Source organism: Balaenoptera acutorostrata, chromosome 4, assembly GCF_949987535.1.
Source record: "Balaenoptera acutorostrata chromosome 4, mBalAcu1.1, whole genome shotgun sequence".
In the NCBI taxonomy this organism is placed as follows: domain Eukaryota; kingdom Metazoa; phylum Chordata; class Mammalia; order Artiodactyla; family Balaenopteridae; genus Balaenoptera; species Balaenoptera acutorostrata.
Window position 1 is genome coordinate 36,287,240 of NC_080067.1, and position 576,716 is coordinate 36,863,955.

Here is a 576,716-nt window from a genome sequence, read left to right on the forward strand (position 1 = left end):
AGCTCACGCACGGCAATGAAGAGTAGCCCCCGCTCACCACAACTAGAGAGAAAGCCCGCGCGCAGCAATGAAGACCCCATGCAGCCAAAATAAATAAATAAATAAATTAATTAATTTTTTAAAAAGTTAAACATGAATTAACCTTTTTCTTAGAATAGAAAAACAGGATATACTAGTCAACTCAATATTTTAACAGGAAACATTGTTTCTAAAGGAATTATAATTCAAGAAAAACTTCTTTCAAAATTTGTTCTATAAACCTTCAATGTGTTTTAGAAGTGGCATAGTCAGGAGACCTGGGTTCACCTAAAGGTCTTGACACTATCTTATCCAATGACCATGGACAAGTAATTTTCCTCTTTGGCTTTTATTTTTTCCTACTTCACACTAGTAAATTTGACATGATTCATAGTTCTCAACGTTTTTTTCTGCCTATACAGAAGCAGCAGATAAAATCCACTGTCACTGGGGGGAGTTTTCATCACAGATAGTGGTTTCCAATGGGTTAGGGGAAGCAGCCAAGGGAGAAAATAACCCTCGAGGGGTCATTTTAGTATCTTTGGGGGTGATGAGACATTTTAAAAAATATTTTATTTATTTATTTATTTAGGCTGTGCTGGGTCTTGGTTGCGTCACGTGGGATCTTTAGTTGCGGCATGCAGACACTTAGTTGCAGCATGCATGTGGGATCTAGTTCCCCAACCAGGGATCGAACCCAGGCCCCCTGCATTGGGAGCACAGAGTCTTACCCACTGGACCACCAGGGAAGTCCCGGTAATGAGACATTTTAAAAGCTCTCACACATCTGAACTTCTTGAGGGAGTCACCCTCTACTTGTTTGAAAAATTACTGTATTAAATAATCTCCATGAAGCATTTTAGTTCCTTCTGGGATTCGGCTGAGAGCATGATATGGGTAACACAGTGTCTATCTAACACTAACTTGATGCTGCACAAAAGTTCATCTTTCTGTGACGATTCAGAAGACACACATACCCTGCAGTGTCCTGGGATCATCACCACGGTCACTTGGACCATCAGCTCCCATCAAGCAGAGCAGAGAGTACAGATGGTACAGAGCATTAGGCTGAAGCTGTATTGCCCCTATGACACCCTGCAAGTTCTATTTTAAATAAATCGATTTGGGTTTATTTGTCATGTGTTTCTTTTTCATAGAAATAGAAAGAAGGGGAAAAAATCCACTTATTTGTATTTTCTGGTTGCTTGTATTATGGGGGGATAAACGAGGGAGCAAGGAATTCCAAGAGTAAGAATGTGAGCCAAATCTCCCCCCAGAACTCTGAAACATGAACCATCAGATGTTAATGATTGGAAGAATCATGTAACAAAACCAAAACAGAACGCTTCCTCCCCACTCCCTAATCCTGAGCCTTTCCCATACTGTTAATGGCATCCCTGTCTCCCCTCAGCTCAGGCCAAACCGCAGAGTTGTTCTTGACTTTTGCCACCACCTTCTACTCTGCAACATTCAATCTATCAGTACATGCTTCCATCTCCGTCTCCAAATTATATCCTGATCCTGACTGTGTGTTGTTATCGTGCTAGTCTTAATCACCCTTGGCTCTGGCCTGGGCTCTTGCAATTACCTCTTAGGTTCTCTCCCTTGTACAATTTATTCTCAATTTCGGCCAACACAATGATTCTTTATAAATGTAAATCAGATCCCGTCACACTCCTGATGGATGCTTTTTGGTGACATCCCATCTCACTCTAATATAATCTGGACTCTACTGTGACCTACAAGCTCCTCTGGGCTCCAGCCTATCTACCCCATGAAATCTCTTCTTACCACTCTCTCCCTCTCTCCTTGGGCTCAGCACCTGTCTGCTTTCTCTTCCCGGGACAGTCAGTGCTTGTGTGGGCCCCCGGGACTTTGCTCTTGTCCTTCCCTCTGCTGGGAATGATTATCCCCTAGACCTCCCAATAGCTGGTCCCATCTTTCCATTGCAGATCTCAGCCCAAACATTGCCTTCTCAGAAGGTCTTTTCTGGGTCACCCTCCTTGAAAGCACCCCTTGACCAACCACTGTGCCATTGCTCTGTTTTATTTTCTTCATATTGCCACCTAGAATTGTATTATATAATTTGTTTGTTGGTCAACTTGACTATTGTCTGTTTCTCCCATTAGAATAAGATTTCCATGAGGACAGGGAAATTTTCTTGTTCTCCACTATGTCTCCAGGGCATGGAGCACATATCTTCTGATACAGGGAGGACCCGAAATAAATACCATTAACTGAATAAATGGGTGCATGTGTAGGCAAAATGTTTCTCCAGATCAGAAGCGGGAAGAACAAGCAAAATCTGACAATAATAGCCTGTCTAAAATCTTTGCAGAGTAAATGGTATTAGCATGTCTAAAGAGAAAAATGAGTCAATCAGGGACTTCCCTGGTGGCATAGTGGTTAAGAATCCACCTGCCAATGCAAGGGACACGGGTTCGAGCCCTGGTCCGGGAAGATCCCACATGCCGCAGAGCAGCTAAGCCCATGAGCCACAACTACTGAAACTGAGCTCTAGAACACGTGAGCCACAACTACTGAGCCAGCATGCCACAACTACTGAAGCCTGCTCGCCTAGAGCCCGTGCTCTGCAACAAAAGAAGCCACCACAATGAGAAGCCCGCACACCGCAACGAAGAGCAGCCCCAGCTCACCCCAACTAGAGAAAGTCCGTGCAGCAACGAAGACCCAATGCATCCAAAAAAAAAAAAAAAAAAAGTCAATCAGAAGAATCAGCAGGGAAAATATAAAAGAGAATGTCAGAGAGAGAAAAAGTTAGCAATGTGCCTTCAGTTGTTGGGAGAGGGAGGTTTTGGCCTTTAAACCTGATATGTTGTGTTCCTGATACAAAGATGTTCCTGCAACAGAGATGAACACAAAAAGATGATGACACCTTGATCCTTTAAACACGAGACTCACTGAGCTCCACTGCTCTGACCTTAGTCGTCTGCTCCCAGAGGGTAATCTGGCTTTACCCGTGGATTCCTCTCCTGGGAGGAGGGTCCTGTCCAGAGCAGATAAATGGCCAGTCCCTTTGGGAGTTCTGGTTTGTGCCTTAAATAAGGAACCTGTGTTCTGATTTATTCTTCAGTCTTTTGTGACCTTTGTTAGTGGGAGTCTACCCCCAAGAAGAGAACCATTCTCAGAACCCTAGCAGAATCAAGTTAATGCGTCTGAAATGCTGAGTGCCAGACTCTGCAATGTGGTGCCCTGGTGAACCAACACGTCTAAACCACCCTCTTTCAAACTTATTTTCTTTCCCCTTCCCTCCTTCCTCCCTCCCTCCTTTCCTTCCTTCCTTCCTCCTTCCTTTCTCCTTTCCTTCCTTCTATCTATCTATCTATCTTAGTCTACCATCTCTGTCTGTCTTAGCGTCCCAGCTGGAAATTTTGGCTCACTCAAATGTGGTAATCTGAGCAGGAGAGTTTAATAAAGGGACAATTTACAAAGGTGTGGGCAGAGTTTAGAGAAATCACAAGGGATGATGTCATCCTCTATGAGAAGTGAAGGGGACTGGAGAGGGCACAGTTCTCAGAATCTATAGATAAAGAAGGCTGTGTGGAGAGAGCCACCTGACAGCAACTGTGCCCTTCTGTCAACTTCTGGAGTCCACCATGACCCCACAGGGAGCAAGATGACCTGACTTCCTTTTCCTCTCCTCTGATCTGTTACTGGTGCTCCCACCGGCCAAACCTAACTGGAAACCAAAAGTTAGTCTCTCAGGGCATCGGGCATGGTGGAGAAGAGTCGAAAATTGATATGTAGGGGAAATGGATATGAAGGGGGAAATGTAACAAATCTTGCTGACTATAAATATCTGTCTTTCTATCTATCCAACCAACCACCATCCATCCCTCCATCAATCCTTCTATTATCTATCTATCTAACTGAAGTAGTAATGTATACACATTGTTTACAAAATTTAAAAATGATAAAAATGTAAACAGTGAAAACTAAGTCTTCTTCTATCCTTGACCTTCAGTTTCCCAAGCTCTCTCCCCCGAGGTGATTTCCTGTGAAACTTTCCTGTTATATTCACTGACCATCTTAGCATAGATGTAAATACATCCTCTCTCCACCACCTGCTTTCTAAACAATTGATAATGTACCATGCAGACTCTTCTACATCTGGCTTTTTCATTTAATAAAATGTCTTTGCAAACATTCTAATGGGAACATACATATGATTGTTTTGGTTGTTTGGTCTGATTGTTTTGACAGCAACAAATTCAACTTTTGCTAACTCTGTGGTGCGATCTCATTGATGATGTATGCACTCTGTCCATGCACGTATCCACAGCTTCCCACTGCACCTTCCCAGGATATACACACCCTCTCCCTAATTTGAGATCTGGAAGCAGTTCTCTTCTGCATCCATGTTGAATGCCCTATCCTGGCAACCTGTAGTCCAAGATGCAAAAGGGTAATGTTTCTTCTGAGTTTGGACTCTCTGTGTGCCAAGGGTGGAACCAAGTGCTTTAAGTTCCATTTTATTGCTGTAACCAACCTGGGCAATTTACTCTCAGCTGTGAAGCAGCCCCAAATACCTGAGTTGGACAGGGTTCCTTGCACAAATGTTTTTGAAACCATTTTAATGTTTTGTCACCCCAAAACAATACCCTGATTAAGCAGCCCTCAAGTCTATAATACCCAATACTAGAAGTCAGGAATGGTCTAAAATGGGGGATAATAATGGATTGCAAGGATGAATAGAATAATGATATAAACACCTTAAAATAGTGCCTGGCACCTAATAAATGCTCAGTGAATGTTATCTATTCTTTATCATAGTAACAGATGTTATTATATTATAACACATTATAATTACTTCCTGAACTGGGGAGATGCCTCACTGGAAACAGCTAAAATCATAAGCACATTTGAAGAAAACCAAGGGACCAAGAATTAACAGTTGCTACATATTAGTTTCTATTCTTACATCAAGTTAAAAATATTAAACATCAGACTTAAATTTTTCTTGCCCAATGCCCTAGAATGCTTAGTTACCATTCTAATATAACTGTTGTTACAGGTTCTCTCTGAAACGTCACTTAAGAAAGATTTAGAGTTCTTAAACGGGGCTATTTTTTTCCATTTTAGTTCTTGATAGCGGCTCCCAACCAGTGAATTCCCTATAAGAACACGCACAATTTAGTGTGTGCAATATAATTTATTTTAGCTCCATAAAAAAGGTAGACTTTGTTTTTCCTCTGAAAATTTGAGCAACTTTTATTTAGTGTGTGAGTGTGTGTGTGTGTGTGTGTGTGTGTGTGTGTGTGTGTGGAGAGAGAGAGAGAGATACAGAGAGAGAGTGATCCCATTTAGCTGCAGTTGCATATGCCATCAAAATCATCTCTTCACATCCTTATGACATTTACCTTACTTTTAATTTGTAGAAGTAATATTATCTCGGTCACAGGGGAAAGAAAAATTTCCAAAGCTAATTCTCCAATTGAAAGCTGATGTACCCACAAACAATTCTGCTGGCATTTCCAGGGCATTGAATACCAAAGAGAATATATTTTTATATTTAATTTTTGGAGATGAATATACCCATATTATAGGAGAATCGTTAATAAAGGTTTATTAATTGCATTACTGGTGCATTATACCTGGGCATCGTGTGACAGTTTTTCAGTCCTCTGAATGACTGTGCTGTAACAAGGGGTGAATCTGTGTCATAGCCCCAAATAAACTCTCAGCGCTGTGGTTCCCAGAAGCATCATCTCTGACACTGTCCCCTTTCCTGAAACTTTGCCCAACACTGTGATATGCATAGTTGATTGCAAACATTCTCTCTAGAAACTTCAACAATTTAGCAAGATGTCTTTGTAGCAGAATCGTTCTTTGTGTGTTTAAAAAATTAACTGAGTTCAGCATGGGCATAGAAAAACCTCTGAAGGAATACACGAAGATAGCACTAACAATGGTTCCGCCTCTGGGAGTGGCCCTGGAGGTGAGGCAGGAAGAAGAGAAGGGAGCTGTTACCTGCTGCTTCTTCCAGGTCTGCCTGGTTGAATTGTTTACAGCCTGCGTGTACTAATGCAGAAAAGAAACCTGAGGCCTTACCATCTACTCCATCTCCCAGCTCAGAAACCAGGAGGCATACTTGCCTTTTTCCCTTTTGCCCCCCATACCTGATATGCTCAGTAACCAAGGCCTGTGAGTTTACTTCCTATGTATCTCTCCGTGCACCCCTACCTCCATCTCTGCAGCCCTCGTGACAGCTCGTGAGCTCTCGCCTGACTAACGCAGTGGCCTCTGAACCCGAAGCCCTGTAACTTCATCCATTTTCTTCCCAGCTCCTCAGAAGCCCACCCCAAACCTAAGAGCAAATCTAACCGGGTCACTTCCATGCTCGAAATCCCCCACTCAGCACACCTACCCAGCTCTAACCCCTTCTTCACAGACAAATTTTCTTATTGAAGTGTAGTTAGTTTACAGTGTTGTGTTAGTTTCAAGTGTACAGCAAGTGATTCTTTTTCAGATTCTTTTCCATCATAGGTCATTACAAGATACTGAGTATCGTTCCTTGTGCTATATAGTAGATCCTTGTTGTTTACCTGTTTTATATATAATAGTGTGTATATGTTAATCCCAGACTTGAATCTGTTTCCAATTGCAAATGTGACCAAGAACACGCATGGCCCCACCCCCCCCCACCCCCCGAAAAGAGTTAATTCTCAGCCTGGTGTAAGAATTCTCACCACCCTGTCTGCCCATCTTCCCAGCCTCACTTTCAGCAACAAGGCCCCCTGCAGCTCCCCAAATACTTCCCCTGCTGTCTCCCACCCTGTCTCCTGGCCTCTGTGATTCCCTCTCTGGATGGTCCTTCCCTGTCTTGGCTTCGTTTGAAAGCTCCTCCTCCTTCTCCCCTGTGAAGTTTTCCGGTACCTGCAGGCAGAGCTGGCTTCTCCCTTTCCAAGTGGCTGATCAGTGCCTCATCACACTTCATGGCAACGATTTCACACTTTCCCCCCCAACACTATTGTTTCTTTGAGGACAAAGAGCTTATTTATTTATTTTGCTTATATATTTACATTTTAAATTTTGGCACCCCCAACATTTTCCATGTGCAGTGAATGAACATTTTCTGTGGAATGTTTATGCTGAACGAATGAATAAGTGAATGAATGAATGCAAAGAACACAGACTAGGAAGTACCAGCTTTGTGATCTCGTCTTATTTCTGATATTCGGGCTGGATCTCATTTTTCTTGTATTTTTAATGGCACATTGGACACTCCTGTTTTCTGTGATTCTAAAATAATTTTTTTCAGTTCACAGTTTCATTAGATTCCAGGTTGTGAATCCTGGGGGACCTCAGAGGAACCCTGGAGGCCAGCTCTACCCTGGAGCCTCTAATTCTTTGCTCTGTAATTTTCTTCAAAAAGTAACTGTGCCACTTTGAACAAGTTGCTTAACATCTCTGTGCCTTAATTTCCTCAGCTGCGATATGTGATTCGTCAGGTAGTTGCCTCATGGAGTGCCAGTGAGGATTAGACCAGGTAACCTACGTAAAGTTCTTAGAACAATGCCTAGCATACGGAACGTGTAATAAGTGTTCAATAAGTATCAATGATACTGAGGTTTCCTTGATGTTTTTGAGGGCACTTTGCACTTTTCTGCATAGGAGGAGAGTAAACTGAGCCTACTGTGAATTGCTGTATTCTATAATGATTAATAAAGTACTGTATCACTGAGTTACATGATCAGTATAGAGCTATATAGGCATAGACAAATTCATTTGTCTGCAATGAATTGGGCTTCAAAGATGGTACGGTGAACCAAGACAATTTAAAATTTTAAATAAGTGACTACTCTCATGTTAAAACATTCCATCACTAGAAATGTTATTCGTTATTGGCATATTTTGTCCCCTTTTGAAATGTAGATATTCTAACAGGTAGGAACATATGAGTCATGTAAACCTTAGTGTGAATGAATTAATTACATCTTTCCCTGAGAGCAGTGTTGATGGGCAGAATAGATTAGTGCTGGGAGGAAGGGAAGAGTAATCTGCAAGAACCAGTCAGATGTGATGGGTTTGGGGACTCTGGCGATTCTTGCAAGGTTGGCAAGCTGGGCTACCTTTCGAATTGCAGACTGGCCTCAACCAGTGATCAAGTTCTGTTCAAGGGCAGCATTATTCTGATCGTTGAAAGCTCATGCCCAGGACTGCTGGCCTGGGTTCTGGCTGCCTGGTCACCCACTCTTTGACAGCTTTCTTGTTTTCTAAATCAGTGAAGATCTTGGTTGCAAGTGACAGAAATGCCAACCGAAAACTATTTTATTTTTATTTATTTATTTATTTATTTTTGGTTGCACGGCTTGTGGGATCTTAGTTCCCCGACCAGGAATTGAACCCTGGGCCCTAGGAAGTGAGAGCATGGAATCCTAACCACTGGACCACCAGGGAATTCCCTGAAAACTTGTTTAAGCAGAAAGGGAACTGTTTGGGCTCATATAACTGAAAAGATCAGGAGTAGTGATGCCTTCAGGGCTCAGAGGAAATCCTCCAGGCTCAATATCACTCCATCTCTTATCTCAGCCTTTTACTGTGTTGACATCCATCTCGGGTTTCATGGCTTGATGGTAACAACAGATTTAGTCTCTATATCCCCTCAGGTTCAAGGCACATGGGACCAGAGCTTGCTTTTGTTTCAGAAATCTCAATAAAATTCTCCTTGTGTCTCACTGGCTCTGAAGGGGCAATGAACCCATCTCTGAAGAAATTACTGTGGCTGGGGAAAATACAAGCACAAATAAATGGAAAGACATCATGTTCATGGATTGGAAGACTTAATATTATTAAGATGTCCATACTACTCAAAATAATCTACAGATTTAATGTAATTCCTATCAAAATCCCAGTGGCAGTTTTTTTCAGAAACAGAAAAATTCATCCTAAAACTTACATAAAATCTCAAGTGATCCCAAATAGCACAAACAATTTGAAAAACAAGAACAAAGTTGGAGGACTCACCCTCCTGATCTCAAAACATATTATGAAGCTACAGTGATCCAAACAATGTGAAACTGGCATAACGGCAGACATACAGACCAGTGGAATAGAATAGAGAGCCCAGAAATAGACCCTTACCTATATGGTCACATGATCTTCAACAAAAGTACAAAGACCACTCGATGGACAAAGGAAAGTCTCTTCAACAAATGGTGTTGGGGGCTTCCCTGGTGGCACAGTGGTTGAGAATCTGCCTGCCAATGCAGGGGACACAGGTTCGAGCCCTGGTCCGGGAAGATCCCACATGCCACGGAGCAACTAAGCCCGTGCGCCACAACTACTGAGCCTGCACTCTAGAGCCCGCAAGCCACAACTAAAGCCCGAGCACCTAGAGCCCGTGCTCCGCAACAAGAGAAGCCACCGCAATGAGAAGCCCACGCACCTCAATGAAGAGTAGCCCCCGCTCGCCACAACTAGAGAAAAGCCCGCAGCAATGAAGACCCAACACAGCCAAAAAAAAAAAAAAAAAAGGTGTTGGGAAAATTGGATAACCATATACAAAAAAAAAAAAAAAAATGAGGTTGGACCCTTACCACATATAAAAGTCAACTCTAAATACAGTAAAGACCTAAATGTAAGAACCAAAACTATAAACCTCCTAGAAGAAAACTTATAGGGGAAAACCTTAATGACATTGGATTTGGCAATGATGTCTTAGATATGACATCAAAAGCACAGACAACAAAAGCAAAAATAGACAAATGGGAATACGTCAAACTTGAAACTTTTGTGCATCAAAGGATGCAATCAACAGAGTGAAAAAGCAATCTATGGAATGGAAGAAAATATTTGCAAATCATAATATCTGATAAGGGATTGATATCCAGAATACATAATGAACTCCTACAACTTGAAAACAACAGAAAATTAAATAACCTGATTAAAAATTGGCTAAAGGACTTGAATAGATATTTCTCCAAAGATGATATATAAATGGCCAACAGGCATATCAAATGATGCTCAATATCACTAATTATCAGAGAAATTCATATCAAAATCACAATGAGATATCACCATCATTCCTCACACCCATTAAGATGGCTATTACAAAACAAACCAAAAAACACCCCACAAAATAGCAAATGTTGGCAAGGATGTGAAGAAATTAGAACTCTTGTACACCATTGATAAGAATGTAAAATTGTGCAGCCATCATGGAAAACAGTATGGAGGTTTCTCAAAAACTTAAAAATAGAACTATCATATGGTCCAGCAATCCTACTTCTGGATGTGTTTCCAAAAGAATCTAAAGCAGGGTCTTGAAGAGATATTTGCACACTAGTGTTCATAAGCAGCATTATTCACAATAGCCAAGAGGTGGAAGCAAACCAAATATCTATCAAAAGACAAATGGATAAACAAGATATGGTATAAATATACAAAGGAATATTATTCAGCCTTTTTAAAAAAAAAAGGGAAATTAGTCACATGCTACAACATGGATGAAACTTGAGGACTTTATACTAAGTGAAATATGCCAGTCACAAAAGGACAAATACTGCATGATTCCACTTAAATGAAATATCGAAAGTAGTCAAATTCATAGAGACAGAAAGTGGTATGGTGGTTACCAGGGTCTGGAGAGAGGGGGAAAAAGAGGAGTTGATGTTTAGTGGGGTTAGAATTCAGAGCTGCAAGATAAAAAAGAACTGGTGATCTCTTTCACAACACTAATGAACGTATACACTTTAAAATGGTTATGCTGGAAATGTTATGTGGGTTTTTTTTTTTTACCACAATTAAAATATATATATATCATCCTAAGTCCCAACCAGATAAATTAAATCGGGTGAAATGGGGCTAGGACTTCAATATTATTTAAAAGCTCCCTGGATGATTCCATGGTACAATCAGGTTTGCAAGTAACTGCCCTAATCTCTAATCCGGAATCCAATCTGTCTAAGCAATTCTTCCTCCTTAGCCAATTCCTGCAAGGGGGAGCCCCTTCCCCTTTCACACAGAGCAGTATGGAATCTGAAGTTTATTGTGCACCTTCCTTCAGAGCTGGGTTGGGGTGCAGATTCTGTATGAGCCTCCAAATCATCCCAAATAGGTGAGAAGCAGGACATCAGTTAACGCAAGGTTTCTATGCACAGCCGTTTGTGTAACTTGTAGGCAAACAAAAATGGGAGATGCCTAGTGTAGCTCAGGGTCTCGGCCCAGGCAGAGCCAAGCCTCTCTTTAAGGGTAGTTAGCAGAACAAAGAGGGCAGGCAGAGAGGAAAGAGACCCTAGTAGCCCAGGGTGCCGCCCAAGGAATGAAAAGTCACAGTGGGCACCAGGAGGACGGTGCCCCTCTTCCCCCAGCATCGTATGGTTGGGATAAGGACAGAGAGAAAGTCCCAGAAACCAGAAACAGACTGTTGAAAGAAGGGAGAAGGGGAAACTCTCATTCTTTTTTTTGTCTACAACTGGACTTATTTAATTCGTTTTTAAATAAAATAAAATCTGCCAGGGTAGAGGGCGGGGTTGGGGGGAGGGGAAACATCATTCTTTACTGGGGGAGAGTCGGGAGCAGGTAGTGGGGTTTGTATGCAAGGAACAGTAATCAATATTCAAAATCTTCCTTCTTAATACACGGATGGATTGAATTCAGGCTTTAGCATAATTTAATTAAATGGACTATTGTTTTTCTTTCTCACTGGTTTTAGTATGAGGTGAGCAGGATTAGGTTCTAATTGAAGCAGATATATCTGCCTCAAAGCCAAGGAGGCCTGGATAAACAGACTGGGAAGGCTTTTATGTAAATTTCATATTCAGAAGGGTTTGGGTGCACAGATGGATACACGTTACCTCCTTGGTTTCCAGTTTTAGAAAGCAGGGGGAAAATGTTGGGTGAGTCAAAATTTTTTAAAATTACAGTTGGGTTTCTTCATAAAACATATTAGCTAGGTGGTGTTGGAACAGGACTATGTAATGTGTGCTTCTGTAACACTTTCCTCCAGAAAACGTGTTTAGATTTTATTTTCTTTTAAAAAGGGAACCAATCTTTAAGTGCCTATTATATAGTAGCAAGCTCGGAGTTTTAAAGGTACTACCTAAGTGATTTCCTACAATGACGCCCATTTTACAGTTGAGGAAACTGAGGCTCAGGGAGACTTTATAAATTTTCCAAGGTCACTTAGCTGATAAGTAGCAGAACTGGGATTTGAAGCTAGTTATTTTGGGCTCAAAGCCAATGTTCTTTTTGTCAGTTAACTCAGATACTAAACGAGGTGAAGCTAAACTGTATAATTCCTTCGATTCAGCTTTCAGCGTTAAACTTAGATAGCAGATATACATGTTAGTCCTCAAACTCAGAGGTCTAAAAAAATTCATTTTTAAAATGTTCAGAAAGCAACTTTATCACAATTTCAGGCCTCTGTCCTGTTAGATGTTCTACTAATTTCTGCTGAAGTGCCCATTGTCCCAGACCAAGTGTTTCCTTAGGGTCTGCAAGTATTAGTGTTATTTGCTAATACATGTTTCGTATAAAAAACATACATATATATTTATATACACACACATACATTAGTATTTGCTAAATGTTATTATTTTACATGGGATGGTGACTGATTTCATTTGATCTTGATGACCACTGAGTATTCTTACGTGTGTTTAAAGTACTTTTTAGGACAGACGTGAAAATATTCCATGTACTCATTGAATTCACAAAACATGTTTATCCATTGTACAATGTTTTAATGGTTATCATGTTTTAATTTATAGCTATTTCCATACCACACTTTGGCCTTGTTGATCCTTAGCACATCACAGCTACAGCCTGGGGCCCAGCCACTGAGGTCCAGTCCCTGGGGCTTTGTTCTAGAAAAGTCCTTCTTTGATCGTGCTTCTCAGAAAAGTACTCATCTCTCACCTCTAATTTTGGTCTCCACAATGGGTTTCGGCTTTTGAAAATAAAAGCCAGGAAGAGGATAATGGCAATACCTACCCCAAAAGTTTCCTGTGAAGATTAAATGAATTATCACACTGATGTGTATAAAACTGATGCCTAATAAGAACCTGCAGTATAAAAAAACAAACAAAACAACTAATACTAAACTTTCATTGGGTTATTTGTATGGAAATATGTTAATATAAATGTTTCAGACATTACATGAAATTTCTAAAAATCTTATATTTGTATTTGTATGGAAATATGTATGGAAATATGTTAATATAAATGTTTCAGACATTACATGAAATTTCTAAAAATCTTATATTTGTATTTGTATGGAAATATGTATGGAAATATGTTAATATAAATGTTTCAGACATTACATGAAATTTCTAAAAATCTTATATTTGTATTTGTATGGAAATATGTATGGAAATATGTTAATATAAATGTTTCAGACATTACAGGAAACGTCTAAAAATCTTATATGTTCTGGTATAATGTTATAAGTAATAATCCTAGTTATTACTTTAAAATGTATATCTCAGAAATAACTAATTTTCTTGTCAACTGCATTATTATGAACTTTCATCAAATCTTTAACCATGGTCATTTTTAAGTCTTTTGTCATTTACAGACAGTTCTGGGTGTACTCTGATGATTTTGCAAATATGTTCCTATAAAAGAGTTTCATCTTCAAGAAATTCATGGAAAAGACTCTGACAAGTACAGGTTTCTGGTAACTGACTGTACTGCTGAACTGAATGAATAAGCATTTTCAGAACTCTAATGAAAAACTGATGAACTCATAAAAGTGCTAACAAAAGATCAAGATGAAAAAAAAGAAATTAATTACATGGGACTGAGTGAACTGATGAGGATGAGTATAATTTTTGTGACTTTCTGTCTGAATTAAAAAAAAAAAAATCCCACAAGGACTCAGAGGAAAAGAATATACAAATCAATTTTCACTGCAAAGTAAAGGAGCTGTTACAGTGGAGGATTACTGGACTGAATGTCAATATTATGACATAGTATAAGTGTGTTTCATGTTTGGTAATTGCAATCATTGTTGCTTTTGTTGTGGTCATCCATGTACAATGCTTGGTGTCAGTCTATCTATCTCTTGTAAAAATAAAATACAGTGTGTGTGTGTGGAAAAAAAATAAAAAAAATAAAAAAAAATAAAAAAAAAAAGATTAAATGAATTATCTATCAAGTACTTAATACAGTTCCAGACACATCATATAGGCTCTGTAAATATTAGCTGTTATTATTATACATTATTTTAGAATATATTTACATATTTATTTTTCTCTAGTTTTATTTATATAATTTACAAAATACATAGTAAGATATAGAATAACTTATATAACTTGCGTATAATCGGCGGTGATATTGGTTTATGCCCCACAGGCACAGGAATTCTATTATTTCACACAATTCCCATCAAAAATGGAGGGAAAAGTACAATGAAGTTACAACTGTATGCACTGAATCATTCTTGCCAAGAGAGAACTTTCACTTTGTCCAGGCATCAGTGAGAATTCACGTCTGATGATTGGAAGAATTTTCCAAAGACTAGCTTCTGGCTCTGTGTCTTTCAAATCTTGCTTCTCCTCCACACCCACATACCCACTACCATGTGCTGTAGGTCACTTTCGTCTCAGGATATGATCCCTTGTCCTGAGCTTTATTTCATGATGAATCAGCATAGTGGACAGAAGGAGCATTCCTAGAAGCCATCCCTACACTGGGATGATTATAAACCACCTAAAAAGATGCCACTGCATCCAAATTAAGTGTAATCCCAACTCAACTTCTCATTAGTCAGATCCAAAAAATTCCCACAGATACTTAATGCCCCCTGACAAGAAGGGAAGCCTGGTCAGTCATCTTAATTAAGGTAAATGTATCTTCCGCTTACAAACTTTCTAAAAATGTGACTGTGTTAACTCATTTTTAGGATCCCTCTAAAGATCTTCAAAGATGTCTGTGCAAGTGAGAGGCCCTGAAGCTTCAAGTTGGTTCATTTCATGGTAAATCACTTCACGAGTATGCAGTAGGATTATCCATGTAAAGGACACAGGACAGTGCCTAACCCATTCAACAGATGTCAACCATTGCTGGCAGCTGAGGGCTGGTGAGGGTAGGAGAGCTCACCTGTGCTGACTTTTGTGCACATGCCCTCTCCAGCTTGCTCATCACTTCTCTGACTTGATTGAGCCCAAGAAAGCTGACCTCTGTGTTCCGTCTTACACAGACTTCCTTGCCCCTGACTTCCTGTTGCCTTTGGCCAGTGGGAGGCATCAGCGGGAGATCGATGAGTAGGAGGAAAAAGAGACTGGGATACTTATCATCCCCCTTCCCTGCTCCCCCAAATTTTCTTATGGCTCTGACCCTGTCTGCGTCCAGCTGCAGCTCCTAATGGGTGGCTCCTCTTCCAGGACTACAGAGCTTGCTGGTTCCAATGACACCCCTTCTGCCCTTTGCTCTCATCAGGCCTAAACGTAGTATAAGCTGCCTGCCGCTGTTAGTCCCTAGGTGAGGCACCTTACAAGGCACACTCCTTGTTCCCTTAACCTGTCCACACCCCTGAAACAAGTCCCTTCATTCAGTTCTTTCAGCCAGTCCTTCCGAGTGTGTGTTTCCCCAACTGATACATTGTTCTGACCCCAAATCCTTCACCTGGTGGTCATTTCTGGCAGCAGTACTTTTTCTTCCTCCTGGTATCCTGAGATAAAATGTGTTGTTGATTTTCTTCTTCTCAGAGCGAGCGCAGAGAATGTGTACCTAAAGCCATTTCCTCTTCTTGAGGCGCAGTCATCAAAGTGTCCGAGATCCACGTGTAACTTGGAGAGTCCTGCTTGTTGACCCAGCTGTTAATTTCCCCTGCAGGTGACACATCCCTCCGAGTATTTGGCCTCTCTTTAAAATTTCTAAGTCTCCATATGTGTTTATGTAACCGCTTAGCTCTGTCCTATGTAGCTCTAGGGAAATTTGCTACACTCATTGGAAGTTGAATTGTCCCATCATATTACATAAGATGAAAGCCTGACCCCATTCAACTGCCAGAGCAACAGCGAGAGGAGACATTAAGTGAGAACTGATTTTCGGTCCGGAGATCCCTTTCCATTCATGAGTCCTTGAGGGTTTCTCCAAGGCTGCACAGATTGCCATTTTTTGAAAGGAATATAGTTTTTCCTACCCCCAGGAGCTACTTAATCTGGGCATTAGAAATGTTTCCGAGAGTGGGAAGGAACACATGAAAAACTCACTGACGCCGTGTTTATCTTTTGTAAGAGAGAGGGAAAGGAATAAGCAGATACAGAACATTCTTATATTTTGTTCTTGACTCAGCTGCAGGTGAGATCCCAGAGACTCTGACTTTATTTATTTTTTGACAGTCGACCTGACCTTTATTTATTTTTATTTTTTTAATTTAATTAATTTATTTTTTTAAATTGTATTTTATATTGGACTATAGCTGATTTAAAATGTTGTGTTAGTTTCAGATGTACAGCAAAGTGATTCAGTTATACGTATACATAAATATCTATTCTTTTTCAAATTCTTTTCCCATTTAGGTTATTACAGATTACTGAGCAGCGTTCCCTGTGGTATATAGTAGGTCCTTGTTGGTTATCTATTTTAAATATAGTAGTGTGCATATGTCAATTCCAAACTCCCAACTTATCCTTCCCCCTGACCTTTCCCCTTTGGTAATCACAAGTTTGTTTTCTATGTCTGTGAGTCTGTTTCTGTTTTGTAAATAAGTTTATTTGTGTCATTTTTATTTTTAGATTTCTCATATAAGCGATATCATATGAGATTTGTCTTTCTCTGTCTGACTTACTTCACTTAGTATGATAATCTCCAGGTCTATCCATATTGCTGCAAATGGCATAATTTCATTCTTTTTAATGGCTGAGTAATATTCCATTGTATATATATATACCACATCTTCTTTATCCATTCATCTGTTGATGGACATTTAGGTCGCTTCCATGGCAGAGACTCTGACTTTAGATGCCTACCAGACCAGGGATCTCTGTGACGAAACTGCCTTTGAAAAGTACTCCTTAGGCCCACGTCTTATCTGATGGTCATTGTCACCCATGAAGGAGTTTTACTCCCCAGATGCTCCCGGGAAGCTCACACCTGAATTTGACCCAGGCTGAACTGTTGATCTCTTCTTTTATTCCTTCAGCCAATATTTGTTGAGTGCCTATGATGGGGGAGGCCCTGTTCAAGGTGCAAAAGATACTGCAGTGAACGTGACAGTGTCCTTACCCTCCCGAGGCTTACGTTCTAGTAGGAGAGGCAGAAAATAAACAAGTAGGCAACTGAATAACATATACAATATATTATCATTTTAGTTAGTGACAGGTATTCCAAGGTAGTATTGCAGAGTGAATTTATTATAACCAATAAATATCTCAATAATGTTGGTATGCAGAAAATAATGAACTAGCAAGGCTGAGGCTGCTATACTTAAAAAGGCCGCTTGCCAGGTTGGTCCTTGGCTGGTATCTGGGAACTTGAACGGTAAACCGTTCTCTACACTGGTAGAAAACTGAGCGGTAAGAGTGGCTTACTTGCCTAAACTGTCTGAACAGCTGCTTTCCTTCTGGGAGTCTGGAATTTTGGTATGTGCTGGGAAGAGGATGTCTGTGTGACCAGCCCGCAGTTAAAACCCTGGCACTGAATCTTCAGTGAGCTTCCCTGGTAGACAACATTTCACATGTGATGTCACAATTTGTTGTGGGAGGAACTAAGCACATCCTGTATGACTCCATTGGGAGAGGCCTCTTGGAAGCCTATGCTGGTTTCCTCCAGATTTCCACCCATGTGCCTCTTCCCTTTGCTGATTGCTTTATATCCTTTCTCCATAATCAATCGCAGCCATGAATATGATTATTTGCTGAGTCCTGTGAATCCTAGTGAATCACCCAAACTGGGTGTGGTCTTGGGGACCTATGACACAGTTGGGAACTCCAGAATTTCTAGAACAAGGGGATTAAGAAGGCAAACCATTTGGAAGATGGTGGTGGGGTAGCTTAGGGCACCACATACAAAACTAGTGTGGGTCTCGATAAAGCTGTTATTTAAAACAAATACAAAATAACAATTAAAAAAACTAGAGTAACACCTAAGGGATATTTAGAGGAAGCTAACAGCTCCTTGAATAAGAGACACCCTGATAGTGACATAACCTAAAAAAATTGTGGCCACACATATGGTCACCCTCTACGGATTAATAAGCTCCTTGAAAACAGGGTGTTACAAGGTCTTTGTACCTTCATACTCAGAGAAGGTCATTTTGTAGACTGATGAGATAAATGGATTTACAGACTTTAAAAAAAAAATTTACAGGGACTCAGAGTTTAAGTGGAGGACCCATGATTACCTAACCAGCCAACGGCTGAAGAAAGTTTTAAACCTCTCAATTTGTTTTAACTTTTGTCAGCAAAGTAGACTGGTTTTGAGGCTTAGCGGTGTCCTGTTATGTTTACATGGAGGTTAAAAAATAAAAAGGGGAGAAGTTTCTGCTGAGTAATATCCTTGTAGCTTCTTGGACACCACTGTCCATTTAATTGACAGAGACCTTAAAACAAAAAGGCCTGGACGTCGAGTAGTAGGTAGAGGCCATGGGTGGGAATGGGTGTGCATTTGTGGTACCAACAGGAGAGGTTTACGGGTGGGGGCCCAAGCCCAAATCCCAAGGCAGATGGAGGGGAGGGGCTGGTTCCCAGGCAGGCTTCTTGGTTCCAGAGCTGGAGTTAACCTCTTCCTTCTTGCTTTATTCCTCACTTTTCTTTGTAGTGCTTCTCTCTCTCTCTCTCTGTCTTTTCAGACTTCTCCCTCCCCCCCTTCTTTCTTTGTTTTCTCACTTTCTTTTGCTCCCTCTGTCCCTGACTCCTACTCCACCTCAGTCTTTGCCCCTTAACTTTTACTGCCTTCTCTCTGGCTCTTTCTTGATACCAGTCTTCTCAGTTCAAGTTTTAACCCGCCCCTTGGCGAGGCTCTGGACTCTGCTTCTGTCTTATGTCTTGCACTTCCCTGAAACATGGTCAGCTTACCCTGGATGAGAACGAGCACCTTCAGTCAGCTGAAAATTGGAAAAAACAATTGTAGTAAGAGCCTTCTTGGGCCAAGTATTACCTCCCTCCTGTTGCTAAAACTTGGGGAATGTGTCAAAGATGATACCAAGAGTTCAGCTGAGGTTTCTTGAACATTTATTGCTTTAAAGATGACAGTGATCCATGCTTTTTCACTAGGTCTGTATTTTTAGCCATAGGATTTGCCACCCCTAAAGATAGTATTACCATGTGCTGTAGTAAACACGCTGCGTATCTGAGCACGTCCCTCAGGTGCTAGAGAAGATCACTCAGCCACTCAAACCACTGGCGTCACTGGGAATTACTGACCTCCAGCCTCAGCTGGGCCCTTGGGACCTTTCAGCAACCCCTGTGATGATTCTCAGCGAGCCCCTACTCCCCTTCCCACCCAGGGATTCTGACAGCCCTTCCAACCCAGAGTTCTCACATCAGCAGATGACCTTCCCTCTACTTGATCAAGAAAGTGATTAGACATCAACAGTTTGACCTTACAAACTTCCCTTTTCCCATAACTTTCTCCTCTCCACCATTCATGGGGATAAAGAGTTCCTTTTCTAGTTCAAAGCCAGCCCCTTCACCTGTATTCTTTGTTTTTTTTTTTAAATAACTTCCTGTAAAGGCTCGTACTTGGGGTGCTGTCTGCTAGTTGTTGAACATTTCCACTTTTTTAAAAAAATTTTATTTATTTATTTATTTATTTATTTTTGGCTGTGTTGGGTCTTCGTTTCTGTGCGAGGGCTTTCTCTAGTTGTGGCAAGCGGGGGCCACTCTTCATCACGATGCGCGGGCTTCTCACTATCGCGGCCTCTCTTGTTGCGGAGCATAGGCTCCAGACGCGCAGGCTCAGTAGTTGTGGCTCACGGGTGCAGTTGCTCTGCGGCATGTGGGATCTTCCCAGACCAGGGCTCGAACCCGTGTCCCCTGCATTGGCAGGCAGATTCCCAACCACTGCGCCATCAGGGAAGCCCCACCTGTATTCTTGATCCATTTCCTCTCATCTCTGGCATTGTCTTCTATGCCTTATCATCTCTCCTACATATCACCAGTTGTTCTACTGGCTCTTTGCATACAATCCGTAAATATGCTCAAAGACTTCTTTTGGAAAGAAACAATCTCTTTTGACCCTTTCCACCTTCCAATGCCTCTGGCTGCTGCCCAGATCTTTCTAGTCAAGCTTACCTTTCTAGTCAAGTTTCTGGAAAGAAGAAAATTCACTTGTTTTTCCATTTGCTCACCTCGCATTCAGTCCTCACATCCCTGAGATCTCACTTCCATCACCCATCCCTCTGTTGAAAATGATTCTGGCAAAGATCTCTCCTCTGGCAAAGATTTTGAATGGTCTTCATATTGACAAAACCAAGAGTCACTTTTAATCCTTATCTTATTAGACCTCTCTGTAGTACTTGATGCTATTGATCTTCTCATTCTTGAAATTTCTTGGCAACTAGAATATTTATCTCCTGGTTCCTTGCCATTTCTCTGACTGTGCTTCTTGATCTCTCTAGAGGGCTCCTCTTCCTTTACTCACCTTTTAAGCTGGGAATTAAAAACTCAAGTATCTACCAGGACCAGGGAAGTAATATAAATAAATGAAGCAAGTATATGAAACAGCAGCACCATAGTAATAATTAATGGGAGTTGACATTAGCCTTGGCGTTAGAAAGACAGCAGGGAGCGGTGGGAGCTGTAAACAGTTGGAGAACATGCATCCCATTTAAAAAGGGAAGCTGCTACTCAGTTTTGGTAGAATGTTGCCATGTGAAAATGCAAGTCCAGGGGGTCCAGAGCTCCTGACTTTAAGAGAATCTGGAAATTCTCATTTTCAGGTGAAATTTCCTGATTTTAAATGTTGACCACAGAATCAAAGAAAACATGCTGAACTTGTTTGTAAAATCTACCTTAAATATTGGTGTACCTCACAGTTGTGTTCTGGCCCCATGGCTATCTCTTTACATACTCTCCTTATACTGGCTCAACTATTCTCATGATTTTAACTCCCACCAAGGAACTGAAGCCCCTCATCTCCCAGTCTGGTCTCTCCTGTGACACTCAGGTACATAAACCCAATTACTTGTTGGACATTATAATTGCATGTTCAATAAGCAATTCAAGTTCCACATGTTCAAACTTGAACTCATCGTTCCCCAGACATCTCCCTACCCTCTCAGCTGGTTGTATCACCATCCTCCTAGCCATTCAATCCAGGTTTCAGGGAGTTAATCTGAGTTTTTGTTGTTATTGTTATTCTCTGTCATTCACAGCTCTCCACAACCAAGGCCTGTCAATTGTACCCATTATATTGCTTGATCTGTCTAATCCTACTACCACTGTTTTCATTAAGGTCCTCAACATCTCTTGCTTAAATTATCACATAAGACTTTTAAGTACTCCCAACCCATTTGCCTGCCTCCAGATTAACCTTCTTGAAATCTATTTTTTATATTGAGACCAAAGTGATAAAGGCAAATTTGATCACTCTCTCATCTGCTTGAAACATTTTGAGAGCTTGCCAATGCCTACTGAGTCAAGCCCAAGGTGGAGAGTCAGGTTTTCGGTGACCTCACCCCTCCTTGTCTGGTCCTTGATGCTCTAGTACTTCCAAAGAGCCTGTAACTCCTCACATACACCAGCATGCTTTCTGCCTCCTTGACTTCACTCTTTCTGTCCTTGCTGTCTTCCCACATAGCTCCCAGTGCCCTCTAATTCTTACCCAATAGTCAAGATACTTCTCTTTCTGGGAATCCTTCCCTGAATTTCCAGTTTGGGCCAAGAGTCGCTCATCGGGGCCCCCATAAACACTGTGTTTATATGTTACAGTTCTTCCTGTATCACATTATAATGCTGTGTTTTTGTGTTGCAAGCTGTGCTAGGGTAGAAAGCATACCCTGATTCATTTGTATCCTCTCCCTTGACTTTAGCATCCAGTACAATTCCTGGCACACGGCAATGACTCAATAAATATCGCTAAACTAAACTGAACTAACATCTCAGTTGGGGAAATGGAAGCAGCAATCATGGTACTTGGTAATGAGAAATTTCCCAGGGATCCAAATGAGGTGTGGAATTTAGCCCAAGACTTTGGAGAAAGAGGATTCAGGACAAGTTTCGTACATAATTTTGGTTGCGAAACCACAGGAAGAAAGCAGAGCTAAGTGGTAGTACACTGAAATCCCAGAAGATGGGGTTATAGCCTCATCAGACTAAAGAGATGAATGCAATCTTAGGCTAGAGTAGTTGTATCATGAGTGTCCAGTTTAGAGGAGGGAATAGTTCCACTGTTCTTCATCCTGGTCAGCCTGCAACCTAAATGTGGTGTCCAGGTCTGGGTGTGTCATTCTTGCATGACCAACTGAGAGATGAAGACCAGCATGGTGAGGTGTCCCAAAGCCATGCCACTGAAGGGGAAGTTAAAGGACTGGGGGTGTTTGGTCTCAAAAAAAGAAAGTATTAGTGGCAACCTGAGAGAAGCATTGAAACATTGGAAGGACCCTCATTTGAGAAAGGGAAACTCTCTACCTCATGAGGCACCAGAGGATGAAACTGGGACAAATAAATGAGAGCTACAGGGAAGTATTGTAAATGACAATCCCATGTCAGGGGCAGTTGTCTAAGAATCAGGGATATCAAGAAAGTAATGAACTTCTTCACCAGCAGTGAACAGCTTCCATCCCCAGGAAGGTCTGAGGAGATGCTAGCTAACCAGCCAGCTGCCAAGGCAATTTCAGGAGTGCCTGCTGCTTTGGTGGCAGCCTGGACTACATGACCAGTAGATGACCTCCCAACACTAAGAGCCTAGAATTCTGTGAGACTAGAGAAACCATCTTTCTTTCCTAAAGGGAAGGTTACAGTTCTGAGGTGAAGAAGTGGAGAGAAACAGGAGCTGTCATTTGATTTCACCAGTTCAGAAACCATCACAGTACTCTTTCTTCCCCTGGGAAGATTTCACATTTGGCATTCTTGGTGCTCTCCTTAGAAGAGTAGAAGGTCATATCCTTCTACTTTCCTCAGACTTGGAGCTCTATCTACAATAGATCCTTCAATCACTCCCAATTCGCCTAATACCCACCCCCCTTCCTGTGTTGCTACATGAGTACAAGGAACTTCCCCAGGAACCAGGAATGATCCTGGAAGGCCACAGAAGTGGAGATGACCATCCTGTGATGAGAGAGTGGCTAATTCTGCATCAGTGCCTCTACTGGTCAGAACTTGGTTGGAGGAGTCTTTTTTTTTTTTTTTTAAATCTTTATTAGAGTATAACTGTTTTACAATGGTGTGTTAATTTCTGCTATATAACAAAGTGAATCAGCTATATGTATACATATATCCCCATATCCCCTCCCTCTTTCATCTCCCTCCCGCCCTCCCTATTCCATCCCTCTAGGTGGACACAAAGCACCGAGCTGATCTCCCTGTGCTATGGAGGAGTCTTCTTAAAGGATATACCGGCATGTCCTTCTTCTAAGTTAAAACCCTCCATAGCAGGGGACTTCCCTGGCGGTCCAGTGATTAAGACTTCGCCTTCCAATGCAGGGGGTGCGGGTTCAATCCCTGGTCAGGGAGCTAAGATCCCTCATGCCTCATGGCCAAAAAACCAAAACAGAAAACAGAAGCAACACTGTAACAAATTCAATAAAGACTTTAAAAATGGTCCGCAACAAAAAAATCTTAAAAAAAAAACAGCCCTCCATAGGGGAAGGAGGTTTGGAGAGCCCCACTCTTAAGAATACAAGAAAAAGAAATAAAGTATAAACATAAGAGAACGTATGTCAGTTCAGCAGGATTTAGAGTTAGCCCCTCAGAAGTGATCTGGGATCTGGAGATAAAGTTCTATTACACCAGAGTTTGCTAGAACCTGGAGTCTGGCTAACTTCTTCATCGTTTGATTCCAGTTGTCCCTTCTCTGTTTTTTCTTGGAAAACTTATCTACCACTGGTGCCCTGCAGCTGGTCTTGTAGGGAAGGGAATCCCAAAGTTCCTGGACCCAATAGGGTCCAGGAGGAGAAGGAGCCTGAGACATGGCGCCAGGCGACTTCCTCATAGAGGGGTGACTCCCTGAATGCTCTCCTTACCTGGGTGGGATTGTAGTCAGCCTCTTCTACCTGGTCGCCATGGATACTCCTGACTCCCTCATCCCATGGCCATCACCATCCTTGTGTCATCCATGTCTTCTGGCTGTGTTTCCTCTCTTAGGCCCTGAACTGCTGCTGGGGAAACTGGAAATCTGCAGACCTGAATCACTGCAAGTTTTATCATGCTACCAGCTGAGCCAGTTTTCTTCAGCCCTTACACATCCCCACACTGGCTCTTTCCAATCCAATCCAATCACTCAATATGGCCCCAATCCCACTCCCAGAGGACCTCACCTCCCTCTTTGATGAGGCTACTATATTTCAGCTGTCCCATCTACACTCACCTCCCTTTCAGACCAATCCCTGTTTACAGAAGGGGTATATCTCTCAGTTCTAAGAATTCACTCTTCCCCTAACCTCTCGATTTTGACTCTTCCTGCCTTCTTGCCTCCTTAGACGTCCTCCTCAACTCTGACTTCAGTCCTCAAATCCAGTTCTGTATCTCTACTGGCCTATAGGACACATATGCTAAGTGTCATGGCATCACCAAGTCCCCTGACAACATGCCCCTAATGGGACTTACCTTCATCACAACCCTTCTCCAAGATCGCCATCACCAACCCATTTCCTCATGTCCTCCTTCCCTCACAGCCATCTGGTCACCACAGAGGGATGAGTATGAGAGAAAGACCAGGAGCACTGCAGAGATGCAGCCCCTCGTGGTCAAGCCTCTGAACAACTGGCAGCAGCTGCTTCCCTCCAGACTTCTAGGAATTGGACAAAAATTTAAAAGGTTAGTTTGAGCCGGCGTAAGTTTGGTATTCTGTTACTTAACTAAAATGCATTCAAAACCGGTACGCCAATTCCAATCGACTTCAGAACCAGTGTTCTTTCTGGTATATCGCTCACTGAGACTTATCAGGAATTTAGAATAGCTCTTGGAATATAACCTGCATTCAAATATTTGTTAAATGAATGAATGAATGACTAAATTCAACATCAAAACATTTTTTAAACATTGACCATTAGAAACCTCATGTGTAGGTTCAGAGTTTAATTTTATGTTTTCTGGAGAGCACCTAGGTGATTTCCAGTCTGCTAGATTTAAGTATAAATAATCTTACAGGATTTTTTTCTTTATGAGTAGAGGCACTGGTGAATAAATTTTGATTAGACTAATACTTTCTTTTTCAAGGCAGCATGGTTGCAGCTACAATAGGTTAGGAATTTTCTGGTCTGTCACAGCGGATTGTTAGGATTGGGTCTAAACCCAGGGATTACTAATCAGCACTTATTTTCCTGGCCCTGGTTGTTAACTGCTCATTTGGCAAAATGCCAACATGGTTAATCGCGTCCTGGCTTCCTAAATCTCCATGTTTTTAATAAGAGCCTTCATTTCCTGGGCTAAACTGCTCCAAAGTGTTCAATAACTGAGGTATAAAGGATGAGTTTTCAGAGGGATGAGATTTCCTGACCAGGTGACCGGAAAAGTGTAGCTGTCAGTCGTATCTCACGTGTTCTAGTAGTCAGATTCTGATTACAAAAGGGAGGCATTGCTGGGAAATTTTAGGTCAAAAAAACTGAAATTTCCTGTTTCCCCAGTCACTTATTTCAGTGGTCATCAAACTCTTGTTTCACGGAGTCTATCAATGTTTGCGGTTGCTGCTGTTAATGGAAGCTAGTGAAACCAATGTCAAACTTTTGCATTCATCAAAAATCCTGTTGTCGGGGACTTCCCTGGCGGTCCAGTGGTTAGGACTTTGTGCTCTCACTGCTGAGGGCCCGGGTTCGATCCCTGGTCAGGGAACTAAGATCCCACAAGCCTCCAGGTGCAGCAAAAAAAAAAAAAAAAATCCTGTTCTCCTTGGTTAACCTAATTACAAGGAAATGTAAATTTACATTTTAAAGTTTCCACTAATATATACTCCTTGACTGGTTTCATATATAAGAGTTCCAGTGAGGTTTCATTTTTTAAAAAGAGCTCTTCTCCTAAAAAGGTTGAAACGGCTGAGAGGTCAACATGGTGGAGGACGCTTGCTGGGGGGAAAAGCAATATTTCCTGCCTTAGAGAGAAATCTTAAGGGTTAAATGAAATAACTCGCTGTGTGAGAACCACAGTGCTGCACAGCAGGAGGTGAGCGGTAGCGAAGCTTCATGTGCCGCTCCCCATGGCTCCCCATCACGCGCGTTACCGCCTGAACCATTTCCCCCACCGCCGCCCTGTCCGTGGAAAAATCGTCTTCCACGGTCCCCGGTGCCCAAAATGTTGGGGACCACTGGTATAAAGGTTAGTAAAGTTTAGTGGAAGGGAGGAAGGAAGGAAAAAAGGACAGAAGGAAAGAAGGAGGGAAGGAAGGAAAAGAGGAGACAATTAAAAGCAGGTGTGCTAGGTATCTTCGGGTTCTCTAGATGCACTTTTCAGTCTTCTCCACGCTACTCCCTATCGGGAGGCTGACCTATATGGACCTATTACCAGAGGTCCATTGCCTTGGCCTCCAGTGCATTTTGGCTAACAGGAAGCCCTGGTGGGACCCTAGAGGGTGGAATAAGGGGGAGGTCAAGGTATTTACTCCCGGGCTCTCCCTTAGGCTGCTTGTGTTTCTTCATCAAACGCCACCGCTCCTCTCAAGGCAGCCTCCTCCACACGCTCTCCTTCCGGGTTCTGATATCAGCGTTCCCTTGTCTCTTTGGGGCTGGGGAGGTATAATATTGTACTTTATAATAAGAAAAATATGTATATTTGTTCTTTGCTCCAATCCTGGCACATAGCTCCTAAAACCCTTGGAATTCCCTAAATGATGGGGGGGCGGGTCTATTGTTAATGAGGCGACCTTTGGAAAGCCCCCAGATAACCAAAGAATGGAAACTGGTTGCCAGGGGAAACTACCATGTGATTGGAGGGTTGGAACTCCCTGACCTCCAGGGAGAGGAGAGGAGCTGGAGAGTGAATTCAACCACCAATGGCCATTGATTTAATCAGTCGTGCCTACGTAATGAAGCCTCCATTAAAACGGACAAGGATGGGGTTTGGAGACCTTCCAGGTTGGTGAACCAGAATACTTCCATGTGCCACTGTGCCAGGCCCCAAACTCCATGAGGACAGAAGCTCCTTTGTTTAGGATCTTGCCCTACGTATCTCTTCATCTGGCTGTTGCACTGTATCCTTCAATATCTTTTTTAATAAGTCAGTAACCCTGAGTTCTGTGAGCCTCTCTAGCAAATTAACTGAGAAGGGGGTCGTGGGAACCTCTAATTTATAGCCAGTTGGTCAGTAGCACAGATAAAAATCTGGACTTCTGATTGGCATCCAAAGTGGAGGGCAGTCTTGTGGGGCTGAGCCCTTAAGTGGTGGGATCTGATTTCTTCTCCAGGTGGATAGTGTCAGAACTGAGTTCAATTGTAGGACGCCCAGCTGGTGTTGGAATTGCTTGGTGGTATGGGGGAAAAAACCTCACACGTTAGAATTGGTATTAGAATCATTAGGTGGTAATAACTCCATTGCTACTAACTCCAGGTTACTGCATTGACCTCTGTGGTTCCCCTGTGTCCTGCCCACACTTTTGTAAATAGATGCCTTGTAAGGGAACTCTTGATGTATTATTCTAACTAAGGGTTACCATTTGTCCCTGTTGGACCCCAACTGATACAGTGAGTAGCTCCATATTCTTTGTTTGACACCCCCAAAACACTTACCCTTTCCCCCCATGTTCTGTATCTCCAGAGGCAGATCTCTGGAGACCTCAGGTTGGATTTGGCCAATGGGAGCCACCATCAGGAGATCTGAGGGCTGGAGGAGAGACGATGGGTTATTTATTCCCTGCCAGGCTTTGACTTGGCAGTTGTGTTCTTCTACTTCAGACCATAGCTCCTGCCAGGCAGGCCCTCTCCCAGGGCTCAGCAATGACCAGGGCCATCACTCTGCCCTTCCAGCTCTGTGGATGGTAATAGCTCCCTAGTGTGGCTCATTCCTGGGTCCTTCACCATTTCTGGTTGGTTCCCTTAACTCTGACCCATCTTCATGAAATAATTCTTTCCTTAAACTCTCCTCATTTACTCCCGAGGTAATTGAGTGTGTCATTTATTCCCTGCCAGGACCCTGACTGCTATAGTGGATTTTAAGACTTATGCAGATTGGAGTTTTATTCACTGCAATGATTCATTTTTTAAAAAATTTATTAACTTATGGGTCTTCGTTGCTGCGCGTGGCTTTCTCTAGTTGCGGCGAGCAGGGGTTACTCTTCGTTGTGGTGCGGTGCGTGGGCTTCTCATCGCAGTGGCTTCTCTTGTTACAGAGCAAGGGCTTTAGGCGCACGGGCTTCAGTAGTTGTGGCTCGCGGGCTCTAGAGCACAGGCTCAGTAGTTATGGTGCACGGGCTTAGTTGCTTTGCGGCATGTGGGATCTTCCCGGATTGGGGCTTGAACCCATGTCCCCTGCATTGGCAGGTGGATTCTAAACCACTGCCCCAACAGGGAAGCCCAATGACTCCTTTTTACAGAAGTCTTAGTAAAGCTCTGAGATTGTTTAAATTCAGACAAGTAGCAAAGACAAGGTTTTCCTTTTATTCCCCCTTCCTGTTTCAAGATAGTAAAGTTCATAGAGCAGGAAAAAACCAATACATTAATTGGTTCTTTGTCCAGCCCCAGGCAGGGCATGTAGTCAGGGAGGAAGCAAGATGACAGTACAGGGATGTGAAAAACTGGCAACTGAAGAATCAGGAACTACATAATGAATTCAGAACATGTGGCGAACAGAACAGTAAATCTTCAACTATAGAATATATTTATACTAAAGGACATCTCATAGATTTAAGTTCCAAAGAAACATAACCAATGACATTTCACTCTTGAAAATTCAGTAAGTCAACTACCTCCATGGAAGGGAGTATGAGTTTCTCAGTTTAGAACTTGGGAGATAGGGGTGTGAGAAATAAAAAGGCATAACAAAAGGATACATCATGGCTTCATGGCCCATGATTCCTAAGACTTTGCAAGTGAGGAAATTTGTTCTGTATTTAATGAATTTCAGGTACTACCATCCTGTCTCTCCTGATCACCATCACTTGACAAGTTAACGGAATGCGACATTTATTGAAAGCCCACTCTGTACAAGGCACTGTACTAGGTATTGTGGATACAAAAATGAATGGACATGGCAGATGAATACACTGATGACTGCATATCAAAGCAGACTATGATACTTATACAAGGAAAGCTCTCGTAGTATAAACACGAGTGACTTGAGAGCATGGAAGTGGTCCTGTTGCATCCTTTTATCTAACATCAATTCCTCAGGCTGCAGTTAAAACCCAGTTCTGTCTCATTTCTAGAAAGAGATGGATAGCAGCTGTTTACTATCTTTCGTGTAATTGCATCTCAAAGGGTAATTTAATGATGACTTTACCTCTCCTCTCAGTCCTTCCTGCTAATTCGCCTTCATTATCCCAATGTGGACGTCCCAGGTCTTCTATCCTACGAGCATATTTCCTTGGCCCACCCAGAGAGGCATCCAGAGCTTTGAGTTGGAGGTGCGCATGTTTCAGGACAATAGCCACAGTTCATTACAGCTTCCCATTGCAGTCTGGTCTTTTCACTTATCTACACATAGGAAACTGTAATATTTTTAGGCTCCCATTGGGCTAAATGGAAGAGATTATTTGTGGCTGAAGGCAAAGGGCTTAGGACTGTGATTGTCTCGGGTCCTGCCTGGTTACCCGAAGGTCTAAGAGGATCTGTAGAGCTTTCACTGCTCAGAGACTAGGAATTTCTGGCCTACAGAATGAAGTCCAAACACCTTAAGCTGTGTGGCAGGTAACACGTCCAGGCAGCAGTCTAAATGGGGGCCTTGTGACCTGGTTTTGTCCACCCTGGACATTAAACTCTTGACTGTCTGCTGAGCACAGACATTTGCATACAGAACCCTATACAGAAGGGTTCTTTAACCAGGGAATTTATGAAGATGGCAAGAGATGATGACTGAAGCCACACTCTGAAATGAGAACACTGTAAAGTTTATTATACACAGTTATATGCAGCTAACCATAAAGAGGCTGTATAATGGGTTGTTTTATTTGTCTCTGGTTGATCTTTCCTAAGAAACTGGTAATAACCCTTAACAGTATTCCTCTGTGTGCTTCTCACTGTTTGATTCCCGGGGTACCTGTACAGTGATGCTCCCTTTTTTATCTCAGGTTTTTATTACTTTTTTGCTGGTAGTTCTCAGCTTCTGAACATTAGCCACAGGAATGGTTGGTCTTAGGCAAATCTGTCTCTGGACTTCCTGGAATATGCAGTACCCCTACGGGATCGCATAATTTAGAGCTGTAATGGCGGAGGGTGAGGAAAGAGTGGCTTAAATTTTGGGGGATGTAAAAGATTACTTCCTGTTCAGAGTGGGCTCTGAGAAGAAATCCCCCATTGCATAGATGGATGGTTGCCATGACACTTCCTGTCTAGCCCCTTCACCCATCCTCTCCTGGTGTTAACAGTCCAGACATCATTGCTCACTCACCAGTCAAGGCCTTCACCGTCTGGATGCCACTTATCTTTCCCTCTCTCTGCTGCACACCATGCATCCTGTTCTCCAGCCACAGCCGCATTTTTAACTTTTCCTATGTACATTTTTCCTTTTCAGCCTCTGTGTTTCTTCTGTTAAACAACAACGACAAAAAAAAATCTTTCCCAATTTGACCTTCTGGTAAATATCCACTCATCGAGATCTGTGATTCCTTCCCCACTCCCTGGTGGAGTAAGTTCATTCCCTCCTTTTAGTCTCATCTCATAATGTCCATACTTCCTCTTCCACAGTATTTATCATGTGGAGTTATAGTAATAGTTACTTATTTGTCTATCTCCTCCCCATCCCTGTGAGACTATTGACCCTTGAGGCTAGCAATGGTGTCTTATTCAGCTAGGTATTCACAATGTCCAGCACATAGCTCGGCATGGAGAAGATGCTTCACAGATGTCAGCTGAGTGATTGTAGAGCAGGCGAGAGGTTCCAGCGACTCTAGTGAGACTCTTCCCTGCCTGGCAGAGGCAGAGACTCTAGTGGATGTATCAAGGTTCTTAAAATTTTCACCGTTGTTGATTCCATGCCTAGCTAACATCATGCATGCTTAGGGAATATCACATGATCATGATGATAGTTTTTGATAAAAGACGTGCAGTTTCCTCTGCTTGGAGCACTCTTCCCCATGCCCACCCCAGACCAGCCACGACTGCTTACTGAACTTCCTTAATCATCACACTATAAAATAATGCTCTGTTTATTGAACTGACTTCTCCCACTAAACTATAAATCCATGAAGACAGGGTGTATGTCAGTTATGTTCATCACCGTTTCCTCAGTCTTACCAGAAGCCTAGTGTGTAATCCGTGTTAAATATTTTTTTGAATGAATGAATGAGTGGATGAATGAATGAAGTGAGTTATGCTTGTTGGCTCAGCCAGGGATCTTTAGTAAAATGGTAACTAAATATTACCCGATGGAGTTTCAACAATGTAGATCCAGCTCCTTTGAAAGTTAGCAGAGCGAAGCAGGTGAACAAGATAAATTTGGCAACGCTTTAGAACCTTGTAAGAGAGAAGACATTAAGTCAGTGTAGATTATTGTAGCAAACCCTGAAAAAAATTTCCCTGCTGACTTTTATACTTAAATGAGAGCTATTCTTACAATGATTTTAATGATTCATTTGTGTTGCATCACATACCTTAGTAGGCAGGAATATTTTTACTGTTTTACTCACCAGAATGTTTTCCCAAAGCAGCTTTTTCTGAGTAACAGAATAGCTTAGATGGTGCGATACTCAGTCCTTCACCACTCCATGGTGATATTGTTAGAAGGGGAAAGTTTTTCTATCACTATGTCCCACAGAAGATGGTTTGCCTTTTATTTGGCAACAGTCATTTCAGACTGGAAGGTTATGAATAGGCAATTCAGAGAAATAATACAAATGGCTGATGCATATCAGAAAAATATGCTTTATCGTTTTTTGCCTGATAGGCAAAAATTTTTAAGATTTCTGATAAATGGTATTATCAATATTTATACTATTGCAGCAGGCAAGATATGGGGAAATGGGCTCTCTCATGTCCTATGTGGAGGAGGCTGTAGCTCGATACAGGTTTTTTATGGAGACAAACTTTGAAAACAAAGATTTAATCATAATTTAATGTGCATATTCTTTCACCCAGCAATTCCACTGTAAGAATCTGTCCTACTGATATAACCACATAAGATGGCTCTGTATATATATAAAAATATTTATTGTTGCAACTTTTTTTAAGGGAGGGCTATGTGACTTTGTGATTTAAATGGAAAGAATGAAAGCTCTGTACATAGACAGGTTGGGCCAAAGATAAGAGCCTTGGGAGTCCTGCTAAGAAGTGTGGGCTTTCGCCCGAGGGCTATGGGGGCCACAGGGAATTTGGGGGAGCATAATCCATAGAAAGAGGAGCCACCTTCTGGACAGCCTTAGCATTATCTTACAGCCAAAAGAAATATCGTCAACATCCGCACATTGACTACAGTGAAAATCTCCACTGAACCCACCTAAATATGTACCAAAGGGAATTCCACTTAAAACATACAGCTAAACTTCTTAAAATCCTTTCCCCCATCTCTCTCTCATTTCTCACTTTATAGCAGCACAAATACCTTCATCCTTCTCTCTTTCTCACATATCATTCCCCCAAATTCTTCTAAATTCAATCAGTTGTTCTTTAAATCTCCAAATGTGTGTGAGGTTTATTTTTTGCTTTTAAAATATTCATTTTTACTTTATATAAATCTCTATGGTTTTATATTGATTATAAATATAATCAGTATCATTTTTGAGTGCAGTGATTTCTTTCTTCTACCTCATCTTTCCTTTGTCCTCTATTTTCACCCTCTGTATTAGTTTTCTATTGTGTAAGAAATTACCCCAAACTAAAAGGCTTAAAATAACACCCATTTATGATCTCCCCGTTTCTCTGGGTCAAGAATTTGGGCATGGCTTAGCTGGATCCTCTGCTCAGGGTCTCGCAGGCTGCAGTTAAGGTGTCTTTGGGGTTGCATTTTCATCTGAGGCTCGGCGTCCCCTTCTAAGCTCATGTGGTTGTTGGCAGAATTCATCCACTGGGGCTGTAGAACTCGTGGTGACCGACTTCTGCAAAGCCAGCATTTCTGATCTCCGGGAAGGCCTAAGCCCTCTTTTAAAGAGTTTACTTGATTAAATCAGGCTCATCCAGGACAATGTTCTTGATGAATTCAAAGTCAAACCTAATTACATCTTCAAAAATCCCTTCACTTTCACCATATAACATAATCACAGGAGTGATATCCCATCATATTCACTGATTCCACCCACACCCGAGAGGAGAAGATTACTCACAGATGAAGGTCATTAGGGACTCATCTACGATTTTCACTTACCACTCCCTTTACCAATATCACCCCTGCATTAGTTTCCTGTTGCTGTTGTAACAAATATCCACATATGTAGTAGCTTAAAGCAGAAATTTATTTCTCTGATAGTTCTAGAGGCCAGAAGTTGAAATGAGTCTTACAGGGCTAAAATCAAGGTGTGGCCAGGGCTGATTCCTTTTAGAGGCTCCAGGGGAGAATCTGTTCCTTGTGCTTTCCAGCTTTTGGTGGCTGTATCCCTTGGCTTGTGGCGGCCAATGTTGTCCCACTGCCTTTTCCTCTCTCTCCTTTCTTTTCTCTCCTCACCTGCCTCCCTCTTATAAAGACCCCTGCAGTGATATTGGGCCCACTCGGATAATCTAGGATAATTTCTCCAGTTTGAGGTTCTTAATTTAATCACACCTGTGAAGTCCCTTTTGCCATATAAGGTAATATTCAGAGGTTCTGAGGATTAGGACATAGACATCTTGGGAAGCCATTATTTAACCTATCATACCTTCCTCCCCAACCATACTTATGATTCGTGTTTTAATGTCCTATGTTATCTCTAAACAGTTTTCCATGCTCTTTTAATTTTACACACACACATATATATACATATAAACATATATTTTTGTACACATATACTGGAAGGTTTTGTTTAATGAAAATAAGTTTGTGTTATATACACTTTTCTGCATTTTTCTTTTCTTAATCAGCAAAACCTCATGGAAATCCCTACATGTTATCTGATTTAGCTCTCATTTATTTTTTCATATTTGCTGCATTACTTTCCATGGAATGGTTATTTTATCATGTATTCAACCATTCATTTACTGATAGTTATTACTTTTGTTTGCAGTTATGTTTTAATTGTTTTTGTTTTTGTCATATGTACAATCTGCAATAAACATTCTCTTACAAAGATATCCTTGTATCCTAGTGCCTTTATTGTCTGAAATGGATTCCCAGGTGTGGAGCTACTAAAGCAAAGAATATCTGTATTTATTATTTTAGTATATGTTGCCAGAATAATTTTCCAAAAAGTTTGTAACAACTCACATTTTTACCACCAGTGTTTGAGTATCCTTTCCACTTCATCCCTGATAGTATTGTCTCTTTAATGGTTGCTAGTCCAGTATGTTACTTTAATTTGAATATTCACACTTACTAGTATATGAACATCTTTCCATATGTTTCATATGTTCATAATTTGGATTTGCCCTCCTGTGAACTGACTCATGTTAACCTTTTTCCATTGGGTTGTTTGGTCATTTCTTGTCAATTTGTAAGTGTTCTGTGAATATTATTGTATTAGCTAAGGTAATACTAGTTGCTGCAATAAACACCCAAGTAACGGTTTAACACAATAGAGATTTATTGTCAGTGGGATGGGGTACTCTGCTTCTCACAGTCATTCAGAGATCCAGGCTGATGAGTTCTCTGCCATCTTCAACAGCGGCTTCCTTGGTCATCTTGGCTGTCAACAGCCAGCTGAGACCTAGGGGAAGAGAGAAAAGCTCCTATGTGGGAGACTAGGCCTGGAGAATGCTCTGGCTTCCACTCACATCCCTCTGGCCAGTGCCTAGGCACTTGGCCATAACCCTATAGGAAAGGTAGGAAATGTAGGCTACATGTAAGCCCATGGGGATGGAGGGGAGAGTGAGGAATGGATTATAAAGGGACACCAGGAAACTTTTGGGGGTGATGAATATGTTCTTTACCTTGATTATGGTGATGATTTCACAGGTGTTATACATATGGCAAGACTCATTATATTGTACACATTAAATGTGGCTATTGTACCTCATTTGTATCTCAATAAGCTGTAAAAATATAATGGGGGAAAAAGTGCCTCCCTTGAGGAAAAGGAATCAGTTTTGTGAACAGGTAGCCAATCTTTCATAATTATATATATATTTTCTTCCCAATTTGCCAATTTTACAGTCAAATAGATCTGTTGGGGTGGCGGGGGGGAAGTGTCTGGCTTATCAGGATTGGTCAAGAAAGTCTATCTTGACACTAGATTGTATTTTTAAAAACTCTTTTTAAATTTTATTATTTTTGGCTGTGTTGGGTCTTTGTTGCTGCGCACGGGCTTTCTCTAGTTGCAGCGAGTGGGGGTTGCTCTTCATTGCAGTACTCGGGCTTCTCATTGCGGTGGCTTCTCTTGTGGAGCAGGGGCTCTAGGTGTGCAGGCTTCAGCAGTTGTGGCACGCAGGCTCAGTAGTTGTGGCACGTGGGCTCCAGAGCGCAGGCTCAGTAGTTGTGGTGCACGGGCTTCAGTAGTTGTGGCACACGGGCTTCAGTAGTTGTGGCATGCGGGCTCCAGAGCACAGGCTCAGTAGTTGTGGGACACGGGCTTAGTTGCTCCGCGGCATGTGGGATCTTCCCGGACCAGGGCTTGAACCCGTGTCCGCTGCATTGGCAGGCAGATTCTTAACCACTGCGCCACCAGGGAAGTCCCTAGATTGTACTTTTAATTTCCTAGATTTTCTTGCAAGATTCTTAAGAGTAATACTTGAGTTTATTCTTTTTTTCTTGATAGTTTGATAAATTTTCTGTTCAGTCCATTTCATTTTCTTCTGTTAACATGGAAATTCTAATATTCTTTTATATCCTGTTAACAGACACCTTCTCTACTCCTGTGCTCATGATAAGACATTTTCTCTACTATCTGAACACAAGCTAGCCATCTTTCCCGCAAGATGAACCCTGAAATCGTTCTGAATGCACTTGTTCTCTCCTCTCCCCTCTGTCTTTCTCAAATGGGACCTTGGCAGTGGTGATGCTCCCCCCTCCGTACTCTCCAATGTCAGGACTTGCTGAGGTCCTTCAGTACCTTCAGTTACTGTAATAAAATGGTCTTCGCAGCATCTACATCTGTTCTAAAACTTCTAGTGTAACACTCATATTACACTTTGCCAGAGAGTCTTTCATTATGTTGATAGCCAATATTTATCGAATACTTACTATGTGCCAGGCACAGTTTAAGAAGTTCACATGTGTGATCTCACTTAATGTTTACAACTCTATGAGGCGGTTAGTATCATTATCCCCACTTTACAGATGAAGAAACTGAAGCAGAGAAAAGTTAAAGAACAAGTTCACACAACTGGAAAGAGGTAGAGCCAAGGATTCAAACGCAAAAGGTCTCCTGGGAGTCCATGCCTGTGATGCATACCTGGGAGCTTGTTAGAAATGCAGAATCTCCTATTTCCATCTAAGACCTGCTGAACTGGAATCTGCATTTTAACAGATTGATTCACAGCTGATTCACAGTAAAGTTGAGAAATGCTGTTCTTTGCCGTAGCAGGGGTTGGTGGATGACATGGCATCTGTATGCTCTGAATTCTGGCATATCCGTAAACACCTTTGCCCTCCCAGGCAGGTGAATGAGAACTTGGTGAGATTGGATTCTTGGGCTGCTCTTTTTTCTCTTAGTTGTCTACATGGCCAGCGAGAAGTACTGTAAGAATCTTACTCTTTTTCTTTTGCAGGTAACTTTTTTGTTCTGCCCTAGAAACATGTACCATTATCCTTCTTAATCCTTAGAATTCAAAACTTTTAGCAGGGTTTGCCTAAAGGTGTATGTTTTCTCATCAATCATTCCTGGAACTTAGTGAGCCCTTTCAACTTGCAAACTCAGACTTTCACTCATTGCAGGGAAATGTTCTTCTAATTTGTTTAATTACTTCGTCTTCTCCATCTGTTCCTTTAACTCCTCTGGAACACCTATTATTTGCTGGTTACACACCCTTGATGCATCCTCCAAGTCTCTTACCTCTTCCCTCTCTTTAATTTTTGCTCTGTGTTTTGAGATGACTCTTTCATTTGATTTACCAGACCACTGGTAAATCTCCTTCAGTTTATCAACTGAATTGTATAGATGGGAAATCGTGTTTTTAGAGCCAGAAAGTCTGTGTGTGTGAGTGTGTATGTGTGTGATTACTTGCATCTCCTTAAGTTCTCTTTCTTTAATCAATTTTCCATCTGTCTGTTCCAGAAGTTTGACTTAACTGGACATGTGTTCTGTTTGACCTGAATGGTCTTCCCCTCTTTGCCTGCTGGACTATCTTAGAGGTGTGTCTCTTGCTCTTGGTTACTCCCTGGGTTAGTGTCTGTTGACTAGAGTAGTCTTCAGTGTGGCATTCCTGCATGTGGAGGAAGATGGAGCTGTCTTTTCTCCCATGAGGCTGCAGTAGAGAAGCCAGCAGGCTGCCAGGCCCCTCCTGGGTCACCTGGAGGAAGCTTGCTTGCTCCCCAGCATTCTGCACTCTCCCAGCTTCAGGAGAGAGAGGACTCTGCCCACTGGGTCAATTTCCTCTAGGTCTCCTGGGAGCCAAGGAGATGTGGCACGCTTATGTGGGACTGAGGTCATTGTCCCTGAGGGCCACAGATCTCTGAGCCAAGGTCTTCACTGGATTCCTTGCTTTGTGAAAAGCTTCCAGGGATGGGGATTGTGGGCAGAAAGGATCCTCAGTTGGCTTCCCCAGTCCACCAAGTGCGAAACGTTCTTTGTTGGAACCTTTACAGAGCCTAGAGCCTCATGACGCTATTTGTCTCAGGAGGGGCAGACAGATTAGAGTTAGGAGCAGAGAAGAAAGGAGCCATGTCCTCTTCCTTCAGCTTCTCATAATCCTCCTCTGCACTCAGCATTGTTTTTCATGGCAAAAATACTGAAAATAACCTCTCAGAAGGGAGATGGCTAAATATATTATAGTACATCCATACATAAATGCTGTACAGTCACTAAAAGGAGTATGTAGAATTATGTTCAAGCTACATAGCACAATGGGAAAAAGATACTTCAGGATATAATGGATTCTGGGATCCCATTTTAGAAATATTTTATGTGTATGTATATACACTTAGGCTTTGTGATTGTAAGCAGCAAAAGCTAGTTCTGGTGAGCTTGAGCAAAAGTAAAATGAAATTTTTTTTGAATCAGTATTGAGATAGCTAATGAATAGATGGCAAATGTTGGACCATCAAGATTCAGGAATGGGATGGGAAAGAACCAGGGCAACATCGAGGCCTCAGGACACAGATCTCTTTAGAGCACTACCAGTGAACTGGCCCAGCTCCCAAGCCCCAGTCTCCCTGATACTCCACGGGATGAAGATCATGTAATTATCTTGGCTTATGGTATCTATTCTTAGATCAATCAGCCATGACCTAGAAGGGCAGAAAATATGTAGAATATTCCACAGACCCATCTCTGTGTATCTTGAGACATTCTCAAAGAAAGGAACATTCTTAGCAGCTACCACACAAGGAGTCCAAAATATTTTATAAACACACACATACACATACACACACACACACACACACACACAGATAGATCTGAATACCCATCGAACTGGTACTATGACAGTTTCTCAGGCTTTCTTTGTTTTTGATGATCTCGACAGCTTTGAGAAGTCAGGTATTTTGTAAGAAGCTCTGTACTGGGATTTGCCTGATGTCTTTCTCATGATTATACTGGATATGGGTTTTGGGGAGAAAAACCACAGAAGTAAAGTGCCATTTTCCTTAAGTCACATCAAGGATACCTGTAATAAACATGACAGATCGATGTTGATGTTGACCTTGATCACCTGCCTGAGGTAGTGCTTGTCAGGTTCCTCCTGTCAAGTTACTATTCTCCTCCCACCCCTTTCCATACTGTGCTTTTTGGAAAGAAGCCACTCTGCACAGCCCAGTCTTTTTTTTTTTTTTTTAATTGAAGCATAGTTGTTTTACAATATTGTATTAATTTCTGCTGTACAACAAAGTGATTCAGCTATAAATATATATACATTATTTTTTCATATTTTTTCCATTATATTTTATCATAGGGTATTGAGTATAGTTCCCTGTGCTACACAGCAGGAGCTTGTCGTTTATCCGTTCTATATATAAAATCTTACATCTGCTAACCCCAAACTCCCACTCCATTCCTCACCTAACTCCCTCCCCCTTGGCAACCACAAGTTTGTTCTCTACGTCCATGAGTCTGTTTCGTAGATAGGTTCATTTGTGTCATATTTTAGATTCCACATATAAGTGATATCATATGATATTTTTCTTTCTCTTTCTGACTTACTTCACTTAATATGGTAATCTCTAGTTGCATCCGTGTTGCTGCAGATGGCATTGTTTCATTCTTTTTTATGGCTGAGCAGTATTCCATTGTATATGTACCACATCTTCTTTATCCATTCATCTGTCGATGGATATTTAGGTTATTTTCATGTCTTGCTTATTGTGAATAGTGCTGCTATGAACATAGGGGTGCATGTATCTTTTTGAATTATAGTTTTATCCAAATATATGCCCAGGAGTGGGATTGCTGGATCATATAGTAATTCTATTTTTAGTTTTCTGAGGAACCTCCATACTGTTTTCCATAGTGGCTGCACCAACTAGCATTCACAGCAAGTGAAGTGTAAGAGGGTTCTTTTTTCTCCACACCCTCTCCAGCATTTGTTATTTGTAGACTTTTTAATGTTGGCCATTCTGACTGGTATGAGGTGATATCTCATTGTAGTTTTGATTTGTATTTCTCTAATAATTAGTGATGTTGAGCATATTTTCATGTGCCTGTTGGCCATCTGTATGTCTTCTTTGAAGAAACGTCTATTTAGCTGTTCTGCCCATGTTTCAATTGGGTTGTTTGTTTTTTTGTTATTGAGTTGTATGAGCTGTTTGTATATTTTGGAAATTAAGCCCTTGTCGGTCACATCATTTGCAAATATTTTCTCCCATTCTGTAGGTTATCTTTTTGTTTTGTTTATGATTTCCTTTGCTGTGCAAAGCTTGTAAGTTTGATTAGGCCCCATTTGTCTGTTTTTGTTTTTATTTCTATTGCCTTGGGAGATTGACCTAAGAAAACACTGGTATGATTTATGTCAGAAAATGTTTTGCCTATGCTCTCTCCTAGGAGTTTTATGGTGTCATGTCTTATGTTTAAGTCTTTAAGCCATTTGAGTTTATTTTTATGTATGGGGTGGAAGTGTGCTCTAACTTCATTGATTTACATGCAGCTGTTCAACTTTCCCAACGCTACTTGCTGAAGAGACTGTCTTTTTCCCATTGTATATTCTTGCCTCCTTTGTCAAAGATTAATTGACCTTAGGTGTGTGGGTTTATTTCTGCGTTCTCTATTCTGTTCCATTGATCCATATGTCTGTTTTTGTGCCAATACCATGCCGTTTTGATTACCATAGCTTTGTAGTATTGTCTAAAGTCTGGGAGAGTTATGCCTCCTGCTTTGTTCTTTGTCTTCAGGATTGCTTTGGCAATTCTGGGTCTTTTATGGTTCCATATAAATTTTAGGATTATGTGTTCTATTTCTGCACAGCCCACTCTTAAGGAGAGGGGGGTTATGCTCTACCTCCTAGAGAGGAAGTGTTACATAAGTTATTTGGAATTATTCTGCCTAAGAGATTTGTCTACTTTCTCCCATTTATTTATTTATTAAATCATTTGTTTGTATCAGTATGGATTCATAGATATTTATTTTGTACTTTGGTTTATAATCCAATACTATTTTATTTATTTGCTCAAATTGTTCTAGTTTTACCCACTGGGACCTCTTTCCAGTGGCTCCTGAGTTCCTTTGACATACTTCCAGCGATGGTTTTATTTTCTTTGTTTCTTTGTTTGGTCACCTTCTTACTCTCTGGTACTTCGGTAGGCTCCAGGCTCATCTTGCATATTTCCTGTCCCAGTCTTAGAATCACCCACTTCTCCCAGTAGCCCTGGTTTCTTTTATTGGAGAATGCTGTTAAAAACAAAGATCTTGATGACGAATGTTCTTTTCTAATGTGTAAAGAAAAGTCCCCCAGCTTAATTTGGTTTATCCTAGGCTGAGCCAGCCCCCACTTAACCAATGTTGACTGGCTGGCTGTCAGGCACCTGGCTTCTTGCACATGTACACTCTATAGGAGCTTTTTCTCCGCCTTTCTCCCCATCAAATTTAGATCCTTACAGCTTCCATTTGGAGAAAACTTATGTTAGAAGTTTAGAAGTTTACTGGAGTATAGTGAATTAATGTATAACTTTTGAGATAACCTAAGTTATCAGGAAGAAAATTGGGCACTACAGAAATCCGTTTACATTTCCTGTCAAAGATATCATCAACTTGCTTCAGATTTTCTATTGAGAGCAGACACAAATCCATCCCACATTGCTCCTGTGATTGTGTAGGGGCAGTTGGACCTCATTCACATACAAATCCCTAGAATTATTCAGCTTACAACACCTAAAGGTGCTATATTGAAAGTTAACCTGTTAAAACAAAATCAAGCAGCAAAAGATTTAAAGAACAGCCCTTAAAACTATGATAGGTCTGATATAAGTTTGGAAATGCACAATCTACTGCAGTGGCCTGTGCCCATCACGGTATCTAGTTATCTAACACACCACAGGGTGCAGAGATCCTTATGGGACTTTTCCTGTGAAGCCACCACAGACTTGTCATTTCCTATGTCGATCCTCATAACCTGGACTTTTTGCTCTTATCAGGCAAACACTCTTTGCTCTCCCTCTACCCCATCAGGCCTGTCCTGTCACTGTCTTGTTTTTCTACCAGTCCTTCTCATGTTATTGATATTATCCAGTTGGTAGAGCCACCTTTTTTATGTTTTGATGCACGGCCTCTTTCCCTTATTTGATATGCCCTCAATTTCCACTTTCTCCATGGAACTTAAGCAGATGAAATAGAATTAGGACGTATGTTCCCGGCAAGAATCTCCCATATTTTTCCTTGATTCAAATTGTAAAAGAAAGAAGCAAAAATGAAAAGAGTATATCCTACCCTCATTATAAACTGGTTCTCTTTTTTTTTTATCAGAATTTAAGCAAGTGGAATCATTTGCCTAAAGGAAAGTAAATAGGCTTTGAAGTCATTAGAACTGGATTTGAATCCTGGCCTGAACATTGACTGACTGTGTGATCCTAGGCAAATTATGGACCTTTCTGAAGCTAATTTTTCTTATCTATAAAATTGGAATAACAACATCCTATCTCACAGGGTGGCTGCAAAGTTGATTAAGTCATACACAGCTGACCCTGTAACAATGCAGGGGGGTTGGGGGGTTAGGGGCACTGACCTTCCACGCAGTCAAAAATCCACATATAATTTACAGTTGCCCTGATAAATGGTTTCTCCTTATCTGTGGTTCCTTCCTATCCCAGCTTCGCTCCTACTGCGCTTCCACATCTGAGGATTCAACCAATGTGGATAGTGTAGTATTATAACATTTACTATTGAAAATAATCCCCATGTAAGTGGATCCATGCAGATCAAACCCAAGGGTCAACTGTAATAAATAAACTAGCATTCCTTCCCCCTTCTCCTTTCTAAGAAATTCTGTGTAGGAGAACATTTTCCATGAGTTACCCGATCTTTAATACCACTGTGCAGCCAAGTACTCCTTTCTAGTCTGTTAAGCAGCAGTCACAGAATGATTTTTAAAAAGCGTTCATTATATGGATGAGGAAACTGTGACCCACAGGGGTGCAGTGAGTTGGCCAAGGGGAAGCCATAGAAGACAGGATGCAATTCCAAAAGTCTTCCAATTCATTCATGGAATACTTACTGAATATCTATCATGTATCACGTGCTGTGCTAGGCACCAGGAGCATAAAACTGGAAAAGGTAATAGAGTTCAGAGTTTTCTACGAGAGATAAACACATTCAACAAACCATAAAATGATGTGATGGGTGGTAATATTTCTCCTGTTGAAGAAATTTAAGAGGCTAGGGCTGCATCCATAACAGAATATGAATGTGAAAATCAATTGATTCCAATTAAAGAGGCTGCAGAATGCTTCAGGTTGAATCTTAATGGAAAGGAAGTGACTTTTTACAGTGTTTCCCCTCATCCTAAATCCTCATTCAGACATTCATTTACTCTTTCATCCAACAGACATTTATAGAAGACCCAATGTGTGTCGATATCATGCATGGAATCAGGGATATAAAAACAAACGCAGTAAGATTGCTTCCTTGAAACTCAGAAATTGAAAGAAATATAAGTTGGCAGCTTTCTAGGCTTATAATATGTGTATGTTTTAAAGAAATCTTAGGAGTAATCTAAGCTTAAATGTGATGTCTTAATGCAAGTACTTAAAGAAAGTACTACAATTAGAGCCTTATTACTTCAAACATATACCTTCAATACAGAGGAATCTTCTCCTTTGAAAAGCAGAAGGGAAAGGTGATTCTTGCAACTTGATTAAGATTCACATTTATTTGTTGGCTCTCATGAATAAGCAGTCTGAATTGCCATGGTTGAGAATTGATTTCTAATGCATGTCAACATCATTACAGTTTATTTTCAAATCTCAAATCTTTTCTCTGGCCCTGAAATAGAAATGATAAACTTAATGTACATATATATATTATATTATATATACTGTGTTGACCAAAAATTTCATTTTCCATAAGATGTTATGGAAAATCCCGAATGAACTTTTTGGCCAACCCAATATATGGTGGGGGTTTTTTTCACCAAATCATGCTAACTCAACTAATGTACCACTGTTAAAATGCAATTGCAAAGTTATCAAATTAATGTTACAACAAAATCAATATCTATTAATGGCTTTGTCTTTTATTTTTTCCTTGCCTCTTCTAAACCATTTTCTCTTAAAATAAGCCAGCTTCCCAAACGCTAGGGTGTTAGTGTCAGCACATAACAGAACTGATGGACTAATCGATTTTTTGCTTTTTAGCATTATCTGCAGGGCCTAGATAAACATTATTTATTCATTTTTATTTGGAACCAGCTTCATGGAACTTTACTGAAGGGATGTGAGATACTATTTTATCTCTATAAATATCTCCTGGTAGTGGGCATAGCATATATAAGAGAAGTGTTACTTTCAAAGATTTGTAATGACCTCAATCACAACACTTTGAAGAAAGGAAGTGGAGAGAATAATAAATATTCTGTTGACGCTGTTCCTCCAAGTCTTGTAAGGTCTCTTTTCCCCAAAACATCTCCAGTCTAGTATTGATTCAAAAAGAAGGGCCCATGTTCTTTTTTAAAAATTCCTTTTTGCAATATCAAGAGGTCTGCAATGGATGATAGAACTGTCAAAACAATTTGTGATAGAAAAAACTCCTTTTTAGAGCACAACGTCTCCATATAGTGTTTCTGCAGCCTGATCTGAAATAACCCATTCAAGTCATGATGCCTCTGTACCATAAGAGAATATCACAGCACACCCTAAGCATGGATTTTAGACTGTACAATTTTGATATAGGAACCAGTGTTTGTTAGAAATAATGTCTTTTCCAGGGAAGCTTGATCACAGGAAAGCCTTTCTTAAGTAAACACTCCAGGGAATGGCAAAAATTGATTGCCTTGTAGAAAAGGTCTTTCCCTAAAGGTCAAAGCCACTTTCATATAAAGTGCAGGTAGTTATTTATATAGAGTAGTTCCAAAGTAGTGAGGTATGCCATAGTTTCTTTTTTCTTTTCTTTAGTTTGTAAAGACAAGGTCATATATAAAATCCACACCTCTTCTTGAGGTTTGTATATAGATGCTAAATAATAAAGCTGCTTGCAGATCAAACTCTGTCAGTGATACTAGCACTGTGGAAATAGAAGCATGAGTTACTGGCATCTCTTAACATACTCTGCTTATCTCAATGCACTATCATACTATATAGTACTTCCTATTGTTAAAACAAATGAGGTAACCACCAAATGGAGGAAATTAACTACTTGATGGTCACGAGCACATAGCCCTGGACCTACTGGTGCCTAAGGGTTGATAATGTTAACCTCCCTGTTACTTCAACATCAAACAATCAGAGGATTTTGCACGGGCTGATCACTTACCCTGAGACTCCCCTCCCTCACCTTGCCTTTAAAATTGCTTTGCTCAAACCCTTTGAGGAGTTCAGGATTTGGGGAGCACGAGCCTCCCATTCTCCTTGCTTGGCCCTGCAATAAACCTTTCTCTGCTCCAAAAAAACAAAAAAATCAGGTAACATTATTCATATTGTAAAATACAGATCTTGATAAACCGTCTCTCTTCTCTTCTTTCATCTCTAATGCTCTTCCTTCTACCTTCCTATTATTGTAATTTCTGGCTCACACACATTCCACTGAATATCTGGGGTAGATCAGAACATATCTCTGTGAAATAGAGGGAAAGGAAATACTTCATTGGGATGTAGGTATCTTAAAGTACTCCACTAATCATAACCATTAGTGTAACTCTTTTGTTCATATCAGGGTAACGGAGTAAGAGTTAAAGTAGAATGAATTTGGCATCCTTCTGTGCCAGTTAACAGCATTTGGAAAGATTCATGCCTTATCCGACAGGGCCTCCTACTCTGATTACTTATAAAACCTGTCATTGAGGAGAAACTGCTGCCACAGATCATATGGTCTTTACAGCTTTGATTTTTTTGGCTCCAAAACCCACAAGATGTTTTTTCTCAAACCGAGCTACCTCATCGCGCATCATAGCAAGCCAGAGTGGTATACTCACTACTAAGCTTTCGAGATGGGAGCATGCAGGTTCCGTATCCAAATTGTACTCTCAGAGCCCTCCCATCTCTGAAACACTTAACAGAGAGCAATGGCTCGGCAGTTTCTATTCCTCTCAAAAAATCAGATGTTACATTGGAATTCATGTCAATCAATGTGCCTGCTCTGCGCCAGGGATTCACAGGGAGCTGCTTCCCTGCTCACGGTTAGAGCCTCCATCGCCTTGGAAAACCCCATTCCTGTCACCTCAGCCCTGAGCCCTGACTCAGCCTGTCTTCTGTCTCTTCACACGCAAAGCCACATCTCTGCTAACTCCTTCCAGAGGGATGAGCGTCTTCTTACCCACCAGAGACTTGAATTCTGTGGGAAGAGTAACATGCCCAGGTTGTAACCAGGAGACTTGAGCGCTCCTGACCACAGGGAATAGCAGACGTCGATTCTCTTGGCCACTTTGGGGCCAGCTAGATCCCCCTTTCCACACACCCCTATAATCCTTGCTGACTACTCAGGTGTAATTCCTTCTGGTCACCTCTCTTCCATCCGTCCTGCTCTGGACTTCTCCCTCATACTTCCTTCCTGCCTCCTGCTGCAACTCTGTTCCACAGTTAACAGCCCCCCACCCCTTGTCTTCAGCTGCTTCCCTAAAGACTTCATCCTTTGGCCTTGAGATAGCCTCATTCTAAAGGCTGCTACTTACCCCCAAGCTGCAGCCCTTCTAGTGGAGGCTGCCCATCCTCCAAGTACCCAGAGCCTCTACACCATTCACCTCCACTCTCAGGGAGGATGGGTCCACGCTATACCTTTGAGCCTCTTAGCCTTTACCCTCTGGCCCCACTTTACCACTTTAGCAACCACTCTATCACTATGCCTCACTAAAGAATGTTTCACCCAAACAGGGTTTTATCTCCACCTCTCAGCATCTATGCAACCTGGGTGGCTTCACATCCAAATGGACGGCTAACGCTCTGGTCTCTGTCACAAAGTCTTCTGGTTGATCACCCACCCTACTTCCCATTCTTCCTGGGCACTCATTTCACTGTTCCCTGGTACGTGGGTGTGTCCATGTGCCTGAGTTTTACCCTGTGTGACTTGGGCATAAGTGATATATGCCACCTTCTGGCTTGGGGTGCAAAAACCTTTCACCCATTATGCCCACGCCTCTTCTCCTTCTTGCTGACAAGAGTGCAGAAGCTCAGGGTGGCCTTGGGACCCACTTGTAGAAGATGTCAGAGGCACAGGGTGGAAGCAGCGTGGGGTCTTGAGTGAAAACTGTTGCCCAATGAGGAACATCCACATCAGCCTCTTATGTGAATGAAAAGGACACTTCTTGCTGTGTGAAGCCAATGAGCTTTCGGAGTTTGTGACAGCAGCTAGCTGTTGCCTTAAAATATCCCTCATCTCAGATAACCTTCCCTCCACTTTAGCCACCCACCCTCATGGCCACAAATCACAAATGTCCCCCTTCACCTCAACCACTCTCTTACCAATATTTTCAACTCCTTTATTTTTTAAACATCTTTATTGGAGTATAATTGCTTTACAATGGTGTGTTAGTTTCTGCTGTGTAACAAAGTGAATCAGCTATACGTATACATATATCCCCATATCTCCTCCCTCTTGCGTCTCCCTCCCTCCCTCCCTATCCCACCCCTCTAGGTGGTCACAAAGCACCGAGCTGATCTCCCTGTGCTATGCGGCTGCTTCCCACTAGCTAGCTATTTTACATTTGGTAGTGCATATATACTTCAACTCCTTTTACTTTTTTTTCCCCACTAAACACATTTGGAAAAGCCTCTAGCCTGTCTGAGTCCAGTAACCCACCTCTTCTGCCGTTCTCCCCAGGGGGCTGGTGCAGCTGAAGAAAGTCACCCCACATGCGGATTGTTTTGTGGACAGTAACCTGAGCAGGCTTCAGCGCCGCCAGAGTCCTGCTGTGCTTTGTTAGTCACCTCTCCTGTGCTCTGCTCTCCTCAAACCTCTGACTCTGTGCCCCATCCCAGCCTGGCGGTGCACCACTGAGACCACACGGCGTCTTCCTCCTGTGCTTCCTGCTCACCAGCACCTCCATGGAAGAACTGAACCACCTTCCATCAAGGGCCAGTCCCTTCACTGTTGCTGTCTTTCCTCTCCTCCAGCCTTCCAGACACCTCTTCCTCTGCAATGTCCTTCCTCTGTAGCTACAAATATTCCTTCTCTGTAGGTTCCTCCCTGATAGCATTGAACGTGCTCACCTTCCCCCACTCTTACTATCCTACTCTTTATCGCTCTCTCCTTATCCTTTCAGATAAACCTCCTGAAAGAGTGCCCTCCCTTGCCACCTCCCCATCCTTGCCTGCCACTCCTCTGCCGGCTGAGATCTGCCTTCACTGTGTCAGTGAAATTGCTCTGATTGAGATTGCCCGTGACCTACTTGTTGAGTCCAGTGGACACGTCTCAGTTCTTATCTTACTGACCCCTTGGCAGCATTCCACAGTGCTGGCCATTTCCCCCCTTTGAAACAATCTTTCCCTTGGGTGCAGTGACTTCTTACTCTTCTGGTTTTCCTTTTATGTCTCCATTTGGCATCTTCTTTCTTTAAATGTTCCTCAGAGGTTTTTTTGCCTTAAGCATTCTTATGTCTCTCTATGTGTACACCCCCTTGGCGATCTTATCCACTGCTGTATCTTCAAGGAATCTTTTATCTGTTGGTTCCTAAGTGAAAATATCCATCCTAAACTCTTCTCCCGAGCTAGGGATTTGCCTTAGTCCGTGTGGGCTGTTATAACGAACATACCATAGACTGGGTGGCTTATAGACAACCCACATTTATTCTCACAATTCTGGGGGCTTATAGTCTATGGTCAGGGCACCAGCAGACTCTGTCTGGTGAGAGCCCTCTTCCTGGCTCATAGACAGCCATCTTCTTGCATAATCTCACACGGCAGAAGAGGCAAGGGAGCTGTCTCCAGTCTCTTTTATAAGGGCACTAATCCCATGCATGAGGGCTCTGCCTAATCCCCCCCAAAGCCCCCACTTCCCAATACCATTATAATGGGGGTTAGGATTTCAACAGATAAAATCTGGAGGGAGGACATTCAGTCTATAGCAGGTTCACATAGATAACTTCATGTGAAACATCTGTCTCCACTTTGATGTACCTGTGGCACTTTAATCTCAAATTTTCCAAAGTTAAACTCATGATCTACCCCTTCCATGCCCCACAGCCTTCTTCTTCTGCTGCTTCTTTCCTAGCAAAAAGGCCTCTCCATCAACTCAGGAGCTTAGCCCAGAAATTCAAGAGTCAACCTTGACTCTCCTCTCTCCCTCAACCCCCATGTCAATCCATTAGTTGGCCCTGTAGATTCTCCTCTTAAATTCCTCTTGAGTCTGTTCACCTATTTCAGCTTCCACTGCCACTGCTCTACTCCAGTCACCATTATGTCCTGTCCCAGTGGCCCAGCACCTTGCTAACTAGCCTTAGGGCTCTCATTTTCCCCCTTAATAATCCATTATCCACATGGTAAAGCGATCGCCATCTCAAATGCAAACACAGTTATCTCCTGTCCACATGTAAAATGCTTTGCTGACTTCCTCCATCCCTAAGGACCATAGTCAGTTCCTAGACCCCACTCCAGACTTAGAGAAGCAAAATCTGTAGAAAAATTCATAAGAATTCTCCTGACAACACTTACCTGGGGTGCTTGCTAAACTGACAGCTTCTTGGACCTGTTTGGAGATTCTGGTTCAGTGAGCTTGCGATGGTGCCCAGAAATGTGTTTTAACATGCCTGCCATGTACTGCTGATTGTCAAGAGCTTTTGGAAAACACTGCTAGGCTTATAAGCTCCATGAAGGCAGGGATCATTCCTATCCCTTCCGTATTTGTATCTATTACATTTAGGTCCGAGTGCAGTGCCTGCATGTGTTGATGGAAAGACGGGAGGAAGAGAGAGAATGATATGTGAAATGAACATGGCTTTTGCAGTGCAGTTTACTGAGTTTGTGGTGTAGCTTCCTGAGAGCTAAAATTCAATGCAAAATGGATAGTTTATCTACCTGCATAGGTAGCCCAAATGCATTGCTAGTAAAGAACCGAATCAAGGTAATCATGCTTAGAATGCAGTTGAAGTCAGCTATACCCAGTGTTTGTCAAACTGAGTAATATGTGGAGCCCTTTAAAAAATAAAAACTTTCTGATGGACCCCAGGGTTGATTTATATAGTTTTTATTATGTTTCTTGAATATGTGTAAAACTGTATATAAATGCCTTATACTTATAGAGCTTATATTATTATAAACCAAAACAAACAAATAAAAATACAAACAAAATTGCAAAACCAATAGAATTCAAGTGAATAGCATTAATTCGAAGTGGTGGCTGAAACGAAATTGCTTTTCACCGTGTGACTATCTTACTGCTACTGCAGAGAAGCCTTGGTGTTTGGCCTGCCTTTTCTACCCTGTATATGATTCAGTTCTTCCACGATGTCACTTATAAGGTGGCCACTCAGATGAAATAGCATATGCTCCCATTCCATGGTTTTTATTAGATTATCATCAAAATGAAAACACCCGTGAAAAAGTTTTCATAGAGAAAAGTCCCATCCCAGAGAATGCACCCATGGATTCCACTTTCAGTAACACTTCTGTAACTGATGGACTGATTTGATAGCTTTCCCAAATGGTGGTTGTTCACACCCATGCTCCCCTACTGAGCAGGAAGATGCCAGACGACTTGGGTTAGCTTCTCTTCCCAGGACCTAAAACAGTACTTGTCATCAGTTAATATTTCAGTTGAATGAGCTGATTCTAGAATAGGAGTATCCAAAGTGTGAGCATGTTGGAGGGTGGGCAACCTCTGTTCACAAGCCTGGTGGGCTGTGTACACCTGGCTCACTAGCTTCCTGACTCTCCCCAGGAAGAGCCTTGGGTTGACTTGGCTGTGATTACACCAAGTAGCCTTCTATGAGTGCCCTGGCTTTCCCCAGGGGCTTTGATTCAAAAGGGAGAGGATGTCCTGACCAGTTCAGCCTCCTGGGAGTTTTAATTCTCAGTCAAATTAACAAATTGGCTATCTGGTGTGTGTGTGTGTGTGTGTGTTTGTGTGTGTGTGTGTGTGTCCCTCGAGAATTTAGACAACGTGAATCTAACTCCAAAGCCTTCACCACCTCTGGATGGAGATAACTATACTGCTTGCTATTGAAAGGATTAAACAAGATTGTGTTTGCAAAGTGTCCTTTATACCTAAAGTAATCTTAGTGGGTGGGATGTGGAGCAACCGGACCCCTCACCCTATGCTAAAATGTCCTTTGGGGGAGAGATGGGGATGGGGGAACAAGACGGAATTTATATCAGTGTGTTACATAAATTTTAAGTCGTCGCTAATGCATTTTTAAAGCATTGGTTTAAAAAAAGTATACTTGATGTAGTTGTATTGTTTTGTTTTGTTTTTTGGGAGAGGACATAGAGAGCAGAGAAGTACTTCAGTAGCCCCTGAGTCCTAACACCAAGCTTAAGTGCCTGCTGTCTCTGCCTACTTTCCACTGGTCCTGGGGAGCAACCTTTGGAGTTGGAAATAACTTTCCAAAAGGCCTAGAACAGATTGAAGGATACTTGGCAAAAATACTCATTGAATCATGATGTTTATGTGGCTTCTGACAACAGGAAACCTCAACTTCACATCAACAGTGATGTCATTTTTGTGTCCTCCCTCTCTTGAAACCATTAGGGAATATATGCAAAGATAGAAAGTAAAGAACATGACCTCTTTGCATGGTTAATAAGCATATATTTTTCCTGAGCATCCTTATTTTGTAGAATTATAGCACCTAAAGTATCTAACTCTCCATGGGTCACAGGAATGGTAGTGTCTCAAATCATTGCCAAAATAATTTCTAAGATATTTTCCAAGATTTTAAGAAACACTTCAAAAGGCATGCTGGCTCCACATTTCACTGTATTTTTTGCGTAGAACCACATATCTGCTTAAAACATCACATTCTGGCCAAGCCATTTTGCACCCTTGTCGTTGTTTTTCCATACAGCAAGGCAGCAGTCCAAGAGGACCAGCTTCATTCTATTAGGAGAGTTTGGAACCCATCCTTTGTGGTTCCCACCCTGCAACTCTATTCAAAGTGTGTTTACAAGATTAGCTGTCAACTCATTCTTATTTTTGTTATTTAGCAGCCTGTGCTCTGAAGTCAAATGAGCTGAGGGCAAATGACAAAAGTGCACACACACACAAACACAGAGAGGAGGAAGACTAATCTGACTTCTTCTCTTGGGTTCACTGTTGTTGAATACCCCAAAATGTTGTGTTAGCAGTCATACCCAAGTGCCATATTTTAAGCTGCACCTATTTTAGAGGCTGATGAGAACTGCTAGGAGATGGCTGGCTACCATTTACTCTAGGATGCAGACTCAGATAAAGACCATCTCTACAGGCAATTCAAAAGTGAACCTAGGCACATTTAGTATCCTGTATATAGGAAGTTGAATGGAGATAACAGAAGGTCAAGAGGCCTTTGAGAGTTCACCAACTTGGTCAGTTCTGGAAATTCATGATTATCTCTGAAGCATGAAGACAGTATTGGGTCACTCCAGTAAGACCCGCATTTGATTTGTGATCTCACTGACCTAGGGAATCAACATATGATCATAGGAAACAGATATGTGGTTGAATAATTAAGATACACCATAATAAGGACTCCAAGAGAGGTGAGTGCAGAGTGCTATGGAAGGAGAGTAGACAGAAGAGAGTGGTGTGAGTAGAGAGGCAGCAGGTGGAATGAGCATCCAATTAACATTTGTTCCATGAAATGTATCTTGCATAAGGTGACATCCTAGCTGGGCTTTACAGGATGAATAGGAGTTGACTAGGCAAAGGAGAGGAGAAAGTGCACTCAGGAGAGGAAGTGGCTCAAGAAAAGGCCACTTCAATGTGCAAGCTTGCACAATTCTGAGGGATAATGGAGACAAAATACTAGAATCATAGAGGTGAAAGGAGCTTAGATATTACCTAATCCCACCCTCTGATTTTACACGAGGACCAGAGAGGATGAAGAGATTGCTCAGCTTTGGAGGATCTGGGATTCCAAATCTTATGCTGAAAAGTGGTAAATAAGCAGAAAGAATCAGGCATTTATCCTGCTTTTACTATATAAACCACACCTCAGGCATATCTATGAACCAGTTGCAATATATAGATCTTGGTTAGATCCTGATTTGAGCAAAGTATAAAGAAAAAATCAGGGCAGTTTGACTCTAATATTTGATGGTACTGAAAGGATATTAAACTTTTGGGAGTGATATGGATATTTGGTTATGTTTACAAGGAAGAGTCTCATCTCTTCAAAATATTTAAAGATGAAATGACATGATATCTGGCATTTGCTTCAAATAATCCCATGTGAGACAAGAAGGTGAAATTTAGATGAAACAAGTTTGACCATAAATTGATAACTGCTGAAGCTGAGTACATAGGAGTTTATCAAACTTTCTCTACTTTTGTATGTTTAAAATTGTCCACTACAAAATGTTAAACAAACAGACAAAAGCCTGCCTGACCAAGCAGTTGGTCTGAAAGTCAGGACTGGAGTCTCATCTTATTCCTAGGAACTAACAGCTACTAAGATTTATAACTAACGTACTTAGATTTCAAGCATTTTTATCTACTTAAAGAATAATGATGAAATAATAGCTAACACTGAGAATACACATGGACTTCAGAATGCTTCTGAGTTGCTTTGCATCTATCAACTCATTTAATCCTCACAACAACCCTGTAAGGTAGTTCATTATTATTATCCCCGTTCTACAGATGAGAAAAATGAGAGAGAAATAATTCACCGGGGGTCTCACATGTATAAAGTGGCTAATCTACACACTAAACCAGTCTGCAGTGTGTTTCTCAATGACGTGTACACGTGGAGGAGAAATCCATTGGTTTTAGTTACATGTTGTATCACTCATCTATTGCTGTGTAACAAACCACTGCAAAACCGGATGGCTCAAAACAAAAACTATCTACAACAGCTCACAGTTCTTGGGTTGGCTGGGCATTTCTGTGTTTCACCTGGGCTATTCATGAGGCTGCATTCAGCTGGAGGGTCAGCTGGGGCTGTGCTCAGCTGGGATGGCTAGTTCTCTTCTCCATGGCAGAAGGTGAAAAATCTCAGGGGGGGAAAAGGAAGAGAAAATCCCAGGGAGCTAGGAGGTCGATGAGAGGAGAGACCCTGTGGACTGGATTTTATGCTTTTTAAAGTATTAATTTTAAGTTTATCAATGTGTACATGCACATAGATTTTAGAAGATAATTATTTCTAACAAGTTTATAATAACCCTGCAGCCCCTCAGTCCCTCCTTTCCCCAGCAGCCATCCAGCTCCCTGGAGGCAACTACTTTCAACTCTTTTAGCCTTGTCCTGTGGTTCCCCCCAGTTTTGAACATGTTCACCACCGCCCTCATAATCATACCTCTATTTTTTTTATTAAAGCCACATGTAGAGTTTTTATTTGTATTGTTAGCTCTTGAGCCAAGTATTGTACTAAGATTGTACTTCCTTTCTTTAATTACTTTTTTCCCTAAAATATAAAAATCATCTTATTTTTAAATTACTTTAGTTTGCTTTTTTTTACATAGTTGATGTCTTCCTACATTCTGTAACCACTTGATAAAATACCCTTTTAGTAACTGTTTTCTACACAGTCAAATCTGTCAGAAAATTTCTCATTCTTCCTCCCCTATTTTGTTTTGGTTTTTATTGAAGAACTTCTTCCAAAAGCCCTCTGTTCTACTCTAGGTTGGACTGATTGCCCTTTGGGTCTGCTGCCCAGCTGTAGTCCAGAAACCTCCCTTGCCAGTGTTTTGGGAATTTCCTTTGCTTCTTTGTTGAATTTTCTGTCTCCTGGATCCCTCCTTCTTGCTTATTTCCTCATGGCACAGAGGTGTCTGTGGGGAGCTGGGGGTGGAGTGGAGATATACTCCAATAACACTCTGAGGAAAGGTGAACAAGAGATTTTTGGTCTGGAAACTGTAAATCCTAAAATGTTTTTATTCCATCCTTATATTTGATTGTCTGGGTGCAGACTTCTAGGTTGGAAATTGTTTTTGCTTCAGTAATTTAAAGCCATTGCTCTACTCTTTGAGAGCTTTCTGCTCTTACACTTGAGAGAAACAATAATGCCCTGATTCCTGACCGTTTGAATGTGGGCTATTTTCACCAGAATCTTTTTTTAATTCTGGCTTTCTGAAATTTCCCAATAACATGCATCAGTCTAGGTCTTTTTCCCATTCGTTGTACTGGGCACATGGGTGGGGCTCTTCTAGTCCTTAAGTCTAAAAAACTTGTACTCTTCTTTTGATAATATCTCCACCTTCCTTTTCTCTTTTTTCTTTTTCTGGAACTCCTATTATTCAGATATTCAATGTCTTATAATATTTTTTTAATACATTTATTTATTTTTTATTTATTCTTATTTTTGGCTGCGTTGAGTCTTTGTTGCTGCCCGCGGGCTTTCTCTAGTTGCAGTGAGCAGGGGCAACTCTTCATTGCGGTGCACAGGCTTCTCATTGTGGTGGCTTCTCTTGTTGCGGAGCACAGGCTCTAGGCGCATGGGCTTCAGTAGTTGTGGCACGTGGGCTCAGTAGTTGTGGCACGTGGGCTCAGTAGTCGTGGCACCGAGGCTTAGTCGCTCCACGGCTTGTGGGATCTTCCCGGACCAGGGCTCGAACCCGTGTCCCCTGAATTGGCAGGCGGATTCCCAACCACTGCGCTACCAGGGAAGCCCTGTCTTATAATGATCTTTGAATGCTCTTACCTTCTCTTTCGTATTGCACCATTCTTTTAAAATATTTTCTGAGAGATTTCCTAGACTTCATCGTTCAAACCATATGTTAATTTTTTCATTTCTATTAATATGTCTTTAACTTATAAAAGGTTCTTATTTTCTGGTTACTTCTTTTTATAGCATATTCTTCTTATTTTATGGAAGCAAGTGTTTCTTATATCTCTCTGAGAATATTAATTATATTTACTTTTGAGTTTTCCTCTCCTTTGAGTTTCCTTTAGGTTCTTTTTTTTTTTTTTTTGCTTTGTTTGTTTTTGTCTTTGTCTGTACAAACGTCTGATGATCCATAGCTCTCTGTTTTATATTAAAGAGTCAAACAGTAGAAAGCTGACCAGAACCTCTTGTGCATGAGTGGGGCGTGACCACTGGTGAGCTTCCTATAGATGGGTCAGGAGGTGAGCTGGAATTTTTATTGGCGAACCCTAAGTATCAGTAACTGTAGTGTTTTTCACCCTCAGTTATCTTGAATTCCTGAGATTTTCTGGGACTTCCCTGAGACAAATTGGCTTGTTTCTCACCAGCACTAAGTTTGAATTTCCTCCTCTCTGTTAAGTCATTTATAATTCCTCCATCTACTTTCTCCATCTGTATATTGTGGTAGGAAAGATGTTTTCTAGTTTAATAAAAAATGGAGTTGGTGTTTCAGTTTATTCTTCTTCTTGTAGTTTGGGAGTAATTTTAAAGAGGAAAGAGGGGAGAAACATCTTTATACCACCACCTAGAACTGAATTTTAGAGACGTTTTTGTGAGAGGTATAAGATAAGAAAGAAACTTTGGGGTATGGTAGGTAGAATTCCAAAGATGTCCTCCCAAGGTTCTTGTTCTCTGTTCATTCAATCAAACACTAATCTAAGGATTGCTGTGAAGGAATCTTGCAAATGGAATTAAGGCTACTAATAAGGAGATTATCCTGGATCTTCTAGATGGGCCCAATGTAATCCCCTGAGCCCTTGAAGTCAAAGGAGTCAGAGAGACGTGGCAGGAGAGAAGAAGGAAAGATGAAACAGAAGGAGAGATCAGAGAGATATGAAGCTTGAGAAGGACTCGGTGCTCAAGGTGCTCAACCGTTGGCTTTGAGATATAGCAGTCCAGGAGTCGAGGAATGCGATCCGCCTCTGGAAGCTGAGAACAACCCCATGTCAACAGCCAGCAAGGAAACAGGGACCTCCCTCTGATAGCTCTGGCACTGAATGCTGCGAACAACCTGAATGAACCTGGAAGCAGATTCTGCCCCAGAGCTTCCTGATAAGATCCAGGCCAGCTGACACCTTGATTTCAGCCTGATTCCCAACAGAATACCCAGTCAAGCCTGCTGGACTTTGGGCTTTCAGATAAGAAGTGGTGACTTTAAAAAGTCGCTAGTTTTATGGTCATTTGTTACGGCAACAACAGAAAACAAATACAGGGAGATTGCTGCAGTGCCCGTGAAAGAGGCAGAAGGAAAGATGGGAAGAGTGGACACTAGGAACTTTTGCTGTGCATTGTGAACAGAGAACCACTTGGGTATTCCTGGGAAGATTTCACTTAATGTGAAATGAGCCATAAAAATATTCGGCTCTGGGCTTCCCTGGTGGTGCAGTGGTTAAGAATCCGCCTGCCAATGCAGGGGACACGGGTTCAAGCCCTGGTCCGGGAAGATCCCACATTCCGTGGAGCAACTAAGCCCGTGCACCACAACTACTGAGACTGTGCTCTAGAGCCCGCGAGCCACAACTACTGAGCCCACGTGCCACAACTACTGAAGCCTGTGCACCTAGAGCCTGTGCTCCGCAACAAGAGAAGCCACCGCAATGAGAAGCACCACAAGGAAGAGTAACCCCTGCTTGCCACAACTAGAGAAAGCCCATGCGCAGCAACGAAGACCCAATGCAGCCAAAAATAAATTAATTAATTAAATAAATTTTAAAAAAATACTCGGCTCTGTGAATTTCATCTTTGAGTTAGGAGGATGGAGATTATTATCAAAAAGAGATAGTCATATTGTTTCAACATGTGTTGGAGATTATTATGCTAACTGAATGACAACTCTCCCTATTTGTGCCCTGTGTAGTTCCCCTCCCACGTTGGCGGTGGGCTCGACCACGTGACTTGATTTGGCCAACGAGAAACCAGCAAATGTGGTACAAGCACAGACTTGATGAGCCCTTGTGCTTTGGGGTTTGCCTTGTTGAAATGCTGCTGACACCCTGTGAGGAAGCCTGCTGCTGGATGGATGGGGGGAAGCGGAGGCCTGAGGGGCTACAGGTTGATTATCAACTCTTTAGAAATAACTGTCCTTTTATTCTGTTCTCATGGAAACATTGATAAATTTAAGACTTAATATTTTAAAAAGCACAAAATCCAGTGCCAGTGACCTCTCCTTTCATTTGCCTCCCAACTCCCTGAGATTTTCAACTCTGCCCTTGTCGCCATTATCATCACAAAAGACCCGGGCTCCTCCTTAATAGACACAGCAGGATGAGAAGGAAGATGGAGGACTTATCACACGCATATTAATTTCTCTTCTTTTATTCTGTCTCATAAGTTAAAAAATGATTCTCACTGTGGTTGAGTGAGTGGTGGTGCTTCACTTCTCCATGTCTAATTTCACAAATATGTGCTTCAATTAGCTTCTGCCAATGAAATAACTAAGTCCTCAATTTTCTGTTTTAGAAAGACCACTAATCTGGAAAACAAATAAAAATAAATTAATTTTTAATGGCTAATGTATATTTTCTCAAAATGAGACAACATTAATAGAGTTTTAAATAGAAACCATAAGACCTCGAACTCGTGTTTTCTAACTGGGCTAATTCATGCAGCATATCTAAGGGTCAAAGGCAAACCTAGTCAGAGGCATTCAAAAAAGAGGATATGTTTTTTTTTCACTTGTTGTCTTTTTGTTTTCAAGACTGAAAACAGTCTAGTCTTCCCTAAGCAGTTGACTCCAGGACTATGTCTTTTCCACCAGGCCCTATTAATAGGAAGAAACTAGACAAGGATTTCAGAAACCAAAGTACAATCAAACCTCATTTAATGGGAATGTTCAGGGGACGAGTCATTCTGGTTAATTAAATTTTCTGGTTAACTAAAAATTAACCTGACACCCTTTGTTCAAATCTTTTCATAGAAAAATCTTTCTAAAATGCATTAGCCCCTTTAATGCCTTAGGAAGTGTAGGGTGGTAAATGTAATTGAATCTTTGTTTGATGATTGAAGTCCTTGCAGTACCCCAGAAAGATCATTATGAACATAAATACTCATTGTATTCTATGATTGATGGAGCCAGTCGAGGAGATTGTGTTGAATGGATAATCAGCTCAAGATATGACCTGAAAGGAAGTGTGTGTGTGTGTGTTACATATCACATGTATTCCATTTATGTCTGTGTACCTTTGCGCTTTCCTCTTGAAATCAGAAATAAAAATTAACCCCACTAATCAAGTGTCCCAGTTATTTGATTTAAGTCAAATTTTGTTTCTGTATGATCGTAATTTGATTTATCAGGACTAACTTTAAAAGGATACGGGTGCAGTGCCCCACATTATATAAAGTTATGACATGGCTGTAATTTTTCTCTAGAAACTTTTTACCTTCACCTTCTTTGTTTTGCTGTATAAAAAGACAATATAACAATATTACAGACAGCATAGCAGCACAATTATTTTCAGTTCTACACCTTACTTTCTGGTCTTCATCATTTGCATGTATATTTCCACAAAGTTGTGATCATAGTGTAATATACAAGTAAGTCCCCTACACACGAATTAGTTCAGTTCCAAGAGCGCATTCGTAAGTCCAATTTGTTCATAAGCTCAACACAGTTAACCTAGGTACCCAGCTAACACAATTAGCTATATAGTACTGTACTGTAATAGGTTTATAATACTTATAAGAACGAGCGACACCTACCATCTTTTCACCTCGCTCCACTCTTTGAATTATTTTCACTTTTGTTTCCATTATTATTCCTTGGCACTTCTTAGTAGTACCAGCTATATCACCGTTGCTATTTACACTTGCTTCCAGACATCCTGGGCCTGAAACAAAGATACTGTACTACTGTATTCTATACAGTACTGTACAGGAAAGTACACAAAAGCACAACTACTTGTACAGGATGCACGCATGTGACAATGTACGCCAGACACATGAACTAACTAACGTGATTGGACATGTGAATGCACGTTCACGTCTTTGAAAGTTCACGACTTGAAGGTTTGTATGTAGGGGACTTACTGTAATTTTATACCTTGCTTTATTTACTTAATACTATATAAGAAACATTTTCAATATTGCCACACAATCTTTATATTCATTCATTCATTTATGCATTTATTCAACAAATATTTATTGACTGCCTAAGATGTTCCAGGCACTGTTCCAGGTGCTGGGTATATAACAGAGAACAAAAAGGCAAAAATGTCTATCATGGAGCTTACATTATTATGAATTATCATTTCATATAGCTGCATGATTCTCTTTTGCTTTCGATGTATTTCCATACTCATTGGTGGCACCCTTTGGCCTCAGGGCCCTAGGCTCCATGTGTTGCCTCTACAATATTCTGTATGGAAACTAGCTCTTAGGATGCAGTAAACTCACTCACTCTAAGGTGAAAAAATAATAGCAGCTAACAGAGCACTTGAACCACACTTAACCTTGTACCACACATCATTCTAAGCACTGTATTACACATTCAGATGGCACAACCACCCCATGAGGTAGGTACTGTTAACAGCCCCATTTTTCAGAAGAGAAAATTGAGGCACAGTTGAACAAAGATGTAAAACAATATATTTGAAGAACATTGATGGAATTGTTCTGGCTAATAGTAATAATGGAACCTAACTTTGTTTTTGTTCCATCCAGTTTGTTTGTTTATTTTTTTATTGAAGTATAGCTGATTTACAATACTGTGTTAGTTTCAGGTGTACAGCAAAGTGATTTGGTTATACATATATATTTGTGTTTATATCTATATTCTTTTTTTTTCAGTCATTTTCCATTGTAGTTTTTACAAGATACTGAATGTAGTTCCCTGTGCTATACAATAAATTCTTGTTAACTGTAATATTTTATACATAGTAGTGTGCATCTGTTAATCACATACTCTCAATTTATCCCTCCTCCCTTTCCCCTTTGGTAACCATAAGTTTGTTTTCTATGGCTGTGAGTCTATTTCTGTTCTGTAAATAACTTCATTTGTACTGTTTTTTAGATTCCACATATAGGCGATATCATATATTTGTCTTTCTCTGTCTGACTTACTTCACTTAGTATGATCACTTCTAGGTCTATCCATGTTGCTACAAATGACATTATTTCATTCTTTTTATGGCTGAGTAATATTCCATTGTATATGCGTACCACATCTTCTTTTTCCATTCATCTGTTTATGGATATTTAGTGGAACCTAACTTTTTTTTTTTTTTTTTTTTTTTTTATGGCTGTGTTGGTCTTTGTTTCTGTGCGAGGGCTTTCTTCTAGTTGTGGCAAGTGGGGGCCACTCTTCATCGCGGTGCGTGGGCCTCTCACCATCGCGGCCTCTCTTGTTGCAGAGCACAGGCTCCAGACGCGCAGGCTCAGTAATTGTGGCTCACGGGCCCAGCCGCTCCACGGCATGTGGGATCTTCCCAGACCAGGGCTCGAACCCGTGTCCCCTGCATTGGCAGGCGGATTCTCAACCACTGCGCCACCAGGGAAGCCCTGGAACCTAACTTTTATTGAGAGGTCATTATGTACCAATTATTGTTCTGGGCTTATTAACTCATTTAATCTTCAAAACAGTCCTATTTTAAAGTGAGGAAACTGAGGCACAATTTAGTAAGAAACCTGTAAAAGTCACACAGGTAGTAAATGGTAGAGATGAGGTGTGAACCCTGGCAGTTCTGCAGAGTGTATATCCTCAATTACTTGCTTCTCACCAATTGATATTTTAAAGTCTTATTCTTCCAGAGGGTGTTTGTATTATAAGAGTAGAAAGGAAAAACTATTGCATCTCTAATGTGTGACTTCTGAAGCAGAAAATTGTGATCCTTCTCCATTGACAGGACCATTTGGACTCTGCTGTTTTCATCCCAAGGACAATTTGACCAGATCACTACAAACACTAGACTTGGGAGAAATAACCAACTGACAGTGGTTAATGCTGTTCACAAACAACATTTATTAGAAAAGCACAAACCTGGCTGAGGAATGAGATCATCTTAGTGATACTGAAAACTAAAATTTGATGTGGAAAATTAGACTCAGAAATTATCAACACAAAATTCAAACTCCAGGAATGAGACCTTCTTAATAACATTTAGGTTTGTCTAATTTGACCAAGATAAAATTGGAATTAGTAAAAATAAGGGCAACAAAAGAAAACATAAGGTGGCAAAAATATCATCAGTAAAGTTTGATGTGGACAAAAACTTGAATGGTACGTCAAACCTCTGTTTATGTAAACATATGTAAACATAAAGGAGAACTGATCCCAATGAAAATATCAATAATTTCAGTAAGGTAAAAATGGGAGTATAAAACAAAAATGGAAATGTTTTCACTGTAATGTATAGAAAATTGATCAAGGATTTAAATTAGCATAATGGCATTTGCCTTGGAAAATGTGTACTAGTCCTTTCAAGATGAAAATTCATTAATGTGAATGTCATTCTGGTGACAATATCTTATTCAGATATTCTGAGACAAAACATTCTCAGTGTCAGATAGTGGAAGCCAATCATCCTGTATTAAAAATATCATGGCGGAGATACGGCTGAGCTTGTTGGTTATCTACTCAGAATCCATTCCCCTCTTTTTGTTCAGATATCCACTGCCAATAACCTATGCTATACATCATTTTAAATTCATTTAGTTCTTATAAACATTCTGTAGAAATTACTTTGAACCTCAAACTCAACTTGGCATTTAGGCTTAGAAGCAATAAACAAACACTTATTGATCATCTACTATCTGCTTCTGCTTTGTTAGCAGCTGTGGGCATCCATCCAAGAAGACCCAATCCTTGATTTCAAGGAACTCAAAAACAAATTGGAGAATAGAGACACACGATGGCATCATTGGGAATACAATAGAGTATATGATAGATAATAAATGAACAGCAATTGAGTTGTGAAAACGCCCTTTTTTATTGAAGTATAGTTGATTTACAAGGTTGTGTTAATTTCTGCTGTACACCAGAGTGACTCAGTTATACATATATATACATTCTTTTTAATATTCTTTTCCATTATGGTTTATCACAGGATATTGAATATAGTTCCCTGTGCTATACTGTAGGACCTTGTTGTTTATCCATCCTATATATACCAGTTTGCTTCTGCTAATCTCAAACTCCCACTTCATCCCTCCCCCACCTGCACTCCCCCTTGGAAACCAAATGTCTGTTCTCTATGGTCTGTGAGTCTGTTTCTGTTTTGTAGATAGTTTCATCTGTGTCATATTTTTAGATTCCACATAGAAGTGATATCATATGGTATTTGTCTTTCTCTTTCTGACTTACTTCACTTAGTATGATAATCTCTAGGTCCACCCATGTTGCTGCAAATGACATTATTTCATTCTTTTTTATGGCTGAGCAATATTCCATTGCATATATATACCACATCTTCTTTATCCATTCATCTGTCAGTGGACACTTAGGTTGTTCCCATGTCTTGGCTATTGTGAATAGTGCCGCTATGAATATAGGGGTGCATGTATCTTTTTGAATTATAGTTTTGTCTGGATATATGCCCAGGAGTGGGATTGCTGGATCATATGGCAACTCTATTTCTAGTTTTTTGAGGAACCTCCATACTGGAAAATGCCCTTTTAATGGCTGCTCAGCACTAACTATGAGGCCGAGCATTAAGTAAGCACACGATAAATGCCTATTGAAAGGGTCAATGCTTAGAATTGTTTGGTTTTGACTGATGAATATGCTTTATATAATAGAGGTGGAGGAAGACATTGAGGATAAGGAGGAAAACAAGGTCTGAATTAAATGCTTCCTTCTTTGTGCTCTCGTAGCACTTTCTGTCTTTTACAGCAGCTTTCCCATTGCATTATAAATACTGATATAGATAGCTGTCTCTTCTTTTAGACCCACTTTGAGCATAGAGGCTGTGTCTTACTTTTCTTTGGAACCCCAGCACTTATCCCAGTACACTCATAATGGGTACTCAATATATACTTGATAAATTAATGAAAGACTGAATGAGTGAATAAACAAATAGGAAAGCCCAAAGGATACTCAGGGGTTAGTGAATTAACTAGTCTGGGGTGGAAGTGGGACTAATCAGGAGGTGGTTGTTTGTCAGTCTACACTGGACTTTCTCCAGCATATAATGGAGAAACATGAGAGATTTTCAGCATGGTAATTATGAAGTGTTGAAGTGACCCTGAGAATGGTAGCAGCAACCCTTTATTGACTGGACTAAGTCCTTTGTGTGTGTTAACTTGTTTAATCCTCATCATTCTAAGGATTAAGTTATATTAACTCCATTTGTGTTAACTGAATCGCTAAGAGGCTAAGGAAATTATTTAGGATCACACAGTTAGCAAACAGCCTAGGCAAGACTTGCACCCTGGTGTGTTTTACTCCAATTCCCATGCCTCCCGCTATGCCATGGTGTCTCCCTTGGAGATTCATTGGTGGTGACAGGAAGCATGGACAGGGTAACACCGGACCATTTGCAGCTCATACCCTTGGGTCACTGAAATACGAAAAAGCAGACCTGTCATGTTGTGAATCAAGCAGAGATTTAGTGATGAAAAGAGATATATACTCCTTCTCATTGTGTGCTTTAAACAGTGTCTCTCCCAAGCCTGGAACCTCTCCTAGGATGAATTGCTCGGAATTCAGGGACAGAAAGTGAAGTGTCCTGTCTGTGCAGACTGTAAGATCAAGTCTGACTTCATTTCTGTCTTCAATTAATTATTGTCAATCAGATAACAGATTTTGCTCAGTGAACTCAAAAGGAAAATTTCTGTTCCCCATCCTCTTCTGACCTTATTTAATTATCTGAATATTTGCATTTAGTATTTGACAAATTTGACAAACATCTACTGTTGGGTGTTCATGATAGTAAACCCACAAATTCTTTCCATCTTTAGAAAAATGGTTCACTGTGAATTAATTTTGACTCATTTCAGTAGCAATGATAATATAACATTCATTTGCTCTTCGTAGTTATTACTTGCATCTTGACACAAATTGCTTTATAATTCAGTCTTTATTTTCTGGTTGCCTGAAATAATATCCTCAGTAGGTGAAGCCTTTCATCAAGAAATTGCTCCCAAATATTCTGTGTTCCGATGCCACCTTATTTTCTTCAGAGCAGAGTTTTAGTGAACTCATGGAAGATTTGAAATCCGAAGTCTGTCTACCGCTGAAGTACCAGGAACAATAAATGGCCCCTTTTTTCGTAGGTGATTAAATAACAAAGTGCAGCTGAGGCACCTCATAATCGCCAGGCCCAAATCACGCTATTGAATGCATTCTCCAACTGTGGGAGAGATCTTTCTAATACATGGGAGGAAAGGAGATGAAAGAAACCAGCCTTTCAAAGCTTCATGCCACAGGAGGACCGGGACTGTTATCTTCCTGGGGGATCATTGACATCCCATCAACGCTGAATTACTGGCTTAGCTGAATAGGTCTGGGTGGATGAATCTAAAATCAAATGCCGGTTGAAGGGCACAATCTATGAAGAAAGGCAGTGCATGCAATTGGACAATCATATGTCAGGGGATGGAAGTTTGGTTTATTCAGAATTGAGAGCGACTGAATCTTCTTGTCACTAGGTGATCAATACATATTCCAGGAAAAACTATCATGTTTCAGGTGCCTTCCGGCCTGAGGATTCAGCAGAACCCTCTTTCTCACATAATGTCACCTTCTTATTCCAGCTGTTGCTAATGAAAAACTGACTCTATGTATTTGCGACATCTGGGGTTGTGCTTCCTATCCAACTCTAATATATTGAGGGAAACTGCTTTCCCTTAAAGAATTAAAGAATAAAGCTATGGGTGATCCTCACTGAATGTTCAACTGTGCGGCTCTTACATTGTGACTCACGAGCGTTTTGTGTTGGACCAGTCACATTTAGAGTTGTTGGGTTGGAACCTATTTGAATCCGGATGCAGGTTCTGTTCTCTGAGATCTTACTACTCAGCGTGGCCCTGGATGGAGCTAGCAACCTCAGCCTCTCCCAGGAGCTTGTTAGATATGCAAAATCTCAGGCCCCACTCCAGCCCTGCTAAATCAGAATCTGCCTTTTAACAGGATTCCCAGGGGAGTCATGTGCACATTCGAGTTTGAGAAGTGTTGCACTGAGGTGGGGCGGGGAGGTGGAGGGAATGTTGCAGAAATTCTGAGGGAACGTCCAAACTCTTTGGTAGGAAGATTTAGTGGAGGAAGGAATGAATGGAACTAGCTTGGAAAGTGGGAGAAAACATTTCTCAGAAGCCGAAAAGGGACATTGAATAAGGAAAGGGTTGGACCCTCAGGTTAAATATTATAGAAGGATTAGGGAGGGTATGTCTGTAGAATCCAACTGGTTTTGGCATGAGAGAGCTTCTTGTGGCAAAAGAGAAGCCCAATTGTGAGAAATATGATCAGGAAATAGTGACGGAAGGGTTTGCCTTGCTTGAGAAGTTTGACAGCTTTGGTGTTGAAAAGAGGTGGGAGAAATGCTTTGGGGGTTAGGAGCCCCTGGTCAAGGCAAAGGGAAGGCAGAGGTAAGGGAGTGATGGGATATGCTTACTGAAGAGGAACCTTTCCAGTACTTAAGAGGGTGGTGGTAGAATTCGCAGTACAGGTAGGGGAGAGTCCTTAATTGGAGGAGGAGACATCTTCCTGGCACAGAGGAGAGGGGCTGTGGATGATGAGAAGGTAGATGGAGAAACTTATGCCAACGTAAGAGGAAGTCTTCTCAGTTCAGAAGGAGCGGAACCTCCTGCTGAGAACGGATAGGAGAACACAGAGAAGGCTGAAAATTTCATGTTTTACTCTTTAAAAAAAACTCGTATAGTGATGAAGGTGATCTTTACATTTCTCTACTTGAGGTAACAAACTATCTTTAATAAACAGTATAACTGGGTACTTGATTGGATGTCTGGGTTCGGGATTTCAGCAGGTTGGGAGCTATTGCTGTATGGTTGGCATAGGCCATGTGTGAGACAGCATCTGGTGCTCTGTGCATCCAAAGCAGCCCAAGTTGTTCTACACGTCAAGTATACCCTTCTCACATCCCAACAATTAGGTTTCTGACCCCCGAGTCTATTGAATTTGTAATCTTGAAACTCCTAGTCACCCCCAGTTGGACAGATCTAATGGCTTTTTCCCATTTACCTTCTCCCTGCCTTTCTGCAACATTTGAGAGTATTGACCAGTCCCCGTTCAATAAAACTGCCTATATATATACTTATTTATTGAAGTATAGTTGATTTATAAGGTTGAGTTCATTTCTGCTGTACAGCAAAGTGATTCAGATATACATATATATACATCCTTTTTTTTAAATTTTTTTAAATTTTTGGCTGAGTTGGGTCTTTGTTGCTGTGCGCCGGCTTTCTGTAGTTGCGGCGAGCAGGGGCTACTCTTCGTTGCGGTAGGTAGGCTTCTCACTGCAGTGGCTTCTCTTGTTGCAGAGCACGGGCTCTAGGAACGCGGGCTTCAGTAGTTGTGGCACGTGGGCTTCAGTAGTTGTGGCTCTCAGGCTCTAGAGTACGGGCTCAGTAGTTGTGGCGCATGGGCTTAGTTGTTCTGCAGCATGTGGGATCTTCCCGGACCAGGGCTTGAACCTGTGTCCCCTGCATTGGCAGGCAGATTCTTAACCACTGCACCACCAGGGAAGCCCTATACATTCTTTTTTTTTTTTTTTTTTTTTTTTTAGGGTTAGGGTACGCATTAGGGTTAGGGTATTTATAGCTACTTTATTTATTTATTTTTTTTTATTTTTGGCTGTGTTAGGTCTTCAGTTCGTGCGAGGGCTTTCTCCAGTTGCAGCAAGTGGGGGCCACTCTTCATCGCTGTACGGGGACTGCTCTTCATCGCGGTGCGCGGGCCTCTCACTATCGCGGCCCCTCCCGTTGCGGGGCACAGGCTCCAGACACGCAGGCTCAGCAGTTGTGGCACACGGGCCCAGCCGCTCCGCGGCATGTGGGATCTTCCCAGACCAGGGCTCGAACCCGTGTCCCCTGCATTAGCAGGCAGATTCTCAACCACTGCGCCACCAGGGAAGCCCTATACATTCTTTTTAATATTCTTTTCTATTATGGTTTATCACAGAATATTGAATATAGTTCCCTGTACTATACAGTAGCACCTTGTTGTTTATCCATCCTATATATGTATTAGTTTACATCTGCTAACCCCAACCTACCACAACACCCCTCCCCCAACCCCCTCCCCCTTGGCAACCACAAGTCTGTTCTCTATGTCTGTGAGTCTGTTTCTATTTCGTAGATAGGTTCATTTGTGTCATATGTTAGATTCCACATAAAAGTGATATCTTATGGTATTTGTCTTTCTCTTTCTGACTTACTTCACTTAGTATGATAATCTCTAGGTCCATCCATGTTGCTGCAAATGAAAACTGCCTTATATATTTTTAAGTCAACAGTATTGAGGTATAACTTAGATTCAATAAATTCACCCATTTTAAGTGCGTCGTTTCTTGGGTTTTTACAAATGTATATACTTATATAACCACCACCACAATTAAGATAGAGAACACTTTCATCATTCCAAAAGATCCCAAGACAACCACAGGAATTTCATATAAATATAATCATATACTAGGCATTCTTTTGTGTCGACTTCTTTTGCTTAACATGATGTTCTTGAGATTCATGCATGTTGCTGTATGTATCGAGTGTGTTCTCTTTCATTGCTAACTAGTTAGTTTTGCATTGAATTGAGGATCCACAATTTCTTTATCCATTCATCTGCTGACAGACATTTGAGTTGTTTTCAGGTTTTAGCTATCATGAATAAAACTGCTATGAACATTAATATACAAATATTTGGGTGGACATATATTATTTGGGGGGAGTAAATATTTAGAAATACTCACTATCTGGTAAGTACACATTTAAAGAACTGCCAAACTGTTTTTCCAAGCCAGTTGCATTCCTAAGAGCAAAGTAAAAGAATTCTAGTTGTTATGCATTGTCAGTCTTTAATTTTAGCCATTCTAATGGGTGTGTAGTCATATCTCTTTGTGATTCTCATTTGCATTTCTCTAATGATTCATCATATTGACAATCTTTTTCTGTGCTTATTTTCCATTCCTACATCTTCTTTTGTGAAGTATCTATTCAGATACTTAACCCACGTCTAATATTTTCTTATTCTTAAGTTGTGAGAATTCTTTGTATATTCTGGATACCAGTCCTTTGTCAGATATATCTATTACAAATATTTGCTTCCAATGCGTGAGTTACCTTTTCACTTACTTAACAATGTCTTAACATAGTAGAAATATTTAATATTGATGAGGCCCAATTTATCAGTTTTTCCTTTTATGGTTTGTATTTTGTGTGTCCTATCTAATAAATCTTTGCCTACTCCAAGACTGAGGAGGTTTTCGCCTATAAAACTGCCTTGTATTTAACCTTGCTACTCCTCCACGTGGTGATTTGTACCATCCTAACTTATTTCCTTGTAGTCTATTTCCTTTCTGACTCCTCTTCTTCCTGCCTCTTAATCGTGGACATTTCCAAATTTTTCTCCCTTTGATGATCAAACAGTGCATGTTCATTAAAGAAAATTTAGAAAACAAAGGAAGTGTAGTAATCATCATAATAATAGCACCAATTTCAAGTGCAGTACCTAACATATATGCCAGCTATAGGGTGGTAAGACATGATGGTTAAGAGAGCAAGCCTGGAAGTCAGGCTTCCTAAGCTTGAATTCTATTTCTACCACCTTCTGGTTGCATGGTCTTGGGTAGTGTTTCACTCAGGGAAAACGTACAAGACCCAACAGCAATTTGAGTAGGATTTTTGGTAGCAAAGGATACAGAGAAAAAGCATCAGGGAAAAAGATGTACATCTTCAAAGTCCAGAGAGATCAGGCAAAGGCTTCCAAAGCTCTTCCTCATCTGAGGCCACACAGGATGTGTTTTCTCTCTAGCAGAGACGCATAGGGACATGTCTGGAATGTCTCTGCCCAGGGAAGACTCTTTGAGTCTCTGGGTCCAAGGCTTTTATGCGGGGGCTGGTAGCATAGGTATTTCCTGCTACACAATCTGCCATGGCAATCAAAAATCAGGACCCAACAATGAAACCAAGTACATATCATCAGTCTGATGTTATTGCAAAGCAACCCGACAAGACAGTAGGGCATGGTCTACTGCTCCAGGTGTATATAACAAAATCATTAATCACTAATATGAAGAGCTCTCTGAGGGCCACATTCCCAGGGATTGACCAAGGGTCAATCATGGCTCCCTTGGAGACAGTAAGGAGTAAGCAATCATACCTGCTGTTTCACTCTTTCCTCACCAGTAGCTTCTCTAAATCCTCTCTTTTCCTCATCTGTAAAACGGGAAAATAAATTCATAGGGTTCATAGGGTCATTGTGAGAATTAAATGATATTATACATGTAAAGCTTTCAGCATTATTTTTGGTACATAGTTATTGCTCAGTAACAATTAGCTGTTATTAATATTAAGCATTTTCCTTTTCTGTCATATAAGGATAAGAGTACCTGTTTCATTGCGTGGTTGTGAAAATAAAATACAGGTCTAGTAGATACAGAGTTTGCCACAGGGCTTGGTCCTTAAATCCTCACTAATCTTGGTGCCTCTTATAACCTCATTATCCAGAAGAAACCATGATTAACGTTTTGTCAAATATACCTTCTACTCAATTTATTAACAATTCATTTACACTGCTTTTTCAATAAAACACTGAAAAAATTAAAACCTCTTTCAAAACTAACCTACAGAATTGTCTCCCAAATGGGTGGTGACAGCAGGATCTGTGGCAACTGCAGTATCTGAAACTCTGGAAGGCCACAGCAAATGCTGGAAGGTTTACAGCTGTTATAGCCACGTGAGTCAGTGTCATCACTCAGCCTCCCCCTCTTCCCTGGGGCTAGACAGTGTGCTTCTAAGATTAGGGTCTTTGAACATGGGCCCCCCTTAATTTTCACTCTTTCATCCCACAAGTAGTTCTTATCTTCTGGGTAGCAAACATGATTTTAGGCACCATGGAACAAGACCCACGGAATCCCTGCCCTGTGTCTCCTGCTTTTCCCTTATTTTATATGAAAACACTTGTTTTAAAGGTTTTTTTTCATGTGGACCTTTTTTTTTTGAAGTCTTTATTGAATTTGTTACAATATTGCTTCTGTTTTATGTTTTGGGTTTTTGGCCGCGAGGCATGTGGGATCTCAGCTCCCTGACCAGGGATCAAACCCACACCCCTGCACTGGAAGGCAAAGTCTTAACCACTGGACCACCAGGGAAGTCCTTGAAAACACTTGTTTTAAATTAAGTGCCTTTTCATTACTAATGGTGTTTTAGGAATATACGCCCATTGGATAAACTTGGAAATAAATAAATGGCTCTTGTCTTTTACTTCACAGTTTTTCTCTTACATAGTTGTAGTCATACTGTATCCAACATTTTGTCATTTTTCCCCCATCACTCCCAGTCCCAAATAAAAGTAGTTTTCCATGTCATTAAAATGTTTTCATAAATGTTTAGACAATTTTGCTGCAGCAGAGCAGGGATTCCTTGGGCTCATGTGGTATCCTCTTGACCAATGGCTTTCCAGCTTTTTGGACCACAATCCACCGAAGAAATACGTTATACACTGTGACCCAGTACTTACACACACACCCCTGAAACAGAAGTTTCATGAAACAGTACTTACCCTTACTACATGCTATGTACTCTGATACATTCTTTTCTATTTAATGTTTTTGGGGTTTTGTTTTCCAAAAATGTTGGTCAGATATACCAGGGGAAATGGGTTACTACTCTTAATGTTATTGGGTTCCCAAAGTTGGATAAATCAGAGCTGTTACTTCTCTTTCTCTTCTTTCCTCCCATACTCCATCTGTCTTGCTTGGTTCTTCCCTAGAAGCAGAGCTTGAGGTAAGGATTGGAATGGGACGCAGGTTATTTATTTGGGAGGTGATATCAGGAAACAGAAACGAGAAGAAGGTTAGGTTGAATCAAGGTGTGTTATGGAGCTAGATGCTACCATGGGCAACTGGAGCTCAATCCACTGGAGAACCCCGGAGGAATGGAAAGAAGGCCCTCAGAATGGTTCCTCTAAAGGGTGGGAGGCTGGAACGTTTATCTTCGTTGGTTGAGGGTGCCCAACCTACTTCCCCACCTGACTGCAGAAAAATGAAGAGACAAAAGGTGGGTACCTGGATGGGGGGCTCTCATCATGCATAGAAGCCTCCTCACAGCCTCCACTGAAACATGCGTGAACCAGGAGCACATGATGCAGAGCACAGAAAAGCAGCTGCTGCTTCCTCGATTGGAGAGGGGGAAGCTTCAGGCTTCTCCACCCAGTACATCGTTCTTCCTCCTACCTGGGCAGCCAATCTCATGGTCTTGCTGCCATGGCAGACAGGCAGAACCTGAAGAATGAACTCCTCCAGGCTTGGCTCTTGACACATAAACATCATTTAGAAAAATCTTCTGTCTTTCTCAATGAAGCTAATTTCATGCTGTGGACTCAGATAAAAATCTAATTTCAATTGAGGCAGAAATGTCTTCTAGATCGAGGGTGCCTCCGTGTTTCACTGATGCCCATCATTGCATCAGTGTGTGGGGGGATTTAGGGATATGGAAATAGCTCTAAAACAAGTTCCAAAATGTTCTTTCTCTTACTTTTAGTTGTGATTTGTAAGTGCTCATAATATAGGATGGATATACCATAATTTATTTAATTATAAACTTTTCTGATGTTGGACATTTAGCTTGTTTCCATTCTTTCAGTATCAAAAATAACGTTATAGCAAACATCATTGTGCATAGTTCTTTGTCTGAGTCTCATATTATTTTATCAAGATAAGTCAAGTGGAAGTAGAGTTAAAGAGTATGAAAACTCTAAAAGCTTTTGATCCATCTTGACCCACTGCTTTCCACAGAGTAGGTGTAATCAATGGATACATTCACCACTCATGTGTGTGTATTAAGCAATCTTAAAAACACTTTTAAAAAATTCTCAATGTTGAAAATTTAGGAAGCATAGGAAAGTAAATCATAACAATAACAAACAATCCTCAATCCTGAGACATCCATTAATATTTTAATATATTTTATAGTTTTTTCACTCATATATAATATATATGTATAATATAAGAATAAAATAGGACATACCACATATAGGGTTTTATATTCTGGCTTTCTCCTTTAATATTATATTTCACTTTTCAGAAAGATAATTTTAAGTGGTTGCAAAATGTTTCGTCTGTATCAGTTAGGAATTGTGTTTGGCTGCCATGAACAGGGTTTGACTAGCATAAACATATAATGGTTTATTTTTTCTCATATAATGAGACATCTGGGAGGAACCAGTCACTGGCTTTATTACAGTGGTTCAAGGGTGTCAGAATTGCAGTCACTAGAATTCTCCTGGCTTTTTTCGCGTGCTTCCCAAATGGCTGGTGGAGCTTGAGCGATCATCTCAGTGATCAAGACAGCTGGGTCTCGGCAGCAATCCAGGCGCTTGGAAGTCTCGCGCAAGGACTTCTACTTATATCTTATTGGCCCCCATGTCTGCAAGGAAGTCTGTGAAATGTAGTATTTTTAGCTAAGCACATTGCTGGCCACAATAATAGAGGGTCTTGTTAATAACAAAGAGGAGAATGGAAATTGGGCAGCTATGCTATCTCTGCCGTAGCATCATATAGTGTAATATTTTATTTAACCAATTTCCTATGGAGGAATATTTAGTTTTTTTTCTAGTTTTCACCATTATACCAATTGCCACAGTAAACATCTTTGCACAAACATCTTTATATCTCTTATTATTTCCTTATGATAAGTTCCCAGATGGAATTAGTAAATCAAGTCATGGAATGCAAAATTGCTTTCCAGAAAGGTTCTACCAATTACACTCCCAGCAGCAACATGTAAAACCACTGGGCGATTTTTCTGAGAGTCATTCGTTGAATACTTGCTTTCTGTCCAACTACAGATGTTCCCTTGTGATTCTTTCTTCGAATAGTAGTATCATTCACAAATGTTAGAAAATGCGATCAATCCTTAACTAGAATATGTCAAAATGGCAATGGCTGAGCACTATGCCTTTTATGTAATTCAATTTATACCAGAAGAAAATGTCCTTGGAAGATGAGCCTGCAAGGTGACAGACACATTTTAGACTTGTATATTCCCGTATTTTGATTTTTGAAGAAGTCTCTGAGATGATTTTGATACCAGTAATGACATGGGGCCACAGGAGACAGGATGACAAGGAAAAGACCCATCTAAGAACCTATCAAGAAATCTAACTCAATTTAGGATCTTTAAAGATTAATATTAGAAGCTATTATGGAAGATATGAATCAACACAACTATAGCTATTCTGCAAACCAATGCAATTTTAGCAAAGTTTTGAAGACCCATCTATTGAGTGCATTCTAATGGAACTAATGTTAGCAGAAAAAACACACGACTAAACCACTGAGCTGGGTTCCTCCACAGTCCCAAGCAAGAGCCAAAATTTGCCATATTTAGAGGTGTATATAGTTAACATGTTCTCAAAAATTCACACTTTGAATAAACTTCTGGTAAATTAAGTTGAAACTTTAAATACACCCTGGGACTCAAATGAAAAGAATTCCTAGTAGCCTCTGTTCAGGTTAATGCAGTAAAATTAAAAAGTGATTGCAGCAAATCCTTTAGTAAAGAAGATCACTTTTTAAACAAGAATAATCACCTGATAATTCATGTTTTGAGAGTTTGGTTTTATGCTTCAGGTTTCTTTAAAGCAAGGCTGGGCTTTAAGTCCTGTCAAATTTTTCCTGGCCTTTAACCTTCCTTGCTCAAGCAAAGATGAAAGCCTTTGGAAAAAGTGATATTCGCATGTGTGTTCTTTTTTTTTTTTTTTTTTTTTTTTTTTTACAAATCCACACTTTTATTTATTTACTTTTCAATAAGTTTAAATCCTTGAAGGGTACAGCATCACACGGATTCTGTGTCCAATGGCCTTAGCAGGAAGGTTGCTTCGGAATTTGGCACGAACCATGCCACTGTTTCCATGAGCACGAGTTATCTTTCCCCAGATTACTCTGGTTTTGTTAGGTTTTCCACCAGGAGTTACTGTGTTGTTCTTTGCTTTGTACACGTAAGCACATCTCTTGCCTAGATAGAATTCAGTTTCATCTCGAGCATATACACCTTCAATTTTCAGGAGAGCTGTGTGCTCCCTCTGGTTCCGTAGACCCCGCTTATAGCCAGCAAAAATGGCCTTGGACCACAGCCTCCCAGACATATTTGTCGTTTTAGAAGTCCTGTTCCCAGCAGGCCTCCACAGGGTCCAAGATGGCTGAAAAAGACCGCATGTGTGTTCTTAGAATGTACAGTCTGTGTTTTAAATAGTGCTGTGCACCGTCATCTAGGTCCCTGGAATGGGAGTAGATTTTTCAGGCCATGTCTTGATCCCAGGGAACAGAAGCTATTGCCCGTTCAGGAGGGCGGAGACTACACCACAAAGATGCTTCCCACCTCCCTGGGGTACAAGCAGTCCCAGTGCTTAAAACTAGACCTGGCTTGGGAATTCCCTGACAGTCCAGTGGTTAAGACTCCACACTTCCACTGCAGGGGGCGCGGGTTCCATCTCTGGTTGGGGAACTGAGATCCCACATGCTGCACTGTGTGGCCAAGAACAAACAACAACAACGGCAACAAGAAAAAGCTAGACCTGGCACATAGTTGGTGGTCCCTAAACATCTGTTGAATTTTTTTGAGTATGATACAATCCAAATACAATTTATCTCCAAGGTGGTAGGATAACATGTGACTTTTCTCCTTTTTTGCTTTTCTGTATTCTATGAATTTCCCTCAAGGCATAGCTGGGACGTTTGTAATCAGGTAAAATAAAACAAATGTGTTTTTCTTACAGCTTTGTACAGAGCTGCATTCCAGATCATAGTTCCTAGGACATTTTTGCTAACTTTTTTGAACTAGAGGAGGTAGATTATATTGTATCATAATGAATTGAGCATCTTTATTGATCATGTTTAAATATGTTATATCTTATAAATATTTTTATATTTTAAATTAGACATGAGTTTTGAATTCATCTTTTATTTAGCAGTATATATTAGGTGATAAACAGAAAGAAAATTAGTAAATGAATCAATCAATTGAAGTGTAATTCCCTGAATTGTCTTTAAAACCATCAATGGATGACAATAATGTGTGAGTTCTACTGTTTTGCATTTTATACTATTTATTTATATAATTAACAATTCAGAATACCAGAGTTGTTGTTTCTGTATCTGTGATTTTACTATTTCTTAAACATTTACTTTTATTTCATCAATATACTGCATATGGTTTAAACATTTTTGATAACTTAGTCACAATACACTTAAATTCAACTAAAATTTAATGAGCATATATACGCTACAACGGCACTCTGTAAATTCCTCTGTCACTTTTGTTACTATAATTATAATCATTTTTGTTTATTAGTATTATTAGCTACTGATTATTGTATGTTTACTGTTTACCAGACAGTATGTTAGTGGTTTTCATGTAATAACTAATGTAGTTCTATAATAACTCTATGAGGTGCTTATTATTATTTTCATCTTAAGAAACTTAGGCAGAGGGCTTCCCTGGTGGCGCAGTGGTTGAGAATCTGCCTGCCAATGCAGGGGACACGGGTTCGAGCCCTGGTCTGGGAAGATCCCACATGCCGCGGAGCAACTGGGCCCGTGAGCCACAATTACTGAGCCTGCGCGTCTGGAGCCTGTGCTCCGCAATGAGAGAGGCCGCGATAGTGAGAGGCCCGCGCACCGCGATGAAGAGTGGCCCCCACTTGCCACAACTAGAGAAAGCCCTCGCACAGAAACGAAGACCCAACACAGCCATAAATAAATAAATAAATAATTTTTAAAAAAGAAAATATATTTTAAAAAAAAGAAACTTAGGCAGAAAGATAGAGTGACCCACCCAATGTTACACAGCCCATTGTTGAAATGGCAATGTCAGAATTTGACCTCAAGCCCACATAACTCCTAATCCATGTTTTAATCACTGTCTTCTACTGTCTCCCAAATTATTTCACAGTCCATTTTCCCACTAAGATGTAAGCTACTTAACAGCAAGAACTGTTTCTCACTCTGACTCTGGTGCCTGGGCCACAGGGAGGACTCAGTAAATATTGATATAAACTAAACTTAGATTTGAACTTTGGTCTCTAACATAAGAGTAAACAACAACAACAAAAAAGCCCTACAAAACTGTTTCTTCACAAGTAATTTGCAGTTGTAGCTAACCTGGTTTTTTTTTTACCTGCTCTAAGTTGCTTAAGAACTTATTTTATAACCTTACAGAAAAATGGACAAAAGACATAAACAATTTACCCCCCCAAAAAATATAAAAATGACTCAACATATAAAAAGATGTTCAACCTTACTGCTAATAAAATAAATTTAAATTAAAATAGCAATGAGGTAAGATTTCACAATTATCATATTGACAAAAAGTGAAAAGCTTGGCAACGCACTTTGCTGTAGAGGTTTTAAGATAATAATGGGGTACTCTCATATATTGTTGGTGGAAATGCAGAATGATAAACCCCTATGGAAAAAAATTCATCAGAATCTAGCAAAATATTTATTTACCCTTTGACTCACGAATGCAACTTTTAAGAATTTACTTTAGGAGCCTCTCACTTCAGTTTAACCCTTCAGTACCTGCTCTGTGATAATGGGCTGGACTCCAAGCATTTCTCCTGATCAGAGCACGATGTTCAGCTTTGTCAGTAGGGGGCGCTGGAGGGACACTGCCGGAGGAAGGGGGCTCTGTGGTTCTGGGGTGCTGCCTTTTGTTTTCACTTGCTCCTGCTGTACAGTCCCTCCGTGGTGTGCGCCACTGGAAATGGGGAGACGGGAGGAGTTGATGGAACCAGGTGGGGCCAGAGTGCCGCATCCCTTAGCGACCTCCCAGCCCAGCCTAGGCCTTGTGGCCAGCTTGCTATGGAACTTCTGGTGAGGACACCAAGTGCTCCAGGAGAGGCTCTGACCACCTCTGTGTGCTTGTATGCCAGAGGTTTGCTGTGGAAAGCTGTGGCCCAGGGAACCCAGCGCATTCGCTGCCATCCAGTAGGCTGCAAACACCTCTTCTCCAACTATGTTGAACAGCACTGGAAAGGTTCCCTTCCAATTTTGTACTTCCTTGGGTCCTTTCCCTCAGCCCTAGAGCATCCTTTAGAGCAAGGGTTGGCAAACTATGGTCTGCTGGCCAAATCCAGCTCACCACCTGTTTTGTAAACAAAATTTTATCGAAACACAGCCATGCCCATTTGTTTATGAACTGTCTATACAGTGTGGAATGATTGTGACAGAGATAGTATGAGATACAAAGCCTGAAATAGTTACTATTTGTCCCTTTATAGAAGAAGTTTGCCAATCCTATGTTAAAGTTCTCTTTACATCTTTATGTTATTCTCTTATCATAGCTTAATAATTTTTAATAGTAAACTTTTCCTATTTAAATCGCCATGTGGTTTCTGTCTTCAGACAGATACTGCCTCTAACAATACAAAAATACCTATGCACAAGGTTATTTATTGCAGCCGTACCTGTAATTGCACAAAAAATAATCTAAATTCCTTCACATGGAGATGGGTTTAATAAACTATGATATCTATACAAAAAGGGCTCTGTAACTATGAAAAGAATTAGGACGTCTCTATGAACTGGTATGGAGTGACTTTCAGGGTATGATATTAAGTGGGAAAAAAGAGGACAAAAGAATATACAAAGTACACCATATCAGTAAGAAAGCTTATTTCTTTAGAAAGAAACATGGGAAAGATAAGCCAGAAATTAATAACATCGCTTACCTACAGATGGTGGGTTGGAATAGAATGAAAGGAATAAAAGAGGAATCAACACTTTTCTGCACGTACCTTTTGGTGTAGTTTTGATTTTAAAACATTGTTAATGTTTTACACATTCAAAAGTGAAATTAAATCAACAAGTATGAGAGGAAAAAGAAAATTGAATGCGAACAGAAATCAATGCACAGTATTTTTTTTTAAACATCTTTATTGAAGTATAATTGCTTCACAATGGTGTGTTAGTTTCTGCTTTATAACAAAGTGAATCAGCTACACATATACACACGTTCTCCTCCCTCCCGCTTCTCCCTCCCTCCCACCCTCCCCATCCCACCCCCCAGGCGGTCACAAAGCACTGAGCTGATCTCCCTGTGCTATGCGGCTGCTTCCCACTAGCTATCTATTTTACATTTGGTAGTGTATATATGTCCATGCCACTCTCTCACCCTGTCACATCTCACCCCTCCCCCTCCCCATATCCTCAAGTCCATTCTCTAGTAGGTCTGTGTCTTTTTTTTTTTTTTGCAGTTATACATTCATTTTATTTTTTTTTTCCACACACACACACTGTATTTTATTTTTACAAGAGATAAATAGACTGACACCAAGCATTGTACATGGATGACCACAACAAAAGCAACAATGATTGCAATTACCAAACATGAAACACACTCATACTATGTCATAATATTGACATTCAGTCCAGTAATCCTCCACTGTAACAGCTCCTTTATTTTGCAGTGAAAATTGATTTGTATATTCTTTGCCTCTGAGTCCTTGTGGGATTTTTTTTTTTTTAATTCAGACAGAAAGTCACAAAAATTATACTCATCCTCATCAGTTCACTCAGTCCCATGTAATTAATTTTTTTTTTCATCTTGATCTTTTGTTAGCACTTTTATGAGTTCATCAGTTTTTCATTAGAGTTCTGAAAATGCTTATTCATTCAGTTCAGCAGTACAGTCAGTTACCAGAAACCTGTACTTGTCAGAGTCTTTTCCATGAATTTCTTGAAGATGAAACCCTTTTATAGGAACATACTTGCAAAATCATCAGAGTACACCCAGAACTGTCTGTAAATGACAGAAGACTTAAAAATGACCATGGTTAAAGATTTGATGAAAGTTCATAATAATGCAGTTGACAAGAAAATTAGTTATTTCTGAGATATACATTTTAAAGTAATAACTAGGATTATTACTTATAACCTTATACCAGAACATATAAGATTTTTAGAAGTTTCCTGTAATGTCTGAAACATTTATATTAACATATTTCCATACATATTTCCATACAAATACAAATATAACATTTTTAGAAATTTCATGTAATGTCTGAAACATTTATATTAACATATTTCCATACAAATAACCCAATGAAAGTTTAGTATTAGTTGTTTTGTTTGTTTTTTTATACTGCAGGTTCTTATTAGGCATCAGTTTTATACACATCAGTGTATACATGTCAATCCCAATCGCCCAATTCAGCACACCACCATCCCCACCTCACCGCAGTTTTCCCCCCTTGGTGTCCATATGTCCATTCTCTACATCTGTGTCTCAACTTCTGCCCTGCAAACTGGCTCATCTGTACCATTTTTCTAGGTTCCACATACATGCATTAATATACGATATTTGTTTTTCTCTTTCTGACTTACTTCACTCTGTATGACAGTCTCTAGATCCATCCACGTCTCAACAAATGACTCAATTTCGTTCCTTTTTATGGCTGAGTAATATTCCATTGTATATATGTACCACAACTTCTTTATCCATTCGTCTGTTGATGGGCATTTAGGTTGCTTCCATGACCTGGCTATTGTAAATAGTGCTGCAATGAACATTCGGGTGCATGTGTCCTTTTGAATTATGGTTTTCTCTGGGTATATGCCCAGTAGTGGGATTGCTGGGTCATATGGTAATTCTATTTTTAGTTTTTTAAGGAACCTCCATATTGTTCTCCATAGTGGCTGTATCAATTTACATTCCCACCAACAGTGCCAGAGGGTTCCCTTTTCTCCACACCCTCTCCAGCATTTGTTGTTTGTAGATTTTCTGATGATGCCCATTCTAACAGGAGTGAGGTGATACCTCATTGTAGTTTTCATTTGCATTTCTCTAATAATTAGTGATGTTGAGCATCTTTTCATGTGCTTCGTGGCCGTCTGTATGTCTTCTTTGGAGAAATGTCTATTTAGATCTTCTGCCCATTTTTGGATTGGGGTGTTTGTTTCTTTGATATTGAGCTGAATGAGCTGTTTATATATTTTGGAGATTAATCCTTTGTCAGTTGATTCATTTGCAAATATTTTCTCCCATTCTGAGGGTTGTCTTTTTGTCTTGTTTATGGTTTCCTTTGCTGTGCAAAAGCTTTGTAGTTTCATTAGGTCCCACTTGTTTATTTTTGTTTTTATTTCCATTACTCTAGGAGGTGGATCAAAAAAGATCTTGCTGTGATTTATGTCAAAGAGTGTTCTTCCTATGTTTTCCTCTAAGAGTTTTATAGTGTCCAGTCTTATATTTAGGTCTCTAATCCATTTTGAGTTTATTTTTGTGTATGGTGTTAGGGAGTATTCTAATTTCATTCTTTTACATGTAGCTGTCCAGTTTTCCCAGCACCACTTATTGAAGAGACTGTCTTTTCTCCATTGTATATCTTTGCCTCCTTTGTCATAGATTAGTTGACCATAGGTGCGTGGGTTAATCTCTGGGCTTTCTATCTTGTTCCATTGATCTATGTTTCTGTTTTTGTGCCAGTACCATATTGTCTTGATTACTGTAGCTTTGTAGTATAGTCTGAAGTCAGGGAGTCTGATTCCTCCAGCTCCATTTTTTTGCCTCAAGACTGCTTTGGCTATTCGGGGTCTTTTGTGTCTCCATACAAATTTTAAGATGATTTGTTCTAGCTCCGTAAAAAATGCCATTGGTAATTTGATAGGGATTGCATTGAATCTGTAGATTGCTTTGGGTAGTATACTCATTTTCACAATGTTGATTCTTCCAATCCAAGAACATGGTATATCTCTCCATCTATTTGTATCATCTTTAATTTCTTTCATCAGTGTCTTATAGTTTTCTGCATACAGGTCTTTTGTCTCCCTAGGTAGGTTTATTCCTAGGTATTTTATTTTTTTTGTTGCAATGGTAAATGGGAGTGTTTCCATAATTTCTCTTTCAGATTTTTCATCATTAGTGTATAGGAATGCAAGAGATTTCTGTGCATTAATTTTGTAACCTGCAACTTTACCATATTCATTAATTAGCTCTAGCAGTTTTCTGGTGGCAGTTTTAGGATTCTCTATGTATAGTATCATGTCATCCGCAAACAGTGACAGTTTTACTTCTTCTTTTCCAATTTGTATTCCTTTTATTTCTTTTTCTTCTCTGATTGCCGTGGCTAGGACTTCCAGAACTATGTTGAATAATAGTGGTGAGAGTGGACATCCTTGTCTCGTTCCTGATCTTAGAGGAAATGCTTTCAGTTTTTCACCATTGAGAATGATGTTTGCTGTGGGTTTGTCATATATGGCCTTTATTATGTTGAGGTAGGTTCCCTCTATGCCCACTTTCTGGAGAGTTTTTATCAGAAATGGGTGTTGAATTTTGTCAAAAGCTTTTTCTGCATCTATTGAGATGATCATATGGTTTTTCTTCTTCAATTTGTTAATATGGTGTATCACATTGATTGATTTGCGTATATTGAAGAATCCTTGCATCCCTGGGATAAATCCCACTTGATCGTGGTGTATGATCCTTTTAATGTGTTGTTGGATTCTGTTTGCTAGTATTTTGTTGAGGATTTTTGCATCTATATTCATCAGTGATATTGGTCTGTAATTTTCTTTTTTTGTAGTGTCTTTGTCTGGTTTTGGTATCAGGGTGATGGTGGCCTCATAGAATGAGTTTGGGAGTGTTCCTTCTTCTGCAATTTTTTGGAAGAGTTTGAGAAGGATGGGTGTTAGCTCTTCTCTAAATGTTTGATAGAATTCACCTGTGAAGCCATCTGGTCCTGGACTTTTGTTTGTTGGAAGATTTTTAATCACAGTTTCAATTTCATTACTTGTGATTGGTCTGTTGATATTTTCTGTTTCTTCCTTATTCAGTCTTGGAAGTTTATACCTTTCTAAGAATTTGTCCATTTCTTCCAGGTTGTCCATTTTATTGGCATAAAGTTGCTTGTAGTAGTCTCTTAGGATGTTTTGTATTTCTGCAGTGTCTGTTGTAACTTCTCCTTTTTCGTTTCTGATTTTATTGATTTGAGTCCTCTCCCTCTTTTTCTTGATGAGTCTGGCTAATGGCTTATCAATTTTGTTTATCTTCTCAAAGAACCAACTTTTAGTTTTATTGATCTTTGCTATTGTTTTCTTTGTTTCTATTTCATTTATTTCTGCTCTGATCTTTATGATTTCTTTCCTTCTGCTAACTTTGGGTTTTGTTTGTTCTTCTTTCTCTAGTTTCTTTAGGTGTAAGGTTAGATTGTTTACTTGAGATTTTTCTTGTTTCTTTAGGTAGGCTTGTATAGCTATAAACTTCCCTCTTAGAACCGCTTTTGCTGCATCCCATAGGTTTTGGGTCGTCGTGTTTTCATTGTCATTTGTCTCTAGGTATTTTTTGATTTCCTCTTTGATTTCTTCAGTGATCTCTTGGTTATTCAGTAACGTATTGTTTAGCCTCCATGTGTTTGTCTTTTTTACGTTTTTTTCCCCTGTAATTCATTTCTAATCTCATAGCGTTGTGGTCAGAAAAGATGCTTAATATGATTTCAATTTTCTTAAATTTACTGAGGCTTGATTTGTGACCCAAGATGTGATCTATCCTGGAGAATGTTCCGTGCGCACTTGAGAAGAACGTGTAATCTGCCGTTTTTGGATGGAATGTCCTATATATATCAATTAAATCTATCTGGTCTATTGTGTCATTTAAAGCTTGTGTTTCCTTATTTATTTTCATTTTGGATGATCTGTCCATTGGTGTAAGTGAGGTGTTAAAGTCCCCCACTATTATTGTGTTACTGTCGATTTCCTCTTTTATAGCTGTTAGCAGTTGCCTTATGTATTGAGGTGCTCCTATGTTGGGTGCATATATATTTATAATTGTTATATCTTCTTCTTGGATTGATCCCTGGATCATTATGTAGTGTCCTTCCTTGTCTCTTGTAACATTCTTTATTTTAAAGTCTATTTTATCTGATATGAGTATAGCTACTCCAGCTTTCTTTTGATTTCCATTTGCATGGAATATCTTTTTCCATCCCCTCACTTTCAGTCTGTATGTGTCCCTAGGTCTGAAGTGGGTCTCTTGTAGACAGCATATATATGGGTCTTGTTTTTGTATCCATTCAGCCAGTCTATGTCTTTTGGTTGGGGCATTTAATCCATTCACGTTTAAGGTAATTATCGATATGTATGTTCCTATGACCATTTTCTTAATTGTTTTGGGTTTGTTTTTGTAGGTCCTTTTCTTCTCTTGTGTTTCCCACTTAGAGAAGTTCCTTTAGCATTTGTTGTAGAGCTGGTTTGGTGGTGCTGAATTCTCTTAGCTTTTGCTTGTCTGTAAAGCTTTTGATTTCTCCATCGAATCTGAATGAGATCCTTGCCGGGTAGAGTAATCTTGGTTGTAGGTTCTTCCCTTTCATCACTTTAAGTATATCATGCCACTCCCTTCTGGCTTGCAGAGTTTCTGCTGAGAAATCAGCTGTTAACCTTATGGGAGTTCCCTTGTATGTTATTTGTCGTTTTTCCCTTGCTGCTTTCAGTAATTTTTCTTTGTCTTTAATTTTTGCCACTTTGATTACTATGTGTCTCGGCGTGTTTCTCCTTGGGTTTATTCTGTATGGGACTCTCTGCGCTTCCTGGACTTGGGTGGCTATTTCCTTTCCCATGTTAGGGAAGTTTTCGACTATAATCTCTTCAAATATTTTCTCTGGTCCTTTCTCTCTCTCTTCTCCTTCTGGGACCCCTATAATGCGAATGTTGTTGCGTTTAATGTTGTCCCAGAGGTCTCTTAGGCTGTCTTCATTTCTTTTCATTCTTTTTTCTTTAGTCTGTTCTGCAGCAGTGAATTCCACCATTCTGTCTTCCAGGTCACTTATCCGTTCTTCTGCCTCAGTTATTCTGCTATTGATTCCTTCTAGTGTAGTTTTCATTTCAGTTATTGTATTGGTCATCTCTGTTTGTTTGTTCTTTAATTCTTCTAGGTCTTTGTTAATCATTTCTTGCATCTTCTCAATCTTTGCCTCCATTCTTATTCCGAGGTCCTGGATCATCTTCACTATCATTATTCTGAATTCTTTTTCTGGAAGGTTGCCTATCTCCACTTCATTTAGTTGTTTTTCTGGGGTTTTTTCTTGTTCCTTCATCTGGTACATAGCCCTCTGCCTTTTCATCTTCTCTGTCTTTCTGTAACTGTGGTTTTTGGACCACAGGCTGCAGGATTGTCAGGTCTGTGTCTTTATTCCCATCTTGCCACTAGGTTCTTCATGACCTTTTTTTTTTTTTTTTCTTAGATTCCATATATATGTGTTAGCATACTGTATTTGTTTTTCTCTTTCTGACTTACTTCACTCTGTATGACAGACTCTAACTCCATCCACCTCATTACAAATACCTCCATTTCATTTCTTTTTATGGCTGAGTAATATTCCATTGTATATATGTGCCACATCTTCTTCATCCATTCATCCGATGATGGACACTTAGGTTGCTTCCATGTCCTGGCTATTGTAAATAGAGCTGCAATGAACATTTTGGTACATGACTCTTTTTGAATTATGGTTTTCTCAGGGTATATGCCCAGTAGTGGGATTGCTGGGTCGTATGGTAGTTCTATTTTTAGTTTTTTTAAGGAACCTCCATACTGTTCTCCATAGTGGCTGTATCAATTTACATTCCCACCAACAGTGCAAGAGGGTTCCCTTTCCTCCACACCCTCTCCAGCATTTATTGTTTGTAGATTTTTTGATGATGGCCATTCTGACCGGTGTGAGATGATACCTCATGGTAGTTTTGATTTGCATTTCTCTAATGATTAATGATGTTGAGCATTCTTTCATGTGTTTGTTGGCAATCTGTATATCTTCTTTGGAGAAATGTCTATTTAGGTCTTCTGCCCATTTTTGGATTGGGTTGTTTGTTTTTCTGTTATTGAGCTGCATGAGCTGCTTGTAAATCTTGGAGATTAATCCTTTGTCAGTTGCTTCATTTGCAAATATTTTCTCCCATTCGGAGGGTTGTCTTTTGGTCTTGTTTATGGTTTCCTTTGCTGTGCAAAAGCTTTTAAGTTTCATTAGGTCCCATTTGTTTATTTGTGTTTTTATTTCCATTTCTCTAGGAGCTGGGTCCAAAAGGATCTTGCTGTGATTTATGTCATAGAGTGTTCTGCCTATATTTTCCTCTAAGAGTTTGATAGTGTCTGGCTTTACACTTAGGTCTTTAATCCATTTTGAGTTTATTTTTGCAATGCACAGTATTTTGAACTAATAGCAAGACCACGTGAAAGAAAAAGAAAAGAATTAATTTGAGTAACATTTGAACCAATACTTTGACTAAATACCCTCAGTCCAAAGAAGTAGTAAAAAAAGAAATCTTAAACTCTGCTTAATAGGCTTTTTTTGGTAGATTATTATTCTGGCAATTCTGAAACTATTTTGGTGTATTGTGCAACTAACCAATGAATAAATACATTGATGTGTTAGGAGCTAGGGTTCTCACTATGGTAGAGGACACCTATAAATGTAAACTTGGAGAAGACTAAAAAAATACAAAGGTATTTGTTGCATTGGAATTAGAGTAATCTAGATAGATAGATAGATAGATAGATAGGTAGATAAATAGAAGCAATAATACCCAATAGCAATGAGCAACCTACTGCCCAACTCTTGGTTTTTAAATATCACTATACTAGAAGGAATAAGGGATCCTTGAAAAGATGACTGATTCCAGGGTTGGAGCAGTTAAAGTACAAGATGAGCCTGGGTCATCTCAGTGTGCCAGAAGATAAGAATGTACTCAGAAAGTTATGGGAATCTGTCTGAAGGACATGGGAGCTTGTTTGGAGGGGCTTCTGCTGGTCAAACTGGAACAATAAGAGCATCAGATAAACAATGACGTTAATAGATTATATTACTGTTAAGTAAGCAGATAATTCATTTATGTGTATTTGTTTTTTTAAACTTCCTACTATATAGAAACATAAAAAAGGAATGAAACAAAAAATAATTCCCCTGACATTAAAAAAAGAAATATATGTATATGGTTAAAATAGCTAAAATTTTCAAGTTTTAAAAAAATTTCTTCCATTAAAAATATATGGATTTAGAACATACAGTCTGCTACATTCTTTTTTAGCAGCTGTAGGGGATTCCATTGTAGGGTATGGGTACATGTGTGTAAATTTGTGTGGCTGGGTTTGTGTGTGGGGAGGCTTATATTTGTGTGTGCTTGTGTATGCACATGGCTGTGTGTGTGTGTGTGTGTGTGTTTATTCCTATAACCACTGCCTCCTACTGGTGACTGTTTGTCTCTTCCATGAGCTTCCTTGTAGAAGTACAAGGATCATGTCTGATTGCCTTTCAATTCTCAGCATCTGAGCAAAGAGGCTAGAACTCATGTTTATTGAGACATAACTTTTATTGGCACATACAGGTTCTTTCCATATGAAGAGCAGTGGCAAACAGCATAGGCTCAGACTACCTGGGTTCACATCCTGCTTGCACAGCTTACTGTGAGGTCCGAGACAGTTCCTGGGGAAGTTCCTTGGCCTCCCTGGCCTCTATTTCCTCATTGGAAATGGGCATATCTATAGCACACTCCTGGTTAGGTTCCCTTGCAGCAGAATTGGAAAAAAGTTTTCGGGGGCACGTGGTTTATTGAAGGAGTACTCTGAACAGACAGAAAGGGAACAGTGGGCTAAGGGAGGGCCAAGCCAAGGTGTGGTCTCAGTGGGGGTCTAGCTTCAGTCTGATCCACAGGGAGCTCATGAATTGGACCACAAAGTTAGTTCCACCTTAAGGCAAGGGGCTAGGTTTTTGTGCCCTGTGTCCCTCAGTCACTGGCTGCCGAAAGTCACCCAGGGTTGGTTTGCGATGTAACCTCCTAGGGCAGCTCCTGTTAGATGGGAAGGCAAGTCTCTGGAGGGAAGGGAGAGCTGCAAACCTTTAGCAGCCCTCCTCCACAGCAGCTGGGAGGTGGGCATGCCCACCTGGTCAAAGGGATGGGGGTCCCAACAGCAACTACTACAGTCACCACCTCACCAGGTCATGGTAAGGGTTAAACATGATGTTACACATAAAGCACTTGGAATGAGAACAGGTAACGTGTATTGAGTGCTTAAACCAAGTATTGTTGTAAGTGCTTTGACCTTAGAAAACTGCATCATATAAAAAAAACCCTCAAATGTCAGCTAGTTTTATTACCTCATTTAATAGCTGGCTTCCTAACACATATTAAGTATTTAATAAATGAGGGATAAAGCACATGTGCAGGGAAGGTAGTCTTCTCATCCCTTGGATTAGCCTGTGTGTTCCTCACTGATCTTGTTTCATTAAGTTTTCATACAGTGTTTTGGACCTTGTGTATCCCATGGTTATCGAGTTAACATGAGCTATTTTGGTAATTTTTTTTTTTTTTTTTATAATATACTTAGAGAATGTTCTTTTTTTTTTTTAATTTTATTTATTTATTTATTTATGGCTGTGTTGGGTCTTCGTTCCTGTGCGAGGGCTTTCTCTAGTTGCGGCAAGCGGGGGCCACTCTTCATCACGGTGCGCGGGCCTCTCACTATCGCGTCCTCTCTTGTTGCGGAGCACAGGCTCCAGACGCGCAGGCTCAGCAATTGTGGCTCACAGGCCCAGTCACTCCGCGGCATGCGGGATCCTCCCAGACCAGGGCTCGAACCCATGTACCCTGCATTGGCAGGCAGACTCTCAACCACTGCGCCACCAGGGAAGCCCTATTTTGGTCATTTTAAGGACTTCCATATTTCTATTTTTATTGATGTGCGAGGGGTACTTGAATACATGTGGATGAGGTTATAGTGAGAGAGCCCAGGAATGCCTGGCCGGCTTGCCAATTATCCCCGTCCCCCGTACTGTGATTCCTGAGGAAGCTGGGAAAACTGGGAGAGAAAAATCAACGAGCCCTTTTAGCAGCATCTGTGTGCACTGGTCAGGGTTGGATCAGAGAAGCAGAAGCGTGAAGAGTGCTACCTAGTAAGGGACTGGCTGAAGGGACTTGACCGGACCCAGCAGTGGGAGCTGGGGAGCAGGCTGTCGGCTCTGCTTCTCGTGCTGGGACACAGACTCTGCAGGGCAGGCCGTCTGGAAGGGAAGTTGGATGTGAAGCGGGGGAAACGAGGATGAGCTGGAGCCCGGGTTGTTTCCCGATGCCCCCAGGTGTCCAGCTTTGATGACAGGAGACCTGTAGGAGCAGCTGATGCCTGTCACAGAGTCAAACAAGCCCTGACTCAGGAGTCAGAGAAGCTGAAGGGGCAGCTGGAGTTGCTCTGGGTGGGCAAGATGCCCACAAGGTGCCTGGGCCTCCTGCACCGATGTTCCGAGAATGCACAGATGCTTCACCTCCACCTTCTAAATCTTGCACAGAGCGCCTCTTTAGGTCCACGTAGACGTGGAAGTACGCAGGGGAATCTGGGCATCACGGTTCCAGTTTAGCTAAGCTGACACAATACAAATCGCCACACTTGTTGACGACATTTTTGCACTCACATAGAAAGCTGGTGGCCTAAGTGGGCTTTCTTTCTGTCTCCCCATCATGTACCTCTGAATCTAAATCCTAGGAACCTTAGAGGAAGAAGAAGATAGAGACAGAGAAAAAAGAGGGAGTAGGAGAGGGCCCAAGTCCATGGACCACTCAGCTGCCCTAAGGGCCAGGCCTTGTCCAGCTCTGCTTAACACACTGAGAAAAGAAGTTAAGAAAGACAAACCAAAGTGAAGGGAAATCTGTGCATATGCCTTTATAACGTGGCCCAGGAATGCCCTGGAATGCTGACTAGATCACTGGTTCCTCCCCTGGAAGAGGAACTAATAAGCTGTACTGGTGAGGAGAGAGAAGGATGGTGTGCTCTTCCCTGTCATGCTGGAACACAGCATTTCTAGAGGGTTTTTGTGCTTTACAGGAATTAGTACTGTTTAAATGGATGGTTGTTTGATTCTAATGTCCAGTTGTTACACTGGTGAAGATGTAGCCCTATGACTGTGTCTGATTTGAAGGGTTGCCCTTGTGATACTTCTAAGCATTTTTCCTGGCCCTGGAGCCCCCAAAGCCTCCTGGCCAGGAAGGAAGGTTTTAAGGCCTCCTGGAAGTTATCAATTACTGGTTAAGAAAAACAGAGAAGAAAGGAGGGAAAGAGATGTACTGGTCAGGATATGTTAGGCTGAGCTCTGGCGAGAACCTCCAAATTAGGTGGCCTGAAACTAGATTTCTATCTCATTCGATCTCCTTGTCCTTCACAAGACACTGGGGAGGGCTCTGATCCTCGAGGCCTCTCAAGAATCCAGGCTGATGGGTCATCCACTGTCTCGGGGTTGCCGGATGTGGTGATGGTTATAGCAACGGCCCCAGTGTGATCAGCCCACCTGCCACCCACCACTACTTCCTCACGGTTGTGTTGTTTCCTCCCACGTTCAGTCATCACGCCAGAAGGAAAGAATCCTGAAGGGTCTCACATCTACAATTACTTGTCACCTCTGACTACAATTCATTGGCCACAACTGGTCATATGATGCCACCTAACCACAGAGGACCATAAACTGATATCATACCAGGTGCTCAGAAAGCCAGAAATATTCAGAAGGAACCACTGACTCCCATAGAGAAGTGGCAGGGAAGTAGAATTCTGTTCCATCAGGATCTTTGGGGAATGAATTACAATGACCAAAGATATCCTAGAGTCTTCCCTCATGTCTCATTCTGTACATGACAATAGATGTCTATCCCTAAGGTACTGGTTCTTCAAGATAACCTCCAATTCCAAAGTCTTGCCTTGTTCTTCATCACCCACAGGATAAAATCCCAACGCCTTGTGTTGTGGCCAGTCTAGCTGCGGCTCTAACTGTGCCTACAGGAGGATCATAGGTCATGCTAGGGGGACAGAGGCCTCAGTGCTAAGGACTATAAGAAGAGACATTGAGGGACCTGAGTGGATAAAAGTCAGACAGTGGAAAAAAGACAATGCGTGCCAGCTTGGTCCAGTACCAACACCTCGGTACAGTACTAAGCTTGTCACGAGATGGGCTTAGGCCAGATTTCTAGGCCAGGGGGCTGACTGCAAAGATCAAAAGAGTTATTTTTACAAAACATATCTGGAAGCTCAAGGCAGCCTTGTTTGGGATGTGGGTAACATAAAGGGTGGGGAAAGGGACTGTCTCCTCCCCAGTGGGAAACTCAGCCAGGCATCTTTGCACTGGTGTGTTATCGGGGTCATTGGTAGGGCAGGCTTGGGCCCAGATGAACAAACTTGCTGCAGTGTGGTTTTGGCAGATATGAGTGGGAGGTGGCACTGGGTGTTTCGATAGCAAATGAGGCACCCCTGCCTTGACGGTGGTGGTGGATGGCAGAGGTGATGTCTACACACACATGCCAAGGGGAAGATGGAGCAGGTGAAGAGGAAAATGGGCGTTCCACAGGCAGCCAGAGAACCGGGTTCCTAGGTACACTGAAGAAGGCCCTCTCTGATAACATCTGGAAGTAATTTATTCATCTATTTTAATAGTTACTGGACACCTACTATTTAGGTAGTAAACAAAATGAACAGAGTTCCTGACATGATGGAGTTTATATTCCAATGGGAGATACTGGCAAAAAAAAAAAAAAAATTTGACAAATATATAAATAAGTTAACAAATACATAATTTCAAATAGTGTAAAAACATATATATACATACACTATTTACTATATGATTTTAGATAGTGTATTAGGTGAGAGACTTTATATTTCTTCAATTGTGAATCAGAGTAAAATTACGTTACTGTAATCCTAATTTTTACTCCTAGGCTTTTGCAGCTGGGAGGTCTTCAAGGTCATCTGTAGTATTGCCCAAACTCTCACAGACTCCACAGGCCTTGACTGTGAAGGATGAAAAGTCCTCAGCTGATGGAGAGGGGGAAGTAGGCTGGGTCGGAGCAGGTCTAGGCCAGGGGACTAATGCTGTCATCACCAAGGAAGGGATACAGACGCTGCTACTGCAGTGGCTAAAGGGACATTTGAAATCTTGCACTAGTCCAGGCTGGCACTGGTGTCCAAAAGTCTTTGCAGGTGGATAACACCGGGAATCTCTGGTCACAGGTGCTCTCAGTGACAAGGGGGCGAAAGGTCTTGGTTCACGAGGGTCCATCCTGGAAGAAGCAGGACCGTGCCAATGGCAGGCACCCACAGGAGCGTCCAGTAGCCTGGAATGTAGGCAAGGGCTGGAAAGGTTGTCAGTGGCCCATGATTCAATGAATATTTATTAAGTTCCTATTGTGTGACAGGCTCTGTGCTACGTGTTAGGAATACAGTGATAAACTCTCAAAGACCCTTTCCTAATGGAGCTTATATTCCAGTAGGTCTCAGCCTAGAGAGCTGTAGATTCTAGTCCTAGCTGAGAACGATGTTGTAAATTATGAACCAAGTCTGGTGGTAGAGACTGGCCAGATATCCTGGGTAGTAGCTGCAGCTGTATGGTCCCACAGAGAGATGCTGAGAACTCTATCCAGGTAAAAGAATCGAGGCAGGAGGTGAGGATGGAGTCCTAACACCATCAGAATCAGTTTTCATTAACTCAGAGCAAGAATGGGGTACAGTCTGCAGAGAATCTGGAAGGCAAGCTGTCCATGGCTGACCAGGGTTGGGGGTCCCGGTCCTCCCAGGGTCCCTGAATATTAGTGCAATTCAGCCATCACACCCTGCAGCCAGCAGCCAGTGAAAAGGAATCACACACACTCAGCCCCTTTTGCTTTGGGTTCTTCCCTTACTTTCACTACCAGCCCCCTCTCCCCTCAAATCCATCACAGGAATGTCCCTTAGTCTTGGTGACTGGATTATGCTTCTTCTGTTTGACCCCTGGGTCCCAGCTGCATTTAGCTTATACTCATTCTCAGACTCTTTAGGCTTTTGACTGTTTGGGGTAAAGTTCCTACCCTGATTATTCTTGACTCCAGGCTTTCATGTCTGCCCACCTGGCCTGCAGCCTGGTCAAACCCACATCAGAAACCTTTAAGAGAGGCCTGATCATTTTGCCATGAACCCATGGCTCCAGGGGCAAGCCTGCTGCTATAGCAACGTGGATGATCCACCAGGCACATGCTGTCACTCTGCTTTGGGACTCTGAGGGCTCAGCAAGGGGAACACCACCCTCCTGAGGGAGATAACCACCTTTGTGGGCCAATTACCAGAGGAGAGGGCAAAATGCCTCCCTCACCCAGCCCTGGCAGGCCCTGTGGACCACACTCCCTCCCCCTCCCCAGGGCTGCTTCTGTTCCTGCCCCTGGGGAGATCTGGAGGGAATCCAGAGAAATTGCCAGGTTTCATTATGCAGCTTTGAATCTGCATGTTGATTCTCCAGAGGGGCCAAAAGGATGACATTTCTCTTTTCTTGCCTAACTCAGGATGCGGAAAGATGATAGCCCCACTCACACACCTGGTGATCCCTCCAGGAAGGTAACACAGGTTTTTGCCCTCAAAGAGTCTAGGAGATCAAATCCATTATGCCTTTCATTTCTGTCTTCATTGGTCAAGGTCCAAAGTGCAACTTCCACCTCCATGCCTACATGTTCAATTGATCCACTTCCACCATCATTCTCACGAACCTTTGTACATCCTTCTGTCCCAGGCTTGCAGTCCTCCCCTCTTTCTCATTCTCTTCCACCTTGGCCTCTTGAATCCTTTCTCCGTAACTAGCAAATTGCCCTACCTGCACAATTTCTTTTATAACACTCCCTCACCTTCTGCCTCCTCTTTTGCTGAAGCTGTCCTCATCCCAGAGAGCCCTTTCATGTGGTTACTGTTTTCTTCCATAACTTATTACAAATAATAGAAACTCTACTAACACTGGCTTAATGAAGTAGGGTTCATCTTTCTTCATAATATAAGAAATCTGGATGTAGGTGGATGCTGGTATTAGTTTGATGGCCAGTCGAAACCTGGACTTACAGCTCTGTGATTATCTTTGCCTTTTCTGCATATTTATAACCTCTTGGTCACAACATGGCTGCTGCAGCCCAGCCATCACGTTTGAATTCCAGGCATGAAGAGAGAAGGAGCTAAGGGATGGTGCCTGCATCAGGAAAGCAAAAACATTCTCAGATTCCCTAGTGAAATTAAGTTTAGGTCTCCTTGGCTAGAAGTGTGCCACATGACCACTGTTTGATACAAGGGAATCTAGGAAGGGAATCTATATTTGCTGGCATATTGCACCCCAGAAAAAAATCAGGACTTTGTTAGCAAGGAAGAAAAGGGATAAAGATATCAGGCAGAGAACAAGCAGTGTCTTCCACAGTTTTTCTCTTACTCCCCAATATTGTATTACCACTCTCTTGTTAAAACCCTGCTTCTTTGCACTCATGCCATTTAGATTTTCTGCTTCACCCATTGTTGTTGCTGTCATCCACCGGGATGGGGGGGATGTCCCCTCATTCATTCTCTACATTGGCAATGGGCAAAAAGCCCACCACTCCATGGGACAAGCCAGTTGCTTGTCGCCTACCCACAAGCCTTGATCAGTCTGCATGACAACAGTGTCCAGGTGGGTGGCCTATCCAACACTGTGGTCTCTCAGGTGCTCACCTTCCTTTCACCTCCAGTGATTTCCTCTCCACTTTGGCCACCCACTCGCCTGGAAAGTCCCTGGATATTATCATTATCTGTAATGCTACTCCTCCAAAATTATCAATCTGAGCACTCTTCTACTTGACTATAACCTCCCCTGCTTCCCAGTGTTTATTCTACTGCTCTCGCACCAGCCCTTCTTTAGCATCACTGGCACTGTCTGTCCTCTGCTATCTCTCAATTCATCAACATTCCTCTTTCTTTACATCCCTTATGATGGGAGTTCATGAACAATATTTCTAGACTCCCGTCTCTGCCCTACATCTCTACTCCCCAGACTTCCTTGTCCCTCTGCTGCTTGCATTTGTCTGCACTTCTGAACCCAACTGTCTGTTTCTCTGTGCCTGCATCCAAGCAGCTGAGCGTCACCCGGTGAGGCAGATTGATTCTACTGTAAGTTCAAGGTCATTAACTTTTAACAAGTCCTCACACTACACAAAAAACTTACTACAGGTCTATCTCTTTCCTGTTTTCCACAGTGACTGTCTCAAACCTTTCTCCTTTCCTGAAGCCTCCAACCTTCCTTCTTTTCTTCCCTGAGCAGATGACCTCCTCGTACTATATTAGAAAGAAAGTAGGAGCTCTCGCATAGAAACTTTCTTAATCCTGAGTATTTCTGTAGCTGTCCTGTGGGTCCTTCTCGCCTGTTCTAATAGCAGAGCTATTTCACCTCTCATCTGAGGAGAATCCCCTTCTGCCTTCTAGGAAGCTTACACCATCTACTATTTCTTTTTTCTTTCCTGTATTTTCCTTTTTCTCTGGCCTGAATCTTTCCTATTTTCTTTATACGTCTTCTCATTTAAAAACAAAATAACAATCATAATCCACTTCCAGCTACTAATTGATCTCCCTTCTCACCTTCAGAGGTCAAATTCTGTAGAGAATTTTCTGTCTCCATTTCTGTATCTCCCAACCTCAATCCATACCATTCTGTCTTCCAGTCCTACCATAAGCTTTTGCTGGAATTGTGAACTACTTTCATACTAAGAACAGTGTTTCAGTATTTCTCTTACTTGACCATTCCCTACTTTGGGGGAACAATTCTGCTACTGACTTACATGATTCAACTTTCTCCTGGCTTTCTTCCCACCTCTGCAGCTGTCCCTTCTCTATTTTCTCTGCAAGCTCATCTATCTCTACCTGCCAGTGCATTATGGAGATCCTCAAGACTTGTTTCAATAATCTCTCCTCCTTCATTTCATACTTTCTCTCTCAGTGTACATGAATATCAAGTTTATATCTTTAGTCCAGACTTTTCTGTGCTCCTGACCTATGACATCTAATTTTCAACTTAACATTTTTTTCCTTTTTTTTTTTTGGCCACACCGTGCGGCATGTGGGATCCTAGTTCCCCAACCAGGATCGAACCTGTGCCCCCTGCAGTGGAAGCGCAGATTCTTAACCACTGGACTGCCAGGGAAGTCCCACAACTTAACATATTTTTTTACATAAAATACTTATCTGTTTAAGTCATTTGTATTAAATATCTATTGCTGTGTAACAAATTATCCCCAAACCACAAACCACTTAAAACCACACATGTTTATTATCTCATAGTTTTTGTGGGTCAGGAATCCAGGTGTGGGTAGTGAGATCCTCTGGTTCAGAGTCTCTCAGGTGGCTGAAATCGAGGTGTTGGCCGGGGATGCAGTCAGCTCATGGCTCAAGTAGGGGAGGACCCACTTCTAAGCCTGCTCATGTGGCTGTTGGTGGGTCTCAGATCCACACTGGCTGTTGCTCACAGACATCAGTTCCTTACCCTGGGGCCTCTTCGTAAGGCTGCTTATAGTATGACAGCTGGCTTTCCCCAGAGTGAGGATTCAGAGAGAGAGAGAGAGAGGAGAGGGAGGGGAAGATAGCAGTCACGGTCTCTTTGTAACTTAATCTCAGAAGTGATATCCCATCACTTCTGCCTTATTCTATTCTTTAGAAGCAAACCACCAGGCCTAGCCACACACGAGAAAGGGATTATATAAGGATGTGAATACCAAGAGTCAGGTATCATTGGGAGTCATTTCAGAGGCTGCCTACCATGTGACCTCATATTCATCATCGTGTCCAAAATTAAACTCTTGCTGTACCTACCACCCTATTCCCAGCACCAGAAACAGGGCTCTCCTCCCAGTTTCTCTTTCTCAGTGACTGACATCTCCATCAATCCTGTTCAGCAACCCAGAAACCTAGGAATCATTCTGTACTATCTCTTCAATCTCACACCCCATATGTGATCATAACTAAATTCTTTCAGTTTATTTCTCAAATATCACTCAAATCTGCTCCCTTATCTCCACCACTACCACTGTCAGCCTGATAGAAGTAACCATCATTTCCTGCTTGAGCTTGCAATTATCTACTAACTGGTCCACCCCCTTCTACTCCGACCACTTCCCTTCCAATATAGGTTCTATGTTGCAGACAAAGTGATCTCTTCACCGTATAAATCCGATTGTGACACAATTCTGCTTAAAGCCATTAAATAGCTTCCCATTTCCTATCGGAGAAAGACAGAACTCCTCAATAACTTACACTGTTCTCTGTGATCCTCTCCACCTCCCAGCCTCACTTCACACCAGACTCTCCTCTCTTTCCCCTGTCCAGGCATAGGGGCTTTCTTTCAGTCCTACTAGCCACAGGGTCTTTGCATAAGCTGTTCCTACTTAAAACATTCTTCCCTCCTTTTTGCCCAGTTAACTCCTGTTCAATTCTTAGATCTCAACCCAAGCATTTCTTCCATGGGAAATCCCCCTTCCAGAACCTCAGAACTCATGTCCTTCTCCTTGAAGATCTTGTCACAGTTGCAATTTTACACTTGTTTGTGTGGTTGTTTCCTTATCTGTCTCTTCTATATTCTGGAAGTGCAATCTACTCAGTCATATCATTATTGTATCCCCAGCATTTAGCGTACATGGTGCATAATAGATACTCAATAAACATGTGTTAAGCAAATGGAGTTTCTTGATCATAACTCTTCCCAAATGGATGTAGCCAAAGATCTACTGGCTTGGCCTAGTGGAGAACATTGAGCCAGTATGTGATTTAATTCCACCTGCTTATTCAGGATTCACGAATGCTCTAGGCTCCAGATCCAGATCCAGGAAGGTCTCTGTACAGATTTAGGGATGAACTGGCCCAGACCACTGGAAGACGAGAGTAGAGACTAGCAAGTAAGGATGAGAGGAGAGAAGGAGAATGGCTGAGGACCAAGTTTAAGTACACTGGGGAGGCAGAAGGAGCCTGAGCCATTGACTTTATCTAATCATTTGTGGTTACTTCTAGATTGGTCAAGCCCTTGTTTTCTGGTTTGAAGTCTAAGCAGGAATTCTGCTTCTTTTCTTCCATCTTCTTGCTGACATTTTTGGCTGATTGACAGCAACTCTGTCAGAGGGTGAGCAGAAGAAATGAAGGAAGATGCAAATCAAATTGCTAAATTTTACTATTTGTTAACAGCTTTGGAAAAAGGCACAGTGGTGAGAATGTTGGGCAATGGTTTAGCAATATTAATTAAAAAATGCTATTATATAAAGGATTCATGTAATTGATGTGTGTACTACTATTCCCCAAATGAGACCAAAGAGTTGGCAGCATTTATTTTTTATTGCTTAGAATTTAAACTCTGGAATAGTAGGTACCAAACTGTCTTTTAATACATCCAGTAGATGGAGGAAGAGTTTATTCTTATATCAAATTTGATCCTGTTAATTTAGTTCATCATTGCAATCTGTCAAGATATCTGGTGTAATATTACAGATTCTGCCACTGAATATATTTTCCATGTTGTCTTGCTCTGTGTGACTGCAGCAGGTATATAAGGAAGTACAAGAGGATGTCCCTAGAACTGGGAAAAGAAATAATTCTCTGAGAACTGAAATATTTCATCATTAATAAATATAGGTTTGTAAGATTCACTTTCATCAGATGTAAACCATCCTAACAGATGAGTAGTAATCTGAAACTAAGAGACGATGAAGACTGGAACTTTGACTAATTAACAATAAGAAAGCAATAACCGAAGAATCACGTAACTGAAAATGAATCTCTCTTTCTGTATGTGTCTCTCTGTGTCTCTCTCACAACAGGAAAGTCTGAATTTAGGCCTGGTTAGCAGACGTCCCCATATAATAGGGATCTCAGTCTCATGAGCTACAGGAGCCAGGCAGGTAAGCCACCTTCAGTTTGGGCTATGACAACAGGCCATGCTCAAGTGGGCAGGTCTGCCTCAGTGCCAACAGATTGGTGTCACTTGAGAATGTGGACCCAGCTCAGGCAGGTTTTTCTAGAGTCCAGAAGTCACTGTGCAAGCCCAACACGAAACAAACCAACCTGAAAAAAAAACCAAAACTGTGTTTGTGGACCACCAGGAACCTCTGCTATGTAGTAAATAATACAGGCATTGGTCAGTAACAATCCACCAAAGGCACCACTGGGCCGAGGTGTGGCATGTTTCCCATTCGTGTCACAAGGGAGGTGAATTCTACTGTAGGGCACTCTGTGAACATTCTTCAGAGATTACCCAATTCTCCTTGCTTTAATTTTATGCTTACCAAAAAAAACCCTGCTTACGAATTCGGTTTTACAACAAACTTGAAAACTAGCCAGCGGGTGATCCGAGTAAGGCGCTACACCTATTTCAGTCCCTGGAAAGGGCTATTCCTGTGTGTCAATAAACCAGCATTCTGACTTTCTACTGCACTCTTTCTTGAGTCTGTTTAGCATTTGTCTGCCTTGTGGAGCTTTGAACAGCTCTGGGTGAGTGAACTAAATAAGATTCTGGTGCTGAAAAGCTGAGTATGTGACCCAGACAGTGCCCTGCATTTGTGCACCACGGTCCCTCTCCAGAAATCAACCAGCCATCCTTCTTTTTGTAAATGTGGCAGACACCATTTTGCTGGTGAATGAGGTTAAATCTTTAGACTTGTCATTGGTTCAGCTTTGTAATTCAAAACTCTCTTATCTCATCCTTTGATTTTCAGTCTCCAGAGTTTTCTTTCCATGTCCTTGCCTCCCTGACACTTCTGTCTGTTGAGCTACTAAGTGCTTTTTGGGTATCTACTGTCTTCCCAAGTTGCCTTTACTTTTCTTCTTTACTTCTTCACCTTTCTCCTGTTTTATTCTTTCCATGACTTTTTGTTCTTTTAATTTGGAAACTCCCCTGCTTCCTCAGTGACTTTACTAAGATCCCACATGTTACAGGTTCACTAGGACTGAAACATCCCTTTAGAGCTGGGCTGACCAATATGGTAGTCGCTAGCCATATGTGGCAGCCGAACACATGAAACATGGCTGATCTGAAATGAGATGTGCTGTAAGTATGAATTGCACACCAGATTTCTAAGACTTAGTAGGAAAACAAAAAAAAAAGAGTGTAAAATATCTCATTAATACATTTAAAAAGATTGGCCACATAGGGCTTCCCTGGTGGCGCAGTGGTTGAGAATCTGCCTGCCAATGCAGGGCACACGGGTTCGGGCCCTGGTCTGGGAGGATCCCACATGCCGCGGAGCAGCTGGGCCCGTGAGCCACAATTGCTGAGCCTGCGCGTCTGGGGCCTGTGCTCCGCAACAAGAGAGGCTGCGACAGTGAGAGGCCCGCGCATTGCGATGGGGGGTGGCCCCTGCTTGCCGCAACTAGAGAAAGCCCTCACACAGAGACGAAGACCCAACACAGCCATAAATAAATAAATTAAAAAAAAAAGAAAATGTATCTTTAAAAAAAAAAAAAAAAAAAAAAGATTGGCCACATGTTGAAATGCAATATTTTGGTTATATTGGGTTAAACAAAAGTATTACTAAAATTAATTTCATCTATTTCTTTTTACTTTTTTAATGTGGCTACTAGAAAATGTAAAAGTACATATTTAGCTAGCAATACAATTCTGTTGTCAATGCTGCTTTATGGAGTCTTAATGTCTGCGTTATTTATATTTCTCTAAGGAGCCTAAAGACTATATTAAAAACTCCATTTGGTTGGAATGTCCCCAAATGAATCCTCCATTTTTCATTTCTATATTCTTATTCCTTCTCAAGTCATTCTCACTTTTCCTTTTTTTTTTTTTTAAGAGGCTGAAAGAAAGGGGGGATTTTTTTCTTTTTTGATTCAGAAGCAGTCACAGGACAAATATACTTAAATGTAATGGGGATATAAAAAAAACTGAAAATAGGCAAGACTGCCTCTAGACAATCTGTTAACAAAACACAGTAATACATACACCTAGACAAACATCAGTCCCATGGGGAAAACCAGCAACTTTAATTACTTCACCTACAGGCACTACACTGAGAATTGCTTCTTTCCACTTGAGTGGAAGCATGCGATATGCCAGAGTGAGCTGTCGGGAGTTTTGCTTCTCCTATACCAGACCTGTCTTCTGAGGTTCACTTTTATAGGTGTTATGTAAATGATAATTAATACATGTAGCACACTGACAATAATGAGCGTAGGTTGGAGAGTCACAGGGATCTAGGTTTCATCCTGGCTTTGCCACTTGCTAACTCGATGGCCTTGCGCCAGTTACTTCACCTCCGGAGCCTCGAGTGTTAATCCGTAAAATAGGGATAATAGGACCATTGCTTCTGAAGGGTCAACACCCTGCTTCTGCTCCTAGCCATTCTCTACTCTCATTTTCTGAAATCCGCTCGGCAAATATGATGGTGTCTCTGTCTTTCACCCAAGAAATGTTATTCCTCACCTCAAGCCTCATGAAAAGAGCTTTGAGGGGACCTCTGGCCTGGGCATTTAACATCTGTCTGCTGCAGTTTGCAAGAACCTGAGGAAGTGGTCTCTGACCCAGACTTGAGATCTTTCGAGGCAAAGAACTGTAGCTTGCAGAATGTGTCCATGGGGGCCAGGAGATAAGGCTGGTGAGAAGATGCCTGCCCTAGAGTATGTACAGGCAAAGGACGTCTGTGTATTTCCTCAGACCAAATGTAGGGAGAGAAAGCCAGCTGTGAGCTGTCTTAAAGGGACTTTGTCCAAGAGCACAAAAGAGGTCCCAACTATGAGGGACTTCTTGTAGAATTTTGAAAACCAAGGCTTGCAGAAGGAACAGAAGCAGCTAGGCACGTTCCTGTTGCTGAGGGATCTTTGAGGAGTCCTTGGATGTGATGCAAGAAAAAGGGTCACACCCCTTTTTATAACCCACAAAAGCATCCCTAGAGATTTAGCTTCATACTTGGGGGATAAAGTCCTGTATGCTGTAAATGGTCTGTAATTCCTCCTTCTCTGGCCACATTTCAGTCCCTTTCCCTCACCAGCTGTCCTAAACTTCCTCAGGTACCTGAACTCATCTCTTCTTGCTAGTCTGGGGCCTCTCCGGGGAGCCTCTGGTGTTCTCTGATCAATTCATGTTCTATGCAAACTTTTCCCAGGCCCGGGGAAGGGAGAGTCATTAGACAGGTAAAGATAAGATGTCCCTTATAGGAACAGTAGCAAATGAGACACATTATTCGACAAGAATCTGTGCCTATCTGCTGTGTTAACCGGCACTGTGAAGGAAATGCAAGCACGGCAGAGACCCTGTGGCTTTAGGTTAAGCCGTGTTAATTGGCCTTAGTGAGCTTAAAGACTAGCTCTGGAATGGAAGGAGAGTGAGAGGGTATGGTGGGGATGGGAAGAAGACTGTCTGTGTGGCAAGTGTGAAAGCATGCCAATAAATGATGAGGTATTAAAAGAAGAGAATGACCACTTCTGGGAATATATCCAAAGGAAATGAAAACACTGACTTGAAAAGATATCTGTACCCCCATGTTCATAGCAGCACTATTTACAGTATCCAAGACATGGAAACAGCCTAAGTGTTCATTAATGGACGAATGGATAAAGCTGTTGTGGAATATTATTCAGCCTTTAAAAAATGAGGAAATCCTACCATTTGTGACAGTATGGATGGACCTTGAAGGCACTATGCTAAGTGAGAGAAATCAGACAGAAAAAGACAAATACTGTATGATCTCACTTATATGTGGAATCTAGAAACAAAATCAAAACAAAACCAAACTCATAGAAAAAGAGATCGGACTTGTGATTACCAGAAACAGAGGATAGGGGGATGGGGGAATGGAGGAAGGTGGCCAAAATATGCAAACCTCTAGTTATAAGATAAATAAGTACTAGGGAGGTAATGTACCACGTGATGCTATAGTTAACGCTGCTCTGTGATACATAGGAAAGTTGTTAAGAGAGTAAATCCTGAGAGTTCTCATCCCAAAAAGAATTTTTTTCCTCTTTTCTTTCCTTTTTATTGTATCTATATGAAAAGATGGATGTTAGCTGAACCTATTGCAGTAATCATTTCACAATATATGTAAATTGAAGCATCATGCTGTATGCCTTAAACTTGCACAGTGATGGATGTCAATTATTTTTCAATAAACCTGCTGAAAAAAAAATAAAATAAGTGCTTAGGGTACTGAAAGAACCAAAGGATGATTTTGTGCCTCAAGAGTTTGGGGTGGGCTTCATACAGGAGTCCAGACTCTAAGGACTGTCCTTAGGTGGCTATCAGAAAATGAAGGGTCTGGGAATTTCATATTGGAAATGGGAGTGAGAGCTAACTGGGGCAAGGGATTAAGGAGAAAAAGTTGGATTGGTAGATGGCAGTAGATTGTGAAGAGTGCAAATGTCAGGCTGAGGGGACCAAACATCCTTGGGAAGTCCGTGTAGCGAAAAGATGATTTTGGAGGAAGTGTCTCAGCGAACTAAAGCTGTCACTCTTTTTTTTTTTTTTTTTAATGTTGAGAGGGCCAAAGCATCCATGCCAGACCGTCTCAAAACAAGGGAAGGAACTAAGAAGGGAGACCAACAGGGAGAGAACTCTTCTTTTCCCTTTTACCCAAGCACTAGGGCCACATTATGAATTTGTTTTGATTTTAAAATCTTTACGGTTAGATACAATTTTGAGTGCTTCAAAAGTTTTTCCTTTGTGGAAGCCAGTTGGAGGCTGTCACCTAGATACTCCAAGGGAAGAATTTAGATTACATCTCCCAACCAGACTAGCGTGTCAGCACAAGGATCCCCGAAGTATAGGACCACCAGTGATCTACCCAGCCACACACCTACTCACCCACTCACACACCCTATCACCCGTCCCACCAGCCAACAAACATTTTTTGAGCGCCCACCATATGCCAGGTTCCATGCTGTGTACCTAAGTTGCAACAGTGAACAACACTGTCCTCTCCAGTGTGTGTCATTGTGTTAGGGGCGGGGGAGATTAAACAAGAATGGCAAAACTTTTCTAATCGTCATAGATGGGAGATGAGTACTTGCGGGTTCTTTATGCCATTTCTTCTGCCTTTTGGTACGTTTGACAATTTTCCTAACGAAGTTAGACAACTGTCCTGTTTCTCAAGCAAGGAAGTTAGATTTGACAGATACCTATATCCCAAGGGCAAGTTCAGCCTTGAAGTTACACCCAAGGTATTAGTGGAAGAGAAGTCCTTGGGGGAGGGTGCAGAAGGTGGTCAGGAAATGCCTCTTGGTGGAAGTAACTGTTCTCTAAAAGTACTTGCTCAGATTGAGTAAAGAATCCAAAAACTACGGGCCTGACTTGGCCTCAGCTGCTTTGGGAAGTGCTAATAGGTCAGAGTCAGGAGTTAAGAACTAGCCTCCTATCATATTGCGATGGCTTATCTACCCCCCTGCCCCCCTTGCTTAAAGTCAGCAGAGGTAAGTAGATAGATAATCAGATTTAGCCAGCATCTCCTGAGCACCTACTATGTGCCTGGCGCTATACAAAGGCTTTGGGTTAGATTCTGCTAGCACCATCTTATGGAGGATGGAATAGGAGTCAGAAAATTCCTCAAGGTATGGGGAACCTGACCCTATCAGGCAAGGGCAGTTCAGGAACCCACTCCTTCCAATTCCAAGTCGTGGAGAATAAATCAGAAACTTGGGATCAGGCAGAGTTTGCTTCGCGACTTTGAGCAAGTCACCGGGTCTTCCTAAGCTGACTCGATTTCTCTATCTATAAAAAGGGTACAGTAAAACCTTGTAAGTTTTGTTTTGTTTTGTTTTTTTAAAGGACCAGAGACCTTTACTGTCAAGATCCTGGCATGAAGCGAGGGCTCCATTGATGGCAGCCATCATTCTTGGCCAAGCGCGGGCGCATCCTCCCGCGGGGTCCCTCGGAACAGACCGGGCCCGCCTCCGCGGCTCCGGTCTCGCAGGGCTCGCGGCAGGTGGCCCAGCATCTGGGTGCCCACGCCCCAAAGCGAGCGGGGAGCGCGGGCGGATTGGAGCACCGAGGTCTCCCCTGGAGGATTCTCCCCCGCCCCCCCCCCCCCCCCAACGCCCGGCGCAGGTAAGGTTTCCGGCTCAGGCCACGGGGACAGCGACCTTAACAGAGGTCGAGGCGGACAGCGCAGCCCGCGGCCGGGAGAGGGGTCCTGGGGGCGCCCCCTCCCTCGCCCAGATACACCCCAGGGCCAGCCCTGGCGCCCGGGCCCGCGGGCTGTGCGCTCTGCAGCTGCGAAAACCCGGAGAGGCGGATCGGAGCGCGCTCGCAGCCAACTCCTCCGCGGTCCGGCCGCCGAGCTGGGCATGCTCAGTGCGGCCGCCGCGCCGCCGTCCGCCAACTCGGAAGCTCGCGCTCCCCGGCCGTGGGGGCGAGAACGCCGGCGGCGGCGAGCCGGCGTCGCCCGCCGCCCCCAGACAGTGGCAAACTTCGCGGCGTCCCCGGAGCTCGCCCGGCCGAGACTGATACCTTACAAATCAGATCAAATCCAGTCGCCCCCCCCCCGCCCCCCCCTCCGCCCCATCCCAACCCGAATCTTGGAGGCTGCGGCCGCCAAAGTGCCGCCGCGGCTGGCGGCCCCTGACCACTAGCCGGGGACCAACAGGTAAACTGTTGGGGGCGGGGGGAGGGGGGAAGGAGCGCGGCCGGGGGTGGCGAGGGGTTGGAGGAGCCCGAGATGCCCGCGGGCTAGCTGCCCCCGTCGGCACTCGCTGCCAGCCCTCCTCACCACCCCCACTTCCCCAGCCCCTGGAGGGGCAGCAAAGGGTTAAGTCGGCCCCGAGCCACCGTGAGCACGGCCCCCTCCACCCGCTGCGACCGCTAGCAGCGCGCCTCGGCGCCTGCCCGGAGCCGCCGAGGGGACCGGAGCCGCGGATGCGCCACCGGAGCCCGGCGGGCGTCTAGGAGGCACCGGCCGCTTCCCCACCGTCCGCATCCCTGTCGCCCCCATCCCCTCCAGGCCTGTTCCCCTCCTTCCCAACCGGGTCCGCGCCCAGGTGGCGGGGTCTGCGGGGCGCGTGGCGGCGGGGGAAGGGTCCCTGCTGTAGAAGAGGGGGCGGGGGCGGGCCGCTCCGCAGTCTCTTCCTCGGGTAGGCGGGCCACCCTCGCCTAGGGCGAGCACTCGAGCCACCTGCCTGGGGCGCCAAGAAAAGTTTTATTTCCCCCCCCCCCCGTGCCCCTCCCCCACCCCCACCCTGCGCCCGGCTGGGGTGGGTTTAGGTCCATTGGTGAAAAAAGTCACACGTTCCCATTAGCTGCTCCTCCCCCTGGGGACGGGGTGGTGGGGAACAGGAGGCAGGCGCCTCGGAGGACCCAGGCGGACCTCCAGCCCCTCCGTTGGCGGTGCGTCCCGGGGCTCCAGCGCAGCAGGGTGCCCGCCGAAGGCTGCCCCCATCAGTGCGCGTCTGCGTGCCGGGCAGCGGCCGCATCCAACCTGCTTTATTCCTGCCTGCAGCGCCACAGCGCGCGAGGAGGGGGCGAGGGAGTCTGTCTGCAAAGTGCTGCTCCCTGGTGCTCAGAGGCGGCTGCTCCAGCTCCAACTCTCATTCATTTCGCCGGTTAACATGAGAGATCATGGCCGCCTTCGGGCTTCTCAGCTATGAGCAGAGACCGCTGAAACGCCCCCGGCTCGGGCCGCCGGACGTCTACCCGCAGGACCCCAAGCAGAAGGAGGTAAGGGCGCTGGCGGCCTCCCCGGCAACCAGGGCCGCGCTCCGCAGCGCTGACCCGGGGCCAAGTTGGCCCAGCGGGCATTGCTGGCGCTGCGGGGGAAGGGTGGGCAGGGGGACTGGCGGCGGGGGCCGGGCTGGGGGGCTGGGGGACCCCCGGCGGTGGAGACCGAGCGGCTGTCAGTCACCGCGCGCCACGGGGGCGCTCGCTCTCCGGGTGCCGGGTCGCTTCCCCGTTACCGGGCCTTGCACGGCGCAGCCGGGCGCTTCACCCGGTTCTTCCCTGCAGAAACCCTCCTGCTCCCTCTCCCCGGCTTTTGCCTGCGTTATTTTTCTCCCCGCCGCTTCGGTAAAGCCTCGTAAACTTTTTGAAAAATGTTGGAATGCAGTGCATCCGACACAGGTCTTGGGTTTTGCGCCGACTGAGCAGGGACGGGTGTGGGTGGGGTGGCGGAAGACCTTTTCTGTTCAAATTTTCCAGTTTGGAGTGGAAGTCGTTTTTGTCGAGGTGATGAATATTTAGCTCTTGCAACGTACTTCTGTCTCCCCTCTCCCCTTTAAAAATCAATATAAAAGGGAAACACTGATTTTCATCCCTAGAGGCGATTGGCTTAATTGCTGGAGGCTGTTTTGTATGTGTAAAGGCAGTCAGGTTACCTTGGAAGGGAATAGGTCCTGGGATTGCTTGTTTCTTTGAATGAAATTAATTGAAGGAACCTTGACTCTTGCACTAGATACACTAGCTTCGATGGCTAGAGTAACCATGGCATTTTGAAGCCTTGTATATGTTTGTTAGTAGTTAACAAGTAATTATGTAATAACTCTCCAGTTATAATGATCACCCCTGGCTACGCAATTTGCCCAGGGATTTGCTTTTTTTTTTTAAGATCACCTGCTACCCAGCTGTGCTTTCTGAATTTGCCAGCTGCAGCCCACCCATCCTCTGTTGTCTTCAGCTAAACATGTAGTGAGCACAGTTCGAAACTTCTCTTTCTGGGAACCTAAAAACCTTCTATTAAAAGTTTACAGGCCTACTGACATCTCAGAAGGGGCTTTGTAAAGAAGGCCAGGAGGGTCCTTAAGAGTTCCCTTTTGATGAATGTATCTATTTCAGTAATAAAGGAAGAATGCTTGTTCTGGTTAAACTGTTTTGTTAATAATGTTTCTGAAAGATAAGGAGTGACGACTCCTTTTAGAGGTTTAGCATATTGAACATGTTCGAACATCCGTGGAGTAATTCACATCGAAGCTTGGAAGGTTTTACAGGTGGTTCCCAGCAGAGGCTTAATATGAGGATAGGCGTTTGATGAGATTTTGCAGATTTCTTCCCTACCCATTTCTCTCCCTGCTACTGCCACCCAGAATAAAGTTAATTGTTACAGACGAAATAACAAACACTAACAACCAAGTATAAAGAAAGTTAATAACTTAAACATTTGTGGCAGAAAATTCTTAAAGTTTTGGTGGGTACAGGGACATTGGCTGATCTTTATCATCTTGTAATTAATGTCTTTTGTCACATCTTTCCAGAGGGCAGCATAACTGATAGCATCTCCCCAGTTAAGGGATGGGGGCCTGGGATGCCTTGTGGGGTTATTTAACATTTATTCCTCAGGTCGACACTCATTCAAGGGTTGGGGGCCTCTATGATTCTGGAAAAAAATACTTTTGGATTTTAGGGTCTTTATGACATTTTATGGAACTCTAAAACTAGAAGTGACCTTAGAGCCTGCTTTTTGTAACTTCCTTTGGACAAAGTGAAACTGAGGCCCAGGAAAGCTTACCTGACTTAAGGTGTGTGGTGAATCAGCAGAGGAGTTGGATGACCAAAACAGTATCTTATGTCAAGACCAGTACTGTGCTAAGGATGATTTATGCTAAATTGTGTTCTTCTGATGTTATTCCCTTGCCCCAGAGGCAACCAACATTTTATCCCTCTGGAGCAGAGTCAGAGTTATGTGTGGCTGTAGCTAGATTTGAATACAACATGGAACAGGCGCTTGGCTGTTCTTGGGCGGTGCTGTGGCGAGCAGTGTTTCACAAGCTTCAGTTATTTATGTGTCGCCTCAGGATTTCTCTCCTATCCCTCTATCACCTGTACTTTTATTCTAATGTTTTCTTTAACTTTCAGGAAACTTTTTCTGTTTCTTAGGCAGTAATACACAAGAAGTCATGGATTTGATGTGAGATATATATATCTATAAATTCATATCAAGTCATGGATATATCTTATTTAAAATTTTTATTTATTTGATGTTACATACACATATATATGATTATTCATATTGAAACAAGACCATAAGTATTAAAACTTTAAAAAGTTCATCTAAAACCACTGGTGTATTCCATCAGAGAGACCTGTCCCACCCTGTGGGAAATGCTGATTTAATGGAGGAAGTGTGGGCTTCCAAGTTAGGCAGACCCGGATTTGGATTCTGGTTCAGCCTCTTTGCATTTGTGTGGCCTCGGGCAAGCTGCATCACTTCTCATTTGTAAATTAGTATCATTGTGCTGTTTAGAAAAAACTTGAGAACCCTGGTTCTAAATGCATTACATTTTTGTGAGAAAAACCCTCCTCCTGGTAAAGCTATTCTTATTACTGGAGCTGCAGCTTTTACTGCTGTTAACCCGGGCTAGTAGTGTTCTGGAAAATAGCTCCCGGGGGACAGGATGGGACCCTTGAATGAAGACCTCCTGTAGAGAAGTGGGGGTGGGGTGGGGGGGTACTGGAAGCTTTAACCTGCTTGATCGACGGAGTCCGCTCATTTGAGAGCTTGCTGTGCCTCAGCGCTCCACAGGACTTTAGATTGTCTTCTGTTATAATACTTGACCCTCTGTCCTCAAGCCTTGAAAATAGGGCACCAGAGAACTGTGAGTTCTCCTTGATGCCTCCTTCGCCCTTACGCCCCGTAATACACCTGTCAGCACATCTTGTCCCATCCATTCCCCAAATATATTTCCAGTCCAACGCCGCTCCCCAGTTTCGACTTCCTTTCTGCTTCAGTCTGACTTTTCTCTGCCCCGGGGCTCTTACACGTGCTACTGTGCCCGCCTGGACCCCTGTCTGCCTTTGCACCCGCACCCGCACCGTTCCACCCTGCTCTCATCACCGAATCCTGTGGTTAGGAGGGTAGGTAGGCTGTGCAGCCAGTGTGCTTGCTTTTGAATCCTGGCTCTGCTGTTTACATACACTCCTTATTCTCCCTGTGCCTCAGTATCCCCTCTTGTAGAGTCGGGATGAGAATACTACCTGCTCCTTAGGGCTGTTGGAAGATTATATGGATGATAAACATAAAACACTTAGACCACAGTATGGCATGGATTCAGCACGCAAACATTTGCTGTTTTAAACTACCGTCAGGCCTGCTTCTTCGTCATTCAGGTCTCAGCCCAGCGGCCTCCTCAGAGGCCTTTCTAGTATAAGTAGATAATTTGTAATTAGGTATTTATTTGCATGTTGCCCCCAGCCCCCCACTAATGGGTCAGAAACGAGGGCAGGGATGAGAGCTGTTTAGGAGTCCCTGAAGGACCTGGCACCTAGTGCAGTTAGTTCCTAGGATGCTGAGGGCGTGGATACTTGTAGGAATTTGTAAATGAGAGTGGGAATGAACGAATAAAGAGAAATCTGGCGACTGAGGGGTGTTAGGACAAGTCTAGGTTAAGGCAGAAATTATCCTTGCTGTCTACTTTGGAGGCTACAAGGCTGAAAGCAGAATTAAACTCTAGAAGTAGAAATGAAGAGAAGTTTTACTTTCAGGGTAGAAGAGGCCTAAATAGCTGAATAGTCAATGTTTTTAGGAAATCAAATTAGTTAGAAAAGTAGGTTGGGGCAATAGTGAGATTTCTAGGCATCAGGAGCCATAGAACCCCGCCAGTAGGGTCCAGAGGGGAGGATGGCTTGGTGTGCAGTGTGGAGGCTGCCCAAGGACAAGTAGAGCGTGATTTGGGAGGGTATGGGGGTGGGGATGGCTGCATGCAGATAATGTGTAACACCTGTAGGGCTTGTTAAAAACAGATGGCCGAGTTTTTCAGATTCAGTAGGGCTGAGGTGGGACCCCATAATTTTCATTTCTAACAAGATCCTGGTGATTTAATGCTGCTGGTCCAGGGCCCCACTTTGAGATACTAACCTAGAGAGAAGGTGGCATCCAATTCTGCAGGGGCTGGAGAGCTCTTCCCAACCCAGGCAGGGCAGGGTTAGACATCTCTGTGTGGCTGAATTTGCAGTAGTTTGGTCTAGCAGCCAGCTCAGCCAGGGTACGGTGGGCTTTCCCCAGAAGTTGTCCTCTCTCTTAGATCTAAGGGAACGAGTCAGAAAGTCTCAGCCCCCCTCCAGTGGCTTTCCATCACATTTGGAATAGAACTCAAACTCCCTACTGAATTAGGCCTTCGAGGCCCCGCCCATCTGCCCCTTGGTCACTTCCACAACCACTGCCTGTAACCAGACCACCTGGCTTTGCGGTCTGGCTCTATCACTTACTGCCTGTTTTGACTCAGATATGACCTGTGGAATCGGGGGGGGGGGGTTCCTACTTATTTGTCCCTACTTCACGGGGTTGCTGGGAAGATAAAATGAGGTTTGAATGGTGCCTGGCATGCCAACGGTGCTTAGTACAGGCCAGCTACTATTAGTGTAACCCCTCCCTTGTTAAATGACCCCGGGGCTTCATTATACTTGTAACATCCACAAGACCCTGCCCTTGGAGATCTGGCCCCTTCCTGATTTGCTTAGCCGCCTCCTGGCTGTGTGGTGGGACCACTGGCCACCTCTCTCCTACCAGGCCCAGTTCCTTAGTGTTTAGGATCTTGTCCCTTGCGATCATGTCTCCTGTCATTTACTTATAGAGACTAGCTGGCAAGGAGGCCTTCTTTGTAACCCATCTTATCTTATCCTTGTTAGTTCATTATTTTGTGTTCATATGTTTTGTGGTGCTTGTCACTGTCAGAAATTCCCTTATTAGGATCCTTATCCTCTCCCTGGTCTTCCTTCCACACTAGGATGTAAGCTGCAGGAGAGCAGGGGCTTGTCTGTGGTGTCCACGGTTGTGAACTGCCTAGTGCCTGGGATGAGACTGGGTGCTCAGTAAATAGTTCTTGAAGAAATGAATAAAATGCAGACAGAACTCTTAACGAGCAGTTATGAGTATTTATAACTCTTAACTGTCCCAATGCTTGTTTTATTTTGGTAACGCCTGTTTTCTTGTTAGCATCTAAAACCCTTAAAACATTAAATGCTTGTTTTAGTGACAGCTGGGGAGGTTGGGGGGAGGGGCGGTGAAAATTTGTTTCTTAATAATCTCTGAGAGGGAGGATGTTGATGAAGTTGCCCGGGATGAGAGGGCAGGTTGACCAGTTGCCTGGGGCACCAAAAGACAAGAGATGTTTAGGGAGAAAGCTTCCCCCTGAGATGAATTGGCTGGCCCCAGGGTCCCATCATAGACCTCCCTGAATAGCAGTGTTCGGGAGGGACCTCTGTGTTTTTAACTGATTCCTCCTGAGACCCTTTAGGCCAGAACCAGTGTAAAAAGCACTGGGTCAGAGGCCCTGCTTCTTCCACTGCTCACAGGAGTGTTGCCACAAAAACTTTGTGGTGGAGGAACTCAAGTGGCTGTCATTTCTCAGGGGCTGCCAACACCTGCGGCAGCATTGTCAAAGATGCTCCTTAAAAATGCCGCCATAATGCGCCCGCCTCCACCCCAGACCTGCTGAGTCAGAATTTCTGGGAAGGAGGTTGAGGAATTTGCATTTTAAACACGTTTTCTAGGTGATTCCCAAACACATGAAGTTTTGAAAGCCACTGCTTTAGTTTGTGTCTTTACCTATAGCAACCACTGTAAGCCAGACTCCCCCCTTATTCCTACCTGCTCCCCACTATTTGATGTGTTGGAGTCTTTAGACAAATACACTATTCAAAGTGTTAGTATAGCGCAAATGCATTTAGCTACTGTCCCCCATGAAGTTCTGTTCTAATACCCATGGTTCCCAGCATAGGCTTGTTTTTTGTCAGCTGTACATGGTTTATGGCAGACGAGAATTCCATGCCTTGGGCTTGAAATATCCACAGCTCCCTTCTGTGTGCAGTTGGCTAAACTTGGGGCTCAGGGGAGCAGTTCTTGCTTTGTCCCATGAGCATGTTCTTTGAACTTGTTGGGGGCTACAGAGCTTATATTTGACTTTGGGCCTGGGCTTTCAACTAGGCTCTTTGGGGACTCATGTAAAGCTGTTAATTTGGGGTGCAGCCACTATCCTTTAGCCTGTCGGATATTTCACTTAGGCTGGCACCTGTAGAGATAAAATGTGATTCCTTAGGAAGAAAGAGGACCAGGAAGTGAGGTCTGGAAGGCAGACTGCCTTGGGTGGGCACTAAGTGGGAGAAAATGAGGATGAACAGAGCCCTAGGATTTTAGCTGAACCAGTTAGCAATGCCTCTCAGGGGTGTGTATCCATCCAGGTGAAAATAAAGCAGAGGTGGGAGAATAGAGTAAATGGAAGTTGGAAATTCCAACGAATTATGATGTATTTCTTCTGAAACTCTCCTTTAATGAGGTTCTGAACCCCAGCTGTGAGTCTTCTTGACCAACTAGGCAGGAATTAGAGAAGGTAGAGGGACCCATAAGAAGAGCGAGCATGATTACAGGTTCCCTTCCCCAGTGTTCTCTGGGCAGCGATGAAAGGAGCTGGTGGACTAAGCCTGGAGAAGGGCTGACCTCCGAGTCTGAGTGGGGAAGGCCAGGCAGGGGAGAAATCCAAGGGACGTGTGGAGGGAGGCGCCTACCTCCTACACATTCCAGTCTGAGAAGGGAACGTGGAAACGCTTGGACTTTTCATTGTTTTTAGAGGATTTCTGAAGTTGGGTGATGGCAGCAAGGGAGTTCATGATACAGTCCTCTCTATTTCTCTGTTTTGGAAAATTTACATTAAAAAGAAGAGTGTCATTATGTTACCCAACAGCATGATTTCTACTTTAAAAATATATGTCTGCGTAATCTGGAAGGATTATCACCCACGTGCAGACAATTGCTCTCTCTTGAGGATGGGTGTAGGGGTGACTTTTATTTTCTTTTTTGCACTAATCTGTATTCTCCACTGTAACAGTAAATGTGCACTACCAGTGTCATTGGAGGAAGTAACTTAATAATTACTGGGTAACTTTGATTGGGCTCACAGGAGTGCATCTTTGTTGTTGGTTCCAAACCGAGCTAGAGCCCCTTCAGCTGAGGTTTAGGCAGACGGATCTTGAGGTGTAGGTATAGGCACCTGTGACCTGTCAAAGCTGTGATGAGGTTGGGTTAGGGCTGTTATGTCAGCATTCCAGCCCTGCCACTTAAGCTGTGTGATTTGGGGTGCTGTGTCATTTTCTTCACCTATGAGCTGCAGAGAATAATACCTAGTCATCTAGAGTGTTTTGAATGTGGAAGGAGCATTGTAAACTTAATTTTTACCAAATGTTGAGGTATCAATTCAGTGGTACCAGCTGATTATTAAAATTTCAGGAATTTTGTGAGCTGGTTAATATCATGCTGGTGACTTGAAATTTGGCATCAAGGGAGTATTTACACCAAGGACATTGGCAAATGCTGCGCATTAGGGGTTTTGTTTTGTTTTAGTTCTTTTGAAAGCTGGTTGTTAAGCATTTCCCCACACAGTGCTGGGTATGGTTGTATGTGCCAGATGCCTTGTTGGCTACTTTACCATCATTCTTATCCCTGTTTCCCCTACTTGCTTCCCATGAAAAAAAAAGAAAAAAAAATTTTTTTAAAGCCAGATCCCCACTTTCTTAGCCTCTCTTGCAGCTTGGGGTGAACATATAACTGAATTCTGGCTAAAGAGATTTAATAGAAATCTGCTTTGTGACTTTTTGGAGGAGAATACTTTTCCTTGCTGAAAAAAGTACAGGCAAGGGAGAGAGTGGCTTCTCTTAATGCCCTGATAGCTCCTTAGCTTCCTGTCTTTGGAAAATTAATAAGAGGATATGATGGTTGGAGCTGGGGCACCTGTCTTGTTACCATGAGGTCGTGAGCCTATGGATGAAGAGAGGAGGTGATTCAGTGGCTTTATGAAATTGTTAAGCTACTGAACTGACCTTGACCACCTCTCCCTGGACTTCTTGTTAGGTAAACAAGAGATGTCCACATGGTTTAAACCATTGTTGGACCAGTTGGCAATTTCTTGTGTCTGAAAGCATTCTAAGGTTGTCATGGTACTTCCCATTTATATTTTGTCGCCCTCAAACCATCACAGCATGAGCCTTTTTTCCCAGAGAATATACATTCCCAGAACTCTCCTACTCTCTGGCTTCATGAGTACAGCAAGAGACAAAGCATCACCTGCATCTTGTCTGTTCGGTGCTTAATTCTGCAGAGTGCCTATCAGAAGCTGAGGGGATGTGGAAACGGCTCCTTTATTTGTTTCCATTTCTGGCAGAAAGAGTTTTGGTGGGAAGGGAGGGAGATCCCTATTGCGTTTTGTTTGGAGAGGGAGATTCTGTGGGTCTGTACCATTCTGGGGGGAAACCAGATGTGTTTAGAGCTAGAAGGGAGCTTAGAGGTAGGTCGCTCTCACTTTCCTCATTCAGTACAAGTGGACGTTGAGTCTCAGAGAGGTTAAAGTGACTCGTTAAGGCAGATCTTGGCCAAGCACTTGTGTGCCCTGATTTGTTCTTGCAGCTTTACTTGGCCTCCCCTCTGTACACAGCCTCCGCTTCTGGTAAACACCCTTGTGTTGCCCTGGCAATGAGAACTACTCTGCATTTTAGGGCACCCAGTGCCTCTGTGAGAGCTGGGGACTGTTCAGCTAGCCATTTATTTGATCTTCTCAGAGCTTGCCAGAACCTTGTGTGGTGTCTCCTGGGCAGAGGGAAGAATACTCTGGAAGCTCAGGCACTCTAGTCGTCCTGTTTTTTGGTGGAAGGTTCTCAGCCCTGTCCGTGGCCTCTGGTGCACATAGCTCCGGCACTGGCCTTTGTGGGCTGTGTTGGGGATTGAGCCTGTCTAGTTTTCATTTTCTTGGTTGAGATTCTTCTTTATTTATGGGTAGGTCTCTTGGAGATACAAACACACAAGCTGTACCAGTTGCCCACTTCCAGGGAGTGACACTTACATGGCATTCTGTATACAAAGGGATCCCCCTTAGTTATGAAATGCTCGGGCGTGAGAAGAGGAGAAAAATTTTAGCCCCTGGGTTTTATTTTCCATGTTCCGAAGGAAGCATGACTATATGTACGCATGCCAAACGGATTCTGTCATTCAGTCACTATTATTGAGCACCTTGTAGACATTTTGCCAGCTGTGGCTTCATGAGGACAGGGCCTAAGACTTGTATTTCCTCCCCTGTCTCTGGTTTTGAGCACAGTGCCTGGACCAAACCTCGGACTCAAAATGTCTTTTACGAATGAAAGTGTAAACAAACGCTGAGAGCATTGGATATGGTCCTGGGCCCCCAAAGATTTCAATACAGAGCAGCGGTTTTCATCTGGGGTGACCCCCTACGGACACTGGCAGTGTTTGAAGACATTTGGGGTTGTTCCAGTTATGGGTGTCTGTATGCGTGTGCGTGCATGTGTATGCGTGTGCATGCATGTGTATGCGTGTGCATGCACGCGCACGTGTGTTAACTGCTACTGGCATCTGGTAGGCAGAAGTCAGGGGACGTCGCTAACATTCTCCAGTACTTCAGACAGTCCTCACAACAAAGGCTTATCTGCACTCAAGTGTCAGTGGTTCCCAGGTTGAGAAACCCTGGTCTAGAGGGAGTGACAGACCTGTAATACGGGATACAGTGTTTCACATGTTATTCGAGGGGAATGTACGAAGTGCTGTGGAGACAGGCGGGAGTGACCCGCTTTTTGACAGGACCTGGTAGAGGAGGAGACTTTGAGCCGTGGACTTGGAGGGCGCGTAGCAGTGGGGGTGGGGCCGAGGGTGTGGTGTGAGGGGTCACAGGCCAGGAGGAACGTGGGCTGTGCTGTGAGCCTGAGGTGTGGCGTGGGGTGTGCAGGGGGCCCCCGGGTCAGAGTGGGAAGGAAAGGTCAAGTTACGGGGTCCTTTGTGCGCTGTGTGGAGGCCACGAGGTGGCCTTTCAAGGGTGTTAGGGGAGTGAGATTTAAGATGACTGAGGGTCTCAGTTTGAAGGGACGGTGCTTCTGAGGGTCCCAGTGGGGCAGAAAGACTGACGAACTAGGTGGTCACGGACGTTCCAGGCCTGGTGGGGGGGCAGTGGCTTAGGTTTTCGTGGCTGCCATAACAAGGTACCACAAATCAGGTGGCCTAAAACGATGGAAATTTATTCTCTCGCAGCTCTGGAGGTGCAGCCCCGGGGGCCGGCTGTCTGAAGGGAGCGTTGGTGGGCTTATACTCCTCTGGAGCTCTAGGGGAGAGCGTTTCCTTTCCGCACCCGGCCTCCGGTGGCCCCGGGCATCCCTTGGCCTCTTTGTGACCACATCTGTCTCACTTCCGCCTCCGTCTTCACATGGCCTTCTCTGTGTGTCTGTTCTTCTCTGGGTGTGCCTGATAAGGACACTTGTTATTGGATTTAGGGCCCACTTGGATAACACAGGATGATCTCATCTCAAGATCTTTAACTTAATTACATCTGCAAAGACACTTTTTCCTTTCTTTTTTTTTTTTAATTAATTTTTTTGGGAGTATATTTGCTTTAAAGTGTTGTATTAGTTTCTGCTGTACAGCAAAGTGAATCAGCTATACGTATACATAAATCCCCCCTTTTTTGGATTTCCTTCCCATTTAGGTCACCACAGAGCAGAGAGTAGAGTTCCCTGTGCTATTCAGTAGGTTCTCATTAGTTATTTACTTTATATTAATACATAGTAGTGTATATATAAAAACCCTTTTTCCAAATAAGTAACACTCCCAGGTTCCAGGATTTGATTGGGATGTCTCTTGTGGGTCCTTTTGGCCTCCTGGGCTTGGGAAGAAAGAGTAGGAGAGAATTTAGGAGAAAGGTTATTGGGGTGGCAGAACTGGCAAAATGGATGTGTTTGGTGAGAGGGACGAACGAGTACAAGGCTATACCAACATTTTTAGCTTAGGCCAGTGGTTCCCAAACTTTCTGCTCTTAGGACCCCTTTATAATAAACCTTATTTAGGATGCCATAGAGCTTTCATGTAAGTTATATCTCAGTATTTACCATATTAGAAATTAGACCTGAGAAATTTTAGAAATATGTATTAATTCATTTAAAAATAATAATAAACCAATTTCATGTTTCACATGTTTTTTATGAACAAGAACTATTTTTCCAAATCAAAAAAAAAATTGTGGAAAGAGTGGCATTGTTTTACATTTCTGCAAATCTAATCTCTTTAATGTCTGTCTGGATTCTCACATCTAGTTCTCCATTTAGTCTATTATAGTATGTTGTTTCGATTGAAGGATATGAAGAAAATTTGGCCTCACGGATATGTAGCTGGAAAGTTCTTGGGAACCTCAGAGGTCTTTGAAATGGAGAACGCTGGCTTACACAGTTGGGTAGGTAGATGATTGATAGTGGTCCTCAAACTAACATGCCATAGGGAACGAAAGAACTTGTTAACTTTTTTTTTTTTTCCAAGGGTGGGAAGGTAGGGGAGGGGAGTGGAGAGAATGAGTTCATTTTTTAAAATATTTTCAATTTGAGGTGCCTCTGGGGAATCCAGGTTTAACTGTAGAGCAGTAGTACAGATCTGGATTTGGGTGTGATTTGTGCATGGCTAGGTGAAGTCATGGCTGCGATTACCTGTTGAGCGTGTGCAGAGAGAGGGAGGAGCAGGCAGACTCTAGACACCGGCAGCAGGACCTCCGAGGAGGGGAGTTGTTAGGGAGACGGGTGTGGGGGTGATGAGTGGTCCAAAGGGAGAGCTAACATCTCCATTGGCCGCCTCTTAGTTTGGCAGTTTCCCTCTTCAGGGCCTTTGCACGTGTGCTTCCTGCTGCCTGGTTGCCTTCTCTTTGTCACTGCAATGTGATGATTTGCTCCTCAGCACTCAGCACAGTTTGTGTTTTTCTTCTCTGCTCTGTCCTCCAACCAATGTAGGTGTCATGAAGCAAGGACGATGTCCTTTTTACCCCCCACTGATAACCAGAGGCAGGGAGGGGGTCTGGGGTATGGTAAGGGTTAAAGAAATATTTGTTGACTGGATCTGGTAACGGGGCAGTCATTATTAGCAAATGGTTCTCAGAAGCCCTGTACAGGGCACGGTGATGCCAGGAAATATAAGACATGGTTCCTACCATTGAGGAACTTTGCGGGGAGAGATGACAGTCCTGTGTGCAGAGCCCTGAAGTCATTCAGTGTGGTGGTGGAAACCATTGAGGGAGGGGTCATCTCTCTTGAGGATTAGAAAAGTCTTCAGAAATGTGGGTGTTTTTCAGATGACAAGGTCTTCTGGGCAGAGGGTATGAGCAAAGGCACCGAGATGGGAAATGGGACACGATCTTTGGAGGAATTGCAAGTAGTTCAATAAAGCAAGAGTGTATTGAATCCTCAACTTGAACATGTCTATAGATTTTGGGGACAGTTAGAGAGAGGAAGAGATTAAATCTGTTGGAGAGAGAGGGCTATCTGCTGGAGCAAGCCTGACCTGGTCCTGGGACCAGGGGACTGAGGTCCCACTGGGAGTGACACCTTATATGTGGTGTTACACATTGCTGCCTCTGAGAAAGGACGTATACAGAACTCCCTGTTTACCTTTAATTTTCTACAAGCATTTCCAGAGTTAGTTTGAATGTGCAAAGATTTTCCTCGGCAAGAATTAACTCAGCCTTCAACCCACATCCACCGTGCCACAGCTCAGCTACGCAAATGCCGCCTTGTTGTCAACTAAAATTTGGTGGAATTTGCTGCTTTCCTTTTCCAGCCATTTCATTCATGGATTAATCTAATGAGGTTGTTGAGATTAGGACCATTTTAAGGCATTGGCAGCAGGGAAGAACTAAGAAAAATGTATTTTGTCTGAAGCATCATTCGAATTTTTTGCTAAGATGCTGGTTTACATAAAGGTGTAGAGAGAGGCTCTATCAAAACTATGTCCTAGGCAGTGCTAAATAATTTATATTTCTCCTGAGTTCTGTGAGGAAGGTTAATATTGACATTGCTTAGGGTTTTGTTTTGTTTTGTTTTTCTTTCTTTTTTTAAAACTCTACACAGTGCTGCTAGTAGACAGTATGGAAAGTATTTCTGGGGTCAGAGCTGTTTTCACTCTTTGGTCAATTTTAGACTAAATGTCAACTCCTTGGGAAAAAAAAAATGATCGTGAACTGGAGACACTATTTACATTTCGACTACTCACATGAGATCTGCTTTTAAGTCATTATTAAATCATCGAAATGTTTGTGAAGTTATACTTCCATTTACTTAGTACTTGATATGTGCCTCCTGCAGCACTCAGCGATGTGGGTGTGTAGGAAAGAAATAGAAGTCTGCTTCTGTCCCCTCTAGAACAGCGCTTCTCAAAATATCTATGGTGAAGGACAAGTTTCTTTAAAATTAATTTTCAATCTGTTGCAGACTGATATAAATGTATGATAAAAATGAATTACTAGAAAAATGAAATGCTGCTTGAATGTAGTGGCAATGTCAAGTTGCTATGAAAGTTCCCAAGCAATCACTCTCAATTTTTGCATATTATCCTTGTTCAGGACCAGTAGCAGTTTCAGACCACACTCTGAGTAGCACAGCTCCAGAAATTAACATCTGGCTCACTGACGCACATAAAACGGTTTTAAAAATGACTAATGCATTGGTTTTCGTTTATTTTAAAATTGAGGAATAATGTATACGTTCAGTATGGGGTATAAAGTGCCACGTTCCATCATGATAGACAGCGTTGATTGTGTTGGTGATTCTGAGTGCTTTACATGTTTGGTGTTATGCCAGCCTCACAAACACCTCTCAGGTGGGTACTCTTATCTCCTTTTTACAGATGAAGAAACTGAGGCACAGGAGAGCGGTCACAGGGGTCACGTCACTTGCCCAAGGTCCTTTAGCTGCATAGTGATGGAGTTGGAATTGGACTCCTGAGCCCGTGCTGTAACCATTCTGCTGTCTACACAGTGCGGCTAAAAATGCTGCGTGAGTTCAGGAAAGAGAGGGTTGGAATACTTGGAGGCCTCCCTGGAGGATGTAGGTGTGAGGGGCAGGGTCCGAGTGAGTCGGGGCAGGTTGTACCCTTTCCTTCCTAAGAAAGAGCTGAAGGTAGGATGAGCTAGGCATGGAGGGGAAAAGGCAGTGTCTCTGCGGATGGGGCTTGGAGTCCTGGAGTCCTGGCGGGTTGCGGTTGGTGGGGGGTGGTGACGAGTTCACGAGGTCCCGCTGTCAGATTTGTCTCACTAGCTCATGCCTAATAAATCCGGATGGGGAGAGAGTGGAGTCGGGGAGGCTGCGAGGGAGGCGGCTGTAGTAACCAAAGCATGAAGTAAAAAGAGCCCGACAGATCTGGGCTTTAAATAGGACTGGAGAAGAAGAACTGGCGGTCGGTGACAAATCGGTCAAAGGAAATGAAGGAGAGGGGAGTTCGGAAAATGCTTCGATTTCTTGGACACTGTTCACCTGGGATGGTAGTAGGTCCTGTTGCTTGAGCATCTCAAAGTGACACCTTTTTGTGCTCAGTCTTTAGAGATATGGCAGGTATCTAGAATTACCTGATGGCTAGATTGGAATGAATATTCGGACTCCCCACCCCTCCCCACTCACCTCACTCACCCTGCAGAAGGTCTGATGACTCAAAGGGCTTTTGGTTTATCGTCCCATGCTTTAAACCTCGCCTTCAATACCTGTCATTCAGCCCTCCACGGGCGGCTTTGGTGGCGGTGAACCGCCAGAACTGCTTGGAAGGTTGGCTAAGCTCCATGGAAGAGGTGGGAATGAGCAAGCCTCCCGAAAATAAAAAGGGCGGAGGCTGAGAGGTGTTAACAGAGGTTGACTTTTAGGACTACATTTTCGGAGGTGGGCTCACGGACATTTGCTTTCTTGGTTCAAAATTGTAGGTTTCGCCTCTCTGTTTCCGGGTAAACAAATGAACAACGTCACCACCACCACCAGCAAAAAAGAGACATTCCCAATCTCTGTTCCCCTCGCAGGCAGGAAGAAGGGTGTTCTGCAGTTTTACTAGATTTTTCCGGCGCCCGTTCCATCCCTATCACCCAAGAAGTTTTCCTCTTTGTGAATTTGCAGTTCATTTGGTGGAAATCGCACAACACGCCTTCCTGCAGGCACGTGGGGTCAGGGATGCAGTTAGGCCTAGGGTAGAAGTAAACAGAAGGAGCCAGGTAAGGGACACAGTGCGTCAGTCCACCGGACAGTTAACTTCAGAGGACGGAAACCATGGCTTGAGTTTGTTTTCTCTGCCCTCAGATCACCTAGCCCGGTGGGAGGCAGATTCAGCACTAAGTGAAAAATATGATTTACAGGAAGAGCTTACATTAAGATGCGACTGCAATGCATGAGTTGTGTGGGACGGTGACTTACCTGAGCAACGGGGGATCCAAAGAGAAAATTGTCTCCTGAGGCTGCCTTAAATACAGTTCCGGGCAGAATCAACTCTGGACACCTTAAGTCCCCTTTCCTGCTTTATGCGTATGCAAATCTAAAAGTTCAAGTAGTTTTCTCTGGCAGTTTTCCTGCAATTTTCCTGAGAGCCACATCCAGGTGTTTGATATCAGAGGATGACAAGCATTTGAAGATGATTTGAATATGAATTAATAGGCTACAATTATTTAGATAAGAGTGGAATAAATGCTAAGTATATTTGGAGGTAATTTGATTCAAAGTCTCTCCCACTTTCAGTGGAGGGGGAGGACCTGCCTGTCTCATGGTTAAGGATGAGGGGGGTTCTCATGGGGAGTCGGGCCCCCAGAGCCTCGTGTGTTCAGCATATCCTCCTCGGTGGACATTCCCATTCTTTTTGGAGAGTGGCTGAATCCCCGGACGTGTGGTGCGTGGTGTGGGTCTGGATGTGCTGCCTGGTGAAAAATCACAGTTATAATGACCGTGATGAGCATTTTTTTTTTTTTTTTGGCCGCGGCGGGTGGCTTGTGGGATCTCAGTTCCCCGACCGGGGATTGAACCCAGACCCTTGGCAGTGAAAGTGCAGAGTCCTAACCACTGGACCACAAGGGAACTCCCATGAGCCCATTTTTAAAGTGCTGAGTGCCTCACATACGATTTCCTCTTATTCTTTACAACAGAAGGTAGGTGGATCTCCATTTCACAGGAAAGGAGGGAGCCAGGATTCTAGTTGAGGTTGATTGGAATCGTACTGATCTCCAAGATCTCACCATCTTGGAGAGCACATTGGGCCTCTTGGAGGCTTGATTCTCACGTGGCCGCTTAACCATTTCACTGCCCCCCCCCCCCACTTCAGCCTCAGTTTCTCAGCCTGTAAATGGGCACCCATCCTGCCAGAGCCATTTGGCTTTTAGGAAGACGGGCATGAATATGCTGCGTAAAGGCCAGAGAGTAGCATTACTAGAACCATGATTTTCTTTTCTTCTCTTTTGCCTGCTGCTCGGTACAGGTGTGCAAGATAGGACTTGCTGTTTTGTGTTGAGCTCATATCCTTTGGGGTTCGTCTGAGTCCCCACCGTTAGTGATTGATGGCCTGCAGGTGTGATTTGGATGGGGGTGAATATTAATAGCCGTGTAGACAAGGGTGGATGTGTAAAGACCTGAGTTTCAGGTGTGGCCTCCATGCAAATGTGGCCCTGATGTTAGAGATGTTGGTGGGGGTAGGGGAAATGCTAGGTGGCCTTTTAGAGGAGTCCTGCCTCCCCTGAGTCAGTCTGGCCCCTTCCCTTGGCTCTCTCTTCAGGAGGCTGGTGGCAGTGCCTCCTCTTACAAGCGTTTTGGCTGCGTTGGGGAAGCAGCCCACTACCCCGCCTTTTTTTTTTTTTTTTTTTTTTCTAAACTTCTCAAACAGCTGTTAAGTGACCTGTCAATTAGAAGAGATCCAAACAGAAATCAGTCCCTGTTGTTGTGATGCAGGGCGCCGGGGTGTCCCCTTATACAGAGCCAAGTGATGCTGCTTTTCTCAGCTGTAGTCGACTCTGCGTCGTTGTAGACCCTTGCTGCTGCCAAATGGCCTGGATCCTGATTTTAGAGGGTAGTCTTGCTATGAGGGATAGGGCAGAGCTTCCCCTCTTCCCTCTCCTACATGGATTTTTTACTTTTCTAGGGCTGCCTAAACAAAATACCATAAATTGGATGGCTTAAAACAATAATTCTCCCACAGTTCCGGAGGCAGGGCCACACCTCTAGAGGAGGATCCTTCCTTTCCTCCTCCAGCTTCTGGGAGCCCCAGGCTTTCCTTGGTTTGTGGCAGCATAATTCCAACCTCTGCCTCCGTCTTCCTTCTGTGTCTTTTCTTTTATAAGGACACTAGCCATGTGCTGTTGGATTAGGACCTGTCTGATTTCAGCATGACCTTAACTTGATTATTGCTGCACAGACCCTATTTCCAAATAAGATCACATGTATAGGGGTTAGGACTTTGACCTGTCTTTTCGGGGTACACAATTCAGTGCCTGCAGGGCTTGTCTCTAGACCCTCCTCCGCATGTCCCTGGTTGGTCTGGTACTGGACCTTACCTTCTGGGCACTCTAGACTTCTAAATGTCTGTAAGAAACATCTGGTTTTGCCAGTTACCTCAAAGTTACATTTAAAACTGAACTTGTGATCTGTTCCTCTTCCCTCCAAAAAAATCCCCTAACACTGCTATACGCTGTTTTAAGAGCTCTTGCTATCCCAGAAATCCGGGGACATCCTTGATAACCTCACTCTTTGTCATTCCGTCCAGCATGTTACCAAAACCCCTGTTGGTAGCCCCATAATAAATATCCCTCCATGCTTTCCCTTCTTTCCGCCTCTATCTTGGTCCTAGCTACCATCTTCTCACGTCTTGCCTCTTAAGAGAGCCTCTAACCCGTCCCAATCCCCTTGCCCCCAGGCCTCCTGTTTGGTCTGACCGGCTCCAATCAGTTGTCCCCACTGTGGACCTATTCGGTTTGGATGATGTCACCCCACTGCATAAAACACTTTACTCTTTTCTTTAAAACATTTATTTAATTATAGTTGATTTACAATGTTGTGTTAATTTCTGCTGTACGGCAAAGTGATTCACTTATACATATCTACCTATACATTCTTTTTCATATTCTTTTCCATTATGGTTAATCAAAGGATATTCAATACAGTACTCTGTGCTAGACAGTAGCACCTTGTTTTTTATCCAATCTATATATAATAATTTGCATCTGCTGATCCTAACCTCCGAAACCATCCCTTCCCCTGCCTTCGTCCCGCTTAGCAACCACAGGTCTGTCCTCTGTGTCTGTGGGTCTTTTTTGTAGATAAGTTCATTTGTGTCATATGTTAGATTCCACATATAAGTCATGTCCTATGGTATTTGTCTTTCTCTTTCTGACTTACTTCACTTAGTATGATAATCTCTAGGTCCATCCATGTTGCTGCAAATGGCATTATTTCAATCTTTTTTATGGCTGAGTAATATTCCATTGTATATATGTACTACATCTTTATCTGTTCATCTATCGACGGACATTTAAGTTGCTTCCGTCTTGGCTATTGTGAATAGTGCTGCTATGAACGTAGGGGTGCATGTATCTTTTTTAAAAATTAATTTATTTTTTAGTTTTTATTTTATATTGGAGCATAGTTGATTAACAATGTTGTGTTAGTTGCATGTATCTTTTTGAATTATAGTTTTGTCTTGATGTATGCCCAGGAGTGGGATTGCTGGATCATATGGCAACTCCATTTTTAGTTTTTTAAGGAACCTCCATACTTTCTCCATAGTGGCTGCACCAGTTTACATTCCCACCAACAGTGTAGGAGGGTTCCCTTTTCTCCACACTCTCCACACCCTATGTTTGTCATTTGTAGACATTTTAATGATGGCCATTCTGACTGGTGTGAGGTGGTACCTCATTGTAGTTTTGATTTGCATTTCTCTAGTAATTAGTGATGACAAGCATCTTTTCATGTGCCTATTGGCCATCTGTATGTCTTCTTTGGAGAAATGTCTATTTAGGTCTTCTGCCCATTTTTTGATTGGGTTGTTTGTTTTTTTGTTATTGAGTTGTAGGAGCTGTTTGTATATTTTGGAAATTAAGCCCTTGTCTGTCTCATGGTTTGCAAATATTTTCTTCCGTTCTGTAGGCTGTCTTTTTGTTTTGTTTATGGTTTCCTTTGCTGTGCAAAAGCTTGTAAGTTTGATTAGGTCCCATTTGTTTATTTTTGTTCTTATTTCTATTGCTTTGGGAGACTGACCTAAGAAAACATTGGTATGATTTATGTTGGTGAATGTTTTGCCTATATCTCTTCTAGGAGTTTTGTGGTGTCATGTCTTATGTTTAAGTCTTAAAGCCATTTTGAGTTTATTTTTGTGTATGGTGTGAGGGTGTGTTCTAACTTCATTGATTTTTACATGTGGCTGTTCAACTTTCCCAACACCACTTGCTGAAGAGACTGTCTTTTTCCCATTGTATATTCTTGCCTCCTTTGTCGAAGATTAATTGACTATAGATGTGTGGGTAAAACCATTTACTCTTCTTGTAAAGATAGAAGTCCTTTACTTGGTTCACAAGACCCTGTGTATTCTATCCCCACCCACTGCCCAGTCTCACCTCACACCTGCATCCCTTTGATCCTGCCCTGACAGCGTTCTTTCTTTCATTTTCCCAGGCCTACAGACCTTACACACGCTCTTCCTGTCTCTTGTTGGGCACACAATGCCCGTGATTGTTGTTACGTCTTCCCGATGAATTGACCCTTTTATCATTATGGTATGCCCCTCTTTGTCTTTGATAATGCTCTTTATCTTGAAGTTTACTTTGTCCAATATTAATATAGCCACTCCAGCCCTCTTAAGTTCATCATTTGTATGGTATGTATCTCTTTCCATCCGTTTGCTGTCACCTTATGTGTCTTAATATATTTAAAGTGCAGCATGTAGCTGGGTTTTGCTTCCTTATCCATTCTAGCAATCCCTGTCTTTTAATTGGAATCTTAACCCATTAACATATAATTAGCATTTAATGTAGTTATTGGTATGGTTCGATTTATTTACCATTTTACTTCTGGATTATTAAACTCTGTTAAAAATAATTTAAACTTACCTATTGACATTTTAGTTTATCTCTTTACATTTTATTTTTATTAGCGATTGCGCTAGCAGTTACAATATACATCTCTAACTTTTTGTGGTCTTCGTAGAGTTAGTATTATATCACTTCACGCAAAATGTCAACCTTGCTATTTTGTAAGGGTCCTCCTCTTAACTTAGTTTACTCCTATTTCAGACTCAGAGTTTGGCTCAAAGGCCACTTCTTCAGGGAATCTTTTCCGAGCTCTCAGATTAGGTTAAGCCCCTATCATGTGTGCTCTGAGCAGGTAGTACTTCTCTTTGGGGCATTTATCACACTTGCAGTTTGCTCACTATGGAATCCCCAGTACTTAGCACAGTGATGTATACTTCATTATTTGTTGATCAGATGAGGGGAAGCCCTGAGCTGGGGTTTGAAGAAGGCAAGAGATTTCATGCTGTACTCCAGGGGATGGGAATGACATCAGGCAAGGCTTAGAGGTTGAAAAGACAATGTATGTGGCAAGGAATATAATAGTCAAGTAGATTAAATGTAAGTTAAAAAAGAAAGCTCTAACTTTTTTATGCCAGTAGCCACCATTTATGGAGCACTTAATATGGGGCCAGCCAGGCACTGCGCTAAACTCTGTACATTTTATCTTATGTAACCTCAGCCCTGTGAGTTATTCTTGTCTTACTCCAGTTGAAGCAACTGAGGTGCAGAGAGGTCACTTACGTTGTTCCCTATGATAGGTAAGGCTCTATATTCAAACTCAGATCTCTGTGATTCTAATACTTAGAATGGAAGTGAGGCTGGGAAGTGGAGCTTGGTTGTTTGAGGGGTTTAATGCCCATCCTAGGTGATTGTGGTTTTTTAGAAAAAAATAATTAATTAATTAATTTTTATTTTTGGCTGCGTTGGGTCTTCGTTGCTGCACATGGACTTTCTCTCATTGCGGCGAGCGGGGGCTATTCTTCATTGCAGTGCACGGGCTTGTCATTGCAGTGGTGGAGCACGGGCTCTAGGCGCGCGGGCTTCAGTAGTTGTGGCTCGCGGGCTCTAGAGCACAGGCTCGCTAGTTGTGGCGCACGGGCTTAGTTGCTCCGCGGCACGTGGGATCTTCCCGGACCAGGGCTCGAACCCACGTCTCCTGCGTTGGCAGGCGGATTCTCAACCACTGTGCCACCAGGGAAGCCCGGTGATTGTGTTTTGAGTCGAGGCTGGAGTTAGGTGCAGAGAAGGCCCACAGGTGTTACTGAGGATCTGTAGAGTGTTGTGCTAGATGCTTCTGTTCTCTTTAGGTCCTTTGGGGCGGGGGTAGGGTGGGGTGGGTGGGAAGCTTCTGAAGCTTTTGAATAGGGGAGAGCAGAAAAGAAAACCTGTTTCAGGAAGGTTCATCAGGGGCCAGTGGGGAGGCTAGGTTGAGGCGAAGGTCTGGATGGAGGAGGGGTGGTGTGTGAGGAGCAGCAACCTGGGCCTGCTGTGACAGTGGCCGCAGTTTAGAGAGATGGCTGTATGTAGTTATTTTAGAGGAAGGACTAGACGTGAGACATGTTTTGAGAGAAGTATGGATAGAACTGGTTAATGATGAGGTCTGAGGCGAGAAAGATTTTTCCCTTATCTCTTGGGTCATTTGTGTCTGCTAACCCTAAGTGTTGCCTGAAGACTATTGATTCTGGGAATTCCCTGGCAGTCCAGTGGTTAGGGCTCTGAGCTGCCACTGCAGGGGCACAGGTTCGATCCCTGGTCAGGGAACTAAGATCCCGCATGCTGCATGGCGAGGCCAAAAAAAAAAAAAAAAAACACTATTGAATCTATCCATGATGGGTGTTATCATAGCCTCACTTCTCAAATGGGATCTGCAGACATCCTCAGGGGTCTCAGGGAATGCTCTTCTGGGAGAGAGGTGGACAAGCTAGGGAAAACAGTTATAAAGCTGTTTTTAAAAATTTTGTTTGGGGTAAGACCCTAGCTAACACAGCCTAACTAGTGCATAGAGAGACATTTTCTACTGCTGTGGCATTGTCATGCCTGGTGGGCATTTCTGTCCAATCTGTTGACAGTCATTGAGTTAGTTTGTTAGATGCAAGTAGGTGACCGAGGAAATTGGGCATCTCTGCATGTGTTCTTTGCGGTAGATGAGAAGTCTGGAGGAGGTTAAGTGCGTGTGCACCTTGTGTGTGTGTATTTATTATCTGCTTTTGAGATGGTCATTGAAAATTGTGCTAAACTGACTTTTTTCCCCTTTTGAGTGAGAAAGAGCTTAAGCAATTTCCAAACTAGCATCAAAATGTTCTCACTTTCCTGATGAAACATTTATTGAAATTAAAAGATTGCTTTGAAAGTGATCCAAAAAATAACATCATTCTCTGAAGTTCAAGGTAAATGCACGAGATTTATGGATGCATTTGGAGTTCATCCAAAATATCGAAGTTCTGACTTTTATATCGGTATAAAATACAGAAATGCAGAGTGAATGCCGGCCTTCCATATGAACATGGGCCAGTTTCTAGCCTTTTGTTTCTGTTTGTCTCTGGGTACCTGTCTCCCTAAAATTGCTTTAAGGCTTATCATTTTAGTTGAAGCCAACGACGAAGTGGCTGAGATTTCTTTTCTCTGTGTTGAGGTTACTTTTGGACCAATTCCGTTTTGAACCTGTTGAAATCATATGCTGCCTGGCCTGGTGCACCGCTGCCCTAGGCCACCAGGCCGGACTGAATGCGTGTTCTCAGCTAGCGTTGTCTCTTGGCTGAGTAGGTATTAGGGCTCACACGTGTGTACAGTGTTTTGCCCCCGCTGCTGTTAATGACAAACAAACACATTTAAAACTCTCTGAATTCATGGTTGGCACTTTATTTTTCTTTATTCCCCGCATTGTACAATGGGAAAATTTTCAATCTCCAACAAAGGAGTTCTTTTACTGGAAAGGGTTTGGTGCTAAGATCGTGATTAGTGGTTGGTTGTGTCCCCAAGTTTTGAGGGGTTTAGTTGCAAATAGGCAGAGTAGCAGCTGACGGTTCTATTTTTTATGAGAATTGTGGACTAGGTGTAGCAAAACAAGTTTCAGTTTCTGTAAGGACCATGGTAAGGACTTTGGTAGCTATCCTCTCTTATTTAGAAAAATCTTTGAAGAGGTTCAAGGTTAGTGCAAGAGGAAGCTATTTGTGTCCCCTGGCTAGGGGATTTTAGAGGCATGCTGTTTTAAAATCTGGACTCTCTCCCGTCCATATTTGCTTGATTAGATTTGGCAAAGGCCTTCAGAGCAAAGTGTCATAAAAGTTTTGTAGTCTGAGTTCGTATAACACGTTACATCTTGTTCTGAATCTCTTAGCGCTGCCTAATGCCGTTAAGTATCCATGTCCTATCTCATTTTCCCACATTGGGTTCATCACGCATCCTGGGGTCAGAGAGGATGTTTTTCCTTTCAAAGGGGTCTGTTTGTGCATTACTGGAGTTTGAGAAAGACTGTCTAAGCAACAATAGTAAACACTCTGGAATCTGAATCTTACTCTTAACTCAGTGTTTGGATTCTTGCTGTTGACTTTCACTCTTTAAAGAAACTTCAGGAGAAAAACCATCAGGGTGCATGTTTTGGTTGTGACGCTTTGGTTTCTACCTCCGTTTCACTTGGTTTCTCTAGGAAGCTGACCTAAAGTTCTGTGTGAGTAAAGTTTAACAGAAGTGCCTTCCAGCCTTCTGTTTTAGCTCTGTGTGCTTCCTGATTTAATTGAGCACTCCGCAGCCCCGGTGTTTTTATTCGTGGGTCTATGAGAAGTTAAAGGAGTGAAAGAGAAACTTTCTGACTTGTTTTCTTCCTTGATCCTTGTGTGTGTGTGTTGTGTGTGTGTGTGTGTGTGTGTGTGTGTGTGTGTGTAGCTTTGTGTGTGTGCCTTTGGAGTAGGGATAGGGGTGTGGCAGAGAATTCTGACCAGGCTTTTCTTCTTGGGACTTCCTGCTCCTGAGCTAAGGTGGAGCATCCAGTTTCTTGGTGGTGGTGAGTGCAGCCCTGATGCTGGGCATGGGAGCCCTGGTTTTCTAGAAAGCCACCAACTCCAAATCTTTATGTCAGGGGTTCTCAAAGTGTGGTCCCTGGATATGCATCACTCATCTGGGAAGTTGTTAGAAATTCAGATTCTTGGGCACCACCCCACCTATTGAATTGGAAACTCTGGGGGAGGGGCCCCAGTGGCAGCTGTGCTTTTAACAAACCCATCAGGGGATTCTGATGCATGCAAAAGTTTGAGAACCACTACTGAAGGCCAAGGTCTTTTTGATTTCTGAAGCAGATCTTTTGTATTTCTGAGTGCTTACTGAAGCTTCAGGTTATCACTTTCCTGAACCAGAAGTATGACACAGACAACAGCAGTTAATACTTACTGCTGGCCATTTTCATATAGCATCGTGGCTAGGAACATGGGATTCTTTGGAGTTCTTTACCACTATGTGACCTTGGGTAAGTTAATTAACCTCTCTGCTTTTTATTTCCTCAACTGGGCTATGGAGATAATAGTAGTAGAAACTCTTACTATCCCTGTTTCACAGTTGAGGAAACTGAGGCCCGGGAACAGTTCCAGAGCTTGCTTTGAGTCACTCTTCAGTGGAGTTGGAGGTTCAGATTCAGACAGTCTGATTGCAGAGCCTGGGCTCTCGTCCCCCTTGTGTGCATTTCCACCTAGTCATCCTTACCCTGGGGTCAGCAAGGCCTCCACCTGTAACCACAGCTGCGAGCTGTGGGGGCCTGTAGTGGCTGGAGCTGGCCGTCCCGTCGTCATGGTGTTGCAGCAGGAGCAGGGCCTGTGTGAAACTCCCTGTTTCTGAAACCTGGATTCCCCTTTTCAGCGGCAGGGCTTTAAAAGGTAAAAGCAGTCCTCTCAGTAAACTTTGGTTTTCGGCAGGAATGTGGTGACACTCTGGGAGCAGGTGTCGGCTATCACTACGATTGAGGTGCTACTGCCATTTAGTGGGCGGGGCCGGGTGTGCTAGATGTCCTCAGTGAAGAATTGTCCTGTGTCCCACTGGATTGTCATATGTGCCACCAAACCTTCAGAGTCGTTTTCTCTCTGTTCCAGGTGGGAATCTATTTACATATGATCTCAGAGTATTTTTTTGGCGTGATTTTAATCCACAGTCAGTATACACTGAGTCTCTGAGGAATGTAACTATTGTGTTTTAATATATTGGGAGAAGATTTTATTTTGTTGGTTTGAAAATTTTACTAAGAGTTTTCACCGTTACAGAAGATTCACATCACGCTGTTCCTGATAATTTGAAATAGCAATACAGCACACCTATATCAGTCTGCATTTTGCACTGACTGCATTTATGGTTATTCTAGGTATAGGAACAAACATTTACTAATTCTTGATGTCTCCTAGGGCCCCACTTCTCAAAGGTTAATGTGTCCCTGAATTACCTGGAGAATTTGTTAAGCTGATTGAAATGAGATTCTGCATTTTTAACAAGCCAGCGCTGATGGCCCATGGACCACACTTTTTGGGTAGTAGAGGTCTTGTGGTGTATGCCTGAGGGTTTTCTTTTCAAGTACCTATGTTGTTATAACTTACTTTCATTTTGAAAAAAAATTTTAGAGTGAGGGCATTACATTGATTTTTTAAAAAAAATGTTGGTAAGTTATTGTCTATGAATTTCATTTCAGACTTGGAAAAAGGGCATTTAAAAATATTTGCTTTTAGGATGGTACCTTGGGCTTGATGGGGTGACAGCCACTGCTCTGGGAGGTTAAGTGGTTCTAGTCATAAATCCAAACAGAATTAGGGACCTCAACGTCATGGGGTAGTGATTCAGAATATACTTATTAAGTTAATTGTTCGAAACAGGTTATCATTCACTTATTAACTCTTTCAGCAAATATTTATTGAATGCCTCTGTGTGCTCTGTGCCGCCACTGCTCTGTCTTCTTGGCATGCTTCTGTGAACAACAAAAAGACCCCTGTTCTCACAGACCTTATCTTCTGGTGGGGGAGACAGACAGGATACATCGTAAGTAAATTATGTGGGGTTTTAGGTGATCGGTGCTATGGATTATTGGAAGATTAGGAGTGCTAGGGTGAAGGGAATGGGGTGAGCAGTTCCAGTTTCAAATAGGGTCATCCGATTTCTCATCGAGAACATGACTTAAGGTGGTCAGGGAGTTGACCATGTGGAAACCCGGGAAGAGCAATCCAGGCAGAAGGGATAGACCATGCAAGGCCCTGAGGCTGGAGATCGTCCATCTGGACTCTTGAGGAGCTGCAGAGAGACCGGTGTGGCTGGAGGGTAGTGAGCAAGGGGAGTGTGGTCAGGGATGAGGTCGGAACGGTATAAGGGGCCAGATGACTCAGGGACATGTAGGACCTCCTAGGGCCTCTGCTCATATTCTGAGGTACGGAGTTATCGCAGGTTTTGAGGAGTGACGTGATCTCAGTCAACTTTTCCAAAGCTCCCTGTGGTTGCTGTGTTGAATGTGGCCTTCAGAGGGCAAAGGTAGAAGGAAGGGGACCAGTTAGGAGCTGTTGCAGTGTCCACGCACGAGATGATGGTGGCCTTGACCTTGGGGAGGCATCGGTGGTAGTGAGAAGTGGTCAGATTCTGGATGCATTTTCATGAAACTCAGAATACAAGTTTGGAACGTTCTCAGCACTCGAGGCTCCCAGCAGTACCTGTGTGGATCCTAGTTTGAGGAAAATCTGCTGCGGCTGACAGACTTGTTACCATGGTTCCATGTTCTTTTCCTTCTGGGGATTCTGTATGTGTATTTGTGCATGTGTATGTGTGTGTGTGTGCGTGTGTGTGTGTGTGTGTGTGTGTGTGTGTGTGTGTGTGGCATGTCTGTCCAGGCCAGTGGTTAGCGGTCAGTCACAACAAGCAGCTCGCTGAGCAGGGGTTAGTTTAGAATAGAAAGTGAAGCAGCAGTAAATGGAACTAACTGGTCCTGAAAGCCTCACACATTCCCTCTTGATTAAGCCAGGACGTATTTTTAGTAAAAACATAAGCTATTACTCAATTAGTGTTTCTTGTGTTACTCTGATGCTAAAGCAAAGATAAAAATTCCATTTTCTTGTCCCGTTCCCCTCGTGACACCATGTGTCCCCCTTCTTCCTTAGACTCTGAGACTACAGAAATTTCATTAGCATGCTTGCTTTATTTCAGTTGACTGACACTTTTTTGACTTAAAATATGCATTATGTAGTTTTGCCCTAGATTTCCAAATAATTTATTTGAAAATGCGGGACCAGTTTGAGATGTGTTCTGATATATACATGCAACTCATTTTCTGTGCGGATCACAATTCCAGCTACCTTCCATGCTGGGAGGAGACTTGATTACCATAGAGCTAAGCTTCCTGTAAGTGGGGTTTTTTGAAAGCCCACCAGAACTGTGTCTAGCCAAGGTATTAGCTAGAGCACACACAATTAAGTAAAGTTACATAGCATGACTCCAGGAGACCCCAGTTCTCAGCCAAGGTGACCTTTCAGGTGCTGTATGTCGTTAACGATTTTGGCCTAAGGCTTTCTGCCTAATCATAGCAGTGATTTGATCAGTTGATTTCTTTTTTTTTTTTTTTCATTTTACACTTACGGCAATTACTTGTGAAGAATAAGCGTATATTCTTATTCTTGTGCTGTGGCTTCCATTACCCCAGGTGTCACTGAGACCATTTCTTGGCCTGAAGTGAGGGGAGCAGAGGTAGCTTCATTTACGCAAACCTTTCCCCTTTATTCTTTCAAGTCTGTATTTTGGGAACTCTGATTTAGTTCTATAACTCAATGGTCTGGACAGGGGAAGGTCTTTTTTTTTTTTTTTTTTTTTTTTAAATGCCTTGGGCTATTTTTGATGTGTTGTGACCTTGGTAAGGAAAGTTTTCCTATATCTGTCCAGTAGGAGATCTTTTTTAAGGAGGGTACGCATTGTGGCTGTGTATTTTTAGACCACATTTTCCTGTGGCATTTGTACTCTGGTGCACAGTGTCATGGAAATTTCTCTTCCTAGGCTAGGATTGAGAAGATGGTCTTTCAGTGCTGGCTTTGTCCAGTTCCTGTACTAGCTGAGCAAGCCTCACTCTTCTCGTCTGCAAACAGGCATGAAGACACACGCCTACCATCTGCCTCAGAATTGGTAAAGGTGAAGTGAACCGAGATGTATGAACAGCTTGGCAAGCTCTAAACTTCCCCTCAGTGGCAGGGCTGTGATGGTGTGTGGTTATCACAAGCCTTGCACCCAGGAACCCTTCATTTCTGTGTTTAACTCGCTGTGGGGTCTTGGGTAAGTTGAGTGAGCCAGTTTTCTGGAACGTAGTGTAGAGACGTGCATAGGGGCTGGCAAGGTAAGGGCAGTCAAGCTGTGGGCTCTCTAGAAACACTTCGAGTCTGCACATTCTATGAGTTTATGTTTATGGGGGGAGGTTGCTTTTATTTTATTTTTTCTTTTTCCAATTTTATTAGTGAAGAATTTTCACCTACAGGCAATAGTTGTTAACATTTTGCCACATTTGCTTCGTCTCTCTCTACACATGTATATATTGATTTTTAAACCTCTGTTGCTTCTTTCCTTGGTGAGTGTTGAACAGTTCTCTTCTACAGAGTATAGCAAAGCTCGTCATTCCTCAGGCTACAGGATGCTGGCTTCAGTTGGAGCTTTGACATCCTTCGGACTAATCAGTACCTTTCCTCCCACAGGATGAACTTACCGCTGTGAATGTAAAGCAAGGCTTCAACAATCAGCCCGCCTTTACTGGAGATGAGCATGGCTCGGCTAGAAATATTGTAATTAACCCGTCAAAGGTAATGCTCATCGCTTCCCAAAACTTCTGAAAGAGCATACGTATGTGAGACCCATGGTAGCTAACGTTGATACATTTGTGTTACTGAAACCACAACCCATATTCAAAGTTCCCCCAAATATCCTTTATGCTGTCCTGCCCCAGGGTCCAATCAGGGATCATGCACTGCTTTTGGCTGGCGTGTCTCCTAACCCTATTTTAATCTAGTGCAGTACCACTCTCCAGACTCCCTCATTTTGTTGTTGTTGTGAGGTTGTTGTTTTTTTCCAGGTTAAATATTTTTGGTGCAAAGACTACATTGCATATCAGGAAACATGCAGTGTTAGTTTGCCTGATTATTGGTTATACTGTTTGATCACTTAAGGTGGTGTCTGCCATCTCTTTACATTGCAAAAGTAGTCATCTTTTCCTCGTAGTAATCTCCACAGGGTGATACTTTGAGACCGTATGAATATCCTATTCTCCAATTTTATGCTGTGATTTTAGCATCAATTGTTGATTCCTGCTGAATGATTTATTTTGCTGATGGTTGCAAAACGCTGGTTTTGTAGTTATTATTCCTCGTATGTTTATTAGTTGACATTCTTTTGTTAAGAGCACCCCATTTTTCAGTATCACTTTGAACCCCTGAACTCTTCTTAAAATCAGTTGTATGGCCTTCAGTTTTCTTTTTGATGCTCACACTGTCTCACATTTGGCCAGTGGGGGCACCTTTAACCTGGTTCTTGGGCCTTTTGGACAACCCCCTTACCCCCCAACCCAGTCCTTTGGGCACTTCCTCACTTTAGGTACAATAACATAGTCCAGGGCCATCTTGTTCTTTTCCTACCCCATCCCAGATCTGGGTGCCCAGCTTGCTCATGGCTACTTGAGTGTCACAACTTCTAGGCCCTTTCAGTGGACAGAGATGGCAAAAATATTTAGGTTTCTTTTCTTCTTTTTCTTCCCTCCCTCCCTCCCTCCCTTCCTTCCTTCCATCCATCCATCTGTTCTAAGTCAGTACCATAGGGTCTTTCCCATGCTTTTCCCTTTTCCATCATTGTATCTCCTTTCTCTTAAGGTGAGAACCCTGGATCCCAGCAATATTAACATGTTTATTCATTTACTCTATCTTACAATATACATAAAAAGTTCCAGAATAAACTATACCAGTGTCATTCCAACAACAAAATTGCTATGTAAATTTTACAATTGCTCTACCATGCTTTTTGTCTTTAGACTAACTTTCATTAAGAGTATGTAGTCAGAGGGACTTCCCTGGTGGTGCAGTGGTTAAGAATCTTCCTGCTAATGCAGGGGACACGGGTTCGATCCCTGGTCTGGGAAGATCCCACATGCCGCGGAGCAACTAAGCCCGAGCGCCACAGCTACTGAGCTTGCTCTCTAGAGCCCGTGAGCCACAACTACTGAAGCCCGTGTGCCTAAAACCCGTGCTCCACAACAAGAGAAGCCACTGCAGTGAGAAGCCCGTGCACTGCAATGAAGAGTAGCCCCTGCTTGCTGCAACTAGAGAAAGTCTGTGCATAGCAACAAAGACCTAATGCAGCCAAAAATTTGAAAATAAATAAATAAATAAATTTATTTCTTAAAAAAGTATGTAGGCAGAGTGTTATATTAAAAATTTCTTGAATTAAGTCTTTTTTCGTTGTGGTTATGTTAACAATTAGATATATAGATGGAATTATCTGTTTCTGTTTGTATTCTTTTAAGGTTTGTTTTTCATCCTTTTTGAGTTATTTCTATTTTCGAATATTAAAATACTTTTACTCTTTAAATTAAAAAATCATGCCTATAGATTAAAATAAATCAAGCATACAGGTGAATTCCTATTCTTGTTTTCTCTTAACCAGAGATAACCATTGTTAAAAGTTTGTGTATCATTTCAAATCTCTTTTTATATGCACACATGCATACACAAACATATGTAATTTGCTAAACTAGCAACTGAAGTATTATTTAAGTGATGTGAAAAAGAATAGAATTATTTTCTACAGATTGTCCTATTGACAGTGTTTTTAGTCTTTTTCCAGTCTTGCCTGATACTTTTTAAACATCACAACTACAATTATGTATGTGTTGTAATTTGTGTTCTACTTTTTTTTTTATTGTGGTAAAATTTACGTAACATAAAATTTACCATTAACGTATTTAAGTGTATAGTTTTTTGGCATTAAGTACATTCACAGTGTTGTGCAAATATAACTACCATCTGTCTCTAAACTTTCATCTTCCTTAACTTATATACTTAAAGAAGAAGTAATATCATTTTGTGTGTACTTTTCCTTGAGGCTGAAGTATTCATATTCATAGTAATTAATGGATAGATAACATTTCATCATTTATGTGCTGTAATAACTGAAACTGCTGGTGTACAGCAATTAGCCTATTATCTGTTTCTTATGGTTATTTATAAAGAAGCTATAGTCATATTTGAACATATAGCTTTTGTTCTTTAGGATAAATTCCCAGCAGCATATTACTTGGTTAGAAGGTGCATTAGTCTACTGGGGCTGCCATAACAAAATACCACAAACTGAGGGGCTTAAACAACAGAAATTTGATTTGCTGAGAAAGTTTATTTTCTCACAGTTTTGGAGGCTGGAAGTCCAAGATCAAGGTGTCAGCAGGTCTGGTTTCTCCTGAGGCCTCTCTTCTCGTCTTGTATACTGCTGCCCTCTCACTGTGTCCTCACATGGGCTTTTCTCTGTGTGCGGGTATCTCTGGTGTTCTCCTTCTTATAGTGACACTAGTCATATTGGATTAGGCCTCACCCTTATGACCTCATTTAACTATTTTTCTCTCTTTCTTTTTTTTTTTTTTACAGTAGGTCCTTGTTGGTTATCTATTTTAAATATAGCAGTGTGTACATGTCAATCCCAAATTCCCAATCTATCCCTCCCCCCAGGTAACCATAAGTTCATTCTCTAAGTCTGTGAGTCTGTTTCTGTTTTGTAAATAAGTTCATTTGTATCTTTTTTTTTTCTTAGACTCCACATATAAGCGATATCATATGATATTTGTCTTTCTCTGTCTGACTTACTTCACTTAGTATGGTAATCTCCAGGTCCATCCATGTTGCTGCAAATGGCATTATTCCATTCTTTCTAATGGCTGAGTAATATTCCATTGTATCTATGTACCACATCTTCTTTATCCATTTATTGGTCCATGAGCATTTAACCTTAATTACCTCCTTAAAGGCTCTATCTCCAAATACAGTCACATTGAGGCTTAGAGCTTCAATTTCTGAATTTTGGATATACACAATTCTGTCCATAACAGAAAGTATGAACGCCTTGTGTATAGGAACTGCCAAATTGTTCTCAGTGGTATGAAGTTTTATGTCAATTTAAATAATTGAATAAATGGAAATAGCACCCGTTACCACTTCTGCTGCTCTCATCCTTCCTGTGAGATTTCCTCAAGGATTCAAACCTTCTGAGGGGAATTTGATCTAATGAATATGAAATACATGACCTATAGTGTAGCCCCTAAACTTTTTCATTTTCTTACCAAATGAATTATTTTCAAAATAGCTGTGGATGGATGGAAACAAGTTTTAAATTAAACCTTATCTCTCATACCTCATCTGAGGGAGTGCAAATTGGTATAAACATTATGGAGGGTAATTTGACAATGCTGATTAAAATTACAGAATCATACAATCTGAATTCTGAAAATTTATCTGAAAGCTATAGCTGTACATGTATGAAATAACAAATAGGAAAGGCTATTCATTGTAATGTGATTTGTAATCGCAGAAGTTTGAAACAAATGTCCATTAACGGGGACTTGATTAAATAAAATGTGGTACATCCACACAGTACATTATTATGTGTCTGTAAAAATAAATGAGGAAGCTCTCCATAGGCAAATATGGAAGGAAGGCGCTCAGACATTTACTCAATGTCCATAACGAGGTATAGATATGAGAGAAAAATAATATATTCGTGTTCATGTGTATTCACATGAAAAAACACTGGAAAGACACATAAGAAACTAATGAAGGGAGTTCTTTGGAGTTAGGCATTGGGACTTGGGAATAAGGCTCTTTTTCTCGATTTTGGAATAATGTGAATATATTGCTGATAGAATAAAATTAAGTGTATGATCATGTTTTGATTTTTTTTTTTTGAGTCCTAATGTGCACTTTCTCTGCTCTTGCTTTTTTGGGAATTTTGACTGTGTTTACATTTATGCAGTTGTTCATAAGGTTTGTTAGGAAGTAAAACGTATATACAGTCACTATGTTCCATTGCTATTATTAAATACACAGAAAAGAGTATAATTGCAAAAGAGATTGCCCAGACTTCTTTTTTTTTAATACAATTTTTGGAAATCTCTTGATTTGCAAAATCAGTGATTGGCTTGATTTAATTGAATAGTCTTTTCAGATCACCGTGGCTATTCTTCTTTGACAGTACTTAGACTAGTTTAAAATTTTTTTATGTCTTTGTTTATTATGATTAAAATGCTCATACATGATTGCAAATAAGAGATCTTTAAAATATGAAACAATCTACATAGGTAGGTATTTCGTGCCACTGGTGCAAAGGCCAAATATTGATTGAGAAATTTAAAATTAAACGATTTGTTATTCTTGGCTGCTTGTTTTCAAATAGCTGTTGTTTAAAAAAAATAAGGTTCAGACTTTTTTTCTAATTACTATAATTTTTGTTGCCATATTACCTCAACACAGCAAAACAGACTTTTTCACTGTACATCAATCACAAGGATCAAGGCATGCCAATTCACATTAAAAAAAATGTTTACCAGCTTTTCACCCTGGGAGATAAAGTTGGCTAATTGCTTCCAACTGTGTTCCACCCTATAGACTAATTGTTTATTGAGTCATGAGCATTAACTAAGGTAGTGATTCTTATTTTGCTGCAGCAGGGTAGGTATTTTATTTTAATCATGGTTGCCACTGTCTGCTAACCTTATTGAAGGTATTTGTTAGAAATTTGTTGTCCACATCCTGTTATTAGAGAATTTCCAGGGGACAAAATGTGATGCTGTGATAGAATTCTTGGAAATTCCAAGAGGTTTTCTGTGGATTCATTTAGTTTTTAGATATTACTCAGTCCCCTTCCTTCTTGTCCCTTTGTCTTTCCTTTGTCCTCTTTTAATTTGGTTAATATGAAAATGCTAGTCATTCACAGGAAGCTCCCTTTGCTACTTTGTTCCATTCAGAGCAAGCCACACTAGCTTTCTCTTTCTAAACACTTGTACTCATGAAATTGGCAGCCCAATCAAAAATGTTGAATATTTAATTTAATTGAACCTTTTGTAATTTGCCATTTAAATAAATTAGATTTCTCTAGACTTCTTTTTTTTTTTTAAAGCTCTGAGTGTAAATACAGAGTTTCCTTTCCAAATTTATGTGCTATTAAAATGAAACAAGAAAAAGAATGATTACTGTGTGATTACCAGGTTCTGATCTTGTATGCAACACCTCTCAGGAAAAAGATTCTCTCCAAATGGGTGTGTACTGTGAAAAAGGAGAGGTACATCTAAAGATGAAAGCAGAACCCATTCTCTTGAAAATTATTCAGGATATAATTAATTTTATCTTATAGGGATTTTCAAAGACTCTTCTTGTTCCCTTGAACTACTTGTTAGTAGTGAAACAAAGGTGCTGTGGGAGTTTCTGCATTATGTTAGTGTAAGGAAATCACAACTCTTAGCTTCAAGGGCTTAAATTCCCATTTTATTTTCCAATGGGCTCTTTGAAGATTTTCTGTTAAAACAATAAAAATAAAATACTAATATGTACATTACTAACATTCTTGCTTATTGTCTTTAAACTCTGTTTTCTCTTCCACAGATTGGAGCTTATTTTAGCAGCATATTAGCTGAGAAACTAAAGCTTAACACTTTCCAGGACACCGGAAAGAAGAAACCACAAGTTAATGCTAAAGATAATTATTGGCTGGTTACTGCTCGATCCCAGAGTGCGATTCATAGTTGGTTCTCTGACTTAGCAGGAAATAAACCACTTGCTATTTTGGCAAAAAAGGTATTAAGTATTTCTTGCATTGTTTTCATTGAGGCCTTATAGAAGTGAAAATATTTGAGATAATGTGCAAGTATATATTTCTTTTCCCCAGTTCTCTCCAAAACTCAAAGTCTCAATGGCAGGTATCCTGCACCAGGTGTGTGCTGCACATAGGCTGTTTCCCCTTCATTTTGATGGCATGTGGTGCCTAGGACATCTAGAGACCTAAACATTCTACACAGGAAGCTGTTTTTGTGGATATTAGGTAGACAGGGTTTTAAAATCAAAAACAGGCAGTGAGACTTCATTTATTTCTGTTACATTTTCAGTTTTTTAGGTCAGGATGTCCAAATGGGTTAAATAGAAATCCTTGCTTTAATGTTATTTCCTTGTCTTGAAAAGTACCCATCCAAATTCTTAAACTAACTCTTCTTCCGAACAAGTGAGATAAAAGATAGTGATTCCGTGTGTGCTTGAAAACTGTCTTTGAAAAAGTTTCAGTACAAAATGGGCAGGTTTATTCATAGCTCCCTGCTTTTTTGAGGAGAGGGAGGGAAGGGAGGCTTCTTTTAAAAATCTTTGCCTTTGATCATTTTCCTCACGTGGGAAATACTACACAGACTCAACAATCTTATAGTCCCAATAATATAAAATGTCTTTTGAAATTTAGATGAGAGCCAGAAACCTCCCTCTTAGTCTTGATCTCTGACTTCTTACACACCTTTCAAATAATCCCCAGGTCTTTCTCATCTCCCCTGAAACCCTTTAGTTTTAGGGGAGCCCATCTTCTATTCTTAAGTTTTCACGAATGGCTTGGTGCAGGCCCAGGTTAGAGGAGAGCTCCTTTGTGTATTTACGTTTTTGTTTTCTAAAGCACCTCTTTGAAAATAGTGCCTGTAGCTCCCATTGGCTTTATTTTGCCCTAGTGTCAGAGCCTTGCGTTGCCTTTCATAGATGTTAGTGCTTAAAGGCAACCGAAATCCTTGCAAAGCACAACCATCGGCATAACCCTCTCTTGCTACTCAGGTAGTGCCTCTGTCTCAACACAGGCTGGACCGCATAGCATTTCTTTTCCATTATTGACCGTTTCCCACGTGTTCCCACTGTGGCCTGTGAATTGTATCTGAAGGCTGCAGAAGTCAAAGGCCATCCTTCAATATTTGATGGCTTTCTACTAAAAGTTCATACCCTCCATGTTGGTTAGTACCTTCAACTCCTATTAGCCAGCCTGACATCTTTCCTTTTAGGTTTACCTTTTTTGTAAGCTTTTAGAATGCAGTTTTTTTTGGGAGGGGATATTTCCTGAAAGGGAATACTTGTGAGGAATTGATGCCCTTGCTTTAGGGGTGTAATGGTCTCTCATCTTTTAAGAGGGAGATAATTATGGTGCAGTGTATTAGCCGTTGTTCTTCTCTCTTTATTAGGAGCTGCCTCTGGCCAAGTCAGGTGTCCCTCAGGTAAGCCCTGACGTTAATTCTTTGCAAAGTTAAAGATGTTTTCTTTGTCAAACCATTGAATATACTTTGAAGTATTCATTTCTTGGGCATTTCAAGAGTCATTCCTTCCCATCCCTTCCTCAGCATTTCATCTTCTTGAGATGGCGAAAACTCTTTAGAGTTGGGTAAAAGATTGCATTCTCTGCGTGTTCTTCTTCTTAGAAAGTTTAAATACCTCTTAATTTCTGGTATTTATCTGCGAGATGGCTTGATGTAGAAGACCTTCCTTTTCCTGCTGAGATCCTGAGTCATCTTCCAGCTTTGATCTAGAGTTCAGGATAGTTTCCTGTATGGGATGGATCAGGTTTCTGGACCTGGTTTTCTGTTACTATAAAGCTCCGCAGCACTCCCAAGTGTTTAGCCACAGAGAGGTCAACAGTGGCCTGTAAAAGGCCTTTTAATTCAATCACGGTCATAGTTAGATTTGGAAAAGGAGACTTCTTGCTCCTGGGGATATCCTTTTAGCTCTTGAACAGTTCACTAAGAATGATGTGTTCACTTCTGGTGACTTTGATTACTGTGGTCTCTGGAATTTCCATTTGCGTCTACCACTGCTTAGCAAACAGAGGACGCTGACAGTAAGGAGAATACAGGGAGAGAAGCGTTACAAGGGCAGCCCTTTGGTGGATGGAAAACCACGCTAGGTGTCTTAGTTTTCTTCTGGTACTTAGATGCAGTTCCAGCTTGGTTTAGAACCCAAAGAGCTGCCCAGTGATTGCCTAGGTTCAGCTACAAGTTGAAGTCAGATGGTTTCTTGGCTGAAAATGGAATCCATCCCTGTAGGAAGTCATACTTCAGTCAGTGTAAACATATTTTCCTTCCTGAGTTGGCCCAAACTGTAAATGTGACAAAACCATCAAAATGTGTCTTCTTCCTTAATTAAATAACTTTCTTCACATATGTTCTTCTGAATTCTAAAGCCCTTGATTTGAGCCAACCATTTTTCTTAGGGTCCTGCCAGCAGGGGCAGTGAGCTAGAGGTTTGCCTTACGCCGTTCATGTAAGACTCAGCTTTGTTTGCTGTTTCATGTAAACATTTCACACGCTCAAAATGCTCCCCCCAACCCCAGCCGTGCCTTCTTGTCAAATGCTGTTCGAAAAGAAATCCTTGAGGCTTCTATAAAGATGCTATTAGTAATGTTTCTTTGGAGATGCTAGCTTTACTTTTTGCATTTGCCTGGTTTTTAGGCCTTGATCTTATATATAGTCTTCTGGTACGTCTGACTGAGAGGGAACCTGACCGTGACAGCTAAAATTTACCTCCCTGATACCATACTGTATGTTCTAGTGAAAAACAGCAGCTCCGGTCTTGAACTGACTATATAAGACTGTGCTTTTCTTGTCCCTGGCCTAAACGACAGTAAACCCAGAGCCTTGTGCTGCATGAAAGGTGTGCCTTGTAAGCTAAATTTTCAGGAAATTTTCTAGGTAAAATGTATCACTGTGATCCACAGAGAGGAAGTTTTGTAGCTTTAGCCTGTGTCACTTTCACCTCCCTTTTATACAGTTATGTGGTACGCTGTGTAGTCGCCTTTGTCATGGGGGAGGTTATGTTCTAAAGTCAGCAACCAAGGTAGGAACTGTACATGATCAAAAGTCTATTACATTGCCCGTAAAATACAGTATATGGACACAATGCATCTCAGTGTTCAACCAGGCAGCTTTTCTTTATCACTGGAGCCGCTTGATGTTTCTTTGGGAAGAACCAGGTGAAATAGCTTGTTTTAAAGAGCTATGTAACAGAAAACACTTAAATTCTGGGATCACACTTTGTTCCAAGACTGTGAATAGTCAGATTTGTCACATATGTATAATGCAAAAAAAATCCACTGGCTAAACCGTTGGCTAACTAAGAAAAATGCCGTGCTACATGAATCAGTTAGCTGGTTTGAAGCTTTGATGTTCCACACAAGATCAAGCAAGACTTCGGGGCATAGAGACCAGGGCTAGTGATGTCCATGGTTGTGGGTTTCCAGAATCCTCTTAGGAGAGAGTCAGGTCCATGGCTTGAGAACACATTGGGGGGTCACGGAGAAATCCTTGGAACTGGAACTGGCAACAAAATGAAAGTTGTTACAATTTTGATACATGTAATTCTTTCGCTTTATCCTTCTCACCCCACTGTGAGGTGGACAGGGTCGGTATTATGTCGTTCATAAATGAAGAGCCTGGGAGTCATGGGTTTAACCACCACGGGCTGGGGCCACGGCTGCAGCACAGGGGAGCTCATTGCCGGGGGCAGGGGTGGGCGCTGCTTGCTTCTCCATCTCACTTTCCCCATCCTGCCGCATTGCAGCCAACATCTTCTCTGTCCACTGCGTTACCCTGTATTCGTAAATTGGATAGCTTATGTAGAGATTAATGGGCTATTCCTAGGATATTTATGAGGAATTCTAGAAGACTGGGTTAACTCTTTCGAGCCATTCCGCAGACCGTTGGGATACTAATTTGCTAAATAGTACCTTTGTGGCCTGGAAGAAATAATTAACTGCCTCAAGTGCCCACTTTCAACCAGTGAATTAATTACCCAGCTCTTTCTAGCTCAGTGTTTATTAGGCAGATTCACTGATCCATCATTTTAGCCTCTATTTAAACATTTTGGTCTAAAGGCACTTTTAGCAGCTTTCTGGAAATTGTTACTCTTACGAAATGTTACAGTCGGAAAGCTGTATACAAAAATGTTCTTCGATAAAATGTAGAGCGGGGATAGCTTTTACTTGATCTGCCCCTTCCAATTTTGAGATACAAACTCCTTGGAGGACTGTCATGAGATTATTTTCCCTATTTTGTTGATACAATGAGTAGCTTTCAGCATCTGAGAGTTTGAAAATAATTTGTTTTTATAAATAAGAAAGCACAACTGATAAAACTGTGTTGCCAATGTGCTAAACATAGTTTTGATTCTTTTTTCTTAAAATTTGCTTAAAAATATTTTTTAAAATGGCATGTGCCATTTAAAAAAAGGATATAGTTTTTCATAACCAGCAGGAACTTAGAGTCTCTTTCTCTTGCTTCCCCTTTCTTTAGGTTGGCCTAGCGATGAACATGATATGTGATTGTTATAAATATGTTATTCCCTTTCAGGTTCCCATCCTTAGTAAAAAAGAAGATGTTTTCGCATATTTAGCTAAGTATTCAGTGCCAATGGTTCGAGCAACGTGGCTGATCAAGATGACTTGTGCCTATTATTCTGCTATTTCTGAAGCGAAAATTAAGAAACGTCAGGCTACTGATCCCAATTTGGGTAAGTGAGACGGTATGATACATTTTACATTACCCTGTAAATAATTGTTGCCTGCACCTTCCATACCCATCCCAGAGAGCTGAGTCCCGCGAAGGTCCGTTAGTGAAGGTAGAAGTCGCTCGAGGTGTGGATGGGGAGTGCTGGTTCTGTTCACCCAGGCACGGAGTCCTCGTTCCTGAGTCAGCAGGTCCTGTTGCCCTTACCTCCAAAATAATGTATCCTGTGTCTGAACACGTCACCACCACGGTTCCTGAAATGCTGCTTCAAGCCACCCCCTCTCTTGGCTGGAGACGGTGGCAGCCTCCTAACTGGTCTCCCTGCCTTTCTTTTTGCTCCTTAACGTTCTGGTCTCTCCATAACCGCCACACTGATTGTTCAGCCTAAATCAGATCATATTGTGTCCTTGTTTATAACTTTACAGTAGTTTCTCATTACAATTAGAATAAAGATCCAGATTCTGTTTTTTGGGGGGGGGGGGCGGAGGTTTAAATTTTTTATTTTTATGTATTTATTTTTTTAACATCTTTATTGGCGTATAATTGCTTTACAATGGAGTGTTAGTTTCTGCTGTATAACAAAGTGAATCAGCTATACATATACATATATCCCCATATCTCCTCCCTCTTGTGTCTCCCTCCCACCCTCCCTATCCCACCCCTCTAGGTGGTCACAAAGCACCGAGCTGATCTCCCTGTGCTATGCAGCTGCTTCCCACTAGCTATCTATTTTACATTTGGTAGTGTATATATGTCCATGCCACTCTCACGTCGTCCCAACTTACCCTTCCCCTTCCCCATGTCCTCAAGTCCATTCTCTACGTCTGTGTCTTTATTCTTGTCCTGCCCCTAGGTTCTTCAGAACCACTTTTTTTTAGATTCTGTATATATGCATTAACATACGGTATTTGTTTTTCTCTTTCTGACTTACGTCACTCTGTATGACAGACTCTAGGTCCATCCACCTCACTACAAATAACTCAATTTCGTTAAAGATCCAGATTCTTGCCTGCAGCGCCATCCATGGTCTGCCCCCTCTTTCTGCGATGTTCCGGCCGCACACCCCTCCAACACGTGTACTCCTTCCTTTCCTGGGCCCCCCTCTGCCTTTCCTCTTCACCCTGTACTTGAGTTGATCTTCTCCAGACTATTTGCAGCCTCCTTCTCTTCACTGAGGCTTTGGCTCAAGTGTCATTTCCCCAGTAGGTTTTCCCTGCCCACCCAGCTCAATAGCATTCTCTCTCTTTCTCACCTTCCTCCCAGTTTTGTTCTCATGTGTTGTTATTTTATTCACAGCACGTTTCTCTGTCTGAAAGCATCTTTTAAGATTTTGTGTCTGTCATCCTCTCTCTCGCTCTCTCTCACACGCACACGCACACGCACACGCACAGACACACGCGCTGGTAGGTATTTGTTGAATGAACTGAAGGGAAACTACTTTCAGTCAGAGTTTCTGCTCTTTTGGTGACTAGACAGTGACTCCTTGAGGCGGTGCTAAAACATGCTTTATAAAAGGTTGGATGCTACGTTAGAACTGTGCACAGAGAATTATATATAAAGAGTCCATTGAAAGATTAGGTTTACAAATAATTCTTTATGACATGGAAACGTGCTTATGGTTTTATAAGGCAGACCCCCAGCTGCAAAGCTCTGAGGAGCAGGGCGGAAAGTACAAATGTCCTCCAGTGCCAGGAGGCACCCTAGAGGAGTGAGTCAGGGTGTGACGCGTTTGGGAATGGTAAAGGGGCCTCGACGAACCGGAGAGCGGGGACGTTCTAAAAGCATGAACACGGTAATTCAAAACAAAGAATGGCCTGATACCATGGCTGCCACCTTTGAGTTCAGCATTATCTCATGTGTGTCAAAATAACAAGCAAAAATGAACTGTACTTAAAAAACAAAACTGTGTAGTGTATATATGTAAATGTCAAGAAAAAAAAAAGGGAGGAAATAATCCACAAAGTTAACAATGGTTGTCTCTGAGTCTGTTTTCACAGTAGTCTTGTGTTAACTACGTGTCTGATTTTTTCATCAGCTTATTATTTTATTGGGGGAAACAAAAGAAATGTCCCTTTTTTATTAATAAAGTAGTTATGTTCTCATTACAGTATTTTCAAATGGTGCTGAAGTAGATACAATACAGTGTATAAATTTCTTTTCTCCCTTGTCCATGTTTTCCTTCTTGAACTTTCCTTCATTCATATACAGACACATATGTGCAATTCTTCTTTATCTCTTTCTCTCTCTCTCTCTGTCTGTATCTATCCGTGTATCTATTGCATTTAATAATAATTCTCCCCATAACCTGGATATCTAGTTGCTTCTTAGCCGCCTCTACTTTGATGACGAATAGGTATCCGAAACCTAATGTGTATCAAATCAAAGTTGATTTCTCACCATCCTTAAACTTGTTCCTTCCTCAGACTTCTCTGTAGTAAATGTTATACATAGCCATCAGGCGAATGAGGGTGAAAGACATATTGTCATTGTGGGCTTTTCTCTTTCTCTCAAAACTCTGCATTTACTCCCTCAGCAATCCTGTTAACTTTACTTTCAAAATCTAATCAGAATCCAACAGGGTATTCCTGCTTCCGCTGTTGCCACCCTGGCCCAAAGCACCAGCAACCCCACCTTTGCCTGTGCTTTTTATTGCAGGGCCTCCAGCGGATCTTGTTTCTGTTCTTGCCCCTCTAATGGCAACTTCCTAGTTTGTAGTCAGAGTGATCCTGCTAGGACATACATCATGGTTCACGCCTATGCTCAGCATTCTCTCACGGCCGCCTGTCTCTCTCAGACATGTGCCTCAGCCAGCACCAGCAGCCCGGATGCGCATCGTGACCTCAGGCATTGACCCATGGCTGCCACTCTCCCTCTCACCCCCCAGTATCCCCCTGGCCTGCCCTCTCCCCCACTGCTGGCTTAGCTAACAGGGCACTTCCTAAGAAAAGCCTTCTCTTTGCGTCCTGCTTCATTTTTCTTCACGTCCTGCTTCATTTTTCTTCATCGCTCTTAATGCCATCTCGTTATATTTTAATTTATTGTTCACCTATTTCTCCTGACTCTGAACCGTAGTGATTCTTCATGAGATATTTTGTCAGATTTGTTCCGTGCTGGATCTCCTAGGACAGTACCTGGCATACAAAAGATGCTCAGTAGTTTTAACGATAAATAAATGAACAGTTAGGCTTGAAGCGTTTGTGTATATGTTTGTGCGTATGCGTGCATGCTTTTTTTTTTTCTTTTCGTTTTCTAATTTGCTCCGATTTGTAATCCTTGAAACCTTCAGCATTGCTAGCTATAACGGAGAGACTACTCTCCATTCCTTAGATGCTCTTCGTATTTTTTGGTAACTTGTTCCTGTTTTCCTTGATATTCCATGTAATCTGATTTTAACTGTCATAAAAAAAGGTGATCATGCAAGAATGATTCTGCCAAATGAAATGTAAAACAATTTTAGGACACATGAAAGTCTGATGGACCCTTATCATTTGTGAAGAACACGTAGTTAAGAGTTTTTAGGCCTCCCAGATATGAATGCATCACCAGGACTGTATGATTTCCTCTACCAAACGGAGGGAAGCCTAGCTCCAGTGTCTAGCTCAGAACATCATGGACTTCTTGTTGGATTCGTTACTTTTGCTATTAATTTCCTTACCAGTATGATCAGTTGGTTTGGGGAGGGGATTATTTTCTAACCACCCCCCACAAGCTGAAATTTCTATTTGCACACCCACAACAGGTAGTTGATTAGGTTCACCCACTAGCTGTGTTTTCTCTTGTTTCATAAGCCACATAACACACGATTCCATTTTTTGGCTCAGTTTACTTACAGAGTATTACATGGTCTTTATGATTATTCTTGTGTATTAAAAAGTGTGAATGTTAAATCCATAAAGGTCAATTGCCTACTGTCCTTTTCTCAGGGTACGGTATAAAAGCTTTGACCTAAAAAATGCTTAAGGCTAAAAATATTTTTAAAATGCGTGAATTTTAGAAGTTCACTCCTAACCTTTTAGGTCTAGCATCTCGGAAAGAGCTTTGGGCTGTACTCGTCTTGGCTCTGGTGCTATGTGGCTGGGTGACTGAAAGCAAAGTCCTTAGTCTCTCCAGACATGGGTCTCCTCAACCTTGATCCAATCCATGGTCCACGTGGCCTTTAATTGCCATAGTCTTCAGCCTTTATTTTTTTGACCTTGACATTTTTGAAGGAGACAGGCAAGTTATTTTGTAGAATGTCCCTTGGTTTGTATTTATCCAATTGCTCATCATCAGATTCATGTTAAGCACTTTTGGTGGGAGTATCACGGAAGTGATGCTGGGAGTGTCTCAGTACCTCCCATCACATTGTCCCAGTACCGGTGGTGATAACTTTGAGCTTTTGGGTAAGGTGGTGTCTATCAGGTTTCTCCACTGCAGAGTTACTGTTTTATCCTTTGTGATTAATAGGTAATTTAACTAGGTAGATATCCAATTGCTCTTTCTATATTCTTACATGTGTTTTAAAAACACAAATGTAGTGTACTATTTATACTATATGAAAAGAGCACACAGTTTCAAATATCTGATCTTGGTTTGCTATGATTCTGTTACACCTGGTATCTCTCACTTACTACTTTGTCTTCAGCACCTTCTTCAGCTTCTTTAAGCAAATTACACAATGCCTTTGGAAGCATTTGGCTGTGTAGACATGGCCATAATGTAGCAAGTTTCACACTCCAAGCAAGCTATACAGCCAAGCAAGTACACACATATATATGTGTTGAATTGCATTAAATTGCGTACACTTCAGAAGATTAACTTGCAGTAATAGTTTCTATGTTCTAGAAACCATTCAGCACATTTGGGGCAAGAAGCATTCAGCACATTTGGGGCAAGATTGACTATCGAGTGTCACCCTCTTCTGGCGTTGGTTTTATGGCTTCCGTTGTCTTGATGATCGTCCTTAGGATTTGTGAAGTGTTTTCAGTAGAAATGACCTTTATTCCTTTGTAATAGAAACATATGTTTTATTTTCAGTTCCCACATTCAGTGTTGGAACAGAGCTATAAAGCACTGCTGTTTGATTTTATTGAAGAGAGTTTTTCCTAATGTTAAGTGGGCTAACAGTAACAAGGGAGCAGGCCTGTTGTGTACATTCTTTAAATGTAGCAATGCAGAAACCTCACTGTAATTATGCAGAGTTACAGATCTAAAATGTAGATTAAGTGAGTTGCTGCCCTGGGGGGGAGATTGCAGTGGGCAAACCTAGTGCAGTGTGTACCCAAAAGTGAGAGGGGCGAGAGGAGCCTTGGGTTTCTGGGTGAGGTTGCATGTGTAGTTTCAAGGGGGGCAAAGAAATATTTGACTTGTACAAATCCTAACATGTACAAATCCTAACATCAGGGCAGAGATTTTAAAACAGAGGTGAATTAGGGAAGCTTGGAAGAAGAGACTTTAATTCTCCCTCTTTATGAGACATGAAAAAATAAGAGGTTATAGGTGGACATGATGTTTAGAAAATGCCATCTAATAGATGAGTGTTAGAGACTCGAGGGAAAGAATACCAGACGTGATGCATATTTGGTTTCCGATATTTTTTGGAATTGAATGAAGTTTTGTTTTTAAAACAAGAATATTTAACTGTCTTAAGTGTTTTGAGCTCACCAGAGAAAAGCATTTAAAATGGGCTAGCTAAGGGAATTCCCTGGCGGTCCAGTGGTTAGCACTCGGTGCTTTCGCTGCCGGGGCCCGGGTTCTCCCCGATCGGGGAACTAAGGTCCCGCAAGGCGTGTGTCGCGGCCCAAAAAAAAAAAAAAAAAATTAAAAAAATAAAGACCAATCAATCAGTAAAATGAGCTAGCTAATACTTAAAAATAAAAAAGTAAAACTTACACAGAGTTATATAATTAAAATCTTTGAACAGATTTGGAAATGGGACTGTGGTAAATAACACAGAACCTTGTACGTTTATTTGTAGGAACTTCCCCTACAATAAGGAGGAGTCTTATCGTTAATGAGTTATATGAGTTCATCATACAACTCTAGTATTTACTATTATACCATTATTGCTATCACTGTAACGGTGGGTGTCTCTCGAGCAATTATGGGATCACCCTCACTGCGGTGGGCGGGATTTTGGCGCTCCTGACGGCTCTCGATTGAATCAGCTCCTGACGGACGCGTGCTGTGAAAATGAGCTTTCCAGCCTTGGGGATACCTCCTCCTTTTGCCGTTGGGCCCTACGACGGTGTTTCCTGTGGGCTAGTGTGAGAACAGCCCCCCCCGCAGGGCTACCAGGGAGGCTGTGACGTGCCGTGGTACCGCCTTCCCCCTTTCTTAGTGCGCACTGGCTCAGCTCTACGTCCATTCTGTCTATTGTCTGATTTATTATTCAGGAGCCCTGGGAGAAAGGTACTTTGTCCCCAGTTCACACATGAAGACACTGATGTGCAGGTGGGGGACGGAGCCCCTCAGCTCGTGCGTCCAGACCGGGCCCTGGAGTCTGTGCTGGTCGGTGGGGACGGAGGCGGAGAATGCGGTCACTGCCCCCCCCCCCGTGTTCACACGTGGGGGGAGGGGCACAGAGCCAAACACTCCAGGTATTAGAGGAGGAAGGAAGCGCAAACGGCGAAGCGCATAAAATGCGGAGGAAGTCCCAAGGGGCTCGGGAAGCCCAGGGAGGTCGCAGAGGAAGTGCCATTTGAGGGCAGTTTTGGAAGCAGCAGCGTTGCCTCGGAGGACAGAGTCTGTCAGGCAGGGAAGGGCATTTCTGGCAGAAGAATGGCATCTGCGGGGGAGTGGGGCCATCAGGCGGTTTGACGTGGGACCGCCAGGGTTTACTTTGACCTGGCGTATCAGGTACCCGTGGGGCAGTGCAGTGCGTATCAGGTACCCGTGGGGCAGTGCAGTGCGTATCAGGTACCCGTGGGGCAGTGCAGTGCGTATCAGGTACCCGTGGGGCAGTGCAGTGCGGAAAGGCCGTGGGGAGGCGTGTTTGCTAGAGCGGGACGATGGGGCGCCCTGGAAGCGCTTCTCACTACTATTACTGTTGTCGTCACACTCCCCCTCCGCTTCTTGTCTGTCCCCTGGGCGTAACTGACAGTATCTTCTGAGGATGAAGTGAGTCAGTACCTCTACAGCGTTTAGAAGAGTGTCCACCACACAGTAAGTGGCCGGTGAATATAGACCGTTAATAAATAGTATGCTACAACTGCACTAGGACCGCAGTTATCACGAGCCAGTCTCCGCTAATTATCGCAGGCACTGTGCTGGGAACTTTACAGACGTTATTTGTAATCATGACAACATGCTTTCAATGTAGGTTTTATTATTTCATTCCGTGTATGCGGGGCCCAAGCCTCAGAAGTTAAGTCGCTTGCTGGCGCACACGGAGTGGACCTACTAGGAGACGTCTGCTCTTTCCTCCGCACTGTGATGGTTGCCGGGGGCATGTGCATGTTGTAGGTCTGGCCCTGGGAGGCAAGGAGCATCGCTAGGGAGAAAGGTGCTGGCCGGGAACAGGCTGCAGGACTTGGGGGGCCGTGGGCAGCATCCGAGGAGCCAGAACTCCTGTTCTCGCGGGTGCCACGGGGAGCAGGCAGAGCCTAGCAAAGCCCAGGGTGCCAGAGAAACGAGAGACAGATGAAATTGCTTGCAAGATGAGCAGCTCTAATTGTGGCTAGGAATTGTTGGGTGTTCAATATGGTGAAAGGTGACAAGTCATATCATGGGCATGAGGCCGTTTTTGGGGAAACAGATTAGAAGCAGCTTAAAATGCTTCGTGGTTAAACTGCCCAGGGAGCTGCTCTGTTCACCCCCAGTTGTTTCCTCTGTACCCCTGAGGTTTTGTTGGGTTGGGCATTTGGGGTGGGTGAGAGACTTTTCTTGGTTGACTGTACTCTCGGAACCACCATCCTTATCGCCCCCAAAATACATAGAAGAAAGAGCTCCCCTTCTTGCTCAGTGGGTAATTAATTTGTGACATATTCATTGAGCCATTTGGACTGCAAAAATAAGCCCTGCTAAACACATAATTGACAGTCTGGTTTCTTATCTGAGCCAACCAGCTTACATTCAGTTCGGGTCCTTGAAGACGGTGCATACTTTTATTGATTCCAGGGACAAGTTTTGAGTTTCAAGTCAAGATTGCCTCCACATTTTCACGTGTTCCTTGTATCCTATTTGTCATAAAGGAGATATCTGCCTTGTTTACTATGAAAATAACCCTGAAGGCTGGACAGATGTGCTTGCATAAGCATAATTTAAATTCATGCTTTACCTAGGCATGAAAAATAGGTTTTGATTGGTGAGGTAACTCTGGCTATATCCGGTAAAAACCACTCTCCAATAGAAGGAACAGGACCTATGGGTACACCTTTGGCACGTGCAACCGTTCCATTCCTTTCACCTGAAACTTTTAGCATCCATTGATGAACCAAGTCCAAAACCATTATTTCACTGGGAATGGCTAGATGTTGGCATTCTTCTGTAAAAATGGGCTTTCCCTCATCAGCTGTGATAAATCATAATTCTTTCTAAAAAAAAAAAAAGGCAGAATAAATGCTAAATTCTTTTCCTTTGAGTATCAGTTTTCAGAGTAAGAATTGCTGTAATTGCACATTTAGTTCTTTAATAAATGAGTTTCTCCTTTTTTTTTTTTCTTATTTAAAAAGATTTATCTTTGGTCATTGTTATGGGCTTACTGATAGTCCTTCATTCAGCATTTTGCAACCTGTTATACTTGTTGTTCATTTTAGTGTTCAGGTTGTCCCAAAGGTGGCCAATGGAAGATGTTTCAAGCTCTTTTGTATCCTTTGACATGACACCATTTGACTTAGAGCACCTCCTTCTTTTTTGGCACAGAAAGTCTCCCAGGTTCATCTTGTACTTTTTCTGCCTCAGGTCTGCAATCAGCCATTTCTTTACGGAGCCCTACTTCTTTCTAGTGGGGAATGGTATTTAGAAAGCAAGATCTGGATTCTGAAAGTGCGCATTGCTACTGGGATGTCATGGCATCTAAGCCCTATCTGGATGGATGGGATACATATATATCTGTGAATACATGTGTGTGTACACATGTTGTGCATTCCTATGGGGGTTTATATTCCTATTTCCAATTCATCTCTAACATTTCCATTTAACATTAAAGCTTTTTATTAATTTCTTTGATTTTACCTTTATTTCATATCAGTTCCATGGACAATGAAATGGTTTCTAGTAACAAGGCCGTGGTTACGTATTTGTCTTACCCTGCTGTAAACATATACTAGATTCAGAATTAAAATCTGCTACATGTTAGGAAGAAAGGAAATATCTAAGTACAGAACGTCTTGGTGGGAGGTGAAGGAGAGCTGAATATTCCATCATCTTCCGTAGTAGGAAGCCAATAGATAATGCTTAAAATCAGGAAGTACAACTGCAAGTATGTTATTTAGAGATAAAGCGGTCAACAAAAGAAACACAGTGGATGAAAGAATTGAAAATAATTGCTTTTGGAGAATGGGAAATGGAGGAGTTTATGGACAGTGGGCTGCTGTTTTTCACAATAAGTCATATAGAGCTATTGGACTCTAAGACACGTGCAAGTGTAACTTGGATATAAATAAAAAGTTAGCTGAGCCTAATCTCAGTCCCAAATTATTACTCTCTATTTTTGTGTTGTTGATACCTTTTCTGGAAGATACCTTGCTGTAAAAAAATGTGTTTCATGCAAAAGATTTGAAGGAAGCTCAGGGAATGCATTACAGTTTTAGTTCTTCTTAGATAATATTACGAGAGCTTACTTTTCACTCAGCCAAGTGCTTGCTGCTTGGGACCTTAACAAAAATTGGAAGACTTTTATATTTTTCCAGGTGTGTAGTTGTTCAGTTAATTGGATATGTAAAATTTACAGAGACTTAAAAATTAAGGTAAAAATCACATCAAATTCATCATCTTAACCATTTTATATGTACAGTACAGTCTGTCTGCACATTGTTGTGCAACAGGTCTCCAGAACTTTTTCATCTTGCAAAACTGAAGCTCTATACTCATTAAATAAACTCTCCTTTCCCCTCTCTCCCCTCCCTCCCTCCACCTCTGTCAACCGCCATTGTACTTTCCTGATTTATATACACTTTTAAATGTTCTCATCAAGTTTAATATGCTACAGTGTAACTCTGCATTCCACATTGTTGCCCTATGGAAACATATTTCAGCTTTTTCTAAAGTAAAAATGTTATAGCGGGTCCATGTTAGAATGCTAGTCTGTGGTAGTGGTGGTGGTGGTTGTTGGTTGTGTGTGTGTGTGCGCGTGTGTGTGTGTGTTTATGATCAGTTAAAGGTAATGTCTGCTCATGATTGCTTTTTGAATTTCTTAGAGAAATGCATTCAGAGAACTTATTATATTTCATTTGAATAAAGAGTGATTTAGTTAAAAAAAAAAAGGATATTAAGATTCTCTGCACTGGAGTAGATGCTGTGAAGTTTTTAACCAAATGGAGTCTGTGCTATCTGCCTTCACGGGGGCTGCCTTAAAGGCATTTTTATGGAAACAAGATGCATACATAAAACACAGAGCAACAGTCAGTACGTGATTACCGGTAATCATATAGGAAACGATTGGGAGGCTGGAGAAATTAGGGGAGGTTTTCTGTAAGAGTTAAATATGAGCTGAGCCCTAAAGAAATCTAGCCTTTAAGTAAAAATCGGGAAATTTTTGCTTTGTTTTGTTTTCACGTCTTAAAAAGTATTTCTTGGTCTTAAATTAGCTAGTTATCTTCCTCTCTGGCAAACTGAGAGCAAATGAGTTACATTTATAGTTCTTTTATGTGTACTGTATTTGCTTTGGTCTTTACCACTGTCATTTCTTCTGGTCTTGTTGGTTTGGGTGAATTACCTGGTCTTGAATTTCCTGTTTAGAACCCATTGCCACTCAACAGTTTCTCTGTTTTCTAGTCACTTTTAATGTTGACTCCGGATCGAACTAATGAATCTGTGACAAAATAGTGATCAGAGTCCCAATTTAATCAAAGTTTAGTTCTTTGCTGTCTATGGCTATCAATATGTACATGTACATCTGTACCTGGAACATATTATACAGCAAAAATATCTGTTTGTTAGAAGTTTTTGTAGTTTGCAGCCTGGTTTTCTATATTGTCAGTTGGGGCAGTCCTCACGGAATCCCTCTGAGGTAGCTAGGTATCTCCGTTTTACAAATTAGGGTGAGAAGATCCATGGAAAGTGGGAGAACTGAGAATTCCATCCTGGACTTCCATTTCTAGGTCCTGTTTGCTTTGCAGAGTTTCTAAGCGGCTCATATCAGAGGGGCGACTGTGAGGCTGGGATGGGGTGAGGTATGAGGGGTGTTTCAAAAAGCTCAGTGTTTCATGAGTTTTTATTTGTTGTGCATCTTGTAGATCTATTGCTTAAAGCATAAACAGGAGGATTTTGAGAAAAGACAGCTGCTGTGTGACAAATATTTTTTAAAAGTAGGTAACACGTATCCATGGTAGAAAAACACAAAACACCCCAAAGGGCGCAGTGAAGTCTCACCTCACTGTGTCCTCCTGCGGCCCCTCATCACACACTTCAGAAGGAATTGTTGTAATGTTTCTTGTGTATCTTCTGAAATGTATTTTTATGTGTATCTTTAGTGCATGTTTTTATGTTCCTTTCAGAAAATAGGTGCTTGCTCCGTGCTGTGCACAGAGCGCCTTGCTCTTGTAAGGGGCTCTAAGCTACTAACTTTGTAATACTTATAAAAGCTGGATCTTTTCTTTTTGCAATTTGTACGGGAATGTTAATTCCATGATGAATAGAAAGCTTTTTTTTTTTTTTTAAATTAAAAAAGACATATTCTAAATTTCAGGGTCATTTTCAGACAAAGTGTATATAATCTTCCAAATGAAATCCCTGCAATAAAGTGGCTCTTCTGCCCATTTCAACTCACCATGATTTTGGAGTCGAGGAGTATATAGAATATATTGACAGGATAGAAAACACATTAAGGGTCGATAAATGGTCAGTTGGAACATCTTTGTGAGAGTAACACAACTAAGATGAATAGATGGAAATAAACATATCATATTGATATATGATATCGTACCGTACACTATATCATACGGTCTTGGAATCTCCAGCAAAATAAAACCAGGTGAGTGCTGGAGGAGAGGATACAGGGGGTGGGTCTGCGTCGTCTGTATGATGTGTAAGCGTTTTTATGTTTTAGAGCCTTTTGGTCTGGAGTTACTTTGCACGGTTATGTGGCGACGTGATGTCTGTAGTATTTGTATTCGCGTCCTAGTGGCAGACTCTTGTTCAGAATTACGGACTTTACAGCAACTACGTCTAGGACCTAAGAAGTAAACACAGTGCTGCTCTTACTGTAGAAGCTTTACTCAAAGCACAACTGGTCGTGGAATTAAATTCCAATGCAAAGCGCAAAAAGGAAAAAAAAAAAAAAAGAAAATGTAGTTTATTTTTTATTTTTTATTTTTTTTTAATTTTTTTTTTTTTTTTATAGCTACTTTATTTTATTTATTTCTTTATTTTTGGCTGTGTTGGGTCTTCAGTTCTTGCGAGGGCTTTCTCTAGTTACGGCAAGTGGGGGCCACTCTTCATCGCGGTGCAGGGACCGCTCTTCATCGCGGTGCGCGGGCCTCTCACTATCGCGGCCCCTCCCGTTGCGGGGCACAGGCTCCAGACGCGCATGCTCAGTAGTTGTGGCGCACGGGCTTAGTTGCTCCGCGGCATGTGGGATCTTCCCAGACCAGGGCTCGAACCCGTGTCCCCTGCATTGGCAGGCAGATTCTCAACCACTGCGCCACCAGGGAAGCCCATGTAGTTTATTTTTGCTCCACAAACGACTGGGGCTTTTCTACTGCCTCCTCTGTAGCAGAAGCTGGAGGAGGAGCAAGGGTAACCAAGCGTCTGATGTAGTGTAATTTCAGTAGCTTTGGCGCCTCCAGTAGGGCCGGCAGTGGGTCTTTCACCAGCACCGCGCCCGCGTTTCTCCTCCCCACGAATCCTCAGGAGGGCCCCCCTTTATTCCCGAGGCTGCAGGAACGCGCAGAGGTATGTTCTCCTGTTCACAGGGAGGCGAATTTGTGGTCTCCTCCTCGAGTCTCTTGTCTTGCCCTAGCTGTCCTCTCCTGCGGCGATGAAGTCCTCAGCCTGGTCTCAGATGTGGAAGGCGGTGGGGACTTGTCCTTCGGGGTTAAGTAAACGCACCAGTTTAATATTTGGAAATTAATATCCCTGTTATTCCGTGAGAGGAATATCTCAGCTAGGCCAAGGCCGTCGCTCACTCAGAAGTTGGGAAGGATTTGAGGAACTCACCCTCTGATAACTATAACATTCATTTCCAGCGCCCGCCCCCCCTCCCCAGAAGGGGTGGGGCTGTCACGGCAGGTGTTTCGCACGTGCCCCTCTGTCAGGAGGAAACCGCGGAGCGGTGCTGGTGCCAAGAACCTCGTGGCTTGGCTGATGGGTGGGATAAGACATTCTCGTTCCAGGGGCTAAAACTGGATTCTGCCTGGGCTTCAGATGCACTTATGGGGTTGACAGAGAAAAAGGACAACTGGAAAAAAATCCCTAAATGCAACAGTTAGCATTTGTCTGCATTAGCCTGGGAACAGGAATCAGAGACCTGACAACGAGAGGGGAAAACCAAGAAAAGGGTCAAAGGCTGTCCTCAGGTAGGAGATGCTGCTGGGCGTCTTGAAGACAGGCAGGCAGGCAGGCAGGCAGTCGGGAGTCTCCTTGCTGCTCTGGGACTCAAGTCTCCTTTTCTCCCTCCTCATCAGCCCCTCCTCCTCCTCCTCTCCCTGCCCAAGACCTTGCCGCCCGTTTCCTTGGTTGGCCACTTGGTCTCTTTTTCACCCAGAGATCCTTAAGCATCAGTCACGCAGTTGCACAGTTGTTTATATATTGCCCTGTAAGGGCCCTTATCCTTCGGGGGGCGTTGTCCCTCCCTCCTCAGAGCGGTTGATTGGCTGGACCTGCACCTCCGTCTGCAGGCCCCCTCCCGTCTCACCACCCTTCTCCTGGGCTTCAGAGAGGAGCAGACTCCGTGAGTCTCCCTCAGCCACCTGCCCACTGCCACCCCGACAGACACCTGGACGGACTTACGTGCAGCAGCCAGGCCTCACCTGTCTTCCTGTCTTGGCCAGAGAGTTCCTACTTCCAGCCAAGGTCGCTTCCTGCCCATCTGTGGGCTCCTGGCCGCCCGGCCTGTAAATCACGCAAGTTCGCTTCTTCTCAGAAGCACGCTGTGCTGTGACACAGCAAACTGTGTCACAGTTCTAAGCATCTTATATCTTACTTAATTCTCAAAATAACCATATAGGCTAAGTACACTTATCAGCCTGTTTGATAGACAAGTAACTGACGCATCCAAAGGCTGAGTGACTTGCCCAAGACTCCAAAGCTGCTCAGTGATTTCGAGCTGCGACAGGAGCCAGGCCACCTGACTCTAGAACCTGGGCTCTTCACCGCCAAGCGAGTAAACATAATGCTGAGGGCGCAGGAGAGGGCTGAGTTAGTTAGTGCACAAGCCATGTTCTTACTCTGCAGAATAAGCCTTCCTACACCTGCGGCTGTGTCTGCTGGGTACTTCTGCTGTCATAGTCCCGTCGTTTAAGGCATTGCACCCACGTATGATAGAGTTCCCCACGTCCGTATCTTCACCCTGAGCCTTCTGAATGTCAGACGTGTGTACCCACCTGCCCCTGGACACATCTTCCCATGAATATCTTTGACACCTCAAATCCAAGTGTTCAAAACTGCACTCAGAACTGGGACACCTGAATAAGATCGGTGGATTGTGTCCACGTCAGTATCCCGGTTATGATATTGTCCTGTAGTTTTGTAAGATGTTAACGTTTGGGAAAAGTAGGTAAAATGTACACGGGGTCTCTCTTATATTGTTTCTTACAACTTCATGTGAATCTATGATTATCTCAAAATAAAGTTTAATTAAAACAACACGTTCATGAAAACAAACGCATTGAATTTAGCCCCCTTACCCTCCCCCCGCCCCGCTCTCTGTTCCACATCCCGTTCTATGGTACCATGATCTGCTCAGCTACCCCACAGGGAGATCTGGAAGTTGCCCACCCCTCTCTGTTTCTCCCTCTCCACCGTCAGGTTGCTTACAATTCTACCTACCTCTTTTTTTGTACCCTTCTCAGTCACCTCTCCACTGGACTTTGCAGCCTCCTTTCAATTTGTCTCCCTCCCTGCCACCCCCCCTGCAACTTCTGAGAGAGAATCTTAATTTACATATCTGATCTCCTCTTTCCTTTGCTTAAAATTCTTCAATGGCTTTGAGTCATTCGCGGCAAAAGATCAAACTCCATAGCTTGTCACTGCCTGGGCTGTTGGTTATAAGTGCAGATTTCTGGATCCCACTCCAGACTTACAGGGTGGAAATCTCGGAGTCAAAGCTAAGTTGGTATGTTTAGCCAACTGGCGCCCTCTGGTGACCATTTTGTGCCATCGCGTTTGAGGACCTCTGGCCTGGGCCATCTACCCCGCCTTACGGGTGACCCTTTCTCCCTCTGCCTTGCTGCTGTCCGCATGGCCTGGGATGTCACACACTGCTCTTTCTGCCTGTGGAACTCCTTTGTACCTTCCCTCCAGACTTGGCTAAAGCATCCCCTTGCTTCATCTCCTGTGTCCCATGGCATGTCAGAGCACTTACCTCATTGCTGTCAGTATCTGTGTCCCTGTGTGTCTCTCTACCTCAAGGATGAATCACCTCAGGTGGGGACTGCTTTCTTCTCACCTTTGTAGCTCCAGACCCCGAGAGAGCTTCTGGCCCTCGGTAGGCATTTAATGTTTGCTGCTAAATGCCCATGATTTTTGTTTTTTCTTGAATTGTCACCTTGATCCCCAAGTGACTACTTAGTGTCACTGCCAGTAAGTAAAACCGGAGAGAAATAGCCAGTTAAAAATAACATGGTAAAATTACTCATCCAGACAAAAACAGATATTCAGTATTTGCCATTTAGCCCCAGTGTTGTACAGTTAATTCTAAGTGAGAGGAAAACTTAAAACATGAAAAAAGATTCAGGAATTTATTGCACCATAGCATTTCCACGGAGTGACAACAGCCCAGCTACCCATTCCAACCCCCCTGCCACCTGCCCCCCCCCCCCCCCCCCACACACACGCACGCACGCACGCATTTCCTGCTTTTCAGCCAGAGGGCCTGATCTCACTAACCGCCCATTCAGCAGAACCAACATTCCAGCCGGTGGGGTGACTCTCCTTTGGTCTCCCGTCGCCCTGAGGCAGCAGTTTTCCCTGGGGCTCTTCTTTATCCCGCACTCTGTTCCCCGCCCCGCCTTTCATTCCCCAAGTTTGACCAGTGGCCGAATACGGGATTTCCGGTTTCCTGTGAATCGTTTTATAGAATTCAACTGATTAACTTTTTTAAGCCTTTTATTATGGACATTTCAAACATAGACAAATATAGGAGAATGTAATAAAGTCCCTGTTACGCATCACCCAGGTTTAACCGTTCACCCTCTTGGCCACCCCTGCTTCTACCCTTCTTCTCCCTAACCACACCTCCTCCCTGGGCCCCTCAAAGTCTCGTTCTTTCGTCGTGGATTACTTTTCATCCGTGCGGAGTAGAGTCTTTTCTTTTACTTCATGAAATGCTGATGAATTTTTATTGGTAGTAAGGTATTTCAAGAAAACATTAAAAAATTATATAATAGCTTTATTGAGATACAATTTATACTGTTTTACAGTTCATTTTAAGTGTACAGTTTAGAGGTTTTTCATGTGTTTACAGAATTGTGAAACCATCATTACATTTTAGAATATTTTTATCACCCTGAAGGGAATCTCGTACCCATTGGCAGTCACTCCCCATTTCCGCTCAACCCCCCTCAGCCCTATAGATTGGCCTATTCTGGACGTTTCATCTAACTGGAATCATAACATATGGGGTTCTTTGAAACAGGTTTCTGTCAGTTAGTATAATGTTTTCAAGGTTCATCCATGTCGTAGTACGTATCAGTAGTTCATGACTTCTAATGGCTGAGTGCTATCCCATTATAGGCATATCAGACATTTTATTTACCCATTCATCAGTTGATGGACATTTGAATCGCTTCCACTTCTTGGCTGTTACGAACCATGCTGCTATAAGTGTGAACAAATCTTTGTGTGGGCATGTGTTTTCATTTCTCTTGGGTATGTAACTAGTTGTGGACTTGACGGGTTATATGTTAACTCTATGTTCAACCTTTTGAGAAACTGCCAAACTGTTTTCCACAGTGGCTACCTCATTTTACGTTCCCACCAGCAACGTATGAGGACTCTAGTTTCCACAGATCCTCACCAAAAAGTTGGTATTATCCGTCTTCTTGTTTATAACTGTCCTAGTGGTACCTTGTTGTGGTTTTGATTTGCGTTTCCCTGATGGCTAATGATGTTGGGCATCTTTTCATGTGCTTATTGGCCATTTGTTTATATTCTTTGGAGAAATGTTTATTCGGATCCTTTCCCCATTTAAAAAAATGGATTTTTTTTTTTTTTTTAGAAATTCACGTTCTTTTATTTATTTATTTATTTATGACTGTGTTGAGTCTTCGTTTCTGTGCGAGGGCTTTCTCTAGTTGCGGCAAGTGGGGAGCACTCTTCATCGCGGTGCGCGGGCCTCTCACCATCGCGGCCTCTCTTGTTGCGGAGCACAGGCTCCAGACACGCAGGCTCAGTAATTGTGGCTCACGGGCCCAGTTGCTCCGTGGCATGTGGGATCTTCCCAGACCAGGGCTCAAACCCGTGTCCCCTGCATTGGCAGGCAGCTTCTCAACCACTGCGCCACCAGGGAAGCCCTAAAAAAATGGATTTATTATTCATCTATTTATTGTTGAGTTGTAATCGTCCATTATATGTTCTAGATCCAAGTCCCCTGTCAGATAAATGATTTGCAAATATTTTCTCCCCGTTTTGTGAGTTTGCCTTTTCACTTTGTTGATGGCATCCTTTGATCAAGAAAGTGTTTTAACAACAGAAAACAGGAAAAATCTTTCAGTCATTTTATTGGGGGCTCACAGATGGAGGGTGCAGCATCTTATATATACTGAACTTTCCTTCTCCCCCTCCCCACACCCTCCCCACCCTCCCATCAGTCTGCACCAAAGGCAGGTTTGCACCAAAGTCGGGCTGGTTAAATCCTCTACATCCTGCAGTTTTGAGAAGCCGTCTGTTCGTTCTCACTGTGGAGAGGCAAGAACCTTTTATTGTAGTGGTGTAGCTTCAGGGAGAATGTTTGAGGATATAGGGTTTTCCATTGAGGAGCCTGGCATTGGAATTGACTTAAGTGCCGATTCAAGTGGATCACTTTAAAGATGTGCACCTTCGTCTCTGGACTTGGTTGGAGTTTTTACAAAGCAATCTTTGTTGCATCTATTTTATGTAGTGGGTTCCCACTGGTTTTGATAAAAGGAAAGAATTTAACAAGGAAAATAAGCCTTCACAAAATTAAAGGAGATTATATATATATATATATATATATATATATATATATATATATTAGGGTGTGTGTGTGTAAAGTTTATGTTTATACTTATATTTACTGGAAGTTTATTAAAAAGAATAGAAAGTTCTGTATTTGCGTGGGCCTCTTGTAGCACACTGATGAACAGGCGCTTCTAGTTGCATTGGTTGTAATAAAGGCAGAGAGCACCAGAGAGGGAATTTGGCATTTTCCCTACAGTGGTGTTTGAAACCTTCTAGGTCTGCAGTGATGAGTTTAAACTAGAAAGCGAAGATGTTTGTATGAAGATTTGATAGGCAGAATAATTGCGGGGGAACTTGATTTAGTCGCTTTATTTTGGGAGGACCTTATAGTGTATTGACTCAAGTCAATACTTAGATCTTGAGCACGTAAGGAATAGTTTTATGGGGATGAAAGAGACGGAGGAAATTCTAATACATCAGTTAGAGAAGAGAGAGAGAGATCCCCGCTAGGTGGTGGAGTGGTGTCCAGAGACTAGAGAAGGCTACACGAGAGACGTGACATTTGAATTGGGCCCAGAAATATTCCCACCCCTGAACACAGGTGGTTATGGAAGGTCCTGTTGACAGAGCATCATAGGCATGAGAGTCAGAGAGAAAACACCTTGAGCTAGCACCTTGAGTGTGTATGAGTATGTAATGGTAGATAGTATTTGAAATGATTTTAATTCCCAGCTAAGGAGTTTGACCTCAATTCATCAAGGACTGCAGATCCAGCGAAGGTTTTGGAACCATGAAATTGACGTTGATTGATTCCATAAACACTTATCCAGAGCATTATGTTAGGCATTGCAGCTCAGCTGAGGCAGAAGCAGGGTCTAACATCAGGGACAGTCAAGGTCTAACCTTTAGTTTCCTTTCTAAAAACTTTTCATACCAATAATAATGATGATAGCAACCGCTTACTAGTAAGCAACTGCTTACTGATCAACTTCTGCGGTGCAGGCACTGTGCTAAGTCACTCATCCTTACAGTAACTGACCTGATGTATTATTGATCCCTGTTGCAGAGATGAGGAGATTGAGGTTTAGCCGAGGCTAGATGCCTTGTTCACGACTCAGTGGCAGGGCTAGGTTTTGGACCCAGGGCCATCCCGTCCCTAAGTTCATTCTACCGGCGGCACTCAGTGCGTCCCTGTATTGCTTCTCTGCTGTGTCACGCTGCCAGGACGCCTCCTCCGTGCGCGTTGCTGCATTTGGGGTGCTCTGTGTTTGCCCCCAGGGTGGATGTTCCTCCTCTGCTGAGCTCCCAGTTCTCTTATTAATACTGTTAGGTATTCCAGGCCCCGGGGGATCATCTTTTAATGTAACTTGACACGTCTCTCTTCTCACCTATCATGTATTTATCAATGTATGTACTTTCATGTCCTGGAGTGGGGCATCTCACACCTGTTTGTGTGCTTCTGGTTTACCTGCGTGACCTTGAGTTAGGCCTGCAGTGCCTGGATCTATCATACGGTAGGGTGAACTGCATGGCCTCTGAAATCCCTTCTGTTTTGGGGGTTAGGCATCAACAAAGAGGAATAGTGGCTACAGGATTCTTGGATGCTAGGGAGGGTGTTGTGAAAAGGACAGGTCATTCTTTCCAGGGCTGACCCCTGACCCACTGTCAGTAACATTCATGTTCGTAAACTTTCTAATAATCTGGCTTCGTGGACCTTGAGTTCTTCTTGACATTGGTGAACTAGAGATGTAGCCCGAGCCTCTTGAGTTGCTCGATGTTAGAACTGGTCCACTTTCAGAGCAGCCTCTTTCATCGCTTTCTGCATCTTTCTACCTTTGAAGCTCCTCACCTCGCTCCCCCATCTTCCCTAAGATCTCTGACCATTCGTGTTTTCTTTTTATCACTTAGGACTGGGTCCCCACTCCACACCAATTAAATCAGAATCTGGTGGGATGGGGCTGAAGACACTGGCGTTTGGTAAAAGCCCCTCTGGTGATGGCATTTGCATTCAGGGCTGAGAACCACTGTGTGTCTTGCCACTGCTGCCCTCGTTTCTCCCTTTTAATGATCAGTCCTAACTAAGCACGAGAGGTGTCAGTGAATCTGATAATTTTAAGGAGTGCAGTACTAGTGGCTATTTGTTATTTTTTGTTTTTAATGAAAATTTTGTGTGCATCCTAATTTTTATATTAGTTGACACTGAACTGTCTTCAGTCCCAGGTCTCTGAATCGGACTGATTGATATGATAACTTAATGTCAGTTAAATACGGTTAAAGTTAAAATACACGACCAAGAGGTCTATATTTGAATTCCATTTGAATTTTAAAAGGAATTCAAATTGTCGAATGATATATTCAGATTCTTAAAAAGATACACATATATTTAGGTAAACAGTCAAGCACACAAGAAGGAAAAAAGAAAACTGAAAAAATATAAAACTGTTTAATGATTATGAGATTTTTCTCTTGTCATATCTGCATTAGAAATTTTCTGTAGTGAATGCGTATTTCTTCTATATTTTAAAAAAACAATCTTGAAAAGAAAATATACCCTAGACAAAGTAGGGGTGTGTGTGAATGTGTGTGTTATTTTTAGCTCTTGAAGCTAAAATATTCTGAGGGGGCATTGAGAATAGTACCAAACTGAGAGTGAGTTAATAGCAAGGCTTGGCACACAAAAGCTAGGATTTGGATCCTTGTTATTTTTGTTTTTGCTTATTATAGCTAAGCTAAACTCCTCTCATCTGATGGTTGGTATTTTGCTTTGCTGAACAAGTGAGAGTCATGAGATGATTAGTCCATAACAGGGGCACCAGAAAATGATGACATTGATAATTGATTGGTTTTTAATGACGAGGGAGTAATTTTAACAATAATATCTGTTATTGGTGGTGCTTTCTGAAAAACGATTATACTAGGAACAGAATGTTGACCTAGTATCTGTTCATCTTTTTGCAGTGGCTTATTACTGGAGCAATGCTTAACATGTGCATTTGAATTTCAGTTTTAAATAAGACACAATTAGAATAAGTGGTTTAGACCAAAACTTAGCAGTCATTAATTATCTCTGGGTACTGGTGTCAAGTAATTTTAGTAGTACTTAAAAAATAAAATCAAAACGCTCAATTTCTAATAGATGTTTAGTTTCTACTCTTACTTTTGTCAAGATAGGTTCCTTTAAAAATAAGAAGGGTGGAGAACCTACTGCCGAAATAATGAGAAAACAGCACCGTGTGGTAATGTTTCAGTAGGATGATTTCTTCTGAAATTCTGTTTCACTGATCCTTGGGGAAATTTGGCTGTGAGCGTGCAATTACGACATTTTTATCCACAGAATGGGCTAAAGTTGGCATCACATCCTTCATGGTAGTCAAAGGCAACACATTGATTTAATTTGTGACCGTGTGGCGGATACTTTTGAATAATTTTAGTGATTTTTTTTTTTTAATGCTACATTTTCTGTTTCCTCCCCGGTTTCCTACCTTTTGTCGCTCACTACTCTTTCTGATTGAGTTCTGAGGCATCTTGTGTTGGTTGGGGAGAGTAGGATAACTGAAGGTCCAGATGGTTGTCCAAGAGGCGGCCACTCTTGTGTCCCCGGCAGGGGTGGGGGAGTGCAGGGTGGAACGCTGTCTGGGGCCAGCCTGCGGGGAAGGTCAGTCCTCTTACAGATTGACAGAAACAGAACACACCTTAATTAGGCATGTTTGAACCCTGACTTGGAGCCGGAAAAATGTACCTTAAGAGAGCTGCATTTGGGGGGATTTTGAATTCTTTTGGAGTAGAATTGTGATTTCTTTTTTAATTTATTTTTTAAAAATTAATTTTATTAAAGTATAGTTGATTTACAACGTTGTGTTAATTTCTGCTATACGGCAAAGTGACTCTGTTATACATACATATATACATTCTCTTTCATATTCTTTTCCATTATGGTTTATCACAGAAGATTGAATATAGTTCCCTGTGCTATATACAGTGGGACCTAGTTGTTTATCTATTCTGTATATATAATAGTTTGCATCCGCTAATCCTGAACTCCCAATACATCCCTCCTCCCCCCTCCTCCCCCTAGGCAACCACAAGTCTGTTCTCTATGTCTGGAATTGTGGTTTCTTAAAGCGCTCACCTCCCCTGTTCTATTTCCTGCTTGTGCCTCTGATATTTTTTATATGAGTGTGGGCATCTCTTCTCCTAGGTCAGGGGTCACAGAGGGACAAGGGAAGAGCTGGCCGCAAGGCATCCTTGCCAGCCGATGGGGCGGGCACATTACACTAGTTTGCATTACGTAAGGGCTTTGGGGTGGGTGTGCCTTTCTTTTTTTTTTTTTTTTTTTTTTGGGATTTTTTTTTTTTAATTCAGACAGAAAGTCACAAAAATTATACTCATCCTCATCAGTTCACTCAGTCCCATGTAATTAATTTCTTTTTTTTCATCTTGATCTTTTGTTAGCACTTTTATGAGTTCATCAGTTTTTCATTAGAGTTCTGAAAATGCTTATTCATTCAGTTCAGCAGTACAGTCAGTTACCAGAAACCTGTACTTGTCAGAGTCTTTTCCATGAATTTCTTGAAGATGAAACCGTTTTATAGGAACATATTTGCAAAATCATCAGAGTACACCCAGAACTGTCTGTAAATGACAAAAGACTTAAAAATGACCATGGTTAAAGATTTGATGAAAGTTCATAATAACGCAGTTGACAAGAAAATTAGTTATTTCTGAGATATACATTTTAAAGTAATAACTAGGATTATTACTTATAACATTATACCAGAACATATAAGATTTTTAGACGTTTCCTGTAATGTCTGAAACATTTATATTAACATATTTCCATACATATTTCCATACAAATACAAATATAAGATTTTTAGAAATTTCATGTAATGTCTGAAACATTTATATTAACATATTTCCATACATATTTCCATACAAATACAAATATAAGATTTTTAGAAATTTCATGTAATGTCTGAAACATTTATATTAACATATTTCCATACATATTTCCATACAACTACAAATATAAGATTTTTAGAAATTTCATGTAATGTCTGAAACATTTATATTAACATATTTCCATACATATTTCCATACAAATACAAATATAAGATTTTTAGAAATTTCATGTAATGTCTGAAACATTTATATTAATATATTTCCATACAAATAACCCAATGAAAGTTTAGTATTAGTTGTTTTGTTTGTTTTTTTATACTGCAGGTTCTTATTAGGCATCAGTTTTATACACATCAGTGTATACATGTCAATCCCAATCACCCAAATCAGCACACCACCATCCCCACCTCATCGCAGTTTTCCCCCCTTGGTGTCCATATGTCCATTCTCTACATCTGTGTCTCAACTTCTGCCCTGCAAACTGGCTCATCTGTACCATTTTTCTAGGTTCCACATACATGCATTAATATACGATATTTGTTTTTCTCTTTCTGACTTACTTCACTCTGTATGACAGTCTCTAGATCCATCCACTTCTCAACAAATGACTCAATTTCGTTCCTTTTTATGGCTGAGTAATATTCCATTGTATATATGTACCACAACTTCTTTATCCATTCGTCTGTTGATGGGCATTTAGGTTGCTTCCATGACCTGGCTATTGTAAATAGTGCTGCAATGAACATTCGGGTGCACGTGTCTTTTTGAATTACGGTTTTCTCTGGGTATATGCCCAGTAGTGGGATTGCTGGGTCATATGGTAATTCTATTTTTAGTTTTTTAAGGAACCTCCATATTGTTCTCCATAGTGGCTGTATCAATTTACATTCCCACCAACAGTGCCAGAGGGTTCCCTTTTCTCCACACCCTCTCCAGCATTTGTTGTTTGTAGATTTTCTGATGATGCCCATTCTAACAGGAGTGAGGTGATACCTCATTGTAGTTTTGATTTGCATTTCTCTAATAATTAGTGATGTTGAGCATCTTTTCATGTGCTTCGTGGCTGTCTGTATGTCTTCTTTGGAGAAATGTCTATTTAGGTCTTCTGCCCATTTTTGGATTGGGGTGTTTGTTTCTTTGATATTGAGCTGAATGAGCTGTTTATATATTTTGGAGATTAATCCTTTGTCCGTTGATTCATTTGCAAATATTTTCTCCCATTCTGAGGGTTGTCTTTTCGTCTTGTTTATGGTTTCCTTTGCTGTGCAAAAGCTTTGAAGTTTCATTAGGTCCCACTTGTTTATTTTTGTTTTTATTTCCATTACTCTAGGAGGTGGATCGAAAAAGATCTTGCTGTGATTTATGTCAAAGAGTGTTCTTCCTATGTTTTCCTCTAAGAGTTTTATAGTGGCCAGTCTTATATTTAGGTCTCTAATCCATTTTGAGTTTATTTTTGTGTATGGTGTTAGGGAGTATTCTAATTTCATTCTTTTACATGTGGCTGTCCAGTTTTCCCAGCACCACTTATTGAAGAGACTGTCTTTTCTCCATTGTATATCTTTGCCTCCTTTGTCATAGATTAGTTGACCATAGGTGCGTGGGTTAATCTCTGGGCTTTCTATCTTGTTCCATTAATCTATGTTTCTGTTTTTGTGCCAGTACCATATTGTCTTGATTACTGTAGCTTTGTAGTATAGTCTGAAGTCAGGGAGTCTGATTCCTCCAGCTCCATTTTTTTGCCTCAAGACTGCTTTGGCTATTCGGGGTCTTTTGTGTCTCCATACAAATTTTAAGATGATTTGTTCTAGCTCCGTAAAAAATGCCATTGGTAATTTGATAGGGATTGCATTGAATCTGTAGATTGCTTTGGGTAGTATACTCATTTTCACAATGTTGATTCTTCCAATCCAAGAACATGGTATATCTCTCCATCTGTTGGTATCATCTTTAATTTCTTTCATCAGTGTCTTATAGTTTTCTGCATACAGGTCTTTTGTCTCCCTAGGTAGGTTTATTCCTAGGTATTTTATTCTTTTTGTTGCAATGGTAAATGGGAGTGTTTCCATAATTTCTCTTTCAGATTTTTCATCATTAGTGTATAGGAATGCAAGAGATTTCTGTGCATTAATTTTGTAACCTGCAACTTTACCATATTCATTAATCAGCTCTAGCAGTTTTCTGGTGGCAGTTTTAGGATTCTCTATGTATAGTATCATGTCATCCGCAAACAGTGACAGTTTTACTTCTTCTTTTCCAATTTGTATTCCTTTTATTTCTTTTTCTTCTCTGATTGCCGTGGCTAGGACTTCCAGAACTATGTTGAATAATAGTGGTGAGAGTGGACATCCTTGTCTCGTTCCTGATCTTAGAGGAAATGCTTTCAGTTTTTCACCATTGAGAATGATGTTTGCTGTGGGTTTGTCATATATGGCCTTTATTATGTTGAGGTAGGTTCCCTCTATGCCCACTTTCTGGAGAGTTTTTATCAGAAATGGGTGTTGAATTTTGTCAAAAGCTTTTTCTGCATCTATTGAGATGATCATATGGTTTTTCTTCTTCAATTTGTTAATATGGTGTATCACATTGATTGATTTGCGTATATTGAAGAATCCTTGCATCCCTGGGATAAATCCCACTTGATCGTGGTGTATGATCCTTTTAATGTGTTGTTGGATTCTGTTTGCTAGTATTTTGTTGAGGATTTTTGCATCTATATTCATCAGTGATATTGGTCTGTAATTTTCTTTTTTTGTAGTGTCTTTGTCTGGTTTTGGTATCAGGGTGATGGTGGCCTCATAGAATGAGTTTGGGAGAGTTCCTTCCTCTGCAATTTTTTGGAAGAGTTTGAGAAGGATGGGTGTTAGCTCTTCTCTAAATGTTTGATAGAATTCACCTGTGAAGCCATCTGGTCCTGGACTTTTGTTTGTTGGAAGATTTTTTTTTTTTTTTTTTTTTTTAAAGAGGATGTTTTGTTTTGTTTTGTTTTTTTTATTTATTTATTTATTTATTTTTGGCTGTGCTGTGTCTTTGGTTCGTGCGAGGGCTTTCTCCAGTTGCGGCAAGTGGGGACCACTCTTCATCGCGGTGCGGGGACCGCTCTTCATCGCGGTGCGCGGGCCCTTCACTATCGCGGCCCCTCCCGTCGCGGGGCACAGGCTCCAGAAGCGCAGGCTCAGCAGCCGTGGCTCACGGGCCCAGCCGCTCCGCGGCATGTGGGATCCTCCCAGACCAGGGCTCGAACCCGTGTCTCCTGCATTAGCAGGCAGATTCTCAACCACTGCGCCACCAGGGAAGCCCTGTTGGAAGATTTTTAATCACAGTTTCAATTTCATTACTTGTGATTGGTCTGTTGATATTTTCTGTTTCTTCCTGATTCAGTCTTGGAAGGTTATACCTTTCTAAGAATTTGTCCATTTCTTCCAGGTTGTCCATTTTATTGGCATAAAGTTGCTTGTAGTAGTCTCTTAGGATGTTTTGTATTTCTGCGGTGTCTGTTGTAACTTCTCCTTTTTCATTTCTGATTTTATTGATTTGAGTCCTCTCCCTCTTTTTCTTGATGAGTCTGGCTAATGGCTTATCAATTTTGTTTATCTTCTCAAAGAACCAACTTTTAGTTTTATTGATCTTTGCTATTGTTTTCTTTGTTTCTATTTCATTTATTTCTGCTCTGATCTTTATGATTTCTTTCCTTCTGCTAACTTTGGATTTTGTTTGTTCTTCTTTCTCTAGTTTCTTTAGGTGTAATGTTAGATTGTTTACTTGAGATTTTTCTTGTTTCTTTAGGTAGGCTTGTATAGCTATAAACTTCCCTCTTAGAACCGCTTTTGCTGCATCCCATAGGTTTTGGGTCGTCGTGTTTTCATTGTCATTTGTCTCTAGGTATTTTTTTATTTCCTGTTTGATTTCTTCAGTGATCTCTTGGTTATTTAATAACGTATTGTTTAGCCTCCATGTGTTTGTCTTTTTTACGTTTTTTTCCCTGTAATTCATTTCTAATCTCATAGCGTTGTGGTCAGAAAAGATGCTTGATATGATTTCAATTTTCTTAAATTTACTGAGGCTTGATTTGTGACCCAAGATGTGATCTATCCTGGAGAATGTTCCGTGCGCACTTGAGAAGAACGTGTAATCTGCCGTTTTTGGATGGAATGTCCTATATATATCAATTAAATCTATCTGGTCTATTGTGTCATTTAAAGCTTCTGTTTCCTTATTTATTTTCATTTTGGATGATCTGTCCATTGGTGTAAGTGAGGTGTTAAAGTCCCCCACTATTATTGTGTTACTGTCGATTTCCTCTTTTATAGCTGTTAGCAGTTGCCTTATGTATTGAGGTGCTCCTATGTTGGGTGCATATATATTTATAATTGTTATATCTTCTTCTTGGATTGATCCCTGGATCATTATGTAGTGTCCTTCCTTGTCTCTTGTAACATTCTTTATTTTAAAGTCTATTTTATCTGATATGAGTATAGCTACTCCAGCTTTCTTTTGATTTCCATTTGCATGGAATATCTTTTTCCATCCCCTCACTTTCAGTCTGTATGTGTCCCTAGGTCTGAAGTGGGTCTCTTGTAGACAGCATATATATGGGTCTTGTTTTTGTATCCATTCAGCCAGTCTATGTCTTTTGGTTGGGGCATTTAATCCATTCACGTTTAAGGTAATTATCGATATGTATGTTCCTATGACCATTTTCTTAATTGTCTTGGGTTTGTTTTTGTAGGTCCTTTTCTTCTCTTGTGTTTCCCACTTAGAGAAGTTCCTTTAGCATTTGTTGTAGAGCTGGTTTGGTGGTGCTGAATTCTCTTAGCTTTTGCTTGTCTGTAAAGCTTTTGATTTCTCCATCAAATCTAAATGAGATCCTTGCTGGGTAGAGTAATCTTGGTTGTAGGTTCTTCCCTTTCATCACTTTAAGTATTTCATGCCACTCCCTTCTGGCTTGCAGAGTTTCTGCTGAGAAATCAGCTGTTAACCTTATGGGAGTTCCCTTGTATGTTATTTGTCGTTTTTCCCTTGCTGCTTTCAGTAATTTTTCTTTGTCTTTAATTTTTGCCACTTTGATTACTATGTGTCTCGGCGTGTTTCTCCTTGGGTTTATTCTGTATGGGACTCTCTGCGCTTCCTGGACTTGGGTGGCTATTTCCTTTCCCATGTTAGGGAAGTTTTCGACTATAATCTCTTCAAATATTTTCTCTGGTCCTTTCTCTCTCTCTTCTCCTTCTGGGACCCCTATAATGCGAATGTTGTTGCGTTTAATGTTGTCCCAGAGGTCTCTTAGGCTGTCTTCATTTCTTTTCATTCTTTTTTCTTTAGTCTGTTCTGCAGCAGTGAATTCCACCATTCTGTCTTCCAGGTCACTTATCCGTTCTTCTGCCTCAGTTATTCTGCTATTGATTCCTTCTAGTGTAGTTTTCATTTCAGTTATTGTATTGGTCATCTCTGTTTGTTTGTTCTTTAATTCTTCTAGGTCTTTGTTAATCATTTCTTGCATCTTCTCAATCTTTGCCTCCATTCTTATTCCGAGGTCCTGGATCATCTTCACTATCATTATTCTGAATTCTTTTTCTGGAAGGTTGCCTATCTCCACTTCATTTAGTTGTTTTTCTGGGGTTTTTTCTTGTTCCTTCATCTGGTACATAGCCCTCTGCCTTTTCATCTTCTCTTTCTTTCTGTAACTGTGGTTTTTGGTCCACAGGCTGCAGGATTGTAGTTTTTCTTGCTTCTGTTGTCTGCCCTCTGGTGGTTGAGGCTATCTAAGAGGCTTGATGGGAGGCTCTGGTGGTGGGTAGAGCTGACTGTTGCTGTGGCGGTCAGAGCTCAGTAAAACCTTAATCCACTTGACTGTTGATGGGTGGGGCTGGGTTCCCTCCCTGTTGCTGTGGCGATCAGAGCTCAGTAAAACCTTAATCCACTTGACTGTTGATGGGTGGGGCTGGGTTCCCTCCCTGTTGGTTGTTTTGCCTGAGGCAACCCAACACTGGAGCCTACCGGTGCTCTTTGGTGGGGTTAATGGCAGACTCTGGGAGGGCTCGCGCCAAGGAGAACTTCCCAGGACCTCTGCTGCCAGTGTCCTTATCCCCACGGTGAAACAGAGCCACCACTCGCCTCTGCAGGAGACCCCCCAACACCAGCAAGTACGTCTGGTTCAGTCTCCCCCAGGGTCACTGCTCCTTCCCCTGGGTCCCGATGCACACATTACTTTGTGTGTGCCCTCCAAGAGTGGGGTCTCTGTTTCCCCCAGTCCTGTCACAGTCCTGCAATCAATTCCCACTAGACTTCAAAGTCTGATTCTCTAGGAATTCCTCCTCCCTTTGCCGGACCCCCAGGTTGGGAAGCCTGACGTGGGGCTCAGAAACTTCACTCCAGTGGGTGGACTTCTGTGGTATAAGTGTTCGCCAGTCTGTGAGTCACCCACCCAGCAGTTATGGGATTTGATTTTACTCTGATTGCGCCCCTCCTACCGTCTCACTGTGGCTTCTCCTCTGTCCTTGGACGTGGGGTGTCCTCCTTGGTGAAGTCCAGGGTCTTCCTGTCAATGATTGTCCAGCAGCCAGTTGTGATTCTGGTGCTCTCGCAAGAGGGAGTGAGAGCACGTCCTTCTACTCCGCCATCTTGGTTAATCTCCTGGGTGTGCCTTTCTGAACAGCGCTTGCATACGTTTTCCAAAGCCATTTTTGTGTAATAGATGTTTGTTTTATAAGTACATCCTTAAGATAATCAGAAAGGAAGAAAAAGTTCTTACATTCATCGTATCTGGAAATGGATTTTTTTTTTTTTTAAATGCAGAGTGGACACAAATATCTACCAGGTATCTTCGAGAGCAGTTGGCCAAGATTTCCGACTTTTACCACCTGGCTTCCAGCGCGGGCGATGGCCCTGTCCCCGTGCCGCCCGACGTGGAGCAGGCAATGAGGCAGTGGGAGTACAACGAAAAGCTGGCATTCCACATGTTCCAGGTAACCTTCCCACGAAATGCAAAGGCTGCTAGCATGCTTCTAAGGGGAGAGCAAATTCCTTACAGTTTAGTTTTGGGGGGAGCGTTAAATTATATCACTATATGAACTAATACATTCAAAGAAAGCAATCTGACATATCTCACACTAAATTATATTAAAGGTAACACCTTTCCCCTGAGATGACAGCTTCCTATTATACATATTGATGGCTGGCTTTCAATGATGCCAGCTCTTTTAATGCCATTAATTGGTTTGTAATTGTGCTATTAAATGTAATCCTCCCAAGCCATTTACTTTGCAAAAACTGGAGGCATTAATTCAAAAAAATTTTTGTGCTGATGCCTCCTGTCTTATAGTAGATCTCCTTTAGAGCTTAGTTATTCCAGTGAAAGGTCATCTTAATTTTGTTCAGCTGCAGTTTAAAATGCAGTTGAGAGGAGGGGTAAGGGCATTGAGGAACGACTGAACTCCCATCCTGACACGCTGATGTACATCATATTGACCAGAAGAGGGCGCTTGTGCCGTTACTTGCCTCGATTGATCTCTACTCCCGGCGTGGAGGAAGGACGAGTGCATTCAGCTGGAGTTGTGTTACCAGCATAGACGTTCACGACCTGCTATCTTGATCAAAGAGGAAGGGGGTAGAAAGCATGTGTGGTTTCTAAATTTCCCCCCTTAGAACTTTAATTACAGTTTCCAAGTGGTAAGCAAGTTTTTCTAAGAGCTCAAAGTAGGAAACTTCCCCAGTCCTTTGGGAAGTAGCATTGTTAGTTTTAAATCAGTAAAAACAACTCTTAACCAATTCTAGTTCCATTTAGCAGCAGACTACTTCGGTGCCTGCTCTGAGCTTTTATGACTTTTTTTGAGCCAAGGATTTAGTCTGCATCTTTGAAAAAAGTGTCTCTCGGCATGCTTAGTATTTTTGGAAGGATTACTTTATGTATTAGGAGCACTGAGATCAGTATCTCTTTTTTGGAAGCAGTTAGGTAGGTCCTAAACGGATGAATCTAACTGGGACATTAATTTAAAAGTTCATCATATTTTAATTCACCTTATTCTGAAACATGAAACTGTCTCTAGTATGTACATGTGCAGGTGTGCATGTGCAGAGATAAGGGTACAGGTACATAACAAAAGCATCTTGAGGATGGACATTATGTAGTCGTTGGAAGTCATGCTTATGAAGATACTTTTTCTTTTGAACCTTGCATTCACCATCTCTTAATCCTTCATGCAAGGTTCCATTTTATTTATTTCTTTAACTTCAAGTTTACTTTATTGGTCTGAAAACTATAAATTGCACTTTTTCTGTGGCTAACCTTAAAAATTTTTTTTGACTCTAAGCATTTAAAAAAATAGAAGTTAGCAATAAGTGAACACTTTGCTATCATGCCAATGTGGTGTCACTGTAATGTTTTAAATATAGAAACTATAATTTAGCAGTATATTTTTACACAAATCATTGTTAACCATGGTAGTGGACCACTGGTGATACGTAGATATGTCAGAGTTGCTGGGAACAAAGTAGGACTTCATATTAACTCTAAGGTTGTTAACCAGAATGACCATAAAAGTTTAAGTGGCTTTCCCAGAAAACATAGCTTTTTGTTTCTATCTTGAAGATTCTTTTATGATGTGAATCATAATACAAGGTTATAATATGACATTAAATATGTGCGTGCATAGAATGCCATAAAGAATGTGTGTATTTATATGTACATACATATGAAGACAATAGATGAAAATGTTAACGTTGCTTATGTTAAGAGAAACTACACCAACCCTGTGAAGCATTTTGGAAATTTATGGGTATGTTGTTTCTTAGTGTAGTTATGTCAGAATATTTATACATTATTTTATTATAAATTCCTTTTATTTCTTTATGTTACAGATAATTAGGCTATTATATTGACTTTTAAGGTTATATTTCGTAGGTGAGTTATGGTAGCTGAAATTCATTTTAGGATAGAGAAGGAGGCTACTAAGGGGCCTTGGATCTGATAGGATTTTCAACCTCTTTTTCTGAGACGATAGTACGACGGGTGTTTTTTTGTTCTTTGTAATCACTACCATTGGCCAAGTTTCCTCCTATGAGTATGAGTTCATAGTACCCTGAAATCTAGCCAGGTATTTGACATGCCCTGGGAGTCTGAAAGCTTCTGAATTTTCTTTCTTGTAGGAATTAATTTTTATCAATTTAGAATCAAGCAGATATACAAAACCCAAAAAACAACAACAACAAAAAACCCCTCCAATCAACCATACAGAATAGCACCAGTTCTTTGCTTTGTTTAGAATTTAAACTTTGATCAAGGAGACCATGTTTTACTACAACAACAAAAACAATAGTAAAATTACACTTCAGCATAAAGATAAGACTGCTCTTTTTTGAATTTTAGTTAGTTTTGTTTTAACATTATTAGTGTAATTTTTCTTTGTTCATTTAAGGAAGGAATGCTAGAAAAACACGAATATTTGACGTGGATCTTGGATGTGTTAGAAAAGATCAGACCAATGGATGATGATCTTCTTAAACTCTTATTACCACTAATGCTGCAGGTACAGTACATGTAACCATGAGCCAATTGATTTTATGGGCAAGGAATGAGTCTGATTAAGAATGATGAGGTAAGTGGAAGTGGAAGAGGAAAAATTTTCTTTTTGAAATGGAAGGAGAAAAGGTCTTGATACTCTAACACTTGAAGTGATAAGAGGCTTCTTGTAAGTTGTAGCAGTCATTTGCTTGGCCACGTGTCCCTTTCAAGTATTCTTACCCACATTGATTTCCCCCCTTCCCTGAGCTGAGCAAACAGCTCTTTAAATACTGTCTCCTTGTTCACACAGATTTCTGTGAAAACAAATCGTCTCTTTGTAAGGATACAGAGGATGTTCTGCATTCTTTTGATATTCTTTGAGCCACTGGGGGTGGCAACTTCCTCTTTTCATGATTGGCTTAAGATCTGTTAAAATTTAGGCTATCTGGATGAAATTTATTTAAAAAAAAAATTTCTTGTAAAGGTAGTTCATGCATTTGACAATTCCAGCAATATGAAAGAGTATCTAGCTGAGAAGTCATTCTCTCTCTCACCCGGTACCCTTCCGGAGACCACACCGTACTAGTGCCCTGTGTCCTCCCTGCGACGTCCGTATCTGTGCTGTCCACTCTAGTAGCCGCTGGCCAAACGTGGCTCGTGAGCCCTTGAAATGTGACAGGTTCACATTGTGATGTGCTCTTGATTTAAAGTGCGCACCAGGCTTCAGACTTGGTATGGAAAAAGGAGTGTATAATATCTTACTAATACTTTGTGTGTTGAAATGATAGCATTTTAGATTTAGGTATATTGGGCTGAATAAAATACATCATTCTGTGATTTTTTTTTTTTTAATGGCTACTAGAAAATTTAAAATTACACATGTGGCTTGCATTATATTTCTGTTGGGCAGCACCAGTCTATATAGTACTTTGGAAGGGTTTTGTTTGTTTGTTTGTTTTTAATGAAGACAAGCCTGTGTTACGCTAGCTGTCTCACCGAGTAGCCTAAGACATGGCTGAAGTCTGGTGTCCTTGTGCTCCTCAGTATTCAGATGAGTTTGTCCAGTCGGCCTACCTTTCCCGCCGCCTTGCCTACTTCTGTGCCCGGCGTCTTGCGTTGCTGCTTAGCGATGGCCCCAACCTCCTCGCCGCCCACTCGCCCCACATGATGATAGGACCAAACAGCTCGGGCATCGGGGCCCCCAGTCCCGGCCCCCCCGGCCCCGGCATGAGCCCCGTGCAGCTGGCCTTCTCCGACTTTCTCTCCTGTGCACAGCACGGCCCCCTGGTTTATGGACTTAGTTGTATGTTGCAGGTAAGTCCTTGGCCCTTTCTGTTTTATGTTAACATTCAGTGCAGGAAACAACTTGAGTTGGGAGTCTTCAAGATCCAAAAGGTTTACCAGGCTCTGTTCAGCTGCCAGGCATCACTGCTTGAACATCTGGTAGCGTGTCGGCAGCTGGGCTGATGCCGCCGGGAGTGAGATACAGCCTTGCCTAGCTCTAGGAGCTCGCAGGTCCGTGTTCAGGTCGCATTTCTCGGGCTCCTCATGTGTCCTGCCCTTTACTAAGGGGCTTTGGGACAGGGCTGGCTACGGAGTCACGGTCTCTACTCTGGTAGAGTTTACTGTTTGGTCCGGAAACAGACGGGCTCATACAAGGGCAGTTTCCACGTTCTGTGACAAGGGACTGGTTGGTGGAGGGATGTTCAGGGGGCTGAGTTGAGAAGTGGAACTTCTAGGCCAACCTAGAATTCAGGGAGGTTTTCTGAAGGAAGTGATCCTGACCAGTGCTTATAATATGGGTTTAAAGTGTTCCTGGCAGAAGGACAGCGTGGGAAAAGGCCCAGAGGGTTGATCAGTCATCTTGTGTGCAGGTTGGTCTTAATAGAATACATAAAGTGTGAAATCTGTTGGGGCTCAGGGTGTAGAAGACCCCCTGTGTGCCTTACGATTAGGATGTCATTGGAGGGTTTTATGTGGGGAGTGACATGGTCAGTTGTGTGGTTGGTTAGATTGTTTTGGCCACAGTAGAGGGAAGATCTGTGGGAGTGGGGAGGTAGGGGAGAGAGAGACAAGGCAAAAAATTGTTTGGACGAGTCTAAGTAAGTTCAGTTTTGGACTGTTTTATCCCTTGTGATCTCCAAGTGGTTATGTTCAAGAGGTGGTTACCTGTCTGATTCTGAAGATGCGGGCAGACAGGGCCAGGTGCGTGGATTTGGGTCACTCAGGGCCACTTGGCTGGTCAAGACCCTGAGAGGGGACGATTACCCAAAGAGTTGGTGGTGAGGGACAACCAGTGGACCCGAGCGGCACAAGTGGTTAAGAGATAGCAGAGGGGAAGCTCACAGAGGTGACCAGGAAAGTCTGGCCAGACTGGAGAGAGAAGAACGGGGTGGAGAGTATTGCTATAAACAAAGATGATGAGAATAATCTTGTCGTAATTCAACTGTAATGATATTAATAGCGTTTATTATGTTCTAGGCACTGTTCTGAGTTGTAGCATAGATTGTGTCATTTAGTTCTCAGAACCGTCCTATGGGAAAGGAGCCAATATTGTTCCCGTAACAGGAATAATGAAATGGTGGCATAGGTCACAGAGCAAGTAAGCGGCGAAGCTGGAAATCACACCCAGTCTGGACCCAGAGTCCACACTCTTAACCACCATGCCAAACTGCCTCTCTAGGTACTGCAGAGAGTTGCCAGAAGGAGTTAGTAGCGGGCAGTGACCAGTGGGTTGGGGATGTCTGATAAGAAGATGGCTGAGACTGTCGTCGACAACCTGGTGGTCACTGATGATCAGTGAATGGTGGGTGAGGAGCCATATTAAGGTGGGTTGAGGAACGATGGAGAACGAGGAGAAAAAATGATCCCTCTTCTTTTGAGAATCGTGCCTATAAAGGGAAGACATAGGGATTCCTGCTCGGTGAGTGGAGATTTTTTTAAAAATTTTGTTTTTTGATGGACAGACTTGAACGTATTCCTAAGCTAAGGGTAAACTCGTAGAGAGCGAGTCTAAGGTTAGGAGCAGAGGGGTGTTTGATGGATCAGTGCCCTGGATATTGGCAGCTTCGGAATTGAGTACACAGGGAAGGGCTCCCTCGTGGACAGGAGACGAGAACCCCACACGCTCACGGATGGGACGGAGGAGATCGGGGTGTGGGCCAGCGGAGACCGATGCACTGGTGGGGTTCAGGGACTGACATTATTCATATCTGCCATCTGGTTTCCACGAAGATGTCTCCTGGGCCTCAGATTCTAGTTTTTTAATAATTAATTTTGCATTTTAGAAAAGAAATACTGCATTCATTCTCTAGGCTGATGCAGTTTGTGGTTGAATGGCATTGATAGCATCATGGTGAAGACACCTTCTTTAGAATCATTACAGTCCTGATTTTAGCCTCTTCTCTGCCGCTTAGTAACTTTAACCTTGAGGCTCTGTTTTCCCATGTGTGGATGGGGGATGGAGACAGTTCTTACACTGTCGTTTCCAGGACAGTGTTCAGCACAGAGTGAGTGCTTAATTAAATAGGAGCTATACTATTTAATCCACAGTTAGGAGGCAGCAGGATTAGCGTAGTGGTTCCAGGCCTGTGTGCTGAAATCACCTCGGCCCGGCTGCTCATCTCCTCTGTGGCTCGTATTCCTCTTTGGTACAGTTGGGGAATACCACTCCCTACCTCGTGAGGTTGTTGTGATGTGTAAGTAAGATGGTCGTAGAAAGTGCAAGCAAGGTTGAGTAAAATATGTCTACAGGGGTCCAAGTTTGGAGTAGGCAAGCTACAAGCTGTAGGCCAAGTCCAGCCTATAAACTAAGAATAGATTTTACATTTCAGTGCATTATTGAAACAAAAAGGAAGAGTATGTGGCAGGGATTATAGGTGTTTAAAATATTTACGAACTGGATTTTATAGAAAAAGTGTGCCAACCCCCATCCAGGTTTACTGCCTGCCCAGCATTTATGAGGCTACGTATCGCACCGTTATTTGAGAGATTTAACAAAAAAAAAACTTTTTAGCTTTTACAACCTTAGAAATTACATATTCTAATTCCATTTCATTGTTTTAATTGCATGAAATAAATTGAAGTGACAATTTTAAAATGACGATTATTGCATTTTTTATTAAGTTTCCTAGGTTTTAGATGATAACATTCCTTAATTTCTCAGTAGGTGTATTTCCTCCTATTCAAAAGAATAATTCTATCTTAGTTTTTTGTCTCATCACTTGAAAAGTTGAGAATGGGGTAAGACATTCAGATTTTAAACTCACTGGTTGGAAACTGTAATTTGCGTATGACCCTTAAGCTGTTGTGATACTTTTCTCCTTCCTCTAAACGTCTGGATTTTCCTGCTTTATTTCCAGACTGTTACTCTCTGTTGCCCAAGTGCCTTGGTGTGGAACTACTCCACAAATGACAATAAGAGCGCGAACCCGGGCTCGCCCCTGGATCTGCTGCAGGTGGCCCCCTCCAGCCTCCCCATGCCGGGCGGGAACACGGCTTTCAACCAGCAGGTAGACTTGCTGTTACAGTGGTTTGTTGGGTGTTTTCATTCTTGGGAGGCATCACAGCACAGTGGGCTAAGCCTGGATTACAGCAAACTCAGGTTCTTGGGGGCCGTTCCCAGCTCTGCCCCCATCTCTCCAGGTGACCTTGGGGAAGTCAGTAGCCTCTCTGAACTGCAGAAGTTTGTCACGTTGCTCCTTTTCTTCTCACCCTCTTGCTGGGCTGTTCTTGTGGACAGTTCTGCCCCCCAGACAGTAATTACGGTGGTGGTTCTAACACATGACCACGACACCCAGAGTTAGTAGTCTGTATATTAGTATAGTCATACACTATAGAGTTAGGAGTCTGGATATTTAGTAACTATTATATGTTTTTATTAGTGCTGGGTTATTTGGTTCAAAGACTGAAGAAACTTGAACCACAGGACCATGACAAATATTTAGAACAAGAGCTCTGTTTTTTTTTAAAACCAAGCAGTTTTCTTAAATTAATAAAGCATGGCTAGTTGCTTTCATACACAGAAGAATGGCCCAAAGATGATATTTTAGAACGTTTACCTTTCTGTCTGATGTCCTGAAAATATTTCACTTGTAAAGATTTTTTTGGCAAGCATTTATTTTTGTGAGTATATATTATTGAAAACTGGCATTGAATCAGCACTTGTAAATTTTAAAAGGCACTTCTTGGGCAGCAGGCTGAATTTCCTACAATGCAATCGAGATTGTAGCTCACTGGAGGATGTTCTGCTCGTGTGGAAAAACCTGACATGATTTAGACAGCCATTGTGGCTTTCCAAGCACAAGTTAATTAGAAGTGATTCTCTTTCAGGTTCGGGCAAGGATTTATGAGGTAGAACAGCAGATAAAACAAAGAGGCCGTGCAGTGGAAGTTCGGTGGTCTTTTGACAAGTGCCAAGAGTCAACAGCAGGTACAGAACACAACAGAAGAAGGAGTGCTTTGGAACGCTGGACTTTGTGCCGTGTTTCTGATTCTTGTAAATCAGTCCTCCTTCTGAATAAGGATGCTTTTGGACTTAGCCCCCTAGTGCATTTTGAGGACATTCTTCAGTCTATGCCCTTTAGATCCTGGCTGTCTAGAATGTCAGGTTTGATTTTGTTGGCAATTCTTTTATGCTGAGAATGATAATGTCTTAAAATTCCCTTTGTCCCACATAATGATGACTTTGTACTATGCTATTCTGGCTTTGTTTGGCCCTTCTTAACTGCATGCTTAATTTCTGCACCTAGGGGTGACCATTAGTCGGGTTTTGCACACGTTGGAGGTGTTGGATCGACACTGTTTTGACCGAACTGATTCCAGCAATTCAATGGAGACACTTTATCATAAGATTTTCTGGGCAAACCAAAACAAAGATAACCAAGAGGTAGAGTTAATATTTCTTTTCTTCTTTCCACCTTTTATTTTCTTAGCATATTTTCTTCTTTTTTTATTCACTAAATTCTGGCAAAGCCTTTTCTGTGAAGTGTAATATCTTATGAAGGCGTCTACACCCTGAAATCATTCTATTGTTGGACTACAATAACCCACCATTATTAAAATGAACTGTCTGTTGGGCTGGTCTATCTAAGTATGTTGGTTGAAAAGATTTTTCTTAGCCCTTTGATCATCACTCCCCATCATTTTAGTTTTAGCAGAATATCCTTCATCTAGTGATTGGACTTTATATAATGGTTTGGTTTTAATTTAAGGGGAATGTGTTCTAATATTTAGCGTGTCAGAGAGCAGTGAATGAATCCTTGTGGTCCCGGTCTTTGAAAAATCTGTAGACAATGTATTTAGACAGGATTCTCCAGAGAAACAGAACCAATAGGGGGACAAATTATATTTATATATATATATATATATATATATATATATATATATATATATATATATATATATATATATATTATATGAAAGCAAGGGAGAAGTTTATTTATTTGAAGGAATTGGCTCACGTGATTGTAGGAGTTGGCAAGTCTGAAATGTGCAGGGTAGGCCAGTAGGCTGGAGACCCAGGGAACCTTTTCTTTCTTTCTTTTTTTTTTTCTCTTAAGGCCTTCAACTGATTGGATGAGGCCCACCCACATTATGGAGGATAATCTGCTTTACTCAGAGTTTACTGATTTAAACGTTATTCACGTTTTATTAAAAAATACCTTCACAGTACCATCTAGACTGGAGTTTGCCCAGAAAACTGGGAACCATAGCCTAGCCAAGTTGACACATAAAATTAAGCATCACAGACAATTTTTATTTTATGCTTTCCTAGCAGTGTCTCATTATTGAACTGCTCTATTAAGACAGAATTTTCAATAATGTTTTCTCAACCTTATTTTGGGAGAAATAAAAATTTTCTCTTCCTTTTACAATGGAAAGCATGTATGGTATATCCAAGTTGTGGAGGCATCAGGAATGCAGAGGTAAGTTTTAACACATGGTACCCATCTTGAAGGAACACTTAATTTAACTTAATTGTTTGAAGTATAGTTGATTTACAATATTAGATTCAGCTGTACAGTATAGTGATTCAATATTTTTATACATTATACTCTATTTAAAGTTATTACAAAATAATGGCTATATTTCCCTGTGCTGTGTGAAGGAATACTGTATAGTTAACTGATTATAAATATCTTTGATTTTCATACTCGCCTTTGAGAACGCATAGGTGGAAAGAAGAGGTAAAACAACAACCAAAAACCTTTCCTTATCCTACCTTCATGTGAACCTGATGTGAATTTGTTCCAGGCTATTCTTCTTTTTAAAATAATTTGTAAGTCAGCACCTTGCATCTCAAAGATAAGGTTCAAGACCGTTGATGCCAAGTAGGAGGTCAGGATGTTGAGAGTGAGGTACAGACCGAGTGTGTTTTCTAACTCCTTGTGAGTGAGTCTCAGTAGAGATGCCTCAGGATCTCTGTAGAGCACACTGATGATAAGTCTACCTAATTCTCTGCTTACTGACGCAGGTTAGAGTGTTGCTGGGTCCTTCTGGGACAGAGACCTTTAAGTCTCTCTATTTGTAATAAAGACTTTTTCCTAGATAAAAGGCCTCAACAGTACTAAGGTTTTTTTTAATACATAGAGGTGAGCTATCTGGAGGGACAGCAGGGATACCTGAAATTCAAGGTGTCCTTTTGGATGGCTGAGCTCTCTGCCCTAGTGTTGAGTCAAGACGGCATGGTTCCCTGGTGGGAGTTTTACCAAAATCCCTAATGTTTACTTATTCTAGATTTGCGCTACGTGGCTTTCCATTCAGTATAGCGTGAGATGTGGTGGGCTTCTGAGTACGGGACACCGAGAGGGTGGGGCCCAGGTGACCGGGAAAGGGGCTGTCCTTTCTGAACAGGGCAGCCTATCTTGGCTTCTGCTTGGTTTTGTAGACCCACTGTTGCCTGATCATCCCGTGTTTCGGGAGAACCTGGATGTGGGGATCTGTATGTAAACTCTCCCAATCTTAAACCACTCTGCCGGCCAAGCCGTATGTCTTGTGCGCCGTGTTTGCTCAGCTGCCTGTCGCTTTCCAGCTCCTGCTACGTGTTTTATGCAACACTGACTCAGGTAGCTTCCTGTTCAGTGTCTTAGAACCACTTCTGCTCTGCGTGCTAGAGGCGGAGGAACCGGATACCCACGTGAGGGGCTTACTGTGGGCGCCGTGAGGACCTCCTGATTCCAAGCCCTGCCTGAGTCTGTCACGTGTGACCCACAGGCAGGGGTTGCGTTGCTGACCTCACCTCTGAGCAGCAGAGTCGGGAGGTTCCCCCTTCAACTTCCAGAGCCCCCAGACCACTTCCTTCCGCTTGGCTTCTCCCCTCGTTTGTGTCAGGCGTGGGGGGAGAAGCAGCTGCAGCTGCGTCTTGGGGTGCCCTGAGGACATGGACAGAAGGGAGAGTCAAAAGGAGGCCTTTTCCCTTCTCTCTGTGGTGCCCGAGGAAGCAGACTTTCTCCTGAGTAATGACAAGGCCAAACCAGCTGCACTGGCCGAAGCTGGTCGGAACAGCGGCAGATGTGCATTTCCTCTTCCCCTGCTGTTAAATCCAGACCTATGGATTTATTGTTTGTATTTATTTTATGCCTAGGCTATTCGCCAAGTGCTCCCTGGACAGGTGTGATGAGTTCACATGGGTGTTTTTGAATGGAGAGTCCAGAACAGGCCTCCTTTCAGCTCTGGTCCAGGCCAGCTCCGCATCAGTGTGGCTGCAAGACTCTACCCGCAAGGCAGAAGCTCCGCGTCTTTTCTGTCACGTCTGTGCTCGTTCCGTGTCTCTTCCCGTGAGCCGAGGGCTCCACAGGCCCAGGGCACTTTTCCTCCTGCTCAGCGGCACGCCACCCGCCTCCAGCACTGCGCCGAGGCCCAGCAAGCCCTCGGGAGGTGTTTAATTGGTTTTTTGGGTGCTCATAAAAAGGCTGCTGGGACCATGAACAGGAAGCAGCAACCCCTCTGAAAGATTTGGCCGGGAAGGCTTGGGGTGAGGGCAGTGGTGAGATCTAGTCAGTATGTCGCTTTTACCGGTGGCTCAGGTTCAGACGCACAAGAGGCACGTGCAGGTGCCGGTGGGAGGGCGGCTGACAGGGGAGCTCTCCGCTGGCGAGTCAGCAGTTTAGTGCGTGTATTTGGTGCCGTCACGGACAATTCACTTAGCTTGACGAGTCTCAGTTTCTTCATTTGTAAAATGGGCCTTCTGTCTGCTGATGATGGGAAAATGGCACGAAACCATATGGATGAAACATTTCAATATTTATAGCTTGTAGACGGGTAGTCAGTAAACACTAGCTGCTGTCCTTCCTGACTGATGGATTTAGGGAGACCGTGAAAGAGAGATGGAAGGAATATGATCCCTTGGGACTTCCGTGGAGAAAGACAGAGACAGAGACAGAGAGAGAGAGAGACAGAGACAGACAGACAGACAGACACACACACACACAACTCTACCCGTTGCACAGTCTGCTAATCCATAAAGCACAGCCTGGATCTATCAGGCTTTTTACGTTCTTGGATTTTCACAGAGGCTCTGCCCTCAGTGGGGAAGCAGTTGGACGGGATTGGCTCACCCTGGTGAGGTGGCCGAGTACCATGTTGTCAGAGAGATCATGCTCGTTTCAATGCTTAGGGTTTTTTTTTTTTTTTTTTTAAATGTTGTTTAAGAAAAAGTCACTTTTTAAAACCGGGACTCTAAATAGGAGGGTCAGATGAGGCAAAAGTCAAGCGAACTAGGAAAACACGCACGTATGGCTTCCCGTTAAGGTGCCGTGTGAAGTGTTACAGCAGTTATTGTTAGTGCTGATCATGGCCCAGCCAGAGCTTACTGTGCCTCAGAAGTTACCCATTTTCCTGCTGGACACCCAAAGGAAGCCTTGCTCATCTTTTACAGTCACTGTTTTCTTCTTTCTTAAACCAAATCTATTAGTACAAGGGCAGTTATATTAATATAGTTGCGGGAGAAAGTGGAGTGTCCAGACACAGTAGACTTTGCTGTTATTGAGGAGGGCCAGTAATGAATCCGTTTAGATGGGGCTGGGCCTCTTGGTTTGGATGTGTGTTTCTTTTCCTTCTTCAGCCTTTTCTTGAGTACTTCTTTGCCGCCAGGCCCTGTTGTAAGAAATTTTCCATGGCTGATGAGACACATGTTTAAAAAAAAATTTTTTTTTTATTCTTCTATTTTACAGATGAGGAAATCAAGGCTTAGAGAGGTTGAGTAAGTAGCCTAAGCTCATACCCGACTCTTTGGTGGGCAAATAGGGATTGGAGTCCTAAATGGTTCCAGAACCACATTCTTGACTAGTACATTCTATTTCTTGTGCTGCTGCTTTAAAAAGTCATTTTATTTTAGGTACCTGTAGCTGAACAAACAAGTGTCAGATGTAATTTTGGAAAAAGGAGGGAAGAACCTTTATAATTGCCGTGAACAGTTTCCACATTGATATGGGCATACTGATTTGCAGTAATAACCTCTAACTGATTTTTAAAAGCGTGGCAATTTTAATGTAGTATTTACCTTAGAAAATCTTCAAGTTGAGAAATCTGGCCTTTGTAGGATATCACAACCTTGAGGCCAGTTCAAACCTGGATTTGGATCCTGGCTTTGTTGTAGAGTAGCTGGATGGGGCCCCAGACTGGTTACTTACCACCCTCAGTGTCATTCTCTCTGTACGATGACCTTACTAATAGAATCCGCTTCATATGGTGGCATATGGTAAACGCCTAGTAAATGCCAATTGTTCTGTTCTTGGCTGGGCAACTTTGGATGTCAAGTGATCTGAACCTAGCACCATGTTTTAGAAATTTATGTTTCCCTTATTCTCATCTGTATATTTCTTTCATTCGTCACAAGAGGAAAGCAGTGAAGTTTATTGTACCATGCAGTGATGACTTTTGGAAATTAAGTCTAGTGTTTTAATTATTTTCAGTTTGAGAGACATGGCACTTTTCATGGACTTGGAGGGATTTACTTCGTGATTCTAATTCATCTCATAAATGACTGCTGTTATCATGCAGTTACGTATTTCTCAAAACTATTTTCTTTATTCGTATTATTATTATTTAAATGTTTATGATTTAACTGAGGGATAGCAAATTAATTTTTTGGCAGAGGGCAAATTAATGACAGTTGATTTAAATACTCAGAAATTGTTTTAATTTTCTTATCTTCCTCCTGCCTTCTCAGAACTTGGAGTTGTACTATTTTTAACTGCTGCATTAAAGAGAAAAAAAAAAGGGAAGTCTTTTTTGCTTTCATGGTGTATGTTTTGCTTCTCAGATGTCACAAGACCTAAAGACTAGCAACAGTGATTCTAAGGTTGTGAGACCAGGAAACTGCCCTTTCCCTCATCAAAAATCAGCTGTCTCAAATATCTTTTGGAAATGGACACATGGAAACATTCATATGTATAAAGATTTTTAAAAAATGAATGCATACTTATATTTAAATAATAAATCTTCTGAGTGTGTGGTTAATAATCTTATTAGGCTTATTGCCTTATATGGTGATTCTGACTGTTAGAAATACTGTTCCTGACTGTGTACAACAGGCTTACGCTCTATTAGCAGTTCAGACCAATTTTTACCTTACTCAATTCTTGAAATTCATCCAGATCTCCATAATGTGCTTCAGTTTGCAAACCATGTGACTTGCTAATATCACCGCTCTATGTATTATCCCATATTATTTATTGGTGCTGTAATATGAATAATATTTTTGTCCAGATGTGACCATTTTGTTTAATGTTGACTAAGAGTGATTAATTACATTTGTAAACATGTCCTTTTAGTCTCAGATTAAAAAGTTATTGAAGAGCTTTATTCAGTATCTGATTTCAAGTCCTTTTTGTTTGCTGTTGCTTACAGTAATGAGTCATTGATTTTTTCCCCCATCCTTTTTATGGTACTGTTTTATAATGTATATTAAGAAATTTCTTATTAAAATAGCAAACAACCTCACAAAGTACCTTCTAAATTTCTGAAGGAAACCTGCTTCTCAGATGTAGTTGCCAATTATTTTTCCTTCTTTGTTTGTTACAGAATAGACCTGTGGTTAGTTTCTAGAGATCATTAGGTTATTGAGTGATTGAATAAGAAATGAATTAGACTTAATCTATTTAAATAGTTTGTGCCTGCCCTCTCCTAGGAAAGAAAAATGTAACACATCCCCCTTATGATGAGAATCTTTCTTTGCATTTGGAATATCTTTATTATAGATATAGGTGGCACCATTAATGATGATGATTTGCAGCGGAGTTAATAATGATTTTAGTATTTTGCCACTATGGGTGGGTCCCACGTTCATGAGGCCAGGTGACAGTGCTGGTAATTGAAGGATCTTACTGATTTTTGAATTTTGGGTCCATCCATCCTCTCTCACTTGTTTTCATTATAGAAATTATTTCTTCTTGTGCTTTTTTTTTTTTTTTTACATCTTTATTGGAGTATAATTGGTTTACAATGGTGTGTTAGTTTCTGCTTTATAACAAAGTGAATCAGCTATACATATACATATATATATATGTGTGTGTGTGTGTGTGTATATATATATATGCTGCCGAAACGAGCACTCTTCTTGTGATTTCTATACACATAGTACATGAATACATTTTTGATATCAAGAAGTCCCTTTCAGCCCACAACTTGGACTCCCTGTCCCACCCTTCTGCCCAGAAGGGGGTGCATTTTGGCATGCATCCCCGCTGTGGAGGCAGATAGCTTAGATTTGACTCTTAGGTCTGTGACCTAGTATCTTTGAGACATTTAACAAGTTATTTAACCTTTGGCCTCAGTTTGCTCAACAATCATAGGATTGTTGTGAAAGCATTAGAGCAGGGCAGACCGTATAACAAACACTCATTATATACACAAACAGTAACCACCGTGCATTTTGGTCCATATCCTTTGTGTACTTTCCTGGGCATTTATGTACTTGTATGTGGACACTTAACAACTAGGTTGGGGGACATAAATGGGATTGCTTCCTGCAAAATATTCTGCACGGTTTTTTTGTTTTTGTTTTTTTCATGACTACTTAGTATTTTCATCACTTTTTAGTTGTCTGTTTTCTTCTAGTCATGATGTTTTTCAATTCTTTGGGTTGCTGGGAGGAGAATTTTAGGCACACTGTAGTAATCTTGCCGTATCTGTTCAAGTGTTTATGTTTCTTTCCATTGGCTCAGTCTTTCAGAATGATGCTAAATAATGGTTTTGTGGCCAGCATCCTTGACTCATTAAGTTAGGAATGGGAACGTTTCTAGTGTTTTATACTTAATCAGCTGTTAGATTAAATCAGTTATTTTTCCTTTTTTTAAATGTATACGTTTATTTATTTATTTATTTATTTATCTTTGGCTGCTTTGGGTCTTCATTGCTGTGTGCGGGCTTTCTCTAGTTGCAGTAAGCGGGGGCTACTCTTCGTTGCGGTGCGCAGGCTTCTCATTGTGGTGGCTTCTCTTGTTGCAGAGCACGGGCTGTAGGTGTGTGGGCTTCAGTAGTTGTGGCACGCGGGCTCAGTAGCTGTGGCTCACAGGCTCTAGCACGCAGGTTCAGTAGTTGTGGCGCATGGGCTTAGTTGCTCCGCGGGCATGTGGGATCTTCCCAGACCAGGGCTCAAACCCGTGTCCCCTGCTTTGGCAGGTGGACTCTTAACCACTGCGCCACCAGGGAAGTCCCCTATTTTTCCATATTAAGTAAGTGCACGTGTGTGTCAGGGGAGGGGAACAAATCGTAAATCCCATCCCCCCTCCCCCCTACCATCCACCTTGTTTTTACCTTTGGTTTCATGTAACACTGTATTATTGCTTTCACTCTTTGATTAATGATATCTATTGAATCTACTATGTGCCAGGTACTGTGGTAGATACTGAAAAGAAAACCATGGAAAAGACAGATCCCTGCCTTGTACAAGCATCTGATCTAGCAAGTGTCAGAGGAGGAATGAAATCTTTGGTAATTCACTCCTGTGGTTTCATTTTCTGCATGTCAATTAGATTAGAGGTCTGGCTCATCCCTAGAGAGGTACAAGTCAGGGCCAGAGCAGCGGGGAGCAGTGGTTGGTTGGAGTGGGCTGGGAGGCAGGCTTCCTGGGGTGCATTTGAGCCCCTTGGGAGGTTTCCATGCAATCATGATGCTCCTTGTGCTGCCGCTGATCTTGATTCACCCATCATGGGAACAACAGAAAAAATTAGGTGTCCCGGTCCTGCTACTTTTGACCTCTGTGCCCTGGGCCATCTTACTTAACTTCTGAACCTCAGTTTTCTCACCTGTAAAATGGGAATCGCAGCACCTCCTTAAAGTTTGTTGTTGAGATTAGAGATGATGTATGTAAAACACCCAGTATCTGCTCAGTAAATATTTTCAGTTATTACTACTGCTATCACTCTGGTTGAAAATTTACAGTTGTTAATATTATTATTGCCATGATTACATTTTAATTTCTGTCAGGGCTAGACCCCACATTCTTTTTTTTTTTTTTTAATTTATTTATTTATGATTGCATTGGGTATTCGTTGCTGCGCGTGGACTTTCTCTAGTTGAGGCGAGCGGGGGCTACTCTTCATTGCGGTGCGCGGGCTTCTCATTGCGGTGGCTTCTCTTGTTGTGGAGCACGGGCTCTAGGCGCGCAGGCTTCAGTAGTTGCAGCACGAGGGCTCAGTAGTTGTGGCTCGCGGGCTCTAGAGCGCAGGCTCAGTAGTTGTGGTGCACGGGCTTTGTTGTTCCGTGGCATGTGGGATCTTCCCCGACCAGGGCTTGAACCCATGTCCTGCATTGACAGGCGGATTCTTAACCACTGTGCCACCAGGGAAGCCCAACCCCACATTCTTGACCCCCTAGTTTGGTGCTTTTTCTCTGACCTTAACTTTATGTGTCATGGCTCTCTGTCTCTCTCCTGTTCTTGTGTATCCCATTTGCCTGTGTGTGGTTAGAGGCTAGGGGTGTGCATGCTGTGTATTTTCAACAACTTCTTACTATCTGTCAAAGTACCAGTATGAAAAGCTGTCTGTTGCTGCCCATGAAGACTCCAACTCTGGCTTGTAGTGTTTGGGAAGATGAAGTACTTTTCTTTAATAGTTGAGAGGTGTGTTTCCCTTTCCTAATGGATATTTAAAGCCAGTAGCCATGAAGCTATGTTGTGAAAGATGCATATTACATGGAAATAAATATTATTGCACAAGGGAGCAGAGTACTTTGATGCTCTGAGCACCCAGAGTAGAGGCGGAAGAGCAAAGAGAAGCTCGGGGCCATCGTGTACCCTGGGGGAGGGTCAAGATCACCTTCCAGGTTCTCTGAACACAGTGTAGCTCTACTTATTTAGTTCATTTCCCAAGATTTATCTTGTGGCAAGAGTTCCATTAATTAGTTGAGTGATCTTGGGCAAGTTACTTAACATCTCTATGCCTTGGTTTCCTTATTTGTAAAAAGAGGTAATCATAATAACTAGCTCATAGGTAGTGAAGATTGAAAGAAATAATTCTGGAAACACATCGTAGTGTCTGACTGTAAACTGAGTAAGCACTCAATAATAAATGTTCATTCTCTTTGTTACTAGCGCCTGAAAATTTGCCATCGTTATCTTTGTTAGTGATTTTGAGAGTGATTAAGCCCATACCAAGTTACTTTTTATTTTAAATTTTCATTAGAGGCGACTGAAAGGTTTACATTTAAGGTCAAGTATTGATACTTTCCATTTTTTGTTTTGTCTGCTCTGGCCAGTTAAAAGTGCTAAGACTTTAGTAATGACTAGAACAAGCAATATATATTGCCGAAAACCTGTTCTGAAAATCGACATTTGATCAGAATAGAAACAGACAATTTCATTTGGTCAGGGCTAGTCTCTTTATCATCCAAAACATTTTACAAGACTGAGCAGAGAGCAGTGCATGTAATGAGTACCTGATAGAGTGATTTTTTCTTTTTCTTGTGTTCAAAGAATTGCCTAAAGTCTTCACTGCCCATCAAAGGCCCAACTCCAGGATGTCACATTGAAGCTGAGAGGATGGGGCACTACAGTTAGTAACCCCCTCCTTGAACCACTTGGGGCAGGAGGAGGAGTAGTACCCCCAGAAGAAGTAAGGGTGCTGTTCCCGGAAGAAGGGAAGAATGGTGGGCGGGCAGAGAGCAGACCTTGTCTGAGGTCTGAGAACTTCTCTTCTTGGGAGGATTTGAGCTTTGCTGGTAATCGTGCACCTCTGACTTCCCCTCTCCTGTGTTCCGTTACAAGCCTGTCTTATCTGCCTCTCCTATTTATGCATCTTTAATTAGATATTGAAATATTGCTCTTTGCCTGCAGAAAAGTAGAAATAAAAACAAAACCACCATCACAAAAATTTCCATGGTTCCACTCCTGAAGACAGATTCTCTGGCCTGTGAATCATCTGTGTGGATCTTTCTCTCCCTGTAAGGTCACCTGGTTTTCTCTGATTTGATCCTTTAGGTGACTCTTTAAAATTTCAGAGGGAAACTTTGTCAGTTTGGGGAGCTGGGAGGGGGGCAGTATCTTGGTGTCATGCTTCACTGATGCCTAGAGGACTCATATCATTTTACTTTAAGATAATTTCCTTGAGCTATAGAGATTGAATTCTTGAAGCAAATAACGGGAACATTTTAAAGACTATTGTTATATGGTAGACATTTCATCCAAAAGGGAAATATCAACTTTTATTCCTGTAAAGTAATACATGAGACTGTTTATATCTAATGCCTAGAAGAAGGCCTGGTGGCAATACATATTTATTGATGAATTAATAAGTGAATGTATTAATGAGGCTACTACCTGGTTCGTGGTACTCTTCTTCTGTGAGTTACCATTAAACTTTTTTCCCTAGATTTTTAATATTGTATTGTAGCCTTCCTATATTTGCCATTTAAACAGCAGTCCTCTGCCCCTATAATTCCTTGAACCTCAACGCTACTTTTTGTGTGTTTGTTTAAAACTTCTTCGAATTAATTTCCTATTGCTGCTGTAACAAGTTATCAGAAATTTAGTGGCTTAAACAGCACAGATTTATTCTCTTATGGTTCTGGAGGTTATGATCTTTGGGCTCTAATCAAAGGGTCAGTTGGGCTGCGTTCCTTCTGCAGGCTCTAGGGGAGAATTTGTTTCCTTGCATTTCCAGCTTCTAGAGATCACCTGCATTCCTTAGCTTGTGTTCCCTTGCTCCATCTTCAAAGTCATCAGCGTGGCATCTGCAAATCTCTCCCTGCCTCTGACTCCTGTTTCCGTCGTCGCATGTCTTCCCCTGACTCTCCTGCCTTCCCTTTCCCTTACAAGCTCCCCTGTGATTACATTGGACCCACCCAAATAATGCAGGGTAATCGCCTCTTCTCAAGACCCTTGTCTCAATCACAACTACTGCACAGTCCCCTTTTGTCATTTACAGTAACATATTCACAGGTCCTGAGATGAAGATGTGCACATCTTTGGGGTGGGGGAGGGAGATTATTCTGCCTACCATATACCTATTTCTCCTTTTGTTCATCCCAGTTTTTGTTTGTTTGTTTGTTTGTTTAATTCCATGTTTTTCTCCCGTATCTCTCTCTCTCTCTCTCTCTTTTTTTTTTTAAAATTTTATTTATTTCTTTATTTATTTATGGCTGAGTTGGGTCTTTGTTTCTGTGCGAGGGCTTTCTCTAGTTGCGGCGAGCGGGGGCCACTCTTCATCGCGGTGCGTGGGCCTCTCACTATCGCGGCCTCTCTTGTTGCGGAGCAGAGGCTCCAGACGCGCAGGCTCAGTAGTTGTGGCTCACGGGCCCAGTTGCTCCGCGGCATGTGGGATCTTCCCAGACCAGGGCTCGAACCCGTGTGCCCTGCATTGACAGGCAGATTCTCAACCACTACGCCACCTGGGAAGCCCCTCTCTTTTTTTTTTTTTTCCTGGCTGCTTGTGGGATCTTAGTTCCCCAACTAGAATTTGAACCCAAGCCCCGGAAGTGAAAGCACTGAGTCCTAACCACTGGACCGCCAGGGAATTCCCTGTGCATCTCAGTTTTGAAATTTAACTCATTCCTCAAAATTTTTCTTGAAAGCCACCTTCTAAAAGAAGCATCTAATAATTCCCTTCAGTCCTCTCTCTCTGCTCCTGTTAAATGTTGTTGGCTTTCTGCGATAATTTTTGTTTTCTTTTTCTATGCGTCCAAATTATTTATATACATGTGTGTCTGTCCCACTTAATTGCCATCTCGTGGAAGGCAGGGGCCTATATTTAGTTCATATCTTGAGCTGCTAAATTACCTCAAATTTTTGCCTTGAAGTTATTTTGTTTTAAAATAATATTTATTAAATTCCACTCTACAGTTATTGGTTGCCTTAAAGAAAGGGAGTTCAATATTTTTAGACATCTGTTTACAGGATGAGAACGCGTTTCAACTTCCATATTTGAAGTCATGATGTCCTTTTGACAGTTATTTGAATTAATTTGTAAGATAGCATCTGGCAGACAAATGGAAGCCATCCTCTAATAATTTTCTAAAAATTATCTAGAGCAGAGCAGTGGCAAGGCTCTGGGTGGTGGGGTATGAGGCATCTTTGCGTGGGTGTCTGTCTGTATGCCTCTTGAACGTGTCTGATGGGGTGTACCCTGGAGCTGGTGTTTAGAGTGAAGTAAGCAGGGGCCCCTCCTCATTTTTGATAATTAGTGGAATCTAGAAAAGACCTCTTGGTAAAACCACTTAAAATATGAACCAAAATTTTGTAGTTAATAGGGGGGATAGGGATGTTTGAATGGGAAGTTACCTCAGAGAGCAATGCTAAATTTTAAAAATTTATGTTATAACAATTTTTCAATAGTAAAGAAGAATGAAACGCCTCATGACTCAAGTATATAAATATGTAATTATTTATATTGCAGAGATAGCTTGCCTTGAAGTTGGTATAATATCACTTGATTTTCCGATATGATCTTCTGAGAAGTTAGTCATAAAACTTCTTTTGTAATAGCTTACTGTTTCTTTTAAAATCAGCACTGAGCCTGCCAATTCTTCCCTCCCCACCACTCCAGTATCCTCGGGAAAGAGTGGCCTCATTTGGCAGGCTGTTTGATATTCAGAAAGGAGTGGGCTTTGCACTTTTGGAATCTGGCCAGGATTGGAAAATACTTATTGGTTGAAAATAGATTTTGAAATGTATAACTGTTTATGGGCATAATTAAAATTTTATATTTTAAAACTCAGTCTTTTAGCAGCGTTTCCCCCTGATGTTCTTAATTCACTTAATTCCTAATAATTACATATTGAGGCCACAACTGCAGTGGGTAGACTGCAGGCCCGTGTGTCTTCAAGTTCGTATCTCAGATGTCTGTAATCCAGCACATCTCATTGCCTATGAGATGTGGAAGGTGCCGGGGCCTTGACTTAAGTCACTTTCCTCCCCACACCTTCAGAACAGCTTGTTGCTTTATGATCAGTTGCCTTTTCTGCTTTTCCCTCTAGAGGGTGAACTTTTTGAGAACAAGGGCCAGATCTTTAAAATTTTTATTTCCTCAATGCCTGGCATATCCTGGGTGTTTAATAAGTGTTTCTGAAAGTGAATTCTCTCTTTCCCAAGACTTGTTTTCTAGTACATTTCTGCCCCAAACCAGTGGTCAATATCTGGATGTGTTAAAAAGAAATCTTTTCCTTTATATAGTTTTCTCTATGCATTTCTAGGTCAAGCAGAGCTTATTACTTACGTTGGGTGACTCAATTATTCTTCTGTAGCACATTTTCATTTTGTTTGATGATGCAGAGGGAAAAGAACTTTGTAAATGTGGATGTAATGCACATTACTGACTGATGAATTTATTAAAAACTGATGGCAGTATTTTTAAAATAAATCCTTTTCTTCTCTTTAATATTCTAAATCTAAGCATGCGGTGCTTCACTGCACTGACTTTTATATTTTTTGCTTTTCCCAGGACTGGATTGAATCCAGGCAGGAATTCCTCCCAGTTTGCTTTCTTTTTTAAATGTTATGTTCAACCTTTATACATTGTAATTGAACTATTTCTCTTGTTTTAAATTAAGAGACTCAGAGCTCCTTTTGAGATACCTGCCCCAGATACCATTTCTTTAAGTCAGCATGTGTTTAACCGAATTTAGGGTAGGATGGGTAAAAATCTTGGAATAAACTGATTTTCATGATCTGAATTGTCTGCTGGTATCTAAAAGCTGATCAGGGATTCTTGGATGTCTTCTCAGAGTCCTCAAAGCTTCTGAAGTGTTGTGCTAAAGTACATGTGTATATGTATATTTTTGCTGAGAGTGTGCCCCTAGCTATCATAATCTTAATTGAGCTTACGGATTCTAAGAAGTTAAGAGCGTCTCACATAGCATATAAATGCCAGTACTGTGATTGTCTGGTTCTTTTGGCATAGTGTTTATACAACGGGGCAGATGTTAAAAATGAGCAGCTGGTGTTCAGTGTTTGGCATAGCGCCTCTACAGGGAAAGGTGCGATTCTGCGGAGGGACGATCGCCCTGCTTACTTACACCCCCCCTCCCCCCGCAGTTCATGTCACTTGGGTCCCTGTGGCCTTTCTCTGACTCTTCTGGTCCTCAGTCCGTGGTACCCATCTCTAGGCCACGGCAGCTACAGCTGATGGTTCTGGTGGCAGTGCTCAGCCCTACCCAGATCCAGGCCACCGTCCTCTGTTAACTGGGTCTGCTCGTAACTCTTGTTCCTTTCTATGCCTGGCTGTCACTCTTCATGCTTGTTGTTTCTAAGGCCGTGAGTTTTGGTCAGCATCCCGGCCTCCCCTCCCATTTGTTCCTTCCAATTCCTCCTTGGACTGGGAGACCTGCTAGCCTGGCTTGTTAGGATTATGTGTTGACTGAGGCGGTGAGTGAGGACCCAAGGGGCTCAGCAGTGGAGTGAAGTACCTGGGCTTTGTAACAGCTGTCCTTGACGTTCAAGTGGTCGGTTTCCTTTTCTGTTTCCTTTGAAATTGAGCTCTGGAGGCTTGATGGGGCTGGCTTATGATGATCCTGTGTAAGTGAAAGCATACACAAGGAAACTCTTAATTTTCTTGGAATTGTCACAGATTCAGCTGTTCTAAGTTAAGTGGTTTCCTTCCTGATGACTGACGTTTTACTCTTTATACCTCAGTTAAAATAGATTTGGGGACACTTTCTAAAACAAATGTAAAACAATATAAGAAGAAAGCTTCCAACCTCAGATATTCTGTGGCTCGTATGCTACGTGTCGTGCATCAGGTGACATGGCTGGTACCCCTTTCTGTTGGTCGTCAGGCTGCCCCCAGTGATGAAGCCGTGGTGACACTGCTGTGCGAATGGGCCGTGAGCTGTAAGCGATCAGGCAAGCACAGGGCCATGGCTGTGGCAAAGCTCTTGGAGAAGAGGCAAGCGGAAATCGAGGCAGAGGTAGGTTGGGTTTTCCTTCTCCTTGTCGATGCCATTGTTTTAAAAATACTGCTTAGGGCAGGATTCTGTTTCTTACTCTCATTATGCTTTTTTTTTTTTTTTTTTTTTTCCCTTTTGAAGAGGAAAGGAAGAATATACAAATTCACATAAGGACTCCATAGTAGGATTCCTCTAAGTCGATGAAGCCAATAATTTATATTCTGGACTACTTTCAAATAAAACTTCAATATCTGATTTACAGTGGAAATCTCCCTTTGAGAGGTTAAGGCACACACACACACATACATAGATGTCTGTACACTTGGTATTATATACATTTGTGTATATGTACACACGTGTAGTGGATCTAGAAACACTTTCTTGAGGCAGTCCTGACTGTGAGGTTACAGATGCCCATTTGTATTCGTTTTTGAGATGGTGTTCTGGCCCCGGAGAGAGCAATTAAAGCCTCCGGAGTAGATTAGAAGGGAACAAGCAAAGCTAACCTCGTCCGCATTAGCTTTGTTGAAGGAAAGCTTCCAAGTGAGCCTTCCTTTCTGCCTGTGGGGCCTGGCGGGGGCAGCTCTGGAGAAGGCATGTGTGTGATCTGACCAGGCTGTCACCTCTCCCCTGGACAGCTGTGACCGCAGGGCCTCCTGCCTAGTGTCTCCCTCCCTCCCTCCCGTGTTCCCCACCATCCTCCACCCAGCAGCCAGAGACGCCTTTTCAACATGGACACAGATCACATTGTCCCCTTCCTGAAACTCCCAGTGGTTCCTTCCCGTGACCCACAGAGCCTCACAGGAGCCCCGCACCTGCCCTTGCCACCTCCTCCCGGACCTCCCTCCGCGGGGTGACACAGCCCCAGCTGCGCTGGTCTTCCTTGTCCGCACACACACCACACCCGTGTTTCTCTTGGGGCCCTTGCTCTTGCTGTCCCTCCCGGGTGGCACGCCCCGTCCCCCCCTCTTTACACGGCCGTTCCCGTTTCCGGAGGTGTCGCTTCCTGTCTAGCATTCCTGGCTCAACATGTACCACCTCCTCAGGAAGCTCCTCCGTCCCCACCTGCTGTACAGTTAACGGCACCCACCCCTCGGCCCCTCTTTCTCAGGCGGCTCTGTTTCACTTTCCTCACTGGCTTCTCTTTTAATGCCTGTGAGAGTACGCTTGACAACAGGGGCCTTGCTCATCCTGTTCAGCGTTGTGTTACTGATAATACACCTGCTTCCTGTGACAGTATTAAAAAATGAAATGGGAAGAATATTTTCATAGACATCTCCTTCTGTTGGGAAAGCACTGTTCACCAAATACAAAAGGCCATGTCGTTGAAATTGGGACTTTAAGGCTATTGACGCTAAGGTGTAAACCACATGGCCCCTTTTACAATGGCCAAATTAGGAAAAGCGTTTCACTGCTTTTTTCCTACGTCTTTATGAATAGAATATATTCTACAGCGAATTGCAACGATTAAACTTCAGTAACTAAAGTTGAATTCCTCAAATTTCATTGCTCCTTCTGGATTGTTTTTATTGTGTCTTCCCCTCCCCGCTTGTGTATCCCAGAACACTGCCCACACCCCCACCACTCACACACACACACACGCATGCACACACACACACACACACACATGCACACACGCACACACACACACACACACACACTCACACTCAGAAGAGGTTCACATATAGATGACAGTAATTTTAATAAGTGTAAATGTATTCATAGCTAAAAATGTATTCTCTCTGAAATGTTTAAAATAATTGATTTCTATTAATCAGTTTTCAAAATTTGACCTTTATAAAGAGAGGATGGATTGAATAAATCATATCTAAATATAATAATATTTTAATATTAAAGTAGATAATGAAAATGGGAAGAATCAGAGGGATATCAAAAAAGAATAGAAAATGAGGTTCTGATTGCTTCTAAACTGTTTCTTTACCAGTCTTCCAACAAGTCCTGACCTTAAGAATGTAGAAGTTAAACAGCTTCTCTCAATGTGTTTCATGAACTGTGGAGATTCCAGGAGGTTCTGAGAGAGCTTCTTGGTGAAGTGTGATGAGTGAAAGAATCTTATTAGAAGAATAATGTTAGTTTTCTCATTTGATACCACACTTCCCCACCATACTCGTAAATTCACTGCTTGACAAAAACAAACACAAAAGAATCAAACGCAATAATGCATGCCCAAATATTTCTCGGAGGGAATACCATTAAACATGAACTATTTAAAAATGAAGACAACCTCAAATTATTTTTAGCAGTTTTGCATAGGGGTAGTGAGTAGTTCATTGTACTATATTACATATTCAACGGATATTCATACTGTGCTGTGCAGAGTATATAATTCACGTGAATAATGTTTTTCACAGGGGTTCTTTGAAATCATTTGAATTGTTCGGGGGCAGTTTCCCTCAACTTTTAGAAATTATATTCACTTATGATGCATGGCCCTCAAATAAATACAGAAATCTCAATTAATTTTGCCTGTTTTATCCAAGAACATAAATGTTAATAAAAAACTAACACATTTCAAACTTGTCCTCTATAATTAACTTTGCTTGTTTATTTTTAATCTTAGAGATGTGGTGAATCAGAGGTCTTAGATGAGAAGGAGTCCATTTCTTCAGCCTCTCTTGCTGGATCTAGTTTGCCTGTTTTCCAGAATGTTCTGCTAAGGTTTTTAGATACACAGGCCCCCTCGTTGTGTAAGTAAAGCTCTTTGCTTTTAGATCTTAGATAAGGGGATTGACCTTTTTTGGAATTGATCAGAAAGGGGAGAAAACCCTCCCCCCTCCCTTATCTGTAATCTTATCAAAAGTTCTTTGTACTGAATATAATGCATATTTCACCACGCAAAATTTTGTAGCCTATTTTCAATGGAGACTTTTATGCTATTTTAGAATCAGGCAATCTTGAAAGACTTAAAAATTTCCAGAGTTTTATAGTTAAAACAGTAAGTCAGCTCATTCCCTTGTGTTTGGTGGACTAATTTCCCCTTTCTAGATCTGTCTTACCAAAAGAGAGGAGCTAAGGTCCTGTGATGTTTATTATATATATATATTGTGATTATGAACTTTCTCTTTTTGCACTGTTTTCTAAATTCCTGATTTTCTAACTTCTGACATTAAAAGGGGGAAAAAATAAAACAAAAGTACCTTATAAGCAGGTCTCTGATACAAGGAACTAGTTTGTAAAGATGGTTGGCTGCTTGCCTGCACTCTCTTGGATGTTCATGTCCTATCATGTTCTTTTTGTGTCTTTATTCCATCGTTGGTGGGGAGAGGGGGATTTGGGGAATAAACAACCACCCAGTGGGTTCATACTGTAGGTGGAAACTTTAAAGAAATCATTTGTGTGAGCTAAGTGGGCTTGACCTTATTCTGAGGTTTTCATCTGACAAAGGACAGCAGGGAGGGTCTCAGGATAGATGGTGATGGAAAAACAGAAAAATGGCAAAAAGTGACAAATGATAGACAGGAGAGAAAAGAGTGGAAGGTAGAGAAGGGAGCCATCTGTGGAGAAGAAAGAGGTAAAGCAGCAAGAAACAGTACTGCTTCCTATCCCTCTGAGGAGGGCCTCGTTTAGGGTTGAGTGACACCTGGGGGTGAGGTTAGTTACTTGGTGGCTCTTCTAGGCTAGAGGGAGAACAAGAGCCCCAGCCAAGCTGGTGGTCGGAATGTAGGGAGCAGTGATGAAGCCTGGAGAAGGCAGCAGAGAAACGAAAGGACAGGAGAGATTCCGGAGAGGAGAAAATACGTTGTCAGGGATGGAAGTCAGCAGCTCTGACTTACCTTGTGTCCTGGGGGAGACAGACATTTGCCCCTCGCTCCCCTCATCGTGTCCCCATTCCTGTTACCAAAGAAATTTGGGAAGAACTTCCTCCTCCTACGCCTTGCTTGCTCTGGATCCCACTTACTGCTCTGTCAGAGAAAGCTCTTCTGCTTCTCTGAATCAAGCTTGCTCATCATTGGCTTTGGAGATGGGCGAGAGCATACATTTAGGCTTACGGTTTAGGGCACTGAGTGTAGTATTCCCTGGATCCAGCTGTTGTCTTTATTGGTGTTTGTGAATGTGATGGTACCAGGGACTGAGCTTTGTAGGTTTAGTCTCAGTACTTTAGTCATTCTTTAACCTTCTTGCAAAGGTGCAGACACAGAGTTTTATAGCTGCGATATTAAAAGTCATAATGTGAGTGAAACAGACTGGCTATGAATTTAAAAAGATGACACAGCTCCATCTTGGGACCCTTTTTATTCCATCGTCCCTTTTTCTTTTCAGTGGATCCCACTCACTAGTTTTTTCCAATACCACCTGAATTATGGTTCTATTGTGAAGTCTCCTTTGAAAAAGTGCAAACCACTCTCCCCCAAAACACGGATACACTCTAAGTAGAACAAACAGTCGTGAGTCATGAATCATGAGCAGTTATAATAGTAAAACCAGAGGAAAGCAGTCTAGCCCTGCTTTTTTTTTCCTTACCTGAAATTTTGTGTGTTTGCATGATTACTTAAGTCATCATTCATTTGCCAGGGACCACTACCTTTAATCTAGAAATGGTGCTTAGGACGCTGGATACTATCGATAGTTTTCAGTCACAGTGGGACAATCAAAACTGGTGTGCCACAGCAAAGGAAACCCTAAACAAGACGAACAGACCACCCTCCGAAGGGGAGAAAACATTTGCAAACGAAGCAACTGGCGAAGGATTAATCCCCCAATTATACAAGCAGCTCATGCAGCTCAATATCAAAGAAACAAACAACCCAATCCAAAAATGGGCAGAAATAGACATTTCTAAATAGACATTTCTCCAAAGAAGATATACAGATTGCCAACAAACCCATGAAGGGATGCTCCACATCACTAATCATTAGAGAAATGCAAATCAAAACCACAATGAGGTATCACCTCACACCGGTCAGAATGGCCATCATCAAAAAATCTACAAACGATAAATGCTGGAGAGGGTGTGGAGAAAAGGGAACCCTCTTGCACTGCTGGTGGGAATGTAAATTGATACAGCCACTACGGAGAACAGTATGGAGGTTCCTTTAAAAACTAAAAGTAGAACTACCATATGACCCAGCAATCCCACTACTGGGCATATACCCTGAGAAAACCATAATTCAAAAAGAGTCATGTACCACAATGTTCACTGCAGCACTATTTACAATAGCCAGGACACGGAAGCAACCTAAGTGTCCATCAACAGATGAATGGATAAAGAAGATGTGGCACATATATACAATGGAATATTACTCAGCCATAAAAAGAAATGAAATTGAGTTATTTGCAGTGAGGTGGATGGACCTAGAGTCCGTCATACAGAGTGAAGTAAGTCAGAAAGAGAAAAACAAATACCGTATGCTAACACATATATATGGAATCTTAAAAAACAAAATGGTTCTGAAGAACCTAGGGGCAGGACGGGAATAAAGACGTAGACATAGAGAATGGACTTGAGGACACGGGGAGGGGGAAGTGTAAGCTGGGACGAAGTGAGAGAGTGGCATTGACATACTACCAAATGTCAACTAGATAGCTAGTGGGAAGCAGCTGCATAGCACAGGGAGATCAGCTCGATGCTTTGTGACCACCTAGAGGGATGGGATAGGGAGGGTGGGAGGGAGGTTCAAGAGGGAGGGGATATAGGGATATACATATATATGTATAGCTGATGCTCTGTTATATAGCAGCAACTAACACAACAATGTGAAGCGATTATACTCCAATAAAGATGTTAAAACAAAATAAAAAAATAAAAATTTAAAACATAACAAAAAACCAAAAAACCTGGTGTGCCAGTTCTGTGCAAAAAGCTAGAGCCTCATAATTTTCCAGTAAATCCCTTATTTTGTTAAAAAAAATGCAAAGTAGTGAAAATATTAAGATTAGTCATTTTGTTTTGTTTTGTTTTCCTACCCAGTTGAGGAAACTGATTCTTGGTTGAATTTGTTTCTTTACAGCGGATCCAAACAGTGAATGTGAGAAGGTGGAATTTGTGAACCTGGTGCTGCTCTTCTGTGAGTTCATCCGGCACGACGTCTTCTCCCATGACGCCTACATGTGCACCCTCATCTCTCGAGGAGACCTGTCCATCACCGCCTCCACTCGGCCCCGGTCACCAGCAGGAGAAAATGCAGACGAGAACTATCCAAAGGACCATGACGCGAAAATGGAGGTATGGCCCTGGGAGGGGTGCCCCACCGCCCAGAAACCAAACTCTGCTGGGGAACGGCTTTCAGAGGGATTATGCGGTGGTGGAGAGGTGATCGTTTCCAGTTGTACTCTCTTGTTTCAGAGCTCATTTATCTCTGCTTCTCACTCGCACGCACACAATTCGGACTGTAGTTTATATCTCCTAGAATTTTCTTTTGGATATGCTAAAACTAGTAATGAAAAGGTTTGACAGGCTATCCCATTTTTCATTGGATTGGAATTATATTCTTCCAGTTTTACGTATTTCTGATCTCCAGTTTTCCTTTAATGTTGAGCCTCAAAATTGGACTTGTTTTGGCCCTAACATCCTGTCTGTTTTCATTCTAAGGAGCAGCTTTTCTCCAATGTATCATTCATTACTTACATCACTCTTCTATACGTACGTTTTAGTCATAACACATCGTATTTTCATTTCAATTAATTAAAAATTTAATCTCTCGCTCAAATGTTGCAGAATTGCTCTTTTTAACAAATTACTTTATACTGTGAGTATGACTTTATAATTTTCTGCCCATTTCTTGTATTTTGGACATTGTTCCAGATACTTATGGAAATTTTCAAGGCAAAAAACATGAAGTTGGTGATGGGAAATAGTAGAAAATGGTGAGAGATTGTGACAGTTTTTTAAAAATAAAGCCTCATATTGGTTCTGCGAGAGTTTAAGCATATATTATGATGATATTTTTAAAATAGTGGCTATCCTTGTAATTTAAAAACCTGCCATTAAAATTGCACACCTGAATTTGTAGTTTGTACTCTTAAGAGTTTTAAAAATTATTTTTTTAATGTAAATACTTTTGTTTCTAAATTTGTCCACAGTAGAAGTTAAAAAGAGTAAAAAATAAAGTGACTTTACCTGTTTATGCTTTTTCTATGTTTCTGTTTTTTTCTTTTCTATTTTTGGACATCAAGGTATCTTATTATCTTAAATATACTCTTAGATTTTTCTTACTAAGGCAAGTTGGTGAGCCTGTGACTAGGGGGAATACCCCCAAGAAGGAAATTATGGCCAGTTTGTTTTTAATCAGGAAGTTTGTGTACTTTTTCCCTTAAAATATCATGGAAGTTAAATCTTTTTCATCATGAGGACAAATAATGTGACTTTGTAAAGCAATGGGTGTCTTAACTTCCTTTTCTTTTTATTGAGAAAAAAAGACACTAGAGGGAAAAGGGACATAAGATGGTTTAAAATGTCACTGTCATGTTTTAGCTCCAGCTTCTTTATGAACTACAAAATTTACAATGTGACTTTCTTTCTCTGGCAATTATTAGGAACAGACTATTATGGCGCATATGGGGATTGACTCAGGAACTACTAATATTTTTGATGAAGTAGACAAGAGTGACTTTAAAACTGACTTTGGTTCGGAATTTCCAGTAGGTTCAACCTTCAAATTCTTATTGGCCATTAACCGCTCCTCCCCACCTCTGCCCAAGCTGTCTCCATCCTTCTGCCCCTTGCCCTGTGTATTGGAATGAACTATGTACTTGTGATGTGAATGTCATCCTCTTGCATTGCACCCGAGGCCTCAGTTAGTCACCTCATGCAGTTATCTCATTTCAGCTCATCCTCCGTTTTGGCTGCCTTGCCTCCTTTTGTCCATTCTAATACTCCCATCCTCCTGGTTGACTGTGACTCCTTTGTTCATTTAGAGATCATTATCTCAGGAATACACGAATGTCGTTTCATCAGGACAGCCCATGTTGATTGGCTGAATGTGTGTTCAGCTTCTCAATAACAGCTTTCCTGGCTCTGGACTTGTTATACATTCTTCTGCTTTATCTCGGTATAATTACAACGTGTTCTTCCTCAAGGATCTCAATGTGTAAATAACTCTTTATGAAAACACGTGTTGGTTGGGGAACAGACTAAAACCTTTATATCTGTTGTTCATGAGCTTTATTAGTGAATTATTTCTGTGTATATGTTTTTCTAGGAAATGTAGCCCTATGAGGAAAACACTTACCTATAAGTCTGATTTTATCTCTGGTCCTCCAGGAAATGTAGCTGTGCACACTTCTTACGTGTGTGGTTGTCATTGTCTCATCTTCAGAATGGGGGATGATGCTAATGATCTGAATATGAAACTTGTGCAAATTAACACAGTTTATTATTTTGCTCGTTGGTTAAATAAGGAAAGGATATGGTGTGAGTGTCTTGTGGGCTTGAAGTTCTGTGTTTTGGTTTTGCTCTCTTTCATTTACAATCTCCAACATTTGTTTTACATGACTTAGATTTTTTCTCCCATGCCTGGAGAGTCCTGTGAGAATGCTAACCCTTCCCTGGGCAGAAGAATGTCAGTTAACGGTGAGAAGCTGTTGAAGAGAGAAAAACCAAGGGAGTTAATTTTTCCATCTAATTATGACCTCCTACGACATCTGCAGTATGCAACCCATTTTCCCATACCTCTGGTAAGTCACAGCTTGCCAGTTGGCAACCTGATTATTTCACTGCAGGGTCATTGGCCATTGATTATTCAACTGCTTGCCTGAGTACTACGTACGATAGCAGGTGAGTTTTTGCCTTCACTACTTCTTTTGTTATTGATTCTCATCATGTAGCTTATGTGCTCATGTAGTCCAAGTTAGTGGTGTGATACTACTACTGGCTGGCTAGATTTAACAGAATTTTCTATGTTAATGTCCTTTTATTAAGAGCTTCTGAGTCACTGCAAATGATGTCTGAATGCGTTTTCCTACTTCAATTTGAAACTCATTTACTGAGTAGCTTCTATGTGCACTGTATTGTGGTAGGTACTTTTGGTATTATACAGATGAGTAAGAATTTTTGGGCACAGGAAAGATGAATAAGATAGGAGGGAGACAAATGTCTATAAAATGACAAGCACCAAAATAAGTGCAGTAATTAAGTAAAAACCCAAGTGTCCACTGTAAGGTGAACCGTTTGACCTTCCTGCGCCTCTTCGACTCTCAAAGAATAAATATTGGAAGAGGGGAGAGCATCTGGTTGAGAAATCGGTTATGGCTTCATAGAAGAGGTTGTGTATGAGATGGACTTGGATTTTGACCTGTTGACTTTAAGAACTGGATAGCATATGGAAAATAGTTGCCAGGAAATTTAGTGTTTGAGTCATAACAAGTGATATGCTTTATTCTGAAGGGAAACAAGATTAGTTTTTTGATATTTGTAGTGAAAATTGGGCCAAAATTTGTGAATTTTTTTTTTTTTTTAATTCTTAGGTTCACTATCTTTTTCCCTGGAATTTTATTTTAAGTGTAATTTCAGTGAGTCATTTTTTCTTTTTTCATTGAAGACTATTATTATTATTATTTTAACAAAAAATGTAATTGTGAGGTAAATATTATGTTATTTACTGGATATCTTTGAGGAGTTTTGATCTCTAGGCTAAATATTTTCTTAAATTTGTTTATTTTTTGGTTATTTTTGAACACTCTCCGAAATGACTTTCAAAATCACTACACCCATATAATTTTTTCTTGTTATAATTGAGAACCCCTTGTTAATTTTTCTATGCCCGGGGCTATATCAAAAGTAGCCACAATTTTTTCTTGTTCATCACTGGCTGAATATATCAGTATTTTTCAGCTGCTACCTGTAGGCATCACTCATTTTCTACATAATGGAATAACTTCACAGTTTATTTAGGGCAGCCGAAAGAGTAGCCTGATATTTTAGAGATGTATCCTGAAGAATTCATGGCTGAACTATCATGATGTCTGTGATTTGTTTTAAAATAGTCAGAGTCAAAAAGACTCCATACTGAAGTCTGGAGTTAATAGTAATGCACCGGCGAAAATTTCCTAGTTTTGACAAATGTATCGTGGTCTGTAAGGCATTAGCTTTAGGGCAAACTAGATGAAGAGTATGTGGGAACTCTGTGTACTATCTTTATACCTTTTCTGTAAATTTTAAATTATACCAAAATAAAAAGTTTATTTAAAAAAAATGGACAGGGGAAATGAAGGAAATATGGCAAAAAGTTGAAAATGGTTCAAGTTGGTTGAGGGTTCTGTGCTCTTCTCTTGGGTGAGCAGCGCTTTGGACGTCTCCCTCGCCCGTGTGTGGGTGTGAGAGCAGGAGCTGCCCAAGCATGGACTTCTTTCCTCTGTTCGCATGACCTTTGGTGACACAGTGGTTCCCAGCACTTAGCATTCTCAAGACTGTCCCCTTCCTTAGAGGAAAGAGCATGAATGATGTGACTATAAGCCTCACGATGAGTTATGACATAATTCAACTGTAATGTGCAATCATAAAAGAACTGCTAGAAAATTGATGTTGTAGGGTACAATTTTTTAATAGCCTTCTCTCACCAGTTGTCCAGAAGCTCCTTTTTTGTGAGGGAAATTTAGAATAAGCCGTCAAAAACGGGGAAATAAAAGTATATATTAATACAACAGTGACATTAGGAATGCTGTAGTGAGTCTGGTTCTCTTCCTTAATAAAAGGGAAAACTCGAATAGCCAATCATGCATGTGAGGACAATATAAGAATATGATTTAAAAGGTTTTTTTTTTCCCCTCCTTTGTCTCTCAAATGTGGCTCTAGTGAGTGAAGGCCAAGGAGAGAAGACTAAAAGGGGACTTGACCAAAAGATTCAGGAAAGTAAACTAGTTTCATATATGGTCGTATATGAATGTCTTGATCTGTTCATCAGTAAAAACATGTTCTTAGATTGCCAACAAGCACAGGTTCTAGTGTCTAGGCATTCTCCCAGCCTGTACCACAGGTGAGTCACTTAGACCCTGTCCGTGTTAGATACGTGATGCTGACTGGGGCTCCTGTCATTAGCACTAGCCAGCTGGAGTTTGTCCAGTACCTACCATGTTATAAGTGTAAGAGGCACTTTTTTGTGCATTTTCTCCTTTACTGTTCTCTTCAAACTCAGAGAATGTATTGTAAAATTGTGGATAGGAGTTGTCTTTAGGGTTCAAGCTTCAGAAAATAGTTATCAGTGCAGAGCTAAAAAATGAGTCTGGAATCAAACTTGTTTTGTTAGCTTCCAGGAACACCATTTCTTTCTTTCTTTTTTTTTTTTTTCCCCCCATCCTTTGAGATCATTTATTTTTATTGAGGTAATGTGGATTGATAACATTATATGTTTCACGTGTACAACGTTATGTGTCTACTTCTATATCCACTACAGCCGCGGTCCCCAACCTTTCTGGCACCGGGGACCGGTTTCATGGAAGACAATTTTTGCACGGATGGGGTGGGCGTGGTTCAGGCTGTAACGCGAGCGATGGGGAGCGGTGGATGAAGCTTCGCTCGCCCCGCCCCTCGTCTCCTGCTGTGCGGCCCGGTTCCTGACAGGCTGCGGACCAGTAACAGTCTTCAGCCTGGGGGGGTGGGGACCCCTGCCTTATAGAGTGCTCACCCCCCAAAATTTAGTTTCCCTCTGTCGCCGTACAGTTGATCCCCTTTCCCCATTTCATCCTCCTCCCCAATCCTCCCCCGCTGGTAACCACCACTCCGTTCTCTGTGTCTACGTGTTTGTTTTTGTTTGAGGAATACCATTTCTTAATCCTTGCAGCTAATGCAAATGCATTCCCAATTGTTTTAATGTGGGCTTTTATAACTGAAACCAAAAAGAGATACAGAGTCTTAGGTATTCTTTTGTTTTGTTTTGTTTTGTTTTGTTTTTATTAATTAATTAATTTATTTATTTATGGCTGTGTTGGGTCTTCGTTTCTGTGCGAGGGCTTTCTCCAGTTGCGGCAAGCGGGGGCCACTCTTCATCGCGGTGCGCGGGCCTCTCACTATCGCGGCCTCTCTTGTTGTGGAGCACAGGCTCCAGACGCGCAGGCTCAGCAATTGTGGCTCACGGGCCTAGTTGCTCCGCGGCACGTGGGATCTTCCCAGACCAGGGCTCTAACCCGTGTCCCCTGCATTAGCAGGCAGATTCTCAACCACTGCGCCACCAGGGAAGCCCAAGGTATTCTTGTCTAAACTTTTCAGCCTTCTTTTCCCTAAATAAGTATTTTATTTAATACCGTCTATTGAATCCTTTCTGCATTACTGGCATTTGAGAGAATTTGATCAATGGGTTGTGACCCTGAGAGTAGCGTCACCCATTCTTTTAAACTGCCGGCCCTACATGGGGTCAGACTCATCTTCAGGATCTGGCTGGCACCCATCAGGCCAGCACGTGCTGCATTTCTGACACGGCCTTGCTATGTGGTGTCGGCCTGTCTATTTTAAGACCATGTGACTGGTGCTATTTTTCCATACCTTTGATGTGAGTTCCAAAACAGTAGTTTTAGCAGTTATTATAATTTAACAACCCCCCTTGAAAATGTTATGGGGTCTATTTCATACTGCTACAAAATAATACTAAGAAATCACTGGATTTGTCATTACTAACAGTAGAAAATCTTTATTTATAGCCTACAGCTAGTATATAAGGATATATAGTACATTAAAAACTATCCATGTATTTCCAAGCCTTTTTAAATTAAGCTTAAAAAAAAGCTTAAAAGAATTTTAAGCTATTGTGGTAGGAAACAATTAGCTATTAAAAATTGGAGTCGTGAGCTAAAAGGTTACCATTTTCGAAGTGATGGATTAAAACAAAATCCGGCACAGCACAGGTGGTTTCATGTAAAAAATCAGCTGGCTTTTTTTTTTTTTTTTAAGCGATCTAAAGGACTTTAAATTGTGTTGCTGAAGGGCTTTCTGGAAACTTACATGGAGATTATTTTGCATATTTCTATCAGGAAGTCAGTTCCAGGCCTTTAAATGAATACCTCATGAATACTTCAGTCTGTGTCATAGAGCTCATTTAGATTTCAAGGATATTGCAGGGTTTATGTTGGTGCAACAAGACTTTTTAGTTTTTCGTACAAACGTTTGGGTTAAGGAGCATCAGCAACCGCAAGAGTACTGCTTGGCTTGCATCTAGAAACAGGGTTTCTCAGTGAACCAAGCCACATTGGCTAGCTGCCTGTGTTTTTACTTATGGAGGCTCTTTTTTCCCTCCTTCCCAGCAGTTTTGTAGACTCAATTGTCCAGTAAGGCAGGAAAAGATAGCATGAGAAAATCCCGTATTTTATGCATTGTTTTCACAACTTGATTTTTCTTTCTGAGCCTTGGTCTCCTTATGTGAAGCAAACGTCTCCGTGACCTTTAAGCGGAAAGCTTTTGAGAGATGATAGTACAGGATCGGATCAAAACACAGGTTGGACACAGCCAGCAGCAGTGTGGCCTCTTTGGCTTTGAAAAGTGAAATCCTGGTGGAGCAGTCAGATATGACCTCTGTCTGGCTGAGGGTGTATGGGATTCGGACAATGTGATAAGGAACAAAACATATGATGTAGCCTGTAGTCACCAAAAGTATAGTGATGAGAGCTCTTTTCACATTTGGATAATTTTCATTATCTTTGTTTCTGTAGAGTTGTCGAATTACAAGGCAGTTAGATATTAAGATGATGGCTGAGAAATTTAAGAATATTGCTATGCATATGAAATTTGTCAGCAAATGCCAGTTTCTTCCAAACTCCTTTTTGAATTCCACACAACCCACGTTGGGCTTTTCCTTGATGTCTTTGATGGGAATGATCATGTTTGGCACCATTATAAGAAGGACCATTAACCATACAACAGCCGATATCATTTTGGCAAATCCAGGTTCTTGTATTCGATAAATCTTGCAGCTGTATGTCAACTGAAGACAGCGATCAATGCTAACAAATGCTAGGAAGATAATTGATAAGTACATATTAATGTAGATGAGGCAGGCTGTTACTTGGCAGTGGAATATCCTCAGCTTCCAGGGTGCCACGCCCAAGTCGACAATGATTTTCACTGGTAACGCCAGAGTAAGCAGGAAATCGGCTGTAAGCAAATTAATTAAGTATATGCTTACACACCTGTGATTTGTGTTTTTCTGTATGAAAGCCCAGGTTGCAAAACAACTTCCAATAATTCCAACAAGGAAAACTAAATAAAAAAAATATGTGAATGGCTCCAGGTCTCTGTAAACTGGGCAGAAGGTAGAACTGTTGGTCATCCTCACTTTCCCTCAAGATGACACCGTCCAAAAAAAAAAAAAAAAAAAAAAAAATCCAAAGAATCTGTTAAAACAGAAAACAAAAGGGAGAGAAGAGAGGTTAATAATTCAAATTGGATATTTTCTTCAAACACAATTGCATTCACAAAACCACGGTCACAGTCTCTCTGCTTCTTAGAATTTTATTGGTGAACTTACTAGATTGTGTGGACTGCTGGGAACATCTTAGATTATGAGGAAGCCTGGGTTTTCCATGGTCTGATTTTATGATTTTGGGAAATCCCACGTAGGTTGCTTCTAGAAAGGATATTTTTGACTTCACACTTTTGCATTCTGATAGCTCTTTTGTTACCAATTGCGTTGGAAGTTAGTTTGCAGAGGAGATAAGTGAACTGAAATTCTGAGAAATAGAGGAAACAAAAAAGGTTTGGTTGTGGCTGAACCTGAAGAGCTCTCATTGAGGCTTCCTGGCTTTCTGTTCTCACAGACTGACAGAGCTCTTCATGCTAGAGGAACCTAGGTTGAGAGGGGAGGTGAGGAAGGACAGAAAATTGTGCTAAAATCTAAAAAGTAGGCCTTTTATTGTGTAACCCACTAGAACATTTTCACAATGAGAATTTCATTTTGTTTTTCTTTTTTTTGGCAGAAAAAGTTGTAGGATTAGAATCTGGTCTTGCCTTGTTGCGCTAGATCCGTGATGGTACAGACCTGTGCTATCCAGTTTGGTAGGCTGCAGCCACCTGTGACCATTAAGCCCTTGAAATGTGACCAGTCCAAATTGATGTGTGCTGTACGTGCAAAGTACACACTGGGTTTTAAAGATTTAGTGTAAAATATTATAAAGAATAGTGCAAGTAGTAAAATTGTACTATTTTATGCAAATAGTACAACAGTTAGTAAAATATGTCATTAATTTTTATATTGAGCACATCTTGAAATGATATTTTTGATATATTAGGTTAAAATATTATTAAAATTAATTTAGCCTGTTTCTTTTTGCTTTTTTAAGTGTAGCTGTGAGATAATTTTAAAGTACCTGTGTGGTTTGCTTTGTATTTCTCTTGAACAGTGCGTGTATAGATGTTTCCATGTCAGTGTTGGTGAGAAGTTTGACTAAGAACGTATTTTAAAGGCTTCTAGGGCAAGGATGTATGATCGTTGGTTACACAGTTCTCAAAGAGAAGCTCAGTTATATATATAGATGTTTGAAAACATCTAACTTTAACACTTGAGGGTTTTTTTTTGTTTTTTTTTTTCTTCTTCTTTCATTGTGGGTTTTGCAGAGCTCAGGGCTAGAAGTTTAAGACTTCCCCTTAGAACCATTGTGATCATCACTGATGGTGACAAAATCTTGTCACGTTCCCTTCAAATCTGGAACATTGGGTGATTTATAGCGCAAGTTAAACAAACTGGGTATCATTTATTCCCTTTGACCTGGTCTAGTCAAACACATGCTCTTTGGGCCACAGGTATTCTTCCTGGTGCTACTTCCTGATAAACACCATCCTCATGCATCTTAAACACCTTTCTTCCTTTGTTTTAATAATCAGAAGATTGCTTTTGTGTTTTAGCAAGAAAAAATTGATATGTGGCTTGTAAAAATAGCAAATAGTAAGTATAGTGGCTATGAAGGCCAAACAAGCCCATTCTCTGAAACGTCCTTTTAAAGAACAAACAAGAACTTCAGAAGCCTTTCTGAATGTTAATTCTCCTAATTATTTCATGATCCATTGTGTACCTCTTGGGGTGAAACAGTATGCAAGTGGATGGATAAGGCAGATGTACATAAAACTTTCTAAGTTAAAGTGACATTTAAAGGGTATATGTCCTTCGCCTTTCCTTACCTGAGATAGGACTTGAGGGTCCATGAATAATGTCATTCTGTACTAAACTCAGTGAAAGTAATCAAGCACTTACTTTGTGTCTGGCACCATGCCAAGTACTTTACATGTACTTATTTAACCTTTCCTTATTTCTATCACGTAGATGTTATTATCCCTGTCTTACAGATGAGAAAACTGAGGCACCACGAGGCTAACACTCAAGGTTATATAGCTGGTAAATTATAGAGCCAGGATTCCCACCCAGACAGTCTGATCTCAGAAGCCATGTTCAAAATCACTTCGAAACTTTGTCTCAATAATAATAACAGTAATAATGATGGTGATTATTATTATTATTTGGAGTAATAATTTAAAAATTCTATTCCCATATAGGTCATTACAGAGTACTGAGTAGAGTTCCCTGTGCTATACAGTAGGTTCTTATTAGTTACCTATTTTATATATAGTAGTGTGTATATGTCAATCCCAATCTCCAAATTTATCTCTCCCCTTCACCCTTGGTAACCATAAGTTTTCTACATCTGTGACTCTATTTCTGTTTTGTAAATAGGTTTCATTTGTACCTTTTTTTTTTTTTTTTTAGATTCCACATAGAAGCAATATCATATGATATTTGTCTTTCTTATTATTATTATAGTAGCAAACCTTTACTAAGTGCTTACTATTGGGAGGAACTATAGTCTAAGCTATTTTCATGTAGAAGAGCAGAAATAAAGTATTCATTCTTTTTCCTAAATACTACTAAAAGATGTTTAGGCTCCATGTGTTTTGATGTTTCATTTTACAGTACATATATTTAAAAACCAAACCTAGCTTCTATCTTTTAAGCCTAAACCTCCTTTACTTTCAAAATTCCTGTGACCTAGTCCCTGCATATCATCCTCCCAACTCTCTACTTTAGGTTGGTGGGATCTCTACTGTTCTGGGAGCTCTTCCTTCCTTCCTTTGTACTTTTCGTTGTGATAGAATTTGGGGATCGTAGGAGTCTAAGGATGGAGGGAACGTTTATTAATAGCATCTGGTCCAATCCCCAGATTTGAGGAGACTGAGGTCTGGCACTTGGGTGTTGGTCAAGGTTTCCCAGCTCGTTAGAGCCGGCTAGGATCCGACCTTGTTGACCATTCCCTAGACTCTCTGCCTTTATGCTTCCCAGCTCCAATCCTGCCTATCCTAAATGCCTGAAGAAAGCTCTTCAGGTCTGAAGGCTACTCTAGGCTTTACTGAACTCCTTATGACTTGACTTTTAATAGTAACCATTTATTTAGTACCTGGGCATTCTAAACGTCCTTTTTGTTCTCTGGGTCAGAAGCTAGTGTTGGTGTAGATGGACCCTCATCTCCCACCTTTGCTCGTTGTTCCTTTACAAAGTGCTAGGGTTTTGGCCTATGCTCTTGTATTACAAATGCTACATTATAAGAGTAACATATTAGGTGTTTCTCTGAGGGCCCCTTTTGCTCATACAGTGATAAAGTCTCATTTAATAGATGAATATGTGGTAAAGAGAAGGATTAGAGAATAATTTGTTTTGATCAATTAATATACTATGTAACTGGAACTGACCATATATACCACTCATGGGTAATTTATTTAAAAATAATTACAGTGTAACTGTTCATTCGATAATGCTTGAGAGTCATGCAGTGCCTCGCCGTTGCTTTTCTTGAACCTCAGTCTAGATTTCAATGAAACACAAATCTATTTAAAAATTTTGGTCTTATCAAGTAGAGGTTAAATTGTACTGTAATAACATTCTGTGTTTTCTATCATGAATTTGAAAACTAAGTGCTTGATGAGTATTTTTTCAACCAGTTATTAGCTTGTGGAAATCTGAGGTACCCAGATGTATTCCAGCAAAATCAAGAAAAGATTTCAAGTGTCTCCTTTGTTTGAGAGTGCCCATTGCTTAGAAACTCATTAGATACTCATTAGATATTTTTTTACGGAAGTCACAATGGAATTTTCTTGAAATTACCTATCGTAATGTTTTGTAGAGACCTGTTGTGCCCTGTTGTGAAGACCTACAACAATGGCCTTTATCCATCCAGTTATAAAATCGAGTTACTGAATAGTTAAGCTTACCTATAAGTAAGCAGTATTCAGTCTTGTCTGAATTAAGCTGTCTTTCTGAAAGGGATGGATGAGGTCATCAGGTAGAAGAAAATTACAGCGTAGTTCACAGTGAGAATCTATTTGGAGTTTAACAATTGGTGCCTTCTTGCACAGCAACCTTATTGCATGCTGGCATTTTCAACTTACATGGTTTAAGCACTGAAAATCATAGATTTCCCTTCCATGGAAAGACATTTGGATATATTAAGTATTTGAAAAGACATACCTGGGGGTATATTGTCTGAGCCTCAGCGCGCCTTGCTCCCAGTCTTCAGAGAAGCGTGAGCTGTTTGGCTAGCTACAGCAGTAGCAGCCTTATTGCAGGACTGCCGGCTGCACTAAAAATTTCCTTTCCTTTTTATGTGGTTTTAAAATGCTGCATATTGACGTAGATGAAACTGTGGTTTGCACATAGCTTAACTGTATGAAAGCCTCTTCAGGTCCTTTTCAATTCTGTGTAAGCTTTCTTAAACAATCCATGTTCGTCTCTTCTTTTAGAGGGAAGATTTTTATTTGTCTGTTGTAATACCTAGGTGTGTTTTTTTGTTGTTTGTTTTGAAAACACCCAAGATGTGTATTTCGTCATAATGATTTTAAAGAATCAATTTTTTGTGCCTTGAATGGTGTTATGAGTTAAAGATATTAGGTGTTTAAGCAGAATTTCTTTAGTATACATACTGATACTCATCAGTCTTTCAAAGTTATAATTTAAAAACTTGTTGCAGTTTGGATCCTGCTGAGACATCTATTAACAAACAAAAAAGATGTGGTCAAGTGTATGTTGTTAAATCTGGAAAGAGAAGAGGAAAATCATTATGTAGAGAGATAATCACTGTTAATGTTTTTGGTACATACGTTTTAAATTTTTTCTATGTGTATACCCACTTAAAAATGTTATTATGTTGTGCATACTGTTTTATAGTTGGTAATCTTTTTATTCAAAATGATATTGGATCTGTTTTTCTCGGTTATGTGAGTAAACCTGGGGTGCGCAGTTGTCAATTTGGCCCCAATGGCATAATGAATTGAGACAGGTATTTAGTAATTAATAGATTGTATGAAAAGGGACGCTCCAGTGTACATTTAAATTGTTTGGGTAAATGTTCATTCTTCCTGTGGGGGAGTGAGTGTGCTGGTCCAAAGGCGATTTGTAAGTGCAAAGCCATTGCCTGGTCACTTAGGGTCTGGGTTTTTCTATCGCTTCATTGTCTTGGAGGGTACTTTGGTTTCATCTCTTTTTCTCTTAATAATTCTCAGTTTTCCAAATAATAAAGAAAAAAGTCAGAAGAAACCTCTCTTGAATCTAAAATGCCTCCCTTTTGGTGTTCACTTTGCTAAGGAAAAATCTCTCAAAAGACTAAATGAGGACTGTCAAGCCGGAGGGAATTTAAGGAGGATCTAGGGAACTTTTGAAAACAGTAATGTGTCACAATGCTTTTGATGACAGTGTCCATTTGTTTCTGATACTCCGGTGTTCTTTCGAATGCAGGTAGTTATTCCTATTACTGTATTTTGCAAAAGAATAACTTTACATATATTCACTCAAAAATTGGAGGAAAAACCCCAAATCTTTCTCAAACTTTGTATTTGATTTTGGTTAGGAACCAATGTTAACTTTCATCGTAACAGCGCTAGGAAATGCTCTGTCTTTTAAGATTTGTGTGCATCATTATTGGATAGAACTCACTTCTATCCACTTCAGAAAAGACATGCTTGCAGACAGTCAAGTTAAGTGAGCAGTTATGACCAGAGTTTACACTCACTGGGGGATGGAGAGGGTGAGATGGGAAGAATTTGGTGAGATGCAGTTGGCTGCCAGCTGAGTGGTGACTGGTTTTAAAATGATACGAAGGAACACTGGAATCAAAGGTTTTTCGTAAAGTTTCTTTTTTCTTTTTTAGATAGGCATATTTATATGGGTACTTCCCCCTTCACTTTGGGGTATAGATAGAATTAAGAAATACATTCAACTGTTCTTAAACATCTACTATAGACACAGTTTTTTTGTGTCTGGATTGCCAGATATAAAAGAGCTAAAGTCTCCTAGCTCTCGATGTTCCATTTCCTTTTTGGAATAGTGAGAAACCAATCTTTTAATAGTGAAACTGAACCATGTTCCTCCTTTTGAGAATGAGCTTGAGGCACCTTGGCATTTTGTGGAAGTTTATTCACAGTGGAAACATGCTTTTCTTGGCTACCGTCCCTGTTGTTGTTTTTGTCTTTAACAGGAGTTCCATTTGAATTTCCATAGGTCACTTCTTTCTGTTTCGTTAAGGACAGATGTTTTTCAGTGGGTATTTCCTTAGCGTTCTAGGAAATTGCACATCATCACTAACCCAGTATTTCAGAAACCCAAGTGGGAAGAAGTGAGGGGAAGTTGTGTTTCCCTTACCTTGGTCCTGGCAATACTTACTTAAGAAATGACATACTGTTTACTTTAATGGATATTTTGTATATTTAAAAACTGAAGCTAAGTTGCCCCATGAATTGAGAAAGAGAATCTTTTTGTAGTCAGTCCCTTATCCACACAAATCACGCTTTTGATCTTATTGAACACAAACACCAAACAACGGTATTTCAATAGAAGTATCATCTTTTTTTTTAAAAAAATTAATTAATTATTTATTTATTATTTATTTTTGGCTGTGTTGGGTCTTTGTTTCTGTGCGAGGGCTTTCTCTAGTTGTGGCGAGCGGGGGCCACTCTTCATCGCGGTGCGCGGGCCTCTCACTATCGCGGCCTCTCTTGTTGCGGAGCACAGGCTCCAGACGCGCAGGCTCAGTAGTTGTGGCTCACGGGCCTAGTTGCTCCGCGGCATGTGGGATCTTCCCAGACCAGGGCTCAAACCTGTGTCCCCTGCATTGGCAGGCAGATTCTCAACCACTGCGCCACCAGGGAAGCCCCCGAAGTGTTTTTTTAATGATCTTTGGACAGGGGGCTGTTCCTTGGTTAATGAATGCTGATCAGAACATTTCTCCAGCAGCTTCTGTGGCTCCGAGTCAGCCTTCTCTCTGGAGCCATTGTGCTTTAGGTTCATGTTTTGAAAGTTTTTCAAGGCACGTAATCCCCTTTCCCACCTGAGTTAGTCCAAAGACATTCTTTCCTGACTCTGAGATTGATAGCTTCAAATCTGACAGTGACGGACATGATTAGACAAGAGTAGTTTTAAAGTGAGTTGTAGATGCAGAGCTTCCAAGAGGTTGAGGTTTCTGCATTATTTGAATTCTGCTTCAGTTTTCCCTTTTTAATGAAATATTGTGTAAAAATTTGGAAATATGTTGAAGGCGGATGTGTTTTGTACATTCTTGGAATGTGAATTCGGTTGTAGGGCTGGCCGAGTCTATCCTGTCATTCTGTTGGCCGGTCCTTTTGGTTTTCCGCCTTTTTATTGACTGTACAGTGTTATCAAGTCAACATACAATCCATCTCACCTTTCAGTTGTGAGGTGTGACTGTGCTATTTGATCCATGGTTATAAAATAATTAATAGTGGGGAAGTCCCTTAAAAAGAACTCTTAAAGGATATCTTGTTTCTTTTTAGTCACTGAAGTTCATTTTTTTAATTTTCCCACTTGAGTGCTATGGTCTATTTCTTATGAAATTTGAGTAACATGTTTTCAAAGTGCAGGACACATTTTATGAACTCTGTTGTTACTTTCCAGGAGAAGGCTTTTGGAGCAATTCTCCCTTGCCCTTGCCATGTGAGTCTTTGTTTTTTGATCAAGTGGTTAAGAAAAATTCTAACAATAATTATTTCTTGACTGCAGGCTGCCTCCTTAACTCCCATCGTAGAGAAGGTGTTTGTTGCTTTTAGAAGGTCACAGCATAGAAAGGGTGATAAGGAGGACGCAGGACCTGCGATGATGCAGATAGACTCTGGGCTGTTAGAGCCTGTGGGGATCCAGGAAGTGCAGTCCTCTGACCGAGGTGGGCAAAGAGCTGCTTCTGAGAAGTGAGGAAGTGGCGGCAGGTTTGGGGGAAGATGCACATGGTTGGGCTGTGGGGAGGGTGTTTGGGGACCCTCACGCAATCTGGGTGCGTGGAGTATGTGTGCAGGACCTGTGTGAGGAAGAGGCTGAGGCTAAATCTTGGTGCCATCTGGTCCATCTTGGATGCTTTAGTTAGTGTGCGGTGGAGAGCTCAGGAAGGTTATGTGAAGAGAGGAGCGGTCAGTTCAGCAGTACCAGGTGAATCTGCGGGCTTCGGGGTGTGTTGTGTTGGGGGAGGAAGCGGAAGACAAGAAGTCAGTTTGGAGTTGCTCGCGGTCTTTTTAGGTGAGAGACAAGGAGGATCTGAAATTGGCCGGGAAGAGATGGGTAGTTGGGAACGACTGCAGAGGTGAAATTGCTGAGGAATCGGGCTGGCAGGGAGCAGACTGTGGTCTCAGTCCTGGGAAGGGCAGTCTGAGGAGAGGAATCTGGTTTGGCAGGTAGAAAGGCAAGTTTGGTTTATTAGCATAGTGTGTTTTTAGTGCTACCTCATTATCTGGTATAGCATAGATTGCTTTTTATTTTATCCCTTTCCATTTTGCTACCACAAAAGGAGAGCTGACAGCTTCCTTTTATGAGTTAAAACTAACACCATGGAAGGTGGCTGGAGAAATAGTACAAACCCAGCCCTGGTTACGTCAGCTGAAGCCCTGCATCAGCCATTTAACGGAAGCCATACCCACAACTTTGGACATTCAGGTCTATTAGCCAATAAATCTCTTTTATTGTACAAGCCCAATTTTAGGTTTCTTTTCTTTTTTTTTTTTTTTTTCTTTTGTCACTTACAAATGAGAAAATCTTGATACATTGGCATCACCTAAACGATTAATCTAGAGACTCTAGAAAGCACCCTTAAACTAAGCTTTGTTTCTATTTGATGATGTTAGTAAAGTATGTGCTATTATTTCTCTATTCTGTCCTTAACCCTATTGCTACTACCTATGTGCTTTGACAATGGAGAAAAAGGAAAAAAAAAAAAAGACTTTATTAGTACAGAACGTGACATCAAAAGATAATATCATACAAATTATAAACATAACAGGTCATCTGCCCAAAATGACACAGGATTTCCTTTTGGGTAAACAGCGCTGTGAAGGTTTGTGTGTTGGGGTAGGAGAGACCTGATACTGTGTGGTCTTCAACAGTAAAAGCTGCTACTCCTTTTGGTCACCTATTCTCTGCAAGATTCCAGTGGCATGTGGATTACCACTTATGACAGGACATCCCCCCAAAAGAACCACTTTAACAAAATGTAGCTTTACTTTCCCATATGCCACTTTTCAGAATGTTTAATTATTTTATAGCACTGCTTGTATGAAGTGATTAAATGTTGTATTACTTTAGCTGTAGCAAATATATATTACAAACCTTATTTATAAACTAGCTACAGAAAAGAACTCATTATTACACAAAATAATAATAAAAAAATAGTACTGATGATCTCAGAGATGTTTCTGGATTAATCCACTCTCGCAATTGCCCTACTATTTTATTTTTTGTTGTAGCCCTGGACCTTAAAGTTCCTTTTTTTTAAAATTTACCTAACTTTTCAATATTTGAATAAACTCCTTATGATCTGACTTCTAACTCTAATACCTTACAGACATTCCTCTCACTAAAGTCTTAAGTGATTTTCAAAAGTTAAATCCAAAGATTTGTTTCTATTGATCTGACTTTTTTCTTCTTTTTTTTTAATTGAATGGTAATTGACTTACAATATTATTAGTTTCAGGTGTATAACATAGTGATCCAATACTTTTATACAGTACAAGATGATCCTCTTGATAAGTCTGGTTAGCGTCTGTCACCGTACCAAGTTATTGCAATATTATTGATTATATTCTCTATGTTGTACATCACATCCCCACGATTTATTTACTTTATGAAAGGAAGTTTTACCTCTTACTTTCCCTCACCTGTTTCACTGACCCCCCTGTCTTCCTCCCCTCTGGCAACCACCAGTTTGTTCTCGGCATATATGTCTGTCTGTCTGTGTATATGTATGTATGTGTGTGTGTGTGTGTGTGTGTGTGTGTGTGTGTGTGTGTGTGTATCTCTCACATCTTCCTTATCCATTTATCTACTGATGGACACTTAGGTTGCTTCCATGTCGTGACTATTGTAAATAATGCTATAATAAACATAGGGATGCATATATCTTTTCGAATAAGTGTTTTTTTTGTTTGTTTTTGTTTTTATTTTTTTAAGGGAAAAATTCCCGCAGGTAGAATTGCTGATAGTTCTATTTTTAATTTTTTGAGGAACCTCCATACTGTTTTCCATAGTGGCCTTACCAATTTACATTACCTCCGATAGTGCATAAAGGTTCTCTTTTCTCCACATCCTCTCTAGCCCTTTTATTTCTTTTCTTTTTGGTGATAACTCTTCTGACCAGTGTGAGGTGGTATCTTATTATGGTTTTGATTTGCATTTTCCTGATGATTAGTGATATTGGGCATCTATTCATGTGCCTGTTGGCCATCTGTATGTCTTTGGAAAAATGTCTATTCAGGTCTTCTACCCATTTTTCAGTAGGGTTGTTTGCTTCTTTGATGTTGAGTTCTGTGAGTTCTTTGTACATTTTGGATATTAACACCTTATCAGATGTATCATTTGCAAATCTCTTCTCCCATTCAGTAGGTGGCCTTTTTGCTTTGTTTTTGGTTTCCTTTGCTCTACAAAAGCTGCTTAGTTTGCTGTAGTTCCATTTGTTTATTTTTGCTTTTGCTTCCCTTGCCTAAGGAGACACATCCAAAAAAATATTGCTACAACCAGTGTCAAAGACTGCACTGCCTGTGTTTTCTTCTAGTTTTGTGCTTTCTGGTCTTACATTTAAGCGTTTTATCCATTTGGGTTTATTTTTATATATGGTGTGAGAAAGTAGTCCAGTTTCATTCTTTTGCATATAGCTGCCCAGTTTTCTCAACACCATTGATTAGAGAGGCTGTCTTTTCTCCATTGTATATTCTTACCTCCTTTGGTAGATTAGTTGATTGCGTAAGCATGGATTCATTTATGGATACTCTATTCTATTGCACTGATCTATGTGTCTGTTTTTGTGCCAGTACCATCCTGTTTTGATTACTGTAGTAATCAAATTACTGTACTTTGCAGTATAGTTTGAAATCAGGGAGTGTGATACCTCCAGCTTTGCTCTTCTTTCTCAAGATTATTTTGGCTTTTTGGAGTCTTTTGTGTTTTCATACAAACTTTAGAATTATTTGTTCTAGTTCTGTGAAAAATTCCATTGGTATTTTGATAGGGATTGCATTGAACCCTTGGTAGATTACCTTGGGTAGTATGGTCATTTTAACAATATTAATTCTTCCAATTTGTGAGCAGCATACATCTTTCCATTTGTGTGTGTTGTCTTCAGTGTCTTACAGTTTTCCAAGTACAAGTCTTTTACCTTAAAAGTTCTGATATGCAGTAGCTGTTATTCAACTCTTGCTTTACGATATCCTTATTTGCCTTGCATGTTGTTTCCTGAAAAATATTGCCTTTCATATTTCTGATTTGCTTTGGCACAGTGGTTACAAAGGCAAAACTTGGTGCTTCTCATCTTCTTTTATAATTTCAATTTCTCCTGTGGCCCAGTAGGGGACGTATAAAACACCAGTATTTACTAATTTGTCCTGACCAATGGAAACTGTGAATAAACACAGCCACTTTCTTTTGCAAATATGTTTAGCCAAACAAATTCTGTAGCAAGCTTAGTTTTGCCAGGCACGTTTATCATAAGTTTGTGATTTTGTTCTTTTTGGGAGAGGATATTTGACCCAGAGTTGGGAGCAGAGAGCTTTCATGAGGGTGGAAGGTAGATACAGAGTGCGAAATTCTTCTCAGCTCTTCCTCAGTTTAAAATGTGTTTTCTCAGTTTTGCCTAAAATCTGATGAGGTCCTAAGAACATATGAAATACTTATTTTGAAAAGTCAGTGGCAAATAGAATTTCAAAAATACTCTATGCCACTCCTTCCTGGGTATTCCCATGCCTTCTTTCTTTGTATTCTATTAGCATTTGTAATTGACTGTACTAAAGAAACCACCCATGTCTTGACTATGAGTAAATCTGGTAGTGTTTTTTGGTATCTTGACTTAAGAAAAAACTTGACACTATTAAAAATTTTTTTTTTAGCACATATATGGTAAGGCTTGAAATACATACATATATATATATATATATATATATATATATATATATATATATGTATGAAAACATGACTTACAAAAATGTTTGACAAGAGTATTTATTTGAAAGGTGGGCTAAATGTCTTCCAGCCAGTTAATAGCAGAGAAAGAACTGAGCTTTGATAACTCACAAGCCAGCAACCATATCCCGTATCTGCACATATGAAATTTGTTTTTCAGAAAATATGATGTGTAAATTTTCATTTTATGTGTAATTTCTCACTCATTATTGTAAATTTTAGATTTTCTTTTTATCAAGTCCAGTTGCTTTCTAAGAAAACTGCTTTTCTCTGCTCCTAGGGGATAAAGTGTGTTGCCAGCTGGGGGTATTTGTGTGCATTTGTCTTTTCCCAGACATCCTAGATTTTTTTCCCATACCATTGAACAGGGGAAGTTTCTGGCAACTTATGCCACTATCTAGATTCCCTCTGTAGAGTTTACTTAAACATATTCTAACACCAGAACACTAGGCTCATTAAGTGGCTTAGCTAATCTTCATATAAAACATATTTAAGATGTATCTTATATCATCCTCAAAATGCTATCAGAGAAAAATTACATTTTTTGCTGCGATGTACAGAGTTTATATCTGCTTTCCTTTGAAATGCCATGAAATAAATCAGTGGGGGATTTCTTAAGTAATTTTTTGGGTGTCTGCTTATCCTGCTTCTTCAAATCAGAGAAGACTTGACTTTTTCACTACAAACAGGCCTCTAATCCTTTATCAGACTGTGCCTGCTTTTAAGTTGGTCTTTAATGACCCTGTTGAAAAAAATTGCATAATATGCCAACTTAATTCTTGTGTTTAGAAGAAGGAAGATGCCCCTGTGAATTGTCTTGATTGCTTCCTGTTTTCCTTATTGCTATTTAAAGTGCTATATTAACTGACCAGACTATTGATTATAAATTTAAACCTTCTATTTTGATGGGATAAGATTAAATAATGTATTATTTTTTCTTTGATGGTACAAAAAACAAGCATGGAAACTTACATTTTAGTTTTATTATTGTACTAAATTGAATAGTAATGCCTAGAGATGATACTTATTATCGTGGACATGCTTCTTATTCATTTTTCTTTATTATGTAATTGAAGATTACAATATGCATGCACAGACTTTATTTGAAAGGAGGTGGGAATTCACAAAGTATCTGTGCTTTCTTGTGTTATATTTCCCCTTTTGGGTTTGGAAGTTTCTGAGTCATGCTGAGCTCTTAATGGGATATGCAATTTCTTACATAAGATTTCTCTAAATGGCTGGCATAGAAAGAAATAAATAATGGGGTCCAGGCATACGTTTACAGCTGACAATAGCAGAGAGAATTCTTTCACATAGAACAGGATTTCTTTTGACTGGCAGCTGTAATGGGTTTCTGTTTGGCTCCGAGTGTAGGGGATTCTGGCAACATGGTAAGGTACAAAACAGACAAAAAACACGAACATGATGCTGAATATATTGCGGCTAGATTTCCTCTTGACCGAGATGGAATTCTTTCTGAACTTCAGGTGGGACTTAAAGATTTTCCTCGTGATAGCAGTGTAGAAAATGACTAAGGAAAGAAACACAATCCAGAAGATGGCTACAAAGATGTAGTTGGAGGCTTTGTGCCACTTGAGGCCCAGTTCATTCTTAAGGTCCATGCATTTAACGCGTGTGGCCTTCCTGGCGCTCCGGTTGGTCAGGATCATGTTGGGAATGGCAAGCAGCAGCGTGAGGCTCCACACCAGCACCGACAGGACTTTGCTGTAGTTCACGGACTGGATGAACGAAGTCAAAAGAGGCTTCACGATTTTATAATATCTGTCAAAGCCGACGAGCCCAAAGAACATTATGCTGACATACATGTTGACATAGAAGAGCACGGCCGAGACCCTGCACACAAACACGTTCAGCTGCCAGGGGCCGAGGCCCGAGTCTCCCAGGATCTTGAAAGGAAAAGTCAGGCTCATCAGGAAGTCACTGACGACAATGTTTTTGAGATAGACGATGAAACTCTTGGAGCTGGGCACGTAGAAGAATATCCACCCGGACACGCCGTTGAGCAGGATCCCGGCCACGAAGACCACGAAGTACAGCACGGGGATGATTTGCTGGATTATGAGGGTGTTCCGGGGGCAGGACCCCTCTTCAGGTGGGGCAGTGGTGGCATTCATCGTTTGGTAACTTCTGAAGGCGAGACCTGGAAGGTGATGTGAAATAGTCACTCAAAGGGCAGTAACGACCTTCAAGTCATTTGCCGAGAAATAAGTAAAGGAAAGGGCAAGAACTTGCCATGCCCAGCAAGTTCTTGAAACTAAGTTTTTGCTGTATATATTCCTTAGGTACCTGTCTCTTCCTCCCTTTCACCTTCCCTTCCTTCCTTTTGAAAAGGGAAGAATGGAGTAGACAGATGACAGGAAAGAAAAATTAGAGAAGCAGGACAGTCTGAGAACTGAGGTAATCATGGAGACCAGCGTTTCCCTAAAATGATAAAGGTTCCTGTACAACTCTAAAGTTCCAGGAATACTCATTTAAATATAGTCTCGAAGGTAATAAAGCTATAAAAACAGAGAATCTGTTTCATTTTATTCACAACTCTTTAATATATTAGGTTTAAGAGCTATTGACACAGACCCTACTTTTTAGAAAGCCTACCCTATGTATATTTTAGACATAGGACTATGTCTTACAAGCATACACGTCCAACTATAACTGGTATTTTTGGTATAGGATTATGGGTACCTTTCAAAATTGAGATATTCTGTGTGTTTTTTTCCCATTTAAAAACTGATTTGCATTATTTTTATAAATTAGAAAACAAACAAAAATGATAGAAAGACGTTAAACATTCTGAGAAATGCTCCCCAAAGTACATTCTAGATCTGTACTGTCCAAATGGTAGCCACTAGCCATATGTGGCTGTAGAGGTCTTGAAATTGGGGCTAGTCCAGATTGAGATGTGATGGAAAATGCACAATGAATTTTGCAGACTTAGTATGCAGAAAATAATGTAAAATATCTCAATATTTTTAATATTGATTTTATACTGAAATATTTTAGGAATATCCCACTAAATAAAATATATTATTAATCTTAATTTCACTTAATTTTACTTTTTTTAAGAATATGGCTACTGGAAAAATTTTAAATTACATATGCGGCTTGCATCGTATTTTTATTGGACGACACTGTCCTAGATATTACCCAGAACCTTCTTTTATTAGAGAATCCTGTATAGTCTTCACTGATGTTGGACATAATGATTTATGGCACAAGGAAGATTAGAACTCTTTTGAAAGATTATTTGATACACCTAAGAAAATGTCTACTGCCCATCTTATCTGTAATGTCAACATCCTGCTTAACCCTTCATTGGTTGGTCCTTGCCCTCAGGATAAAGTCCTAACTCTTTAACCCTGAGCTACCAGAAGTCCCATCTTGGTCTGATCCCTACTTATAGAATCCCTAATTCTACCTCCAGTGATGAGTTCCTGCTGTTCTGAACCCTTCTTCCTCATGGGTTCCGTGATTTCTCTCACCTTGGACCTTTGCACAAACTTTCATTTGTGTGGAAGACTCTTTCGCTACCTTCTTGGTTGGCTGACTTCTCTTCATCCTTGAGGCCTCAGCTTGGATGCCACTTTCTTTAGGAAACTTTGCCCTCCCAAGCCTTGGTTGGGGTGGATTGGGTGTCCCTTGTATGTGTGCTCATAGTTCTGTGCCTTTCTTCTGTCATAGCACTTGTCTCTCTAGCTGTTTGTTTTTTGTTTCCTCTACTACTGTAAGCTCCTTCAGAGGAGAGAGACCATGTCATTTTTTTTTTTTAACCATTGTATTCCTAGCATTACATTTAGGACATTAGATATTTAAAATATTTGTGAAATAATGAATATGCAATCTGGGAATATAAGACATGAGTCCCTGCTCTTAAGAAATTTACATCTAGTCAGGGATCATGGGAAAGAAAGATTGTGGAGAACAGTGGGTTCCTTGAGGACAGAGAATTTGTCTTGTTCATCTTTGTATTTCTGGTGCCAAGCGTGGTGCTTTATACACAGTGAGTGAAGGGCTGTGTCAGTAAAATTAAGGAAGTGTGAGAAAGTAGAATTTGGAAACGTGGAATATGAAATTCAGTCACATTGCGAATAAAAAAAAAATCACACATGCAAACTTTGTGTGCTGCTTCCCCCAAAAGAATATGTTGCTTCTGTGTACTCTTCCTGCAAGCATATGGCAAAACTAGTTACATTTCTAGCAATTGATTTTGCCTGTCCTTGGGCTTCCTTTGAAAGGAAATCTAATCCCCTGCCCACTTGGCTCTGATCATAATGGGTTTGTTTGTAGGTCCTCTGTGGCCTGTTTCATATTTTAGATGGTAAGTGAAGGGCCCATGTTTTCTATTTTTAACTGTCCACTGTGGCAAAGAATCTGTGTTTAGTAAATAATTGGTCTTGTCCCCTGATAGTAAGGTGCAGCTTAGTCTAAGAGCCAGTCTCACAGAGCTCAAGAGAATGCTCCCAGGGGTCCCGGTGCTGGGGACACAGCCCCTCAGTCAGTGCGGTACGGGGATCATGATATATATTCAGTAATTGTTGGATTCACTGGAGTTTAAAATATAAAATTTTTTAAAAAGCAGATGTTAGTACATTTTAAAGTAGAGAGAAATATTAGCTATATAATATACAACTAAATACTGAAATAGTGAAGAATTTCCAGAAATGATTTAATGAGTACCAAATTTCTCTCTTTATAGAAAAATTATAGAAGCCACTGTATATAGTAATAGTGAAGAATTTCCCAGAAATGATTTAGTGAGAGCCACCATTTCTTTCCTTTCCTTCTAGAAATCTGTATAAAGACATTTTCTCAGAATCTCGTGACTTTTGTCCTTTTGCACTGCAGTATGTCTGAATGTAGCCTGATGCCATGGGTCCACGACTATGCTCTCTGGTTCCTCAGAGTGTCAAGAATCTGAGCATATATGCTTTGCCATGCACCTCATGCCTCCTCCCTTCCTCACTTTGAGGTTGATGGAAGGGGCTAGCTGACCCAGGTAAACTTCTAGAGCCAGAGTGCCTTCTGAAATGAAATGAGTACTCAAGGCTTGCTTGGGTCTTTCCCTCCAAACGTCTTCTTGCTATTTTGGGCTGTTTTTAAGCAATGGCAGATCAGAGTCTCCGTTTGAGACGTGTTGACTGGGGGAAGAAGCAGGGCATCACTGCTGCTTGTGCTGCTGTCTGGATGGATACAGCAGAGGCCAATTAAAGGGGCGTTCTACGTAGGTAACGAGCTAATGGTAAATCCGAGACAATTTTAGTGGTAATGTTCACGCTCTTAAGTCTGTTTTTCTTGAGCAGTAGTGTTGATGGCAGGGCACTGTGACCTCCAGGTACATAATTTATCGTATTTGGTCCTGGTGTCTCAGAGTGTGGCAGCCTTTTCTACAGGGATGGATCAAGAGATGTGTGGAAAAGGGGCTATCTTAAGGTATCTGCAGCAAGTGAGGCCAGTTATATATCGAGACCAAACGGCAGGAATACACGTTAGATGAAAAATAGGACAAGCTGATAACAGAGACATGTATCGCTTTGACCTTGTAACACCTGTCCAGTCTCCTCTCCTTGTCTTTAGTATAGAGGTGATTTAATATCCCGATAGAGACCTACTAAAACTGCAAATCAGTTCACAGATGGAGGAAATGGTAACGTACGGATGCTGATTTTATACGGTAACGTAAAAATAAATAAGAACCAAATAAATCAGAAAGAAAGAATGTCTTGATGTGGCCCAGCAACCCTCCATTCCCTGCCCCAGGCTCTCAGCTGATTTACTATTTCTAAGCAGCTTGTCCCAGCCCATCAAAGACAAGAGACAGACAAAGGGGGAGAAAGAAAGAGGAAAAGCACCTCTGGATGATGATCAACCGAAATAAGGGACATTCTGTGGAGCCAGTTTGTGGAAGTGTAGCCAGCCCTGCCCATGGAAGTTACTTCTGAGATTACCTCTGAATTTCTATAGTGAAAGTGGTCATTATGTTAACCTTGAGGCTTCAGGGAACATAAGCACAGCTCCCTGAATTCTTGAGACTTCATTTAAGAAGGATTTCAAGGGGCTTCCCTGGTGGTGCAGTGGTTAAGAATCTGCCTGCCAATGCAAGGGACACGGGTTCGAGCCCTGGCCTGGGAAGATCCCACGTGCTGCGGAGCAACTAAGCCCATGTGCCACAACTACTGAGCCTGAGCTCTACAGCCCGCAAGCCACAACTACTGAGCCCACGTGCCACAACTACTGAAGCCTGCGCGCCTAGAGCCCATGCTCTGCAACAAGAGAAGCCACGACAATGAGAAGCCCGCGCACCGCAGCAAAGAGTAGCCCAGGCTCGCCGCAACTAGAGAAACCCCATGCACAGCACCAAAGACCCAACACAGCCAAAAATAATATAAATAAATAAATAAATAAATAAATAAATTTATTAAAAAAAATTAAAAAAGAGAAGGATTTCAAGATAACCCATAATGGGGGAAAAAATATATACACACACACACACACACACACACACACAAAAGAAGAATGTGTGTGTGTGTATGTGTGTATATATATACAGCTGAATCACTTTGCAGTATAGCAATAATTAACAACATTGTAAATCAGCTATACTTCAATTAGAAAAAAATATTGTAAGGCTTCAGCTTCTCTTAGGTGGAAATCTTCCTTGTTCCACAAATCCAGGTAAAGGAGAATGGAATGACTTGAAACGTTTTAGTCTATATAAACCGTCACTTTGGATCTTTGGTCACATAATGGTGGAATGGATCTATGAGACCAAAAGACAGCCATTAATGTGTAATAGGAGCCTATGAATTGCTTTCTCTCATCTTTTTTTTTTTTTTTTTTTAAATAAATTTATTTATTTATTTTTGGCTGTGTTGGGTCTTCGTTTCTGTGCGAGGGCTTTCTCCAGTTGTGGCGAGTGGGGGCCACTGTTCATCGCAGTGCGCTGGCCTCTCACTATCGCGGCCTCTCTTTTTGCGGAGCACAGGCTCCAGACGCGCAGGCTCAGTAGTTGTGGCTCACGGGCCCAGTTGCTCCGTGGCATGTGGGATCTTCCCAGACCAGGGCTCGAACCCGTGTCCCCTGCATTGGCAGGCAGATTCTCAACCACTGCGCCACCAGGGAAGCCCTCTCATCTTTTTTTGCACAGCTAGAATATCAATGGCAAAATTTCATTTTAATCCAGATAGTGAGTGCTGTTGTTCCTAGTGAAATGTTAGGTCTCAGGGTCGGGCTGCATTAGTATTTTCAGGTTGTAGAGTATTGCATATAACCTCAGGGCTCTCTCTTTGGGCAGAACTTAGTTGATAACAGGGCCAGACAAGGCGATGCTCACTCCAGAAATACATTCATCTTAATAAAAACATGCTGAGTTCATTACTCATCCTCTGTGTAATTACACACAATGACCCATTTTTCTCTGAAAATGGACCACCTTCCACTGTTCTGTGTGCTGTAATTCTACTTTCTCTGAAGAAGAGAAGTTATTCCTTCATAATATTTTGATGAAATTAACAAAGCTCTTGATAATACTAAAGAATTTGTTCACTTACGCTTTAAAATTTTTGTCTAATATGAGGTTTCCTTTCAATGAAGTAATTTAGCCCAGTGAGTGCTTGTCATCTTGAAGTGGCCAAGGTGCTTCTTCGCTAATGATCCTGTATTGTAGGAGAAAAACGAAGATTTAATTAAGTTAAATAAACGCCAGAATGTTTTTATTGAAGAAGTATGTGTGGTAGCAGTGCACTTGCCTTTTAAACACAGCTTGTATAATTGTGAAATATTTCAACATGCGCTTTTGTTGTTGCTTTACTGAACTTCATTTTGGTTGTCACTATTGACGATTACTGATGTGATATAAACCCTGGTGGGACCCTTATAAACCGTTTACTTGAGAGGATTGCACATGAAGTGTTTTTAGGTATTGGTTTATTTCTCCCCCCCCCCCCTTATGGGTTTGGTTGCTCAAATCAGCTCATTTAAATTACTGAAGTTAACAATTGACCATTTTGCCAGGAAATCATAGGCAGGCTTTTTTTGTTTTCTGTTTTTTTTGTTTTTGTTTTTTTAAACCTTTGTACCATTGACATTCTGGGTTAGATAATTATTTGTCGTGAGGACTGTCCTCTGCATTGTAGGATGTTTAGCAGCATTCTTGGCTTCTATCTATTAGGGGCCAATAGTATCATCTCCCTAAGTTGTGAACACAATGTCCTCTGGGAGGCCCGATTGCCCCTGGTTGATAACCACTGGTCTACTTATGCGTGGACTTTGCCAAGATAACGTCTGAAAGCTATATTGTATGATAGGAAGAGGATAGGTTTGGCAGAATGGTGGTTGGATTTGGTTCTACCTTGGTCTAGGTTGTCACCTTTCTGAATTCTTTAAGGCAACCCTTCTCAGACTTTAACGCGCATACATATTTCCCAGGGCTCCTGCTACAATGAAGACTCAAGATTCCATAGGTCTGGAGTTGGGTGTAATGTTGATGCTGCTATCCCAACGAGTACTCCTTGAAGAGCAAGTTTTTTTTTTTTTTTTTTTAAAGACTCTGTACATAGGGGACTTTAATAAATATTTGGTGAGGAGGGTAAAAAAACAACCTTATTTTTCTGTGCTGTAGTTGGGACTTGAGGTAGGAAAAAGTTATATTAAAAGAAGCCTGAAATCTAAGACTTTACTTAGAGTTTACTCATTATAAATTTCATCATAATAATCTCATCCTTCTAGTCTGGAAATATAAATAGATATTTTATGGAGAACCAGTGGTAAAAAAAAACATATTTACCTAGAATAGCCCTAAAAGGTCATGAAGTTCTCTTTAGAAACAAAACAAAGAGATTTAGTTCTCTGTGGTGGAATATTATATTTGATCCAGGTCAGTACTGAGCATGTTCTGGTCAGGAATGATATCTTCTAACTTCAGGACAGTGCTTACTCCCGGTGAAGGAAGGAGGAGAAAGGGATGCCATAGGGTGGTTGGACTTTAGCTGTATTTGTGGTATTTCATCTCTTAAATTCTGAAACAATGATGCCTAAATATTACTATCAATTAACACTGGGCGATTAGGTGTATTGGTGTTAACCAACATTAGTTTCTGTACTTCTGTGTACTTGAAATAGTTCATAATTAGAAAACAAAAATGTATATGGAGGGACTTCCCTGGTGGCGTAGTGGTTAAAGAATCCACCTGCCAATGCAGGGGACGTGGGTTCGAGCCCTGGTCCGGGAAGATCCCACATGCTGCGGAGCAACTAAGCCCGTGCGCCACAACTGCTGAGCCTGCGCTCTAGAGCCCACGAGCCACAACTACTGAGTCTGCATGCCACAACTACTGAAGCCCACGTGCCTAGAGCCCATGCTCTGCAACAAGGGAAGCCACCGCAATGAGACGCCTGCGCACCACAATGAAGAGTAGCCCTTGGCTCGCCTCAACTAGAGAAAGCCCACGCACAGCAACGAAGACCCAACACAGCCAAAAATAAATAAATTTATTTTTAAAAATTCAATAAAAAGAATGTATTTGGAGAATGAATTGCTTTCAAATCACTCTTTAATCAATACCCACCTATGATGAACATTTTCCTTCCTGTTCTTTGTTCAGTTCTTATCTAATGACCGTCTGACAATTCCTTCTCTGTCCTTACAGTCCAGACATCAAAAGCTTTGATCCAAGGTGCCCCAAGATCTTTTCATATGAGATAAATATTTGTTTTCTAGATGATTCTTCTAACAGTAGAAGGTAGTATAGATGTGTGTAATCATTGTGTACATTTCTAAACTTACTAAAGCCATTTTCTTATTATTGCTGCTTTTATCTCCCTTGCTGTAATGTGTGACTTTTTAAAATTTTTTCTCTTTGTGGTGCCAATATGTGATATCCTAGATGGTTTCCAGAACAGTCGTAAGGGTTGAATAGAAGGAGAATTTATATATGGGCTACTTATTCAGTCTTGTAGTCATATTTTATAACATTTTATGTTATTAAATACTTTATAACATACTTTATATTTTAAAAATATTTTATACTATTGAATAGTATTAATTAATTCTTAAGTCTGTCATCAGGCTTCTGGCCTTTCTTATTCTATGGTCGGTTGAATATTTTAGAATTTCTTGCATCCTCACTCTTGGTCCTGCCTCTCTTTCCCAACATTGTGACTCCTTAGGAGTGGGTCAACAGAGTCCCCTGCTTCTAGGTCATAGACCTGTTCAAGGGGAAGTCACTTTAAGCATGCCAGTTTATTTCATAGAAGGGGGTCAAAGGGGAGGGAGGGAGTGTTGGGCAGAGAGAGCTATCGGGCACATGCACCAAGACACATGAGAGGACAGCACAGAAGGGGGGGCATGGATTGCCCAAGCTCTTGAGTAACATGGTAGAGCCTTGCCAATCCGTTACTGTTATCACCATTTTGCAGATGAGGAAACTGATGCTGAAAATGGTTAAGTAACTCATCAAAGTCGAATTGGGCAGCTAATATGTGGCCAGACGGTATTCAAATTTATGTCTATTCATCTCCAAGCCAGGTCTCCTCTACTCCTGAGGGAACTCGGGGCAAGCATGTTTTGTTTGTGTTCATGAGTATGTGCATGCATTTCAGGCCCTTCAGCATTTTTCTAGAGTATTGTTTTTAGGAATCACTTATCCAGTATTTTTTTTGAGGGAAGGTGGACATGTGCGTGTGAGTTTGTGAGTATGTCCTTTTTGATCTAGGTGTTAAAGGTCTGCAAGGTGTGGATGCCTTCAGTTTCTCCAGTTAGTCTCTGGGTACCACTGCGTACAGAACCTCCATAACGGGTAGTGAGTTAGTATGGATGGTAAGCTGATAATGATGCCCAAACCTAGTGTTTTACTTTTAATTCCAACCACTTCCCTTAAAATACTTTTAGCAGAACTCATAGCAAAGTGCAAGACTGGCAACTCCTCGAACCCGGGTCAGTCTTCACATCCTGTGGTGATGCAAGCAGATCACGGGAGCTGGGGGAGGAGGGCGAGGTGTGGCACAGGTGCCAAACTTCTGGGGCCGTGGAAATGGCTACCCATCCTAGCCTCCGTACCAGGAGCTGCAGCTGGATTGTCAGGTTAGATTTGGGGGGATTTTCCACCTACAGTCTTTGGTATAGCCCAGGGTTTCTCACCCTTGGCACTATTGACATTTTGTTGAGTTCCAGTTCTTCGTGGGTGAGTGGTCTGGTGCATCGTAAGATGTTTAGCTGCATCCCTGGCCCTATCCACTAGGTGCCAGCAGCACCCATGACTTGAGACAACGAAAAATGTCTCCAGACATTTTTTTCAAATGTTCCCAAGTTGAGAACTACTGAAGTAGCCCCTTAATGGTAGTTGTATTTGGTATCATTTTGATATAGGAATAGAATTTTGTCAGCTCTCTCATTGGTGCTAAACCTTAACTGTAGGTTGAGTAACTCAGCAGCGATTAAGGAATTCATATGCTTAGGTCTCGGAATGTGAAGTGGGCTTTCTTTACAGCTCTGTTGGAATAATGGGCAGACAGTGCAGTATAATGGTTAAAAGCATGCATGTTGGATGTAGTGGACCTTGGTTAGAAATATGGCTCAATTTCTTAAAAGCTGTGATATTGGAATAGTTACAGAGTGCCTTCATGTTTCTGTCTTTACATCTCTAAAATGAGAGGGTAGTAGTTGCTACCTCCTAGGGTTTCTATTCCTGTAAGAATCAAATACCTGGTGCCTGGCAGTGTATGACTCAGAGGAAACGTTGGGGGTTCAGGGAGTGACTCAGCTGACAATAGACGAATCGGAGGTCTCTGGGACTCTCAGCTGGCCAGGACTTCCCCTGGGTCAGGCTCCCACGGTGTGCCCTACCTCCCCACATTTATTTGAGGTTGATGTTCTTCTGCACTGACACGCAGGGCTGCAGTGTGCTCCAAACCTCCTCTGGAGTCTGGCCCAGCAGTGCTTGCCTGGGGGAAAGCTGGGGGAAGGCTGTTCTTATGGTCCCCGGGTTCTCGTCACAGGAAGGGGCACTCAGCAGTAGGGAGTACGAGTGAAGTCCAGAGCATTTCGTGCACTTACTTGGCAGTCCACACAGGCCTGCATTTTTGATGCGAGTGATGTAAAGCTGTGAAACTCCTGTCTTCAGAGTTTGGGGAACTGATTCCTTTCTCTATCTTTCTCTATGGCAAGATGTAAGATAGCATTCTCAAAACATATATGACTGACTCATATTGACGAATAGACGAATCGGAGGTCTATATGTCTATATCTTTCTCTATCTGGAATTAGGATTCCTGACTTATTTTTTTTCCAGCCTGTTCTTCTGCAGCATTGTTTTGGAATATGTGGTTCTATTCCCTGGGGTGAGGCAAAGAAATGAACCTCTGACCTCTTTTTGCTTTACTGAGACCGTGTTTTCGTTTCTCAATCAGGCGTGCAGTACTCAGATCTTCAGATCTTGGGGCTTAGGGCCTTAACGCATATCCCTTTGCCAGGGGGCTGGGGAACAGATTTTCATTTGTGAGGAGCCAACAACTTTACTTAGCTAAGTATCAACCAGGTATATGTTTGTTCAAGATTCAGCTTGCATATTCCAAAGGAAAAGAATATAAATATCCAGGACTTTAGATGGGAGTGGAAATACTACAGAGAAGTGATTCTCATACACTTTAAGGCCTAAAATTTATGTACTTCCTACCTGTTGGAGGAATCAGTAACCATTGATGCAATAAAATATATTGTTACACTCACTTATGAATTGGGAACTTCTTTAAATGAGTTTGTATTTTATTAAACACAGCATATGACAATGAAGCAACTACATTCATTTCAAAATGAGTAGGACTTAAATGTGAAAGATGCAATTTTATGCAGCTTAAAGATGGTGCTCAGAGTGCGTATGGAAAGAAAGACCTTTGCTTTTTATGAGTCCAAGGCCCATCCCAATGGGATCCATTGGTGAATGTAAGTGTCCTCTTTAGATCAATCCATTGGTGATTGTTTCAGTTTTCATATGGATTTCAATATGAGTCAGTCATATATGTTTTGAGAATGCTATCTTACATCTTGCCATGCCCTATGGAGGAGCTATTAGATGCCATTTCATTATTGCCTCAGAGGTAATGTCCGAATGTACAGAATCTGATAATAAGAAGTGCTCCTTTCCATCTGTACCATGAATTGAATTTCATGCTCATGACCTGCTTGGACCAGGACCAGCTTTATTTTACTCCATGGTGGGGTTTTTTTTTTTTTTTTCTCTTTTTTTAATTGCAGCCTACGCTGACTTCCTTTCTAATCTTTCTTCGTACATTGTTGCTTTCCTCTTTTGTATTTTCAGGCTCTCTCTCAGTCTAGAGGCTACTTTCCTACAAGGTATAAACCTCCACAAGTTCTCAATAAAATTTGTAGGTCTTGAAGTCCTGATAACCTAATAGCTATAAACTTGCTGAAGCCATTTCCAACTTTAAATAACAAAACTAAAAATCCTCTGTAGGTGGAAAAGTAGCAATCCCTGGTATCAATGAGATTATCTTGTTTCTAAGTATCACTACCCATTAACAGGAACCAAGGCTCCTTGGGGAAATGACTGATTTCAAATCAGGCACAGGGAAAGGTGAGTTGATACCTTGCAGGCAAAAAGCAAGGAAGTGCTCAGACCAATGAGGAAATGTTAAGGCGGGGGGTGGGGGGGGTGGGGGGGAAGGACATGGGAGCTGCCTTGGTGGCACTTCTAAATTCAACAGTTTGGATATCAGTAAGAAGGACAGGGGCTTCCCTGGTGGCGCAGTGGTTGAGAATCTGCCTGCCAATGCAGGGGACACGGGTTCGAGCCCTGGTCTGGGAAGACCCCACATGCCACGGAGCAACTAGGCCCGTGAGCTACAACTACTGAGCCTGCGCGTGTGGAGCCTGTGCTCCGCAACAAGAAAGGCCGCGATAGTGAGAGGCCCGCGCACCGCGATGAAGAGTGGCCCCCGCTTGCCGCAACTAGAGAAAGCCCTCGCACAGAAACGAAGACCCAACACAGCCAAAAATAAATAAATAAATAAATTAATTAATTAATGTTAAAAAAAAAATAAGAAGGACAGTAATAGATGAAAATACTTTTAAAAACAAACCAAATTCAAGAGTTGACAGTGATATTAAAAATACAGATGAAAAAGGGAGGATGAAGACAGGGACAAGCTCTTCTTTGTAGAAGAATGTCAGCTAGAAAAGGTAGAAGGAGGGCTTCCCTGGTGGCACAGTGGTTGAGAATCTGCCTGCCAATGCAGGGGACACGGGTTCGAGCCCTGGTCTGGGAAGATCCCACATGCCACGGAGCAACTGGGCCCGTGAGCCACAGCTACTGAGCCTGCGCGTCTGGAGCCTGTGCTCCGCAATGAGAGGCCACGATAGTGAGAGGCCCGCGCACCGCGATGAAGAGTGGCCCCCGCTTGCCGCAACTAGAGAAAGCCCTCGCACAGAAACAAAGACCCAACACAGCCTAAATAAATAAATAAATAATTTTTTTTTTTTTTACAAAAAGAAAAGGTAGAAGGAATGATAGAATTAGAAAGTAAACAGTTTTCAACCCCAGTGTAATAATTGATTCAGGCAACAGTCTTCAGTGTTTGTGAAAAGTCTCTTAGCGAAAGGTTGTAGGAGAGCAAGATGTTCCAATCTAAAAGCATCACTCACAGATCATTTAGAATAACAAAGAAAAAAAGGGTACCTTTTCGTGTGGCAGTCACTGAATGATTGAACTTACCAAAAATGGCATAATTCGATATTTTGCCTCTCAATATGACTCAGTTAGATGTACACAACCTACCTTGTCGAAAAGCTAATCATGGATAAACAACTGGACAAATTCAGAACATGGATCATTCTATAAAACAACAGCCCAGACTCTGTAAATAAATCAATGTCATGAAAAGCAAACAAACATGATGGGGTGGGAGGGAGCAGTTCTAGATCAAAAGAGACCAAAGAGAAATAACGTGCTGTGTGAGCTGTGATCGGTGACTGGGGGCAGTGGAGGGTAGCACTATAGAAATTATTTTAGGACGCTTGTGTGAATCTGAATACAGACTGTATATTAGATGGTGTTATTGAATTGTCTTAATTTTTCTAGGTATGGTAATGGCGTGGTTAAGTAGGAGAATATTCTTAATCTTCAGAGATGCATATTGAAGTATTTAGGAGGGAAGGGTCATGGTTTTGTGCAACTTATATTCAAAATGGTTTAGTAAAAGAAATGTGTGTATATATGTGTGTATACATGTACTTTTCTGCTGGTATATATAACTATATATATATATACACGTGTATATATATGCATACGTATATGTATGTACTGTATGTGTGTGTATTCGTTTTGAGGGAAGGGTCCCTAGCTCAGTGCCTGGCACATAGCAAATGCATAACAGTCCCTTAGACTTCTCTGCTACCCTCCTTACCTTTTCTTCTCAGTCACCTCTGGGAGCTTCTCTGCCTGTCCTTAAATTGGTGTTTCTTATTCTATTCCTGGCCATCTTCTTTTCTCATTCTCCCCATTCTTCTAAGCCAAAATAATCTTTGTTAAGAACATTGCTTAAAACTGGCATCTATAAGACAGACTTTTCCTTTCATCTATCACTTATGCTTTTGGCTCCTATTATCAGGATAGTGTTCTTGGTGTTGGGAATCCTGCCCTTTTAGAGCCCAGAGTCTGGTGGTTCTGGCCTCTGAGCAGCCTCTTCTCCCCGCTCCGCCCTGAGCACCTCCATTTCCTGCAGCCCTGGGTCTCCCACAGCCCCGGACGTTGCAGAGACTGGCTGCTTCACCTCCAGAGCTCCCACTGTGTCTTGTCATCTCTTTCAGTCTCATCACATTGTACGGCAATAACTGCCATTCGTTGGGAACTTTACCTGGTACCAGACACAGGCAATGGTAATTGCTTTTAAAAATACCTTTTCTTTTTAATGGAATATTTGACACTTTGAGAAGAATTTATGCAGAGAAACTAAAGCACAACAAAAAGAACACAGCGCTGACAAGAGAGCCAGAACCTTACCAGTACTCCAGCTTCTCCCTCCTCACTCCTCCCTGGGCTGTGCCTTCCTCCACTGAGAGGGAATCCTGACCTGAATTTTGTGTTTCTTTTTTCCTGCCTTTAAACATAAATGATTTGAAATCTATATGAACATAGATTCCATTATAAAAATTGTTCATAGTTCATGGTGTATGTAGTGTTCCAGGACTTTTTTTTATCCCCAGCTCAGCATTATGTTTCTAAAGGAATTGGAAACTTTGGAAAAGGAATTGGAAATAGTTGGAAAAGATGAAGGTCCACTCACCCTATAGCTGAGCATTTTAATTCCTAAGTATATGCCCTAGAAGTCTCTCTTCCAGAAGCATACCAAGTATGTATGAGAATATCCATGTACAAGGATGCTCATAGAAATACTGTAATGGCAAAAACGTAGAAATAGCTCAACTGATTACTGACAGGAAAAAGGGTTAAAAAAATTTAGTGAACTTTTGTGCAGCACTGAAAATGAACGAACTACCGCTATGCACTTTAAAATCCTCCAGTAGACCTGATAAGACAGAAGTAATCTCATATTATAGTTAAGGAAACTGAAATCTAGACAGCTTGAGTAACTTGTCCAAGATGTAAGAACTAGTGTATTGTAGAACTGAGATGTGGGTCCAGGTCAGTGTCATTCTAAACCCTTAACTACGAGGGAATATTGTTTCCTGTTGACAAGTCTTATTTTTATTAGCTTGTCTGTTCTACTGCATGGAGAGAGAGCTTTGTATTTTCATCTAGCTCAGCAAATAATTCATAGTAGAAGTTGTATGAATTTCTGATGAATGATCTAAAACATTGTTATTTTACATAGGACGAAAGCTGTGTAAGGGAGCTTAGTGGCTTGAACAAGTTCTGAGATGGTAACCAGAGTACCTACAATCGAAACCCAACTCTTTTCAAGCCCCGAGTGGCTGTAGCATCTTACCTGAATGTTCTTACCTTGGTTACATGCCTCCCCTCTAGTAGGTGGCTAGGAGAGGCCTGGCAGATATAATGTCAGCATAACTTGGATTATTACTACCCCACGTTCCTTATCCAGGGACCACAGTTGCTCTCCAGGGCCAACAGAGGCCTTTCGTCAGCTGTGTGGCTTTTTTACCTATAACATGAATCTGCCCAGTCTGCAGCAGCAAAAGTGCCAGCAAGCTTTCTTCTATCTCTCGAATGTCCCTGACATGGTCAGCCTGTGGGAAAGTGCAGGTATGTTTGTGTGTATGGGGTAGGGGTGTAGAGAAGGCAAAGTAGCAGATATTTGTTGCCTTTGGCAAGTAAGCCAGTACGTGTCACAAAACATTATCGCGCTGCTTAGTTTTTTGGCCCAGTGAAACAAAAATTGAAAAGCAAAGCAAAACTTAACTGCCTAGCTATCCCCTTGAGCTTTTCCTTGCCTGCCATCCAGCGCTGGACAAAGCTCTGAGCAGGTACATGCTTTTTCTCTGTCCCAGATAAATCGTGAAAGGCTTCTGTTCCTTTGTAAACTGGCGGGGGCTCTTGGCAAAGGTCTACAAGCATGACCAACCAGGTTTTGTCAAGCAGCGCGTAGGAGTAGTAGGAATACCCAGGTGAATTTGCTTTCACGCTGTCACCACGGGGATGTTGACGCCCACTTCTAGAAAGGTGAACCTCACTGGGGCAGAGGTGCTCGGAGCCCTGGCCTCTGTCTGTGGCGTTGTCTGTCTCTAGCATCTTACCGTGGCTGCCTCATTGGTCTCTGTTCAAGCGTCACCTTCTCAGGGAGGCCTTCCCAGTTTACGACACCTGACACAGCCAGGCGCCTAGCCAGCGCTCTACAGCCTCTCACCATGTTTTGTTTTCTTCAGAGTGGTCTTCGTTATTTAAAGTAGTATTTATTTTTCAATTTATTTCCTCCATCATCCCTCCACTCCCCCCAATCCTACTACGCCATGAAGGTAACCTTCATGAGAACAGAACTTATTTCTCTTGTTCACTGTTAAATTAGTGCCTGGCATACAGTAGATGTTCAATAGATAGTTATTGAATTTATGAATGAATCTATCTGTACAACTTTGGTCAAATTAAGGACTTGATTTACTTAACTGTCAAATGATGAGTCTCTTCAGGACCTCAGAGTTTTACAGTTTCTATGTGCGTAACAGGTTAAAATGTGTAGATATCTTTTAAAATCGTTGGTGCATAAAATTGGATTCACCATAGTCTTATATAACCATATGGCGTATTCTTATCACGCAAGGTTCATGCAAGGTTGACTCTAAAATTTTTATTCTGTTATTCTTAATTACGTTAATAATTTCCCTCAAACTCAATAACCAAAACAAAAGCCAAGACTTTGACAATTATAAGCTGCATGTAACTGAATTCTCTTTCTTCCCACATGCCGTCTCTCTGGCCACCATGCACCCTGAGCCCCATTTTTTTCATTCTCTCGCGGTTTTGTTTTAAACTGTTTTGTTACATCTGTATGTATTCCTAAAAGTGTGTTGTATGTATATGTGTGTATGAAATTGTGATTTTAAAAGAAACATATGTAATCATTTAGTGATTTAGATCATTTAGATTTAGATACCACATGTTGTCCATGCTGATGAGCATTGTTGCCGTAATTCATGTGTTTTGGTGACTGTAAACATTCCATCGTCTGAGCATGCCACGGTTCATTCATTCAATTTCCTATGTTTGGGATGTTTCCAGGTTTTTGCCCTTCTGAACCATGCCAAGGTATATATCCTTGATGAACACTTGAAAGAGTGTCTTGTGTGTATAAATAGAGGATTTAAATTGCTGGATCATAGGTATATGAATGTTAAACTATAGGAAATAATGCCAAACTATTTTCCAAAGTGGTTGCAAATCCTCTGTGGATACACATCTTCTTCAACGTTTCCTATTCTCGGATATAAAATTTTTTGCTTATGAGATGTTACTACATTGTGGTCCTGATTTACATTTCCACGATCACAGTGATATGGGCATCTCTTCATATGATAATTGGTTATTTCCATGAAACGTCTAGTCATATCTATTGCTCATTTTTCTTTTGGGTTGTTTGTACTATTATTGATTTGTAGAAATCCTTCAGATACTGTTGATACCTGCTTTGTTGGGTATATGTATGGTGAATAGCATCTCCCAGATTGTAACTTGTCCGTTTTCCTTTAAAAGTATATTTTGATAAACAAAAGTTACTAATTTTAGTATATTCAAATTATCAATTTTTTTCCCCGAATTAGTGATTTTTTGTATCAAAAGAAAATTTTCCTATGTCAAAGTCTAAGGTAACGGTTCTTACAATATGGTCTGTGGAACCATGGAGTCCTTGACCCTGTTTAAGGGGGGCCATGAGGTCAGCCCATTTGCAAAAGAATACTAACACGTTGTTTGCCTTTTTCACTCACTGTGCTGACATCTGTAGTAATGGTACAAAAGCCACAATGTGTAAAACAAACCTGCTGGTACTTGAGCACAAATGAAGGCCATGTACCCAACTGTCTGTCCTGTAGTCATTGCCTACCTTACGTCCATGCAATCTTAGTAAACCAACAAAAAAACAACAACACAAAAAATAAAAAGCTAAGTTAACTTCACAGTGACTGTGTTGAAGTAATACATATTGTCCATTTGATTAAAGTGTGTGTCTTAAATATTTCACGTGACATTATAGGAATGGTTCACAAAGCACTTCTGCTGTATATGATGGTTGTCTAGAGGAACAACACTTGAGTAAGTTGCGAGTTGAATTAGCTGCTTTCTTTATGGAATGCCATTTTTACTGGAACGAATGATACATAAACTATAGTAGTTCATACTTGAGTATTTGGCAGACATTTTCTCAAAATTGAATGAACTGAGCCTTCAAGTCAAGGAAAACAAATAGCATTACTTTCCAGTACTTAGAATGAAATCAGTGCCACTATTAATACTATTTTTTGATACTATATAATGAAAAGTATCTATACGTCAAAATTCTGGATGAATGTACCTCTCCAAATGACCAAGGATTATATGGTATAAAATCTAGCAGGGGTAAAAGATTTCTTCCAAGACCAAGTTACGCTAAAGGATTTTAATGTAACAGAAATATTCATTGATATGAATTTAGTTTCTACTTTGCAAACAGCCTTTAAGAAACTGCCACTTTTTGAGTTTTGGTGTGGTACCAAAGAAGAAAATCCAGAAGGCTACTAAAATACTTCTTCCTTGTCCTGTTATGTATCTGTGTGAGACTAGATTTTCTTCTGTTTACTTTAACTAAAAATACATTTTGAAACTGATCCAATGCAGAAGTGGATATGAGAATTTAACTGTCTTAGGCCAGATGTTAAAGAGATAAGCAAAAATGTAGGATAATGCCACTTTTCTAACTAAAACTGTTGGGGGGAAATATAATTATTTTTCACAGAAATGTGTTATTCATGTTAACATTTGATGCTATTTTTAAAGCGAATGAAAAATATTTTATGAATTTCAGAATTTAAATTCCTAATATAGTAAAGATTGCTAGGTATAACAACATAAAAGCTCTTTGGGCTTCTCGGTAGTGTTCAAGGGATCATGAGACCAGAAGTTTGACAATTCTTGGCTAAAATATATTTTGCTCTATTTTCTAATAAGGTTCTTTGGGGGTTAGTTTGCTTATTTTAATATGTCAGCTCTTAATCCATCCAATATGTGGCCTGTCTGTAAATACCAAAAAAAAAAAAAAAAAAAAGAAGACACCAGACCTTTATGAAGAGTGATTAAATGAAAAATGTGCATAACTTCCATCTCTCACTGTAACTCCTACACATCAGATATCTTTCATTTCTTTCTTTTTTAAGGTTTTTGGTACGGTTGTCTATTTGGTTATCCATCCATCCACCAAACATATGAATTAAGCAAATAACACCTCTCATGTCTTCCTCCCACCCCTTTCTGTATGAGACCACGACCTGTGGGGCTCATGGGCCCTGACCCAGATCTCCACGCTCCCTAGCTGTCAGGCCTACTGTTCTGGCCTGGAGGGACCGGCCTCTTTGTTTACAGTGGTCACTGATGGTTAGTTGGCACTCAGTAACGTGTTGACAGGTACTCACTACTTGGGTACTGACATGGTGCCCAGTTTTCTGTTGGAATGACAGGAGGTAAATTGGGAGAAGTATTCATTTCCCCTTATTTTATGAGTTCTTATTTGGCTCCATGAGTGTCAGAATCAACTCAGGAAATTTCCTGTGGGATTTTACTCTTGCCAGTACTACCTCTAACTTAATAAGTTACTAGCAAGGAAGAGGGAGGAATTCCATTTTTATTGAGTAACTCTTAAGGTGCCGGGTATTAGCATGTCTCAGTTAATATCTTAGTAGCTCTTTGGGGTGACAGATGGAACAGAGGTAGATCAAAGAGGCAAAGGAGCTAAAAAACAAAACAAAATGTAGCTCAAGCTCACAGTAGATTCAAATTCAGCTGTTTGTCTGCAAAGTGCCTGCTTTTTCAACCAGGTAAAATTGCCTCTCTGAAAACTTGAGTCCCAATAATATTGACCGTTTCATACAATGTGATTATTGCCATTATTGTGTAAATACCTAGTTAAGGGGCAGAGCAGTCCTGCATACTTTTGCATCTCCAGCTTTTATTTGTGTATAAATCACAATTTTTATTGGACACATTTATCTCCTTAGATCAGAGACAAGATGGGGTAGGTGAAAGGGCATTGGATTTGAGGCCAGATGACTTTTTCCTTTAAATTCAATCCTTGGTCTTTATTAGCTGTGTTGTCCTATTTGAATTACTGAACCTCTCTGGACCCCAGTTTCCTAATCAGTAAAACAGAGCCAATGATAGAAGTTCTTTCCCAGTGTAATTTGGCTGCTGAAAACACCCAATTTTGATAACAGAATCTGTGCAAAGGCTTTAAAAGCAGAGGAGTACATATGGGGATAATTAGACATACTAGGTCTCACTAGCATATAAAAATTATGTAAATTATTATTTTTGATGTTTCCCTCACCCTTCGACTTCCGGGGCTACCTTTTAAGACTGTTTTCTTTTTTATTAGGATGAGTCATAAAATTGCTGATATTTGACTATTTTTTATCTGCAGAAAATGTCCATTTCATATGGTTAGGTTAATGCTGATACATTTAAAATAGTTTTTAGTAAAATTACACATGAACAGTTAAAATAAAATCTATATAGTTGTACCAGAGGGCATAGGGCAAAAAGTAAAGAAGGCTAGATCTTGGTTATGTTTTACAAACCAAACTTTTACTCTGGATATTTCTTTCTTACGCTATCTGATGGCACGTGTGAATCCCTAGTAGCCAGTGAAATGTTTTGTGTTGAAGAACCACTGAAGGCCATGAAGCATCTTCCCCAGAATGGGTGGGTCTGATATCGAGAGTTGGCCCGAATGGAGGAAAGAGGAGTTAGTTGCAAATGCCAGTCTCTTCATTTTAATTATGTTAAGTGTGAGATCTACCTATATGTCTAAATGTCTATACTGTGTATAAATAGATAGATTTTCTCCTGTGAAAGCTTTCTTTAAGCGGGGAGAATTGGCAGGGAAGTGGTAGGTATAAAAATGAATGAGAGAAGACTTAAGAGGTTGCCGTTTCTCTGTTTAGAGAGTAATTTATTAAGAAGGACGTCACAACTTATAACAAATACTAAATTTAGTGATTTTTAAAATTTTTGTTGGCGGGGGGGCTGTTTGTCGTTGGTCAATTATTCTCTAAACCTCCGCCTTCTTTCAGTTGCAATGTTCTTACAATTTCTCCAGTAAATGGGGCTCTTTAAAGAAAGATATTTTCTTTTTGGCTGGGAAATAAACTGGAATGGATTCTAAGCACAAATTAAGTTTTAAAATTATCTATTAGTTTAGCACAAATTAGGTTTTAAAATTATCTATTAGTTTAGGTTCTATGGAATTTACTACTCAAATTTCTAGAAAAGCAAGCAATAGAAGTTCCACAGGTTACGTACCTTGTCCCTGCCATCCACAAATTAAACTGAAAATGCTACCAATGACTGATATTTAAGTGTTATGTGAAATCTCAGAGGAAGAAATCAGAAGTTAAGAATGAAGGACATGAAAATCAAAACTTACAAGACATTAATAAAAGCTAGAACAGCACCTATGAGGCTTATTTAATTCCTATTTTTTCCTTTGAAAATCAATTGTGACTCACCGTGAAATCCATACCAGTAGCCCAGTCATTTATCGTTTCAGAGAAGATTTAAAATGCTTCCTCGCATGAAGTGTTTCACTTTGGTTTCAGTTTTTAGTGAGGTTGTATCCTTTTGTGCTCTTAAACCAAACCTTCTGTTTTTCCCTCCAGCATTTTAGTTCTTTATGGGACTCCCTCAGCTCTGAGGGATTACATCATAACCCAGCTGTATTTGTGCCCTTTACCATATCCAAAACTGATTTTAACTCACTAGCCACATACACACAACACTGTCTTATATTTTACAAGCAATAAGATTACAAATTGTTTAAAATAGGAATTTCCGAAAGCCTATGCATGAACTCATGAAAGAAAATTGTGCTTCATGAAATTAAAAAGAACATTTACAGAGAAAAGTTAATTGGACTTAGTGTTGAACCTGGAAAAGTCAAATCTCACCTGCAAATCTGTCACTCTGTTCATTCAAAAAAAGAATTTAGGACATTATGAGCACAACAAGCCGTCTTACAATGGAATCACAAATATTTATTCTTTAAATAAACCCAGCATTGGATGGGCTTTTCTTACTTACCAATTTATCCAGTCTCTTATGGTCTCTGAAGGCAAGATTGGATCAGCAACTGAGTGTAACATCTGATGTTGAGGGAAATCTACTTTGCTTTCTGCCTGGACTGCTGGTGTTGACCAGTGGGAAATGCTGCATTAGCTCTCAAACCAAAACATTTAAAGTGCTCCATGAAATGTTGACATCTCGCCAAAGGCTTGAATGTCAAGTACCACAGATGTCCAGTCCTCTTTGGAGCCCAGCTGTACTCTGTGCTTCTGTGAGTTGAATCTGATTTGTGCTTAGGGTGACAAACGATCCAGGCTTGACCAAATAGTAGCTGGTATGAAACTGGGTACCGAGAGAGAGGAGAGAGCGACCCGGTAAGCGAGAGCTCCAGCCAGCAGGAGGCTGGATCTTTCCCATGCCTGGCCATGACCTCTGCCAGTGACGCTGTTGTAAGAATAGCTTCTGTACCTATTGGGAAGTATTTTCAAGTTGTAGTTCACACGGCTTCACCAACTCCTTGAAAATCGTTGGAAAACCAGAAAAAATAGTTGAGAGTAAACCAGACCAGAACATTTCTCACTTTCAGGGGAAGGAGTGGGGAGGCTGTGTAAGTAACATGTCCACCGGAGCGTCTTGACCAGCAAAGGGCAAGATCATTATCAAATGAGATGAGAGATTGAAAGGACCCCAAAGCTCTCTCATTTGCACTTGGGTGATTTTCCTCTCTAGCCTCACTCTGTTCTGGGTGTGGGGGGAGGACAGACACGTGATGCCTGCTGGTGCCCGGCCTACTCCAGGTGTTATCCTCACATATTCCCAACCTGGATTTCGTGCTGTTGGGTCTCCTAATCTTTCTTCAGGTTTCCCTCTCCTCTTAAATTTGGTTTTGGAGCTCCCTGTTTGACCCTAATTTCTGGATTGTTTGCTTATTTAACAAATTGTTGCTGGGATCCTTTACTTTTCTTACATAGTCCTCTGGATTAATGCAGTCATAATGCATCTCTTGGAGGAAGAGCCCAAGTCTCCCATACTCTGTCTACTTTATTTATTTATTTATTTTGGGGGGCATTTTTGGATAATTTTTTTTTCCATTGGAGTATAATTGCTTTACAATGGTGTGTTAGTTTCTGCTTTATAACAAAGTGAATCAGCTATACATATACATATATCCCCATATCCCCTCCCTCTTGCGTCTGCCTCCCTCCCACCCTCCCTATCCCAGCCCTCTAGGTGGTCACAAAGCACCGAGCTGATCTCCCTGTGCTATGCGGCTGCTTCCCACTAGCTATCTATTTTACATTTGGTAGTGTATATATGTCCATGCCACGCTATCACTTTGTCCCAGCTTACCCTTCCCCCTGCCAGTATCCTCAAGTCCATTTTCTAGTAGGTCTGCGTCTTTATTCCTGTCTTGCCACTAGGTTCTTCTGACTATTTTTTTTTTTACTTTTTTTTAGATTCCATATATATGTGTTAGCATACAGTATTTGTTTTTCTCTTTCTGACTTACTTCACTCTGTATGACAGACTCTGGGTCCATCCACCTCACTACAAATGACTCAATTTCACTTCTTTTTATGGTTGAGTAATATTCCATTGTATATGTGTACCACATCTTCTTTATCCATTCATCTGTGAGGGACACTTAGGTTGCTTCCATGTCCTGGCTATTGTAAATAGAGCTGCTATGAACATTTTGGTACATGACTCTTTTTGAATTGTGGTTTTCTCAGGGTATGTGCCCAGTAGTGGGATTGCTGGGTCGTATGGTAGTTCTATTTTTAGTTTTTTAAGGAACCTCCGTACTGTTCCCCATAGTGGCTGTATCAATTTACATTCCCACCAACAGTGCAAGAGGGTTCCCTTTTCTCCACACCCTCTCCAGCATTTATTGTTTGTGGATTTTTTGATGATGGCCATTCTGACCGGTGTGAGATGATATCTCATGGTAGTTTTGATTTGCATTTCTCTAATGATTAATGATGTTGAGCATTCTTTCGTGTTTGTTGGCAATCCGTATATCTTCTTTGGAGAAATGTCTATTTAGGTCTTCTGCCCGTTTTTGGATTGGGTTGTTTGTTTTTTTGATATTGAGCTGCATGAGCTGCTTGTAAACTTTGGAGATTAATCCTTTGTCAGTTGCTTCATTTGCAAATATTTTCTTCCATTCTGAGGGTTGTCTTTTGGTCTTGTTTATGGTTTCCTTTGCTGTGCAAATCTTTTAAGTTTCATTAGGTCCCATTTGTTTATTTTTGTTTTTATTTCCATTTCTCTAGGAGGTGGGTCAAAAAGGATCTTGCTGTGATTTATGTCATAGAGTGTTCTGCCTATGTTTTCCTCTAAGAGTTTGATAGTGTCTGGCCTTACATTTAGGTCTTTAATCCATTTTGAGTTTATTTTTGTGTATGGTGTTAGGGAGTGTTCTAATTTCATTCTTTTACATGCAGCTGTCCAGTTTTCCCAGCACCACTTATTGAAGAGGCTGTCTTTTCTCCACTGTTTATTCTTGCCTCCTTTATCAAAGATAAGGTGACCATATGTGCGTGGGTTTATTGTTGGGCTTTCTATCCTGTTCCATTGATCTATATTTCTGTTTTTTTACCAGTACCATACTGTCTTGATTACTGTAGCTTTGTAGTATAGTCTGAAGTCCGGGAGCCTGATTCCTCCAGCTCCGTTTTTCTTTCTCAAGATTGCTTTGGCTATTCGGGGTCTTTTGTGTTTCCATACAAATTGTGAAATTTTTTGTTCTAGTTCTGTGAAAAATGCCAGTGGTAGTTTGATAGGGATTGCAATGAATCTGTAGATTGCTTTGGGTAGTAGAGTCATTTTCACAGTGTTGATTCTTCCAATCCAAGAACATGGTATATCTCTCCATCTGTTTGTATCATCTTTAATTTCTTTCATCAGTGTCTTATAATTTTCTGCATACAGGTCTTTTGTCTCCTTAGGTAGGTTGATTGCTAGATATTTTATTCTTTTTGTTGCAATGGTAAATGGGAGTGTTTTCTTAATTTCACTTTCAGATTTTTCATCATTAGTGTATAGGAATGCAAGAGATTTCTGTGCATTAATTTTGTATACTGCTACTTTAACAGATTCATTGATTAGCTCTAGTAGTTTTCTGGTAGCATCTTTAGGATTCTCAATGTATAGTATCATGTCATCTGCAAACATGGACAGCTTTACTTCTTCTTTTCTGATTTGGATTCCTTTTATTTCTTTTTCTTCTCTGATTGCTGTGGCTAAAACTTCCAAAACTGTGTTGAATAATAGTGGTGAGAGTGGGCAACCTTGTCTTGTTCCTGATCTTAGTGGAAATGGTTTCAGTTTCTCACCATTGAGGACGATGTTGGCTGTGGGTTTGTCATATATGGCCTTTATTATGTTGAGGTAAGTTCGCTGTATGCCTACTTTCTGGAGGGTTTTTTATCATAAATGGGTGTTGAATTTTGTTGAAAGCTTTCTCTGCGTCGATTGAGATGATAATATGATTTTTCTCCTTCAATTTGTTAATATGGTGTATCACATTGATTGATTTGCTTATATTGAAGAATCCTTGCATTCCTGGGATTAAACCCCACTTGATCATAGTGTATGATCCTTTTAATGTGCTGTTGGATTCAGTTTGCTAGTATTTTGTTGAGGATTTTTGCATCTATGTTCATCAGTGATATTGGCCTGTAGTTTTCTTTCTTTGTGACATCTTTGTCTGGTTTTGGTATCAGGGTGATGGTGGCCTCGTAGAATGAGTTTGGGAGTGTTCCTCCCTCTGCTATATTTTGGAAGAGTTTGAGAAGGATAGGTGTTAGCTCTTCTCTAAATGTTTGATAGAATTTGCCTGTGAAGCCATCTGGTCCTGGGCTTTTTTTTGTTGGAAGATTTTTAATCACAGTTTCAATTTCAGTGCTTGTGATTGGTCTGTTCATATTTTCTATTTCTTCCTGGTTCAGTCTCAGAAGGTTGTGCATTTCTAAGAATTTGTCCATTTCTTCCCGGTTGTCCATTTTATTGGCATATAGTTGCTTGTAGTAATCTCTCATGATCCTTTGTATTTCTGCAGTGTCAGTTGTTACTTCTCCTTTTTCATTTCTGAGTGTATTGATTTGAGTCTTCTCCCTTTTTTTCTTGATGAGTCTGGCTAATGGTTTATCAATTTTGTTTATCTTCTCAAAAAACCAGATTTTAGTTTTATTGATCTTTGCTATCGTTTCCTTCATTTCTTTTTCATTTATTTCTGATCTGATCTTTATGATTTCTTTCCTTCTGCTAACTTTGGGGTTTTTTTGTTCTTCTTTCTCTAATTGCTTTAAGTGTAAGGTTAGGTTGTTTATTTGAGATGTTTCTTGTTTCTTTTTTTTTTTTTTTTTTGAGGTGACTTTTCACTTCTTGGGACTTTATTTATTTATTTATTTTTTAATGCTATTCTTGTCTGCTTACATTCTTTTTATGTATGTATGTATGTATGTATGTATGTATGTATGTATGGCTGTGTTGGGTCTTCGTTTCCGTGCGAGGGCTTTCTCCAGTTGTGGCAAGCGGGGGCCACCCTTCATCGCGGTGCGGGGGCCACTTTTCATCGCGGTGTGCGGGCCTCTCACCATCGCGGCCCCCCGCTGCCGAGCACAGGCTCCAGACGCGCAGGCTCAGCAACTGTGGCTCACGGGCCGAGCCGCTCCGCGGCACGTGGGATCTTCCCAGACCAGGGCTCGAACCCGCGTCTCCTGCATTGGCAGGCAGACTCCCAACCACTGCGCCACCAGGGAAGCCCTGTTTCTTGTTTCTTAAGGTAGGATTGTATTGCTATAAACTTCCCTCTTAGAACTGCTTTTGCTGCATCCCATAGGTTTTGGGTCGTCGTGTTTTCATTGTCATTTGTTTCTAGGTATTTTTTGATTTCCTCTTTGATTTCTTCAGTGATCTCTTGGTTATTAAGTAGTGTATTGTTTAGCCTCCATGTGTTTGTATTATTTACAGATTTTTTCCTGTAATTGATATCTAGTCTCATAGCGTTGTGGTTGGAAAAGATACTTGATACAATTTCAGTTTCCTTAAATTTACCAAGGCTTGATTTGTGACCCAAGATATGCTCTATCCTGGAGAATGGTCCATGAGCACTTGAGAAGAAAGTGTATTCTGTTGTTTTTGGATGGAATGTCCTATAAATATCAGTTAAGTCCATCTTGTTTAATGTACCATTTAAAGCTTGTGTTTCCTTATTTATTTTCATTTTGGATGATCTGTCCATTGGTGAAAGTGGGGTGTTAAAGTCCCCTACTATGATTGTGTTACCCTCAATTTCCCCTTTTATGGCTGTTAGTATTTGCCTTATGTATTGAGGTGCTTCTATGTTGGGTGCATAAATATTTACAATTGTTATATCTTCTTCTTGGATTGATCCCTTGATCATTATGTAGTGTCCTTCTTTGTCTCTTGTAGTAGTCTTTGTTTTAAAGTGTATTTTGTCTGATATGAGAATTGCTACTCCATCTTTCTTTTGATTTCCATTAGCATGGAATATCTTTTTCCATCCCCTCACCTTCAGTCTGTATGTGTCCCTAGGTCTGAAGTGGGTCTCTTGTAGACAGCGGTCTTGTTTTTGTATCCATTCAACCACTCTGTGTCTTTTGGTTGGAGCATTTAATCCATTTACATTTAAGGTAATTATTGATATGTATGTTCCTATTACCATTTTCTTAATTGTTTTGGGTTTGTTATTGTAGGTCTTTTCCTTCTCTTGTGTTTCCTGCCTAGAGAAGTTCCTTTAGCATTTGTTGTAAAGCTGGTTTGGTGGTGCTGAATTCTCTTAGCTTTTGCTTGTCTGTAAAGGTTTTAATTTCTCCGTCAAATCTGAATGAGATCCTTGCTGGGTAGAGTAATCTTGGTTTTAGGTTTTTCCCCTTCATCACTTTAAATATGTCCTGCCACTCCCTTCTGGCTTGCAGAGTTTCTGCTGAAAAATCAGCTGTTAACCTTATGGGGATTTCCTTGTGTGTTATTTGTTGTTTTTCCCTTGCTGCTTTTAATATTTTTTCTTTGTATTTAATTTTTGATAGTTTGATTAATATGTGTCTTGGAGTGTTTCTCCTTTGATTTATCCTGTATGGGACTCTCTGTGCTTCCTCGACTTGATTAACTGTTTCCTTTCCCATATTAGGGAAGTTTTCAACTATAATCTCTTCAAATATTTTCTCAGTCCCTTTCTTTTCCTCTTCTTCTTTTTGGACCCCTATAATTTGAATGTTGGTGCATTTAATGTCCCAGAGGTCTCTGAGACTGTCCTCAATTCTTCTCAGTCTTTTTTCTTTATTCTGCTCTGTGATAGTTATTTCCACTGTTTTATCTTCCAGGTCACTTATCCGTTCTTCTGCCTCAGTTATTCTGCTATTGATCCCTTCCAGAGAATTTTTAATTTCATTTATTGTGTTGTTCATCACTGTTTGTTTGCTCTTTAGTTCTTCTAGGTCCTTGTTAAACGTTTCTTGTATTTTCTCCATTCTGTTTCCAAGATTTTGGATCATCTTTACTATCATTATTCTGAATTCTTTTTCAGGTAGACTGCCTATTTCCTCTTCATTTGTTAGGTCTGGTGGGTTTTTACCTTGCTCCTTCATCTGCTGTGTCTTTCTCTGTCTTCTCATTTTGCTTAACTTACTGTGTTTGGGGTCCCCTTTTCACAGGCTGCAGGTTCATAGTGCCCATTGTTTTTGGTGTCTGTCCCCATGGCTAAGGTTGGTTCAGTGGGTTGTGTAGGCTTCCTGGTGGAGGGCACTAGTGCCTGTGTTCTGGTGGATGAGGCTGGATCTTGTCTTTCTGGTGGGCAGGTCCACATCTGGTGGTGTGTTTTGGGGTGTCTGTGGCCTTATTATGATTTTAGGCAGCCTCTGTGCTAATGGGTGAGGTTGTGTTCCTGTCTTGCTAGTTGTTTGGCATAAGGTGTCTAGCACTGTAGCTTGCTGGTCATTGAGTGGAGCTGGGTCTTGGCGTTGAGATGGAGATCTCTGGGAGATATTCGCCATTTGATATTACGTGGAGCTGGGAGGTCTCTTGTGGACCAATGTCCTGAACTTGGGTCTCCCACCTCAGTGGTACAGCCCTGACGCCTGGCTGGAGCACCAAGAGCCTGTCCTCCACACGGCTCAGAATAAAAGGGAGGAAAAAAAAGAAAGAAAGAAGATAAAATAAAATAAAATAAAATAAAGTTATTAAAATAAAAAATAATTATTAAAAAAATTTTTTTAAGTAATTAAAAAGAAAGAAAGAAAGAAGACAGCAACCAAACAAAACCAAATCCACCAATGATAACAAGCACTAAAAACTATACTTAAAAAAAAACAAAAAAAAACGGACAGATAGAACCCTAGGACAAATGGTAAAAGCAAAGCTATACAGACAAAATCACACTGAAGCATACACATACACAGTCACAAAAAGAGAAAAAGGGACAAAATAACGTATCTTTGCTCCCGAAGTCCACTGCCTCAATTTACGATGATTCATTGTCTATTCAGGTATTCAACAGATGCAGGCACATCTAGTTGATTGTGGAGATTTAATCCGCTGCTCCTGAGGCTGCTGGGAGAAATTTCCCTTTCTCTTCTTTGTTCATACAGCTCCCAGGTTTCAGCTTTGGATTTGGCCCCGTCTCTGCCTGTAGGTCGCCTGATGGCGTCTGTTCTTTGCTCAGGCAGGAGGGATTAAAGGAGCAGCTGATTCGGGGGCTCTGGCTCACTCAGGCCAGGGGGGAGGGAGGGGTACGGAGGAGGTGGGGCGAGCCTGCGGCGGCAGAGGCCAGCATGACGTTGCAGCAGCCTGAGGCGCTGTGTGTTATCCCGGGGAAGTTGTCCCTGGATCACGGGACCCTGGCAGTGGTGGGCTGCACAGGCTCCTGGGAGGGGCGGTGTGGAGAGTGACCTGTGCTCACACACAGGCTTCTTGGTGGAGGCAGCAGCAGCCTTAGCGTCTCATGCCCGTCTCTGGGGTCCGCGCTGATAGCCGTGCTTGCGCCCATCTCTGGAGCTCCTTTAAGCGGCGCTCTTAATCCCCTCTCCTGGCGCACCAGGAAACAAAGAGGCAAGGAAAAGTCTCTTGCCTTTTCGGAAGCTCCAGACTTTTTCCCAGACTCCCTCCCAGCTAGCCGTGACGCACTAGCCCCCTTCAGGCTGTGTTCACGCCGCCAACCCCAGTCCTCTCCCTGCGATCCGACCGAAGCCTGAGCCTCAGCTCCCAGCCCCCGCCTGTCCCGGCGGGTGAGCAGACAAGCCTCTCGGGCTGGTGAGTGCTGCTCGGCGCCAAGCCTCCGTACGGGAGTCTCTCCGCTTTGCCCTCCGCACCTCTGTGGCTGCGCTCTCCTCCGTGGCTCCAAAGCTTCCCCCCTCCGCCACCCGCAGTCTCTGCCCGCGAAGGGGCTTCCTAGCGTGTGGAAACCTTTCCTCCTTCACGGCTCCCTCCCACTGGTGCAGGTCCCGTCCCTATTCTTTTGTCTTTGTTTTTTCTTTTTTCTATTGCCCTACCCAGGTACGTGGGGAGTTTCTTGCCTTTTGGGAGGTCTGAGGTCTTCTGCCAGCGTTCAGTAGGTGTTCTGTGGGAGTTGTTCCACACGTAGATGTATTTCTGATGTATTTGTGGGGAGGAAGGTGATCTCCATGTCTTACTCTTGCGCCATCTTGAAGCTCCTAACTGTCTACTTTAGACTCATCTAGTTGTGGACTGATGTCATCAACTTTACTCTTTTTACCAGTTTCTTTCCCTTTGTCCTAAGACAGCATGCTCATTATCAGTCATGCTTATTATCACTATCAAAATGAAACAAAACCCCTCAAAACTCCGATTGACCTTAAATCCCTTTTATTTGGTGCTACCGTCCAGGGGTCACCCAAGCTATAAACCATTAAATTCTGCTTTACTGTCTCATAACCATCCAGTCACCAAAACCTGATGGTTTTTTTTTTTAAACACCTAAATATCTCTTGTCTATGATTCCCACCAAACTCAAGGTCATGTTTTGCCTGTATTCACTGCCTCCAGTCTATTCCCCACCCACAATGTCTGCCCTCCAGTCACCCATGAGCGGAGTCCCTCTAAAATCCAAGCCTGTCCATGACCTTTTCGTGGGTCCTTATCACTTATAAGTTCATGCTGTTTAATCAAGTCAGACTTGCCACCCCTCCTCCGCTGCCACTGCTTACCTTGAACTTTATGTCTTAGCAACACTGACCTCTTTGAACTTCCTGCAACTAATGATGGTCCTTGGGCCTTTCCCTCTGCCTGGAATAACTTTCTGGAATAATTCTCTTCTCCTTTCACCTGTTTCATCCTGAATTTTAATTGTGTTTCTGAAGTTTCAGCCATTCTTGTACAGTTTTCCCCGCTATCTGGAGGTAGAGCGTTCCTCTGAAGGCTTTCGTAAGCCGGAATGTCATAAAGTGAAGAAGCCAGTACCTTAGGACCTATCTTGCTAATGGATGCACATCAGTTGAAGTAAAGCACAGATGCTCACAGACACAGTTCAAAGCTGTTGTGGCTTGATGCTGAGTAGCTGAGAGTAGTTCTGGGGGAGGAGCTGGGGGCACGGCTCTCACTGCTTGGGGCTGTGTGCTGCCTCTATAATGACTGCCTGCAAAACAGACGCTGAACACTTTTCGCTTTTCGCCTTTTTTCATAAAAGCATAAAGCCTCTTCGGATTTCTTTCGGTTATTGAAAACAGGTACTAAGTAGATCTTTCATAAAAGCGAAGTGGTGTAAAGTGAATGTTTGAAAAGCAGGGGTGATACTTGTGTCTTAATTTTTATTATATCCATGTACCATCTGCCCTGTTTATTATATCTGATTTTTGTTTACATGGAGTTGCCTTAAAAATTAAATGTTTAGCTTTATTCTAAGTAAAAAAGACTTTGAAATGATAGATTTTATGTATTTAGTTTTTTAATTAAAATAACTACATAACTGTCAAATAAACTTGTCTGAGTTCGATTCTCTTGAGTATTTCTCAAATCTGTGGGAACCCTGCTTTCAGACACTGTTCAGCATACCCTTCCCCTGGGAAGCTGTCCTTTCTTCCAAGTTTTACTTACAGCGCTTGGTATGTTTCATAAAGGAGACTTGTAAACAACGATAAAGGCCAGAGTAAACGTTAATGTGCTCACTTTTATTTTTGAAGGCTTGTGATCCATGACATAAAAATAAACTGAGTTTTATAAATATTCAGTTTGACATGCAGGAGTGGGTTTGTTTGTCTGTAATCCAGTAACTGCTGGAACTGGCTCAAAGAAACCTTTAGTCAAATGCGTATATTTTTAATACCAAAACTGGTAATTGGGGCTGTGCGGATCAAACGTGGTTCAGTTTTATGGGATTAAATAAAATAATGATTGCAATGTTGAAAGTAACAAGTGCTACATGAGAATGCCAAAGAGGGGAAAATTTCTTTTTTAAAGGAACTTGTACCTTTATAATGGTATTCTATTTTGTAAGCTGAAGGGAGAACTGAAGGTACCTGAAACTCAAATCTCTACGTCTTATGCGTTCTGTACTCTTGGGGAATTATAAGGAAAAATTATTGACAGAATCCACTAGCACAAAGCCAAGGACTCGGGGAAACCTGGGGGTATGACAGGATCCCTGAATAATGAGATAAATGTCAGTGTCTGGGATTTAAGAGTGTCCAACACGAAATAGGCCAGTTTAACCAAGGAGGATGTATTCCTATAAACTAGGTAATTTAAGAGGTATACTCCCTCTTACTGTATTTTAGTTGATCATGTCTGTAGTTTTGCACTGACCCATTAACCACTGAGCTGTCTGTCTGTCCCAGGAGACGCTCACCCCTCCCCACACTCTCCCGAGTTGAAGTGGGGCAACAGCAGCAGGAGATGTGCATTCGGATGTGGCTTTGACCATGTCCCTTTTCCAAACACACCATCTCTTCTCTCACCACCGGCCTTGTTCAGGTTGTTTGCTGGAATGGCCCCTTTCTTCCATCTCTACCTGTTGACCTCTTGTGCACTCCTTAAAACCCAGGCCAGATAAGGAGCTTTTCCTTATCTTCCCACTAAGAATGAATGAATTGTTAGCCCTTCTCTAAATTCCTATGGTGCTTAATTTGAGCTCTGATTAGGAATAATCACTCCTCAGACCTTGTACTGTATCGCTGATGGTAATGGCCGTCTCTCCTGGTTTTGGGGAAAGGTGGGTCTTTTGCTGATGCTCCCTGCGTCTGTTATTCATGCAGTCATCTGGCCTGCTGGGCTGGAGGGCAGGTGATTTTTCTGTAGCCTCTGTCACCCCATATTGCCAGGTTTGCTTCTTGGGCTTAGCATGTTACCCCTTTGAAATCCATGGGCACCCTCTCTCCTAAGACTCCAGCTCAGTGAGAAAGGAAGATCTTTCAGAGACAAGAATGTGGTTGTATTTCACGAATGAGGAACTCCACTATATTCCTTTCTTTCTTTTCCTAGTCCAAGAAATCTAAACGTCCTTTTAATTTTGATTTCTTTTTGTTGGTAATTCAAATTAAACTAATTTAAAATTTTTTACCAAAGTCATGCACTTATGTACTTTAAAAAAATCAAATAATTTTATAAAACTTATAATGAAAAAAGTCCTGCCCTTTTCCTTTGCCCCAGTGGGTACCTTGTTCACTTTTTGGGTGTCAATCCCTGTATTTCTAACGTAACTGTGACAGGTTCTCGTCTTCCACTAGTGTCTGTTGACGCCTTTGTGTGGAAGATGAAGATTTAGTTTGCTTATTCTCCTTACTTCTCTTCACCTAGATAATTATGTCTATAATTTTTTGCTAACTCAGTATCCTCTATTCAAATAATTAGAACCATGTCAATATTATTTGTAACCGAGGCTCTTCACTTGCACCAAAAGGGATCGCAATTCCCCAGCTGCCTCTAGTGACCAGGAGAAACTGTGCCCTTTGGGTCTAATGAGGGCAGGCTTCCCCCTGAGTCCAGGCTGCCCATTTTCCCACTTACAGTTAGTTAAGATATGTAAACAAGCTATATAAATGTTAGCTCTTGTTATCACGTCAATATTATAATTTGAGCCAAACCTCATTTAGTCCAGTTCTTAACTATATATGCGTATGAATAAGCTTAAAAGTACTTTTGCCAGCAGCTGCATTTAGAGAAAATACATAAAGTCCAGGCATATTTTTATGTAATACAACTTTTGCTGGATAGATACTTCTTAGCATTATACCTCAACAGGCAGAGGACATGTGTGTTGACAAATCCTTGTTATTAATAGTTTTCTGTTATATTTCACTGAAGAGGCCTTCCAGCTTAATCCTCTTTAGGCATCTTGCTTTGGGCAGCTTGCAGTTATTGCTGTCTTGGAAAAGTCCCATTCGCGATGCATACACCCTTCCAGGACTGTGTTTTTGATTCTTCCTAGTTGAAACTTACCTGCTACCAAGAGCCTAAATCAAATCTTGATCCTTTGCTTTACTACTCTCTTTTGTAGTTTTCCCAGATGCCTTATATTATATTATACCTGATAAGCAAGGCCCTTGATTTTATTCATTTAAAAATACAGACAATCACTTAAAAGATAAAAGCTCCTCAGTCATAAATAGGCAGGCTGGGGGTTGATTTCTGGAGTTGATGAGATTGTTGGGAGACCAGTTTCATGTAAGAATAAGCAATCTGAGAAGAGAACTACCAGCTAAATAACAGCAGATGTGGGAAGAGCTCAATAACTTCCATTAGCTTGTAAAAATCCTACTTTGAGGAATCATGCTAATTGGTAACCCTCAGAGTGTGAGAGTGTGACTTAAATATCTGCCTAAACTTTTGTCACAGTTCAAAAGGGGAGGGTCTCTGGATAATGAGCATCCAGGAGAGAGAAAGTCCATGGCGGTTAAGTATTGCTGAGGAGAAGTGTGTGAGGCGTAAGCAGTGGCTGGGCATCTGTGCTGCCATGTGCCTTTTGCAGACATCTGTGACTAGTCACAGCCCATTTTCCTGTAGCCTTTCAGTCCTTCTCTAGGAGATCTCGAGCAATCTGTCAGAGCCTGCCCCTGAGATGAAGCCTTTGGTCATCTTTGGCTAGAGTTTCATCCAGGACAAAATGAAGAGGGAAAAAAACAAAAAACAAACAAAAAAAACCCCAGCAAACTTGCCTAGTCTAGCATGGAGACAGTCAGGATTAGATTAATCTGTGTTTCTTGAGAGTTAATCCCACATTACGTAGTTCGAGTTAACTTTGGGTACAGAAGCAAGCTCTGCCTCTTATCAGCCTGGGGATTGTGGGCTAGTTATGTAATCTCTCTACATCTCTGTTTCCCCATCTGTAAAAAAGGTCTAGTATCACCTACCTCATTAAAGTTGTCGGAAAGTTTAAATGAAGTAATGTATATTTTCTTACTGCCATGCTCAGCCAAAGTAGGTGGTCAGTGGATGGTAGGGGCTCTTATTAATATGATTATAGGCTAATCATTGCTTCATAATTTTCCTGAAGTTGTGTTATCATTGAATATGTGGAAGATAGAGAGTGCTATGCTTTGCACTTTTAATAAATGTTGACTTTTATGGAAGGATCCAAATTTGAGCAGTCTTTGGCTCAGTAACCATGGTTATGGGAAAGCTCTTTTATAACTTAGCCCTCCTTAATCCTGGGAGAAGTATTTCCAAACTGTAAACATAATTTCAAGAGGAAATGAGCGGTATGCGGTATCCTGGAAGCCTTTAAAGATCACGCATCTGATGGAGTACTTCAGTGCTTTCACTTCCCTGGACCCCTTGATGAGGAAGCCGGGTAGCCATCCCCTTTCCTACCCCTCGTTCCGTCCCTCCTTCCACTCAGTCTCCACAGGGAGTGTGAATGGAGTATGCTTCCTCTTTCTTCACTGTAGCCAACTCGAGAAGTTGTTAGGGTTCTGCTAAATTTTCCCTAATGTAGACAAACCGTGTGGTCCAGAAGTACCTCTCCATTGCCAGAAATCACATCAGCCTGCTGCCCTTCAGGAAAGACTAAAGCTTGTTATGCTAATGGCATTATTTAGCAATGTCTAGATGAATCTCTCTCATTAAAGGCCTGGAGATGAAGCTAAATAATAGTAAAGGCAGGAAATGTTTATTTTTCCCTAGGTAGGGAGAACAAAAGCTCATACAAGCAGAATATTTTATATATATTTTGTTAGTTCAGCTGACTGGTTATTAATCTATTCTGGTGTTTTGTGGGAAATGACAGAGGCTTTTTTTTTTTTTTTTTTAATGGCCCATAGGAAGAAAATAATGTTTGAGTTTGCTAAATAATCTCTTGCCATTTGCCAAACCAAATATCACTTATCAACTCCACGTATGAAGTATATGCTATTTGCCCGAAGTTCGGATGCTTATTACCACTCTGTTGGAAGCACTTAGTTTCAAAAAAAGCAGCACATGATACAGCTGCTTCTGAAATATAAGAGATGGTGTGGTTTTAAAAAGGAAACAATTATGAGAGATTGTCGACGTTTTCGATCTGTTAAGTTTTCTCACAACCATTTGGAATGGTTTCTAAGTGATCTTGCCTGGAAGGCATCTTGATGCAGAGTCTTTTCTCTGTCGCTGTTATTTTGCAGCTTCAGTTTAATCCTCTTTTTACTGAATGCCAATTGGCGTGTTGTAGTTAGTCTAAATATTTATAGGATCTTACCACTGCATGTTTATCTTTTAGGCATTTGTAATATTTCTTAACGTGTGGTTGAGAGGATGGGAGAGCAGTATGTCTCTGGAGTAGATTGTTTTAGTTAGAAGGCTGGCTCAGGTTCACACTAGCTGTGAATCCTTAAGAACATTACTTAACCTCTCTGTGGTGCAGCAGTCTCTTCCTGGGGATGATCCCCACGAAAGCAATGGTAATATTTAACTCAAAATATTGTGTGAGTGCTATAGAAGAGCAGAATTAATGCTGCCTGTCATAAGTATTATTTCCTAATGGAGAACTAAATAAAAGACTTGAAGGAGACTTGCATTGTAGGGGGTGTCTTATTATCTATCAAAGGTAACGATGGCTTGGAGAAAACATGATTTTGAAATGGAGCTTAAATATAGTATTTACGGAACTGTATTTTATTATGATTTTCCTCTGGCCTGTGTTCAGACTGTCTTCTAAGTGTCTCTGGATCATTTGGTGTAGGTGAGATTCACACACATTTTTATATTACAGGTTTCCTCCGCATATGACAGCATTTTAATGGTAATTCATATTTACTGCTTCCTTTCCCACCATTTTTTTCTAACTTGCTTTAGGCATTTTGTATGTAGACAGCATTAAGAATCAATATGTTTTGGCCATAAGTTCAGTTTTTCTGGCATGAAGCTCTATTTTTTATAAAATAAGATAGTGAAGGTGCAGACTCAATATCCATACTTTTCCAATCTGTGGGTCCTTGTGGCACTGAGACACCTCTAGGCCAACTTTTGGGATTCCTTTTCATTCAGAGGCACAAAATCGAGTTCGTATACTACTTACTTGTAATGGATTAGAAAGATCTGGAAGCTACCTGGAACTAGCTCAGAGGCATAATCAAATATTCCAGACCCTCACAATTATTATTTCTAATATAATTTCACTACTTCTTTAATTCTGTTTGTTGGCTTGTTGCTGACATAAAAAATTTTAGTATGTTCCAGTATGAGCGCCACATACAAACCTGGTGAAGAAATTTTCTTAGTGTCTTCTTTGAAGGAGGAAAAAACGAAGGTTGATTGATGAAGTGTAGTCTGGGATTGGCCCTGGGTTAAGTTCCAAGGTACTCCTGGCAGCAGGAGAATGAGACTTTTCATTTTCTAAGCTACTTGTAGAGTCACAGTTGAATTGCCAGGGTTGTGACGCATCCCGAGGAACGTGGGAAGTTTTTATTTGTACCTTGGTTCGCTTTAAATTTAGCATCAACAGCTAATGTGCTTGGGCCGTTTCAGAGTCCTGAGGGCAGGTCTCTGTCTCTGCCTGCTGCAGGGCGGGGAAGGTGTGACAGGAGCTCTGGAGTCAGGTGTTCATCTCTAGGCTTCGCCTTCGTCACCTGGGAAATGGTGCTGATGGTGGTGCCTCCCTGAGTAGGTTGTTGTGTGCATTAGGTGAAATAGTGCACATGGAATGCGTGCAGTTTGTGGCAGCAAGTAGAGCTAGTAAATATTAGTGCTATTTCTATTCATTTCTCCAAGTTAAGATAATTTAATTGTCTTCTGCTTCTCCCCCCACCCCGCTTAGTAGGCGTATCTTAGAAACAGACTCTAGCATTTTGTTTCCTGGAGCATCGCCTGTGGGCTATAGATGCACCATCTCTTAGAAGCCGTGCAAATAGGATCTGAACACTTCGTGTCAGTGGTAAGGTTTGGGGGACTTTGGGGAAAGTTGTGGACAAAAAGTGGGCAGGAAGTGGGGATGGAGATGATATTGTGAGGATATGCTTTTTACTTATATGCTCAAGGGCTCACTTAATTCCTCAGTTTTCATGAGTGAATTGTATGAAAGATTATCTAAGATCCTTTCCTCAAAGTTTTCAGACTGTTTTGGCAGTTCTTGTGGTATCTCTCTAAAGTGTTTGTTCAGTCGCTGGTTCTAGTAACATGTTGTAAAACTGTGTGTGTGTGTGTATTCTGTGTTGTTTTGAGGGACAGAGACGTAGAACCCATTTTTTTTTTTTCTGTTCAAATCTTAAATAGAACCCTAGTGGATAAAACAGATGAAAGTGTACCTTTGAATGCAGATGAGGATGCAGGGAAGAGCTGGCCTGCCTGCTCAGTCTCTATCTGGTTGCCCCCAAGGTATGTCTATGATTCCCTATGGCTAAGGAATGCAGTTTGAAAACTGTGTCCTTCTAGAATACTTTTGTTCTCGAATAAGCTTGTCCCACAAGGTGCAACTGTGGGCTTCATGGATATTTTAGTAATTCAAAAGCACTGAATTGACATTTAGAAGTTGAGACAGAGAATAAAGGTAACAAGGAGATTGATGCTGATTGGATATGGTCCCTTTGGGAAGTTACAATACCAGGACATGCAAAACTCCAGTGAGATAACCAATTAATTCAAACCTGGGTTTCCTTTCTGGCTTTACAGGCCTCCTTTACCAACCCTGGTTTGTTGGTATGAGGCCAGCAGGTCTGGGTGTTGTGCACTGGACCAGAGGTAGGCGTTTACCTCTTTACCCCAAGCTCCTCGGCCCTTCCTGGGACAATGTGAGGTACTTTCTGGGTCAGATGGCTTTGGAGGCTAGAGTGTTTAAGACGGAGACAACCTCCATAAAATCTAGACTGTCTAGTATCTTCACATTCAGTGCCGTATTTGAACGTGTCCCCCTTTTGTGGTAGTTGCAGTACCAATTATGCACTTCAGGCATTTTCGAGATGGGCCTGGAACACAAGAGAGGGCCATCGGGCCAGGCCCGTTATCCAGCCTGCAGGGACATATGTGGGCTAGGGAGCCCCACGGAGTCAACAGTAATGTCGCCACCAAAATATTTGCCTTTTCTTTGAATGACCGTGCCTTCCTATTTTATGGTTTTATTTGGCGTGTGCACGTGTATGTTCTTTTTTAAATGAGTTAAATTGTTTTGCTGAAGATAACTTATTTCCCTAACTCTGATATATGCACTTATGTGTATATTAAATACATAATTATATATATTTATTATCACTAATCCAATTTACCCCCCTCCCCCTGCAGAAAAGCATTTGGTAATGCTTTAGAATGGAATGACATGGTTTGCCTGAGGTGCTGATCTCTTTTTGTTTGCGTTTGATTGCGGTGCTGTAGGACTGTGACCACGTAGCTCGCTTTGCGAACGATGTTCTCTGTGATGTGCTATGACTGTCTGGCTTTCCTGCAGAAATAGGCAGTCCTTTTGAACTGTGAAGTATTTCTCATCTCGGCGTTAAGATTACGGAGAAACTTTTTGATCTGAGGTACCTTGCTCCACGAAATACTTTTGAAGAGATTTCACTTACCAAAGGCTTAACCAAAGCAGGCTGGAATAGGGTGATCTTATAATTTATTATTCAAACTGGGGCACTTTTGAAAGCAGCAAGGGGCATTAATTATAATTAGACTGGGACTGCAGGAGTGAACTGGGTCTGTCCTGGGCATATGGGACATATGTTCACCCCACAGTAGGTACACTCTGGAGAGTCAGAATAGAAATGATAAATTCCCCAAATCATTTGAAAGCCCAGACTTATCGAAAACCTTAAAATGAGCCTCAAGACAGAGAGGTGCTACCTTGTCTCTCTTTGTAGTGAATGCTGCTATGGTGTAGGGTTGGCATCTACTATGAGTTCATTTATTGAGCATCTACTATGTATAAATACTCTGTGCTAGTCTTTAGGAGGATTCTTTCATCAACCACTTAAAAGAACACAGTGCTTTTCCAAACAAAATTTTCAGGAGTCCTGGCTTACAGTTTATCCCCAATGCATTCTTTTTCTGCTCTGTTTATTCTCTGTTCTAATTCTGATTCCTTCATGATGTCTCTGTGCCAATATTTTAATTCTAAGTTATTTGGAACAAAATCCCTTTTTTGTTATGTGATAAATATTTCAGATTTGTAAGCACTCTAAAGGGGGAGCTCAGGGCATTTTCTAGTTTTTGGTCAACTATAGCACTCAGCTCACTGCTGGGGATACAGTGGGTCCTCACTGTATGGTTGGATATGGCTGATTATTATTAATCATTTAATAGTGATTCTCAAACTTGAACACACTTTCACAAGTTTGAGAGTCACTGTTAAATCGACAATTTGTAGCAGCTTTAGGTTGTGAAGACTTTTCAGAATTTGACGAAAGCCAGAAAGCTAGAAAAATGCACAAACATATTTTATACAATAATGGGGGATTTGGGAACCACCAATTCAGTACTCTGATATAAACTAAGCACTTTAATTTTCAGAATAAATCCTATTAGAATTATTAGAGGAAGTCACACACCAGTGATCTGAGAATTTGATGATTATTTATCTTTAGTAGCCTTGGCCTGTGGTTTGTCCCCAACTTTCTTTTCTCATCAGGAGCTCATGCCCTGAGATTTCTCCAGGCATTAACCTAGGCCCTGTGGTGAATGTCAGCATGGTACCTGCTGGATGGTCCTGCCGCATTCTCACTCAGCCACACACTTGATGTGGGTCCCCCACCCAGCCAGAGGGGCAGGAAGGGACTTTAGTGAATTCCCTTTGACTTTTCTTTAAACAACTTAATTTTGTATTAATTCGCTTTAATTTTTAGTGAATTACATTTACTTCAAACAACTAAATTTTTAAACATTCCGAAGGAATGCATGGGCAAATTAGAAATAGAGATAAGTGAAAGGAAGAAAAAAGATTATTGGAAAATTTGTCCTTGGGTAACCCGTTTTTCTCTTGTAAACGGCAAAGTAAGAAGCAAAAGAAGAGCCACTTGGTGACTGACACTGGAGGGGAGTTTATGCCTCCTAGTTATGCACTAGGGTAATAACAATAGCATTATTAATCATACCTAACATCTACTGAAGTCTTATAACATGCCAGATACTGTTGTGTTTAAATTCCCTATTTATATTAACTCATTAAAACCTGATAGCTGGTGTACGAGTAAGTGCTGTTAATGTACCCCAATTTAACACGGACAGTAAGGCTCAGAGTGGTTAAGCATCTTGCCTGAGGTGACACAGCCGGTAAGGATTTGAGTTGAGGCAGGGAGATGCCGTAGTTCTCAGTCTCAAATGTGTATCCTCTTCTGGTCTTCTAGGATGATAAGAAACACTGCTGTGAATTACTGTTGGGTGGTGGTGGAGGTGGTGGTAGAGGAGACGAGACTCCTGCATGAATGCTTTGGGGTTGAGGGATGAGGACTAGGACATTTCTCTGTGGGTCATGTGGGTGCAGAGACGGAGCAAGGACTCAGGAGTGTGCACAGGTCCTATGCTTTTTGGACCCTTTAGTAATGAGGCTAATCATCAGCCTCACCTTGAAATATCTCTCATTCCTTTGTTATCAGCATATGGAACAGCTGAAAGAATGTCTGCTGATTGGAACCTTCCCAACTCACCTTAGAATGGTGGGCACCTGTTCAATTTTAAACTGGGTACCATGACGTTCTCTGTGCTGAACATTCGCAAACAGCTGGACTCAGAAGGAAATGTACAGATGTGTGGTGTTCACAGTTTACTAATATAGTGAGGGCTGACAGAATTATTATAGGTCACTGAGCCTTTAAATTATATTTGTTTGTAAAGTGGCCTTGTATTTTGATCTTGAGAGTAATGCCAATTTGGTCATATCGACTTTCCAAAATGTCACGAGCTTTGCATGTTTCATCATTAATTTAATTTTCCCTAAAATTATTTCCCAGAACACTAAGTGGACATTTTTTCCTGTAATGTTATTTTAAAGAAAGAATCCAAGAGCGAATTGATTTAATACACTCAGTGAATAAGGACTTGTCTCTGAGAGCTGAGTAATGGAGAGGCTAAGGACGGGGCTACAGGGTTGAAATTCCTGGATTCAAATCCTGCCTCCCTCACTTAGCAGCTGTTTGAGTCTGGCTAAAATACTTAACGCATCTGTAAAATGGGAATAACTCTCTGTATACCATAGGATTGCTGTAAGAATTCAGTGGGATAGTATTCATTACTCACAAAGCACCAGTGCAATGTCTAAAGTGTGGAAAGCCCTCAATAAATGTTAGCAATTATTAAATCCTGGAAAAGCAGATAACTGTGGACAGAGGTTGGGATCTCTTACCGCTGCTCCTCAAACCCACCCACTTAGCAGTGTGTCTCCACGAATTTTCCATGTCAGTTCTTAAAGCTCCTCATTTCTCTTTGGAATAGTTGCACACCATCCCATTGAAGGAAAGAATCATTAATGGTTGTTCGGATTATTTTGTATTTTCCTCATCATTATAAATATCTCATACTCTTATTTCCCTGCTCCCTCCAACATTCCCCTCAAAACTTTGAAGGCTGTGTTTTGAGGTTGGTCTCAGTACCACTGCTGTAATTATTTCCATTATTTTGTAAACACCTGTTTGATGGGGGTATCAGGGAGCCTTTGTGCTCACTTAGCCTAAAACTAAATAATGATTGGCCATCGTGTCTTATCAGTTGAGGAACTGAGGGCAGTAGGAGTGAGCTTTACCAGATAAGAAAGAGGAAACTGCCTGAGAGCCTTTACTGAAAACTTCTTATGGCCTGTCTCTCAGAAAATCAAACCTAAACTCATTAGCTAGTATGTAATTGTGAAAACCCAGCATGGAGAGTTTTCTCATTTATATTCGATGGGACGCCCTTTCCCTGAAATTGTTCCCCCTCAGACTGCAGTTTAATTTGTATATATAAAAACTTCTCTCGGTCATAATCAGTGCTGGGAAGCTGGAGTCTCCTCTCCGGCCTTCCTGCTTCACTCCCTCCCTCCGCCCAACCCCCATAGTCTCTTCTGCAGTCAACTGCAAGAACACAAATCCCATCTGGGCGCGCCTTTGCTCGAACCCACCCCGGGGAGATTTTTTTTTTTTTTTTTTTTTTTTTCAGCACGAAAGCCAGGGTCTTTATTTAATCTAGCTGAAACTACATCAATGTGGCTGTTTTCTTCTTTCAAAAGCATTGCATGAACTACATTTCATGAGCAAACTACTGTGTGCATATATTTCTTTAAATCAGCATTTTCTAGATATTCATCTTACATCAAATACCCCCCAAAATCAGAACAAAGATACCATAACCTGGGTGGTTAGACAACAGAAATCTATTTCTCATACTTCTGGAGACTAGAAATCCAAGAACAAGATGCTGGCTGATTCAGTTCCTGGTGAGGACTCTCTTCCTGGCTTGCAGATGACTGCCTTCTTGCTGTGTCCTCACGTGGCAGAGAGAGAGGGAGCAAACTCTCTGGTGTCTGTCTTATTTTTTTGTGTTTTTTTGTTTTTGTTTTTGTTTTTTTAATCAGTCATCAATTTTATACACATCAGTGTATACATGTCAATCCCAATCGCCCAATTCAGCACACCACCATCCCCACCCCACCGTGGTTTTTCCCCCCTGGGGAGATTTGGATCCAGATTTGGATCATGCCCTGCAAAGCCCTGCATGACCTGGCCGGCCTCTGCCCGGTTCCCTCACTGCCCTTCCTGTGCTCTTGGCCTCACGCCTCCTGTTGCCAGAAGGAGTTGCCTTCTTGCCATCGCTGCTGCTGCTGTTTCGTCCGTCCTCCACCTTCAAGGAGTCAGTCCCATTGTGGGGCCTTTGCATATGCTCTTCCCTTCCCTCTGTCTTCCTCATTTCATTCAGGTCTCCTGTTCTGATCTCTCATCTTCACTGTGACTGCTCTTGGTCACCTCACCCACGGGGGACGCCCCATTATGTCCTGCCCCCACTCTGCTTAGTGGTTCCTTCCCCAGGATTATAAGCTCCTGAGGTTAGGCACTTTGTCTCATTCACCACTGTCTCTCCAGCACCTGCTGGCACAATGGAGGTACTCAGTTCCTAACTCTTGCGGGATTCATGAAGGAATCAAGGAAGTGGAGATAACTTACAGAATTTAATGTATGATGCCGTCTTTTGAGGCTTTAGTCTGAATATTGATGGCAAACTAAGAGAAGAGCTTCTAACATTTTAAAATGAAACAGTTCAGAAAAACTATCAGTCTTTCAGTTTATTTTTCAGAGCAGAGACGTGCAGTTTCTGAGAAATTTTCAAAAAGCAGAAGTACCATGGATTGATTTCTCATCTTTGATCATTATCTTCTGCTTTTTGATTTTACTCTTGTGTTTATGTCTTATATCATGAAAGCACTTTTGAGTCTTTATTCTCATCTTCTCAAACGCGCACTTGCAGAATGCTCCACCTCCTGTCCCTCACCCCCGTCGCATTAGTGACGACAGTCTTACAGTATATTCAGGGGGCTTCCTCTCTAGGGACTCAGGAAGTATATGGCTGGCTCATCCAAGATCATCCCTCTCTGTACAGAGGGATCTGAGCAGTGGTTTCAAGAAGTTTCTTGGCCTCTGGGCTGCGGTCCAGGGCTTTCCAGGGGAGCTTCCAGGGAGGCTGAAGGAGTTTTTGCCTCAGCCTCATCAGGAGCATTTCTGTTTCTGGCTGTCTGGTGTATTAGCGTTCCCTGTAAGATTTTGAGTAAGATTCGCCTCATGAACAAAACAATATCGGAACACTTCTGATTTAGAGGGGTCTCTTCCCTTTTCAGGGAATAATGAGAGGGCTTGGAACAGGGCCTTGTATCCCTGAGAATCGAAGGTGGCAGACAAAGGCAAGGGCAGCCTGTTCTGGATGAGTTTGACTAGTTCTGACCCAAGGAGGTGTTTGATTGATGTCTGTGCCTTGAACTTAATTACAGGAGCTCGTGAGCCACTGGCCTAGGTTTTACTGGGCGGTGCACACAGGTGCCCTTGGCTTTGCTGCCACCTTACTTTGTCTTTTTTCAGTTCCTCCTTTCTCCTGAGTGTTGCTGTTTGTGGTACAACATTGCTATGGAAACTTTATGCTAATGGCTGCTCCTGGCACTGTGCATTTGGGGAAGGCTCGTCTGATTTCTGTTAAATAATTTGATTTCCCTTCCTATCCTCAATTTCTAAGGCATTTAAAATCCTCCATTAAAATGAGAACACGGACTCATCAAAGTCGAAATGTAAACAAACTTGTGAAGTATTTGAACCTTATCATTGAATGTATCTGGAAATCCCAAACAGAAGAAACTTTGGGCTCATATTCACAGTACCCACCCAGATGGAAAGCAGTTTGCTGTTGAGTGAATGAACTTAAAGTAAACGCAGGGTGCCTAGACTCTGGACATTAATGCAAACTGTATTTGCACAAAAGTGCTTGTTGTATAAGAGTATAATCTCTTTTTGGGGGGGAGGGGGTGCATTTTTGACTTCCATGTTAGTCTTAGCTGTATGAGATGGGGGAGGGGTGCTGCGTGTCATTTTCCTTGAATAGTGTTTTGTTATTCTAGCACTTCGAAGGTTTTAAGTAAATGAAGGAGTGAATGAGTAAGTGACAGGAACAAATCCGTAGAAGGGAACTCCAGCTGTAGGAGAAAAGCTTTGGGACTTGGTGGCTTGGCACGGGGAAAAACAAAGTATGCACACGGGGGCATTCGGGTGTCTGGTAAGGAGAAAGTCAAGAGTCAGAACACAAAATTGCTGTAGGTGTGACACGTGTGAAGAAAAAGTGACCTCTCTTAGGCAGGCAGTGGTATTCTCATGTCCAGTGTGCCAGAGGGTTCTGTCATTTTTATAAACTCCCTCCTCCCTGGAAATCAATCTAGCCACTCATGGGGTGCTTTCAAAGTCATTTAGAAGGGATTTTAGGGAAAACTAGGATTTACTTCACAGCTGACATTGGTGAATTGTATCGATGCTGTAAAGTACAAGAGAACTTTTCTAATTAAATATTGTCTGGGTAGCTCATTCTAGAGTGTATTTCTTGCATGATAGAGTTTCTCACATTCTTTAAATGAAGAGTTTATTTTGACTATTATTGGAACCCTTAAACACTTCATGGAATATTTGGCTTAAGACAATATTTCTTACTGGGAGTTTTTTGCTACTTTTATTCTTTTTGACCTTCGGCTATAGAAAGGATTGTACATTTAGGAAGGCATAAAAATAATGGAGTGCTATTAAGGAAATGGTGATAATTGAAATACTTGATGAGAAAAGGCATTTAAATGCGTAACAACCAAATTCAAGTAGCTAGACACAAAACCCTCTTTTCTCTTTAAAAAGAAACAATACCATGGGGGCTTCCCTGGTGGTGCAGTGGTTAAGAATCTGCCTGCCAATGCAGGGGACACAGGTTCGAGCTCTGGTCGGGGATGATCCCACATGCTGCGGAGCAACTAAGCCCGTGAGCCACAACTACTGAGCCTGTGCTCTAGAGCCCGCGAGCCACAACTACTGAAGCCCGTGTGCCACAACCACTGAAGCCCGCGCACCTAGAGCCCGTGAGCCACAACAAGAGAAGCCACCGCAATGAGAAGCCCGCGCACCGCAACGAAGAGTAGTCCCCGCTCTCAGCAACTAGAGAAAAGCCCGCGTGCAGCAGTGAAGACCCAATGCAGCCAAAAATTAAATAAATGAATAAATAAATAAATTTAAAAAAATAATAAAAAGAAACAATACCAGATTTATATGGTACTTTCTCTTCTTTTCGACCTAAATTATAAGCAACTACTGTTGATTATTTCCACGAGCTGTTAGCTTGTGAAGCTGGGTAATCATTAAAAAACAGAGTACTTGCAAGCTACAAATGAGTGCCTAGGTTTTTGTTTAGACGTAAAGAGTTTTCCTATGGCAGTTCCTCAACTGTAGTGTGGAAACTTAAGCTAAGGCAGAGTAATAAGAAATGAGCCTTGCTAAGCAATGAGTGTGTTTGTTTCTTGCTCAAAACTATTAAGGAAGAGGCTGTCATAATATAGCTCTTCAGAATTATCAGCTGTATTACTTAGTACTTATGAAATGCTCTGTGCTCCTAATTAATTTATTAATTTCTCCAAGCCTCAATTAAATGGGAAAGAGTATTTTTACTATTCTCAGTCCTATGTTTTCTTAGTAAAATCTCAAGGAAATAGCTCGAAATGCTCTATTTTAAGATGCTAGGGGTAATAGACTTTATCTGAATAGCAGGAATACGTCTCTTTATTTTTTGAGTTGACGTGTTTTCCAGATGAAATATTAGTAAAACATTTTTAAAAGTCATCTAAATCCTATAAAATAATGTGAATGTTTTAGGCTATAGAAAATATGTCCCTTGAGAGTAATGTTTTTAACATTTATTACTCACTTTAAAGTAAGTTTTCAATAGAACTGCTGTGAATCACTGACTGTTTTTATGGAGCCTAATTCATTAAAGAGAATTCAGTCTACACGAATGACATTGTTCTAATGTATATACAAAGAAGAAGAAAATACTGTGAGCAAAGTGTTCTCCATTTTATTTTTTTTTTTTTTTGATGCTGGGTTAAACTGTTATTTGTGCAGAAATAGAAACTTTGGATTATCCCTGTCCTAGTCAAAAGCTTATCATAAGGCAGGGCTATTATTACAGTTCTAAACAGATGCTTCCGGTTTGCTCCTTTGGGCCACATTCATGACTTTATTCCTCAGCGTCTATCCAAGATGTTCCTGAGGCTGAGCACGTGCCCCTCCAACAGGCTTTAAAAATACATTTCTCTTAACCTGTGGGGCATTTATAAATGAATCAGCAGTGTTTATAGAGCACTTGTTCTCTGCAGAGATCGATTACCAGATGAAGTGGAGGAGTCGAAGAAGCAATTCAGGATGGATCATACACCTCAGTGTAAAACTTGAAACCATAAAGCTAACAGAGGAAAATAGAATATGTTCCCAACGTTGGACAGGCAAGGATTTCTTAGGATATAAAAAGCACTAAACCATAAGATAAAAAATTAATAAATTGGACTTTATCAAAATTTAAAACTTTCAGTTTTCTTTAGCCACTATTAAGAAAATGAAAGGCAAGCCATAGATTGGGAGGAAGTATTCACAATTTATATCTCTGTTAAAGGACTCAGGCTATCTAAAGAACTCTCATAACTCTGTAATAAAAAAGACAGAGGACTCAAAAAAAAGACCAAAAGACTTAAATGAACAAATCACAAACGAAGATGTTTGACCAAGGAACAAATGAAAAGATGCTTTGCATCTTTGGTCAACAGGGAAATGCAAATTAAAATGATGAGATACTACTTCATACCCATTAGAATGGCAGAAAAATAAAACAAATACCAAAAAGCTGATGATGTTAACTGTCGACAAGGAAATGGAACAATAAATAGTTTCATGCATTTTTGATTCGAGTGTAAACTAGAAGATATACTTTGGAAAACAGTTTGGTAACCTTTTATCAGGTTAAACATATAACTACCTATGAGCTAGTAATTTAACTCCTAGGTGTTTACCTAAGAGAAGTGAAAACATATATCCACAAAAAGACTTTTACTGGAATGTTCATAGCAGCTTTAGTCACAGTAGCCCAAAATTGGGAATGACCCAAATGTTCGTTGACAGATTAAAATGAGTAAACAAATCGTGGTATACTTATAGAATACCATTTAGGGATCAAAAGGAATCATACATGCCGATAACATGGATAAATCTCAAAACAGTATGTTGAGCCAAAGAAGTCAGACACAAAGGGGTATGTACTGTGTGAATCTGTTTAAATGCAGTTCTACTGCAGGTAAAACTAAGCTCTAGGGACAGAAATCAGGAATGTGGACGCCTGTGACTGGAAAGGAGCACAAGGGAACTTTCGTGATGGAAAATACTGTATTGTAGTAATTGGGGTGGTGATTACGTGGTGTCAAAACTCATTGAATTTACATTTAAAATGTTTTCCATTTTATTGCATGTAGTTTATACCCCAGCCCAAATTCAGTGGGGGAAAAAGTTAAAGCTGTAAAACTTGCTCTTGGAGCAGTAAGGATATTGAGCAGACATCATGCATGTTGTAAACTACATGTAAATGGTATACAGGATGTTAGTACGATGGCAGAGATGGCAGGAAGTATGTACCACATGAACGCTGAGAAAAAAGCAGGTCAGATGGGTAAGGCTCTCTGGGCAAGAGATGGCTTGTGTTGTGTTCTGAAGACAGAAATGGATAAATGTTAGCGATTAGGATTGGAGGGAAAATATTCCAAACAGGGTCAGGATCTCAGGCCAAGGGGTCAAGATAAGAATAAAGAAGACATGTTTTGAGGTCAATGAGCATGTTAACTGAAGTTGTTTCCCTATTCAGTTTATCATTTCCCAACCCTCTATAGCTGTATCACTTTCCTCTTTCAAGACTTGGCCTAATTCTGTTCCTTCTGTCCCCTAGATGCTCCAGCACACGGTGTTCTTTCCTGTTTCTCAGCTCCTGTTTTAACTCCACAGCATAGCACTTAAATTTTCCCAGGTTATACCCTACATGTTGAGTGTGTATTTTCTCAGAACATGTTTTCTGGGGGAAGGTGGTTTGTCCTTCCTTCACTGCTCCAAGTGAAGTGCTGAGTCCATAATCAAATGCTAGTTAAGGTTCTTTGGATGGAGGTTTGATAGATGTGCAGGAGAGGACACCTGTTGGAATGTAGGTTTACTACATTAAGTGTATGCTGTAGGTTTTTACATATAAGAGTCTTAATAGCTGTAATTTTTTGACTGTCGACTGTGTACCAGGCATTATGATAACTATTACGATAGTTCTTCCTAGGTAGGTATTTTTATTCTGTTTCTACAGATGAGTAATCTCTGCGCAGGCAGAGGTTAAATGACACACTGGAGTTTGAATATATCTCTTTGGCTTCCACCATTCTTGTAGTCATCAAACCACTGTATTTGTGTTCCTGAGAAATAAGGTGATGACGGGTGATGACAACAGTAAACATTGCTTGTACTCTTATGTCATGCCAGTCACTCTTTGGGCACTTGATACATATTAATTCATTTAACTTCCATGACAAGTGAGGGAAATTATTCATAGGGTCATTAAGTAACTTCATCAGGGTCATATCAGAGTAAGCAGTATGGAGTCAAGATTTGAACTAGTCTGGTCCCAGAATACACGGTCTTTGCTCTTGATGATTGTGCTCTGCTACTTGGCTTTGTGAGCGTAAGGACTGGCTGTCTCCCTTAGCGAGAACAAGGCTTGCACTTTTCCTGTGGTGGGGTAGGGATAGGAATGGATTTATCAGATAAAAACTAGTGAGGGGGCTTCCCTGGTGGTGCAGTGGTTGAGAATCTGCCTGCCAATGCAGGGGACACGGGTTCGAGCCCTGGTCTGGGAAGATCCCACATGCCGTGGAGCAACTGGGCCCGTGAGCCACAACTACTGAGCCTGCGCGTCTGGAGCCTGTGCTCCGCAACAAGAGAGGCCGCGATAGTGAGAGGCCCGCGCACCGCGATGAAGAGTGGCCCCCGCTTGCCGCAACTAGAGAAAGCCCTCGCACAGAAACGAAGACCCAACACAGCCAAAAATAAATAAATAAATTTAAAAACAAAAACAAAAAAACTAATAGGAGGTGTTGTTTAAAAAAAAAAAAAACTAGTGAGGCAGGATGTTCTTTCCATGACATATTTAGTTTGGTAAAATAAGATGCTCCTTATTGCCAACCATCCATGAGACGTTTGTGGAGAAATTTTACTGTGTCTTCTCCTTACTAGGCTAAGACAGGTTCCATTCTTCTGAGGGCTTAAGAGTCTAGATCTGGGTTTGGTTTTGTTGTAAACTCTTGTGGCTGCTCAAGTCTTTAAAAATTCTCATACTACTTGAACTAAACCATAAGAAACTGGACATGACTGGCAATGTGCTACAATTATAATTTAGGAGGGAAAATTAGTTCCAGAACTGTCATCAACAGAGCCATACTCGAGAAGAAGAATCTCGCCACAACACCAAATGATTAGGCAATAAAGGTGCATTGTAAGTTACGGTAATGTATTTAACGGAAATATTTATCCTTTTCTAAAAGTGATTCCTACTTTGTCTTGTTTTTTGGTTAACCGGCTGCCTGACTCAGTGGCCCTGGCGACAAGGACTACTGTATTCACATTCTTCATAGGCTCAGTGATACAGAGGCAGCTAATCTTACATTTTAGGTTTTCTTTTCATCTCAGAGCATATCCTTTCCCTTCCTTTTTTCACTTCTATAAAGATGGTGCTTGCAGAGATATTTATAGTAGGGAAGGGAGCGGTGAGATCCTTGTGCAGAAACATAGTTGGCAGTTTCAGGGGCCGGGAAAGAGAGAATATGAAACACTACGGGCCACCTCCTAGGATATTTAATTGAGTTTAGTATTGTTTTCCATATTCCATTTTCATCACAGTGTGTGCAGGGCTATCAGCTCCTACCAGGGTTAGGTCTGAGATTTGGATCAAGTCAGTACATGTTGGTTGGCTTCTGATGAGATTAGGATCCCCTCCAAATCTCTCTAAAGAAAATAAAAATGTAACCTAATAAGTTAAAATATGCCCAGAGATTGTTGTCATACTGAAGAAGTACCACTTCCTAGAGGAGAAAGATTGCCGATGGAAAGGTTGTCTTTGTGCCTATTAGAATGTAAGCTCCCTGAGGCGAGGGACTCTTGGAAGCAGAGTATCTCCAGTATCTAGAATCGTGGCTACCACACAGTAAGGAATCAGTGTTTGTTGAATGAATGAATGACTGAAATAGCTCTAGAATGAGAAGGAGATTTTGTTTATCCTCGGTAGCAGGATGGTAACATTCTTTAGATGAAGCTTCCTGTGAGCTCAGTTACCCACCTTTGACCTTAGGGCTGGAAGTGCCTATAAGCAGCAGGTGGGCCCTGCTTTCCAGCCAGGTATCTCCCCCACGATAAAAGAAAGGTTAACACACTTCAGGTCGGCTTGGTGTAAATTCTACCTGTAGTCCAATCACGTGATAAAAATAAGTGTGTGATCCTAGAAGACTGAGAATCCGATTCTTTTTCCCAGTGATCACACCAAAGTGTACAGTCTCCTTTGGGCCAAGTCTGAGAAGCCAAATAGCTGATCTTTCTCTTTTTTCTTTGAGATTTTAGCTTCAACAGCAGATGTTACATAATTGAGCGGAAGCCACTGACCCCTCTCTGACTTTTATCTGAAAGATGAAGGGTCAGAACATGATATCTGAGGCCTTTGATGCTTTTCAGAAACAGCAGATGGAAGACTTCAGTGAAGAATAAGAAGCCAGCAATTTAATTTAGGCTGAGTGAAGACAAAGATTTCAAAGGAATGGAAAATGGATCAGATCCAAAAGCATATGACCAGTATTTCACTTTGCCTTTAAAAGAACAGGTGGCTTGAGAAACTTTGTGGCAAACTTGGTTTTTCTGTGAATTAATATTTCCAAGTTATTACCACAAAAATAAGACTAGTAGTAAATTTCCTACTAAGTTTGTACTTTTCTTGGGTGCTAGTTGGGAAAAGAAAACTCCCTGTAGAGGAACCAAAAGATTTAGTAAAAAGGATTTTAAAGACCTGATGGAGGAGACTTGATCCCACATGCTAGAAATTTAAACCAGATTTTATATAGTTTGATGGTGGGTACTTTTTTGGTAAAGATAGGATACCTCTTCTGAAATGGGTTTCTGTAGCCATGATCCCTAGACTTTTAGAAGGCAGTGCATCTTTCAGCATTCAGGGCAGCGATGGGTTTAGTACCAGGATGTAGTAGCAGACATGAACTTAATTTGAAATCCCAAGCAGTAAACAGAATCCAACCAACGAAACCCCTTTGTAGCATCCGATCTGAAGGGTAAGGATGACCATGTAATTTATTGTCCAAACCAGGACACCTCTGAGGTAGAAAGGGGGAACCATTTACAATTATGCCAGAAAGCGGGTGAAAACTAGAGTTGTCTCAGGACTTAGTGACACTTTACCCAATGGAATTAAAAATTGAACGTGCAACACAATTACCTGGAAGCCTATTAAAACACAGACTGCTGGGTTCCACTCCCAAAGTTTCATATTCAGTAGGTTTGGGATCAAAAATTTGCATGTCTGACAAGTTCACCGGTGATGTTGATGCAGCTTGTCTGGGGACTGCACTTTGAGAACTACTGCTCTGCCTAGACAGGCTTGGCACTCTTATGCTGAGGATGTAATTTTCAGTTGAAAGAAACTCTCCTTAGTGTTCAATCCTCTTGCACTAGACAGCCTTCTGCAAATGAGGATACCTATGAAGGAGACGGCAGAAAAAACTTGTGTTGGCTTCGACCTGTGTCTCTGTGGACTGGTCTATTCTTGGTATTCCAGAGACAGCTCACTGGTACCAACCTAACTTTCAAAGAAATGTTGAAACCAAATGGAAGAAACGTGACTTCTGGTTTCTTGCCATAGAGACTTTGGCTTGGGGAAGCCTCAGCACCTAAGTTGACTCTAGAGACATTTTATAGAATGAACATTGTTATGGGCAACAATGTTCCTCTACCCTTTCCTTTTGCATCTGAAAAAGCAACGTGGGTCACCAGCAGCTCTACTGGAGCCATCTGAGAAAATTTGGCCAGGGTTCTTGCTCTTGGTGCATCTGCTCAAACTGGCACAGTCTGACCCGGAAACACAGCTTCACCATGTGCCACCAGTGTTGGCCATCAGTACTCTGCAGGCTTTGTCACATCGGACTAAGCGAACTTCCTAGAATTGCGTCATGCAGGACTCCTACCTAGCTGCAGAAACAATGCTAGCTCTTTGTACGCTGGAAAAAAACCTCCAAACCTCCAATATTTCTCAATTCAGCAGTCGACTTCAGAAACATCATAGATCTAATGGGAAATATCTGTTTGTTTCTCTTTCTTTTTAAATCAAAAATAGTGGGGGGATGACACAGTGCTTTTGCTTTTTAAGCATTTATTCATTATTTTGCCCTCTCGTTAACTGACTTAGACTGAATGAGAAACACATAGATAGATTTATTAGTCAGGCAGACGTGAATGTGGGATTCACCGTAGATCAGTGGTTTTGAAAGGGTGGACCCCCAGATCAGCAGCATTAGTATCACCTGGCACTTTGTTAGAAATGCAGATTCTTAGGCCCCAACTTACTGAATCAGAAACTTTGGGGAGTAGGGCCCAGGGATATGCGTTTCAACAAGCCCCCCAGGTAATTCTGATGTGTAGCAAAGTTTGACAGGCACTGTTATAAACGGTTTTATGTTATATCTTATCTGTCTATTTTGGTCTACAGAGGTACTGAAATGTTTAAATTATGCTTTCCAGTGGTCTGATATGTAATTTCATACACATCTGCTTCGATTAAATGAGTCTTTGTAATAATAGTGAAAGCAGTGATGATGTTAGCCAACATTTACTGAACACTTTCTGCATTACTATGTTAAAGATTTTACAAATAATATCTAATTTAATCTTACAGTAGTCTTGTGCTAATATCATCACTGTTTTACAAATAGGGGAATGGGACTAAGGAGCTTGGTAGACAGGCCTCTTAGAGGGTGGTTTCTTAGTATTTTGCTGCCTGGTGTACCCATTAGCGGTTTTAATGTGTCTCCCCTCCACCCCCACTCCCCCCAAATTCTCCTGATTTTGAGAGACTGTCTTTTTCTACTCCTGTCTCCTTCCCCCTTTTGTATCCTGTTTAAATATGTCAAGGATAATTATAATTTTATGTTTTTAGAGTCATTTTTCTCCCCAGCACATGTGTGTGGCACTAGATTGAACATTCTTCTCGCCAGGGAATTGGAAATACTGTCCTACAAATTCATGATTGAGGATGAAAGTAGTTGAAGAGGATTGAAGGACATGCCAATTGGCGATTGGTGGGGCAGCATGGCAGGGCGGGAGGGGTGTAGCAGTGGGAAGGCTGGGCTGACTGACACCCTGTGGGGTGCAGGTACCTTCCTTGTGCCCAGGGGCTCAGGCTCACTGTGATATCAGGAGGGTGGTTACCTCCTGTCTGCCTGCTTCCTCAAGTGTGAAATGGGCGCTTTCGCCTCTCAGCAAACAGTAGTTTTTTCCCCACGCCCTGCCCACTCTCCCTTCCTGGGTCTTCATGCTTTGAGTATCTTGGTGTCCCCTCATTTCTTCCTTACTAAGCTGTAACAGACACGACAATCTATAGTTTATGTGTATATTACCAGTGTGTAATGTGTATATATGTGCATACTTTTATGTGTGTATTTATAGATTTTATTGAAGTATAAAATTTATTTGTTATGTTCACAGATCATAAAAGGTTATTTTGATATTTTAGAGTGAGTACATTGTTTTATTTATTTATTTTTTTAAACTTATCTGGGTTTTTTTTTTTTAGTGCCAAAGATGTTTTTCAAGTCTGTACGTTTTAGGAAGATAAATATGCAAGCTATAGAGTATTTTCTGTTTTACCAGTGTGACCTTTGGTTCACTTTCTCCATAGAATTAGTCGTCCTTGCTTGAAAAAAAGTATTTCTGGGCTGGATGGATTGCATGAGATGGGTTGACTATACTGACAGTGTGGATCTGTGCTAATTCCCCTGTGTGTAATTTAAATTTATAATGTTTAAAGTATTTTAAATAATTTAGCTGGTTAGTCCTAGACCATAATAAGTTAACATGTGAACTTAAAGTTTTGCTATGCATAGGATAGATGTTTGTGATTCACTTTAAAGGTAAATACATACTTTACTAGGTATTAATAGGGTTAATTTATCCCAATAACAACAAAGATAAAAGCTTTTATCTATATAAATATATGTACAAATAGATACTAACTGTATATCTATGCCTACATGAACTTGCAAACCAAAACAAACTCACACTGACTTATAGGAATTATTGTCATAATTGAGTTTGCAGTTTTTAGAGGCAATTTTGATACATATCTACAAGCTTTTGAAATGTTTGTCCTGGGTGAATACCTTTTAAGCATTTTCTCTGATATCTCCTCATCACAGATGTATTTTGACAGCCACAGTCGGAAATCCTAAATAGTCATCAATGATAAAATTTCAGATTTGGATCCCCAAACCAGCATGAGCAAATATATTACTATATCAACCAATTACAGTTCTCAAACCCAAAGTAACTTACTGAGGATGGGGACAGTCCAGTGGTACTCAGCATTATTGCTGCCTAGCCCAGAATTCTCCTCTTCCATTCTCATGCCCCCTTCACACACACTGGTGTTCTTTCATGGAATAGCTGTTTCCTTACCTGTTTGTAGCCCTTCATCTGTGAGTCAAACAGCATTCATTTCAGAATATGTCTCAGTGGACGCTCCAAACTAAGACTGTTCTACGCAGAGTTCTTGCTCATCTTCAGGAACAGATGAAAATCAGGAACTTGACAGAAACCATGAGGTAGTCGGTCGACTGTCACTCTGCTGAATTGGTCAGTTAGAACTCACTCATGGTTGGGAAATGGAAACAAGGAGGAAGTGAGAGATGTTTGGATCTCCATGGGTGTTGGGCTGGCCTCCATGCTAGTTCCTTTCCCTCAGCAATCCATAAAAAAGCGTGGTCGGGGCTTCCCTGGTGGCGCAGTGGTTGAGAATCTGCCTGCTAATGCAGGGGACACGGGTTCGAGCCCTGGTCTGGGAAGATACCACATGCCGCGGAGCGGCTGGGCCCGTGAGCCACAATTGCTGAGCCTGCGCGTCTGGAGCCTGTGCCCCGCGACGGGAGGGGCCGCGATAGAGAAAGGCCCGCGCACCGCGATGAAGAGCGGTCCCCGCACCGCGATGAAGAGTGGCCCCCGCTTGCCGCAACTGGAGAAAGCCCTCGCACGAACCGAAGACCCAACACAGCCAAAAATAAATAAATAAATAAATAAATAAATAAATAAATAAATAAAATCAAGTAAAACTTTTAAAAAAAAAAAAAAAAGCGTGGTCGGTTTTTTTTTCGTTTTTTTTTTTTTTTTCTTTCCTTCTTGAACTTTTTTCTCCTTTTTTTTTTCCTCCCTGACGTCGCCACGTCATCTGGCAAATGAACAGCCAGGCAACAACCTAAGCAGGTTTTCCTTTTAAACTTTGCCATTGCCAAATTCAACATGTGGTAAGAGGTGGAGAGCTGGTGGGGTCACTGAGGTAGCAAGACATGGCTAGCTACCACACCCTCCTAAGAGGGAGCTCTTGTGGAGGAGGAAAAAACTTCCCTTTACCCTTCTAGGTTCCTGGGGCCGGCCTCAGAATCACGTTGACATGAGACCAACTAAAAAGTTTAATAACATGTGTACCTGGGAGAGACCCAGGAAAACTGAGTAACTCACCAAAATGGCAGAAGCCACCACCTCAAACACCATCTTCAACCAAAGACAAGAGAAGATGTTGAGGTTGGTGGTCTGGGAATTCAAAGGGGAGGAAGGCAATTCACAGGAAGATGAAAGAAGAGCCAGTGTTTGGTAAACAAACGTTTGCTGTACCGTACAGAGACAGCGGGACCCCGAGAGGCATTTTAACAAACAAATTCTGCTAGGTCCCTCCCTGTCTACACACCTGATTCGTATTATGCTGTAGGTATCTGTAGTGGTAGCTCCCTCCCTGGAACAGGTCCTCTACCTAAATTCTTTTAGGCAGCTAGGGTGGGTAGGTCAAAGGTTCCTGAGTCTGTGGGGCCTGGATTGTTTCCAGCTCAAAATGATTAGCAGGCCTAAGAGACGCATTTTGGGGGGGCAGGTTTTGCTCCCCGTTCCTTGTCAGCGGCCACACAGTGTAACAACAGGTGGTGAGCGGGGCTCCCCCAAAATGTGGAATTAGCATTTGAGTAAAGAAGCGTTCTGGCATCCATGACCCCATCTGTTAGATAAGAGGTGCTATTATTGTTATTTTTTTCCACATTAATTTTTCCACATTTAAGCATTACTGACAAATCTTGGGTTGGCCAAAAAGCTCGTTTCGGTTTTTCTGTAAGATGTTATGGAAGAACCCAAACGAACTCTTTGGGCAACCCAACAGGTCACGAGTAGGACTTCAGATAAACTCATCATGCGTTAATCTTTTGCTAAGCGCATGCTGCTAATGTTACTGTTGTGAAAGTGAGAGGCAGGACATCTCTGTATTTTTGGTTTCTTTCAGGTTGTATAATATAATTTGTAATGTTCCAAGGAGTGCTCCAGTGTCTTTTCCCACTGAAAAATCGTGTGCAGTTAGAGATGGAAGTACTCAGAATTTGGCTGCAAATCCCTCATCAGAGTGTGTGACTCAGAACCAGATAAGAAAGAAATTCTGCCCTGGAAGGCTCGTTATTAGGCTGCTACATTGCAGGGGTGTTCTCTCAGGTAGCTCCATGGCCGAACTGTGGGCTCACAGTTTAACGTGTCAAGTTCAATTTGACTTAAAAACATAACGTACATTTGCGGTCACGATAGTCAGTAGTACTTATTTCTATGCTCATGATATGCCAGGTGCTGTTCTAGGTACTTTACACGCACCTACTGTGTAGTGGGCTGTGTTCCAGGCACTGGGGATGAAGTAGTGACCAAATCAGACCCAGGTCCCTTCCCTCATGAAGCATATTTGCTTATTTTGAGTCTTACATACAAACCCAATAGTCGCTCCTGATCCTTAATAGACTAAGCAGAGGCCCCGAGGGACCCAGAGCTGGTTTAGGGAAGCTTCCCACTTGGCTGTGCCTGGGCGCACCCATTCCCCCTCCCTCCCCAGTGCCCATAGAGTCCTGGCTGCTGCTTTGACCCCTGTGGCTCAGAGCACCCGTTTGCCTACAGAGGCTTGCTAGCTAGCTTCAGCTTGCACGGAGATCTGGTGGGCAAATACATGTAAGGACAAAGAGTCATAAGGACGATCACCAGGGCACATTGCGGAGTCCTTCAGATGTAAACATTATGCTGATTAAACGGATGATTTGGCACTAGCAGTCTCTAAACTGCAGCTCTCAAGACTTCCCTGACTTATCGCAGGAGGCTCTGTTTATTCTGACGGTCTCAGAAACACCCATTATTTGTCCCCGTGCTCTCTTGTGCTTCTTGCCTTCTCCATGGGGTGCTCCGTGTTTGTATGCAGCATGACTCAGGTGGAAATTATCATTAAATTAAATTCACTGGATCTGCTTGTTTTCCTCTTGATACCAGGAGTTGCAAAGTCCAAGGACAAAGGGATAGCCCTACAGGTGGTCACCTGATGGCAAGGTAGTCCAGATAAGTGGAGTAGACCAGGTGTAAGACCCTTGGGGACTGAGGAATTGTGGAGAAGTGGAGAGCTCATGGCCCACCCAGTGGGGCAGCTGCTCAGCTAGACCTTGTCAGGGTCCAGTGTTGCCTCCTCTGTGGATGGGCCAGTGTTGTCAGAACCTCAAGTGGTGATTGCACTGTTTTAAACACTTTTTTGTGTTTATGTGTTTTAACTCGTTGAGTTCTCACAACAGCTCCATGAGCTGGGTGGGTTCCACCTCTTTCTTAATAGATGAGGAAACTGAGGCAGAGAGATGTCCCACAGCCCCTAGAGTTGGGATTTGGACGCTGGCAGAGCCGCTCCTGGAGCTCATGGTCTTAACTGCACTTCTATGTCTCTTCTGGTTTCACATGCCGTCTAAGTCAGATACTTTTCAAATTGTGTAGGCCTAATGTCTTGTGGGCCAAAACGGAACCTGACTGTGATTGTTTGGCTTGTGGGAAGCCGGTTCGTGGCCTCTGCTTTATAGCAGTTGTATCGGCAGGTAGCCGGGGGACTCAGATGAACACTTGTCTGCAAGGACTGGATCAAAGCACAGATACACATCCTTTCCCACACTTGATTGCGGAACGCTTTCTTTGTATTAGATCCTTTCACAGCCAATTTACATAGGAACCATTTGAGGGACAACTCTTTGCATTTTTACAGATGAGAGAGTAGAACTTCGGAGAATTTAACGAAGTTGCTCAAGCGAGGAGGTGGCTGGGCTGGACTTTGCAGCCAGAGTTTAGATTCAGAGTTTAGGATTCCTTCCCCAGTTCAGCGGCTCTTTTCTACAACCACATGAACAGTGAACGCTGGTTCATTAATTCATCAAGCATCTGAGAGCCGGCTACTCTAGGTAGGACAGGCCTTGTTGGGAACACAAGAAAAGTGTATTTTCTCATCGGGAAATGCTGGTTGTATGCATGTATGACATTTTAATCTGAGGTAAAGAGAGTGATGGCAGCAAATAAGTGGTGAGGCTAATAATGATGATAGATACCAAGGCGAGTGGTGGAGTTAGTGGTTAAGGCTGTGCTTGCCTTGGAACTGGGGAAGATGAAAACATAAGGATCCAGGAGGAACTTGGTGAGTTGTCTGTTCATCTTGTCTTCTCAAGATTGCATGTTTCAAGGCAGAGTGTGTGTCTTAGTAGAGTTTTTGGCTATAGGGGCTTACTGCCAGCAGGGCGAGGTCATGTCCTGTGGTTTCTCTTCAAATGTTTGGGAGACTTTTAAGAAAAACCTGGGGCTACCACCTCTTCACCCCTGGGCCCCTGGGTGGTCCTCCTTTCCCTCTGCTCACCTGGGGACCCTGAAGCAGTTCTGACTCTTTTAAGGTCATTGTTTATATACTTGACTGGCCATTGACACCAGCTGGGGAGCTTTAATAATGCAGATTCCAAGACCCTACTTCAAATGAACCAGTCAGAATCCTTGTTTCTGGCTCAGGAGTCTATATTTCCAAAAGTGTCTGGGGAAGTCAGAAATATGGCCAGGTGTGAGCCTCCCTGCCTTGCTGTTTTGGAGCCTCTGATCTTACAGCCCTTGGAGGAACTTTTATCCTCCGGGCAGATGTCCTGCCTCCTGTTTCGTCTAGCTCCCTCCAGCTGCCTGGCCCTTATCAGTTACTGCCATAGCTTTGGACGCCTGTGCAGACCTGTGCCCTGAGAGCAGAAATTGTGATGATCAGAGGACCAGTTGGGTGGTATTCGTGAGAGGAGAGATTCATAGGGAGACCTTGAGACAGAGAATAGGGCTAGAACATCCACAGATTAGGTGAAACCCAAGGAGGAAGTAAGAATATCATCAGGGGCTTATGCAGCAAAAACAATAATGTCTGACTTCTCCTGGGGCCTTGAGTTTTATATTTCAGCCTGTCTTCTCTTATCATTTTTTTTCCCTGTTGGATGTCAATGAATGATATAAATCTGTCCTTACACTGTCTGTTGTTACTCCTTCTTTTTAGCCGGGAAGTTTTAGGAGTGGAGTCTTCCTTCATTTATGCACCTCACCCTGTCACCCAGATTTTGAAAACTGGTCTCAGGTGTCCCAGAGTGTGGAGCTTGTGGAAACCTGGGCATATTTGTGAAAGACTCAGACATATTTCAATGCAGGATGTAAAATTGGCCCTGCAACCATTTTGTATTTCCTTGAGATTTATGCTGGGCATTTTGTGGATATGCTTAAATGTAAAGATTAGCTTGTACACATTTTTTCTCTGTTAGAAATGGAAATAAGGATCTTATTAATGTTTGCAAAAATATTTTATCTTGACAAACTATTGATCCTATTTTGTGTATTTTAAAAAATAGGTATTTTGTTCTGATGATTAACGACGCAAATGACGTGGTTTTATTCAACACTAGACACCAGTTTCAATACAAAATAAATAAAATAATAACGATGATGGTAATAATAATAGTAGTAGTAGTAATAATAATAGGTAGAGGCCATATTTCCTGCTTCCGGGATTCCAAAAAGGAAAAAAGACAACATCATCGATATTTTGTTTTCTTTTTGTCTTTGATGCTTTGATTTATGCCGAATAGTTCTATGTTCCCTCAATTTATTCCCATTTCCCTTTGTGGAACCCTAGGATTAAAATACCACGGGGCTTCATCCTGATTAATCGCAAAACCCTCCACATAAGGGGGTGTGACCGCCACCCCCAGCCCACCCCATATGCTCACACATGCACACATTTCCTTTCCCCAGCATTGTTTCCAGGCGGGACTCTGCCTTGTCAGTTACAAGACTGGTTATATATAAACATCCCTTGTGTATTTGTGCTACAAATAGAGTGAGGCTAATACAGGGAATCCTCCAAGGCCTGTTATTGTTTCCAGTCAATTTCCATCCAGCCTGGCAAGGACTGCCTTAAAAGCTGGTTTACTTCTATAAATGTCTTATTTTGTTCCTTACTCCAAAATCTTTTCTTTTGGTACAAAAACAACTTTATTGTTATTGCCTTATCCCCAGTTTTTCCCACTTGCTTCACTGGACGGTTAGCCACACTAGAGCAATTTGCTTTTTTCCCACTTGCTGTCTTGGGGACTTACTCATGTTAGCCCTATATAATTATACCATTTTTTCCCCATAGCTTTGTAGTATCCCGTAATTTATTTAGTCAGTCCCTATTGATGGACATGAACATTTTCAATGAATCTATTTTAACTGAAGGAGCTATTTACTGGGTTACATCATTTTTAAAAAGTTAAAATAAAGCTTTGCTGACAAGTGATTTAGAGTGGGGTGTGTGTGTGTGTGTGTGTGTGTGTGTGTGTGTGTGTGTGTGTTGGAGAGGGGGTTATGTTTGCAGACAGGATTCCACTGGACATTGAGAAATATACTGGGTTAAGGATACAGAGGATTTTAGTACAAGGCTCAATAGAAACATTATAGGAAAGTGCAGAGAAATTTAAAGGAAATGAATTTAGGGAATTCCCTGGAGGCCCATTGGTTAGGACTTGGCGCTTCCACTGATGAGGCCCAGAGTTCAATCCTCATGGCCAAAAAAAAAAAGAAAGAAAAAAGGAAGTGAGTTTGGAAGTTGCCCTCTAAAAGGATCTGTGAAGGAGCTGGTGTCTGAAATGGTTCTTGCTAGATGGCTCTTTTATGCCTAGAATGGGGTGAAAGTCAATCTGGGACGAAAAGAATGGTGTAAGCTAAGGCATCAGGGAAGGAAAGTCAGCAGAGGTGGGTGGGGCATAATGTGAGCATCTTAATTGTCATGGTGAGGCGTTCATAATTCACTGTACCATGACGCTTTCGAGCTTTGTGATAAAATAATTGAAGATGTGCTTTAAAAAGTGTGATCTGGTAGAAAAACATGGAATGCAGACATGCCTTTTTGTGTTTCTCTATGTGAAGCATCAAATCCTGCCAAAGTCAGGGCATTGATTTAGGGTAGTGGACGAGGGTGGCAGAAATTATGTCTTTAAAACATAATTAGTCACTATATTGTAAAACAGTGCTTTTTTGTTTGTTTTTTTCTTAATCTCTTGCAATGAGCAACAGGCACGGAAATTCGTTGGCAGTTGTGTGCTTACCTTTATCTGAGAGTTATACTTGGAGAAACAAATGTCTGGTACAATATCTCCACCTTCTGGAAGATTGGCACCAGTAACAGTTTATAAAAAGAATTGATACGTGCAATATTTACATATTTTGTAGACAGCTAACAAAAACCTCACTTTGAAATAGGCACTGATGTTGAGTCATGAGTTGAATACCTAGTCTCAATTAGTTGAATTGCTCAAACAGGTTTTCTGTGTTGCTAATATTAGATTGAGTTTAACCTTAAGAATCAGAAGGAATGAATTTCATTTGATGATATTAGCAAAGAGTCAACATTGAGAACTCATAGTCACAAAAATAAAATCTCAGTGCATGTATTTCCTCTTCTATGTATGGATTTTTGGAAAGATGCTCATAAAGCCAAAGAGGGCATTTTCTTTTATCCCTCGGAGTCTCCAAAATGTATCCTTTCTCATTATTTCCATTCTGCTCCCTTCAAGACTCACGTCACCTGTCATTATCTCTGGGCGTGTCCCCGATATCTTGGCATTGTTCATATACTTCCCACATGGCCTGTGTTTTTATATCAGTCTCAGCTGGAGTGGGCACTGGCTGCCTTGGTTGGCTCGTTTTGGTCTCCCCAGTGCCCGCTCCTATAGCAGGCTCTCAGAAATGTTTGTTGAGTAAATATGTGTTACCAAAACACACAGGGGAGAGGCAGGGAGTATCCCGCAACTGTATGCTCTGGTCCTGTAGGTAAAGATAAGAGAGACGATGGAATTAATCTGAAAACAAGGACTGTGCGTATTTTTAAATACTGTTATCCCAGTGGCATCAGATCATCTACTCATTTGTATCTGCCCACTTTTGAGTTCCTTCTGTAGGTTTCTGGACCCCCGACCTGCATAATGATTCATCCTAGGATGGGTCCCTTAGAGGATTGCACGCTGCTTTATAAGACGGTTTATTTGCTTAGCACTCTGACTGCTCAGCTTTTTAGTAAATCGTTAGAACAAGTTAGGAAAATGAGCCTTCAGAAGTCACTGAGAGAAGCTTCGGCTAGAATGAGAATCTTCGGCCGGAATGAGACTCATAGAGAATGAATACTTCATTTTTATTATGTCGATGAAAATAATCAATAAACAATCTGTAATAGGAATAGAAAAATGTTTTATTTGAGCCAAACTGAGGACTAAAGCCCAGGGACAGCCTCTCAGATAACTGAGGAACTGCTCTGAAGAAACGTGGTTTTCAGCACAGTTTTATGTCTTCTCAGAACAAAGGACATCAAACAAGTCAGGGATACATTCCTTCATGGTTTCCAAAAAAAGATCAGCACATACACAGTGAGTCAGTGTGGCCTTGGCACCTGGGAAGGGAGTCTTGTTATGGGAGGAGGACCAACATTGGCACCCCAGGAAGGGAAGAATTTAATCCTTATTTTTAACAAGGGCCTTCTTCTGGTCTGTGCACCCTTTTCTTTAATAATTAAAGCAGGTGTACAGTGTGTGTTTGATAGGCCACAAACAGGCTGTTCTGTTAGCACGAAATTCAAGTCAACTCATGTATAAGGCAGAATGACTTCCCCATGCCTCGATATGTGAACATTTCTTTTATCAGTTAGATAAACTTTCCCAGAGTTGTTCTGATAAACAGATGTCGCCTGTTCAGGCTGCGTGATGTGTGAAAAGCAGGCGCTAGCATGTTTGGGGGAAGGTTTTGTGGTGGGGAGACTTCAGGGAACTCGCCTGAGGTTAACTGAATGCTGCGGGTGAGGTCATGCAGGTTTTTGTTGCTGTTGTTGTTTTTTCCCCCCCCAAAGACTAAGCGCACCTGAAATTTGTAGACTCCGTCTTCTTCTCTGTCCAGCAAACTGCTGTTAGCTAAAGCACACTTGTATGTGCTTCTGCCTTGTGTGAGTGTTGTGTGGTCATCTTCGGCAATTTAGTTTCCTTGGCGGCGGGGACCGAGAAATTTTTCTGTAGTTTTAGGCCATTAATGCGGTAGAGAGCTACGTACCTGTTTAGTTAATATTTGGAGCACAGCAGTGATTCTCAGGCTGTTTTGCATGGACCAGTTGGTGTCATCAGAATGAAGAATCAGTGAGGCCAAGTTTGTGTGTTTAGTCCTCAAACGAGCTGTTCAGGCAGCAGCTGTGCGTGTTGCCCTTGTCTTATTCCCAGGGATCACAAGGTGGGTTGAATGAGGACGTGTGGTTCCACTTGTGTGACTTCATCATGACCGGAAGGCTCGTTCGGATCCCATGTTCTACTCCTCCTTCGGGAGCCTGGCAGGCTTCCTGTAGGGGGTGTTTATCTAACCTGAGTTGTAGTTCGTTGGTGACGTCAGTGCCCTCAGTGGCCCAGCCTCCCGACCAGCCTGTTTGTTTAGTTGTGTCCATGGAGGCCTGTGGGTTGGAAGGACAAATGCAGCCTCCCTCTCTAAAATCCTGTTGAAATCATACCAATCATAAATTTTGTACTTAGTCGTTAATAGTGTGACAAAAGATTTGTGATGGTTTTGCTGTAGAGGAGAGAGAGAATTTAAATTAGAATTTAGCTTATGTGTTCCTTCAGGAAGCCAAGGCAAATAAAAATACTCAATTTGGGTGAGCTGGATTCTTTCCTGTGGCGTTGAACAAAGCCGCTAGCAGCAAGCACTAACCTAGAAACCGTGTTCCACCCACCCAGGAAACCTCCATTAGAGATCTTTGTTGAATAGCTGCTAATCCGGCATCCAGGGCTTCCCAGTTTGTGTTAGTAAACTGGATGGAAGAAGCTTCACCGTGGGGCCTCTCGTTGGTGAAATGGCTGGATTCCCTGAGCCCTTTTTCCTTGTCCTAAGCTGCTTGTTTAACTGGGTAACGCAATCCTAACGTAGATGCGAATTTTCAGATGTGCTGTGCCTATAGGTTTGCCCACACTGTCTCAGTTTACACCCGTGCCAGCTCAGTAAGTGACACTTTCACTCTCAAAAGTTATCTAGGTTTTGATAATGAACTATATGCTCATTTGAATTATAAGGGAATAAAATGATCACATATGTGTGATTGATAGGCTTAACTTAATGTTCTCTTAATAGTGAGTATAATCTTTCATATTTAGTAAAGAAATTATTGAGGCTTTGCTTAAGAGTGCTTCTCAACTTCAACCCCAGCCTTATCTTCAGTGGTGAAATAGTTTGTGTTCCTAGCATTCGGTAACATAAATAATTTGCAAGGCTTTTGGTCATATCATTAATACCTTGAGGCATGCGTTTCATTTCAGTATTGAGCCGTGGTTAAAACCAGAACTTCTGGAGCCAGGTGCCCTGAGTCTGGATCCCAGCAACAGCTTTTCTGACCTGTGTGACCTTGAGAACGTTAGGGTAATACTGGTGCTTCCTCAGGGGTTTATCAAGGGCATGAAGGTAGTTGATGCAGGTCAGGTGCTGAGAACGATGCCTGCTGTGTAGGGAGTGCCCAATAAAAGTTAGCTATTTTTATTTCATTCGAAAATAACCATTTAGTGTTAAAAGTACTAGACAAGAAGAGTATGTGAGGGCCTGGCACAGAAGGGAGAACTTGAGGCCTCTAGCAGCAGTGCCGGCAGTTTAGAATCATGGTGCAGTTTGTTCGTTTTCTCCTCTCAGCTGGGCGTACGGTGGGAGGTGGGAGCCGGGTTTGCTGTGCTCCCAGGTCCTTGCTGGTCCCTGAGACGACACAGCCTCCCCCGGCCCGAGGCAAGCCCGATGCAGGGCCAGGCCGGGTGGAGGCCTAGCTTGCCCACTGTATCTGAGGGCGGATCTGCAAGATTAGGTGCAGGGCTGCTAATAGGGGTGAGGGAAAGAGGGGTCATAGGATGATGGAGAATTTCCAGTTCAGGTGCCTGGGTGGATGGTGACGCTGTTAATCAAGTTCAAGGGTTAAGGAGCCTCCTTGGATGAGGTAGAGAAAGTGATGCAGTCCATATTTTCATGGTCCCACACTACCACGCAGAGTGAGGTCTGTGCGTGTAGATAGGTTATATTATGTCTGGCTTTCATATCGCTATACTAAAAATAGTTTGAAATATATCTCACAGAAAGAGTGCATTGGGTTTGATGGGGTTGAGAAGCCCAGATCTAGATGATTCCAAATTTATATCACGTAAGTGTTCTGCCCAGTATTCATGTCCTTATATATTTATTCATTTTTCCATTGTGTTTAATGGTGGCATTTCTCTAGCTGCATAAAACAGCACATAAAAATCTAAAGACACTGGTGATATGGTTCAGGCTTTTTGAAGAAACACAGAGATATTTATTTTTGATACTTGACAGATTGCTTCACTGTTACTGAAAGTATTTTGGTATGGGCTAGTAGTAACAATCATGGGATGTGATGTTTAAGGTTTGTTTCTAAGGACTATTTAAAAATTATCATAGGTTAAGGAGCTGAGTCATGTTTGTTATACTAAATCTATTAGCCCTAGTTATACATGCTGTGTGTTTATATGTGTGCCCAGGTAAACAGGTCTAGAGTGTTGTTGGAAAGTCTTATTTATAACATTTAAACCTAAACTTAGACTTGGAAGCTTTGGGCAATCTGGTGACTATTCTAGATTCTTCTTCATAAGCTAGGCTGATTTAATCAGATGTGTGGCTCATTTCTGAGAACTGCTGCAACCAGTGGATATTCTCTGGCATTATTCAAAGAGAAATTGGCCACTTTATCAAGAACACTTGCCAGTGAAGCTGTTTGAAAGAAAGGAATTTCCAGTTTAGTTCCATATCTTGCGTTTTCAAATGAGAAGAAGAAAAGATAGGTGGTCTAATAGCCACATTACACCATTTTAAAAATCATTTTAGATGATTTCTTGTTATTGTAGCTTATAAGAAAAACTTCAGAATATTCAAAATAAAAGTTGCCATTTGAATCCCATGCATTTCTTGATACGTTAAAAATTTTAACACGGACAGTCTTATTCCTCCTTCTTCAACTCTAGTAAATAAACTCTAATAAATCATTTTATATTAAAATTTTTTTGTACATCAAGAAAGAGCAGTCAGTATTTGTTCCATTTTCCCTGTGAAATGCATGTATGTTGCAGCCTTTTTAGTTTTTTTAACATCTGTAAGATAATTTCTTATAGGTATTAATTATTTTTTTAAACATTTCCATCATACATTTGTCTAGGCAGCTCCAGGACTGTTTTTTGTGTACATTAGCATTAAAGATGACCGAAGGAAGACTCAGGGCGGGGGGAAGGGTTAGGCCATATAATTGTGTAGTCAGTCGCAAGCAGTAAATAGGACAGGAGTCGTTTTCTTCAGTTGTTTCATGAATTTTACCACTAGATGGTGCTAGAGGGCTGGGGACGGGAGCTAAGTCAGCATCTACCAGATGTCTATGTTGAAATTTGAAAATGTTTGATCTTAAGAAATACTTACTTTTATAATTCACTTAGATATAGCCAAAGATTATTGTAAATATAATGTTAGACCTTTTTTTTTTTTTTTTACATGGTATGTGCCTAGTAAGTATTTATTGATTTGATAGCTGTCTTCTTGAGGTGTTCTGTCTGGGAGAAAAATCTCTATTTATGAGATTTAAGTGACCCCCAAGCTTTATTTTGCCCTTGTTTTTTTGTTTAGTTTTTTCTTATATATCACATTTCTCCAAAGTGATCATAAAATTTGTGTTTTAGGTTGTACTGTCTCTATGCACAATTTTGGCTTAGCTATTTACCTAAATTTATGGATTTTCCTAGTTACCATTCCCTTGAAGCTTTAGTTGAGAAACAAAATTCTGGTATACTGTTTGGAAATGCAAATAAAATGGTATGAATGGTATAATGAATATAACAGAGTTAGTAATCCACTGAAGATTTTCTATTAGGTCAGTTTCTCTGCATGTAAGTTTTATGAGTAATCGAAAAATTTCTTTTTGAAAGTATCTGAATATGTTTCTCATTTGCATAAAATAAAGAAGAACTTTGTTATTTATTGCTGCCTTAAGAGGGTCCTGAAATATTGAATATAATCCAAAGGCTTCATGTAAGAAATTTTAGATTTCAAGTTTAAGATTGTTTCCAAATTACCAATTAATTGAAAACCAGTCAAATAGAATTCTTGTTTTCTTCAATATTAATGCAGTAGTCTGTATTAACTTATGACACCAGCACAATATTTTATGCTATTCCTGTTGATATTATGTTAGTCATATAAATGATTCATTCTTGGTTGGCCTGGGTAAGTAATTTTTGTGACCACAATGGGAGCATTGGTGTAAAAAACAAGCAGTATGATTCTGATGTTTTCGTAATATGGCTTTAAAAAAATAGGGATAATACTTTCTATATTTTTCCTAAGTCAATGTTTTAACATGTCCCATTGATTTAATCATGTAATTTCAGAGAATAAAGCCACCCTTACATAAAATGTACCCACTAACTCTACAGCAATCCAGTTTTAGAAACATGAAAGTGGGATTGAAATATTTTAAGGACCCCTTAGACTGAGGCCTGAATTTTAGAGGATTAAATGAAGTCTGGGGTTTGGTAAATTTCAGAGCACCAAATGGAGCCATTTGATGCTATTAAAGATGGTAGGTTCTTAGTTTTTAGGTTCTAAGGTGAACATGCCTTTAACAGAATACACACACACACACACACACACACACACACACACACGGAAGTGGGTAATATCACTTTTGAGTGGGATATTTGACTTCTTTTTTGCTCACTTTAGCTTTTTAGAAGTTCGCAGATCGTTTACAGGAGTCTAAAGAAAATATCGTACTGTTTTGCATGTGTATGTCTGCTTTGTCTCCGTTAACCGGGAATGTTCCCTTTTCCTCAGCAAACATGCCTTCACTCCTGTTCTTTTAATGCTCCCCCTGGTTCCTTGTTGAGTGTTAGGAACAAATCAGGCATCTAGTCAGTGGTCAAGCAGCTGAAGGCTTTGAAAAAGAATGAAGGCTCAAAGGTTTATATCGAAGGAGAAACTATTCTAAGATTTTAAAAGCTACTCAATCTTTTTTGACTTGATTTATTGAGCTCCGTTCTTCAACTGAAGGTGTTACTTTTAAACGAATGATATCCCTATTAATGATGGGCTATAGCTCAAAAGGAAGACTATTTTAAAACTCTAGTTTTTCTAAAATAAGGACTATTAAGTGGCTTTTGAATAAACTATATATACTTGATTATTAACCAAGCCTTCACATTCTCTTCCCTACCCTTAGTACATGAGGATTCAAATGCAGCATAGGGTATAATAATGGCAAACGTAAGTTCAGAGTGTTTTATCCAAAATCTACTTGTCTTAATACTCTTTTTTTTTTTTTTGTCACACTTTTTTTTCCCTCTGAAATAACCGGTTTAAAATCAGTTAATTGACTTAAGTCTTCCAAATGCGCTGCTTAAAAAAACACAGTTGAACTTTCTTGCCTACCCCCCGCACTGTGCAAGTTTTTCTCACGTGCATAAGACATAAATAAACACAGACAGGGGATAATGGCTAAAGGTTGTGTATGGGCCATAGATACAATGACAGAAAGACCTAGCAATCCGTATTTACTCAGTTACATCTGCAGTGAATGAGCTGTGTTGAAAACAGCATTTTCTTTCCCAAATCTTAGGGATCAAGGTTAGATAGAGTTCTCTCTACTTCCTCTTCTCTCAGAAGTGGCTTCAGAGCACCAGCATTTCCTGGAAGCACTTCCTGCAGTGCGCTGGCATTGCTGTGGCCTTTTCTGCACCTGTAATCTGCTCCTTCAACCTTGAGCCATGATCCCTGCCACTCAGCGACACACCACCTCTTGTTAATTTCACTTTTTGGTATGCCTTAATGTTTTTCTCAGTTCCAAATTATACCCCAATTTCATATCATTTCAGTTCTCTTTTCATCCATATTTCGATGGGCTCAAGCGAGGGTAATCAAAAGACAAATTTATTTACACTTTGTACATATTGACTTCAACAAACAAGAGAAGGCCTCGCGGCCTTTAACTCCTACACATCAGTATAATCATAGTATATGCGGACCTCTGATCTTCTGACACTTTGCAGTGATCGGATGCTTTCACTCCTTGTTCTGATATTTGATTTCTTGAACAGTCTTCTTGAAAACGAGCGACACATAAAAAAGTAAATTATTGGATCCAGGCACACGTTGCACGCAGACAAGAAAAGTGTCATTTCTTTGGCGTAATATAGGATTTTGTGTGCCGATTCATCTAAAAGTCTGTCCAAGTGACTAAAAGTAAAAGGAATCCTGCACAAGTGATAGGGTAGAAAACAGGTGAAAAACACAGCCACGACCACTCTAATGCTCTGGTTATGTTTTCGCTTTCGGCTTGACTGGCTTATGAATTGCCTGCTGGATTTGTGGATGTACCTGGATATGGCTATGTAACATCCTATCAGCATCACTAGCACGACCACAAACAAGCAGCTATTGACATAAATGATGGCCTTATGCCATTTCACTCCCAAAGGACTCTTAAGTTTCATGCACTCATGAATATTTTCCCTAGTTGGTTGACCATTTGTTAGAATGATGTTTGGCAAGGACAGAATAGCCATGAGCACCCAGACACCAAGAGATAAAATCTTTGTAAAGGTTATGCTGTACATGCGAGAGTCGCCAAATGGCTTTACCACCTTCAGGTAGCGATCAATGCTTATCAGCCCAAGAAACACGATGGAAGTGTACATGTTGGCGTAAAATAAAACCGAAGTGTATCTGCAGAGGATAAACTTGAAGTACCAAGGTCCGAATCCTGCATCGTGGACTATTCGAAATGGAAATGTCAGCGTCATTATGAGGTCAGCAACCACTATGTTCTTGAGATAAAATATGAAGCTGGTTTTATTCCTAATGTGGAAGAAGATCCACACTGCTAGACCATTCAGCAAGATGCTTGCCACAAATATAACGAGGTAAAGCCCAGGCAAGACGACAGTGTCAAATTCGTTGTTAATGGTGGTGTTCTTTCCGGGTCCATCGCTTGTGTTACTTGGGGTGTGATTCCCTGGACCGTGCAGCTCATTATCTGTAGGAGAAGCGGGGAGACATCACTTCAGTGCTTTGCATGCATGCCCTACAGACTGCTGGGCTTCCTCACACGCTGAACTGTTGCCGTTTCGGGCTAGTTAAAAAATGTCTTTAGTAATTTAAAGACTCAATTTATTGCACTGTGAATATTTTGAGTGCCTAAAGAATTGGTGGCCTCACACAACGAGGTCCTACTGTATGGTGCAGCGAACTATACTCAATTTCCTGTAATAAACCATAATGGAAAAGAATATGAAAAAGAATATGTGTGTGTGTGTATATGTATGTATATATATATATATATATATATATATGTATATATATATATAAAACTGAATCACTTTGCTGTACACCAGAAAGTAACATTGTAAATCAACTATACTTTAATAAACAGACAAAAAAACATTAAAAAAAAAAAAAAGAACTGGTGACCTCACCCCTAAATCCCCCACCCCCAAGTCCTTTGAGTAAAATGTGAATTTCTGGTTCTCTATGCTAACTGTTTGAAAATGAAAATAAATATACCAGTGAAAATTATCTTGATTAGATTTTTAATTCAGTGTTTGATATCCTTACAAAGAGAATCAACAAAATTTGGGAGTAGAAAATTAGAATTTTATATAACAGAATGGTAGCATGTGGTTATTCTTTTAGTGCAGTCTTTGGCAGGCTCTTTGAAATACTCTTTTCTCTGTCTTAGTTTTAAGCTATTTAATCGTCAAGAATTGGGAAAGAGTAAAACTAGCAGATCATTTTGAATTTTTTGCCCGTGACTTTTTTTTTTTTTATAATACTTAAGAAACTTTAGGGGGGCTTCCCTGGTGGCGCAGTGGTTGAGAATCTGCCTGCCAATGCAGGGGACACGGGTTCGAGCCCTGGTCTGGGAGGATCCCGCATGCCGCGGAGCGGCTGGGCCCGTGAGCCACAACTACTGAGCCTGCGCGTCTGGAGCCTGTGCTCTGCAACAAGAGAGGCCGCGATAGTGAGAGGCCCGCGCACCGCGATGAAGAGCGGCCCCCGCTTGCTGCAACTAGAGAAAGCCCTCGCACAGAAACGAAGACCCAACACAGCCATAAATAAATAAATAAATAAATAAATAAATAAATAAATAAATAAATAAAAATTGTATAACTTAAAAAAAAAAAAAAGAAACTTTAGGGACCAGTGTTAGGAAGAGAAATAAAAAGGAACGATTGTCATTGATATTTAAATTCATTATCAAGGAGGACAGTTATTAAAAATAATTGCAGTCTGGTACCTATTTTAATTTACAAGTCTAGATTATACCTATTGTGCTGAGAATATGAAGATTTTAAACCGTTTGCTATTTTGGAATTTTGAGTTCATGTTGTTAAAGACCTGTACCATACCACTCTATCATATAATCAATGTAAGGATTTATGAACATTGGATTTGCATGACAGCCATGAGAACGGGCCTCTCAGATCTCCTACTGCAGGGAGTGTAATTGATGGGCAACTCCAGCTCAGTGTTCTGAACCCAGCATTGTTTTCTTGCTGATGCCACGCTTCCCACGGACTGCTCCCAGCCAGTAACTGAGCACATGATACTAAGACAAGCCTGTTCCTGGGACAGTAGGGGTTTCTCTGACGAGTGACTTTGGCTGGAGGACTTTTCATCAGTCTGGTCAAAACTTTCTTCAAACTACACTGAAGTCTGAATCTTCCTACTCTGCCTCTTTGCTCCCCTCTCTCTTCCACAGAGGTCAGACCTGAATAGCTGTCAGCAGTCCCTCTGGGCATCCCCCCCCCATAAATCTCTTGGCCATCCAGTTACGTTCTGTCTTTTTTTTTTTTTTTTTTAACTGGACTAACAATTTACAAATGAACTGTTTGGATGTAAGTTTACAAGGAAGGTCATTTCTGAATTTTCACGTCTCACTAATAATGTTTACTATAATTACAATTATGTTTTGGAATGATTTTGTTTTAGAGCTAACAGCATGAATTTAGCCCTCATTTCCCTACATGACAGGCAGCAAAGTATATATTTTGTTTCCCTTCTTTGAAGAAGTGAACCAAGGAAGATAGTTTTGATGATTATAATCCAAAAACAGGTTCTTAAATTGCTGCCTGAAATTTAAGTGTAGACTCTTCCCGAGTAACCTTGTCTTCTTTCTGATTCTTTCCCTTTTATTCTCTGCTACAAGTGTTTTTAAAAACTGGTTTCCCTGGCTTAAACGTCCTTACACAGGCTGGTAATTTATACCTGGACTAGCCTGTTATGATGAGACCCACAGTATTATTAAGCTTTACAAGTTTAAAATGCCTGATTCAGCTGCCGTCTGTACTACTGTTGCCAGTTTCAAATATTGTCTTGGAACAGTATCGTTCAAGCCTATTTTGACTTAATGAAGTGTCTCAGGCTTGGCAGCTTTTGCTCCACCAGATCTACATCAGCATCCATGACCTTAGAAGCTTCTTAAGATGTGCAGCTTTACCTGGGTTAAGATACCTGCTTGACTTAATTTCCCCAGTTAAACTATTAGCAGTTACTTTCGTCTAACCCAGAATAGAACCCTAAGGCAAGTAGAGAGAGGACAAGTAACTTTTAATCAGGATAAGTGGTCTAGCTGAGGGACCCAGCCTGAAAAGGGGCAGCTACATCATCTCCTGGAACACTGGTTATACCTTGTAACAATTACTAACGAATGATTTTCAAAACCATTGTAAATGCAAGTAGAATGGTTCACGAACCCTAGCATAATAGGCATGGAGTATTTCCACCCTTAGTGTTGGCTCCCTGGATCTGCTGTGCTTATCCATTGTGGAACGGAAGGACCCGTACTTCTCAGGGTTGGGTAGGGATTTTGTGTCTGTTTGTGATATACTTTAAAGTTTTAATTGTAGGAACAAGCACTCTTACTAAATGATGATTTACTGATCAGTTATGTTTATTATCAAACACAGTCTTAAATCAGCATGTCAGAAATAGTCCTTAAAGATACTCTGAGTCATAAATAATATCAGGTACGAGTAACCTTGTCCCACAGTGATTATTGAACCGTTTCGTGGCTTTGAGACAGTCTACTGATCATGTCACCTCACAGTTTTACTTCTTTAGTTTATGTATGGGATTAACGTTTTAGAATATAGGACTTCTTAATTCAATGGAATAGGCTTGGGCTTGTTTATTACTTAATTTACAAATTCTACATTTATGAGGCAGCTTAAACAAATTAGTGGTTAAAGCCTGTTACGGGTTATCCTATGCAATAATATGGTAGTAGAGAGAAAAATGGTTCCTGAGAAGCAGGAATAGCCATCTGTGGGTTGCTCTGGAAGGTTCAGAACTTAATATAGAGAGTTTTGTGTGGCATAGATTTTTTTTTTTTTTTTTTTTTTTTAGAATTAAGTCTGTGGTATATTCTTTCCTGCCAGCCTTTCTTCTCTTCTGTATCATTGCCCCAGTTTTTCCAAAGCCTGTGGCTATGCCCAGAAGCGTTTCTCTGCAATGTTCCCACTCAAGAACAAAGACCGTTAAAAGTGAGTGGCTTTCTTTCCCCAGGCGGTTTTATCATGTTGTTCTTTGCTGTCAGTAAAGAGCTTGGCCAGGTTAGGGAACATTTTTAATAACAAGTAGTTTGGTGATTCAATTAAGAAAAAGTAGAAGCTGTTTTTACAGTGTAAAGGCTGTTTTCTCACAGCTCACACACTCCTTGTCTCCCAGGACGTTATTCCCGGTTTGTTTAGTGCAGAGCTTGATTACAGAGTGATAATTGAGGGTAAAAATCCCTTTCTTATTCTCCCCTCTGCTCCCCCTCCTCCAACTCCTTTTAAATTAAATTAGCAGAGGCAATGACATAAGAACACTGGTTCCACAGTAAATCATCATTTTGTGCCAGTGTGTTTGTGAGAGTGGTTTTGTGGTATGTGTGTTGCGTCTGTGGCTGCCTGTGTTTGTGTGCAAGGGGGATTGTGTGTACGCCTCTGTGTGCTGGAGAAACGCATGGGCTTTGTAGCCAGATGTTGCATTAGCCACATGTGGCTTCTGTATTGGACAGGGCAGATAGAGGGCACTGCAGACAGTCCTCTTTGACAATGCTGGTTCAGTCACTTCAGGACTTTGTAACATGGAATAAATAGTGGCCATTTTGCTGGATCTTCTCAGAGTTAAATGCTCTGCATACATTTCAAGCACAGTATCTAGTACTTAGTAGATGTTCACTCTCTTGACTTGTGTCTCGTTAATAGCAGTCGCCTTCTGAATGATATGTATTGAAGAATCTTGGTCCTTTGGCTTTTGGTGAAGCTGCATTGTTGCTCGTTGGGGCATGTCACACTTTGCCACAAAGTGTGAAAATATCAACGATGTATCACTGCTCTACCTGCCAGGTGGGAATGAAATACCAAAGTCACGCAAATTACAGGGTGTCACTCCCCTGGCACAGCTGCCCTTGCACGATCATTTTCTAGCTACCCAGTAGTGTAGGTAGATGTTGTCTTGACCTCTTGGGGAATCTCAGTGAACCTTGATCTAGACTGTTACATCTGAAAAGTAATATGTACTTCAGTTTGGGTATGAAAAACTTCCCCAATTATTAGTTTAATCTTTCTTGTTCTTTTAGAGATGGTCTCTAGATGAAACAAAGCTTAAAAACAAAGTGACGGCAAGTTAAATTTCTCTCAGTGATGCCACCCTGCATGTTTGCTGTTTTACATTTAATGAAAGGCAAGGATAAATGCTGGTTTATTTTGTTAGTTGGTTGGTGACCGCTAAAACCCCTAAATTGCCACATAGTGTAAATAACAGTTACTGATCAAGTAAGATTTTCTTTGCATTTTTCCCTACAGCTTACCTGGTAATTTTGCAAGTGTCAAGTTGAGCCCCATTCTTTAGTTCTGAGGGACTGTAAACAAAAATACGTGTCAGGAAACACTTGGGGATGACTGAGGCAAGGGCTCAGCTAGGTTATTCCTGGTTTGATTTCTGGGGGGCCAGGGTCGGGGGTAGAGAAACAGTTAGGCAGGAATTTGAACACACCGTGTTTCGATCTTTACTTTTAAAAAAAGAAAAAAAGAAGATATCCCCACGATTCAGAAAAGGCTCATTCTTTGGATAGGAACACCTGTGCCACATAAGAATTGTCTGTTTTTCTGTGCTCTTTCAGTGTGCCAAGAAGCATGGACCGTTTCTGTGTATGCTCTCTCCATCCGAATGCCACTGTGTGGCCCTGGGAAAGTTACTTAACATCTCTGTGACTCAGTGTCCTCATCTCTGAAATGAGAATAATAGCAATCATACAACAGGATTGTGATAAGGATAATGTGCAATAGTCCATAAGGCGCCTGTCAGAACCTAGGTCCAAGAATGTTCTCAGGACATATTAGCCTATTCCTTGCCATCCTGCTTCTGCCTCATTCTACACGCCCCAGCCCCTAACCTCAGCACATGTACTTACATACATGTATGATGAGACTTTTTAACAGTCTCCAATGTATATAAATTAAGAGATCTAGCACTGATATATGTAAAGAGTGTTTTATAAGCTCAAATACATTCAGCATCCAATCCTTCCTGCAATCTCTAGGGGTCTAGTTTTGGCTTTACACTAACCAGCTGTGTGACCTTCATCGTCACCTGACCTTTTTGGAATTTCGGACTGAAGGCCCTAAAAAAATCCCTATCAGGACTCAGATTTATGCGGGCTTCTATGTGTTCCTCAAACACAGGTTCCCATTAAGAATTTATTATCATTTGAACGTTTGTCTTGTAAGTCCCTGTATTTCTCTGTGATAACTGTATTCCATCCAACCTCAAAGTTGGGCTAGGAGTGAATAATTAGATTAGCTTTGAGTGACTGGTGTGTGATCTTGGCTAAGTACCCTAACTTTTCTGAGCTTCAGATTCCTCACAACTTTTTTATCAGGATTACCTGAGACCACATGTGCACGTGACGTTGCTTTGAATGCTGTAGGACGGTTCCCCCCGGTTCTCCTTGAGCAGCCTTCTCTGTGTCTAGTCCCTGTTTTCTGACTTCCCTCAGGTGTTGATCAAAGAGAGAAGAAATCCTGGGAACTGTTTTCATAAGTGTGCTGCTGAAGTCAGATGCGTTTCGGGAGCAGTTCACCGTAGGGAAGTCACACTGTTTCTCATGAAATGAGACCATGTGAGACCTTCGTGTCCCCTCACTGATACTGCTTCTATACCACACAGCTGCAGAGAGCCCCCAAGTGAGCTTGTCCCCTCCAAGTACAAGGCAATCTTCTGGTGGCATAAGCAGTTGCATCTGCTGAGTCAGCAGGGAGAGAGCACTTTGGAGGCAAAAGTATATTTAAGAATTGGGCCGCAAGCGGAGAGGCACATGTTTCTTTCTCTGTTACTTTGTCCTTCTCTCCTGCTCCCTAGTAACACGTGAAGTTCAGGTGCTGGATTTGGTAGTAGATGGAAAAAGTGGTGTCCGGATTTTCAGTGATTTCCTCCCCTCCACCAATCATCTCTTTTGAGAGTTTAGAAGCCCTGCCCATGCCTCTCACCTTGAATCACTAGGGTAGGTGGTGTATAGTGGGTGGTCAAAAGGTATCCATTGGTTAATGGATCATAGACAATGATTAGGGCTCTTAGACTCCTGCCTTTTTGAGTGCCAGTGTTGCAGTGTTTTTAAAGTAAGGCAAGGAGGTAAAACCCTCCTTTTTTTTTTTTTTTTTCACTTATTAAAGTTTACTGGGATTGAGGCAGTTTTCTAAACTTCATAATAATGACCCTTGGATTTCAGCAAACCTTTTCTTGAATCCAACTTCTCATGGAAACATTTCAAGGAGTTTACAGGAAAGACACCTCTAATTTTCTGTTCCTCTGTGGGCAAGTTATGTGGTTTTCCATCTTTTTGGCTTCACTTATACCTTACTTGATAACGAGAAATCCAATAAGGCTTATCCGCACTGGAGGAAAAGCAGTGCCTAGAAGTGGGTGAGCCACAGCAGCAGTAAGAGATAGCAGACAGCATGAAGGAGGACACGGAACAGAGGCTGGGAGAAAATATTTGCATATCATGTTTCTGATGAAGGATTAAATTCAGAACATACAGAGAACTTTTACAACTTCCTAATAAGGAGAAAACAGCCCAACTAAAAAGTGGTCTAAAGATTTGTGTAGACATTTTACCAAAAGCACATGAAAAAATGCTCAATATCATTAGTCATTAGGGGAATTCAAATAAAAACCGCAGTGAGATACTATTTCACATCAACCAGAATGGCTATAAATAAAAAAGACAATTAGAAATGTCACCGAGGATATGGAGAGATAGGTACCCTTGTACACCGCTGGTGGGAATTTAAAATCATATGGCCACTTTGAAAACAGTTTGGTAGTTTCTTAAAAAGTTAAACCTAAATTTATCTTATGACCCAACAATTCCACTCATAGGTATCTACTCAAGAGAAATGGAAACATAGACCTATGCAAAGACTTATATGCAAGTAGCATATAAGTTTTTAGTAGCATTATTCATAATAGTGAAGAGTTGAATCAGCCCAAATGTCAACTGATGAATGGATAAACCAAAGGTAGTAAAGTCACATAATGGAATACCACTCAGCGATAAAAAGGAGTGAAATACACCTATAATATGGATGAATTCAGAAACGTTTTGCTAGGGAAAGAAGCCAGATGCAAAATACCATTGAGATGAAATGTCTAGAAGAGGCAAATCTATAGTGGTGGAAAGTAGATTAGGGCTAGGGGTGGAAGTGGAGACTAACTGTATGGGTATGAGGGGTTTTATTAGGGTGATAAAAACTGGATTATGATGATGGTTGCACAGTTCTATAAATTAATTAAAAATCATTGAATTGTACATTTAAAATGGATGAAAATTATGGTATGTAAATTATATTTGAATGAAGTTAAAAAGGAACAAAGAGTATACAGAAAAGGAAAGGAATAGATACAAGCTAGCAACTCACCGTGCAATAATGGATGAGTTTTCAAGGCCAGGGAAAAGCACCTAATAAGCACATTCCCTATCACCTCTTGAAGAAGATAGTGAAATGCAAAATACGTTTAGCGAGAGTTTCCACCCCTTGAAGTAGGTGAGGGGCACTGCTTAGTGATCTGGATGATTCATTTATGAGTTTCTTCTTTTAGAATTTGGTTCAAAATCCAGAGACCCTGGCTGTGGGTGATTATTTGTACTTTGGGGGCATCCATACTCCCATTTTCTTAATTCCTATTGAAACTCTATGAGAGAGTTGGGTTTTAATTAGTTCAGACATGATATTTGGATTTTTCAGGAGTCAAATTTGTTTTCCAGGTTTGGGAAATGAGATGTTTTATTCTCCTCAACTGGCTTACGAGAGTGTCCTCTTGCCTCCTTCGTCTCTTATACTAGCTTCTCTAGATGAAATGCTTCCCCTAATTTAGGCCACAGCTCCTCATTTTTTCATTTTCTTTTTCTCACGAGTGTTCATGTCTCCTTGGATGGTCGGCCATCACCTCTCTTCTACAATCTTCCCTTCCCCAGACTTCAGTCCACTGTGTACGTTGGAGTGTGTCGTCTGTCTGTGTTCCTCAAACTCAGCATTTCTAAACTTTATTAAGTCTTTCCTTTCTTTGGCACAAATCATTTTCCTTTCATCCCTGTTTATGAATATTTGGTTCATCTCTTAGTCGAGAGAGTTTAAGACCTCAGTACTGGATTGGATCTTTCTCTCTTCCTTGCCCCCATCTAGTCAGTCACTTATCTAGTCTTTCTACTTCTTCTGTTACAATATCATTCCTTTGTTTCTGTCCTCACCTTGCTACTCCCAGTCATCTTCCAGATCCAGGCCCTCCTAGTAGCATGTGTGGTCCTGTAGTGACCTCCTCTCTGGTCTTTCTGCTTCTTGCTTCTCTCCTCTTGAAGCTGTCCTGCTTCTTGTTGCTGGATTCTTCTTTCTAAATTACCCATGTCATCATGTTCTCTAACCCTGAGTATGATAAGACAGGGAACTTCTTGAATTACAATTACTAATGAAATATAAGGAGTTATTTTTTTACTGCTGGAGATCATGGAGTGTGGAAGCCAAAAGATGCTGGGTTCTGATAATTAAAAGTTGGCACTCAACTTTGGGAAAAACCTGCTTGTCCCATAATTAATCCTCTGAATCAGATGACAATAATACCTACTCTATAGAATCATTATGAGGTTAAATTGGAATATATGTTTATAAATTATGTGCTTTGTGAACATAGTTTTTTGCTTGTGTTATTTCCATTAATCCTTGCCTACATGAAATTCAAGATCATTTTCATCTGATCAGGAATTCTCTCCATTAACCTAACTGTTGCCTCTCAGGGGCATGCCTTGTGTTTAGCCCCTGATTTTTCTTCATACCCATTCCTGCTCCTGAATGACCTCCTTTCTCCCCCTCTTTCCCTACCTTGGGAATCTCTACCTCCCCTTCAGTGTCAACCGGAATCTGACCTTTTCTGTGAGGTCATTTTCTCAAAGTCTACTCATGTTCCAAGCTCTGGGATTATAAAGAGGGTAAAGGAGGGTAAGTTTCTGCCCTTAAGGAATTTAGAATCTACTTGAGGATCCAGATGTAAACAGACCACAAAATACAGAGTGAGAGGTTGGGATGCTATAGAAATCCAGAGGTAGAGGTGTCCCCTGATGACGGGAAGCAGGGATCAGGGAGGTTCCATGGCAGCTTCGATGCCTGGGTTGTGGCAGGTTTGCTGAAGGTCTGATGGGAAAGGAGCACGTGGAAATGCTGAGCACGGCCCAAGGTAACATGCAGTAGTCTGCTGGGGAGATGATGATGGCCTTGAGTGGTGGAGAGATGTGACAGATTTGAGGCATATTGAGCAGTGAGTGGCTGACTGATGTTGGTGCAAAGGGAAGAGGAGTGTCGTGTCCTCCCAGTATTTGGCAGTGGGTGTCGGTCTCTTTCACTGATGTTAGGGCCCATGAGAGGAGGAGCACGTGAAAGAATGGGCGGAGTTCAGATTTCGATTTGTTGATTTCAGGATGCCCATGTGGCATCCATGTGGAGATGCCTACTAAGGAATTGAAGACAGAGGTCTGGAGCCTGGGCAAGTGCTCCTGGCTGGTGAGGTACATTTAAGATCAACAGAAGATCTGTGATAGAAAAAGCGATGGGAGTGGCTGAGGTTGCCCAGGATGAACCTGCCCAGTAGAGTGAGAATAGGAGAAGGCTGACTTCGAAGTTTTTAAGGAGCAGTTCTCGGGAAAGTGAAGTGCCTGAAGGAGCACTCAGAGAATTGGAAGGATTATCGGAAAAGATTAATGTCCTGTGAACCAAGATGGGAGTTTACGAAATGAGAAGTTGTAACTAGTTTTATCCTGCAGGGAAGTCAAGAGACCTAGGACAGCCAAGCGCCACTGGATGGGATTTAGTAACAGAGAGGTCATTGTTGGTCTTTGCCGGGGCTGCATATGTCGTGCTGCCTGAGTGCAGGGGCTGGGGATGGGGGGAAGTAGGGGCAGAGCAGAGGACTGATGACAGAGGGTTGGGTAATACTTGTGAGGTGAGGAAGTAAGGGAATGATTTCAGACAACTCTTTCCAAAAAAAAAAAAAAAGAACAAAACACTATGCTTGGGCTTCCCTGGTGGCGCAGTGGTTGAGAGTCTGCCTGCTGATGCAGGGGACTCGGGTTCGAGCCCTGGTCTGGGAAGATCCCACATGCCGCGGAGCAACTGGGCCCGTGAGCCACGGCTGCTGAGCCTGTGCGTCTGCAGCCTGTGCCCTGCAACAAGAGAGGCCGCGATAGTGAGAGGCCCGCGCACTGCGATGAAGAGTGGCCCCCACTTGCCGCAACTAGAGAAAGCCCTAGCACAGAAACGAAGACCCAACATAGTAATCAATCAATCAATCAATAAAAAATCTTTAAAAAAAAAACAAAACAAAACACTATGCTTACCATGGGAAAAAGAGAGAGAGGGTGGGGGATAGAGGTAGATACAGTACTGATGGAAGATTCTGCTAAGCTTCTCATTTCATGTCTTACATTTTTAAATATTTTCCTCACTTGGCTTTGAAAAACAAAACAAAAACCAAACAAACAAAAAAACCCTTGCTCCTGCCCCTAGCCGAGTACGGTGGCAGTGTGGTGCCGACCCCAGCTCTGTTGCCTCTCGGCTTCCTCAGCCTCCATCTCCTCATGTGTACAGTGGGTGTGATGATATATCCATTATGGGGTGAGGTTGAAGTGAGGATGTTTATGAAGCATCTGGCACAGCTGTGCAGGGTATGGGCTAAGTCTTACAAGCCCCTGTTGCATGTTGTAGGTACACAGTAGAATGCATTTAGTGACTGATGGGTTGGACACGGGGTGAAACCCATTTCTCACCACCTGAGAACTGTTGCGTGGTTTGTGGGTTCAGCCGCCCCGTGAGGAGTCATTTGATCTTTTTGCTCCGAGAGCTTCGTTCCAGTTGCCTCTGAGCCTCATCTGCCTGCTCTTTCTTCAGCAGCAGCACCGAAGCTCCCGGGCCCCCCGTGCAGTTTACAGCAGAGCCGCTGTGCATACTCTGCGCGTCCCAGCGCCTGCAGGGTGTTGCAATGAGCATTGCTTCAGCTGTAGTCATGGGCTTGGGTCCAGGACCTCACTGATGGGCAGGGGCCCTGTCATGCCACCTACTGGTCCCCTAGCTGAGAGCTGACGTAAACCTCCCAAGAATGTGATGTCTGTGGCAGTCCTGGGTTTCACAGCCATTCCTGAGGTTAGATGGCGTCGATGCTTAGAGGAGACCTTCTAGGTTTTTTCCAGCCAACCACTGATATGATCCTTTGACTATTAACTGTGTTGCGATGTTGTTAGTTGTAAGCTGGCTTTTTAAATGAGTGAAATGAAATGGTAGAAAAGGATGAACATGTCCGCAGTGTCTCCTTTATCTTAGGCCTTGAACTTGGTGCTTGATTTCTCCTGCAACCCTCATAGCAGCCCGTGCCCTAGGTGTGTTTTATTCCCATTTTCTTCCCCAGCTGGGAAGATCTGAGGTGTAGACATGTTAATTAACTTTCCCTGACTCACACAGCCAGTAATGGGTAGGATCAGTATTCCCATCAGATCTGGCTGAAACCGTATCTGCAGTTTTTCCCATTATCCTGCCCTGGAGTCCACATGCAGAGCAATTCTGGGGTTGATATCGGAGGGCCGGAAACGGGAAGGCGAGGATAGGGCAGCGGTGGGATTCGTTTTGCCTGTCAAGCTCGTGAAGGAACTGCTGATCTTCTAAACTGGAGATGTAGTTTGGCTTGGCCTGAACCATGTGGAAGACAGCAGGAAATTTCACTTAAGAATCCAGATTTGGATCCTATCTTGAAGAAGAAGATCTGCCCACAGTAAGCGTGAACAATCCAGCAGTGTTAGCGGCCTCTTCCCTTTGGAGGGTATGCTGTCTGGGTCAGCAGCTCACGGCATTCTCTGCTGACGTCCCTGGGCCTCCTCACTCGGGAGCATTGCTCGCCAGATCCTGTAGACGCTTGATTTTGCAACTCTTGGTGCGTTTATCATTTAATCTTCTATGACGACATTTGACCTATATGGATCATCAAATGTTCTACGTTGACTATAAACATGCCTTTCTTCCTCTTCCTCTGCCCCCTCTCTACCAACTCCTGATTTTTCTTGCTTCAGTGACCAACACTTGGCATTCTTCAAAAAATGACTTTCCTGGTACCTCTTAGCAACCCAGAAAGAATAGTGGCAGGAGATCTTGTTGTTTAGTGCACACCCGAGAATTAGTTAATTGTCACAGTTGAACTTTTCTCTGTGCCCAGCCCTCTGCCCAGGCCTTTAAGTGAAAACCCTAACTGGTCGTATTGTTAAACTGCTTTTATGGTTGGAAAAGTGGAGATTCTGTGTCTCAAGGAAGGAAAGGTTTATTAACGGTGGAGCAGAGGCTTGGTTGAACCCAGGTGCTCTGGATGCACAAACCTCCGCTGTACCCTGGAAGGGCAGCGGGAAGACCGGGGAAGCATCAGCACCCGGGGCTTCCGACCCGCTGCGGTGGGCACACAGCTTTGTTCTCACCGTTCCCGGGCTAGGTCTCCACACGGGCGGGCAGCTGCGCTGGGCTGGGGGCCTCCCTCCTCAGCAGGCAGAGCCGGCCGGCGTGCGCAGCGGGCCATGCGATCCTTAATTCTCCCCGGCTTCCCGGGGCCTCATTCATTATTGCCTTTCTGGTCAAGATTTGAAAGATAAATGCCAGTTAAATGCTTGCTCCCTAGAGCAAGCTCCGTAGAGCTTGCCGCTTATGATTTTTTTGGACTGATGATTTGGTGATGGTGGTTCTCAAATGACAGAGTTGTAGTATAATTATCTCTCTTATTGGTCCTCCACTTTTCAACGTGTTCTTAAGAAGCTCACATCTGGAACTGCAAGAATTTCAGATCTGAGGGGGTTTTTTTTTGGCGGGAGGGTGGAGAGGGGTCACTTTCTTGTAGAAAAGCTATACTAAGCCAGTAGAGCATATGGGAATACTGCTGTAGTCCCTGAAGTTCAGTGGAGAGATGTAATGTTCACAAGAACCACCTAATGCAAAGCTTCTGGTGAAAGGTGCAGCCTCTCTTGCATTTTGGAATCACCTGTAACATAAGAATCTTTCCCAATTTAAGCCTGAGACAGGAGAGTGAGAGAGAGTGAGAGAGAGAGAGAGAGAGAGAGAGAGAGAGGGTGTGTGTGTGTGTGTGTGTGTGTGTGTGTGTGTGTGTGTGTGTGTGTGTGTGTGTCTTCCAATGCTGCTAAGATATAGCTCTGCTGAAGGCCTTGGGAAAGAAACAAGTTACCTCACCGGGTATAATTGACTTCTTTCTGTGATAGAATTAGGTCACTGTATTCATAAGGCACTTCATTAATGCAGGCTTGGAGGCAGTGACCCAAAGGTGTTGGAATGCAAAGCACACAGCCTGCATTCTGGTTTTTCAGGTACTACCCTAAAGTTCTCTTTGCAAAGTTATGCTTGACATCTGTAGCTTACAATTAAGCATATTTTGGTTCACATTTAGATTTAACTTTTTTTTTTCCAGGCGACCTCTGATTACTTACTTAGTTACTCACTCACTCACTCACTGATTGATGTAGGGAGGGAGGAGGGGAGGGTGGGAGGGTGATGTGAACTGGGTTGCAAACCCCTTGAAGGCAAGGTTTGTGTCTAATGGTTCTTTATAACCTTACCCCAGACCTGGTCATTGTGCAGGTCAGGAGCCTCGGCGAGCTTCAACGACTTGCCCTGCGTCACACAGACAGTGAGAAGCAAAGCCAGGAGATGAGCTCCAGTTTTTGGGGCCCCAGAACAGGCTGCCTCTGTGCCGTGCTACTTGGCTTGATCAGTGGCCCCTCAGAAGTAGCCCGGATGGTGTCCTGGACCTCAGTGCAATCGGCAGGTGTTACGTTTTTGACTGAGCCTTTGACTCTGACCCTGGGCAAAGCATTTTAGCTCTCGGAGCTTGAGCTTGCCTGTCTGTGAAATGAGGAAAATAATAAATACCCGGCCTGGCTCCCAAAGGCACTGTGAGAATCTGGAGAGATAATATGTGCAAGTCCATTTCATATTGTAAGTGCTACAGCAATGTAATTCATGGCAAATATTTTTTCTGCTTAATAATAAAAATCTTATTACTCATATAGTCAAATTTTATCATTTCCATAATTGAAATGTATATTTTTATGTTCTGTTTAGGGAAAGTCTAATGTATACACAGTGAAATTCTGGACTATTAATACAGAGTTAGCTGGTCAGAGAGGTTACGGGCTACAGTCCCAATAGCCAGAGTAGTGGTTTTGAATGAATATGTTCTAACCCAAATGCATTTCAAGTGACTTCTGGTCCCTTAAAAAAATTTCTCAGAATCTAAGACCCCAGGTAAAGTCTTTAGTTGTTTGATTACCATTTACCAACCTATTAAGAAAGGAGAGTACTTTTCACAGGCTTATGGAGATGTTGTTCCTTGTTTTTGAAGGGTCATTCCATGGCTTAAGCATTATAATTAAGGGTCGTAATTATTCTTCACGGTGATGATGGTGGTTGTCATGGTCACCATTCTAATAAGGTCATCACTATGGTTATCTGGGTTGTGGATGAGTGGGTAGGTGTCCTCAAGGCCGCTCTCAATAGAATTGGGTGTCAAGTTAGCTACCCTAATTTTTCACATCACTGTTTAATGACACTGCAATACTTTTAATTTAAATTAATGAATTAAGACAGGTACCTAAGAGACAAGTCTTCCTCCAGTTTCAACCCCTACCATCAATGGTAAAGATTCTTTAGTGAGGTCTTGAATGCTAGTGGATATTGTACAGTTTTTATCGGCATCAAACCCTCACCGTGTCTCATTTTTTTCCTCTCATAAAAACAAGAAATAGGAATTTTTGGGATTAACAGATGCACACTGCTATATATAAAATAGATAAACAACAAGGACCTACTGTGTAGCACAGGGAACTATATTCAATATCTTATAGTAGCCTATAACGGAAAAGAATCTGAAAAAAATGTCTGTCTGTAACCGAATCACTTTGCTATACACCTGAAACATTGTAAATCAACAATACTTCAATTTATAAATAAATAAATCCCCCCACCCCACCCCCACCCCAATGTAGTAAAAGGATCTGGCATCACAGATAATTTATTTTGTATAATGTGTGTGTGTATGTGTGAATACATATACACCCACATACATACATATATAACATTTTCTTTAAAGTAGTTCCTGCTGTCAACTTCACTGGCATTAATTATCTTTTTTTCTTTATGAACGAAGTGAAACAGTACAACTCAGGAAGGGCAGAGAGAATAGGAATTGGCAGGTGATCTCATGTAAGGCATGGCCAAAGACCAGGAGAAAAGCTGATCAAACACTGGTCCTCTGATGTTTCTAAACAGCTCACTGTGAAGTGAGGGGACTAAAGCGACGGATTGCAAATTCAAATAGAGCCCCAAATCTAATGTCAGTGAGGAAAGTGAGCCAGGTAGAAGAAGAAATAATCAGCAGCACCATCAGGCCAATAAAATACAGCTAACAGCTTCAGTGTTAGGACAAATGATCAGGAAGCCTGGGGGCTGCAGTGAACTGGGGAGTGTTGCCCCACTCCCAGGCTCTGGGTTGTTGCCATGCAGGTGTGTGGGTCACCTGCCATGAGACTATAAAAAATGGATTTTTATATAAAATTGCATGAATTTTAAAAATTTAAATTAAAAAAAAATCTGGCTTAATTTTATTAAAGCAGACCAAATAAAGCTTGTTTGTGGGTTTCAGTTTATGACATCTGACTTCATGGTGGGGCTGCCCCAGGTCTCTCCATGGGGTTTCTACCAGTACCCTGGGGGACCTAGAGCCTTGTTACCCAGTGCCAGCTCCAAACCTGCCCCTCATTTTTAGTAATTTCCCCCTCACTTAATATGTTCCTTTTCACCTGAAATTGACGAGCTTGTAAGACAAGAGAGTTCATTATAGGATTTTAGAACTTAATGGCATTGTATTTACTTTGGGATGAATACTTTCTCAAAAGCTCTAAGGTTTCTTCTTCCTTGATGCTGATGCATTAGGTTGAACTGAAATGGAAATGTTTTTATAGATGGCATTTTCATATGGTCCAACTTAATATGTCTAGCACTTGGGAAATTTTGGTAATTGGAATCAGGTATACTGGGGAGAAGGGGGCAGACAGATTCTGCTAGATTATTTATGAAGAAACAGCAATGTGGTAAAAGAATGTTCTACCATCTGCCTCCGTAGGATGGCGTCGACTGAGCTTTGAGCTGCTATCTCCATGCGTTCGCCCCTTTTCATTGTTGTACTGGTGGCTGTAGGCACTGTGTGAAACAAAATATACACAGATATTTTGTTTCGTCTTTGCAACAGGAAATTACAATGTTTCGGGCTAAAGGGAAAAGAGAATATTGATGTTGAAGAGACGAAACCGTAATATCTGTTGAACAGTGATCATAATTACATTGATCACTGATACATTGATACAGTAGTTACCTTTTTGACGGCATTCACTGTTCTTTTATTTATTCATATTGCTACGTATCATACGGGTTCTACATAGACAATTTTGACACAGTGCGAGACTTTGTTTAAAGTTTTCATTTTCCAGGACTTAAACATGCTTGGTTGAAACAACCAAAAAGTAACGTAGCTGTTATTATTTAAGGCTTGCATGTTACTGTGCGCCGTGAGTAGCCGCAGGGTACCCAGTCACGATATGAAGGACTGGCCTCTTTATAAATACAACCAGTAAACAATTAATTTTGCAGCTTTTCCAACTTGTCCTTTAGTCAGTTTATCTAATTTGCAATGAGCTTTGAGAAGCTCATTGATGATTTGTTTTCAGGTTCACGTCTAACCTTTGAGTTTGGCAGTTATGAGGAGGGACAGGTTTGGACAGGCAGATCTTTCACCCCAAAAGGAGTGTGGCAGGCCCTAAAATGCCTGGAATCTTGAGGCAACTCATGTCCATGAATTATTTTCTTGGGTCTCTTCTGTCAGCTCTCAGCCCGAGAGCCACACAGCTGAGTGCTAACAGCCCAAGTGTTTTTCTGTTATGATTTTTCTTTCTTCAACTAGATCATAAGCTCCTTTAGTGCAGGGACCTTAGAATATTTTGTTTCTGCAGCCCCCTATTATACTGGCTTCCACTTTGGAAGCAGCCAGAATCTTGATATTTTTAGCAAAGGGTTCTCTTTAGACTCAGGGACTTGGAAAAGTGGAGTTTTCAGAAGACAGTTTGAGAGCCAGTAATATCTCTAACCTGAGAGCATGTCCAGACTACAGGTAAACCCTCCTCTGGTAGCTGAAAAGTCTGTGTTTCTGTCTTGCTAGTCACAATAACAACAACAACAACAACGAAGTTAATAAGAGTATGGGTTCAGCAAATGCTGACTAATATTATTTTGTGCCTAGGACTGTTCTAAATTATTAAGATAACTTTTAATTGATCAAAAAGACATTGGGGGGCTTCCCCGGTGGCGCAGTGAGTAGGACTCAGTGCTCCTGATGCAGGGGGCCCATGTTCGACCCCTGGTCAGGGAACTAGAGCCCACATGCATGCCGCAGCTAGGAGTTCATATGCCGCAACTGGGGAGCCCGCCTACTGCAGCTGAGACCCGACACAACCAAATAAATAATTAAAAAAAAAAAAAAAAGACATTGGAATCAAATTGCAGATCTGCCACTTACTTAGGCAGGTCATCTAACCCCACTCTGCTTCAGTTTCCTCTTCTGTAAAACACTCATATAGGATTGATTTGAGGATTGAATGAGGTATTACCACAGTATTATGTCATTCAAGCCTTATAGATCTTTTATTGGAGCTTGGCATCTTGCAAAAGCTCACTGTATAGATGCTTCCTGAGTGGTAGTAAGAATAGTACGCCCATTTTTCAAATGAAGAAACTGAGGCTTGCAGAGGCTCCTTCAGCAGACATGTGCTGCTGGAGCTCACCCAGGCTAGCACACCTGGTGAGGGCACAACCTGGATTTGAACACAGGTCGGTCCAAGTGCTGGGCTCTTAACTACTCTTTTGCTCCTACTTCTGCGCAGCCTGGGGGGGTTCATGTGTTGATTATAATCTGATGTCTCTCCTTTGGGCGGACTAGGTAATCAAGTAGCTCCAACTTGATTGTAGGGCATGATGTGCCCAAGACAGCCACTTATGTACTTCAGTCAAGTAGTACAGTAAATAAATCACAGATCGGTACAATTTTACCTGTTAAGTTACTGACCAAAAAAAAAAGAGTTCCCAAATAGCAAATACCGGGTTGGCTTAGAACACTAAAATGTAGTGACTGAGAGCATGGTTGACTGCAGACAGACATGGTTCAAGGTCAGAGCTCTGCTGCTTACTTGCACACCACTTAAGCCTCAGTTTCCTCAGCTGTAACACGGAGGTAACAGCAGTATATGTCTTCAGGTTGTGTGAGGTTTTCTAAAAAAATAATCTATGTTAAAATGTGAAGTAGTCTTGGACATATATTAAGGTATCAGTGCATGTTAGTGATTGTTGTTTCAATAATAAGGTTTAGAAGGACAGTTTGTGTCGTACGAGTTCTATCTAATACATTAGAAAAAGTCATTTAAGGAGTTACCTTCTTCCAAAATGTTGGAAATTATTATTAGAAATTGCCTTATAAGAGAAATTATGGAATCACGGATACGTATGACTTAATGTGATGGCTTATACCAGGTGAAACTTTATCAGTGCTCTCCTTCAAATGCATTTTTAGTGTAAGGTTTTTCACACTTGGATAGTAAGAATGTCAATGAAAGTTAAGATGTGCTAATTACGTACAAGATGAAGAATAAATGTTCTGTTCTGCCCATGTATGAGGAGGTTAGAAAGTTTGGAAATTGTTGTCAGGTTGGATAGGGGCTTGGCTTTAATCAGTGGCCTGAAGCAGAAGGTTTGCCTCTCGTTTCTTGTTCACCTTGATGTTTTCCATGTGGTTCATCTCATCTAGTTTTAAACCACAGGGTCTTGGTTGCCTCTGCTCTCTCCTGCCTACTTCAGATAGTCAACAGCTATAGGAACTGCAGTTGGCCCTTCCACTTGTGCTAATGCAGAACTTCCCACCCGAGGAAGCAGGAGCAGACTGTCTTCATCTCTGTCTTGCAGAGGAAGGATCTGGGGCCTCTGAAGAGGTTGAGATCTGATTAACATCACGTAGCTGCTGGGACAGAAAAGGGGAGGACCAGTCTTCCTCCTCATCACTGACTCTACAGCGTCCCCTTCCAGCATCTGCATTTGGTTCAAGCCTTGGGTTCTTGTTAACCAACCCTAGTGCCTCAGCACATCACCCGGATCGTGGGAATCTAGCCATACAAGGGGCCTCTAACAACCATCTGATCTAATCCCCTCATTTTACTGTGAGAGGCGTCTGTGAGCTCCTGAGGAAGGAAGAGACTCAAGTCGCACATAACTTTTGACATTGTCAACGCCCAAACCCCGGCTGGGCTTTCTGCTCTAAACCAAAGTCCTGTCACAGCAGCCCCCTGGAGACTGTGGGATGCTCCCAGGTGATTTCACCTGAATTTCACCTCCCTTCTATCCTGCGTTCACCACCATTCCTTTTATTGGGCTCTGAGGGCATTTCATGGGTTTTCCTAGTTTTTCCTCAGCTTATAGGAGTACAGAGAACAAATGGCTGTTCGTGTCTCTTCTGTCTTAAGTTTCTGTGGCATTTTTTCAGAGGACAGGGCTAAGGGTGAAATGTTTTTTGTCCTTAAAGGAAGTGAAACCCTGAGATACCAAGGAAGGAAGGAAAGTAGACGGACTCTGAAGGGGGGCACAGATACCACTAACCTAAATAAAAACATCCATTCTAATTTCGTTTTCCATCTCCCACCCATATCCCAGAGTGTAATAAGCCCTCTGAACATTCTGTCTCTAGCCAGGAAATTTTTGCCTCGGTCTCTTCATGAAATAGTTAGGATTTTCTGACTAATCACTTTTTCTTTTCTAGGCTACTTCCTTAAATATGGTATTCAGCAATCTAACTGCTCCTGCAGCCCCTTCTTCTTAACCCACGTATACCTGGAACACTTTTTGAATAGGTGTTGGAAACAGTAGTCTTAGGATAGGATTTTGCTGAAGGACTAAGATAACACATCCCCTTGATCCCTAGCTTCAAGAAGGAAAAGACTGTTAACCTTGAACTGGCAGAAATAACAATACAGTATACATAAGATAGTAGTATAAAATAAAAAGTGTCTGGCTCTGTTTGGCAATATAGAACCAAAGTTTTTGTTGTTCATTTTGCTAGTAAATCAGAGTCTCTAATCAGAATTATGAAAGAAAGTCCTTGTTAAAAATGGTAATATACCTAACTTGAAAGCAGATTCACTTTGAGAATACGATAGAAAATTCCGTCGCAGATAAATCTTAACCTAGTAAATCGAAAAGTCACCCTACCTTAGGCTCACCTATCTTTAAAAATCCTTATTATAACTTAGAAGAGTTCAGATCTCCTTGCTGGCTTCTTGATTCCCTCAATGAAGTAAAAGCTTCCCCACGCCTTTGAATGTGAACCAGACCTAAGCTGTTCCTAAGCCGTTCGTCACTAGTTAAGCAGTTTTCTCGGTGACTTTCCTGACACGTTTTAACACGATCTCTTAAGGAATCAGAAAGAGGATTGCCCTGTTCTTTGTGTTACAATGAAACGATTGAGATTCTTTTATCAAAGTGAGGCAGTTAGGAGAGAAAATCATCTTTTTTTCTTTTGATCTCTTTTTAAAAGAAAAGTGAATAAAAGGTTATGAAACAAATTTCAGTTTGGGGTCTTGGGAAACAATTATAAGGGACTTTTGGATTTTACTCAACTAAGAGAGCAAATGTGATTTAAAAATCCACTTAGTAGAAGTGATTTCCAAAATATCGTTTCCACGTTTGAAGGCACAGTGCACGGTTTGCCTGCCTGAGCTGGAAACCGTGAAGTGCCGGGAAGTACGATGACTCTCGTTTCAGAAAGTGGTTCCTCCCAAAGAGAACTTGTGGATCTCCTTCACTTAGCACTCTAACCCCCACTTTTTCTTCAGACCTCAGATTTAAGCAGAGGTATAACGATAGTCTTCATCAGTGCTGCGTCCTACCAACCATGGCTTTTAAGAAAATTAAAAAAAAAAAACAAACAACTTCATTTACCTTTCATTGCGGTAGCTGGCTCTCCATTCACCTGATTCGGGTGTCTTCAAGTCGAAACAGGCTTCTCAACTCTAATTAAGAATAAACCTTGAAACTAAGGTTGGCAGGGAAGTTGTTTTTTTTGTTAAAGCGTAAAAAAATAAGCATTTTTTTTTTCCCCCTGCCAGAGAAGGTAGGTGCTCCCCTACCCACCTTGAGATTGTCCTTTGGGGCACCCTTTCAAACTCTCCTGCTCGGGAACAACTGGAGCAACTTGCTCTCTTGCTAATAGAAATGACTCACACCTGAGAATAGGTGAGATTTGTAGACTGGGGAAGAACATTTCCTGAACCTGCAGGAATCAGATGGTGATTCACCAGAAGGGAACACAGAGGGCTGGAACCCAGAATGCCAGAGGGCTGTTTAAGGAGGAGGGAGGCATCAAGTCTCAACGTTGGGCCCTGCTAAATCAGACCCAGTGTTTAGGGTTTTTTGGGGGGTGGGAGGGGAACTCCCTATTGCTAATTAGAAAATATGCATTTACAAACCTTCCTGCTAATTAACTTTTGGATTAAAAGGAACCAGAATATCTTTTATAAAAGACAGATCTTTCATGGTATTATTCTATATATTAAAGACTTAAATTAATATGTGTTTATACTGGTGATTGATAACTTGGGAAACCTGTTGTCTTATTCAAGAATCTGCTGAATTCCATATACCTGCTTTCACCTACACAAAAATATTTTAAATAAAGTTATTTAGGGGGGCGAGTTTACCTAATCTCTTGAATTCCACAAGACAACTTTTATTCTTTTTTTTTATATATATATTTTTAAATTTTATTTATTTATTCATTTATTTATGGCTGTGTTGGGTCTTCGTTTCTGTGCGAGGGCTTTCTCTAGTTGTGGCAAGCGGGGGCCACTCTTCATCGCGGTGCGCGGGCCTCTCACCATCGCGGCCTCTCTTGTTGTGGAGCACAGGCTCCAGACGCGCAGGCTCAGTAGTGGTGGCTCACGGGCCTAGCTGCTCCGCGGCATGTGGGATCTTCCCAGACCAGGGCGCGAACCCGTGTCCCCTGCATTGGCAGGCAGACTCTCAACCACTGCGCCACCAGGGAAGCCCCAAGACAACTTTTATTCTTTTAAAAAATCTTCCCACAATGATAAATTGATATAATCGAATCACTTTTTCCGATTTGTAATTAATTGTAATTAATTTTAGAACTTCTAAAAAATTTCCCAGAGACTCCAAGATTTTCTTGAATGCGACATTCAAACAAGTAAAAGAAATGAAGAAAATGTCACCAAATGAAATCAAAACTTGTTACTATCATGGATGAAGAGAAAGATAAATGAAAATAATTAAGGTGGAACATTTTTTGAAGTTAGTAAATAAATAATAGGTATTACTTAGTGTTTACTTACGCCTTAAGGAAATAATGTATATGTACTAGTTGGGTTTTTTTCCTGTGTTTATACAGAAAAATAAATGTAGTTAAATACCAGTAGTTGAATATCAAAAGTTTGTTTCTTCTATTGCCTTTTCCTAAACAAACAAAAACAGACAACTAAAATTTAATGGTTTTCCATTCCATTCTATTTAGGGTGGATTAAGTATGTTGTGGATGAGTAGCTAGCCCTAGGGAAAGTCTCTGAACAAAAATTAGCCAACTTAATAGTGGCTCAGTCGTATAAGAAATTGTCATATTTACTAAACCATCCTTCATTTACGTTGGACTGTGCTTTGTGCCATTTGGTACTTCCTTCTCCAGGGATTTCGCTTTGAACATTTAAAGCCAGTTCCCTGCATCTTGAGGGGGGAAAGTTATGCCATGCAGGCCTGAGTTTGAGAGACTTGTTTTCTGGGGGTTGCACTTCTTGCCATTTGTCACTCTGATCCATGAACAGTAAATGATGTGCTGCTCAAAATGGGAACTTTAACTGCCAGAATAACCAACTGCCAGTCTTAAAAGCATCAGTTCAAAGGAGCACAGCCCGTTTAGCTTCCTTAAAAGTATGTTGGGCAAAGGCCTTCTCTGCAAGTTCTGAGGACTATCACCCCACAGTTCCAGTGGTGGGCATGAAGCTTGTGTGGACAAATATTTCACAAGCTCCTGTTGAAGGAATAAAGGCAGTTCTGTTATCTACCTTAAATTTTAATACATTTGTTACCTGGGTTGACTTCATCCTATCACTGTCAACTAACTTAATACGGTTTTTTTTTTTGTTTTTTTTAATGTTAAAGAAAATACCTTTCCTTTGTTACGTCGCTGCTGATAATATTTTTCATATACTATTCTGTTTTGAATTTGAAGGGAAATGTTCTGATAATTCAGGGTTATACACCTTGACTTTCTATGTGTTGGTTTTGTATTAAGATTTCCACAAGGAGGAGGGAAGGAGCTGGTGTCAGTGCAGTAGGTGGCCCTCTTTTTCTCCTCCTGAGGGTGGGCTGGGCATGGACTAGCCTTTTCCTGGCCTTAGTCACAGTGGGATTGTGTATTTAAAAGCCTCTTTGGCTTGCGATGCAAAGTCTAGTAGTGAGAAAGTTAACATGAGGCAGCCTTTATGCATCTGTCTTAAAGCATGTTATGCCGATCTCAAGTTGGGACTTGTTAAAGCTGGTCTTACTTAACATTCAAAAAGGGAAGTAGTACAGGTTTAGTCAGAGAAGAGTGTAATGCTTTGATGAAAAGAGCAGCTAAGAACCAGTCCATAACTTCATTATTGTTCAAATCACCAAAAGTTTAACCTGCATAATTTTTTTTCTGCCGATTTTTATAGCAAGTCTCACATTTCATAAAAGCCACAGGAGACTTTATAACAATAATTATCTTGCTGCTTCAATGGAAGATCCTATTAAATGCAAGGAAGCTATTTTAATAATATTGTTTAGCTATTACAAACCCCAAATTTATTTTGAATATAGGACGATGTCCTAGGATATGTGTTTTTGTGTTTCTCTACCACCACAATGTTTAAAAAAAGTTTTTTTGTTTCATTTTTTATTACAGGTGATTTTTTTTCCTTCTATAATAATGTCACTTTTAAAGATGTTAAACCTACAGACAAGTTGAAATTATAGTTCAAGCAGATTTCATCTAAATTTTCCCATTGACATTTTTCACGCCCTCCCCCTACCCTCCCCCTCAACACACATATTTGTGGGGAGACCTGTTTGAAATTGCAGTCATTGTGACGGATGTCCCACCCCTAACTACTTCAGCATGTATTTCCTAAGAACAAGGATATTCTCCTACCTGGAAATTCCCTGGTGGTCCAGTGGTTAGGACTCCGTGTTTTCGCTGCCAAGGGCGTGGGTTCAGTACCTGGTAGGGGAAGTAAGATCCTGCAAGCCACACAGCACAGCCCCCAAAAAAAACAACAAAAAAAGGGATTTTCTCCTACCTACTCACAATATTCAGTCTGAATTTTGCTCTTTCCCAGTAACATTCTTTATAATTTTTTGAGGCAGAACTAATCAGTGGTCACACATTGTATTTTTCTAGTTTACTCTTTTATTCTTTAGAATAATCTTTCTGCTTTTGTTTTTTTTAAAAATCTCCTTGGCTTTTGAAAATTGGTTTGCTCTGTATTTGCTAGGTCCATCCTGTGGGTCACTTAGTGAGGAGATGCTTTCAAATGTTTCTGAGGCAGTTTGAATATATTAACCTGAAGTCTACCTTGGGGTTTGGAACTTTGAAATCAAATGGGGATATCTATACTCTTGTTTTGGACAGAGACCTGGTTCATGGATCCAAACTCACTTTTTCTTTGGGATACTGGACAAACTCATTCAGTTTTTCCCAGCTTCAGTTTTCTGTAAAACTAAGATTCTGGTTTAAGCACAGAATTTTAGATGAGAATTTCTATAATCTTTCAAAATATATTCTTAAAGAGACAGAAGCACTCAAGGAGAGAATGTTTCTAATGTTTCATCCCTTTAAAGGAATGAAAATAGGTAATGGTGTTGATAAGTCTTCCTAAATCCCAGAATAAACTTTTTTAACCCTATTCCTACCTCTCCCCTTTTTAGTGTGAAGCATTGGCAAATGCATTGCTAAGGCTTACCTTGGTCTTCTAGTCATTTCTGCCTCGCATGTGACCGCCTGCTCTCTCCTCCCTTTATTTGGCTTCGCTGCATTGGCCTGGACCTGGGCACAGTGTTGCTTCCTCCAACGCTGCTAGGCAGAGAATTGGTACTGCAGTCTAATTTTCTCTGTCACTATAATCTCTGATGTATCCATTTTTTTCTGAAAGGAAAATGCACACACGAAGGACCTCCTAGTCCTTCACAGTACATGAACTCATTATTACAAGACAAAGATGAGCAGGGATCTAATTGAAACGTAGCTCAAGTGATCTGTCTGGGATGCCCATGTCTTTTGCATGTAGCCAGAACATACAACAAGGACTGTAGTAAAATCCTCTCCAGATCTTCCTGTTCCGTCTCTCTGTACACAAAAACCGCTCTAACTGTGGCTCACCATCCAGTTGCTGAGAATTTGTGCTGAGTATAATGATTACAAACCCTTTAACGTTCCCTCGCTGAGATTGGTATCTTTAGGTCCCTATGTTTGAATTACTGTGTTTAATCTGTCATTTGAAATGATTTGTATCTATTAGATCTGCTTTAAATAAAGCAGTTACCTTTTTCTGGTATGAGAACTTCATGTGTAATGGTCAGTTAAAGGGGAGGAATGGTTTGGCGATTGACTCTGGAGATGTACCTGCCTCTGACCTCCGCCCTCATACTGATGCTCTCTTCTGTACTCGGCCAGTTCCTCACTTTGGAAATCTTCTTGTGAGGGGCGGTGTCAGCCTTGATAAGAGCTCAGTAACTGGCGTCATATAGTTTCCAATGTGGATTTCAGCCTCTCCACTTAGGAGCTTTCTTACTTTGGGCAAGTCATTATTATATCTGAGCTTCAATTTCTTCTTCTGAAAAATGGCTACCTTGTAAGATTGTCAAGTTTAAATGAGATAATATACTATAGGATAATTCCTACGGTGTTTGAAACTTGGTTGGTACTTAGTGAACAGTAGCTTTCTTTTTTTTTTTTTTTTTTTTTTTTTTTGGTCAGAGGGCAGAGGGAGAGCAAGTAAATGAATACGAATGGGGGTGTTTTTATCAATATAAAGTTGGAACGATTAAAAATTGAAAAAACATTCCGCAACTAGAAAGTCAAGGTTAAGTTCATAATATTTTGATTGCCCTTAGGTAACCCAGGTAACGTGGATGTCTGACACATCTGACACATGGGTGTTGGCACACCCATTTTCTGACTGAAGCTGGTTCTCTTGGTCATATGGTTACACTCACCATGTGATTTGCGTCTCTGCTCTGTGGGCCATTTCACATGGAGCATCTTCACACTGTACTGCCTAGGAAGCATGGCAAGGAGCTACTACTCCACCTGTTCTTAGAAACCCTTGGCCAAGGCCGAGCTAATCTAACAGCTGTTCTTATTTCCTCCTTGGAACTCTTGCAAACTGACTGGTCCCTCATGGCAAGAGTAGCTTGTCGTCCCGCCCTTCCTACTGCAAACTGGGGCTCTATGCCACCTCCTCCTTAGAGTGACCTCTGACCTCACAGTTGTAGATTCATCACATTTGACCTTCCCGAAGTGTGGGATTCTGTTGCCTCTCATTTCCTCCTCGAATCTCGCTTGTTCCTCAGTTCCCAAACAACGTCTTGGTGCTGCTTGTAGTTAATCGATCCCTCCCCCCAGTCCCAGGCATCGTTCCTCTTTTTCTATCTCGTCTGTCCACGAGACGCGTGCAGCATGGCTTCTGAGGTGCTTAGCTCATTCCTTGTTCTCTCCCTTTCTTAGAAAAGATGATTCCCTCGGCTTCTGATCTAGCCCTGTCTTCAGAGCCCTGGATCCATATTTTGCCCCCACTGGCTAGACTCCTTGACACGGCTCTCTCACTAGTACTTCATATTCAACACACCCGTCATGATCAAGCACATCACCCAAGCTAATGTTCTTCAAAGCAATGAATCTCGATTGGGAGGGCGTGTGATGGGGATTATGGACCCCATTGAGAATACATTTTGCATATCAATCACATACGTTTTACATGTAAAAACCCATACTCTCCAGTGATCTTGGACTCAAGACCTTTGTCTCTTTTTGAAAATGTCTCTAAGTTCCATGTCAGATTTCTTTCCCCTTGGCTCTTGCCTGCATAGATGGAAGACTTCCTTAACTGCTCTCCTGGCCTCAGTGGCTCTGTTAATTCAGAATTGCCTATTGCTGGCAAGTTGATTTTGCTAAAGCACGGCATAGAGAACAGTAGTCTTCACTTCAGCCACCTTCAGTGGCTCACAGAGAACTCCAAACACCCCAGCAACCCTGAAGTGCTGTGCAGTGAGGTCCCAGGCTCGTCTTCCCGCGCACGTGCTGCAGCCTCAGGCCCTCCGTGGCCCCTCTCGCTCGGCCATAGCACACTGCCCGCCCTCACCTGAGCCTTCCTCCAAACTGCTCAGAGCGCCGCGGGGTTCCCTTTCGAAGCCTCTGTTCCCCCCGCGGGGTCCAGTTCACACTTCCATCTCCTGTGAGCCCTTGCTCAGTTTCTCCATTTGGCATTAGCTGCCTTTTCCTCCGAGCTCCTTTGGTGAGCTAATTATGTCTCTTATTCCACGAACCACGTTTGGATTCAATATGGTCTGTGTGCGGCTTCCAGGGAGGCCAAGGGCCCTGCATGAAGCACACGATGAAGGAATGATGGGCTAAGTGAGCGAGTCAACCCACTCTTCGGGCTGTTACTCCTCTTAAGAACCAGAGGGGCCCCCAAAGGGCTCAAAAGGTCCATGGTTGGACTGTTCATACCCCTGAGCTGTTGAAACTTTTTCTGTGTTGAGACCTCTCCCTCCCTCTTCAGGAGCCCCCTCCTTACCATTCTCACAGCTGGGGCTAGAGGTCACCCCTTGAGGAATTAGGCTTGTCCCGACTGTCAGAGAGGCGGTGCAGTAGAGCCATTGAGGTGTGGTCTTGCGGCCACCTTCCTGGATGTCTGTCCCAGCTCTGCCTCTGCTTGCTGGTGGGGTCATGGGTACCAGTGTCAAGGTATCTGTTCACTTGGTGCCTCAGTTTTCTTTTCTTTTCTTTTCTCCCCAACAGGGGGCCCTGTAGTATCTGTCTCCTGGGGTAGTAGTGAGAAATAGAAAGGTGATAACCCTTGTAAGGTGCATACATAGCATGGTGTGTCGCACATAGCGAGCATTCAGTAAAGGAGTGTAATGTCCTGGGAGGTGCTTGGCAGCTTCTAGGTCAAGGATAATTAGCTGGCAGCATGTGGACCACTATGGTCCACACGTGAAGGTGCTGTTCTGTGGGGTTCAGGGAGTGTGAGGGGTGACTACGGAAGCTTTGAAAATAACAGGAAATATGGCGGAGCGGACTGGATTTATGATTTCTCTTGAAAATATTAGAAGATCTGCGATTGTCAATACAGTGGTTCAGAATATGAGCTCAGAAGCCAGAGTCTGAATTAAGAGTCCTAGCCTTGCTACTTATAAGTCGTGTGACCCCGTGCAAGTTGCTTAACTTCTCTGTTTCTCAACTTCTTTATCTCTAAAACGGAAATAACAATAGCACTTGATAGGCTTCCTGGGATTATTAAATGGAACAGTATATTTAAAGCTCTTGGCATGCTTGCCTGGTACATAGTAAATAGTAAGTAATGTGCGCTGTTTTTGTTGTTGCTGACGCTGGTTTTACTACTGCTGTGACTACCAGCTAGCAACCCTGGGCCCCAATTCCCTCCTGTGCCAACAGCTGGCACTGAGTAGTAGATGCTCCCCTAAGTGGGACATGAACTTTCCAGGTAGCTGTCGTTCATGCCGCTGCGTGTCACCTTATATCTGTCCTGCTCTCTTTGTAACAATGTTGTTTGTCTCCTGTTGACAGATCTCACCCTTGGGCATTCCTGTCCAGGAGTGCAGTGCTCTGCTGTGAATCAGTCTTTATGGATGTATGAACCTCAAGGAACTTTTAACACAGTGGTTCTTAACATGTGGCCCAAATCGATAGCATCCTTATCTCCTGGAAACTTATTTTCATGCTTCACCCCAGACCTACTGAATCAGAAACTCTGGAGGTGGACCTTGCAATCTGTGTTTTAAGAATCCTTCTAGCTGGTTCTGGTACCTGCTAAAGTTTGAAAACTACTGATTTAACACATGTGTCCTATATTCATATTACCTACATTTGGTTTCCATGTAAAATTTAAAATGTTGAGTTGTATTTCCAGGCACTTCAGTTGATTTGTAAGGGCTGCTGTCTTTTCAGTGTGTGCTCCCTTAGCTATTAAACACAGCTGGGTGTGGGTTCCTCTGCTGTGGTGCTTTTGTTCTGTTAAGATCTAATCTATGTGAGCTTTGATCTATTAACTTACTGGAAGAGTACAGTTTACCTGGGGCGATGGTCAGGCATTTTTAGAAAGAAGACTTTAGGAAGTTACGGAACGAGCTGCGTTTAAATGCATATGGAATATATGAAGTGATGAGATTAATAAGACTGAATAATTATTTTATATTCTGATGTCATGATCACTTTATCAGTCATCTAACTTCTCTGAGTTGGGAATTCACACTGCTTCTCTGCCTCTTCCTCCCCAGCCCCCGCCTTTTTTTTTTTTCATTATTTTATTTTTTTAACTTTTTATATTTGAGTATAGTTGATTAACAATGTTGTGATAGTTTCAGGTGTACAGCAAAGTGATTCAGTTATACATATGCATGTATCTATCCTTTTTCAAATTCTTTTCCCATTTAGCTTGTTATATAATATTGAGCAGAGTTCCCTGTGCTATACAGTAGCTCCCTGTTGTTTATCCATTTTAAATATAGCAGTGTGTACATGTCAATCCCAAACTCCCAATCTGTCCCTCCCCCAACCCACCCATCCCCCCTGGTAACCATAAGTTAGTTCTTTAAGTGTGTGAGTCTGTTTCTGTTTTGTAAATAAGTTCATTTGTATCATTTCTTTTTAGATTCTGCATATAAGTGATGTCATACACTATTTCTCTTTCCCTGTCTGACTTCACTCAGTATGACAATCTTTAGGGTCCATCCATGTTGCTGCAAATGGCATTGTTTCATTCTCTTTAATGGCTGAGTAATATTCCATTGTATATATGTATCACATCTTCTTTATCCAGTCATCTGTTGATGGACGTTTAGGTTGCTTCCATGTCTTGGCTGTTGTAAATAGTGCTGCAGTGAACATTGGGGTGCATGTATCCTTTCAGACCATGTTTTTGTCTGGATACATGCCCAGGAGTGGGATTGCAGGATCATATGGTAGCTCTACTTTTAGTTTTTTGAGGAACCCTCATACTGTTCTTCATAGTGGCTGTACCAATGTACATTCCCACCAACAGTGTAGGAGGATTCCCTTCTCTTCACACCCTCTCCAGCATTTATTGTTTGTGGATTTTTTGTTGGTAGCTATTTTGACTGGTGTGAGGTGATATCTTATTGTAGTTTTGATTTGCATTTCTCTAATAGTGATGTTGAACACCTTGTCATGTGCCTCTTGGCTATCTGTATGTCTTCTTTGGAGAAATGTCTATTTATCTGTTGCATGTGTCTACACTAACAGTGAACGATCAGAGAGAGAAATTCAAGAAACGATCCCATTTACCATCTCATCAAAAAGAATAAAATACCTAGGAATAAACCTACCTAAGGAGACAAAAGACCTGTACTCTGAAAATTGTAAGACGCTGATGAAAGAAATCACGGACCACATAGACATATACCATGTTCTTGGAGTGGAAGAATCAATATTGTCAAAATAACTGTACTACCCAAGGCAATCTACAAATTCAGTGCAATCACTATGAAATTACCAATGGCATTTTTCACAGAACTAGAATAAAAAAAATCTTAAAATTTGTATGGAGCCATGAAAGATCCCAAATAGCCAAAGTAATCTTGAGAAAGAAAAAAGGAGCTGGAGGAATCAGGCTCCTTGACTTCAGACTATGCTACAAAGCTACAGCCTTCAAAACAGTAATGGTACTGGCACAGAACATAAAAATATACATCAATGGAACAGGATAGAAAGCCCAGAAAGAAACCCATGCACCTGTGGTCAATTAATCTATGACAAACGAGGCAAGACTATACAATGGGGGAAAGACAGTCTCTTCAATAAATGGTGCTGGGAAAACTGGACAGCTACATGTAACAGAATGAAACTAGAACGTGCTCTAATACCATACACAAAAATAAACTCAAAGAGGATTAAAGACCTAAATGTGAGACCAGACACTATAAAACTCTTAGAGGAAAACCTAGGCAGAGCACTGTCTCACATAAATCGCAGCAATCTTTTTTGATCCGTCTCCCAGAGTAATGGAAATAAAAACAAAAATAAACAAATGGGACCTAATTAAACTCAAAAGCTTTTGCACAGCAAAGGAAACCATAAACAAAGTGAAAAGACAACCCACAGATTGGGAGAAAATATTTGCAAATGATGTGACTGACAAGGGATTAGTCTCCACAATTTACAAACAGCTCATGCAGCTTAATACCACCACAGCAAACAACCCAATCAAAAAATGGGCAGAATTCCTTCCCCTTTTACAGTAATTTCTCTTGGTTTCTGAAGACTAATTCTGCATGGGACAATATCCTCTCCCACTTCCCCTGCATCAGGGGTATTTGGAAGGCCTTATCCAGTAAAAATGATGACAGTTTAGCTTTTGACAGAAGCCCTTAATTGTGCTCTGAGCTTACAGACTTTACCAAAGCTACTAATGTTTTTTTTCCCCCTTTTCCTCTCTTCTATGTCTCATTAATGGCTATGGTATAGTTCCCCATTCTTCAAGTATTCTAGATTTTAGTATTTGTGATTGCTAGTCTGGGAAGCTCTCCTCAAATAGTTGCTTTTCATTTTGTGAATGTGATTTTAAGCTGACTCTTCTCTAAGTTCTTGGTAGATTATTTCATTCTACACGTCAGGAACTCTGCTTTTGACTGTAATATTATTATAAAAGAATGAAATATTTGCATTTATGGTGGACACATTTCCTATTGAAATTTTATCTTGAAAGATCTTTCTAAAAAATTATATTCATTATCTATATCCATTCAGTGTATATTGAAAATATTATTAGAGCTGAAATACATGGGTTATATTCCCAAGCATAGTTTGAAATGTGGCTTAGATGCAGTTACTTATAATACATTATTAGAGTCTGCTCATGATTGTATAATGTACTCAGTAAAGGTAACATGGATTTAGTGACATCTCTAATAGTTATTATGACTTAATTCTTTTATTTTAGCGAATGAAAATCAGATGTCAAAGTACTTTCTAAGAGTTTTGGTGATGGTAATATGCTACAGTTACAAATTTTACTTAACCAAAACCAACAATACATAGCTAAAGCATTTTGTCAATAGCTTTAAAACTGAAATGATGATAGACGTTAGCCCCCAAGCAATACGTGTACTGTTTAGTAATCCTGCTTCCTTCCCGGTCATTCACTAGTGAACCCAAGAATACCCGCACTTCCCAGGCCCCTGTGTACATGCATAGGAGACCAACTAAAAAGAGCTTGAGCTTCCAAGAAGTTTATAGTATCATTTGATAAGAAAAACATCAGTGAAAATTGGCTTCCCTTTTGCTTCTCTAGTATGTAAAAATAAAGCCAGTTTGGTATTTTATCAAATATTTATTGATTGCACAATGAGACACAATCTCTGCTCTCAAAAGTACACATAGGGTATTAAAAGAGTGGATACATGTATGAGACAGTAATTACAAAGCAGTGTGATCATTATAATAATTGAGGTGTGACAACATACAGATGATGGAGTGATTGGGTTTGAGGTGGTGGTGGGAATTTAGCCAGATGAGATTTCATGGTTTAAGTGCTGGCGACTTAGGGTTCCACGGATGGATAAGAGTTTTCTTGGTGAGTCAGAGGGACATTTACAAGTGCAATGACACAGGGGCAAAAAAGGAGCATGGCATTTTCTGATAATTATAAACTTATACGAGAGTGTGAATTTCCAAGGATGGAAGAATGCTTAGGAAAAAAGGCCAGAAAGGTGGGCAAGTTCCAGGGCCTTCAGTGCCTTTGAGGCCATGGAAAGAGGCCTGGGGTTCACAGTCTGATGGTTGTATTGGAACTAGTGGCACATCTACAGGGCATGACTACTCCTTTGTACATTTTATCTAGAAGGTGCAAATCAGCATCTACAATTCCAGATAACCATACTTTAGCAGCTCTTTTTTGAACCACAGAGGGATTCAGGAAAACATATGGAGGTAAATAAGTACAAGTAGGTCACCATCCTCTAAAAATTTCCCAGTATAGATGTTACTGATCGTGGGTCAGCAGTTCTATCTATATATGTACCAAGAATGGCATAACGATGACATATTCTTTTTAAAACATTTGTAATTTATCCTCTGTGGGAAGTATTGTGGGAGATCCTAAGAAAACATGACATATTTTCTGTCTTCAAAATATGTTGTCTTTCTTAAAAAATCCTAACCATCTTTGGGGGATGCAGTTAAGAATACAGCAAGCTAGGGACTTCCCTGGTGGCTGTGGATAAGAATCTGCCTGCCAATGCAGGGGACACGGGTTCGAGCCCTGGTCTGGGAAGATCCCACATGCTGCGGAGCAACTAAGCCCATGCGCCGCAACTACTGAGCCTGCGCTCTAGAGCCCGCGGGCTACAACTACTGAGCCCGTGTGCCACAACTACTGAAGCCCGCGAGCCACAACTACTGAAGCCTGTGTGCCTAGAGCCTGTGCTCCGCAACAAGAGACGCCACCACAGTGAGAAGCCCCCACACCACAACGAAGAGTAGCCTCCGCTCGCCGCAACTAGAGAAAGCCCGCTCACAGCAACGAAGACCCAACGCAGCCAAAGATAAATAAATAAATCTATTAAAAAACAACTTCTAAAAAAAAAAGAATACAGCAAGCTAGTAAAAGGAACTCAGCATTGAGAGCCCTAACACATACCCAAACAGTAGGAGAGGTAATTATTTTCAACCAGAGACATGAGGAAGGAGCACGGAGGTGCTGGCCCAGGAAGGCTTTGCTGAGTAGGTGGAATATTCAACCACCGTTAGAGTATTTGCTGGGCAGAGGGGGGATTCCAAAGAATAAGAATACAGTATTCTTGCCCTTGAATTTGTACACACTCAGGATGTAAGCGAAGTATTACAGTACAATGTTTTATGTGGCTTAATAATGCTGCTTGTGCCTCCTATGGTGTAGCTGCATACTGGGAAAGAGGCTGTAACTGTAAGGAGAAGCGCCTTCATCAGGTATCTGGGCTTTCTGACCTATTCCCCAGACGCTTTACATCTAGCATCCCTTTCAACCTCTAGCCTAAGTTTTCACCAAAGGACTCGCAAGGTGGGTTTTTTGGGTTTTTTTCTTTTTAAATCAGCAGGTGGGATACAAAAGCAGTAGTGTTGTTTGAATTGCATGTGCAGAAGAATGTGAGGAGGTGTTTTAGAGTGGAGGAATATGTTTTTTATAATTAGAAAATAGGTATTTTTAGGAATATACATTTCCCCACGCTAAATCTTTTCCAAAGTGTAAGTGAACGCTCTTGAGAAGGTGACTTCTAGTGTCTGTTTGCTTCCTGTTGCATTCTCTTACGGATACTTCATTCAGCTTATGAATAGATCTACGTGGAATTAAAATTTATATAATCCTTTCTGTACGCGAGGATAGTCAAATGTAAGAAAGCATTTGCTCGAAGCCATCTTTTCTTTCACTGCTTACATTTGATTTCCAAGTAAATTGTCTTTTGAAGTCTTGTCAGTCAATCGTTAACCGTGATAAAGTTATCAGCTTAGGGTTATATTGTCTGACTGACTCGTATGATTTTCCTGGGTGGTTGCTGCAGTCTTTCTCCCTTTCATACATGGTAGCCTCTCTGTGAATTTTTTACATAAGAATATATATATTAAGGGATCCATGCAAATGTTAGTTGCTGCCAAAAAAAGGGTTGTTTCTTTAGCTAGAAACAGTTGATTTTGCAGTCGACAGTCAGTCTTACTGTTGGTTTGACTGTGAGTATATGGGACTCTGGCAAAATGAAATGGAGCAAAACACACAAAGAAGACAGCCACGACAACAAATACTTTACCTTCTAGCCTTTTGCTGTTTTTGCTGCCCTTACTCTTGGACTTCCTATAAGAATTGTATACCTTTTTTGCAATCACCATATAGAATAGAAGCATTAGGACAAAAACAGTCCAGAAAATGAACTGGGAAATGTAATTCACCACTTCATGCCATTTCAGCCCAAGAGGACCCTTTAAGGAGGCACACTTTTTCACAGATGACGGTGTTGCTTCCTTGTTGCTTAAGATCATATTTGGCAGGGAGAGGAAGAACAAAAAGAGCCAGATGAGGGTTGAGACCACTTTTGCAAAAGCAGGTTTTTGTACGAAAAATTTTCCAAAAGGTCTGATGATCTTGAGGAACCTGTCAAAGGCTATGAGCCCCAGCAGTGTGATGCCCACATACATGGTCTCATAAAAGACGACGGCAGAGAATCGACACACAAAGGCTCTGAGCTGCCAGGGTCCGAGGCGCGCGTCTGAGAGGATTTTAAACGGAAGCATGAGCGTCATTATCAAGTCGGCCACCAAAGTATTTTTGAGGTAGACAATGAAGGTGGAGGAGCTGGGGATGTGAATGAACACCCACAGGGCCAAAGTGTTCAGCAGGATGCCCATGAAGAAAACGACAGTGTAGATGGCTGGGAACACCAGGTGTGCTGCCTGCATGTCCCTGGGGCACCTCTCAGACCCGTTGAAGCCCTTCATCACTGTGTCGTTCATGGTTTCCAATGTCAGCTGTTACAAATAAACATACACACACAGTAAAACAAGAAGCATTTCATGATTTCAAAACACTACTTGTTAAAAGCAGACTTTAGGTTTGCAGCATATTAGCACCTTACATATATTCATCACATTTAATAGATCATTTGAGAAGTCACATGTTGTTTCTGGCCAGAATTTTTAAAGCACATAGTACATTTTTGGTACTTTTAACAGTACTGTTACTTTCACACCCTTATGAAATTCAAGTAACCGCTTCTACCCCATTCACAAGTTCGACTTTTGGCATGGCAGTAAAACAAAGCTGGCTAAGAGGTAAAGTTATTCATGTCAGATTGCTGTACATTATGTAATTTCCTAGGCTCATAATCTAAGGTTTGTAGAATGTTAACCTTAAAGCATTTTTTTTCCCCTTGAACATATTCCATCATTTATAAGCAAGCCACTCATAATAACAGTTGAAATTCACCTTTGTTTGGGAGGATACTCAGCTCAGTGTCTTCCGATCGAGGCAGTCATTAGTTCAGCCCATGAAGGGCATGTGAAGCAAATGTCGTTCTGCTTTTTTATACCCAGTTTCCTTCCTCATTTTCACGTGTGCAGTGTGATCCATTAGAACCTCTTCATATGCAAACCTTTGGGGGATTTTCTAATAAGGAAGTTCTTTCATTTTAAACTTATGTACTGTTAATCTACTCTGGTTTGAGTAAGTCAGTTTAGTTGCAGTTGTTTTTATATTTTCTCATATAATAACTTTCCTGCAGTTTATCTTCTTTACATGTTCAATGGAATTTTTAGTGCCTTTTGTATATAATAATAGGGAGAAATGTAAAGAAAATAGCCCCAAGTTGTAGGAGAATAAGAGTTGACTCTAAAATCAGACAGCGTCATCATCTGCATCCTTGTAGCCTGCTTTTTTCAGAAATGTGTGTTCATTAGGTATGACCTGGTTATTTCTGTAGACATGTATCTTAGTCTTTTGGTCTTTCAATCTCTGAGAGATAAAAGGATGTATTGTCTAAGAGTTAAGGGCTATAAGACCCAAATTTTGGGGGGTTAGAATTCCAGATTCACCAATTACTGGGTAGTAGATAATAGACAAATGATTTAGCTCTGTGCCTCATTTTCCGCATCTGTATAATGGGTTTAATAATAGTACATACCTCAGTGTTGAGAGGCTGAGATGAGTGCCTAGAATAGTGCTGACTATATATGAAGCATGAAAAAAATGTTAGCCACTCACTGCTCTGGTGAGCGAATTGCAGATTTAAATGGAGATATACTATTTCACTTATTAGAAAGCCATTTTTGGAAGTCTCTTCTGTATTTGTGATTGTATGCAAAGTGCTGAAAACTTCAGGAATTTCATCAGTCAACCTTGGGTCAAGTTCTATAAAATTTTTGGAAGTATGTAATTGCTGCTTTTGTATAGAGAAAGCTGTTGTCTGTGAAGAAATGGTTGCTCGCCAGATAGATAAAGGGAAAGAGGAAATCAGAAGATCCTATGAGGGAATGTGGAGTTCTCCATGGTGAGTTTCACTTCATATTTCTTGCTATGAGTTTTACCACAGAATTGGACCAGACTGTCACGTTGGCTTGATCGAGCATTTTGGGTGACTTAGCTTGGAATTCTGAGAATAAAATTACATATCCCACCGGACATTTTTATGAGGGAATAGGATGCCTGATAATTTTGGAACTACCCAGTGTGGTGGCACAGTCTGAAAAATTGGTGTTTGATTCAAATAAATTGATTCTTGGAAAATACAGATTCTGGATTTTATTAATGTAATGCAACATAATTTAAACATATATCCTTTTATTTGCTTCAGTAGAGACTAAAAGCAAACTTAAAAAAATTTAAGTAGAGGGATTAGACCTATGTCAATTAAGTATAAATTTCCTGATGGATCCAAATCCATTATTTAGATGCAGGTTTGGAATAGTTTCAATTTAAACAAGGGAAATGCTGTACAAGATAGTTTCATAATATGAAAACTGGAAATCAATTTTTGGTTGAATTTCAAAATGCTGAAATGTGGGAAACCTAAGAGGAGGAACTGATTTACGGTGGCATTTCTAGAGTTACAGAAGTATCTTCTCTTAAATATAGTAGGTTTCAAAATGTTTGACTGTAGTAAGTATCCAACAAATCACTCACTCCTCCTTTATGTCCATGTGCTTCAAACGTATTAGCCAACAGTCTCTTAGTTCACAGTGGTGCTGGTGCCCCCTGAGGGAGGGTCCTTCACCCTTGATGCCATATCTTAGAGGCTGTGATGGGATAGGAGCACTGCCTCAGGAGCCAGAGGGCCTGGGTTCATTTCCTTATTCCATCTTTACTTGTGACTTTGGTCAAGTTACTTATGCTGTCTATGAAACCAGTGCCCCCTCTTAACAATGAAAATAAGTAATAGTATTTGCTTTATAGGGTTGTTAAGGGGATAAAATGAGTGAACGTTTGCCAGGTGCTTTGAATAATGTCCGTCAAATGGTACGTGTTAGTAAGTTTCTTGTTAAGTGAAATTAAAAGAAAAATGGAATACTATGTGCACCTGTGGGGATAGTGCACAAAAGACAGGAGTGAATCACAGAAGATAACGGATGAAGGGTCCTAGAAATTATTCCGATTTGGCAAGCTCCTAAACTAAACATTTAAAATCCTATCAAGCTCAAAGGGAATTTAGTCAAAACCAATTAAATCACACTAGCTATACTTTCTAAGTGATTATCTGGTCTTATTTAATTCTTACAGCAGTCTCAGAGATCCGTCCCATTTTACAGATGAGAAAATGGAAGTGCAGATGTTAAGCGGTTTGCCCAAAGTCCTGCAACCAAAGCCCACTGTAAACCCTCATGGTCTGGTTTCAGAGCCCCCGCTTGGAACCAGCCTCTCTCTCTCTCCTGTCTGCCAGAAGCCAGAGACAGGGTGAATGTGGAATTGTTTACCGAATTCTGGAGTTTTTGAGCTGGGTATTACTGATTGATGAGTGAGGAGTTACAATCCACTATAAAGTTTCAGGGACTTGTGAAACTCTTAGTCTCAAAGTGAGGTGCCAGGTTGAAAACATAAATTGGTTCATAGCGGTAGGATCAGGAGAGAATCAAATATGTAAGGAAAAGTCATAGAAATTAGAAGCCTGCCAAATGGGAATAAACTACTTTTTGCATTTGCTGTCTCCTTAGGGATTGTCTTTTGGATCAGAGTCAACAGTATAATGTTCATGTTGATATAACCACTACCATATAAATAATAATTGAAAAGATGAGGAAGTATTTGCTTTCATTTGGAATGAAAGTCAAAGTGGGAACTCCTGTACTCATAGAAGAGCCTTTTACTTCCCATCAAAGGATACCACGGTACTTTCTCAGATTATATGAAAGTGTTTAAAATCCTACAATGAATTAACCCAAGGTGGTAATAATCTAAAATAAATTATGCAGTTTAACATTAACTGTAATGATCTGTGTATAAATAAATTTAATATTAGAAAATCTCTACATATAACTGGAAACAGGCAATAAATTCACACTATTATCTGAAACACATATATTAATATCCAGTTTCATAATTTTATTATAAAAGGAAAACCAGTTTAAAGAATTCAAATATAGACATATATAGTAGAAAGTGAAAGTTAATTCCCTTTACATATACATACCAGTGTGTGTGCAAATATATATATATATATATATATATATATGTATTGACATATTAGATCTTTGTTTCATTCCATGTTAGTACATGAAGATTTGCTAACAAGTTTTTTTTAAAAAGGTTACACTATATAAAGGTACCATAGTTTAGTTAAGCTGTTACTGATGGACATTTAGTTTTTCTTTTTTCCCTATTTTTTTCTCTATTGAAAACATGCTGTAGAGCAAATACCTCTCCATGTATTTTTGTATTTTGTTCCAACGTATATTTATAGGAAGTTTCCTAGAAGTGGGATTACTGGATCAAAAGCTATACATTACAATGTTGAATGATATTTTCAAAAAGCTTTCCAGAAAGACTGTACCCATTTATAGTCTCACCAAGTAGGATTATCCAGCACTATTACTAAAAATCTTTTAAATCAATTCTAAACTTACAGGTGAAAAAAGCCATGTCATGTAAATATAAGTTTATTTATTAGTGAGGGTATATATCTTTTCATATTTTCATTGCCTATTTGTATTTCTCCTGGAAATTGATTTTTTTCTTGCCCTTTTCCCATTTTCTAAAAAAAAGTCAGACTGTTTCTCTTTACTTATCGGCTTGCAAGTATACTTGAATATGTTTAGTTCCCACCAGCATCACTGTAATCCCAGTTCCCACTTTGAGTGTTACCAGATCATCTAGGTCAGCCGCAGGAACCTGTAGGTGTTTTCAGTGCAAAACTGCTGAAACGTCGAGATGCATGAAGAGAGGGTTCTTTCTCTACAGAGGGCTTTTCTCCCTGTTTTTAGAGTTCTAGTTCAGGGGTTGTCAATCTTCTAAATAGCCAGTTAGTAAATATTTAGGTTTTGTGACCCTGCAATCTGTCACAACTACTCGACCCTGTTGTTGTAGCAGGAAACCAGCCATAGATAAAACCTGAGTGGGTGTGGCTTGTGTGCTAATAAAACCTTACGGACACCAAAACTTGAATTTCATACTTTAACGCAACGTAAAGTTTTATCCTTGCTCCTGATTTTCCTCCTGCAAACATTTGAAAATGTAAAAACCATTCTTAAGTCACAGGCTGTACAAAACAGGTGCTGGGCTAGATTTGGCTTGTAGGCTAGAGTTTGTCACACCTGCCTTAGACTGTTTATATAAGAAACCACTGAGAGAAACTTCCAATAACCAGCATCCTTAGGACTTGTTAGCCACTAAGGCTATGGGCAAGACTACATTTTGTTTGTCTCATCTTCTGAACCTGAGTCTACAAAATTTGGCATCTCCCTCTCTCTCTCTCTCTCTCTCTCTCTCTCTCTTTCTGTCTCTCGAAGTTATTGTGAAATGTGACATGTATTGTGTATATTAAAATTATTAAAGCTAGAGATAGTGACATTTTCTGTGTATAATCAGTGCTCCATAAATACTGATCTCTCAGTCTGTCTTGAATGGGATCAGTTTGATGTTTGATATAGAAGTATCAACAAAGTGTGATTTAGAGTTTAATGTAAATTTTTCATGTTATATATAAAAACATAGATAATTCCAAACATTTTACCATTTTTTTTCCACAAAAGTATTGTAATACCATTAGCTTTTCTGTTTTTTTTTTTTTTTCTTTCTCTTGTGGAAATTGTCATCTCAGTGAATGAGTTTAATCCAAAATGAAAGATTATTCAGGAAATCTCTGCCCATCCTGTAGTCTGCCGACACCTCATGTGATCCTGGCACCGTGAGGTGGCCAGCTTTCATCCACTGTCTACCCCTGACTTGACTGGATCGAGGAGTAAATCTGCCCTTCACTTTTCCCATATACAAAGTAAGATGGTCAGATTAGTTGATCCTTAGTTTCTCTTCCAGCTCGAATATCCTGGTATTCTTACAGAATGTGCTTACTCATATGACATCAGAGTGAATTGCATTGGTTTACCTGGCAGAAATGGCTACTGCCTTTGCCCCAGCTGTAGGTCGAATATGCATCTTTTTTGATGCATGTCTCTATGTGCATCTCCACTGACATCCAGTGCTTGCTGGCAGAAGTGCCAGAGAAGGAAATGTGGCCGCTCAAGAATAGATACCATCTAGAGAGTTAAATGAGTTCAACTTTGTACTGAAATTTAACTCAGCAGAATAAAATAGATTATTATTGGAGTTCAGTGAACTTCCTTTTACTACAACTCACCATTTTTATTTCTTCTCACATTATATTTAGATATTGGTTTCTATGCCTTGTGTTTGGGAATCACCTCTGAGGATCCTAAATAATTGAGATAAATCGTGTCCACTTCCAAGTGTGTTATGTATTTTTTAATAATAAAAAATAATATGGCTTGTGGGGAATCAGACTACATTATAAGTTTGACCTATTTTTTCATTTACATATGAACTAATTGATGTGAGATGTCACCTTCAGAAGAGATTTTGCCCGATAGTGTGTAATAAAAGGGATTGTGTTGGCAGCTATCTTTTCTTAAAGGGGTTTGTTTGATGTAGGCGTATATGAAAGATGAGTCATAGTATCTAGTATCTTTGAAGAAAGAAATTCCCACAAAGTATGTTTTAGACTTTAATGTAAATTTTTTATTATCTACACAAACAGGTAATTCCAGACATTTTCATCACTTTCCTGCTAATAGTTATACTGTTCAACTGCATAATCATATTTAACTTGTTTTTCTCATAAGGGAAATGTTCATTAACCCAAATCGCAGGCAGTTCTAGAAGCTAGTTAATAATGATAAGTATCGATGATGGTACTGTATTTACTAAAGTTGTCAAAATAGTAGCAAACTGGTTTCTCTGGTGTTAAGGATATAGTCATAAGTTTTTGGTATTAGAATGTCATAAAGCAACTATTTTAATAACTTTGCTATTTTTGCTCTTTTTCTTGAGAAGGTAGTTTTAAAACCTCTATCTTCTTAATGAAAAAAAAATTTAGTCTCATCAATTACCATTTCAATTAGTTTAAATCCCGTAAGTTTTTGCTTATAATTAAAATTTAGTAGTTACTGTTCTTTGCATGTCCCAGTTACTTATGAGTATCACAATAGGTCAGCATTTGGTTAAGGGACTGGGGTATATATACATATGTAAGTACGTATAAGTATATATACATATATCAGTATGTAAGTATAATATTTGGTCAGAAGATTTTATCAGATTTATCATTCTTAGTTGATTATAATAAGTTGATAATAGCATTGTGATCAGTAATATATTTTTAAAATTACCGTAAATGTTATTATATGGTTACCCATTTTGCCAAAACTCCACACGTCTGACTTCTGTGTAGTTTTGCACGTGGCGTGGTGACTGGATGCAGTTTGTTTTGCTACACAGCTACCGGTTCGGTTACTTTTCTGCATTTTAAGATTGCTTTCAGTGCCGGGCAAGTAAACGAAAATTGCTTTTGTCACCTTCTATTAACTTGTTTCAAGAGTTATCATTACTAACTCAGCTACTTCTTAGTCAGTATTAATATTTTCACATAGTGCTTGCCTGTCTGGAGTTCCAGACACTAGTAGACTGAAATATTACCTCAGTTTGTTTACACTGGGGTCTCTTCACTTGGGTCACCACCATCCTGCCCTTTTCTCCTGTTTTTATGGGATGGAGATGACGCAGAATTGGAGCATCTCAGCATACTCATCAAGGAATTTTTGAAGGATTTGCAAAGGAAGAAGTAGATGAATGGATCCAGGCACGCGTTTAAGGAAGTTAACCAGAGAGTGCTCTCTTTGACGTAGAACAGAGTGTTCTCAGCAGAGCAGTCAAAGACATCCCGCGTTTGACTCAGGGTGTAGGGAATTCGGGCAAAGTGGAAAGGAACGAAGCAAATAAAAAATACAGCAATGATAATGAAAACTTTGATGTTTACCTTTTTCTTGGGGACTTTGCCGACGCCCCTTGTTCTCACGTATGACTTGTACAGTTCTTTTGTAATGAGCGTGTAGCATACAATGACAATTAGAAAATTAATCCAGAAAATGACTTGACAGATGTAATTGACTATTTCGTGCCAGACCAGACCAAACTCTGATTTCAGGAATGAGCATTTCTTCACATTCTTGTCACTTGGCCTCCTGTTGGTCAGAATCATGTTAGGCAAGGAGAGTAAGAACATGAACGCCCAGATGATGACAGAGAGAATCTTAGCCCCCAAGAGATTGCTGGGGTTGGATGTTTTAAATGGCCTGGTGGTCTTCTGGTAGCGATCGATCGTTATCAGTCCTAGAAATGAGATACTGATATACATCGTGAAGTAAAATACAACGGAGGTCACTTGGCACACAAAGGCTCTCAGCGGTCCTGTTCCCAGTTTGGCATCGCTGAGGACTTTGAATGGAAAAGTCAGAATCATGAGAAGATCAGAAATGACTGTGTTCTTAAGGAAAATAATAAAGTTGGATTTACTGTGGATTTGAAAGAAAATCCTCATTGCCAGGCTGTTTGTGATGAGTCCAACGAAAAACAGCACGGTATAGAGGAGCGGGAAGAGGACCTGGGTGATTTTGTAATCTCTGGTGCACAGGCTGCCATTCCCAGCCGCAGAGGTGAGGTTGTCCATGGCTTGTGTTTCTTCTTTGCTACCTAGAGGGGGACAGAGAGGATGATTATTTTCAGTCCCAGATATTTGATTTCACTCTCATCTCTGGGGGTAACATTTTTGGACAAAAATTGAGGTGTCTGAGCCTCACTGGGACAGTAAGAACACAGAAAATTTAATCTCAAAATATTTCACGGTGACAAATATTTTATCTGTAGCAAAATAAAATAGCCTGCAGAACATCGTGTGAAGGTATGGCTACTTTGTATTTCTTATTTTTTGAATGTTTGCCTCTTATAGGACATTTTTGATCTTAGGCAAAAGGGCACATACATAAAATCTGGAAGAGAAATATTCGGGCTGTGCTTTATTCTTCTGCAGCTTCATTTCCACGCCTTCTAACTTTTTTGTTTCTATTCACAGTCACTTTTCCTACACCATCCTTGTTCCTGGGCTTCATTTCCTCTAGTACCTTCAAAGGGTTCTAAGGAGAAATAACTGATAATTGCTGAGTAGAATTTTAAAAGTAAAAAGTGAAAAGAAATTTGTATAACATCACTTGTGGAAAAATTATTGTTAAATAAATAAAAAGCAGAAAACATTTTTTTTCTTTTATAATTGGAAGGTATTTCTGCTTCTGTATTGCTCAGTCATCCATTCGAAAATCAGCCTCATAGAGACTATTCCTTAGCTCCGAATATTTTAACCCATGTGTATCTCTTTTCCAACTTTGCTCAGTAAATTTTAAGGTTTTACATACGTTTTCTTGAATATCATTCAGTGCAAATTTTTAAATGCTAAAAAAATAAGGAAATGGCTTCTGTATGTAGTCATCAGATGGCATTCCTCAAAACAGCCTGGGCATACTTTCTAGATTTATAGAGTGTATATAATGGTAATTAAAATAAAATACCAAAATCATGTCCTTGTCTGGTTCTGTAGGTTGTTATACCACAACAGGCAGCTATAAAGGAAATTAACACTTGACTTGAATACATTATTTGGCATCTAAGTTTTGAAATTTAAAATGAAATTTGTAAAATTTTAATTCATCAAAAACAAATGGAATTGATTCTATATAAAATATTATTAGTAAGTATAAGACACGATAATGTTAAAGTACAAATATCTAAATTAAAAAAAATGCTTCAATTTAAAAGATTTAAATATAACAAAGGCAGCACTAAGTTCCCCCAAATGTCAGTGGAATTCTTTTTTCCATCCTTTAATCACTGAAAGTAGAACGAGTTAAGATTCATGTCACAATATGGCTTCAATTTTCAATACCTCCTCACCTGTTTAACTTAAAAAAAAACAAAACAAAAAAACCCTAAATAAACACTAGTATTTGACACAAGATCACTGATTTAACCTTCCTTGCTACTGCTATTTGCCTTTGTTTATTCCCTGATGGTTTTGGAAATTCTACTTTGGGAACGCTCATTTTGCATAGACTGTAACTTATTTAATAAGTATTCTTGGTATTGAGAATTTCGGCTCCCTCTATCTATATTAAATTTCATTTTACACTCAAGGTAAAATAAGTAAGACCATTTGAATTTTATTTCCATGTTCTGTATAAGTTTTTTTTTTTTTTTAGTGAAGAAGTTAATGGTTATCTCTAACATCATTAATGCGGCTTGTATTTTAATTTATATTCCATGTAAGTACCTGCATCAATATTGCTATTAAAGTTTTGCAACTTTAAGAAAACTTGAAACAATTTACACACACATCATAGTGCAAATACATATACTTGTCAGATACTTCTAGAGATAAAGTTACCTGGTTACTCTGTTGATTCTGAAGGATTTGAATGTATCCAGTATGTGGTAGTTAATAAAACCTGCAGAGTGGCATCTGGTTATTTTCCTTTTAATGTCTTAGTTTAGCTGTTTACACTCTTTATGATAGACAATCTTCTGAGCTTTCATCAGTAAGGTCTTGAGTGTTCTGGAGAGAAATAGAGGGAGAGAGGAAGAAATTCACAATCAGAAATTACCTTCAGACACCGTGGACTCAAAGCTATGCAGACACTGTGTTTCCGTCTGGCTGCTTTTAGGACTTCTGCTTTTATTTCCTTGGGAAATATGGGGCAGGGTGGGTGAGAAGTCATCTTTTAAAAAGCAATTTAAAATCTTGTGGCTTTTTACTGAAACCTGCCATAGAGTTGATGCTTTTTGAGTTCTTTGGGTTATTTCCCATACAAATGATAAATCCAAGTGGAGATCAAGCCTATCAATGTCTGCTTCCTGGAGAAGGTCACAAACTTGCTTTCTCAGATGTTTATTTACCTGGAAACATATGTGCTCAACATTGGGTGATATATTGCCTTTTAACAAGTAATCACATTTTAACTCGTAATGTGTGCTTGTTAGGAACGTTAGGTTTCTTGCTCTTTGTTTTTTTCCTGGTTAATAATGTCATTATTTTAAATCTGTGTTTGAGCAACTCTTTGTAGGTGACAGTTTCCTCCCATTATAAATTTTAAGACTCTAAAATTACATTAAGAAAGAGAAACAGTTGTATCCATTGCCAGGCTTATTATATAGTGTCTTTCATGCTTTTCTTGAGTAGAATTTAAATATAAACAAATTATTATTACTTTTCTTTTGATTTTGCTTTTGTGTTTTGGGGGAATATATCATTAAATGAAGGGACTGTGGTATCAATATTACCTTTTATGTAAATATTGTGGGCACTCACGCATGTGTACACACTCGTACAATATTTCAAACTGTAGTGTCCTTCTGTTACCAGCAGATCCACTTGGGTAGGTATCTTTGCTGTGAACATATGTTTGGGTTATTTCTTTCTTCTGAGTTTTGAGTGTGTCTGTCTCTGTGTAGGTTAGATAATCTTCAAGGACGGTTTTTAAAGTACAGAACAGCAGCTCAGCGTCACCTGGGGAATCAGGAGAAATGCACTTTCTTGGGCACCAACCTAGCCCCAGTGGATCAGAAACTCAGGAATGCACCCCTCACCTGTAGTTTCATGAGCCTTCCAAGTGGTGCTCATACACACTCAGGGTTGAAGACCACTGATTTAAACTACCTGAGAATTTTGTTGGCATTATGGATTTGAAATCAAGCTATGCATTTGGGTAATTTCAGTTGGAAGTGTCAGTCACGTGATGATCCCTATCTGTTAGTCATCTAGAGGTGTCAGTTTGATGCTATACTTTAAGAAAATTAACTTATTTGTTGGTTTAGAGAGACAGCATACTTTTTGAAAAACCTTTTATGCTACATACACTTCAGAATAGTAACAGCCAAATTTTGATTTCTTGTATTGTCGTGCATTGACTCATTGTATGATCTCAACTGTTCTGTGAAGTAGATAATCATCTTGTTTCTATTCTCTGGATGATGGAAACTAAGGAGCAGAGCAGCGAAGTTAGAGATCCTATTCAACCCATCCTGTCTGATTCCAGAGCCTGCATCTGTGACCACTGTGTACAAAAATCTTCCCCATCTCACTGTCTCCACAACCCCTCCCTACATGCCCCGCCCCTACATTGAGGCCCAACAGTAAGAGGTCAATGCCATGAATGGAATGGCTACACTTTTAAGAAGATAGGAGTCATGCTTGCCTTCACACCAGATTGTCAACTTTAAAGGACGTTTGTGAAGTGTTTATAAGACCTTTGGATGAAGCAAGGCTTTTGAAAAAAAAAAAAATCATGACTATTTTCAACAAATCAATATGCCACACTAAAGTAACACTAATTCGTGCTACTTTATGGAGAATTTATATTTCCAAATTCCTAAAGGGCTATGACTAGGGATTTGAGGGGTAAATGAAAGGCTCTGGTTCTTGATCTAAATTAACTTTCTCTTTCCTCTGGTTTTAACTCCCAACCACACCTATCTGTAAACCTTCTCTAATAGTACTTACTCAGTGGAGGACGACTGGAAAAGTGAAGTAATTCTATATACCCTAGAATCTTTACATGCAAGTGGTTTAATTGGTTTCTTTATTTAATCGAGTCTGCTTATCTGAAAATATGTATTTGCTTCAAATAGGATTACTGTGAACAGAGAGGGCCATGCCCTGAAATGGTAGGACCCCTGTGGTCCTTGTGAAACCGGGTTGGGACAGGAGGATGGAGAGGTAGTTAAGCCACTGGATGAGCTCTTAGGCTGTTTTAGTTCTAACATCTTACAGTTTTGAAATGCAGTCATTCTGACATTAGTGAAGGTTTTGATGGAGCACATGCATTTTAAGGCCGTTCTTATGTCATCTAGCTTGGCTTTACCTGTTAGAGTGTACAAATTCAGGTTAGATATAAGATAAATTCCAAAAGTAAGGAGTCTTGGGCATTGCAGTATTTAGCAAGAAAAGAATACTATCTCTGGTGATCCAGTTATCTGTCATCCTTGTCTTGAGTGTTTTGCTTGAAAGTAGAGGACTAGTATATATCGTCAAACCGCTTGACAGCCATTATGCTTCTAGGATGCTCTGAGTTTGTTGGGTAAAGGCCTCATTTTGGCCACACTGTGGACTATAAGCTATTATTGAACAAAGCTTTCCTTCACAAATCTAAGTAAAGGAGTCTCCGATTTTCTTGAATTAGAAAGAGTTACTCCAGGTCAGGTGGAGTTATACTGAGAGGAAGCTGCTGATTTCCTTGTTCCTTTCACACAGCCTCTCCACAGTGTACACACCCATCTCTCCCCACCAGCCCAAGCCTTATTACTGCTGTAACATTGATTTGAATTTATTTTATTCTAAACAGAATAACATGGTACATTGAAAGCTTCAGCTGAAAGAAATAATGATTGGAGGTGAAAGGAGAGTACACGGCTCTAATAATCTCACCACCATTATCATATCCTTGTGAACACACCCACACGTTTTGGCAACATTTCTAATCACGTATTTTAAAGAAATGAAGATGACTAATATCGGGCTTCAGTTAACTCCAAGTTTTCCCTTTTCAGGACTTTTGGCTCAAGAGACATCTTTTAATTTCTATAGTACAACAATCCTTCCAGAGTTTTTGGATGTGCATCCTCCTACTTTTTTGAAAGATCAATTAAGTGTGAGTGTGAGATATTATCTGAAGAAAGAAAGTGATTGATCTGGAGGATGAGATTTTCAGAACTCAGTTTACAGGGGAGGTGACCTGTTTAACCCAAGGACAGCAGGGGGCTAGCGTGAAAGGGGTTAGCTAGACTTCCACGGACTCTCCTATGGATTCTTTCTCCACCCCACAAATGTGTCCTTCAGGGTATCAACAAGAGAATAATTCTTTGGTACTTATCTTTTACAACTATGCAACTCGAGGGTGTTTTAATACCTAGTTTAAAGAGTAGAACTCATTGATACCTTTGGATATATTTGGTCCATTTTCTGAGATTGACCTTATTCTCACGTATAAGTTGCTATTTAAAGATTTGTGCACTTTCTACATGCGCAAAAAATTGATGTAAACCAATCCTGTAGGCTATTGAAAAAGAGTTGCTTTTAAAATGTGTTTGCCTTTCCTCTTTGAAGACTAGTAACGGCTCTCACGGTTTCCCTAAAAAATGTTAACTATCAGAAACACAGTCTTCATGCCCCGTATAGAGGTTGACCAGTGGTTCCCCCCCACCCCTCACCTCGCCCAGCTAACTGCAGGCTTCTCTTGCTTTTTAATTCCCTCCCCTTACTCTCACCTCATGACTTTGCTTTGCTTCTGGCCCAATTCCCTGAACATAACAGAGCCAATGAACTACTACAAGCGTCTTCAAGTTCCTCACTTCTTCACCTCCAGATTTCCCTGTATTTTCACCAATTTTCTTTTTTGTCTGTGGTTAAGTAGAAAGATGTCCTTGTCTTTTGAAGTTAATCCAGACAAGAGGTCACTGTTGCCCATCTCTTTCGTCAGTTATCTGCCCTCCAGTCCGGATTTCCTTTATGGAGACTCATTTGAAACATAGCTTTGAAACCAGTTTGTCATTGGTTATCCTAATACAATGATCACTTTTCTCTCAAGCTGTTGTTCTTTATACCCAACTACTAGAAGTGTGGTTTACTTCCCTCACCTTCACCATTTCACCATCTGCTCTTACTTCAACCTCCTGTTTCCTGCCTTCTGCCCCTACCACTCTAGAGAAACTTCTCTTTTGAGGTTCACACCTGTGGTTTTTTTTTAAAGAAGCAAGTCAGAGAAGCCAGCATCCACTGTGATTTCTTAACTGTATTCAACACTGTTGATGACCCCTGTTGTTAACTGTTCCTTCCCTCGCTTTTGTGACCTTGACTTGTCTGATTATTTATTAACTATGGAGAGTGTGTGTCCATCATTTGATGGCTTATTTATCCCCTTCACTATCGCAGCTGTTTTCCCTCCCCACCCCTGCCCAAAGAGAACATGGGGGTTTTGAATCCCTTCCAGTTACATAGCGCTCTTATCCCTAAGCTGTCACTTCTGCATTAGACCTGCCGTCAGACCACCTACTAGACATTTGTAATACATTTCCACCTACCCCTTGAATTCCTCTCACCTAACGGTGAATTCATGAGCTCCCTGCCCTTATAACCTACTCCTTCCCCCCACCCCCACCGCCCGGACCCCAACAAATTTTATCTAGTGAGTCTGTCTTGAAATCCAGTGAGATGCACATTCACTCAGATGCTTGATCCTTTCCTAACTTCCTCAGATACCTCTTCATTTTGCTTCTTATTTTTTATTCCCACCACTAAGACCTAGTTTACACCCTACAGACTTTTTTGGTCTAAACTTCTCTCTGCCTCTCATTTTTCCTCTTCAGTTTTTTTAAGCACTTAGTTATCAGGTTAAGTTTCCTACTAAACTAGTTTTTTTTTTTTTTTTTTCTTATCTTCATCCCTGGCCTATTCTTTTAGTCACATGTTTCTTCATTAATCCACTTATTTATTCATTATTTCATGCATCCAACAAATATTAAGCACCTAGTCAGTGCCATTAAGGAAAATATAAATGTGAATGGTCTAGTGAGGAAGACAGACATTAAACAGATACCTAGAAAATAGGTGAATTACACAGCGATAAATGCTCCAAAGTCTCTCCTCTCCACCCCTCCCTCTGCAGTGAGGGCTTTCTCTAAACTGAGTTGACAGAGGGAGGGACCTGATGCTGTCATCATGCATAGCATTTCCACAATCACAGTTGAGGCTGTTGAGAGTATTTCAGGTGGCGGGAGGAGACCAGCAAAGGAAGGAAGTGCCCGGCACCTTTGGGAAATGTTGAGCAATGCAGCACAGCGCGGCTGTGGGGTGCCTGCAGGGGAGGCGTGGAGGTGCAGTAATATCAATGGACAGTAGGGGGTGCTGTGTCTGATATGCCACTAAGCATTTTACAGACAGATCGCCACTCTCACCAAAACCTTATAAGGTATGTAGTGTTAACCATTTTTCAGAGGAAGAATCTGAGGCTCAAAAAGGCTCATTATCTTGGACCATGGCGTTGGCAAGTGACACACCCTGGATGCAGTCACAGCTCTCTCTTACCCTGAGCTTGGGCTGTTATTGGGCCAATTTGGAGCCATAGTACCCCGTGTTCATAGAACACACGGATCTTTCCTGGATACCTTCCCTCCCCATCCCTGTTTGGGGTTCGAGCTCTGCAGATGCTATCTCTATGATACTGAATCTGTACTCCTTAAATCAGGGAACATTCATCCTTGCATTTTCTCAGGGTTCTCAGTACCTTGTCTTGCTGGAGGTAGGTACTCTATAAACAGCTGTTGCTAACATCTTTCCATCACCCCTCACACACAGGTTTACATTAGAACCATTTGACAGGTGCCTTAACTGAAAACAATCACCAGGGCACATGACTGGCATCTGAGTTTTGTGCAGTTTCCTCACCGCCCCTCTGTCCCCCTTACAGGGCTTGCTTATATGTACACACCCCACCAGGAAGTATATCAGTAATGCTGTGTAACGACAACAAAAGTTGGAGATTGACAAAGTAGCTCAGGTCACTGAGATATAGCAATCACTACCTATGTCGACTTTATCCTGTGGTTAGGTCTGCCTTTTGAAACTTTGGAGGAGATTTTGAAACTCAAGGTATTAAATAACAGCTTCTAGAAAAGACTTACTCGGTTTGAACAGCCTGAAATATTAATTATTTGGGGACATGGTAGCAAGATAGATTGGCAGAGTATGCAACTGTATATTTCTGATAGAATGTTATAAAAAAGGAACCAGTGCAAGAAGTGGTGCCTTGAATGCAGGCAGGTGAGAGAAAGACAGAGTGACAAAAAGAGACTGAGAGAACAGTGACAGAAACTGAGAAGAAACAGGCTCTTACTTCAAGGCTAAAGAAGCAAAATGCTACTTTGTGCAGAGTACACACGTGGAGTACTCCAAATTGAACATTGGCGTTCTCCAGGTCACAAGGACTTTGCTCTTTTTGGCAGCCATTACTAATTTATGTGCACACAGTGCAGTTTGTTTTCCCTGGGACAAAACTTTCCTCATGTGAACTCCTTAGGGATAGATACTGTTAGGGAGAGTAAGTACCTCGCGTGGGCAAACATGTACAAATGGTAAGAAAAGGAGATGAACTGAAAGATGGAGCTAGGAATTTCACTAAGAAAATGGAAGAGTATAGGATCCAAGAGAGAAATTTAGATAGAAAAATTCAAAACCAGGCATAAGAGAGGACACATCCTGGACTATTTAACTGGCTAAAGAATGTGTTTAGCGGTGTGTATGTTTTTGTGATGCTGTGACTAAGTAATTTCCTCTCCCATGTGGGAAAAATAGTGCTTGAATTCACTGTGTTTTGGGGCAGGTGTGGGGAGGTGGTCCAGAAGAGGAAGGTGGTGTCAGAACGTGTTTGCATTTCCAGCTATTTTCCTCACACCTAATGAGACCCATGCTGTCTGTCGTTTTCCATTTGGAAAGAAATATACATGTGTCTTAACACAGTCATATTGGAAGTAAATGGAACTTTTTTTTTTTTAATAAAAGTACTTGAGGATCCTCTTTTTTTCTGAATATAAAATGTTTAACGATGTTTAATGTATGCAGAAAACTGAGCTTGCTAAGAGATAACATTTTCCATAAGGAAAAAGTTTAACTAGATAGTATGTAATAGGATGTGAAATTAATACCATGTTAAATTTTAAACAATCAAGAGTCAAAACTTACTCTGTAAGGTACGCCCACATCAACTGCTTCTATTAAGACTTCAGGTCAGTTGACACTTTTTTTTACTTTAGCAAGTTCCAAACTGGAAAAACAAGGGTGTTGCCAGTGGAGGTTGAGGTGAATTGAAAGGTTGGCGGGATGCCACCACCGCACGAGCCAGCATGGAGATGCTGTGGTCAGCGTGTATCATGTCCATGAACCCCACCCTTTAAACAGGGGTTTCAGAATGCATTTTCTGTTTTTCAGGATGAATCTTCAAGTCATGAGTATAACCAGCGCACAATCCTTCTTTACGGAGTGGGCAAAGAGCGTGAAGAAGCCAGGCATCAGTTGAAGAAAATTACCAAAGATATTTTGAAAATCCTAAATAAGAAGAGCACCACAGAGAGCGGGGGTAAGGAGCCCTAATGCATTTGCCCCCATTGTGCTGTCGTTTGTCTTCCCCTCAGCACAGTCTTTATCAGAGTCATACATGGCACGGTCAGCAGAGTGTTTCCTCCCCCGAATGACTGTCACATTGTAATATGAATAAGCACATTGAAATTGTAAGGCCTTGGTTCCATTTATAGTAATGCTTGCATGAAAATAGCACCTTCTATAGATAGATATAGGTGATTTTATTTTCTCCTCTTTTTCTCATATTTCCCAAATTTTCCACAGTAGTCATCCATAAAGTATTGAAGAATGAGTTGGAAAACCCTTAGGCTGGAAGAGGTCCATTCCCCCAGTCCCATACTTTTTCAAGCTTATAGTTGGCTCTGGGTACTCATATGTACATGATAATTAAAAATCATGACATTGTAGTGGCTGATCTTTTCTTTCGTTATCCAGAAGAATAATTGCAGTAGGTAGTGGAGGCTACCCACGTCTCCAAATGATTTCAAGTAAAAAGAAAACTGGGTCTTTACTCCATAATGCCTTTACTTGGAATGCTCTGTCACCAAGCTTTTTACATAGTTCTTCCAATGAAGTTATGCCTTTGTATTATGTCACCATATAATATAATTGGAACTTTGTAATTATCCACTTCACGTTTGCCTAATTACTCTTTTCAAAGTTTGTTTATTTTATTAGACAGTCATACGATTTAAAGTATGCTATCATTATGTATACTCCACTACCACCACTGGTATTTATCTCTCTGTTACTTAAAGAATATAATGGGGAAAAAATGTTTGGATTTTCCCTGTGCAAACAGCACGCTTCCTACACATGGCATAAACCACCTCTAGGAACCCTGAGGTTTTACGAACCTCTCCACAGGGGATCCAGTCTTTAGGACTTTAACTGGATGAATTACTAGAGCTTGCCCACACTAGATCTTTCCCACAGGAAAGGACAGATATAACTATTGCAAATAGCTCTCTTTCCTCTCCATCGGTAAGGGTGCAGGTGCGGAAACAAGGTACGAGGGTTTTTAGTCTGAGTGTGTGTTTTGGGTGTCCGATGTCTTAGAACACAGCGGGAAGGCTACCTTCGTGTTATTCGCATCGCATTCCCTAACTCACTTCTGTGGCCTCTTAAAAGAGTTAGTGCTACACAGGCGCCATGAGGTTGTGGAAGGGAAATGAAACCCTGTTGTCATTATTGAGATTGGGGAGGGGGGAAGAACTGCTCTAAAAAAACCGTTGATCTCTTGTTTTGCTGTTTTCTCTATTAGAGAAAAGAGGAAATGGGCTGAATCCTGAAGCCCTGCAACTAGCTAGCAAAGTATATTTGAAGCTACTTTTTGTATATTTGGGAATGGGACGGGCACTGTCTCCTTTAGAAGGTTCAGTAATATGGGCTTTTACCTAAATTGCTTTTAGAGAGTCTTTTCGGGTCCTGTGGAATGTTTGGTTTTGGAACGCTGAGAGGGGTGGGACGGGGAAGGAAGCAACGTGGTATCCTTTTCTGCTGAGTCTACTTCCTTCCTTTATAAAGAGTTTTTTTAAATGCTAGACTATTGTCTGTCCTGTCTTCATACCAGTCTCTTAAATAGGCAGTTCTTGCTTGTGAACTCACCAGGAGAAAATTATTGTTGTTCCACGCTAATTTTTGAGATATCCGGTACAGTACTAGATGCACCCCTGAGGAGAGGGTCACCTTCAGTGGGGATTTTTGTCTTTCCCACGTTTTAGATAAAACTCCTCAACCAGAAATATGTTTGTTCATCTTCAGTGGGGATTTTTGTCTTTCCCACATTTTAGATAAAACTCCTCAACCAGAAATATGTTTGTTAATTTGGGGTGTAGTGGGCTGCCTTCTGATAAAGAGGCTGGTGAGGCAGGGAAACAGAAGTTGTCTTAGCATGTATTTGATTTCTGGCTACACATAAAACCATGATTTTGAGGAACTCATTAGGAGCGCTCCTAGATCAACCAGACCTTGCCTGGGGGCGGGGGGAGATTTATACTCTAAAGCTGAAATGACATTTCCAGTTGAACATGTTCAAATCTCATTTTACATTTACATTGACTAGTCATCTTTGGGTGTAAATTTTCAAAACATTAATGAAGTTTTACCATACCAATAAAAGTCGGAACTTCCAGGATTAGAGATTAAAAAAAAAAAAAAAAAAAAGGAAAATCAAAATTAAGCAACAAGAGAGCAATAATATATATTATGAAAGCAAATTAACATAAAACAGATGAAAATCTATGAATTATGACTATATTGTTATCTATGTAAATATGTAAATGTCATTAAAATATTCCTTTGAGAACCACCACTAATTTCTTAAATTTTTCTCTCAAAGTGAATGTAAATTGCCAAGAGTCAACTGCATCTTTTTTATAAGAGGTCTTGAGAAGTTAGCTATGTGTAAGTAAACAGAGCCTATTAATGTAGACAAACCAAAAAAAGAGGTATTTGTGAGTTCTCGTTCTGGGTCCACGTCCTCAAGTCTGTTACTTTTCTTGGTAACAAACTTGGTTTTGGTCCCAGGAAGGACTGAATAAATATGTTAACTTCACTTCCAAAGCTCATGGTACCCAAGACTATTGGTGTAAGTTTTCAGCCTTGGACTAATGATGTTAGTAAATGAAAAATTCAAAACTTGGGTATTTTATACATGCTCATGACATGCAAACAGCTGTATTGAAGGCAAAATGCCACTTGCACCTTTGATAATAGATGTTGAAAAACAAGTAGGTTTCATGAACTTCTTTCTTATTATTTGCGTTACATTTGGTGATATTTGACAAAAGTGACACACAATCTTGTACCTTATGTTACTCAGCACCTTTTAATTCTAAGTTTGTTTGTTTTAGGAAACACAACCGCCTGGGTTTTTTGCTTGTCTTTTGCCTATCTATAAACCACAATTGCTTATTGTTGAAAGAGAAGTCTCCTTTCTTCTTGTTATTTTCTAAAACCATTACCTTTGCCATTAGCAAAGCCTTTTGAGTTTAGTGAAATCGTTCTTGTATCTTTAATGGAAAAATCAGTAAAGTGAACTCTGTTCCCCAAATTAAACTTTCCCAAATAAGATGATGTGAGTTAGAGGGCTTTTTTCTCAGTAGGCTTTGACTGCTTAGAATCATAGTGTTGGAAATGGTCTTTCATGGAGCTTGTATAATCCAACATTTCCTTTTTGTTTTTAGATTTGTATTTGTAAATACATATATTAAAAGTATTTTAAAATAGGACCTAATTATTTCTGGATCTTATCCTTAGAGCCGTTAAGAGCAAGAGTCCCTCTGGAATAAGCAATGTTTATAGTATTTCTTATTGATATTTTCTTCAAACTTCTTTATGCTAAATTGATAAAGGTAGCACTTTTCCATTAAGGTGGAGAGAGTTAATTCCTTTCTACCCCTAAAAAAGTTAGGAATTGTGTAAATTTCCTTTTTTACATACTAAACTGCTTGGGAATCTCCTAAGAAGATGCCAGTGAAGTTTCCTATTATATCAATGTGAGCCTCGGTGATTTTTTTTTTCCCCCCATTCATTGTTGATATCGTATTTTAAAAGTCCGTGGGTAAGAAGCGTTTATAGAGGGACTTCTCATTAATAGCCAAAAGTTTAGGTATAGTACCTAAATGACAATTGTTTTTTGGGTTTTTTAGTAATTTTATGTATGTATGTGTGTATGTACGTACGTATGGCTGCATTGGGTCTTCGTTGCTGTGCGTGGGCTTTCTCTAGTTGCGCCGAGTGGGGGCTACTCTTTGAGCTCAGTAGTTGTGGCTCGCGCACTCTAGCGCGCAGGCTCAGTAGTTGCGGTGCACGGGCTTAGTTGCTCCGCGGCATGTGGGATCTTCCTGGACCAGGGATCGAACCTGCATCCCCTGCATTGGCAGGCAGATTCTTAACCACTGTGCCACCAGGGAAGTCCCGAGAATTGTTAATTTTTAGAAAAAAAACAATATAAGTTGTTCAACAATTCAACAATATGAATCAATCTCAGAAGCATAACTTTGAGTGAAAGATGCCAGATGTAAAAAGTACGTATCATATGATTCCATTTGTATAAAGTTCCAAAGTGAGCAATACTAATCCAAGCCATTAGAGGTCAGGATCTTGGTTCTCTGAGGAGGGAGAAGTGACTGCAGGGAACCTGAGGGGGCTTCTGGAGTTTTGGTACGTGATTTTGTGATTTGAGTTTCATTACATAAATTTATTTTGTAGAAATTCAGTGAGTTTGTACAATTTTCCATTCGTATGTTATACTTCAATAAAAAGTATCCATTAAAGTCAAGAGCTTCAATTAAATGGAAAATAATGTACCTACTGTGTGTTTATTTAGGTGGAGATGAAGGACAGAAAGCCAGGAAGAGCAAACAGGAGGCATTTCCAACACTGGAGACTGTGTTCACAAAACTTCAACTCCTTTCATATTTTGATCAACATCAAGTGACATCTCAGGTAGCCATTAAAGCTGTTTTATTACACATTTGGGATATTTCCTTTAAAATCTCTTTCATGCAATATATGTTTTTGGCTTTACTTGTTTTATAAATACATTTTTTAAACATATTTGGAAGCGTCTTAAACTATCAAGCAGTTCAGTTTTAAGTGTCAGGTTGCCTTCCTCAGAGGAATTAATTTTTATCATGGAAATATTTTTACCATATGATAATAATCAACACTATATAAAATAATCTATAATGCAGTACTTATTACATTTTAGTCCTACATTGCTATCGATAAGGGAGAAATCTGTTGATGACTGAAGAAAAATTACTATGCCATTGAGAAGAAACCAAATCTATTTTGTTTTACAAATCCATTGATAGTCAAATAAATGTCATCTGGAAATTAATTAGCATTTATTGTTGTTCTACCTTTAGGAGAGTTGGGTGTAGATCTTAATGACAACTCGGCTTATTTCTTTAAATTATAGTTGTTTTAAGGATATTATTGCATTTGTACATGGTTTTGTTTTCTGTAGAAATATGTTTCAACTTCTAAGTAGAATCACGTATAAATTCATATTTCTTACCTAAAAAATTGAAGTAATTTAATAAATAAAAGTTATTTGGACTGTTGGTCTTATGATTACTTTCACTTTTTTTTTTTTTTTTTTTTGCACAGATCTCTAACAATGTGCTGGAACAAATCACAAGCTTTGCATCAGGAACATCGTACCATCTCCCATTGGCTCACCATATTCAGCTCATCTTTGATCTCATGGAGCCAGCACTGAATATCAATGGCCTCATTGACTTTGCAATACAGGTGTCAAAGGGATCCTGCTTCTCTCTTTTTTCAGAAGGCAAACCTACTAGGCATTGTACAGTTTAAAATGAGCCACCCGGTGCATTTTTGAATAGTTGAAACATTCTGAGTCAACAGTATTCAACTAGCATTTTCAACTAGCATTTTAATTGTATCTGTGTTCATAATTTTCAACTAAATAATTATAATTGGTGCTAAAATATAGTAATAGTCATGTTAAAACATGAGAGCTTTGAGGGTATTTCTTGTTTGTCTTTTGTTTTTTGCTTAGGGAAAGGTCAAAATTTGTTTTCTATTTATAATAGAGTATATTTTAGGGAAGAGCAAAAAATATGAAACATTATTAATTTGTTCCACTATTTTTCTTATACACATACTTGAGTTCATTTGTTATGTCTCTAGTGAGTAGACATAAAACTTAGTTTCTTTGACTTATTCTATTGGAGGTGTTAGCTTTGTTAATAATAAGAAAATGATGATAAATAACTTCCATTTGTTGAAAAGGAGGGGAAAGTGGGAAAAAAGTCAGAGGTGGGGATGTTCTTCTCTGAAATTATCCAGTCCAGAACTTTGGACCACCATAAAGTTTTGATAACTGTTTCAGTATTGGGTACCTCTCGATTGCATGGACCATGATGCCCAGAGAGAAGGAAAACGCTATAATTTGATAAAGTATTAAAAATAAAACCAGTGAATTCACTGGGGTGCTGAGACTGTGGCTGTATATGTGCATGTTCCTGGGGCAGGACAAGGAAGGAGATCAAGTAGTTTTAGAATGACTCAATATATCCGTGGTTTGTAAAAATAAACGTCTTTCCTATTTGTTTTGGCAGCTACATTTTTCTTCGATCTTTTCTCCCATTGTAGCTCCTGAATGAACTGAGTGTTGTGGAAGCCGAACTGCTCCTGAAATCCTCCAGCCTGGCAGGAAGTTACACGACGGGACTGTGTGTCTGCATTGTGGCTGTTCTCAGGCGATACCACAGTTGTCTGATCCTGAATCCCGATCAGACGGCCCAGGTGTTTGAAGGGTTGGTATACCCTAGAATGTGTAATTTGTGGTGAAATATGATAGTGGTTTTAAGAGAAAAATTGTACTGTTTGTTTCATAAAAAGGTATAACACAGTTATGCCAGGAAACGTTTATCGGAAAGGAGATAAAAGCATGAAAAGCCCACCTGCCTGCCTGGCTACCCCACTCCCCCTAGGTGCTGTCATTTCTGCTACCCAGCATCCTGGCTTATTGTGGATGGTGGATAAGTGAGTGCTTCTTCGCTCATGTGATTTCAGTTTCTATTTGGAGACTCCAACGCCAAATAAGCTTTGCACATACATCATCTTATAGATTTACCTTTTCAATTTTATTTCTTTTGTAAATTAAAGGAAATTTTTGACAAGGGTTAATCTAGAATACATGACTTTTTTGATTCTTAGTCTTTTTTCGGTTTGTGTGAATTGTAGGCTAAGGTTTTCTCTACTACTGTTAGGGAAGTTGGGCCAAGTAATTACATCACCCCCATTAAATGAGGCCGAGGTTACTGGGACCAGAGAAGTATAATGAGCTGTCAGAAAACCTATTCTGAACTCCTTTTTGTCCACTGCAGACTCCTTTCTCCAGAGCTTTATATATGTAAAAGAAAGGCAACCCTCCTGGGCCCAAAAGAAACAATGGGGTTCACAGTGCCTTTTTTTGATAATCTAGCACATGTAATCAACATGTCCTCTATTCTAGAGTGGCACCCATTTAACAGCAGCTTTTTAGGAGAAGAGGAAAAGCTGCCACATTAATTCTACACACATAGATTTTTTTTTTAATTTGAATATATTTTTATAATCTTTATGGTCTCAAAGATGTTTCTGTAATAAACATGTAAATCAATAACCATAACCAAATTAAATCCAATTATTGTTACATTCAGTTTGTAAAAGAGGCTGTCTCTTAATTATATGTGCTTTTCTTTAACTGCATTTCCTAAGATGAAATATTTTTACTTTGTAATCTTGGGGGAGAAATACATTCTTTTTTTTTTTATTAAAAAAAATTTCTTTTAACATCTTTATTGGAGTATAATTGCTTTAAAATGTTGAGTGAGTTTCTGGTGTATAACAAAGTGAATCAGCTATACATATACATATATCCCCATATCCCCTCCCTCTTGCATCTCCCTCTCACCCTCCCTATCCCACCCCTCTAGGTGGTCACACAGCACCGAGCTGATCTCCCAGTGTGATGCAGCTGCTTCCCACTAGCTATCTATTTTACATTTGGTAGTGTATATATGTCCATGCCACTCTCTCACTTCGTCCCAGCTTACCCTTCCCCCTCCCCGTGTCCTCAAATCCATTCTCTGTATCTGCATCTTTATTCCTGTCCTGCCCCTAGGTTCATCAGAACCATTTTTTTCTTGACTTCAGCTTTTAGCCTTAAGTAGCATTTATGCCCTTAAACTTTTGCTAGCATTGAGCTTGATTTAAGTTTATTATTTCTGTGCCTCTTCTCTATTTACACCCTTCCTCACCTAACAAATATTATCTTATCACTTGAAGGCACCTCATTTAATATTTTCCTAATCTTTCCTTCTATCTTGTCTCTCCTATTCTTGGTTCTTTCTTCAATTTTTTCTCTGAGATCAGAAGTTAGCAAACTTTTTTCTGTATAGAGCCAGATAGTAAATATTTTAGCTTTTGTGGACCATAAGCTTTCTCTTCATATGAGAGCATAGCCACAGATAATATACACTTAGATTATTACTAAGTGACATCTGAAACATCCCTGATATTTTTAAATGTAAGGAAATGACCATCTTAGAATCCAGGAAATATAGAACTATTTTATAGCCCTCAACTACCCTGTAGGGTTGAATAATTAGTAGCATTTTATAAGACAAGAAACAGAAACTCAGGCCTGTTAAATGGAGTGGTAGCTGAAGTGATGTACCCAACATCAGATAGCTAATAAATCTCCCAGATTGCTAAAAGTCTTTGTAACTAGGAGCTCATTCATGCTGTTTGATTTATACCATACTTTTTAAAACTGTGTGGAACCATCTCTAGTTGGTCATGAAATGAATATAATAGGTTTTCCCAAGTATTTTTTTGTTTTTGTTTGTTATTTTGGAATTTATTTCATTATTTATTTTGACATTTTAAATTTGTGTTCTAGTAAATGTTCATAAAATCATATTTGATATTCACTTTATTATATTTGTTCTTTATCATGTATAGTAAGGATAAGTATTTTCCCCAAAATTATTATTTTGGGTTTTTTTCTTTTTCTTTTTCTTTTTTTTTTGCACTTATATGAATAAACATATTGGATCTCAATGTAAAATGTTTTTCTTACCTCGAGCAAGTGAAACAATTATTGAGGAAACAAACACTCAGTATTTACTGCGATACAGTAAATGCCCAGCAAACTTTCAATAAATGTTTACTTTAATCACAAAATAATTCTTTGCTTTTCAGGGTATACCTGGAATTTTTTGGTTTGTATAGGTAACAACTGATTGAATCATCTACTTTTCTTCTTAACTGTGGGACAATTTTGCTATAATTGACAGCCTTTATCAGTTGCCTGCATCTGCTGATGTCAGTTCACAGGGCTTGGGATGCTACATGGCTATTTCTTTGCATAGTTTCCTCGGTCCCACCTCTGATATGTGTGACTCCAGTGTCCTTCTCAGCCTTGACATGCTAGGCTCCCTCCCGTCCCCTAAACAGTGGAGAGGGCTCCAGACTGGGGTTCTGGAGACCTAAGTTCTCTTTTTGGGTCTGCTGTGAAGTAGCTCTTTGCCTTGTGGGCAAGCTACATCACCTTCCTGAGCCTCAGAGCCCTCTTTGTGAAATGAGGAAGGTGAATCCGATGATTTCTAAAGCCCTTTCCAGCTTTAATAATCTGAGTTATCTGTGACACTGTTGTAGTAGTACCGAGCCCTGTAACAGAATGCAAGGTGACAGTGGAATCAGACTCACAGATAGGTGGATGGACCACTAGTGTTTACTTCTGTGTGGTATGAACTTTTGTTTTGTATGAATTGTGGCCCAAGAGGCCATCTTTCTGATCTGGGGAATTGGAGTAGTAGTGGTACTTCTGAACCGCAAGTCTTAATGGAGAATGTCACTAAAAAGAAGAGGTTTTAAATTCTTATTAAGATAAACTAAAATAAATTTGTTTCTAGTTTGGAAAAAACAAGGAGAACGTGACCTCAAACCATGAATTCTTCGAGTTCCTGCCAGAACCAGCTCATGGTCTTGAAAATAGATTTCTCAGACTTACTGATGTGAAGAAATTGCCCTTTTACATAGTGGACGTGGGGCCCTTTGCAAATTTCTGGAATTTGTCAGTCTTCTTACTGATGAGAGATTCTCTCCTACAACTTTTGTGTCCTAGTCACAGCAACTTTATTGGTGGATTCCTCCCTACATATCTTCTGTATGGTGGAATTTCTTTCATTTCTTAATGTTAATGGCATTTCTGAAGTGTTAAAAAAATATTTAGTGTTTCAATATCATAATAGAAAACTGATATTTTATGCAGTTATTTACTTGGTATAATGATTAGTGTTAACAATCTGGTATCTTTTTTCTTACTTGAGTAATACATGGACACATTCTCACTCTAAAAGATCCAAGCGGTAACATATATTAGCAAAGTGTCTCATTTCTTCATATATTTTTCTCCTCAGATTGTGTGGTGTGGTAAAGCATGTGGTGAACCCCTCAGAATGTTCTTCCCCAGAAAGATGCATCTTAGCCTACCTCTACGATCTCTATGTCTCATGCAGCCACCTCAGAAGTAAATTTGGAGACCTCTTCAGGTGGGTAGAAGAAAGTCCAAAGAATAGGAATAGGATTGTGCCTATATTTGTTTGTGTACCAAATTGTCATCCTTTTGAATAATGAAAGTTAATCCTAATTATATCTGCCAGAATTCCTATTGAATTATCTTTCATTGTAGCTGTAACCTCCTATTCCAAATCACTATGCATGTTTAGCTCTGATTGCAGTTTTGATATAAGAGAAAATGTTCTGTATTTTGCAGTTGCCGTCACCTCCCTTGGAACATTGTCTCCCCACTGTTTGCGCACCTACTGTCTCCCTGCATTTGCTTCTCTGACTCCTTGAACTTCCTACTTCACAGAACATCTCTGACTCCCCGTCATTCTCTGCATCTTAGCACTTGTACCCGCGACAGGTAGACAGGTGCTGGAGACTCTGTACTTCCGTAATGGTGTTTGAGGAAATTTAGATGATTAACTGTAAGTTGGGGGAGGGAAGGGGGCAGTAATAGCTGGCAGAATAAATTTGGAATCTGGAAGCAGGCAAGGAAAGAGTAGTCAATTACAGTTTTCTTTGCTCTCTTGTATCTTGCATCCAGCTTGTTCGTAAATCCTATGAACTCTGCCTTCCAGGTACATCTAGAATCTGACCACTCTTCATTGCTTGGCAACTACTGCCGTGCTCCTCTCTTGGTTGGACCATCGTAGTGTCCTTCTAACTAGTTTCTCTGCTTGCACCCTTGACTCTCTTAAGTGTATTCTCAACATGTCTTCAAAAGTTATCCTTTTGAAACAAGAATAACTTGACGTTTTCCAGTGGCTTCTCATATCTACTCAGAATAGAATTCAAAGTCCTTACCTAGCCTTTAGGATCTACTGGATGCAGTCCTGTCTTCCACCACTTTCTCTCAGTCCATTCTAATCACATGGACCTCCGTATTGGTCTCCGAACACTCGAAGCACACTCCCACCTTGGGGCTTTTGCACTTGCTGTCACCTCTCTCGCGACGCTCCCTCACACAGTTCGTTCAGGGCTCTATCTCCCTGACCACCCCACTGGAAATAGCCCCTCCCCCCGGTCTCCGTCATTCTCTGAACTTTAGCACTTTGCCCCTCCCCATTTCATACATTATGTATTTATTTATGGTCTGGCTCCTTTCTAGAATGTAAGCTTCATGAGAGCAGAAACTTTCTCTAGTTTCTTCATTGCTCTATCCCAGTACCTTGAAGAGTGTCTGGCTTATAGTAGGCACTGCAAAAAAAAAAAAAAAAAATCTGCTTAAAGAATGATATATACCAAATCACAAACTATGATATTTTTAATGGTATTGATAGGGAAAAATGTGAAAGTATGTTCTTTATGAAATGAATTAGGTTTCAAAATAATCCCTTAGGGAATGTCTGAGTGGGTCTTAGGAACCATCTTTGCACAGAAACGTTGTAATAATAATACCCCTTATTCTTCTATTACTTTACAGAGCGCTTTCAGTTTCAGTTTACAGTTTTCAGAGAGCGTTCTCATACAAGACTCAGTTCTTGCGACAGCCGTGTGAATTTCCCAAGGAAGCCACAGTTGGGTATATTTGACCTCTAATGCTCCTGCAGCGTGGTGAAGCATGTTAAATGAGTTAATTCAAGTAGTGCACACTGGCTGTGTGGAGATTTAGGAGACCAGCCGTGAACTGAGGGGCTACTTAACATCAGCACCATGGTGCTTCACAAGGGGTTACCCGTCTAAAGTTGCCTGGATTAAGCCATGGAAGAGAACCGCGTTTCTCTCAGGAAACCTTAAAGTCAGGCATTATTTGTAGCTTGGGATTACGAAAAATGGTCAAACAAAAGCTAGATATGCAGATATTCCGTTTGTATACTAATAAACCAGTTTTAATGATTAGATCAGAAACATCATCTATAAAGTTGTGTAAGAATCATATTTGGAGAAAATAGAGCACTAGTCACGTCTGCTTCTGACTGAGCTGCTGCTTTGTGCCAGGCACTATGGCGGGTTATTTCCATCAAGATCTTTAATCCTCCCAACAACCCCAGGAAGTAGAAATGATTTTTCCTATCAGCAAATGACTGTTCCTTATTATAAGTTAATAAATGATAAAGCCTGGATTTGAACATAAGTCATTTTGGCCTTAAGGTGTGTGTTGCTTTCATTACTCTATCAGGTTTTTCTTATACATGCAAGTTTCAGAAGGAAAATGTCTGAGTTTCTGTTTGTTTGGTTTTGGTTTGGGGTTTTTTTAAACTCTATATACGCCTGCAACAGAGAGTGCTAAGAATGTGAGAGTGACCTAGATGGCAGCTAACATTTCACTAAAACCTAGAGCTCATCTGGAAAGAGTGTAATAAGTGAAATATGAAGCCTAGAAATAAAGGGACACGAGACTTCACCATGAACCACAGAGTTCAGAAAAACTTCCAGAGGAGGTAGGAGGGCATCAACTTGAGAGAAGTCTCTATACTAATCGAAAAGTGAGGCTGACTCTTATAAAAATTAAGAAAGAAAAGCAGAATTCTTTTGGTTTCTAAAGACAGACAGGGGTAGATTGTTAGAATTAAATGGAAAGTTGAATAAAAAGAGATACTGCTTTGCTATTTGTAGAACTCTTGTTTCCTTAAAGACTCAGAGTATTGGGAGGTGGAAGAAACCAGGGACCTGGTATTAGGGAGGGAACCGGCAGAGAGCAAAATTTGTTTTTGTTTCATTTTTAGTGGGAAAGTGAAACAAATTAAGAACTATTGCTAAGTGAGAATATATGCAGCCTGGCACGGTTAAGACAGGGAAAAGGGAGATTTTTTTAAAAACTGGCAACTGTATAATTCTGTCATTTTGAATAGGTCATGACTTCAGATTGCGAACTTGTATCCTTCAGCAACCCCTGACAAGTTTTTATATAAGTTGTTTGCGAAGAAAAAGAGTGTAGAAGATTGTACTTGCTGCCATTTAGTGGGCGGCTTTAGTCCTCTCTCTTGGCCCAGTGCTTCCCACACATATTTGGTACTTAGTTTTACCTGGGACTGCTTTTTAAGCATACAGATTCAGTACACCTGCGGTGAGGCCCAGGAATCTTTTATTTTTAACAAATGCCCCAGAGGTGATTCTGAAGGAGGAAGTCTAAAGTCACATTTTGGTAAACACTGAACTGAACAATCTCAGTTTTCTTAAAGCAGTTGTCAGTGTTAACAGCTTAGGGCGAAGAGTCTGTATGTCTTTTCATTTTTGAGGAAATCATTCCTGGCTACTGTTTATGTAGGCGCATAAGACTAGGACATGTGTCGCCTTGATCACAAATAAATTTGCTGCCAAAACTTAATCTAAAAGGAAAAGGGTCTCTGCTGCTTAAAAGAACTCTTGAATAGAGAAGGTGAATTGTGGCTTATGGATTTGTTATCCACAGCAAGTGGGCAAGAATAGCGAAGTGTACATGGAATCTGAGCTTTGAAATCAGGTCATCCTTCAGCCTCATCTGCAGAGCAGGATTAGAGGGGATGCTTTCTAATTCCCTTTATAAATTTATAATATTCTGCATTTTCTTCAGATGTAACTCTGAATGTGGTAGACCTGGGCTCTTAAAAAACTCTAGATACTGCTGAGAAGTACAGTGTGATAAATTTTTAGGAACAATGTAATAGTTTCTGTACTCTCATAGAATGTATGTATTCCCCATATCCCCCTACTAGGATTTAAGCTTCTTGAAGGCAGGAAGTGAGCCTCTCTTTCTCAGCTGTACCATGGTGCCCAGAGTAGCCGTGGCACATGAACCCCCCTGGATACTCTGTACCGAGAGGAATCGCTTTACAGGATGAATGATTAGGACTAAAACACCGAGTTGTTCCTGATGTGTAATCCAATCCATTTTTATTATTCTTAAGTAATAGCACTTTCCAACCACTGTTCAGAGACAGTTGTTGGAAGCCATAGTAGATTATTTTGTAAAGCATGTAAAATATAGAAAAGACTTAGAAAATAATTAAGATTAGTACCCAGATGTCTTATTCTTGTTTTGTTCTTCCACCCATTCAGTAACTACTGAACTAGCACATTCCAAGCACTGTGTCCGGTGCCGATTATTAGGAAGTTGGAATCAAGAACCCAGAATGCGAACCTTCTCTAGGAATACATTACAGCTGCCGTTTAATCTGTCCTTAAATGAAATACCTTTCTAGTTATTTTAGTTTTGTTTTGTCTTTTAACTCTTCTTCTTGTAACCTCAGTAGTGCCTGTTCAAAAGTAAAGCAAACCATATATAATAATGTGATTCCTGCAAATTCTAACTTGCGATGGGATCCAGACTTCATGATGGATTTTATTGAGAATCCCTCAACCCGTAGCATCAACTACTCAATGCTGGGCAAGATCCTTAGTGACAATGCGGCCAATCGCTACAGCTTCGTCTGCAACACACTCATGAATGTATGCATGGGCCATCAGGATGCTGGAAGGTGAGCTGGGATTCACGATTAACCCCACAGTTGTTGCATGGCTGCTCCTTTGAAATTAAGGGCTTTAATAATTGCCTAAGCAGACATTTGGCTTTTGTTTGTTTGTTTTTAAATCTTATTGTATTCCTGAATTTACCTCTGCTCTATTCCATGATTTTCTGAACCTGGCTTATTGATCTGTTGTGAGAGGCTCTAGATATAATCTGTTAAGTTATCTGATACGTTTTCAAAAACATATATAACAAAGATACAAATGAAAAAGACACAGATTCTGAAAACACTGGATTTAGACCGACCTTTTAATTTTTTTGATGCCCTTAAAAATGTGAATTTATAGGTCAGATTTGTTCACAGAACTAAAAATATGTTAATTGACATCTATACTGGTTATTGTTTGTTGCTCAACAGCATTAAATATTGGCTTGCTCAAGAAGTTCGTTCGGTTTCAAGTAAAGATAAAAGATACATTTTTCATTTTCTCCCAGAACTTTATTGAACAACGTATTCATTAACTGAATGAACTTTTTGGCCAAACCAATAGAAACCATTTGAAGACATTTCCTTTCCCTTCTGCTCCAGGTTCTACTAGGTTATTTGACAAGTGGATTTTTATTACATCCTTGAATCTAAGAAATGAACGCCATGTTTGATGATATTGAAATTATGTGTTCATTAAGTTTATCATATGTCAGTATTTCTCTTTTGTTACTTTCTTCTATATTCTTTTTCTTCTTTCTAGGATTAATGACATAGCCAATTTCTCCTCCGAGCTGACGGCCTGCTGCACTGTTCTCAGTTCAGAATGGCTGGGAGTCCTGAAGGCTCTTTGTTGTTCTTCAAACCACGTCTGGGGGTTTAATGATGTACTTTGCACTGTAGATGTAAGTTTTCTTTTTCATTTAAAAACTCGACTGTGCAATTAAATATTTAGTGAGTAATTTTTTTTAGTTGACTCAACTATTAACTGAAATATTGTAAATTATTTTTTCTTTCTCTCCCTGAAAGCAATAAACCAGAGTGTGGTTGCCAAGAATAAAGAAAGGGAAAAAAATCAAAATAAAATAGACAGCCTGATCTAAAGTGGAGATGCCAAGAGTTTCCTTGTTGTTAGCTGAGATTTCTTCTGTATGGTCTCCTCAGAGTGGTTTGTTCATAGTTTTTACCAAGTGCCTTGGGTTCCTCATGGCATAGGACGTAATTTAACTGAAGCAGTTGACATTCTGAAGGCAACCAGTTTGTTTTCTTAGAATGAAAAAAAAAACGTCTAAGAGTATAGGTTCTGTTGTGTGGGATCAGGACATCCAGGCTCAGATTCAGAGGGGTGTCCAGTCTTTCTTAGTGATCGTGTCTGGAAGCTTATGAAGAGATATCCTTTAGGGATCACAGATATCCTCAGATAGCATACTGCATCCGTGGTGTGTGAATTTCTTAAAAATCCATCTGGATTCTTTATTTCTGCCTATCACTTCCATCACTTCGTGCAGTAATTTGTGTTGCATATTAGTTTATGTCATGTATAGAAGAACTGTATACATTTTAAAAACTGGCTCCCCGTTGAAGGTTTATTTCCTAGTGCTGGTATCTGAAGACCAGGTGGACAGTCCTACTCCATTCTGGGGGCACCTAAGATGTAAAACTCATATCTGTGACCTGCTCTCCCAGACAGAAGAGGACCCCAATTTTTATCTTTAACGGAGTTCCTTAATCTCTCGGTTGTTTTTTGTTTCACTTTACCTCTGCTTGTTCCCTCATTTGTAAAGTTGGAATTAATAATAGTATGAACCTCACAGTGGTGTACCCTTAAATGAGGCGATCTGTGCAAATCTCTAACCGTAGTCACTGGCATATAGCACAACTTAATGTGGAGGCTGCTATTACAGCTGTTTCTCTTATTATTTTCTGTCAAAGTCTTGTGAGGTCTGTAAAGGGTAGAGGTTTCCACTCTGAATGAATTAATTTTCCTCCTCTTTCTCCTCTTTCATTCTCTGTCTCACTCACCTTCACTCGTTCTTCTTTTAATTGAGGAGTCGGGTGAGAATTTTCAAAGTTGTTTTTAAAACTGATTTAATTATATTACAAAATCGTTATGGGTTATTCCCAAAAGGAACTCTAAAACATTAATAAGGCTTGTTTTTCAATTAGGGGAACCTCCTTGTTTTCTGTTGCTTCCTAATGGTCTTACCCTGCAACGCTAGATTATACTGCATTCTGCTAAAAAGGCTTATTTATGCTGCATCTTTTAGGGATTTCTTGATTTTGCTGTTTTATTGTTTTGTTTTTCAGTTACATGCACTCAAGCTGAAGCTTAGTATCTTCTTAGAGCATTGGGGGTGTGGGTAGACCTCATTCTTTGTCTTATAAAGTAGAAGGAGGCCTAGAGGGTAATAATTATAAATCATTTCACTCTACCGGTTCACTTTGGGATTTGACATCTTATTCGTATTGCCTACATTCTCTTAGATATTAATCTTAGATGTTACTTAAAAGGGTGTTAGGTATTAAAACGTGTCAATGTTTTTCTTGAAGGTGAGTGACCTTTCATTCCATGATTCATTAGCTACTTTCATTGCTATTCTGATAGCACGACAGTGTTTCTCCCTGGAGGACGTCGTGCAACACGTCGCTCTTCCCTCTCTCCTAGCCGCAGGTAAGGCTGCACCCAAGAACGGCGTTGGTTATTTCATTGTTGTCTTGGTGCAGTGGTTTCTAACTATTAAAAGGCAGTGAAAAAGACAGAATTTAAGGGAACATGCATTGGGCAGTGATATGGCATCAAGGTAGAGATGGTAGAATTTATAATAGTCATTGCAAACAAAGTCACATGGGTCCCAATGGAAGAGGTTGGAAACGACACTTTCAGTACTTGTTTTTAAGAAAGGATTCAGGTTTCTCAGAAAAGCATAGACAGTGTCTTACTTTTTACCGTAAGCGGCATTTATTTAAATTATTCCAGAAAATTTAGCATAATAGAAATGTGGAAGACGTGTTCTTGAATATGTTAGAAAACTTGCTTTTAAAATCCCTCTCTCCTAGCTTGTGGGGATGCAGACGCGGAGCCTGGGGCGAGAATGACATGCCGACTCCTACTTCATCTCTTCCGAGCTCCCCAGGCCTGCCTATTACCTCAAGCAACCGGTGAGCTGACAGCTGAAATATCTCTGATGACGCTTTCATTTGGAGCCATATGCTTAAATTGACCAAGTAGGCTGTCCATTCTGTAATTTCCTTCCTGATTTTGGTGGGCTTGCTTTGAGGCGATGAAAGCATGGGGTATGGCCATTGAGAGGGCTGTCAGCACCTTTCGTGTATGTAATATCAGGATGTATTGAGAAACTCACATCAAGAGTTAATAAATAATAAAAATACCTCTTCTCCTCAGCCAAGCCAAGCTGGTGAGCAGCATGATCCTCCAACATACTGTGTGTGTTGCTTATGAAACACACCATAGCAGCTTAGGGCAATGGTGATACATTTATTCTTTTACTAAGGTGAAAGGAATAAGGTAAGAATTCTAGGCGTGTTACTGCATTCTGTTCCTAAAGATCATTTCTGCATGTGTGTGTGTGTGTGTGTGTGTGTGAGAGAGAGAGAGACAGTCAGCAGAAGTGGATAAAATTCCTCCTAATTTTTTTGATACATCTCTCTAAAGAGCAACACCATTGTCTTAATATTTAAAAAGAAAAGGTTAAGTAAGGAGTACTGGCAGTGTTTCTTAGTGAATCCATGAAGCATCAATTAAAGCTAGCTAATAGCAATTAAGCGCCCACAGTCTGACAATGAAAGGCCCTGCTGACTGTAAATGGTTACAAAAGATGGTTAATGATGGTGATGAGACTATTAAAGATTTGTTGTTTTCCTCATAGGCAAACCTTTTCCCGGAATAAGATCGTCCTGTGATAGACACCTCTTAGCCGCTGCTCACAACAGCATTGAAGTGGGAGCGGTGTTTGCTGTCTTAAAAGCAATTATGATGCTTGGTAAGACTATCCTGGCACTCAGCTTGGTTAATCACCAGAAACTGAGACAAAATAATTTGTATTCAGGTTTAACTCTAATTAATATTATTAGAAACATATTTTTGTTTGTTTGTTCTCCTGGAAAAATTAGTTGGCGTTTTCCAAGTTCATGTTCAGTCGGACTCTGAGGAGTCTGTCCCTTATCTACAGTTTTGGGGGAATTTAAGTATAATCCTTTTTTTGTGGCATTTTAACTGCACGATGTCTCATTCTGATGTAATATAGATCCTTAGACCCACAGGGTTGTTTTGACTTCATTTGTTGGCAGAAGTCACACTTTGTGATGGACACAGTTGATTTGGTAATCTATCAAAAGGTTTAAATTTCATATTATTTTCTAGGACTAGAACACCAGAAAATCTGGGTTTTAATCTTAGTTATTCTGCTTCCGTTGTGACCCTAGTCAAGTTTATGTCCATCTGCCTTAGTTTTTTCATGAATGAGGTGATAATTGCAATGATATTGATACTGTTGATAAACCAATATTGGATATCACACATTTGTTTTCATTTAATTTGTAATGTCCAAGACATCCTTATATCTTTATTGATATATATTCTCCAGGAGTAGTAGTATTGTCTTTTCTGTTCATTTACAGTGCAATACCTTAAGACATTTTTATCCTATAAATCATTTAGGATTTGAAAGATTAGGAAGTCTTGAATTCACACTGCCTAATTTCAACTTTGGGCACCCGCTTATATTCTTGACTAGACAAAAGTTGTCTCTAATGTTCCAAGGGAGCTTCCTTTGACTGGAACTAAAATTACTGAGTGGATAGGAATTGTTTTAGATGAGTCTTAAACATGTTTTAGAATATACCGTGACCTTTTATACTCCTGCTTGAGAAGTGTTATTCGGTGATGATGAGGAAGCATAACAGGGTTTTCATAAAACAAACTACTAAAAGTTCGCCTTAACACACACACACACACACACACACACACACACACACACATTCCTTTTGTAATGCCCATGGGCTTTGTAGTAGAAAGGGAAAGGTAGAACCACACGGAGGGCCACACCCTCTCCTCTGAGCTTGTAATATTGTACAGCCAACATTAAATGCTCATTTCAGTCAGATTTCTCTACTCTGATTACGTTTGAAAGGAAAGCTGGCTGGTCAATTCTATTTAATAAATACATGTACGTACCATGAAGTCAGGGACTCACATTTTTGCTGTGGTATCTCTAATGCCCATGAGAGAAACTAAATAGTAGGTTTTCCATACACTAATGTTGGAAGTGTGAATGCATAAGTGATAGACATTTTAATGGCAGAAACCAAGACGCATCCCATCTAGACATTATCCCCTTGATTTGTAGGACTGGTCTAATCCCAAGTACAATTTGCCAACCTCTTTAAATATCCAGATAACCATATTTTAATCTCAATGCATAATCACCTGTTTATTTTTCTTTGATTGCCTTTCCTTGACCTTTTTAATTGGCCCCAGTTCTTGGTAGATTTTACAGCTTCCTAAGCAATGGAGGGTTCTTCAGGTCTGAGAAGTCAGGATCAGGCTAGTTGAATGTCAGCAGACCCTTGGACCAGGCAGTCCCTGAACACTGTGTTTGTTCTATTGTCTCTACCATTACAGAAGGTTCTGGCACAGCCTTCCAGACCTTCTCTGTCATCCTAACATCTAAACTGAATGAGGATCTCCTAGACTAGGACTGGCAGAGGAGTTTTTTCTTTGTTTTGTTTTTGCAGTTTTATCTACCTCACCATGTCATTCTCAATGTTCTCTCAAGTCCTATCCACTAGGATCTACTCTGAGTTAGGGAGATAGGGTAGTTTTATAGAATTTGGTTTCTAATTTCTGTAGTAGTTTACCTCAAGGTGTGGAAATAGTTGTTTATAACACCTAAGGTTGGAAAAAGCATGCTAAATGTTGGTACATGTAGAATTTGGTCTTTGTTTCAGCTCCTGAAGAGCTCTGTTGAATTAAATAAACGTCTGTGAGTGGAGTGAACTTGGTGCTTTTTGTATGAGTATTTGAATGAGAAATGTATAATACGTGATAAGATATTGATGAGTTGAAATGTATTATTTATTCCTCCCCTCCTCTTATGATTTTATAAGCAAATATTCAGTAAGCAATTCTGATTTTCTGAAATTTTTTCAGCAGAGTCAAAACTTTTTCTTGGTTGACCTGTGGGTTTTAAAAGGCTTTTTGCACTGACCCGGCCTTGGTTTCACTTACAGTGAAGCAGTGAGGGCCTCATCTAAACTCATTTGTTGGTTCCAGGAATTTTTCCTGTTCAACGCTTGTGATCCTGTGGGTAAACAGGCAAGAGTTTGGAGGCTCTGTTGTCATTTGGCAATCTTTATTACCAAATTATATTAATTTCTCACTTTTAAAATATGACAGTTACTTGTCTTTCATGGCTAGAGAAGATTTCTTATTTCCAGCTATTCAACCATTCTGCTCAGTTCCCCTCCCCGGCCTCAGAACTTTGTAATGAGGAAAACACTTTCCTGAGCTTCGTTTTATTGAGTGTATTAGAGGTTGATCAGGTGAGGTTTTCTAATTTGGATGTTTACAGAGAGGAAAGTGAAAGACATGGGTTATTCAATGAATGCCCTGTTTTCCAGGGCTTCCTTAGTATGCATTGCCCTTTTCCATTCCCAGGGAAATAAATCTCTCTTGTCAAGAAGTTGCTAGTAAGGTGGGCTAAGGCAAAACTTTTCTCTTGACCTATGGATAGAAAATAAGTCATTGTAAGAGAAGAAATGGAAAAGGGACATCTAGAAGGGTGAGTAACCCATTTTTTCCTTGTCTATAAGTCAAATGAATTTGAATACGTTCATGCTTGAAATATCGGTGAAATCAATGTTCTGTGATTATTAAGTGTGATTCATAATGGCCTTTCCAAGTTTGGTGAAAGCATACTTAATTCTGTAAACGAAATAAAGAATGAGTCTTGAACATGTTTTTTTGTTTGTTTGTTTGGTTGGTTTTTTTCCCATGTCTGATGAAACTTCTCAGGGTTCTAGCATTTACTCTCTCAATCCCTTCTCTCTATTGCTGAACAACTGACTGTGCAATGATGATCCCATTCATATATTTTAAATCCCTGAATGCTTGCCTCATTTATTTCCCAAATATTTGGCAATATTTTGAACGTCTATGATTTTGCTTTTGTGATTTTGTTATTTAGGAGATGCCAAAATTGGCAGTAACAATGTCAGCTCTTTAAAGAATGACGACTTCACCATGAGGGGTTTACGACGTGATGGGAATGCTGATGATATCTGGACTGCCTCACAAAATTCAAAATCCTGTGGGAAAAGCATTTCCATAGAAACTGCCAATTTAAGAGAATATGCGAGATATGTACTGAGGACTATCTGTCAACAGGTATTCTTCAGATTTAATTTGCCTTTAGCTTTGAGTATGTAACTGTTCTTTGGAGAGAAATGCCCAATATTGTAGGAAACTTGTACATATGTGGTCCTCATTTTCCTGCTGACTTTATTTTGAAATAATTTCAAATTTGCTGAAAAGTTGTAATAATTATAAAGAACTCTAGTATGCCCTTTATACGGATTCGGTAATTTTTTACATTTTACCACATTTGCTTCATAATTCTATTTGTGTATGTGAATGTGGCCTCGAATACTTTTAAATTTTTTTCTTTTTACTGAACCATTTGCGAGTAGATGGCATACATTATTCTTCTTTACTTTTTAATATTACAGCATTTATTAACATAACCAAAATACAGTTATCAAAAGTAAGGAAATTTAGCATTGGTATGGTAATTTTTTCTCACCTATAGGCCACATTCCAGTTTTGTCAATTGTCCCAATATTGGCTTTGTCTGAAGTTTCCTGTAGATTAGCTTCAGATTATGCTTTCCTGGCCAGGATACTGTAGAAGTATGTTATGTTCTTCTCAGGTAATCACATCTGAAGGCACATGAGGTTCATTTGCACCTCACTGGAGATGTTAATTTTGATCAAGTTGTCTCCATTGTATGGTTTCTTGATTTTTCTATTGTATAGTTATTACTTTTTCCCTTGCAATTAATAAACAATTTTGGGGAGACACCCTGAGACAGTGCAAGTTTTCTGTTCCTCATCAAACTCCCCCACCTCACATACAGCATCCATTTTGATCCTTGTCCACACCAGTCTTTACTACCATGGTTGCAAAATGGCTTCTCCCAACTCTTCCACTCCCTCCACATTTATCAGTTTGCATTCTACTCTAGGAAGAGCCTGCCCTTTTCCTCCCTCCCTCCCTTCCTTCCACTCATTCATTTTTTGTTTTCATATAGGTTATAATATACTGTCCTCAGTTATTTTCATGTTCAAGTTATCCCACATTTGTCCAGTGTGAATCCATCTTTTCATGCTGGCTCTTGTGTTATTTTGACACGTCTCTCTCTCTCTCTCTCTCTCTCTCTTTTTTTTTTTAAATAACAAGTATTTTCTTACTTTCTGGCCTGTCTTATACTTTCCCTGCCCCAGACCTGGAATTACTCATTCCTTCATGGAACCCTGGTTCCATTTAGTAGAGGATGGTATTTAGAAACCAAGATCCGAGCACTATGTGTGCTTATTGCTATGCGCAATGTGTGTTCATTGCTTCTAGGCCCTTTCAGCAGACAGAGCTAGGGGGAAAAAACATCCATGTACATAAATGTGTGTGTGTATAATCATGAGTTTATACCGATACCTCCAATTCCAATCAAACTGCACAAATTTTTGTTTGCATTCCCTCATTCCATATTAATACTGCCTTCTTCCACAGTAAGAACCCTGGCTATCAATAACATCAACCATTTACTCATTGGTTGAATTCTACAAAACACCTGAAGTAGTTTCAGAATTACTACACCTATACCACTATGAAAAACGAGCCTACTAAAAGGAGTTGAGGATTTGTTTGTAGCTCTTTTTTCCCTAAGCGTTTACAGTATTATGTTAAAAGGTTATTTGACCTTTCTCTTTCAGTGTGGATATGTTATTCACTTGAAATACAGTTGATTTCATTTGGTTTTGTTTGTGTTCAGTTTAGATTTCTTTTTCTACCCTAGCTCTGTCTTTAGAGTAACATACTTCCAAAGGTCAATGAGCAATAGTGTGTATTCAGAGAAATGTACATCTCCCTCCCTCATCTTTTCTACCCTGGGTTCCTCCCTGCCCTAGGTGATCAATTTCATTATTTCTGGTTTTTCTTTCCATTTTTTATTAAATTCTCCTTTCTTCTATAAAAAGGCGTACCATATATACTTTTTCACTTTGCTATAGATATACTCTTGACAGGGTCATGTTTTTCTTTACCTTGGTATACTGTAACCATGGTAAAAGTTAGCTATTAGTCATGTAGATGTTGAGAGTGTACTGAGCTGTGCATTGGTTTCTAACTGTGGGTACACATTGGAGTCACCTGGAGAGTTTAAAAAAATTTTGATGCTTAAAAAATTGCTGATGTCTGGGTAGCATTACCTGAGATTGATTTAATTGCCCTGATATGGGACCTGGGTTTGGAAGTTTAACAAACTCCCCAGGTGATTTTAATGGACAACCAGCATTGAGCCACTGATAAAGTGGTTAAGAAACAGGTTTCATCAGAAATATATCTGGGTTCAAATTTGGCTCTAGTACTTCTGATGATTTCTTACCCCATTTAGTACAAGAATTTGCCTTTGAAAAAATGATGAAGCAAAGCTGTTTAAAAGAAGTTTAATTGGGTGGAAACTCCCCAGAGGTCAATTAGCCATATGCATCAATAGCCTTAAATTTTTGCTATCCTCCTTGACCCAGCAATTGCACTTCTATGAAATTATCCTAAGAAAATAATTGTACAGAGAATAGATGTGCACAAATATTTATTTACAATGGTAACATTATTCATAATGATATCCAAAAAGGAAGACAATTTTCTAAATGTTATACTATGTCCTATCTATTCAGTGGAATATATTATAGTGCATTCCATAAAAATGAAGAATACATATTATAATATAGAATCACTACTGTTATATAGCAAGTTAAAAAAATGATTACAAAACATTACTTAGAGCAAGGCCTTATTCTCTGACTGAAAACACATACCGGTATTTTCTTTATTTAGCTTTTTCTTCCCCCACTTTATTTTTTGCATATTTCTTTTTTTACATTCCTTTTTAAAAATTTTCTGTAACCAAGATTCTACTTTGTATTTTTAAGAAGTCAAAATACTAGAAAATTTGCTTGTAAGCCTTTTCCCTCCCACTTTTTCCATCTAATATTTTTTAAATTGGAAGATTCCCGTCCACTTTCTATTGTGCACCATGAGTTTAGTACATATTACATATACATATTGAAAGTCTCTGCCTGTCAATATAACTGCCGCATTATTTTTAGGAATGGGTAGGAGAACATTGCTTAAAAGAACCTGAAAGATTATGCACAGACAAAGAACTTATTTTGGACCCTGTGCTCTCAAATATGCAAGCACAGAAATTATTGCAGCTGATCTGTTATCCTCATGGCATTAAAGAATGTACAGAGGGGGACAACCTACAAAGACAGCACATTAAACGCATTCTTCAGGTGAGCGATAATAGTGTAAAGACTGTGTTTTTGTCATTTGACACATTCTTTGTGTTTATAGCAAGAGTTACTGCGCCTCTTTTTTTTTTTTTTGTCATTGCTAAGTAATTCTTAACTTCAATTAATTCTTTTTTTGGGATTTGAAAAATTGGGATTTTTATTCCCCCAATTTTCTGTTTTGTGTAATTGCCACACTTTATTGCTGGATAGTACAGATACTGCAAATTGTGTATAACCATTATATAAATATTGATATGTTAAGTCAGTACTGTGTTTACATGAGAAATAAGCTTTGTAGAGGGACTGTCTTAAGTATATTATTAAAAAAATATCAAAATCATTTTTTTATGTGGTTGGTTAGATAGATTTTGGGAGAAGAAATGTTTGTCTTATTCATTTACAGTGCCTAGCTGAGTAAGGCACATTATTTTAATGTTCCTATTTATTTCTTTGTGTCTATAATGAGCATATGTAATAGTAATGTAATATGTAATGTGTAATTACATATGTAATATGTAATGGAAGCCTTTTGATTCATATAAATCCCTTTATTGTGTGTGATCATTCCTCTGTTTCTTGAGAAAGAGAATAGTGCAAGGAATTATTATATTTTAAAACATGTTCAATATTCTTAATGTGTTAACTCCATTTTCCCCAGAATCTTGAGCAGTGGACACTGAGGCAGTCCTGGCTGGAACTTCAGTTAATGATCAAACAGTGCTTGAAGGACCCTGTGAGTATATATTGAAAGCGTGTATGTGTATAAAATTTTATGAAAAGCAAAACCACGTTGGTGTTTGAGGATAAACTAAAACACATGCGTGCTGGTTTTCTCACGTCTAACTCCAGGGCTCTGGTTCGGTGGCTGAAATGAACAACCTACTGGACAATATTGCCAAGGCAACAATAGAGGTATTCCAGCAGTCGGCTGACCTTAACAATAACTCTTCTAATTCGGGTATGGGCCTCTTCAACCCAAACGGGATTGGAAGTACCGATACGAGTAGCACAAGACAGAATGGAATAAAGACATTTCTCAGGTACTTTTTTCTGTACTTTTATGAGGCTATCATTAATTTTTCACATGTAACCGTGCATTTTATTCGCATAATGCAGTTATTTTTTTCATAAAGCTGCAGGATTGTGAAGAAAATAATTACTTGTAAGTGTTCATTATCATTATTTAATATGTTAAAGGGCCACGCTGCTGGGGTGGGTGATATCTTAGTGTTCTAAATAGTAGGTTGAGCAAGCCCCGACTCCTTGAAACCACAGATGACATTCAGGACAGAAGAATTTCTCTAGTGTCCCCTGAGGCTGCTCTATTCCATGGTATTCCTAATATGTCTATTTCTAATAAACACTCTTTCTGCCATCTTTATTAATTGGCAGTTTTGCTCAAATGATAATCACAAAAGGCAGATAGACTTGTATTTCATCATTTAGGTGTAAAGTACAACTAGTGAATTTTGAACTTTTAATAATTGGTTATTTACATGCTTAAACATAATCAGAACATTTCATATTTTAACCATGACAGAAAAGTATATCGCTTGTTAGACAAAAGGACTGTTACTGCTCAGAGAGCCAGAATCATAGAAAAACACTTTTCTAGATTTAAAAAAAAGTTTAGTTAATAGTATCCTCTCAGAACCCCACCTTTTATTGCTTTCCATAAGCACGACTGAAAAGTGTGTGCAAATGTCTGGTATTTGGCAAGAGGAAAGATAAGTATAGGAGTAAAAGGGGGAATGTTAGAATAATCTGTGTCCTGTCCATAAAAGTTATGCTCTGGAGTTTCTATTAGAACCGTGAGAGCAGAGAAAAAGGATGCCTCCTTGGGTATAACATCTTCTTCTGATTTTAGTTCCTCTGAACGCAGGGGCGTGTGGCTGGTAGCCCCCCTAATTGCTAGGCTGCCGACTTCTGTGCAGGGAAGAGTGTTGAAAGCTGCTGGGGAGGAGCTGGAGAAGGGACAGCACTTGGGTTCTTCTTCAAAAAAGGAAAGAGACAGACAAAAACAGAAAAGGTACGGCTGGAAGATGTGTTTCTATGTGAGAATTTAAAGAACAGTCGAGAAAATCCAATATTCTACAGATGTACATGCTCATTGTACTCAGAGCCCATTGAAATTTCATCTTTATATGGAATTGAGAATATTCTGTTAGGCAAATCTCTGTTCCTCAAAGATCCCAGATTATAGTATTTAGTGCACTAGCTCTCAATTCTGCCTGTGTACCCTAATCACTGCTACACTATTAAAAATACTGACTTCAGACCTGCTGAATCAAATCTGGATATCCACTTGGTCCCTGTATTCAATAGCTTTTTTGTTGTTGTTGTTTTTCTTGTTATTTAGGTACTTATGCTTAAATTTCATAGAATAATTTATGATTCTGTCATGCTGGACCCTGAAATAGTTACTAATCTTTTTAACATTTAGGACTCTTGTTCTAGACTAGATATTAACTTACAAGCCTCCAAGTTGAATGTTTTTTAAACTTTATGCCCTAGAAAAGGTTTCAAGTAACTTTATTGGAAAACTGACCATGTTACTGAGAAGGAACATAAGCACACTCTAATGTGAAACCATGATGAATTTAGTGCCCCGGGAGTGAAAGGAAATTCCTAACATTGGAAAACAAAAACTCTGAACATACAGGTTTCTTGCCCCCCTAATCAGTAATATTTTTTAGTAGCTGCCATTTACTGAGCCCTTATGAAATGCCATCCTCTGTATAAAACTCATTATACACATACGTGAAAATCTTACAGCAATCATATGTGATAGGTGCTCTCATTATATCCTTTTTAAAAGATGAAGAAACAGAGGCACTGAAAGGTTAAGTAAATTTCTCAAAGACACACAGCTAAGGAGGTGTAAAGCTGGGGTTGAAACCCAGGTGGTCTGGCCTCTGAGTCTGTGCTCTCCTTTCTTAACTGAAGTACTGATACCTTTTGGTGTTGACCTAGCTTTGCGTGTATGCTGTTTGGTTGTTTTGTCATCTTTGCCAGTATTTATTAATCAACCAGATGACTCAATTTTAATTCTCAAAGTCGATTTGCTAATGAGTGATGGCATGTACATTGCCACACTTCCCACAGGGAGCAGAGATGGTGTGTCAGAGTTTGAAGATGGCTCTTCCCAAGTGAGCCTCTCTCAGCTCTGCTGGTGTAAGATGAAGCAGATTGAAATATTTTGACCTCGATCTCATTTTAAGAAATTTTCCTTGCCGGTGTGGCAAAATTAAGTTTATCAGTATGCTTTGTCAGTTGTTCCTGGTCATGGAAGAAATAATACTAAAATGACAATTTAAAATGGATTTTTTTATCAGATGTCTTAAAACCACTTTACAAGTCAAGCCTGTGGGATGTGGCAGAGGTGTGCACTAGCTCACTAGCAAGCGTTCTGGTTTTGGAGTCCTCAGCCCTCAGTGCTCACCTGACTTAGCTCTACCCATACCCAGCTATTTGGTCTTGAGAAATGTGCTGAAAAACAAAGCAAGCAGAACAGTTGTATAGGCCTATTTCCTGGACCCTAAAATACGAATATTGTGTAAGAGAAGTTTAAAATTTTTTTCATTTTATTCTGTGTATGAAGTGATATTCCTCCTGATGTGTATCTTTAAATTCAGTTTACTGATAGAAACTACACATCCTCTTCTCCCTGCGCCCCCCCAACACACTCATACGCAGTATGAATTTATGCTAGTTGGCGAGTTCCTTCGAGGGCAAGAGAACATATTAAATTATTTAGAAGTATTACAGTGACTTTTAACCATATTAGTTAGAGATATGATTTAACTTTTCAAGCAGTCCTGGCTGTTTACTACTCCCCTCCCTTTTCTAACAGTAAAATAAATAAGAGCCAATAACCCGAGGGCAAGACATCAGTGTTGCACATGAAGTAATCCTTTCTTTCTAACTAGATCTGCTATTATTACTTCCTTTGCAGTATGTCTCTTTTGAGTCAACAACCATTCCTCTCACTGGTCCTTACCTGCCTTAAGGGACAAGATGAACAACGAGAAGGGCTCCTAACGTCTCTGCAGAATCAAGTTAACCAGGTAAAGTACAGTAGAATATTGAGCCAGGCAGGTGTTTTCCTAATGGCATTCATTTGTTTTCCTTTCAAATACTGAGCTTAAACTCAAATACCGCCCTTAAAATAAGGGCACAACATGTTTTGATTAGAAGCAGGCAAACACCATTCATGCCCCGTTCTCCTACCTGGCATTTTAGTCACCATGAGATTAACAATAGAATAATATTAATTATGTGTTGGGTGAATGTCTATAGACTATAAAAGTGACATTTTGCAGATTGCACATAATTTTGTCATATCTGCTCCTCTCCTGACCCTGCCTCATGGGAGAGGTCCTGGAGCAATCTGTGTTGCAGGGGACATGGGGACAGTATGACAAAGGGACCTCTCTCCAGTTCCTCTGCTGGGCTTCCACGTAGCAGGCAGGGTCTCAGCTTGAGCTATGTAGGTTCAGAAACTCAGTTTTACTGCGAGAGCCAGACTGATGCTGGTCAAGTGCACAAGATACTCATTTATAAATCAGAAGGCATTTTGGTTCATTTACAAAGACTTTGGACTTTGCCTTTCCACCAATCACAGTTCTCCTGGTCACTATTCAGAGCACTTATATTCTGTGTACCGCATGGAAACTGAGTGATCAAAGTGGAATTAGAAAATATAGAATGGAGCAGAGTGGGTAGATTTGGTTATAGGGGATGTTTTATCCTGTGGTAGCATCTAATGGAGACCTCCTGTGGGGCTGTGATTCTGTGACACCGTGTCTTGTACGGTACTGGATGAACATGAACAAGACACTTAACTCATTTGGTCCTCTTGTCATCCGCTACTTTTTGGATATGTGAGACTTATTCTCTAGACAGCAGCCAGAGTGATCCTTTTTAAGTGTAAACCACATGTTTTTCCAGTGCCCAAAATGCTGCAGTGTTTCTTACTTACTATACCTAGAATAAAACTTCCCAGTCTAGGCTTATATGGCCCTCCATGATTGGGCACTGGCTCCCATCTCTACCTTGTCTCCTGCCCGTCATGGCCTTGCTCACTCCATTCTGTATGCAGAGACCATTTTACTGTTCCTTGAACTTGCCAAGCAAATTCTTATTGCAGAGCCATTGCGTGTTTTCTCCCCTTCCCTGGAAGTTGCTATCATGGCCAGTCCCTCACTTCCTTAGGTCTCTGCTCAGATATCACCTCCTTAGTCCTCCCCCCCCCGCCCCCCCCCCCCAATCACTCTCCAAAAGTAGGACCACAATCATTCTCTATCCCCTTGCTCTGGTTCATACCACTTGTTCCACTTATTTTTATTTGTCCTGCTATCAGAATGTCAGCTCCATGACAGCTTGTGTGTTTTGTTAACTGCCTTGTACCCTTCACCTGCCTTGGGGGAGGTTCATCCATATCTTTTGATGAGATTTGGGAAGTGCTCTCCTTTTACCATGAAGTGTACTTACAAGTCATCTCTTGGGCTCAGTTACTTCTGCATATGACTCATTTCAGCTCTTTTGAGATGATTCACATTAGGTGCCGTATTTCAGAGCCTGGCAGTATGGGTTTGTTTGGGTTTTTTTTGCTTATATCATCTGATTCTGGGTGTTCCCCACTTGTGGTTTGCCTTCGCTTAGCAACCCTTCCCTTCCCAACATTTGTCTGAATAGTGAGGAAGCAGTTACTTAATAAATTGATATGCCACTGATGTCCAAGATGTCATATTTTTCAAAATAGGTTACAATATCTTTTTCAAGGAAGACAAGTTTATAAACTAGCAAGCCTTCAATGAAACATCAGAATAATACTTTTGCTAGGATTCACAGCATGTCCCTAGAAATATAGGACAAGACTGATATAAAATGTAATTCTATCTGTCTTTATCTTTATACTTATCTTTATAAGACCAGTTTAATGATGCATTTTAAAAATAATCTTTATTTTTGTTACTGCTCAACTTGATGACCCTCTCAAGCATTTTCTAAGACTTAGTAACAGGATATGTAATTAGATAAGATTTTTCTTAACAGGGTATGTAATTAGATACCAAACAAAGAAATAGCCAGATTTCTGTCTGCCTGGAGGAAGGGGAGGAAAGCAAAATTTTATTTTCCCCTTAGTTTTTAATTTATTTATTTATTTATTTTGACTGTCAGTAAAAAAAAACTCCATTTAACTTTAAATATGAGAAAAATCAAATTTAACAGGGAAAACAAGTTTTGGGGGTTGTTTTCATTCATTTTCTGATTTAGATTTTAAGTAATTGGAGAGAAGAACGGTACCAAGATGACATAAAAGCAAGACAGATGATGCACGAGGCATTGCAGCTCCGCCTAAATTTGGTAAGAGACACTTCTAGTGTTTTCCCTTCATTACACTTATCTAAATGTGAAAATAACTCCAGCTTTCCACTCCTGCTATGGTCACAGTTTCCATTACAAGGTGAGGCCCGCTGTTTGCTTTCTCTACTACTTCCTTGTCTCTCAAACCTTCTGTTTTCCTGGCCACTGTCCTTCCTGTCTGGTCTGGCTTCTGGACAGCAGTAGGTATTTTAGGCATTGGCTTGCCTTCTGCACCTCACCCCCAGTGAATCTTTCTCTCTTTTCCATTTGTGCCAAGAGTAGGTCTTAGAGAACTACTAATTTGAGATGTGTTAGCTTTTACCATACTTGCTTAAAAACTGTATTAAAATGTCCTTTAAGGCAAAATTTTATCAAACTTTCCATCAAATTGGTCATAAAGACAAATCCCACAGGGAGGTTTTATAGAAATCTAAAATTCCTTGCCCACTGCACATTCCTTTGACTTTTCCTTTTCTCAGTGTACAGCCCAGATAAAAGCTACTCTGGAAGATGGCTTGCCTGATATTTGATATTAATTCCTACGCGTGAACAAGCAGTCCTGGGGGCCAAGCCTCCCGCTCATCTTTACTTCTGTGTTACTGGGTATTTCCAAGTGTTATTATGACAACAGGCTTAGATTCAATAGTAATTGACAACACAAAGTTGTAGATAATTGAGTCATGCGGTTTTGATCTATTCAGCTTTAATTAGATGAAAATTATGTCATGAAACTGGATATCGTGAAATTTAGGAACAAAAGAAAGCTAATTATACTAGTATGTAATTCATGTTGATGACATGTCTACACTAGAGTACACCTTTCTTTTTTTTTTTTTTGGAATGACCAATTCCTGTTCTAATGGAACCAAAAAGAGTGGCAAATACATAGCTAGGTGAGAGAGAAGACAGGATAATCCATAAAGTAGAGCACCTTTTAAAAAAAATTTTAAACCAATCAAAATTTGGTTGCATAAAGTGGTGAGGGTGGTATTTTCTCTGTAACACCGTGCATATGTTTTCATTGTATTTTTTATGTGCCAGGTGGGAGGAATGTTTGACACAGTGCAGAGAAGCACCCAGTGGACGACAGATTGGGCCCTTCTTCTCCTTCAGATCATTACTTCTGGAACCGTCGACATGCACACTAACAAGTATGTTCTTATTCATTTCACACTGATTTTGCTGCATGCGTGTGTAGTGAAGGCTTTGATATACTGACTACAAATTCTTCCACATCGTATATTCTTAGGTACCACTAATAATTCTGTGCCTTAAATAAAAATGCTCAGTTAGAGTGTCTTGGTTTTGCTTTAAGGTGCAAATGTTTTCTTTCTCCTCTTAGTGAATTATTCACAACAGTTCTTGACATGCTGGGCGTTTTAATCAATGGAACATTGGCCTCTGACCTATCAAACGCATCCCCAGGGGGATCTGAAGAGAACAAACGCGCATACATGAACTTAGTAAAGAAACTGAAAGTAAGTTTGTGACCTGCTTATACTGTGAGTTCTCATTGTTTATGGATTTGTTATTTAGTGCATGTTATCTTATTACTCCTTAAATTAGATATTATTTATTGCATTCAACTTAATGTAATGTGATTATTTTGCTGTTTGCTTTACCTCAGCTTCCCAGTACCCAAAAGTTATAAGTACATACAACTTGGAGATTTTTCTTAAAATAATTATATTCATAAAACATTTAATTTCTTAAGGAACTTTAGAGATCCCTTATCAAATGTGTAACCAAAATGCCAACATTAGATTTAGGATAATTTGGCCTTCGACTGGTAACATGCAGTTGAAAAATAAACATTTGCATTGATATTTCTAAATTCGATTCATTTGACTAGCCACTAACACAGTCTTTGAAATAAACTGTAAACAAACAATGCAGGAAAAAAAGTTAACATACCCGATGACCTTACTAATAAAATAACCGATGGTTACCTTGCGGTCTGACCCTGGATTGGGGAACGTGTTCCGTGCTGCAGCTCCTGCCTTCTGGTTGCAAATACTACTCTGGATTTTTGTCATTTCAGCACGCTGATGTTTGTTGTGTAACAAGGGTGTCTTTATATGTGTTCTATTTTCTACTTAAATAGAAGAAATGAAACATACCACTCTCAATGAAAGCTGCCCCATAGACCGTCTTCAAGGTTAAAGAACATTCCAGCTATAAAAAAGGAAATGGAACTTCCTTCTTGTTAACTTTTGCCTTTATTGTAATTTCTGTCTTACTTCTCTCTCTCTTTTTTTTTTTAGAAGGAGCTGGGAGACAAGCGGTCAGAAAGTATTGACAAAGTTCGACAGTTGCTACCTTTGCCAAAACAGACATGTGATGTCATCACTTGTGAACCTATGGGCTCCTTGATTGACACAAAAGGAAACAAAATTGCTGGATTCGACTCTATAGACAAAAAACAGGCAAGAGTAAATGTTTGTTTCTTATATATAAAAATGCATGAACTTACAGAGACAAAATGCATTTTCTTGTCTTCCTATAGGGCATGTAAAACATCTTAACTTTATTGTTTCTTGATTTTTTAAAACATATCCTTGTCATTTAAATGCAACGGTTATTGGCATTATCATACAGATAATGATCTTTGAAGATCTTCATTTAAAACTGTTCCTGAATTTAAGTGAATTTCTGAAGCCCACCAAGGGAAAAGTAAGTAAAACCTTAATGTAAAAAAAAAAAAAAAAAAAGCAAAGATCAGGTTTGATTTTACTGCAGAATTGGAAACAGAATACGTTTAATAGATGAGAAAGTTTTTGTTGGTAAAAGTCTTCATGTAGTAAGCTGTTTTGAGTAAACAAATTTTTTTTAAAGTGATGGCACTTTATTTCCTTATCAACTGAACAATATTTAATGAACACTTGATTTATATAAGATATTAAACATGGTTCTCTAAAATATGAGAAGAGTGGTCAGTTACTCTTTTTTTATTTATTTATTTTTTAATTTTTTTAATTATTAGCACCTTTATTATTTATTTATTTTATTTATTTTTTGTCTGTGTTGGGTCTTCGTTTCTGTGCGAGGGCTTCCTCTAGTTGCGGCAAGTGGGGGCCACTCTTCATCGCGGTGCGCGGGCCTCTCACTATCGCGGCCTCTCTTGTTGCGGAGCACAGGCTCCAGACGCGCAGGCTCAGTAGTTGTGGCTCACGGGCCTAGTTGCTCCGCGGCATGCGGGATCTTCCCAGACCAGGGCTCGAACCCGTGTCCCCTGCATTAGCAGGCAGACTCTCAACCACTGCGCCACCAGGGAAGCCCAAGAGTGGTCAGTTACTCTTTCAATGAACATTGAGCAGCCACAGATTTCTGAGATCACAGGGATGAAAGACAAAGTTCCTACCCTTAAGAGGAAGTAGATGATTACAGTGTGGTGAGATTTGTGTGTCATGGTACGGAGTGCTCGGGGAGGCTGAGAAGGAGCCATCACATTCAGATGGGGGTAGGTAGTCAGAACAGGATCCTTAGGAAAATTGACACTTGAATCATTTTGGAGGATTAAGAGTTAGCCAGGAGTTAAGACAGAGTGTGGTACAGGCATGGGGAAGTGTTTATGCAAAGGCATGAGAGACTGTAGCTTGTAGGCAAAATGCAGCGCTGCAGTAAATCAGAGCGCCCTGAGTGCTGGTACCCGCACGGTTGTGGAGAGAGGCTAGAGTCAGGGGCAGGTTGAGTTTGCAGTGCTGGTGGGCTCTCCAGTGGTGACACATTTGGATACATGGTCTTGGCACCCAGGAAAGAGGTCTAATGTCAAGACAGATACTAGGAAACAGTCAAAATACAGATGGTAAGTGAGCCTTGGTTTTGGATGAAGCCACCGTGGAAGAGTGTGTGTAGTTTAGGAATAGGAGCGTTCATAAGTTATTCAAAGTAACTTGAGCAGTTATTTTTGGGGTCACTTGGAAGAAAAATTTTTTCAGATTGGTGTGTCCGGGAAAGGACCAAGGGTCAGTGCCAATTAATGTTAAAAATAAGAAACTTTTATTTTCAGAAACAGAATAACATTTCTTCTTCTACACTCAGTAGAGATAAGCTTGAATTGAAGGTCTTTATTTGTACCTGTTGGTACAAGTTAATTCTGTAATAATATTACTTAACTATTCAGAGACTGCCCAAGTAAGTACCTGAAAGGTGCCTGTATTGAATCAAGTCCAACCCAATTAGAGGTTGACTATAACTTGACTCCTAAGTTTTGTTTTATCTTAAAAACAATAGATTCCAAAGGTTTATAGTTCAGTATAGTAAGATCAACTTTGCAGTGTTTTTTAGAAATTTTTTTTTTTTTTTTTTGCTAAAAAAAAAAACTTAATGGAAAAAAATGCCATTTACAGTAAAATATACTGTACTGTCTGGTGTCAGAGCCTGAACAGTGTGGTATAAAGGACCGTAGAACTGGAGTTAAAGGTCTGCATTGTAGCCGCTGCTCTGAGTGATCTAGCGTCAGCCCGGACTCATCACTTAGCCCGTCTGCCGTGTGCTAGAGTTCTCTTAGGCCCCCACGAGGCAGAATGTGCTCTGAATCCATGTCCTAAGCAAGCCTGGCCTCCGAATCAGGCAAAGACCTGAGCATGTGGTCATAGCGCATTATTTCGCCACAGGGTCTCCAGGTGTCCACGAAGCAAAAGGTGTCCCCATGGGATTTGTTTGAGGGTCAGAAGAACCCAGCTCCTCTGTCCTGGGCCTGGTTCGGGACTGTCCGAGTAGACCGGAAGGTGATCAAGTACGAGGAACAACATCACCTCCTGCTGTATCACACACACCCCATGCCCAAGCCCCGAAGTTACTACCTCGAGCCGCTGCCCCTGCCCCCTGAGGAGGAAGAGGAAGAGCCTACATCTCCCATCTCTCAGGAACCGGAGAGGAAATCAGCTGAGCTGTCAGATCAAGGAAAAACCACAACAGATGAAGAGAAGAAGACAAAGGGAAGGAAGCGCAAGACGAAATCCAGCTCGAGAGTTGATGTGAGTACGGGAAGTAGAGAGAGGTCTTGGGCGCGTTAGCATCTCATAGAAGATTGACTAGTCCCTGAATTACATCCCTAAGAAACATTCCTAAGCGCGGTATAAGCCTATTTGTAAGCTGTCCTAGCAGCTCAGATGTTATCAACAGAACCTCCTCTACTTTTCATAACTTTGTTTAATTTTAGGCTTCGATTGTGAATAATATTAATATTTCACTGTCTCACAGTTTCTCAAATTTGAAACTTGAATTTTTTGACCTATAAAATCTCAAATATAAAATATTTTTATTAGGAGGCGTCTAAAATATTTTTTGTATTTTGGGCAGTTGATATCTGTAGTAAATTAACATAGAACACTCTTTGTTTTCCCTAGATAAAACCCCATCTAATATATCTAATAGGATGATTCTGAGATTTTGTAGTTTACCATTCCATCTTACTCTCCTTTATATTCTACTTCTTTACCATATTTTCAGACTTTATAAGAAATAAACATAATTTAAAACACTTTTACTTCTTGTTTCCCTGTTAGCCTTCCCTACCTAGAGCAACCTTTTCTGAAAAAAAAACAGAAATCTATGAGGTGGTAATTTAGAAATAATTTTATAGAATTAACATGTAAAATAGCTTTCCATTTAAACTCACCTGAAAATATTTGAGAGGGAATTTGTGACATTTTTCTATAAAATTCGAGAGCATTCTTATTGTCCAGTGGAAGAAATATTCACAATTTGTTGTTCAGTCATCATGACTAATTATTGTTCACCTGTGTCAAAACCAAAACATTTTTTCCTAGCTGATAGCTTGGTGATTAATATTATTCTAGAAATGACCACCATCGCTTTTGGATACCACTTGAATGTCAGTGCCCTCTTCTCGTGTAGCCTTCCTACCAATATCCCTCTGTTTTGAAAAAGGTCCAGACTGTTTTAATAAGGTTCAGACTGCCACTCCCCTGAGTCTGGGTCTCCTAGCCTGTCTATCCACATGGATGGATTTCTGTTCTTTTCAGATGCTTTAAAAGACCTCAGACGCATCTCATTCCTCAAGTGCGTCCTGGTCATGTCCCTTTCTCCCATACTTTTCCTGAAGCTGCCTCTTCTCAATCGGGTATATTGCAGGGAACTGAGCTTTTATTTTTCCTTCATCCTTCAGGGCTAGAGAAGGAGGAATTGAGACATTCAGGTGTGATCCTTAGAAGCTTCGCAGTTGCTCTAAGGAAGAGAAAGCCCTGGGCAAGAAGTGTGGTGGGGGGCGGAAGGGGACAAGATGGAAGGGGAGTCTCCTTCTTTAGAGTGCTGTACTGAAAGTTGGAACTAAGACACTGTCTAGGCTGGAGACTGGTTCTGAAGTACTGTGGGCCTTTCTGGCTAATTCTCATCCAGGTACAAGGTATCAGGAAAGCCTTTGTAAGATGCAATGAGCGGGAGATTCAGCCACTAAAGACGCTTTCTCGGCTGTGGGTGATGGTCAATACTAGTGTTCTAAATGTGCTGTTAGTATTTTAAACACAGAGTGCAGCAAAGATCCTTTTCCATCTTCCCCTACTGTGGCCAAGTACATTTTAAGTCAAGGAAGAGTTTTAATTTAAATGAGTGTTTTGCAGGGAATATGCTGACTGCTGGGATAGGAGCTCTCTCAAATAACGTGATAGGAGGAATTTGCGTTAATTATCTTTGTGGGGTGTGGAGTTAAGTCACTTTTTTTTTCTTTAACCCTGTGTTGAAGGAGTATGCACAGAGCAACATGTACCGAGTGCCTCCCAACTACTCACCCGTCTCCTCCCAGATGATGCATCACCCGCAGTCCACCTTGTGGGGCTACAACCTCTTGGGTCAGCCCCAGCAGCCCAGCCTTTTCCTTCAGAGCCAAGCTCTCACTCCAGGTATGTGAAGGCGGGGCGTAGTCAGGCGACTCCGAGGTGAGAAATAGCGTGGGGTTCTCTTTGCTTTTAAACTGAAACCTCCACACAACTTGCACATTTTCAGAAGTGAGCGCTCAGTGGACATGTCTGTAATTCCCTCCACTCAAGATGTTTTTTCCTTCTTCTAAAATTTCAGTTTCAGTGACTAGTTTATGTGCCGCTTTTGGAATTTTCATCCAATGTCAGAAGGAAATTAGCCACTGATGCACATCTCAGCTGTAAGATATAAAGTTGATAAAGTTTTGTGTTGTGAAATTTGCGTGTGCTTTTATCAGATATAATTCTTATCAGCATTTTGAAAGATTAGACACTGTTGTAGTGTCTTTTATTGTTTCCTCATGTTATAACTTTTAAATTGTGTATACCATGAAGGATCTCAGAAATCTGGTACAGCAAATAGATATCAGTAAGAAATCCTACCATATTCACAGTAAATGTTAGTATTGCTTTGATTCAAGCCCAAGTAGATTTTATATCTAGAATAAAGATTTTCTGAATTAGAAAAAGTCTCTTAATTAGAAATGAATTTAATTTTATTTTTCTAAATGAAAGTTTGCCTGTTTCTGTGAAACAGTTTATTTTGAGATCTCAACCTGCATTTTGTTAGGATGTGACATTCTAACAAATAATAATTTTTCCTTATTGTGTTCTGTATTATATTGTGATTTTTATTGTAATTGGAGTATGACATTTTGATTCTTGGCTTACAGTAGGGGAGAATCCATAGTTTGTCCTCTAAATCAGTGGTTAAGAGAGCTGGTCTGGGACTTACAGTTCCGCTTCAACTCTGGCTCTGCCACCCTCTCACTGTATCATCTCCGCCATGTCTTAGCTTCTCTGTGCCTCAGTCTGATCATCTGTAAAGTGGATATGCTAACATATACCCTCATAGTGTGGGTGATTCAATTATCCATTCAACAAAATGTACTGAGCTTCATTCATCATGTGCCAGACCCAGTTTTTGTTGTTAGGGTATTGCAGTAAGCAAAATGGATGAAAATGCTCATTCTTTCTTTGAAGGATGAAATAAGTTTTATATTACGTACAAAGACGAACACACATATATAATTTAAAGTGAGTTTTAAAAAATATAGCATTTAGAAGATAGCCTGACACAACAGACAGGTTCAGTAAGTGATCTTGACATATCCCACCTCAGGGCTTTTGCACATGCTGGCCCCTGCCTAGAGTGAACTCCCTCAGATATCTGCCTGCTCACTGCCTGCTTCCTTTGGGTTGAGGCGTGCACTGACCACCCTGTTTTAAACTGTAAACCACACCCTTTCCCCGCCCCCTCTGTTCCCCTCCTCTTCCTTCAGTTTCTTTCTAGCATTGGCACTTGTTTATAGACTCCATCTATATTTTACTTACTTCCTGGTTTATTATCTGCCTTCTCCAGAAGGTAAGCTCCATGAGGGCAGGTATTTTTTCTGATGGCTCACTATAGTATGCCCAGAACTTAGAGCGGCGTCTGGCTTGTAGTGGGGTATTAAAAATAGGTTATTGAGTGAACAGAATGTAGATGACAAAAGAAAGAACAAACTAGGCAGTGGTAAATGTGGAAAATAATAAACGCTCATCCTCTCTTTTGGCTTTCTCTTTTTAATTCCAAAGTCCTTGTGAATTTAAGCATTTTTAAACTTTTTAGATATTGAGATCAAACACAAGGACTGTCTATAAATTGAAGACTAAGTATTTTAAAAGGCACATACCCTTTTCCCTCTAGAATACTATTAAAGGTGTTTATAAGTTGAGGAACTTTAGGTATTAGGTAAGTCTTAGGTATCACGACATGTAAGGAAAAAAATTGAAGAAAACAATTAATTATGAGGATTTTATGTGTGTGAATTAGATTTTCATAAAGTTTTAAATCCTATGGAGTTGAGGAAGAGTATGTATCGTCTGCTTGCATTCATACATTCTTAAAAATGCAAAACTGTGCCCTCCCCCCCCCACAAACACAAACACACACACACACACACACACACACATCTTTAGCAATCTCTCTCTTTCTCATGTATACACTCCAGGATGGTAAAGTTATAAGGAAATGCATGTGAATAATAAAGAGCATTTGGTGAGAGATGGGGAGAAAATTAATTAGGTAAGACTATACAGAGGGCTTCAGCGTATTTATTATATCTTATTTCTTTAGCTGACTCAGAGGTATAAGATTATAGAAAAGTGAGGAAAATTAGAAGAAAGTAGATCATAGTCTAATCTTTAAAAAGAATGTCCCTTACTTATAAAATGAGTCAATAAAGTTGTATTAGTATATTTCCAATTCTTGCTTCAACAAAAGTTACCTTGTCATGCTACTCAAATTGACCTCCCACTTTTTTCCAAATGTTCTTCAAATGCTGCTGAATGACTTCTTAAATCATATTGCTATTGTGACGCTGAGTCTTAAAAAGAATGTGGGTTTTTCCAGTGATCAGTGTTGAAATGTTTGTTTCCATCATACAAGTTGGTTTAAAGAAAAAATATAACATTTGTAAGGTATTTATATAGAAGTTTTCTTATTCACATACATTAAAGAATATAAACTATCTGGTGAGTGAAGGATTGGCCCCTACTTGAAGCCAGTAAATGTTGAAATTTTTTTTTTCCTCTTCAAGGCATTTGGCAGATTATATATGCAAATATGTTAAGGTTTTCATTTGCTTTTTTAAGCTATAATTAATGTTTCTTGTTTATTTGACTTCTACCCTTCAAAAAAGATGTGTTTTGTCTTTAGAATCACGGTATTTGAAGTTTCCGAGCATTTCAGGTTTTTAAAGTATTGTCATGCTTCTCCACCGAAAAACAGGCATTTTTATTTTGCTGTGGTAAAGAAGCTTAAATACCATGAACTTCAAAAGGGTTTAAAATTACAAAAGTGTCTCCATGCCTGGCTTAGCACACTTGACAAAATACCCCACGAAGGCCATACATTTTGTGCAAGTGACGTGTCCCTGGGGCGCCTCGCATAATTTTTTTTTTTAAATTTTATTTATTTATTTATTTATTATTTATTTATGGCTGTGTTGGGTCTTCGTTTCTGTGTGAGGGCTTTCTCTCTAGTTGCGCCAAGCGGGGGCCACTCTTCATCGCGGTGCGCGGGCCTCTCACTATCGCGGCCTCTATTGTTGCGGAGCACAGGCTCCAGACGCGCAGGCTCAGTAGTTGTGGCGCACGGGCCTAGTTGCTCCGCGGCATGTGGGATCTTCCCAGACCAGGGCTCGAACCCGTGTCCCCTGTATTGGCAGGCAGATTCTCAACCACTGTGCCACCAGGGAAGCCCTACCTCGCATAATTTAAAACCCACATGATTCTGAAATTGTGCCAGTGACTCTGCATCTCGGGCGTTTCACTTTACCAACCAGAGTGGGCCCTCTGTGAAGTCATTCAGATATTATCATTCACTGGACGTCACCCTCCCCATCGTTTGGAATTTGTGCAACTCTTAGGGATCTTTGATATTTGTACAGGGTGGGGCAGTGCCCTACTTCCCATTAAGCTCCTCAAGTGAGGCTCAGGAGGTGAGACTTCTGTGTTTTAATAAAAATAAGGAAGACCTGTTGCATTAACATGCGCAGAAAGCGCTTGCTTCTGGTTGCTTTTGTAGGTGGTTCCAGGTTGGAGCCCGCGGGCTCCTTTGTCCCCACCAACACCAAGCAAGCTCTGTCCAACATGCTGCAGCGGCGCTCGGGGGCCGGGATGCAGCCGCCCTCCCTTCACGCCATCACGTCGCAGCAGCAGTTGATACAGATGAAGCTTCTGCAGCAGCAGCAGCAACAGCGGCTTCTCAGGCAAGCCCAGACGCGGCCTTTCCAACAGGTTTGTCCAGATCAGCAGTGTCCTCCTCCGCCACGTTTCGTTAGTTCCTCTAGCTAGGGATGAGAGTGGGGACGTGACAGATTCTGGCTGCACGTGCATCCCTGCTTACCTGCGCGAGTGCACGTGTATCTCTCTTGTACAGGTTGATACGTACTTCTCCCCCCTTGTAGTTTACTGTTATCATGGATCAAATAAGAACTTGAAATGTCTTAGGTTCATTAAAAGTATGCCTTAAAACAAAAAGAAGACCTAATGATTTTCTAGTCACTTGGAAGCTGCAGGACTTTTATCCTTGAAGTGACCTGCTCTGAGCGCTCATTCCCTATTATAATTATCACCATATTCCGTACTCCTTTTAGCTCTACTTTCACGTATTATTATTTGATGTATAACTTTGTGGTTGTAGCTCTGAAGCCCTGATGTTTCCTAGGTTTTCTCCTACAGTGCCCTGTACTGCACAGACTCTGTTTTTAGTATATACTTCACAAGACCTACAGTAGGCAAAGAATACACTGCAAGTGACAGTCAGTATATGGATATCTTTAACTCTTGATTTATATTATTTCTATTTTTATGCCCTATAACCGGATTTTCTATGAATTTTAAAATGATAGTGATTGTTTAACATTGGTGGAAGTCACACGAAACTTAGTATAGACTCATAAATAACCCACCAATCTGTACAAATATGTTAAAGTAAAAAGAGGGAGGTGAGAATGTGACTTCTTCTTCCAGTTTCTGTATACTTTTTGTGTTTTCCAGTTTTTCTTAGAACAATTGCACTGTGGTGATGCTGATGATAGCCGCTAACACGATGAGAGCACTTACTTTTTGCCAAAACACTTCCGAGAACTTTAATGTATTGATTGTCTTAGATCTCACAGCAACCCTGTGAGTGAGGTACTTTATGACCTTCAAAGGAAGTAGCCAGTCTACAAGTGTATCCTGCTCTAAGAACAACCGCAGATTTTCAAATTAGCAAGGAATTCTAATGCTTTTAAAAATATTCTTTGTGTTTTGAGTAACTTTCTAGCCGTATCTCCATTGTACAACTTGTGGCACTTCTGCATGAAGTCCACTTAGTGATTTTGGGGATGGGAGCGGTAGGGCGAGTTTTGCAGTCTTAAAAATGGTTCTTTTCCTTTTTTTAATTTATTATTTTTTTTAACCTGTGTTATAAGAAGGACAGGAGAGAGGAATCTAGTTTGAACCACATGAGAATACAAACCACAGTCACTACATGCTTGTCTCCCCCCTGACCTCTCAGAGATTTTTGATCACTCAAACTCCCTGGGTGTCAGGAAACACGGGCCTAAGTTACTTCTTACACAGAAGTGATGAAGATGTGATTAAAATACTTAAGAAGCCTTGATTTTTCTCTAAATAAGCAGCATGTTTGGAGTCATTTAAAACCTCAGTGGGATTTTAGCTCATCTTGGGGATGAATGAAAATAAGCTACATCACTGTTTCAAATCCTTATCAAGAAAAAGTTTACTGGAAGTCGAATAATTATTCTACTAGAATGAATTCAGTTTCCTTTTAAAGTAATTTAAGCCTAAGTAAAATTTACCTTCCAATAAGTAATGTTTATTTTTTCCTATCTACCTTTTTATCACAAGGTACAATTTGACTTATTAATAGACCACTTTCAAACTATTACTGCTGGATTCAGTTTTGAATTTCTCTAATTGGGCACGAGCTCACTGTGTCATTTATAGGTGAAACACCTGTCCTCAGAAGTTCACTTCCTGACACAAGCCATGACAAGCTATTTCCCCTAAAGCAAAAAAAAAAAATTTTTTAAGGGGATTCAATAGAATAATCTTCATGTATTCAGAAATATCCTTGCATGTTTGGAGAAGGTAGACTTACGACCTAAAACGTCGCTGTAGGACCCCATTATTCACAACACTCAAAAATACCTGACTCTGTTCTTTCATACCATCTAGGGTTGTACTGCTTGTACCAATAGGAATTAACTGATAATGCATTCTTTTTTTTTTTTTTTATAGTGAATACAGAGAGATGTCAGAGGAGCTAGTTAGAGTAGCAAGTATTAAATTTATTTATTTATTTATTTATGGCTGTGTTGGGTCTTTGTTTCTGTGCGAGGGCTTTCTCTAGCTGTGGCAAGTGGGGGCCACTCTTCATCGCGGTGCGCGGGCCTCTCACTGTCGCGGCCTCTCCTGTTGCGGAGCACAGGCTCCAGATGTGCAGGCTCAGTAGTTGTGGCTCACGGGCCTAGTTGCTCCGCGGCATGTGGGATCTTCCCAGACTAGGGCTCGAACCCGTGTCCCCTGCATTGGCAGGCAGACTCTCAACCACTGCGCCACCAGGGAAGCCCCGCATTCTTTTTTTTAACTGATTCTTTTGTAGCAACTCTGTCACATGTTGGATTTTTCTTTTCTTTCTTTTTTTTGTTTTTTTTCCTTTTGAGAAGTCAGGAGTTCTTTCTTCAAGTAATAAAAGCTCAGCTTCGTAACAGTGATTGTACTGGCATACCTCGTTTTACTGTGCTTTTGCTTTGTAGCACTTCACAGATACTACACTTCTTACAAATTGAAGGGTTGTGGTAACCCTGCATTGAGCAAGTCTCGGCACTGTTTTTCCAACAGTATTTGCTCACCTTGTGTCTCTGTGTTACATTTTGGTAGTACTTACAATATTTCAGACTTTTTTTTTATTATATTTGTTATGGTGATCTGTGATCAGTGATCTTGGATGTTATTACTATGACTCACTGGAGGCTCAGGTGATGGTTAGCATTTTTTAGCAATGATGTATTTTTTTTAATTAAAATGCACTTTTTAAAAGACATAATACTATTGCACACTTAGTAGACTACAGTATAATTTAAACATAGCCTTTATATGCACTGGGAAACCAGAAACTTCAAGTGACTCTCTTTATCGAGACATTCGCTTTATTGCGGTGATCTAGAACCAAATCCGCAATATCTCCAAGGTGTGCCTGTATAACAGTCACCTCTCCTTCTCCCCCATATTCTTTCTTTAACTGTTGAAACTTGCTTTAGAGTTTCTGAAGGGCTTTCAGAAGCAGACATGTTTTTTTCTCCCTCAGCATTCTTGAAGGGTTGGATAATTGAGAAAAATAGGATTCTTTAAAGGAAGAGAAATGCATACGTGGTGCAGTCACAGGGTGGAGTGGTCCTCCGTAGAGTAGATGAGATTTGTATGAAGCATCTGCTAGAGTGCCTGCACCAAGGAGGTTCTGAGGGAAATGGTAGCCCCTTTCCTCTCTCCCAGTAGATCATGGATGAATATACCTAGAATCTAGCTAAATATGGTATCGTGGCCCAAAAAAATTCTCCTCGTGGTCATCTTTAAAAATCTAGAATAAAGGCAGAATTATATGGAATATAAGTGATATTGATACAGTGTTTTCATATATGATTCTGGATGCAATTCGTTGTTCTTCTAGTAAGCACTGACCTATATCCTTCATAGTAAGAAATGTTGATTCAAATTTTGGCAATAGCATTTTCTCGGGTTAAATGCATACACAGAATGTGATTCTCTCTAGCTACATACAAACTTGTGGGGGTTTTTTTCTTTCAGTTTTTGGCTTCTTGTAGAGAAGATGAAATAGGTATCATTTTCCTCCTTACTCTACAAATTTTCTAATTACAGAATCCATTTTCTTAAATGTAACAAACATGTTGGAGAATTTCAAATTACTTAACCTTCAAAACTTATCTTGGTAGCAGCTGCTTTTAAAGACTGACCAGTTGCTCCAAGCCTTGGATGTGACCCTAGCTTCTCAGGCTGGTTGTACAGTGACCCCCGGCTGGCCCCCTCTTCTTAGGTCAGGCATTGGGTCTTATAATACTTTGTATCATCTTTCCACCTACTGAGCAGAGGATAGAAATCTATGAGATGTTTATTGAATGAATTCATGTTTTGAGCAGCTATTTCCAGAACCCTGGAGATTCTTAGTAGCCTTGATCCTTAGCAACCTGATTTTTATCCACAAACTCATCTGGTACCTCTTCCTCTGAGTGCTTCCAGAAACTTCTCCCAACAGCAACCTCTGCTATGGTTGTTTTGAAAACCTAGATGGGACAGAGAGGGCACAAATTCCTGAATTCTGGATACGTCTCAGACCTTGCAGAGTCCCCTTAGCCTCTTTACATGTAATGGACAGAGTTGATGTGTGTAGGAAGATCTAGCCTTATAGAATAATTCTAATTCTGCTGCAGAGACTGAATATCAGCTTCAGTTGGTCATGGAATTTTCTGTTATGAACCATCTTACATTTCCTTAGGAATGTATCAATAGTGTCTAGAAAACAGGTGCTAAATAGCATGGATATTGTTAGGTATTGTTAACCAAATTATTTGATGTAGTGACTGTTATTATAATCAGGTGTATTTTCTTACAGCTTTAGTGCATATTAACATGCACAAAGATGTTAGGTGAGGAAACTTGTTGTCATTTTTCTCAGTTATAGTCTTCATCCGAGAAAGTAGAAGTTCTCCCCCCCTCCATTCCTTACTCAGTGTCCCTTATTTAAATGGGACCCAGTATAGTGATTTTGTCACCTTTCTGTGCCTCAGAGGCTGATCTATAAAATGGAGCTAATGCAACATTTACTCCACAGGGTTCTTGTGAAATTAATGATTTACCGTCTGTAACAGCCCTTAGAACAGTGGCTGGCTTATAGTATGTGCTCAAAAAATGTTAGCTGCTATACTTACTGTTACTGTTTTATTAGCATTATTTTATGGTTGCATTATGTCAGAGGAAATCCCTGTCCCATAAAAATGATCTTTATTTTCTTAAATATGTTAAGGACAAAAAGAGAATAAAAGCACATCAAATGCTTTACTTGTATAATTACATTAATTGTCCCTAATATGATTGGTGTTCAGTGGCCACCAGTAGAAGAGACCAAGAAAAAGGAATGTTGAATGTTGTTTAGTTTCCCTAATAGCCATTTTGGTTTCTTAGAGCAGTATGTTTCTACCATCTAAATTCTGTGATACAAACTTTAGGGGGACTGATTCCAATTTCACTGTTAAAAATATCACTGTAGTATTTTATTTTCCACATATCCCATGAGAACTATCATAAAATATAGAATGTTGGTTATAATAATGCCAAATGCTGCTTTAATTGTTTTCCAGTCACCTTTTTCTTATATCTAATATTTTTCTTCTGACACAAGGTACTTTCTTCCCCTCCCCGCCCCCCCCCCCACCTTATCAGTATTCTAGAGAAGGGGCTTTTGAAGGGAACCTTAAGTTTTGACACAGGAAGAGAACTTAATCTTGTGCCCTGATTTATGATATCGCTTTATCCTGATTTCTCCCTTTCAATGCACAAAATCATCTTGTGTTCTTTGTAATAATCAGTGCTAGACAGTTTATTGTGAGAGACCAGTGAAAGATAAAAGATACGTTTCGCTTAATTTGATTGAGACACGTTTGGACGAAAGCAATTGATTGTTGGCTACGGATAATGAACCATAAGGATTTTCATTATATTAAAGAGGAAGATTTCTGACAGACGGAAATGATGTGCTCAGTTATAGCTGGTGGTTACCGGTAAGAACACTTGGTTATCTAACCATGGAGCAGGTGCTATCATTGTATATCCAAGTAAAGGAATTAAGTAACTTAATGAAAGAACACTGACTGAGTCAGAGCCTGCCAGAGTTGTCAGCTCCTTGGCAAAAGTGTCTCTGTAACATCCTGAAAGCATGCCTCTTGGATTGATGAAGCTCATTTAAGTTGAGCAGCCATCCTTTTTGGTCTGGTAATTGATCTACCTTCTGGATATGGTATCACCTTGGAATATCTGTTTCCTTCCCTTTGCTCTTTCCCTCCTACTCACTCTTTAGCAGTGTTTTTCAAACGTACAAGAATAGACAATAATATAGCAAACGCTAATGTACTTAACCACCTAGCTTTATTAAATAATCATGTTCGGCCACATTTGCTCTAGATCATTCTTTTATTAAATAAAACTTTACAGACATGGATGAGGCCCCTTGTCTCATAAAGATAAAGAGGTAATCACTATCATGAATTTCATGTTTTTCTTTCTTATGAATGTCTTTTATATTTTTTACTACATATTTTTGCATCCATGGACATAAACATTATATAGTATTACTTTCAGATTTGAAACTTTACATTATGATAGTCTCACACAGGTATTATTGTATTGTTTTGTAACTTTTTTATTTTGACTAATTTTTAACTATATCTACTTTGTTATACTTGGTTTTATTTATTTGCTTGTCCTAGTTGGATACTCTTCCGTTATGAGTATTAACATTTATCCATTCTGTTGATGATCATTTCAGTTATTTCCGATTGTTTGTTACTGTTAACCGTGCTACAGTAGACATTTTTGTCCGTGTCTTCTGCACGTGCCGAGTTGTAGGGTACGTATGTGGAAGTGGAAATGAGGATTTAATTTCCAAAGTGGTGGTGATTCCCATCGGTTATAAATGAGCGTTTTCTTTCCTCCACATCCTCACTAACCCTTGATATTGTCAGACCTTAATTTCCTCATTCAGAGCAGGTGAAATCGTGTTGTGTTACATCATTTTAACTTGCATTTTCTTATTACCTGTGAGTTTAGGCATGTTTTATAACTTTACCAGCAATTTAAGTTTTCCCTTCTGTAATTTTCCTGGTTCTATAATTTGAGCATATTTTCAAAATAATTTGGTTCTTAGTTGGTAAAGGTGTACAAAATAGACTTGTTGAAACAAATCTTGAGTTTTGACAAGAATCTTTAATGTATTTACTCAGAGAGTACAATTTTCTTACATCTCAGTGACAAAATGAACTTAGGACAAAAAACACTGAGCTAGTAAATATGTCCTACATCTCAGTGACAAAATGAACTTAGGAGGACAAAAAACACTGAGCTAGTAAATATGTCCTAAACCCTGTCATTTTTTTCCTTGGGTGGAAACCATGTCCGGGAAAGTAGATGCTCTGCTTATTACTTAATATCTGGTATTTCGCTATTTACTTGAATGATGAGGAAGGCGCCCTTGTCGTTTGCTGAAATTATGATTGTGCAACTATAGTGATCTCGTAGATAGTGTACACAGCTTGATGTTTATGAACGGGGAGAAGATAGGGGTAGAGGGCTGAGAGAGTGAACCACTAATACAAAGGTGGCAGTTGGATATAAAGACAAATGAATAGATGCAATGAATTATGTACCTACCCCTAAAATGGTGAGAACAGATATTATTTGCTTGGGAAATTCCTCCTATGATTTCTCGTTCTTAGTGTAGTAAAATACTTTTATTTTTTTCAATTGAGGTTGTGAATTTTTTGCCTCATCTCTATTTCTAAAATTCAGTGAACAGAAAAATTTTAACGTCTCAGACTAAGTGTCACTTAGAATTCATTCATAAAGATGATTAAGCAAGGGGATCATTGACCTGAGAAACAGGAATATTTTTCCCCAGCATATAGTCCCCTTTTTCTAAATCAGACTCCCTGTTAGCATGTAAACACTAGGGGCACTATAAATATTTGTTGTCTATTTTGGTTGATTGAATGTGTGGTTAAACTGATGCTCTGTTTTCATTTGCATTTACTGGGGATGGAGCTATCTAATGACATCCTCCAATAATATATGACTTGTTCACTTAATGTCTTGTGTGTTTCATGTGACCCAGATGTCCTGAGCGCTTCTCCCCCGGCTCTGGGCTGGGAAGGACTTGGGCGCTCTTTTGCTTACACCGAGGTGCCAACATCCCTTAGTTTCGGGAAGTTATCTGGGTCTGATAGCTCCCCTACTTCTTGTGTGTCCCTGTTTAACCTCCAGGATGTGCTATTCCATTATATGACTATTGCCATATTATTTATCTGTGTCCCAGCCTATGGTGATATTGTTTGGCATATAAATTAATATGAACTCTTAGGGCCTGGGTTTTTAAGTCTTGACTCCCTGAAACATTGTTTTAAAATGAACTAATTCTTGTGTATTTTGGCTACCCACATCATTAGGCTAAACAATCTTATCTGTATTGTCTGCCGTTTTCTTGCTGTCCCCTTTCTGTAGGACTTCTGTAACTCTGCTGTCTCCCTTCTGGAAGACTTTGACAACATAATGGTAACACCCCTGCTGTCTGTCATTCCTTTTACTTTCTTTTTTTTTTTTTTTTTCTTTAAGTAAAGTTGACATTATTCTTTGAACATTAGAATGAGAAGCAGGTTATTCCCCTCTAGCTGGTAATTATTATAGTCTTCATTTCACTGTTACTCACTTGGTTTATGTTTGAGACTGTAACACAGAGTCATGAATGCATTGACCATGTTCACTTTAACGGAATTTATTTCTGAAAGTTGTCCCCTTTGATTGCCTCATGATTTTCATCATATACGTGTATGGTATAGAAACCAGCGGACGTTCATGGCCTGGGCTTGGGAACATAGGCCAGTTCGTGTACCTTCATCTCAGTCCCAGTTTTGAACCCATCTATTCCTGAGCTCTCGCTTCTCTCTGCGATAACTCACCTCATTAGTAGAGGAACGCATGGCATGCTGACTCACAGGCCAATGCAAGACAATGAAAACTGTGGTTATGAAACATGCCTTTCTCATCACATCCCACTCACTGGTTCTTCCTAAATTCTCAACAGAACGCATCATCTCTATTTTCTTTCCGGTACGGAGAAGGTGTTTTTTTTGAGCATAGGTCTTGTGCATGCATGTCATAAGACTTCATCTCTACTGCTTTGCCTGGGCTAGCGAAGAATGCATGTTTTGCATTAAATTACTTATAGGTTTCTGTATCAGATAGCCAACCCACAACATAAACCCAAGAAGCATTAGAATAAAAAAGAGCACACATCTCAGATGTGAATGTAAGTCAACTCGTTTCACTGCCAATTTAATGGGTAACATTTTCTATACATTGGTGAAAATATCCTTAATGGCATATACAAGCTTTGAAAATATTTCAGTTATGAAATACTGTCATATAGGCAATTTCTTTAATAGTTAGTTCTTTCAACAAAGGAAAGTTTGGAGACTTTTCTGAAAGCAATCAATTTTTCTATCAATTTTTCTTGACACTTGTACAGAGAGCAGGCGAGGTTTTTGTTTTTTTAAAAACTTGAATTAAACTATCAAATTTAAAAATATTTTTCAGGTAGCTTATGTTTGCTGTAGGGCATTTATTGTTCAGATGATAATGTAATTTGAACAGAATACAATTTGCATCTACCATTGATTTTACTTTTTAAAAAAATAGACAAAATATTTTGTTCATCAGGTATTTAAAGTCAAAAGGTTATATGATCTATATATTCATTCAAATAAATGGAAATGTGTATATATATCTTTGCTGTCCTTTTCACCATTCTTATTTTTCTTTAATATTCTCCAATATCAGGAATTTAATGAACGTGTATGTATACTCAACCAATCAATACGTTATATTCCTCCTTTATGGGCATGTTAACAGAATATATTGTAAAGGTTCATTATTGTATGAGGTGTGTTTATTTCAAAATGAATGAGTTTGTTCCAGCAGTTAATGTTACTGTTAATCGATTGCCAACCAAGTTATATTTGATGGAAAGCTTTATAAAAGAATTAAGCATAACTGGTCAACAAGACCTCTTTTAATTATAGAATTTTCTGTGTATCTATTGTCTGCAATCAAAATACACCGGTATAATGTGACGACCAAAACTTGGAGTTCACGCCATTTGTTGTTTAACCTTGGGCACCATTACTCAGTACCTTCCAAACCAGTAGTCACAAGCAAAACCCTTTTTGCTAGTTGACTCATAAAACATTACCCACTGGTTTTCATTGGGTGACTTTTATTATTATTCCTAAATCAGCATTTTCAGAAACAGAGTCACAAAACCTGGCTGTGGTTTTTCAGGCACAACTTGTCTCTCTGCTTGCAACCCTTAAACATTATTGGAAAGTTACTAAATAAGGATTTGAAAAAAATCATTACTAGTGAATTGAGTGGGTAGAAGATCCATGATCCTGAAATGCTGCTGATTGTAATGCTTACTGTCTGCTAATTGGAGTTATAACCAATTCTCCTTTAGAAAGAGCCCCTCACATTTTCTCAGTTGACTGAGGGAGTGAACTAATGAAGAGAACAAGACCCAGAAGATGGAAAATTATCTTTGAGGATGATTTATCAAAAATTTTTTTAACTTACTGGATGTATTCATTTCAAATTATGCAAGAGGTTTTGAGTCTACATCTCTTTGAGCTCAGATGCTTCTCTTGTCTAATTAAAAATCAAGCACTAAGAGAGAGAATTGTTCTTATAAAGACCAGGAAGATGAGTCAGTATTGAACAGCACAGCTTTTTAAAAAGTTTTTAGAAAGTGGAAATTTTAGAAAATATAATAGATTTCTGTTTCTTACCCAGAGGCAAGCCTAAAGCAAAGTGTATAAAAAACAAACGAGAGAGACCACATGTAGGAATTTACCCTGGGTAGCAATGTAGAGATGGGTTCATGTGGCTATCAGAATTTCCCAGTTAACTGTGGCTCGCTCTCTTAGCACATGTGAGTTGGGTACCTGAGCCAGGGGAGCTGGAGCCAGAGTACAATGTGTCTGCTGCCTAGACACAGATATTCCCTCAGAAACCAGCCTCCTTTACACCCACAAAAGTGTGAAGTTAATGTTGCCTCTGGTTGTCGCAGTTAAGCAGAATAAATCAAGAGGGGCAATTGAGCTACTCTCCAGGTATTAATGAAGGCAGAAAGAAGAAATCATTAGAATGATAGATGCTAAAAATTAAATTAAAAAGTGAGTTTTCAAAACAAAAGATGGTACTTAAAAATATGGGGCAATTGGAAAGCACTTGGTAAACTAGTTTATCCTGAAATATAAATCTCAGTTTACCTCTGGAACTCTTGTTTAACAGATAAACTAAATTAAATCTTAGATTTCCTCAATGGATATTTATTGAGCACTTACTATATGCCAGGCACAGTGCTAGGAACTGATTTTTAAAAAAAATCAAATAAAGCTTAGATAGTTTTCAGAAAATAACAGATAAGTAGATTATGTATGACAAAGGTGACCATAAGTCACAATTTGCCAGGCATGGTCTCACTTTGCCCCTGTTCTCCTGGCCTGTCCCAGTTCGGATGATACATTATATAGTCCCTTCTTGAATGCAGCAAAACCATCCCTACTAACATTTTAAGACTCTTACTAAATTTCAATTTTTAATTTTCTTACTTACTCCCACATTATGGTCCTCATTTAGCATCTATAAAATCTTTCAAGTTACTAAAGAACTTCTTGGTCATTCATTCTTTACCCAACAGATTGAACTATTTCTACAAATTGAAATAATTTGTTCTAGCATTATTCTGGGAAAACCAGAGAGGAGGAAGAGGTCATTTCGGTTTGGGAGAAGAGATGGATATTTTTCAGTCAGGGCAAATATGACGATAAAAGCCCTTGGGGAGCGCTGGCCAACGTGAGGTGTTTGTGATTTCCTCAGGGAGGGTATTGAATGTTAGAACCCTTACCTACTGTACTTAAGTAGTGAGTTGGGGGGAAAAAATGATGATGGGAGGGAATATAGTCTATTTACAAATAAATAGTTTACCTTTAGACTAAAAATGGTTCACTGAAGAGTACATGAATTTTGGAGTGTAAAACTGATTTGAAATTTTTCACCCCTTTCTTCTTGCTTTTTTTTTCAAAGTTATAGTGTTTTTCTTTGAATGGTAATTTTGTGATTTTTAAAAATGTAGATGGTTTTTAATTCGTATTTCTTAAATTTCCAAAATCTCAACTGTTCTTTGTCAATAAAAGAGTGTTGCCCAGGCACTCAGATTACCTACCTTATTAGTGTTCTAGATCCCCCCACATATAAGTCATAGTTTATTTCCTAAGGTTCTTCAATAAGCAAAGGAAGAGTAAAGAGTTAGAAAAGATCTGTTTTATGTATCCGCATGCCTCTGTCACACGCACATCACATCTTGTTTCCCTCCAAGGCAAAAAAGGGCATGGGTGTTTTAGACTACTTAGGGATCTCAAGATTCTAACTCACATAAATAATTCATTTTTCTTTTCCTCTGTAAAAATGATAACATACATATATGTGTCCCCACCAAGAGGCACAGCAGAATGTTTCAGGGACCTTGGACAATGCTGTTAGGGAGCACCGAGTCGAGGAGCGGCATGTAAAGATCTGGTTGATTTCATGACTCCCTGGCTTAGTGTTTGGAGGATCAAGGGCCATTTGGATACTTTGGGGCAATACTTGTAGGCTCCAGATAGCCACACTGCCATGGCATGGGCTCTCCTAGAGGGAGTTTGGGCTATTTTTCTTAGACTTAAGCAAATAGGGATATAATTGCACTTAGATTAATCAGCTAAAGGCTCAGAGTATCTTCATGGTACCCTACGCTGGAAAGTTAGATTCTTGTTGAAGCTGTTATACATAGATACCATAGTAGATGCTCCCAGAAATTTGTGTTTGGTCCATGTATGGGTGGATAGTCACCTTCGGAGAGGCCGAAGTTTCTTAAATGCCCTCAAGTGATTTTATGTGGGGATCAGAGAAAAGGCTTCACCATCTGGTGTATGCGTTTCATTTCAAAATCTCATTAACAAGTCTTAATAAAGAGTCTCCTTTTGGTTTCTTATTGGGGTGAGTTTACGAGGCTCTATGTCCCTAAAGAATAAGCACCAAATGAAATTTTAAATATTTTCATCCTTGATATCACATATGGAGGCATCTCATCATAATGGAAGAAACCCTAGGCTTTGGAGGCAGACTTACCTGAGCGCTCATGGCTCTGCCAGGTCTAGCTGGGTGAGCTTGCTAAGCTACCTAGGCTCTTTGAGCCTGGCTTTTCCTACCTGAAGAAAATGGGGATGATGTTCCCTCCCTGCAGAGTTCCTGTGAGAAAATGGGAATAAGAACAAGAAGCCCAGTCCCTGGCACATAATAGATGCTTAATAATTGTTGGTGTTCTCCCTCTTAAGCTAAATGTTTATACCTTTCTCCCTGCCAGAAATATCTGTACTACTTTCCCAGAACATTAAAATTCGTTTTTAATATAACTGTATTTTAGCACTTTAAAAAAACGAGGACATCTGTGATATAAAACAGTGGTGAAATATCCTAGAATAAACCCCATTTCTTTGTTATTTAGTAAGTCCTGAAAAAACCAAGGGGTGGTCGGAAGCTTGGCCTCCTTCTATGATTAATACCTCAAGCTTCTGTGAAATAGCTTCTGCCACCAAAACGTAAAATACATACAGCTGCTCTTAGGAATATATTTATTTTTCCTCAGGCCAAAACATGTATTAAATTAAGACTGGTGAACAGATGTTAATTGGTTTTCTTTTACGTTGTAGTTGGTTAGAAATGTATTTGATATTAACTTATTATACATTTTAATTGATTATATTGATTATTAGAGTCATAAGAGAGCCCAAATTCATCCCTTGCATACATGGCTAAATAGGCAATTTTTAGGTCCCTCTGAAGAAAGATCCTTAAAAAGTCATGAAGGTAGTATATGCCATTTGCGTGTACCACGTGTTCGCTTACTTTATGGGCACAGGATGAGGCAACTCTGTGGTTTCAGATTTCACACTTAGAGACTCATGCCTTTTACTCTAGAGGGACATTTGTACCCTGGAGTGTACAGGAACGCTGGCTCAGAGCCTCTCTGATGAGCAGACCGTTGATTATTTTGGCTTGCGTTTATGTATGTGTTATCATTGGGGACATCTGTAGTCTTCTTTGGAAGAAATAATAAGTGCAGCAATCTCTACTGTTAATAGGAAATTGATAAGAAATAGTATTCAATGCGAGTTGGAATCTGCAAGTGTTGTTCTCACATAGGGTTCGGTGTCAGGGGTTTTGGGGGTAATCAACCAGGAGCTCGGATCATGCCCTTGCTGTTATGATCAAGAGCCGCCTCGGCTTTGTTTTCCAGGGCCAGCCGGGGGACCAGGCTGCTCTCTTTGCTGCTCAAGCACGGCCCTCCCCTCAGCTCTCCCAGTATCCAGGTCTGCAGCAAGCACAGGTACCCATGTTTGCTTTGTAGGTGCTGCTGGGATTTTTAATGCTCTTTATTTGAAGGGGGGAACTAGGTAAGTAGGGTATCAATTCCCTCATGAGGTATAGAACTTAGTCACTTCTGCTTATAGATTATAATTGACATTTCAATTAAAAATATTCACCAGTGATTATTAAACAAGTCTTGGGATTGATTAAAGGGCATAAAACATTTTAGGAAATTCTTGAATCAGAAATGTCAATTCATACCTTTCTAATAATGATGATGGTAGATTTTGAAATGGTGAACAGTCCCAGCCAGGGTACTTATGTTATAATGTATAATGATGTAATTCATGATTGAATTTATGATATTCAAAAAGATAGCTTCGAAGAGGAATCATGGTAGAATAAGAAGATCATCGGCCTTGGCATCAGACCTTGACAAAATTCCTGACAACCTACAAGCTGTGTAACATTGTGCGAGTTACTCCGAGTCTTGGTTTCCTTCTCTGTAAAATAGAGATGAACGTTGTGGGGATTTAAGACAACCTATGGAACTAGCAAAGCACCAGATACACAGTAGTTATTCAGCAAAGGATAGATTTGCCTTAATATGATGCAAATCTTGAGCTATTTTTTCTAATAGCTTTGTTATTTCTGCTTCCATATCCTTGTACTCGATCCCTCTCATAATCAGGAGGCCAGGGATGTTGGCAAGACCTCTAGTTAGGCCAGCGGTTCATACTGTGTCCACAGCTGAAAGGAAGGCCAAGGTTGGCCTTCACAGGCACCGAGCCCCACGGCCTGCATCCCTGCACGCTGCCTGCAGGAAGGCCATTTGTCCATCACTCTGTCTTCCAAGTCAGAGGACCTTTGAGGACCTGAAGAGCAGTCCTCTTCTATTTTAATCAGCACTCTGTTCTGTAAATTGTAGATAGTGATGCAGCAGAACCTGAAGCTTTTCATTTACATTGGGTGTCCAGATTTGGAGAATCAGCCACTCACATATTAACGATTATTGGTAGAGTGCTGAAACAGGCTGCAGTCCAACCAGAACTAGAGATTATTGAATAGTCACCAATGACACCCTTATTCTCTGGTTAAGGTAATTGATGTTTTTTTTGTTGTCGTTCTTGTTAACTGGTTGGTTACTACAGACAAATTCATTATATCCAAGGAAGTGTAGTTACATACTAGGAAAGTGTACTCCATGATTTTAATTTACATTGAGCATGAGTAACTCTTCTGGTTAATTTTGGAAACAACATTAATGATGCTTGGGATCTGTTGAACATTGAAATCATCTGTGCACTGAAGGTAGAGATGCTTGCCTGATTATTTCTGTGCAGAAACCTGCCCTTCCTTTCCTCAAAATAAGCAACTGAGCTTAAAACTGATCTCTTAACCAAGGGAGGATTCATTTTGCTTTTTAATTGAAATTTCTGGTGAATCATTATACAAACAGTTCATTCTGTAACTTTGGGGCTCTCCTCTCTGCCTCCAGAGTGATCTTCCTCATATTTTGAGTTAAAAAGAGTCTTTGAGGACGGCGAATTTCAGGGGGCTCCTCCTGGCTTTGTTTTTGCCCTCGATATCTTAGCGATAGGAAAGCTGGGGGCGAATCAAAACGTTGACTTCCTTCCTTGTGCCTGCCTGCAGACCATGCCCCAGGGCTATACGATGTACGGAACGCAGATGCCTTTGCAGCAGACCCCTCAGCAGCAGCCTGGCAGCGTGGTCCTGTCTCCTACCTATAATTCCAGAACCTATCCGGCTGCGCATTCCAACCCGGCGCTAATGGAAAGACTCAGACAGATGCAGCAGCCGCCACCGAGTGGCTATGTTCAGCAGCAGGCGTCGCCGTACCTGCAGCCCCTGAGTGGCTCTCAGAGGTGATGCATGTGGAAATAGTGATGGCAGTGGTGGACGCTCAAATTCTCGTCTTTACCGTGCTTCTTCTAGGACATGGTGCTTTATAATTGTTCCTACGAGCTTGCATATTTGCATATAATTTTCATCATCATCTCATTTTCAGCAGCATCCAGATTGTGGTTCAAAAGAAGCAATGCCCCATCTTGTTTATTCCGTTCAAGTCCCTTATTGTTTGACTCACATCTCCCATAGCATTTGTGTAATATTTTTCAGTGATACCACTATGTTAGCTCCAATGTTCTTTTTTCCCTCCTCTTTTAAAGAGGTTTTTTGGCAGTAAATATCTAAGATTAAAAATTGTTGATTATCCTTAGCAGTGCCTTACTAGAATATGTTGATCGGAGCGACAAAGCCTGTGATTGCAATACTCGTTGTGCACGGTGCCCATAACACTTTTGTTACATATCTTAGTTTCTACCTTTTCCACCTCAAGAATGGCTGGCAAAACCGGAGCATGAAAGACTCTTACTCAGTTTTTGCGTTAATTGGATCTTGTAGACGTAGTATATAGTGTATAACTGCACTGTCCATTATAGCAGCTACCAGCCACGTGGGCTATTTAAATTTAGACTAATTAAAGTTAAGTTAAAGCTCCTCAGTTCTCTGTCGCGCTAGTCATATTTCAAGTATTTATTAACCACGTGTGGCCAGCAGGGCCAGCTTCGAAGGTGTGTGACCTGCGCAGTCACATAGGGCGCTGTGTTCAGAAGACCTGCGTGGTTGATTGTAATGCTCTATTGTCACCCGCTCGAAATTCTTACTGATTTTTGATCAGAGAGCCCTGCATGCTTGCTTTGCACTGAGACCCAGAAATGATACAGCTGGTCCTGGTGGCCAGTGGCTATCTTATTGGACAGCACAGGTGGAGACATTTCGGTCACAGTAGAAAGTTCTGTTGGATGGCGTTGGTCTAGGAGAACTCAGTTTCATGCAGATTGCTGCACTACAGCGGACAGCAGCTGGACTCCCATGTGTTACCGTCAAAGATTGCAGGTCAACTCTTAAGTAATCACTGTTTGGAAAGTTGGCAAGGTTGTTGGTAACACATTTGGGAAAATAAATGAATTTGGAAAACATGCATCATGCTTCTTATTTGTCTAATAAGTGGCAGCATAGCATATCGCCTAAGAACTTGAACTTCAGAGCCCCGAAGTTCTGGGTTTAAATCCCACCTGTGCCATTTGCTGTCTGAATACCTGTGATACCATGTGTCCCTGGGAATCTAGGTTACCTTAACCACTGGTCTTTATTGCATTTGCATTGTACAAAGTGATTATTGAACATGATGGTTTTTCTTTGTGAGTGTGTGCAATGTGCCAGTGGCACTGAGTATAAACATTTGACAGTATGCTTGGGCCTGAAAACAAGTTCTTTATTCTTGACCAGACTGAACCATCAGTCGCTTCAGCAGAGCCCTCTGGTGGGTGGAGGACTCGATGCGGTGCTGACTTCCGTGCATCCAAACCTTCCCGCGGTGTCCCTGTCTCAGGACCCAGTGAGGCCCAGACAGCCACAGGTGCGACAGCAGCAGAGGCTTCTCCAGGTATGGAGCTGGGAGTGAGTGCAGTGTGTGTGGGGTCCTCAGCGGTCATAGGAAATAACAGACACTTCAGACCTTAATTGCCAAATTCCAGGGAATCTTGTGTATTTGACACTGGGACCTAAGTGGTGTAATTTCATTCTAGTTCGGCAGGGGTCTTCCTTTCTCTGTGCATCTACCAGGTCGTGGACAGAAGAGTACATTTTGCAGCCCATCCTTGCCCTTTCACAAAGGTTCAGGAGGGTAGCTGGTTGCCTTTGTCTTAAGAGTGTGTAAGCCTCAGCTTCCTCAGTCACTGTTTAACTAGAGGCCATGCAATTTGAGTTCAAAATTTCTTATATGTGTATTTCTTAGAAACAGTCGAGCCATCCAGAGTTTTTGTTCAGATTTCTAGAGGGGTCTGTAATCCAAAAAATTTTCTGTTTAACACCTCCAGTCTGATTGGGCTGTGAAGTTGGAGTTACGTAGGTAGGATACTTCAAAGGGATATTTCATCCTGTCTCTGGTAGAATCCAGAGAGCTGCCCTTCACTTATTTGTCATAAATATTTGAGTCTCCTAGATAAAGGGCTCCTCTCCTTAACACATTCTGGCTTCTCCCTCCCTTGTTTAGGGAATATAGGCTGTTATGTTTATCTGTTCCATTTGCCTTTATTATTAACAAGCGTATCCTGTGTTGTTGGGTTGGAAATTGCCTGATGAGTCTGGACAGTGGACTCTAATTTTACCAACAATCCAACTTGAGATGCACTGTCCTTTTATGTATTTCTAAGAAAGGATAAGAAAGCAGCACTAAGAATGGGAACTCTAGTAGAACTGGGGTACCCAAGGGCTATACTCTTTGTATGAGGTCAATGAGAAATAAACCTGTCATGCAGAAAGGGACAGCAAAGGAACTTGCAGTTCTCAACCTTGACACTGGTGGTGGGAAGAAAATATTTGAACCATTAGCTCAAGTGGGTTTGAGGTCTGAATTCAGTGTGACCCAAAAAATTCTGGTTGGCAGTGCCAACACTTCGACAGACCAAAGCCACCACAAATCTTCAGCAAAACTGGGCTTCACAGTTATAAGATGCCATGAATTGAATCCCAGTTTTTGCCTGTTAAAATGTGGAAAAAACTGTATCACAAAATTGAAAAACATATGGTAATTGGTTTGGGGGGGAGTATGGCCTATAGATGGCCAATCCCCCTCATTGCATATATATAATCTCCAGCGTGGCCAAAAACCCTCTAATCCTTAATTTTGTCATAAATAAAATGGAACTAATTATAGTGCCCACCTCTTAAATGTGTAGTGAAAACTAAATATGAAAATGCAAGTGAAGCACCCATTTGGTAATATTACCATTATTATGACTATTAATACTCACAGTGATATTTTCTTAAAATAATTTTTTTTCCCAAGTGCTAAGTATATGTTTCAGAATTTTTTAGGACTGATATTTATATTTCTCTGTTTTAAAATTTCTCATTTCCAGATCACTGAGGAAAGTTATTACATTATTTTTTTATCTACCACTTCCTATCTTACACTAGCATTTTTTTAAAGCTGCAAATTTTGAAAACCTTCCTTATTGGTTAACGTGTACTTTTTATCCCAATTAACATGGTATGTCCTTCTGATGATTTTTTCATTACCAACACATTCCTGGGAGATAAGGAAAAATGATTTGCTTCTGCATCCAAATTATACTTATTCCTTTTTTGGTGACTGACTACCTCCATAAAGGAACAGATTAATAATTACAAAGTTGGGGTGACTTTTCCTGAAAGGGTTCACAGAGAGCCCAGTGGATAATTGGCTTCCTATTGCAGTCTCTGTGTTTCTGGTCCAACTTGCATTGTTCGTGTTGGGAGTGGCCTGCCCAGACCTCAGCTAGGATTCCAAATCCATGACCCTTGTCCCTTAGTGAAAAATGCCTTCTGGCAATAACTATTGATTACCTTGCCCTAAAGAAGACAAAGAATTTGAGGGACAGTATGCAAACCAAGTTGGAAAAATGCAGAGGCTGAAAAGAAGTCTGGTGCTGTCATCCTCAAGATGAAGCGTTTGGGTGGAGGAGACTTTAAAGGTCATTGAGACAAACCACCTCTTAATATTTTCCTCTCCTCTGTGATGTTCCCCCTGGTGGACGTCTAGTCTGTGTTTCTTTTGCGACTTGGAAGTGTTTTCCAAGAGCCATGTATTTGAGCCAGCGTTCACGGACACAATTTATGATTTTATGCTGGTAATTTAGGCCAGAACTTCTCACGTCTACGTCTTCCTTTAAAAAAAAAAAAATCTAAATTCAAGAGTTCCTCTGGGTACCCTAGGGAACGAAAAGATAACTAGCGAACAGTCCTTGTCTCCCCTGATAGCGTAAGGTGGAATGAAATATGTGGAAGGGCAAATGGCATGAGAGGAATTAAGACAGTGAGTCCAAAGCATGTCCCTGGATAGCGTAGGGTGGTTCACACTGTGGACGCTGTGACTAGCAAAGAAGAGAGCCTTGGGGTTGCAGTAGTCTGGAAGCACACGGTGGACCAGATTTAGGTCTTGCCCTTGAAGGAGGAACGATGTTTGGGAAGACAAAGACGGAGGAGACAGGTGTGTGTCATCCTCGTTGGAGCGGACTAATTAGATCAGAGGCGTTTGGGGGGAGGGAACTGGAATGACGGACGTTAACCTCCTACTTTCACGTGTGTAATTCTTTTTCCTTCTTTCCAGATGCAGCAACCTCGGCAGCCCTCGCAGCCCCAGGGTCAGACCCTCGGTCTCCAAACCGTGCAGCCCCAGCAGCCTCTGGTAAGGCCTGGTGTTCTGAAACCAAACATGTGGGTTTCTTCTTCCTTTTTCCCTTTTTTTTTTTTTTTTTGGTGGTGGTCTTTAAAAGCAGATTGCATTTTTCATGTCCCGTAAGATTGTTAAGAACTGAAAAAGCCTAAATATGCCCTAGCCGTTTCTCCCCAGCACTTCATCAGAGTAGGGTTGTGTTACTGTTGTAGTCAGTATATTTGTTTTCGTAGAAGGTATAAATAAATATTTGGGGTTCAATAGGTTATGTAATTTTTCCTCTTTAAATTTCTTCAGACTTCTCCGTTCCGTGGGCTAAATATTTATATTGAGAAACCAAGGTTTATTCTAAACAGCGTTAAAATGATAACTTAGTATGGATATGTTTAGAAGATCATCTTAACTTGGCTTTGAGTTTTCACTATAATCCCAAAGAAGCATGAGAGTACTCTCTAAAATATTACCTTTACTGATGTAAAAGAAACTCCAAGTTTAGCCGGTTAGCATTTGCTGCAAGAATTTTCATGTAATTCGTTTCATATAATTTCATGAAATTTTCATGTAATCTTATAATTTGCTTCTGTAGCTTTGTAAATCAAATTTCGAAATGTTATATGCATAACACCAATCAACGTGGTCCAAGCCTCAGTACTTTTTACTTTTGCTAGTGCCATATCCCTTCTTTATTACTTAACTGCTACTTGTCTTTAAATTGCCTCTTTTCCTATTTCCTTAAATAAATGTTTTCTAAAAAGAAGCATTTGATCACTACTCTCAGTGGTAGTGGTCACATCACTTGTCACACACTGGAAATATCTGTAAAAATAAATACCGACTCTGCAGGGAGCTCAGCGACATGAGTTGAGTGAGTACCACCCCTAAGACAAACGGTGTTAACTGCATGTGTCTCACACTTTGGAAAATACTGACGTAGACTCTTTCCAGGACAGGATTTGAAAGATAGATGGTTTTTCAATTTGTAGTAAAGAAGGAACGGTATGGCCAGGGCTATAGTATATTAGTAGGGATAGAGTAGAGTTAGGTGGTAAAAGGCTGAGAATGCCCAAAAAGGACTGGAATAGGACGCCTTGAGGATATTGTATAAGCCTCTGCCTTGGCCATTTTGATCTTCCTTTTTAAGGAAATTCTTCCTTATCATGAAATGTAATCGTTATTTTGGGTAGGGTAAAAAAATAAACGTGATTCTATCACAAAGTTAAATTTACAGGACTAGGGTAGAAGTTGCCTTCAAACTTCTTCGTTACGATTGGAATCAGAGCATCAGCTTATACAGAACTGAGAGGAGACCCTGACCCCACACTCCACTAGAATTAAACATATCTCATACAGCAGCATTTAGTATCTTTCTACTCTTCTAATAGTTTCATAAATATTTAATAATTTTTGGTGTATAGCGAGTATATATTGCACATTCAGTTTTGACTTCTAAGACAGTATTGACATGTTTTAATGCAGTAGGTTGTATTTCCCTCACTGGCTTAAGACACTTCCATCCCAGAGACTGAGCGGGTCAGTCAGGTCAGGCTCATGATTGTTTCCCAGTGTATTCATAGGAAAGTAGTTCCAGAGAAACAAAGACCTCCATTCACGGTAATCTTAATGGATAGGAAAATGCACACTAGGCTTTTTATGGCATTTTTATTTCTTTTAAGCCGAAATTTTTAAAAAGCTACCTTGAGAAGCATAGTGTCTTTTTTTTTTTTTTTTTTCCCTGTAATGTCTGAAACATTTATATTAACATATTTCCATACATATTTCCATACAAATACAAATATAAGATTTTTAGAAATTTCATGTAATGTCTGAAACATTTATATTAACATATTTCCATACATATTTCCATACAAATACAAATATAAGATTTTTAGAAATTTCATGTAATGTCTGAAACATTTATATTAACATATTTCCATACATATTTCCATACAAATACAAATATAAGATTTTTAGAAATTTCATGTAATGTCTGAAACATTTATATTAACATATTTCCATACATATTTCCATACAAATACAAATATAAGATTTTTAGAAATTTCATGTAATGTCTGAAACATTTATATTAACATATTTCCATACATATTTCCATACAAATACAAATATAAGATTTTTAGAAATTTCATGTAATGTCTGAAACATTTATATTAACATATTTCCATACATATTTCCATACAAATACAAATATAAGATTTTTAGAAATTTCATGTAATGTCTGAAACATTTATATTAACATATTTCCATACATATTTCCATACAAATACAAATATAAGATTTTTAGAAATTTCATGTAATGTCTGAAACATTTATATTAACATATTTCCATACAAATAACCCAATGAAAGTTTAGTATTAGTTGTTTTGTTTGTTTTTTTATACTGCAGGTTCTTATTAGGCATCAGTTTTATACACATCAGTGTATACATGTCAATCCCAATCGCCCAATTCAGCACATCACCATCCCCACCTCATCGCAGTTTTCCCCCCTTGGTGTCCATATGTCCATTCTCTACATCTGTGTCTCAACTTCTGCCCTGCAAACTGGCTCATCTGTTCCATTTTTCTACGTTCCACATACATGCATTAACATACGATATTTGTTTTTCTCTTTCTGACTTACTTCACTCTGTATGACAGTCTCTAGATCCATCCACTTCTCAACAAATGACTCAATTTCGTTCCTTTTTATGGCTGAATAATATTCCATCGTATATATGTACCACAACTTCTTTATCCATTCGTCTGTTGATGGGCATTTAGGTTGCTTCCATGACCTGGCTATTGTAAATAGTGCTGCAATGAACATTCGGGTGCACGTGTCTTTTTGAATTACGGTTTTCTCTGGGTATATGCCCAGTAGTGGGATTGCTGGGTCATATGGTAATTCTATTTTTAGTTTTTTAAGGAACCTCCATATTGTTCTCCATAGTGGCTGTATCAATTTACATTCCCACCAACAGTGCAAGAGGGTTCCCTTTTCTCCACACCCTCTCCAGCATTTGTTGTTTGTAGATTTTCTGATGATGCCCATTCTAACAGGAGTGAGGTGATACCTCATTGTAGTTTTGATTTGCATTTCTCTAATAATTAGTGATGTTGAGCATCTTTTCATGTGCTTCGTGGCTGTCTGTATGTCTTCTTTGGAGAAATGTCTATTTAGGTCTTCTGCCCATTTTTGGATTGGGGTGTTTGTTTCTTTGATATTGAGCTGAATGAGCTGTTTATATATTTTGGAGATTAATCCTTTGTCCGTTGATTCATTTGCAAATATTTTCTCCCATTCTGAGGGTTGTCTTTTCGTCTTGTTTATGGTTTCCTTTGCTGTGCAAAAGCTTTGAAGTTTCATTAGGTCCCACTTGTTTATTTTTGTTTTTATTTCCATTACTCTAGGAGGTGGATCGAAAAAGATCTTGCTGTGATTTATGTCAAAGAGTGTTCTTCCTATGTTTTCCTCTAAGAGTTTTATAGTGTCCAGTCTTATATTTAGGTCTCTAATCCATTTTGAGTTTATTTTTGTGTATGGTGATAGGGAGTATTCTAATTTCATTCTTTTACATGTAGCTGTCCAGTTTTCCCAGCACCACTTATTGAAGAGACTGTCTTTTCTCCATTGTATATCTTTGCCTCCTTTGTCATAGATTAGTTGACCATAGGTGCGTGGGTTAATCTCTGGGCTTTCTATCTTGTTCCATTGATCTATGTTTCTGTTTTTGTGCCAGTACCATATTGTCTTGATTACTGTAGCTTTGTAGTATAGTCTGAAGTCAGGGAGTCTGATTCCTCCAGCTCCATTTTTTTGCCTCAAGACTGCTTTGGCTATTCGGGGTCTTTTGTGTCTCCATACAAATTTTAAGATGATTTGTTCTAGCTCCGTAAAAAATGCCATTGGTAATTTGATAGGGATTGCATTGAATCTGTAGATTGCTTTGGGTAGTATACTCATTTTCAAAATGTTGATTCTTCCAATCCAAGAACATGGTATATCTCTCCATCTGTTGGTATCATCTTTAATTTCTTTCATCAGTGTCTTATAGTTTCCTGCATACAGGTCTTTTGTCTCCTTAGGTAGGTTTATTCCTAGGTATTTTATTCTTTTTGTTGCAATGGTAAATGGGAGTGTTTCCATAATTTCTCTTTCAGATTTTTCATCATTAGTGTATAGGAATGCAAGAGATTTCTGTGCATTAATTTTGTAACCTGCAACTTTACCATATTCATTAATTAGCTCTAGCAGTTTTCTGGTGGCAGTTTTAGGATTCTCTATGTATAGTATCATGTCATCCGCAAACAGTGACAGTTTTACTTCTTCTTTTCCAATTTGTATTCCTTTTATTTCTTTTTCTTCTCTGATTGCCGTGGCTAGGACTTCCAGAACTATGTTGAATAATAGTGGTGAGAGTGGACATCCTTGTCTCGTTCCTGATCTTAGAGGAAATGCTTTCAGTTTTTCACCATTGAGAATGATGTTTGCTGTGGGTTTGTCATATATGGCCTTTATTATGTTGAGGTAGGTTCCCTCTATGCCCACTTTCTGGAGAGTTTTTATCAGAAATGGGTGTTGAATTTTGTCAAAAGCTTTTTCTGCATCTATTGAGATGATCATATGGTTTTTATTCTTCAATTTGTTAATATGGTGTATCACATTGATTGATTTGCGTATATTGAAGAATCCTTGCATCCCTGGGATAAATCCCACTTGATCGTGGTGTATGATCCTTTTAATGTGTTGTTGGATTCTGTTTGCTAGTATTTTGTTGAGGATTTTTGCATCTATATTCATCAGTGATATTGGTCTGTAATTTTCTTTTTTTGTAGTGTCTTTGTCTGGTTTTGGTATCAGGGTGATGGTGGCCTCATAGAATGAGTTTGGGAGAGTTCCTTCCTCTGCAATTTTTTGGAAGAGTTTGAGAAGGATGGGTGTTAGCTCTTCTCTAAATGTTTGATAGAATTCACCTGTGAAGCCATCTGGTCCTGGACTTTTGTTTGTTGGAAGATTTTTAATCACAGTTTCAATTTCATTACTTGTGATTGGTCTGTTGATATTTTCTGTTTCTTCCTGATTCAGTCTTGGAAGGTTATACCTTTCTAAGAATTTGTCCATTTCTTCCAGGTTGTCCATTTTATTGGCATAGAGTTGCTTGTAGTAGTCTCTTAGGATGTTTTGTATTTCTGCAGTGTCTGTTGTAACTTCTCCTTTTTCATTTCTGATTTTATTGATTTGAGTCCTCTCCCTCTTTTTCTTGATGAGTCTGGCTAATGGCTTATCAATTTTGTTTATCTTCTCAAAGAACCAACTTTTAGTTTTATTGATCTTTGCTATTGTTTTCTTTGTTTCTATTTCATTTATTTCTGCTCTGATCTTTATGATTTCTTTCCTTCTGCTAACTTTGGATTTTGTTTGTTCTTCTTTCTCTAGTTTCTTTAGGTGTAAAGTTAGATTGTTTACTTGAGATTTTTCTTGTTTCTTTAGGTAGGCTTGTATAGCTATAAACTTCCCTCTTAGAACCGCTTTTGCTGCATCCCATAGGTTTTGGGTCGTCGTGTTTTCATTGTCATTTGTCTCTAGGTATTTTTTTATTTCCTGTTTGATTTCTTCAGTGATCTCTTGGTTATTTAGTAACGTATTGTTTAGCCTCCATGTGTTTGTCTTTTTTACGTTTTTTTCCCTGTAATTCATTTCTAATCTCATAGCGTTGTGGTCAGAAAAGATGCTTGATATGATTTCAATTTTCTTAAATTTACTGAGGCTTGATTTGTGACCCAAGATGTGATCTATCCTGGAGAATGTTCCGTGTGCACATGAGAAGAACGTGTAATCTGCCGTTTTTGGATGGAATGTCCTATATATATCAATTAAATCTATCTGGTCTATTGTGTCATTTAAAGCTTCTGTTTCCTTATTTATTTTCATTTTGGATGATCTGTCCATTGGTGTAAGTGAGGTGTTAAAGTCCCCCACTATTATTGTGTTACTGTCGATTTCCTCTTTTATAGCTGTTAGCAGTTGCCTTATGTATTGAGGTGCTCCTATGTTGGGTGCATATATATTTATAATTGTTATATCTTCTTCTTGGATTGATCCCTGGATCATTATGTAGTGTCCTTCCTTGTCTCTTGTAACATTCTTTATTTTAAAGTCTATTTTATCTGATATGAGTATAGCTACTCCAGCTTTCTTTTGATTTCCATTTGCATGGAATATCTTTTTCCATCCCCTCACTTTCAGTCTGTATGTGTCCCTAGGTCTGAAGTGGGTCTCTTGTAGACAGCATATATATGGGTCTTGTTTTTGTATCCATTCAGCCAGTCTATGTCTTTTGGTTGGGCATTTAATCCATTCACGTTTAAGGTAATTATCGATATGTATGTTCCTATGACCATTTTCTTAATTGTTTTGGGTTTGTTTTTGTAGGTCCTTTTCTTCTCTTGTGTTTCCCACTTAGAGAAGTTCCTTTAGCATTTGTTGTAGAGCTGGTTTGGTGGTGCTGAATTCTCTTAGCTTTTGCTTGTCTGTAAAGCTTTTGATTTCTCCATCAAATCTAAATGAGATCCTTGCTGGGTAGAGTAATCTTGGTTGTAGGTTCTTCCCTTTCATCACTTTAAGTATTTCATGCCACTCCCTTCTGGCTTGCAGAGTTTCTGCTGAGAAATCAGCTGTTAACCTTATGGGGGTTCCCTTGTATGTTATTTGTCGTTTTTCCCTTGCTGCTTTCAATAATTTTTCTTTGTCTTTAATTTTTGCCACTTTGATTACTATGTGTCTCGGCGTGTTTCTCTTTGGGTTTATTCTGTATGGGACTCTCTGCGCTTCCTGGACTTGGGTGGCTATTTCCTTTCCCATGTTAGGGAAGTTTTCGATTATAATCTCTTCAAATATTTTCTCTGGTCCTTTCTCTCTCTCTTCTCCTTCTGGGACCCCTATAATGCGAATGTTGTTGCGTTTAATGTTGTCCCAGAGGTCTCTTAGGCTGTCTTCATTTCTTTTTATTCTTTTTTCTTTAGTCTGTTCCGCAGCAGTGAATTCCACCATTCTGTCTTCCAGGTCACTTATCCGTTCTTCTGCCTCAGTTATTCTGCTATTGATTCCTTCTAGTGTAGTTTTCATTTCAGTTATTGTATTGGTCATCTCTGTTTGTTTGTTCTTTAATTCTTCTAGGTCTTTGTTAATCATTTCTTGCATCTTCTCAATCTTTGCCTCCATTCTTATTCCGAGGTCCTGGATCATCTTCACTATCATTATTCTGAATTCTTTTTCTGGAAGGTTGCCTATCTCCACTTCATTTAGTTGTTTTTCTGGGGTTTTTTCTTGTTCCTTCATCTGGTACATAGCCCTCTGCCTTTTCATCTTCTCTGTCTTTCTGTAACTGTGGTTTTTGGTCCACAGGCTGCAGGATTGTAGTTTTTCTTGCTTCTGTTGTCTGCCCTCTGGTGGTTGAGGCTATCTAAGAGGCTTGATGGGAGGCTCTGGTGGTGGGTAGAGATCTAGTGTCTTATTTTGATATTTAGAGCAATATATTATAATCTAGGCAGCAGTTATGTGTACAAAGGCAGGCATGTTGTACGTTGTATAAGTCTTAAGATAGGCTAATTTATCACTTAGAGTAATAGATTTCAGGTAATTTCAGAATTAGAAGTTATAGGGATGGTCAATGATCTTGGATTTTTGTATTATCATAATTCTTCTTTATTTTGCATACTTTTATTACAGCATACTTATTTATATATCCTTTTAGTCCACTTGTTTGTTATTTTGAACAGCTGTGAAGTCAGTCCATTGTCTTGCTCTGCTATTACTTGTTTAACCACCCCACCTACTGTTGAACATTTAGATTGTTTCCAATTGCAAAAATAGTGCTGCTGGGGATATTTTGATATGTATTCTATTGCTCTTTTTTTTTTCTGTCTTCTCACAATAAAAGAAAATAGAAGTATAAGAAAAAAGTTCTAATTGTATAGCTTCAGAAGAGCAATACCACAAAGCCTCAGCAATATTAACAAAAATATTATTATTTCTTTTTTATCATTAGGTACTGTTCCTTTTCTCATTAGTTCTACTAAGATTTATTATAGATGTTATAAATATATTTATTATGAACATCTCCCGCAGATCCAGTTTTTGTTACTGGCCAGTGTTCTTCCTTCTCTGTTTGTTTCTCTGCTGGAGACTGGAGTGGTGAGCCGGCTGTTGAAGAGACGCCAGCTCTGATTCATTCACAGCTGCCCTTCACGCAGTCTCAAGGGAGAAGGGATGGTGCTAACACAGCCACCGCCTTCCTCATGACTTGCCCTCCTGCTATCTGGTGACATTCACAAGTTGACAAGTGCTTACTCAGTATGTACAGCGGAGGCTGGCCCTCTGCCCAAGGTCATGGAGCACAGCAATGACATGCCAGGCTCGCTTCCTGCCACCAGATGGCTTAGAATCTTCGGAAGCTGTCACATGGAAAGTAGTAGAAGCATTAGCGAGGTTGTACTTGTTTGCCAGGGCTGCCGTAACGAGGTCAACAAAGTGTGTGGCTTAAACAATCAGAAATGCATGGTCTCACAGTTCTGGAGGCTAGAAGTCCAAGATCTGGGTGTTGGCAGAGCTGGTTTCTTCTGAGAGCTCTGAGACACACCTCTCCCCTAGCTTCTGGTGGTTTACTGGCAATCTTTGGCACTCCTCAGCTCGTAGACACATCACCTGATCTTTCCCATCATCCTCTCCTGACATTCTCCCTGTACATGTGTTTGTGTCCAGATTTCCCTTTTTTTATGAGCACACCAGTCATCAGGTCTAATCCTAGTGACCTCGCTTTAAGTTGACTACCTCTGTAAAGACTGTCTCCAGATAAAGTCACTTTCTGAGGTACTGACAGTTAGGACGCCAACATATCTTTTGCAGTGGTGGGGGGACATAATTTAACGCATAACAGAGGTCAAGAGGAATATGAGAAGTTTGGGAAGCTTTGGAGGAGGGGGTTGAATGCAGGGGACCTCGAAAGCCATTTGCAGTTGATTCACTGCTTTTTGACTAGTCCCTTGTCAGTCTGTTTCCTTGTTGACAGCAGCAGCTGGGCCTTGTGGGACCGAGATCATCAACACCCCTATAGGCAGGTTGGTCACTGCTATGAAAAGTGCACCTAAGTGACAAAACTAACTTAGAACAGAAGCTAGTGCTTTTTCAGAAGGGGTCATCAAAAACACAGAGAGAACTTTTCTGTGAGGAAAAAGGAAGTGTAAGAAAAGCCCGTGCTTCCAAATTAAATCTGGAGTTGTCATTTGCTTACTTAAGTCACTTATCTTCTGTGAAGGAAGAGCATCTGGAAAGAGAATGGGTGCCCTTGCTGGAGAATTATATTTGGCATCTCTAGCTTTGGTCTAAATTATGGTTCTTGACTTGAAAAAATACTTTTAAAGCTCATGAGTTGTTGCGATTAAATTGACTCAACTATGTTAGCAGGTCACGATTTTTTCTTTAAAGCTGCTTCCAGCTTTTAAGAAAATGATGTTTACACCATCCTGCTCTGTCATATCTTTTCATCGTAAGCTTAGGGTGCCCTAGTTGGGTGACCTGGAAAACATGCTAACGGAAAGCTTTAGAAAGTTGGCTTTTTAAATTGACTGATCCTTGTGTCAGTATCATATTATATTGAACATATACTTTAAAAAATTTGCATAATAGCAGCAATAGTTACTTAAATAATTGCATTAACTTTTAGTCAAAGATGGGGTGGAATTGTCGTATAATCTTCCTCAAGGAATTCATATGTTCCAGTCAGAGAAATTGAGAAGTTTTTCAGGATGCCTCTGGAATTCAGAATTAGCCAGAAAATCTTATTCTCCTTTTCAAATGGAAGAAATTCGGTCCATAGAACTTTATTGAGCCAGGTTGCCTTCCTTTGCATGAATTTGGAATTTTTTTTTCTTTTTTCAAGAGAAAAGAGAAGTAGTATTTATGGAAGGAGGTTGGGGAAGACATTCTTGGGAGATTTGTGGTAACAGGCCAGATACTTTTGATTATTATTATTATTTTTTTCCCCACTAAATACTATGTGCAGATCAAAAAAGAAAAAAAAAGGCTCAGTTGAAGTTGCTAGTTAACTTGCAAATGAATGCATACTAAATACTCTGAAATCCACCAGCCGCTGGTCTCTCTGAGTGTGGCCTCCAGAGCACGTGTCCTTCTGTCCAGGCCCTCAGTGGAGGGGCCTGGGCAGTGCTACAGTCTATTGTGCTAAAGCCGATACGGATGAAGATTTGTGTTCTGTCCATCAGGGGAACGCGGGTCTGTCTGTGGATCCTGTCCATCGGCAGTGCGGGTTTAAACTAAATGTTGCCTTGGTACTTTGTTCCTTTGCTTACTGTTAGTGCGGTCACAGGTGTCAGAACACAGCGGCAGGAGGCAAGGACTTGTTTACTCACTTTTGGTGTCCCTGGAATCCAGAAAAGTACCTGGATTTGGGTAGCTCATTTGTTGGATGTCACGGCAATGAAGGAAAAAACCCCACCCATTATCCATATGCAAAGGAAAACACAGTTCAGAGGGCGAGATGTCTACACAAGCTCTGAGGCAGCTAAAGGTCCATCACTAACTGAATCAGCCCTGCTGCTGCTGATGGTGATTAGTCAGTGTCTGCTTCTGCTGCTGGAAGGATGAGCCCCCGTAAGTCAGCTGTTCTGAGACAAAAAAGATTCAGTGACATTTATTTAAATAGAAATGATTCGTTAGTGATGCAGTTTTACCGTAGTAATGATTGAGTAGAAAAGTTAAGTGTTTCTTGAATAAATGTGTTGTCACAACAGGGACTGGTCAAAATACATCAAATACATTTTTAAATTACTTTTTCAGTTCAGCAGAGAATGGTTTGCTGGAGAGTGACTGTGCCGCCTTGGCTGGTGTGTGACTGGAGTTGCTGAGCTCTGTGTTTTGCGCTTGCAGCTGAAGCCCAGGACAGCTCCTGCCTCCGAGAAGCTCAAAACCCAGAACCCTAGAGAGAGGGAGGCAATTGTCCTGTTATACCATATTTCATAATAAAGGCATCTACACAGTGCTGAGGGTGCAGTGATTCACTCTTCAAATGCCTGAGGGAGTCACTGAGTGCTTGAGCTGATCTTTGAAGGAGGAGTAAGAGTTTTAGGAGTGGGTAGGGTAGGGTTAAGGGGAAGGAAGGGTGTTCTAGGAGGAGGGATTAACATCTGCAGAGGTACAGGGGTAAGAGAAACTGGGACCATCTCCTGTATGGAGAGAGTCCAGAAAAATCGTTCCCTCTTCATTTATCGCACTTAAGCAGGGAAGATTCAACATACACAGATTGTGGTTTTTCAGGCCTCTAGTAAACCTCAGTTGACCTATTTATTGACCTGTTTTGATAAATTAAAAGTTTCAACTGCAACAACAGGGATGATGATTCCAGAATCTAGCCAAGCATCAGACCAGCTGGGGGAACCATTTAAAAATATACATTTCCAGCACATTGGCCCCAGAAATTCTAATTCAGGGGCAAATGTGCTGGAGCAACCTAGGACGAACCTAGGAGGATGACTCTTTAAATTTCCCCCGGTGGTTTTATGATTCCTTAGCCACTCATTACATATTAACAGAAATAAAATTGTTATGAAAAGTAGGCCTATTTATCAAAATAAAAACTTAGAAGAATGACATTGTTTTACATTTTCGAAGCTTTCTTTGACGTCTGAGTTAATAGAAGACATTCAGTTTGTTGTGATATCACACACTGTGTAGCAGCTGGAAAACTGCATTGTGTACAACCGAGAGAATGAAAGTGAAAAAAGTAAATAATGTCTTAATATTACTGTGAAAATGGTTTTGACCTTGCAGATACCCCAGTAGACTCTTGGGGTCCCCCAGGCATATTATGTCTTAAGGCCATCCAGCAGACCACGCATCACTCCCCTCGCCACCCCCCATCACTCCCCTCGCCACCCCCCATCACACACACACACAAGCTTCCCCGGGCACCTAGTTACTACCTTGACTCCTCAAAATTAGGAATCTGACAAGATCACTACAGTGTTTTGTTCTATAAATTACTCTGAAGCAGACTTTAAATGAACATAAAGAAGGCAGCTAAGTATTTGTTGAATAAACAAATGTTAAATATTTATGTACTGTGTACGTTTAATCAGCTGATAAATTAAGATTAGATGTCCTTGCAGCCAACCATTTAGAAAATCTGATTATTTTCAAATAAATTAATATTTGGAAGCTAAAAGTTCTAACTAAGGATAGCACTGGATCATGGTTATTGAGCTCTGAATCCAGAAAGCTATGTGAATTCCAGCCCCAATACTTAAAACAGGGATCATGGGCAAGTGACAGAACCCCTCAGAGCCTCAGTTTCTTCATCTGAAAGTGAGAATAACAGCAGTAAAGGTTCATGATCCCTTATACTTATTTCCGAAATTCAGACACCTCTAAAAATGGAAATTTTCTTTGAAATTTCACTGAACAGGCAAACCTGGCCTGAATTCCTTTGGTAGGAAAAGCTCACCTGAATGGACTTGAAGCTCTTTTCATTTATTTTACCTGATCGGAATATTTGTGTATTTTCCTGCAGAAATTAGTATGTTTGATTATGGAGTACTTTGTAGACCTTGATTAGTCTGTGTATTATGAATGTTTCATAGTTAAGTCAGATAGGCACTGAATTCCAAAACACATCTGCCCCAAGGACTTCAGATGAGAGACTTAGGATAGGTCTTACCACATCAAGATTAAATGGGCTAATGTATACCTATAATGTCTAGAACATTGCCTAGTACCTAGCACCATATTAGGTTTTGTTAAATAAGTAGGGTATTATTTCCATACAGACTGCCAACAAACCCATGAAAGAATGCTCAACATCACTAATCATTAGAGAAATGCAAATCAAAACTACAATGAGGTATCACCTCACACCAGTCAGAATGGCCATCATCAAAAAAATCTCCAAACAATAAATGCTGGAGAGGGTGTGGAGAAAAGGGAACACTCTTGCACTGTTGGTGGGAATGTAAATTGATACAGCCACTATGGAGAACAGTATGGAGGCTCCTTAAAAACTAAAAATAGAACTACTGTACAACCCAGCAATCCCACTCCTGGGCATATACCCTGAGAAAACCATCATTCACAAAGAGACATGTACCACAATGTTCATTGCAGCTCTATTTACAATAGCCAGGACATGGAAGCAACCTAAGTGTCCATCGACAGATGAATGGATAAAGAAGATGTGGCACATATATACAATGGAATATTACTCAGCCATAAAAAGAAATGAAATTGAGTTATTTGTAGTGAGGTGGATGGACCTAGAGTCTGTCATACAGAGTGAAGTAAGTCAGAAAGAGAAAAACAAATACCGTGTGCTAACACATATATATGGAATCTAAAAAAAAAAAAAAAGAAAGGAAAAAAATGATTCTGAAGAACTTAGGGGCAGGACAGGAATAAAGACACAGACGTAGAGAATGGACTTGAGGACACGGGGAGGGGGAAGGATAAGCTGGGATGAAGTGAGAGAGTGGCATGGATATATATACACTACCAAATGTAAAATAGATAGCTAGTGGGAAGCAGCCGCATAGCATAGAGTGACAGTCTGAAATTTGAAGGTCAAGGAAAAAAGTGAATCAGCACTATGTATGATTTTAATCAAAGGTAATTTTGTTTCCGCCAAATAGGTTCTTTTTCCCCTCTTTGGAATAACGATCTCGATTTCTTGTATCAACTTAATGGCTAGAACCAGGGCAGTCGGGCCGTCATATTATGCCGGCACGTGTACGACCCTGGAAGCCAGCACCTCCTTAACGTGTGGTCCTCGGTGCCTCACCGGGCTCGCCCCCGCCCGACCTTCATCCACCGTCAGGCAGGAGGGCACAGTCCCAGATGAGTCCAGGCCCCTGCCCTCCTCACCACGCTCTTGCCTCCATTCGCCCAAGGCCAGGCCTGTGGTGCTTGACCCAATCCTCCCACCAGACAGCTTTCAGTTTGCTGATGCAAATGGTTTGTAACATGGTGATACTAACTAGCCAGCTGGTGAAGGCTGAGGTAACAAGGGTATGTGAACCACTGGGCACAGCTGGGCTCCTTCCTCAGGGCTCTCCCAGCAAAGGCTAGGTCACCACCCGGAGACGGGTTTTGGAATGGATGGGGCACTTTCAGGTAATGCCCAGGTGTCCACCAGGCTTGGCTGAAGGTCCGTGTCCGCGCACTGGGCGTGGTCCTGCGCAGGGCTTCAAAGCGTGCTGCAGACCTGCTCTGGTCTGTGCTGAGCGCTGATTTCCCTCCTTTCTCTGGGTTACAGTTTCCCAGGCAAGGCTTGCAGCAGACGCAGCAACAGCAGCAGACGGCCGCTCTGGTGCGGCAGCTCCAGAAGCAGCTTTCCAGTAAGTACCCTCCGTCCGGAACAGATGGCTCCCGGGACGTGAAAAGCAAGCCAGTGAGCAAGACACAGGTGGCAGTTCCTCAAAAACGGCCAGCACGCTGTCTTCCTTGGTGCCGTTTTCGTGTGCGTTTTAGTCCAGGCCCTTCTCATTTCGTTCGTGTTGGTTTGAATGCTTCTTTTCCGGAAGAGCCCCAGGCTTTTCCTTGAGTTCAGCGAGGATGTTTTCCTGTTGCTTCTCTTTGAATCTGGGAATGTTTCTTTCCAGCTGGGGTCCCTGTGGAACGGCAGGTGCTCTTCTTATAAAGCTAGGTGTCCCAGAGAGCAACTCTGGGCTGATACCCTCCAGTGTACGATGGAGGAGACGCCCGCCCCGCCCCCAGGACTCAGATATGGAGAGGTCAGCACCAGACCTATCTCCCCTGGTCACTAGGGCCATGACCGCTCTTACCACGGCACCCCCCTGCCCTTCCTGATAGCGACTAAGAGAAATCAAGACCCACAACGCGGCAGGCGGCGTCGCAGGACAGCGTCTCTCCCCGGTTCATCTTGCTGCTGTGCTGGCGTGCTACCTTTCTAGGGCGCATGCCGCCAACCATGCCATCGGACCTCATCCCGGTGTCAGCAGCCGGCTCCCGTGAATCCAGTCGCCCTGTGCTGGGGTCACGGCATGGGCAACTCTTTTAGGAATGGGAGCGAGGCCCCTGTGATACAAAGAATATTGGCCTGGAAGTCAGGAGACCTAAATTCTGCTGCCGGCTCTGTCACCACTATCTGGATCATGCAGTTTTTCTTCCATACAGCGAGCAGGGAGACTAGCGATTTCTCGATTCTGTGCTTCTGAGGTACAGAGCGACGAGCAGCGAGTTCTGAAGGCAGTGAGTGGTGTGGCTCTGGTCGGATATCGTAGGGAAAAGGGCCAGTTGATGACTGAGAGGGGCAGCTTGGCTCCAGTCTTAATTTCCTGGCTGGCTGCTGCCCGTGTGTTTTCCTGGGCAGAGGGGGCACCTCTCTTAGACCCTGTGTCTCTCCCAGGGCATAACCAAGGTCTGTTGTTGTTGTTTTCCTTTAAAAATATTTCCCTCGGTTAAATCACGTCAATCTTTTCCAACAACTGTTCCATCGGTGTGGTCTGTTAAACACATGTGTGGTTAAAATTTCACTGTGTTTCATCAGCTCCAGAGTTCACTTTTTTTTTTTTTAATTAATTAATTTATTTATTTTTGGCTGCACTGGGTCTTCACTGCTGCACGCGGGCTTTCTCTAGTTGTGGCGAGCGGGGGCTACTCTTCATTGTGGTGCACTGGCTCTAGGCGCGCGGGCTTCAGTAGTTGTGGCACACGGACTTCGTTGCTCCACGGCATGTGGGATCTTCCCAGACCAGGGCTTGAACCCGTGTCCCCTGCATTGGCAGGCGGTTTCTTAACCACTGTGCCACCAGGGAAGTCCCCAGAGTTCAGATTTTTGCATGGCTAAAGAGAATATAATTTTAAGGTAGAGACAGCATGTTATATTTTAATTTTTTTTTCTAGTGATTGGAGGTATGTACCTACGATTTTTATGGAGTAGCACCTATCTGGGGAGCATACTCTTGGTTCCTATTTCCAAGGGCTCACAGAATGCAGTTTTTTTTGTTTGTTTTTTTTTGTTTTTTGGGGGAGGGGTTTTGCCGTCATTTCTGGAGCACTTTCTTGGACCCATGACTTTACACGTATTAATTCACTTGATTCCTAAACCACCTCATGTGACGAGGTATTATTGCTATTCCCGTATTACAGGCAAGGAAGCAACTAAAGAACAGGAACATTTTCTCGTTTGCCCAAGGTTACTCGGCTAGCAGCTGGGACTAAAACTCAGACTGTCTCCTTCCAGAGCCCACCTCTTAACCACAACATATATTCTGATGCCTGACATGAGCAGTGATGCCGGCCTCCTTTGTTCAATGAGGGCAGCTAAGCTGAGCTGCCCACTGCACAGCTCCAGCCGGTGCATTTATGCCATAACCCGTGTGAATGGGGCCTTCGGATTTGAATAGTCCCACCAGAGTTGTGCAAGCAGTAGCTATTTCTAAGCCTGTGTCATTTTTTTGAACCTACTCACTGTTCTTTATCTGTCCAGGTGTGCATATAGACACATGTGCACATAGACACATGTGCACAGGCACACACTCGCGTCACACACACAGCCTGTCTCTCCCATGCATACACTCTTGCACGGTTCTCTCTGATGTATCCATGGCCATTTGCAGAAAATTGCCCCTTTCAAGCTACTTCTCTCTCACCTATTATAACGTCAGTGTTAAAGTAGAATCTCTGATGTGCTTTTATAAAGTTTCCAGAACTTTTCATGTTTTATGATACTTACAGTCCTTTTTTATGTTAGTATTGAGATGTTTCTTAGCTCAGGGATACAGACTTTTGACGGGCCAATGACCCTCATCCCAAGGCCTCTTGCTGGCTGTTGTGGGACTCTGACGTAGAGGTGGCCCCTCTGCGGAATGAATTCAGCATTGGTATTAAGACCTGGGCCGCACAGGTGTCTGGGCTAGTGTTATACTTCCTGACCAGTCAGTCTGCTTTCAGTACCAGCCTCAGGAATAGAGGAACAGTGACAAGAGCATGCCATCGATCTGTGGCATCATTTTGCATCTGCAATTTTATTGGAGTTTCTTTTTCTCATTAGGTAACCAGCCACAGCAAGGAGTGACTCCCTACGGGCATCCTTCACACTTCTGAGTCTGGAAGAGAACAAAGACATGAAGTTTTTCGTTTGCGCTGAAAAATAGAAAATCACATTTAATGCATTAGTCATCTTTAGAAATGTCCCTTTGTTCTTTCATTTCTTTGGCGTTTTCCTATGTTTTACGCTATATTTCATACAAAGGTGTTTAAACAAAAAGTAAAGGAAAAGGTGTGGTTTGGTTTTGTTTCATTCAATTTGAAAGTAGGTTTAAAAACGTGGATCATGTGGGCCTAACTCCAGGAAGAGTTTGGTAGCAGACCTTTTGAAATTGGTGCTTTTATTGAATCTCGTAGTTATAGAAAGAATGGATTATGGTGGATTTAAAATATTTATGTATTCATTAATGATGAAGTTTGGTTTTTTTGTTTTTTGGGGTTTTTTTTGTTTGTTTTATGGGTTTTTTTTGCAAACTGTGCCGGACCAAACTACTGATTTGAAAGGCATGTCAGATCTTGACAGGAGAGCAACCCATTTATTCTGCATTCACCTTTGGTGGCGAGATGGACATTTATTTGCATCGCTCTAATTTGAAATGTTTGTAATTTCTTAAGCACTTTATGAACTTTGTTCTTATTTATGTAGGATTTTTCTTTGCTTCTGTTGTGGTCAAAAGGTGCTGAAACAGATTGTCGCTTAGTACTTAAACTTCTTAGACCAAGAACTTAAACCAAGGCTTCTGTGAGAACCACCCTAAGGTACGTGGAAGCCTGTTAGAAGTAGCTGTACTACTAAATTTGTTTTCAGTGGCGAGATCATTGACCAGAGTCTTTGTGAAGGTACAACATGTAAATTCTAAAGGCCGGAATGAACCACAGTGGAATTGTTCCAATTATTTGCCAGATTTGGCAAAAATGACTCTGTCCAGTTTTGGTTCTCCTGAACCTTACGCCAACTTGAGAAAAAAATCTCGCAGCTGGCCTGAGATTCCACAGTGCTCAAACTTGACATGGTTTCCAGAGAATCTGGCCCCCAAGTCCAGGGGGGCTCTGGTTTTCATAAGAGATGTATTTGCTGTTTATTTTGTATGGTAAGTATTTGCTATTTTGAATTTAACTATTAATGTTGGTGTCTGTCTTGGTTGTGTATTGCATATACTGTATTTATAAATTGGTGCAAAAAGCACAAGTAAAGTAAATTATACATCAAATTTATTATAAAGAAATAGTAACTATTTTAACTTTGTTCAAGTATGTGGTAATTTGCTCCTATTAGAGTAAAAAATACAGTAAATTATTATCAGTTTGTGTAACTTAAGAGTATTCCATATAATATTTTTTTAGATTTAGATGCATAAAATTTTGAATGTGAAAATTGCAGGGCATTTTAAAACATGTGGGGGATATTTTCCCGTGTTCTGTGTTAATTCATTTTCTTTTGCCATATGAATTTACATGTAACGTAGTCGCGCATACTGTGAATAGATTTGTCTATAATGAGCAAACCATGTAGAACTACTTTTTTTAAATGTAGCTGGTACAACTTTAGTAGATCATTTCCTTTGCAAATCATTATATAAATAATTTATATCTTCCCAGGTGAGTTACTCATTGCAAAGTTTGACTCATGCAAATGACCTCAAATACATGTCCGCTTACTTTACTGTGGCAGCATCCATGTGAACTGCTTTGTACACTGTGAAACGATTTCGCTCCAGCCCGCTCATTTCATGTTTACTCTGGGCTGGAAAAGACTTTGCCAAAACATTAAAGACCGTTCTTTTCACTAAATTAACATGTTCTATCTGCTTTCAGAAGATGAATCTTGAGATTTCAGCTGGTTTTGTATATCAGGGGTTTTTTTGTTTTTTTGTTTTTTTCCCTCTTGAGAGTCATACTTAAGAGTTCATGAAGTTATTTTTTCTTCAGAGTAATCTGTCATATAATGACTGCCTTGGCAAAACAACTGAAATGTGAATGTCGTGCCTAGTGAGTACCGGTCATGTTCTGTCCTGATTGTTGTTTTACTTCTTCTCAAGAATTACTGGTGTTTAAAATGCCACTTTTCAGTTTGAACCATATATATTTGTAGCTCAATATTGCAAACAGAAGTAAGACTGTTTCAAGAATGAGTGTTATAATTGCATAGCATTTGTATGCACTTTATATTTTGCAGAAGTTAGTGAAATTAATTTATTAATCATTTTGCACTTGAAAGCTGTGGGGCATAGCTTTTTGTTGTTGTTGTCTCCTTTTTTTTTTTTTTTTAGGTGGGAAGGCTAAGATATGGTAAGGCCCTATAATTCGACGATTCTACAGAGAGTTGAGGAAAAACCTAGAACTGGTTTTCCCCTGTGTCCTATACAGAGAGCAACTGGAATTTTCAATCCTATTCTTATCATCATATTTCCTCCCACTTAATCCTCTCTCCTGAGAGTTTTCTTTTTCTTTTTTAGAATATGCATTGATTTGTCTTGAAATGATCACAAAGGAAAGCCCTGTCCTTCGGCAGAACCTGGTAATTTGCTTGGTGAGACAAAGAGGAAATTATCTTAGAATAAGATGGAGACCCCAGTTTCCCTTAAAGACTTTGAAATAGAATGGAGTTGGACATAAGAAGCCCTTAGATACACCTGTTTACACAGTAGGCTTCTTCCTAATAGGGTTACATTTGTCCTCTTTTTTTTATTCCTCTTGGTCCAGAAGTAGAATGAGATCACTGTTAGAACGAGTATCCCTTGACCGCTTGTGGCCACAGGATACCAACGTCAAAGAACGTAGGAATCAATCAGGTCACCTCTTTAGGTGGGGCAAGCTGAAAGTTGGTGTGATGAAAACACGATGAAGTGAGTCCCCCCCATCTGTCTCAACTGATTGACAGGGGCAAATGTAGTTCTCGGTTTTGTGTGCTGAGATATCTGAGCAAGACCTATGGCATTTTCTTCTTTTTCATTTATTAAGTCTCCTATAAGTCTTCTTAAATAATAGGCAAATAATTGAATAGATGCTGGAGAAATTACACTGGAAAATCCTAGCCTCTAGAGTTAGAAAAGCTGAATCATATTGTCCCTTAAATTAATTCAGGTTGAATTAAGCATGTAATATAAATAAATTCAGTGAATTACAAAAAGCAACATTTTGTATAGGGTTGATCAAATTTTAACTACAGTGAAACTCCATTATATGTATTTGGTCTAGATTTTCCCGAACATTTCCCTGTCACAAAGGATTATCATCACCTTATAGAATAAATGCTCATAGAGCAATGAGTGATTCCTCCTAAGAAAGTGTTCCTAATAAACAAATAGTTCCAGACCAGGGGTGCCTGAGCTAGATTTTGAAGTTATAAAGAAGTTTCAGTGTATTTTAAAAACTTTTTAATGGCTTTATTTGGGATAGATGTAATCAACCCCCTTTTCACGTTTTATGATGTGCAGGTGTTTGTTAAGTTGCTTTTTTACAAGTGGAAATTCAGCCTGCATTTATTTTTAAATGCAGTTATTAAAACCTTTTTTTGTATTCCCCATCAATGAAAATTTTCAGTGTGCACAAAATGGTGAATCATAAAACAGTTCAGCGCTTATTTTCTGTGGGTTTTAGTAAAATATTTATAAACTGACCACAGTATTTATACATCAGGATGGCAAATTTACATCGACCGCAAATTTAATCTTTTCCGTTGTGTCTGTCCTCAGCGCCATGCTTGTAACATTAATAGAAGGTGGACACTAGGCAAATGGTAATGAAAGAAAAAAAAAAAAAGTCCATTCTTTAATGAAGAATTCAGGTACATTAGCCACTTGTTATTTTATGGTCGATCATTTTCTCTTAATGTTCATTGTTATTTGTTGGCAAAATAAAAGTGCCTTAAGTTAAAAGTTTGTTTTGAGATCCATTATAAAAAAAAAAATCAGTATCAGTTCATAATGCATTTATTTACAAGTCCTTTTTTTTTTTGCATGTCTATTATAAATTTAATATTGTAAGTGTATTCAAATTCATTTACATGCCTATGGCTGCCTTTGATTAAACTTCTTCCAAAAAGTAAATTCTGTCCAGATGTTGACTTTGTTCAGGTAGTTTTATTTTCTGTCAGATTACCTGGATGTAAGTTGTCGCGTAATCACTTCCAAGTGGATTCTTTGCTGTGCATCTGTATATCCCAGAATCTGAGGTTTGAGGATTCTGAATGACTAGGGTACCTTGTGGGTGAAAACGTTGAATTCCACGTTGAATTCCATGTGTCCTCCCTTTGTGTGCCCCTGAGAACAGGGCGTGGTCAGGCATCTCCCACGTGATTTCTGGCTTGGGGACTCCCAGGGCCACACAGTGGAGCTGAACGGCCACGCCTGTCCTTGTGAGGACACTCCTGGGTAGGCGATTTGTAATTCGGGGAGGGTAGGCCACAACCATTACTGGAATAGTAATCAGTGCGTGGCCAATACTGTTTTGAGCCTTACAAACGTAGCTTCCTCTGTCATAAGCTGTTGCCTCTTTGATGACTAAGGTGCCGTTTTCATGCAGTATGTATTTTCCACTGGTCTGAGGCCTGTCTATTACATAACCACTTGGCACAGTCCATTTGATACGCGGCTTAGGGCTTCCATCAGAGACACAGCGCAACGATAGAGTGTCTCCACTGATACTGTAAACTGTTCCTCGTGCATAAGTGACAATCACTGGCTTTTGGCCAATTTCTAATACAATTAATTTCTCAATATAGCCAACTTTATTTCTTGCTGCGCACCGATATTTTCCTGCGTCGTCCCGAGTCGTTTTAGAAATGATAAAAGAGCCGTTACTTGCTATTCGATACTGAGAATTTTTTGGTCCACTGGGAAACAACTGTGTGCCATTTGGTAAAATCCAGATTATTTCAGGTGGTGGGTTTCCATCAACAGAGCAATTCAATGCTGTGGACTTTCCAAGCTGGGCAACGATTTTTTCATTAAGTGGATTTCTGAACGTCGGTCTTCTCAGCATTTCCAGTACTTCTAACTGTACCACCAGCACACTCTCTCCTCCTTCATTCCGAGCCACACAGGTAAAATTGGCTGCATCTGAAAGCCTCACGTTCCTGATTTCCAAGGTTCCGTTTTTATGCACTGTGATTCTGCTTCCATAGTACGGAACCGTGAGGAAAATATTGTCTGGCATGATCCACATGATTTGAGGAGATGGCGTCCCTTTGGCTCTGCAGTCAAAGTGTTTTTTGGAATGCCTCACTGCCGTGGCTTTGATGATGGTTTTATCTGTATACAGACCATTGATTAATGGAGGTTTGGAGACAACGTCCAGTTTGTACATTTTGGTGTCATCCCCACTGGGATTTCGTGCCACACATACGTACTCTCCAGAATCGAGCAGTTTCACTCTGTTGACGGACAAAGACCCATTGGCATGAAATGTGTACCTGTCCTTAGAGAATGAAATCATGTCATTGGAAGGCAGCAACCAAAATATTTTTGGCTTGGGTTCCCCAGTGACCTCACAGTCAAGGACAGCCGTGTCTCCAGCCTTGACTCTCGTGTTGGTCTTGTAACCCTGCCGGATCCGTGGGGCGGCTGTTATGACTGTTAGGTGGACTTTCATTTCATCCTTCCCTAGAGTGTTCTGGGCATGGCACGTGTAATCTCCTTCCTCTGCCATCCCGACTCTGTTGAAGTATAAGGTTCCGTTGTCGAAGAGGGTGACCCTCCTGGCGCTGGGGCCACTGTCGTCGGCCTGCATGGCGTTATTTATCATCGTCCCATCAGGCAGACTCCAGGATATCTCGGGCACTGGCGAGCCGGAAGCCGTGCAATCGACTTGGAAGTCTTTCCCGTGAAACACTTGCTTTTTAAAATGTTGCTTGTGGTCAATTTTGGCAGGTTTCCGTCTTAGGCTGACGTGCATCAGGGTCAGATCGTCCCCCATCTTGTTTCTCGCCACACACAAGTAGTCCCCACCGTCTTTTTCTGTTACTGATCCAACAAACAGGGACCCATTTGGGTAGACGTGGATGCGGCTGCCCATTCTGAGGAAAGAAGAGGCTGATTGAGTATGTAGGTATTAGCAAGGGGTGGGAGACTTATTTACACAGGATTAGCTTTATGGACATTTTCTTAAACTGTTGCAATGGAATTAAAATCAGTACTGGCTTCTTTACTGTCTTTTAAGCTATTCTGAAAGATGAAATTAGCTGCACAGATATGATTTAGTGCAGACAAGCAGTATGTCTTAGATGGACTTCAAATGAATCTCCTTTGCGTTTCAATTAAAAAGAATTTTAATGGTGACGAGAATATTAGAAATACCAGTTTCCTAGACCCATGACTGTCTTGACCACTTTACACATCAAATAATCATTTTGTGGTATACGTCAGTAAAGAACAACTTTCATACAAATTTACTTGCTCAGAAAAGATACCAGGTTTTCCTTTTTAAAGAGATATTAGTAATCAGTTATTTGGTTAGAAAATGAGTTTTACTTTTTTTTATAAAGAGAGAAAATGCCAAGGTAAGACACATTCGAAGCTTACTAAAGCATCTGTCTTTGCAGGCAGCTGTACCGTGACTCTGGTCTCTGTTTTATATTGAACTTCATGAAGACCATTTTTCTCTCTGAAGCCACTACACAGCCTGCTATTACCACATTGAACCATCAGGTGGCAGATCTTTCCTGGTAAAACTATATCTAGTTTTTCAAAAAGACTGGTGGAAACTGAGTAACTGCTAAAAACGCAATCAAAAACACCCCATAGGTGGAAATCTCCGTATGTGTTTTTCTCCTAGTTTTTTGGCAACATGACCTAAGCAGGTGGGTGAAACGAGAGAGAAAAGTGTGGATGACCTTTCATAACATAACTGCTAAGCAAGTCAAACAGCCTCAAGTCATTTTTTACCTTCAAGAAAAAACATACTGTAAGTAGGAAGAGTATTTGTTGTAGGACAACTTACAAGTGCTGATATTCTTTTTTTTTTCTCAAGCCTGGAAAGAACTTGTCTTGCATATAAACCAAAGGAAGGTCATCATAATGGATGCACTTAATAAAAGGAATGGAAACTACAAGGGTCTTTGCATTTATTTTTTAATCTTTAGGTAGTTCCCCACTATACAGCCAAAAAAAAAATATATATATATACTTAGACGTAGTAACTTGCCCTTTTCACCATGCTACACTGCCACCTGCTATCATTCTTTCTTAATGCTTTCTAAGAGCTCTGTTTCTCAAACTCGGGTGCACATTAAAATCATTTGTATAAAATAGTGCTGTTGCCTGGGTCCCACCTCCAGAATTTCTGACTTAATTGGTGTGGAGTGTGACCTTGGCCTCAGGACTCAGTTTTCCAAATGACTCTCATGTGCAGCAAAGTCTGAGAACCACTGCTCTAAATCTTGGTATTTAATGCAGTTCCCTCATCACCTGCATCAGAATTACATGGGGTCTAATTTCAGATGCATATTTCCCGGTTTCACTGTTCAGAGATTCTGATCCAATAGATCTAGCCAGGGATCCAGGAACCCACTGTTTGACAAACTTCCCAGGTGACTCTATGAACATTAAAATTTGCGAAACAGTCTCAAATTTGAGTGTGCACTATAATCACCTGGACAGCTTTTAAGAACACAGATTCAGCGTCAAAACACAGAATCGGATTCAAGTTCTCAGGTGATGCTAATGCTCTTGGTAGGGGGACAACCCTTTGAAAACCAATGACTCAAAATGACCTTTCCTCACCCCAAAATCTGATGCATCTGGAAGTTGTAATATATAAAAAGAGAACTGTAACTGTTTCCTTTCATAAACTGATATTTTTAAGGGAAAATTTACTTTTGAAAGTGGAAGTTTTCCCTGAGTAAAAGAAAGGGAATTCTTTATGAAAATTAATGCACAGCCAAGCATCTGCTGTCTTTTAGAGCAGTGTTTCTTGGACCTTATTGTGCATGTGATTCACCTGGGGATCTTTTTAAAATGCAGATTCTGATTCTGCCCATCTGGGATGGGGCCTGAGTTTCTGTTCTTGTAACAATCCCCCAGGTCATGAGAAGCAAGGTTCCAAAGAAGAGGAAACACAATTCTGTCCTGAAACATAGGTCACATAAGTCACATTTAAAGTCATGGAGGTAGACCAGTAGTGCTCTAAAAGTCTGAGATGGTTAAAAAAAAATTCAGAAAAGGCAACTGTTCAGCTGACAACTAGGCTTTAAAAAAGTAAAAAGTTTTGCTTATTTTGTTGATGGTGGAATAGACTTGGATGAGCATAGCTATGATGAAAATTTTCGTTTTTAGAATCTAAAATAAATTCAGACTCACAGAGCCAAGAAGTGGCAACAGGAAGGACTTTTTTTTTTTTTTTTAACAGCAGAAGTGCCCTTTTAATTTCTTGACATCTAAAGCATCTAAGTAAAGAGTATTCTTGCCTTTCTGAGTGGGTTAGTTGCAGAATAATCACTGAAGTGTTCAGTTAGCAAACAAGTTGTAGTTCATTATAAAAGCAAAGAATGACAGTACCTCTAGTGGACCTGTGATAGCATCTGTGATCTTACACACTCTGTTGCCTCTTCCAAAATATGAACAATCTTTCTGTGTTCCATAAGTGCTTTCCCAAAACAAAATATAAACAGCCTACCTAATATCTTTGCTATTAAACTCTGAAAGATTTGTTGCACTACCTAGGTCGAGATTCATTGGTCAAGATTTATTCTGAGATGCTAATGTGTTTTAGACATTCCTTTGGATTAACTTTTTAAGACATTCCCTTACATTTTTTCACACCTCTTCCATTCTTAAAAATTGACCTAATGCCCAGTAAACATTTTAGACATTGTTTTTACAACCTAAAATTTGAAATTTATCTGTTATTCCCATCACAAGTGTAATGCCTTCTACACTTCTTGCATTGGTTTCTGCATGGGTAGTGAAATTGTATTCAGAATTACACAGACTAATGAGCAGTCTCTGGGTAAATGAGAATCACCCTCAAGTGCTGCAGGGTGATTGATTAAATAGACATGCCGATATTATTATATACAAAAACTGGTAAGCTATTGAAAATATTTGATGCTACAAATGGGTATACGTATAGTAGATAACAAGCATAAACAATAGTAGATAACAAGCATAAACATGGGACTTGTGAAGTTTACATTTCGTAACTCAGCATTTTTAAATTTTAAATCTAAATTTCAATTTAAAATTTAGGTAATTTTCATGCCTTATTCGAAAAGCTTGAAAATTAACATTTACTTTGGAGTTAAAGATCACAAGTTAAATTCCTTAACTATATCCGTTACCAACTTATATATAGTTTGACACTAGAAAAAAATCTATTCTTTTAAGCATAAACTCATGTATAATTTCTCTTGCATGGATATTTTCTACTAATAAATAAACATGGAGGCGGAGTCAAGATGGCAGCGTGGGAAGATGCAGAGTTAGCGTTTCCCCACCACTATGGCACCTACCGGCCGCTGGTAGGGGAATCTGACGCCCAAGGAGACGGGAGGAGCCCCAAAGTGAACCGGCAGGATGTAGGGGGACTGAACGGGGAGGTGAAGTGGAGGCCAGACAGGATCAGCAACGCTGAGGCCGGGGAGATCAGGAGAGGCAGGTGGGAGGGGCCATCCCAGACCGGAGGAGCAGAGGGCGTTTGCCCCACCCACTCGGGCACAGGGAGCCTGCTGAGCTCCCAGGCCGACCCCTTGCCCTCCAAACCCCGCTCCAGTCCACGTGGGTCCTTAGGGGCATAGGAGGGAGGCTGGGGAGTTCAGGAGAGGCAGGCAGGAGGGGCCCTCTGGGAGGACCGGGAGAGGAGCAGAGGGCGTTTGAGCCCAGAAAGCCTGCTGGGCTCCCAGGTGAGGTCCCCTGCCCTCTGAGAGCAGGGGTGGGGAGCACGCCTGGGCCCCTTCTGTTCCTTGAGCCTAAGCCCCACCCCCCCACAGCCCCCAGGGCCTTTTCCAGCCCTGTCAGTGGTCCTGAGCATTGGCCCCGCCCACCACCCAAACCTCACCCTTGCTTAGACCCTGACCTCCACAGCCAAGGCCTTTTCCAGCCTTTCCCCCCCCCACCTCCTCTTTTTTTTTACTATTGTGGTACTGTTGTACCTTCTGGTTGTTGATTCATCTATATTTTTATTTTCATATTCCTAACATATCTGTTAGTTTCCTAATCTAATTTTTTACTTTGTTACTGTGGTTTTGTTTTTTTTTTTTGCTGCCCCAGGCAGCTTACAGGATCTTGGTTCATGAGCCCACGGGTGGGCCAAAGCTCCTGCACTGGGAGCGCTGAGTCTGAACCACTGGACTAACAGAGAACCTCAGACCCCAGGGAATATTCATCCGAGTAAGGTCCCACAGAGTTCCTCATCTCAGCACCAAGACCCAGCTCTACACAGTAGCCTACAAAGCCCAGTGTTGGAAGCCTCAGGCCAAACAACCAGTAAGAGACGAACACAATCCCACTCATAAAAAAAAAAAAAAATGAGATGGCCAAAAAATATGTCACAGATGAAGGAGCAAAGCAAAAACCTACAAGACCAAATAAATGAAGAGGAAATAGGCAATGTACCTGAAAAAGAATTCACAGTAATGATAGTAAAGATGATCCAGAATTTCAGAAATAGAATGGAGGCACAGACTGAGAAAATACAAGAAATGTTTAACAAAGATCTAGAAGAACTAAAGAATAAACAGAGATGAACAATGTAATAACTGAAATGAAAAATACACTAGAAGGAATCGATAACAGAATAACTGAGGCAGAAGAACGAATAAGTGAGCTGGAAAACAAAATAGTGGAAATAATTGCTGAGGAGCAGAATAAAGAAAGAATGAAAACAATTGAAGACAATCTCAGAGACTTCTGGGACAACACAAAATGCACCAACATTCGAATTATAGGGGTCCCAGAAGAAGAGGAAAAGAAAGAGCCTGAGAAAACACTTGAAGAGATTATAGTTGAAAACTTCCCTAACATGGGAAAGGAAATAGTCACCCAAGTCCAGGAAGCACAGAGTATCCCATACAGGATAAACCCTGTATCCCATACAGGAAAAACACACCAAGACACATATTAATCAAACTAGCAAAAATTAAAAGAAAAAATATTAAAAACAGCAAGGGAAAAACCAACCATAACATACAAAGGAATCCCCATAAGGTTAATCAGCTGATTTTTCAGCAGAAACTCTGCAGGCCAGAAGGGAGTAGCAGGATGTACTTAAAGTGATGAAAGAGAAAAACCTACAATCAAGATTACTCTACCCAGCAAAGATCTCATTCAGATTCGATGGAGAAGTCAAAAGCTTTTCAGACAAGCAAAAGCTAAGAGAATTCAGCACCATGAAACCAGCTTTACAACAAATGCTAAAGAAACTTCTTTAAGTGGGAAACACAAGACAAGAAAAAGACCCACAAAAACAAACCCAAAACAATTAAGAAAATGGTAATAGGAACATACATATCAATAATAACCTTGAATGTAAATGGATTAAATGCCCCAACCAAAAGACTGAGACTGGCTGAATGGATACAAAAACAAGAACCATCTATATGCTGTCTACAAGAGACCCACATCAGACCACTTCAGGGACACATACAGACTGCAAGTGAAGGGATGGAATAAGATATTCCATGCAAATGGAAATCAAAAGAAAGCTGGAGTAGCAATACTTGTATCAGATAAAATAGACTTTAAAATAAAGACTGTTACAAGAGATAAGGAGGGACACTACATAATGATCAAAGGATCAATCCAAGAAGAAGATACAACAATTATAAATGTTTATGCACCCAACATAGGAGCACCTCAATACATAAGGCAAATGCTAACAGCCATAAAAGGGGAAATCGACCGTAACACAATAATAGTAGGGGACTTTGACACCCCATTTACACCAGTGGACAGATCATCCAAACAGAAAATAAATAAGGAAACACAAGCTTTAAATGACACAAGAGACCAGATAGGTCTAATTGATATTTATAGAACATTCCACCCAAAAGTGGCAGAATACACTTTCTTCTCAAGTGCACATGGAACATTCTCCAGGATAGATCACATCTTGGGTCACAAATCAAGCCTTGGAAAATTTAAGAAAATTGAAATTATATCAAGCATCTTTTCTGACCACAATGCTATGAGATTGGAAATCAATTACAGGAAAAAAACATTAAAAACACAAACACATGGAGGCTAAACAATACGTTACTAAGTAACCAAGAGATCACTGAAGAAATCAAAGAGCAAATCAAAAAATACCTAGAGACAAATGACAATGAAAACACGATGATCCAAAACCTATGGGATGCAGCAAAAGCAGTTCTAAGAGGGAAGTTTATAGCTATACAGGCCTACCTCAAGAAACAAGAAAAATCTCAAATAAATCTAACCTTACACCTAAAGGAACTAGAGAAAGAAGAACAAACACAACTGAAAGTTAGCAGAAGGAAAGAAATCATAAAGAGCAGAGCAGAAATAAATGAAATAGAAACAAAGAAAACAATAGCAAAGATCAATAAAACTAAAGCTGTTTCTTTGAGAAGATAAACAAAATTGATAAACCCTTAGCCAGACCCATCAAGAAAAAAAGGAAGAGGACACAAATCAATAAAATTGGAAATGAAAAAGGAGAAATCACAACTAACACTGCAGAAATACAAAGAATTATAAGAGACTACTACAAACAACGATATGCCAATCAAATGGACAACCACGAAGAAATGGACAAATTCTTGGAAAGGTACAATTTTCCAAGACTGAACCAGGAAGAATTAGAAAATATAAACAGACCTATCACAAGTAATGAAATTGAAACTGTGATTTAAAATCTTCCAACAAACAAAAGTCCAGGACCAGATGGCTTCACAGGCCAATTCTGTCAAACATATAGAGAAGGGCTAACACCGATCCTTCTCAAACTCTTCCAAAATATTGCAGAGGGAGAAACACTCCCAAATTCATTCTACGAAGCCACCGTCACCCTGACACCAAAACTAGAAAAAGATATCACAACAAAAGAAAACTACAGGCCAGTATCACTGATGAACATAGGTGCAAAAATCCTGAACAAAATGCTAGCAAACAGAATCCAACAGCACAATAAAAGGATCATACCCCATGATCAAGTGGGATTTATCCCAGGGATGCAAGGATTCTTCAATATACGCAAATTAATCAATGTGATACACCACATTAACCAATTAAGGGATAAAAACCATATGATCATCTCAATAGATGCAGAAAAAGCTTTTGAAAAAATTCACCCATTTATGATAAAAAAAACTCTCCGGAAAATGGGCATAGAGGGAACCTACCTCAACATAATAAAGGCCATATATGACAAACCCACAGCAAACATCATACTCAATGGTGAAAAACTGAAAGCATCTCCACTAGGATCAGGAACAAGACAAGGATGTCCACTCTTGCCATTCTTATTCAACATAGTTTTGGAAGTCCTGGCCACAGCAATCAGAGAAGAAAAAGAAATAAAAGGAATACAAATTGGAAAAGAAGAAGTAAATCTGTCACTGTTTTCTGATGACATGATACTATGCATAGAAAATCCTAAAGATGCCACCAGAAAACTACCAGAGCTAATCAATGAATTTGGTAAAAGTTACAGGGTACAAAATTAATGCGCAGAAATCTCTGGCATTCCTATACACCAGCAACAAAAAATCAGAAAGAGAAATTAAGCAAACACTCCCATTTACCATTGCAACAAAAAGAATAAAATACCTAAGAATAAACCTGCCTAAGGAGGCAAAAGACTTGTACTCAGAAAACTATAAAACACTGATGAAAGAAATCAAAGATGATATAAACAGATGGAGAAATATACCACGTTCTTGGATTGGAAGAATCGATATTGTGAAAATGACTATACAACCCAAAGCAATCTACAGATTCAATGCAATCCCTATCAAACTACCACTGGCATTCTTCACAGAATTAGAACAAAAAAAATTTACAATTTGTATGGAAATACAAAAGACCCCAAATAGCCAAAGCAATCTTGAGAAAGAAAAATGGAGTGGGAGGAATCAGGCTCCCTGACTTCAAACTATACCAAAAAGCTACAGTAATCAAAGACAGTATGGTGCTAGCACAAAAACAGAAATATAGGTCAATGGAACAGGATAGAAAGTCCAGAGATAAACCCACACACCTATGGACCCCTCATCTATGAAAAAGGAGGCAAGAATATACAATGGAGAAAAGGCAGGCTCTTCAATAAGTGGTGCTGGGAAAACTGGACAGCTACATGTAAAAGCATGAAATTAGAACACTCCCTGACACCATACACAAAAATAAACTCCAAATGGATTAAAGACTTAAAAGTAAGACCAAGACACTATAAAACTCTCAGAGGAAAACAGGAAAAACACTCTTTGGCATAAACCACAGCAAGATCTTTTTTGACCCACCTGCTAGAGTAACAGAAATAACAAAAATAAACAAATGGGACTTAATTAAACTTAAAAGCTTTTGCACAGCAAAGGAAACCATAAACAAGACAAAAAGACAACCCTGAGAATGGGAGGAAATATTTGCAAATGAAACAATAAACAAAGGCTTAATCTCCAAAATACACAAACAGCTCATGGAGCTCAATATCAAAAAGACAATCCAGTTAAAAAATGAGCAGAAGACCTAAATAGACATTTCACCAAGGAAGACATATAGATGGCCAAGAGGCACATGAAAAGATGCTCAACATCACTAATTATTAGCGAAATGCAAATCAAAACTACAAGGAGGTATCACCTCACACCAGTCAGAATGGCCATCATCAAAAAAATCTACAAACAAGAAATGCTGGAAAGGGTGTGGTGAAAAGGGGACCCTCCTGTACTATTGGTGGGAATATAAATTGATAAAACCACTATGGAAAACAGTATGGAGGTTCCTTTAAAAACTAAAAATAGAACTACCATATGACCCAGCAATCCCACTACTGGGCATATACCCTGTGAAAACCATAATTCAAAAAGAGTCATGTACCACAATGTTCATTGCAGCTCTATTTACAATAACCAGGACATGGAACCAACCTCAATGTCCATCAACAGATGAATGGATAAAGATGTGGCAAATATATACAATGGAATATTACTCAGCCATGAAAAGAAACAAAACTGAGTTATTTGGAGTGAGGTAGATGGACCTAGAGTCTGTCATACAGAGTGAAGTAAGTCAGAAGGAGAAAAATACCATATGCTAATGCATATATACGGAATCTAAAAAAAAAAAATGGTACTGATGAACCTAGTTGCAGGGCAGGAATAAAGAGATAGACATAGAAAATGGACTTGAGGACATTGGGTGGGAGGGGAAAGCTGGGGCGAAGTGAGAGCAACATTAACATATATACACTACTGAACATAAAATAGTTGGCTGGTGGGAAGCAGCAGCATGGCACAGGGAGATTGGCTTGGTGCTTTGTGATGCCTAGAGGGGTGGGATAGGGAGGATGGGAGGGAGGCTCAAGAGGGAGAGGATATGTGTATGCATGTGGCTCATTCGCTTTGTTGTGCAACAGAAACTAACAGTATTGTGAAGCAGTTATACTCCAATAAGGATCTATTAAAAATAAATAAATTAACACACAAACATAAAAAATGGAAATGTTCACTCCCATCTTTTCTGTCATATTATGAAACATCATTGTATGAAGTCATGTAAATGGCAAAAATTAATACTCATAAACTTATCTTTCAAAGATTTAATCTGTACAGAAAACAGTTAAAAATCACTATTAATATGCCTGTAACAGGAGATATTAGAGAAAGTATGTATGTGTATATATGTGTCTGACACTGTCAGAGTGATTGGAGGTCCTGAATACATTTCACTTTGTGAAGGCCTTAATGTTGTGACTTTCATAAAGTGCTTTGCAGTTTTAGGGTAGAATAAATTCAGTATAGATTGCACTAAAATTGAAAATCCTTTACTAGGAGACTCTGAAGAGTGAAATAATGAAGTGCATCTCTCCAGAACTTGATTGCTTTACAACATTCCCTCTTATTTTTGGATAGGAAAATTATAAATACATTTACACAGGTACCATTTTAAAACTGTCACAAGTATGGAAGCAAATGAGATTTTTTATCCTTCTTTTTAACTACATAATCTCAGTAAGAAGCTGGCCCTTAGAGTATGGCATGTAAGAAACTTGGTTTTTATGTAATTTGTATTATTTTGTATTAGTCTCAAAACGATTAGGTTTTCTTTAGAGCGAGTTACTTTCCTGTGCAGAGTCTGTGTGCTCTCTAACACTGCTGCTACTCTCGCTCTACCCCTTTTACCAGTTCAGAAGTTGTACAGCTAAATAAAGAAGATAATCTCAACAGAAAGGTATGGTTTACCTGTGCCACTGGTTGACGACAGCCTTGGATGGTAGCTTCCAGATTATTTTTGGTTTCGGCTCCCCAATGGCTGAGCAGTTCAGTAGTAATTTGTCCCCCAGATTCACCTCCGTCCATTTCTGGGATGCAAATTCTATCCTGGGGATGGTCTCTCGTTCTTCCACTGTAAGAATTACCACCCTTCTCTCTGAGCCAGTGGAGCTGGTAGCAATGCATTCATAAGTGCCCCGGTCTGAAGAGGCTATGTTTCTTATAAACAGAGTTCCATTTGAAAATAAGAACTTGGAATTGATCAACTGTAATGGTTTCACTTCGGTGCCATCAGAGAGGACCCAGTGAACACCGGGCTGAGGAGTTCCTCTTGCAGTACAGGGCAGTTTCAAACTTTCACCCCAAGTCCCTGCAATAACTTGCCTCTTTTGTTCTAGAATAACAGGTGGGGCCGCAATAACTTGTATTTTAACCAGCAGTGCATCCTGGCCCACTGGGTTGCTGGCCACGCATTTGTAGAAGCCCCTGTCATAAATGCTGAGATTGTGGATGACCAGCGTTCCGTCAGATGTCACCAGGGCCTGCCTATTCCCCTCGGATGATTCAGAGACCACTGTCTGGTTTGCAAGAATCCAGGAAATTGTAGGGCTGGGCCTGCCTTCAGCTCTGCACTTCAGTTCCACTGTGCTTCCGGAATGGGCTGTGATCTCCTTAGTATGTCTCTCCAGGATCCTGGGGGGATAGGAAACCACGGACAAGGTGACATGAAGGCGGTCTGTGCCAAATGGATTGGATGCTGAGCACAGGTACTGTCCGCGGTCCTGAATGTCCACCCTCTGTATGGACAGGGTACCATTGGGGAGCACCTGGAACCTGCTGTTCTGTTTCCTTTTAGAAAAATCAAGTCCTGATAAGAAGAAAGAAATTTATAGCCATAGGTCATCAAAGTTTAGATAGTAAACGTAAGTTGCTCACGTGGAAGTCTCAAGAGGAAAGCTATCTTTTTGTTAGGCTACTGGGAAAAAAATATATTTAAAATTAAGACACCTAGTCTTCAGAATACTAAAGTTATTTCTGGATTTTTTTTTTTAAAACCCTAATTTTAATGTAAAAGCCAGATGCTTCAACACAATGACCATTCACAATTTCTTTGGATCTGCTTTCAAAGCATTTCAAAAAAATGGTCTTAACATATGTTTTAAAACCTTCTAATGAGCAAAAAGTCATGCATATATCAAATAAGGATATTAATTGGTTGAGTCTTGGAGAAATCTGATGTTGATGTTGATTATTTGGATCCATAACCCCGAAACATAACACAATATTTTCCTTGTTTTGTAACTAAAGAAGATGAAGCGTAAAGAAACAGTTTCAAATACCTGATGAGACTCTGGTCCAGTGGATAGTGGGCATGGGATTCCCAACAGCTTCACAAGGAAGAAAGGCATCTGAGTTAGCTGGAACAGTAAAACTTGCCGCTCTTCCTCCAACTATTCTGGGCCTTTCAAATATATTCCTAGATAAAGAATCAAAGGGAAGGAATTTGGACGTTGTTATTTTTTGAATTGGTGTCTTATCGAAGCTACTTTTCTTTGCATTCTTCTGCATATCCCAATTTGAAGCATGAGTAGTGTCCTCTGGCAGATCTGGAGTGGGCAGTATGCTCACTACTGGCTTTTTGACCTTTTCAGCCATTTCTGGGTGTGACTTGTGCCAAAAGTTTTCTGACCAGGGAGAGGGAGTCAACTTAGAATTCTGTGATTTAGCTGTTATTAGTGCTGGCATAGGAGTAGAACGTAACAGATTGGAGTAGATAAAGTGGGTGATTCCAACTGTGAACTTGGCATTTGGGTGAGTTTGGGGAGATGTTACTGCTAATTGCTCTGGACGAGCATTGTGCTTTGAGGATTCATGTGACTTGACCATTGTACGTGTCATCATCCTGAAAATGGGAGTTGCCATATTGTCAGCAACTGCACTTTGTTTACTCAAGGGAGGGGAGGTGGGAATTGGCATTAGAGTGGCACTGGTGCTCAGGAAGGGTGGCACGGTTGAGTGTCTAAGGACTGTGTTCCTAGTGGTGGTACTCTGGTGTAGTTTGCTGGACAAAGTGGTTTCAGAAGCAGCTGTGCTCTTCAAAGTCTGACTACTTTTCTGGGGTGGTTCTTCAAGTACATCTGTCAGATTAAAGGTTCTTAGATGAAGACCAATCGTGCTTGAAATTTCTTTTATGTTTTCTAGAAGAGAATGAGTGAAAGCAGACACACTGGGTTTGGTTGAAGTTTCAGCTGCTGTTAGAACAGGAAGTGTCACAGTGGTGGGTGTAATGAAGCCAGAAATCTGGCTGGAAGAGTTATTTGGGTCATTCCTATTCTTTTGAGGCTCCTTTATTCTTTGTACTTTTCGTGCCCTGGGTCTGGCTATTTGGGCTTTGTTGATAATGATAGATGCAGGGGCAGTAGGAGCAGTTGTCAGCATGGCTGTTTGCAGTGATATGAAATCTGTACTTGATTCTTTGCTTGAGCTACTAGGAGGTGTAGGGTAAACAGGTGGGAAGGGCAGCTCCTTCATTGTTGGGAGACTTATAAGACTGTGTGTTTTAGTGGTACTGTGGTGAGTTGTAGCTGATGTTGCGGATGGAATTTGCATCACACTTGCTGAGAGTGTTGTGAAATGGAAGGGGGAAACCTTATCTGTGGGTAAAGCAGCAGATATTTTAGGAAGCACCAAGTCTGTGCTTTTTTGTGAACCAAATTTTTGCTGATTCTTTAGCTTTTCTTTTTGAATATGGTTATTTACAAAGATATGATGCCAGGGAAATTTCCTTCTTGAAAATCTTGTAATGGCTGTAGTAGTAGGCATAGGTGGCTTGATGGTGGGACCTGGAAGTGGCGATACAATCACTGAATCTCTTTTAGCTTCACTGGCTTTAGACACGCTTGGGTAACTAATATTTGTTGCATGAGTCATAACTGCACAAGTTGGAGTCACTTGTGTACTTTCAGCACTGAGATATTTTATTGTCGGTGTTGTTTTCTCAACATCTACATTTGGTTTTTTCTCAAATAGTAATGATGGATTGTGGACTAGAGTTGTAGATTCTTCTGCTATGACTCTGGCAATTTTAGCTTCAGGGAGGGTGACGGGGGAAGACCTTGGAAAAGGCAATGCTGTTGCAGCAGTGCTGAGTCTCTCTCTGGGAGAACAGGATGGGCATACCACACTGTGCTCAGTGGCTGAAAATGCAGTGGTTCTTTCTACAGAAGAACCTCTGAGTGTTGGCCTCACAAAGCTGTATCCATGCTGTCGGAAAACTGGAAATCGCCCCCTGCTCCAAATTTTCCTCCGTCTTCCAGAGTGTCTGGACAGTGGAGTGTTAATTGTACTATTTCTAGGAATGTGTAACTGAGAATGAGCAGCAGTGTGTGGGTCCGAACGGAGCTTAGAGGTGTTAGGTTTTTGAGTAACATGAGAATGGGAATGATGGCTCCAGGGTTCGCTGACTCCTATTACAGACATCTGATGACTATTCGTGGCATTTACTGATCCTAAAAATACATCAGCTTTGCTGTTAGTACTACCCAGAATTTTGATATGGACATCTTTGATTGTAGTAGCCCCCACTGTTAATGGGGGTGCACTTTGCAAATGCTCTCTTTTTCTCTCCGTGTCATCAGCATCCTGAAATTGACTTGCTTCAGGTAGTAGAGGAAAGATAGTAGATAAATTTCGGTTGGTTGTGCCTTGCATTTTGCTTGATGTGATTGCATTCATATTCTTTGACATGGCTTTAGTTTTAATAGTAGTAGATGGTTTGAAATCTCTTGGTTTTTCAGGCAGTAGTATCTGTGGACTCACAATTGGGGAGACTTGGGTGCCAGCAGTTATACTTGTCACAGGGCTATCAGATAATTTTCTGGAATCAGCAGTCACTGTCCTTGCCAGAACACTGGGAACTTTAGTCGCCAGGACCATAAATTCCTCTTTTGGAGGGAGCATGCCTGATGAGTCTACTTCCTCACCAGGTGTTTCCAGGAGTTGAGTGACCAGTGGAGGTGGCTTTGTTATGGTATTTTCTCGCTTCTCTGGCATAATATTCTTTTTAGCTTTCTCCAGTAGTGCTGCCCAGTGTTGTGGGTCAATTCTCTGGGCAGAGGGAGGGAACTGCCTCCTGTGCTCTCTGAAACGTCGGTTGTTTGCATCTCCACGCCGCTGGGCTATTAACACCCCATGCTTAGGATTCTTACTTGTGATTGAGACTTGTTTTCCAGCCTCAGCCCTCACTGGAGCAGATGTGGGGAGTTGTGCAGCTGGTGGGTCCTTAAGCTGAGCAATGGAATTGGGCTCATCAAACCCAGATCCATCTGTTTCTACATTATGCTCCACTGGCTGTTGCCCTTTTATTTTGACTGAAACTTTGTTAATTAAAAAATCGATCCCTGATGGGTTGGCTGCTACACAACGATAATGACCCTGGTCTTTTTGAGTCACCTGTAATATTCTTAACGTGCCATTGTTAAGAATTTGCTTATCTCTTGAGGACTGATGGAGCACAGTGTTTCCTGGAAGAACCCAGCTGACAGAGGCATCTGGGATACCCGTAGAATGGCATGGAAGGTCAAGTGTTTCACCAATGGAAACTATATGACGAGCTCCATTTTCCTGATAAGCTTCTACGTAGGGCTCTACCACAGTAATCCTATAGGTGAGAATATCTGCATCATCGTAATTGGTGCTTATGCAGTGGTATATGCCTGTGTCAAAACTATCAGCCATCTGGAGTTCCAGTTTTCCACTTTTGTCTATCAGGACTCGTCCATCCTCACTAACGTAAGGGGCTCTCACTTTACTTCCATCAGCTAGAAGCCACTCCAGTTGTGGGGGAGGGTCTCCTTGGCTGGGGCAATCTAGGTCAATGGTCCCACCGACCAAAACAGTGCGTTCCTGCTTAGTATTGTTATCCCTGGAAATCATGGTCCAACTGTGTTTCTCTGGCTTCATCTCTGCCCTTGGTAAAGTGACTTGGGCATCGCTGGAGTACTGGATCTGCAATGTACTGAGTGTGGTGGCAGTTCTGTTTAGCTGCAAGGAAATTTGGTCTTGCATTAACCAAGAGGGATCTGCTCTGAGATCAGCCTCGATGTTGGTAAAGATGTCTTCAGGCCTCAGTACCACCTGTTTATATTTGTAGCAGAGTTGTGGTGTTTCAGTGAGCAAGTGGCTCCTTTCTAGGATCAGAGGAGAGTCACTGTACAAAGCCAGCACTTTCCACACTGGCTGAATGTGACTGTAATCTATGTTACACACCAGAAATGTTGAAAATGATGCATTTAGCATGATGTAGTCATTTTCTGCAGTGAACGCAGTGGATGATGTTGTTGAGGGCTTTTGGATACTGCAGATCATGTTAGCTTCATTTCCAGACTGGTCTGTCATATTCAAAGTCAGGGAGCCGAAGGGTGCCATGAAATCTTGGGGAGAGATGGACACAGAAACACTATCTTCCAGAATAGTCAGGCTCTTCAATTTCAGGGAGGGGTCAATGGTTGGCTTGGCACACAGGAAAGCTGCAGCTGGGACCATAACTAAGGGCCTGCCTTTAGAGGTCCTGGGGTTCATGCAACGTGGACATTGCTGAGGACTGGAGGGACTTCTGTCTTTTTTGCATTTTATTATATCTAGAAAAAATGACAATTGAATTATTGCCAGTTGTGGCTTCTGTATGAATTAACATTTAAACATTTTGAATAAGTAGCTTTTGCTAGAATTTAAAACAACAATTTAGAAATTTTAGTGTTTCGTCCTTTTTTTTTTTTTTTTTGTCTTTGGATTGATTTCTGAAAACAAATTGTCTATATACCCTGCCACAATATCATATCCACAGGCACAAGGACTTTGTCTGTCTTGTTCACTGTTATATTTCCCATGCCTATAAAGTACCTGATATATATATATTTGGTACTCAGTAAATATTAGTTGAATAAATCGTTTCCTTATCTAGAGAAACAAAATGCTATGCTTATGTTTGTCGCTTTTTATTAACTTATTTATTACTTAGTTCTGTTTCCCCATTTTAATGTTTTAAGACTCAGAGACCTTCACTGTCCTTTAAATGGCAACCTGTTTGATAAATTACCATTTATAAGTCCTTGGATATCATTAAGAACCCAAGTTTCTGTCCATTACCAAAAAGAACAATGAGTGAATTACAAGGTATCTTGGTGTGGTCTAGCTTGGCTGCAGTAGGAATGGAGACAATAAGATGGTTGCAGGAGATAATGAAGTCGGTAGAACTAATCAATAAGAGGTGAGGATGTGGTTGAACAGAGAGGGTGATTAAGAAGAAGAGTGAAGGAAGACACAGTATGACTTTGGTAACTGAGGTAGACTCAATGGAGGAGGATCAAGTTTAATGGGGAGAGAGGAACATTGTGCCCAAGCAACGGAGCAGCCCATTAAAGGACTGACATTTTGGTGAAGTCAGAAGCCTGGAAAATCTTATAGCTCTTGGACCACCCTAAGCCTTTGCAAATCATAGAAACCTCCTCTTTCAGGTATTCAGATATCACGTACCTGGTCATTTAAAAATACAGCTCAACCAAAAAAAAAAATAAAAAAAAAAATAAAAATAAAAATAAAAAAAAAATAAAAATACAGCTCTGGTGAGCCTATCTAAAATGGCTGGTCACTGCAATACTTGATAAGAGGTATGGAGTTTTACCTCCTACAAAATACAGCCAGGGACTTCCATGCTATTCCATATCATGCATTAGACACAGCATTTAAAAGAAGCATTGTACTTCTTAGAAGATATCATTTGACAGAGTGGCCAGACAGGGTCAAATCACCTTCCCTTGTGTGCGTGATTCCTCTCAAAGGCTTGAGAAAATCTCTTTGACCAATGACTCCAAACCCTTCAGTGTGTACTTCAATGTTACAGGCAATGCCACATATATCTGGCTACTCAGCATTCTTCAGCAAATTTTAAAGTCCCAACTTACATAGAGGAGGTAGCTGGCAAGCCTACAAACCTCTTTGAGCACTCATAAGAGGCTCTTCTCAACCACCCACTTAACCAACAGCTGTGACCTTTTATCTACTTCCCAGTACCCTGGGATCAAACCCTGCTATAGCAAAAAAACATGGCAGACTTCTGGCTTAATTAAACCTCATCACAGAATTATGATCCTATCTTGGTTTGATTATTGCTCGGCCCTGGACATCAGGTATTTTACCTCAGTTGCAAATCTGATCATGTCATTTACATTCTCTCCACCACACTCAGTTCCATTCACACAGAAACGCTTTCCATTCCTCAACTCTGCCATGCCTATCAAGCTCAGGCATATGTTGTCCCTCCTACTTCCAGTACACTTGCTGTCTGATAGGCCCTCTTCTGTCGCTGCCTAACTACTTACCTCCTTCATTACCCAGCCAGAAGAGTGCTACTTCTGGGTGGGCTCTCTTCTTTTTGTTCTCCTGGTACCTTCCACTTCTCCTATCCTAGCCCTCATTGCCCACTAGTAGAGAGACTTGTCTAGTTGTCTGTCTTCCCACAAGACTGTAAGCCCATTACTTGTTGATCTGTGTGTCCCAACCCTGGCAAAGCGATGGTCAGGAAAGATTACAGGAAGGAAGGAAGGGCAGCCTAATTCTAAGACCACATTTCTTCCACATTTTAGCTTATAAATTGTGTCATGCAACTGAAGGTGTTTACAGTAGTGGCTGACCAGCTGGCAGTCTTGATATAGCTACCACTGCTTGCACACACACAAATACTGTTATAGCTGTTGATATTTACATATATTGTTTTCTCTTCAATTGAGTTACATGCACTGTTGGTATTACGTATATGGTTTGCCACTTAAAATGTTTCTATTAAGATAACACTATGCTTGGCATTACCATAAGAAGTTATTATGCATATAGAAAGGCCTGGAAACAGAAGCAAGATATAAATTTAATATTTGTGAAATAAGTGTTTCTCAGAGAAATGGCCACAAACCCATATTTCATAGAAAAGCAGCACCTAGAGCTTTGTGGAACCTAAGAATGGTGGATACCCAAAAATAGATGAAGCTGTGTTACATTTAACTACTGAGATATGTGCAAAAGGACTGCCAAGTGAGGCAACGGAAGGTATGAGAAACTGTCAATCTCTTAGAATAGGTGGAAAAAATGTCAAAGCAGAAGTTGATGTGACTGACTCATGAGTCTCACAGAATGATCATTAAGGAATCTCAAGGAACACTTGACTGTTTAGACACGACCAAAAAATGTTAGCACTAATGGGTTTGGCTCATTATATATAATGAATGAATATATGTAACACAATAATAGTGGGGGAATTTAACACCCCACTTTCATCAATGGACAGATCATTCAGACAGAAAATCAATAAGGAAACACAGGCCTTAAATGACACATTAGAACAGATGGCCTTAACTGATATTTATAGAGCATTCCATGCAAAAACGGGAGAATACACATTCCTCTCAAATGCACATGGAACATTCTCCAGGACTGATCACATGCTGGGCCACAAAGCAAGCCTCGGTACATTTAAGAAAATTGAACAGTATCAAGTATCTTTTCCGCCCAAAACACTATGAGATTAGAAATCAACGACAAGAAAAAACTGTAAAAAACACAAACAGCAGGAGGCTAAACAATATGCTACTAAACAACCAATGGATCACCGAAGAAATCAAAGACAAAATCAAAAATACCTAGAGTCAAATGAAAACAAAAGTACAACGATCCAAAACCTATAGGATGCAGCAAAAGCAGTTCTAAGAGGGACGTTTATAGCAATACAATCCTAGGAAACAAGAAAAATCCCAAATAAAAAACCTAATCTTACAGCTAAAGCAAATGGAGAAGGAGAACGAACAAAACCCAAAGTTACTAGAAGGAAAGAAATCATAAAGATCAGAGCAGAGAGGGCAGACAGCAGAAGCAAGAAGAACTACAATCCTGCAGCCTGTGGAACAAAAACCACATTCACAGAAAGACACACAGGATGAAAAGGCAGAGGGCTATATACCAGATGAAGGGACAAAATAAAAACCCAGAAAAACAACTAAATGAAGTGGAGATAGGCAACCTTCCAGAAAAAGAATTCAGAATAATGATAGTGAAGATGATCCAGGACCTCGGAATAAGAATGGAGGCAAAGACTGAGAAGATGCAAGAAATGATTAACAAAGACCTAGAAGAATTAAAGAACAAACAAACAGAGATGACCAATACAATAACTGAAATGAAAACTACACTAGAAGGAATCAATAGCAGAATAACTGAGGCAGAAGAACGGATAAGTGACCTGGAAGACAGAATGGTGAAAATCACTGCTGCGAAACAGAATAAAGAAAAAAGAATGAAAAGAAATGAAGACAGCCTAAGAGACCCCGGAACAACATTAAACGCAACAACATTCACATTATAGGGGTCCCAGAAGGAAAAGAGAGAGAGAAAGGACCTGAGAAAATATTTGAAGAGATTATAGTCGAAAATTTCCCTAACATGGGAAAACAAATAGCCACCCAAGTCCAGGAAGTGCAGAGTGTCCCATACAGGATAAACCCAAGGAGAAATACACCAAGAAACATAGTAATCAAATTGGCAAAAATTAAAGACAAAGAAAAATTATTGAAAGCAGCAAGGGAAAAACGACAAATAATATACAAGGGAACTCCCATAAGGCTAACAGCTGATTTCTCAGCAGAAACTCAACAAGCCAGAACGGAGTGACACGATATACTTAAAGTGACGAAAGGGAAGAACCTACAACCAAGATTACTCTACCCAGCAAGGATCTCATTCAGATTCGATGGAGAAGTCAAAAGCTTTTCAGACAAGCAAAATCTAAGAGAATTCAGCACCACCAAACCAGCTCTACAGCAAATGCTAAAGGCACTTCTCTAAGTGGGAAATACAAGAGAAGAAAAAGACCTACAAAAACAAACCCAAAACAATTAAGAAAATGGTCATAGGAACATACATATCGATAATTACCTTAAATGTGAATGGATTAAATGCTCCAACCAAAAGACACAGGCTTGCTGAATGGATACAAAAACAAGACCCATATATATGCTGTCTACAAGAGACCCACTTCAGACCTAGGGACACATACAGACTGAAAGTGAGGGGATGGAAAAAGATATTCCATGCAAATGGAAATCAAAAGAAAGCTGAAGTAGCAATACTCATATTAGATAAGATAGACTTTAAAATAAAGAATGTTACAAGAGACAAGGAAGGACACTACATAATGATCAAGGGATCAATCCAAGAAGATATAACATTTATAAATATATATGCACCCAACATAGGAGCACCTCAATACATAAGGCAATTGCTAACAGCTCTAAAAGAGGAAATCAACAGTAACACAATAATAGTGGGGGACTTTAACACCTCACTTACACTAATGGACAGATTATCCAAACAGAAAATTAATAAGAAAACACAGCTTTAAATGACACAATAGACCAGATAGATTTAATTGATATTTATAGGACATTCCATCCAAAAACAGCAGATTACACTTTCCTCTCAAGTGCGCACGGAACATTCTCCAGGATAGATCACATCTTGGGTCTCAAATCTAGCCTCAGAAAATTGAAATCATATCAAGCATCTTTTCTGACCACAACACTATGAGATTAGAAATCAATTTCAGGGAAAAAAACATGAAAAACACAAACACATGGACACTAACAATACGTTAATAAGTAACCAAGAGATCACTGAAGAAATCAAAGAGCAAATCAAAAAATACCTAGAGACAAATGACAATGAAAACACGATGATCCAAAACCTATGGGATGCAGCAAAAGCAGTTCTAAGAGCGAAGTTGATAGCTATACAAGCCTACCTCAAGAAACAAGTAAAATCTCAAATAAACAATCTAACCTTACACTTAAAGGAACTAAAGAAGAACAAACACAACCCACGTTAGCAGAAGGAAAGAAATCATAAAGATCAGAGCAGAAATAAATGAAATAGAAACAAAGAAATCAATAGCAAAGATTAATAAAACTAAAAGCTGGTTCTTTGAGAAGATAAACAAAATTGATAAACCATTAGCCAGACTCATCAAGAAAAAGAGGGAGAGGACTCAAATCAATAAAATTAGAAATGAAAAAGGAGAAGTTACAACAGACACCACAGAAATACAAAGGATCCTAAGAGACTACTACAAGCAACTCTATGCCAATAAAATGGACAACCTGGAAGAAATGGACAAATTCTTAGAAAGGTATAACCTTCCAAGACTGAACCAGGAAGAAATAGAAAATATGAACAGACCAATCACAAGTAATGAAATAGAAACTGTGATTAAAAATCTTCCAACAAACAAAAGTCCAGGACCAGATGGCTTTACAGGTGAATTCTATCAAACATTTAGAGAAGAGCTAACACCTATCCTTCTCAAACTCTTCCAAAAAATTGCAGGGGAAGGAACACTCCCAAACCCATTCTATGAGGCCACCATCACCCTGATATCAAAACCAGACAAAGATACTACAAAAAAAGAAAATTACAGACCAATATCACTGATGAATATAGATGCAAAAATTCCTCAACAAAATACTAGCAAACAGAATCCAACAACACATTAAAAGGATCATACACCACGATCAAGTGGGATTTACCCCAGAGATGCACGCATTCTTTAATATACCCAAATCAATCAGTGTGATACACCATGTTAACAAATTGAAGAATAAAAACCATATGATCATCTCAATAGATGCAGAAAAAGCTTTTGACAAAATTCAACACCCATTTATGATAAAAACTCTCCAGAAAGTGGGCATACAGGGTCCTACCTCAACATAATAAAGGCCATATATGACAAACCCACAGCAAACATCATTGTCAATGGTGAAAAACTGAAAGCATTTCCTCTAAGATCAGGAACAAGACAAGGATGTCCACTCTCACCACTATTATTCAACATAGTTTTGGAAGTCCTAGCCACAGGTCTTCAGAGAAGAAAAAGATATAAAAGGAACATAAATTGGAAAAGAAGAAGTAAAACTGTCACCATTTGAAGATGACATGATACTGTACATAGAGAATCCTAAAGATGCCACCAGAAAACTACTGGAGCTAATCAATGAATTTGGTAAAGTTGCAGGATACAAAATTAATGCACAGAAATCTCTTGCATTCCTATATACTAATGATGAAACATCTGAAAGAGAAATTAAGGAAACACTCCCATTTACCATTGCAACAAAAAGAATAAAATACCTAGGAATAAACCTACCTAGGGAGACAAACGACCTGTATTCAGAAAACTATAAGACACTGATGAAAGAAATGAAAGATGATACCAACAGATGGAGAGATATACCATGTTCTTGGATTGGAAGAATCAATATTGTGAAAATCACTGTACTACCCAAAGCAATCTACAGATTCAATGCAATCCCTATCAAATTACCAATGGCATTTTTTACAGAACTAGAACAAAAAATCTTAAAATTTGTATGGAGACAAAAGACACCAAATAGCCAAAGCAGTCTTGAGGGAAAAAAAGCAGAGCTGGAGGAATCAGACTCCCTGGCTTCAGACTATCCTACAAAGCTACAGTAATCAAGACAATATGGTACTGGCACAAAAACAGAAATATAGATCAATGGAACAAGACAGAAAGCCCAGAGATAAATCCACGCACCTATGGTCAACTAATCTATGACAAAGGAGACAAGGATATACAATGGAGAAAAGACAGTCTCTTCAATAAGTGGTGCTCAGAAAACTGGACAGCTACGTGTAAAAGAATGAAATTAGAACACTCCCTAACTCCATACACAAAAATAAACTCAAAATGGATTAAGGACCTAAATGTAAGACCAGACACTATAAAACTCTTAGAGGAAAACATAGGCAGAACACTCTTTGACATAAATCACAGCAAGATCTTTTTTGATCCACCTCCTAGAGTAATGGAAATAAAAACAAAAATAAACAAATGGGACCTAATGAAACTTCAAAGCTTTTGCACAGCAAAGGAAACCATAAACAAGACAAAAAAAAACAACACTCAGAATGGGAGAAAATATTTGCAAATGAGTCAACGGACAAAGGATTAATCTCCAAATATATAAACAGCTCATGCAGCTCAATATTTTTTTTAAAAAAGTAGCCCAATCCAAAAATGGGCAGAAGACCTAAATAGACATTTCTCCAAAGAAGACATACAGATAGCCACGAAGCACATGAAAAGATGCTCAACATCACTAATTATTAGAGAAATGCAAATCAAACCTACAATGAGGTATCACCTCACACCAGTTAGAATGGGCATCATCAGAAAATCTACAAACAGCAAATGCTGGAGAGGGTGTGGAGAAAAGGGAACCCTCTTGCACTGTTGGTGGGAATGTAAATTGATACAGCCATTATGGAGAACAGTATGGAGATTCCTTAAAAAACTAAAAATAGAATTACCATATGATCCAGCAATCCCACTACTGGGCATATACCCAGAGAAAACCATAATTCAAAAAGACACATGCACCCCAATGTTCATTGCAGCACTATTTACAGTAGCCAGGTCATGGAAGCAACCTAAATGCCCATCGACAGACAAATGGAAAAAGAAGATGTGGCACATATATACAATGGAATATTACTCAGCCATAAAAAGGAATGAAATTGGGTCATTTGTAGAGACATGGATGGATCTAGAGACTGTCATACAGAGTGAAGTAAGTCAGAAAGAGAAAAACAAATATCGTACATTAACACATATATGTGGAACCTAGAAAAATGGTACAGATGAACCAGTTTGCAGGGCAGAAATTGAGACACAGGTGTAGAGAACAAACGTATGGACACCAAGGGGGGAAAGCGGCGGGGGGTGGGGGAGGTGATGCGATGAATTGGGAGATTGGGATTGACATGTATACACTGATGTGTATAAAATGGATGACTAGTAAGAACCTGCTGTATAAAAAAATAAATAAAATTCAAAAACTAACACGACTATTAAAAAAAAAAGTTCAGAGCAGAAATAAATGAAATAGAGATGAAGAAAACAATAAAGATCAATGGAACAAAGTCAGTTCTTTGAAAAGATAGACAAAATTGATAAACCTTTAGCCAGACTCATCAAGAAAAAAAGGGAGAGGACTCAAATCAATAAAATTAGAAATGAAAAGCAAGAAGTTACAATGGACACCACAGAAATACAAAGGCTCCTAAGAGACTACTATCAATACAAGCAACTATATGCCAATAAAATGGACAACCTAGAAGAAATGGACAAATTCTTAGAAGGATACAATCTCCCAAGACTGACCAGGAAGAAATAGAAAATATGAACAGACAAATCACAAGTACTAAAATTGAAACTATAATTTAAAAACTCCCAACAAACAAAAGTCCATGACCAGATGGCTTCACAGGCAAATTCTATCAAACATTTAGAGAAGAGTTAACACCTATCCTTTTCAAACTCTTCCAAAAATTGCACAGGAACGGAAACTCCCACACTCATTCTATTAGGCCCCCATCACCCTGAATCATACAAGGATACCACAAAATCATACAAGGATACCACAAAAAAAAAAAAAAGAAAATTACAGACCAATATCACTGATGAACATAGATGGAAAAATCCTCAACAAAATACTAGCAAACTGAATCCTACAATACATTAAAAGGATCATACACCACAATCAAGGGGGATATATCCCAGGGATTCAAGGATTTTTTTCAATATCTCCAAATCAATCAGTGTGATACATCACATTAACAAATTGAAGAATAAAAACCATATGATCATCTCAATAGATTCAGAAAAAGCTTTTGACAAAATTCAACACCCATTTATGGTGAAAACTCTTCAGGAAGTGGGCATAGAGGGAACATACCTCAACATAATAAAGGCTATATATGACAAACCTACAGCCAACATCATACTCAATGGTGAAAAGCTGAAAGCATTTTCTCTAAGATCAGGAACAAGACAAGGATGTACACTCTCGCCACTTTTATTCAACATAGTTTTGGAACTCCTAGCCACGGCAATCAGAGAAGAAAAATAAATAAAAGGAATCCAAATTGGAAAAGTTAAAACTGTCACTGTTTGCTGATAACTTGATACTATAAATAGAAAATCCTAAAGGTGCTACCAGAAAACACTAGAGTTCATCGATGAATTCAGGAAAGTTGCAGGATACAAAATTAATACTCAGAAATCTGTTGCATTTCTATGCACTAACAATGAAAAATCAGAAAGAAAAATTAAAGAAACAATCCGATTTACCATCGCATCAAGAAGAATAAAATACCTAGGGATAAACCTACCTAAGGAGGCAAAAGAACTGTACTCCAAAAGCTATAAGATGCTGATGAAAGAAATGGAAGACGGCACAAACAGATGGAAAAATATACCACGTTCTTGGATTGGAAGAATCAATACAGTAGGTCCCCGACATACGAACGAGTTCCATTCCAAGAGCGTGTTCATAAATCCAGTTCGTAAGTCCAACAAAGTTAGCCTAGGTACCCAACTGACACAATCGGCTATATAGTACTGTACTGTAATAGGTTTATAATACTTTTCACACAAATAATACATAAAAAACAAACACAAAAAATAAAACATTTTAAATCTTACAGTACAGTACCTTGAAAAGCACAGTAGTATAGTACAACAGCTGGCATACAGTGGCTGGCATTGAGTGAATAGGCAAGAAGAGTTACTGACTGGAGGAGGAAGAGGAAGTGGGAGATGGTAAAGCTGAAGGATCATCAGCAATAGGATAGAGGGCAAGCTGCAATTTCACTCATGCTTGACATTGATGGCACAGGTTCTGGTTCCTTGCTGGATTCAATTCTATCTACCCTATTGAAAAACACGATCCAGTGATGTCTGGGTAGTAGCTCTTTTCTTCTCATGATAGATGATAATGGTAGCACTGGGTTGCATCCTGAACGGCTGCTGCAACCTTCGTGTACCATTCTACATTCAGATCCTGTGCCTCAAAAACTAACAGTGCCTCCTCAAATAAATAAATCCCCTTGCCATCTCCTGCACTGTGAATCTCTTCGGTTCTTCAGTTACTTCTTCTTCCTCTTGTCTCTCTTCATCCTTTCTCTGGTCCTCCAATTCCATCAGGCCTTCAATGCATGTTCAAAATCTTTGAAAGTTCATAACTTGAAGGTTCGTATGTAGGAGACTTACTGTATTGTCAAAATGACTATACTATCCAAGCCAATCTATGGATTCAATGCAATCCCTATTAAATTACAATCCCTATTAAATTACCAATGGCATTTTTCACAGAACTAGAACAAAAAAAGTTTAAAGTTTGTATGGAGACACAAAAGACTCCAAATAGCCAAAGCAATCTTGAGGAAGAAAAACAGCTGGAGAAATCAGGATCCCTGACTTCAGACTATACTACAAAGCCACAGTCATCTAAACAGTATGGTACTGGCACAGAACATAAAAATATACATCAATGGAACAGGATAAAAAGCCCAGAAATAAACCCATGCACCTGTGGTCAATTAATCTATGACAAAGGAGGCAAGACTATACAATGGAGAAAAGACAGTCTCTTCAATAAATGGTTCTGGAAAAACTGGACAGCTACATGTAAAAGAATGAAATTAGAACACTCTCTAACACCATACACAAAAATAAAGTGGATTAAAGACCTAAACATAAGACCGGGTACTATAAAACTCAATAGAGGAAAACATAGGCAGAACACTCTTTGACATAAATCGCAGCAATATCTTTTTGGATCCATCTCCTAGAGTAATGAAAATAAAAACAAAAATAAACAAATGGGACCTAATTAAACTCAAAAGCTTTTGCACAGCAAAGGAAACCATAAACAAAAAGACAACCCACAGAATGAGAGAAAATACTTGCAAATGATGAGGCTGATAAGGGGTTAATCTCCAAAATTTACAAACAGCTCATGCAGCTCAATATCAAAAAAACAAACCCAGTAAAACAAAAAATGGGCAGAAGACCTAAATAGACATTTCCCCAGAGAAGACATATAGATGGCCAAGAGGCACATGAAAAGATGCTCAATATCGCTAATTATTAGAGAAATGCAAATCAAAACTACAATGAGATATCACCTCACACCAGTCAGAATGGCCATCATCAAAAAGTCCACAAACAATAAATGCCAGAGAGGGTGTGGAGAAAAGGGAACACTCCTACATTGTTGGTTAGAATATAAATTGGTACAGTCACTATGGAAAACAGTAAGGAGGTTCCTTAAAAAACTAAAAATAGAGCTACCATATGATCCAGCAATCCCACTCCCGGGCATATATCCAGAGAAAACTATTCTTAGAAAGGATACATGCACCCCAATGTTCATTACAATAGGCAAAACATGGAAGCAACCTAAATATCCATTGACAGATGAATGGATAAAGAATATGTGGTACATATATACAATGGAATAATACTCAGCCATTGAAAAGAATGAAATAATGCCATTTGCAGCAAGATGGATATACATGGAGAGTATAATACTAAGTGAAGTAAGACAGAGAGAGACAAATATTATGTTATCATTTATATGCAGAATCTAAAAAATGATACAAATGAACTTATTTATAAAACAGAAACAGACTCACAGACATAGAAAACAAACTTATGGTTACCAAAGCTGAAAGGTGGGGTGGAGGGATAAATTGGGAGTTTGGGATTGACATATACATACTACTGTATATAAACTACATAACAAACAAGGACCTACTGTGTAGCACAGGGAACTATGCTGAATATTCTGTAATAATCTAAATGGGAAAAGAATTTGAAAAAGAATAGGTATATGTATACATAAACTGAATCACTTTGCTGTACACTTGAAACTAACACAACATTGTAAAACAACTATAGTCCAATTTAAAAAAAAGACCAGGGCTTCCCTGGTGGCGCAGTGGTTGAGAGTCTGCCTGCCAATGCAGGGGACACGGGTTCGAGCCCTGGTCTGGGAGGATCCCACATGCCGCGGAGCGACTAGGCCCGTGAGCCACAATTGCTGAGCCTGCGCGTCTGGAGCCTGTGCTCCACACCAAAAGAGGCCGCGATAGTGAGAGGCCCATGCACCGCGATGAAGAGTGGCCCCCACTTGCCCCAACTAGAGAAAGCCCTCACACAGAAACGAAGACCCAACACAGCCATAAATAAAATAAATAAATAAAAAGAATTAAAAAATAAACAGGAGCTGTTGTTTAAAAAACAAACAAACAAACAAACAAAAAAACCATAGGTGGCTGGTGGACTCATTTGTATTCACCATCCAAATGGCTATTTAATTGATAAAATCTTAACAAAAACTGAGTACTATGTTCTAGGCACTTTCTAGGGGATAGAGATAGATAAATTAGACATAGGAAAGGCAACACCCCTTCCTAGTAGGGATGAGTGCTGAGCAGTTTGTGGCTGGAAGCCCATCAGGCAGAAAAGTGCTCCAGACAGGGAAGGAGCAGGTATTAGGTGGTAAAATAGTGTGTAGTGTGTTTGGGATGAGAGCTGGAAAGGAAGGAGATGAGGCTGAGACCCAGCAAGGAGCATGCTGGGAAGACCTGGCATGATGGGCCAACGAGCTTGGACTTTGTTCTCTAGGCCAGGGTCAGCAAAATTTTTATGTAAAGGGCCAGACGGTGAAGATTTTACGTTTTGTGGACCAGAGGTCTCTGACAAAATGGCTCGACTATGCCACCATAGCACCAAAGCAGCCAAAGATGATATGTAAAGAACCGGGCATGACTGTGTTCCAATAAAACTCTACTTACGAAAGCTTGTACAGGGCTGGAATTGGCCTGTGGGCTCTAGTTTGGCAATTCCCGGGCTCTATTAGGTCATTTTTTAAAGTCTTTAGTATGTAAAATAACTGGATATCTAACAGTCAGTGGCATACTCCACCTGATGAAATGTTAGCTGCTAACCATATATATTAGCCTGATTTTATTACCAGAGCATGTAACTAGCAAAATGGCAAGTAGGTTTAACACTTTGTAGGAACTGAGCACAGACTCACTTCTCCCTATGGGCAAAATCTTATTTCTTCTTTCACTTCTACCTTTCTCAGATGAGTTTCCCCATTTGCTCACCATCCTCTCCCTGTAGTCCAGCTAGCAACCACATGAAAATCCAGCAGTTCTTTCTCATTCTTCATTCTCCTGTATTTCTCCATAGCATTAGAAAGTATTGGGAAACCCCCGCTCTGTCCCTACTGCCTGTTAGGTATCTGTGAAGCTACTTTCAGGTGTGGTCACCTCATAATTCAATTTCTCATTCCCCAGACATGAAACACCATGAGCACTTCCTAGTTGGGTCCCCCCTTCACCCCCTTCCCCAGGTCCATCCTCTCCACTGCTCACAGATTGGCCATCCCTAAAAAGCATTTCATTGGGAAACCCTGCGTTCAAATCTTCCACTGTAAAATCTCCCTTTTGTCGATAGGATAAAATAAAAAAATTTAGTCTGGCATTCAGCACTCCCCACAGTTGGGTTCAAAACAGTCTATAAATAATAAATGCTAGAGAGGGTGAAGAGAAAAGGGAACCCTCCTACGCTGTTGTAATTGGTGCAGCCAGTATGGAAAACATACTGGAGATTCCTTAAAAAAACTTAAAACAGAGTTACCATATGATCCAGCAATCCCACTCCTGGGCATATATCTGGAGAAAACTCTAATTCAAAAAGGTACGGGGCTTCCCTGGTGGCGCAGTGGTTGAGAATCTGCCTGCCAATGCAGGGAACACGGGTTCAAGCCCTGGTCTGGGAAGATCCCACATGCCGCGGAGCAACTAGGCCCGTGAGCCACAACTACTGAGCCTGCGCATCTGGAGCCTGTGCTCCGCAACAAGAGAGGCCGCGACAGTGAAAGGCCCGCGCACCGCGATGAAGAGTGGCCCCCGCTCGCCGCAACTAGAGAAAGCCCTCGCACAGAAACGAAGACCCAACACAGCCAAAATTTAATTAATTAATTAATTAATTAATTTAAAAAAAAAAAAAAAGGTACGTGCACCCCAATGTTCACAGCAGCACTTGTTACAATAGCCAAGACATGTCAGTTGACAGATGAATGGATAAAGAAGATGTGGTATATATATATATATATATATATATATATACACACACACACACACACACACACACATGGAATATTATTCAGCCATAAAAAAGAATGAAATAATGCCATTTGCAACAACATAGATGGACCTAGAGATTATACTAAGCGAAGTAACTCAGAGAAAGACAAATACCATATGGTATCACTTATATGTGGATAATCTAAAATATGACACAAATGAACTTATTTACAAAACAGAAGCAGACCCACAGACTTAGAAAACAAACTTATGGTTACCAAAGGGGAAAGGGGGTATATAAATAAGGCATTTGGGATTAACAGGTACAATACTACATATAAAATAAACAACAATGTCCTACCGTATAGCACAAGGAACAATATTCAATATCTTGTAATAAACTCTAATAGAAAAGAATATGAAAAAGGATATATATATAAATATATAAATATATAAATATATATATATATATATATATATATATATATAAAACAGAATCACTTTGCTGTACACCAGAAACTAACACAACAATTCAAATCAACTCTACTTCAACTCTAGTTCAATTTAAAAATACCAAAATACCTTGCCAGTCTATACTGACTCCATGCCAGGCAAACTGGGCTATTCACTGCCCTCTTCATGAGACTTATCCTATCTGTTTTTATGTACAAAGCAGTTTCTCCATCCCAAATATGTTATAGAAAAAGGTCTGGACTTTTCAGTTTCTACTTTTCTACTTTCTAGCTGTGTGAGCTGGGTGGAAATGAAAATCATGATAATACTTCACGTTTGTTGAGTGCTTACTTTGTGTCATACATTGTGCTAAGCACTTTATATGTATTATTTTAATTATTTTTTCCAATTATTATTATCCCTATGTTACAGGTGAGAAAACTGATGCATAAAAGAGTCTAAATGACTAGCTCAAGATACCCAGCTTTTCTAAGCCTCAGTTTCTTCATCTGTAAATTGAGGATTACTGTGAGGATTAAATAGAAAGCATCAAGCACAATGTCAAACACAAACTGAGTATATGTTACCTTTCTGCTCGCTCCCTATTATTCCTTCCTGTCCTTTTGGTTTACCTTTTGTGCCCCAGCACAATTTTCCTCCATTTTAGTCAAGGCAGAAGTAACTTACTGACTCCGGCTCCTATAGAACTAAATCTTTAATATAAACATTTTGATGTTTTTCATCTATAGCCTTATTATCTTTTTATGTGTTCGTCATATTTACCTACAAGACTGCAAACTCTTGAAGAGCAAAGGTGGTGTCTATTGGCCTAAAGTAGTTCACTTTTTGACTAATTATATTGACTGACTACATATATATACATACATACATACGTATGATTGTGTATCTATATATCTATACACACTATATATATATACACACACAATATTATATTTCACCACAGCAACTTCAAACTTTTCCCACGTTTCTCAAGCTTCCGACCTTGACCCCTTCCTAGCACCCTCTTCAGTCACCTCTCCTACAACATCACGAAGAAGGAAAAGCCATCAGATAAGAACTTTCTTACTCTCCTCCACTAGACCCAGGAACTCGCCTCTGTGCCAGTCTAGTCCTTTTCTCTCCTACCTCCTAAGGAAAATCCCTCCCCTGTGGCTGGGTCTCTTGCCCTCCAGTCATCTCAGGGGACTTGCTCCATTGATGATCTGCTCCTTCTGCAAAGTTGCTACCTTCTCCTGCTCAACAATCTCGTCTCACCTTAAACATGCTCAGGTCTCTCTGATGCTCAGGGTCCTGAGTGGTGGCACATTCCCATCTGGCGGCCAACATTCCTCCTTCACCTCAAGCCAAACCTCTCCAGAGTCAACTGTGGCCCTGCCTCCCCCTTCCCACTGCACAGCAATCCAGCTCTCATCAATCTTTCCAAAGTAACCAACCACCCCTTTGATGCCAAAATCAATGGACTCCTTTCAGTCATTACCTAAGGACTTGATTAACTGAAATGATTAATCAGATTTTAACAATAGTGCAATTAGTTGTTTGCCCATTTTCCCCATCAAGAATGTAAGCTCCATGAAGGCAGGGACCTTGATCAGTTCTGTTCACTTTTGGATCCCTATGTTCTCTCTGGCCTCTTGTACATAATAAGTTTACAATAACTACTCAGTGACTGAATGGATCTTGCCCTCTTCTTGGTAAATTCTACTCTCCCTATCAAAGCATGTTTTACACTCTGATTGTCTGCTTGTCTGTATCCCACCAGAAGTGTAGTTAGAGCAGAGACAGTGCTCTTGGTAGTTGCATCACTGGGCACAGGGCCTTGAATAGAACTCCAAAAAATATGTATTGATCGAGTGACTGAAGGGACAATAAGAAGAGGGAAGGGCTTTTACGCCTTGTGGTAAGTAGGGAAGAGTAACACACAATACGTTCTTATTTCCCAATCTTGCTAAAAGCCAGGAGTGATGATTGCATAGTTGACCTGAATTAATGAAAGGTTATTCATTAATGAATTAAGAGAGTTCATTCTCATTGAATTATTATTGAGCTTTCATTTTCTTTCCAGCTAAATTACCTTGGCACTCCCTACTTACTGATGAAACACCCCCAGGCAGATTTCTTCTATTGAATTAGGACAAAGAAAGAAAGAGTCTAGGTACCTGGCTTCTCCCGTATCCAGTCAGACAACCATTTCAAATGACAATCACAGGTCCAGGGATTCCCGTGAAGATAAAGGCTTTCCAGATCAGGCATATAGGTGACCATCTCTTGAGGGATGGAGCTCAGAAAGTTATCAGACAAGTATAGGTACTTAATGAAAGATGTTTTAAATATTCGGAGGTAGCACAAGGAGACAAATGTATCTGGATGAAGCTTAGTCAGCTGGTTCCCTTCCAACTGCACCAGTCGGAGAGAGGTGAGTCCATAAAAAACCTCTGGGTTTATAAACTCGATATTGTTGTGGTCCATATGCAACCGTGTCAAGCTCCTGAGACCATAGAAAGTGTCCTTCTGAAGTTTTCGAACTTTGTTATAGCTCATTTTTAAGACCTAAGAGTAAAAAGAACACACTTATTTTGTCAAAGGAATTATCGCAAAAAGGAAAATCATATCCATAATAAAACATACGTTGAGATTAATCCAATGCAGTGTGTGTACCTTGTTTGGATCCTAATTCAAACAAACCAGTTGCAAATCAAGTATGAGACCATCAGGGAAATTAGAATATTCATGAACAGTTTATGATACTGAGGAATTACTGCTATAATTTTAAGGTATGATAATGATATTATGGTTCATTTTAAAAGATTCCATAACTTTGACATATAAATTGAAGTACTTACAGATGAAACATTATGATAGCTCAGATTTGTTTCAAAACAATGCAATGAGGTAGAAAAGTAGTGGGTGGAGATACAGGTGAAACAAGACCTGTTATGTGTTGATAACTGCTGAAGCCAGGTGATGCTGCATTGGGGATCATTATATTATTCTATTTTTGTATATGGTATACTTTTTAAAAAAACGTATCATGGAAATTTTCAACCATACACAAAAGTATCTTGACATTTCAAGTAAACTTAAGATTTCTTGAACCTGAATTTTTCATAAGAAATATGATTTTATCTTTCACATTTAAAATGGCTTTGGACTTTCCTGGTGGCACAGTGGTTAAGAATCCGCCAGCCAATGCAGGGGACATGGGTTCCATTCTTGGTCCTGGAAGATCCCACATGCTGCGGAGCAACTAAGCCTGTGCACCACAACTACTGAGCCTGTGCTCTAGAGCCTGCAAGCCACAACTACTGAAGCCCGTGCACCTAGAGCCCATGCTCTGCAACAAGAGAAGCCACCGCAATGAGAAGCCTGTGCACCGCAACGAAGAGTAGCCCCTACTAGCTGCAACTAGGGAAAGCCTGCGCGCAGCAACAAAGACCCAACACAGCCAAAAATAAATTAATTAATTAATTAAATGGCTTTACTGAGATATAATTCACATGCCATAAAAATCCACCTTTTTATTTATTTTTAAGATTTTTTTTTTGATGTGGACCATTTTTAAAGTCTTTATTGAATTTGTTACAATATTGCTTCTGTTTTTTGTCTTGGTTTTTTGGCCACGAGGCATGTGGGCTCGTAGCTCCCCGACCAGGGATCAAACCCGCACCACCCCCTGTATTGCAAGGTGAAGTCTTAACCACTGGACCGCCAGGGAAGTCCCCCAAATCCACCTTTTTAAACCGTATAATTCAGTGGCTTTTCGTATATTCACAAGGTTGTGCAACCATCTCCGCTATCTAATTTTAGAACATTCTCATCACCCCAAAATAAAAACTGATACCCATTAGCAGTCATTCCCCGCCTCCTCCTAGCCCTAGAAAACCACTAATTTACTTTGTTTCTGTGGATTTGCCTATTGTCAACATTTTAAATAATGGACGATACAACATGTGGTCTTTTGGGTCTGGCTTTTTCCAATTAGCATAATATTTCCAAGACCCACCACTGTTGTAGCATGTATCAGTCCTTCATGCCTTCTTATTACTGAGTTATATTCCACTGTATACATGTAATATATTTTGTTTATCCATTTATGAGTCAGTGGACATTTGGGTGTTTTTTACTTTTTAGCTATTATGAGTAATATGATTTTAAATTGATTTTGAATTGAAATTAAAATAGTTTTTCAATATTTCAATAGTGTGTGGGTATTCTCCAATTCCTTCTCCAGTTACCAACTGAACACGCTCCTTCTCCCAAAAAGAAAAGAAAAAGAAATGCTAGCAAAAACAATGATTTATCATCATATTTTCCTAATTTGACCTAATCTGTCATCTCTGTTGAGAATGCCTTTCTGGAATGCCAAGTTCCCTAATAAGCAAAGAAAACTGAAATTGACAACATGGACCAGCTTTGCCCCAAATATTATGAAACTCAATGTTCATCAATATCTATGGAAAACCTGGTCAAGAAAACAAGTATGTGTGAATTCCATGAAGGAAATGTATTCCATCTAATCCTCTGAAGATATATATTCCAAATAAAGCCTGATTAAGCCAAACCAACAGAATCACACATCTAGACTTAAATCTATGGTTTTACAGAGGCTTAGTGTGATGTGAAAAGGCTCACACTGCACACTGGCATTTTATCTTTTCTAAGGATAGAACTGACTATTTTATTGCACTGTATCTCTTCTATGAGGAGCTTTGGGAAGCATTTTTTTTTTCTAATTTAAAATCAGACGTGGTTGTACTTTTCCTGAACAGTAGTTTTATTTTTTAATTTACTGAAAAATTGAGTTAGCTTCTCAAAAGCCTCAAGTCCTACTTACAGCAGACATACTGATCTTTATGCCTGCAGTTCCCTGCATTCCCTTTGTTCTTGTTCCTAAGATTTCTTCTAACTTTTGCTTTCTTACCTACTGGAGTGGTAATTCTTACAATATTCGATGCATTCTTGGAAGTCCCCGTAACTTTAAAAAACTTTTTGGGTAAGACAGTGCATAAGTAAAGTGAAACTTAAAAGTATATTGTGCTATAGAAAGCTAACTTCTATGTAAAGACAGCAATTATTTTTAGAAACTACATTCAATTCCCAGATGAACATGACTAGAAGTGGCCTTTTAGGATTAAATTTTAAAGGTTTAGTAATCCTTGGGCATTGATAATTTTTTTCTTTCTATGAGCCTGAGGTATGAGAAAATCAGAATTTATTTATTATTCTAATTTCCACATACAGTTGCACTGGAAAAGAAATCAGTTATTTGACATTTTCCCTTGATGTCTACAACTAATTTACAGAGTGTTGATTTGGGGGTTCTCTAGGAACAGGTAGCTTCTGTAGGCACATCTCACCTCATTAACCTGCCCCTTCCCCACATCAGTCTCACCTGCAAGGCCTGCAAGTCTGAGAAGGTCTTAGGAGGGATTGTGTGAATGCCATTGCTGTGTAGCATTAGTAACTCCAACTTGTTTAGGCCAGAAAAATCCGTTTCTGTCAATCTAACCAAACTGTTGTATCTGAAATAAAAACATCATTCTAGGCATAAGCCAAGTCTGTCAACTAAAGTTCAAATGTCAAAGCAAAACCCAACAAACACACACATGGAACTGAATCGCACTCCCCGCCCCCTTTTTATTCCTTGTGCTCTAAGGAGATAATCCAATGCTTGAAATATTGTTGGAATTCATCAGATGCCACAGAAGGTCAGCCCCTCCAACCCAGCCCTTGCAGTCTCAGTTACAATCATCCTACTCAGATTCCTGGAAAATGCCATATCCCTTCTCATTTTCAAACCTTTGTACATATGCTGTTCCTGCAGGTTGGAATGCCTTTGACTCTAGCCCTCTCTATTTGTGAACACTGTTAAGACCCAGCCTATTCTCTAATAACATGGCCGCCTTGTTCCCCCAGGTGTAATTCATCATTATGAAGTAATGGTTAAGAAACCTGGGCTCTGAAGCCAAATGTTTTGGGTACAATTATGAACTCAGGTACCTGGGAGTAGGGCTGACCCTGGGTTAAATCAGTAACCTTTCTGTGCCTCAGTTTCCTTGTCTATAAAATGCAAATAATAGAACCTACTTCAAACGGGTTATGAGGATTAAATGAATGCATACATGAAGAGTGCTTAGCTCAGTGCCAGGACACAATGTTAGCTATTATTATTAGTGATTGTTCCCAAGGCACTTCGTACGCTCTATTATAGTTCTTATTAAATTGTACTAATTATACAACTGTCTTCTCCCTTTAACTATGGTTTCTAGAAATGAATAATATATCTTGTTCATCATTGTATCCCTGGTACCATCATTGTGTTTGGCCCATAGTAGGCGACCACTAATGTCAAATAAATGATGTTGAGTCTGCTTGTATGTGCATTCACACACACAGTTTTTCATGAACTTTTAAAATACAGTCGCCTTTTAGCAGATTTAATTTACGCATTTTTAAAGCCTTTTAAATAAGTCAGTTTCTATGGGAAAAAAAATCCAAGGGCCTTAGAAAATGATCTAGTTGAGTTTTCATATATATCTTTTATGTATAAGAGGACGCTTCCAGTTGTCCTGTTACCTCTTACTGATATATCATAACGCTAATTCTTAACAAGAGCTATATTATTATCCAACAAAAATGTAGCCAGAATGAAGCTTTTCTATAATCATGGGCCTCTCAGCCTACCATGAGTGACTACGGGTTCTAGAAGAACTTTCTCCTAGTAAAAGTTTACCAGAAAAAAAATTTTTATTGCCCCAGCAAGCTTAAGATCCTCATGTACTCATTTCAGAAGAGAAATATTGTTAAAAGAATTGAGCTTAATCTCCCAAAGTCACAAGTGTTTTGAGGACAGGTCACCAGTGTAATCAATCCCTCCTTGAGAAGGAAGCAAGACAAGGGCCCCTGCGCACCCTAGATTGATACGTTCCACGTTGTGCGGGAGGCTGTGTGGGATGGAGGTCAGGTACCGAAACGTGCAGTGCACCTCTGTAGGCACGTAACAGGCACAGCGGCGAGGACAGGCCCTGCCCCCGGGGAAGACCACCAGGCAGACTGCAGCGAAGGAGACCAGTAAGCTGGTGCTTCCCCTGCTTTTCACCTTCATCCTGAAAAAACATCATACCTCGGAGTTATAAATATGGTTTGAGCAAAGTTCCCGTAGACCACACACAGTAACTGGTAATCTGGGACACCTTCCTGAAAGGTCGTAAGGGGCCAATTTCACTCACAACTTTTATGGTAAAGCTTACTCTTTACAAAGCTGTAGTGTATGCTGGCCTCATTTGGATCCTTGTGATCAATCAGGATATTTATTGCTGTGAAATTCCTTTACAGCTTTTCACTAAGTCTTAATGAAAAGCAGCAATCCCTATTACTTAGAGATTCATTAAAAAAGGAAAGTGGAAACCATAATGCAGATATTGTGACAACTGAAATACATAAGGCTTAGTTTCCTGTTTATGCTTTAGTTTTTTAGACTTTAAAAAACTGATTATAAAACTAATACATGTGCAACAGAAAATTTAGAAGCTGTAAATAAGTAGAAAAAAGAAAATAAAATTACTCATACTTCCCACCACCCAGATACAATCAATAACATTTTGCTGTACTCCTTCCAGCCTTTTAAATATTGGGTTGTATGTTACTGCATATATATGATCAAATGAAATTTCATAACACATTTTTATCATTGAACATATAATGTTTGTTTTTTCATTTTATTAAACCTTCTTCAAAAACATTTTTAAGAGCCGTAATAATCCACTGAAAGGATGAATAAATCTCTTTCTAACATGTCCTCAAGTCCTTGCCAAAAAAGACACATTGTACATGTCACTGCCAAATGATGACCATAAGTAATAGTAACTGACCGGCTGAGCGGGCTTGAGCCTTGAACCTGCGGCGCAGTGGGCCATGCTGACCCCTGGCAGGCATTATGCTGTCTGCTTTTGCTCTGCTTAGAACATCCCTCTGCCTCTTTTCTTGGTCCCTTCTCCTCCTCCTCCTCACGTCTGCCATGGGGGTGGGGGAGCATAACCAGGGAAGAAATATGCTCAGCTTGTCGGAAAAATGGTATCTGTTACCCACATGTGGGTCAAGCCCAAGGATCCAAACCTAGTTTTTGCCTGAAATTCAGAATATACAAAGATCGTAATAACATCTTTATTATGCTTCTCTAAGAAAAGTGACCTTCACAGAATGGTTTCTTTTAGATTCTACCAGCAACCATCCTTTAGCTATAAACCACATTTAAAATAACATGAATGCTGAATTGCTTGTATCTCCATATAGATAGAAAGATAATGGAATTATTAGAATATAGCCCAAATTAAAATTTACTATAGGATTAATCACATGACAAATTTTGTCATTGTAACCGTCTGGTTACAAATATTTTAAATGAATGTCTCCAGTATGACTGGAGACAGCATTTCCACCTTCTTATCATTAGGTAAGCAAAGAAAGGAACAATAGGATGAAGGTAGTTCTCTCATCCAGCTAGAAAAATAGAAGTTACGGGTATGTCCACTTGAGAGTTACTGAAAAGAGAATCAAAAGTCTAAAAGAACACGTGGATAGTGGATTCCCACAAACTTAAACCTGAAAATGTGTATGATGAAATACAAATTGACAATACCTGAGCTCTTCTGTCCTGGTCCTAAATCCTCTCCTGACATAGGCAGAGACTGAAAATCTTCCCAAGAAATGGAAGATCGTATCCAAACCTAAGGAAGGAAAAGTTCTCTGCTCCAAAGTGAAGCCAGTGGCTTGGTCTTTCTGGCTTGCAGCTCAGGGGTATCACTCTGGAGAGAGACCTGGAGGCACCCCACAGCCGCAGCTAGATAACCGGAGCTCACGTGAATCAGCAGCGTGCCTTTATAACTGTTGCTACAGAAACAAAAAGCAAAGTGGAGGTTTTAAAATGTCCTTTCTCCTCCCTCAACGGTGTGCTTAAATTCCCCTTAAAGTTGTCATTTAAAGATATGTATTAATATCACTCCCTTTTGCCCCCAAGTCCCAGGAGCTTCTCCTCCCTTATCCTTTTTGGGCAAATCTGTCATAAGTGCCCACAATAAGGGCCTCCACCTACTGGTGAATCTTTGCTCAGAGTTTGTCTTTTGCTTGGCATCGGTCCCCGAAGAAGCGACTTTCTCCTTTTTGCTGTAATCCTCCTCCCTCTGGCGTGTGCTCCACCCCACCCGACCCTCACCCCTCCCACTCTGCTGGCCCTGCCCTGGCTCGGGCCCCAGGACTAGCTGCATTCCCACGCCAAGTCCCCTCTCCGCTGCCCCTGGCCCGGGCATGGGTCCTGTCCCCTTCCCCGGGAAGGACGGCCAGAGCCGCTCACCTCTCTGCCCAGGTGACCAATGGGCTCCCGCCGCCGGCGTGTCCTGGGTTCAGCTGCCCGGGGCGCAGGGACCGCCCAGAGCGGAGGGAGGGAAGGCGAGGCGGGGCGACGCTGATTTATGTGTCTGGGGACTGCGCCGAGGCGCCATCGCACGCGGATTATAAACGACCACCAGACTCCTCTTTATTTTTCAGAACGCGCGGATGTCTGCTCGCCTCCTGTCTTCTTTCCTCCTCTTCCTCTAATTCCCTGGATTTCTCAGGCGCGTTCTGGCTGGTGGGCAGGTCAGTTTCAGCCGCGGCGGGACCTTTACGCCCACGTTTACCTCCTCCACCTGTTGACAGGTGGTGGGTAAATCTTTTGGTTTAAGGACTTGCTTGAATCATCACGAGCTGTTCTCAATTCTGAGGTTCATCAAAGTTCTGTCTGAAGGCTGCGAGGTAGCCATGATAACCTATGATACCTGCAGTTTGAATTTTCTGTTTGACCCAACTGGAGAAATCTCTCCTGTGAGCGGGATTACCAGGGCGCTGGGTTTAAATACTTTTTTTTTTTTCCTGTTTGAGTTGCGTCCCCCTCTCTCATCTCCACCCCCGCCATCCATGAAGATAGCCTCCAGAATCGCCCCTAGCAACTCAGACCTCATTTAATAGTGCCTGTACTGGAGACAGGGCTCCCAATATCTTGACTCATAAACGCTTAGTATAACTAAAATGACCCTTTTCACTTTAGTTACACTGCATTTAAACTTTTGATGAAAATGTGAAATGAACGTTTTTGAGCAGTGATTCTCAGGGTGTGGTTTGGGGATCAACAACGTCAGCGTTATCCTGGACCTTGTTAAAAAAAAAACACAAATTCTCAGGCTCCATCCCAGACCCACACAATCAGCAACTGCAGGGATGAGGCCTGGCGTCTGTGTGTAAACAAGCCTTCCAGATGATTCCCATGCAGCAAAATTTGAGGACTGCTGGTTTAAGGAAATAACTTCTTATAATGACAATGGGGTTTACCCTGTGGCAATACTATTATAAGCATTTTACAAATATTGACTCATTTAAACCTCACCCAAAACACCAGAAAACCTAAAAGGAAAATGTTTGTGTCATTTTCATTTTACAGGTTAGGCACAGAAAGGTAAGTGACTCCCCACAGGTCATTGCCAGCTTGTAAGCAGAGAAGCCGAAGTTGATTCAAACCCAGGCAGCCTGGGTCTCCAGCCTGAATGTTTAGCCACAAAGCTGCAGCTGCCTCACTTAGCCAAACATCGGGAATGTCCCATATCCAGTAGCTAAACATTCAAGTGATTTATAGTTAGTAATAAGTGAGTCAGTGACCGTGGTCGAATTCTAGAATCAGGGACTCAGGAGTAACTCTAGATGTATGTGTGATGTGAACATGGTCTTTAGTTCTGCACAGCTGACATGGTTCTTTAAGTTAAAAATTCACATGTGATCTCTAGACTTAGAAGCTTGCTTGGGAAATACGGCATATTTGTGGATTCTTCGCATCCACAGTTTTTCTTCCAAAGCTCCTTGGTGACCAAACTCATGGCTTCATACTCTTTTGTCAATTTCTAACCAAGGTCTGGACTCCCAGACCCTTGCTAGGATGAATCACAGAAAGATGACCGTAGCATGTTATGCTCCTTTTTTTTTCCCAGGATGGTTACATGGGGTCATTTTTTTTGCTGTCGGTTTCAAAAAGAACTCCTGTTAGGAATGTTTGCTTGTTTTAAGGGTTTTAATGAGAGATATTTCTAGAACTGCTTTGTGTCAGAGTTCTCCCTGTATTTTCTACTTTTTATTTAATCTGCCAGAATTATTAGAAACTTGAAAGGCATGTTGGGACTAATTCTAGTTCAACTTGCCCTATTTAATAATAAAAATAGTAATAATAATCATTGCTATTGTAGTCAGAGCATATATGTGCCAGAAGATTTATATGTGTTGCTTAATTCTCAGACATATTCTTATGAGGTAGGCATTAAAATTATACCCATTTTCAGGTGATACTCTGAAATAATTAAGAGCCAGAATACAATACTGAATTAATTTTAAACCTCTAAGGCCCCTGTTCTTAAGCCCTACCTTTCCCAGCCTCCTCCACTTCTGTTTACATTTACACTGTTGTAAAATTTGGAGGCTCTACAGCATATCAAGGATTAAAGTTTGACCAGTCTCCTTGCTAACCATACTTAATAATGCAATTTGTTTCTATAGATTCTTACGGTGTACAAATCACTTTCATGTTTGAATATGGCTTCATTTAATGTTTCCAAGAAATAAGTAAAACTCAATGATAATAACTCTATTTTATAGAAGAAGAAGCTGAGGTTGACTATGTATATGAATTGCCAAACTCATATCTGGAGTTAATCTGAACTCCTAACCCTGTGCTTCCTGGATTATAAACTGTGTTTCACCTACGCCTTCAGGATGGTTTGCCATTTTAATTACCTCTCACTATAGTTCATCTAATATTTTTCTGTAAATCACTCCTCCCTTCTTTTTTCTAAGTCTTTCCCTAAACAATAATATCAGTAAATTCACAGGTTTGATATTTTTTTCTAGTAAACATGACAATAAATATACATCTTTTTTACCCTTTACATCACCCCTGGGAATTTACATCTCCCCCATCTCTGTCATTGACATGGCTCGTTACCCTTTTTGGTATTTACATACCTCTTACTCCTCATCCTTAACATATCAACTGTGCCACTTTTCATTTCACCCCTAAGTCAGAGCAACTAACACCGACAAATCCAGTCTAAGATTTTACATCATATATCACCTGACAATCATAACAACTCAGGTTTTGTTGTTGCTGTTGCTGTTTTTTGGCCACTCCCTGTGGCTCTCGGGGTCTCAGTTCCCCTACCAGGGATTGAACCCCAGGCCATGGCAGTGAAAGTCTGGAATCCTAACCATTAGGCCACCAGCGAACTCCTGAGCTCATGTATTTTGAAACTCACTCATATGCATATCAACGATAAACAAATGTTAGAATTGTTACATATCTATTAATCAGGACCGATCATTACTAGCTCCCAGCCCCACAATTTTCTTATTAATTGATCAACTAACCAAACAATCAAGTCACCTGCTTAGTGAATACAACAGCAGTGAAGTAGACCTAAAATCCTGGCCACTTTTTTTTGTTTTTGAAGTTACAACCTACTGGTGCAAGTGATAAATGCCATGAAGAGAAATAGTGCAGAAAAAGGATATCAAAATCAGTCAGTATCAGCCCTGATCCAACACAATTGCATCTCAGCCAACAGAAGTCAAGCTGCAGACCCTAAGGCACTTATTTCTCAATGAACAATTGATATTCCACACTCTTAACCCTTTAGTCATTCAGAATGCTATGTATAGGTACAATTTTGAAAGATTTAGAGACATTTTGAAGCCAATGCATAGTTCCCTTATGAGTTCATAGGCTCCAGATTATAGGAAATAGACAAACTACTTAGGAGGCAATTGTAATAGTACAGCCTCAAAATGACAAACTAAGGTAGTGGTTTTGAGAGTAAAGAAAGATGTTAGGTAGAAGAGGCATGTAGGAACCAGACTTGTTAAGAATGTATTTGGGGAATAAGGGGGGAATAAAGGAGAAATAAAAGAGAAATGATGGATGAGTCTTAACATTTTTCATCAATGACTTCCAAGGATCCTGGGAAAAATAGGGCTGAAGCAGATAAAAGTGAGAACCCCACATAGATGCAGACCTGAGAAAAGATCAAGGCAGAAGAAGCACTATAATAACCAAGTATCCACAGCTGTCAAGACTTTAAGAGATGTCTAGAGGGTACCCTTGCTGACTGTAACATTGTACACTGGTCCCTGTAAATGCTACATGTTGCTTTTCTAACAGGTACTGTATCAAAGGCCATCATTGGTGGATATTTACAGAATTCGTCATGATTTCTTAAGCATGGGCAGGAGATACATCTAAGGATTCTCAGATCTATGAGATGGAATCTCAGAGGTTGTCCAAAGGTGAATGTCCTATGTGTGAAAAGGGGATGGTACAATGTGGTAGTAGTACACTGTTGGTAGAATTTCATGAGCATTTTCTAAGAGCAAACAGAGTGTGAGCTAGTACATAGGGAAAACTCAAGGGCACTATAGTCAACCACACTAACAACCCTAGAAGTTGATTTTCGAGGAGGAACCACTTCGAGGTGGTTTCTGAGGTCAGCCACTGGGAAGAGTGAGGAATCCAAAACTATAATTATGGGTAGATCATACACAATGTCTAGTTAAGCCGTCGGCCACTGTATGAAGCTTTCCATATCACTGAGGTATTCTGAGGTACTGAATTTTGGAGTAGGGATACTTTTGTTGTCTTGACACACATGGTAGGAATTTTGGAAGGGGTGAGTTCTAGAGAATCACATCCTTGTCAGATGATGCCTTGAAAAATTATTTTTTTTAAGCCAACAACTACACTACTTACATTCTTGGTTTTTTTCTTTAAATAGAACTTTATTGGAGTATAATTGCTTCACAATACTGTGTTAGTTTCTGTTGTACACCAAAGTGAATCAGCCATATGCATACATATGTCCCCATATCCCCTCCCTCTTGAGTCTCCCTCGCACCCTCCCTATCCCACCCCTCTAGGTCATCACAAAGCACCGAGCTGATCTCCCTGTGCTATGCTGCTGCTTTCCACTAGTCATTTTACATTCGGTAGTGTATATATGTCGATGTTACTCTCACTTCACCCCAGCTTCCCCCTCCAACCCTGTGTCCTCAAGTCCATTCTCTATGTCTACATCTTTATTGCTGCCCTGCAACTAGGTTCATCAGTACCATTTTTTTTTTTAGATTCCATATATATGTGTTAGCATACGGTATTTGTTTTTCTCTTTCTGACTTACTTCACTCTGTATGACAGACTCTAGGTCCATCCACCTCACTACAAATAACTCAGTTTTGTTTCTTTTTATGGCTGAGTAATATTCCATTGTATATGTGTGCCACATCTTCTCTATCCATTCATCTGTCGATGGACATTTAGGTTGCTTCCATGTCCTGGCTATTTTGTAAATTACACTACTTACATTCTTATCTCGCCCTTCTACAGTTCTCTTAGCTCAGTTTGAGTCTTTGACTTAATTCTATGTTTTATTAGAAACTTGCCCTTTCTTCACAGATAACAAATGCCATATTTTCCAGATCCAGTCTCTCTGATGATAGGGAAAAGTAATAAAGCCATATGCGTGTATATATATACACACACACACACACACACACACACACACATATACACGGCTGCATTTTCAAGTACTTTACAGCATTAAACATAGATAGGATAAGTGGAGTTTCTTAGCGGTGCAGTGTCTTAGAATTTTAGGATTTGTTTTACATACATCATAATCACAAAAAAATAGAAGTTTTCCTTTTTATTCTTCATTGTTAGTTTAAGTCACTGAACATAGTTGTAAAATATATTAGACATTCTCTTGGAATAAGCTACAGACATGTTAGGACATTATGAAAGAACAAAGATTTATGTGGAAAGAGTCAATAAAGATTCCAAAGACCACAATCATCACAGAGAAATTACTCTGTTTTTTCACTTCTCCCAATAGAGGTTTTAATTAACACACTCTGAGAACAGCCATGGAACAATGCAGAGGAAAGTCTATGGTTTTAGAGCAGGGTCAGAAAACTTTTTCTGCAAAGGGCAAGTAGTGAAAATGTTAGGTTTTATGGGTTATAGGATTTCTATCACAAGTACTCAATCCTGTCATTGTAGTGAAAGCAACCATAGACAATATATAAATGAATGAGCATGGCTGTGTTCCAATAAAATTTTATTTATAACCACTGAAATTTAAATTTCATATAATTTTAATATATAATAATATATCAAAATATTATTATTATTTTGATTTTGTTTCGATCATTTACAAATATAAAAAAAAATTCCTAACTTACACACCATACAGAAAAAGGCAGTGGACTGGATCTGACCACAGTTTGCCTACTTCTGCTTTAGAGCTAAGCATTCCCACTGGGTCCTTTGTGGTGGAGACGTGATCTGAACACCGGCATTCAGTGTCACATGTGATCTAACATATCAAATACAAAAGGGAAGAGTTTGAGGGTTTTCTTTCACTTCAAAGTCTAGGATTGAATGGCCAAACATGATTTAAGAGATTTATCTTCAGCAGTCAAAAGTCACTTTCTGGAAGGATCATAACGGTTTTGTAATTTGGAGTTTCTTCATGCAATATTCTGTGATAATCTTGCCAGAATACAGCAGTGACGTATGCCAACATTGTCAAGATTCTGACATAGTGCTTAAATGAGGCTTAACTAAACAAATAATTTAAAACTCTGCAGTTCACAAGTAAATGCCCCTTTTCTTCTGGGAATTCCATATTTAGGAAAGGGAGAATTTACTTCTGACCATTATAAGAAGACTTAATCAAATTCCAATGCTCCATAAGAATAAACCATTTTGCATTTGAAAAGAAGGACAAATCCTAAAAAATACAAGGACAGCCAAGGCCCATCCTTAGGGACTTAAAAAGAGTGTGATATGGGAGGAAAAGTTTAAGTGATAGAATGAAGTCATGGAGTCAGCTTTGGATGAGATAAAATAAAGCCCTTTCATATTAAATTAAATTGATATACACTCAGGAAACATTAGCCTAAACCAAAAATATCAAGGGAAAGACTAATCAAATACTCAAAAAGAGGTATTTAATTTGCTATAATCTCCTAACACCTGAGCTCTCAGGCAAATACTCTTTACAATTTAATAGGTCTTATTTTTGTGCTAAATCTGATTTAAGTTAGTAAAGTCATGTCTGCAAATATAGAGCAGCAAGACTTCTCCACATCACGTAGTCCAGATCAAAGAAGTCCTAGTGGCAGCGGTTCTAAGAGTTGAAAGAGCTGAAGTTGAAAGAGTTCACATAGATGAACTTTTCTTTTCCTATATAAAAATTAAAGACAATGCTGAAAGCAAAGTAGGATGTTGGTCATTCATCAGCTGGGATAGATTCACCGCAAGTCTTGATGAGGAAAATAGCTAGAAACTGCGTGACTCCTGCATATATTTAAACCAGTTGTTCTTTCTGGTTAATGTGAAAACAAAGTTTAAATGTCTTAATTAATTTTATTTTCTACTCTTTTATAGTTTTAGCCCTGTCCCTCAAAGGAATATAACTGAGTAGTCTACTTACTACTCACTATTTAAAGCTAAATTCTCCACTTAATAGATATAATATAGTATAAGAAACTCCTGGCTAATTTTATGGACATGTACACAGAACAGTTCACCAGTTAGCACAGTGTTTAAACATGTCCTCTGCTTAAAGTAAAAGCACAGAACAGACCTTTCCTTGTCAGGACCAAGAGTTTTTACTGGGATCGGAGAACTCTAAATATATAACTTGTAAATGTGTCACTTTCTAACAATGTCAGGGGGACTTCCCTGGTGGCACAGTGGTTAAGAGTCTGCCTGCCAATGCAGGGGACACTGGTTCGAACCCTGGTCCGGGAAGATACCACATGCCGCGGAGCAACTAGGCCCGTGCACCACAACTACTGAGCCTGCACTCTAGAGCCCGTGAGCCACAACTACTGAGTCCGTGTGCCACAACTACTGAAGCCTGTGCGCGTAGAGCCCGTGCTCCACAAGAGAAGCCACCAAAATGAGAAGCCCGTGCACTGCAACAAAGAGTAGCCCCCGCTTGCCACAACTAGAGAAAAACCACGCGCAGCAACGAAGACCCAATGCAGCCAAAAATAAAATAAATTAATTAAAAAAAAATTTTTTTTTAATTTAACAATGTCAGGTAATACAGAAAACACATCTATGGAGTGACTTCAGAGTTTGGAAAGAGGTCCATTTACCTATAAATTATTATATGGGGGCTTCCCTGGTGGCGCAGTGGTTGAGAGTCTGCCTACCAACGCAGGGGACATGGGTTCGAGCCCTGGTCTGGGAAGATCCCACGTGCCGCAGAGCAACTGGGCCTGTGAGCCACAACTACTGAGCCTGCGCATCTGGAGCCTGTGCTCCGCAACAAGAGAGGCTGCAATAGTGAGAGGCCCGCGCACTGCAATGAAGAGTGGTCCCTGCTCGCCGCAACTAGAGAAAGCCCTCGCACAGAAACGAAGACCCAACACAGCCAAAAAATAAATAAACTAATTAATTAATTTTAAAAAATTATTATATGGAATGTAATTTGAATCCTCCTCTTCAATGCCATCATTACCTGCATCAGCGATGCACCATGCACCATGCACTCTACAGAGAGTTACATCATGAAGAAGCACAGTCTTTGCTTTGAGGAGTTAATAATGTAATGAAGAGAACAAGATAAATGGTCAATCATCACCTTTATCACAGTTACCTATAGAGGAGTACACACATAAATGGCCATGTGTGAAGGTGGCCATATGTTTATTGTTGCTTTGGTTTTTAAAAATAATACCTGTTCAGGGAAATAGCCAAGATGGTAGAGTAGGAAGACCCTGAGCTCACCTCCTTCCATAGGCACAGCAAAATTACAACTATTTACAGAGCAATTACTGATGAGAAAGACCTAAACACTAGCAGAAAAGATCTTCTACAATTAAAGATGTAAAGAAGAAACAATAACAAGATGGGTAGGAAGACTGCAGAAATGCAGTATAGTCAAAACTCATACCTCCAGGTGGGTGGACCCACAAATGGGAGGATAATTATAATTGCAGAGGTTCTCCTCAAGGAGTGAGGGGTCCAAACCCCACACTGGTCTCCCCACTTTGGGGTTTCCTGCACTGGGAAGATGAGCACCAGAACATCTGGCTTTGAAGGCCAGCAGGACTTATTTTTGGGAGAGCCAGAGGGCTGTAGGAAACAGAAACTCCACTCTTAAAGGGCACACACAAAATCTCACTCACTCTGAAACCCAGGGAAGAAGCAACAGTTTGAAAGAAGCCTGGGTTAGACCCATTTGCTGATCTTGGAGAGTCTCCCAGAGAGGCAGGAGGCAACTGGAGTTCACTTTGGTGGACATAGATGCTGACAGCAGCCATTGTGAGGAGCTCATTCTACCATGAAGGCAATGGTGCTTGCAAGTGCCATTTTGAAGTTTTCCCTCGAGCTTATTAGCACTGGGACCTGACCCCACCCGGTGTCAGAACAAGTACTTGGATGCCTAAGGTCAGCAGCTAGCTGGGCAGGGACACAGCCCCACCCACCAGCAGGCCAGCTGCACTAGGACTCTCTGAGCCCCTAGATGCCACCAGGATGTGACCCATCTACAGAAGGCCCAGGACCCAGCCTTGCCCAACAACGCACCAGCACTGGCTCCAGGACCACCTGGGCCCTGCCCCCATCCAACAGTGGGCAAACATCAGCTCTGGGACACCTTGGGCCTCAGCCTTTGCCTGAGGATCTGACCCCACCCACCAGCAGGCTGACACAGGCTTCGGGATACCCTAGGCCTTGCAGCCAGCCATGTCAGGAACCAGCCTGCTCACCAGCAGGCCAAACCAGCTACAGGACCCCCAGGGTCCTGTAGCCAGAGACCACAAGATACAGCTCCATTCACTAGTGACCTGGCAGTAGCCCAGGGACCCCCTGGGACTTGACCCCGCTCACTAGTTGGCCAAAGCCAACTCTGGAGCACCAGGGGCCTGCATCCAAATACCACAGAATTCAGCTCTACGCAATAGTGGGCCAGCACTAGCCTCAGGATCCCCAGGGTCCTGCAGCCGGAAACCCTGGGACACAGCTCCATCCACTCCTGGGCTGACACTAGTACTGGGACAAGCCTCATCCACCAGAGGGCAGGCACAATCTCCGAGACCCCTAGGGCCCAGCAGCTAGAGACACTGGGACCTGGCTCCACCCAACACTGAGCCACCCAGAGGGTCCCCAGGCCCACCCACCAGTGGGTAAACACCAGCTTCAGACCCCTGGGCCCAAAAACCAAAGACCCCAGGACCAAACTCCACCCACCGGAGGACCAGTACTATACCCAGGACCAAACCCCACCCACTATCAGGCTGACACCAGCTTTGAGACACCTTAGGATCATCAGCCAGCCACCCCAGGATCCAGCCCCACTCACCAGACAGTCTACACCAGCTTTGGGACACCCCCTGACCCTGCAGCCAGCCATGTCAGGAACCTACCCTGCCCATCAGCAGGCGGACAGTAGATGCAGGACCCCTGGATCCAAAAACACAAACCCTAGGACCTGGCTCTGCCAACCAGTGAGCCAGCACCAACCCTGGGCCCTCAGGGGCTCTGAATCAGCTGCTCTGTGACAGAGCTCCAGCCACCAGTGGCCAGTAGCTTCCACACAAGGCAGGGTCTGACAACCAACCAGACGGGGGGCAGCCATGCCAACTGGACTTCCCACAGTAGTCAGCCACCTATAAGACCCATGCAGACCATGAAAGACCCATGCAGCCCACCAAGGGGGCACCCCTAGAACATATAGTTCTGGTGACTAGAGGGGAGTACGCTGCTGCGACATATAAGATGTCTCCTACAAAAGGAGAGTTCTCCAAAACTAGAAAATGTAACCAACCTACCAACTACATAGAAATAAAAACAGTGAATTAGGCAAAATGAATCAATAGAAGAATATGTTTCTAACGAAGAATATGTATCTAACTTTATCTATCTGTAACGATAGATATGTTTCTATCTATCTTCTAAGATAAAACCTTAGAAGAAGAACTAAGTGAAGTAGAGACAAGAAATCTACCCAACAAAGAGTTCAAGGTAATAATCATAAAGATGCTCAAAGGCCTCAGGAGAAGAATGAGTGAACACAGTGAGAATTGTACAAAGAGTTAGAAACATAAAGAACAAGCAGAGCTGAAGAGTATAATAACTGAAATTAAAAACACACTAGAAGGAATCAACAGTAGTTTAGATGGTAAAGAGGAATGGGTAAGCAAACTAAAGAACAGAATTTCAGTGGAAATCACTGAAACTGAACAGAAAAAAGAAAAAAAGAATACAGTAAGTCCCCTACATATGAACCTTCAAGTTGCAAACTTTCAAAGAGGCAAACGTGCATTTGCATGTTCAATCATGTAAGTTATTTCACGTGTCTGGCATACATTATCACCTGCGTGCATCCTCTACAAGTGACTGTGCTTTTGTGTACTATACTGTACAGTACTGTATAGAGTACAGTAGTATAGTATCTTTATTTCAAGGCCAGGATGTCCAGAAGCAAGCGTAAAAGAAGCAGTGATGTAGCTGGTACTACTGTACTTTTCAAGGTACTGTACTGTAAGATTAAAAATATTTCCTTTGGGTTTCCCTGGTGGCGCAGTGGTTGAGAATCTGCCTGCCAATGCAGGGGACATGGGTTCGGGCCCTAGTCTGGGAAGATCCCACATGCCACGGAGCAACTAGGCCCGTGAGCCACAGTTACTAAGCCTGTGCGTCTGGAGCCTGTGCTCCACAACAAGAGAGGCCGCGATAGTGAGAGGCCTGTGCACTGTGATGAAGAGTGGCCCCCACTTGCTGCAACTAGAGAAAACCCTCGCACAGAAACGAAGACCCAGCACAGCCATAAATAAATAAATAGTTTTTTTAAAAAGTTTCCTTTATTTTTTGTGGGGTTTTTTTAATGTATTATTTGTGTGAAAACTATTATAAACCTATTACAGTACAGTACTATATAGATGACTGTGTTAACTGGGTGCCTAGGCTAACTTTGTTGGACTTACAAATTGGACTTACGAACGTGCTCTCGGAATGGAACTCATCCGTATGTAGGAGACTTACTGTAAAAAGAAAAGAGACCTCTGAAACGACATCAAACATACCATCATTTGTATTATAGAAGAGAGAGATAAAGGGGCAGAGAAATTATTTGAAGACATAATAGCAGAAAACTTCCCTAATCTGGGAAAGGAAACAGACATTCTGGTCCAAGCAGCACAGAGAGTCACAAACAGGATCAAGCCAAAGAGGACCATGCCAAGCACATTGTAATTAAAATGGCAAAAATTATAGATAAAGAGAGAACATTAAAAGCAGCGAGGGAAAAGCAACAAGTTACATACAAAGGAACGCCCATAAGGCAATCAGCTGACTTGTCAGCAGAAACTCTGCAGGTCAGAAGGGAATGGCATGATATATTTACAGTGATGGAAGAGGAAAACCTACAACTAAGAATAATCTACCTGGCAAGGCTTTCCTTCAGATTTGAAGGAGAGATCAAAAGTTCTACAGACAACCAAAAGCTAAAAGAGTTCAGCATCATGAATCCAGCTTTACAAGAAATGTTAAAGGGACTTTTCTAAGTAGAAAAGAAAAGGCCACAACTAGAAATATAAAACTTATAAAAGGAAAAATCTCATTGCTAAAGGCAAATATACAGTAAAGGAAGTAAATCAACCACCTATAAAGCTAGTAGGAAGGTTAAAAGAAAAAAGTAGTAAAATCATCTGTATCCACAATAAGTAGTTAAGGGATAAACAAAACAAAAAGATACAAAATATGAGGTTAAAAATAGTGAATGCTGGTTGGGGGGAGTAAAAATGCAGGGTTGTTAAAATATTTTTGAACTTAAGGGATAAGCAACTTGAAATAATCATGTATACATATAGATTGCTATATATAAACCTCATGGTGACCACAAGCCAAAAATCTATAATATATACACATACAAAAAAGAGAAAGAATCTAAACATAATGTAAAGATGGTTATCAAATCACAAGAGAAGGGAGCAAAAGAAGAAGAAAAGAACAAAAAAGAACTGCAAAAACAACTCCAAAACAATTAACCAAGTGGCAATAAGTACATACTTATCAATAATTACTTTAAATATAAATGAACTAAATGCTCCAATCAAAAGACATAGAGTGGCTGAATGGACACAAAATCAAGACTCATATTTATGCTGCCTACAAGAGACTCACTTCAGATCTAAAGACATACACAGACTGAAAGTGAAAGAATGGAAAAAGTTATTCCATGCAAATAGAAATGAAAAGAATGCTTGGGTACACAATATTTATATCAGACAAAATCAAATTTAAAAGAAGACAATCAAATTTAACAAGAGACAAAGAAGGACATTACATAATGTTCAAGGGAGCAACAAAGAAGAAGATATAACAATTGTAAACATATGCACCCCACACAGGAGCACCTAAATACATAAAGTAATTATTAACAGACACAAGGAGAGAAATTCACAACAACACAATAATAGTAGGGGACATCAACACTCCACTTACATCAATGGACAGATAATCCAGACAGAAAATCAATAAGGAAACACTGGCCTTAAATGACACATCAGATTGAATGTACTTAATATATAGAGAGCATTCCATCCAAAAGCAGCAGAATACATATTCTTTTCAAGTTCAAATGGAAAATTCTCCAGGATAGATCTCATGCTAGGTCACAAGTCTCAGTAAATTTAAGAAGATTGAAATCATATCAAGCTTTTTTTTCTGACCACAAGGCTATGAGACTAGAAGTCAACTACAAGAAAAAAACTGCAAAACACACAAACATGTGGAGGCTAAACAATATGCTATTAAACAACAATGGATCACTGAAGAAATCAAAAAACATCTGGAGACAAATGAAAACAAAAACACAAAAATTCAAAATCTATGGGATGCACAAAAGCAGTTCTAAGAGGGAAGTTTATAGCAATAGAAGCCTACCTCAGGAAACAAGAAAAATCTCAAATAAACAATCTAACCCTATACCTAAAGGAACTAGAAAAAGAATAACAAACAAAACTGAAAGTTACTAGAAAGAAAGAAATAATAAAGAACAGAGAAGAAATAAATAAAATAGAGACAATTTTATTACACAAAAAGCAAAGGAAAATGAAAGAATGAAACTAAGAGCTGGTCCTTTGAAAAGATAAACAAGATTGATAAAACTTTAGCCAGACTCATCAAGACAAAAAGAGGGCCCAAAACAATACAATCAGAAATGGAAAAGAAGTTACAACCAACATCACAGAAAAACAGAGGATCATAAGATATTACTATGAACAATCACACATCAATAAAAATGACAACCTAGAAGAAATGGACAAATTCCTATAAATGTACAATATCCCAAGACCAATCCAGGAAGAGATATAAAATATGAACATCTCAATTACCAGTAATGAAACTGAATCAGTAATATTTTTTAAATCCCCCAAAACAAAAGTCTAGGACCAGATGGCTTCACAGGTGCATTTTACCAAACTTTTAGAGAAGAGTTAACACGTATCCTTCTCAAACTATTCCAAAAAATTGCAGAGAATAGAAAGCTTCTGAACTCATTCTACGAGGACAGCATCACCTTATACCAAAACCAGACAAAGATATCACACACACACACACACACACACACACACACACACACAGTTACAAGGCAATGTCACTCATGAACATATAAGTAAAATTCCTCAACAAAATATTAGCACACCAAATTCAACAATACATTAAAAGGATCATATACCATGATCAAGTGAAATTTATCCCAGGAATGCAAGGCTGTTTCAATATCTGCAGTTCAATCTATGTGATATACCACATTTACAAAATTAAGAATAAAAACTATATGATCATCTCAATAGATGCAGAAAAAACTTTTGACAAAATTAAACTGCCATTTATGTCAAAAACTTTCAACAAAGTGGGTATAGAGGGAATATACCTCAATATAATTAAGGCCATATATGACAAGCCTATAGCTATCACCATACTGAAAGCTTTTCTTCTAAGATCAGGAACAAGACAAGGATGTCCAGTTTTGGCACTTTTACTCAACATAGTATTGGAAGTCCTAGCCACAGCAATCAGACAAGAAAAAGATAAATAAAAGGAATCCAAATTGGAAGGAAGAAGTAAAACTGTCACTGTTTGCAGATGACATGGTACTATACATAGAAAATCCTAAAGATGCCACCAAAAAACTATTAGAATTCATTAATGAATTCAGTAAAGTTGCGGAATACAAAGTTAATATACAGAAATCTGTTGCATTTCTATACACTAACGATGCTCTATCAGAAAGAGAAATTAAGGAAACAACCTCATTTACAATCACATCAAAACGAATAAAACACCTAGGAGTAAATCTAAGGAGGTAAAAGACCTGTATTCAGAAAACTATAAGACACTGATGAATGAAATTGAAGATGACACAAACAGATGGAAGGATATACTGTGCTCATGAATTGGAATAACTAATATTGTTAAAATGACTATTATACTCAAGGCAATCTACAGATTCAATGCAATCCCATCAAAATACCAATGGTATTTTTCACAGACCTAGGACAAATAATTCTAAAATTTGTATGGAAACACAAAAGACCCCAAATAGCCAAAGCAATCTTAAGAAAGAAGAACAAAGCTGGAGGTATCATGCTTCCTGATTTCAAACTATGTTACAAAGCTCCAGTAATCAAAACAGTATGGTACTAGCACAAAAACAGACACATACATCAATGGAACAGAATATAGAGCCCAGAAATAAACCTACACTTATACGGCAATTAATCTATGACAAAGGAGGTAAGATATACAATGGAGAAAAGACAGCCTCTTCAATAAATGGTGTTGGGAAAACTGGATAGTTACATGCAAAAGAATAAAACTAGACTACCTTCTCACATCATGCACAAAAATAAATTCAAAATGGATTAAAGACTTAAATGTAAAACCTCAAATCATAAAACTTCTAGAAGAAAACATAAGCAGTATGTTCTTTGACATTGGTCTTAGTAATATTTTGTGGATATGTCTCCTCAAGCAAGGGAAAAAATGCAAAAATAAAGAGACCACATCAAACTAGAAAGCTTTTGCACAGTGAAGGAAACTATCAACAAAATGAAAAGGCCACCTACTGAATGGGAGAAGATATTTGCATACAATATATCCAGTAAAGGGTTAATATCCAAAATATACAAATAACTCATATAACTCAACATCAGAGAACCAAACAACCCAATTTAAAAATGGGCAGAGGATCTGAATAGACATTTTTATAAGAAAAACATACAGACGGCTAACAGGCACATGAAAAGATGCTCAACATCACTACAGGGAAATGCAAATGAAAACCACAATGAGATATCACCCTATACCTGTCAAAATGTCTATTATCAGAAAGACATGAAACTAATAAATATTGGCAAGGATATGGAGAAAAGGGAACTCTCATGCACTGTTGGTGGAGATGTAAATTGATACAAACACTGTGGAAAACAGTATGGCGATTCTTCAAAAAATTAAAAATAGAACTTCCATATGATCCATCAATTCTAGTCCTGAGTATTTATCTGAAGAAAATGAAAACACTAATTAGAAAAGATATAGGCACCCCTATGTTCATTGTGGCATTATTTATAATAGCCAATATATGGAAGCAACCTAAGTACCCAACAATAGATGAATTGATAAAGAAGATATGGTATATATACAAAATGGAATAGTACTCAGCCATAAAAAAGAATGAAATCTTGCCATTTGCAACAACATGGATGGACCTAGAGATTATCATGATAAGTGAAATAAGTCAGACAGAGAAAGACAAATACTGTACGATTTCACTACCTGTGGAATCCAAAAAAAAAAAAAATGAACAAACATAACAAAAGAGAAACAAAGTCACAGGTACAGAGAACAAACAGGTGGTTGCCAAAGGGGTGGGGGATGAGACAGATTAAGAGGTACAAACTTCCAGTAGCAAAGTAAATAGGTCATGGCTATGAAATGTACAGTGTGAGGATTATAGTCAATAATTAGGTAACATCTTTTTGTATGGTGATAGATCATACTAGACTTATTGTGGTGGTCATTTCAAAATGTATAGAAATATCAAATCACTATGTTGTATAGCAGGAACTAATATTCTGTTGTAGGTCAATTATACTTCAAAACCAACCAATGAACCAAACAAAAGAACTCATAGAAAAAGAGACCAGATTTGTATTTTTTTCTATCTCTTTAATGTTGTATCTATATGAGATGATGGATATTCACTAAATTTATTGTGGTAATCATTTCATGATATATGTAAGCAAAACCATTGACATACACCTTAAATTTATATAGTGCTGTATGTCAATTATATCTCAATAAAACTGGAAGAAAAACATTCTCCTCTGTTTCTATTTCACTAAGTATCTTTCATTATTTTACCTTAAAATTTTAATTAAAATAAGACACACAAATTGAAAAGTACACTGGGGTAACCTGCTAATGCTTCCTAAAGATACGTCCACATCCAAATACCTAGAACCTCTGAAAGTCATCTTATTTGGAAAAAGTGGCTTTGCATATATGATTAAATTATGGATTCTGAGATGAGACTATACTGGATCATACAGGTGGGCCTTAAATGCCATCACAAGCATCTTTATAAGAGAGAGGCAGAGAAAGGTTAGAACATACAGAGGAGAAGGTGATGTGAAGATGAAGGCAGAGATTGGACTGATGTAGCCTTAAGTCAAGGAGTGCTGGCAGCCACCAGCACCTGGAAGAGACAAAGAATGGATTCTGCTCTAGTCTCTGGAGGAAGTGAAGACCTGCCAGCACCTTTATTTCAGATTTTTAACCTGTAGAACTGTAAGAATAAATTTCTGTAGCAGCCCTTGGCAACGAATACATGTACAGACCAATGTGTGCTACCCAATGGATTATCAAAAAAGCTAATATTTATAACTACCATCTAATTCAAGAAAGATGGCTAACATCCTATAAGTGTCCTCTTATTCTTCTTACAACTTTTTCCATCCCCCCTAAATGTAACCACTACCTTGATTTCTATAACCATAGTTTATTTATGCCTGTTTTGAACTTTAAATAATTCACACTTATCTGTTGTACATTTTTTTCCTCCTTAGTATTATATTGTAAGGTTTATCCATGTTACTGTGATTAACTACAGTTTGTTCATTTTCATTACAGAATATTATTCTATTGCATGTCTAGACCATAATTTATTTATCCATTATACTATTGAGGGGGCATTTAGGTTGTTTCCAACTTTAGGTCAGCATAAACAATGCTGCTATGAACAGCACTGTTCATATGTACACATCTTTCTTGCTTTCTTCCTTCTTTTCTTCCTATTTATTCTCAGGTGTAATTACTGGGTTATAGGGTTTGCATATGTTCAACTTTAGTAGATAATGCCAAACAATGCTGTTGTACTGATTTACATTCCCTCCAGCAGTGTGTGAGGGTTCCTGATGCCTCATATCCTCTTCAGCATTTGGTATTCTTAGTCTTTTACTTTCAGGCTTATTTTTCCCATTTTAAACTTTAGCTGTTCTGCTGGGAGTGTAAATGCATCTCATGTACATTTAAAAAGATATATACAAACTTTTATATTAAGAAATGAAATACAAAATAGCAAAAATTTGTAAGTGTACAACTCAATGAAGCGAAAGTGTCTATGATACTGCCATCCAAATCAAGAACATTACCAGCATCCCAGAAGTCTTCCTCATATTGGCTGCTATTACACTTTCTCTGTTCCTCAAAGGTAACCAATAACAATTTCTACTCTATGAATTACTTTTATTGCTTTTGAACTTTATATTAATGAGATAACAGAATGTATAAATTTTTGTGTTCATTGACAGGGCCTAAAAGAAGTGACACGCCAGCAAAAGTGCTCAGATCTTAGGTTCTAAATACCACTTTCCAATAAAAAGAACCAAAGCTCCTTGGAGAAATGGCTGATTTCAGGGCTTGAACAGGAAAATTAATCTGAACGATCTTGTGCCAGAAAGTAAGAAAGTACTTTTAAAAAATGGAGGCATGTCACAAGGACTTAGGAGTCAAAGTGACACAACACTTAATGGTCAGAGTTGGAACAATTTGAGCAACAAAATAAATAATCACAGCATTATATTATAACCCAAAGAATAAAATAGATGTCCATGAATTCATGCTAATATCAATAAATGTTGGAGAGGGGACAAATCTTTCTTAGAGAAGAAATTCAATTAATAAATGCAGAAAGAATGAAAGAAATAGAAAATCCCCATTAGAATACCATGGTAATAACTGCCACAGACAAATTCCATTGATGAATGCTAAAATTAGTGGATGAAATTTTTAAAGAGGAACAGGATATTTGCATAGCCTCCAGTAACTTTCCTGAAAATGTTTTTAAATTACTCTAGTAGTTTTATCACATTTCCATAAATTCCTTGATTTTCCTCTTTCCATGAGGTGAAATTAATCCCTCTCCCCTTGAGTGTGGGCTGGATTTAAGGACTCACTTCTAATGAATAGAGAATGAAAAGAGAAAATTAATAACTTTACAGTGGAGAAACCTGCAGACACTACCATAATCAAATGATCAAGGTTAACATCACCGGTGATGCCACGTTGATAGCATGTACTCCCTGATATGATACAATGAAAGGTGCTTGCCTTCTGTGATGTTCTTCTCAAAGATCCATTACTTCAGTCTAATAATGAGAAAACACCAGACAAATCCAAACTGAGGGACATTCTACAAAATATCTGATGAGTACTCTTCAAAAGTGCTTAGGTCATGAGAGACACGGAAAGACTGAGAAACGACCACAGATTACAGAAGATTAAGGAGGCATGATCACTAAATGCAACCTGGTATCCTGGATGGGAACTTGGAACAGAAAAATGCCATTAACAGAAAATCTGGGAAAATCTGAATAATGTCTGTAGTTTAATTTATAGTATTATTGATCAATTCTTAGCGTTGATGGGTGTCCCATAGTTATATAGGGAAAGCTGAGTAAAGGATATGAGAACTCTCTGTAACATCTTTGCAACTCTCTGTAAATCTAAAATGATATAAGAAATAAAAAGTTAAAAACAAGAATCTGAACTGTGTAAAAAAAAAAAACTAGAAACAAAAATCCTTCAACTGGTGGGTGGATAAACCATGGGACATCCATACAGTGGAAGACTCCTCGGTAATACAAAGGAATGAACTATTGACACACACAACAACATGGGTGAATCTCAAATGTATTATGCTCAGTAAAAGAAGCCAAACTCAAAGTCATGTATGATTTAATTTTTATGACATTCTGGAAAAGGCAAAAATGTAGTGATGAAGAACAGAGTAGTGGTTGCTTGTGGTAAGGGCTGGTAGGGAGGAGTTCACTGCAATGGGGCAGCATAAAGGATTTTTGGGGGCAGTAGAACTGTTCTGCAGCTAGATTGTGGTGGTGGTTACACAACTCTATTTGTCAAAACATAAAACTGTATAACATAAAAAGTCAATTTTTCTACATAAAAGTTGAAATGAAATTTTAAAACAAAAAAATTAAAAGTTGCTGAATATCTTGACACTAATAATTTTATATATTGCAAATACAGATAGAAATCTACTATACATATAAAGTTATATATAGAAAATTTATACTTCATCAAAATGGAGGCAAATTAAAATAGAAAGCCTAAATAATGTAACAATTTAAAAAATACAATTGACTGTAACAATTTTCTCACAAAGAAAACATCAGACCATGATGGTTTTACCAGGAATAGACATTCCAACTCTAAATAAATAAATAGACATTCCAACTCTAAATAATAATACCAGGAATAGACATTCCAACTCTAAATAAACTATTACACAGCATAGAAAAAGAGAGAAAAAATTCTATTTTATAAAATTAATGTAACTTTGACATCAAACTCAACAAGAATAGTATAAGAAAATTATCTCTCATGAAAAATGATGCAAAATTAAATAAATACCAGGATCAAGTAATGTATAAAATTAAAAGTTGATACATCAGGATTGAATTGGATTTATCCTACAAATTCAATTTGAATTTAACATTAGAAAATTAAGTCAATAATCACACTAAAATATTAATGTATTAAAGGAGAAAAGCAATCCAATCATCTCAGTACAGAAGCAAAAAAATGTTTGAAAACATTCAACAATCAGTCATGACTTAAAAAAACCAACAAATTAGCAAACTAGGAATAAAAGGAAACCTCTTTACCTCAATAAAGAATTCTATAAAAACCTATAGCAAACATCTTACTTGGTGGTGTTGAAGTAAATCCCATTACTTAAGGACTTCTGAAGTGTTGAAACCATCCCTTTAAAATCAGGAACAAGACAATGACATTCATTATCCTCACTTTTGTTCAATCTCTAGCTAGTGCAACAAAGCATATTTATATATATTTGTATATATGTGTATATATGTGTGTCAGGGGGTAGGCTTTGCAAGGGAGAAAACAAAACCTTCATTAATCTCAGGTAATAAAATTGTCTACTTCAAAAATTCAAAGGGATTCCAAATAAATTATTAGTATTAATAAACTATCTAGCAAGTTTGCTAGACACAAAATTAACATATGAAAATAAATTGTGTTGCTCTACATAATTAAACATTAAAAATGTAATTTTTGACAGCAACAGTCAGCTCTACCCACCACCAGAGCCTCCCATCAAGCCTCTTAAATAGCCTCAACCACCAGAGGACAGACAGCAGAAGCAAGAAAAACTACAATCCTGCAGCCTGTGGAACAAAAACCACATTCACAGAAAGATAGACAAGATGAAAAGGCAGAGGGCTATATACCAGATGAAGGAACACGATAAAACCCCAGAAAAACAACTAAATGAAGTGGAGATAGGCAACCGTCCAGAAAAAGAATTCAGAATAATGATAGTGAAGATGATCCAGGACCTCGGAATAAGAACGGAGGCAAAGATCGAGAAGATGCAAGAAATGTTTAACAAAGACGTAGAAGAATTAAAGAACAAACAAACAGAGATGAACAATACAATAACTGAAATGAAAAATACACTAGAAGGAATCAATAGCAGAATAACTGAGGCAGAAGAACGGATAAGTGACCTGGAAGACAGAATGGTGAAAATCACTGCTGCAAAAAAGAATAAAGAAAAAAGAATGAAAAGAAATGAAGACAGCCTAAGAGACCTCTGGGACAACATTAAACACAACAACATTCGCATTATAGGGATCCCAGAAGGAGAAGAGAGAAAGAAAGGACCAGAGAAAATATTTGAAGAAATTACAGTCGAAAACTTCCCTAACATGGGAAAACAAATAGCCACCCAAGTCCAGGAAGTGCAGAGAGTCCCATACAGGATAAACCCAAGGAGAAACAGGCCGAGACACATAGTAATCAAATTGGCAAAAATTAAAGACAAAGAAAAATTATTGAAAGCAGCAAGGGGAAAATGACAAATAACATACAAGGGAACTCCCATAAGGTTAACAGCTGATTTCTCAGCAGAAACTCTTCAAGCCAGAAGGGAGTGGCATGATATACTTAAAGTGATGAAAGGGAAGAACCTACAACCAAGATTACTCTACCCAGCAAGGATCTCATTTAGATTTGCTGGAGAAATCAAAAGCTTTACAGATAAGCAAAGCTAAGAGAATTCAGCACCACCAAACCAGCTCTACAACAAATGCTAAAGGAACTTCTCTAAGTGGGAACACAAGAGAAGAAAAGGACCTACAAAAACAAACCCAAAACAATTAAGAAAATGGTCATAGGAACATACATATCGATAATTACGTTAAACGTGAATGGATTAAATGCTCCAACCAAAAGACACAGGCTTGCTGAATGGATACAAAAACAAGACCCATATATATGCTGTCTACAGGAGACCCACTTCAGACCTAGGGACACATACAGACTGAAAGTGAGGGGATGGAAAAAGATATTCCATGCAAATGGAAATCAAAAGAAAGCTGGAGTAGCTATACTCATATCAGATAAAATAGACTTTAAAATAAAGAAGGTTACAAGAGACAAGGAAGGACACTACATAATGATCAAGGGATCAATCCAAGAAGAAGATATAACAATTATAAATATATATGCACCCAACATAGGAGCACCTCAATACATAAGGCAACTGCTAACAGCTATAAAAGAGGAAATCGACAGTAACACAATAATAGTGTGGGACTTTAACACCTCACTTACACCAATGGACAGATCATCCAAAATGAAAATAAATAAGGAAACAGAAGCTTTAAATGACACAATAGACCAGATAGATTTAATTGATATTTATAGGACATTCCATCCAAAAACAACAGATTACACTTTCTTCTCAAGTGCGCACGGAACATTCTCCAGGATAGATCACATCTTGGGTCACAAATCAAGCCTCAGTAAATTTCAGAAAATTGAAATCATATCAAGCATCTTTTCTGACCACAACACTATGAGATTAGAAATGAATTACAGGGAAAAAAACGTGAAAAGCACAAACACATGGAGGCTAAACAATACGTTACTAAATAACCAAGAGATCACTGAAGAAATCAAAGAGGAAATCAAAAAATACTTAGAGACAAATGACAATGAAAACACGACGACCCAAAACCTATGGGATGCAGCAAAAGCAGTTCTAAGAGGGAAGTTTATAGCTATACAATCCCACCACAAGAAACAAGAAAAATCTCAAGTAAACAATCTAACCTTACACCTAAAGGAACTAGAGAAAGAAGAACAAACAAAACCCAAAGTTAGCAGAAGGAAAGAAATCATAAAGATCAGAGCAGAAATAAATGAAATAGAAACAAAGAAAACAATAAGCAAAGATCAATAAAACTCTATTTACAATAGCCAGGACATGGAAGCAACCTAAATGTCCATCGACAGATGAATGGATAAAGAAGATGTGGCACATATATACAATGGAATATTACTCAGCCATAAAAAGAAATGAAATGGAGGTATTTGTAATGAGGTGGATGGAGTTAGAGTCTGTCATACAGAGTGAAGTAAGTCAGAAAGAGAAAAACAAATACAGTATGCTAACACATATATATGGAATCTAAGGGAAAAAAAAAAAAAGGCCATGAAGAACCTAGTGGCAAGATGGGAATAAAGACACAGACCTACTAGAGAATGGACTTGAGGATATGGGGAGGGGGTGGGGTGAGATGTGACAGGGTAAGAGAGTGTCATGGACATATATACACTACCAAATGTAAAATAGATAACTAGTGGGAAGCAGCCGCATAGCACAGGGAGATCAGCTCGGTGCTTTGTGGCCGCCTAGGGGGGTGGGATGGGGAGGGTGGGAGGGGGGGAGATGCAAGAGAGAAGAGAGATGGGAACGTATTGTATATGTGTAGCTGATTCACTTTGTTGTAGAGCGGAAGCTAACACACTATTGTGGGGCAATTATACTTCAATAAAGATGTTTGAAAAAAAAATTATAAAAAAAAAAAAGATCAATAAAACTAAAAGCTGGTTCTTTAAGAAGATAAACAAAATTGATAAGCCATTAGCCAGACTCATCAAGAAAAAGAGGGAGAGGACTCAAATCAATAAAATTAGAAACGAAAAAGGAGAAGTTACAACAGACACTGCAGAAATACAAAGCATCCTAAGAGACTACTACAAGCAACTCTATGCCAATAAAATGGACAACCTGGAAGAAATGGACAAATTCTCAGAAAGGTATAACCTTCCAAGACTGAACCAGGAAGAAATAGAAAATATGAACAGACCACTCACAAGTAATGAAATTGAAACTGTGACTAAAAAATCTTCCAACAAACAAAAGTCCAGGACCAGATGGCTTCACAGGTGAATTCTATCAAACATTTAGAGAAGAGCTAACATCCATCCTTCTCAAACTCTTCCAAAAAATTGCAGAGGAAGGAACACTCCCAAACTCATTCTATGAGTCCACCATCACCCTGATACCAAAACCAGACAAAGATACTACAAAAAAAGAAAATTACAGACCAATATCACTGATGAATATAGATGCAAAAATCCTCAACAAAATACTAGCAAACAGAATCCAACAACACATTAAAAGGATCATACACCACGATCAAGTGGGATTTATCCCAGGGATGCAAGGATTCTTCAATATACACAAAGCAATCAATGTGATACACCATATTAACAAATTGAAGAATGAAAACCATATGATCATCTCAATAGATGCAGAAAAAGCTTTTGACAAAATTCAACATCCATTTATGATAAAAACTCCCCCTCTGTATTGTTTAACGATGGCTTTTGCTTATGGAAAATTAGGAATGACTTCATGAGCAAATAACACATATAATTCAGGAATGCAATTCTTTTTACTTTGGTTCAGTACTTAATAATCAACTTTTGATTATAACTACATTTGATTGTACTCACAAGATAATTATCCTTTAATATTAGAAACACTGGAAAGTTTACGTTTTGCTCACAGATTCTGCCCAAAGCACAGCTTACATTAATGACAACTTTCTTGCCTCTTAATGGTAATGAATTATATTACACCTCTGTAAAACACATGTGCCAGTATTTGCTGGCAAAACAAGATAATTAGCAGGGTTTGTCTAACAACTGTATTTTCTTTAATGCAGTGCCATTAAATCACAACCACATTTCAGCGTAAAATATTCCACATGTTTCTCAGCAGCTTTCTGGGAAGGGCTTAGTACTTTTGCAATTCAATATTGGGGTATTTGAGAAGCATAGAAACAATTATTTGAGAGCACACTCAGTGTACGCATGGGGAGGAAGAACATTCTCCTGGTCTGGCTACTCTCTATCACCTGAAGGAAAAACACCAATGCATATGCTGAAGTTTACTTGGAAAATAGAAATGACATGCATACTTTCCATCACAATTTAAGACATACATAACTTCTTTTTCTTTCTTTCAAGTGAAACTTATTCTCTGAGCATAACAGATTTAGTACAGGTTACTCTAAAACCGCTGTCTCTGCAATTTAGAAGTTATGATTGAAATGGAAAAATTTCTGTGCTCAAAGTACCAAATCCTAAATATATTCTTGTATAACACAGGTCATTTGCACAAATACAATTATGTAAAAACTAAACAGGGACCTTAGGAATGAAACGTGTTATGACTAAGAATATGATCTACCATGAATATTAAGGAATATGAATATTCATGACTTAATCAATAAAAACAAGCCAAGCTTGGAAATTGTGACATTTGAGCAGTAACACCAATTCTACATTATCCATGAAAAATCAGAGGTAAAAATGAAGAAATTATCGAGGCTGACAACCCACAAATCTAATTTTCATTGTTTTCCCCATCAAACCTTCCTAAGAGCTAATGACAAGCAGGCCAAATGACTAATTTGATATTCACCATTTTTATTCCCCCTGACTACTCATAGCTGGAAATATTCCTGAGGAGTGAAATGGCCAAAAGGCATCTAGCCAGAAAAGAAGAGGAATACAAGCCAAGGGTTGTGGATTGCTCACAGATTGGTTACTTAACCACCAAATAATATAATTTTCTGGAAATTGATGAACTGTATCTAGACATTTTTTATTGTGTGTGTACATGTATGTACGTGTATATTTATATATTCCCACTTCCTACCACATCTACACTAGGCTGAGTAGGACCAAAGTTTCATCTTGTACTTCTGATCTTAAAGCTTCTTTGTGTTGAGATTTGATGGATTATTACTATATTTGCTTACATCTACAGTACCACTGGCCAGTATTGGCCTATGATTAAGTTTTAGTATGATGCATGTGTCAAAATCTATATGATGCCATAATAGTAAAGAACTTATGTAATACTTTGAATATATGGCCCTTATAGAAGCCATCCTTGACCCTGAAAGACAGGACAAATTCCTTGTTGGCTTGTATGCATGTTTCCAGCAGGTAGGTATTATTGGAAGGCCACATAGCTCATCAGCAGTTCTGAAGTCAAGTACTATGAGCCACACAATGTTTAGGACATGAAGCTGTAAGAGTAAGCATCAAAATTAAAAATTCAGACACATTTTAGGTTTTGATGGGAAATGAGCTAAAAAGCAGGTAGCCGCTTCATAAATGGAATAAGCAGGTCATGGCAGGGGAAAATGAGGTGGAATTTTTCCCCACAATGGACCAAATGCTTTGTGTATTTTCCGAAAGTCTACTTAGACCTGAACATCCTGATTACGTCAATTCCAACAGCTCAGTTTCCCTCAATAGCGGCTAATATTGGTTCAGGAATGGGCTACTAAAATGGACATCGTGGCTCACATTGTATTTGTTTTTAGTAAGATTTTATTTGGAAAGATGTTTCACTCAAATGTTTACTTTTTAAATTCCTTAATATGCAAAAGGGAGCCACAGGGTGCATTTACATTTAAAGTGGTAGCAAGTGATACATTTTACTTTTGTACAGGTTTTTCTGCACACCTGCAGATAATTAGTTAAACATTTGTTCAAATGAGAGAAAGCATACAATTCCTTTGGCTATGTATTTCACTTGAATTATTAATCTTGTTGAGTCTGGCAGCAAGGGCATTATAACCAAAACAATTCTTTCATTTTATTTGACTTAAAAAAGCTTGCCAGTGCTCGCAGTAGATCTTTTACTAAAAGGTAATGCTGACAGAGAAGTGAGTGAAAGCATACATTTAGAATACCTAATTAAATGATGTCAGTTTGCCACTGGCAGGGAACTGTATTGTTTTCTGCCATAAAAAAACACGTGGTAAGGGGCTTCCCTGGTGGCGCAGTGGTTGGGAATCCGCCTGCCAATGCAGGGGACACGGGTTCGAGCCCTGGTCTGGGAAGATCCCACATGCCGCGGAGCAGCTGGGCCCGTGAGCCACAACTACTGAGCCTGCGCGTCTGGAGCCTGTGCTCCGCGACAAGAGAGGCCGCGATAGTGAGTGGCCCGCGCACCGCGATGAAGAGTGGCCCCCGCTCGCCGCAACTAGAGAAAGCCCTCACACAGAAACGAAGACCCAACACAGCCAAAAATAAATAAATAAATAAATAAAATTTAAAACAAAACAAAACATGTGGCAATACACAGTAAATATTTCCAAGGATCCAGAGAACTGATTTCACTTCTTCTCACCCAATTCTCAGTAATAACAATTAAGGATTACAATACAGTTTTTGCTATTGAACTCGGCCGAGTTCTTTGAGGTCAGAGAATGTGCTTTCAATATCCGTGGCACTCTGTATAAGCTCTCTACAAACCAGGGTGGTGTGTTCATAGTAAGTGCCTAATTAATGTTTTTATTTTAATAAATAATTTTTGGTCCCTTGAGAGCCACAGAGATGGGGTGCTATACCTGGGCTCCCAAGTCTCATCTGGCGATGCTCTTACCTCTGCACATGGCACCCAAGTGGTTCAGCTCACACAGTTCGCGTACCTCCTTCACTCCAAGTCTATGGCTTCTGACGGGATGGAAATGCACTTTGTCACGTGTCTGAGCTGTGAAAACCAACGAATAAAACATGAAACCCGCAGGCAAAGAAATGTACTTCTAAAGGCTTGATAAATGTGCTCACTGCCATGTTATATATAACAGCAAGTTATAATCAATTCCTAATTTAGTGGTGAGGAACTTGGTGTCCTTAGATTTGGATTGGACTGAAGTTTAACCTTTTTATTTTGAATGGATGAAATGTGTAGTGTAAATAAAATGTGAACTAGATTATCTTTTTGAAAATGGTCATTTAAAAATATTAACATTATTACTTAATGTTAGTGCTGTTATTAATTACTAATAAATTCTGTTTACCCATTGTAGCAGACCCAATCAGGTATCTGTTTAGGCACACTACCTTGATGGTTTGACTTATTCTTCTAGAAGGTAATATACCTGTATTAAAATAAGACATGTAATCCCAACTCCTAGCTTATCCCTCAATCTGTAAAGCTTTAACTCACCACCAAAGTTTAATAAATCCACTAGATTATCTGCCCTTTAGGGAAAAAACCTGAATCTGTGTGTGTGTGTATGCATGTGTATTCCCTAAGTACTAAACACGTACCTGATACATGACAGATAGTTATTAATATTTGGGGAATGAACTAGTGTATTTTGCTCTTATTATTTTGACTTGCAAAGAAATTTTTTTGCTGCCAAATTTTACATGGGGATGATATCTTCATTTTGTTAGGGGGCAGTCTATCCCAGAAATAAGAAAGCTCAGATATATCTGATTACTTGTTTAGATAAATATAGCATTCAACACTAGAGTGGGGAATAATAACTACCAGGTATTGCATATGTCAATGTGTCTAGTTCTTTATCTCCATTTTCTTAAATAATTCTCCCAATGTTCACAATATCTACAAATGGGTATTATCATACCATTTAACAGATGAAGAAATCAAGACTCAAAAAATCAAAAGCAATGATAATAAATGACTCAAAATCTCTGTGGTTTCAACAAAGAATTCTCTCTCACCAACATTACTTGTCCATCACATGTTTGCAGGTATACTCCCTATCATCTGTACCCTGGTACTCAGCCTTAAGGAGCAGCCCCTATCATGGTTGTTGCCAGACTCATGACAGTGATTAAAAACATCACAGCAGATCTTGAGTTGCCTCTTAAATGTTCTGTCTGTCACTTTTGTTCATATATCACTGGTCAAGACAAGTCATGTGGCCAAGCTGATTTCAAGGAAGCACAGATATATAATCTTCCCATGGAGAGGGGCACCTCAAAAGGGGGAATGGATATTTTGAACAAGAATACAATCTACCACCGTAGTAGCAAGAGCTGATCTGATCACAAGCCTGCTAACAGCAAAATAAAAAGATCCCTGTCCAGAAATGCAAGGGCTGATTACAGCCATGGAGATGACCTATGAGGCAGTTTGAGGCATTTTTGTCTTCTTTTCTTTTCTTCTTAACTTTGCCTCAAGCTTCCTGTCTTCTGCACTTCTGTTATGTAGACTAGGATTTGAATTCCAGCTCATTTATGAGCTGAAACAAGTTATTAGCTTCTCTGATCCTTTTTTTTTTTTTCATCTGTAAAATAGGGATCATCATTAATACCTACTTTCCAGGATTAGAGATATTGAAAATAATGCACTTTGTGTAATGCTTGGTATGCAGAAGGCATTTTAAAGAATGGTACACAATAATGGTACAAGGAACTACTGTCAACCAATCATCAGGAAATGGAATATTCCTCAAATTTGAAATCTAAGAATGTCATGACAATACGTCTGCAGACCCCTTTAAGAAATGTTGAGTTAGTGATTTGACCAAAATGTGTAGGATGCAGGTAGATAGATGGAATTTTAGAAGAATAAACACAAAATGATAATCAATAGATCTGTGTCTCAGCAGCGGTCAACCAAGCCCTCATAGGAACACTGAGTGTTTGTGTAGGTAAAAAAGTCTGAAAAGTACAGATTCACAAACTTCTGTTTCCTTGAACTTTTCACATATATTTTTAAATATAATTTTAACATTATTTGGGGGGAAAAAATAGCCAAAGAGCCCTTTTGCTCTTGCCAGTAAAGTTACACAGAAAATGATAACAACAGCTCCACATTTATTCCTCAACATATTTCTCTTTAGTTCTTCTCTACTTTAAATCAGAGTCCCAGATTAGATCTGTATAGAGTGATGAATCCAAACACTGCTAAGATAATGGGAAATTATTTAACAGGTCCTCCTCTGCACCCCATGTATCCAGCCACATGACTGCATGCGTGGCTTTGCCTTGTCTAAGTGTTCATATGACACTTATGACACTCCACAGCCATGTCTCATGGAGCCAAAAGTTCAGGAATTTTTTTATCTGTCAAGTATCAAACAACAAGTTTTATCAGTTTTTTTTTTTTTTTCATTGTGTGAGTATGTAGAATTGATGACTTGGCCAGAAGGTTTTTTGTTTTCAACAAAAATGAACTCAGGAGAAAATTTAATATTCTGTAAGTAAACCCTTCTTTATCTAAAAATATGAATTATCTAGGAGTTTAGAGAAAGGCATGGATTCAAGTATAAGGGAAGGTGGGTAGGGAGAAGAATCTATGGATAACATGTATTTCAGTCACTGTTTGCCTGATATTTTGGCATGGTATTCACAGGACCTCAACTCTACTAAAAAACAAATAAACAAAAGCAGTCTCTATAGATTTTGCTACACCTATGTCTTTTTTTTTTTTTGCCATGCTGTGCGGCATGCGGGATGTGGGATCTTAATTCCCCAACCAGGTATCGAACAGTGGAAGCACAGAGTCGTAACCACTGGACCACCAGGGAAGTCCCCCTACCTCCTGTTTTCAGCTAAACCTTAGTAGAGAAAAATCCAGAGCACAGGGTATTTATTTCAACCTAGTTTTATGTAATGCCCCAATTCTCCATTTTAATAGCAATATTATAAAGTTATTATATATTATCATTACCTTTCGAATTGCTTTAAAATATTTTGAGACTTGAGAAGACTTTGGTTTCCAGTATTGGCAGGCTTGGTTATATGGACCAACCCTCTTACTGAAAAGAGCTACCAAGCTCAAATAAATTATTAAAAACAATCCTTAAAAAACATGAAGAGCTGACGATACAGGAAGGAAGTACCAACCAAAAACTGAAAGGAAAACAGGACCTTAGAGAGATAAGGAAACCGGGGAGCTGCTTTCCTCCTGAAGGCTTTTGTGACTTTAGCAAATTTGAACTTTCATTTTGAAAGCCTCTTTAGTGAGAGTAATAGAAATTACTCTGATTGAAATGGGAATCTAACTGCAGACTGTCTCCAAATAAGCTGGGACTCCAGCATCACTCAGAGTAAATCAGAGTAGAAGAGCCCTCACATGCCCTTGCAGCCTGAGATCATATTACAAAGGAATGAATTTCAAGCCCTGAACATGAAATAAGGGGTCCCAACTGATAGTTTCAAAGCAAAGTCAAATCCTCTCTGGAGAAATAAACTTTCTCTTAAGCCTCAAAATAATCCTTAAATAAATGTTCAAAGACAATGAACAATATACAGTCAAAGACTATCAGGCTCAGTAGGAAGTAACTAACATACCAAGAGTGAAAACAAGCAGAATAGCTTGTGTAAACAGCTGCCCTAGCTATTTAAAGGGATCATAAACGGAAGATAGATAAAATTTATTCTTTGTGATTCAAGTAGATATATGACTTCTGGAAGGAAGTCAGGGAGAGGCCACTTTTGATCCAATAAAATGAACACATTAATTGGAACTCTTAAAAAGCAGACTGGACACATTTCCAGGCAGCGAATCTACTTGCACTGAAAATATCAATATATAAGAAGATACTGGAAATTCAAGTTACCATTGTAAAAGAGTCACTGAGTGACAGGTTGAACTAGATAACCTCTCAGCTTCCTTCCAAGTTGCAACATTATTTCAAGAATCAGATTGAGACCAGGAATTAGGCACAGTGGATGTGAATACACAGCTAATAAGGCAATTGCTTTGCTGTAGTACAAGTTTTATTACCTAAATATACTATTCAAATATGTTTTTTTTTTTTTTGTCTGCTGTGGTATCTATAAGCTAGAATTCATTGTCTACAATGTAGTTTAACTATGGAATACTTTTTTGGAAATATTTTACTAAACTGAATTCACAATAAAATTCTTGTTTACAGAATGGAAACATATAGATGTTATGAGGTTTAAACTGCTTCCTTTCCAGATATTAGTATCTATTATTTCTATTTATAGTCTTGACATTATTTTACAACATAAAAATATATCTTCAGATTAATATTTTAAAAGTCTAAAATATAATTCTACATGTTTAATTGGGAAGTAGTAATAAAATAATATCCTTTTCCCAAGACAAAAAACAAAAAAACCCAAAAAACCCAAGCAGAATCAACAGCAGCAGACCCACAGGATCTTCAGATATTAAAAAAAAACCAGTCACAGACAATAAACAAACTACAATTATTATTGATTATTATCTTTAAAGCAATAAAATGCAAACTTAAAGATATTTGCAGGAACAACAAGCAATACAAAGTGACATAGATCTGAAATTGATCCAAATAGAATTTCTGGAAATGACTGTATAATTAAGAATTCAATGACTAGATTGGACACAAAGAATTAGTATACTGGGAGATTGGAAGAAATTATACAGAATGCAGCATAAAGATGGAAAGAAACAGAAAAGAGAATCTTTGACATGGAGTTGGGAATGAGAAGGTCTAACATAATTAATCAGAATTCCAGAAGTTCCAGAGAGAGAATAAAGCAAATGTAATATTTGAAGAGATAGTTTCTGAACATCAGCAGGATGGAGGGCTAGAAGGTGTCAACACTTACCTCACCCACAAAAAGACAAGAATGAATAAACAACTAAAAACTGAAGAAAACAGCTCAGGGAGAATTTTAGACTATAAAGAAGTAGCAACAAAAACCCTGCAGAGCTCAAAAATTAAGGATGGCCACATAAAAAAGTACAGGAAGTGTTTTGCCTGCATTACTCCATCCCCCAGTCTGGACCTGCTGGACACTAGGAGGAATCCCTTCAGAGGAATTTCACCACGTGGAGAGAAGGAGAGCGGGAGAACCCCAGCAAGCTTCACCATTGTTGTGGATGTTTGCAGCTTTTGCTACAGAGGTCTCCCACAGTCATCATGGATGCTGATCCTAGATAATAGAACAGCCAGGAGTGCCCCCCTCTGCTTCTACTCCCAGAGGCTGGAGCTGTTGCTGAGGCGAGACTTGCCCTCAGGGGCCGCAGTTGCGGCTGTGCTCTGCTCTCATGGTTAAGGTGCCATAGCACCTTACCATACACAGGGGTGGAGCTGCCACTGCTCTGTGCCCACCCCTGACCCCAGGTTAGGGCTTTGTCCCACCATCACCAACCTCCACTGCCCTGAGCCATGCCCCCAGGGTCCGAAGTCTCTCTTTGGCTGTCATTATCTGATGGTGTTGCCTCCCCCTGAGTCCCACTCACTGAGTTCCAGGTTGCAGCTCTGAATAGCCATTTCTGGAGGCCCTGATGCTGCCCTGAGGCCCATCCCCCTATCCTAGGTCAAGACTCTGAACCATCATTTCTGAGACTGATCTGCTGCTGCCCTACATGCAACCTCCTGGGTTCTTCTAGGTCATGGCTCTGACCCAGCAATGCTATGACCAGACTGCTGCTGCTGCCCTGATCCCTGCCCCTAGATGAAGGTCATATCCCTGACCCATCAGTGCTGAGACTGTGCTGCCACTGCCCTGAACCCCACTCCCCAGATCCCAGCTCACATCTCTGACCAGTCATTGCCAGGGCTGTGCTTCCACTGCTCTGAGCCCAGTTCCCCAGGTCCCAACACATGGCATTAACAGACCACCAGCAGAGTCATGCTGCTGCTGTGACTGCATCCTGTGACTGCCCCCAGGGGCCTGAGTTGAGACTCTGACCCACCATCCCTAAGCTGTGCTATTATTACACCCTATCTGCTGGGCCTGAGTCACTGCTGCACCTTTTCATCTCAGGACCTGTGCCACTGCTGCATTCCTGCCTCTCTCCACCCCCATCTGTCAGCTGGAGTCACAGCGGTGAGCCCCTGAGACCCAGGTATTATTAGTTCCATGGGATATCTGTGCATCCCCACACCCTAGACACCAGTGCTGCAGTTACAGCAACTGCACCTATGCCCCAGGACCCAGATGCTGTGGTAGTTCCACATGCACCTGATCCTAGGACCCCGTCTCTAATACCACTATGAGTGCACTGAGTGTCAGCATGCCAGACTATGCACCAAGAAGGACCCCCCTCAGCTAGACCTTCCTCCCATAGGCAAACAATAACAACAACAAAAAGAATAGGAAGACCCAGCAGACTTCACTTCTGAAGATCCCAATAACCTTGGCCAAAGAAGACTTCCACAGTCTGGCCAATGTCAACCTCAGCCAATTCAGTGCATGGAGATTGGGCCATTTTGCCTTCCTAGGAACCAGACATGCTGCATCCCACCTGTTTGGCACCTTTACAGCCACCTCTAGGTGAAAATCTTTCCCTACTAAAGCCAGTCTGAAATAAGTAGGATGACTGTGCCCTCAAATGCATACACATCAACACAAACCCATCAGAAACATGAAAAAGGAAGGAAACATGATATACCAAAGGAAGACAATAATATTCCAGTAACCAACCCCAAAGAAATGGAGATAGGCAAGTTATCTGAAAAAGGATTCAAAATAATTATCTTAAGGAAGCTCAGTGAGACTGATGAGAACACAGACAAACACTAAACTTAGGAAACATGAACAAAACAAGAAACTTAACAAAAAAATAGAAATCATAAAAAAGAACCAAACAAATTTTGGAGATGAAGACTCCAAAATAATAAAATGAAAATGAAAAATGCAATAGATAGCTTCAACAGTTGGCTCAATCAGGTAGAAGAAAGAATCCGTGAGCTTGAAGACAGATCTCTTGATATGCACCAAGGAAAATAAAGAAATTATAATTTAAAAAAGAGCAAAAATGCCTAAGTGAACAGTGGGACATGATCAAAAGAAACCATATTCACCTTAAGGGAGTCCCAGAAGGAGGAGAAGAGAGAAAGGGATAGAAACCTTATTTAAAAAAAATAATGACTGAAAACTTCCCAAATTTGGGAAGAGATATGGCCATCCAGGTGTAGGAATTTGAAAGATTCCCAAACAGATTCAACCCAAAGAGATCTTCACTGAGACACATTATAATCAAGCTCTCAAAAATCAAAGACAGAATCTTGAAAGCAGCAAGAGAAAAAAAGAATCATTACATACAAAGGAATCCTGATAAAGCAATCAGCATATTTCTCAGCAGAAAACCTGTGGGCTGGGAGAGAGTGGGATGATATAGTCAAAGTGCTCAAAGAAAAAAAAAAAAGCCTGTGAAGCCATCTGGTCCTGGGCTTTTGTTTGTTGGAAGATTTTTAATCACAGTCTCAATTTCAGTGCTTGTGATTGGTCTGTTTATATTTTCTATTTCTTCCTGGCTCAGTCTTGGAAGGTTGTGCTTTTCTAAGAATTTGTCCATTTCTTCCAGGTTGGCCATTTTATTGGCATATAGTTGCTTGTAGTAATCTCTCATAATCCTTTGTATTTCTGCAGTGTCAGTGGTTACTTCTCCTTTTTCATTTCTAATTCTATTGATTTGAGTCTTCTCTCTTTTTTTCTTGATGAGTCTGGCTAATGGTTGATCAATTTTGTTTATCTTCTCAAAGAACCACCTTTTAGTTTTACTGATCTTTCCTGCTGTTTCTTTCATTTCTTTTTTACTTATTTCTGATCTGATCTTTATGATTTCTTTCCTTCTGCTAACTTTGGGGATTTTTTGTTCTTCTTTCTCTAATTGCTTTAGGTATAAGATTAGGTTGTTTATTTGAGATTTTTCTTGTTTCTTGAGGTAGGACTGTATTGTTATAAACTTCCTTCTTAGAACTGCTTTTGCTGCATCCCATAGGTTTTGGGTCATTGTGTTTTCATTATCATTTGTTTCTGGTATTTTTTGATTTCCTCTTTGATTTCTTCAGTGATCTATTCACAGGTGAATTCTATCAAACATTTAGAGAAGAGCTAACACCTATCCTTCTCAAATTCTTCCAAAATATAGGACAGGGAGGAACACGCCCAAACTCATTCTACAAGGCCACCATCACCCTGATACCAAAACCAGACAAAGATGTCACAAAGAAAGAAAACTACAGGCCAATATCACTGATGAACATAGATGCAAAAATCCTCAACAAAATACTAGCAAACAGAATCCAACAACACATTAAAAGGATCATACAACATGATCAAGTGGGGTTTATCCCAGGAACGCAAGGATTCTTCAATATAGGCAAATCAATCAATGTGATACACCATATTAACAAACTGAAGAATAAACACCATATGATCATCTCAGTAGATGCAGAAAAAGCTTTCGACAAAATTCAACACCCATTTATGATAAAAACCCTCCAAAAGTAAGCATAGAGGGAACTTACCTCCACATGATAGAGGCCATATATGACAAACCCAGAGCCAACATCATTCTCAATGGTGAAAAACTGAAACCATTTCCTCTAAGATCAGGAACAAGACAAGGTTGTCCACCCTCACCACTATTATTCAACATTGTTTTGGAAGTTTTAGACACAGCAATCACAGAAGAAAACGAAGTAAAAGGAATACAAATCAGATAAGAAGAAGTAAAGCTGTCACTCTTTGCAGATGACATGGTACTATACACAGAGAATCCTAAAGATGCTACCAGAAAACTACTAGAGCTAATCAATGAATTTGGCAAAGTAGCAGGATACAAAATTAATGCACAGAAATCTCTTGCATTCCTATACACTAATGATGAAAAATCTGAAAGAGAAATTAAGGAAAAATTCCCATTTACCATTGCAACAATAAGAATAAAATACCTAGGAATAAACCTACCTAAAGGGGAAAAAGACCTGTAGGCAAAAACAATAAGACACTGGTGTAAGAAATTAAAGATGATACAAACAGATGGAGAGATATACCGTGTTCTTGGAATGGAAGAATCAACATTGTGAAAATGACTATACCACCCAAGGAATCTACAGATTCAATGCAATCCCAATCAAACTACCACTGGCATTTTTCACAGAACTAGAACAAAAAATTTCACAATTTGTATGGAAACACAAAGGACCCCGAATAGCCAAAGCAATCTTGAGAAAGAAAAACGGAGCTGGAGGAATCAGGTTCCCTGACTTCAGGCTATAATACAAATCTACAGTAATCAAGACAGTATGGTACTGGCACAAAAACAGAAATACAGATCAATGGAACAAGACAGAAAGCCCAGAGATAAACCTACACACATACGGTCACCTTATTTTTGATAAAGGAGGCAAGAATATACAATGGAGAAAAGACAGCCTCTTCAGTAAGTGGTGCTGGGAAAACTGGACACCTACATGTAAAAGAATGAAATTAGAACACTCCTTAACACCATATACAAAAATAAACTCAAAATGGATTAAAGACTTAAATGTAAGGCCAGACACTATAAAACTGTTAGAGGAAAACATAGGCAGAACACTCTGACATAAATCGCAGCAAGATCCTTTTTGACCCACCTCCTAGAGAAATGGAAATAAAAACAAAAATAAACAAATGGGAACTAATGAAACTCAAAAGCTTTTGCACAGCAAAGGAAACCATAAACAGGACGAAAAAACAACCCTCAGAATGGGAGAAAATATTTCCAAATGAGGCAACTGACAAAGGATTAATCTCTGAAATTTACAAGCAGTTCATGCAGCTCAATATCAAAATAACAAACAACCGAATCCAAAAATGGGCAGAGACCTAAATAGACATCTCTCCAAAGAAGATATACAGATTGCCAACAAACACATGAAAGAATGCTCAACATCATTAATCATTAAAGAAACGCTAATCAAAACTACAATGAGGTGTCATCTCACACCAGCCAGAATGGCCATCATCAAAAAAAATCTACAAACAATAAATGCTGGAGAGGGTGTGGAGAAAAGGGAACCTTCTTGCACTGTTGGTGGGAATGTAAACGGATATAGCCATGATGGAGAACAGTATGGAGGTTCCTTAAAAAACTAGAAATAGAACTACCATACGACACAGCAATCCCACTACTGGGCATATACCCTAAGAAAACCATAATTCAAAAAGAGACATGTACCACAGTGTTCATGGAAGCACTGTTTACAATAGCCAGGACATGGAAACAACCTAAATGTCCACTGACAGATGAATGGATAAAGAAGATGTGGTACATATATACAATGGAATATTACTCAGCCATAAAAAGAAATGAAATTGAGTTATTTGTAGTGAGGTGGATAGACCTAGAGTCTGTCATACAGAGTGAAGTAAGTCAGAAAGGGAAACACAAATAGCATATGCTAACACATATATATGGAATCTAAAAAAAAAAAAACAGGTTCTGAAGAACCTAGGGGCAGGACAGGAATAAAGACACAGACATAGAGAATGGACTTGAGGACATGGGGAGGGGGAAGGGTAAGCTGGGATGAAGTGAGAGAGTGGCATGGACATATATACACTACCAAATGTAAAATAGATAGCTAGTGGGAAGCAGCCACATAGCACAGTGAGATCAGCTCAGTGCTTTGTGGGAGGGAGACTCAAGAGGGAGGAGATATGGGGATATATGTATATGTATAGCTGATTCACTTTGTTATAAAGAACAAATTAACACACCATTGTAAAGCAATTATACTCCAATAAAGATGTTTTTAAAAAAATGCCAACCAAGAATAGTTAACCCAGCAAAGTTGTCATTCAGAAATAAAGAAGTAAGACTTTCCCAGACAAACAAAAACTGAGGGAAATTATCATTACTAGGCCTGCCCTCCAAGAAATGCTAAAGGGAATTCTTCAAGCTAAAACAAAAGGACACTAATTAGTAATATAGAAACATATGAAAATATAAATTTCACTGGTAAAAGTAAATATATAATCAAATCCAGATACTCTGGTACAGGGAATTCCCTGGATGTCCAGTGGTTAGGACTCCGTGCTTTCATTGCCAAGGGCATGGGTTCAATCCCTGGTCGGGGAACTAAGATCCCGCAAACTTAGTTGTGGTGCGGCCAAAAAAAGAAAAAAACAAAAATACAAAAAACTCTGGTCCTGCTTCGTGGTATGTAAATTTCTTTGAAATCTAGCATATAGAGACAAAAATGTTGAAAATAACTCTAATTATAAAATTATATTAATAGACACAAAATTTAAAAAGATGTAAATTATGAAGACAACATTAATTGGGAGGGCAAGTAAATGGTAGAACTTTTTTATGCAATTGAAGTTAAGTTGTTATCAGCTTAAAATAGAGAGTTCTAACGATAAGATGTGTTATGAAAGTTGCATGGTAATGACAGAGCAAAAACCTGTAACAGATATTGTACGTAAAAGAAAAAAAAATAATCAAAGCAAACCACTACAAAATAATCATCAACTCATAAAAAAAAGACAATAAGGAAGAAAGGAATTAAGGAACCACAAAACAATCAGAAAACAATGAACAAAATGTCAGTAGTAAGTCTTCACCTATCAATAATTACTTTAAATGTAAATGGTTTAAATTTGCCAATTAAAAGACACAGAGCAGCTGAATGAATAAAAAAAATAAGATCTATCTATATGCTGCTTACAAGAGACTCACTGAGACATTAAAGACACTCATAGGCAGAAAGTGAAGGAATGGAAAAATTATTTCAAGCAAATGGAAACCAAAAGAGAACAGGGATAGCTATACTTACATCAGACAAAATAGACTTTAAGTAAAAAATTGTAACAAGAGACAAAGAAGGTCATTGTATAATGATAAAGGGGTCAATTCATCAAGAGGGTATAACAATTATAAATATATACACACCCATTTTTGGAGCACCTAAATACATTAAGTAATTATTAACAGGGGCTTCCCTGGTGGCGCAGTGGTTGAGCATCTGCCTGCCAATGCAGGGGACACGGGTTCGAGGCCTGGTCTGGGAAGATCCCACATGCCACGGAGCAGCTGGGCCCGTGAGCCACAACTACTGAGCCTGCGCGTCTGGAGCCTGTGCGCTGCAACAAGAGAAGCCGCGATAGTGAGAGGCCTGTGCACCGTGATGAAGAGTGGCCCCTGCTTGCCACAACTAGAGAAAGACCTCGCACAGAAACGAAGACCCAACACAGCCATAAATAAATAAATTAATTAAAAAAAATTATTAACAAATCTGAAGGGAGAAATAGACAGAAATGCAATAGTAGTAGGGAACTTTCAACAGTATATAGATAATCCAAACAAAATCAATAAGGAAATAATGGATTTGAATGACACTTAAGACTAAATGAACCTAACAGACATATATAGAGCATTCCATCCAAGAGTAGCAGAATATGCATTCTTTTCAAGGACACATAGAACATTCTCTAGGATAGATCACATAATATGTCACTAAACATATATCAGTAAATTTAAGAAGATTGAAATAATACCAAGTATCTTTCCCAACCAGAACAGTCTGAAACTAGAAATCAGTAAGAGGAAGAAAGCTGGAAAATTCACAAACGTGGTGATTGAACAACATGCTCCTGAACACCAGTGGGTCAAAGAAGAAGTCAAAAAGGAAATCAAGAAACATCTTGAAACAAAAGAAAATGGAAGCACAACATATCAAAACCCATGGAATTCAGCAAAATCAGTTCTAAGAGGCAAGTTTATAGTGATAAATATATCAATATATCGATATAAATATGTCTTCTTACAGTAAGAAACAAGAAAGATCTCAAAGACCCTCACTTTACACCTCAAAGAACTAGAAAAAGAACGAAGCCTAAAGCTAGCAGAAAGAAAGAAATAACAAGGATCAGAGCAGAAATAAATGAAAAAGAGACCAGAAAAACAAATAGGAGAGATCAACAAAGCTAAGAGCTGGTTCTTTGAAAAGATAAACAAAATTGACAAACCTTTAGTCAGATTAACTAAGAAAAGGAGAGGACCCAAATAAATAAACTCAAAAATGAAAGAGGAGACATTACAACTGATACCACAGAAGTACAAATGATCATGAGAAACTACTATGAAAAATTATATGCCAACGAACAGTAAAACCTAGAAAAAATGGATAAATTCCTAGACACATATGACATACCAAGACCTTATCATGAATAAATAGAAAATCTAAACAGACCAGTAACAAGGAGATTGAGTCAGTACTCAAAATCCTCTCAACACAGAAAAGCCCAGGACTAGATGGTTTTACTGGTGAATTCTACCAAATATTTAAAGAATTGATGTCACTTCTTCTCAAACTTTCCTAAAAAACTGAAAAGGAGGGAGCACTTCCAAACTTATTTTTCAAGGCCAGCATTACCCTGCCAACAAAATTACTACAAGAAATGAAAATTACAGACCAATATCCCTGATGAACACAGATGCAAAAATCCTTTACAAAATATTAGCAGATTGAATTCAATACCACATTAAAAGGATCACTCACCATAATCAAATGGATTCTCACTTCTGAAGGGGAAAAGAAATGACAGGTTCCCCAGATATGCCACCGTACTGTGAATGACGAAGAGCCACTGACCACAAGGCCTTGGACCTCGTGGGCCTGCTGGCTGCTATTTGCATTCTTTTAATAAAAACCTCCTAGTGAAAGCAATATATTGACATTGCAAGCTGAAAGATTAATGTAATTATTTTGTTGTAACACATATTGAGGATTTAACTTTATCTCATATTGAAATAATACCTGAATGTTTAAAAAATTCTAACAGTACTAAAGGATATAAGATGACAACTCAGTCATTTTTTACCCTGACCTTCAGTCCACAAGATTCCCTTCCCACATTTTATTTTTTCTTTTACTTTTAAAACTTTGTATCCTTCCAGTGATATCCATGTAAATATATACAATTGACCCTTGAACAACATGGGGGTTAATCTGTGTATAACTTATAGTCAGCCTTCCATATCCACAGTTCCCCCACATCCTTGAATTCAACCAGCCATGGGCCATGTAGACTATAGTATTTACTACTGAAAAATATACATGTTTAAGTGGACCCTCACAGTTCAAGCCCACATTGTTCAAGGGACAACTGTACTTCATAGAACTCCTGGCTCCATAAAAAATGGTAGGTTACAATAACACATTGTGACATACCTTTTTCAGATATTCAGAATTTTATTTTATTGATTTACTTTGTAGCTACCAGCTAAACCTGACCAAACTTATGTCTTAGTACAGTGACTTTTTTAAAATGAATGTTTTATAAAACATTGCAGAGGCCATAATTGTTAACACAATTTGCCAAAGTGTATTTAAGTGGTCTAGTTTGTTAAGCATATCTTGGATAGGAAAGTAAATACCAGTATTGTGTAAGTACTTCTACTGCAGCTTAGGGAAATGAAAGAGAAATTACTTCTCAGACATATAAAACAGGCAAATAAGATGGATCAAAAATTTCCTTCCCCTGATGAAAAGCTGCATTCATAGAAATATTCTGGTAAATAAAAACTATACGTTTTGCATTCAAGAGATTCCACATGCTGGTTTGAGATATGTAGAAATGGCAAGTTTCAGGTTCAACGTAGTAGATTTTGATATTTTCTTCCTTCCCCCCTCCCTTCTTTTCCTCCTGTCTTTCCTTCCTTCTTTCTTTCCCTTTTAGTATCAAATGAAATGGCCCTTTCAGCTGTAGTACTTTCACTCTGAAATAAATGATCTTTGTAATGCATCTTTTAAATCCTTTCATTCTCCTTTAAGACGAAACCATTGCAGTTCTAGGTGCACATCACATTACAAACAGCTTTTCCTGACATGTTTTCAAGTAGTTCAGAGAGGTACAATTAAGGCTGCACTAAAGAACAAGGCTCATATACATCCATATTGTATGTTTTAGTTCCAATTTAGTAGCTGCTCTGGCTACAGATAGCCACAAGGAAAACAAGATTGTTTTTTTAAAACAATATAGTAGCAACTGAATTTCCTAATTGTATCAGTTTTCTATTGCTGTATAAGAAATTACCACAAACTTAGCTGCTTAAGAACAATAAAACAAGTCTATTATTTCACAATCCATAGGTTAGGAGGAGTCTGGCACATTTTAGCCAGATCCTCTACTAAGGGCCTCACAAGGGCTGAAATCAAGGTGTCAGCCAGCTGCATTCTCACCTAGAAGCTTGACTAGGGAGAGCTCTGCTTCCAAAATCATTCAGGTTGCTGCAGAACTTAGTTCTTTGGAGTTGTAAGACAGAAGTCTCAGTTTTCTTGCTGGCTGTTGGCTGGGGACCACTTGTAGCTCCTAGATGATATTCTCATGTCCCTGCCACATGGCTCCCTCCATACATTGAGATGCCACATGGCCCTCTCACACTTTCACCCTTTTAACCCCCTCCTTCAGGAAGAACCCAATCCTTTTAAAAAAGCTCATCTGATTAGGTCAAGCCCACCAAAGATAATCGCCCTTTTGAAGAACTCAGAGTTAACTGATTTGGGACTTGATTACATCTGCAAAATCCCTTCACCTTTTTTATATAAAGTAACCTAATTACAGGAGTTTGAGTCACATTTACCATCTCACTGACTCTCAAGAGGAGGAGATAATACAGAACATATACAGCTGGGGGAAGAAATCTTGGGATCACAGCATTCTCCCTGCAATATCAATTTAACCCTTTGTTGCTCCAAGACCTCTTGTCACTTGAGCACCTTAGAGTCAAGGAATAAAATGTCTAGCATATGACCACAATACTTCTGACTAACATTTGGCAAAACCCAAAGCACAAAGTTTAAGCTACATGTTGAAGGGATTGGACAACAGAGTGAAGGCATTTAGAAGATGAAACGTCTGCAAATCTTGTTCTTTTTCTTCTCAAGACATGCTCAGTCTTTCAGATTGTCTGGCCCCAAACCCTTGACCACCCCCCAAACCCCACCCCTTGCTCCAGGATCCACACCTTTCTTGTTTGGCTCACTTTGCCTTTCTTGTTTCTTTCTTTCTTTCTTTCTTTTTTTTTTTCAAATTGTGTAACTCTGCCAGTGAATTGGTAATTTTCATGAAATTGTCAATTTAGACTGAAATACACTTATTTCAAACTAATTTTTCAAACAATCTTGGTAAAATGTAGAACTTTTTCATATTGCATTTTTTTTAATCTTTTAGTGTCTTTTAAAATGTGAAGTCAAGATGGGTTCATAGCATCTATTCCATAGACTTTATAATTACCACAAAGATTTTTATTGTCAATTGAAGTTTAGCCTCTTCCTGTAATTTTCTGATCTATGGTTTATCTGTTGTTTTTTTCTACGTAAAGAACTTACGTAGGGTCTTGTTGGTCCTCTACTACTAAAAAAATTGTTATTTCTTCCCTTGATGTTCTTTCTCAATTGATCTCATTTTCCTTTTCAGAAATATTTGCTTTCAGATTTACTTCAGTCTTCATTTCCTTCATTCTCATCATCCTGGCTCTCTCTAATGAGGTTGTACTTCCTTACCTTCATCCAGTCCCCACTGGATGACCTTCCTCCCACCTTCTGCATCAGATGCTTTGTGGAGGATGTGTGTGCTTTCCTGCTGCCACCATCTCAATCCAAGTGTGACATGTGTGAAGGGGCGAGCAAGAGAGTGACAAGTGAGCGTTATTAAGTCACTGAATTTGCTTTTTTTGACCTGCCCTAAACCCTATACAGATCTGGTCTTTCTAAGTTTTAGTAGAATTTGTAGAAGAGATTTAAAAACAAAAATAGCTAGCATCACTCTATCCCATTGGCTGCAAAAACCACTACTGATTCCAGAATAGAAACTTTCCTCTTTGGAAACTTGCATCTGTCAGAATTCTTTTGAATGTAAATGACAGAAAATTCCTTCCAACCTGACTCAGGCAAACAGGAAGATTTTCATCTCACTCTGCTGAACAGGCCCAGAGGACACCCTTGGGAGCTGGATTCACTCCTCTTTTGGCTCACTTGTGCACCATACTGCTTCCATTCTCAGAATTCTCTCAAAGATGGCTGTGAGGGCATCCATTCCCAGGGAAAAAACAAAATCCCAGAGTTTCTTCTGGGACAATACATTTTTGAAAAGTGGGTAATGGCTTCTCTATATAGCAGCAAAATGAAAGATTTAACTGTCCCTGTAAATACCTTTGGGTTTAAGGTAACTTTTGAGTTACTTTATATGGTACATACCCAATAGAAGTGTTAACTGAGTGATAAAGGAGCACGTGAATATTTACGTCCCAGTGTTAATTGCTCCAGGGGGAAAAAAAAAAAAAAATTCCAGCGTAAAGGAAAGGAAGATGAATGAGAAGAAAGAAGAAGAGAAGAAAGGGTATTATTTTGGTGACCTAGATTCAGATTTTATCCCAAGCAGTTAATAGATGTATAACCTGAGCAAATTACTTGATATTTTTAAGGCTCAGTTTCTCTCCACCATGGAGATAATACTTGTAGAGTGCTTTTCTCCTAGTACCATGCTGATGAAATGCAATGCTGTAGGTTAAGCTCTTTACACAGCTTGCATGTAGAAAGCTCTTAATAAATATCAGTTATCATTATTAGTTTAATTATCATTAAACCTGAAACATAATAATAGACTCTCAGATGCTGGTTTCCTCCATTTTTACTCTGTTCATTCTTTCCTTTAGCTGTAGTATTTAGTTTTATTCTATTAGTTTATTCTATTCAAGGACTGACCCAGGTTTTGTGGGGCCTAAATCTCATACAGTTTTGAAGGCCTTTTAAGAGAAAGCATATAACATTGTGAATAAAAATTAGACACATGTTTAAATTTGAAAATTTAAATTTAAAAAATGATAATAAACTACAAATACATAAATAATGGTAAATCTTGTTATAAATATCACAAATCCAGAAAATTGATAATATTTTAATTTTAATAAATTACCTCGGGATACACTTCTAAACTACTTATTTTTCTTCTTTGGTTGTACATTCTTTGGTTGCTGTATCCTATCACAGCAGTTTTTATTGTTTTTTGGGTTTTTTTTAATACAGCAGTTTTATAATGTTTTCAAGGGGGAGAATAAAAAAATAATCCAGTCTTTTCTTAGGATGGTCAGTCAAATTCATTTTTAAAGTATTGATGGTTTAGCAAAGTTTCTTTCAGCTTTACAGCTCGTGACTCATAATGCCACACATGTAACTCCAGCTCCAATTTCGCTGAGATGGCACTACTTTTAGGGGCGGATCCTCAGATGATTGAAGCACTTTGATCTCCATCTGGATGATCCTTGGTAGCTTCGATTTCTAGGTTGGGCAAGTCCTAGCTACTGCTGTTTCTTGTCGCACCGCTGCCACTCGTCCTGGTGTGGGCAGGGGGAGGAGGTGGTGAAGACCCATGAAGTCCTATCAGTGAGAGACCCTTGAGTGGGGAGCAGGGCAGAGTTTCATTCATGTCCTTTTCCTTGGCATCAGAGAGTCTGGATACTCTTTGAGGTTTTCCTGGGACAGAGTTGTCACTGGGCCCTGGAGGAGGTAGAGGTAGGGTAACCTGTAAACCTCATCTATGGATCTAAGACCACCAAGAGGGCAGAGAGGATGATGCCCCAATCTGGGGTGCTGATTCTTCCCTGTGTAGGATTTAACTAGCAATTAAAAATATAGGATGCAGGCAATGTTTGGGAAAAACTAAAAAATTATTCACCGTTTATCTGAAATTCAAATTTAACTGGGCATCCTGTATTTATTTGGCAACACTAACACTGTGGGCCTACATGGCAGCTTTGGAAAGAGTCCTTGCAAATAAGATGCCCTGAAAGTTAAGTTTCCTCAGCCTCATTTTAAATCTGCCGTCTGATTCTAGTGTAAAGCTTAACATTTTTTCCTGTTAAATGGGATGTTGCATCTAAAGTACCTGATTTGAATAGAAGCTCAAAAAGATGCTTTTTGTTTCCTTTTACTTTCTCCTTTAATATTTTTCAATTTGGCTCATTATTCCAACATGTTGATCATTTAGGGTCTTAATTCTATAGCACATTATAGTACTAGTTTTGTCTGATCCTTAAATAATGGTCAGTCAGCCCCTTTAACATTACAACACAGGCAAATTATCTTTGTTGTTTAAGATTGTAAGAACTGTCAATTCTGGGTCCTACTGCTTTTGTAAAACAGAAGGTCTAATAAGGGCTAGATTCCCAAACTAGAGAATTTAAATTTATTCTTTGATTATGGGAATCCTTTCACAATGTATACATATATTAAACCATCACATTGTACACTTTAAATATATTACAATTTTATTTGTCAATTATACCCAATAAAGCTAAAAAATAAAACTCAACACTTGAAAGCAAAAATCTACACACCTCACTTATGTGGGATATAGTCAAGAATTATGTTCAGTTCTAGTTGTGGTTATCAACTTTTGGCACCTCAGGCCATAAAAGAAACAAATGTGGAATGTACTAGACCACCTGGAGGGAAAAAATAATTCTTATGTAAGAAGAGCTTACATAGCTTTCTGTGTAAAATGTCATTGCTTATAAAAATGAGAATTTTTTTAAAGAACTGTAGTCTTGAAAAAATACAAAATTTAAGAGAACAAAAAACTTAGAGAAATTTATTTTCTATTCTAGCACTTATTATTTCCAATGACAATATTTGATTGGGTCTATTTGTTCTATTTGTGTGGATTTAATATGGGAAGCCCCTAAGGGAAGATTTTTTTGGGGGGTAAGCCATCTAAAAGGTGGTCTTTCTGCCCCCATAGGGTTGATTACATGAATAGTTGCTTTGGCTCATGCACTGTGACCTTGGCCAATCAGCTATGGCTAGAGAAGGAGGTTTGGATTTACTCAGTACACAGCATAATCTATAGCAATTTAGGAGTAAAGAATGGCTTGGGTCACTCTCTCAATGGTAGACAGATGCCTTAAGATTTAAAACTTTCACCTGAAATCTGATAAGAACAACAGGCTATTGATTTTCATCAAAACCGTAGAAAAATATTGATGAGGATGAGGCCAGGAAGAGAGAACTAAAGCCCATCATTAGATTAGTCTGCACCCTTTGGATGGGGATATCATCATTCAATCACTCACAGCTAACTGTTCTAATATCTAGACCATCTCCCCCTCCCCATTGTGTACATGAGGCTATCATGAAAAAGTTTGCTAGTAACTTGTTAAAATCTAGTTTATAACATCTTCTTCCACCTACCAAATTTAGTAATACTGTCAAAAATCAAGCAATGATGTTGGTCTGCAGTGACTTGTTCTTGATGAAGCCATTCTAATTCTGGTCTTCACTGCTTCCTTTTCTAAGTGTTCATGTATTTTTTAAAAAAATTATCTCTTCTAGGATTTTTGTCAAGCCCTATAATCTGTAATTCAATAAAAATACCTTCTTCCTCTTCTGAAAACTGTAGCAACACTTTCCATTCTTCAGTCTCCTGGCATGTCTCCTGTTTTCCATGGTTTCCCGATGATTACCCGCAGTGGTTCAGTAATTATAGCCACACGTTCTCTATGTTCCCTGAGATGCAGTTTAGCCAGGCCAAGAGATTTGAAATAATCAGAGCAAATAGGAACTCTCTCATGATTTCTCCTGCTTCCTAGGTTTCAAATCACTCTAATATTTACTCTCCACTTTTCCTGATTCCATGAGTTGGCAGAGATAGATGCTTATGGGATCCTTAGTAGTTGAAATTGGTCACATCTAGTTCCAAGTCTTTGGAAGGACCTGCACCTAATCTTCAGAGGTAGAGTCAAAGGCACATTCTAAGGCACAACTAATAAACACTTAATATTTTATACTCTTAGAAGTTGCTTACAACTGTGATGTTTTACTTCTGTGACCACCAGAAGCATGAAGACCATGGAAGTCTATTACTGCACGTTCTATTGTTTCCTGAGTATATTTATTTAATAATTATGAAGTAAAGCCTAAAAAGCCTGGTGCCAGCAAGTTCTAGTTCAAGATGGCAATGTAGGAGTATCCTAAACTGACTTCCTCTCACAGACACACCAAGCTACAGCTACAAATAGAAAAATCTCCTCTGAAGGAAACCTGAAAACTAGGTGAGCAATTCCTACACATCAGGTAAATGAGAAAATCCCACACTGAAATAGGGAGGAGAGGCTGAGACAATCTCACTGTAATTCCCACCCCTGGCATGGCAACCTACAAGTGGAAGGGAACTCACAACCCTGGGTGTCTCGCTGAGGAGCTAAAGATTTGAACTCCATATCAGGCATCCCAACTTTTAAGACCTGATCCTAAGAGATTGGCCCCAAAATATCTAGCTTTGAAAGCCAAGAGGGCTTGTGTCCACAAGACCCACAAGGCTCTAGTGAATTGAGAAACAATTCTTTAAGGGCTTGCATAGAATTATTTGGCTACTCCCAAGGACCAGAGCTGAGGCAGCTGACGGAAAAACACTCAGTCTTCCTGTGAAAGAGTCCTATTTGCTTATCTTCATAACTACAGCCTGAAAACAGACTTCTAACTAAAAATATATCTAAGGGCCTACTATAATCCTCTCCAAAGACCTCGGAGAGTGGGTACTATCTTCACCTTCTCCCTCGGCCTCACTCCCAGTCACCAGTATCTCTTGGAAAGGAATTTGTACACACATCTGGTGCCCCCTTTTTTGCAGCTTCTACCCAGGGAACACCCCTTGATCACCTGCCTCTGGTGGCCAGCAGGGCCTATGTTTGCAGGTCCCATAGCACTGTAACAAATGGAGAAACAGTTTGTGGGTTTTTTTTAGATTTTTTTTTTAAAGTTTATTTTTTAGATTTACAGTAAAATCGCAGAATTTCCATAAACCCCACACACAATTTCTGCTATTATTATTATTATTAACATCTAACATTAGTATGGTACTTTTTTTAAAGTTTTTTTTTATTCTCGAATTTTATTTTATTTTTTTATACTACAGGTTCTTATTAGTTATCTATTTTATACATATTAGTATATATATGTCAATCCCAATCTCCCAATTCATCTCATTCCCCCCAACCTTCCCCCCCTTAGTGTCCATACATTTGTTCTCTACATCTGTGTATCTATCTCTGCCTTGCAAACCAGTTCATCTGTACCATTTTTCTAGATTCCACATATATGCGTTAATATGTGTTAATATACGGTATTTGTTTTTCTCTTTCTGACTTACTTCACTCTGTATGACAGTCTCTAGGTCTATCCACGTCTCTACAAATGACCCAATTTCATTCCTTTTTATGGCTGAGTAATATTCCATTGTATATATGTACCACATCTTCTTTATCCATTCGTCTGTCAATGGGCATTTAGGTTGCTTCCATGACCTGGCTATTGTAAATAGTGCTGCAATGAACACTGGGGTGCATGTGTCTTTTTGAATTATGCTTTTTTTCTGGGTATAGACCCAGTAGTGGGATTGCTGGGTCATATGGTAATTATATTTTTAGTTTTTTAAGGAACCTCCATACTGTTCTCCATAGTGGCTGTATCAATTTACATTCCTACCAACAGTGCAAGAGGGTTCCTTTTTCTCCACACCCTCTCCAGCATTTGCTGTTTGTAGATTTTCTGATGATGCCCATTCTAAGTGGTGTGAGGCGATACCTCACTGTAGTTTTGATTTGCATTTCTCTAATAATTAGTGATGTTAAGCAGCTTTTCATGTGCCTCTTGGCCATCTGTATGTACAGAACTAGGACAGAAAATCTTAAAATTTGTGTGGAGACAAAAAAGACCCCGAATAGCCAAAGCAATCTTGAGGGAAAAAAATGGAGCTGGAGGAATCAGACTCCCTGACTTCAGACTATACTACAAAGCTACAGTAATCAAGACAATACGGTATTGGCACAAAAACAGAAATAAGTCAATGGAACAAGATAGAAAGCCCAGAGATAAATCCACACACCTAAGGTCAATTAATCTATGACAAAGGAGGCAAGGATATACAAGAGATAAGACAGTCTCTTCAATAAGTGGTGCTGGGAAAACTGGACAGCTATGTGTAAAAGAATGAAATTAAAACACTCCCTAACACCATACACAAAAATAAACTCAAAATCGATTAATGACCTAAATGTAAGACCGGACACTATAAAACTCTTAGAGGAAAACGTAGGAAGAACACTCTTTTACATAAGTCACAGCAAGATCTTTTTTGACCCACCTCCTAGAGTAATGGACAAAAATAAACAAATGGGACCTAATGAAACTTAAAAGCTTTTGCACAGCAGAGGAAACTATAAACAAGATGAAAAGACAACCCTCAGAATGGGAGAAGATATTTGCAAATGAATCAATGGACAAAGGATTAATCTCCAAAATATATAAACAGCTCATGCAGCTCAATATTTAAAAAAACAAACAATCCAATCAAAAAATGGGCAGAAGACCTAAATAGACATTTCTCCAAAGAGAAACAGTTTTTAACCAGAGCACAGCACAGAGATAGCAGACTAAAATACACCCCCAAGTCTTTCTGTGAAAGCCTATCATCTTCCTAGCTGTGGCCTGATGGTTTATAATTAAATACAGATTTAAGGGCTTAGTACCATCCTCTCCAGAGGCTGGGAAGACAGATGGGTGCCATCTTTGTGCTCTCCCTTTGCCCCAACCCAGGTTGCTGGTATCTCTGAGAAAGGAGCTTGTGTACACATCTGGTGACCTGGATTTTGTGGCTGTCACCCAGAAGACACATCCCTTGACAACCTAGATTTGGTGGTAAGTAGAGCTTTGTGTTCACAGTTTCAACAGGATGGTAGAAAACAATAAAACAGTCCTTAACTGGCTGTTACCCCAGAGCTCAATGCAGAGGGGGCAGACAGACATGCCCATTTCAGAGTCTTCCTCTTAAAGAGCTGTATTTGCATACTTTAAAACCTGCTGCCTGAGGGTCTGGTTTCTAGTCAGTCTGAATCTAGGTGCCAACTGAAATCCTCCCCTTTGGGACACTGACAGGTCTTTGCACACCCTCAACTATGGGGAGCCACCAGGAATAAAATTGGCTACTTGGGTAATCAGAGCTTGGAGAGACAATCAAGAGCTAGGACAGGGTTGATCACCTATATGAGGCCATTCCTTCAAGACTGGAAGACGTGGTTGTTTTATCTAATGCAGAGAAGTCAGCACAGAGAGAGAAGGAAAATGAAGAAAGAGGAATATATTCCAAACAAAAGAACAAGATAAAACTACAGAAAAAGACCTTAATGGAGATAAGTGATTAACATGACAAAGAATTTAAAATGATGGTCATTAAGATGCTTACTGAGCTCAGGAGAAGAATGGATGAACAAAGTGAAAATTTCAACAAAAAAACAGAAAATATAAGAAAGTACCAGATAGAATTCAGAGCTGAAGAATACAATATCTGCACCGAAAAATACACTACAGGGGTTCAACAGCAGACTAGACGAAGCAGAAGAAAGGATCCACATACTCAAAAATAGGGCAGTAGGACTCAACCAATCAGAGCAGCAGAAAGAAAAATGAAAAAAAGTGAAGATATCTTAAGGCACTTATGGGGCAACCTCAAGCAGATCAACATTTTCATATTATAGGGATCCCAGAAGGAGAAGAAAGAGAGGAAGGGGCAGAAAACTCACTTGAAGACATAATGGCTAAAAACATCCCTAACCTGGGAAAGGAAACAGACATCCAGGAAGTCTAGAGAGTCACAAGTAAGATGAACCCAAAGACCCACACCAATACACACTATTTTTAAATTGTAAATAGTTAAGACAAGGAGAGAATCTTGAAGCAGCAAGAGAAAAACAACTTGTTACATACAAAGGGAACCCCAAAGGACTATCAGCAGATTTTTCAGCAGAAATGTTGCAGGGTGGAAGAGAGTGGCACAATATTCAAAGTGCTGGAAGGAAAAAAAACTAAGCCTAAAGTTAGTAGAAAAGTAAACAAAGATGGAGTGAAAATAAACGAAATAGAGACTAAAAAGACAACAGAAAATATCAATAAAATTTCGAACTGGCTGTTTAAAAAGATAAACAAAATAGACAAACCTTTAGCTAGACTCACTGAGAAAGAGAGAGAGAGAGAGAGAGGACTCATATATAAAACCAAAGTGAAAGAGGAGACTACAACTGATACTACAGATACAAAGGATGATAAAAGACTACTATGAACAATTATATGCTGACGAATTGGACAACTTAGAAGAAAAATTTTTAAAAAGCCTAGAAACATACAACCTACCAAGACTGAATCATGAAATATAGAAAACTTAAAACAAACCAATTACTAGTAAGGATATTGAATCAGTAGTCAAAAAATCTCTCAACAGAAGTCCAGGACATGATGGCTTCACTGGTGAATTCTACCAAACATTTAAAGAAAAGTTAATACTAATTCTTCTCAAATTCTTCCAAAAAACAAAAGACAATGGACCAATCTAAACTCATTTTATGAGGTCAACATCACCCAAAAACCAAAACCAGATAAGGACCATACAAGAAAAGAAAATTATAGGTCAATATCCCTGATGAACACAGATGTAAACATTCTCAACAAAATATTAGCAAACCAAATTCAACAATATATTAAAAGGACCATACACCATGATCAACTGGGATTTATTCCAGGGATGCAGTAATGGTACAACATCCACAAAAATCAATGTGATATGCCACATTAACAAAACAAAGGATAAAAATCATATGGTCATCTCAGCAGATGCAGAAAAATATGTTGACAATATTCAACATCCATTTACAATAAAGACTTTCAAAAAAGTGGGTAAAAAGGGAATGTCCCTCAACATAATAAAAGCCATATATGACAAGTCCACAGCTAATAATATACTCAACAGTGGTAAGCTGCAAGCTTTTCTTCTAAGATCAGGAATAAGACAAGGATGCTGATTCTCACTACTCTTATTCAACATAGTATTGGATAACTTAGCTACATAAATCAGACAAGAAAAAGAAATAAAAGTCACCCAAATCAGAAAGGAAGAAGTAAAACTGTCACTATTTGCAGATGACATATTATATTATAGAAAACCCTAAAAACCCCACCAAAAAACTATTGGAATAAATGAACTCAGTAAAGTTGCAGGATACAAGAATCAGTTGCATTGCTATACACTAAGAATGAACTATTAAAAAGAGAAATTGAGAAAACAATCTCATTTATAATTGCATTAAAAAGGATAACATGCCTAGGTATAAAATTAACCAAAAAGGTGAAAGACCTATACACTGAAAACTATTAGATATTAATGAAAGAAATTACAGATGACACAAATAAGTGGAAAGATATTCCATGATAATGGATTGGAAGAATACTTTTCAAATGTCCATACTAGCCAAACTGATCTACAGATTTAATGCAATCCCTATAAAAATTCCAATGGCATTTTTCACAGAAATAGAACAATCCTAAAATTTGCTTTGAACCGCAAAAGACCCCCCAATAGCCAAAGCAATCTTGAGAAAGAACAAAGCTGGAGGCCTCATGCTCCCTGACTTCTGATTCTATTACAAACTACAATAATCAAAATAGAATGGTACTGGCATAAAAACAGACACACCGATCAATGAAAGAGAACAGAGAGCCCATAAATAAACCCACATTTATATGGGCAATTAATCTATGGCAAAGGAGGCAAGAATATAAAATGGGCAGAAGACAGCCTCTTCAATAAATGGTGCTGGGAAAACTGGATAGCTACATGTAAAAGAATGAAACTGGACCACCATCTTACATCATACACAAAAATTAACTCAAAGTGGATTAAAGACTTGAATGTAAACCATGAAACCATAAAATTCCTAGAAGAAAACAAAACAGGGACTTTCCTGGTGTCACAGCGGATAAGACTCTGCACTCCCAATGCAGGGGGCCCAAGTTCGATCCCTGGCCAGGGAACTAGATCCCACATGCATGCCACAACTGAGAGTTCGCTATGCCACAACTAAGGAGCCAGAGAGCCGCAACTAAGGAGCCTACATGCTGCAACTAAGACCCGGCACAACCAAATAAATAAGTAAATATTTAACAACAAAAAAAGGAAGAAAACAAAGCATTGAGCCCCTTGACATTGGTCTTGATGATGGTTTTTTGGATTTGACACCAAAAGCAAAGACAACAAAAATAAAAATAAGTGGGGCTGCATCAAACTAAGATGCTCCTGCACAGCAAAGGAAACTATCAACAAAATTAAAAGGCAAAAAATAAAATGGGAGAAAATATTTGGAAATCATGTATCAGATAAGGGCTTAATATGCAAAATATATAAAGAACCATACAACTCAATGGCAAAAAACCCCAAGCAATCTGATTAAAAAATTGGCAGAGGATCTGAATAGACATTTTTCCAAAGAAGACATACAGATGGCCAACAGGTACATAAAAAGATGCTCAACATCACTAATCAGAGAAGTGCAAATCAAAACCACAATGAGAGATCACCTCATACATTAGAAAGGCTATTATCAAAAAGACACAAAATGTTAAGCATTGGTGAGGGTGTGGAGAGAAGGGAAACCTTATCCACCGTTAATGGGAATGTAAATTGGTGCAGCCACTATGGAGAACAGTATGGAGGTTCTTCAAAAAATTAAAATTAGAACTACCATACAATCCAGCAATTGCACTTCTGGGTATTTATCCAAGGAAAATAAAAACACTAACTGGAAAAGTTATCTACATCCTCATGTTCACTGCAGCATTATTTACTATAGCCAAGATACGGAAACAACCTAAGTGTCCACTGATGGATAAATGGATAAAGAAGATGTGGTATATGTATACACACACACACACAATGGAATATCACTCAGCCATCAACAGAATGAAATCTTGCCATTTGCAACAACATCAATGGCTATTAAGGGCATTATGCTAAGTGAAATAAGTCAGACAAAGACAAATATTGTATGATCTCACTTATGTGCGGAATCTTAAAAACAAACAAACAAACAACAACAAAGCTCATAGATACAAAGAAGGGACTGGTGGTGGCCAAAAGTGGTGGGTGACACTACTGGGCATATACCCAGAGAAAACCACAATTCAAAAAGACACATGCACCCCAATGCTCATTGCAGCACTCTTTACAATAGCCAGGTCATGGAAGCAACCTAAATGCCCATCGACAGACAAATGGATAAAGAAGATGTGGTACATATATACAATGGAATATTACTCAGCCATAAAAAGGAACGAAATTGGGTCACTTGTAGAGATGTGGATGGATCTAGAGACTGTCATACAGAGTGAAGTAAGTCAGAAAGAGAAAAACAAATATTGTATATTAACGCATATATGTGGAACCTAGAGGAATGGTACAGATGAACCGGTTTTCAGGGCAGAAACTGAGACACAGATGTAGAGAACAAATGTATGGACACCAAGGGGGGAAAGCGGGGTGGTGGTGGTGGTGTGATGAATTGGGAGATTGGGATTGACATGTATACACTGATGTGTATAAAATTGATGACTAATAAGAACCTGCTGTTTAAAAATATAAAATAAAATTCAAAAATTAAAAAAAAGGGGGGTGGGTGAGGGGTGGGTAAAATGGGTGAAGGGGGTCAAAAAGTACACACTTCCAGTTATAAAATAAGTCCTGGAGATGTAATTTACAGCATGGTTACTATAGTTATGATACTGTATTATATATTTGAGAGCTGCTATGCTAAGAGAATAGATTTTAAAAGTTCTCATCACAAAAAAGAAAAAATTTGTAACCATATGTAGTGATGGTCATTAACTAGACTTACTGTGGTGGCCATTTCACAATATACAGATACCAAATGTTGTACACCTGAACCTAATATAATGATACCTGTCAATTACATCTCAATTTTTTTAAAACAAAGGGCTGGTGGGGACTTCCCTGGTGGTCCAGTGGTTAAGACTCCTTGCTTCTGCTGCAGCGGGGGTGCGGAGGGGGTGGGGGTGCGGGGTGCGGGTTAGATCCCTGGTCAGGGAACTAAGATCCCACACGAGGCCAAAAAAAAAAAAAAAAAAAAAGGTCTGGTGCTCTTTTCTTAATGAAAAGAACCTGAACTGTTTTTGTTTGCTTGTTTCTTTGTATTCTCCCTCACTTAAATAATGATGTTATAATGGTTTATAATATCTCATTTCACAATCAAGTGATAGTAAAAGAAGCGTTAAGATTACAGCCTAATTGGAATGAGAAATCTAAATCTTTGTATGATACATTGGAATATAAAAGTGAAAAAAGAGTATCTAGTTCCTATATTAAACAAGCACAATCAGCAAGCCTTTGATGCTGTTTTTTTCCGTTAACATTGCTGATATCAGAACCTGAAATGAGTTCCCACAAAGAAAAAGTGATAAAAAATGTCCAGGATACAAGCACTGCTTTGATGCCCCAAGTCTAACACAATGTCAGACACTTAGTAGCCACATAAAAATGTTTGCTTAATTGAGTTTACATGCCACATGAAAAAAATGCAAGTTAAATCTTGGACTCTGAAAACCATTATAATTATTTCACAGACAGCAAGGGTTCAGGGAAAGAGAAAGGGCATTAGGACTGAACATACATTATGGGAACTGTAACGGTAACAAATGGAAATATGTTGCATAACAAAATATTTTAGCTTTTATTAGCGTTTGAAGCAGCACAATAAAGAGAAAACTTTTTTTTTTCTGCCACTGTTCTTTAAAAACATGGGATAGAAACAAAAATTTCAGGCAGATAGGAGATAAAAATCTCAGCTTCATGGCTATTGGAAACGGGCTTAGTTGTTGGTAAGAGCTTACCTGCTGGTACAGATCTGTAGAATTAGAGACTTAATTCTTACCTTTTCCCAGCTGAGTTCATATGGGACTACAGAAGTCACAAGTCACAAGCAGTCCTCAAAACTGATGGCTTCCCCACGGAGGCTTGCTTGTAACCTCGAAGGAGACTCAGAATGTGAACCTCCTCGTACCTGTTCCCGACAGGAATGGGAGGAGAGGATTGAGCTAAGCCTGCCTGGTTCCTTATTTCAGGCTCATCAGCTAGGTAAACGCGCTCCACCTGGAAGTTGGCGTGCAAAGGGCGGAGCATGAGACTGCTGCCTGGAGAAATTCTTCCTCGTGAAAACCAGAGAATCAGAAAATTGTTTTGGCTTAAGAGTATTTTAACACTTTTTGGCTTACAATGTGTTTACATATTCAACTCCTTCCCAAACTCTAGAAGGTAAGCAGGGCACATATTATCTCCATTTTTGTAATCACAACGTTGAGATGCAGTAATGATGTCTCACAGTCACCTGAAAGTCATTACACCAGAATGAATCTGTCATCTAACACCCACCCTTCCCCAGCACCTAACTGGTAGTTCCTCAGGGGTCAGATAATGAGGAGTAATCCTTGACGATTCTCAGGTTGTAATCCTTTCACCTAAGATGATGATTTCAACAGCCTCTATCTACCTATCATCTATTTATCTATGGGAGAAGAGGAGCAGTGAGGGAATTTGGAATGAGGAGCCTTTGGCAGAACCTGTGTTAGCTCCAGCCCTAGCGACACAAATAAGTCTCTCATCTCCTTACCTGAGTGTCAATAGTGTAATTTTTTGGCGTGGAAGTGAGGAAGACTTTTTAAAAATAAATTCACACAGCATAAGCATAGCACTCAATGAATTTTTACAAGAAATCTCATCTGCAACAATGAAGCAGCATAGTTTAAAATTTTTTAACAGAATTGTAGTGTATATATCTTATAAGTGAACAGCTCAATAAATTTTCACAAATTGAACCTGTGTGTAACCAACACCAAATCAAAAGACAGAACGTTACCATCTCTTCTGATCTCTTGTTCTCTTTTGATTACCCCCGCCCAAGGGTAACTTTATCTGAACTTCTAAGAGAATATATTAATTTTTAAACTTTTTAGGAATGGGCTCATATAGGATGTATTCTTGTGTCTGGCTTCTTTTGCTTAACATTATTTTTGTGATATGTATCCATATTATTGTGTGTATTTGTAGATCATCCATTCTCATTAGTGTATTGTACTACATTGTGTGGATCTACCTGTTTAGTTATCCTTTCTACTTTTGATAGCATCTGGGTAGTTTACAATTTGGAGCTATTATGAATAATACTGATGTGAACATTCTTATTCAATATCTTTTGGTGGACAAATGTACTTACTTATCCTGGGTCTATGTCTAGAGTAGTACTGCTAGCTCAGAGGCATGCAATTGTTTGGCATTTGTAGGTGCTAGCCATTTTCCACAGCATTTACTAATTTATGCTCCCACTGCAATATATAAGACTTCCAGTTGCTTCCCATTCTCACAGGTTGTTGCAATAGGCCTCCAAAATGTCCACATCATAATCCCTGAAACATGTAAATATGTTATCTTTCCTGGCAAAAAGAACTTTGGAGATCCATACTGGAAATCCACTATCAATTCAGTTTCTTTCTGAGGATCTTCTCAGTTCTCTACTATTAAAATCTTGAATAACCCTCACATTGTAAGCATGAAGATTATCAGAAAAAAATTATTTGAACCACTGCAGAGGGGAGACATCTGAGGGACTTTGGTTCCAGACACTGGGAATCATGCTGAAGTTTTTATAATGTGTATGGAAGAAATGATTCGGTTTAAGGTTGAAAAAACCAAAACCTCAGAACACCTGGGGTACATTTTAAAGTTATTTATATCTGACATGATAAGCAGTAATTAACATTCATAAACTATCAGTTTCTCTTACATTAGTCATATTTTGGGTTTTCTATAGCTATTCAAAATGTTTTATGAACCTCATGTCAGAAAGTCAGACATGTAAAAGCAGAACAATTTTTAGACAGCATATCTTCACATTGAATGGGAGGCTAACAAAATAGTGAAATCTGCAATGATACAAAACTGAATTGAGTCATATATAATCATACTTTAGAACTTCACGTCAATGAGATTAGCTCACCAAAGTTCTTCGTTTAATTTACTAGGTCATAAATTCAGTTTTTTTGTAACAATATAGAAGGGACTTAAACACATTATGTGAGTACTTTTAGATATTTCCTCATAGTTGGGCATTCATAAAAGTCGACGCTCTTCTTTAAGAAGGATGATGTTTCTGATTTTATATTTTGTATTTTTACCAATTGGCTTTTCTCTCTGTGCATATGTTTCAGTTCTTTTTCTTCAAAGTGTTTATATTTCCTTATTACTTCATCTTCCTAATACTTCCTCATGCCCTCTTCCGAAATCCATGGCTGTTTCCCCTCTCCCCCACCTCTCAAGCATGTATAGAAAGTAGAATACATGTATGTATGTATGTATGTGTGTGTGTGTGTGTGTGTGTGTGTGCATGTATGTATGGATGGGTGGGTGGATGGATGCAGGTCTGGTGCCCATGTGGAACCAATCAGCTGTGGAGGGGAGAGGAATTGGGGGCCAATGAGAGTGAAGCACTACTACTTATGACTGTCCCTTAAGCAGGGCAGCTTCCTTAGAGAGAGCAGTGTTTGTGAAGCTACTGTGACTGATATCCTTAACACATTCTTTGCCTTCATCTCAATCTCTTCTCCTGTGCTGTTCTTTAAATTACTGTTGCTTTCACCAACTCCTTTCACTCTTTAAATTTTTTCCTGGGTGACCTCATGGCTTTAACAGCACTTGCTCTATCTTTAGCTCAAATGACTTAAATGAACTCCAGATTCTGGATATCGCATAGGCACTAAACTCAGCATATTCCAAAAGAAACCCATATTTTACATCTCCATGCTGTAAACTGTTCCTTTTCTTGTATATCTTATGTCAGAACTATGAAATGCATATAAATATTTGTTTTATTTATATATAATATTTAACATGATATAAAACACACATGCTATAATTAACTTACTGTGTTTTATCACCATGTCCAAAATCTCCCTTACTTTAAAATAAATCCAATTAGTTCATAAAGATATTATAAAATAAGAAACACAAAAATGTATATAGAGACAAGCAAGTCTTCCTCTCATTTCTGACCTCCAGACTACAGTTCTCTTCCTCATTAGTAGCCATCGTTCCCAATATCAGCTGCATCTTTGCAAAGATATCCTTTGTATAAATTTATATGTATGCATATTTTTCTTAAAATGTACATCCTGCATTATATTCTTCTAAAAGTTTGGGAATCATTTGTGCATACTGTTTTTTCCTTGCTTTTTTTTTTTCACTAACAATATGACTTGAATATTTAAAAGTAAAATAAAGACAGAAATATTTATAGTTAGAATTTATATAAGAGAAACTGCTTATAGTTTTCTCACTTGGGTTCTTAAAACTAATTGTACTTTAATCCGGTTAAAACGTATCCTTTCAAGGAGGAAGTACTTTAAGCTACTGGTGATTTGAAATTTGTTTTATATACTTTTTATTAAACTAATGTATTTTTATTAAAGATATTTATGCATGTTTTCACTTATTATCTAGAAGCTATACATTTTTACATCTTTAGCTACTTTTTTCATATGTACCACTCTATTTCTAAACCACAGCTCATCTTTAAAAATACGTTCTATTTCACCAATTCTAGACATCATCCACTGATATTGTTTTTGTTAAAAAAATGGTTTAACTCTCTTACACAGTCCCTCTTCTATTAATTCCCCTACTCCAATCTTCTAATATAATTATATAAGAATTTTGATTAAAGAGGTCAAGGTGGTGAAACAGGAAGATGTGGAACTCATCTTCCCGCATGAACACATCTTCCCCCATGAACACGTGGAACAATGCTCAAGGAAACCTAACTGGAGACTGGCAGAAAGATTCCTGTACAACCAAGGCTGTAAGAAAGATCCACATGGAATCAGGTAGGAAGGGAAAAGTGATTAGGTCAGGACTTGTGCCCCTGGGAGGGAACTTACAAGAGGAAGGAGATTACACAGGTAGAGATTCTCCTTGGGGAGTGAGCAGTTTGAGCCACATATTGGGCACCCCAGCCCTAGGGTCTGACACTGGGAAGATGAGTACACTTGTCTGATTGGAGGGCTGGTGGGACTAACAGGAGTGCTGTGAAAAGCTTGGACACCACTTGTGAGGAGTGCACACATGCTTGCTTACTCCCAAAACAGGGCAGAGAGGGCAGATTGAAACTACGTCTAATGTTTCCCATGACCACTCAGCTTGCATCCCTGTCTGAACCTAGCGACTGCTCTGGCTGCACTTGCCTCATGTCGCAGTGCCACACTGGCGTGAGAGCTGCTGCAACCAAGGGGAGAGCTTGGCTGTGAGGCACAAGGGTGGCTCAGACCTGGAGAGGCATCTGAGCTGAGTGGGGCCAGCCCCTACTGGTGCTTACAAGGCAGCATATCAGAAGTGGTTCTAGTTGCTGACTGTAGCTGGGGCTGACACAGCCTGTGCCCAGACCCACGCCAAGTGCCCACACCAGCCCCTCTTATTCCAGCGCTGTTCACCTCTGGGGAGAGGGTGCCAGTGCTGAGAGAGGGGAGAGCACACACTTAAAGGGAGTGGAGCCATCTCAAACCTGACCCTCAGGGTTTCTGCTCCAGAAACTTGGAACCTGCCCCCACACCAGACAGGGCAATGACAGCCACTGAGCAGAGGAGAAGCCCCAGCTCACATCTGGCACTGGCCCTAGTCTCTTCATCTCAAGCCCCACTTCCCACCAAGCTGATAGTTGCCAGCACACCCTGGGGAAAGACATGACTTGTGTTCATGTCAGATCCAGCTCTCCTGCCAAAGCCACAGGGCACACACAGACTGTACAGGAACACTCGCACACAAGGAAACCCCTTCAAGGCTGCATAGAAAACTGGTTCACCTAATTTCATAGAGACAGAGAAAGATAAGCAGAATGAGAAGACAGAGGAACTTCTTTCAACTGAAAGAGCAAAAGAAAACACTGGAAAAAATAACTAACAAAACAGAAATAAACAATTTACCAGAAAAAGAGTTCAAAACACTAGTAGTAACAATGTTAACATAATTAAGGGAAAAGAATAGATGAACAGAGTGAGAATTCTAACAAGGAACCAGAAAATATAAAAAAGAACCAGTCAGAAATGAAGAATACAATAACTGAAATGAAAAACACACTAGAAGAAATGAACAGCAGGCTAGATGATAAAGAAGAACATATAAGTGATTTGGAAGATAGAATAATGGAAATCACCCAATCAGAACAGCAAAAAGAAAAACAAATTAAAAAATGAAGACAGTTAAGGGACCTCTGAGACAACATCAAACAGACCAACATTTGCATTGTAGGGGTCCCAGAAGAAGAAGAAGAGAGAGAAGGGGGTTGAAAATGTATTTGATAAAATTATGGCTGAAAACTTTCCAAACCTGAAGAAAGAAACAGATACTCAGGTATAGGAAGCACAGAAGGTCCTAAACAAGATGAACCCAAACAGACCCACACCAAGATATTTCACAATTAAAATGGCAAAAATTAAAGGTAGAGAGTTCTAAAGGTAGCGAGAGAAAAACAAAGAATCATATACAAGGGAACCCCCATGAGGTTATCAGCTGATTTTTCTGCAGAAACATTGCAGGCCAGAAGAGAGTGGTATGATATACTCAAAGTGCTGAAACATGAGATACTCTTACCAGCAAGATTATTATTTATAATTGAAGGAGATATAAAGAACTTCTCATATAAGCAAAAATCAAAGGACTTCATCAATATTAAACTGACCCTAAAAGAAATATTGAAGGGTCTTCTCTAAGTGGGAAAGAAAAGGCTATAACAAGAAGTAAGTATCTATAGGAAAGGAAAAATCCCACTAGCAAAGGCAAATTTAGAGTAAAGGCTGAGGATTAACCATGTAAATAAGCTAGTACAAAGATTAAAAGACAAAAAAATGCAAAATCAAGTATAACTACAATAATCTGTAAAGGGATAAACATGAAGATGTAAAATATAACATCAAAAACACAAAATGAGGGGGAAGGAGGTAAAAAATGTAGATCTTTTAGAATGTGTTTGAACTCAAATGACTACTAATTTATAAGAAGTAGATATAGTTATAAGTCAACATATAGGAATCCCATGGTAACCACAAATCAAAAACCTGCAATAGATACACAAATTCTAGAGAGAAAGGAACACAAGCATACCACTAAAGAAAATCATCAAACCACAAGAGAAGAAAATAAAACAAGAAGAAAACAGAGAAGAACTACAAAAACAACCAGAAAATGAGTAACAAAATGGCAATAAGTACATACCTATCAATAATCACTTTATATGTCAACGGACTAAATGCTTTAATTTAGTGTTGCTGATTGGATAAAAAAACAAGACCCCTGTAATGCTACATACAAGAGACTTGCTTCAGAGCCAAAGACACAGACTGAAAGTGAGGGAATGGTAAAAGATATTTCATGCAAATAAAAGTAACAAGGAAGTGGGGTAGCAATGCTCATATCAGACAAAATAGACTTTAACAAAGTATATAACAAGAGACACAAAGGGTACTATATAATGATAAAGGGATCAATACAGGAAGAGGATATAATACTCATTAACATATATGCACCTAATATAGGAGCATCTAAATATATAAAGCAAATATTAAGGGACATAAAGAGAGAAATTGACAATAATACAATAATAGTAGGGGACTTTAACACCCCACTTACATCAATGGACAGATCATCCAGACAGAAAATCAATAAGGAAACAGTGGTCTTAAATGACACATTAGACTAGTTAGTTTAATATATATCTTCAGAATATTCCATCCCAAAACAACAGAATACACCTTCTTTTCAAGTGCACATGGAACATTCTCCAGGATAGATAACATGCTGGGTCATGAAACAAGTCTCAACAAATGTAAGGGGATAGAAATTACATTAAGCATTTTTTGTGACTGCAACAATAAGAAACTAGAAATCAATTACAGGAAGAAAAATGGGAAAAGCACAAACAAGTGGAGACTAAACAACATGCTACTAAAAAAACCAATGGGTCAATGAAGAAATCAAAGAGAAATTCATAAAATATCTCAAGACAAATAAAAATGGAAACACAACTTTCCAAAATTTAGGGGATATGACAAAAGCAGTTCTAAGAGGGACGTATATAGCGATACAGGCCTACATTTAGAAACAAGAAAAATCTCAAGTAAACAACCTAACTTACCACCTAAAAGAATTAGAAAAAGAAGAAAAAATAAAACCCGAAGTCAGGAGAAGGAAGGAAATAATAAAGATCAGAAAAGAAATAAATAAAATGGAGACCAAAAAATAGAAAAGATGACTGAAACCCAGAGCTCGTTTTTTGAAAAGATGAACAAAGTCAATAAATCTTTAGCTAGGCTCATCAAGAAAAAAGAGAGAGGATCCAAATAAACAAAGTAAGAAATGAAAGAGGAGATATAACAGCAAATATCACAGAGATACAAAAAAACCATAAGAGAATATGATGAACAGTTATATGCAAACAAATTGGACAACCTAGAGGAGATAAAAAAAAGTCTAGAAACACACAACCTTGCAAGACTGAATCAGGAAAAAATAGACAATCTGAAGAGAACAATCACTAGTAGTGAAATTCAATTTGTAATTGAAAAAACAAAACAAAAAAACTCCTAGCAAACAAAAGCCCAGCACTGGATGGCTTCACAAGGGAATTCTATCAAACATATAAAGAAGAGCTAATACCTATCCTCAAAATATTTCAAAAAACTGAAGAGGATGGAAGATTCTCAAATTCATTCTATAAGGCCACCATTACCCTGATGCCAAAACCAGACAATGACACTAAAAAAAAAAGAAAATTATAGGCCAAAATCTCTGATGAATATAGATGCAAAAATCCTTTAAAAAATTAGGAAACAAAATTCAACACTATATAAAAAGAACAATACAACATGATCAAGTGAGATTTGTTCCAGGGATGCAAGGATGGTTCAATATTCACAAATCAATCAATGTGATATGTCACATTAGAAAAGGAAGGATAAAAACCACAGAATCATCTCAATAGACACAGAAAAAGCTTTTGACAAACTTCAACATCCATTCATGATAAAAACTCTTATTAACATTGGTATAGAAGGAACATAATAAAGGCCACTTATGACAAACCCACAGCTAACATTATACTCAACAGTGAAAAACCTGAAGTCTTTTCTCTAAAATCAGGAACAAGACAAGAATGCCCACTCTCGCCACTTCTATTAACATAGTATTGGAAGTCCTTGCCACAGTAATCAGACAAGGAAAAGAAATAAAAGACATTCCAATTGGAAGGGAAGATGTAAAACTGTCACTATTTGCAGATGACATGATATAGATTTAGAAAACCCTAAAGTCTCCACCAAAAACTATTAAAACTAACAAATCAATTCAGGAAAGTTGCAGGATGCAAGATTAATATACGGAAATCTGTTGCTTTTCTATACACTAATAATGAACTATCAGATAGAGAAGGCAAAAAAAAAATTTCATTTAAAATTACATCAAAAAGAATAAAATACCTTGGAATAAACTTAATCAAGGAGGTGAAAGACCTCTGAAAACTATAAAACATTGATGAAGGAAACTGAATATGATAAAAAGGAATGGAAAGATATCCCATGTTCTTGGATTAGAAGAATTAATATTGTTAAAGTACCCAAAGCAACATATAGATTTAATGCAATCCCTATCAAAATACTCATGACATTTTTCACAGAACTAGAACAGATAATCCTAAAATTTATTAAAAAAATTTTTTTTCTATTTATTTAATTAATTTATTTATTTAGGCTGTGTTGGGTCTTCATTGCTGCACGTGGGCTTTCTCTAGTTGTGGCGAGTGGGGGCTACTCTACGTTGCAGTGCGCGGGCTTCTCATTGCGGTGGCTTATCTTGTTGTGGAGCATGGGCTCTAGGTGCACGGGCTTCAGTAGTTGTAGCACATGGGCTCAGTCGTTGTGGCTTGCGGGCTCTAGAGCACAAGCTCAGTAGTTGTGGCGCATGGGCTTAGGTGCTCTGCAGCATGTGGGATCTTCCCGGAACAGGGCATGAACCCGTGTCCCCTGCATTGGCAGGTGGATTCTTAACCACTGCACCACCAGGGAAGCCCAATCCTAAAATTTATATGGAACCACAAAAGATCCTGAATTGCCAAAGCCATCTTGAGAAAAAAGAAAAAAACAAAGCTAGAGGTATCACACTTCCTAACTTCAGACTATATTACATAGCTACAGTAATCAAAACAGTATGGTACTGGCATGAAAACAGACACAAAAAGATAGATCAGTAGGACAAAATAGATAGCCCAGAAATAAATCCACACACATATTGTCAAATAATTAATCTACAATAAGTGAGGCAAGAATATACAGTGAAGAAAAGACAGTCTCTTCAATAAGTGGTGCTGGGAAAACTGGACAGCTGTATGTAAAGAATGAAATTAGAACACTTTCCCACATCACATACAAAAATAAATTAAAAATGGATTAAAGATCTAAAATTAAGACCCAAAATCATACAACTCCTAGAAGAAAACACAGGCAGAACATTCTTCAATATAAATGGTAGCAATATTTTTTGTGTGTGTGGATCTGTCTCCTAATGCAAAGGAAACAAAAGCAAAAATAAACAGATGACACCTAATTAAAATTAAAAGCTTTCACACAGCAAAAGAAAGCATCAACAAAATGAAAAGACAACCTACTGAATGGGATAAAATATTTGCAAATCATATGCCTGATAAGGAATTAATGTCCAAAATGTATTAATAGCTCATACAACTCAGTATCAAAAAAATAAACAACCCAATTAAAAATGGGCAAAAGACCTGAAGAGACATTTTTCCAAAGAAACAAACAAACATATGAAAAAAGGCTCAACATCACTAATCATCTAATACAAGTCAAAACCACAATGAGATATCACCTCATACCTGTTAAAATGGCTATAACCAAAAATTCTACAAATAAAAAATGTTGGCGAGGATGTAGACAAAAGGGAACTGTAGTACACTGTTGATAGCAATGTAAATTGGTACAAACACTATGGACAACAGTATGGAGGCTCCTCAAAAAACTAAAAACAGAACTACCATACGATCCACCAATTCCACTGGTAAGTATATATCTGAAGAAAATGAAAACACTAATTTGAAGAGATACATGCCCCCCAATGTTCATAGCCATATTATTTACAATTGCCAAGATGAGTAAGCATCCTAAGTGTCCATCAACAGATGAATGGATAAAGAAGATGTAGTGTATATATACAATGGGATATTACTCAGCCATAAAAAAGAATGAAATTTTGCCATTTGCAACAACATGATGGACTTGGAGGGTACTATGATAAGTGAAATAAGTTAGAGAAAGACAAATATTGTATGATATCACTTATATGTGGAATCTAAAAAAAAAAAACTAGTGAATATAAAGAAAAAGAAATAGACTCACGGATATAGAGAATGAAATAGTGGTTACCAGTCGGGAGAGGGAAGGGGGAAAGGGCATGATAGGGATACGGGATTAAGAGTTACAAATCACTATGTATAAAATAAATAGCAATGAGGATATACTTTATAGCACAGGGGAATATAGCCCTTATTTTGTAATAACTTTAAATGGGGTATAATCTATGAAAATATTGAATCACTATGTTGTACACCCGAAACTAATATGATATTGTAAATCAACCATACTTCAATTTAAAAAATAAAGAAAAAAGAATTTTGGTTAAATTGAGACTAAGTTTTACATTATTATTACATTGTAAGAATTCTCTTCTGTGCCAAGTGATGGTCTATGATTATCATTTGGTTTTTTCCTGGAATATATAATAAATGTCTGTTTCCTCATTTACTTATGTTCTATGTGTCTACTGATATTTTTCTCCAAATGCTAAAACATGTCTGTCAAATTCTATTAATATTTGCTGCCTACTCAAACGCATCAGGGCAATACTTACCTTGGAGCACATCCTGCAGAGGCCTCTGATCTGCCCTAGTTGCTCTTAGCAGCTCTCCAGGCTGCTACAGCACAGTGGTCTTACTCTGATTTCCTTTATCGCTTTCCTTCACAGGGTTTCTCGTCTTCTGTATCTTACATCTTCCTTCTTTTGGTACTGCAACCTCTAAAACTTTTTAAGAAAGAGTGCATGGGATGTAAACATGCTGCATGTTTGCAAGTATATAGTCAACTCCCATGTCTAAATGACAGTTTGGTGGGGTAAAAATTTTAAATCAAAGACTATTTTTCACGGAGAATTTAAAAGGCATTGCTCTGTATTTCCCCTTCCCCTACATTTTAGTTTTGCTGCTGAAAGTCTAATGCTATTTGATTTTCCATTCCTCTTTTCAACGAGCTGTTTTCTCTTCCTAAAATCTTTGCGGGTCTTCTCTTTTTTTTATATCCCGGGGTTCTAAAATTTTATCATCATGTGCCATGTTGTGTATCATCCATTGTACTGTGTATGAGATAAAACCTTCCCATCTGGAGATTTTTGTCCTTTGATTCTGGAAACTGTCTTATATTAGTTCTGTAATTTTCTCTCCTTTGTTTTCTTTGTTTTTTCATCCTTGAATGATTATTTGAGATGTTGGGCCTTCTATACTGATCCTCTAACTTTCTTAACTTAAAAAAATTTTTTCTGTCTTTTTGTTCTAGCGTCCTGAGAAATTTCCACAACTTTATCTTCCAAATCTCCTGTTGAATTTTTATTTTAGTTATTCTACGTTTAATTGTTTTAAAGTTCTTATTTGGTTCCTTTTAAATAAACTTTTATTATTGCTTCGTGATTGAAATACATTCTCTAATTTTTTGAGATAAGTGATATATTTTTGGAAGTTTTCTTGTGCTCCTTGCATATGCTCTGTTTTCTCTAGCCTCCATTTCTGTTATTTTTGTCCTGTTCTTATATCAGAGACTTTTCTCAAGTACATGGCAATGCTTGGCTCCCCACTCGTATTTAGAAGGCGACTCTAAGAAGCAAATGGAATCACGGAGTGTAAGCACAGTCGGCTAGTAGACTTTACTGTAGGTTAATAAGGCAGCAAGGTGGTCTTATTACAGGAAACATGATGTGTATTCTCTTGAGCTGTTCAGTTTCACAGTGAAAACTCCTATAATCCTCTGCCTTGGGGTTTTTGCTGTGCCTTCAGGTCCTGAGGCCTTATAGGCTTCCAGAGGGCATTTTGGCTCAATTCACCCTTGTAATCCCCATAGTAAGTGCCCACATGTTAGCTTTCTCCACTTTGCTTGGCCAGGTGCCAGTTTCCAACTATTTGTTACTCATTTTTCTTTTCCAATGATTTATTGACATTCCTCGTCTGCTGCCATCACCTCGCCTTTCTCACCTTTGCCTTTTATATTTGTACCTTTTAAAATATTTTACTGTCAACTTAATAAGGTTTCCAGAGGGAAAGGAAAACAAACTTACGTGGAGAATATATAATGTTTAATTGAGATAGCCATGAACAGGGAGGAAGCAAAGGGTGCTAGGTGCTGAAGGATAACTGGGTAGGGATCTCTAGCACAGGGGTTAGCCAATTACCGCCTGCTGGCCAAACCTGCCTGGCCCATGGCCTGCTTTTGTATGGCCCATGAGCTAAGCCTGGTTTTTACATTTTTCAAGGGTTTTAAAGTAAAATAAACATGGAGGAATATGTGATAGAGGCCATATGTGGCCAACAAAGTCTAAGTAATTATCTGTCTCTTTACAGAAAAACCTTGCAGACCCACCTCTAGTGCAGTGGCTTTCAACCTGGGAGCTTCAGAAACATACCTAGGACTATTTCCCACTCTAGACCATTAGCGAAAATCCCTAGGGGTGAGCCTCAGGAATGGGGTGGTTCTAATGTTTAGCCAGACTAGTAGGAAAAGTCTCCCTACTGAAAAATAGTATCACCCAACCCACCAAAACACCACCACAGCCACTAGCAACAAGACAACTTAAGACCCTGGAAACCTTCAGAGACATATTTAACTATTTGATGAGCTTCTATGCCCCTTCTTTTCTGTTTATTTTCTATCTATTTTTGGCAATATTATAGGTGCACATAAATTGTCTCTGCAAGTTTTATTATAAAATAAATAATAATTTATGATTTATTCCCCTCTTTCCCATTCTGCAGGAACAATCTCTTCAAAAATTTTTTGGCCGATTCTTCGCTCCACATTTCTAAATAATATGTTTAAATTGCTTCTTCAGGATTTTTCATTTTTACACATTTTTTATTAACTTCCACCATGGAGAAAGAGGATGTTGCTCTCTTTCACACCCTCGCCCTACCACACACATGCAAGCTTTCTATCCCGTACCCCATCCTTTTTAATTTAATGTTTTGTTAGAACAATATACGTTTTGTTAAATGTTAATTAGTACGTAAATACTATTCACAGCTGAGCAATGTTGTATCCAGTGATTGTTCCTGCACGCTTTTATATTCTTTCTGAAATTAGAAAGATTTAATAATAGTAATTATCTTGCTATTATATCTTTCCTTAGTTTTTCATATACATGTAGTTATTTTAATACCAAATTGTTGCCAATTGTGTAGACCTCCTGTCAGTAAGGACATCATGCGTTCTACCAAGCTCCTCTTTGTGAAACAAGGACTCTCTCTTAAACTTCCTCTGGGACTTCCTTTGCCTCTGTGTCATGTGAAGTCCTCTGGTTTCTAGAGCCCACATCTTCCTCTTTCTTGGTATAAGACTTCATTTTGGAATATATCCTTCAGTAACTTCTTGAGGAAAAGTGCATGGGAGATCTCAAATGCTTGAGATGTTGTGTGTCTGAAAATGTCATTATTTCATCTGCACGTTATTGACAGTTTCCTTACAAATAAAATTCCAGGTTAAAATTTATTTTCCTTTATATTTTGATGGCATCATTCCACTGCCATCCAGCTTTCACCTTTGCTGTGAGAATACTCATTCTAATTTCTTATGTTGTGGTGTGGTAGCTTGTATTTTCCAAAAATGGCTGCAAAATATTTTTTTTATCTCACAAGCTCTTCTACAATATGAACTTTTCACCCTCTGATTGAGTTGTGTGTACTTTTCCCTTGAACTGGGGTGGCTAGTGATTTGCTTATAATTAATACAATGTGATAGAAGTGATGTTGTGGGAACTTTGAGGCTAGGTCAGAAAAAGCAATGTATTCCCACCTTGTTTGTGGGGACAGTCATTTGTGGAACACTGAGTTGCACTGTAAGAGTTTGAATACCCTAGGGGGGAAAGGCAACATAGGGGAAGGGGAGTAAGAGGTATAAATTACTATGTATAAAAAAGCTACAAAGATACGTTGTATAACACAGGGAATATAGCCAATATTTTATAATAACCATAAATGGAATACAACCTTTAAAAATTGTGAATCACTATGTTATACACCTGAAACTTATATAATATTGTACGACTATACCTCAATAAAATTTTTTTTAATTAAAAATAAAATGTATAAAAAAAGAGTTTGTGCGCTCTAGACACCATTTTCTAAGGAAACCCAGGGCAAAGAGAGAGGCCACAGGGACCGCTTCTGTCAACAGCTCCAGTTGAGGTTCCAGCTGACAGCATCAAATGCTAAATATGTGAGTGAATGAGACTTCAGATGATTCCATCCATCTATTGGATTAGCTCTAGCTGTGAGTCTTCCCAGATGAAGCCGCAGATGTTGTGGAGAAGAAAGAGTGATTCCTATTGTACCCTGTCCAATTTTCTGACCTACAAAATCAAAGCGCATAATAAAATTGTTTACGTCACCAAGTTTTGGGAGAATTTGTTGCATGATACAAGTAACTGGAAGAATATGTGACTTTAAAATGTTTTTCTGCAAGTTTTTATATTTGTTTTCAGCATTCTGAAAGTTTATGATGGTCATTTTACTCATTATATTGGGCACTATGTGTGTACTTTCAATCTGAAAAGAAGTTCTTATCATTCAATTCTTGGAAATCTTCTTGAATTGCATCAGCAGTAATATTTTCCCTCTATTGTTTCTCTTTCTGGAGCTCCTGTTATTTAGATGTCAGACCTCCCAGGCTAATCGTCAATTTTCCCCATTTCTTATTTATTTTATCTTATTTTCCAGCTCTTAATCTTTCTATTCTAAATCCTGGGATACTTCCTAAACTTTGTCTTCCCTATACATATCATAGTTTTAATATCCAAGACATTTTTTTCAGGCATCCTATTCTTTTTTCTTTTTTAAAATGTATGTAATTTCTCTTCTTATCTATATTAGGATATTAGTAACCAACTTTTGTTTGCTTATTTTTGTTTTTTTTCCCCGTTTTAACTCAGCTAATCTCTGTTGCCTTTTATCTGTTTGTTTTGGTCTGTTCCTTTGATATTTGTTCTGATCTTTGGTTGTTTTCTCATATTTAAGAATGGGACACTAAAATCGGGGAGAAGTGGTTGATTGCGGGCTTACCGCTTGATATTCTGGGTGGGTCACTTCACTGGGGAAATTTCTGTGTCATTATTTTAATCTTATTTTTGGGATGGGGAAGGGCTGGTCAGATTCTAAGAGAGTGACTGACCAACTTCCTATCTGAGTGGAAAGGCCTAGCTATCAGCATCTCGGAATCAAGTGGGGAAGAGGGTTGAGTGACATTTTACTTGACACTCTTATCTTCATCTGTGTGCACTGTGTCTTCTGAGAATAAGCCTCTAGCCTCCAGGGGGAGAGGACAGTTGTTTAGTTATGTGGAATGGGAGAGGTAACCTGGCATCTAACTTAGAATTCAACCATCCTCCAGTTTTTAACCCTACCTTTTTCATCTAGAAGAACCTGATGTCTTCAATAACTGTGGTTTTAAGGTTTTGCAGTATGAATTTTATTTCCTAATTTTTCCTACCTGGCTTAAGATTTAGTTTTTATGATTTAGTTTTGCTACTGCTAAGTCAGTTATCACTTATCCATCTCTCTTATAGCTTCTGAAATTTTGTTACTGTCATTTTTTTTTCCTTTTCCCTTTGTCCTTGGATGATATGCTTTTGAGACAGCTCTTTGATATGATTTTAATGGAATCCAGGGAGGCAGAGAAAATAAATGTATGTATTCAATCTCCTATCCAAACATCTATCTAAATCTGCACATCAACAGATTCTCTGCAGCAAAATTTAGGATTTGTTAGCTAATCAAATATGTCTTATTAAATTTCTTTTCTTAAAAGATTATTACAAATTTTTATGCTGTAGTTTCTTAATTCAATAATAAGAAGCATTTTCAAATTAGTAACAGCTTCTGAGGAAGAAGAATATTTGCAATAAATATACATGTGTGTTGTAAGAGAGACTCTGATTTAAGAAAAACCGAAGTGTAAAATACCGGAAATCTTTGAATTGAGAAACTATCATAATTAACTGTAAAAATAAAATTAAGAAAAAATTTTAGCAACAAAGGGAAGAGAGAAAAAGACTTGTAGTATTTCATTAAGTGTTTGTCTTATATTTTGACACTACTAATAGTAAGAAAAAAATGAATAATCATGGACTTATACAAACTTTGTTTTACCTCAAGTCAAATGAAATTATGTTCCATTTGATTTCTTCATTAACATCTCAGGTGTAGTGAGTTTGACATTTTTAATCCTGAATTTTATGTGGTCAAACATTTAGATTTCATTTCTATTTGCTATTAAGGAGTTGAAAATGATGACATGTTATGAAAATTTCTAGAGTATCTTTGATAATCCTTAACTGAGAATTTTGAAGTATTACTGTACATGTGCCAATATAAAAGATCAAATTCCAAGAGCTTTGTTGTACAAGAAAAAGGGCATATGAGGTTTCTACATGTATCCTCGGGTTACAGTGAGGGAAAGTGTCCAACTTGGCAAAGTTAATTCTTAGAGCATTTGATTTCACAATGACTATTTAAAATGTTCCTTTTCTCGGGGGATGATTGTTGAAGAAGGGGATGGGCCATATGGCTGCCAACTAAATCTTTTTCTAGATATATTAAGAAACCCAACTTTTAAAAAATCAGAGGGTTTTTAAATTTTGTTTTGTGTGTTTTTTTGTTTTTGTTTGTATTTTTACATTTCTACTGTCTGACCACGCCCTGAGTCATTAACTCAGCTAATCTGATATCTCTGACTTCATATGGCCAGCACCAAATACAACGGTAGCCATGGACCCTAGAGTTGATCCTATCATTTTTTCCTTTCTGGGGATAGTGCATTTCCTGATTTGTTCCTGTTCTTGTTTCTGACCTCTTGCCTGGTCTGCTGCTTGTTGTTTCATACTCATCCCTTAAATCTCAGGGCTGATGTTGCCCCTTTTGTGCTTATACTTGGCTGTGCTCCTTGGAATGGACTTGCCTATAGCCCTGCATGATTCAGTCTGGTCCCTGAAACACAGACCCAGGATTGCCCACTTTGCTTGTGTGTTACCAGGTTTAACTTGGCCCTGTCATCCCAACTCACACCACACTGGCAACCAGAGATAAAGAATGGTTTGTTGGATTGCAGGGTGTTTGTTGTGTAACGGATAACGTCTCTTTTATTCCCTTAAACACAAAAGTTAACTACCTTTTATACATAATTATAAGCCTGTGATGAACTGAATGATATCTTATTTTTTTAATACTTAAAACATTTATTTATTTTTATTGAAATATAGTTGACTTATGATATTATGTTAGTTTCAGGTGTACTACTCAGTGATTTGACATTTGCATACATTACAAAGTGATCACCATGATAAATCTATTAACCATCTGTCCCCATACAAAGTTCTTACAATATTATTGATAATATTCCTTATGCTGTCTATTACATCTCCGTGGCTTATTTATTTTATAACTGGAGGTTTCTACCTCTTAATCCCTTTCATCTATTTTGCCCAACCTCCCATTCCCCTCCTTTCTGATAACCACCTGTTTGTTCTCTGTATCTATGAGTCTGTTTTCATTTTGTTTTGTTTTGTTTGTTTTGTTTTTTAGATTCCACATGTAAGTGAGATTATATGGTATTTGTCTTTCTCTGTCTGACTTTTTTCACTTAGTGTAAAACTCTCTTGGTCTATACATGTTATTGTAAATGGCAAGATTTCATTTTTTTATGACTGAGTAATATTACACTGTATATTTGAACCACATCTTTTTTATCCATTCATCTATTGATGAACACTTCCATCTCTTGGCTATTGTAAATAATTCTGCTGTGAACATTAAAGTGGATGATCTTTTCAAATTAGTGTTTTTGTTTTTTCAGGTTAATACCCAGAAGTGAAATCGCTGGATAATATGACAGTCCTATTTTTAATTTTTTGAAGGACCTTCATACTGTTTTCCACAGTGGCTGTACCAATTTACATTCCCACCAGCAGTGCATGAGGGCTCCTTTTCCTCCACTTCCTTGCCAACTCTTGTTATTTGTTGTCATTTTGATAAGACCCATTCTGACTGGTGTGAGATGTTATCTTATTGTGGTTTCGACTTGCATTTCCTTGATGATTAATCATGTTGAGCATTTTCCATGTGTCTGTTGGCCATCTGTATGTCTTCTTTGGAAAAATTTTTATTCAGATCTTCTGCCCATTTTCTAATTGGTTTGCTTTTCATTGCCATTGAGTTGCATGAGTTCTTGGTATATTTTGAATACTAACCCCTTATGAGATATATCATTTGAAAATATCTTCTCCCATTCAGTAGGCTACCTATTCATTTTGTTGATAGTTTCTTTTGCTGTGAGAAAACTTTTTAGATGTATATAGTCCCATTTGTTTATTTTTGCTCTTGTTTCTCTTGCCTGAGGGGACATATCCAAAAATATATTGCTAAGACCAATGTTAAAGAGCCTACTGACTATGTTTTCTTCTAGGAGTTTTATAGTTTCAGGTCTTACATTTATGTCTTTAATCTATTTTGAGTTTATTTTTGTATATGGGGTGAGAAAGCAGTCCAGTTTCATTCTTTTGCATGTAACTGTCCAGTTTTCCCAACACCATTTATTGAAGAGGCTGTCTTTTCCCCATTGTATATTCTTGCCACATCTGTAGTAAATTAACTGATTGGGTAAGTATAGATTCACTTCTGGGCTCTCTATTCTGTTCCATTGATCTGTGTGTCTGTTTTTGTGCCAGTACCATCCTGTTTTGATTACTGGAATTTTGTAGTATAGTTTCAAATCAGGGAGCATGATACTTCCAGCTTTGTTTTTATTTCTAAAGATTGCTTTGGCTATTCAGGGACTTTTGTGTTACATACAAATTTTAGAATTATTTGTTCCAGTTCTATGAAAAATGCCATGGGTATTTTGATAGGGATTGCACACTCCTTGGGGATAATGGTCATTTCAACAATATTAATTCTTCCAATCCTTGAGCATGGTATATCTTTCCATTTGTTTGTGTCATCTTCAATTTATTTCATCAATGTCTTATCATTTTCAGAGTACAACTCTTTTACCTCCTGGGTTAGATTTATTCCTAGGTATTTTATTCTTTTTGATGCAATTGTAAATGGAATGGTTATCTTAATTTCTCTTTCTGATAGTTTATTATTAGTGCATAGAAACATAACAGATTTCTGCATATTAACTTTGTATCCTGCAACTTTACTGAATTCATTTATTAGTTCTAATAGGTTTTTGGTGGCATCTTTGGGATTTTCTATATAGAGTATCATGTCATATGCAAAGTGACAGTTTTACCTCTTCTTCCTTTCCAATGTGCATTTCTTTTACTTCTTTTTCTTATCTGATTGCTGTGGCTAGGACTTCCAATGCTATGTTGAATAAAAGGGCAAGAATGGGCATCCTTATCTTGTTCCTGATCTTAAAAGATATGTTTTCGGTATTTCACTGTTGAGTGTGATGTTGGCTATCGGTTTGTCATATATGGCCTTTAATATGTTGAGATAAATTCTCTTTATACCCACTTTGTTGAGAGCTCTTATCATACACAGATGTTGATTTCTGTGAAAAGCTTTTTCTGCATCTATTGAGATAATCATAGGTTTTTTGTTTTTCAGTTTGTTAATGTGATATATAACGTTGGTTGATTTATGGATATTGAATCATCCTTGCATCCCTGGGATAAATCCCACTTGATCATGTATATGATCCTTTTAATGTATTATTGAGTATAATTTGCTGATATTTTGTTGAATATTTTTGCATCTATGTTCATCAGTGATATTGGCCTGTAATTTTATTTTATTTTTTGTGGTGTCTTCATCTCGTTTTGTAATCAGGGTGATGCTGGTCTTGTAGAATGAGTTTGGAAGCATTTCATCCTCTTCAATTTTTTGGAATAGTTTGACAAGAATTGGTGTTAACTCTTTGTTAAATGTTTGGTAGAATACTTTTGAAGCCATCTGGTCATGGACTTCTGTTTACTGGGAATTTTTAAAATACAGATTCAATTTCATTATTGGTAATTGGTCTGTCCATATTTTCTATTTCTTCCTGATTCATTTTTGAGGGATAGTATATTTCTAGGAATTTATCCATTTATTCTAGGTTGTTTAATTTTTTGTCATATAATTATAGTAATATCTTATGATCCTTTTTATTTCTGTGGTGTTGGTTGTAACTTCTCTTTCATTTCTCATTTTTTGGAGCCTGCTCACTTTTATTCTTTTTTTTAATTTTTATTTTACATTGGAACATAGGTGATTAACAATGTTGTGTTAGTTTCAGGTGTACAGCAAAGTGATTCTGTTATACATATACATGTATCTATCCTTTTTCAAATTCTTGTCCCATTTAGGTTATTACAGAATATTGAGCAGCATTCCCTGTGCTGTACAGTAGGACCTTGTTGGTTATCTACTTTAAATATAGCAGTGTATACATGTCAACCCCAAACTTCCAATGTATCCCTTCCTCCCACCCCCCTGGTAACCATAAGTCCATTCTCTAAGTCTGTGAGTCAGTTTCTGTTTTGTAAATAAGTTCATGGTATCATTTAAAAAAAATTCTGCATATAAGCAATATCATATGATATTTGTCTTTCTCTGTCTGACTTACTTCACTTAGTATGATAATTCTTGATGAGTCTGGCTAAAGTTTTATTAATTTTGTTTATATCTTCAAAAACCAGATCTTAGTTTCATTGATATTTTCTATTGTTTTTTTAGTTTCTATTTAATTTATCTCCACTCTGATCTTTATTATTTTCTTCCTTCTACTACGTTTGGGTGTTGTTTGTTCTTTTTCTGGTTCCTTAAGTGTAAGGTTAGATTGTTTATTTGAGGTTTTGTTTGTTTGTTTCCTGAGGTAGCCTTGTATAGCTGTAAACTTCCTTCTTAGAACTGCTTTTGCCATATCCCATACATGTTGGATTGTTGTGTTTTTGTTTTCATTTGTTTCCAGGTATTTTTCATTTCCTCTTTGATTTCTTCAATGACCCATTTGTTGTTTAGCAGCATATTGTTTAGCCTCCACATGTTTTTGTTCTTTTGCAGTTTTTTTCTTGTAGTTGTTTCTAATCTCTTGCTTTTGTGGTTGGAAGTGATGCTTGATATGATTTCAAACTTCTTAAATTTGTTGATACTTTTTTTGTGGCCTAGTATCTGATCCATCCTGGAGAATATCTCATTTGCACTTGAAAAGAATATGGGTTCTGCTGGTTTTGGATGGAATGTTCTGTATATATTTATTAATTCAATCTTGTCTAATGTGTCATTTAAGGCCAGGGTTTCCTTATTGATTTTCTGTCTGGATGATCTGTCCATTGACATAATTGGGGTATTAAAGTCCCCTACTATTATTGTATTACTATCAATTTCTCCCTGTATGTTTGTTCATGTTTGCTTTATGTATTTAGGTGTTCCTATAGTGGGTGCCTATATTTTTACAATTGTTATATTTTCTTGTTAAATGGATCTATTTATCATTATTTAATGTCTTTCTTTGTCTCTTGTACAGTCTTTGTTTTGAAGTCAACTTTGTCTAAGTATGCTCCTTTGGCTTTCTTTTTATTTCCACTTACATGAAATTTCTATCCCTTTACTTTCAGTCTGTGTGTGTCTTTAGATCTGAAGTGAGTCTCTTGTAGGCAGCATATACATGAGTCTTACTGTCTTTTAATACATTCAGCTACTCTTTGTCTTTTAACTGGAGCATTTAGTTCATTTACACTTAAAGTAATTATTGATAGATATGTATTTATTTCCATTTTGTTAATTGTTTTCTGGTTATTTTTGTTGTTCTTTTTGTTTCTTTCTTCTTCTTTTGCTTTCTTCCCTTATGATTTGATTGCTATCTTTAGTGTTATGTTTAGATTCCTTTCTTATTTTCTGTATATATTTTTGCTTTGTGGTCACCATGAAGTTCATATATAACAAGCTTTATATATCAATATTTGTGATGATTTTAACTTGATAATCTCTTATGTTCAAACACATTCTAACCACCTTACATTTTAATCCCCTCACCACACTTAATGTTTTTAACATCATATTTTACATCTTTGTATTTTGTGTATCTCTTTACTTATTGTGGATACAGATGACTTTCCTACTTTTGTCTTTTAACCTTCCTACTGGCTTAAAAGTGGTTGATCCACTATCATTACTGTATGTTTGCATTTACTAATGAGATTTTTCCTTTTGTTAATTTTGTATTTCTAGTTTGGCCTTTTCTTTTCCATTTAAAAAAGTCCCTTTAATATTTCTTGTTATGCCAGTTCAGTGCTGAACTCTTTTAGCTTTTGCTTTTCTGTGAAACTCTTTATCTCTACTTCCAATGTGAATGATAGCTTTGTTGAATAGGATATTCTTGGTGTTAGGTTTTTTTTTTTCCTTTCCTCACTTTGTGTATATTATGCCCCTCCCTTCTAGACTGCAAAGTCAGCTGATAGCCTTATGAGAATTCCCTTGTACGTAACTAGTTCTTTTTTCCTTGCTGCTTTTAAGATTCTCCCTTTATCTTTAATTTTCACCACTTTAATTACAATGTGTCTTAGTGTAGACCTCTTTGGTTTGATCTTGTTTTGGACTCTCTGTGTTTTCTGGGCCTAAATATCTGTTTCCTTCCCCAGGTTAGGGAAGTTTTCAGCTATTATTTCTTCAAATAATTTCTCTGTCCCTTTTCCTGTCTGTTCTCCTTCTGGGACCCCCTAATATGGAAATGATGTTGTCCCAGTGGTCTCTTAAACTATCCTCATTAAAAAAATTGTGGGGGGTTCAGTTTGGGTAATTTCCACTACTTTGTCTTCCTGACTGCTGATTCATTCCTCTGTATCATCTAACCTACTGTTGATTCTGTCTGTATTTTTTGGTTTGGTTTGGTTCTTCTTATATTTTCTAACTCTAGAAATTCTCATTGAGTTCATCCATTCTACTTCCCAGTTTGGTGAGTATCTTTATGACCATTACTTTGAACTCTGTGTTAGGTAGATTGCTTACCTCCACTTCATTTAGTTCTTTTCTTGAGATTTTTGTGTTGTCCATTTTTTTGGGAATGTATTCCTCTGTCTCCTCATTTTGCCTAATTCTCTGTCTTTATTTCTATGTATTAGGAAGGTCAGTTACATCTCCAATCTTGGAGAAGTGGTCTTTTATAGTACGCATCCTATGGGGCCCAGCAGCACACTTCCCTATGGCCACCAGAGCTATATGCTTTAGAGGTATCCCCTATGTGGGTTACATTTTCCCTTCTGTTGTGGCGGGGGTGACTACTGTGGGCATAGGTGAGGCTGCACCCTAACCCACTTGGATGTGAAGTCCTGCCTCTGGTGGCTGTGGGCCCCACTGGTGAGTGGGGTTAGGTCCCCATGTGGCTGGCTGTGTGGCCTGGGGGTGTGTGGCTGCTGCAGGCTTGCTGGTGGGTGGGGCAAACCTCCCATGCTAGAGGGAGGATTACAAAATGGTGCTTCTCAGGTGACAGTGTTGTTGAGGTACTGAGCTTCCCAAACTGCGGCCAGCATCTCCATATCCAGGGGGAGTCCCAAATGCCTCCTTCTCTCCAAGATCAGCAAGCAGGTCTGACCCAGTTTTCTGTCAAACTACTGTCTCTGTGCTGGGACTTGGAGCATGTGAGATTTTGTGCATGCCTTTTAAAAATGGAGTCTGTTTCTTATTGTCCTTCAGCTCTCCCAAACATAAGGCCTTGCTCATTTTCAAAGCCAGATACCCTGGGACTCATCTTCCTGGTGTAGAACTCTAAGGCTGGGGAGCCTGATGTGGGGCTCAGACCCCTTGCTCCTCGGGGAGGACATCTACAGTTGTGATATTCCTCCTGTTTGTTGATTGCTGACCCAGAGGTATGGGTCCTGACCATACCATGTCTCTATCCTTCCTACCCATTTTGTTGTGGCTTCTTCTTTATATCTTTACCTGTGGAAAACCTTTTCTGCTAGTCTTTAGGTCGTTCTCAAAGATAGTTGCTCTGTAAATAGTGGCAATTTTGGTGTGCTTGTAGGGGGAGGTGAGCTCAGGGTCTTCCTACTCTGCCATCTTGGCCACACACTGCAGAGGTGTCTTACTATACTGTGTTTTCGTTGGGAATGAATTATTTTAACTTGATAAAACATTAATCATATATCAAGCAAAATAACTAATTTTCAACCTGAAAATTATTAGAACAGGGCCACCTATACACATACACACACACACACACAGATACAGAATTTAAATGAAGCTGGACAGTAGAAAGAAAATTATTACAGAGTTTGCCTGCTCTTTTGCCATCTTGTTAGTTTCTCTAAAATTTGCCTTTTTAGATGAAATCTGAAGGCATATTTGTTGATGAGATATCCATTTTTCATGGAAAAAGTCTTTGTATAATTAATCTAAGAAATTTTATATTTACTATTTAAATATTTATTGAGCTTCCTTCTTGTAATTTAAGGATATTTAAGTTATAAAACTAGAGTCTATATTCAAACATATCATTATGTGAAAAAAACTGGGAATTTTAGTCTTAACTGTGATTCAAACAAGTTGCGATGTCTTTGGACAAGGTGATAATTCCATCTGGCATAATGTCTAAGAGGAAATGGAAACTGTGTATTTTCTAAGCAGTCCCTTAGTTTATGATTCATCCATATCTGTGAATCCCACTGATGACTTCTTAAGCTTTATCTCCAGCTCCTACCCCAGCCCTAACTTTTGAGAAATAAGTATACCTTCATAGCAATAATCTTATAAAATATGTGCAAAGCTATGATTCTCATGTAAATGAAAATATAATGAAAGTACCATCATAATATAAATATACCTTCACATCACACAAAGTACAAAATTATGTATAAATCTATAGTTTTTATATAACTGAAATTAGCAACATATTAAAGATGACCTAGCCAAAGCAATCTTGAAAAAGAAAAATGGAGTTGGAGGAAATCTGGCTTGCTGACTTCAGACTATACTACAAAGCTATAGTAATCAAAACAGTATGGTACTGGCACAAAAACAGACATATAGATCAATGGAACAGGACAGAAAGCCCAGAAATAATCCCCTGCACCTATGGTCAATTAATCTATTACAAAGTGGGCCAGAATATACAATGGAGAAAAGAGAGTCTCTTCAATAAGTGGTGCTGGGAAAACTGGAAAGCTACATGTAAAATAATGAAATTAGAACATTCTCTAACACCATACACAAAAATAAACTCAAAATGGATTACCAACCTAAATGTAAGAGCAGATACTATAAACCTCTTAGAGGAAAACATAGGCAGAACACTCTGACATAAATTGCAGCAGTATATTGTTGGATCCATCTCCTAGAGTAATGGAAATAAAAATAAAAATAAATAAATGGGACCTAATGAAACTTAAAAGCCTTTGCACAGCAAAGGAAACCATGAACAAAATGAAAAGAAAACCTACAGAATGGGAGAAAATATTTGCAAATGATACAACTGACAAGGGATTAATCTCCAAAGTATACTGTATAAATAGCTCATGCAGCTCAATACCAAAAAAAAACCCAATTAAAAAATGAGCAGAAGATCTAAATAGACGTTTCTGCAAAGAAGACATACAGATGGCCAAAATGCACATGAAAAGATGCTCAACATTGCTAATTATTAGAGAAATGCAAATCAAAACTACAATGAGGTATCACCTCACACTGGTCAGAATGGCCATTATCAAAAAGTCTACAAATAATAAATGCTGGAGAGGGTGTGGAGAAAAAGGAACCCTTCTACACTGTTGGTGGGAATGTAAATTGGTACAGTCTCTATGGAGAACAGTATAGTGATTCCTTAAGAAACTAAAAATAGAGATACCATATGATCCTGTAATCCCACTCGTGGGCATATATCTGGTAAAACTGTAATTCGAAAAGATACATGCACCCCAATGTTCACTGCAGCACTATTTACATTAGCCAAGACATGGAAGCAACTAAAATGTCCATCAACAGATGCATGGATAAAGAAGATGTGGTATACTTATACAATGGAATATTACTCAGTCATCAAAAGGAATGAAATAATGCCATTTGCAGCAACGAGGATGGACCTAGACATTATCATACTGAGTGAAGTAAGCCAGACAGAGAAAAACAAATATTATATCACATCACTTATATGTGGAATCTAAAAAAAAAAGTGATGCAAATGAACTTGTATACAGAACAGAGATAGACCCACAGACATAGAGGACAAACTTATGGTTACCAGAGGGGAGAGGGAGGACAGATTAGGAGTTTGTGATTGACATACTACTGTACAGCACAGGGAACTATAGTAAATGTTTTGTAATAGCCTATAAGGGAAAAGAATCTGAAAAGATATATATATATATATATATATATATATATATATATATATATATATATATAAAATATATGACTGAATCACTTTGCTGTATACCTGAAACTAATACAACATTATAAATCAACTATACTTCAATTAAAAAAAACAAAAAATTAAATTAAATTAGAAAAAGATGACCATAACTATTATGGTTACATGTCTGAGTGTTCTGTTGAAGATTCAGAAATTTTACTAATGATAAAATAAAGACAAATATAAAAATTAAATGCTATTTATTCCATGAAATTTACTTGTCTTTATTTCAGCAAGTTCACTGAATGTTTTTGTAATCAAAACTCATATAATTTAAATTCTAACAAAATTAATGCTAAAGAAGACAACCTTTCTTGAGTTTTTATTATAAAACTGTTATTAATTTTAAATTAGGTAAACCTTATGCTGCTGAGGCAGTAGCTGTTAAAATTGTCAAAAAATTCTTAAAGCCTTACTTAAATTAAAAAAGTGGGGGCTTCCCTGGTGGCGCAGTGGTTGAGAATCTGCCTGCTAATGCAGGGGACGCGGGTTCGAGCCCTGGTCTGGGAGGATCCCGCGTGCCGCGGAGCAACTGGGCCCGTGGGCCACGATTGCTGAGCCTGTGCGTCTGGAGCCTGTGCTCTGCAGCAGGAGAGGCCGCGAAAGTGAGAGGCCCGTGCACTGCGGTGAAGAGTGGTCCCCGCTTGCCACAATTGGAGAGGGCCCTCCACAGAAACGAAGACCCAACACAGCCATAAATAAATAAATAAATATTTAAAAAAAAAAAAAAAGAAGAACTGAGGCAGTGCCCAGTCCTGTATATAAGAAGCTTGGAATTTGCCACTCCATTCTAATGACAAGTTAAAACCTAAGCAACCTGAAAAATCAACAACTCTTAGATATGAGAAAGAAGTGAGGTCATAGGGCAAACCACTGCCTTCCAAATTGGAGGGACTGACAGGCAAATATAGAGAATTACAATTTCCTGGAGTAGAAGCTCATGAGCTGAAATGTCTTTGGAAATGGTGTTAGAGTAAAAAAAAAAAAAACCTGAACTGTAAATGACAAATTGTTTGAGGCTCATTGCGGAAAAAACTGAGAGATAAAAATTCCAAGGGAACTCAGTCATCAGAAGCCACTCACACTTCTGTGAGTTTTCCTCCATGAGCTCAAGTGGGTTCTCATAGTAAATACTGGAAAAAAATCCCCCTTTGCTTCTGACAGGGGGAGGGAAAAAGAAACCATTTTAAAATACACTGGAGCATTCTGTGTTTCTTAACAAGGTCTGTCCCCAAGAGAAGCTAATTAACCAGAGCCTAATCTGCTGGGGTTTTACCAGAGCCTAATTGACCTAGGGGAAGGGAAATACGCAACTCCAGCTGGCTCTAGCCTTCCATGCACAGGAAAGGAAATACCAAACTCCAGCCTACTATAGCCGTCCTGTCCCACCTAAGAGCTCAGGAGAAACTGATAAATAAATGTGAAGTTCACAGTCTAGAGGTACAGGTTCCTTAAAAGACTGAGACATAATTATAGGTCTACAGAATGCTTTCCTTCACCTTATCACCACATTACTAAAGGCCTACTTACAGCAGTTTCTTTTATCCAGCACATTATGTCTAGCTACCAAGATAAAATTACAAGACATACTAAAAGGTGAAAAACACAACTTAAAGACAAAGAGTAAGCATTAGAATCATAGTAAAATATGGCAGGGATGTTGAAATTATCAGACCAGAAATTTAAAACAACTATGATTACTATGCTAAGAGTTCTAATGGATAAAGTAGATAGTATTCAAGGACAGATGAGGGCAATGTAAACAGAGAGAAGAAAATTCTAAGAAAAAAACAAAGGCTAGAGATAAAAAAAATACTGTAACAGAAATAAAGAATGCCTTTGATGGGCTTATTAGTAGACAGGACATGGCTGAGAAAAGAATTTCTGAGTTTGAAGATATCTCAGTAGAAACCTCCAAAACTGAAAAGCAAACAGAACAAAGACCGAAAAAAAAAGAAAAATAAAAACCCAAACAGAATATCCAAGGCCTACAGGACAACTTCAAAAAAGTGTAACGTAAGTGTAATGGGAATACTAGAAGGAGAAGAAAGGGAAAGGTACAGAAGAAATATTTGAAAAAATAATAGCAGAATTTCCCTAAATTAATGTCAGACACTAAACCACTGATGCAGGAAGTTCAAAGAACATCCAGCAGGATAAATTCCACAGAAGAACAACAGCTAGGTATGTAATTTTCAAAATACAAGAAATCAAATAAAGAAAAAAGTCCTGAAAGAAACTAGAGGAAAAAAACCTCACCTTCTCTATAGTGGAGCAAAGATAAGAATCACATCAGACTTCTCTTCAGAAGCCATGCAAACAAGAATGAAATATTTAAAGTGTTGAGAAAAAAAGTACACGAACCTAGAATTCTGTCCCTTGTGAAATTATCCTTCAAAAGTGAAGGGGAAATAAAGACTTGTAAGATAAACAATAATTATGGGAACTCTTTTGGATGAAATGTTAAAGAAGTTCTTTACCGAGAAGGTAAATGGCATGGTACTTCATAACTCTGTTAGTCAGTTATTTAATATGGGCTGCTTGTACAGAAGTTACTGAGCTTGGACGATCCCATATCCAAGGGCTAGACTCATAATGGGACTCAGCTGAGGTCTGTTGACTGATTACACTCGTTCCTTGGGAAAGCATAGTCCTTTCCTGGAGCAGGTTGGTCTCAAGGATGAAACCAAGGTTAATCATTCTCCTCCTCCACCAACCATTCTAGATTTGCCTCAACTCTGGTGAGCACCTGGGCTGGTCCAATTGGTTTACCTACCCCTGGGGTGTCTGAGCTCTGTCACAATGTCTTTCTCATAGCTGTGTGGTTTGATCTGTCCCCTTATTATCCAAAATAGGCAAGAGGAGGTGTGCCACTAGATCTCATGGAGATCAGCCACAAAATTTCCTGTCTCTACTATGCAAAAGCATGTTTATCTTATCAGATGGAACTGTTCCTGCCAGTTTGGTGACTTCTCTCTTTTCCTGTTGCTCTCTTGTCATGTCAAGTGACCCAATGGAGCAGAACTTGAAGTTTATTGGGACTTTTGCTGTGTCCTCTTGTGTGCACACTCACCTGTAGGAATCACAGGCTCCAAACCCACAAAGCCCAGAGTTGTAGGGAACAAACACACACATTATCCAAGTGGATCACTGGGTGTGATGGAAAGAGAGACACTCCTATTTGTAGCCTGTAGTACTAGAATCCATAATTTTTAAATTCATGACATAGAATCATGTACTCGTCATGCTTTAGGGTATATGTGCAGTTTCAATATGGTTCCTCATCCCTGCATGGTATCTTGGGGCGAGTACCGCTGATGCACTTGCAACTCGCCTGAAATTTATACCCTCACGTTTATCATTGAGTGTGGTCTTTTCTGGGAGAGACATGCCTTGTTTGAGGCCTCTCTCTGCAGCTGAGGCTAACCCTTAAGTTGCTGAGAGCTTGAAGCTGTCCACTAAGTCCTCCCAATAGTAGGGGTAAAAAGTGCTTCTTTGAAGGAGGATCTGGGTAGCATATATCTATGTCTACCACATGGGGTGTGTGAGATGCAGTCATTAGAATATATTACCTGAGACGGGAAATCTGTGGGTCCAACTTGTCCTTATTAAGACTTGACTGGGGCCCCTGTTTTCTTTGTTTTGCACACTGTCCCTTGGAACATAATCCTGTTCCCTCCTGTGATGCTGTAAGTGAGAACTGACTCACAACTCACGAGCATCCTCCTCTGCAGGCACAAAGATTTTACAATTTCCACTCTGCTAAGTCAATTAGCAATAAGGGCACTGTTCATCTCTTTCAATTGTTTGGAATATTTTGATATCTCCATCCCACAATTATTCTCCTCTCCAATATTCTTTGTTATCTTGTTCTTTTACAATTCTAACATCCTCTTGGGGCTCTTTTCAAAGATTATTTTGGGGGGGCGGGGAAAGGAATAAGGATAAATCATGGGTGAAGTAAGTTTGATTTAGAGAGAGATGAAACTTGTTTCTATAACGCACCTTCTCTGTGGATTCTTGCCCTGTATCAGTCCAACCGACTCTTTCCCCATCTCCATGTCTACACTTCACAACACTGCAGGAGGCACTGCAAGGTCATGTGGCACTTCTGTCAGAGGACACTGCACTATGGGTCAGAGGGTCCACTGGTTTTCTGCTTTTGTGACGCTGATGCTTTCCTACAAAGGTAGGATCAGCTTTGGTAAATCGGATTAAGATGGGAGGAAGGAAGCTCCATTTTCTAGTGTATAGTCTTATATTTACATAAAATTTGCATTAACTATTTTATTTTGGAAATTATCCTTGGCCATTTTACTTTATTTTATTTCAGGGTTTTCTAAAAAGTCAATGACAGAGAGATGTGATTTTTTTGTTTTGTTTTCATTATGTTTCTTCTGTTTTACCTAATATATTTTGCTGCTCTGTTTATCTCTCCAAATGAAACCATGCCTGTATCATGTTGCATGAACTGTAAAGTTTTCTCTTGATAATTAAAAAATTGAACTAAGAATTTTCCACATCATGTTAAAACACTATTATGTTGTCAATTGTGACAAATCACTATCACAGGTACTTTAAAACTACAGTAGTCTCTCCTTATCCACAGGGGATATGTTCCAAGACCCCCAGTGAATGCCTGAAACTGCAGATAGTACCGAACCCTGTATATACTATGTTTTTCCTTATACATACATACCTGTGATGAAGTTTAATTTATAAATTAGGCACAGTAAGAGATTAACAACAATAACTAATAATAAAATAAAACAATTATGACAATATATTGTACTAAAAGTTATGAATGTGGTCTCTCTCTGTCTCTCAAAATATCTAGCATTTTCATGGACTAGTCATGGTTTACACTTAATGCCCTAGGATCCCGTATGGTTTGCCATTTGTCCTGGCTAAAATATCCCAGTTTGGACAATAAATTCTATGGCCATCTTACACAAATGGCACTTGGAAATGCTTTTAGAGAGAGGGGAAGAGCAAGGATTTGGGGAGAAAACACATATTTGTTTAATGTGTAAATGAATGAGACCAATAAAATGGTGGGATGAGGGGAGAGGGAGGATGAAGAGAGGGTCTTAAGTTCTTGGGAGTGACTCAGGTTCCTTAACATGTAAGATAAAGAAGCATTAGCTAGCTGGCTTTAAGTGTTTCATTAATCTCTTTCTGGACAGACTCAGATCTCTCTGGAAAGAATTCATCTAAAGCCTAGATTTATCCTGTTTCTGAAGGAATTCTAATCCAAGAAGGTTGAATGGATTGCTTAGTTTCCCTGTGTGAAAACAGTGACAATTCCCTAGTTTGAGATCTTTACTTGCTAAACTGATCTCTTTATTACTAAGTTTAAACATTTCCCCCAAGTTTAAAATTAATTCCTCTTTAGTATATTATTTGCATTTTAGAGACCTATTTACCAGCTGGCATATAGCTTTTCTTCCTCCACCTTTTTCCCTTCCTTCCTTCCTCCTCCCTCCCTCTCTCTCTCTTTCTTTCTTCCTTTTCTTTTCTTTTTTCTTTCTTTCTTTCTTTCTTTCTTTCCTTTCGTTCTTTCTTGCTTTCTTACTTTCTTGCTTTCCTTCATTCCTTCCTTCCTTCCTAAATTAGAGATTTCCATGAGCTATATTCCATGATTTCCTTTCACTCAATTTTAATAGATTAAAAGAAGGTACCAAAGACAGAGAGAGAGAGTGAGAGAGAGAGAGAGAGAGAGAGAGGCTTCAGTGATTTTATAATCTTGCTTCAGGATGGCTTCTATAGGAATTACCCAGCCTTGACAGGAAAAAAAATAGAATGAAAGGCCACAAATGTAGGTAATGCCCACTCAAGAGGCTGCCAACCGCATACTCTTTCTACACTACTGGGGTTTAATAATTGCTGTCACATTACCTTGGAAATAGGCCACATGAATAAATATTTTTCCTGCCACTTGATGCAGAAGATGGCCTGGGCAGGTCATGAAATCCTAGAGCTTGCCAGTGAAAATGTTTGGCATGCTCTGGCAGAACCCAGAAGATGTGTCATCTCTTGTGGACTGTCCTTCTGACCCATGACCCATGTCATGTCATTCTTGAGACAGAATGAGTCTAATGTTAGGAGGAGTTTTGGCGAATTCCAGTGGACAGGTTCTATTTTTCATGTACAGTCTTTATATATGGTCACATGTTTCTTACCTCCTGAGTTTTAGGAATGTAATGCTGAAGTCAGTGTTGGCCCAGCTTCATTTAAATGATATGAGGTAAGAGAAAGGCCTTAAGGCTTCAGTTACAGGAACCCAACCCAGTGGAAAAAAATAGTTTCCATTGCACTGAGGGGAATAATTCAAGTCATTTAAGCAATTCAACTTCTAGGTTCTTCAGGCTAATCCCAGTCACAAGATAGAAGGAGCCTTCTAGGCAGACTAGAAGAATGATGCAAAGAAGGAAAAACAAAATAAAACTACTAATCAAAGTATTTGCCAATATCTGTGAAACTGTAAACATGTATCTGAAGGCAGAATGTTTTTAGTCAATGATGACTGACAATCCCACATCAATGTTCCTTCAGACTGTGGCATCACATGCACATTGAGAATCCACCAAATAAAAGATTTGATCACTGAGAGTTTAGAATAAAAATGCTATAAGAATCTGGAGTACAAGACTATTGGAAAACCATGAACAAACTCTATAAATGGATTGGTGTGCTAGAAAACAACTACTGGGAGAATAATTGACATATGAATCTTTTAAAAACCTGGAAATTCTAGAAGATAATTATTTTGGTTGTATAGATAACCTTGGACATTTAGAAAAATTCCTCAATTTATTGCAGAAACATGGTAAAATGCTTTATAGGATCAAGGTAATTATAAGCGTGAAATAAAGTAATCTGATATATAAAATGGTGGTTGAAAAGATTTTGAGGGGTGGGTTAGAGAAGTGTGTGTGTGGTAGAGGTGGAGTGGGGGTGATCTCAGCCTATTCTAAACTAGGATTCAGACTACTTTGAATAGGTTTGATGAACTGCTGTCACCAAGAAGGCATTTGGCTGGAGGAAAAGATTTCATGTGTGATTAGTAGATAGAGCAGTTCCAACAAGGTGGTGGTGGGGTGAAGACAGCTTAGTATCTGTCTGTATTGGATACCCTGGTTGGTCTTTGGGTCATCTGAGTTATGGAAAGCAGAGCTCCAGGTAAAGGTTGTCAAGTCAGTGTTTATGAGGAGATGGTGTGATGCTCAGATGACCAAGTTTAACCCAGAGCTGAGTAAGAGTTTTGCAGTAAATACTGTGTGAATGAGGCATGCTCAGGATATCTGAGAGCTTCTTGGACTCCTGAAGGGTCTGTTTATTTTGTGGCAGTGGGACCAGTTCTTCTCAGGCAGTATGATCAATGATAACAGGCTAGAGAAGAGCACATCTGAATATATGCGAGGCATTCTCTGAGAATTCAAGGAAATCTTTCTGAGTTGGGGGCAGGCGTCTTACTGGGGGTGGACATGTTACATGAAATACATGTCTTATGCAAGAAGGGCTAGAGCCAATGAAATGTAAGTCATTATGTAAATTTGATCCCACTTAAAAACACAAGCTGCTAACTGGACTATTCAAGTTAAAGATCTATAACAAATAATGCAATGCCCCGCCTTCTGTTCCCTCCCACAATCTCTTAAGCAAAGGGAATAAGCTATGCTTTGTATTTCTTTGTATTGACACCATCTCTTGGAATTTTAGCCTCTGTGGTATGTTGTTTGTTTAAGCTACAAGATGTTATGAACAAAGTAATCAGAGAAAAAAAAGACCCACATGGGCTGTTAACCACATTGGCTTTTTGGCCCAACACACTTTCCATTTAGATAGGCTCTGAATCTTAGTTTATTTGTTGGCAAATGTTTAGAATTAACAAAACTATTTGTTGTAGTCGTTCCAAGGAAGAAAATGATGAAATCCTTGTTTTCCATATAAAATGAGCCAACATCTTTCAGGCCGAGCTATCCTGAGGATATACATTCTTTTATAAAGTCTGGTTAACATTTCTGGAAGAATCTGTCTGTTATTTGTTTCCTGTCAAACAAGTTAGTACAATTTTGCTGACAACAGCCCACCAGTGACAGACTGGAATCAGAACAATAAGCAGCTTCCCAAAGAGAGTTTTGGAAACATCTTATGACCCTTAAAGACTTGTGATAAATTTTATCTTACAAAAAGAAAATGAAAGATTGTTGGGTTTTATTGCTAAAGTAAAGCAAGAAAGATCTAATTGTCTGAGGCACATAGATTAAATAGTTTTCTAAATGAGAACCTAGTCTATTCTCTCAGACAAAAGCATGATGTTTCTTCTTTTTACTTCTTTTATGAAGAGTCTAAGAATCCCTAGAAAACCAAGTATTTTGTTCCCTCCACGAAGCTCATCAGTACAAAGCACTGATTTTAGTTACAGAAGAGTACTTTTTAAATAAATACAGATATCTATTAATAGGGGAATAGTTTTATTACTTGTTTATATCTATGTAATGGAATACTATGTGGCCTTTAAAGAGAATGAAGAAGATTCATATGTACTGATGTGGAATTTATTCCAAGACACTCTTTGTTTAAACAAGGAGCACATTAATGCCTATATCTTGCTACCATTCGCAGTTAAAAAAAGGGGAGGTGTCATAATGTGTGCATATCTCTAGTGGCCTCTGGAAAGGAATCCAGGGTATGGGGAAGGCAGAGTAGGAGGAATAATGTTTTTATTATTTATTATGCAATCCATTGTACTGTTTAAATATTTAAGCACATGACGATATTTCTCATTAAAATTAAACAAATAAATCATTGAAAATGTAACCCACATGTGCAGCTTTGACCTTCCTCTGCTCCGAACACATGCCTATAAGCCCTGTCCTGTCCTCATACTTGGACTATTCAAGGGACCTTGAGGATCATCTGGTCAAACTGCCCCACTTCATGGCTGAGGTGCAGAACAGAGTGGAAGATAATTGCCCAGGGTTAAACTATTTGTTAATACCAAAGTCCAGACTAGAGCCCTAGGCTTCTTAATTCTAGGGGATTGCTCCTCTCATCCTGTGTTCCTTTAGGAGGGAGAATAAACAGCTTTAGCCTTAAGGATGACCTTCCCCTCCGTTCCTTCTCCCTGGTGCTTCTCGCGAAGTTTCAAGCCTTTGCCTCTTGTGTCCCAGGACATACTGCTTAGCTTTTAGGCGTCAATTAACTAGAATAACAAAACCATAAAACTCAGGCCTTCTTAACTGGAGGTCTGCCTGTAGGTTTCAGAAGATCCTGTGTCTAAGTAAGAGCTAAGAACTCTGGGGAGAGAGCTCAGTTTTCTCTATGAGCTTCATTGCCAAGTAAGATGAAGTACACTTTTAAACCTGAAAGAGACCTCAGCAGTCATCAAGTCTAATCCTACTCAGATACATACATGTCCTCAACAGCAACCTGCTTTTCTGCTAGAATACATCCACGTGCTGTGGAGTCATCGCCAACAGCAGTAAAATTCACTTGGGTAGTTAGCTCTATTTTATTTATTTATTTGGCCATGCTGCAAGGCTTGCGGGATCTTAGTTCCCTGACTTAGAACCTGTGCCCCCTGCAGTGGAAGCACAGAGTCCTACCCACTGGACCCCCAGGGAATCCCAGTTCGCTCTGTTTTAAAGTGTTGGAGTGAATTTCGTTCTTGCTCTTGGCGACAGCCCATTTCTATTATGTGTTGTCCTTTCTTTGACACCCAGACTGATAGAATAGCCACCGTCAGGAACATGCTGTCATAAAAGGGACAAAAGAGAGCTCAGAGGATATCACAGCAAGCAATTAATGTTCAGCCAGAAAGTGGCATGCATGGTCTGTACTTTCAGGCCAGAGTGGTTACATGCCCTCAGCCAACCAATGGGAGCCAGAAAGAGCTGTTATAACATGTGCCTGGAAGGCAGAATGCTGGAAATATTCAATGAGCAGTATTCACTGCTACCATCTTTCTCCCTGAATAAATAGCCAGAAGTCCTGTCAGAGTTTTAGCAATTTCTTAAATGCCAAGAAAAATTAATTCACTTAAAAAAAAAATGAACGCACTTAGAAAATGGAGATGATTGAAAAACTCTCATGGCAGTAGGACATACTATTGTGGTTGGCAGTTTCAGGGTGCCTATTCCCCCCTCTCCACTTCTCTGGGCACTGTGCTCCGCACTCACCCCTTGCTGAAGAGATGAGTCTCTCTGGTCATGTTTGTACATGTCATCATGTTTCCCCATGACAGACTGAACTAGGGATTGACACCTATCCCAGTGGATGCCAATCTGCTGGCTAGCCTGTAACCAAACATATTTTCTGAGTCACAGAGTCTATAATCAAATGGGTGCGGGGCCTATGAATTAAATGGTTCTATAGACTTGGGCCTAGGGCAGGCATTTTCAGCCATGATCGTAATCCTAAATTAATCAATCAGAGATTGGGCAGAGTAGCCAATGATCAGGGAAGATGAATGGGATACAGGATTATATGTGGTTCTGGAGAAAGAGAGAGAGAGAGAAAGAGCTAGAGTGCAAGAGAAACTTCTTGCATCTTCAGTGGTTCCTAGATCCCAGCTCTTATTCCCATGAATAAGCTCTTGTTCTGTGAGGTAGCTTTATAGCCTCTTAATAAATCCTTGTTTGAGCCTTGATTATCCATATGAATGGGGAATCCTAGTTACTCTGTCTCTACCTAGATTGTCACCCCTGGTCTATGCCAGATCTATGTAGAAATTTTGGAACTCATGCTGGGGTGTACAGTTGGGGACTAATAGAAAAGAATCTCACTGTAAACCTTTATTAACTTAATTTTCTTATTTTCTGTATTCTTGATGCTCTGGCATCTGGGACCTCACTGACTTTGAAGAGATTACCGCTCCCAGG

General features: G+C 40.1%; 8 protein-coding genes across 10 annotated transcripts; 1 reads left to right on the forward strand and 7 right to left on the reverse strand.

Moving 5' to 3' along the window:
• Positions 1–74,897: 74,897 nt before the first annotated feature.
• LOC103010130 (60S ribosomal protein L35a) lies at positions 74,898–75,321 on the reverse strand. The gene has a single exon (XM_007188133.2). The coding sequence runs from the start codon at positions 75,261–75,263 to the stop codon at positions 74,931–74,933; it is 333 nt and encodes a 110-aa protein (XP_007188195.1). The 5' UTR covers positions 75,264–75,321; the 3' UTR covers positions 74,898–74,930.
• A 31,124-nt stretch (positions 75,322–106,445) lies between these two features.
• MED12L (mediator complex subunit 12L) lies at positions 106,446–437,559 on the forward strand. The gene is made up of 44 exons (XM_057545673.1): positions 106,446–106,565; positions 135,334–135,438; positions 141,265–141,456; positions 146,016–146,175; positions 176,301–176,470; positions 178,919–179,029; positions 180,049–180,318; positions 183,366–183,515; positions 184,336–184,435; positions 184,755–184,891; positions 200,215–200,346; positions 202,907–203,033; positions 206,295–206,509; positions 207,820–207,924; positions 208,783–208,959; positions 355,074–355,221; positions 359,557–359,675; positions 360,345–360,488; positions 361,356–361,519; positions 365,174–365,305; positions 369,491–369,718; positions 370,458–370,599; positions 372,245–372,365; positions 372,752–372,853; positions 373,582–373,695; positions 376,900–377,099; positions 380,096–380,284; positions 380,943–381,017; positions 381,134–381,324; positions 382,152–382,313; positions 384,240–384,351; positions 386,564–386,653; positions 387,695–387,804; positions 387,996–388,131; positions 388,918–389,079; positions 391,270–391,632; positions 393,360–393,516; positions 397,163–397,374; positions 411,323–411,412; positions 413,047–413,279; positions 414,706–414,862; positions 417,569–417,646; positions 431,947–432,028; positions 434,707–437,559. Exons 1-44 carry the CDS (start codon positions 106,467–106,469, stop codon positions 434,757–434,759), a joined length of 6,516 nt encoding a protein of 2,171 aa, XP_057401656.1. The 5' UTR covers positions 106,446–106,466; the 3' UTR covers positions 434,760–437,559.
• Positions 213,060–214,535, reverse strand: GPR171 (G protein-coupled receptor 171). The gene has a single exon (XM_057545672.1). The coding sequence runs from the start codon at positions 214,533–214,535 to the stop codon at positions 213,576–213,578; it is 960 nt and encodes a 319-aa protein (XP_057401655.1). The 3' UTR covers positions 213,060–213,575.
• P2RY14 (purinergic receptor P2Y14) lies at positions 227,715–250,552 on the reverse strand. Its single transcript, XM_007188138.3, has 3 exons — positions 250,448–250,552; positions 234,251–234,355; positions 227,715–228,846 (listed from the first exon to the last, which is right to left on the reverse strand). The coding sequence occupies exon 3, from the start codon at positions 228,818–228,820 to the stop codon at positions 227,807–227,809; it is 1,014 nt and encodes a 337-aa protein (XP_007188200.1). The 5' UTR covers positions 228,821–228,846; positions 234,251–234,355; positions 250,448–250,552; the 3' UTR covers positions 227,715–227,806.
• GPR87 (G protein-coupled receptor 87) lies at positions 300,012–305,909 on the reverse strand. Its single transcript, XM_007188137.2, has 2 exons — positions 305,876–305,909; positions 300,012–301,054 (listed from the first exon to the last, which is right to left on the reverse strand). Exons 1-2 carry the CDS (start codon positions 305,907–305,909, stop codon positions 300,012–300,014), a joined length of 1,077 nt encoding a protein of 358 aa, XP_007188199.1.
• On the reverse strand, positions 334,412–338,037 carry P2RY13 (purinergic receptor P2Y13). Its single transcript, XM_007188136.2, has 2 exons — positions 337,979–338,037; positions 334,412–337,521 (listed from the first exon to the last, which is right to left on the reverse strand). The coding sequence occupies exon 2, from the start codon at positions 337,504–337,506 to the stop codon at positions 336,505–336,507; it is 1,002 nt and encodes a 333-aa protein (XP_007188198.2). The 5' UTR covers positions 337,507–337,521; positions 337,979–338,037; the 3' UTR covers positions 334,412–336,504.
• P2RY12 (purinergic receptor P2Y12) lies at positions 344,700–345,719 on the reverse strand. Its single transcript, XM_007198542.2, has one exon. It carries the CDS (start codon positions 345,717–345,719, stop codon positions 344,700–344,702), a length of 1,020 nt encoding a protein of 339 aa, XP_007198604.2.
• Positions 434,689–481,110, reverse strand: IGSF10 (immunoglobulin superfamily member 10). 3 transcript variants are annotated; one of them, XM_057545669.1, is made up of 9 exons: positions 480,974–481,110; positions 480,263–480,513; positions 478,536–478,730; positions 477,017–477,146; positions 473,784–474,174; positions 452,427–456,725; positions 451,057–451,954; positions 438,804–440,718; positions 434,689–434,761 (listed from the first exon to the last, which is right to left on the reverse strand). In XM_057545669.1, the coding sequence occupies exons 3-9, from the start codon at positions 478,727–478,729 to the stop codon at positions 434,735–434,737; spliced, it is 7,854 nt and encodes a 2,617-aa protein (XP_057401652.1). In that variant the 5' UTR covers position 478,730; positions 480,263–480,513; positions 480,974–481,110; the 3' UTR covers positions 434,689–434,734. The 3 variants fall into 3 exon arrangements, with proteins under 3 accessions (XP_057401652.1, XP_057401653.1, XP_057401654.1); XM_057545670.1 differs by lacking the exons at positions 480,263–480,513; positions 480,974–481,110 and adding an exon at positions 479,496–479,615; XM_057545671.1 differs by lacking the exon at positions 434,689–434,761 and having other exon boundaries at positions 438,106–440,718.
• Between the last annotated feature and the right edge of the window lie 95,606 nt (positions 481,111–576,716).

Coding starts and splice junctions, on each gene's coding strand:
- P2RY12 (XM_007198542.2), bottom strand. CDS start 345,719: ATGGACAACCTCACCTCTGCGGCTGGGAATGGCAGCCTGTGCACCAGA.
- P2RY14 (XM_007188138.3), bottom strand. CDS start 228,820: ATGAATGCCACCACTGCCCCACCTGAAGAGGGGTCCTGCCCCCGGAAC.
- LOC103010130 (XM_007188133.2), bottom strand. CDS start 75,263: ATGTCTGGGAGGCTGTGGTCCAAGGCCATTTTTGCTGGCTATAAGCGG.
- GPR87 (XM_007188137.2), bottom strand. CDS start 305,909: ATGGGGCTCAACTTGACACTTGCAAAATTACCAG. Junction 301,055..305,875: donor GACACTTGCAAAATTACCAG/GTAAGCTGTAGG, acceptor CTTCTCCTACAG/ATAATGAGCTGCACGGTCCA.
- P2RY13 (XM_007188136.2), bottom strand. CDS start 337,506: ATGAACGACACAGTGATGAAGGGCTTCAACGGGTCTGAGAGGTGCCCC.
- MED12L (XM_057545673.1), top strand. CDS start 106,467: ATGGCCGCCTTCGGGCTTCTCAGCTATGAGCAGAGACCGCTGAAACGC. Junction 370,600..372,244: donor ATGTACTTTGCACTGTAGAT/GTAAGTTTTCTT, acceptor TTTTTCTTGAAG/GTGAGTGACCTTTCATTCCA. Junction 381,018..381,133: donor AACAGTGCTTGAAGGACCCT/GTGAGTATATAT, acceptor GTCTAACTCCAG/GGCTCTGGTTCGGTGGCTGA.
- GPR171 (XM_057545672.1), bottom strand. CDS start 214,535: ATGACCAACAGTTCTACCTTCTGCCCAGTTTACAGAGACCTGGAGCCA.
- IGSF10 (XM_057545669.1), bottom strand. CDS start 478,729: ATGAAGGTGAAAAGCAGGGGAAGCACCAGCTTACTGGTCTCCTTCGCT. Junction 477,147..478,535: donor GTGGAACGTATCAATCTAGG/GTGCGCAGGGGC, acceptor TTTTTATTTCAG/ATACAACAGTTTGGTTAGAT. Junction 434,762..438,803: donor ACGCGACAACTTACATCCAG/GTAATCTGACAG, acceptor GTTCTCTTCCAG/ACTCAGAAGTGTGAAGGATG.